Source organism: Biomphalaria glabrata, chromosome 3 (genome assembly GCF_947242115.1).
Source record: "Biomphalaria glabrata chromosome 3, xgBioGlab47.1, whole genome shotgun sequence".
Classification (NCBI taxonomy): domain Eukaryota; kingdom Metazoa; phylum Mollusca; class Gastropoda; family Planorbidae; genus Biomphalaria; species Biomphalaria glabrata.
In genome coordinates, this window is record NC_074713.1 from 51,866,999 (window position 1) to 52,358,712 (window position 491,714).

Consider the following 491,714-nt stretch of genomic DNA (forward strand, 5'->3'; position numbering starts at 1 on the left):
GCTTGAAGTTCGACACCAGATACGAGCAGAGTTGTGTTTACTGAGCACCTAAAGGCAGCACAGAAGCCTTCTCCCAGATACCCCATCCACCCACTGGTCCACAAAAGAGATTAGACCATAGCGCTCTGAGCAAGCTATAAGCATGAAAGTAGCGCTATTTAAAAGCTTTTTTTTTTTGGCCAACGGTTAACGAGCAGGGTGTTATGTGGCCAGCATTACAACCAACCACATTTACTTTTCCCCAACTAATGTCTGGTACCCATCAGAGTTGGGAGAACGCAGGGGCGCCCTAAAAATCCCGAAATTTAAAATCCCAGTCTTCACCAGGATTCAAGCCCAGGACCCCAGGTTTGGAAGCTAATTGCTTAACCACTCAGCCACTGGGGCCCCTAATTAGACTTACATACTTAAAAACAAAACATGACAAGCAATTACCAGTTTGAACACAAAACTTTTAATAAACAAATTTAAGAGACCAATTCAATGTACTCAACACAACATTCAATTGAAGCTCATGAAGTAACAAAACTGGACATTATAATTACAATTGTTGTAGCATTCTAGTTAGATCTTCAAACTGATTTGTCATTCTTAAGCTATTTACACATTTATTTTTTAAATATTCAGTCATTCTCACTGAATTATAGACATCAAACCATGGAGCACAAACATCCATTTTGAAGAGTTATACTGTACACATGGATTACCAACACTTTTAAAATAACATTTCTTTGTCAAGGTCATCACTAGCCTAGATACATGTATAACTTCACAGCTTGCATAGTAATGCAAATTATAGGAGTCTAAGTATCAATAATAAAACTACACAATGGAATATTAACATTCATTCCAATGACAAGTATGAATATTAACACAACTAAAAACTTTTTTTTTAAAGTAGCAATTAAGGAAACAAAAATTATAAGTACAAACCCTGGCATCTTTTTTGAATTTTTTTTTAAACATAAAAACTCCTAAATTAGGGGCCAACAACTTTGTGAAGATAGCCCACAAGTGTGTAACAATGGCCCACAACTCTGTGTTGAAGGATAAAATGAGATGAGAGATGCAGAATTATCTTTCCTTGAATTAGAAATATGTCTAAAGAGTGGTCTCTGAGATCAACATTGATTTAAGTACAGTATCAGGTTATAGTCAAGTAAAAACATTTTTTTTAAGTACATGTGATTTCTAACAAACAGGTAGCAATTAAATTGAAACAAATTGTCTACATAATACATTCAGTTAAAAAAAAACATGTAGTCTATTAGTGTCACTTTATTACAATTGTATCTAATGATACCAACATTCATATTTCAAAGAGTGTTCTAGTCAAGAACATTATAGGCATACTCCCTACCATCTTCTAGAGCTTGCATGCACATTGTTCAAACCAAATTAATAATGTATCTTTCTGTATTGAATTTTAGGAAAAAACAAGGGAGAATACTAAGGATCACGATTATATACAGGTAGTTTTTACAAAAATATGTAGTCATTTAGAGGTACTGTGACCATTTTTAAACTAGCACTACTCCACCATGACATTTATTAAAGATGGTGTGAAGTGGATAAATATAGAATTGAAGATAAAAAAAAAAACAGGAACTAAAAAAATATATCAAGAAAGGTGAATATTTAGCCCCCATGTATATTATTGGAAACAAAATTGTGAGAAAAACATTTTTTTTATAAAACACTATGTGGTCTTTTCTAAACTTCCATCACCCACACATACATACATGTACATATATATGTACCAGCAATAAGACCTTCATGCCTTACTAAATGTACAGTAATGTGATAAATAGAACAAAATAAAAGACAACTCTCGTGCCCATGTCTTTGTTTGAGATTGTATAATTTAGTTTACAGACATTCCTGCAAAACAAATAAATTTCATCTATATCTCTTCTATTAGACTAAAAAATGTAATTGTGATTATTCCTTCATTCACTTTAAAGCTGTACATAGATCATGCAGAGGTTATATGTGTTATGTTCACTATTTGTACAATTGTTTGTCATGTAAATGTTATCATCCATGGATGTTTTCATTTAGGTGTAGTCATATATGAATATTTTCATTTATTTTTATATTGTATATACTAAATAGAATTTTATCATATATAATAAAACTTTTATCTCGCTTCTTAATAAATAGAATTGACTTTCTTATACAGATACACATCTATTATATACTAAAGACACTCTGGACTAAATGTTCACTTATACATCAAGGCAAACAAAAAAGTGCTTGCTTCATCAAGACCATATATACACACACACACACAGACGTAATACATTGACTTCACATTACTAAGTAAATAATTGTATCATCTGTATAGTTCTTCAATAAAAAAAAAAGATGTGTTTAGTTCTTTCACCAAATCCTTTACATCTCCATTCCAATCCCAGCTGCAAGCAAGAAAGTGTCACACATGATCTCAGCAACAATTCAATACCAAATATATGTCAAGAAAGTAAAAAGTAGAAGCATTGGAGTCATTCATGTATGCAGGAGGCTAAGGGCAAAGCATTCAGCAATTTATTGTTTCCAACAGCAATGAATAAAAATCTAAATGAAACATCTAAACTCAGTCATCCTTCTCAATTTCTAAGATACTATCATGCTACTGAATCACTACAAGACAAAATCATGAGAATAAATCCAAATTCCTTTAATACATCAGGTGGGTCTATTTCTCTAATTGCAGTAGAAGTTACTAAGATCTCAAATGTATTAATGTGACTTAATTGGGGGGGGGGGGGGGGGGGGGAGAGAAAGTTAAGCAGAAGCAGAACGTTCCTATAAAGAAAAAATGCACTTAATGACTTTTGTGAGCCCTACAAGCAGATTCAATAGTTTTTCATTTTCAATATCAACTTGTGTTTCACCTTTGTACAACAGTTTTGGATTTCGTTTCATTACAGTTTAAAATCAAGCTAACAACTGGACTTCTAGACCACATAACATAATTAACATGTAGAGTGTATATATCAATCTATTATCTATAAATATATACCGGTATACGATTTGAGCTGACTTAGAAAAGTTCTTGAAATGTCCTGGCTTTACAACAGAAGCAAGCTAAATATAACATAGCAGACATCACACACCAAGTGAATGAAATAAGGTGTTCAATATAAAAGCATCCTATGACAAACTGAGCACATTCTGTAACAAGATGCTAGAAGAGTGGGACAACCTCGGAGGAACAGATGCAGATGTCCGAACCAGCAAGCAAACAATCCATTCTGGTCCATTAACCAGTTTTAAAGACTTCATTTATTATACGGGAAGCATGGTCGAGAGGCTAAGTGCGCTTGAACTTGGCTACCTAGAAGGGGGCTCGAGGTTCGACACCCGACTCAGGCAGAGTTGTGTTTACTGAGCGCCTAAAGGCAGCACAGAAAACCAACTCCTAGATACCCCCTCCCCCCCACTGGTCCACAAATGAGATTGGACCAAAAGCGCTCTGAGCATGCTATAAGCATGAAAGTAGCGCTATATATAAGCTATAATAATAATAATACTAGCAAAAACCGCAATACTGTGAAGCATGGCAGAAGAGTTTAGCAACACCACAGCCCATAGTGACAATCAAAGATATTGAGGGCTTTGTTGTTGTTTTTTTTTAACTATTGCTAATTTAACCTAATGATTTACTTCATTGCTAATGAGGCAGACCCATGAAATTAAACTAATGTTGGTCTGACGTATTAAAGAGAATTTTCGCTATGAAACTTAACTACCGCTAGCCGATATGGAAACGAAAAATTAGTGGTGTGAAAACATACAAAAATACACAAAATATCCAAAGATACCATGTTTCTTTTCATCCATTTGAATTTTGTACAAGTGAATAAGAAAGACAACTTGGCGGCACACATTATAATACAGAGCTGCACTCTAACCTCTTTAAAAGATTAATAGCAAATCAAAACAACATTTCATCCAGTGTAGCAGTTGTAGTATAAATGAATACAAATGGAAATACACCACTCGTAGTTGATAGTTGTCATTGACTGGATAGTTAAATATTTGGCACAGCAAGGAATGGAGACTAATTGTTGATTAGACATCATCTGTCAGAGTTATTCACCGAAGCCATCTGGAACGCTTTGATGTGAGAAAGAATAAAGTCACTGAAAAAGAGAGAAAAGAAAATGTGCTAGCAATGAAAAGACTTTATGAATTGACCCAGAATGCACCTTATATCTAATTCTACTTCAGATGTTTTCAATGCCAACAAGCTACTTTTTCTTTTCACATACTTTTTTCAAGTTTTTAACATTTGCATTAAGCCTGAATTATTACACCATGTAATGGAGGGCCAACTTTACCTGCGATATATGTGGATGGGAGTGTCGCCAAAATACAGCTCCACAGTCACATCAAAAAAAGTGTTCAAGATGAACCATAGTTATTCTACAACTGAAGGAGGCCAACAATATTTGCAAATGTTTGTTTTTGTTTGTTTTACATGTTCCTTCAGATTTAAAGATTATTATATCCTAGCTCAAACCTCCCACAGGATAACAGGGGGTAGCCGCAGGAAGGGTATGAACCCAGGATTATCAGGACGACAGTCCAGGGTACATACCACATGACCAGGCAGCCATTGTATTGTTCTGACTGAATGAATCTAAAAAATAAAATGTGTATACCTGGTTCTCTTGGCCATTTCATTCCCACTCCAACGCGGACTGTAGGGGAAGTGAGTGTGTTTCTCAGTGTAAGGTTTCTTGTTCTGGTTGTGATAAATGGATTTGAAGAAAAATGTGGGTCGGTCGTCAGGAAAATGGAAGGGGAGTTCCACTGGACACAGAAAGTAAACATTTATTAACAGTATAATTAATTTACACAAAACACTATAAAACAAAAGTTGCTTAGTTTAGATGTAGTACTAGAGATTTATAAAGAAATGTTCCCAGATAAGCTCAAAAAGGGGTCTTTTTTACACATACAATAATATATATATATGTATATATATAATTTAAAAAAAAAAAAAAAAAAAAAAAAAAACTTTATGGGGCATTTGTATAAATTTCAGATCCAGTGTACAGAACTAATAAGGAATCTAGAATTAGCACATTTAAAGATCACAGTGAAACAAAGAGCAAATTACTATGTGATTTACTTTATGAGAATTCCCTATTTAGTGATTCTACAAACATTTTTAAAAGAACTCAATATACCTGTGAAGGTGAAGAAAAAGTCATTCCATTCAAACAAAAGTACAATTTTATTGAATGCTTCAACATCATATTCCAACACAGACCTGAAGAATATATTTAGAACAATGGAATTAGAATAGAACAGTAATATGGGAACAAACATTTTGACCTATAAAATAGATTTTTAAATATGCAAAAAAGAATTATAACATTGTCAACGCAGCTCATGTTAAGGGTAATAAAATAAAAGAATCCCATTCACTTCATAGGTTGGTCAATAATTCCCCTTCCATTTCATCCCTGGTCATTTAAATTCAATACAATTTTATAAGTCATTGTGTAAGGGCGCCAAATTAATTAAGGATTAAATGGGTGCTTAAAGTCAAAACCTTAGAAGCAGGGTGGCTGAGTGGTAAAGTGCTGGGCTTCCAAATTGAGGGGTCCCAGGTTCGAAAACTGATGAAGATTGGGATATTTAATTTTAGAATCTTAAGTCCACCAGCTCTAATGGGTATATGACATTAGTAATTAGTTGGTTAAAAGTAAATGGGGTTGGTTGTTATGCTAACCAAATGACACCCTGCTCGTAATCTGTTGGCCAAATAAAAAGATGACCTTGACATCATCTGCCCTATAGACAGCATGCTCTGAAAGGGGAACTTAATTAATTTTAGGGGGCATGGTGGCTAAGTGGTAAAGCACTTGGCTTCCAAAGCGAGGGGGTCTTGGATTCAAATCTGGTTAAAGACTGGGTCTACCCAACTCTACTGGGTACCTGACATTAGTTGGGGAAATTGGGTTAAAACCCATTGATCCACTGTCCGTATCTGTGTATATAATTCTAAATATGTCTGTAAAGTATGTATTTTAATTATTGCTTAACACTTAAGCTGTCAACACAATGATATAATTCCTATAACACACCTACACACAACTACTTGGTCATTTTTTTATTACAAATTTCAAGAATAAAAGGAACAGAGGAACAGGGGATGAAGTGACCAAAGTATTAAATTTAATTGAGGATGCAATGGTAGTGAATTAAATGACCAGGGGATGAAGTGACAGGAATAAAGTGACTGAACACCTAAAATAAAATATGCTGTAACATTTTTGTAAAGTCAATAACGTTATTACAATTGTAACTTACTTTCCAAAATGATTCACAAATGCCAGAATGAAATCTTTTCTCTTTTCATAATATTTGGTCACTAATAATATCTGTGAAATAAAGAAAACTCTCTGTTAAGACATTAAATGCAAAAAAAAAAATTCTCTAGATAGGATTTGAGATCATTTGGACAATGAACATCTTACCTGGTTCATTAAAAGCTGTTTGATTAATACAAGGTACTCCCCCAACAGAACTCCCTGTTGAAAGGCTGGAATGTGTAAACTGGTTGGACCACCAAATGCACTAAAAGAAAAACAAACAATGAGTGGGAACTTTATTGGAACCACTAGATGAGGGAAACTATACAATCAGAAAGTATCTACTTCAATGAAGTCAACTAATAAACAATGCAGGCTATTTTATCCATCAAAATATACCGAGATAGGTTATTGAGATAGAGGTTACTGCACGCATAATTTGTTCTGTTTTTGACCGGTATTTTTTATTTTAAAATCCATTTCCACACAAAGTCTTGTAGTTGATTTTATTATTGAACAGTATCTAGATCAACTAAGAAATATTTTATTTTTGTAGTAGGATCTTCATGAAAATGAGAACAAAAAGTTTCACATAAAATCTATTGATAAATCTGTTTTTCTCACCTATAAAGCTATAATCAATATTAAGTCTATTAGTCTATATAACTTAACTTTAAAATTTTGGATGTTCCTTTAGAAAATAAAATGGGTGGGGTGACCGAATGGTAAAGTGCTTGGCTTTTGAACCACATGACAACCTCATTAACCATCAGCCATAGAAACAGAGAACTTAAACATCATCTGCCCTATATGAAAGAGTCTAAATTTCCTGCGGGATGGCAGGAAATAACAGTGAAATGCAAACCACACAACCAGGCTGTTTCTTTCATTTTAGTGTATTTGTATCTGTTGGTCATCAAACTCCATTTGAGTGAGAGCTTGAGAGGCTCAAATCCTCTCTTGCTAAGCCCTGGATAGAAACCCAACTGTCATCTATAATGCCTGTATGGCATCATACAAGTCAAAATCTTGTGGCTTCCTAGGATTGCCGAGATGGAGATCACCAAAAAAAAAAAAAAAAAAAAGACACTGTTTCCTCTTTGCACAGTGAGTCCAAGTTTGTGCAAAAATATGATTCAATTTGACAGTGGCCCATCCTGCACTTAAGGTGCAGTATAATAGCTATAATAGCTTGTTCAGGCCTGGGCAGACTCCACAATGTGCCTCTTGTGCTTCCAGAGGGCTTTGTGGAATTGTCACAGCCCTCATTTGTTGATGTAACCTTTCATGGGAAACCAAATAATATGAAACTCTTTCGCATAAAATTTTGTCATCAATAAAAATAATATACAATGCTAAGACAAGAGGAGATCTATTATTGTTTACAAATAAATGATATTTGTATAACTTAAATAAAAAGTGTGATTGCTTGGTTAAAATGTTTTATATTTCATTCATATTTTTTCACATGAGTTATTACAAAGTTTTTACTTCATTTAATAAATAAATAATTTAATACATTTTTTTTGAGCCAGTTTGATCCATATTGAACTTGTTTACATAAAAAAAATGACACTTGATATAACAGAAGAATGCACAACTAAATAATTCACTTCCAATGTATTCTATTGTGAAATTTTGTTTGCCATAAACACCAAATATGTCTTCACTTACTATGAGACTCTGAAATATTTACATAATTTTACAAATTATATAAGCAACAACAAAAACAAAACCTACTTTTCAACAGCTGGTGACAAAAAGAGTTGAGTTTTAATATAAGATGCATCAGGATTAGACAGGTATGCATGTAATACTGCAGAGTGGGGTCCTGGCTTGCCCTAGTGAAAACAAACATAAACCAACAATAGTACTTGACTTTTAACATTAAACATACCCTAAAAAATATATTAGTATTAACATCCTTGTTATTTCTAATAAGATTTCTATTACAGCTTGATCAGGGAGAGCCACAGACATAACAGGGGAAGCAATAGACACGGCAAGGGAGAGCAAGAGACAGGGGAGAGTTTGAGTTCTCTGATATGTTTTCAACCACATATTACAGCTTAAGCCTTTCTGATGTGTATTATATCAAACATACTACTGCGAATGGGTTTTTAAAAAAATACTCCACCTAGGCTCACCTGCTGTAAATATGGAGGCAAAGACTCAAAGGTGACTTCCAGCTTAACAAGTACATTCACAGTACTTAGACCTTTCTATGGAGACATGATCAATGAAAAGAGATTAGAAATTAAATAAGGATTTTTTTTTTAAACTCTAATTAGTCAGGAAAAGCAGATATTTTACAATAACATCTGGCAACAGTAACATTTCTCTTTATAGACTCTAACTGTTAAACTTGGAAGAAAGCTTTTACATGGTATGTTCTCCTAATAGATAACACTGTACTGATTTTAAACAAAATTTACTTATTTAGTGCTAAGCAATGCAACATGTATTTTTTTTACTTGTCTTGAAAATATGGGCCTCTGATCTGAGCTTTTAGATTTATTAAAAAGTTTACTCTTTTAGTATTCCAAATATTAATTAAGTTTCTCTTCAACAATTATCAAAACACAGATCTTCTAATTACTAGTTAAGTTTCAATTTTTTAAAAATTAGCAATGAATTGGTTCGTATGAACACGCAAATAGATGATGTTCAAATTTTAATCCAGAATGTTCCAAAACTGACCTCATTTTTGTTGACAATGACCTGCAAGTCTCTAGGACTTTCGGCCAATAGTGACCGAAAATGTCTTTGAAGATTTATATTTGTACCCGCTCTCTCCAGGTGGTGTTCTTTATAAAGCTCCAGTAGTTCGGCTACAACAGCTGCTAAACTCTCTTGGTTCTTCCAATCCCACAATATAAAACTCTGAAATATTGAAACAAAACATTTATTTTAATTCAATAGATTTAAGGTCAAAGAATCTTCTAAGAAAATTAATCATATCAGAAAATGATAATGTAGATTTCTATATATTTATATTTGACTAATTGAATTAGTATAATATGTTTCTCTTTAGGGAAAAAAATATTTACTGCATATTCAAATGCTGCATGGCAAGTCTCCTATAATATTGTCTTGAGATAACACTAGCAATGGTCATAATAATATGTATAAGAATTAAAGAAGCAGTGATTTAGGTTCTGGATTGTAAGCTCCTTAGATTTTAGTTGAGGCAAGTTACTTGCATGAGTTTGTTAACACTATATTACAACAAAAGTAAAGATAGCTAGGACTAATACATGAAAATGTGTAGTCATCATCATCAATCTCTATTGAAGTAAAGGCTTCAGACCATAAACACCTAATCTGTGTGCTGCCATTCAGGTCAAATGAAAGTGGCTTCCGTGATATGCCATACTGGGATTTAGTGAAACAGGGACAACCAAAAAATTAAAATGTATGAGATATGGCTTCCTCCTGCCCACACCAGCGTCAGTGATGCCAGTAATTCCTTGCCCAACACCTAACAGATAAGCATGTTCTTCTCAAGAGCATCTCAGGTGGGTTATTCATGGAAAAAGAGATGTACTTTCTCCCCTCACCCCAAGTAATAAAGCATCTCCCTGGCCCTAACAGTTGGACCACCCTTTGAGTAAATAGTTTGAATAACTGAACTGTGGAAAGTGATTGCAAAGGGTTAGTCTTATATTCTTTTGCTATTGCCTTGACTTTTTATGGTTAGTCGTTCCTTTTTTTTTTTTTTCTAGTGGAGGAATCCCTTTCATAATATATTGCTTTGATTCTTAATTAATTCTGCAGGGAATTGGCGTCATGGGAAATGAAAGGACAAATAAGCTTTCAAAGGCAGGATCATCTATGGAACAACCAGATAGATTTGTTAACTACCTCACCCTAAGGTCAATGTTAATCAACAACCACAAAGAGGAGTCGCTCAACCAATGGGCAACAGGAAACACAGGCAGAGCCATGTACAAAGAAATTAACAAGCCTAACAAACTGGACAGTATTAACTTCCTCCCCCACAAAGAGCAATCTACAATCTTCCAACTAAGGACAGGACACACATCTCTGATAAATTACCAACTCAATAAAATAAATCCCACACAACTCCCCCTCTGTAGACTCTTCGCCCACCCTTATGAACACGTAAACCATATCCTTTTTGAATGCCACTTCCTAATCCACATAAGGCAGACCCAACTACCACTCCAGCCCAACATAACCAACACCCTGTACACCAGTGCTGAACAACTGAAGAAAACAGCACACTATTTTTCCTTGGCACAGTCTGCAAAAGAGCTTACAGCTCAGCAGCAAAAAGCTTGCTAGAAGAAGAAGAAAAAGAAGAAGCAGGGAATAACTTACATTTATTTTGTCTAAAGGGGGATAAAAATCATCTGCATCATCAAAGATAAAATCTGGAGGCTCTTTCCAATTGTTAACATCAAATATTACTTCCCCTGAAAAAAAAAAGCACAAAATTGTTATGTCAATAAAAGAAATTTACATTATAATTATATCTTTAAAATAATGACAATTCAAATGATAATTACATATTTTCTTTAAGTATTTTAAATAAAGAAGCTAAGTAAATGCAATTATTTTGAAATACTTTTATACTTACATGTAAGAACTTGTTGAGCATACGGTATTCTTAGTTTCAATCGGTCAGCACTTTCAGTCATGGTTAGACTCTGTGACCTACATCAAATTCAAAACATAACAATGTGTTTGAGAAACAACTATTGTGCAATTAATGTAAAACGGAATGAAATTTATATTATATGTATCTGTAACATTTGAAAACATACCCAGAGCATGCATCTACAATTTTAAGCGGATCATTCATAAAAGAAAGATCACTGCTCTTGTCGAGTAAATATTGAATAAAATGTCGAAAGCAAGGGTTGAATGATAAAATCAACTTGGACTCCAAATCCATGCTTGTAGCTGAAAGATAAAAGAAGACAATATTAAATTAAACAAAATAAAGTCGTCTCTAATTATGCTGCCTTAAAATAGCATCCCTTTAATGACATTTGAAATGAATGGGTGCTACTCTCCAAGAATGAAAAAAAAAAGAGAAAGTCTGTATAATGTTAGATCTATGTAGAGGTGTCATTTTTTTATGCTAACAAAAATATTTCAATACTTTTGAAAGAATTTTTGAAAAGATAAGAGAAAAGAGATCACTAGGTTTCTATCAACTTCATGCAGTACTTAGAGTACTTGCTAGTACAAGTAGGATACTCTATGAGCAAAAGTAAAAAGTAGTTATGTTTAATACAGATAGAGAACCAGTGAAATCTGCCCACGTGGAGTGTCACTGACCATATCCTTCAAAACTGCATTCTTTACCAAGAGTCAAGACCCCAGAACACCCCCAATAGAAAACTATATGGAGAGCTCCCTGATTTTGAAACCACAGCACAGTTCATCTTATGTATTGGTCTAGTCATCTGAACACTCCAACATAATGAGAGCGAGGAAAAAGAAGCTGCAATACAAATTGGATAGGATCTAGGACATATTCCCAACTACAAGAATAAGCATTACTATCTTTTACAAGAAGAAATTGTTTTGTAAAGTATCGTTATCGTTACAGACCAGGTCAGCTCTCCAACTGCTAGACTGACCGCTAGAAACCTAATTGTCCCCCCTTGAAAATCCTATGATAAAACAATTCACACATCAACCAATAAAATAAACAAACACACACACAATCTCACATCTTACACACCCCTGCTCTTGACACTGCCCAAATAAAAAATAAAATCTAGTGAAAAAAAATTAAATAAATCTAATTTTGCTTACAAAGCAAAGACTTTTCAAAGAAACACTTTATCATTGTAGGCTTTGTACTTTAACAGCTCAAGTCAAATCACATAAATGTGTCAACGAATAATAAATGGTTAGCTCAAACAGTGCACTAAGTAGATTAATGAAGAGTGGATGTTCTGTTAATGATAATTTTACTCACCAGTCACTCACTATCACTCATCCTCAGTCCGTCACTGAAAGATCAGATGATACCATGCCTGTGAAAGTCAAATCATATAAAAACAGGAGGTTCAAAATTCATTAAATTTTACATCACCTTGGTTTTTGTAATATGTAATACTAGCTTTCTCATATTCATAATTTTAAGACTAATTAGACTCACTGACTCAAAAAAAATAATATATATATATATACTAGTGACACTGTCAGTACTAGTACTGGAGTAATTAGTGCCAGGTTAGCAAATTTATATAAATTTATTTTAAAATATTCACCATAGAGTATTAGCTATTATACTAGTCTAAAATGTGGGTCTGATTTGCGATGGGGCAGAGAAATTGTGAATATATAATATTTACAACAGATTTTTATTGAATAAACAAATTCTTACTATTTTTACTAAACTGTAAATGGACCTTGTTTTTAGTGACTTGGCTGTGTGGGATTTAGCTCTTTAGATATGAAGGGAGAATGACTCTTGAGGGATTATGGACGCCACATGGCCTAAATTGTGCAGATGTACCAAAAACCCCCAAAATATCAAAATATACTGGTCTACATTATGATTATAAATGCAGTAAAATAGTATTTATAATGAATATGATGTAGGTCTCAGTCAGACTTTATCAACACCACCCTTTGATCAAGATACATGAAAAGGACCAAGATACTTGTGTGTAGTCTCTGAATGAATTCTTTATGTTGTGTCTGTTCTATTTATGTGATTGTTTCTGTTGTGTTGTTTTTATATGAGAAAAGAGTCCTTGTAATCACAACAAATTTCTGTAAGGATCAATAAAGCAGTCTTAGTCTTAGTCATCTACCTAGATCTCAACAGTTGACCTAAATTCTAATTTTATTAACTAAAGACCTTCCTTTAAAGGAAATGATAATTACATCCTATGCATATCCATTTACTAATCTAGTCGTGCATGTTAATTAGAAATGTAAACTCTGCTAAATGATTGGTTTTCTTGACTGATCCAGAGAAACCTTTCCATGCTCTAATTGCACTAGGGAAGAAACATACTCACTCGTAGCTCAAGATTTCTTCATAGAACAGAATAATACTAGATTTAACTAGACCTAGATCTTTAGATAGATGTAATGATACATTTTTTAAAATGCAATCTGAATCATTATTTAACTGACATAGAAGAGAGCACCTTGTTGCAGGTGGCTGCAGAACGAGACAGCTGGAGGTCACTTACAAAGGCTGCATGATACACATTTCAGAGCAAAAGAAAATCCGCTGCCAAGGACAGACGTAGATGGGGAAAAGATATGACAAAATATGTAGGTCACCGCTGGGCTGCGTAGCCATGGGAAATATTGCATTCCTCATTAATATTCAGACTCGAAGACAAACCTTATTATTAAAATCATAATGAATTATATTCATAACATAAAAAAGTTAGAATCTATAGTAAAGTGTGAAGCTCGATCAGCCCCAATTTGTATAGAGGTTCAATCGATTCACTTTTATTGCTAAAACTTTTTTATTTGAATGTTTACCAAATTACTACTATATATTGCTACTGCGCATGCACCTTTTTTTCTTCACTTCCGACACATACTATTTCCTTTTCCTTGTAAAGACTAAGTTCATGGTGAGGTCAAATTCAAGAGGTGTGGAATTATTATTTTTTAATACCCAGTAGTGAAGGAAATGGGTCATGGGCTTATGGCTATTTTTAAGTCTGATGGCTCATTAGCTCAAAGACACTATTTGAAGTTGTGAAAGGTGGCAATAGATGGATAGAGATACCATCAGTTTTTTCATAGGTCAGACCGTTACGCCTTTACAGCGCTATAAAAATCCAAACATGAAAATTGATGCTAGCGGGCTTTATTTGATCAAACTTCGCACTTTACTCTAGTCTAGGTATAGAAATAGTAAATAATCCCCCCAAAAAACAAGACTGAATAGAATTTATATAGAATCTACTTCTAGACTAAGTTTATTTTTCGAAGGCTGCTTAAACTTGAGAGTCGACTGCTTAGGCCAGTTTTTAAGTCAGGGTCGTGAGTGGCGGTGAGTCTAACTACAATGGATCTCATTCATCAACGTAAACAAATAACATTTACATGATTTACTTTAGCCACGTGATAATATAAAAAATATTGATAAAACAATGAAAATTATGTATCACACGTGACAGCCTTTATTGGCTTTATGGATTTGCGTAATTTGCATAGAAGATATAGAGAACCACGTTGCAAAATGACATAAAATGTTGTTTGTTTATGATTAGTCATAAAATTAGTGAATGAGGTCCATCAAACTACTTAGAACTAGTCTACGTTAAGTCTAAGTCAGTAACTGAGTTAGTTTAACTAAGCCGGTCTAAGCTAAGCCCTCAACCTAAGCCGCCTAAGTGGCTAAGCCTATAAGTTTAAAGTTAGTCGTTAGTATAAGGCAGGCTAAGGCCTAAGCCTAAGGCAGGCTAAGCCTAAGGCTAGGCCTAGGCTTATTAAAGTTAAAGTTATTTAGATCTAGTCAAAAATTATTTAGTCTACTCTAACTCTACTCTTAAGTTTAAAGTTAAGGTCTAGATTAGTAAGATAGAATATAAATCTAGAACTAAGATATACATAGAGTCATAGAGTTAATAGAGTCTACCATTTTGTATATATTCTAGATCTAGATCTTATTTCTAGAGTCTAGATCTAATATATTATGGAATCTATATAAATATAGATATGTAGGACTAGACCTAAATCTAGTCTAGATCTAGACTCTAGATTCTAGATGTAGAAACTAGAGAAGAATTTTTTTATAACTTTACCACTTTTTTTTCCTTCAATGCGGAAGTGGCTTTCCGTTAGAAATGTATAAATAGATCTCATAACATGACCTACATAATTTAATAAAAAAAACAAACATTGGTTGTATCCAGTGACTTGTTGAAACATGGCCGCCTCTAATGTTCAGTTCTATGAAAATCAGAAAAGATTGCAAGATATCATTACAAATTGGTAATTTAGTTGAAGCTGTTGTAATTAAATAATTCTATTGTCTACTTATTACTCAAATTACTGTTAACTACGTACGATAGTCTTGTGTTGAAGCATTGATAAAAAATATTAAAATTTAGAAATTAGTTTTAAAATAATTATTATTTTATTATTTATAAGACTTATTTACTTATTATAATATTAGTCTCCCATAAAAATTGCTTTTACTTTGACACCACCCCTGATCTAGTTACTATATATAGCTGCACTGTACTTGAAATTGGTCTTCACTGACTTAGAAAATTTTTTTTCTTGATTCTTAACTTAGACGACTTAGTCAAAAGACTAAGACTATGACTGCTTTATTTTATTGATCCTTATGGAAATTTGTTGTGATTACAAGGACTCTTTTCTCATATAAAGACAACACAACAGAAACATCTTAATAACATCTCTTTAACTTCATTAGTCTCTAATAATTAAAATACATGACTAAGTAAAACATGGATATGCTTAGAATGAAGATATTCTTTTTTTTTTAAGAAATGTCTGTATTGACCCAAAAATTCTTGTACCTTACCCAAAAAAGTCAGTGCCATGAGTGTATATTTTGATCTCTAATTCAATTTCGCATCTGTTTGTGGAATCACTAATTTCACTTTAAGATGAATTACAACTAGTCATTCTTCTAGACCCATCAGCAGGAGAAGAAAAGCTTTATATCCATTTTATCCAAATCTGCTCACCACTTTATCATCACTTCACTGTCTACTGTCTGCTCCTATAATGTAACCAAAAAAAATCTACAACTTTCAGTTATAGATGTTTAGTAAAAAAAAAAGTAAAGTTCCCCTTTCAGACCTTGCTATCCATAGGGTAGATGATGTTAAAATCAAGTTTCTTTGGCCAGTGATTAACAAGCAGGGTGTCATGTGGCCATCACAATGACCAAGGGCCTTTACTTTCCCTAAGTCAGGTACCCATTAGAGTTAGGTGGACCAAGGAATGCCCTTTAAATCCTGAAATTGAAAATTCCAGTCCTCATCAAGATTCAAACCCAGGAGCCTAGGTTCGGAAGCCAAGTGCTTTAACACTCATAGCCACCAGGCCTCATATAGATGTATCTTCTTTTTTTTTCTTATTCATCATCAGTCATTTTGAGATTTGTTTTCTTTTTTCATTTTTCTTCTAGTGAACAACAAAGAGTAAACTTAGACTTGCAATTAAAAAAAGTTTTTCAAACAGACCAAAACTCGTAAGTAGAAGAAATATTTAAAATATTTAAAACTAGTTGACTGGCGGTGTAGCATATGCCGCTGTTTTGCTTGGCCGGTCTTAGGCCACTGCAACCTATGCGACCACAGTGGGCCCCCACTTTCATAGGACCCGCTCTAATTCAAGGTGTATAAATTATTAATTAAACCATTTTATAACTTAAAACAGATTTCCCGCGCCCTCCTGTCGATTTACAAGTAACTCCTGGAATTCTCCCGAAATCGCAAAATATACGAAAGTCATTAAAAAATATGGAAATATATACAAAAAAAATGTCATTTTGGGGTGTCATTCAATATGGAAAACAATTCTCAAAGATAGATTGAAACATTTGGTAATTCTTGCTATTGAGCGGGATCTATGTAGGAAACAGAATTATTATGATATACTGTATGACTTTGCTACACGCAAGGCTCGTAAAGTAATTCTGTACATGAATAAAATGCATAGACGAATTTATTTTCTAATACAAACTCTTAAATTTCACTTATTATCCGCTTCCCTACCCAAACTTAGCCCCGCGAAATCCGTTTTGCATAGGGTCCCACAATGGTTAAGTCCGGCCCTGCTATTTACATGTAGTAGATTATTTAGATTAGTTCCTAGTCCAAACCTCCCGGAGGACAAAGGGGGATGGGAGCAGGCAGGGTTTGATACATTTAAACGACATTCAAGCGCGCAGCCAGTCATCCGTAGTGTGAATACTACTCTTGTTTTCTCGTGGACAGAAATACTTCTTACTACTCGACAAACTCTTGAGGGAAGAAGAGAATTATATATAAAGATAATATATTGTGTAGACAGAAATGAATAATTATGATTTCTGAAAACAAAATTAACATGTTTTTGTTATTTTTATGGGATGGAGTGAACAAGACTTGCCGTTTAAACTAAATTAAAATCTAATTCTTTTGTAAAATTTCAATTTTAGGTCCTGTTTTTTTTATTGTTCTATATAGTATGCCATTTTCTGCAATAGTCTAACTTTTGTTCCAGGATTTTGCTTTTTGGTAGGTCCTTAAGTAACTTAAAAAACATTGGCCCTTAGTTTGTTTCTTAGGTACATCTGAGTTTATAGTTATTTGTGTTAATTTGAAGCTATAAAGCTATGATCACAGTATGCTCTTTACATATCAAATCCTTTGCCCATTTGTATGATAGACCAAAAGTACCAAGATTTTTTTAATTGATGCAAGCTGTTGTGTTGAGCTTTGTCAAATGTAATAAGATGGCATCTGTTTGCTTATTATTATAATCTAAAATATTGTAACGGATGTACATATGTATATAAGTTATACTTGATGTATTTCTACAGTACCTTGATAATCCGAGATGTTAGGGTATCTTGTATAGTGTATTACTGATGTGAGTTATGTTGCTGAGACATACATCACGTCACAAAATAATGAACCGGATTAATGCACAGTAACTATGTGCACTCCTTATGAAATAGAATAACAAACTTTAATACAGAATGGGCCACAGTTGAGTCATTAACTAAAACAATGTTATCCCTTCAAGAGCCTAGCAATAACTGTCCTAAAATTATACAGTAATAATCTCTAACCCAATGCCTATATCGTAACTTGAAAATGTTGCGTTCAAAGTCAGTCTACTACAGTGCGTTCCTGAACTAAATAACATTGTTAAAAAATCATTAATTAAACCTATTAGTTTGTGATTCACATGACCTTTATTTCAACAGCCATGTCGACTTTATCAAAGGCTGTATTGTGACTGAGAAATTATTTATTATTTGAGCCACTCACAATACACTTCTATTCTTCAAAATAAATTACTGATTTTAACAATGTTTCATTACTTGGTTTGTATGTATACTATTTACAGTGTGAAGTTGAAAGCTGCAAAACTTCATACTTACTGGAAAAAAGTCTGTGAAGATGAGCGAAAAGCCAAACAAAGGAATGAGATGATACTTCGGGAGTTTCAGAGAATAGACAGCCACATGGCAGAACTTGAGGCGAGGACTCGGAGAATGGCACAAGTGAAGGTGTTTTTTTCTTTTTGTTTTTCCACATTTATCTAACAAATGTGGTTCTCAAATTACTGGTATCAACATCATTTGGGGACACAAAAAGACTATAATATACTTTTAAACAAAATATTTGCAAAATAGATTTTGTCAAAAAAAACATTAGAAAATTATACAATATGATGTTTTTGTGGTGGGTCATTTAGTTATTTTCTTGTTTTACTTTGTATTTTGATATAAAAAGGTTCATTGTTACCACTGTTGTGTACAAAGCATTTTTTATTCTACTTTATAGTCAGCAATAAATCTTCAGTGAAAAATTATCAAATTGTAGTCGTAATCTTAGTTTACACCTTATGAATAATATCAATATACAACCATTGCATCACCACTCTAAAAATCCCAACAATCTTAATTATCATATGAATTAAACTGCATCAAAAAGTCTAGAAATTAAGGTTTGGGGGCAAATTTAACATGTTTTTTCCAATGTCCTGAAATTTATGTTTTAAAAAATACTTTTAGTACTGGTATTTTATTTTCAAAATTTACATTACACTACATTTTAGCGTCATTTTTATGGTTTATAGAAGCAATATGAAGATGACATATCAAGAAAATATCCCAAATGGAATGATTTGGTGAATGGAACATGTAGCAATGAAAATGGTAATACTGAAGGAAAAGCTTATGGCAAGATGTCCAATGAACAGCATCAGCATTTAAAGGTATTAGAACTCTACCAACACATGAATCATACTGAATAGAATGATATTAAGTGAAAATATTAAATGATAAAAACTTGAATTTAAAAATTAACTTCTAGTATAGTTGTCTTACTGTCTACCAATCATCTTAGGAAAACAAACAGAGCCCAGCAAATGTCCACAAATCCACCATGCACACATCTGTAAACGAGACTACTGTCAATGATAGCAATAGTCACAATTCAGACTACATGAGATCCACACATATTTCAGAAGAAATCATTTCTAAAGAAAAGTCCTTGCCTGCAACCCCAAGCTCTAAAAAGGATACTGCTTTTCATAATTTAGTTGCTAATACAAGTCCTAAGAGAGCCGCATATATTTCTGTAGATGTCGAGTCAGATAAGTGGGTCAAAACCCCGACTCCAAGTTCTAAGAAAGAGTCTTTAAGTGATGATCATAGCAGTAATTACATGAGTCTAAAGAAGGAGAGTAATAATACTATCAGTAGTCATACAAGTATAAAGAAAGTTACTCAGGCCGCAGAAGAGCTCATATCTTATGAATCTATCAAACCAATCAAACAACCTCAAGAGCAGATTGAAGAACCAATGAAATTTGAACACAAGGAAAGAAAAGAGCCTTTCAGTAAGTTAAATAGTTTCATAGGAGAATTTGGTTCTTTTTCTGTGTTTTTTTTTTATATTTCTTTTGGTGTGGTTGCTTTCTATTAAAGCACATAGCTACAAAACCAATAGTTTTAAGTTTGTATGCAGCAAAAGACTGGGATTTTTAGCTTAGGATTTTATATCAAGCTCTAATTTGATTCAAATATTTGCTGTCAATTGCGTAAAATTTGATATAGTTTTTAAGTTGGGCTTGTGACACTACCTCAAAGGTTAGCTACTGAAACATGTCAACTAAACATAATAGACCCTCTGAACTTTTATGTTCGGTATGAAACTTTACTACACACTTACATGCAGAAATAAAACATTGCATAGTTTTATAAATTTATTGCAAGAAGGCAAATTAAAATTATTGGGGAAAATAGCAGAAATATATTTAAAAAAAAGGAAATTCAAAACAAAACAAATATTTTTTACTTACATATATAGTGAATATTTTTCAAATATTTGTTAATTAGAAAAATATATTTTAGAAAGATTTAAAAAGATTGTTTTTTTTGGGGGGGCTACATAACACAACTCTAACATCTAAGTGCCAGATTTGACAAAGATTAAATTGTTTGCTTGAGATTATTTTAAGTTTCCTTGAATAATTTATAGAAGGATAGGATAGGAGAATGGGTAAATTTATCTCAAAAAATGTGTAAATATTTGATCTCTTCAATTTAGAGTTTACTGAACATCAAGACGACAGTGATGTTGTGTCTGACTTTATGTCTGGAAGTGACCTTCCCATGGCACTATCTCTCGGAAACACACAAATAAGTGCCCAAGTCACTTCACCTGCAGTTGGCAATAGTTCTAAAAAAGACAGGTAACCAAACAATAAACAACTATCTAGAGTAGTGGTGATCAAACCTACTTTTTTAAATTGTAACCAATAAAAAAAAGTTAAGTTCCCCTTGCAGACCATGCAGTCTATAGGGCAGGTGATGTTAAGGTCATCTATTTCTTTGGCCAACAGTTAACAAGGAGGGTGTCATGTGGCAGGCACAACAACCAACTAAATTATGGTACCATTAGAGTTGGGTGGACTCCGGGGTGCCCTAAAAATCCAGAAAGCTCATAATCCCAGGAGGTTCAAATCCATGACCCCAAGCTCGGAAGCCAATCACTTAACCACTCAGCCACTGCATCCCCCACCCAATTAAAGATAATATCTTAATTCAATAGAATTATCATATTTTATGATAAAACACAATTATAAAAATGCATCATTTTTAACTGACAGAGAAAAAAATGTTTAAAATTTCTTAATATTACTGACTAATGCTTATCTTCTGTTATAGTGGATTAAAAATCTCAAATGTATATAAATCTATTTATGGAACTTCCTTCTGAAAAAAATGTTGGTGTAAACATTAGGCCTATACTGGTATTTAATTGTTGTTGTTTTTTTCTAACAGTTTTATTAAATCAGAGTTGACAGTTTCTGGATTGGTGTATCTGATAAATTTCATCGAGTCAGACATGAAGGACGCTTTCAGTTTGGAAGGTTACTACAGGTCATCTAGGCCAGACACAGGTCATAAAAATGATATCATAAGGTTTGACTTTGCTTTGTTCTTTACCTGGGAATAAATATACTTTGTAAGGCTGTTTAATTGTTTTTAAGTTTTGTTTCTGTGTATTTTTGTGTGTGCACATCTATGGACATTAATAAATAAGACATGAGTATATGTTTGTTTGTAAAATGTTTTAAATGTTTTAGACTGTTTTGAGTTTTGGAATTTTTAGGGTGCCCCTGAGTCCACCCAACTCTAATGGGTACCTGACTTTAGTTGAGGAAAGTAAAGGTATTTGGTCATTGTGCTGGTCACATGACACCCTTCTAATTAATCATTGGCTAAAGAAACAGCTAATCTTGACATCATCTGCCTGATAGATCGCAAGATCTGAAAGAGGGAACTTTTTTTCAGAGTTGAAGATAATCTACTTCCTACTTCAGACCTCCTGCAGGATATTGGGGAATGGCAACAGGCACCTGCGACCATCAAGACAATCAAGCAACAGTCCAGTGCACATACTGCATGACCAGGCAGCCATCACATAATTAGGTAACAGATTTTCCAGAAAGATGAAAATTTGAACCAGTGGCATATGCACTAGGGAGTGGCACCAGAGAATGCTAAACACAAACATCATACCGGCATACTGTGTCAACAAGACACTGGCCTGCTCAAAGTAACTCTTTAAAAAATATTATATCTGGAAATCATTATCAAACTCCATTTGAGTGAGGGCTTGAGAGGCTTAAATCCTATCTTGCAAAAGCCCTGGACAGAAACCCTGCTGTCTTGCGTAGTGCATACATGTCACCATGCAGGTTGAGAATTTTGTGTTTCCCAGACCTTTCAAGACGGAGATCAGCAAGTAAAGGAATATGAGGAAGTCACAGTGTAGTTGATCTCAGATAAAAAAAAACTAGTTATCTAGCTCGTCCAACAGTATAAGAGATGTCAATAAAGAAAAAGAAAAAAATATTCAAAAAGCACCTGAAAATGTATGATTCATTTTGGTAGCTTTTTTTTTTAGATATGTCTATGTACATTAGTATCATATGACTAGCACTACTACTGTAAACTCCTGATATGTTTAACAAATTGAAACTTGACTTTCAGAAAAGCTAATGCTGAAGAGGATTTAATCCGAGTAGATGCCAACTTAGTCAGCATGGTAGTCCTGGAACAAATCAGTCTGATTGTTAGAAATCTAAATCAGAAATGTTTGCTACCTAAACATCTTTTGCAAGGTGATGTCTCCAATCTCACATTAAATGCACTCAGGTAAATTTCTTATTGTTTGTTCAACTGTGTCCTGTGTCTAGAATTGCCATAAAGGCTGCAGTCTTTTTCTAGGCTTCCTATAATATTGATGGATGGGTATCTGTAAGGGTATAATCTGGGTTGTAATTATATTTATAGTGAACGAAATTTATTTTTGGGTCTGGGTAATTAGCATAAGCATCAGACTGTTAACTAAAGTATGTTTCTATGAAGTAATGAATTTAAACAAAAAAAAGCATTAAAGCTTACACTTTAGTTTAAATCCTTTTTTATTATTAAATGTATTCAACAAACACAGTGTTTAATGTATTCTCATCTGTCCCTTGACTTTCATTGTAGAGGTGAAGGGACAGTTTGACTAACCAAATCCCTCCACATTTCCCAGTCAGCAGCTGCTCTAAGCAGGATATCAAGAGAGAGGCTGGTCCATTCTTTTATGTTATCCAGCCATCTTTCCTTTGGGTGACCCTTTCTTCATGCTTCCTCTACTGTACCTTGAAGAATGACTTTTGATAGTGAGCCAGGTCTTACAATTTGGCCGAGCCAGTCCAGCTTTCATCTCTTCACAGTATTGAGGAGTTCTTCTTTCTTGCCAGCCAGAGTGTTGACTTGTAAAAGTACAAACTCATTTGTCTTCTCTTCTTGGTATCTGATAGACAGCATTTTTCTGTAGCATTTACTCTCAAAGGCTTGGATTCTTCTTTCAGCCTCAGCGTATTGTGAGCAGTTAAAAATTGAAAAGTATATTTTGGCTTTTATAGGTTTTTGCTTAAGCAAGAAGCATGTTTAACTTTCTCAACAGCCATAAAATTACTTTCTTTGAGAACTAATACTATAAGAAACATTGAAACATATCAGAAATTGTTGTGTGATGAGACATATCAGAAACAGTTGTGTGATGAGACATAGCAGAAACAGTTGTGTGATGAGACATATCAGAAACAGTTGTGTGATGAGACATCAGAAACAGTTGTGTGATGAAACATATCAGAAACAGTTGTGTGATGAGACATATCAGAAACAGTTGTGTGATGAGACATATCAGAAACAGTTGTGTGATGAGACATATCAGAAACAGTTGTGTGATGAGACATATCAGAAACAGTTGTGTGATGAGATATCAGAAACAGTTGTGTGATGAGATATCAGAAACAGTTGTGTGATGAGACATATCAGAAACAGTTGTGTGATGAGATAGCAGAAACAGTTGTGTGATGAGACATAGCAGAAACAGTTGTGTGATGAGACATATCAGAAACAGTTGTGTGATGAGACATATCAGAAACAGTTGTGTGATGAAACATATCAGAAACAGTTGTGTGATGAGACATATCAGAAACAGTTGTGTGATGAGACATAGCAGAAACAGTTGTGTGATGAGACATATCAGAAACAGTTGTGTGATGAGACATATCAGAAACAGTTGTGTGATGAGACATATCAGAAACAGTTGTGTGATGAGACATAGCAGAAACAGTTGTGTGATGAGACATATCAGAAACAGTTGTGTGATGAGACATATCAGAAACAGTTGTGTGATGAGACATAGCAGAAACAGTTGTGTGATGAGATATCAGAAACAGTTGTGTGATGAGACATATCAGAAACAGTTGTGTGATGAGACATATCAGAAACAGTTGTGTGATGAGACATAGCAGAAACAGTTGTGTGATGAGACACATCAGAAACAGTTGTGTGATGAGATATCAGAAACAGTTGTGTGATGAGACATATCAGAAAATTGTGTGTGATGAGAAATATCAGAAACAGTTGTGTGATGAGACATATCAGAAACAGTTGTGTGATGAGACATATCAGAAACAGTTGTGTGATGAGACATAGCAGAAACAGTTGTGTGATGAGACATAGCAGAAACAGTTGTGTGATGAGACATAGCAGAAACAGTTGTGTGATGAGACATAGCAGAAACAGTTGTGTGATGAGACATATCAGAAACAGTTGTGTGATGAGATATATCAGAAACAGTTGTGTGATGAGACATATCAGAAACAGTTGTGTGATGAGACATATCAGAAACAGTTGTGTGATGAGACATATCAGAAACAGTTGTGTGATGAGACATAGCAGAAACAGTTGTGTGATGAGACAGTTTACTATGAATCTTCTGAGTTTTTCTCTTAAATTTAGAAACCTTTATTACCACAGTATTCACTCTAACTACCGGTATTCAGAAGTCTTGGATCTATCTATTTATGTAACTGAATAGAAATGTCTAAAAGTTTATGTGCTATTTTCAGTATTTTTTAACATAATAGATAGTAAAATCATTTACATTTGAAAATTATGCTTTTGGAATCTGTTGTAACATTTTTTGCTTTTCATTCAGAGAAAATCTTACAACTGAGACTAGGAAACTCTGGGAAGTATTGTTTTCACATTTTAGTAATCTAGTCAAGATGGTGGCTATAGAACCCAATGAACTGTCAGCCATATTCACTCCATGTCTAGTCCCTGATGAGAGTCTGCAGGAAAAGGTAGAGTTAATTAAAATAGAAACACATAGAAAAATATGATTTAGCTTACGAATTTCATCTGTATGTCAGTTAAATCAATTATTAAAAAGTTGGCCCAGTCAGAATTACTAATAAATTAAATGAATATAATTACTATAAAAAGATTATATTTAATGGTGTATATTGATTCTAGCTGTCAAAAGATGTTTGGCAAGGCTATTAACAAAAAAGCTGCTGATTTAACTCTTTCTCTCCGTAATTATTTACCACATTCTGGTGGAATCAACGTTGGTATCGTTAGTTAGGAGAGAAAGAGTTAAAAGTCTGAATCTTTTTTATTTTTCTGCATACTAGAATTTGAACTGAAATCCTTGATGTCATTTTTTATGGTTTACTGACATCAACTTTACCAAACTAGAAAATATAAGTCCTTATAAACCTAGATTCTATAAATTTTGTTCTGTGATATCGGTATGATCATTTTAACATTTTAGGATGCATTTTGTTTTCCCATTATTTGTTGTCATTGTGTATTGACCATGCTGCTGCAAAAGGTTTTTCATTATCTGAACATGTAGGCTCACCAGTTTATGTGCCAGTTACTAGGTGATGTCAAATCTAGCACCAACCAGTTAGCTGCATCCAATCAGTTCAACTCTTCTCTAAGCCCAATGCCAACTTTAGAAGGTTCTAATAGTTTCATGGAAGATGGCAGAGGTAAAGTTGGCAATTTTTTCAACATTTGTATTAATTTTTTTTCATTGTTTACTTTGAACTTATTTATAAAAAGATATTTTTTTTTATTTCACTGTCTGATTAGTTTACACATACATTATACTTTTCTTTTTTCTAACAAATTTTACTCTTTTTTTTTTTAAAGAATACCCAGTATATTGAATCAATAGCTATGTACAAAATAAATGTTACTGTACTACAAAGTAAATGTTTTAATACATATTTTTAATATGAAATTCTGTTTATTCTTTCTTCTCAGTGCCACCATTAAAATTTGGCAGCTTGTTAGATCGACCGTTTAGTGATGATGAATCTACTTATATTAATTCAAGTTTACCTCGAGATAATATTCCACTTAATGGTGAGATTTTTTGCACAATATTTTTCTCTTTCAACTATTACTAACTTATTAGTGCTTTAAAACACTTTTAAAAATCCATTTTCATACATATATTTCTAAGTGGAGGTGCAGGGTTGAATGGTAAACCCCTTGGCTTCTGAACTGAAGGGTCCTGGGTTCAAATCCTGGTGAAGACTGTTTTTTTTTATTTTGGGATCTTTAGGGCGCCTCTTTGAGTCCACCCAGCTCTAATGGGTACCCGACATTAGTTGGGGGAAAGTATAGACGGTTGGTCATTGTGCTGTGCTGGCTACATGACACCCTCTTTAACCGTGGGCTACAGAAACAGATGGTCTTTACATCAACTGCACTATAGACTGAATGGTTTGAAAGTGGAACTTTAGTTCTTTAATTTTATATTTCTAAGTATGATAGATAAAGAGATATTTATTTATAATTTTCATTGTCTAAGGATGCAATTGTATATTATCATGGTAAAGAGTTTCTATTTTTTTATCTTTAGAAACTGAGGCTTACAAGAGCTTAATCTCTACAAATCAAAGTATGCTTGCCCGTCAACAGTCTTCAACACAGGACGATACAACTGATGATGATGTTGAAAAGCAAATAGCTTCAGCCATGAAGAAACCTGTGTAAGTTTATTAAGACCCTGACATTCCTTTTTTATGGTGTTAATACCTAAGTGTTATGGTTGACTCTATATACCATTGGGGGCACGGTGCTTGGGCTTGGCTTCCAAACTTGAGGTCCTGGGTTCGAATCCCGGTGAAGACTGGGATTTTGAATTTCTGGATTTTTAGGGCGCCCCTGAGTCAACCCGGGTACCTGACTTTAGTTGGGGAAAGTAAAGGCGGTTGGTCGTTATTCTGGCCACATAACACCCTGCTCATTAACCCTTGGCCAAAGAAACAGATGACCTTAACATCACCTGCCCCATAGATCGCAAGGTCTGAAAAGGGAAACTTTACTTTTTTTACTATATACCATTTGCTGACTTCTTTCACTAAATAGAACAGACACAAAAATCTGATCTTAGAACTACATACTAGGTTTATTTCAATGTTGAAAACTACAAAGGATGCTACTTTATTGGGCATCCTGCTTTCTGCATTTCAAAATACCCTCTCCTAGATATCTATAAGATAAATCATCTTCTTAGGCTGTTAACTGAGCTGTGTGCCTTAGCCACATGAGCAGGCCAGGTACATGACTTTATGGTCATCTTAGATGCATGCCATTTAGACAGTAGTGTTACTCAAGTTACATTTTAGCCCTATCAGAGTTGCATTACAACACTGAAAAAAAAGAAAACATTTATTTTATTAAGTGTACCATAAAATTTGTTGTAGGTCCAAGCCATCACCGCAGCCTAAATTGGCAGAACAAGATGACCAGTCAGAAACAAGTTCGCAGACTTTACAGACAACTTCGCAGTTATTCTCCCCTCGGGCAATAACTCCAAGGTAAAAATGTTTCCATTGTACTAGTGTCAAGCTTGTGGGATACGTGGTCGACAGGCTAAGTACGCTTGAACTTGGCTTGGCTTTCTTTGAAGGGGCTCGAGGCTCAACACCCGACTCGAGCAGAGTTGTGTTTACTGAGCGCCTGAAGGCAGCATGGAAAAACCTTCTCCCAGATACCTCCTCCACACTGGTCCACAAGTGATATTGGACCGTAGTGCTATGAGCATGCAAGTTATAAGCTATAATTTAATTTTAAAACAGTGACAAAAAGTAATGGCTAAATTATTTATTGGCATAGACAAGGCATGAATCAATTTTTTTTTTAAGTTACCGATTAGTCAATTAATTCCTGGCAGTTAATTTATTTTGTTGGATACCAACAAGGAAAACTAGGATTTTTAAAGATTTTGCTTGCTTTTTTTTTTGGAAACCATAATTTCTATCATAGAAATTATTTTTTAAAAATAATACAATTGTATTGTAAGTCTTTTGGTATCAAATTAGTTTCTGAAATGTTCTCAACTTAGTCATATTAATTTCTCTTTTCCACTGAAGCACTACATATATAAATGGAATTATCTATTATTAGTTTTTAGTTTATCCTTTTGAAAAAGAAAATACAGACACCATCACTAATTTTTGTATTATCAAAACACTGAATTTACTTTTCTACATCTGAATTTTATAACCCTGTTTCAATCAACAGACAGAACAAGCCATTGTATGGATCTATGCCTGGCAGATTAGGTAAAGTATTTTAGACAAAAAAAATAATCTCATTGTTTGCTTGCAGTGTTATATTTGTACATATGATTTTAAATTTTTATCTTTCCCACTTCAGGTGTAAAAATCAGCTCTGACCTTGACACCGATACAGAAGTGGATGCTTTGATATTGGGAAGCAGTAAAAAAGTGGAAGATGATTTTGATTTTTACGATTAGGATTTAGTTTAATGGCCGAAACAAAACACAATTGCTCCTTAAGACACACAATGAACCATATTTTAGACCTAAATATCGAATGAAAAATACCACAATATAACTTGATCAATACAAGTCTAACAGCAGTGTTAAAACAACCATAATTTGTCTTATTTGCAACGGCATTGATTTATATATTTGGATTCTAGAATCTTTGATTTATATTGTTTTGAATACGGTATAAGATCTTCTATTAATATTGTTTTGACTATAAGATCTTTGATTTATATTGTTTTGAATATAAGATCTTTGATTTATATTGTTTTGAATATAAGATCTGATTTATATTGTTTTGAATTTAAGATCTTTGATTTATATTGTTTTGAATATAAGATCTGATTTATATTGTTTTGAATTTAAGATCTTTGATTTATATTGTTTAGAAATATTTCTGTAGAAATTTAGTTTTAGTGCATATGCCAACGCCTTATAAATTTGTACCACAATGATAGTGGACCTGTAAACTCCTGATAGTCTTTTAGTCTTTGTCCACAGCTATGCATTTGGCTATTCACATTTTTATAGATACTGATATACTGTAGTATATGTGTGAGCTGTGTGACACCAACTGCTTGGCTACCTAGTTAGGAGCTCCATTTTGAATCCCAATGTAGAACAGGAATTTTTTTCTTATTGAAATTTTCGAGCTGAATTTTTATTTTCTAAGCATCCTAAAGGCGGAGGTGCAGTGGCTGAGTGGTAAAGCACTTGGCTTCCGAACCGGGGGTCCAGGGTTTGAATCCTGGGCTTTTTAATTTTCTGGATCTTTGGGCGCCTCTGAGTCCACCCAGCTCAAAATGGGTACCTGACATTAGTTTGGGAAAAATAAAGGTGATTGGTCATTGTGCTGGTCACATGACACCCTAATTAACCGTAGGCCAAAGAAACAGATGACCTTTACCTCATCTGCCCTATAGACTACAAGGTTTGAAAGGGAAACTTTCCTTTCTTTTTTATTCTAAAGGCAGCACAAGAAACTTCTCCCTGCCTTTCCCTCCACAAAAGATTGAACTAGAGCATTCTGAGTATGCTATAGAAGTATGAGAGACACAGAGTTGTAGAAGACCTATCATCAGTCAACTGTTTTGGAAGACTATTCAGAATCTTGTGCCATCCATGTGCCAAGTAGAACTTTATTATTTAAAATGTAGAGTTTTTTTCCAACATTTTTTGAGAGTTAACAATAGTGTCTTAATTTTCAAAAAAGTTATCCCTTTCAGACCTTCCGATGTTTCTATGATCAACAGTTAATCAGGGTGTCATGTGGCTAGCACAACAACCAACCACCTTTACTTCTGCAACTTGTCAGGTACCTATTATAGTTGGGTGACTCAATCATGTCTACAAAAAAAAATCCTAACGTTCCGAATCACAGGCTTCACCGGGATTCAAATTCTAGACCCCTTAGTTCTGAAATGACGCACTTTACCACTCATTCATTCTTATAGGGCAAAAAAATGTACATTTAAATTGAATTTCAATTACATTTTTCTTTTTATGCTGTAATAAGTACTGATATCCATTCCATCTTTTGTTTCCTAATTAAATATGTACGTTTTTCAAGGTCTTGAAATTATGTATATAAATATAATATAATATTGTATATTTCAATGCACAATGAAATACAATTAAACCTCATTATATTGAACTTAATATATCCAGTTTTGTATGTATATCTTCACCTTCACCTATCCCTTAGTCTGCTGGACAGTTGGGGGCTCGACACAATGTCTGTTTACTGTCCTTCTTCATTCCTCTTCTTTTGCCTTGGACAGAATCTACATCAATGACAGGCCCATCCATTCCTACATGTTGTCTTCCCATCGCTTTCTCTGTCTGCCTCTTCTTCTTTTTCTTGGCCTTAAAGGAAGGTCTTTGCGAGCCCTGAGGACCTTGTAATGTGGTCATAGAATTTTAGTTTGCATTTTTAAAGTAGTTAGCCAGTCAACATGGGATCCAATTGCTACAGTAATCCTGTTACTTCTGTTGAAAATGTTGTATCCCACAGCCTTTGTAAGAGATCTCCATCTGTCTTTTTCGGTAGCCATTGCAGCCAGGTGTTAATTAACATTATATAAATATAAAGTAAAGTTCCCCTTTCAGATTTTGTGGTCTAGGGCAGATGATGTAAAGGTCATCTGTTTCTGTGGCCTACGTTAACAAGGGTGTCATGTGGCCAGTACAATGACCAACCGCTTTTACTTTTCCCCAACTAATGTCAGTTACCCATTAGAGCTGGGTAGACACTGAGGCACCCAAAGATCCCGAAATTAAAAATCCCCGGATTCGAACCCCGATTCGGAAGCCAAGCACTTTACCTCTCAGCCACCTCCTATTTATATAACAAGGATAATATTGGGTTGTTCACACGATAAAGCTAAAAAAAAAAACTAAGTAAAATCAAATTAAGTAGAAAATAAATATATCTTTTAATACCAGTAATCATCACATGTATTCCAGCTAGTACAAATAGGCGATAGCTCTATATATAGACTACCAAATGAATTGTTTAAGCATTGACCTGGATTTGAGTACATTAAGTCGCATATCTGTAATTGAATTGCAATACATTCTTTAACGTACCAACACTATATGTGTATTTACACACTCTTATTTCAAGCTGTATTTTAAATGAATATAGGTGCCTGTAAATGAAAATGCAGCAGCAGGGGCTCGAAGTATGTTGCTAATTATAACTTTTTCTGTAATTGATTTAATAAAGTTTCAATACTTTTATGTATGTACACATACATTGGGATATGTTGTTGTGTTTTTGTTTTCAAAACTATTCAGTTTCTACACAATTTGCAGCGATGGTGATCTACTTTTATCGGGAAATGGAAAAAGCCATCGGTTCTGACTACTGGTTCAGGCATAGGTCTCAAGGCATATTTCTTTTGTTGATGGGCCTGTAGTCAGCCTAATTGTATCTTCTAAAGATGTTCTTCCATGTTTCTTTTGTGTTTGTGCATGTTAATGAAAAGAGATGCCAGTTATCACTTGGTTGCTTAAAATTTGTTAGCATATGATATGATGTCAATGTCTTGAAATTGTTCACACTTCTTGGTCATAGAGCGGGTAAACTTAAAACATTACCTGTCTGTAATTTTTTCTAGAACTCCTAATCTAGTTAATCTAGTCAAACTTAAAACATTACCTATCTATAAATACAAAGCTTTGAGAAAATAACTTAATTCTACAATTCTACCTCTTACTTAAAGACCAACTGAAGAGGTTTTGGGGTCAAACGCGGAAACCGGTGTCATACTTTTTTTTTAGTTTCATAATGGTTAAAAAAAACATACATACGAAATATTATACACCATGTAATTATTTAGATATTAACAATTTAATGTGCATTTTAGGGATTATTAAATTTCACAATCTCGAAGCCATTGAGATCAGTATCTCTCAGACAACCAAGGTTGATGACGTAGTCTTTGGGAAACTAGGTCATATTATTCAGTTTATGGCTTAGCCAAATGTTAAAAATTAAATATCTTGGAGACAATATCTGCACTTGAAAGTAGCAGCATTATAAATGTTGTTAAACATTTTTTGCCAAAAGCTTCTATGCAATATAATATTATGAATAGAGTTGTTCAATTTTTTAAAGTCATGTGGTGGTGTTTATATATAATTTCTGTTCGTTTATGGTTGGGATCTCATAAGCGTGTTAGTTCAATATTTAGTGATTTTATTTAATCAATTTATTTGATGTAAACGATTGGCCTTCTTCTTAATTTATTAACTGCAGGAACATCAAGTACACTCTTTTTATAGCTTAAACTTTAGATGAAGCATATAATAGATAATAGTTTTATTGGACCTATTATTGAGATCTAGGTCTAAATCTAAAATTAAATGTAGATAAGAGCATTAGGATAACCAATTCAAGAATTCAATAAAATTAATCCACACCGCACACCCTCAGGGCTCCCTGCCCAAAAAAGTAAATATATATAGGCTATATAGGCTGTGTCCTACTGGCCAACATATGTAAAGCTTAGTGTACTGTAGTGTAGACATATCTAATAATTTAGACGTTTTTTTTTTTTAATTTTATTGTCCGTTTATGAAGAAACATCTTCCTTAACTGACTTTATTATTTATTTTAGAGAAAGATTTCAACAATGTCGGATGATTAGCTAAGGGCCAAGTGATAAGTCATACAACTCCCCCCCCCCTTTTTTTTTTTTTCCAAAAAAAAAAGTTATGAAAAATTGTTAGAGCTTAATTAATTTCAAATAAATCTAGTTTAGTTTAACCATCTTTTGAAATTGGTGATAAACTTTTAGTAAGACTACTTTATTTTAGTTGAAACTTAGGTCTGTACGTGTTCCCATCAATATTCAATTGCAGAATTGTTTTCATCCTTTTTTTTTAAACCATTGTTTAAAATTTCTACTTTAACACATTTCAGTAAACATCCGGAAGAACATAAAACGAAATCTTTATTAAGTTTATAGATCTAGAATCTATGACAGAATCTAATTCTTATCTACTTTTATCTAGCCATAGTCTAGACTACATCTAGATCTCATTTAGATCTATTCTAGAATTTTTTCTTCCCACATCTAGTCTATATAAATTAGATTATATTTATTTCAGATAATCAGGTATCTTTAATCTTATTATTATTATATCTAGATCTAGATTCTATTAACTATTATGGCGGAAAACAGATTGAGCTCTCAACATTCTACTTTAAGGACCATTTTTTTGACCAATTTCAAAATTACTTTTATTGACATATTATATATCAAATTTATTGCCCAAGAATTGAGGAATTCAAAAAAAATAAAATCAGAAGCAACAGACAATTATTTAACTTGAAAAAATGAGGTCAAACACACTTACCCCTAATAATGAAAAATTCATCACTCACAGAAGATATGTTTCATAATCCATGAATTTCACAAATTCACAATATTGTTAATAGAAAAATATATCCCAAAGTAAAGTATATTTATAGAACATTTGAAAAAAATATAAAAACAAGTTTTTTAAGTCATTTATGCAAATTAATTGAGCCACCCCAGACCCCACCCCCTCCGTAAAAAAAATTAGGTTGCAAATTATACTTTATCATTATCCTAAATAACAAAAACATTATCAGTTTAGACATATTATGTATCAATTTTAATGCCAAAGAAGAGAGGAATCCAAAAAAAAGTAAATTCATTATCATCAGACAAGTATTTAACATAAAAAAATGAGGTCAAACACACTTACCCCTAATAATGAAAAATACATAATTCACAGAAGATATGTCCAATAATCCATGAATTTCACAAATTCACAATATTATTTGCTTAAAACTGTGTCACAAAGTAAAGTATATTTATATAACATTTGAAAAAAAAAAAAACCACCTTAAAAAGTATTTATAATTAATAAATAAGCCCCCTCTTCGGCCCACCCTGACCCTACCAATAAAAAGTCTTTTTTTTTCTCTTATCTTCATGTTTTAACATGATACTATTTATATAAATTTTAGATAAAGGTTATACATATGTATAATTTTAGACTAGAAAAGATCTATTATTAAATGAAATATTATCAAGATTTAGATCTATTCTAGTTCTTGATCACTTTTTAGATCTAGGTCTAGAGAGTACTCTACTTAGACCTAATAAAGCTTAACTTGCATGGTGCATGATCTATATCTATTGACTATTCTGTTTACTATCTCAAATAATCTCAATCTTTGTATCTGTAGTAACTGTTGCTGAGAAAAAGAAATAAAAACAACTTTTATAATTTGGTTAATATGTGTTTGTTGTTATTTTTAACTATGTCACTATGTCTATTGAATCTCTTCTACTCTTGTTTATAATTGACTAGATCTAGATTTTTTCCACTTTAACTTTAAGTAATTTAAGATGTAGATCTAGAGATCAGATCTAATTTAACCCTACTGAGTTTATAAGATCCTATGAATTAGATTTAGATATATAAAATCTTAGATCTAATCTACATTTAGATTCCTAGATCCACACGTGTACATCGCTAACTGACTATCTACTAGTAGTACTAGTTACTGGATCTAGAAATGACTAGATAGTAGATTTAGATCTCAGATGATTTTTTTCCATGTTAAAATCTAGTCCTAAGTCTTACTATGAATTATATTTAGACGTAGATATAAGGCTATTATAAATTATATAGATCTAAGACCTAGAGTCTACATTTAGACTTAGACTAGATCACTAGGGTCTTGATTCTTGATCCACGTGTGTACATCGCTACTTGACTATCTACTAGAAATGACTATATATAAATATAGATCTAAATCATCTAGTTCTAGATCTAATCTATCCTGATAAGAGAATTTAGATCTAGATCAGTAAATATTTAAATAATTTCACGCTTATTAACTCTAATGACTAGATCTAGACTAATCTAATCTCAGAGTCTAAGTCCAGTGACCTAGTCTAGATCTAGTCCTAGACCTAGAGATCGATCTATGTCTAACTAATCTAAATCATTAATAATAAATTGATTAAAATGTTGTTGTTTTTTAAAATAATACAGTATGTGGTAGATCTGCAAGATAATTGAAGAAATTTATAGAAATATACAGTATGGAGTGTACGAGGTTTTACTTTAGCAATCTGACGAAGTGTAGATCTAGATCTAGTCTACACAATTATTTCTAGAATTAATTAAATGTTTATTAATTTTTACGTTTTAAGCTAGATATATCTAGATCGGGAATGTTTATTTAGATTAGATCTAGATAGATCTAAGTGCAGATCGTTGTCTAGTAGTATTAAATCTCTAATCTCTACATATCTGTTTCGCTAGTCTAGTTTTATTTAATGATCAATCTATTTTAGACGTAAATCTATATCTAGTTATTGTTATCTAGGTCTAGAAGACCCCCATTATCTAAGCAACTTAGTAAATAGTCTAAATCCTAAAGAAAAAAACAATAATAACGTGAGTGCGCTCTCTGTATAGAGCTAGTATAAGTATTAGATGTCTAGATCTAATCTATAGACCTACTAGTACTGCTAGTTTAATTTAATAATCAATTAATTTTTTTTTATGTTAAGACGTAAAACATGGTAAAGTCTTACTAGATCTAGACCTAGACGCTAGAAAATATTAGAATATATCAGTATATAATATGGATCTAGCCTAGTTCTAGTGAGACTAGTGCCAAAAACCCGTGTTTTTTTTTTTTATATAGCGCGCGAGGCATCCAATGAAATAAAACAGTAGAAAGCCGACGGCCTACTATAAATTCAAAATAAATGCCTAAGAAGTCAATATTTTAAACTAAACGATCTGTGTATGATAAAGTCTCTAATTACCTTTCGTAGATGTTATCACTACGAGTTATTCCCGAGAGAATGACTAGTAAAACACCACGTTGAAAAATTGGTCATGAATTTAAGTTCCGCCGACCGACGTTCTGATTGGTTAAAAAAATATTTTTTTTATTAAAGTTTTTTTTTTCTTTTTTCAAAAAGAACTAAAAAGAATTCGTTATTACTACCGAAATAAAAAAAAAATGTGTTTAAATAGTAAAATCTGTGTTATTTAAATGATATTTTAAAAAATAATTGTACATGATGTTTACGGACGGAAAAAAACTCGGAAATGACATCGAGGCTATTTTTTTAAAAAATAAGACAAATGAACCAATATATTCACTTTTTTTTTTCTTTATCATGTAGAACATCCATTTCTAAATGGTAAGCATGTATTTTATACATGAATTTTATATAAAAAAAATGTTTCTTACCTTTTGAAACGGGAGCACTTAAATCCAAAAGTAAATGTTGTCCGTCCTTTAGTGCATACTTGCTGGTATTCACAAACGCACAAATTGATTATAAAAACGTATTTCAAAAAACTTTTGCTAATGAAGCTTACACAAACATAGATCTATCCATCAGTAAATCAAATTTTACATGGATGATCTATTTTATGTAGAAAATGAATCTTGAACTACAAAAATGCATTTTCAATAGGAAATCTGTTTTCCGCCTTATTCTATTTCATTATTATTCTAAGAGTCTATATACTTATTTACTTATTATTACTTACTTAACTTTTTTAACTTTCTAGATCTATGACTATAGTATACGGCGTAATACGGTATATTCTATGTAACTATCTACTTAGACTAGACTCAGTATCTAGACTAGATAACTATAATAATTAGATCTATATGTATATAGACAATAATACAATATAGTATAATATAGATAGATTCCACCTACTTAGTGAACTTAGTGTAACCTAGGCCTAGGTATTACTTCAAAATACTTGTATTAGATTCTAGTCAATTCTAGTCAGACATCTACTAGATCTAGATCTAGTTAATAAGTTAGACTAGTAGTTACTTTACAACTTTACTAAACTTTACTTAAACTTAAAGTTAGACTTGTCTTTTTTTTGAGTGACTTGAGTCAACTATTAGTATTACTAATCTTACTTAACTTACTACTAACTACTAGACATCTAGTACTAGATTGGTTACTCTATTTATAATCTATCTACTAAAGAATTAAAAGATCTATAATATAATAATAAATTCTATTATAATCTGTCTAAAAAAATCATATTTTATTACTGGAATAAAAGATCTAGATCTAGGTAGGTCTAAGTCTAGTTTTAGATTTGTAGAACTAGTACTATTATTATATCTAGTTTTAATACGAGCTTGAACGAAGATAGTTAACTTATGTAATTTTATTGTCATTGCGTGCTTTATTCGAGTGATTTCTAGTTCCAGAATTAAAACTTTGTATTTTTTGTTGAAGGTTCTTTAGTGTTTGAATTAATAGTTATATTTGAATCTCAGGCATGAAGATATTATTTCAGTGTTCAGTAATTGTTTGAAATAGAAATCTACATTAAATTGTTACTTCAAAGATGGATTCTCTGATCAACACAATCTTATAGTAATGTCAAGACATTTTTGCATCGAAACAAAAGTTCTTCATATCTAGCACTCAAATATACAAGGTCTTTACACTCAGAAAACACTTTTGAAAAAAGAAACTGGCTATTAGATTTATGAAAAAAAGATGTCAAGCCCTCCAACAGCTTAAAAATAAAAAGACTATTAGTAAACTTTAGTAATTATTATTACGGATCTCACTATCCAGGCTCTCTGCAAACTGCACCATACACCACCAACTTAAAGAACTTGACAACTCAGGGCTCCAAAGTAACGTAACACTTTAATAGTTGACTAAATAACAGCCAGTACTGCACAATTGGCAACACGTACACTGTACAAATATCTCTCTGATAACACCGTACCGCCGTATCAACTCTTGCACTGGCCTCTCTGTCTCGTTCCGGGCTTGCACTGGGTTCAACAGTTCAGGACTGACTTCACACACTAGGCTCATTGTGTCAGACTCGATCACAGACCAAGATCAAGACGCTGTTCGTCTCAACTGTACTGAACGCACTGAACCGTCGTAGTGCTCCGTACAGAACCACACCGCATAACTGTGCTGTAGTCGACCGTGTTCTGAACTCCTGTCGTGAACCTCCTTTCTGAACCTTGCTGTATTGAGCCCCTTTTCTCGACTGTATATAGGGTCCCTGCTGGCCTTCTAGAACCGGACAGAACATCGCTCGACATTTCTGGCTTCGTCACATGACTACATCCCTCGCTTAAGCTCCTGAGCTCTGTTCACAATGGCGATCCTTCCCGAACCGTCATGTTGACACTCGTCTCGGCTGACCGTCGTAGCTCGTTACGGTTGACTGCTCGCCTAGCGCTGGCCTGGGGCGATTTGCATCGGCTGACTACACACACACCACTACCCCCATCTGTGCCACCACCAGGTTTATAACATTATATTTTATGTTTGAATTATTAATATTGTTTTCAGAGTCACACACGTTCATCAAGGACAAGCTTCTGATCAAATATTAACCAGATGGATGAAGAATTAGATACAATGGTTAGTATTATGTGACATCATAATATGAAACAATGTCTGACCTGTAAGGCTTATCACTACATTTACTTTTCCTTTGTGTATTAAGTCAAGATTATCTAAATCCAATTTCTGAAACATAAAATCTGACAAGTTGTGCCCAGAGACACGACTTAACTTGGGTTAAATCCTGAATTGAAATTTCATAGTAAAGTTCCCCTTTCAGACCTTGCGTTATACAGGACAGATGAAGTCAAGGTCATCTGTTTCTCTGGTCCACAGGATGTCATGTATATAATATATTTTAGCTTTTATATAGCGCTACTTTCATGCTTATATAGCATGCTCAGAAAGCTTTTGGTCCAATCTCATTTGTGGACCAGTGGGGGTGAGGGGGTCTCTAGGAGTTGGTTTTCTGTGCTGCCTTTAGGCGCTCAGTAAACACAACTCTGCTCGAGTCGGGTGTCGAACCTCGAGCCCCCTTCTAGGTAGCCAGGCCAAGTTCAAGCGCACTTGGCCTCTCGACCACGCTTCCCACCAAGACATGTAGCCAGCATAATGACAAACCGCCTTTACTTTTCCCCAACTAATGTCATGTACCCATTAGAGCTGGGCGCCCAAAGACCCCAAAATTAAAAATCCCAGTCTTCACCAGGATTCAAACACTCAGCTGCCATCCATATTTTAACTTAAGACCCTCAAGCAGACAAGTTCCACTCAGCCACCATTCTGCTGCCTATAAATAGCTTTTACACATCTTCACTTGTCCCTTAGTTTGTTGGAGCCATGTGGCACCACTTATGATCTGATGATTGTCTCTCTTTATTTCTCTCTGTCTCTTGTCATTAGAGTCTCTTCCACTGGCTGGCCCATCTATTACTTGATGCTGAACTTTACTTCTTTAAAATAGGTATATCACTCAAACACAACTAAAAACTCTTAAAGAACTTTGCCATGAAAGTGCCTTTCCAAAACACACATGATCCTTAAAGACTATTAAATTAATTAATTAAACCACTTTCACATCAGATCTGGACGAAGTGGTCATCTCCTTTCCAGAAAGATTTAAAAACTCCTTTATCTTCGGTTAGAGTGTTGCAAGGTCAGCTATTGTCACCGAGAAGTGCATAGAAGTCTATTTCATAAAGTTCTGGTTATGTGATTGTGTATGCAGTTCTGGTTATGTGATTGTGTATGCGTTTTGTGTGTGAATGTTGTTTGTATTTGCATCTATATGTGGTCAGTTGTAGTCAAGCTGAATTTCCATTAGTTTGGACCAAATAAAAATGATCTTTTCTTATCCACTTGCCAATATTAAAACAAAAAATGTTGAGAATGTATAATAATTGTTTGATGTTGCAGTCTAGTAAGAGAAGGGTAATTGAAATGATAGCAATGTGGATCTCATAGAGTTACAATTTCATTCTCACCTCCAGATTTCCTATGCACACTTCTCTTCCCTAATTTCTAATTCATAATTTGTAAGTGTCCAGGTTTTAATTAGGGATTCAGGAGGGAGATCTTGAAGAGATAGATCACTTAGGCAATAACAGCCATACACATATGTTAAATTTTAAAATCTTTTTTTTTCTCTTTACAGGAGGACCTCCAAGAAGGTAAGAACATAATGCTTTTATTACTTTATTGTTCATTTGTCTTATAGTTTTTTTTCTTGTAAGTACAGTCGCATCTAGTTAATCTAAAGTACTGAAACAAAATCAATTATATATATATTGACTCCTTCAGTAGCCAAGTGACTATGGATCATCTCATAGATATTAGATGAATGCCTGTGCATAACCTATGGTCAGAACGATGTCACCCGCACAACAGTTCCCCCCATTCCACGCAGCTGATGTATCTAAGTGCTAATACAGTTTGGGATCAGCAGCGTCGCAGGCTCTGCCAGGGAGTAGTACTGTGTGCTGCAAACTGCCCAAGAGTGGCCGGTTCCTGATTTTTCCTGTGATGGCTCCCGAAGCCTTTCCCATAATTGGGTAAAGCTGCAAGGCAGCAGTGGTTTGAGTTTTACTTTACGTTACTTGGTGATTCGATTATGCTGTAGTAAATCTAAGGCAAGCACTCAGTGAAATGAATGAGGAATTACACAAGTTTAATTGTTAACTGAAAGAGTAAGGCAAATTGAGACCACTATCACACAGAACACATCTTTTTCATTTCTGCCTTCAGCACATATTTCACAGATTTCAACTGTCTCTCCTTGTTTATCAAAACATTCTGTCCATATCCCATGTTGAACAATGCACTGTTGTGCACCATAAGCCACAGCTTATAAGCAGAGTTATTGCAATACAATCAAATCTGGTTAAACTGACCAACGGGTTATTAGGATCAAAAGGATTGTGGTCTGATTAACTGGATTCCACTATGTGTATATTTTTACAATATCATTGGTTGTATGTAACTTACAGTGTAACTTTAGTTTCATTGGACTAATAGCTGTGTGATTCTTTGAACAGAGTTATCTCACATACCTTTAAGTGAATTAAAGGAAATGCAAGAAAAGCTTGGACTCAAAAAGTAAGTGTAGAAACTTAATTCACAGTCGACTCATGCGAGACCAATTGTTGTTGTAGGCGTGGGCACTGACCTATGATATGACAATCTGTGGACAGCGGAGACCAATAGTTCATTTCCACATCACAGGTCAGTGTCTACTATGATGGTTGGTGTCGTGTCATGTCACTGCTGAAAAGTGGAGCTAAATATTTGTAGCAAAAGGATGGGCCAAGTCCAGAAAACCAAATGTAAGGTCGGGGGGGGGGGGGGAACAAGAAAATCATTTTAAAGTTAATTTTTAAAAAAAAAGCAAACAATTTTATAAAATCAAATTCTTGTAATGTGACACTTAAAGAATAAGATATCTATAGCAATAAGTTGTTTTTTAAGTTGTTTGTATTTTTTAGTTAGAGAACATACATAGTGTTACATTTAATATAAAACATAATTTATTAAATGTCTGAATAAGGGTTTTCCTTTATTAGTTTCATTGCAATGAAGCAGTTTGTGACATGTTTGTTGATATTAGGATCTAGTGTATTGTAATATTATGTTATATAATGCAGCATTTTGTCTTTACATCAGGTTTAATACAATGAAGCATGGTTTGCCCATAAAGAAAACAGAGATAAAAACATTTAAAAGAGAAAACAAAAACAGGTAGACTCAATTAAAAGTGTTCTTTATAATAGGATCAGTATCAATATTTTTAAAGTCTCTTCTTTCTTTTACCTGTCATTTGAAAGTGCTGTAGCTCTAATCTGTGTCATGAAGAACATAAGGTGACAATCACTTTTTGAAGACAGTAACACATAGTATATAGACCTTGTTATTTTCTGACTTATAATATTTGAACGTAGATTATTTTTACACATACAGTGTAGCCTTTATATTCAGCTGAATATTTTGTTGTTAGTGAAGTATATTAAAAAGATTTATGAATTAAATTATTGATAGTGTCTTTGATATTTTGTCAGATTCAGCACATCATAGTTCTAAAAAAAATCTTAGTGGCTAAACTAAAGGTCTTGGGTTTAAGTCCTGGGGGAGAATAGTTTTTTTTTTGTTTTATTTAGGACATACCTAAGTACACTTGTATTGGCTGAATAACTCATTTGTTTCTTACTCTGTGAGACTGTATCATTGTCACCCCTTGACTATAAAATGCGAAAAAGATCAAGACCTCAAAAGACATTTCCAATAAGGATCTGGAGTTTTAGTCTTAGTCAGTGTTAGTCATATGGTTCTCAGTAACTGTTGAACTGGATCTTATAAAAGTATTGGCCCCATAGAACTTTAACTTTTCTCTCAAAGATTTTATTCATTTAAATATATAGACCAATTTCTATATATTTTCAGACCAACTGAGCTCTCAGCTAGAAGACCAGTCCCCAAACAGCAATTTGCTCCTAAACCAAAGGTAGATAGCATGACTGTGTATTCTGACTTTGTTGTGTTTAAGACTTGGTGAATTCCAAGAACATATTTTTAAACAACTAGAAGTAGAACAGTTGTTAAGTGATATAAAATAGTGGACTACCAAGAGCTTTATTTGCAGTTTGACTTTTTGACTCCCAGTGGAGCATAGGGTAACAATAGCACTTCAGCATCTGACTCTGTTCTGGACTATTCCCTTCAGCTGGGTCCATGTCCATCCTGACATCTTTGCCTCTTGGTCTATCAATCTTCTCCATGTTTGCTTTGGTTTTCCAGCCTTTCTCTTCCCCTGTGGATTCCTAAGGCCTGTTTTACAATGTTTTCTGTTGTTTTCCCAATGTATGCTCAATCCAAACCCGCCAGTGTTAATTTAAATTTCGAGCTTTATCCTTGTTAGCTGGGTTTTTTTTTATTTCTTGCTTTATCCTTGTTAGCTGGGTTTTTTTGTCCCACAGACTGTTGTTAAAAATTGTATTTGGCCATCTAACATCAGTTAAAACATTTGTCAATGAACGCTTGGAGCTTGTCCGAGTTGCTATTTTTTACTCTCCAATTCTCTGCACCATAATAAAGAACTGCTTTCACATATGTGTTAAAGATGCAGATTTTATTTTGTAGACACAGTGCTTTTGACCGCCAGATCGGAAGCAAGTATTGCATGTCTTCTAGCCTTTTTTGATTTGATTTCCTTAGAGCTGTTGTCACAGCATTGTTTAAGAATCACTGTGACATGCAGTGTTCACCAAGAACACTTAGTGGTCAATTTTCATGTGGAAGTCAAGTCTCTGTCTGAATCTGCTCATGTGGTCAGACGCGCAGTTATTACCTGGTCCTCAGAGAGGAAGGACATATGATTTTGTTCTTTAAGAATAGGAGATTTATACTGTCTTTGTAAAATGATTCTTATTCTAGACTTATGCTTTGTGAGATATGAGTTGTTCTGGAATGTATATTCCATTGTTCATTGAGCCTTCATGGCTGGATCAATTATGTATTATTTTATTTTATATTAATAAATATGCATTGTCTGCTAACTAATGAGTTAATTTGTGATTTCTGATATCTGTTGTACATAAGCTGTAAAGTAAAGAAACACCAAGAGATGAACTACAGACTAAATCCCAGACGTGTTACAGCTGTAGTGGTGTTTCTTGGGTTTTATTAATTCTCATCATTTCAGTTTTCTTGTTATTGTTTTTCAAGCCAGTCTTCTCCCCTTGTTTTGTAAGCTTGTTTAATTTTGTTGGAGTGTTGTGTATGTGACAGGAGGCAGATGTAATCTTTGAAATCCAGATCCTCCATCTGTTTTGTTTAAGTGGGTTGTAGTTTATGTGACAGGAGGCAGATGTAATCTTTGAAATCCAGATCCTCCATCTGTTTTGTTTAAGTGGGTTGTAGTTTATGTGACAGGAGGCAGATGTAACCTTTGAAATCCAGATCCTCCATCTGTTTTGTTTAAGTGGGTTGTAGTTTATGTGACAGGAGGCAGATGTAACCTTTGAAATCCAGATCCTCCATCTGTTTTGTTTAAGTGGGTTGTAGTTTATGTGACAGGAGGCAGATGTAATCTTTGAAATCCAGATCCTCCAGCTGTTTTGTTTAAGTGGGTTGTAGTTTATGTGACAGGAGGCAGATGTAATCTTTGAAATCCAGATCCTCCAGCTGTTTTGTTTAAGTGGGTTGTATATGACAGCAGGCAGATGTAATCTTTGAAATCCAGATCCTCCAGCTGTTTTGTTTAAGTGGGTTGTATATGACAGCAGGCAGATGTAATCTTTGAAATCCAGATCCTCCAGCTGTTTTGTTTGAGTGGGTTGTAGTTTATGTGACAGGAGGCAGATGTAATCTTTGAAATCCAGATCCTCCAGCTGTTTTGTTTGAGTGGGTTGTAGTTTATGTGACAGGAGGCAGATGTAATCTTTGAAATCCAGATCCTCCAGCTGTTTTGTTTGAGTGGGTTGTAGTTTATGTGACAGGAGGCAGATGTAATCTTTGAAATCCAGATCCTCCAGCTGTTTTGTTTAAGTGGGTTGTAGTTTATGTGACAGGAGGCAGATGTAACCTTTGAAATCCAGATCCTCCAGCTGTTTTGTTTAAGTGGGTTGTAGTTTATGTGACAGGAGACAGATGTAACCTTTGAAATCCAGATCCTCCATCTGTTTTGTTTAAGTGGGTTGTAGTTTATGTGACAGGAGGCAGATGTAACCTTTGAAATCCAGATCCTCCATCTGTTTTGTTTAAGTGGGTTGTAGTTTATGTGACAGGAGGCAGATGTAATCTTTGAAATCCAGATCCTCCATCTGTTTTGTTTAAGTGGGTTGTAGTTTATGTGACAGGAGGCAGATGTAATCTTTGAAATCCAGATCCTCCATCTGTTTTGTTTAAGTGGGTTGTAGTTTATGTGACAGGAGGCAGATGTAATCTTTGAAATCCAGATCCTCCAGCTGTTTTGTCAGATTTCATTGAATGCCTGTGTTGCCATCAGTTGACCTTCTCATAATCCAGTCTGTTACTGTCTACACTTTCAAATACTTTTTCACAGTCCTCAAAGGTTGATAATGGGAGGACTGTCATTCTATGTATTGTTCAGTTCTAATTCGGAGTGAGACTATGTGGTCTTTGCATGAACTGTCTTGTCTAAATCCTGCTTGTTTTCTGCATAGTTTTTTTTTTGTCAAGTGCTTCTTTTAACCTATCCAAGATGACGAGAGTCAGTACTTTTGTGGTAATTGAGAGAAACATGATTCCATACCAGATGTTGCATTGGGAAGGATCTCCTTTTTTTTTCGCATTTTCGCTAGATAGCCCACTTTCCAAATTTTGAAATAGAGGATATAAAGTGTCTGTTGCGGTTTCGTAGTTGGCTTTGGAAGGATTCCATCTGGTCCAGCAGCTTTTTACATTTTTTGAGAGCCTTCATTATTTCTCCTTAAGTTGGAGGGCCATTGTTGACATTGAGGAATTGAACTGCTGGAGGAATATCTGGAGTAGTCTGTGGTAGTGGTTGATTCAGCACCATTAAGTGTTCCATCCAGCATTCTTTCTTTTTTTTTTTCTTTTAGTCTGTGTTTTACCTTCTTTGCTTTTTACAGGTCTGTATCTATTCTTTATTTCGCAGTTAAGTATTTCTTCTTTTTTTTTTTTCCTTTCTTTTTTTTGGAAATTGTGTTGAACTTGATGTGGGCTATGCTTGCTGTGTCTGATTTGTAGAAGCTGTGACACAATATGTATGTCACATCAGGGCTTCAGTAATAGCTTTCTGAAAGATAATACATTTTTCTGGAATTTTATAACAATATCTTGTAATGATTATTCATTTATTCTTGTTGAAAGTAATTTCTCATATTTCATTATATATATATATATTTTCCTCCATTATTTTATCCTTTACACTATGTGGCATATTTACAGTTGTCAAGAGACCCAAGATTTGATGATTTGTCTGGGGAATTCCAAGAACATATTTTTAAACAAACCTATGGGTTTCTCACAGAAGTGAAAGCAAAAGAAAAAATGGTATGTTGGTATTTTTGTCAGAAAATATACCAATAGGATTTCCTTTATAGCGCTTGAAGTTGTTAAGGTTCATGCTAAAAAAAAAGTAAAGTTCTCCTTTCGGACCTTGTGGTCTATAGGGCAGATGTAAAGGTCATCTGTTTCAGTGGCCTACAGTTAACAAGTTAACATGTGGCCAGCACATCGACCAACTGCCTTTACTTTTCCCTAACTAAAGTCAGGTGCCCATTAGAGCTGGGTGGACTCAGACGCGCCCGAAGATCCCGAAATTAAAAATCCCAGTCTTCACCAGGATTCGAACCCTAGTCCCCAGTTCAGAAGCCAAACGCTTTACCGCTCAGCCACTGCGCCTCCAAGGTTCATGCTACTAGTCAACTATTAGATAGATATTTTTGTCTGAACACATAGGATAAAAATCAGCCCTAATATCAAAATGTAAGTTAACTTTTATGTCATTGTTGATTAAACTCCAGAATGTGTACCACACCTAGGGTGTGATGAGGTTGGGAAATAACATTACCTCTTGCCACAAAATGAAAAGAAACTTAAATAGCTTCTGGTGATGCTGCACACAAATATTTTGTTGAACTTTTTTTTTCTTTACAATTTCCTACTTTGATATCAAAATTACATCTAAAAGTAATGATTTACCAGGCTTTTCAAAGTCTTAAAATCAACGTTTCCTAACATCATCACTTTTTCAAGACTTAAGAATCCACATGAATGCTGATTTTAAGCCAGTGAAATAAACTAAAGGAATATAAATGACATGGGAAAAGTAAAGAGGGTTGGTCATTGTGCTGGCCATATGACACCCTCATTATACTGTGGATTATAAAAACAGATGACCTTTACATCATTTGCTTTATAAAGAAATGGGACCTAATATAAATGATGTAAAGAAACCTTAAGGTCCAGAGCAAATGAAGAATAGATTTAAAACTTGTTTGTTTTAAGATATTGTATTGCCAGCACCATTAGAAACACCTGTTAATCTGATAAATTATTTTGTAGTTAATAATAAATTTATTTGTTTTCTTTTACAGAAACTGAAGAAGCTTATCAAACAGACCAAAGATGTACAAAAAAAATCAGAACTCAAACAACTTTACACTAGATTGGTAATTAAAGTTTACTTTCTTCTAATTTGAACTAAGTTGACTCATAGACTAATGTGTTATAAGAACCCATTGTTGTAGTTGTTGTGTCTCAACATTTTGAGCTTTAAAATGTAATCCGAAGGTCTGTCTGTTTGAAATTGAGTACCCACTAGAAAAAATAAAGGTCATTCTCCAGAAGTCCCCTAACAGAACATAGCTTCACAAATGTGTGACTAACCACTTCCTTAATGTTTCCAACCAATTTATTTACCTGGGAAGCACTGCATCCAATGATGTGTCACTGTTTAGAGAAATAGATAACTGTCTTAGCTACATTGCTTTTGGTTGCCTCCAATTGAGAGTATGGTGAAGCAGGGCTCTTTGCCTACCAACAAATAACTATGTCTATAAAGACATGGTTTTGACCACACTTTTGTATGACTCTTAAGACCTGGGTGCTTAATAGAATATATCTAAGGCACCTCAAACACTTCCATCAGAGGTACCATCACTCCATAATAAGCATACGCTGGCATGGCTACTATAAAATAATCATGTTATGCTGGAGGCTAGTGTGGACTTAATAGAATCTCTACTTAACCTTTTGACAGCTAGGTTGGACACTTATCATGCAGGGGGACACAACTGCATGTCAAATGTGATCTTTTTTGGTGAGCTTAAAGGAGGACAGCTTAACAGAGGTACCCCTGGGAGCTCTATAATGATTAATTCAGGTACCATTTTTCCCTCACTGGCACAGAGGAAAATAGCCAGCAGCAGATGGCCTCTGAAAGACGGCGAGCTCTCACAAAGACCCCAGGACACACACATTTGATGCTCAAAGATATGCCTTTCTAGAAAACAGGCGCAGAAGACAAAAAGAAAACTTACATAAAACCCCAGTGGTCAATGGCTTTGTCTGCATTAGATTCTGCAAAATATGCAGCTCAAAACTGGGTTTTCATAGTCATGTGCAACACTGCACTCATCCTTAATTGAAGACATTACCCACTAGAATGCTATTTTTGGAAAACTGAAAACAAATGTATAAACGACACAAAAAAGACAATGGACTTCAAAGTCAAAATTAATACAATTAACTATAGACAATTATTCAAGACATGATAGACTAGACATCTGGGTAAAACACCATCTCACCCTTCAATATTTTTTTTAACTTTTAAGCTAACAACTTTGGGCATCTTTCATCATTCTGGATAACAATAGTTATTTCCCCTTGTATTGACAGGTTCACGTGCAAATCTAATTCAATGTTCTTTCATTTTTTCAGCAACAGAAAGAAATAGCGGAGCAAAAGAAAGCCAAAAAGGAACAGCTGGAAAAGGAATGGAGAAAGAAGGAACTAGAAAAAGTGAAAGAAGGCAAAAAGGCATACTTTTTAAAGAAGTGTAAGTTGACCAAATTAAGTTTTTAAAAAAACTTAGGGCCAACCTTAAAGGTTGTCTTACTAGGGGGTTTGTTTTGTACCATCATTAACCCTGTGTCTGGGGATGGGTGCTGTTTTCAAGAGGGGCCTTATTATCCCAGTGATGTAAGTCTAAATCTGCTAAGTGTCTCTTTCCATTCTGTGGCATTTTACGTCTCGAGAGACGATCTTTTCCCTTTGCAACTTCTTGTGTGACTAAAGAGGCCAATCCTTGATACACAGCTGCAATTGCAGCCTCATCACATATTCATTAGTGCAAGGTGGAATAAATAGTATTTATACTGGGCTTAATTGGATATAAGGATAGTTTATCTTAACATTTGTTCCCACTTAACACCCCCCACTAAGCTATTAGCAATTCTAATGGGCAAACTCCAACTGCCCTAGAATAAGTATACAGAGAGAGAACTTTGTTTTTTAACTTTTGTTTATTTGTTGTTGTTTTTTTTACAGCTGAGAAAAAAGCTTTATTGGAAACAGAAATGAAAAAAGAATTGGAACAATCCGGGAATATGCAGAAATATTTGCAGAGAAAAAATAAAAAGTTGGCTGCCAAAGAGAAAAGAAAAAGTGAATGGACCACTAAGGACTTCTGACCCAATTGTTACTTTTGTTCAAATAAATGTTTGTATATACACACACACAAATATGGGCTTTATTGTTTACTGGTACTTAAAGCTATTTTTAAAAAGAATTGGTGTACAGTAAGACTGGCTGCCTGGTTGTGTGGTAATCGCTCTGGACTGTCATCTCAATGGTCCTTAGTTGAAACCCTGCCCACTGCCATCCTACTAGATGTTAGGGATAGGATGTAACAATCTTCAATTTTGAAGGAACATCCCAAACATTAAAACAAAAGATTGTTATGACAACTGGTTTACTTTGAACTAGAGATCAAATAGCAGTATTACCAATAACTTTAAGGTACCAGTTATTAAATGTATTAGTCATATAAATTATTGACATTTTTACTTAATAGAACAAATAAGCCTAAATAATTTTTTTTTAACTTCTACTAGATATAATAATCATTATTTTTCTTACAAAGCTTTTACCAACTCACTCTGTCTGGTAAAAAGTTTGTTCACTTTATTTCTCCCACACCCAATCTTGGATAAAACTGAAAATTTTCACAATTATTTCTTTTACACAACTCAAGAATCAATAAAAAAAAATTAACCAATTAGTTATTTAACTATTGGTAATTATTATTTGTTTGGTATCTCAAACAATGGAAAGAAATTGTACTTGACTGAAGTGATATAAGCTGAATTAATCCCCTTTATAGGTTGTCCTCTTAGTGAACACAAACATTAAATAGGAAATATCTTCCATGTTCATAAGTTTGCTAGCAGAGGGGTTACTGTGTTGGTTTGAGAAGGCTTTAGCCCACTAGTCTGAATTCATGTTGTTTTTTTTATAAATTTAAAAAGTGATATCCCTTTCTTTCTCCCCCCACCCCTTTCCAAATGGTCCAGGTAGAATCATAGTGTACTGAGAAAGCTTAAAGCATGAAATTGCGCTAAACAAAATTGGTAAAAATATTTCTAATCACCCAGATTTAAAGTATTTTTATTGTTATTGAACTTTTTCAGTGGTGGAATAACTATGGTTCATCTCATATTTATTAAGATTAGATAAAAAAATGGTCTCCCCAAGTTAGTCTAGTAACTTATCTCAAGCATCTAGGTGGCATAGGCTTTCAAGACTATCACTATCAACCAAATTAAGCCAGGGGCATATTTGTTTTATCATTGTGACTGGTGACTAACTAAAGCAAGTAGTTCTGGTCTCTACACTAAAACTGTACTGTTTATCTCTCAGCTATTTAAACATCTCATTTTGAGTAAATGTTGCAGCCTTCAATATTTTTGGTCATTTAATTTTTGGGGAGGCATAAATTTGTGCATACAATATGCTGTTGACATATTGTCTTCTGCTCCTGCCTTTTTAAGATCTAAGTCTACTGCACAATGCAAGTTTAATTATTCTTTTTCATCAATCTAATAAAAAGACTGAATAGCTTAGTCATTACAATTTGTATAATTTGTTTTTTCTCAAACAATCATGTTTGGAAAAAAAATTAATTTAAAATTTGTATTAAAGGCATCTCAAAATGCTTTCACATATTTGTATGTGCTATCAAAAGCTAACACATAACTGGAGAAAATGATGTGTATGTTTAATCAACTATTTAGAAAGAAATACCTTCTTGTCTTTTTCAAATCAATCCTCCTTTACTTTAAAAAAAAAAACAACTGATTCCATATCTCTTAACTGTGCCAACACAGAAAATAGTAAAAAAAAAAAAAAAAAAAAAGTTCCCCTTTCAGACCTTGTGATATACAGGGCAGATGATGTAAAGGTCATGTTTCTGTGGCCCACAGTTAATGAGGGTGTCATGTGGCAAGCACAATGACCAACCTTTCTCCAACTAATGTCATTAGAGCTGGGTGGACTCAGGCGCCCAAAGATCTCGAAGTTAAAAATCCCAGTGTTCAACTGGATTTGAACCTGGGACCCCAGTTTGAAAGGCAAGTGCTAACGCTCAGCCACAGCGCCTCCAACAAACAACATAGTCAAGGACAAATAGTGACTTGACACATTGGCTTCTCTCCCTCTCCACTGACAAAAGTGGTCACATAAATAAGGAATAAACTCTACAAATTCTATGCTATATACCTAGCTTATTTTTTATTTTTCTGTATATTATTATGTAAGGAAGATATAATTTTTTACTTTGGGCAGATAAAAAAAAAGTGTACTACAGTATAATTAAATAAGATTATGGTACCGATGTATGGAAGAAACAAAACAAAAAACCAAAGATTGAGAAAACTTTTTTATTTATTTTTTTTGTGTGTACTGCATATTCTCGCTTCTTGATGTCAGTCCTCCTTATATCACCAACCTTATAGTGGGTTGCAGACCTTTCTTTACAGCATTAAATAATTAGTATAATAATAATAATACGGGAATAAAGCATCTCTGCCAGTCAAAGAACATGAACAAGGTGGTGGCCATAATACAATGTACCTGACACGAGCTGATCAGTCTTCAGCCACATTAATGTCTACCATGGAGCATGCACAACTAAGTGAAGCTATGTGGATATAAATAAAGACAACAATTACAAAATAAATACTTGACAACACTAGCAAAGGTGATTTATCCCCATCGTATCATTGGATAGAAGTAGAGCTACAGACGTAATTCCCATGTTACACAAAGCAATCAAATGTGCTTTATCAGAGACTGAAGAAATAAAAGAGGAAATAGCTAGGCACATTAGCATTTCATTACGGGAATAAAATTGGATAAATATACATGTATATACATTCCTTTCAAACGAATGTTTAGTAAAATTCTGCACTTTAAAAAAACAAAACTATTGCTTAGAAAGAAAATGTCTTAGCGTGCAAGTGTTCTAAACTGAGTCCTGCATGAACTCATGCAGTCATTGTCTAATAACCCAAATCATTTGGAACAAAAAAAAATTCTCCAGTTTCAGGGATACATTTCATAATCTTGCTATCAATTATGCTGAGGGGATAGGATCAGCTGTAAATTTAAATAAGCTAACATTGCCAGAATCTCAATCTAGCCCACCACAGAAACGCCTCACCAACAAGTCTGCTAAGCTGGCAATTACAGAGGCACACGCTAACATTTGGGGGTGACTGGATTATCTGCCCCTGGCCAGCCAGATGCATCAAAAAAATGGATACAGTTACATTAATATACAAATAAGCTCTCCACACACACCAGTTTTTCTTGAAATGTTTATTCTAAGTCAATAAGAAGCCTGACATTTTGTTTTGAAATAAATGCTTCATTATTAATGTACATGTCAACAATTCAGAATTTTGATCTGCAAATTGGCATACAAGGATGGAACCTGATGGGTAATTGCGACACATCTGAATGCATATAAAATGATTAATTAATGACATCAAGTTTATTGGACAGATGTAGAATACAAAATGAAGCAAACATCTATTACTTATCACATCTGAAAGAACTGTCTTTGAAGACTAATTTTTTAACAAAAAGGCTCTTAATACTCAATTCTTTCAAGACAACCCAGCCCTCTAAAACCTTAGCATCACAAGCGAAATGTATCACATTAGTAGAGTCTCCTGTTTGTGTATGACATTCATGACAGATGACACTTTTGTTTGTTTCAAGGCAACAGTGAAGATGCTCGTGTAGATGTGAGTGTGGACTGATGGCCAATGGCAAATATCCCCGTACACCATGACATAGGAAAGACTTCGGGCTGTGACAAAATCCAGATCTCGTGGCTTAATTTAATAATGGGTTGGCTAGTTACAACAATGTCTGATGTTGATTTATGAGGAGTCAAAAACAAATAGAGAATAAAACTTGGTGATGGTACTAGCTATACAAAGCTCAAGGTTCTAAGTCTTGTTCATGTTTTAGGAAGGGAAGTGCAACAAAAACAAAAAGTGAAAATACCCCCCCAAAATATAATTGAACACAAATTTCATACTCTTAATAATTAAAAAATTACACAAAAAAAAATTGAAATTTTTCTTTCCCTAGGAAATAGGAGTTAATTTGTGATTGGTAATATAATGGAAAAAAAAAAAAAAAAGAAAGAAGAAAAAAAAAACTGTCAATGAAAGAAAGGTGTATTTGTTTGAATATAATCCTAACAATACCCGTCCTTTCTGTTAAGAGAAATGTGTAATCAGGTTCATTCATCTCCCTGGTTCAACAGAAACAAAAGAAAAAAAAAAAACAATGAAAGTGAACAAGACCACCACTAGAATATAACAACGGTAAAATAACAAACCCCTGCACACCAAACTACTCACAGATGGCTGTACAATTCTATACACCTTCAGGTTAAGATAAGCATTGAGTTCTGAGCCCTTTCTGGCTAATAATAATGTGCCACCACTGACTACAATAAAAACATAATGACACAGGGTAACAAGTAGATAAATAATAGAGACTAAACAGCATCTGTACAGACAGGTATATCATGACACATTCTCCTCTGTAGCACAACATACATCCTCTTGAAAAGAAAGACATCTTTGTTTAAATATTGATATATGTTTTTGTTTTAGTAATGTGAATGTAGGTTAATGACTGTATATGGAGAAAGGAAAGCAATGTGACAAAACTGTACAATGCTAAGACATTATTGAGCTAAAAATGGTGTGTAGACCATACATGAAGTGATTTTGTTTGGTTGTAGTATTTCATAAGAGTTGCACTGACTATATATGCAACCGTTAATTAAATAATATAATTTAAAAACAAAACAAAAAAAAAAGAATGGGTGTATTCAGCCCCTACACAGGCTTAGGTATGAAATTAATATGGTCATAAATAATGTTTTATCACATTCCTTTTTTCCTGTATATCAAACTAATGGCTGTCTTCCCAAAGTTGACAAGCCGTCTCTCTATATATAAATATATAGATATATAGATAGATATAAATATATATCTGATATTGCCACCTTGTGAGTTTTCAGTGTAATAGACATCACAGGAAAAAAATGCTATCCACTGATGAGTTGATGGTGAGATGATTGTGAATGACAGTTAATGATGGGATATGATAACATCATCACATAGAGTATGGCTTAGCTAATAACACATTTCTAATGCATAGTACGAACAAAAATAAATAAATAAATATAGACAGAGCCAAAATTTTGTCACAATGCTTTCCATCATTACAATAATGTAGAATGTAGTATCACAAAACGTTACTTTAGAAGTTTGAAACAGTGGAAGGTTTGATTACACCCTTATCTTCTATTCGTTAGACATGCAAACAAATGTATAGTGTTAGGACTTTTTCAAGCCCTTTTTTTTTTTTACATAATCAAGTTCTAATTTGGAGAAAAGGGTGATTATGATCTACATTTTTGATAGCAGCGAAGGCAGTTACTACTGGCCAGCCACAGAATACTAAGCACTTGATCACAGCACATAACAAAAAAAAAAAAAATATCTCAGTGGATCTCCAATTTAGTACTAGTACACTGTGGCACTGTTTGACTTAAGTTTTTTTAAAAAATATATATAATACAATAAAATTATTCACAGCCCTTATATTTTTTTCAGTGGACCAGTACCATATAAAAACCAACGCTCTAACTGATGTGATTTCAATAAAGCCGAAAAAAAAAAATGTATGTGGATGAGTAAGAATGAGAATGATAAGAAAAACAAAACATTTAGGATGCGTCTTAGTTTAAAAATCCATACAACTAATCAATACAAGGAAACCAACAAAGAGAGTCTATGTTAAAAGGACTCAGAATATTGAATTCTAACAGCAAGAATTAGAAGACGATTAAAAGAACTCTGCACTAAGGGATAATGAAGGACCAAAATAAAAATGACCAACCAGAAAATAAATAAATGAAAAAAAAAAATGTGTCTCAAATGAAACGAGGATAAAATAATTTAACATGTAAATAAAGAAAAAAAAATTTAGATTATCACTTTTCTGAAAAATTTTTCATGTTAAAATGAATACATTTGTAGTAATCATTTCTTGACTCTCAGATGTGATGTAGAGCCTTATCGAGCAGTTGCTTGTCTAGCTCTCTTGTACTCCTCCTGCTGGATACGCTGTTGGATCATGTACTGTGCCCTTGTTATATTGCTGACTGTACCAGAGATACACACAATACGATTGTGTGTCCCTGGAGCATACACGCCCTTCTTAGAGATCTGTATATTAGTACCAGTGTACTGCTGTATCTCCACAATACCTTTTCCACCAGGACCAAGGATGGCTCCAACTATATTTTCAGGTACTTCCATTTCTTGTTTAGTTGAGGTCTTGTCATCTGTAGGGCTATACATGCCAGTGCCCAGACCAAAAGAGTTCTGGTTCACATTGACTGTGACAGTACCTGTTGACCTATCCTGAGGAGGGTAGGCAACGGCACTTGCTGAAGCAGCATATCCAGGTGTCTGGGTAAAGGTATCGAGCATGGGGCTGGAGCCATATCTATCTGGGGCTCCTGCCATACTCGGTGAGGAGCTGCCAAAAAGACTAGTGGATTGCTGCTGACCTGTAGTGGTACTGCCCACAGGTCCAAACATGCTTGAGGCTTGTGATGTAGTTGCACCAAAGGAAGTGTTGCCTCCGGACGTGCCAGCCATCTGCATTCCTTGCATGTTGGCTAAGCTAGAGGCTGTCATGTTAGCCCCCATTTGATTCACGCCTCCTATTCCCATTCCTAGTATTCCATAGTTAGCTAATGTGTTCATAGCTGTACTGATCTCATCTGTTGCTTGTTCTGTATAGCCAGAACTTCTCAATGTCATTTTTAAATTTTCTAGAGCTTGAGCAGCCATGGGCCCACCTAGACCCATAGCAGCAGCACTTAAGGTCATATTAAGTCCTGCAAGTCCCATTCCATTGTATGAATTATTACCATTGGAACCGAAATTGAAGCCTTGTGTAGGATATGCTGCAGTAGTATTATTCATCATTTCTGTGGTGCGTGTTTGATATGGGGTGTTAGCAAAGGGTGATCCTGTGGGATTGGCTGATGCTACTGGCCCTGTGTAATCAGCATAACTTATATTTGGACAACTACTGCTTTGAGGATCTTCAACAATTTTTTGCAGAATCAAATCCATGGCTTTCATATTGGCATCAAGTTCACCTGGGAACAAAAAAAAAATAAGTATTAGTACTCAACTTGTGCTGCTCTTAAGAATGGATATAAAAACACAAATTAATTACTTTTTACAAAAAGTGCCATAAAGAGCTAACATTGCAGGCAAAAAAAATGAAATTTAACCCTAATCTAGTGTTAATTTTTAGCAATCGTATACTCCACATGCTCATTGTATTCTATTTAATAATACTGAGACTCATTAAGAAAAACATCTATACAGTTAAGATGAATCATTAAACAATTTAAGGCGGGAAAAATAATTAGTTATTAGTGTTACATTTATTATTTCTTGGAAGTAAAAAAAATCATAAGACAATTGTGCAGATCTAATATGAACAGGGGTGCCACTTTTTTTTTGTTTCAAGAAAAGTTTCTTTTAATGAACCTGAAATGTTACAAGCACTGCCATTTAGCCTGTGCTGGATAAAATGTTCTAAATTCAAAATTGGACAAGAAATGAGGGAAGAGTAATAATTCCAATGTTTAGCTGGCATATACACAGATTGAATATATACACTGTTGTAACAATTTTTTGTTTGATATGTATGTTTAATAAGGGAACACTTTTACTCTTGTACTGACCAGTGCAAGATCAATGCAAGACTGGACTTCACTGCCATCTGTGAGTTCATAGTAAATAAAGTTGTTTTCATTTTCAACCACAAAGGAGAAACTTATCAATCAAATAAATGTTTTAAAAAAAAATATTTACCTCTTAAAAAGTGATTTTTAAAAAAAGTTAATTTGAATCACTACCAATTTAGACAATCTATACAGTATATTTGAGTCTTTATACCCGATAAAGCTTAAGTTGTAGGTGCGACTAATATAAATAAAATTATTGAGGGTTTTTGTAATCCATTGAGGTGCAGATGTCAAGCTTTATGAATTATAAAACTAGCTTGAAGTTATGCCTGATGAGACTTAGAACAACTGCAAGAGTTCCTAAGTCAAAGCAGGTGATTAGCTATTAGAACAACTGCAAGAGTTCCTAAGTCAAAGCAGGTGATTAGCTATTAGAACAACTGCAAGAGTTCCTAAGTCAAAGCAGGTGATTAGCTATTAGAACAACTGCAAGAGTTCCTAAGTCAAAGCAGGTGATTAGCTGTTTCTCTTTGACCCATAAAAAAGATATTTTTATTTATGTGGCATTTAATAATGGCAATGCTTTCAATATTCCTGTGAAGCATCCTACTTTAAAATCATTCTTTAATTTTTTTTCCATTATATTAATAGTGCTATTCGCCAATTGACCAAGAAATATTGAATGAAGGCTATTGATTTGATAATAACTCAAAAATAATTCTATAGAGTAGATGCTTTGGGTTCTAGAACTTGACCAGATTTTTAAAAGTTTGCAATTGTATAATCAATTTCCAAGAAATGTGTGCACTTTGACTGAAAGACAATGAATCTACAATGTTTGCAACAAAGATCTGCCAGATATAGCGTTACAATTCAGAAAGTATATTTTTGAAAACATAATTTTGAAGTACACCAGTGTTATGAAAATTATATTCTGTATCGGTTGTCGTTCTTATGTTTACATGTGCTTGTAACTCGTTCGTAAGAATGTGTTTACGAAATGTGTGTTGTGTAGTCATTCAGTGTATTAAAGCCATACTAAGGGGACATGGTTTTCGACTCTGTTATCTTTATGTACATAACAATTTAATATAAGTATTAAATACATATATTTAATACAAGTTTAATTTTGTATATTTGTTAAGAATTGTTTAAAAAATCTAAGCCCTTAAATCACAAATTTCAGAAGTGGCACCCCAGTTAATAAATGAAATATTAACAGGATGTACAATAACAGGATGTAATGTCATTTAATTCAGACTTAATGCATGTATTCCATTTATTTATGCAAGATTTTGTGAGCTAGTAATTTTACATTTTATGTTTCCAGCAGAATATTGTGCGTTTTTCTCAATCTGAATGCAAGCAAAGCTTTGCATATTTAACATAACTGATAAGTTTTCCCATTTACAATGTTGTTTAAAGGGTCAAGCTATTATTATTTGAAATTGATGATACTTTCTTAAAGAAATCAAAATGTATTGATGCAACACTCTTGCAACTAGCAAATTGCAAAACACAAAGGTCAACTGGTAGTGGAACTGCCTCAAGTTTACTTTAATGTCAGCACTGTTTGAATACTTTAAAGAGGGCTTTTGGAACTGAAAGTATCCTGGAGGAGCCAAGAGTTCAACAAAGAATGCTCAGGTGACAGTTCACCCTTGAGAAAGCCCCTATGCTATACGAAAGCACTGTTACTTAGAACAAGACTGAGCTTATTTCATTTTGCAGGTAACCCAACTAACCAAACTACTGATATCCACTGTTGGAGCATAAGATTAAAACAAATGCCTTAAAAGCTTAACAAGACCATAAAGGTTTGCAGCAAAAAGCTGGTTAGAAGAAAATTTTAAATTGAAAAATATCTCTCATAACATACCTGCTACAGTTACACATCTTTCTGGAAGATTGGTCTCCTTAGACTTCTGCGAAATTTGTACATAGGCCCCACTTTCTTCTTTTATCTGTTTTATATAGTTTCCACCTTTGCCAATGATCATTCCAGCTGTACTGTTGGGAATCAGTATCTTCACCTAGAAGGGCATCAAGAACATGAAATCATCACTCAGGCTTACAGTGAAGATAAATTTATTTATTTATCTCTCTTTTTTGTTGCATTATTATCTTATTTTAACAGCATTTGTTTAATAAATCAGATAATAAGCCATGAAGATGAAAATGGTCATGAGCATGACTGATGATGAATTTCTGCCCTCCATGTCTGTTGTTTTATTCTTCCAATATTCCCTTTACCAAAAGTATTGTACTCCCAACTAAGGCTTGTTTTAAAAATAGGCCCAATAATAAATCCATTCAAATCAGATATAAACATTTCAATTTAAAAAAAGGAAAAAAAAAAAAAAAAAAAAAAGGAGCCAAAAGCTTGTACGTTTTCATTTATGATAAGTAGTTAACAGGAAGGGGGCTAGTTAGTACTATCATACACCACCACATGGTAGTCATCAAAACAAGCCAATGTAACAATCATCTGTAGTGGCAATTTAGTACAGATGAATCAATGTTAATTAGTTGGGGGGGAAAAAGGAGGAGTGAAATTAAAAAATAAAACATTACCTTAATAATAAGCTGAGGCTTAAGCCTATGTTCATAAGTGTTATACGTACAAACCGAAGGCAGACTCCTTTCAGAAAATGAGATGAGGATGAAAATGGAACCTGAAATACCTCAATTACCTGCCGATGCCTCTCAAAATTATTTTTGGCATCATCAGGTTTTGTTGGCGTAGTTGGGTTGGACTCAGGCTTCTCTCTTATCTTTTCCATAATAAAATTGTTCACTTGCCTCACAGCATCTGGAGCACCCATTATCAAGCAAATACGCTCTGTTGTTCCTGGAAAGAGAAACAGTACAATGTAGAAAACTAACATCTTGTAACTAAATATTTTTTTCAGGACACTCTTTCACATTTCATCTTTGGATAGAAGAAAATATAAGAAACCAATAGAGGCCTCAAAAAGTCGAGGTGTCAGACCTGATGGAGTGGCCAAGACCAAGAAAAAAAAATCAAGATATGATCACCAAGAGAAAAGCTTGTCAAGATAAGTGAGAACAACCTTTATTTTGATATGTTAATGGGGATGGATTCTCGGATTCTCACCAGGGGAGTAGAACATTGGTTGCCCACACTGTTACAGCACATCATGTAACAAGTGTCAAATGAGGATGTCATAATGTTGTAAGTTTCTAACACTGGTTCAACTTTTCATAAAGATTTCAAATAAAGCTTCCTAACCTGTGACCAAGTATGTTCATTATGGAGAAAATGAAAAATGAATGGTTTTGATTTACAAGGACATTTTTTTTTTTAACTTTTGAAAAAGATGATGTACATTTTTAACAAATTAAATTATTAAATTATTTAAATCCTGTATACATTTAAAATGATTGTTAATTCAATGATGTACTAACATGAAGAGTTACCCTAGATTTCTTTTTTAACAAAGCAATTTATCAAAATCATGGACACATTTAAAAAGGTAGTTAATTCTATGATGCACTAACTTAAAAAGAGTTCCCCCCAAGAATAGAAAGAATCTGACATTCACATAATACAACGTTTTCTAAACACTGTTCGATGTGTACATGTATTTTTCATATCTTCAATACTAATAGCATAAACTCCAATGGCCCCTTGATACTTACTGCCTACCCATAACAGGTTGAAGAACTAAGCTTTGGGCAGCCTAACTTATATGAAAAAACTTCAAGTGCCAAGAGAGACAAACAGACTTCCTGGTGAATGGACAAAGCTGTAAGGACAGCTCTAGTTGACATCAAAATAACACCCAAAGCAGTTAAGGTTGGATGTTAAACTGTTAACTACATGAGGCAGAAAAGTTCACCCAGCAGTTCAAACTAAATGCTTGCAGAAACTGGGCCCTAAAGTAAGGGTGAGGAAGGCCAAAGAAAACATGGAGAAGACATGGGGAATGAAAAGACGTTTTGTTAATAGGTTGTGCTAGTGGGGATGATAGTTAATATCATGAAATGGGCAAGTGATATTACAACTACTCACCTGGGTAGAAATCATTCGCTTTTGACATTTTCACCCGTGCTCCTGCCTCCTTCTGAATCTGGGCAATAGTTTCACCTCCTTTCCCAATAATGGCTCCAGCTGCCACACTAGGCACTAGAATCTTGAGATGTATATTGTCTCCTGTTGGACAGAAAGAAAGAAATATGAAATGTTGAATTCTTTCACTTTATCTGTATAGTTATTTTCATACATTCCATTGTACTGCAGTTGTTACATAGTTAAAGCAACCCATATGGAATGCTTCCATGATTGAGAATGTATTCAAGAACTGATTTTGATCTTAAGAAAAGAATTACATGGATCAGTTTTAAGTTATAGACATTTATCTAAGAAATTTTTTATATAATCTAGTAGTACAGTATTCATGTTGTTGTCAACAAACAAATACAATAGAAAATCATAGGAATATTGACTTTTGTTTACAATTTAAATATAGAAATACATGTTCATATTGGTGTAATATACAAGAAAACTAGTCCAATATGCAACAAAGTTGTATTTTAATACTTTTAAGATGAAACAGACAAAATATACAATTGACGAAAAAGGAATGATGATACTAGCTGGATAGTACAATGTTGACAGTTCTTTTGAGTCATAATGATTGGAGGCATTACAAAACATTAAATGTTGTCCTAGATGTCAGTCATGATACTAAGTGAACTACAATGATGAAAAGCGTATATCTCAGGAAGTAAGTCAGGCAACAAGAGACGTGTTCAACTTGATTGTGTTAACTATTAAGATACAGCATGGTAAACAATTATAACACTTTAGCAGTTTCCTTTATGGACTACAAGAACTAACAAACATTCACAAACTAAATATCATTTACATACACTTAATTTAAGCTAATATATTGTCTGTGTGGATAAGGAAAGTTTGTCTTTTTTTCCCCCTACAACATGGCTCAAATGTAGATATTTCAATGATGTTAGTACATTAAAAATAGGCATACTCTTAAGCCTACCACTAGTTCAAATCCTATTTAGCTGTCTTAACTTAGTTTGTGTTATTTCATTTGTCTACACATAATTCTTGAAGCCATCTAAACACATTTCAATATCAAAATGTTCAAAATCATTGATCTGATACTTTTGTCCTTCCAGCCCATTCAATCATGCTATGCAATGTAAGATTTCCAACAAGTTTTTAGACTACTTAGTAACTTGGAATTGCCTTACAGGAGTCCATTTCAAAAATGAGTAATGGTCTGTGCTAGTGACTTACTATGCTGTTAATATGGACACTAAGATTTTCTGTTGGCTAATACTTAAATATAAATATATATGTAATAGACATTTTTTTTTTTGGTGTAGAAAAGAGTGAGTCTAAGTTTAATTTGCAAATCTTAATTTGTAATTTTTTTTCTTTGAAATTATTATAAATTAAAATTTACAATGTATAAATTAAATTGGAATAGGATCAGGTAGTTGGCATGAAAAGATTGAGGTTCCCAGTGCAAACAGGTTTATTTTAACCCCAAATCTCAACATTTGTTTTTAAGTCTTTCACCGTATTTATATTTTTAAAAACAATATTAATGGTTCTTTGAGATACGGTAGCTATTCAGTCATAATACATTGCTCAAATCCAGCTATAAAACTTTGTTTTGTTTTTTTCAAAGTTTAAATATGCAGTAGGTTTTATCCCTTTATCTTTGTACTAAAAGGTGTTGAGTTTATAGGCTGTAACAGTGCATGCGTGTACCGGTAGTACAGTCAAGTGAAGCTACACAGCTTAAAGTTAAGTGTGCCTCCTGGAGCACTACACACCATTGCTCTTCTGATGAAAGTGGTTAGAAATAGACAGAGCCAGTGATGTAAGCCGTAGCTGTATCATCTGCTGGCTAGAGATGGGGCTGAGAAGTGAGGGGCGAGAACTCAGGTAAAGTAGGTCAATTCACAAACAGCTGATGCTACGAGGTAGGGACGTATTTAAAAAAAAAAAAAAAAAAAAGAAAAGAACACTTGTTACTGTGGTATGCGCGTGTACTTTTAAACAGCGAGGAGAGCGATAGAACCCATTCAATGACAAGTCCATTTATTTCCGAGAGACAGCAGACACAAGAAGTGTTTAGTCATCAATTCTAAACTTAACTATTCAATGCCCCAATACAGTACACAGTATTCAGTGAGAATCGATCCGCCCACTTCGTAGTGCCACGGCACGACACAAGAGGGGAAGGCCAACGACCGGCAATCGATAATGGCTATCGCCTTATGCGTCTAGAAATGTCGGGCCGCTTAGCACTTACCTGTCCATAAAATACACACCAAGATAAGAGCTAAAAGTGTGTCCATTTCATATGGCTATTTAAGCCACACGAGTCAAGCACCAATATAATTTTTTTTAAAGTTTAAGACTCGAAATGTACGTGCTAATCCTATCATTGGCATATTACCTGCCCATGGCAAATTCCGCAGAGACTCGACTGCTCCATGCATTATGATGTGCAAAGTAGAGACCAATGCCACTTCAGCATTCTAGCATTAGCCAAGACAGCCGTCTTAGTGCGAGGACACGCGATCCACAAAGTAGCAGGCCTTTATCATGGTTCGTTTACTTAAAACCTCTCAAGAGTTTCTTTATGGTACCTTTATGTCGGTTTACCTCCCCCACAATGCCCCAGCAACAACTTGGAAGCACCATGGAATCCACGTGATTTAAACAAACACAAAATGGCCACGAGAACAAAACAAAAAAGGAAAGAAAAGGTGGAGGGGGGGCGGGGCGGTTAGAAACCAACATGAGTGTGTATATGCCTATGTAATTGTAAGGTCACGACTAGATCTAGATCATCTCACATGAATGGTGCTTACAATAAGCAATGGGACATTGTGATCGTCCCAATATACAGACTACTAGAATGACGAGTTGAAATGTGGAAATAAAAACAATTGTATTGCTTTGAACATTAAACTCGGCATACCGTACTCAATAGAATGTAAAATAGTATGCAACGAATGTGTGTGAACCAGTACAAAATACACGACAGTGGCCAAAGTTGGACGTTTACAAGGGCTAGGCGTATAAAAGAGACATCAGTCTAGTTTGCGCCTTGTGGAAAAAGAAGTCTATTTTTTGTTTGTTACGACTGCCTAAAAAAAAAATCTAGTCCGGCGAACACATGACGTTTCCTATGTAGGGCTTGTAGTGAGGACACGTCTAATCCCACATCCCCTTCTCCGTGTACAAGTTCTAACAGCATGATCAATAACTACGGTATCAGTTGCAGCCGGGTTTTGGTTTTTTTTTTTTTTTTTTTTTGGTTCTTTAAACAACACTTGACAGTGGTTGCCTTATGGTATCGAGTTTGATTCCCGGTAAAAAAAAAAAAAAAAACGCCCCAACTCTTTATAATTACCTTGACATTTTTTTTCTTTATTATTACGTCGGCCACTTGGGTGGAATGCAACTTTACTACTCGTGCCACATGTTTAACATACAATTCAAGCTACTTTTGAACATTCTTCTTAAACATCAAATGCATGGAATTCAAACATAACATTCGTATCCAGTTCGCGTGAAAGCCAAGAGCAGATAAACGCAACTAGCTATATGATATCAATTTGTAACGGCACATCCGTATAGACATGCATGGGCTGGGGGCAGACGCCATATGTATTTTAGTACTTTCAACGTTAGACTTCAAAAAAAAACAAAAAAAAACATTCATTGCTTTAAGTAACTGAAATATATTAAAACTTAAGAACACAGCCCTATATAGTACCGGTAGATCTAGACAAGAAACAGATTAGCGTCAGATCGCTAAGGGAAATCGATCTTCTGCCTCAGAAAAGTAATGATCTTCAGTTTTCTAAGCTTATAAACATACAATCCCGTTTCGCGGAATGTAACTAGATGAGACTATACATCACAGAACTGCACATCCACGCTAATTCCCTTCGAGTCTCCACGGAGATAACAATCCAAGATCTGAACATCTCAAGCCTGTTAGGATGTTAGGCTGTACACTAAGTGTCCTTTAAAAGCCCTTGCCTATCCATCTGCCTAATTGTATGGCATTATAAGTCTTAACATGCATACACTTGCTTTAGAAGTTAGGTTTGAAAATTAAAAAAAAAAAAAAAGCCTACACCTCCTCTTATAGCTACTTTACAAAACATACATTGTTTCGGGAAATTTTTGTGCACTATATAAAGATAGGCGCGTCCAAAGGTCTGCGTCTTGGGTTTGTCATTTATTTCAGTATAAAAGGCCAAGTATAACATTTCAAATAGTGAAATAATAAGAAATGTTTACAATGCAAATTGTAAACTAAAGTGATCTCAATGCCATACTAATTTAAATGGGGACATTAAGTGATCGTTTGTTTTTTCCAGGATAACCCCGAGCATTCAAGCAACGGTACGGCTAAACTAGAGACAGCAAAAAGTTTCTAGTCCCCAACAAAAGAGATGCACATGAAGCTTGTCTTCACACTCCTACACTTGCATCTAAAGCTACTACTGGTTATCTTTAAATAAAACAAATTCTTAGACTTAATCAAAAAAAAATTCAGAAAAAAAATTATTATTACGTACGGGTATCACCAACTTTATCTTGAGTTTACAAATTCAACACAAGATGTTCGGAAAGTGAAAATCGTACAATGTAGGTACAATATTTCATACTAACACCCATGACTCGAGTTGTGGGTTTCGTTTAAGTCTTTTCTACACATTTAGTTTTCGGTACTATTCAATAGACTTAGATTCTAGGACAATTACATAAAGACGTTGACAACTTTGAAACTACGACTTTAAGTTACGCTGCTTGCTTTAACAGTAAGCAGTAGAGGTCGTGGATAATTACAGTCAAAATAGTAGAGTGGAGTCAGAGAAAACAGTAACACTTTGACAGATCTTTATGCTTTCAATTGGTAGACCCCTAAACACACAACAGTGAAAACTATGGACTGTTTCGGGTTTTTATTGAAATCCCATCATTGTTAATCTACCCAGTCCAATAACAAGACATATATTTGTAAACTTCTCTAGCAATGTAAGCATTAAGTTAGACCTAGGTAAAAGAATAATACCCATCGGTCATAGCAGTCATGATTCTGAAATAGAAGCCGAATGTTCTAGATCTATCTAGTCAGTCATTGCAGTCATGATTCTGAAATAGAAGCCAAATGTTCTAGATCTATCTAGTCAGTCATTGCAGTCATGATTCTGAAATAGAAGCCAAATGTTCTAGATCTATCTAGTCAGTCATTGCAGTCATGATTCTGAAATAGAAGCCAAATGTTCTAGATCTATCTAGTCAGTCATTGCAGTCATGATTCTGAAATAGAAGCCGAATGTTCTAGATATATCTAGTCAGTCATTGCAGTCATGATTCTGAAATAGAAGCCGAATGTTCTAGATCTATTGCAGTCATGATTCTGAAATAGAAGCCGAATGTTCTAGATCTATCTAGTCAGTCATTGCAGTCATGATTCTGAAATAGAAGCCGAATGTTCTAGATTTATCTAGTCACTGCAGTCATGATTCTGAAATAGAAGCCGAATGTTCTAGATTTATCTAGTCAGTCATTGCAGTCATGATTCTGAAATAGAAGCTGAATGTTCTAGATCTATCTAGTCAGTCATTGCAGTTGAAGATAGAATGTATGTCAGAAATTTAGTATGAAAAAATTTCTGATCCAGAACTAGATCTATCAGTGATGCACAGCTAAACAATGCAAGTTTGGTCACATCAGAGGAGCTTAGGTCACATCAGAGGAGCTATCTTAACTTTGAAAAGTATTTTTCTTTTAAATTAAAAAAGTCTTCCATTTAAATTTCTTTTTAAAAATGCAATCTTTAAATTTTACATCAGCAAGCATTCAAATGAGCTATCTTTTGAGGTCAAACATTTCATCAGCAACCTTGTATTTTGTGTTCTGTGTGTTTGTGTTAAATATAACATTGGTCAAAGTGAAATGCCTTAGTTTTGAGACCTGCATAGTTTAAGCTAAAATTGCAGTAAAACCTGCTCTCTAATATCTCAACTTTTATGCAGTACTTCCCTACCGTTAATGCTATCGGATATAAAGAATCAATCAAAATATCAGTGTTGAATGAAAAAAAATTATACAAAACTAATTGTACCTTAAGCTTGAAAACTGTCCAGGAAGAAATTTAACCAAAATTTAAAATGTTTTCCTCTTTTTAAAAAAAAAACCCACATTTAATTATAATTAAAAACTACCAAAAAATGTACTGTTATACTAGAGGTAACATGGTTCCAGTTCAACAATATAGAAATACCTCAATGTTTTGAAACACATTATCAATCATTTCTTCTTATTTAAAAAAACGTTTTTACATTTTTAATACACAATGGCTGTCTTGGGAAATGTGTGCTATGAAGTATGTAATAATCTTCACGTCTGAAGGAACATCCAAAATATATATGAAACAATTCAACAAGCTACTGTCACTAGATAACATCTATAGCTCTTTTGGTGTTCATTGCTTTCTTGCTAATTTTGGTTTCCAGGTGACAGAAAATAATTACCATCAATGACACTGACTAAAAATGTCACAAAGAACACACACAAAAATGTGGAATGGAGGATCTACAAAGACGGCTGGAAATAGTCAGTTATAGAGCTGTGTACATGCATCAGTGAAAGCCATTCAAAAGTTGGATTATCAAGAGGGAAAAGGAAATAATATGGACATAAACACATGTATATATATATATATATATCAGTGATGGGAACTGACTTTACAAAAATTTTAGGAATTCAAACCATTCTAGTCTAGACCAAGATCTAGACTTTTAAGACAATACTATACGGTAACACTAGATTTAAAAAAAAATAGAACTTTAACTGTGTCAAAGACAGGATGTGCGCATGTTCAAAAAAAATCAAAAATCTTATTTCGCATTCTTCCGAAAATGGAAAAATAATAAAATCGATTTTTTTTTCATTAAAAAAAAATGAAAAAAAAAAAAAATCGGATTTTTTTTAAATGTCGGGAAAATTTCAGATTTTTTTGCTAGAAAATCGGATCAGAAGAAATTTTCGGAATTCCGACAATTGTCGGAAAATTCCCATCACTGATATATATAAGCATGTGAGTGATCAAATTAAAAAAGAGAAACTAAAGTGTAGTTTGTTAAAGCCAATGAGAAATAAATAACAGCTTTCCATCCACACACAAACACACACAAAAGAAGAAATTGTTGAAGTTTTTTTTTTCTTTAAATGCTCAAGAGCCCAAAATGAAAATAAGATCATTCATTATCTAAACTCTGAATAGATGTAGACTAATATTAGCTAAATTGTACATGACCAATAATAATGATAATAATTGCTCCCAAATAGCACTGAAACCTTTAGTTGTTAAGATTACAAGAATTTGTGACTTATCATATATATAGATAAAAGTGGACTTTAAAAAAAAATAACTTTCAATATTAGCAATTTTTTTTTCCCCTAATAAAATGTGGATAATAGTGAACAAATAGATGCTATCATACTAGATTTTTCTAAGGCTTTTGACAAAGTTCACCACCATAGTTTGCTTAAAAAATTAAAATATTTCGGCATTAATGGTCCACTGCATCAGTGGATTAAAGATTTTCTGATAGGGAGAGAACAAACTGTAATAATAAATGGCTCTAAATCAACACAGATAACAGTAAACTCAGGTGTACCTCAAGGAACAGTCTTGGGTCCACTACTATTTTTATTTACATAAATGATTTACCAAATTGCATTACTTCAGGAACAAAAGTCAGATTATTTGCAGACGATTGCATAATATATAGAACAATAAAAACAACACAAGACACAGATATTTTACAAAGAGAATTAGATGAATTACAGAAATGGGAATCAAACTGGAGCATGTCTTTCCACCCAGAAAAATGTCAGTTGTTAAGAGTAACAAAAAAACTAAAACAAATTAATTCCACTTATCTTATTCATGGCAAACCAGTAACACAGACTAAAAACTGGAGCATGTCTTTCCACCCAGAAAAATGTCAGTTGTTAAGAGTAACAAAAAAACTAAAACAAATTAATTCCACTTATCTTATTCATGGCAAACCAGTAACACAGACTAAAAACGCAAAATACCTAGGTGTTATAATAAATGAAAAACATTCCGTTTGGGACCCCTCAACTCAAGAAAACATTAAACTGGAACAGACACAAAATTGAGCAGTGAGATTCATAACAAACGAATATTCACATTTGACTAGAGTAACACCTTTAGTAAAATCACTAAATTTAGAAAGCCTTCAGGACAGAAGGCTCAAAAGTAAAGTAGCAATCATACATAAAACACTGAACCATAATCTTCAAATACAAAAAAAAAATTTAATAAAATACTCTGAAAGACACAAAGATAAAGGCACATTCCTCGTCCCATATGCTAGGACAAATTTGTACAAATACTCCTTCTTCCCTAGTGCTATTAGAGCATGGAATGGGTTGCCTGAGCTAGCCAGGAAAACCAGTGACTTGGCAGAATTTAAGTCATTGGTTAATATGCATGACTAAATGCATGACGCGTAGGACGTAATCATCTTCTTTTTTGAAGTAACGTCTGTATTATATAAGATAAGTTGCTTGTCCTTTTCATCATTATAAAACTTTTTTTTTTGAAGTGACAGATCTACAAATAGGAACATGCATATTGAGAATAAGGAATTATGGCCATGAACATGCACACACCTAATAAAATGTGAGCCCCTTACACTCAACAAGAATATTAAAAAAAAGTAACAATGGCTGATTCTTGTTATCTACAACTAATTAGAGAAGAAAAAATCTAACAGCTAGATGGAGAATTTATTTTTTGTTTACACTATTTTCCACTATGTATTTAGAGGAAAGTGCCAGTAAAGTAATGAATTTAAACTTCTATGTATAATCCTCTCAAAATTATTAACTCCTTTTTTTAAAGAGGAATGATAACCATATGCCTACTCTAACCAACTCTTTACATTATCTTCCTTGAAACGATAAAGGAAAATGTTCTTGACGGCTATAAAGTTACTGCAAGCATTGGAGAAAGAAGAATTACTAACAGGGCTTTAAAAGGGGGCATCAGCATTGGTGGTGAAAAGCTGACAAGTGTCAGTATTTTAAATACCTCAGAGGTATCGTCTCAGATGAGGAAACCAAACCTGAACTACTAGTTTGAATTGCACAGTCCACTGCAGCACTTGAAAAAACTCAAAAACAATATGGAAAGACAAAGACATAGCACTTGACACCAAAGTCAGACTGATGCACTACCTGGTCATGGTCACATTCTTATATGCTTACGAGTCTTGGGCGCTGACTGCAGAGCTAGAGAGGAGGATCCTAGCAATAGAATTGAGATGATCACATATCACAAACGAAGAGATTAGAGACAGGGTTACTACAACAATTGGACCCCACGATGACCTGCTAGTTACTGTAAAAAAATGCTTACTAAAACTCTATGGCCAAATTACAATTACAGTACCAGGAGAAAGAAGAAGAGGCAGATAAGAGAATGTGATGAGAAGTCAACATATAAGAATGGATGGGACTGCCTTTGAAAGAGGTTCTAACCAAGGCAAAAGACAGAGGAATGGAGAAAGACTGTCAACAAATCTTGAGTGGTGCCCTACCAGTCCAATAGACTAAGGGAAAGTAGAAGATGCATTGTCAACCATAGATTACTTTGAGCAATGTTTTCAAAAAGGAAGTGAGATTGTTATAACTCGAAAACTTTTCAGAGCACAGACCAACATGAGAAGAAACTGAAAACACTCAATAAAATTTTTCTCTTCATTTTTTAAAGCGATGAAAATGTCGAAGAAAACAAAATTATTTTAATTATATTTGGAATTTGAAAAACAAAGTAGCACCAGTACATAATAGCAGAACAAATAATTTTCCAAACATAGCCAGCTGCCTTTGATAAAAAATGTTAAGACTTCAGACCATCTGTAACTGATACTTAAAGATACACACGTAAAAAAACATTTCAACAGTTCAATTGACAAGTTAGCTAAAGCTTTTGAGAAAAGTGTATTCAATATAGTGAAGCTTGGCAATGACGTCAAGAATCTTAAATAACCAGTAGTTCAAGATTTGCCTTCCTTTATGTGTATGTGGGCAAGGTTCACAAAGAACACCGGAAATAAAGATCTCTAATTCTCTTCTGTCTTTTAATTTATTTAAAACATTAAAATTTGAAAAAATAATTTATAGACACCAATAAAATAAAAAAAAAAATGTGTATGTCAATTCAAGTATTAAACTATTCAATTTGCAATGTATTGAAGTTTAATAAAAATGTTAACCTTCATGTATTTCAGCTTTGTTTGAGATATAGAGATAAAAAGATCAATTTTCAAGTTTTAGCTTTTTCATTTATATACACTTAATTCTTGTGGTATTTCGCCTATGTAAACACCACATTTCAATATGAAAAACTTTAAATATAAAATTCAAAATAAAAATTCAAACTTTTTCCAAAGCATTCAATCATACTCTAATAAAAAAATTGAACCAAAAAATATGTAATTTAAGATTTCCATGAGCGCATGTTTTTAGACCACATTGGTCAACTGAAATTGTCTCAAAGCAGTTAATTTGACAAATTAACTTACTATATGCGCCCAAAGATTTCCAGTTGGCTGATACTTATATGTAATGCACTTTTTAGCTAAAAATCTGTATGCTTCGCTTTATATGAGCCTTTGTGTGTGTGTAAAGTTCAAATAGGTCAGCACAATCAATTTTGATATCTTTCAATGCTTTGCTCATTTAAAGAATTAATAAGTCTCTGATAACACTATTTTTTTTAGTCTCACACAACATAACACTATCTTAACTTAAATATAATACAAATACAAACTGAGAAAAGTAATGGGCAAAAAGCAAATGGAATGCATACACAGACATTAACGACTTAATACCCAAGGTTATAATGTCATTCAACTTGCAAAACTTTTTAAAAAATAAAAGTAAATTTTTTTTTACTTCTTAATGCAATTTTTTTTTTTAATTCCATACTTCTATTTAAATTTAGCATTAATAATTAATATTTAATTACCATTGTACAGTTTAATTTTTAGATAAGGTTTTATTAAGAATTTATTAAGAATTTAACAAATATTTGTAACACAATACTGGTACATAAATCCACAGAATTTACAACACTTAAGAAACATGCTAAAAATAATTCTATATTTCATATACAAAAAAAGAAAACTTACTGCCCGTATCAGATACTGAGGCATCTCCTTCACTTGTAACTTGCATTACTTCTGAATTGGTTTGCCATGTACTACTAGATGTGTTGCCATAGTGAAGGACTGAAAAAAATGGAAACAAAAAATATGATTGAAAATTTCAAGAATTTAGAAATGGTTTGAGTACTGTTTTAATTCCTATTCATGAAAAATAAATTTCTTTTCACTAAATGTTATTAATAAATAATATTTTAGCCTATATAGATAATACTAAGAAGAGTAGCTAAGCTGCTTATTCAAATGTCACGCAAACATGTCGATTATATATAATAAAGTGAGAACATTTTGACTAGAGATTTACGGAACATAATTATTGCTTCATGATGAGAAAATAAAAAGCTCTCAAGTTTGAAATTTAAATATTTTTTAAATACATATTTTGGGTTTAAAATATATATTTTAACAGCAGGATCCTTAATGCAGTGCAGGGGGCCTTGACGGTGTTTTTAAACCCTAAATATTAGAAAGTGAGATACTAGTATAAAATTGATTTTAAAAAAAACTTATCCATTAAAATATAGGTTTCCTCTCCTCCCAACCCACCCAATCATAAAACAGTTTTAAAAAGTACAATACAAAAAGAACTGTATTTTAAAATACAAATTAAGCTTGGTAAAAATAATGGAGTAAATGTGACACATAATACGCACATATTTTGACTTTTGAAATATTACAATGGCAGTAAAAACGAACTCAAAAAACTAATGATGATAGTTGTAAGTTATGACCTTAGAATGGTATGTGGTGACAAAGTGTCAACAATGAAAAATGACTGTGAGCCAAAATTTTGTCAGATGATGGACTGATAGCACTTCATTTGTCCTACACTGCAGTGTACACATTTAACTCAAGCAGCATGACAACTTAGAAGGAACCAAGTATCAATCACATACTAACTAAGTCTTAAAGTACTAAGTACATAAATACAATGTATTCACAAAACCATTTCATTGGTACAGCCTGTCTAAATAAAAATACAAAAATCAAACTTCTTGAGTGAAGAGCCTTTTTTTTCAAGCTATTCAGTTTCAGATAATGACTTTTATATCTATATATATTAACTGAAAAAAGGGCTTGGGAAAGTCAACAGCTGTCAGAAGAATTGCAACTAAGTAGAGTAGTGTTCCTTTTGTTGCTATTTCCTGATGTGCTGGCATGAACAAATTCAGTGATCTACCAATGGCAATGTTATTCCTCTTGTGACAGATGAATTATATATATTGTCACTTAAAATAATGATGATCTACATAAAGAAAAATTAGGCCTACATATAAATTTAAAAAAAAAAAAAAAACTACTCCAAACCACTGAAGAATGCAGATGATTTTGAGTCAATGATCAATGTTGATGCGATGAATGATGGTGGCGAAAACGTTGTCAGAGAACATGAGGGGAAAATATGTTAAAATTGCATCATCACCTTGAAAGACCCTGGCCTCAAGTTCACTCATTCTGCAGTATGGTGTCCTGTAAATCCCAGGTATCCTGTCTGGAGAAACTATTTTTGGCAGCCCCAATCTGCCTTGATGACCCAGTGCAAATGTTATGAAGAAAACTGTAATATGATGCTCTAGTTACCAAGAGCAAAAGCTAAAACATCAGGATGAGTTGCTTTTGACACGTGGGCAGAAGATCGCCGATCACACCAACAGCCACTGAGGCTTGCAAGTGGGTGTGTTGCACAGAAACGAGTCCAAACGAAGAGGATGTCACTCGTATCATTCACTGACCTAAAAATATGTTGATCCTTAATAATTATGCATGAATAATAACTTATCCAAAATGCTAATCAAGTTGTAAAAATAATAGTTTGACACATTCTACGGTGAAATTAGTTGGAATTTAGGTCGGTCAACGTCATAATTTTCCGCTTAGTATGCATGCCCTTCGTGGCTCAGCCGAGGTGACCGCAGGCAGTTCTCTAAATCTAGATAACTTCCGTCTGACAAATCGACATTTTTATCTCGAGAAATCTGAACATCCTCACAATGCTTTCTACTATTCAATAAAGTTTAAATGACGCTAAAATTACATTATAAACTAATTTAGATCCTTATTAGACTAGCCCTATTTTTAATGAAAGTTGGTATGAGGTGACCTAGATCTAATTCTATTCCGACTTCGAGATATCGAATACGCGAAAATTAAATGTTTACGTAGGCATGCCCTTACACGAACTTTTAAGTCAATATGATATTGGAAAATATTTTAATTGATACTATTTGTCTAAGAACCACAATATAATCACCGCAAAATACTGAATTATTGAAATATTAGCACAGAAATTATTATAAGCATCTTTGATCTTAGAGAGCTCGCTACGTACTGATTATCGAAATACGCGATTACCGGCTGCGCTAAGTAAAGCCGCCATGTTGTCTTTCTTTGATAAGTCAAGTTGCACTATTTTCGTTCCTACAAAACAACAATCGAAAAATGATCCTAACCTCCACCCTGGTTAGATCTCTTGGTGACCCCATTATCTGTTTCTCCGTCTAAAGGTCTTTTTCTTGAATCAGAAGTGTCCATTTCAGTACCATTAGTTCCGTCGTAGCTCATAGCCGTATCCGTTTGTCAGGGGCCCAGTTCTCGTGGGGTATCGAACAGCCGGTACAATCACGAGACTAGCCTATAGAACTACGTATGCCACCCATGTGCGATTACTAAAAAAAGAAGTGGGTCAAAAATAGCACATACTCAGTCACTGCTTTTTAAAGAATACTCATTTAATTTATGTCAAAAATTTTAACTGCCCTTGCATTCTAACCTAGGACCGTTCAACATTATAAAAATTCCGTCCACTATCCTAACCAGTTTCGTTCCCGTGACAATGCTAGGCTACCAAAGTTGCTAGTGAATAAACTATGGCCACGCCCCCCAGAGAGCTGAAAACAGGTCTTATTAAACAACATATATATCTATACTTCACTAAAAAATTTAGTGTGTGTTTGACCATATTAAGTAAATAAAAAAGGATGTCAGCACCGTGTTGTTTTTTTTTTCGTTTTATAAAATGGTGTTGGTTTAGTCTTGACCTACTTCATCTAGAATCTAGATTCAGTAATTAGTAAAACGATTACTGAATTTTGATTCGACATACTAACAACTAATTAGGCCAACAAACTTATTTAACCTATCAGACTTTATTTTCATTATAGTGTAGAGCTTTACAAGTTGTAATACTACATAAACTTATCAACGTATATCTATATATTAAAGTTGAATTTAACTCAGAGCTAAGCTTAAAGTTTCGGATAGTCAATTAGGGCCCTAGTTGACCTCATCTTATAAAGGTCAAAGGTTAGTGAGGGCACGGGGTGCAAAACAACTGGTAGATTTAGAAAAAAAAAAATTCTCTTCACTGATTAATTTAAGTACATTTATTTTTCTCATCTTGTAAATGTTTAACAACAGTTACATCAGAACTAAACGAAGTAGTCGGATCTTCTCCATTAAGGCTAGGGCAGTAAGATTTTAATATAAAACACCTTTATTCCACTCTTAGGGTGTTTCAAGATCATTCGGCTTGACTGGCTATTTGAGCATTCGGGCAAATGTCCGGTAGCAAAATGTGCAGGTAGGGCCATCGAAAGGGTCACCATGACACGTAAGAATTTTTTTTTTAAAGTTTTATAACATTCTCTCATAAAAGTGATTCTTTTAGCGTCGTATTTAAAAAAATTATTTTACAGACTCGACAGTGTAGTACAAATTTAATCTTAACATATTTTCGGTAATAGCCTACATCCGTAGACAGTCCTACTTGGGGTCTTCATTCTTTTAGGGTCTCCACACTTAGAGATTAAAAAGCAACATATTATAAGGTCTATATATTTCTTATATAGATAAAGAGTCCACTAGCTGTATGCATCTGTACAGTTATCTACACATGATCAAATTTAACATATGGTTTTTGTGGACAGGTAGAGCTAGAATTGGATGCCAATCATACTTAGACTTACTTACTTAGACATATGTCCTCCCGCGCCGTTCGGCGCATTGGACGACAAGCTGTACTCCATAAAGATCTGTCATTGGCAATGTCTGAAGCCTCCTCCCACCTGGTGTCCACTGTTCTGAGGTCCTCCATGAAGGTGTGTCGCCAAGTAATACGAGGACGTCCCTGTTTGCGCTTTCCTCGTATTGGCTTCCATGTTATCGCAACTCTTGGTGTGCGTAATTCCTTTTGACGTAGAACATGTATAGCAAATGTCAATCATATGATATACAATTTGCGGGCCGGATGGTATAAAAATGCTCTGGCCGATTTTGACACCCAGTCCACCTCAGGTCATCACCGCGACTTAGACTTAGACTTAGGTCCTCCCACCTGGTGTCCACTGTTCTGAGGTCCTCCATGAAGGTGTGTCGCCAGGTAATACGAGGACGTCCCTGTTTGCGCTTTCCTCGTTTTGGCTTCCATGTTATCACAACTCTTGGTGTGCGTAATTCATTTTGACGTAGAACATGTCCCGCAAACCTCATGCGACGCTCAGTCACAACCTCACTAAGTGTTCGACTTCCAGTTCGGCATAGGATTTCCTTGTTTGAGATCCGGTCTGTGTAACTGACTCCCAAAATCCGTCTCAGCCATCTCTGTTGAGCCACATTTAGTCTTTTCTCAATTTTGACAGATGACTTCCACGTCTCACATGCATATGTAGCAGTTGGAATGACGATTGTGTTGAGAAGATGTATTTTTGTCTCGAGTCCAATGGCTTGGCTAGTCCAAATAGGCTGCAGCCTTTGGAAAATGCTCCCTGCCTTTCCTATTCGGCACGCTACATCATGGTAAGCATCTCCATCACCGCGAGAAGTATAAAATCCCAATTTATCAAGCGGTGGTTCTGTGGGTGGATGTTTCAAAATGGCGCTGCACTGTGGCGACATGCAATTTGTGCTTTCATTATTCATTATTATTGTTTCTGTAGCTGGAGAGACTATTGAAATTGTGCAAACCTTTAAATACCTTGGTACTATCCTAGACAATAAACTAAATTTTACTGCAAATACTGATTATATCAGCAAAAAAGGGCAGCAAAGATTACGACTACTAAGAAAACTGTCCTCGTTTAATGTTAGCGAAAAGGCCTTGGCTATGTTTTATCACGCTCACATCTGCAATATTTTAAGTTTCAATACCACTGCCTGGTATGGCAATCTGAGCATTAAAAATAAAAATAAACTTAATAGAATCCTAAATGCTGCTGGCAAAATCATTGGCAAAAAACAAACCCCATTTGGGCAGTTGTTTGAGACAAACATCTATAAAAAAGCTAACAAGATCCTCGAAATAAAGAATCACCCTTTGTGTCAGGATTTTGTGATTTTACCATCACAAAAGAGATACAAGACACCGATAGCAAAGACAAACAGACACAAACACTCTTTTGTTCCCCTGGCAATCAAATCATTAAATAAGAACAATCTGGTATAAACTTTGACACATGTAAATTATGAGTGAGTCTGGTGTGAATGTACACTTTGGTTTCTTATAGCTATAATGTTTTTTGTTTGGTGTAATGCACAAATTGTAAGACAAATTTCCTTACGGATAATAAAGATTATTATTATTATTATTATTATTATTATTGTTACAATTAATGTTGAGGTCGACAATAGTTGTCAAACTGAATTTCCATTTGTTTGGACCAATAAAAGTAAGCAAGTCTTAGAATATGCCTCCTCAAGAAAACAAAAAGAAACTAGAACAGAGGCAAAATAGATTTATAGCAAACAAATATTCACATTTGATTGGCGTAACAGCTTTAGTAAAATCACTACGTTTAGAGAACCATAATTTACAAATACAAAACCTAATTTTAAAAGAATACTCAGAAAGACACAAAGGTTAAAGCGCGTTTCTTATTCCATATGCTAGGACAAACTTATAGAAGTTCTCCTTCTTTCCTAGTGCTATGAGAGCATGGAATGAGTTCCTGAATTGGCCAGGAAAACCAACGACTAGGCAAATTTTAAGTCACTGATTAACATATATAAATTCGATTAATGTTGGTTTTACTTAATGTAGATGTATGCTTTTTAATGCACCCACTCTTTCAGTTCTTACTCTTAGATCAGAGGTTCTCAAACTCTCAAAAAAAGCACTGTACGGTACACACCAGTACGGCGTACCTGCACCTTTTTCAATGTTGGGAAAAATAATTACTTTTCTGGTATTTTAACGTTTTTTATTAATTATTTAGTAGTTAAAAGTTAGACAATCCATCGCTGATTACCGGCACCTATTCTTTTTTTACAAAAAAAAAAAAAGCAACAATGTATGTAATTATGTATATATATTAAAAATTCATATTTGCCTACGAACCAAGTAAAAACTATATTGTGTTTAAAAAATAAATTATTAACTTCAGTGAGGACTCCTAAGTAGGACCTCTCAGACTGTTTTCGTTAGAAGCGTCTGCAACAAGACTAAGACTAAGACTGCTTTATTGATCCTTACGGAAATTTGTTGTGATTACAAGGACTCTTTTCTCATATAAAGACAACACAACAGAAAAATACACATAAATACAACAGACACAACATAAAGAGTTCATTCAGCGACCACACACAGGCATCTTGGTGCTTTTCATGTTCCCTGATCAACGAGTGGCGGTGATAGGCTATAGTCTGACCGAGTGAGGTACGAGATCGATTCATAAAGCTCTTTTAACTCTTTCTCTCATAATCAACGATGCCCCATTAAATTCAATTAATTTTTGATTTTATACACTTTAATTTTGTCTTTTATAAAAAGAGCACGCATTCTCATATAATTCTATACCAAGACGTTTTCTGATTACAAACAAAGATGTCATTGAATTTTTTATCATAACAGTTAACAGGGTAGAATGTACAAATGTGAAAAAAAGAACAATTCTGTCAGAACGTGGGAATTGATTACGCAGATAAAGAGTTAAAGAAGACTAAGATTCTAGCGTCTTTTTGCTTACGTCCGTTAGAACGGTCAAATTTCTTCTGACTCATTATCGTTCAGTTGACGATTTTACGCTAACCATAACAGGCACGCTACAATACGTCTTTCTGAGTACGAGTAGTCGAGTACGATCTTTTGTTGGAGACGAACATGCTCAACTGCGGGCTGCCTTAAATGTATCGCACAATTCAGTATCGATCCCACGCTTTATTAATTTAACTTTTTTTTTTTTGACTTGCGCCTTTCTAAATAAAAGAAATATTGTGGCATAGACCAAATGATAATTAATTTTGGAAGATTGCAATGTAGGAAAACGCTTGACTCCGAAGCTTACTTCGCCCCACAGACCCACTAGCTGGATTGGGGGGGGGGGGGGAGGAGAACGTATTCTTTTTACAAAGCTTTTATCAACTCACTCTACCCACTTCAGTCAAGTACAATTTCTTTCCATTGTTCGGGATACCAAAAAAACAAATTAATTACCAATAGTTAATGAACGAATTAATTAATTTTATAATTGATTCTTGTGTTGTCAGGTTAAAGAAATAATTGTGCAAAATTTCAGCTTAATCCTAGATTTGGTTGGTAGAAATAATGTGTACAAACTTTTTACCAGACAGAGTGAGTTGATATAAGCTTTGTAAAAATGTTACTATGATTGGATCTTACTTGGCTACAATAGCGCCTACTTAATTTAGACAGAAATTTTACGCTTATTACAAACAATCCTTTATTTATTGTTTCCCATAATTCTTTGCTAAACGTCAGACAAGTAGGCACATCAGGCAGTATTATCAAAGTGGTGTGATCTACAGTTTATTCATGAAATAGAATCGGATTTTTAAAAAGCAATATCAGCAGTTTATTAATAATATGATCGGAATTCCCCCCTTCCCATTTGAAAATTTTTCTTCACCATGCATCTCAATAAATCCCCCAAACTACACTTTGAAAACATTTCTGTTGGTAAAAGCAATATCTACATGAGACCTACATAAAGACTTTCAACATCTGTTCTCTATGAGAGACGACAAAATACGAAACAAATAATACGAAACAAATAAAAGTATCTAATATTTATTTGTTCGATGCTTATACTTGTTAGTTGATTTTCAACTGTGGATTCCCATTTATTTTGAAGCTCTAGTGATAGATATGAATAGTTCTTGGCGTTCCATGACATTAAATACCGTTTCATAGCAATAAAAACTGAACTACAAGTTTTTTTTACCTTTACCTATCCCTTAGTCTGTTGGACCGTTGGGGCACCAGGCAAGATTTGTCGACCGACTTTCTCCATTCCTCCCCTTTTTTTTTTACCTTGTTTAGAACCTCTCTCAATGGCAGGCCTGTCCATTCTTTAATGTTGTCCTCCCATCGCTTTTTCTGTCTGCCTCTTCTTCTTTCCCTGGCACTGTTCCCTGAAGGAAGGTCTTTGCGAGCCCCGTAGATCTTGTAATGTGGCCAAAGATTTTAAGCTTTCGTCTTTTCACAATAGTTAGCAGGTCGTCATGGGCTCCGATCGCTACAGTAACCCTGTCTCTGATTTCTTGGTTTGTGATGCGGTCTTTGAATGTGATGCCTAGGATCCTTCTGTAGCATCTCAATTCCATTGCTAGGATCCTCCTCTCAAGCTCTGCATTCAACGTCCACGACTCGCAAGCATATAAAAATGTGGTCATGACCAGAGAGCGCATCAGTCTTATTTTGGTGCCGAGGGCTAAGCCCTTATCTTTCCATATTATTTTAAGTTTTGAAAGGGCTGCTGTGGACTGTGCTATTCGGGCCAATAATTCGGGTTTTGTTCCCTCATCTGAGACAATAGCTCCGAGGTATTTGAAGCTGCAAATACCTCGGAGCTTCAAATACTACAAGTTTAAGTAAAGATAATAGGTTTCAAACATGTGTAGGCCTACCATTTTTATACATTTTTAGCGTCCATATAGGGGACAACTTTGTATAATCATACACTTAATGCAAAATGTTGTACTGCCAGATCGATACAAGATTGGAGAAAGATAACTACACGCGGAAAGGGGTGCAGGAACAAGACAACATGAGTGATAAAGAGTTTGACTGGGTATCGAAGTTGATAGAGCGTAACGTGAAGGCTGTGGGTTTGATCCCTGTACCTGCCATTTTTTATGACAAATAAAATGTGAATGTTCAGATTGCAATATTATTTGAACATATTGAAAAAAAATGATTTTTAAATATTTATATTCTTGTTTATGTACATCAGTAGGCTCTAAGTAAAGGCTTCTTTAGTTTGCAGTTAATGTAAGCCTAGGCCTATATATAATCTGCTGTCAGTGTATGTAGCGTGCTATCATGTAGGCTATGTTTTAGTTAGCTGTAAATGTAGGCCTATGTTGCCAATACAGTTAGCGTGCTATCCACGTAGGCCCTACATAGCGCGCTAAGCGCCGTGCTATCAATATATCTAGTATGATATTCTTGTAGGATGTATAGTTCTGTTAATGTATCTATAGTGTGCTGTTAATGTATGTAGTGTACTGTTAATGTATCTGGTGTGCTCTCAATGTATGTGGTGTTTTGTCCACGCATAAAGTGTTCTACTCTTGGTTGTTATGTGCCTATCTTATTATTATCTTATTGCTTTGTTGTGTGCTTATCTTATTATTATCATATTGCTTTTTTACGTGCCTATCTTATTATTATCTTATTGCTTTGTTATGTGCCTATCTTATTATTATCTTATTGCTTTGTTATGTGCCTATCTTATTATTATCTTATTGCTTTGTTATGTGCCTATCTTATTATTATCTTATTGCTTTGTTATGTGCCTATCTTATTATTATCTTATTGCTTTGTTACGTGCCTATCTTATTTTTATCTTATTGCTTTGTTACGTGCCTATCTTATTATTATCTTATTGCTTTGTTATGTGCCTATCTTATTATTATCTTATTGCTTTGTTATGTGCCTTTCTTATTATTATCTTATTGCTTTGTTACGTGCCTATCTTATTATTATCTTATTGCTTTGTTATGTGCCTATCTTATTATTATCTTATTGCTTTGTTATGTGCCTATCTTATTATTATCTTATTGCTTTGTTATGTGCTTTTCTTATTATTATCTTATTGCTTTGTTACGTGCCTATCTTATTTTTATCTTATTGCTTTGTTATGTGCCTTTCTTATTATTATCTTATTACTTTGTTATGTGCCTATCTTATTATTATCTTATTGCTTTGTTACGTGCCTATCTTATTTTTATATTATTGCTTTGTTACGTGCCTATCTTATTATTATCTTATTGCTATCCTTACATTTTTAAAAGTCACAAAAAAAAAAAAAAACAGACACAATTACTCCTTTGTTCCACTGGCAATCAACACATTCTGATATAACATTTCACATGTAATATTGGAGGGTTTTTTTTTTTCAAGATAAAATCACAATTTTGACTTGCATCGCAAATCAGGCGACGTTGTGACATTTTTTTTTTAAGTGCCACTTCCGAATATGTGTAGCTTATATCTGAGTGTGTGTGTATGTGTGTTAATGTGTGTGTATGTTAATGTGTGTGCCACATGGAACTAAATGTTATCGTGTCGTCCATATCTTATCAAAAACTAACAATAGGCTATTGAAGATTACAGGGACTATACTTTACTGTAGGTAGTGGCATAGCCTTTTTTTTTTACCATGGAAAAAGTAAGAATGTTTTTTTTTTTATAAGAAACAATTATCTTATCTTATATAATATAGACGTTACTTCGAAAAAGAAGATGATTACGTCGTACGCGTCATGCATATGGTCATGACCTAAATTCTGCTAAGTCACTGGTTTTCCTGGCTAGCTCAGGCAACTTATTCCATGCTCTAATAGCACTAGGGAAGAAGGAGCCTAGCATTTGTACAAATTTGTCCTAGCATATGGAACGAGGAATGTGCCTTTATCTTTGTGTGTCTTTCTGAGTATTTTATTACATGATAAATATACATGTATATATAAAGTAAAGTTCAACTTTCAGACCTTGCAATCTATAGGGAAAATGATGTTAAGGTCAAAAGGTGGAAGGTGGGCACAAGGTGGAAGGTGGTCAAAAGGTGGAAGGTGGGCACAAGGTGGAAGGTGGTCAAAAGGTGGAAGGTGGGCACAAGATGGAAGGTGGTCAAAAGGTGGAAGGTGGGCACAAGATGGAAGGTGGTCAAAAGGTGGAAGGTGGGCACAAGATGGAAGGTGGTCACAAGGTGGAAGGTGGTCAAAAGGTGGAAGGTGGTCAAAAGGTGGAAGGTGGTCACAAGGTGGAATGTGGTCACAAGGTGGAAGGTGGTCACAAGATGGAAGGTGGTCACAAGGTGGAAGGTGGTCAAAAGGTGGAAGGTGGTCACAAAATGGAAGGTGGTCACAAGATGGAAAGTGGTCACAAGGTGGAAGGTGGTCACAAGATGGAAGGTGGTCAAAAGGTGGAAGGTGGTCACAAGGTGGAAGGTGGTCAAAAGGTGGAAGGTGGTCAAAAGGTGGAATGTGGTCACAAGGTGGAAGGTGGTCACAAGATGGAAGGTGGTCACAATGTGGAAGGTGGTCAAAAGGTGGAAGGTGGTCACAAAATGGAAGGTGGTCACAAGGTGGAAGGTTGTCACAAGGTGGAAGGTGGTCACAAGGTGGAAGGTGGTCACAAGGTGGAAGGTGGTCAAAAGCATAAAATAACAAATTAAATCCCATATTTCAAGCTTAACTTTCGCAATTTGTATAACTGGTTAGCTGAGTTGATAGAGCTTCACGTTAATAGCGCGTTTCGATAGCTTGATGTCGACACTAGCCGTTCCCCCCTCTTTTCTTTATTTTTAATACAAATAAAATATGAATTTTTAGTTTACTCTTTGATTTGAACATAAAGTGGGAATTAATTAAATCTTTAGCTCAGTTGAAACTATTTGTTACACCGGTATTACATGTTAAAAACATGTTTCGGTCTCGGTGTAAATTCCTAAACTAGACAACACATGAAACTGGTAGTTTAAAAGCAGTTTATGTTCTTACTTAATCAGTTAATGCATGTAGGCAGAAAATAAACATTAATCAGTAAGACAGAGAAATGTTAATTTGTTTAGATAAATAATTGAAATACTGCCAGGCTGTAAAAAAAATAAATGCTTACATTCTTATTAAGGCCTACAATGATACAATCCTACATAGTTATAGGCCTAATAGGCCTGTTAAAAATACTTTGTATAATCCTTATTTTGTGTGTGCATTATATCATTTAAATTTTTAGATCTTTACCTAAACTGTGACGCAGACCTTGAGTCGATATTAATTTAAAAAATGAAAATGATTATAAGCATTGAAAACATATTACATTTTTTAAAACGGGGTGGTGGATTGGAGAGGGGACTTGAACAGTTGAATAAATGAATCGTAAGGAAATAAAACTTAGATGAGTTAGAATTACACAGTACAAAGTAGCCCACCCGAATGTCGCGGAATGGAATGGTGAGATGTTAACTTTAAAACAACGTATATACGACAAACAAAAAGGCAAGTAGGTCAAAGAAAGGTGAACAAAAATGACGTAAACATCTGATCGTCTGGTGGAGAGTGGTGAAAAAAATGGGTATATAGATTATAGATGAAATTAATGGTTTGGTAAACTAAATTAAGACAAACTGACATTAAAATATATATTTGCACTTAATAAAGGTACCCGGTTAAGGTGTATGAAAAAAATAAGACACCTGTTCTTATTGTATATTATAGCATATAATACAGACGTTACTTCAAAAAAAAAAAAAAAGAAGATGATTACATCCTAAGCGTCATGCATCTAGTCATGCATGTTAACCAATGATTTAAATTCTAATCGGTAATAGTATTTTGGATTCGCATTAAAAAAAAAAGTAAAACAGTATTCACAAGTTTCGGTCATTAACTTATGAAATACGTAAAGACGTAAAGCATACGCTTTGAGATCCCTTGATAGTGTCACGTGTGTTTTGCAGATGGGTTTGAGTTTTGAGTTTAGGCACATCGGCACAATTTAGGCCATGTCGAGCCCGTAACCCTTTAAGGATCACTCTCCCTTTACATAACAAGGGCTAAATTCTATATAGTTCAATCATTAAAAACAAGGTCTTTTCACAGTTAAAATTAGTAAAGGTAGTAAAAATTTAATAATTTGGTAAAAATCTTATGTAAATATTATATGCTCACAATTCAAAAATCAGATCTTCGTAGACCTTGTAGATGGGTAATTATATGTATACCTCTCCCGTGCTGTAAGTTCGATTTTGACCTTGTAATGCGAACAAACAAGAATAAATTGACTTGAACAAGATGTTAATAGAATAATAATATAAACAAATATGCTGACTGTATGGTTTAAATTATTATTGTACTGTATTAAAAAAACTTATAAAATAGATTTACCTATCAGAATATTTGCTCCTTGACCTATTATAATTTAATGATTTTTTTGTGTATGATGAAAACGATTTTTCTTGATCAATCGATGGCGAAAGATAAATCTATTATAGTGTCACCTCTTTTTTTGTTTGTTTCCTCAGTAACTATTAGAGAATCCTGTTACAGATGGCATGCCATGGTTTTTAAGGACAGGATGCATCTCTGGGAGGGTTGTTTTAGTTGCGCTGTTTAATGGCTTTTTTTCTGGGGAGTTATGCTAGTTGCTGACACAACAGATACCATATTTTTTTCTCTCTCAAAGAATGTGTAACCACCACTTCAAGTTGTGAAAAAAAAAAAGATCGATTCCTTTGGCATGGTGTTGTGATCTATAGTGCAATAGTAACATATTGTTACTTCTCTCCTACTATCCAGGCTCTCTTCAAACTGCACCGCACGACACAACGAACTTAAAGAACCTCACAACTTAGGACTCCTAAGTATCAGTAACAGTTTAATTTCAAATAACCGGTACATTACAAACACTGTACACTGGCAACAGCATTACACTGACTGTCCAAACACCTAGCCTTTCTCCGCCTGATTTCACAAACCGTGCTGTTTCTAACTTCGCCTCGTACTGGTTATATTGCGAGGTAACGTGAAGTGTTTTGACTCTAACACACTCGCTCTTATATAGGGTCCATACAGGCCATCCAGAACCGGATGGAACGTCGCTTGACCACTCAGGTTGATTACATTCGCCGTAATATTTACGACACAGGTCATTGCCGAACTGGCGTGTACTGTCACTGGTCACGGTTGATCGCTGGACTGGGGCGATTGGCGTAGTCTAAAACACACACAGCACTACCCCCCATCTGTGTCACCACCAGGTTTATAACAATATGATACCGTTCCATAAGGTTGTTATTGTCGGAAGTGTTAATGGAAATAAGCATTCCACAACCTATAAAAATGCTTCCATTGGCATGCTTCTTAAATAGCCTCTGACAACTAGTCCAACTCCTGACCTTTACGTATGAATCGGAAGTTGGGTCCGGCTGAACTATTATCACAGACAGGAGAAGGGACAAAAAGAGTAACTGGCACTTAAATCAGTATTTGCCATGGGCTAGTACGTTAGCATATCAAAAGGAAAACTCAGAATCCAAACCTCTGCTGCTTTGTGGTTACACTTAAACAGGAAACGCGTCGGGAGTCAACCCTGAGGAAAATCATGAGCCGGTGATCCTTAGACAGCTTACTGCTACACCCTAGCAGAACCGTTAGATCGTCTAAGAGCTGAGCCGAAAGCTCTTCGAGCTCTAAGTTTGAAAAAAAAAACCTGTTTGAGCGTCAAACAGTAAAAAAAAAAAAAAACCGGTGTGATTACACAGTTCTGTCTGGAAGAGACCCAAGTCAATGCCTATGTAAAGCATTGCTATTTCCGATGCATCTGGCCCCCGGGCGCCTGGGCTAGACATGGCCGAAGGCCGAGTACACCGGGAACCTCCGCCATTTTCCTATGTTGTACCAAGCGAACCGTGGAGGGCACGCCATTAGTGTAACGGCCCCTTGAGGAACGGCGCATGGATTATCGTGAGGGCTCTCTTTCAACTCCGCTCCGTGCAATGGGTAAACTCTCGCCTACCCGTGGTACCACGGGAGTCTTGTTTCGCTATTCGTTTAGCCTAACCGCTTCCCCTAATGGTCGTTTCCACCCGGGTGCCACGATGAGGCAGAACAGCGTACCCGGGCCCTAGCAGAACCTGCGACGCCACTGATCCTGAATTGCTTTGGCACCTGTCGTTCCTTTAGACACGTCCGCTGCGTGTGTTTGTGTGTGGGGGGAATGCTGTGTGGGCGTCAGTGTTTCGACCATAGCTATAGTTTAGACTTTCATCCCATTTCTTTGAGATGATACATATAGTCGCTTCGCTACATGTAATATATAATATATATTATAAATATATATATATATATATATATATATATATATATATATAGAGAGAGAGAGAGAGAGAGAGAGAGAATAAACATTTATTTAATTTAAAAAGAGAAACATAAAGGTATAATACGTTAATCTCTATAGTGAATGTAAATATATCTAATAACATCCAGGGTAGGTACGATCCTCGAATAATAATCATGTCCAAAGGCATCCGCTGACGTGACGAGTTTTGTTCTTATCCCCATTCCCGCTACCAACAACTGTTTTCATTACACCACATCTGAGTAAAACACCATTTCATTACGAAGAGAAGTACTGAGAATACTAGTCATTGGATGAGGATTTTAATTATCTTAACACGGGAGGGGGGAGGAAGGGGTTAAAACGAATACAAATAAAAAAAATACTTTTCGAGTGCCGGCTTTAATGATGTTTTGGGAAGTAGACATTCCGAGGAGATAAGAATCCACATGGATCTATACTTAGTAGCCAATCGCGAAGCTCGGTTTTTTGGTGAAACAAATTTCAAATTATATCGCGGCCGGAAGTAAAAAAAAAATTGTCAATAAATATTCAAGTCTATAAAATGTATGTCAAAGATTTGGAAACTCTAAAATATTCAGAACTTCGAAAATTAGCGAAAAGCGTTGGGATTAAAGCTAATCAGAAGGTATCTAAGCAATCTAGAGCTTAGGCCTAGATAGATATATCTACTCTAGATTAATTATAATAATCATAAGTTTAGTAGCAGTAGTCGAGTAGTAGAGGTACTAGACTAGAGGCTAGAGTTGAGTCTTGAGTAGAGTCTCTAGACTAGTTACGACTAGTACTAGACTCTAGATCTAGTAGTAGAGTTCAGTCAGAGAGTGAGACTGAGTTCTCAGTTTCTTTTCTTGCTCACTCATAATCTAAATCAGTTTATCATGTATGATGTGTAAGATGTGTATCTGTATAACACTGTATAGTTTAAAAAGTATAGAGATTCTATCTAGAACTAGATCTACTGTATCGACTATGATCATAGTATGATGTCACTTGGACTTGTGACTATCGTTTGTGTAACTGTACTCTCTGTGATGTGATTAGAACTATAGTAGATTCTTATATTAGGCACACCGTATTCGGGAACTAGGTCAAATTTTTATTTTATTTTTTATTTTTTTATTTGATGACGGTTTAACTTACAAAAAAACTGAAAGCAGATTCTTATTCTGCAACTAAAGGCAGTAAAGGACTATAAAAATAGCTGTGTTTCTTTGAATTACCACTCATAGTCAAGATTTTATTTTAAAATAAATCAGGTCACTTCATGCTCCTATAATAAACGCAGTTTGTGTGCTTTCTCCTTTAGCGCACATCGAACACCACTATGTTATTGCTAATAAATTATATCTGTGTTAATTAAAAATTATTTAGATTGTATTAAAAGAAGTAGATTCACTTCTGCAATTTATGTATTTATAGTATATTGCCTCTCTCTCTCTCTACCTACCTATATAATCTATGTGTAGAAACAGAAATAAATCTATATAATTATAGATCTATAAATTAATTATTATAATTTAATAAACATGATATTTTTCAACTAGGCTACATGTATTCTCTGTCTCTTTCTTTTAATTCCCATCCAAGGACCCTCTTCTTTTCATAATTTGGATGTTCGTTTTGTTACACCTTAACATCCCCTCCCTCCCATAGATGCTTATAATTCTTTTCATGACTCTCTCCCCCTTCCCTCCACTGCCTGTATGATAGGTTGTGACACTACACGCTTAGTGTATACCTCTCCTCACCACCAGCGCTCGCCTGGCGTGATCACCTGCAGTGGGCATGGTCTCTGGCTTCAAATTAGCAGCCCGCACTTTTTCTTTCATTCATAAATTATATATTCTAGATATCTCGATCTAGGTCACATTTATTTATTGAAAAAAAATCATAGATTTATTAATCCCAATAATATTTCTTACTACGATTTTGCCTTGTGCACTATAGGAGAATGTGTTTAATTCATTATTATTCATTGAAACACCTCCTTTTTTAATTTTATTTAACAGCTAACAGTATGAATGTGATTGGAATGTCTTTCTAAAGATGTTTGAAAGCTTATTTTGATAGATCCACCAGCCTACGACCAAACAAGTTCATAATATAGCCTTCATCCCTTATATGGGTATGAATTGCTGGGGGAGGTTTAAACAATAGCTTTACATACTTGGTTACCGAGAATCTAAGAAACTGCCCTCTGCTTTTGAAAAGCGGAACAAAAATACAGGAACTTATCTAAAATTGGACATGCACTGTCCCGAAACATCGTTTTTAGCTCCAAACATAAAAACAAATTAATTATAAACAAAAAAAGCAACGTGTTTCTTAAAGGAGATTTCGATGAGCTGTGCCTAATATAAGAAGCTACTATAGATTCTAGAAGAAAGTAGATCTAGAATTAGTCTCGATCTATCATAATTCATAATCTATGTAGATCTAGAAATGTCTTAGAGTTAGAGTCCAAGAATTAGGTTTAGATAAGTTTAGAATTATTAGATCTACTGTATCGTTTGTGTAACTGTACTCTCTCAGAGCCAGGCAGGGGAACAAAGTTTTTTTTATGTCTGTTTTTGTAAAGTAAAGTAGGTAATAGTAATACTAGTAATAGGTATCATCATCTCCTTTGACTTTGTGATGGTAAAAATTAAAATCTCAAAATCCTGGCCCAGAGTGGCCAGAGCCAGAAGTAGTAGTGTTTTAAATTTTTTTTTTATTTTATTATTTTTAGCACGTTTCTCTTGATGAATAATTGTCTGAATAAAGTTTGCTTGCTACCAGTACTCATGACTTTGCTAGTAGCTAAGATTTTCTGCATTTTACTTTTATTTTTAATGTTCAAATTGCCATACCAGGCAGTGATATTGAAGCTTAAAATACTGCAGATGTGAGCATGGTAAAACATTGACAAAGGCCTTTTCGCTAACAGTAAAAAGAACATTATTCTTGGTAATCATAATCGACTATCTGATTGAAAATCATTTGTGTATCTAATGGGGCACCCCTGTGTTGACTGTGATTGGGCAATTGACTGAAATTGACATTCGACAACATAACATTTGACTCTATTTTATTTGAGTGTGATTGACAATGTTCATCATTATCACCATTAGATCTATGACTATAGGGAGCTATGATTTTCATGTGAAAATGGGGAGAGTATCCATACCCAACTGCATATCTATGATCCCAGGTTCGGAAGCCAAATGCATAACTACTCAGACTCAGCTACTGCACCGCATGTCGTTGAGTACAGCTGAAAATAAAAAAACAAAAAACTTTTTATTTATCAGGATGGTCATCAGTCTAAAATAGGCTTGCTGTAAACTGCTACTGAAAGAAGAACAAGGGATATTGTGACATTACATGCTACATATTTTTCACATTATAATGCTTTTTCTTTAGATAATTTACTAATCAACATTACTATCAAATAACTTTTTTTAAATTTCTTATATTAGGTTGAGAAATTAATACAGGCATTGAAGAATTACTACATTGAAAATGACATTGAAGATGTGACAGATAAGGTAAGTGTCAATTTATCCATGGAAAGCATATTTTAAAGACATTTTTTTCATTATTCAGCTAGACTTGTAACTATTTAAAGTTATCTGTATTATTATTATTATTTTCTTTAAACTCTAATATCAGCTTTGCTTTTTGTCAACCCATCATCTCCTACATACATAGAATAAAGTATTTACTGTAAGCTCCATCTACTTAAGTAGAATGAAGTATTTACAGTAAGCTCCTACTTAACTCTTTCAGTTTGAATTATTTTGATTGGAAAAAATTTGCAAAGAGTTAGTGTTACTAGAGCTAACCTTTTTTATTATTACCTAACATATTTTATTTTATTTTAAAGAAAAATGAATGGGCTACTAAAGTGTCGTAAGTAAAACTTATTATTTAAGAAAATGTTTCTTTTAATAAGTTTAAACTGAGTGTGGAAAAACAAAACATCTAAAAATAATTCATTAAAAAATCAATATATTGAAAGATTTAACCTTATAATTCTACATTTAATCCATAAATGTTGAAAAATCACAAACATAAAACACTATCACTTCAAATTTTATGAAAAAATGAAAAAAATCACTAAAAATAAATTGTACTATTTAAATATTTTGGGTCCCATGATGTAAACTAAAAAAAGCGGAACCACTAACACAATGTTGTCATTAAAAAAAATGTCTTAGTCCCGCATCCAATTTACATGCAAAACAAAGAACACTCTCACATGCAGAAAGTAAAAATTAAATAGAGAAATAAAAAGTTTAACAGTATAAAGGTAGTGAAACAAATATTGTTTTCTAAGTTACTTGCTCAGAATAATGCTGCACTTGAAAGAGTTAAGCAGAATGAAGCATTTACAGTAAACTCCTACTTTGGTAAAATGAATTAGTTGCTATAAAAAGCTCTTAATGCAGTAAGAAATGCACCATTTTGTACTATCTATGAAAAGTACTCTTCCAGGAAAAAATAAAGTGAAACGTTTATTCAAGGAAAATTGTATGATATTGGCTTTTTTTTTTCTTCAAAATTTTCTTTTTTTTACTTAGTGGCCCATAGCTAGTGTAATAACCTATCCATAAAAACAGACTGCAGACTTTTAAAAAAAAAAACTCTCTGAATAAACAGGATACCCACTTTTGAAAGAAAGTAAGTAAATACTTCATTCTACTTAAGTAGGAGCTTACAGTAAGAAAGTGTATTTATTGTTTTTGTTACACTTGTGAATTGATGTCATTGAAAAACCAAGATAATTATAGTTTCATTTTAATGTTATGTAGGATGCCTTGAGCAGTGCCCAGACATCTGCTTCACCTCAGAAATTGACCAGTCCTAAGGAAGTGAAGTCAAATTGTGAACTACAAACAGGTTAGTTATAAGTTTTGTAAATATCATCTGTTATTTTAACATAAAGTTAGTTTTACTGTAATTCCTCCATTCCAACACAGAAGCATCTTTTAGTTATAACAATGTTCTCCCCAGCATTTCAGTATGCATGAGAGTTGTAAAGTTTGACTTTATATAACCAGTTGATTGTGAACCTATGTTTTCTATCCTTCAATAGTTTGTAACTGTTCCCCTTGAGTTCCTATAAATGTTCTTGCAGGACTGATTTTAATTTTTTGAGTTGAGGTGGTGCATATTACTTTTTTCCGCTGGGCTTTCCAAAATCCTGTTGTGTGTCAAACAGATATTCTCTCTTGATGCAGTCATAGGTAACCAAGAGTTAATGGTGGAAACATAGTATTCAAAACATTTTTCTAGTTGACATCTTAGGGGTAAAATTATGTCATTTTTAGAACAACATCTAGTCACACAAAATTTGTTCAGAGTATTTTCCAAGTCTTACTGTTCCTGAACAAAACTAATAAATGAAAGGCATACAAATATCATATGGCGGAAAACAGATTTTCTATTGAAAATGCATTTTTGAAGTTCATTATTCATTTTCTCCATATATACAACACCTGTGGTATATTTCCTTTTACTGATGGGTAGACCTATGTTTGTGGAAGCTTCATTAGCAATATTTTTTTGAAATTCGTTTTTATAAGAAATTTGTGCATTTGTGAATGTCATGAAGTATGCAAAAAAAGACACACAGGATTTACTTTTGGATTTATGTGCTCCCCTTTGAAAAGGTAAGAAACATATAAACCTATATCATTACTATGAAATAATGCATGCTTACTGTTTAGAAATGATTGTTCTAAATGATAGAGAAAAAAGAAAAGAAATTAAGTTGTTAGTTAATCTTAAAAATAAAAAAAAAATAGCCTCGATGCCATTTCATAATTTGTGCGTCGTGAAACTATGCATACAATTTTATAAAAATATCATTTAAATGGTACCAATTTTAATTTCAAAACACGTTTATTTTTATTTCAGCAATCATAGTGTTTTATTTTTTATTTTTTTGGTGTATAAAAAAAATAAAGTTTAAAAAAAAAACATGTTTTTTTAAAAGCCCATCGGAAGTGTGTCGGGACAGTTTGACCTCATCAATTTTTTTCATCGTGCTTAATTTTTTATTCATTCTCGCGGAATAAGTGGAACCGACAACATCTATTAAGCCTTATCATAGACTGAAACTATAACAGACCATTTTTTTAAATAATATCAACTGCTTAGGTAAATATTTTACATTTCACTACGAGTGTCGTTTGTTTTCATTTCAAATAACATCATGACTCGGGAAATGCGTCCTTTTTTTTGCGCTGCCAGCGTGCGCGGATCTAGACTAGATCTAGACTAAGATAAAGATTTTAGATCTGGATCTTTGTTTAAATATAATTCATAGTAATTTGTTATAGACTTAGATCTACATCTTAACGTGAAAAGGTCTAGAGATCTAAATATAGTCACTTCTAGTTCTAGTAGTAGTACTAGTCGTAGCTAAGACTAAGTAGTAGATAGTGAAGTAGCGATGTACACACGCGTGGATCAGACTAGATCTAGATCCAGTCTAGTCTCTAGACTAAATTCACTAAATGTAGATCTAAAATTGTATATATCTGTGTCTAAATATTCTAATATAATTCATAATAACTTATAGATTTAGGAAATCTGAGATGATTTAGAGCTAAATCTAGTCATTTCTAGTAGATAGTCAAGTAGCGATGCACACACGCGTGGATCAGACTAGATCTAGATCTAGTCTAGTCTCTAGATTAAATGTAGATCTAAAATTGTATATATCTGTGTCTAAATATAATAATATAATTCATAATAACTTATAGATTTAGGAAATCTGAGATGATTTAGAGCTAAATCTAGTCATTTCTAGTAGATAGTCAAGTAGCGATGCACACACGCGTGGATCAGACTAGATCTAGTCTAGTCTCTAGATTAAATGTAGATCTAAAATTGTATATCTGTGTCTAAATATAATAATATAATTCATAATAACTTATAGACTTAGGAAATCTGAGATGATTTAGAGCTAAATCTAGTCATTTCTAGTAGATAGTCAAGTGGCGAAGTGGCGATGTACACGCATGGATCTAGAATCTAGACTTGCTAGATCTAAGTCTAAGTCTAAATGTAGATTAGATCTAAGATTTTATAATAGATTCTATGTCTAAATATAATTCATAGTAACTTATATATAATTAGGACTAGAGTCTATATCAGTAGATTTTAACGTGGAAAAATTCTTTTAGATGATTTAGATCTAAATCAAGTCATTTCTAGTAGATTTAAGTAGATAGTCAAGTAGCGATGTACACGGGCCACACGCTTGGATCAAGACCCTAGCCTAAGTCTAAATATATCTCTACATCTAAATATTATTCATAGACTTAAAACTAGATTTTAACATTGAAAAAATATGAGATCTAATTTATTCTAAATCTAGTCATTTCTAGATCCAGCAACTGCGATGTACACGTGTAGATCTAGAATCTTGTCTAAGTCTAAATGTAGATTAAATCTAAGATTTTATATCTAAATATAATTCATAGGAGCTTATAAATTTAGGGCTTAATTAGATCTCTAAATCTAGAATTCTAGATCTACATCTTAAACTACTTAAAGTGGAAAAAATCTAGATCTAGTCGATTATACTATAGAGAAGAGATTCAAGTAGGTAGGATACTTGGTAGTTCTAGATTAATAGATCTAGATGATAGAGCTAGAATGTAGATATATCGGCAAAAACACTTTTTTTTTTTCCTTTTAAAGATCTAAATCTAGGCATAAATCTAATACATTACTAGATCTAGAAAGATTAAATAATTTTTTAAAAACTATTAGCTGTGTAGGATAGAGACTAAATATAGATCTACTTATGGTTTATGGACATAGTTAAAAATAACAACAAACACATAGAATCTATAAACCAAATAAAAGTTGTTTTTATTTCTTTTCTCAGCAACAATTACAACAAATACAAAAATTGAGATCATATGAGATAGTAAACAGAATACATCATGTACTATGCAAAACCTATTATTAGGACTAAACTAATATCTATAAGCCTAGACTAGAGTCAGAGTATAGTAGTCTAGACCTAGATCTAAAAATTGATCAAGAACTAGAAGAGATCTAAATCTTGATAATATTTCATTTAATATAAGATCTTTTCTAGTCTAAAATTATACATCTATAAACTTTATCTAAAATTGATATTAGTTTGTTAAAACATGAAGATATAAGAAAAAAAAAAAAAGACTTTTTATGGTAGGGTGGGGCGAGGGGGGAGGGCTAATTTATTAGTTATAAATATTTTTAAAAATTGTTTGTTTGTTTTTTCAAATGGTCTATAAATATACTTTACTTTGTGACATAGTTTTCTGCAAATAATATTGTGAATTTGTAAAATTCATGGAATATTGGACATACCCTCTGTGAATGATGGATTTTTCATTATTAGGGGTTAGTGTGTTTGATCTCATTTTTTATGGTCTAATACTTGTCTGATGATAATGAATGAACCATATTTGGATTCCTCTGTTCTTGGGCATTAAAACTGATATATAATATGTCAAAACTGATACTGGTTTTGTTTTTCAGGATGATTATAAAGTATCATTTGCAACCATTTTTTTTTACGGAGGGGGTGGGGTCTGGGGAGGCTAATTAATAGGCATAAATGTTTTAAGAAACTAGTTTTTATTGTTTTTTTCAAATGTTCTATAAAAATATTTTACTTTGTGACACATTTTTCTGTTAATAATACTGTGAATTTGTGAAATTCATGGATTTTTAGACATATCTTCTGTGAGTGATGAATTTTTCATTATTAGGGGTAAGTGTGTTTGACCTCATTTTTTCAAGTTAAATAATTGTCTGTTGCTTCTGATTTTATTTTTTTTGAATTCCTCTATTCTTGGGCAATAAAATTGATATATAATATGTCAATAATAGCTAATTTGAAATTAGTCAAAAAAATGGTCCTAAAAGTAGAATGTTGAAAGCTCAATCTGTTTTCCGCCATATGTATTAAGCGAGGCATACAAATATCATATGTATTAAGCGAGGCATACAAATATATATGTATTAAGCGAGGCATACAAATATCATATGTATTAAGCGAGGCATACAAATATCATATGTATTAAGCGAGGCATACAAATATCATATGTATTAAGCGTATTATGATTTGGAGATTTTAGTGTGTCAATAATAATGAAGAACATTTTATTGTTTTATAAAACTTTTTTTTTTCTGCTTAGCTGTTAATAGTGCACAGACATCAAATGCAGTTACTAGTAAAGAGAATAAAGTGCCAAGGAAGCGCAGGACTGTTGAATCAGAAAACCAGCTAACTGATTTAGGCACTTCAAAATCAGGAAAATTAGAGGATGCTCAGGTTGTCAGTGCAGCTGCTACTCCGGAAAGTAAAGTGCCAAGGAAGCGCAGGAGAACATTTGAATTGGACACCCCAACATTGGGTTTCAACAACACCCCAAGTTCTGATGGGCCTAAAAGGCCTGTTCAGGATAATAGCAGGAATGGAGATTCACATGGAGGACCTCAGAAAAAAAGAATTAGAAGAAACACATTTAATAAAGACAGTCCTAAAAACAATGAAGATGGTAACACTTTTACTATGCATGTATTTGTTGTATACAATATGGTCTTGTCTTTGTTTATTTTTAGATCAGTTATGTTACTTTTATTTTTATTTTTTTTAATCACATTACTGATCCATTAACACATTGGATAATTTTCTTTTTTCTTTTTTAAATAGAGGCTACAAGAACTTCAAGTAGTCCTGGAACAAAAGCAATCATTGACTCACTTTCCGCAGATTTGTCAAGCCCTGAAAGAAAAGAAATTATATTAAATGCCATTGACAAAAAAATACAGCAAGAAAAAGGTCTTAAACAAAGCATTCCATGTACATTTTAACACATTTACAATTGTTAATTTTTAGTTCAACACTAAATACATTTTTATAAAGCTTGTATCAACTCACTCTGTCTTTCTGGTAAAAAGATAGGCTTTGGTTTTAAAAAGTATTCTTTTTTCTATTACTTGTTAATACCAATGTATTTACAATATATAGTTCAATAAAATATGATATAATATTGTTTAGACCTACACAAACTAAAAGCTTTATTCAATAATTTCTCTACCCTCGTTGAAAAAGAAAAATAGGTTTCGTCTTGCAAAAAGAATCCTGTCAGTTTTAAAAATTTACATGTACTTTACAATTACCTCATTAGCTTATTAATTTTTTTTTCTACAGAAAGTCAGCCCAGTCAGATCCCTAGATACATAACTTATCTGGCAAACAAGAAACTGGAAAACCAACAACAAACTGGAAAGCCAACAACGCCAGGTAGTTTTTGTTTTGTTGTTTTCATTCACACTTTGTACACATCTCTGTTATAGTAAGATATTAGAACATTGTTGATTTTCTTAACTTTTGAAATGAAATCTAGTTTGTTGTTTTTAAATTTTATTTTCCACTTCATGAAAGTTACAACTTTTTTTTGTTGTTTTAGAAAATATTTTTGGTTTGTTTCATGGCATAACCAAAGTGTTTACTTTGTCTTGCTTAGGCAATAAAAATTGGACTAAGATTCACAGTAAAGAGTTTTCCAAATTTGATTCCCTTGACGTTTATCTTGAGAAAAAACATCAACGCATGGAAAGTTTGACTGGAAGTGCCAAAGCAGCATCGGCTACACAGATGTCTCGGCGACTAGAGGTATAAATCCACCTGAAACTGATCTCTAAGGTCATTTTTAGAAAAGTTAGAAAACAACATCTCTAACTAGTTTACACAGCTTTAATGTCTGATGAAGTACTTATGTCCTGAAATTTTTTTATAATTTGTTATTATGGTAATGAAATCTTGAAATAAAAGTTACATAAGTCAATCTAGTTATTAATCTACGTAATTATTTGTCCACATCCTGACAGAATGGTTCATTTTTCACATTTGTACATTTTACCCTGTTATGATTAAACTTCAATAACATTTTTATTTGTAATCAGAAAACATTACTTTTGGTATAGAATTATAGGAGAATTCATGCTCTTTTTTATATAACACAAATACAAGTTTATAAAACTAAAATTTAATTTAATGGGGTCAAATCAATGATAGCATTGTTAATTACGAGAGAAGGATTTAAGCTTAGCTGCTTGTGGTCCTGCCTGGTCTCTAGTAGAATTTCATAATAGTGGCACTAAGTAGATTTCTTGTTAAAAGTTAAATATTAATTGTATAGCAGTACATTGGTCACAATTTTATAACTGACTAGAGGTAGCAACTTACCTGTCACCACTGGAGTAAGATGCAGGCTTGTAAATCTAGTGAAATAATGTACTGGAACACAGGGAGTGAAATAATAACTTAAACTTAATTAGTTGATACACTAACTAATGTGAACAAGCACTTTCTCCTTATACAGGAATCTGTTATTGAATTAAAAAGATATCTTTAAACCCAATTCATGAACTGACTTCCCCATTTGTTATTATCTCTATCTTGTATACCTATATTTATCCTCCCATTCTTTCTTGATTCAGCACAGTTCTTGGCTAGTTGATTTTAATGCTCTGAAATTTCATGTTATTTTAGTTTACCACTAAATTCCAGTAAGATCTAGCAAGTTTATTGGGGTCATAGTAGTCTTCATTGAAACTTTTGCTGTAAACAATGCGCTTGTCATCTTAGCTAATGATAGCATTTCTTTTCATTACTAGCAAACATTTAAATTTGACTATTGTGACTTTAAAGAATTTTTGTTACCAGGACGAGGAAAAGGGGTAGCCCTAGAATACATGCCGTATATTATGTATATTTTAAATGTTTTAATAAAAGTTATATTTTGTGCTTCAGCGTAAGATCATAAAACCAGTTGTCCGCCCAACACGACAGAATGTACAGCCAATCAAGAGTCAAAGTTTTCATGTCAACAAAACTCCCAACACAGAGATGACCAAAGTTCAAAAGAAGCCGAGCAAGAACCAAAGCTTGCTCTTGAACAAAACTCCCAGCACAAATCAAAAGGAGACCAAGGTCCAAGCTAAACCATTTGTACCGACAGTGACTTCAGTCAAGAACTTGAGCTTCAATTTCTTGAAGTCACCTTTGCCAAAAGGAGCAAACAGTGAAAATAAAGATGTTTCTTTAAGCAAGCCATCTCATGGTCAAACCAGTAAGAGTTTTCCTGCTTGTTTTACTAGATATTCACTTTATTATGTTAGCACTTTATATAGTATATATATAATCATTGTAATGTAATGGTTATATAGACCACAGTTCAACCTTCAAATAAGAACTTGAGATTTTAACTTCATGTAGATATCTACTTGTCTTTGGAGGAGAGAAGAATTTCGGTTGTGGGCGCTATTTATTACACAGCACCCCACCCACACCCAACTCAAGAATTAAATGATGATGAATGTATCTGCTTGTGTGTCCACCTGAATGCATTATGTCTAGTGCATTTAACATTTTAAAAAGTTATAAAGCTTTCTTCTTTCATTGTTTACCAGATTGTTGGTTGGGGAAGAATTTGATAGTATGTAAACTAAAATAAAAAAAAAATTATTATAATCCAACCCAGAACTATGGTGTTACAACAGTAACACAATACAGAGAATAGGTTTCAGCCTTTGGCTTTGGGTCACAATTCTAACCAAATAACTTAAGGTGTAAATACTTAAAACTTGCTAATTCCTTGACAGCAAAAATTGTTCTCTCTCGTTTGACGGCTAGGAAGCTTGGCACATTTTTTTTATTGTCTTATTGTTTAATTGTCATGTAATAGTTAGCTGACTGTAGCTTCATTGAGGAAGAAACTTGTTTTATTTGTTCAATGCTTGCCCAAGTGATCATGCTCCAGGTTTGCCTTCTCTGTAGCATATTTATTTAATGTCAGCAAATTACTGCATCTTAACGTTTTGATTATTTTCTCAAACTTGATTATACAGAGTTGAGTGACCCTGGAGATGAATGACCCTCAGATATCTGTTGGTTCCTGTCTAATAGGCTTGGACTACATGGTCACATGTATCTATTGTATTAATTGTCTGCTGTAGTGTCAGTTTCCTTTGTTAGGACCTATGTTTTCTAAGGGTGTACTATTAGTTACCTCTTTTTCAAAAATATGTAAATTTTAAAACATGCATTTAACATCCATTATTCATTCATAATATGCACAAAAGTAAAAAAACAAACAAACTGGTAATTACCTGTACTTGTAGTTATATTACGCTAAGACTAAGATATATGAAAGACAGTTGTGGATATTCTACAAAATATTTTCAGTAACTTAACAAATTGATGGGTTAGCTCATGTGATCTCTTGTACTTCTTAGAAGACTGCGTTATCAAAAGTAGGTTGAAGTTTACACTCTTGCTTCTTGTAGCCCCACACAGTCATTTAGGTGCTGTCCTACTGTCTGGCATAAAATTTTTAAGACATTCCCAAAATGAGCTACTGGTATTATATTTAGCTTTGCTCTGGTCTTACACTCAACATGACTTTGAAGTTATATAATATATATATATACCATGTTCATTCAAGTTTATAGGAAGAAAGTGTACCTTTTTTTGTGATTTAATAAATGGTATTGTGTATACTTTGATCAAATGGGATAAGTAAGATTTGTATTTCTCTTTCAGCAACACCCTTTAAATTTACTGGCAACACCACTTGTCTCAATGGTACAGAATCTTCTAAGAAAAGTTTTGATCTTAAAGCAAGTTTAGCCAAACCTTTAACTTGGAAACCACATACTGGAAAACTTCAGCCTTTTGATAACAAAACTTCAATTGCAGTTATTCCTAAAAGGCCTAGCAGGCAAGCTCTGGCTACCAAAACAAGACCAGTTCAAGCCAAGTAGGACATTTTTTTTTTTAATTTTATGGGTCATTTTATCAAATTGTCTCTAGCATCTAAATTCATTATCTAGTTAACAATAATTGAAGTATAAATTTAATTATTCAATTTTTGGCATAAATAATTTGTTATTCCAAGGCAGTTTAGAGTCTTTTTATTTGTAGTAGTTTTATTGTTATAGGTTTTAAAAGTTCACATTTCGAAGCTGTATGGTTACTATAGAATTGTACTGGGTATTTCAAAGGATCAAAAGAGATACATGTTTCTAGTTTCTCTTACAGCCAATGCTTTATGACAATCTTGCACAAAGTTTTTTTACTTTTTTTGTAAGCAGAATGATGACAATCAGGGTTCGTAGCTCTTAACCCAATATGAATTTTGTAATTTTATTTATGAAGTTAACTATATTTTAAATTTTAATTCAATAGAGACATACTGGGTAACCTTAAATTGTCATAACGTTATTTTTTTAAACTTCATAACATTAACATAACTGTGTTTTTAAAATCTAATATTCAAGTTGTATTAACAAATGTTTTAAATTTAAATTTTATAAAAAGCTCAAATGATAAATGAAAAATTTTGCATATATCTTTTTTTTTTTATTTTTAAGATAAAAAAAAAAGCATTTCAAATTGTGTGTGTGTTTGAACAAAGTCTTATAATAATGGAAATAACGGAAACAGTCAAATATAAAGAGAAAAAAAATCTTTAGCAGTCAAAATAAAATAAAGAGGTCTTACAGTGATCTATGACCCTAGATTTAAATTAACCCCATAACTGAATTATTAATTATTAATTTAAGCTACGAATTATATAAAAACTATATTATATAATAACTAGTCAACCGGCGACGTAGCATACGCTGCTATTTCGCAGGGCCGACCTTTGTGACCACAGTGGGCCCCGCACTTTCATAAGACCCGCTCTAATTCTAGGGGTATAAATTATTAAATTAAACCATTTTATAACTTATGACAGATTTCCTGCGGCCTCCTGACGATTTACCAGGAACTCCTGGAAATCTCAAGAAATTATTAAAAATCTTTTGAAAACTCATACAAATATTCTGAAATATATAGACAAAAATTATTTTGGGGTGTCATTCAAGATAAATGCCAATCCTACGTTCGATAAAAAAAAAAGGGCATTATGCAATACCCGTTATTGTGGAATCTAGTGAAAGAAGCTTCTCGCGCCTCAAACTAATGAACAGTCCTCGTAGATAGTTTGAAACATTTGGTAATTCTTGCTATTGAGCATGATCTATGTAGGAAATACAATTTTTATGATATACTGTAGGACTTCACTACAAGCAAGGCTCATAAAGTAATTCTGTATGTAGTAAAGAATGGATAAAATGCAAAGATGAATTTAATTTGTAATGCAAACTCTTAATTTTCACTTATTATCCATATCCCTACCCAAACTTGGCCCCGCTAAATATGTTTCGCATTGGGCTCCACAATGGTTAAGTCCGGCCCTGCTGTTTAGTGATAGGTGAATACAGAGTAGATTACTTGTTCTTTTTCCATGACTTCTTGGTCACAGTGGTTAAGGTCCTGCCCTGCTATTTAGTGACAGGTGAATACTACTTGTTCTCCCCCACCCCCTCTTTTGTTTTTTGCTTCTTAAATTACGCAGTATAACTCTAGTCCGTCTGACTTGCAAAAATATACGAGTGATTTTTCCATTACGTGGTGTACAATTTCTTGAGCCATGAAGAGAATAATATATAAAAATAATAATGTTTATTATCCATAAAGAAATTTGTCTTACAGTTAGTGCATTACACCAAGCAAAACATTATAGAACAGTATAGAAAACCAAAATATACATTCACACCAGACTCACTCATAATTTACATGTGAATTGTTTATATCAGATAGTTGAATTTTATTTAATGATTTGATTGCCAGGGATCACTGTCTGTTTGTCTTTGCTATCAGTGTCTTGTATCTCTTTTGTGATGGTAAAATCACAAAATCCTGACCCAAAGGGTGATTTTTTTATTTCTAGAATCTTTTTAGCTTTCTTATGAATGTTTTTCACAAACAGCTATCCTAATGTTTTTTGTTTTTTTTTGCCAATTACTTTATCAGCAGCATTTAGGATTCTATAAATTTTATTTTTATCCAGACTTAATATACAACCAGTGCACTTATCTTACTTGCAAAAGATCTAATTATCATATTCATTTATGTGATTTAAAAAAAATTTGATTTGTAACTGATGTAACCAATCAAAGAGTTTTAAAATATTGTTTTCCAGAGAGATACAGAGAGTCCAACAGCTCGACAGACGCAATAACCAAAAGTACATAGACATGATGAGAAGAAGAGGACTGATGAACTAAAAAAAAAATAATTTTTAATCTTGACTTTTTGTGTGTGTGTGTTTATTAAAGACTCCCTCCTATTATCAATTTCTGTTGCAGAAATGAACTATCAATGCAAGACAGTATGATACATAACAAATGTGCATAAGCAAAATGTTTGTTTTAAATAGAATAGTTTCTTCATCTTGTACTTTCAACTACATAACATTAAAATGCATGAGATTTGATTTTCTAACAAAATAAACTGGATTTAACTAGAAGTAAATGACAAATATATGCTCTAATAATAACACAAAAATGTGCACATTACCTTAAAAATTAATAATACTATTACTATTAAAAACACCTAATAATTGAAACTGAACTTTATTTCAACTAACCATATTTTAGAATACCCGGTATGTCAAATTACGGCAGCATTTACATTTTTGTTTTTCTAAGTGTGTTGGCCCTATCCCGCTGAATGCTTTTTCTATACTTAAGCATAGAAAAGAAGAAAGGTGGTGGGTACCTATGCGTAAATATTCTTTTGACATTTTGTAAACTTCATTTATTTAATATAATTTTATTTTTCGACTCTAAAAAATTTTTAATGTTTATCCAGAGTCTTTTTGTATTGTTTTTAAATCTGAAATTGTTAAGTCCTCTCACCCTTTATGCTAGAGAGATTTCAACAAAAAACAAATTTCATGATAAACATCAAACAACTATTATTGTAAATAGTATGATTTGCATGTGAAAAAAAAAGCTATTCAGAAAACTGCTCACCAAAATTTTGTACAAGCTATCGTGAGGCTATAGCTTGAGAATTTGTTTTACCGTTGACAGGTGTAGCAATCAGATTGTGTAAAAGAATAGTTTCTCTTATAAGATGACTTTTCTATAGATTTGATCTGCCATTTTTTTTTATCCCTATTGATATGTTTCAAGCAAATAAGGCTCTAACCATGGAATGAATAATTCTTTTGTACATTGATATGTGTATAAAATTGTAAATATCCACAGTACACTTGGTATTAGTCAATAGAACAGTCCAGATTTAGCACAGTTGTAGCCTCTCTTAATATGCTGTAAAGTTTATGTTTTGTTTATAAACAAATCATCCATTTCACTTTTTTAGATTCAGCATAGTGGCAGCAAGATATTTTTATATTTATTTATCTGTGTATAAATATCTATTTTCTAGTGTCTAAACTTTATTAGACCAGAGGAGCGACTTTTGTAATTGTAATTACCAATTGTTTGTACTGCATATAAATCATCACATTTTGTTTTAAATCTATTTTTAATTGGTTTCTACATCTCATTTGTTTTTAAAAAGGAAAATGGGCTCCTACATTGATCCTCCTCTTGTTTTAATTTTTTTTTTTTTTTGGACATAAGAATAACCTCAATGTTGGTTTGAAAATTAAAAGTCTTTTAAATTTGTAAAATGTCTTTGTCTTATCTATTTATTATTTTTGAAAGCTATGTTTTAAGAATTAAGAAATTAATTTGTAACAAGCTTGCAAGAAATGTTTCAATGTGTCCAGTTTTTATCCTGAACATTTATCCTGCCTTCTCTTACTATGATAAGTTGCAGAGAAGTATTCTTTTGTCTTCAGCTTACCTACTAATTATCTTTGTCAAAAAAAAAATAGCACAGCACAGGACGATATTTTAATGTGAGGGACCTATGGTGCACCTATGTTTATAATGGTTCCCGGTCACTTCATCCCCGGTCACTTCATCCCCGGTCACTTCATCCCCGGTCATTTCATCCCCTGGTCATTTCATCCCCTGGTCACTTCATCCCCCGGTCACTTCATCCCCCGGTCATTTCATCCCCAATTAAATATTTTATATATAAATATGATTATGTAGAATGCTTTCTTTTTTACATTTTATGACATATTACTAATACGTTTATAGTGTTTCCTCTTCCACTTTGTATTCTTAATGAGAAATCTAATATTATATGATAATCTGGATGTGTACTTATCTAAAGCGTAATGATTAAAGGCCAAGGTGTAGTGCAAGTAGTGGGGATCTTTTGATAGATAGAAGTGCGATTACAATAATTATGACCGTGCCGCTGATAACTTATCATCAAAGGCCAAGGTGTTGTGAAAGTAGTGGAAATCTTTTGAGAGATAGAAGTGCGATTACAATAATTATGACCGTGCCGCTGATAACTTATCATCAAAGGCCAAGCTGTGGTGAAAGTACGACCATGTTTCACTTTATTTGATTTTTCAATCGCTCTTTCTTGAAAATGGGCGAGTCATTTTTAGCCTTGTAGTAAGGTTTTATTTTTTTCTAATAAAGGCGGTCTTCCTTATAAACATTAAAGTTACAAATTGTGTTATAAGACTTTATTTTTATCGATATTTCATTTCTACATGTATATGTAAGTATGTATTTTGTTTATTGATATTCACTTTAGATAGCGAAACTGGTGGGGGGCCTCTAGTTATGTGAACATACCCGTCATGATGAGTTTCCTATAGCCTTAAAATTAATTGTTTGAGTGCTTATTGGAAATAATCTTGCATGTATATTTAGGGTGTGATTCTCTCTCTCTCTCTATCTCTTTCTCTCTCTCTGTCATTTAAATAAAAAATGAATACATTAAATATTGCTCATTTAATGCTTTTTAAAATTACAATTTGTTAGATAAAATTATCAGATGATGAAAATATCAGGGGATGAAGTGACCGGGGGATGAAGTGACCAGGGGATGAAATGACCGGGGGATGAAGTGACCGGGGGATGAAGTGACCAGGGGATGAAATGACCGGGGATGAAGTAACCGGGGATGAAGTGACCGGTCACCGTTTATAATAGACATGATGTTTGTAGTAAATGTGATTGATCTTTGTGGAAGTAAGATGTTTTGGAGTGGGTCTGTATTTGCCACTGAAAAGTAAAGTCAAGAGAGAAATTTGGCAGAAAAAAAATGCTAGCATCGCATTATTGAAGAAATTGAATAGTCTTTTTAAAAAAAGATGGAATGATATCTCTTAATCTAATACTTTAATTTTTTAAACACAATGCAAATCTAATAGACTTTTTTTTTTTACTTATAATGCACCACAGTTTTAGAAATTCTGCTAAAAGAGTCTAATTTAATTTAATGGACTGTTTCACCTGCAAAAAATGTCTCAGTATTGCAGAAAAACTTAAGCCTGCTGCTTGACTTTTTTTTCAAGCAGGACTGAAAATATCATCTCTGCTTCTTTCCATGATAGTCATCCCTGAGACTGTATGGCCTTTAAAAAAATGACTTTAGTTTGCTTCATCAGTTCTTTCCATTCCATCTGTTTTTTATTTCTTTTCAAAATAATATAAGTACTCTTGTCTTTACTTTCAAACATATGGCCAAATAAGTTTTTCTTCTTTTTAATCTTCATGAATCCTGTACCTCCCACTTAATAACCTTAGGCAAAAACTAGCATTTCTACTTTCATTTCAACCTTGATTTGTGTTTCTGAGTAGGCAGAATGGTTTATAGCACCTAGCTGGAGGTTGCCTGGTCATGTGGTATGTGCTTCAGACTTGTCACAACGGTCCCCAAGTTAGAAACATGCTAGGCATTATCCTTTGTCGTCCTGCTGTAAATTTGAGCTAGAATCCCTAAAACATAATATCATTAATGAATAAACATTCATAATTTAAAAACCAAGGCTATGCGATGGATTCCTTTCCCTCCATAACTAGGTCTAGTAGATTGACTTATTGTTCTTGAGCATTTGTAACTTCTAGTTGAGCAATCCTTACAATATAATTGTAAATGAGATTTTGAATCTAAGTAACGACCAGAACTTTTTGAAAGATCTAGCGTTGTATTTAGGGACATCTGTCTAGATACATCATGATGATATTCATGTGAGATGCTCTCTTTATTTGATGACTTTAACTACTTTAAGTCTGAAAGATGGTCGACGTAACAGAGGTGCGCCAACTTGCTTCAACTGACATAGAAGAGAGCAACTTCAGAAAAAGACTGCTGGAGGCCACTTACAAATGCTGCGGGATACACATTTGAGACCAAAGGAAAATCAGCTGCCAATGACAGACGTTGACAGTGAAAAGATAATCTAAATCGACCACCAGTGGACAAATGTTATGCCTGCGTCAAATGTGGCAAAATATGTAGGCCACAACTGGGGCTGCAATCTTCGGACTCTAAGACAAGCCTTGCCCCAAATTATTATTAGATCTGTCATGCTGTTAAATCATAATGTTATATAGACTAGAGTACTCTATATTAATATTAAATATAACTCTCGACGAGGAAATTGACATTTATTGTACCGATATTATACTATAGCCTATAGGCCTACGCTAGAACAAATTCGTACAAAAACTAGTACAAGTGCTCAATCTTCCCTAAGAAAATGGAATGGGTTGCATGAATCAGCCAGGAAAATCAAAAAAGACTTAGCAGTTTGTCATTGATTAACATGATTAACAGACGTACGTTACTTCAAAAAAGATGATTACGACGTTACGTCCTACGCGTCATGCATGTATAATAAATGATAATAATAGACTAAAATTTACGATTCTACGTACTGCTTTACTGCCTTTAGTTTTGGAAATTTAAAATTCCAAATTTACGACGGAGTTTATTTTAAATACAGGTCGCATGTTTGATAAACAAATTAAAAATTTGATCTATCGTTAATTTAATAATTACGCTGGTTAGTTTTTATTTTCTATTATTTTAGTCTTTGTGATCGGCCGTGTCGTGTGTAGATAAACACGACAGACGTGACAGTGAGTGTTCCAGACAGTAAATATAGAGGTCTAGATCTAATATTGGCTTATATTGCTATGGTAATAGCTGCGGCATATGACATAAACGACCCAATCGTCTTCAAGTTTTTCGCTTCTAATATGGCGGACATCGTAGTTGAAAACTTCTGTGGTAAAGAAGCGTTATTATGGTGTAGGACTAGATGCTAATAGATCTAATTTTTTTTAAAGGGTTAAAGCCATGAGTGCTTTAAGTGGAGACACAAAAAATACTGCGTCAGTGATTATAGACAATTCCAAAACTAGTGAAAGTAATGCTGAACAAGAATCTCCAAGACCACAATTGTCGTTTAGAAGCAATGATGAAGAAATTCTGAGAGAAGTGGTAGGTTATGCACGGTATAGACCGAGTCTAGTTCTGGGTTAATTTTGCAAATGTTTTACCTTATATACTACTTAGAGTTAACAAGACTAGATCTATAACTATATCCAGAGACTAGACAGCCTAAATCTAAGCCTTAAGGCAAGGCACTAGGCCTACTTAAGGCTATATTGCCGCAATATCACTTGATTGACTAGATCTAATATGCATGACACGTAGGACGTATTCATCTTCTTTTTTTGAAGTAACGTCTGTATTATATAAGATAAGAAGATCTATATTTAGATCTATTTTATTTTAAACTATTTAACTTTTAAGTATTTACATTTCTTTCAGACTGATTCTAAAGTTCTAATTATTCTATTACTTTTAATAGTACCAATTAGCCTAATACAGTTGAGTTGTAGGAACATTATATTGGTATAATTGACTAACATTTTCTGTATTTCCAATGGAATATAATGGTGGGCTTTTAGGAGCACTGATGTATCTAGGTAACTTCAGCATCAGTGCATAACATAATGACAATGGTGTGTATGGCTTTTCTAATTCGCAGACCTTAAACAATTTGGTCCTATTAAAAGAATATGTTAGTAGTAAGGCTGAAAAAACTTGTTCAATAAAAATGTATTCCTTGCTCATTCCTACAATTAATTATTGAAGAAAATATTTTTTCATATGATTGGATGTTCTGCCAATTTGCAGGTCTTAAGTTATGTAACTAGATAATAATGCTTTCTCCATATATTACTTTAAATATGGTTTCTAGATCCATCAAATTTTAATTTCCCCATCTTCTGGGTATCAACTATCAACCCATATCAAAAGTGCACAAATAGGCTCTGGAGGTCTGGAGGCACGGCCCGGTCTGGCCCAATCAATCGATATGGCCGTCTACCGCTGGGTGCCCTCAGACAGGCCTGGTGGTTGGATAAAAGCCTTTCTAACTACCAACGGGATGAACGGCGCCTGTCGGCGCCGATTCCCTACTGGACTTCATCAAAGGTGACAGTTATACAACTCATTGAGAAAAAAGACTAAGAAGGAATTGATTTGAGATCAACTGAACTAATTTCTAGAATTTTTACGACAGTTAATCAAAATTGTTTAACTTTGCATAATTTATTATATATTTTTCAGTGTCTTAACAATGGCATTAACTTTAAAAAGCTCTATGCTGAAGGGCCACAGACAACAGTTTTGGAGATGTTTTTTTCGGGCTACCCCCGACTTATTGGGATGCATCATTTTCCCAACCTAACTACACTGACGGTCATCGGTCAAAGTGTGTCACGGTTAGAGGGACTAAATGACTTATGTGTTCTTGAAGAGCTTTGGGTGGCCGAGTGTAAACTTACAGTTAGTATCTTATACTTATTTTTATGAAAATAAACAAGTTAAAAATTAAAAAAAACAACACTATTGATAAGTAAAAAGTAGATCTATAAATATAAATTTTATATATTTTCTTCAAATATTTCTGTTAACCAAAAATATTAATGAAATGTTTCATTTCTTTTTAGAGAATTGAAGGTTTGGACAAGTGCAAATGCTTAACAAAACTGTATCTTTATGGTAATAAAATTACTGAAATCCAGAATATTCAACATCTGGTCAAATTGAAGGTTCTCTGGCTAAACAATAATTTAATAAAAGAAATTGAGGTTAGTTATTTTGTTGTGTGTTTTTATTTTATTTGAATGTAATTGCTTAGAATTAAACTTGTATTTTGTGTTATTCTTAATAGTATTATTTCCAGTTGAAGTAAGAATTGAGCAAACAAGCTTTTCTGGGTTTATTTTTGCTTCCTTTTTACAGTTCCTCTTATTCACTTGCAAACATTTTTCTGGGTTCAAAATGTGGATGGATAGTATTTTGAAAATGGCTTTAATGACTTTCAACAGTTTATCTATATTTTTTGCAAAAAAATAATTACCTAATTGGAACAATTAGGTCCAACTTTCTTGGAAAAAAAATGAAAACTCTGGTTTGACCATTATAATTTTTCTAACTATCATCTTAAAATAAAATTTGGCTTATGTCTTTTATTTTGAACACGCCTTCAGCAAGAATTAGTGAACTTGAATTAAATGTTTCTTTGTACTCAATAAAGAGTTGAATAATTAGATATATATATACCGGTACTTGAACATTTTGTACACCTTCATATTGTTACAAATGACCAGTGACAGGAAGAGGTTAACGTGTGACCCCGGTGAGATAACTCAGCATTCTCAGGAATGTACATGTATAAACAAAGACAGGATGTGACGTGTCCTTACGTGTTGTTCCAGAAGGTACAAACAATGTCCAGTGACAGATAGAGGTCACTACGTGTGACCCCGGAAAGATGACACTGCAGCGGATGTTCTCTGGAATCTACATGTATAAACAAAGACAGGATGTGACATTTCCTCACATGTTGTTCCAGAAGACACTAGCAGTGTTTGTGCAACTTTGGAGAAGCGATTAGGGACTCTATATAAGCCAGAGAGTTAATGTGAAAGTCAGTCGTATGGAGTCATAGGAAGTCGTCGGTAAAGTCTTTGGTACAGTCGTCGTTACTGTTGTCTACTGTGTGAGACTGTAGAAGAGAGATGTGTACGACTCGATGTAAGTTAACTAGGGTAGAGTTAACTGGAGTGGACTACTGTCGTTAAAGTCTATGCAGCAAACTACAGTGGACTTGAGCCGTTACAGTCGATACAGCCGATGTAAGACATGTACGGCTCTGATTTGGTAGACTTGAGTATGACTTGGTTCAGCTTTGGGAAACCTGGAGCAACACTGGTGTGTCGGTGGTCTGTTATGTGGAATACAGCTTGATGCAAGAAGAGAAGAGATGAATAGCAACAAAGTATAGCTAACTGTAAACTGGCATATTGTACAGTCTTCTACGCTACTTGTTACAGTGACGAATTGTTATAGTTAATAGTCAATCAAGTTACATGAAGCTGAAAGTTGAGTCGTCAAGTTCATTGCAGTGTTTTTATTTGTGTGTCTACTAGTACATTCAGTCAGAAGATCAGAAATACGTAACAATATGTAGAAATGAGCTGAACTGTTACTAGAAGAGCTTGATTTTGCAGAGTTCACTGGATAAACTCCTTGCAATAAGGAAGCATTACGAAAAACAAAAAATAAGGAGCGTTTATAGGCCACCACCAGCTTTTTAAAGGTGGATTGGATTTTTAAAAAGAAACTTTTAATGTATGTTACTTGTTTTTGTTTTAAGACTGAAAGAATCTGTGTGAAATGTATTGAAAATGTTTGTTTCAGAATATTGACAAGTTATTGAAACTAAAAGAATTAAATTTAGCTGAGAATTTAATAGAGAAAATAGGTAAGGTTTCATTTTGTTTATGATGATTGTTTTTTAGTTATTTATAGTAATGTGTACTGTGTGCAAAACATTTTTGGGTCCAAATAGTTGTCATGAGCCAGCGTCAATTTTTTTTGGTCATAAAACAAGGTTAATACCATGGACATTATCTTGCAATCAATTGTAGTAACAGAAAAGTTTCTCTTTCAAATTAGTTCAGCCCATAACCTACATCACTGATGATCATCAGTAATGTGTAACAATGCTACATTGAACTGTGACAATATCATCAAACTGTTTTCCTAATTCTAGCCTTAGGTTTGTGTTGTAAATCTTTCACTACTTGTTTTATTGTAAACTCCAGTGATCTTGTAATAGTCCTAATGGTCATCAGATTTTGTTACTCTTTAAATATATAAAGTTAGAGCATTTAGGTTGTTAGAAAATTAGTCTAGAGTTCTTTTCACGTTATCACATTTTTTTAGCTTTAGTGGACATTTAAATTGACTATGAGGTGGACATAGCTCTAGACCACACTATTTGTGATAGATAGTGTTTGAAGAAAGCTATGGACAGTGAAAAGCAGAGACCTTTGCTCTGGAAGAAAAGTGATCCAAATGAAAAATGGCTGGGTCCTCTACTAATAAGGCAGAGCGTAGGTTGAGTGGTAAAGCACTTGGCTTCAGACCTGAGAGGTCTTGGGTTTGAATCCAAGACTGGGATTTTTAATTTCAGTATCTTTAGGTTGCATCTGAGTCCTCCCAGCTTAACTCTTTCTCTCCATAATTATTTACCACATTCTAGTGGAATCAAAGTTGGTATCGTCAGTTAGGAGAGAAAGAGTTAAACAGTTACCTGACATTAGTTAAGGAAAGGTAAAGGCAGTTGGTCATTGTGCTGGCCACATGACACACTTGTTAACTGTGGGCCACAGAAACAGATGACTTTTAGATCATCTGTCCTATAGGTCTAAAGGTCTAAAAGGTCTGCATTGTATGTGGACAGTAATTTCTCTTCAGGATATAAGGGCTCTACAGTCACATGAAAAAGTTCTCTATGAGATAATCCATGGTTCTATGACTGAAGGAGGCCAATAATTGACTTGGAGAACAAAACTATTTCCTAATGGAGCAAAAGATCTATGACAAAAGTAGAAAAAATATCTGGCCACAATGGTAAAAAATTATGTTGTGGTGGGCTGGGTAGGAAAACTATCAATTGGAAAAGAGTGGATGAATGTGTTTAGAGCCTACATGTTAAAATATTATGGACTAAAAAAAGTATATATCTTGATTTCTTGGTGAAAATTTACTTTTTTGTAGGGAATTCTTTATCTCAGAATACTCACTTAGAGGACCTCAACCTGTCAGGCAATCCACTATTATCTTTAAGGGTAAGCAATTCAGTTTGCTTTGCTAAGTAGGTGCAATACTAGTTATTTCAAGTTCTCTTAATAAATAGTCTACATTAGCCTCTATCTGGGCATTAAAAAAATTTAAATTATTAAAAAAAAAGCAGCAGCTATAACTATAGTTGCTGGCATGCTAGTTACTGTTTAAGTTAACCTCATTAATTGTTCTTAAGGATTTGACTTGTTTGGTTAAACTGCAAAAATTGACACGGCTAAGTCTGAAAGATCCATTGTACCAGCCTTCTCCTGCCAGTCAGCTCTGCAATTACTCAACACATGTTCTCTTTCATCTGCCCAAACTGGTTTCTCTTGACACAATAGATATGACCACTAAACATTTATCTGAGCTAGCTGAGGTGAGTTAACTTTTTTTTTTAGATTTGATCATTTAATATTTTAGCTGAACTAGTTGAGGTGATTTAACTTTTTTTTTTTTAAATGACCACTAAACATTTAGTTGAACTAGCTGGGGTGAGTTAACTTTAAAAATGACCACTAAAAATTAAGTTGAACAAGCTGGGATGTCTCTTTAGATATGATCACTAAACATTAAGATGAACTAGCTGAGATGTCTCTTTAGATATGATCACTAAACATTAAGATGAACTAGCTGGGGTGTCTCTTAGATATGATCACTAAACATTAAGATGAACTAGCTGGGGTGTCTCTTAGATATGATCACTAAACATTAAGATGAACTAGCTGGGGTGTCTCTTAGATATGATCACTAAACATTAAGTTGAACTAGCTGGGGTGTCTCTTAGATATGATCACTAAACATTAAGATGAACTAGCTGGGGTGTCTCTTAGATATGATCACTAAACATTAAGTTGAACTAGCTGGGGTGTCTCTTTAGATATCATCACTAAACATTAAGATGAACTAGCTGGGGTGTCTCTTTAGATGATCACTAAACATTAAGATGAACTAGCAGGGGTGTCTCTTTAGATATGGTCACTTAACATTATGATGAACTAGCTGGGGTGTCTCTTTAGATATCATCACTAAACATTAAGATGAACTAGCTGATGTGTCTCTTTAGATATGATCACTAAACATTAAGATGAACTAGCTGGGGTGTCTCTTAGATATGATCACTAAACATTAAGATGAACTAGCCGGGGTGTCTCTTTAGATATGATCACTGAACATTAAGATGGACTAGCTGGGGTGTCTCTTAGATATGATCACTAAACATTAAGATGAACTAGCTGGGGTGTCTCTTTAGATATGATCACTGAACATTAAGATGGACTAGCTGGGGTGTCTCTTTAGATATGATCACTAAACATTAAGATGAACTAGCTGGGGTGTCTCTTTAGATGATCACTAAACATTAAGATTAACTAGCAGGGGTGTCTCTTTAGATATGGTCACTAAACATTATGATGAACTAGCTGGGGTGTCTCTTTAGATATGATCACTAAACATTAATATGAACTAGCTGGGGTGTCTCTTTAGATATGATCACTAAACATTAAGATGAACTAGCTGGGGTGTCTCTTTAGATGATCACTAAACATTAAGATGAACTAGCAGGGGTGTCTCTTAAGATATGATCACTAAACATTAAGATGAACTAGCTGGGGTGTCTCTTAGATATGATCACTAAACATTAAGATGAACTAGCTGGGGTGTCTCTTTAGATATGATCACTAAACATTAAGATGAACTAGCTGGGGTGTCTCTTTAGATATGATCACTAAACATTAAGATGAACTAGCTGGGGTGTCTCTTTAGATATGATCACTAAACATTAAGATGAACTAGCTGGGGTGTCTCTTTAGATATCATCACTAAACATTAAGATGAACTAGCTGGGGTGTCTCTTTAGATATGATCACTAAACATTAATTGAACTAGCTGGGGTGTCTCTTTAGATATGATCACTAAATATTAAGATGAACTAGCTGGGGTGTCTCTTTAGATATGATCACTAAACATTAAGATGAACTATTTTCCCCCTCCTTTGCATCAATTTCAATTTTGCATTCCATTAAATTATCTTTGTAACCCATCAATAATCTTTTTGACCCATCTTTTTGACCCATCAATCTTTCTTTTTAACCCATCAATCATCTTTTAGACCCATCAATCTTTTTGACCCATCAATCATCTTTTTGACCCATCAATCTTTTTGACCCATCAATCATCCTTTTCAGGCTACTGTCAACAAAAAGAAAATGTTTTACAACATGAGGGCCAAAACCATTAAGCGTAATATGACTGATCTTCTGATGCGACTGGAATTGGCCAGTAAGGAGTTACTTGAGAAGCCCGAAAGCAAATTGAGAATTTTAAATTTTGTCATAAAAGAGGTATAATAATTTTTTTATGCTTTAGAAATCAATATTAGTTATTAAAAAGTAACATTTAAAAAAATCAATTCCTTCTTTATGAAGATGCTAATGGTGAATTAGTTCTCATTCTAATTATTTCCTCTAAAGCTTCACAAGGAGTCTTCATTGAGCTAAGCATAAACTTTTGTTAACAGTCCATCTAAGGATTTCTACTTAAAACTGTGTGCAAAATGTTCATGTACCATCTATTTATTTAGTCGACTCTCTACTGAATACTGTATTTGATAAGATAAGATAAGGAATATTTGAGTCAAGCTCAAAATAAAAAATCTTAAGTGAAATTTGAAGGAAGACTTTTGACAATGAAACATGTTTTACAATATGACCCAACCATCTCAGTTTTCATCTCTTTATCTCTGAAGAGCTCCTCATATTTGCAAGCCAGAGTATTGACTTGTAACTGTACAAACTCATTTGTCTTCTTTTCCTAGTATCTGATAGTTTGTATTTTTCTGTAGCAATTACTCTGAAAGGCTTGAATTATTTCAGCCTCAGGGTTTAGTGCCCAACTCTCACAACCATATAGGAGTACAGAGATCACAAACAAAGAACACAGTTTTAGTTTTTCGTAAAAGCTGGTGTTACTCTTCCAGATGTTTCACAGTTTGCTCTTGGCAGCTGCTGCTAACCATAAACTGGTTTTAATCTCTTTTATAGATGCTCCATCTTTTTGTTATGTTTTACCTTAGATAATTAAATGAGTCAGCTTCTTCTGACATTTGGCAACCCAACCTTGGTTAGGCCAATATTAGAATATGCATTCTCTATTTGGGACCCTTAACCCAGCAACACATAAAATAAACTATAACAGATGTAAAATCAAGGTATAAGATTTGTAACAAATGAATATTCACATTAATTGACACCATTAATTATTCACATTAATTGACACCATTAATAAAATCATTAAATTTAGATACACTTCAGGACAGAAGACTCAAAAGTAAAGTGCAACAACGCACAAAACACTGAACAATAATTTACAAATACAAAAAAAAAAGACACCTAATAAAATACTCAGAAACACACACAGATAAAAGCACATTTCTTATTCCATATGCTTGGAGAAACTTATAGAAGTGTTCCTTCTTTCCTAGTGCTACGAGAGCATGGAATGGGTTGCCTGATTCAGCCAGGAAAACCAACAACTTGGCAGAGTTTAACTCTTTCTCTCCTAACTGATGATACCAACGTTGAATACACCAGAATGTGGTAAATAATTACGGAGAGAAAGAGTTAAGTCACTGATTAACATACATGACTAGATTGACACAGGGACGCACATAGGACATAATCATCATATCTTTCCCACCAGAATAACTACATGGCACGCACCAGACAACAAAACACACAGCCAGAGCAACTATATCCTGTTTCCTTTAAGGTTTCAATCACCAACAAAGCTAAAATCAGACCTTTCCCTAGAGCTGACAAAGGCAGTGACCATGACATGATCTTGATGACTGTGAAATAAAAAAAAAAATCACAAGCCTAGGAATTAAATACAACATTTAATTGTTGAATTGCACATGACTGTCAGACCAGCATTACATAAGTTAGTCTCAGAGGTCTCAGAGAAAAAGTGAAGGGAAATTAAGTCGTGTGTCACAAATGACATCATTGATTTACGTGATGCAAGAAGGGAAACTAAAAAGGAAAAAGAAGGTCAACTCCCTTGCCGGCAGAAGAATACTGTTTAACCAACAAAGAAATATGGATGAAAATGAAATCAGCAAAAGAAAAATAGATTAGTAACCATTCCACTATAATCGATAGTAGCTTGCTTGAAATTTGGTAATAGCGAAAAGCATACAAAACTATAATAGCTTTAACCAACACATGGCAAGCAAGTACCATAATGATTGAAAACAATGCTTCCAAGAATAATGATTAAGAAACTGGATTACATTGGATTCTGTAACTAGTTAATTTGAAGAATAAAGAAAAAAGACAGTGTGAGATCAGTTTGATTAGATTAGAAAAGAATTTTTTCATTTGTCTTATTGAAATAGACTTTTGTTGATCATGTGATTTTCACATCAGATTGTTGACAGGAAGTATTGGTTTTGATCTCCAGAGCCATTTTTTCTTAATACCCATTTAAAGGTTTTATATAAAAACTTAATTTTTATCAGAGTTTCCCTTCTGTACCGCTATGTCATATGTGTTTGTGATTCATTTTAATAATTGAAATTCAGAAACAAAACATCTAGTCTGTAAGACATTTGATGTTAATAAAAAGTATTAATTAGAAATTTTGAAAGCAATGAAATCAAAATAAGTTTTAAAAATTTCATTGCTGTATTCTTATTTTTGTCTTCTTTTTGTGTTTGTTCTCCAGATGAAAAGAGAATTAGAAGTAACCCAAGCCCCTAGTGACAATGAAACAGTAAGTAAGACACCCACCAGACTCAGTTTTTAAATCCCTTCCTGCATTGTACGTTGAATAAATATTTTAACTGGTACAGAAATTGTACATTTTGCATCTCTTCCTTATGTTGCATATATTGAGCAGATAATTTGTTTTTTTTTTTTATAATTTAATTTAATATAAGATATACTTAAATTTGTTTTTTTACAGGAGAAAGTGAAATCTTCTTTTCATGCAAAACTTCAAAAACTGGAAGAAAGAAAAAACATCTGGGAGCAGAAAGCCAATGAGTATGTTAGAATGACACATCACTAATTTAATAGTAAAAAAAAATATTTTAAAAGTTTAACTTTTATGAAGTCTGCCATTTTGGTATTTAATGAAAAAGAAGTACACTGTTTTCAAATCAATTCTCTTTGCTATTACTAGGATCAAGAGTTTTTTAAAATTGTCAGAAGTCAGGGTGCACAAGATGGCAGACATGATGGTGAAAAGACTTTTAGTGGAATTGGAGACAGGCGGCAATGTTCGGTTTGAGGATGGTCAGCCTTCAGATACATGGTCAGTAACATTTGTAGATACATGGTCAGTGACATTTGTAGATACATAGTCAGTAACATTTGTAGATACATGGTCAGTGACATTTGTAGATACATGGTCAGTGACATTTGTAGATACATGGTTAGTGACATTTGTAGATACATGGTTAGTGACATTTGTAGATACATGGTTAGTGACATTTGTAGAAACATGGTCAGTGACATTTGTATATACATGGTCAGTGACATTTGTATGTGTGTTTGAAGTTGAGTATATAAATATTTTTTTATGTTCAAGAGAAATTCAGTTAAAATAGAATAATATATCTAGATGTTCTCACGTATGCCTGCTAACAGTATAGATACAATGGACATATCAGATTTGTTAGTTGTTTTTTGATATTTGTTCTGTAAATGTTCTTGAAATAGTCATTGATTAATTTTCAAGTGAAAGATAAAGGTTTCAATGACTTGTTTTATAAATAACACATTGCCTTCAAAACAGACAATTATTACATATTCGATCTTTTTTATTGTTAATTTAATCATTAATGCTAAAGACAGATTTAAACTCATTGGTTCTTCTAGTTCATACTGGCTGATACAGGCAACCTATATCATGTTGTAACAGCACTAAGATAAAAAAATAAATTGTATTTGCATAAGGAATAAAAAATGTTCTTTTCTATTTATTTAAATATTTAATTAGATTATAGTAATTATATTTCATTATATAGTGTTATTAGATTATGTTTTTGCATTGTAAGTTATGGTTTAATAACTTAATTGAATTAATGTTGAGATAGAGATAAAGGCACATTCCTCGTTCCATATGCTAGGACAAATTTGTACAAAAGCTCCTTCTTCCCTAGCGCTATTAGAGCATGGAATGGGTTGCCTGAGCTAGCCAGGAAAACCAGTAACTTGGCGGAGTTTAGGTCATTGGTTAATATGCATGACTAGATGCATGACACTTAGGATGTAATCATCTTCTTTTTTGAAGTAACGTCTGTATCATATAAGATAAGATAAGATAAAAATAGTTATTATTTATCCAAAATTTATCCAAAATAAATATTTATAATGAAGTGAAATGTTTTCAAAAAGATATATATATATTTATTTATTTATTTATTTTCGACAGGTTTTCTTGCTGTCATGATCTTGTTTTGTCTCGATTCTGTGCCTACGACTATAGAAATGTTGGAGTGGTTGGAATAAAAATACACAGAATTATTAGAATCCACAACCGAATGCTCCGGACACGCTTTGACAAATCTATTTCAGCTCTGTCAGACACAACAAAAGGAGAGTACTATCCAGGAGCAAAGTAAGATTATTTAGAGGTGGTCTACTGTTTGAATATCACTACATTTTATACAAAGGATCCTATTGCTTCAAAATCTTTACAATTTGTAGCATTTTATTCTGTTAGCAAGATACCTTATTCACTTCAATACTATAAACTTTTTGAAAAGCAGGCCATGGACACTAGGCTAACTTTTTTAAATCCCATACATGATGCAGTTCTAATTTTTATTTTTGTCAAGAGGGAGTACCAGTGAAAACTCCTTGTTTACCAAACATCTCATGAGACTTAAGCTTAGTCACAAGTTGGCCTCCTTCAGTCGTAATGACTATGTTTCATCTCGTAGAACACTTTTTCATTTTGACTGTGGAGCTCTATTTTGGAGAGACACTCCCGTCCACATATATTGCAAGTCCCAAGTAGTAGAACAAAAAAGAAAGGCTCTTATTGACTGTTTTGGAACTTGTTTGAAACATTTGCTAATGTCATAGTGTGTCATGCCAATAAGTGTCTGTAACGTATAACTATGCTGTGTGGTGTTTGTCACAGGCTGTTGTTAGAATGTGAGATGAAACTTTGATAGAAATGTTGAAACTTTGAAGTAATGGAACTCATATATTAAAAAGATTGTCTAGGAGCTCTTCTTACAAAAAGTCCTTATTTGTTTATAGAAGTGTTGAAACTTTGAAGTAATAGAACTCATATAAAAAAGATTGTCTAGGAGCTCTTCTTACAAAAAGTCCTTATTTGTTTATAGAAGTGTTGAAACTTTGAAGTAATAGAACTCATATATTAAAAAGATTGTCTAGGAGCTCTTCTTACAAAAAGTCCTTATTTGTTTATAGAAATGTTGAAACTTTGAAGTAATAGAACTCATATATTAAAAAGATTGTCTAGGAACTCTTCTTACAAAAAGTCCTTATTTGTTTGTCTAGGAACACTTCATACAAAAAGTCTTTAGAGTATCTCTTCTGGAATTCAGACCCTGTCATGGAAGGAGGAGCACTTGGGAGCTATCGCATTCCAGAGGAAGGTTTTTTGGATGCTGAAACTTATAAGGTAAATTACTTGAGTAACAGGGACATGTTGGCCAAGTGGTTAGGCAATTGCAAGCATCTAGATCTAAGTTCAGTTTTCTTATTATGCTAGTTCTTTTTTTTTTTAATGGAAGATTTTAATAAATCAAACCTGGACTAACTGACTTATGAAATATTTTATATTTTATTTGAATATATTTTTGAAAAATAAAAAGCTCAACATAATATTTTGTTTCCATTCATCCCCCCCAGCTTGTAAAAATATAGAGAAATTTATCAGTGTTTTGTATTAGGTGGTAAAAATGTAGGTATTCAGCAATATGCTAGCTACATAATCATTTGCAACAGTCAAATGTGAACTTTTCATCATCTGGCCCATTTGAAAGTTTTATTTTTTTTTTTACATTACAGTTGCATATAGGATAACTTTATTTATTTCAGCCATGAATCAAGATTGACAATCATAATTATAAATGATATAATAAATAATAATTATAATAATTATTTAGTTAAAGTTTCATAAAAGCTAAACCATTTTTAGGATACTCCTAAAAATGTAAAGAGTAATCTTTATTAGGGTTAATCTATTATACATAGACAGAATTTTGAACTGAATGCTGTATAACCAGCATAATGTTTTATGTAAGCGTTACTTTCTTTTGATAAATAGTATTATCAACTAGTGCATTGTATGGAGTAAAAAAAAATCATATTTCAAACATTTAAAGGAGTTTGACTTTATGTCTTAAAAAAAAAGACCTTGTAAATGATTTTAAGAGTTGTATTCAATAAACAGAAAACTTGAAATACCAATCTATGTTGTTCATATTTATAAGCCAAGTACACAACCTTATGACTAATGAAATGACGCGTAGGACATAATCATCTTCTTTTTTTGAAGTAACGTCTGTATTATATAACATAAGATAATTCCCTGTTACATTTACACTGACAGGAATTAAACAAAGAGGCTGCTGTCCCATTAAGCAACAGTATCAGTTTAGCAGACAGGAAGAGAATAGCCTACTGTAGTGAAAGAAAAAATACAGAAGATCTTGTGGATGATTGCCCCTACAGATACGGTATGTAGGAAAATAGCATTACTTATAATTTTAATAATTTGCAGTTAGGGAAGTACCAGACATAAGTCGTAGCCATAGTTGCACCAGTGAATGTGATTTTACACTAATGTTGTATGATGTCTTTCTCAATATGTGTATTATGCTTTAATAAAATACAATTTTGTATCATTCCCAAGGTCAACTTATTGTAGCCAAAGCACATCTTGGTAAAAGTGATGTGGCTATGGACAATGTGCAGTAAGTTCTTGTTTAAAAACCATTGAAGATTAGCTTGTATAAAGTGTTACTAAACTTTGGACAGTAGAGTGCCTCAGTTTCCTTGCAGGAATAAAACAAAAAATTGAAAGCCAACAGTGTACACACAAAAATATCAGTGAAAAACTAATCTAAGTGATATTTGTTCTTGTACCATTTTTTTTTTAGAAGGCGCATCAGAAAGGCTCATTAAAAAAAGTAAAAAAGTTGTTATTGTAGTTCTTAAATGTAAAGTGTTTTACATGTTTCGGATGTTCTTTCAAAGCTGAAGATAATCAGCTTCATAGTCCAAACTTCCAGCAGGACGATGGGGAATATGAACCTGGGACCATCAAGACAACTGAACAACAAGCCACCAGTGTGCATGCCACATGACCAGGCAGCCATCCAATTTAATGGTGTGGATAAAGTCTAAAATTTAGTATGAGCCCATTAAATCAAACAAAATTGAAATCTATTTCTAGATCAAGAGGGACTCTTAAGTCTTTACATTTTCATGACTTTATATTTTGATCATCATCTTGTCCTTACTGAATGTAATTGTTCAATATTTACATTGTCATGACTCCTATTGTATAATTCTCTTGTACTTTCTGTGCTTATTGAGTGCAACTTTATTTACTCAATTAGAATTTCAAAGCAGAACTATCCCAGAATGGACTCAGTATTTAAACCGAGGAAAAAATGTCTTCCTAAAGAAAGTAAGAATAAAAAACTTGTTTTTTGCATGAACGAAAATTTATTTTGAAAAACTAAAACTAAAACTGAGTTAAATATTTCATTTCAAGTTTTGTTAATTAATGTCCCTAGAGAAATCTGAATCAGATGGTTGTGAGTGCAGTGCTCGGCAGTGTGAATGGTATATATTTGATAACAGCCTTGTTCTTCCAGAATACATCATAGACTTTGAGTATATCACAAAGGTCAGAGTTCAAACTGATGTTGATTTTAATATGTTTTTAATATTTTTTGTATTCAATTACAGTACTTTAAAATTTTTTCTCAGTTTCATGATACAAAAAGATTTCAAAAAGTGCCCATGTTTCAATAAGACCCGATAGTTTTTTTCTATTAGATACATGTCATCTAGAAATTTTCTTTGGAAAATGTAATCTAAAGCATTTCTTAGGAACATGACATCTACAGCTTTTCTTTGGAACATGTGATCTAAGTCATTTTATAGGAACATGATGTTCCAGCTTTTTTTTTAGGACCATGTCATCTAAAGTATTTCATTGGAACATCTGCAGCCTTTTTTGGAACATATCATCTTTAACTTTTTTAGAAACTTGTCATTTTGAGCTTTTCATTGGGACATATCATCCTGACATCTATTTATACTTGGTTGTTTGTTTTTTTGTTTGTTTTGTTTTTATTGCACATTTATTTCTATAATAAAAATAATTTTATGAATCTTTAAACATCTACTTATTTCATAACATTAAAAAAATTAATTATACTTATCATTTTTTGTATTTGAAATATAACTTATTCATCAAAGTTTTGCTGTACTGCTATATGTTTATAATCTTTTAATTTCAACTACGAAATTTTTTTATTTTATTTTTTGTTACTGGAAACAAATTTTCTTAACAAAAGAAACCTTGGTTGAATAATTTATGAATTTAAGAAAAAAAAAGATCAATGATCTTCTTAGTTCTTTCTAGCCTTAAATTTTATGTTCAGGTCAAGAATCCTTGTCCATTTCAACATTTTCATGATGACCTCATGAGTGAGCAGCCTCAAAGACGTACTGTCACTGTTGTGAAAACATCTGAGCAGGAAGACAGTGACTCTGAAAGTGATATCATCAAAATGGAACCAGAAATCCGATCCAGAGCACGGTAGTTATCTCCATTCCTATTTAGAAACCATAAAAAAAGCTTCATTAAAAACTAGGAACTTTTATTTGGGGTGGGGGGGGGGTGAGATAAGCAGACTTTATTTATGTCATTATGAAATGACTACATTTTTTATCAGTCCAATTGTTTTGTCTATGCAGACTATGAGATGACTGTATTTTTTTTAGAGAACAGAAACAATGTTTCCTCATGTAATGTAGTTGTACAAAGACTATTTAAAACTTGAAAATCTTGTTTATTATTTTATTGGAGCATAGCAAAAAGCAAAACTCTTGTCATATGACATGATTTCTACATTAGCAAACAAGGTTGTCAAAAGAAAGCTTTCAAAGTTTCCTTTACAGCCATTAAACAAGAGGAAAGCAACCTCAAGATGGACAGAGAAAATGGTTAAACAACACCCTCCAGGGGCTTAAAACATAAACTGCCTGTTGATAGAACAGTATAGTGCCACACTGTAAGAAGTGGTATGAAAATAACTGAAAGATGAAAAGCATCATAATAATAACTGAAAGTCACAGCAATCCCCAGCTGCAATAGCTTGACCTCTATGCATTCAAACATTTTTGGCTCTTATAGGCTTCACCATCTATATGCCGATCCAATCTCTCAGACCCATGTTGACGGAAGAGGTCTTCATCGAAATCGATTAATGGATTATATATGATAGAAAAGAGTACAAAATTTGGTAGACCACTCTTGCATATCATAATCAGTTTTGCAGTCATCCAAGATATCTCTAGATATTTTATACATTTATCCTAAGTAGCACACATAGTCTTACTTCTGAGGTGCAAAAGGTTTTCATATTCTTACTATCTGTGGTAACTTAGACAGCATTTCAAAAACTAATTTGGGTTTAGTAAATATTCTACCTGCAAGTACATATAGCTGGCTCAGGACAAACCAATGTATAGAGATATAGTTGCTGCAGTCTTTGTTGTCAATATTAATTTTGTTTTCTGCTTAGTACTAAGACACACCTTAAGTAGGTTGTTTTAAAATGTATCTCTTCTATACTATTAATCCTGGTTAGATTTTATTTTTTAATTGTGATTTTCAAACCAATGTCAGTTGCCTTTTTTTTTGTCTGCACATTTCCCAGTATTACTTGCTTGCAAGAAAACTTTCTCCTTGCTATTTCACATTGTGGGACACTGAATGATATTACAGACTTGAATCTCCATGGCAACGGACTGGAAAGTTTGGCTGAATTGCAAGAGCTGGTGCATTTAAAAAGATTGGTTGTCAGTTTTAATGAGTTGACACGGCTTGATGACTTGAGTGGCATGGCAAGTTTGTTATTTTTTTATTTGGAGTAATTTCCTAAGTTTTACTGATTTTTTTTTTGTGATAAGCAAAAGTTTTTTCGTTATAAAGATCTTTGAACTATGTAGGAATATATAAATCCATTTTTTCTACAATCATGAGTTAATTGTATTGAGACTATTACACTTGTTGTATTAATCCTCAGCCTTTGATTCAATTAGATGCAAGTTATAACAAGATCTACACCCTGGATGGTCTCAAGGTGAATAAACTATAGGCTTATCATTGGCTACATTTTCCTAGTTCTTAAGTCTGATATTTTGGGTTCAGCAATATTCCACTGACCAGTTTGCTCCACTCCCAGACAATCTATTTCAGGAGGCTGCATTTTCTTTGCTTGGTCTGCATCACTTCATACTTTGTTCTGTTCTGTTCTTATGTCAATATATACATTGACAGAAAGTCTTTACACGCAACCCCTGGATCATCTAGTAACCAGATTGTACAACTAAAATGTGCCTCATTTTTTGAAACATTGGTTAGGTGGCCATTTTCATTGAAACACTTTTTGATTCTGTCAAGCAACTCAGCCTTAAAATATTTGGTCTTTACCGATCGCGCATTGCTTCTTCTGTGGTTTGAATTTCTTTTCTGACCAGGTCTTTTATGTTCATTATTTAGAATAAAAATGTGGCTGTGATCACATGGTTCATTAATTCTATTATGTTTCATCTTTTCAGGGTTTGTATCAATTAATCGAACTTGATGTTTCCTGGAATAGACTAGTCAACACCCGAGAAGAACTTTCCATTTTGAGAAAACATTTGAGCACACTTCAAACTCTAGATCTTCGGAATAACCCATGGCTAAAGGTTGTCAGTTTTTTTTTTGTGTAAGCAGCATTATTATTTCTGTTAATGCGTAAATAGATATAAAAACTCAGATATTACTAAATATAAAAACTCAGATATGGTTAGCCTGTGCTAAAATAAATTTAAATGCTTTTGGTTAGTCCTTTAGCATTTTTGGTTGTCACTGCTTTTTTTTTAATAACCTACCATGAAAATTGAAATTCACAGGCCAAAGAATTGAGGTTAAGAACTATTGGTCGACTCAAGTATTTGCAAACGCTGGATGGGAAACAGGTGGAAGAAGAGGAATCAGCACTGGCTCTTAGATGTGCTGCAGGCTCACGCATTTCACAGTTGTCAATTATGACCTTTGCTAGGACTGACCAGACAGTGCCCAGGTCACTCTCTCTAGGTGATTCAGCACACATCATTACCAGCTCAAGCCGAAACAGACCTCAGAAAATGGCTGACTCTGATGCAAGGTGGTATTCCCAGGTTATACATTTTTTTCAGTTTTCCCCCCTGATTGTACTTTGATTATAGATAAATAATACTATGTCACATAATTCTATATTTTCAATCCGACTTAATGTTTTGTGCAGACCAAACCATGGTTTGCCAGACCTCTAGCAATGAAAGACTGCAGGACAAATTAATAAATAACTTCTACCAATGATGTATAAACAACTTTCTCAGTTTGAATGTCCAGAAAAATAAATTATTGTTGATTTGCATAAAAATAACAGAACATAAAGGAACTTAAAATAATCAAACTATTGAAAAAGTCCAGTTACTAACATACTATCATGGTCTGATTACTGCTTAAGTGGCTACATAAAGGTATACAAGACTTTTTTTACATCATAGTTGTTAGATTACTAAATTATATACAGACGACCATTAAATTTTTTTTTATATACTAATTGACATTAATAATTTGTTTAACAGCTATGATTTAGTCATTATATTTTTTTTTTTAAGAGAGATTTTGCTTTTTTTTTTTAATAGACCTAAAGTGAAAAAATAAAGATTACCATTAGTAGCCTCTAGTGGAGCAAACTCATTAGTCTGTCTACACACCTCTTTTTCCTGACCAATTTCTACACACTTGACTGTCTCAATCTAAACCATTCATTGCAGATCCATTTCTCTAGTTCAGACAGCATAGATAAATGATTTCAAATATTAATCCACAATCTTCCTCCCATTCATTAAAACAAACAATTTTACAAATAAAAATATTTATAAAACCTTTTAGGAATTATTATAAAATATTAAAAGATTGAATCTTTTTTTTTTTTGAGAGAATACACTTATACATTTTGTTCACAACTTATGTTTGGTTTCTTTAAATTGGATTTTATATTTGTTTTAAAAAGATATTGTTCATAAACCAACAGAAATAATTTTCTTGTATACATTTTTTTTTCTTCATGTAGATAACTACTATAAACTTGGACAACCAACACATCACAAAGTTGTCTAACTTGGATAGATTAGAAAGTCTGATGTGGGCTTCTTTCAATAACAATGACTTGACTCGAATTGAGGTAATTGTTTAAAATTAATACATTTTTATAGCTCTGTTTATTGTTTAAATCTTTTATTTTTAACAGCCTTAACTTCACCTTCACCAAATTGATTGTCTGTTGAACCATTGGGGCACCACATGTGATCTGTCCACTGTCTTTCTCCATTCCACACTGTATTTTACCTTTACTAGAATCTTTCATTCTTTAATGTCTTCCTGTTGCTTTCTCTTCTTTTTCCCTAGTACTGTTCTGTGTAGGAAGGTTTTTGCCAGCCCTGAGGACATTGTGATTTGACTATACAGTTTAACTTTGCATTTTCTGTTTGTTTTACATGTTTCGGATGTTCACCCATAAGTACCAAAAGCACCCCTTTCAGACTTTGTAATCTATACTTCTATAGAGCAGATGATGTAAAAGTCATCTGTTTCTGTGGGCCACAGTTAACACAGGTTTCATGTGGCCAGCACAACCACCAACTGCCTTTACTTTTCCTCAACTGTGTCAGTTACCCATTAGAGCTGGCTGGACTGAGAGGCAACCAAAGATCCTAAAGTTATATATTCCAGTCTTCACCAAGATTCAAACCTGGGACTCCCGACTCAGAGCCAGGCGCTTTAGCCCTCAGTCACTGTGCCTCATGTTCACCCATATTTGAAGATTATTATATACTAGCCCAAGGATGGCATGGAATGGCAGTGGGCAGGATTCAAACCCAGGACCATGGAGATGACAGTCCAGAGCACATACCTTACAACCAGCCAGCCATCCATCAACTTGAGACTTAATTTTTAGTTCATGCTTTGACTAGTTACATTAATTTCATCTTTCTATTCCCATAGAGCATTTAAAATGTGCTCAAGTAATCAAATTTGTGAAGCTGAGTTAAACCTTTTTAATACTATTTTTGTTTTCCTTCAAGGGTTTAGACAACTGCACTAATTTATTAGAGCTTTCTTTGGCTAACAACTGTATTGCTCACCTGGATGGGCTGAGCAAGCTGACCTTCTTGGAGAGACTTGACCTTTCCCATAACTGCCTGACGTCAATAGACAGTGGCATGTTAGGAGCAATGCCAGCACTAACATCTCTGTGCTTGGAATCAAATCAGCTGAACAGTTTAGCAGGCTTGCAGCGATGCACTGCTCTAACAGAACTCTACATTGGCAATAACAATATATCAAATATCCGAGAAGTTTTTCTGCTGAAGGTGAATCAAATTTTACATTCTTATAACATCATGGAAATTCAAGAACCAGTTTGTGTAAAGTTAGTAAAGTATTTCTTTCAGACCTTGTGATCTATAGTGCAGATGATGTAAAGGTCATCTGATTTTGTATCTAGTGGTAATTGAGGGTGTCATGTGGCCAGCACAATGACCAGCCACCTTTACTGTCTTCAACTAATGTCAGGAACCCATTAGAGTTGAGTGGAGACTCAAAGGCATCCTAAAAATCCCAAAGTTCAAAATCCAGTCTTCACTGAGATTTGACCCAAGACCTCTTGGTTTGGAAGCCAAGTGCTTTACCACTCAGCCACCATGCCTCCTAATATTCATTAGTTCAAACAAAACAATTAACTTATCATTATTTACATTTAAAAATTTTTTTTCCATTTCCATTACTCACAACATATAATTAAATTGTGTGGCTATCGCTACATCCAGTCCCGCCACTTACCCATAAAACTTGTACACCATTTTGAATTCTGGGTAAAATACACAGGCATTAAATGTCTGGTTTGGCATCCATGTGCTTCAATATTTTTGTTCTTACAATTTCCCTTATTCACTCCTCCTCTTACCTCCTTATTTATGAAATTATTGACAAGAATTTGTTAACACCATATTTGTCTTTGACTTCTACCTGCAGCCATTGACTAATTTGGTGATTCTTGATATGTATGGCAATCCCATGGTGACCTCAGATGAGGAAGCATTGGTTCTCTGTAACAATTCTGACTTCCCATGTTCTTTGTGATTTGTTCTGTTATTATTGAATTCACTTTTTTAATGTTGGTTACCTCCTTATTTATGAAATTATTGACAAGAATTTGTTTACACCATATTTGTCTTTGACTTCTACCTGCAGCCATTGACTAATTTGGTGATTCTTGATATGTATGGCAATCCCATGGTGACCTCGGTGGAGAACTATCGCCTTTTTGTCATTTATCATCTGAGATCACTTAAAGCTCTGGATGGTTCAGCAATTGTAAGTATGAGTTAGACTGCCAATATATAATACACTTTTAATGTGAAATTTTAAGTTAGCCAACTGTAAGGTCGATTAAAAAAAACACACAAATAAAACATGTAGAATCATGCATTTTAATCGTCAATGTACAAATCTCACCCTTCTTAACCCAAAGGCACAACGAAATGTGCGCAAGGAAATCGCTCTGTATCAGAAAACACAAGCTGTATTAGACCTTCTCTTACTAGATATGAATAATTCTTCCGAACAGGTGACAAAAACTTTATTAACATGCCCAGGGTTTTCAGTCTGCCAAAGAAAAACAAAATTACTTTTAAAAAAAAATATTTGATCTCCATAGTTTTCATTGAGTTAATGTTTTTAAATAAGCAGCAAGACTTAAAACATTTTTATTTCTCCCACACTAAATTGGTTAGATTGGTTGGTTTTCAATTTCAGGAAAATGTGCTGCCACATTTGATCGGTCTTTGGAAAAGTTTAATGTACTGAAATAGTTAGTCATATTTTTGCCTCTAATTCAAATGAAGGCTTGAATTCCTTGTCAGACAAAGAAAAAAACCCTGAGCATTAAACTGTTCCAAAAATAGCTCAGATGAGGAAGCATTGGTTTCTCTGTTACAATTCTGACTTTCCATGTTCTTTGTGATTTGTTCTGTTATTATTGAATTCACTTTTTTAATGTTGGTTAAAATCAAAACATACTGGCTAATCCTAATAACTGCAATGTTGTTGTTTTTACTTTCTTAAAGTGTTCAGTTAGTTGTAATTTAATTTAATTAAATTGAGTGTACACACACACATAATTAATCTTTATTACATTCTTACCCTTCATTCTTTCGGAAGATGTTTATTGTACCCTAGAATAGGTTCTTCCTGGAGTAAGTGGAAAATTGTAGACTCCCAGCCCTTGCCAGCAAGGGGGTCTGGGGAGCGCTGTGAGTTCCCCCAGCGTGGGGCAGAGCCCCACCGCCAAGCACTATTTCCAGTATTGAAAGCCAACAAAATGCAAATTCTGAGGTATCCACACTGCATTATCCTGCTATTATAAAGTTTTATTTCAAAAACCTTATCTGCTATTCTTACTGACTTAGATTCTCCCCCGTCGTTCGGCACATTGGGCGCCAAGCTGCTTCCACAAAAATCTGTCATTGGCAATGACTGAAGCCTCTTCCTATCTGCTCTAAGGACCTCCATGAAAGTGTGATGCCAAGTTGTACTAGGATGTCCCTGTTTGCGCTTTCCATGTCATCACAACTCTTATTAAGTGTAATTCATTTTGTCGGAGAACATGTCCCACAAACCTCATGCGACGCTCTCAAAATCCATTTGGCTAATGTCATAGATTTTTGAGTGTATAATTTGATTTTTTTTAATATTGAAGAGGTATTTTTAGCTTCAAACCCCGCTGTAGGGGGGGTTTAAACTCAAAACCCCCTTAGGCTACGCTCATAGCATTTTGAGTGCATAATTTGCTGTTTTTATATATTGAAGAGGTATTTTTAGCTTTAAACCCCGCTTAAGGGGGTTTGAACTCAAAACCCCTTTGGCTACAATCATAGAATTTTGTTTCTGGTGATTATTGAGGGTTTCATGTGGCCAGCTTTTTTTTATATTGAAGAAGTGTTTTTTAGCTGCAAACCCCACGGGAGGGTGTGCAAAATTTTCCTGAACATTAATTTATTAAACTCTTGAATCAATAAAGTCTTACATTCAGAAATTCCTGAACATGATAGTCCTTTCAAAACTGATGTTGAATCTAAACCTTGATCTTGTTATCTAGCTGTTATGTCAACTAATGTCAGGTACCCATTAGAGTTGGGTGGACTCAGAGCCCCCCAAAGAGCCTGAAATTCACCAGGATTCAAACCCATGACCCCCTTTACTAGTAAGGTCATCATAATCCAACCAAATTTTCATCCATATTAGAAAATGCTTAAAAGCCTATAATTATTTTTGTAACTCTATCTTACTGACAGGAAGTTCAGGAAGGCACTCTGGCTAAAGACACATTTGGTGGTCGTTTAACAGTGGACTATGTAGCTGAGAAATTAGGCCATGCATCTTTTTCAGAAATAAGAGAGTTGGACCTACCTAACAATGCTATAAGAGTTGTTGATCTTGGTACAGGAGAGTTATTTATAAACCTACGTAGGTCAGTAATTTTGTGTGTCAAAAGTTTAGCTTCATGCATTTTCTGTAGAGCATTTTCTTATTGTTTTTTTTTTTTTTCTATTTACCAGTGTGAATCTGGAACACAATAATTTGCAGTCATTTGCAGGTCTCGTCTATTTAGTCAACTTACGGGTAGGTAATTTAATTTATTTATTAATTTAAAAAGTTTTAACTATATTATGACATCAATTTAAAGACTATAATAAAAGGGTTTATTTCGGTCAAGTGATAAAGTGATTTGCTTTTAAACCCTATAGATTGAATTTTATTTGGAGTTTTTAGAATACACATCTGCTACAATGAATATCTGACATTCAAAAGGTAAAGTAAAGGTTTTTGGTTCATGTTCTGACCAAATGACATTCTTATTAACTAATGACCACATAAACAGGTGAACTTTACATCATTTGGTCAATGGGTCACTGGTTTTTAAAGTTTTAAACGTCCTTGCTTTTAAAAAATAAGGGTATTGTGGCTGAGTGATAAAGCACTCGATTTCTGAACAGGAACTTAGTTTCAAATCATGGTGAAGACTGGGATTTTGAATTTTAAAGTAACCCCCAATAGTTACCTGAAGTTAGTTGGGGAAAATAATATTGTTTAGTTGTAACAAGGCATCCTCATTAACCGTGGGCCACAGAAACATGACTTCTGCCCCATGAATTGGAAGGTCAGCAAGGACTCCTCTTTTTAAACTGTTAATTTTTTAATGTGTTTTAATATATTATCTGCACACACACACAAATATTTTTCAGATTTTGGTTACAGATTATAATAAAGATAATGGATAGTTGTTAAAAGCTAGTTAGTAGATAAAAGAAAATCCCCAATATTTATACCGATGAGACAGTGTGTTCAATATTTTCTGTGCTTCAACTAAATGTTTGTTCATATATTTGTTCATTAGGTGCTGTGCTTGAATCACAACCACATTGAATGTATTCTTCCTCGAGCTAAACCACAGACTCTGGTAAATAAGAAAAACATGAGTGTACAAGGTAAACATATAGACAACTCTGTTCAGAATAGCTCTCCTGTGTTGGAAAATCTTGAAGTACTTCACCTGGGGTAAGTAAGAAAATTTTGAATAGCAAAAATAATTTTATTTATTTATATTTCCCAACATATATTTGTCACTAAACACTTTTCTTTAGTAATAGTTTATCACTGTAAGATATGGGGGCACAGTGGCTGAGTGGTTAAGCACTTGGCTTCTGAACCTGGGGTCCAAATCCTGGTGAAGACTGGTATTTTGAATTTTGGCATTTTTAGGGTCCTCCCAACTCTAATGGGTACAGGACTTGTTGGGTAAAGTAAAGGTGAATGGTCGTTGTGCTGGCCACATCACACCCTGCTTGTTAACCATTGGCCAAAAAAAACAGATGACGTTAACATCATCTGTCCTATAGATGGCTAGGTCTGAAAGGGGAACTTTACTTTACTATAAGATAGAAAATTAAAAAAAAAAAAGTAGACATTTTTGACAGAAATTTTATTTTGCATCTATTATTTTTTATGAAACTGTTATTTTGACACACTAATGCTTAATTCACATAATAATATGATTCATAAACTGAATATGGAAGATTTAGTAATTATGGATTATTTTTTTTTATAAATTATTATTATGTTCATGCAAGTAAATGATTTAAATATTTATGCATAAAAACAAAACATTCATCTCCATTTACTTTTTTTTTTTCTCTCCTTGAAGTTACAACAATATCAAAGATTTAGCATCTCTACAGCTTCATCTTTTACCATCTCTCAAAGCACTTTTTTTACAAGGTAAATAACTGTACTTCCATCACCAGTAACAGAAATACATTTCTCCATTGTAGACATGCTAAGTAAAGAAATTGTTCCCCATGTTCTATGGTCTACAGTTTACAGTTAAAGGAAATAGTTATGGAGTAATAGAATTTACTTTAAAAGCTGGAAGACATTTGTTTCTTTGTATATTTGTTGTGTGTTTCACTCAATGTAGGCTCTATTTAACTTGTTGAATAGATCTAGAATTCGATTTATATTATTTAAAAAACAAACAACATTTGACCCTTTAAGAGTCTGACATTTTTGCCACTTTGGTTAAATCTCCATGCACTGCCAGACTGATATAAACATCAGACAAAACTTACATTAATTCAATAACAATAGTTAGTTTTTTAATATTTAAGCCCAATTAACAATAATTAATATTTTGGTATTTAAATTCAATTAACAATAATTAATATTTTGGTATTTAAATTCAATTAACAATAATTAGTATTTTGGTATTTACTCTTCTTTAGGAAATGAAATAGTGAAAGTTGAAGGCTTGGATGGATTACATGATTTAAGAGAGCTAGTTCTCGACAAGAATAAGATCAAACAAATCTCGGAAACATCTTTTTCCAATCAATGGAATCTTCAGGTATAGAAAGCTATAATATATATATAATGCTATTTGTAATTGAAGCATTTGTGTAACATTTCTGGGTGTGATTCAATTATATAGTTTCTGATAGTTTCACTTTTAATACCTTGAAGTGGGCAATCCATTTTATGTTTTGTTAGTTACATTTAATTTGGAATATGTGACATAATACATTTGGTTGTCTAACTGTGTGAGCTTTAGCACAAAATCCAGAATTTTTTATTCAAAATTTGACTTGATATGTGTTTGATGCACCAAATGCACCCACATGTTGACGAAGAGATTAGAACAAAGTGCACTCACAATGCTATAGGAGCATGTGTCACAGTCTCAGTTGACATTGCCTGATTTAATGTTCACGTCATGTTAAGAGGTTAAAAGACATGTGGAATTCCTGATGTAGAAAACAGGAAGTAGAATGAATAAAGCTGACTTTGAGTTCAGTCAAGTCAGTCAAGTGATATCCACTGTACGAGGCAGTTATGTATTATGGTAGTAGTAATGACTTTGTTAGTTGAGTTGTAACTTTGAAGTAAGAAGTAACTTTTGGGCAGTTGATGCCAGTGGTCTTTTGGGACATGTATTTCTAGTAGTTATTCTGTATTATTCTGTACAGTGTTACCCGCTGAGATGCAGATGGGATTTGTAATATACTCCGGAGAGTTTAACGTATTGGATATATTTTTGATACCGCTGTTATGCGGATAGGATTTTCTTGACTTGTAGCACTAACAAGGAGTGCAGTATTATTATTATTGTTGTCAAATAAACTTTATGTTTGTCTGCTGAAACGGACTTAAGTCAATTTGTGGTATATATGTTTGTCACATGTCAAGAGTACTCCAGGAAGCACAAACCCAGCATTCCACGACATTCCCATTCTTCAACATTACACCATTTAACCTTTTACAGCATAGACAATGAGTTATATAAAAACAATAATAACAATAATAATAAATAGAAGTAAAAAAAAGGATTATTAGAAATCCCCACAAAGATTGATAGAAATTTTAGTTGACAGGCTTTTAAACAAATATGATAAAAAGATCAACAAAAGGTGGGCTACTAGAGAAACATGTTAAGATAAATCCAACTGAATAGGATTCAGTTTTTTAGTCATACTTTTGAGCATATAGTGTCACTGACATAAATAATTGTATACTTTCCAGGAGCTCCATATTGAAGAAAATCGTCTTAAAGAAATCTCAGGGTTGTCTTCCTTAGAAAACATGATGCGACTGTACATGGGATCCAACAGAATAGCAGATCAGATGGAGCTGGAGAAGTTAGACTCTCTGCATAATCTTTGTGAAATCTCACTGGCCAATAATCCAGTATGTCACCTCAGTTCATCTGTCTCTCTTGTATATTTTTGTTTTGACAATTTTCCATTAAATAAAATTTTAAAAGGTTGTCATATTATTATTTTTTTTGATAGATTGCTAGACGCATGATACATAGAATCATTCTAGTTCACCGACTTCCGCGACTGCTTGTTATTGATGGGATTCCAGTTTCAGAAGAAGAAAGAAATAAAGCAGAACTTTACTTCATAGACCAGACAGTTAGTAACACACCTGTAAGTATGTTTCAGTGTGGCTAAGTGATAAAACACAAAACCCTTAACCTTGGGTCAAAGTTCAAATCCTATTCAAGACTATGTATAGTTCATCCATTGTGGTTCATCTATGGCCACTTTAGTCATCTGGGGGGCTGAGGGCTTTGCACTGGGGTTCTGTGCCTCCTCATGTGGCTGGTGAGACCTATGTGAGCCCGGAATGTTCGGCTGCACACTGGGCAGGTAATTTCAGCTGGAGCTGGTGTCATTGGACTTGCTCTTTTTCTCTGACACTTTTCTTCTGCCAGTCAAGACTATAGAGTTTCTAATGTCATTTTGCGACACTTGTTTGTGAATCTTAATTAAGGCCACTGAGTTGGCTACATGACACTCTTGTTCATCCGTAGGCTAAAAAAAAAAAAAGGGATTGTCACATCATATTTCCTTTTGGACCAGAACAAAAGTCTATTCTTTTGCTTTAAAAGCTTTGGACATTCAAAAATGAGACTATTATGTTCTAGTTAAACCTCCTGTAGGATGGCAGGAGATGGCAGCAGGCAGGATTTGAACTCAGGGCCTTCATGACAACAGTCCAAAGTGCATACTACACTACCAGGCAGCTATCCATTCTTTTTTTGTGTTTAAATGATATTTGTGTGTGTAAGTTTCATCTAAGTTACATTTCTATTGCTCAAAGCCACAGAATCCAATGTCAGGAATGGAGACAGGCTTGCCAGGTATTCTCCACTATAAGCCAAGTGTTCAGGTCAAGGTCACAAACATGCAACTCAATTCAGGAACAACATGGGGCAGTAACTCAGCATATGGAGACGATGATATAGTGCTGAGAGGTAACTATCTCTAGGTAGTCTACTAGCTGGCTATGAGAAGCATTGGATCTATACTATCTGTGTCATCTTTCAGAGAGTGAATAGGGATTCTTTTATTTCTATTCTTATATAGACTTATAATAGAATTTTTTTTCATAAGAAAAGCTACCTATTCTTACATCGCTTCATAATGGCGCAAAGTACTTTTAGATTGGAGCCTGAAACAAAGTAATTGAGGTGTTTGTAATGTGGTTGTGACGATGAGTTGGTATAGGTTTCCTTCACCACTTCCATCACTATTCTTAAGCTTATATTAAATAATGAATACAGTGAATGCATCATGGTTGTACTACTTAGAAATTAAAATATAAATTTATATTCTATATCTATAATTAGGAACTTTAATTTTTTTGTTATTCACAGGTTTGTTTTTTTCATGCTTTTCTAAAAAAAAACAATTATTTTCAAACTAGTAGACCTTAAAAGAAGCAATTGTACATTTTAGTAAATTAATAAATAATTTTTTATTTTAATCTTTTTGATTCTATTGAGTTCTGAATTTCATAAAGTTTATCCAATAAAAAAACACAAATAATTGTATCATTGACTATGTCAGGTGGTCCTCGTGTGAAACGGCAGACTCAAGCTCGGGACATAAGACAAAACTTTGGTCTCACTGGAAGTAATTTAATCAGCCAGGCCAACAACAGCAACAGCCGTTCACAATATACTTATCTCAATCAGACTAATTATAATGGAACTCAGGCTTCAGAACTGATGGAAAACATGTCGAGGTTAGTACATCTCTTTCTCTAAACATATCAAGGTTAGTACATCTCTTTCTGTAAACGTGTCAAGGTTAGTACATCTATTTGTAAACATGTCAAGGCTAGTACAACTCTTTGGTAAACTTTTGAGGATTAAAAAAAAAACACTTCTGGTTAACATGTCAAGATATTATAACTCTTGCTATAAAACACTTCAAAGCTAGTGCAACACTTTTTGGTAATCAGGTATTTTTTTTAAAACTTTATATCATTTTAATTGTTTGAGAATATGTTTATAATCTTCTATTTTATGCATAACATGTTAAGAAACCTCTCTTTATTCTAAACACACTCTTTCTCTTGCCTAGTACCTCCATAAATCGGTTGTCAAGGTGTCTCTTAATCCCTTGACCACTGAGAAGAATTTCTCTCAGCTGACAGTCGTGGACCAAGAGCTCTTCATCCATAGTCCTGTCTGAAGCTTCCTCAACATAAAACCATGACTGGGTTGGGTCACTGTTTTATGCATTACTGACCTCCAGCTAGGCTCTGTGTCAAGAGCAGGGGTGTGTAAGATGTGAGATTGTGTGTGTGTTTGTTTATTTTATTAGTTGGTTTGTGAATTGTTTTTATCACGGGATTTTCAAGGTTATATCGTTATTCTTGCTATGTGTGTGAACGGACTACTTGGGGGTAATATTATGTTTGGCATTGATAGCCTTTGTTAAATGAATCTAGTCTAAGCACCCTGTAGTATTAATTCGGGCACATTTAGTATTTCAGTTATTGATGATTATGCATTCAATATTATATGTGTAACTTGCAGTTGGCTGTAAATAAATACTAATTTTATACTCCTTCGTTGAGTGGTACTTTACAATATTTATACATGTAAAAGTCTGCATGTGAGAATCATACCCCTACGCGAACTATACCTGTATTGGACTAACCCAAGTCCTTTACACTCTGCCTGCTATTTATCACAGCCAGAGGCTGGGTACCATGTGGAGATTCTTTACATTCTTATTATATGACTGCCTCATTGCCTAGTACCAGAATGTTTTCACCAACACATTTTATATGCATTATATGTCTGATAGATATAAAATGTAATTTTTTTTTTTTCTGCAACTGTCACGTATTGATTTGTGTCATTTTTATTTCAGGATTAACCAACAAAGAAACAACAAAAGATGAAAAGTTTTATACTGAATGTCCAATTAATAATTCTGTGATAAAGAACTAGTGTTCATTCTTAAGGTCAACCTAGAACATTATGTGTATAAAGTACATCTTTATCTGGTACCATATTAATCATCTATAAGTGTAGATTAGTGCAGTTTTTATTGTAAATAGAACTATTCACCGCATATCTTTTATTTTTAACACAGGAAAATTACTTTTTATTAATATAATTTTTGAAAATATATGACTGACCATGTAATCCATTACAACTGTTTTATAAATGTGCAGTCAGAGTTTGTTTTGTTGGTTGTGACATTGTGTTCACCAGAAGAGATTTTAACACATTTCTGGAGATGAAACTATTTATAGTGTGGAATAAAAATATTGCCACATTGATATATAATATATAATAATTATATAATAATTATTAAGTATATTAATATAAAAAAAAAAGTTTGACTTAGAAAACTTGTTCAGAAAAAAATATATAAAAAGGTTTAGCTAATATTTAAAAAAGGAAGCTTATTCACTTTACCCAAATCATATTTTGCTAGGAGGGCTACAGGTATTAAGAATTTTCACCATTTGGTGAAAGCAAAAGTCGTCAATATATTTTTATTGTACTCTAAAAACTTGTTAAATCTCTGAATTTTCATACCATTAATATGAAATTATTATCCACTAACACTAGCTTAATCATACTATTATTAGTTATACAGACCAAGTTTGCACATTTTCGTTGTTTAATTTTAAGTTATACTTGTTCTGAATAATCTGGATAAAAATAATATATATATTTAAATTTTATATTGATTTTATTTATGCATATGCTTCATCAGATGAAATATGTCACAACATGTTTTGGAGAGCTGTTTATTGTCTCCCTCATTACATGCATGACATGAATCTTTGCCTTTCCTTTAAAAGCCTTGAAGATATTTTCTTGAGTTTAATACTGTGTTCAATAAATCAAAATAATCCAGCGATGAACAAACATAAATATAAATCACTTTTACAATAGAATAAGAACTTAATGACAGATATTATTGTTGAATAAATATACACAGTGGAGATACTGATGATGAATAAATATCCTTTGGAGAATACTCAACAATAATCTGGAACAATGACCACTTTTAATAGTGTTTGTTTTGATTTGCTAATAGTGTATTGTGTGTGTATCAGTGTAAGGACAAAGTAGTTGACCATTATTGTTACTATTGTATATGGATGAGTGTATTGCTAAACAATGTTATGTGCAACTGTGTAGATATGGGTCAGTGATCAATGAAGTTGTAAAATTGTTAAAAAATAATAATTGAAAGACATTAAATATAGGCTGTAAAAAAAATGTGCAACATTAAACAAAGCAAATGACAAGAAACTGTGGAGTCCAGATCATAACTTAGTTTAATATCTTGGATTAGCACACTTCCACTGCATTTAACTATTTAAAAAACACTAAATGTATAATCAATGAACAAATATATGTTCCAATCATATTTACAATGCCATAAAGACTTAAACAGTGTTAGATACAAAAAAAAACATTAGAGATATATTTAAAAACACACTTTCATTGGGTGTACTAAAAAAAGGGAAAATATATTGTATGAAGTAAATTTAAGTGTGAAGCACTGAACTCAGAATTGACCATTCAGAATAAGAATTAACTGCTTTTTTTTAATGCTCTTGCAAGTGTTTTTTATGTCTGTATTTTTAATTGTTTGATAATAGTTGAATTTAAAAGTGTTGTTAGAGCATTATAATAATAATGCTTCACTAAGTCTAAAGATTAATGTGAAGTGCAGTATGATGTCCTAGCCACATTCAGCGCTAAGCTTTTAAAACTATTCTGAATGTTTAATTCACATGGAACATCAATGAAACATCTTTCATCTATAGAGTAAGCCATTTTTTTTTTACAAAGCTTATATCAACTCACTTCAAATGTCTGTTACAAATGTTTAACTCATTATTTCTCCCACTTCCCATCCTCCGATCAAGTTGAAACTTGACACTATTGTTTCTAAATAAACATGAATCAATCCCCAAAAATATCCAATTAATTAATTAATTTTGTTGGATATTGAAAAAGGGAAATAAAGTGTATAGTATTGATTAAGCTTTGGGTTGTTGTTTTTTTAGAAAAAGTATTTTTGTATATTTCGCTAGTTTTTTTGGGGGGGGACTTTTCAGATGTGGAAGGGTAAATTAATATATATTCTTTAAATCTTCATTGGTCTATGGAACAATCAATGCCGTTTTCTTCAAGATTGGTCAGACGGTGTTGATATATTGACCACATTTTATAATTCCTGCCAAATGCAATACCCTAAATAGAGCAATACTGTAGCTCAGTTTGGTTTTCAACACTGTTTTGATACAAAAATGAAGTTTTGTTTTTTTAGAAGCTATCATAATATCTGTTAGTAAATTTTAAACAATGTTGTGTATTTTTTTCTGTAGTTAAGAGATTACATTTGTAACCAAAGCTGATTTGCTATTAAGTTTATTAAGATTGGTGCATGGTGCACTGTTAAGATTGCTGCATGGTGCACTGTTAAGATTGCTGCATGGTGCAATGTCAAGATTGGTGCATGGTGCACTCTTAAGATTGCTGCATGGTGCACTGTTAAGATTGCTGCATGGGGCACTGTTAAGATTGCTGCATGGTGCACTCTTAAGATTGCTGCATGGTGCACTGTGGATTACATCTAGATATACTGAACTTTAAACAAAAGTAGAATTTTTCTTCACTGATTATTTTTAGTGACCATCTTTAAAAAAAAAATACAGTTCTTGTATGATGTCCACATTTCTTTCAAGCTCAAGCTGCAGGACTGTAAGGGAGAGCAGCTGTCGAAGTTCAAACTCTGGACCATGGTGACAATAGTCCAGAACATATCACACAACCAGCATCAATTTTTGCTTTATGTTTAATTAAACTAAATAATCATATTATATTTCCCATAATACCGTAACACATCTAATTAATATAGGCCTAGATATGGGATAAATATCATAATACAGAAGTGGCAAATCAGAAAGGGATTCTTTTTTATTTGACGTTTATGTCTATTATCTCTTTGTTATATCATAATGCCTTTTTTTTTAAGAAAAAAAAGATCTAAAAAATTTCTCCCTAAAGCCCAGTAGGTTTCACATGACCTATGATTTAAAAGTGTAATTAATACTAAATAGATAAAAGAATGTAGCATAGTGTCAGAAAAGACAGCAGAACACTGCAAAGAAGCACTGGCAAAAGAAGCAGCCCTTCTAAAGACCTGTACTCTAGAATTGGCTAAGGTATAGAGACCATTGAGAGCAGTATGAGAATGAAGAAGTGATAGCAGACTAACAAGGACACAAGATTGAACATTTCCAGGAGCTACTGAATAGATCTTCTCCTGCAAACCCATCAGAGATACCGCTATCTGCAAGATACCTGCCTATCAAGTCCAGTGCACCAAATAAGAAATCCACAGCGCAATCAAGCAGTTGAAAAACGGCAACCCGCAGGACCGTGTGATAGTATAAGAGCTGAGCCGAAGGCTCTTCGAGCTCTAGGGGGTAAAAAACCCTGTTTAAGCAACAGAAAAAAAAAACAACCTGTTTGAACAACCGTTCTGTCTGGAAGAGACCCAAGTCAATGCTTATGTAAAACGTTGCTATTTCCGATGTATCTGGCACTTCGGACACATGGGCTAGAAAGCATGGCCGAAGGCCAAGTTCACCGGGAGCCTCCGCCATTTTCCTATGTTATACCAAGCTAACCGTGCAGGAGATGCCATTAGTGTAACGGTCCCTTGAGGAACGGCGCATGGATTAGTAACAGGACCGTAGGAGCTCTCTTTCATCTCCGCTCATGCAATGGGAACACTCTCGTGCACCCCTGGACACTCTCACGGGAGTTTTGTTTCGCTATTCGTTTAGCCTAACCACCTCCTCTAATGGTCGTTTCCACCCGAGTGCCACGATGAGGCAGAATAGCGTGGGACCTGACAGAATCCCGGTTGAATGACTATAGACAGACATTGATACAACCACGAAGCTACTCTACCCTCTCTTCTGCAAAATATGGAAGAAGTGCCACCATAGTGGAAGGAGATCTATCTCACCAAACTCCTTAAGAAAGGCGACCTTAGTTCCTGCTCTAAATGATGTCCGTTCCATGAACGGTGTTTAACTGCGATCTGCTGAATCGAACGAACGATGCTGTAGTTTGTACATCCACATTTCCGCGACCAACAAGCCGTTTTAAGGGAGATCAGATAGCGATGCTACGCATCATTTTGAAACAGTCACTGGAAAGAGATCCTCCTCTCTACGTTACTTTTATCATGGTTTCATCATTAGTAGGCCTATAGTTCCATGGTTTCATCATTAGTATAGTTCCATGGTTTCATCATTAGTATAGTTCCATGGTTTCATCATTAGTATAGTTCCATTATAGTTCCATGGTTTCAAAGACTATGAGAGGGGGGGGGGTTCAATAGAGTGTGCAGACAGACCCTCTGGAGAATACTTAGACTCTATGGGGTGACTGAAAAAAAATTACAAACATCACCAGGAATGCATCTGAGGAGGTGACTTGCAGAATACTGCATGGCAGAAAACTTACAGACGCATTCAAAGTCCAAACAGGGGCTAGACAAGGCTGCATTACTCCCTCCCTTCATGTTCCTGCTACCCATTGGGTCATGAAGGTAGCAACAGACAGGGAAGCGGAACAGTATAGATTGGACACTGCGGGAACAGCTAGATGACATCGACTTCCTGGATAATCTAGCCCTTCTCTCTCACTCACAACAGCAGAGAGAGAGAGAGAGTAAAAGTTACTAAAAGATAAGCAGCGTTGCAATCAATTCAGCTAGATTGAGTCTTACCTAAACAGAGGAAAGAGTAAGCTATGTGTTCAAGAGTCCAACAAAAGGCAACAACACACCAAATACAGTCCAAAGCGAAGCGATGGTAGAAGTGGATATTAAGCTTTCCCTATACTCTTGGCAGAATCATGAACAACCATGGAGTAACAAAAAAAAAAAAAGGAGGAACTTCTCAATACAGAGAAACAGAGACGAAAGCTGAGCTGGTTTGGTCACATTGTAAGTAATGTTTTAACTGTCAAAAGTCTTCCTTCAAGGTACAGTGGAGGCAGTACGAAGAAAGGGTCGTCCGAAAAAAAAAAACTGCCTGGACAACGAAAAATAATGGACCGGCCTCTTTCTTGACACCCTGCTAAGAACAGCTGCAGACCGGAAACGTGAAAGGATTTTGTGTGCGAACTGTCACAACATCCCTACGACAAAAGTCAAGGCATGAATAAATGAAAAACTGTCATGGAATCCCCATATTGATGAAACTATTTTTAAAAAAATCAAACAAAGCATTAGGGTTTATTAAAAGAAAATTCTATAAATCAAATAAGAACATAAAACTAAAATGTTATTTAACCTTGGTTAGGCCAATAATAGAATATGCATCCTCTGTTTGGGACCCCTCCACTCAAGAAAACATTAAGAAACTGGAACAGACACAAAATAGAGCAATGAGATCCATAACAAACGAATATTCACATTTGACTAGAGTAACCTTTAGTAAAATCGTTAAATTTTAAAAGCCTTTAGGATAGAAGACTTAAAAGTAAAGTAGCAATTATACATAAAACACTGAACCATCAATCTTCAAATACAAAGACAAAATTTAATAAAATACTCAGAAAGACACAAAGATAAAGGCACATTTCTCGCTCCATATGCTAGGACAAATTTGTACAAGTGCTCCTTCTTCCCTAGTGCTATTAGAGCATGGAATGGGTTGCCTGAGCTAGCCAGGCATTCAAGTCATTGGTTAATATGCATGACTAAATGCATGATGCGTAGGACGTAATCATCTTCTTTTTTGAAGTAACGTCTGTATTATATAAGATAAGAAGATAAGGAAAACCAGTGACTGGGCAGAATTTAAGTCATTGGTTAATATGCATGACTAAATGCATGACGCATATGACGTAATCATCTTCTTTTATGAAGTATATAAGATAAGATAAGGCATGGACAGATATTGATGATGACACTAGCCTATAAAGAAAAAGGTATCTAAAAATATATAGATATAGTTTAGTGCAAAATGTACATGTTTTGTAATCTCTTGTAACACAAGAGTTCTAATCATTTTTAATTATATTTCCTCCATTACCAAGTTTTTAAGCTTCAGAATTTGTCTTGTAAACAACAAGCTTCTTTCAACATCCACTTGAAACTAACAACGTATATTACCCCATTGACGTGTAAGCTTTTTATCATCTCCAACTCATTCATACTTTTACCTGCGATCTAGGTCAGGCTAAGGCTTAGTAGGGCAAGTTAGGGCTTAGAGTTAGACTTAGAGTAGACTGTCACTTAGGACTTAGACTTAGACTTAGACTATTAATGTTAATAATTAGTATTAATTATTATTAGTCGACTTGGACTTGAGTTTGAGACTTAGACACTTAGTCGACTTGGACTTGACTTACTTAGTTGGGGTCTTAGTCTTAGAAAATAGACTAGTCGACAAGTACTAAATAATAATCTAGACTATGAATGATCATAAGTGACATGACTATCACTATTCACTATGCTATGTTACACTAGATTAGGATTAGGTACTCTCACAGGTGGCTATTTTGGGTCTAAAAACACATTTGACATCAAATATTATAGAGTCCTATATTATATGATATATTCTATATTATAATCTTAAAATTAAAAAAAAAAATTAAAGTCTTGAAAGACTGAGACTCTGTGACTCTCTAACTTATAATAAACTAGACTCTAGATTCTAAACTTACTCTGGCTGGGTACATCTATTAAAATCTATTCTTAGTTATAAATTCTATAACAGACTCTGACTATTGTAATGACTAAGTTGTCACTAAATTAAGAATAACAAAGACCAAAGATTAAGACTAGATCTAGAGAGTAGTGTACACCTAAGAAAATAATCTAGGACTTGATCATCCAAGATCATCAGCAAGGCAGCAGGTGTTTATTTTCTGAGGTTTCTCTCCTAGATGAACTGCTATCCCTAGCTAACGAGCTTCATCTACCCAGGTTTAGAGTTTGGAGCTCCCTATACTCGCTTTTTGCAATCATTTCCCTGGATTTCTGAGATTTTTTAGAAAATATTCTAACCACTAACGGCTTAGGACAGCACTTATAAAGCTCAACAACAGCAAAAAAAAACTGTTATTCAATGGATACCAGCTTATATAGAACTATAAGGAAATGAGAATGCTGACACACTCGCCAAGAGTGGGAGAACAAATTCACAATTAAACATTGCACTCTATCCAGAAGAAATGAAGAAACTAATAGTATATAAAATAAATTAGTAATGGACAAGCACTCATCCGAATCACAAGAAACATGATGCCTATTAAAAGCTATCCCGACAAGATCAATGTCTAATTTTTCAACTCAGAACTGGACACAACAGAATGAGACAACATATTTACCGGAAGCTCAAAATTGGAACCAGTGAAATCTGCCTATGTGCAGTGTCACCAGAGAATGCTGACCATGTCCTCCAAAACTGCTCTCTTAACCAAGAGGACGTACAAGACACTGGCCCAAAAACACCCCAATAGAAAGAAAACTATATGGAGAGCTCCCTGATTTGAAATCACTGCGCAGTTCATCTCATGTATTGGTCTAGTCATCTGAACGCTCCAACATAAAAATGAGAATGAAGAAGAAGAAGAAATATAAATGTACTTTTCTAAAATCAAAAATTTTTAGGAACTGATTTTAATTCTATCTACTATCGAAATCAATAGCTAACTCAATTTTGAAAAAAAAAATATAAATATATATATAAATTCTTCATTGAGTCTTTAAATGTGAGTTAAATCCTTTTATATATAGATATGTACATTATAATATTTGTATATGTATATATAAATGAAATCCCACTTTTTTTTTTAAATGCTAATAATAATAACTATCTTTGAAAAAAAACAACACTAAAAAGCAAAATAATTCTTAGACCCTAGGTTTCAATCTGTAACCACCATATCACTTGGCCATCATGCTACCTGTTTCGCTAATGAGATTGCAAAATATTAGCTACTTATTTACAAAAGCCATTACAATGGCCTGCAGTCAGAAGCATTAAGGTAACATAGAGGTTCAGAGAAAGAGGCTGTAGAAAGTTGGGTTAGGGACTTAAACATACTGTTGATGTTTTGTCACAAAATGCTTGATAGTGTTTCTTATGGATTAGTTTTAATTTTTAAAAATGTACTTCATTTTAATCTCAAATAATTCCTTTCACTACTGTTTATCCCCAGAAGCTGTCTCAATATGGCCAATTGTGGTTGGTTGTGGAGCATCATCTGGTTCATTCTTCTTATAGTATTTGGATGGCCAATAGGATTCATTTGTGCTGTATTCTACATTATCTTCAGTCCATGTGCAGCTTGTTGCTCGGGTTGTAATGAACTTATCAACCTTCTGGAAAGAGGCGTGAAATTGCCTCTCACTTGTTCTCAAAATATGGTGTCGGGGAAATCCATGTGTTAAGAGCAGCTTTTTACTTGGAGGCTTTTTTTTTTAATGGCCTTGAAAAGGATGCGATGAAGGTGGTTCTATTTTTATTCCATTTATTAGAAGCCTTATTTAAACATGTTCACTTCAGGTCTGATTTGTATTTACATTGAGATGGACAAAATATTAGCCTAATTAATGCTTTAATCATTTTTTTTATTACCTTCCCAAATAATTTTACATTAACTATATATTTATATACTCTACATAAGTGTATTTACTGTTTGTTATGCTAACATTAAATATTTAAACTTTTTCTAGTCCATGTTAATGAAATCACTTGTGAAATTCCCCTTGTTATACAATTGATATTCCTTTAACATTACAGCAGCAAAAGATCTGCCTAAAACTTTTTTCTTTTTTTTTTAATTTTCCTTGATTACATTTTTTTTTATCAGTTAAAGGATGATATTTAAAAAAAAAAATAATCAGGCTAGAAAAGGGTCAAATATATATATATATATATATTTTTGCTTTTTTTTTTTTTTTTTTTTTAAAGTACCGGTACCGTAGTGAGTAGTTAGATTTATATACAGGTAGAAAAGAAAGAGTTAAATAGTAGTTGTAGACATTCACTAGTCCATAGAGACAATGGAATCATTCCATCTACAAAAAAGTTTACTGTATAAAGACTATGCTTAGTTCTTTTTTTTTTCCTGACAATGTAAGATTTGAAGATCATTTCATTCATTATAAAATAATGCTGTCCATTAAGATTGTAGATCTGAAAACTCAGACCTATATATTTCTTTTTTTTTACCCACACAATTAAATGAATTTGTAAAAACTATTGTTCTAATAATAATCAACATTCTACATCTTTATTTCTGTTTTAATGCTTTGTAATATCTTCAGCCTTAGCTCACATCTCTCATTCAAAGAACAGGTCCATACATCACATTTCTGACCAGTTTTCATGTCTCTCTAAAGTTAGTCCTGGTTTAAATTACTATTCACTATAGCGTTTACTATTGACTATAAGGCTAGTCTTTGAGTCCGAAGATTAGTGAGGAATGTAGTATTTCCTGTGGCTGCGCAGTCCCAGCTGTGACCTACCTATTTTGCCACTACTAGGGCATGCAAAACCATTGTCTGCAGGTGGTCGATTTAGATTTTCTTTTCGCCGTCTGCGTTTGTCCTTGGCAAATTTTCTTTTGGTCTCAAATGTGTATCCTGTGGCCTCCAGCTGTCTCGTTCTGAGGCTGCATGCAACCAGGTGCTCTCTTCTATGTCAGCCAAGGAAAGTTGACGCCTAAGCTGGTCTTTGAAGGGTTTCTAACCTGTTTTCAAAGCTAGTCCCTCTATAAATTACTATTCACTTTGGATATAAATAGTTTTGGATTTTTTAAATTTACAAATTAATTTTACTTTTTGTCAATTATTTTCAAAGTAAAAATTTAGCTTCTTTTGTAATTTTAATTTCTAACAAATAACACATATTATTTTTGACCACATGGGGAGTTTAGGCTCAAAAATGTCTAAACATCTTGATCACTCTATATTTAGTTGAAGGTGGTGTAAAAGCTCAAGATATTGTATTTGATATTTTAAGTTTGTAAAAATGTTCATTTTGGTTAATATCAAAAACATTAGCTGTAAACCAGTTTTTTAAATTTTGATATTCTTACATTGCTTGTAATTTTATGTTTTGAACTTTTTCCCTGCTGAGGCTGTACTTTAGTGTAAATGCATTTTTTTTTATATATATTTTATACTAGTCTTTTACAAGATTACTTTTCATATAAATGTATATATATTTATAGAGATTTTTCTTCCGCTTTGGCCTTATTCAATCATATTTTTTAATGTTTATTTTTTCCTCTAATGTTTGTTTTTTTATTTTAAGAAGATTAAAAACTCACTCACTTTGTTATATCAAACTTCACTGGATTGACACTCAATTTCATCAATATTTGATCTTCAATTAAAAAAAGCACATTTTGTCAATGGATTACAGTGGCTTTTTGCAAGTAGGACTGAATGAGAACACTGGAAAACAGAAACTGCTACATCTCCTGGGTTTAAAACATTCCAATTTACATTCTAGAACCAGTATGTCAAAGTTACATATATATAATTTTGTAGCAGGCATTTAGTAGGTTTGTTCACTTGAATATTTCATTGATCACATGGAATATCTAGTATTCATAGAAAAAAAAAGTGTGTGTGGATTTAATTGTGTTTTGCTAATTTTTTTTTTTTATTTAAGAATCAGAGGCATATTGTATAACTTTTGTTTTAATAATAATAATAATCTTTATTGTCCGTATGGAAATTTGTCTTACAATTTGTGCATTACACCAAACAAAAAACATTATAACTATAAGAAACCAAAGTTTTGAGAAGCAGGCTTCTGGCTTTGTATTCTCTTTCAGAACAGCAGTTCATTGCTACGTGTCTTTCTTTCAAAAATTACTTTAATCAACTGATAGGTTCCATCTTGAACAGAAAGGTCTCTTTCTTTTTTTATTCCTAATAATTCATCTAAAATCAGCTCAGCAGGCCTATTTAATTAGAATAACCCATCCATTTTTAATGTAGTCTGTTTTGTTTGGAATAGTTGAAGCTCCATCTATTTTTTTTTTATTATTATATGTCTATTCAGTTTGAAATTACATGTCTATTGTTAACAACAAGGGATGTAATATTTTATTGATTTATGATTCAAAAAAAAAAAAGGAGGAAATGTGTTCACAACTGTGTTCCTAGTTATCATCTCAATCTATTTGTTTTTCTTTTCAAATAGCCAGACTTCTGGATATTTTTTTTTACAATACATTGCTGTTCTTTTTTTTTTTTTTTTTTTTGCCAGTTTCATGAACCTCACATTGCTTTAAATAGACAGCATTAATTCATATTTTTAATCGTGTACGCCTGCACAATACCAGCCTAATTGTATTGATCATGAGAATGTTGATTGCTTTACAACAGGCTAAGATTATGGCCTGAATAGAACCCATTACATTATTTCATTTCAATCCACAAGTATATATATATATTCCATAAGTGAGGCCAAGCTAGCAATATTTATACATTTTCGTTCCATATTTTTGTTTATTTTTACTTAACAATTGAATATTCAGAGCTTGATAAGTTCAATTAGAACATTGTGTTTGTTGAGATTTTAGGATTAGACCAGTTAATCACGTCAGTTTTTTTTTTTTTTTTTTTGGCAGATTCTTTATTTCATGACCATTTACGCCTCACGGGTACAACTTGGTAACGTTAGAGGTGATGTTTAGTAATAGAAAGTGGCTTAGGTTTACTTTTTTTTGACATTTGGATTATTTGTTGCAGTTTTTTTTTTTTTTTTTTGCTTGTTCACCTTAAATAAATAACTTTTTACTTTTTTTTATGTGTAGTACTATTACCACTCATTGAAAAATGATTTTTGTTCCAATGTACAAATATTTTTTTTACTACATCATAGATTTCTAATTGGCTTTTAACCATTTTATAATCGCCATAATAATTTTAAGATGGGGTTTTTCGTTTTTATATTGTATATGTATAATAATTTGGTATTTCATGTGCTAGTACTTGTTTATAATATAGTATAAATATATTTCTTTAGTTGTAAATTAGGTACAATAATTAAAACGACTGTTAAAAAAACATTTTCATAACAGATTTAGTTAGCTCAGAAAATAAAGCCAACTCAACATTGTATTCAATTTTAATCACCACAAACAAGATTGTGTTTTCATATTGATTCTTGACATGTGTCAATGGTAGATATCTATTTTTAGAATTATGTCAACATATACCACTTTTCATTAGAGAACAAACCTTGTCATGTTTTGACATACATTATATTTCTCAATAAGCTGTAATATTTTCAATACCTTCAGCTTTATTTGTGATTTATAATGTCTCAAGAAGTATTTTATGTAAATACTTCATCCATCATCTGGATCTATAAAAATAATCTAGCACATTTTTATCTAACTTCTCTGCATAATTTTTTTTAAATTTTCTAATCATTTCTTGGATTGCAGCTTGTTCATTATTGGACACTTTTGAAAAGAACTTTGTTGACAGTTAAATTTGGTAATTCCTGTATAGCATTTTTGTGTGCATTTTATATCTGACTGATTATCTTGAGAGTTGAGGTTTTACTGCCTGGTTCTCAGTGCACTCCAGATCTACATGTTTGTTTTTTCATTACAGTGGTAAGAGAAATTATTCCACCATCAATTATGTACATTATTTCAACATCTTGAGTAAGTGTTTGTTTTGTTCAGCTAAAAGCTATTTTATATTGAGACGTAAATTTGTATAGTATGTGTTATGCCCCATGCCAGTATATAAAATACATTAACATTTTAAACCACCATTTTACAATATGTTCAATGACAGCAAGTCATAAGATGCCAAAAATTATAAAACAAATTCTTGATATATGTTTCTGGACATTGAAAGCAGAATTGCTACTGGACATTTTAATCTTAATGTAGTTCAATCCAAAAAGTTTTTTTTTAAAATGAATGACTGTAAGAGCATGTATTATTTATCCATTATTCTTCAAGTTTGCATCTTTTATGTACTCTACCTATACATTTAAATATTTTACGATTGTAGTTTTACTTATGGTTCTCAGTTCTCAACAGCTGATGCTAAGTCTATATTGACATCAATAGACCATCAGCTTTATTATCTTCCTTCATATTTGTACTTGAAATCTATTTGATTTTTGATGCATGATTCATTAAAGCAATACTTCCATTCAACTTATTTTTCCCTCAACTTGTTATTCATAGCATAGTTTTAGATTGTTCCACTGGTATGTCTTACTTTAATGTTTCACTTCTTATCTTCTTTTTTTTTGACATTTTTTTCCCCAACCATTTAAAAAAAAAACATATTCCCTCAACTTTCTAAATACCCTGGTAAACTTAGCAAGAAAAGCATTTCTTTGGTATCAATCATGGTCTTTTATTTATTATGTTTCCCGGGCCTTATTGCACCATATCACTTCTTAAAGGTACCCCATTGACAGAATTCCAGGCTGCCTTGTATGGCAAAGCCATCCCATCTTTCAGCATGTCTATAAAACACTTCATGTCAGGAAAGATTGCATACATCGGAGTGATGAAAACATACAGGTTGGCACAGACGTAACCCACTGGCCAAGCTAGGAAGATAAGAAACAACAGCCAAATAATTGTATTCTGGTTGAACGCCATGCTGTTATTCCCCTCTAGATGAAAGGCTGTTGTTCTATTTCACTGGCGTGCTATTGTCCACTGATGTAGAATAAGAGGGGCTGGGTTCTATTTCACTGACATACTATTGTCCACTACTGATGTAGAATAAGACGGCTGTGTTCTATATCACTGGCGTGCAATTGTCCACTCAAATGTACCATTGATTTTCTAAATACAAAATAAATAAATATTAATAGTATTTTTTAAATTGAACACTCTAATAAATAAATAAATATAAACAAGAAAAACATAAAAAAATACTTTTTAAAAAAAAAAAGCTTCTATGGTGTGTATTTTATCAATTATTTTGGATCTGAATAGTCATGTAATTAAATTTGTAATAGATCTAGACTAACAACAATAAATCTGTGGGATTACAAATATTTTTATCAATTTGTTTAGCGCTATTTCATGCTTTTAGCTTTCTTAATGCGCTGTGATCCTATTTATCTGGACCACTTGGGAAAATGGGGGAGGGGTGAGAAAGAAGGGGAGATCTAGGTGAAGTTTTACTGTATTGGCTCTTTAAAGGCATTTTTTTTTAAAAGGGTGGGAGGAACAACCTGAATTTGAACTCGTGGCTCGGATCGACATACTGACCACTCAGCTAGTGATATGCCTTTTAATATAGAAGATTTTATAGTTATCTATTGTTCATTCCAAACGTACTCTTCACAGCAACGAAGTATAAAGGGGACTAATTCAGCTTATACCACCACTTCAGTCAAGTAAAATTTCTTTCCCTTGTCCAAAATACCAAACAAAATAGTCAGTTACCAATACTTAACTTAATTGATTAATTTTTTAAATTGATTCTTGTGTTGTCAGGTAAAAGGAATAATTGTGCAAAATTTCAGCTTGATCCGAGATTGGGGTGTCGGAGAAATAACGTTTGTTAACTTTTTATCAGACAGACAGAGAGTGAGTTGATGTAAGCTAAAAATATACATCTATGACTTGGTTGAAAGAGATTTAGTAACAACTAGTATAATGTGTATTAATTTCAATACATAGAGATGCACCTAGTTCTAAGTGTATAATTAGCGGCAGCAATAGTTTCAAACGATCCTCTGTAGGCCTATTGTCATGCAACACCTGAGCTCTAGTTTTTATAGATTAGTTATAGCAACAGTAAATATAAAGAAAATTAAAGTTACCCTTTCGAACCTTGCGACCTATAGGGCAGGTGATGTAAAGGATATCTGTTTCTGTGGCCCACGGTTAACGAGGGTGTCATGTGGTCAGCACAACGACAAACCGCCTTTACGTTTTCCCCCAGCTAATGAGGTACCCATTAGAGCTGGGTGGACTCAGTGGCGCCCAAATATCCCGAAATTAAAAATCCCAGTCTTCTCCAGGAATCTTCTTCTTCCTCGTTCTCATTTTTATGTTGGAGCGTTCAAATGACTAGACCAATAAATGCCTGCCTGGTCGTGCGGTTTGCGCGCTGGACTATCGTTTGGATTTATCGACGGTCGAGGGTTCAAACATTGCCCGCTCCCATCCCCCGTCGTCCTGCGGGAGGTTTGGACTAGGAAGTAAACTATCTTCAACTTTGAAGGAACATCCGAAACATGTAAAACATTTTACAAATGAGATGAACTGAGCAGTGGTTTCCAAATCAGGGAGCTCTCCATGTAATTTTCTTTCTATTGGGACCAGGAATCAAACCCAGGACATCTCTTATCTTATATAATACAGACGTTACTTCAAAAAAGAAGATGATTACGTCCTACGCGTCATGCATTTAGTCATCTGGTTCGGAAGCCAAGCGCTTTACCGATCAGCCACCGCGCCTCCTAACTAGTTGTGGGGATTTTTCTTTTTATTAGTATAAATAGACAGTGAGGTTAACGCAGCGCATGTTTTATGGTGATTATATCAAGGAACAACAACCATTTTTTAGTCATAATTGAGAAAACATAACCATATTAGATACATTTCATAGTTTCGGACAAAGGGGTGTGGTAATATCAGAGCTGGATTTACCTATCTGCAACAAAAGCTTTAGCTTATCCCCTAATAATATGCTTTGAAGATAAATCAAAGGTATGTTATGTTGGTTACAAGTGGTCACATATCTCAAATAGCTTAGAGCCATAAGTCTAAATCCAGTATTGGGTAACATCGTCCGTAAATAAAAAATAAAATTAGGCCTATAATAATTTATGCAAATAAATATCGTATTTTAAACTTTCTCAGGAGAATCTCAAGTGACATGCTTGTACATTATGTATACATTATATAAGAAAAAAGGTTATAGGGTTGTTATTACATTATTGTCAACTAAAAACCAAAGATGTGTTCAAAATGATTACCGGTGCACAAAGTATCAAATTCAACATTTTGATATTATAAGTATCAACGGTCTAGTAGAGTAATTAGACTAGATCTAGGCTATATACTTTTTTAAGTAAATCTCACTGTTTAAGTATATGATATCTCACTGATAATGTCATAATGTGATAGCCTATAGATAATGTATACCATATGCTTTTATCCTTGCGTCTCAACGCTTTGAAGAGTCACTTCGTAGTAATCTCCATTTAATCTATCGCCTGTTTAGATGTCTATAGGCTTCTTGCTTGCAAAGAAAAGAAGCCACCGACGTGTACGCTCACCTTTCTATAGCTCTGACAGCCACCTACGTGTACGCTCACCTTTCTATAGCTCTGACAGCCACCTACGTGTACGCTCACCTTTCTATAGCTCTGGCAGCCACCGACGTGTACGCTCACCTTTCTATAGCTCTGACAGCCGCCGACGTGTACGCCCACCTTTCTATGGTTTTGACAGCCACCGACGTGTACGCTCACCTTTCTAAAGCTCTGACAGCCGCCTACGTGTACGCTCACCTTTCTATAGCTTTGACAGCCGCCGACGTGTATGCTCAACTTTCTATGGCTCTGACAGCCGCCTACGTGTACGCTCACCTTTCTATAGCTTTGACAGCCGCCGACGTGTACGCTCACCTTTCTATAGCTTTGACAGCCGCCGACGTGTACGCTCACCTTTCTATGGCTCTGACATCCACCTATGTGTACGCTCACCTTTCTATAGCTCCGACAGCCGTCTACGTGCACGCTAACCTTTCTATAGCTCCGACAGCCGTCTACGTGCACGCTCACCTTTCCATAGCTCCGACAGCCGTCTACGTGCACGCTCACCTTTCTATAGCTCCGACAGCCGTCTACGTGCACGCTCACCTTTCTATAGCTCCGACAGCCGTCTACGTGCACGCTCACCTTTCTATAGCTCCGACAGCCGTCTACGTGCACGCTCACCTTTCTATAGCTCCGACAGCCGTCTACGTGCACGCTCACCTTTCTATAGCTCCGACAGCCGTCTACGTGCACGCTCACCTTTCTATAGCTCCGACAGCCGCCGACGTGTACGCTCACCTTTCTATAGCTCTGACAATCGCCACGACTTCCAAAGAAGCCATTGTTGTACGAATTTAGCTTTTCAAAAACATGGCGCTGCGCTTCCTATATTTGTGCTTTTTGGTGCATTGAATCTGCCTCACTTTGAAAGCTACCAAAGCCTGTATAAGGCCTAAAGCTTTTTTTTTTTTTTTTACAATACCTATATATATATTCAAGTCACACTTTCAAAGTGGGTGGGTGGGTGGACGCGATTCTCGAAAATGTCTCTAACGATTTTCAAAGAAATTTGACGATTGGTGAAAAGAAGTACTAGATCGTTGGCCACACTGGAAAAACTTTGACCGTTATAATTTTATAAAGTATAAAAAGAAATATATTTACATTTGGCTAGAGAACTAGAAAATTATTATCTTGAACAGACTCTACGTTTTCGGGTGTTTCCACTTGTAGGCTCTATTCATTAAGGAGTTTAATCAATTAAATGCTGCTGGCAAAAAAACAAACCCCATTAGGAAAGCTGTTTGAGAAAAACATTAAGGCCTGAATACATGTCAGCTATTGGTTTACACTCAGTATTTACAGTGGTCTCATTTTAAACATGGAACCAGGTTCCGTAAATTAGTTATAATTGGAAGTGGTAATGGATATAAGCACTTCACCGCATGTTAAAAAAAAAGTCTCTGACAGACAACTCATAGCCTTTACGCGTGGATCAGATATTGAGTACGGCGAAACTGTTATCACTGATAGGAAAAAGGCCCAGAAGGGGATTAGACAGTAAGCTTCGGGAAGGAGGGGCTCATTAACTTTGGCTGGCCAACCACCTAGGAGACATTGGAAAACGTTTCGCGGGTCAACCCTGAGGAAAAATCAGTAGCAGGTGACCATTAAGCTGCTTGCACAACACAGTGCTACACCCTGGCAGAAGCCACTGAAACCATACTGTATCGGCACTTGCCGTTCCTTAAGACACATCAGCTACGTGGAGAGAGAGGGGTGCTAAGGGGGGCATCGTTCCGACTTCGGACCATAGGTAATTCCCAGGCTTTTATCACATTTCTATGAGATATTCCATTATTTTCTAACAGATCTCCCATCTTTTTTATGTATAACAGTCTTATATAATACAGACGTTACTTCAAAAAAAGAAAATGATTACGTCCTACGCGTCATGCATTCAGTCATGCATATTAACCAATGACTTAAATTCTGCCAAGTCACTGGTTTTCCTGGCTAGCTCAGGCAACCCATTCCATGCTCTAATAGCAGTAGGGAAGAAGGAGTATTTGTACAAATTTGTCCTAGCATATGGGACGAGGAATGTGCCTTTATCTTTGTGTCTTTTTGAGTATTTTTTTTTTAAAGATTTTGTTTTTGTATTTGAAGAGTATGGTTATCTTATCTTATAGTCCTGGCTAGCTTAGGCAACCCATTCCATGCTCTAATAGCACTAGGGAAGAAGGAGTGTTTGTACAAATTTGTCCTAGCATATGGGACGAGGAATGTGCCTTTATCTTTGTGTCTTTCAGAGTATTTTATTAAATTATGTTTTTGTATTTGAAGATTATGGTTCAGTGTTTTATGTATGATTGCTACTTTACTTTTGAGCCTTCTGTCCTGAAGGCTTTCTAAATTTAGTGATTTTACTAAAGGTGTTACTCTAGTCAAATGTTTGTTTATGAATCTCACTGCTCTATTTTGTGTCTGTTCCAGTTTCTTAATGTTTTCTTGAGTTGAGGGGTCCCAAACGGAGGATGCATATTCTATTATTGGCCTAACCAAGGTTAAATAACATTTTAGTTTTATTTTCTTATTTAATTTATATAAATTTCTTTTTATAAACCCTAATGCTTTGTTTGATTTTTTTATAGTTTCATTAATGTGTGTATTCAATGACAGTTTTTCATTTATTATAACACCTAGGTATTTTGCGTTTTTAGTCTGTGTTACTGGTTTGCCATGAATAAGATAAGTGGAATTAATTTGTTTTAGTTTTTTTGTTACTCTTAACAACTGACATTTTTCTTGGTGGAAAGACATGCTCCAATTTGATTCCCATTTCTGTAATTCATCTATAGTTCTATACAATAACCATTAAGGAACGATCTAGACGTAACTACTAAAAAGATATTCACCTTAAATCGTACGGAGTGTTCAAACCGGTGTCCCGATGTGTATTGTGCGTCTGCCATCTATGGCTTTCAAAAAATCACCAGAAGCCAACAAATTGATGACGCACAATTCTGGCATGAACTGACACAGCTCCAGAAAGTCGGCAAGCTCAAAGATGTCGCTTTCCGGGAAAAGCACGGTAAGTGGCCGGACGACAACCACGAGCAGTGAGCTTACAATGCCAAAAGGCAGGGCCACGAGGAACAGCATCAGGATCCACAGCACCGTGTTGACGCTTGTGTAAATGTAAGGATGATCTTCGATGTCACGTGCGGTTGTGGTCGATGTAAGTCTACCATAGTACGCGCGACTACTCATTGTTATAACGAAAGATTGTTTGAAGTGGATGTTTCAGATTCTTCTATGAATCGAAGTTATCCATGTGTATTTATGTTCACTTCCTTTTTTTTTTTGTTTTTTTTTGTTGTTCAAAAAACAATATTTATGAATGTTCACAGATTCACAAACTATGTCTCTTGCGCATGGCGAAAAAAACTATAAATAGCTAGTTTTTTTGTGTACCCATAGACATATATATATATTTGTTATGACGTTGCCATGCGCACCGCCATCCAAGATAGTGCAGAAAGAAGGTGCGCACTATCAGTGACCAGACAAGTCGGATGTTGACATGAGAGACTAACGATTTCCGCCCAAGTCTAGAGCCAATATGGAGATGCTGTGCTCAAGGCAGATGTCCTTTGTGTTTGTCATGTCTCAGTGTAAATAAACGTCAATGTCCTCGTTGAGTTGCCTCACTTAAGTTATTACAATATATATATATATATAGAGAGAGAGAGAGAGAAAGAGAGAGAGACTGGACAACAACAAATAAACAACAAATTATTATGGGAAACATTTGGGAAAACCTATGTATATTTGCCTATGTCTATGATTATGAAACAAAGACAAAATATTGGGAATATGGCAGTTTTGTTCTTTTTAAAACTGATGATCAAAGGTATATATTGGCTGAAATGTTAGTCCTAGAATTTATAGCTAATTGCCTCCATTTTTTTTTCACATAGATATAGTACATAAAACATATTGACTCTCCCCAAATAAAAATAAATTCCTACTGCCAGTCTATATTTATTTATGTCTAGTTATCCAAGACTGCACATTCATACAAAATTTTTAAACTTCTCCTTTTAACTAATCTTTCTAGAATTGAAACAATAAATCATGGAAATAACAGAGGGATCGAGACATAGATCCTTAGTAAATAAGGAACCAGACAGTCTTTATTGGTATGGCTTGAACTTGATCGAAGTACCACCAGTGTTAAACATAGCCTACCGCAGTTTGAAAAGCTTTGTCGGTGTATATCGCAGATCTATAATTATTTTTATTAATTATTCTTTTAAGGCAAACCTGTAGCGAGATGCCTGCAAGCGAGGCATGAAAACCACAGGCATCAACGAAAGTATGTGGGAGAAAAGTTCAAGATCAGAGTGCATGGAGATGACAGACTGTGCGTGCTGGTAGCCTACGATACTCGCTGAGAGCAAAAGAAATTAAGTGACCTTAGTCAAGAGCAAGAAAAAGAAAGCTGTCCTATCAGCTAACCCTAAAACAGATGCCTACACATGCACGAATTGTGGCAAAATCTGCCGCTCCAGAATTGGCTTGATTAGCCACACCAGATTCTGCCCGTCTCATTGTCTTCCGAGACAGAAGGAGCCATATGTAGCTAATGTAGGCCTATATAATTTTGTATGGTTCTTTTAGATATATTGCCTTTCGAGCTTTGGTGGATTTTTTTTTCTGCCTTTTAGATCTAACATCCTTCTGTGCAAAGCTTGGCAAGCTACATCTAGATTTTAGTTCTATAGAGATCTTAGATATTCTACTAGTTCGATCTATAGTCTACGACCACAGACCTTCCTATAGTGTATATAGGTCTGTGCCTAGGACTTTAGATTACATGCACACCCGTCTTTACCGGAAGTGAAAGAAATACACATAAACAGAGAGCAAGGGAAAGAGGAAAAAAATAAGAACTTAGCGCGGGTTGATCCAGTTGGAATAACGTGTGAATAATTTAGGAAATGGGGGTGATTAATTTTATACTCATAGGTTTAAAACTAATGAGTTTTATAATTGAAGACATAGATCTATTCAAATAGAAGAGCAACAGTATAATGCTCGGCCTTTTACTAACTTTTAGACAGTTTAGAAATTAGTGTAGTTTTAGGATCAGATTCACTCACTCAGAGTCATGAGAGTCATTCACTTGATAAAATTTAATCAGAATCAGGGTCCAGTAAAAAGTTCAGTTGACAGTTGTAGATCTACTTGTTACCCCTTGTAGATCTAGAGACTAGATTAACTAGAATCTAGATCTAGTTTGTAGGGCCTACTCTCTCATAGTCATACTCATGCATGTACTAAATCTATCATGATGATCTCGATGTACTACAAAGACAAAGATGTAGATCTAGATCTACTGTTTTGATTTTTTTTCATTCAGTGATTCACATTCAGTGACTGAGTGAGTTGACTGAGTCAGTGATTCACAATTTAAGTTTAGAATCTATCCGTCTATCATGATTAATGATAGACTGAGGCTCTGACTCTGATGTACACTAGATTTAGATCTAAGACAGTTATAGATAGATCTATATGTCTGGACTATCGTTTGGATTTATCGATGGTCCCGGGTTCAAACCCTGCCCGCTCCCATCCCCTATGTTCAACTCTGAAGGGACATCTGAAACAATGTAAAACAAGTATTTATTTATGAATCTAGACTCTAGAGAAGTCTAGATCTGTATACTTAATATTTAGATAAGATTCTAGATTAACTAGATTAGATCTAGATCTAAAATCTGAAGTCAGTGAATTCAAGTAGAATCTTGAAATATAAATTATAGAAATCTAGAGTTAGGACTAATGACTAATCATAATTTTTTTTTAAGTAACAGAGTATATTATAAGATAATAGTGCACTTGAAGTCCAACGAAGTTGTAGTAAAATCTGATCTATAGATCATAGATCATACTAGCAATCTAAATAATAATAGATATAGACCCTAGATATCTAGAGAATAGTAGTAGAAGACTTATTAATTTAGCTCACACTTATTGTGACTTATTCTTATTAATCTCTAGGAATAATCTAGATCTAGACTATTCAGATCATGTCATTCATGAACAAGGATGAAAAGCCTAGACAACTAGAATCTGTATTATAGATTGTTAGAAAAAACTTTTTTTTTTTAATCCGAGTAATACTGTAGACTCTTGTCTGTAGACTCTTGTCAGTAGTGAGCAGAGCAAAGGACTAGATCTGTATTTTTTATAAACTATGTTAATTAGTATACATATAGATATATCCAGTTTTAGTGTTTATAATAAATAGATTTAGGATTTAAAGTCTTAACACTGTAAATTAAGTCTAAAAAATTCTAAGTCAAGCCAGTTATAATGAGGTAGATTTAGATTTATGATTTAGACATTTTTGTTTTAGATAAGCCATGATGGGATTTCAATTTTGTTTTAATAACTTATTATGTTTAAGGAATTTATGGGTATAATTGGTTTACGTTGGTGGGATGTGTGTTCCATAGGCTAGTATGCTTGAACTTGGCTTGGCTACCTATCAAGAGGGTTTGAAGTTTGACACCCGGCTCGAGCAGAGTTGTGTTTATTGAGTGCCTAAAGGCAGCACAAAAAACCTCCCAATTACCCTCCCCCCGATCCACAAAGGAGATTGGACCATTAGCGCTATATAAAAGCTATATACATATATAATTTAATGTAATTTTAAAAATTAAAGACAGAAGAGCTCTGAGCATGCTATAAGCATAAAATTGCACTATATTTTTTAAAAATCTATTTTAAAAAAAGAAGTAAGGAGATGCACTAATTTAATGGAAAGCCTTTTTTCTTTTAAAGTTTGGAATTAAAATTGTGTGTATCAATTATATATAAGAGGTTCGTGTGTAACATCAACAATATTTAATACATTTTTCCGGTCAATTTTTTATAATTGTTGTTTTTCAATTGATACCATCAATACTTTTATAATTCTGCATCATTACTTCTATGGTCTCTCATCTTTTTGATGACCAAAAAGTAGATATTCGTGGTTAATATAGGTGGTCTTTGAAGGTCCAAATTACAAAAATTCCTATTTTTGTGTAATCATTTAATATCTGAAATCTGACTAAAGCTTGGCAATATTCAGAAACATTGATTTCTTATTGTTTGTATGTTTTCGCAGAATTAGTCGAATAAGTAAGCTTGTGCACTTGACAGATAAGGAGTCTCTTGTATCATTAATTAAAGCAACAGACATTTTCAACACAAAAAATTCACATATAAACTTTCAGAAATTGTTTTTTCTTCTGCGAGTTTGGCTCCTAGTTAAAAATGTTATACTATATTTGACAATGGCATTGACTTTCCAAATGATCTCATGTTTTTATTTATTTGGGATTAGTTTTTTATATTAAAGTAAAGTTCCCCTTTCAGACCTTGTGATCTATGGGGCAGATGATGTAAAGGTCATCTGGTTCTGTGGCCCACGGATTTAAAACAACACACTATTTTTCCTTGGCACAGTCTGCAAAAGAGATGACAGCTTAGCAGCAAAAAGCTGGCTAGAAGAAGAAGAAGTGCCCCACTGATAGCTATAGCTTTAAATGCTCTTGTTAAAAATTTAGCTACTACCTTTGACCTCATTGAGTATCATCACATTGTTTTGTCACTTGTGTGTTATGGAAAATGTAATTAATTTAATACTGAATTGGAAAAAAAAAAGATTATATTCATTAGCTGTAAGATTCATTTAAATTCTAATAGATGGCACTAAAAATGGCAAAACTAGTAACATAGATCTATTACAATAAGATATATCCACTGTGTTTCCTATAGAAAATACAATAAACATGCATATATGTAACCCTTCTGGACCAAGTAAAACAAAGAACGTTTGGGCCACAAGGTCTTCATCAGCTACAAAAAAAAACAAAAAGAAGACAACAACACAAAATAGGCTTAAATTAACTTATCTTTTTCGATGTTGTTCTACCCCTGCAGCAGTAAATCTTTGTTTTCGAGTCCCCATTTCCTAGTTGTTACATTTTGAGCCTTAGTGTTTGGATGTTATTTGTTTTAAATCTCATTATTCTCTCGAAATGAAGACTTTTTTTTTGTCTAACAAACTAATATTTATTGTTATCAACAGAGAAAATCATCATCCAAAGCAAAGGAAAAGAAACTTAAGAAAAGAGAAGTAAGTCATTGTATCATTTTTCTAGTTTTGACTCAAAATGTTTTATCATCATTTTTCTAGTTTTGACTCAAAATGTTTTTTAACTAAAAAAAATTTCTAAGATATTTATTATGTTATAATCTCATTTAAAAAAAAAATAACTTAGCAAAATTAGAATCGGATTAATAGAATTTAACAAATCAGATTAGACAAAATATTAACATGGAATTTAATTTATTGAAGGAAATTGCCAAGTTGTCTGCATTATATGCTAAAGTTGAAGCAGCAAATAAGGTAATTTCTGTGTTAGTGACTTCATTTCTTGTATCATTTGTCATTAATCACCATTGTAAACAATTCTAGTGTGTACTTCTAAATATTCTAACATATCAATCATACTTCATGATACTAGAGTGATGATTTTTTTAAAAGTCTTAATGGTACGAAATGTGCTAAAAATGTGAGTGTTGTAAATTATTTTAACATCAGAATTCTCAAGCTATTTTTTTATACTGGCCATAACAATAATCAAGTTAAAGTAAGAAAAATCTGTCTTAACAGTTTGCAATTGTAGTATATTTCTTGTATCTGTAAAAGTAAAGTAAAGTTCCCCTTTCAGACCTTGTGGTCTATAGGGCGGATAATGTAAAGGTCATTTATTTTTGTGGCCTATGGTTAACGAGGGTGTCATGCGGCCAGCACAACGACCAATCGCCTTTACTTTTCCCCTACTAAGGTCAGGTACCCATTAGAGCTGGGTGTACTCAGAGGCACCTGAAGATCCTGAAATTAACAATCCCAATCTTCACCAGGATTCGAGCCCTGGTCCCCGGTTCAGAAGCCAAACGCTTTACTGCTCAGCCACTGCGCCTCCCTTGTATCTGTAAATCCCTCTATACTTTCTTTTCTAACTTGCAATGGTTGATCATTTGTGTGTGCAATCTTTGTAGCATTTTCTGCATTTATATCATTTATAATAGCAGTGCTTTTTTAAACTCTCTTTTTGAGAGTGTAATACTAACTGAAGCATTTGGTTAAACTAAATGCACATTTACATATATCACTGCTGGCTTCCATCAAATAATTTTTTCTATACACTGATATGCACTATTAAATAAAGTATAGGCCTGCTTTTCATTTGTTTTCTTGTATTTATTTTTTAAAATTTTATTTATATTTGAACATTTTATTTTTAGCTTGACGATCCCCTGGCTGCGTTTCCTGTTTTCAAGAAATATGAACGAAATGGGTATTAAAAGCTATTAAAATATTTATTATAATTATGCTTTTAGACTTTTGAACATAATAGAAACTTACAGCTAGTTTTTGATTCATTAATATTTGTCATTTCCTTTGTTTGCAGACTGAATATCACATTTGAAACAAAACGTGTGAAAGATCTTGATGGAAAGCTGGTCAACTGGGCCTTTGAGCTCACTAAATCAAATATGAAAACGTTGTAAGTGAACCACTCAGCAGAATTAGTTCTAAACTTATTTACAAATGGTCAGCTGTATTTTTGTTTTTCCTGTGGGTCTTTTCTTGAAAACCTTTTTCTCCCCTATGCTCCTGGCCCAGTAGCAGCAGTTGAGCTTCAAATTGTATAATTTATGCCAATTAGTGTGGATAAGCTTTTGCTCTTGTAGAACATATACCGGTACATATATGTGAATTGTATAAGCAAATGAAATATTTTTCTTGCATTGATTCAGACCCTCAAACCAGTCTCATAAATGAATATGCAATGTCTGTGTTGATTCAGACTGTTAGCCCAATCACATAATATGAAGCTTTCCATTCTTTGTAGATTCTGTTTCCCTCCCCCCGATCAGATTCTTGAGCTTCTTCATAGTGCAAGCACTTTCAAAGGATGCGCTCAACATTTTGGAGTTTCAAGAGTCTGGCTTTGTCCAGTCAAAGATACTGATGTTGTATAAAAAACTTTTGTCTCAAAAAAAAAAAGTGTACTGTTCATATTATGACATCTAGACAACTATGGCTGGATATTCATTTTCTGTTGAGCTGTGATTGTTCTCCCCTAATTAAGCTCACATTGTTGGTGATAGCTTTAGCCTCACTTTAAAAAAAAAAAATGGGAAAGCAGACAGGGGCTCAACTCTGTCAGCTTTGGCTAGTTAGTCTTCCTCTCCATTTCCTTAGTGGGTGCCATTGAACTTCTAGAACATTCTGTTGGTGAGATAATAGTAGGCTATCTTCCTTTTTAGCTGCACTTTTGGAGACATAAGTACTATGTTAGATCTGTGAGGTTAACTGCATGGTTGTCTTTGCTTCTGAAAGATCTGTGACAGGATAGCCTTCAGTGAATTAGAATTTTCATTTGGATATAGCAATATATATATTTCTCTATGCCTGTTTGTAAGAGACATTGAGTAGAAGATATTAAGACATTAGCGTAGATGTAAAATTGACCTGCTCCGACATATCTGTCATACGATTTTTCTGTATGAATTCTTAAAGATTTTTTTGTAGGTTTTTCCAGGAATTTTTTCATTAACTCAGCAAAGCTAGTTAGCTGTAAAGAAAAACTTTTTTTTTTTTTTTTTTTCAATTTTATAAGCTATTAAAAGGAAATTAAAATTCTATCTAATTGTCTTTCTTTTGTTTAGATATGAAATGAGCGAGTGGGGATGGAAAGACAGAGAGAAGATGGAAGAAATGACAGAAGACAAAGCTTGGTATTTAATGGCCTATGATCAAGATGGTCGACCAGTTGCTTTCAGCCATTTTCGATTTGATGTTGAGGTTGACACAGAAGTTTTATACTGGTGATATAACATTCTACATTTATGTCTGGGAGATTGAACATTTTACTTTGCCTGTGTGTTTAAGTTTTAAAAAAAAGGGGGGGGGGGATTTAGAACATCTTAAATTGCCTGTGTATATGTCTGCTGAGAGATTGAACATTTTACATTACTTGCTTGTTTTTCTGGGGACAAAACATTTTCCAGTGCCTGCTAGTTGGTAGTTAGTGCAATATACCTAGTCTGCTACTAGTCTTTTGACTGGGTCATATAACATTGTACTTAGTACCAGTAATACAAATTTGACATTGATAATTTACATTGGGTGGGTGATGTAACATTTTAGATTTTCTTTTGTTTTCTTCTCTGTGTTATGGAATGTTGAACATAGAATTATTTTGATCATCAGAACTTGATATCCTGCACACACAAAAATTTTCAAAGAAAAACTGTTTAAAATTAAGGCAACAGTTTGCTTTAAAAAACAAAAAAGAAGATTTTTGTTTGGTTATAATTACAAATTTGTTATTATTTTAATATATATATATATTATTTTTATTAATTGTTCTCTTTCCTCCAACCAGTTATGAGATCCAATTAAGTCCTGAAGTTCGTAAAAAAGGTCTCGGCAAGTTCATGATGCAAATCCTAGAACTCATGGCAAACAAGTAATTATGTTTAGTCATAATGTTCATCCTAGTTAGTGCTTAGTCTTGCTGCTACAGCCTTTAATTATATTTAGTTTTTTACATGGAGTGCTATATTAACCCACTTTATCTCCTAACTCGTTAGTATGCTTAGTCGATGGCCTAGTCCTAATGTCTTAGGCTGCATATGGATGCTAGCAGCAGTTTTTTAAACTTATAAAAGAAGAGCTTATCATGTCTTGCAAAATAATCAAGCATTTAGGGAATATATATCCCCATTCTTGTGCACTGCTGTATTTAAAAGATTTAAAAAATTTCCTCTTGCTGTTGTTTTTTGTATTTGAATAAACATCTGTTTAAAGAACTTGTCTGTAGAATATTTCTGTTTGAAGAACTTGTCTGTAGAATATTTCTGTTTGATGAGCTTATTTGTTTTCTCTCATTTTAGGTATGAAATGAAGAGTGTGATGTTGACAGTTTTCAAACACAATGATTCAGCACATGATTTTTTTATCAATAAATTAAAGTAAGTCTCTTTTTTTCATTAAAATTTTAAATTTCTACTCTGAATATAATACCCAGGTAGTAAGTACAGAACTAGTCAGAGTTGTTTAATTGTCATTTGCTAGAAGTATGGTTTGCAATTCATTGGTGCTAAAGAAAGTCTTGATCAAAACACTAAATTCCATGTAGAAACCAAGGCCAAGCTTAAATTGAGAAAGGTACTTTGTACATTTTGGCATCTAACCAGTGTCATTGATCTCAGCTGTGTCAACAACGCCTACTTTAGTGTACAACTTTGTGCAAACATATTCTAGAGGTGGAAGGGAAAGGGGAGTGAAGTAATCCACAATGCTATAAATAATCAAGGAGTGGCCATGATGCCACATAGCATGAATGCCAATGAATGCTGATTTACACAGAGTAGATTTAAGGCCAGATAATTGGTCACTTATGAACTTGAGGCATGGAAGGCATCATATTTGTGCATGAGGCAGGGCAGATAGTAAACTACACACATATGAGGCAATGTTGTGTTCAGAGGCAAATCTAAATAATTGTACCTGTGATTGTGTAGTTAAACAAAATACTAATTTACAAGTGGTGAGCGTGGTCGAGAGACTAAGTGCGCTTGAACTTGGCTTGTCTTGGCTACCTAGAAGGGGGCTCGAGGTTCGACACCTGACTCGGGCAGAGTTGTGTTTACTGAGCGCCTAAAGGCAGCACGGAAAACCAACTCCTAGATACCCCCTCCCCTCCAACTGGTCCACAAATGAGATTGGACCAAAGCGCTCTGAGCATGCTATAAGCATGAAAGTAGCGCTATATAAAAGCTATAATAATAATAAAAATAATGGACAGATTGGCAAGACCTCTTCTGTGAAAGAAACATGAAATACAAGAAGCTGCATGATTGTTTACTCTTCGTTCAATTGGAAGGTAAACATGAAGATCTTGGTAACAAGTCAAACATTGTGAAGGTGAAACATAAAATAGTGTAGGAATCAATTCTTGCCAAAGTGCTGAAGTTCAACATGCAGACTTTGAAACATTTAAATTGGGAAATTCATGTGGCATTTTCCTCATCCCAACAGATGACATCTTACAGCACAATGTTTTAGAACAACATCTTAGAAGTGAGCTGACCATCTTAGCAAGTGTATTGAGTGAGAGGGCATGGAAAAGTGTAGGCAGTCAAAGAATGATTAGTGCCCTCTTAAGTAGATACAAACTGAAGAACAAAAAGATGAGCTATACATTGTGCCGGTATTGTCTTAGCAATGTGTAGGAAAAGCTCCCATTGTCAGTGAAATACTCCTAAATGGCTTGGGTCTCGGAAAGTCTTTTACAAACCACGTCCATCTTGGACTACTTGTGCGGCTTTGATATTAATCCCAGCTGCTTCTACTCATTACCTTGTGCTTTAAGAGCATGTTAGGTATTTGTAATTTGATCAATATAAAATCTTTATTTTATTATTAATATTCTGGCTCCTGTCTTGCAGATATGCTGTCGATGAATTGTCTCCAGAACAAGGTATATATGATGAGGAGGACTATTCTTACCAAATTTTAAGCAAACTCACGAAAGCTGGCCGTGAAGCTGTGGTTGTACATGGTGCTTGTGCTAAATCTTGCTGCTCTGCCAATCACTGACATTTTATGAATGCTATGACTTTATGAAAGTTTTCGAGTATTGGATAATGCCATAATTTTCTTTGTTTGTTTGACTTTTACACTTACACCCACTGTTAGATGTGTTAAACTCCTTGTGCTGGGAGCTTGTGTCTGAGTGATTATAGATATTTTTTTTTTGTATGTGCATAATTTGATATGAGAATGATTGATATTGAAATGAGATTTGAGAGCTTGAGTTTGATGTAGGTGTGTGAAAATGGCAACTGGATTACAGTTCATTTGAAAAAGTTTCTGGTGCTGGCATGATGTTTGTTATTACATGACAACTCAAATTTAATCAACAGTTGATCTGAAGCTTGTCTCAGTTTGCAAGCTATTTTTTTCTGAAGACTTGGTTAACATTTGTATTTGTTTTGTAGCTGTTTTGGTTGATTTTTTTTTTTTATTTTTAAGTTTCATGAATGACATGGTTACCAGTTTTTTGTAAAATTATCAAGACTTTATTTCATGGACCCTTGATGCTGTGATGATGCACACTGAAAGGGTTTTCCACTTAAGAAATCACCTGTACTAGCATATTGTAGACAGGCTGGTCCACCCCCCTTCACAATGTTCTCTCAGTTTTATAAACATGTTCATAATCAAAATGTAAAAAAAATAAAAAATATTTTGTTTCCATTTTGCTAGGCACTCTTTAAAGTTGACTTTCTATGAAAACGTTAATTTACAATGAAAGAAAGTGCATTATGATTTTGTTGATGTGTATAGCTATTATGTATATCAGTTTCAATCCATATCAGGTCTTTTTTTTTGTGTGTGTCTGTATTCCTTTATTTATTGTAATATGCCGATTACTTAGATCTTGTTTGGTTACATTTATTTTGGATGTGCCACAGTAGCTGATGTTTTGACTGGTTATTGTTTCATTCTAAGATTTTATTTAGGTTTTGGAGGTTTGCATGTTAGCTGTTCATGTTGTTGATTGTCCTTGACTAATAAATGAGAAATTAGGAAGTAAAACCTGTTCTCAACATTGCCTACCTGATTTTTAGCTAAGTCAAAATGTATGCACCTGAGCTGATCACAATTATAAACTAAAAGATTGCTTGCACTAAGTATTGTAAAACTGGTGAGTTTATTTACAAAAGACGTGGATATTACAGAAGGTAAATTTTCTATGCTTCCTAGCAATCAACTTTTAAAGAGATAATCTACAATAGATCTTGAAGTAAAATATTAAAAAAATACTTAGCTTATATTGGGTGAATTAATTATTCTGAATCATGTAATTGATTTTTAATATATATATATATAGTTCGTCCATCGTGGTTCGATGATGACCACTTTGTCATCCAGGGGGCTGAGGGCTTTGCACTGGGGTTGATTTTTAATAGATCTAGACTAAATAAATTTTAATTGCAAATATTTGTAATAATTATTCTTAACGGACGCAACTTTCATGCTTATAGAATGCTGACTGCACTATGGTCTGATAACTTTTGTGGGGGAAGGGGGTATATGGGAGGTTTCCAAGCTGTTTTGAAAAAAGGAAAATCTCTTGAAAAGTTGCTCGAATGTATTTGAACTCAAGGTCTTGAGCCTCCATGATGGAAAGCTGACACGTTTGCCACTGAGCATTATTTATACTTATAAAAATAGGTTTTAGTCTTGAAAAAAAGTCTTTTGAGTTTAAATTTTTAACAAATGTCTTAATTCTCTCTAGTAGATTTCTGTACTACACAAAATTAATTAATTGCAATGTGTCAAAACTTATTTTAACTAATTGGCTAACTTTTTGATAGATTCATGTGTTGTTATCAACAATGTTTAATTGTGCCAAGTTTCAACTTGATCAAAGAGTGGGATGTGGAAGAAGTGATGTGTATAGGGTTCCACCTAAACAGTGTGAATTGATATATAAGTTTCATAAAAAAAAATGTTTCAAAATTTGTCTTGTACGAACCCAGCCATCCCCACAAAGAACCAATCATCAAATGTTCAACATGTCGTAAGCAAAAAATAACTGTTGAAACCTAACAAAATAATTTGTAGAATAGAAGGATAAAGGAAAGTTGTTGCACCGGGACTAATTCCTCTTTCTCTCCTAATCGACGATACCATCGTTGATTTGACCTAATTAAATTAATATTAATTTTTTTTTTAAACTTGAATTTGAATTATATAAAAAGAGCATGCATTTCCCTTCAATTCTACACCAGATACAACATTTTCTGATTACAAACAACAAAGCTATTGTAGCCCAATCAAAACAGGGTAGTAAAATAGTAATGCGCAAAATAAAGAATTCCTTTTTAATGTGGAAAAACAATTACGGAGAGAAAGAGTTAAAAGTAAGTACTATATGGCCATTCAGAAATAATTATTGGCAGTTGTTTTTTTAAAGCCTTTTAGATTCACTGAAAATCATGAATTCAACCTATTAATTAAGACACTTAATAATTGAAAAGCATCAAAAAACCTTATTGCATGCCTGTTCTGCTGTTTCTCTCGGGAAATAACTAGTCAGTATTCACACTCTTATTTATAACGTAGCTCTGGTGTCAAGAAGATGACCAAATTTCTACTCGTTGGATTAGTCCTTGAGATCAGTTACACTAACAGCATGGCGTTGTCAACAAAGGTTTATGTTTCTATACTTTGTTTCTGATTTGTTTTTCAAACCCATCTCTATATATAATTCTCTTCACGGCTCAAGAGTTTGGACACGCAAGAAGTAGGCCTAAAGGAAAGATCACCCTTTTATTTGCTTGTGAATGCACCTGTTTTGGCAGCTTTCTCATTCTTGTACCTTGTTGATGTCCAAGGGCTGAGCCGAAGGCTCTTCGAGCCCTAAGTTTGAAAAAAAAAACCTGTTTGGACGCCAAACAGTAAAAAAAAAAAAAAACAACCTGTGAGAACACAGTTCTGTTTGAGAGAGACCCGAGTCAATGCCTATGTAAAGCATTGCTGTTTCCAATGCCTTTGGCCCCCGACGCATGCTTGGCTGCACATGGCCAAAGGCCGAGGACACCGGGAGCCTCCGCCATTTTCCTTCAATATACCAAGGTAACTGTGCGGGACCCGCCATTTATGTAACGGTCCCTTTGAGGAACAGCGCATGGATGTGTGACAGGTTTGTGGGGACTTTTTTTTACAACCCCTCTCGTGCAAGAGGTGGACTCTCGTCTACCCGTGGGCATCCCTACGGGAGTCTTGTGTTGCTACCCATTTAGCCTAACCACTTCCTCTAATGGTCGTTTCCACACGTGCGCCACTCTTGTACCTGACACACGTTGGGGACAGTAATAGCGGTTGATGGTTGTGCTGGTCACAACACCATCATTAACCGCAAGCCATAGAAGCAAATGAGCTATACATCATCTGTCTAAAAAGGGTACTTTACTTTTTTTTTTTTTTTTTTTTTTACCATTTTTAGCGGCCCCAGAAAGGGCAAATGATGCTATTAGTTTTGTTTGAAATGTCTGTCCGTCCGTCCCGTTTAGATCTCATAAACTAGAAAAGATAGTGAAAATCCGACATCGTAATAGTCTACTGCATTGTTTCTTTTCGGGACGAAAAGTGCTAAGAAGGGGGCAATGTTATAACCCCGCCATGCACACTGCCATCCAAGATAGTGCAGAAGAAGAGCAGACTAGACTAGGAATGATGTTGACATAAGAGAAAGAGAGAAGAACGATTTCCGCCCAAGCCTAGAACCGATATGAAGATGCTGTGCTGAAGGCAGATGTCTTATGTCTCCATGTAAATTAACATTTATGTCTCGTTGAGTTGCCTCCCTTCAGTTATTACAATCTATATATATAATTCTCCTCTTCCCTCAAGAGTTTGGACGAGAAGAAGAAGTAAAGAAAGATCACTCTCTTATTTCTGCGGATACTCACCCCACGAAAAAACAAGAGGGGGGGGGAGAGAGAAAACAAGTGGGCATTCACACGTCGATACGGATCGACTTTCAAACCCTGCCCGCTCCCACCCCCCTTCGCCCTGCGGGAGGTTTGGATTTGGAGGTTTGGACTTGGAAGTAAACTATCGTCAACTCTGAAACATGTAAAACATTTTACAAACACTAAATAGCAGCGCCGGACTTAACCATTGTAACCAAGAAGCCATGGAAAAAGAACAATTAATCTACTATGTATATTCACCCATCACTAAATAGCTGGGCCGGACTTCCATTGTGGGGCACTATGCGAAACGGATTTCGCGGGGCCAAGTTTGGATTGGGATATGGATAATAAGTGAAATTTAAGAGTTTGTATTAGTAAATAAATTTGTCTATGCATTTTATTCATTCTTTACTACGTACAGAAATTACTTTACGAGCCTTGCGTGTAGCAAAGTCATACAGTATATCATAATAATTCTGTTACCTACAAAGATCTTGCTCAATAGCAAGAATTACCAAATGTTTCAATCTATCTTTGAAAATTGTTTTCCATCTTGAATGACACCCCGAAATGACAATTTTGTGTACCTATTTCCGTATATTTTAAGGACATTTTCGTATATTTTGCATTTCGGGAGAATTCCAGGAGCTCCTGGTAAATCAACAGGAGGGCGCGGGAAATCTGTTTAAAGTTATAAAATGGTTTAATTTAATAATTTATACACCTTAAATTAGAGCGGATCCTATGAAAGTGTGGATCCTTTGAAAGTGGGGGCCCACTGCGGTCGCATAGGTTGCAGTGGCCTAAGACCGGCCATGCAAAATAGCGGCGTATGCTACGCTGCCGGTTGACTAGTATAAATATATTTTATAATTAATCACCAGGGTATCAATATTCCATTGCTAGACCCCCCCCCCCTCACCAGTACATTTTTCTGTATTTAATACAAACAATTATAAAACACTCAATTGGGAGGTTGTCAGAAGTCAGGATTAAAAAAAAAAGGGTAAAGAACAGAAAACAGTCAACAGAAAGAAAGAAACCAGAATACAGAAACAAAATGCAGGGAACTTTTATTAGAAGCCATTAGAAAATCAAGACAGAGAAAATGACTATACAATGGACTCGACATCCCTATAGAAGTTTTGGACCAAAGAATAGAAACTGCCAGAGTTTGATCTATAAGAAATGTTGACTGGCATCATACATCCTTCCCCCCCAAAATAAAAAATTATAGGCATTTTAAGATTTAGTACTTTTTAGACTGTTAGAAAACTGTAGCAGAAATGCATCTAACAAATTATATAGGTGATGATGTTAATGAGGAAAATAAATACAGGGGGGAGCTGGAGGGACATGCAACATGAGAATGAATCATATCTAGCTACTGATAGAAAGGAGGCGCAGCATCTGAGTGGTAAAGCGCTTAGCTTCTGAAAAGGGGGTCCTAGGTTCGAATCCTGGTGAAGATGGCTGCCTGGGCATTCAAACCCTGCCTGCTCCCATCCCCCGTCATCCTGCGGGAGGTTTGGACTAGGAAGTGATAATATTCAAAGTCCATCGAAAGTTCTGATGTAACGGTTATTTTTTTCTTTTCTGAAAGCGAATTTTAAAACTCAACTACACAAGCAGTTTTTTCCATAAAAATACACCATTTTTTCAACTATTCATTATTAATAGTAACAAACATGGGAGGCTATATAGTAGAGGAGATAACTAATTACCTGGCTACCATACTTTTAACACATTTATGCAAAAGGTTTTAGATTTTTTTTTTACATTTTGTATTGCTAAGTTAAGTAATTTAAGTTCTGCTCACTTAACTACTACATTTACCCACAAAAATGTTAACTTTTTTTTTTTTAAGAGAAAAAATCTACTTAGTATGCATAATTTAAAACGACACCAAAGAAGTAGTTCTTCATATGAATTGCAGCGCTGCTCTCCTACAATAAAACACTGAACCAAAGGATATTTTTTTCTTGAGAAATAAGAGATTGTCCAGAACAATTAGTGCAATTATATATTCATTTTAGTCAGGTCAGGTTTACATCTAACTTCACATTCATTTTCACCTATCCTTTGGTCTGTGGACCGCTGGAACACCACACAATATCCATCAACCTTCTTTCTCCATTACTCTGTCATTTGTCTTTGATAGAATTTCATTCATGTTCTTTCTGAAAATATTAAAAACCTGCCTGGGTGGACACACAAACTGTCTTTGTAACCTTGATTTAAAATTTACTAAAAAAAAGTTGAAAGGGACCTTTCAATTTAATTTGTATGGCATTGATTAGTTTGTCTAGTCATTCAAAAATATCTCAGCCAGTTTTTCTTGGTTAGCTTTTTTTTTTTTTTTTTTTTTTTTTTTTAAAAAAAGATAATGCCCCTACATGTGTACATCTTACTGTCTCTTTTTCTATGTTACTGTATTTTTTGCTTCAAGAACTTAAAAAACAAGTCAAAAGCGCATCAGGCAGCTTTTGTTCCGAAGAGACTAGGTTCCAATAGGTGAATATTATGTTAAACTATACACATATATATGCATGTGAGTGTGTAAAAACTGAATACAAGTCATTCAAGCAATGCCATGCATTTGCATTCAAGTCCAGATGTGTATAAACCAGTGATGCCCAAAATACCGCCCGTGAAAAGAACAGTACAAGGTGTTGAAAATCCCCCCCTTTTTTTTAAGTTTCAAAAAATGTAACTATACCTTCACTAGGGCTCTAAATTTTTCTGATGTATTGGTACCATGACATTTAAAAGGGTGCAGGTTTATGTAATGGGAGAGACAATGAAACTGAAAGTGGAGTCTGAATTTAAATTCTTCCAGGAAGAGTCAATAGATCTTTACTTTTATTTGTGGAACATGATAATAAATCAACATGTTTGTTTTGTAAAGTGTGGCTGTAATAAAGCACAACATATAAATGTATCATAAAACATTCTTGGTTTGACTGCAAATTAAAGATTATTAAACTACGCCTGAACGATCGATAGGAGTATATACCAACAAAAGATGAGAGAAATGAAGCAAGTTTCCGACATGTAAACAGTGATAAACTTTCAATTTCCCATTAATTAATGTAAGTACTAGATAAAAAAACTTCTAATAAACTTGCTTTATGTCAAATTCATTTCGTTTTGAACATTTTTGGTCATGCAGCCCGTGAAACGAGTGTCGGAAATTAAAATGGCCTGCACGTCGAATTAGGTTGGGCATCACAGGTATAAACATTCAAAACGTCTTAGTTCAAAGAAATGATGAAAATAACAAAAGCAAGTCAAACAAATTTTATTCACTCAGAAAAATATTTTTTCAAAAAAAAAAAATGTAAAAAATATTGCTAACATTTAAAAATAATGCCAAAAAAAAAAATGTTGGATATTTATGTATTTGGCTTACAATAAACAAAGAAAAATATTTAAAAATCCTATAAAAAAAAAAAAAAAAAGCTTATCTTATGGGGAAGAACTCCGCCTTTAAAACTTTATCAATAATGTACAAGCTATTTCCCTTATTTGATATCAAACAAAAAATTATTTACCAATAATTAAATCACTGTTTTTTTTTTTTGGGTACAATAAATACAGGTAGTTGTTTAAAGTTTTCAACTAGATCTGAGAATGTGTGGGGGAGAAATAACATGTTCAATTATTTAAGGGGACTAAACCAAACAAATTTAGCCATATCTGAATACTGAATAATGAATTTCCCTTGTTGGTATCAAACAAAATAATAAATTACCAGAAAATAATTTAACTAATTGGTTACTTTTTAAAATTGATCCATGTCTTGTCTATGCCAATGAATATTTGTGCAAAGTTTCAACTTGATCGGAGAATAGGTGTGGGAGAAATAACGTTTACACACTTTTTACCAGACAGAGTGAGTTGATTTAAGCTTTGTAATTAGAAAACCTCTCTTTGACCTTAGTTTAGTTGCACAACTCTAAAATAAATAAAAATCTAGTATTGTAAAAAAAAAAAAAAGTTGATTTGAAACACACAAATTTGAAATTTAGGTTAAAATAATATTGTTAGCAATTGACAAACCAAAATAAAGCATAAACCATCAGTTAACATGTCAAGTGCAGCATGTATTCAAGTGCATAAAACAGTAATTAGTATACAGGTAAAAATCCAAAAATGCCAAAAGAAGAATCCAATACTAAATTACAATAAACACCCTTCCACAGCAGAGACAAATTTGTTCTCAATGAATACACAAAATACACTGTAACTAGGTCATAGGTAATTTTTTGTATTTCTGGTCAAGAAGAGTGATTGTAAAAATTTTTTTCTGATTCCAGCATGCACTTAGCCAATAGTGCAACACAAAAAAGAAAGATAAAAATTAAAGTATCCACTTAAAAAATTAGCCCAGTTGTAAACTTGTCTACAAATAACTATCTATTATATTTGTTTACCCAGCACAAAATATTTTGATCATAAAAAATGCACAAATCAAAAATGATTTTAATGCCCCATTTAAGTGAGTAATTTTATTAAATAATGCCAAAACACTGATTCAACTTTCTAAAGTTTTCTATTTTTTGTTCAACGCTCTGTTTGAATGTCAAATAGTGTTGAAGTCAAGACTCCATTTGTGATTGAATTTTTATCTTCTAATATGGGACATTCATTTGACATTTCTAAATCAGTATTTCCAACTTTAATTAGAGTGCTTTTGAAATGTTGCAAGTCTATTAGGTGTTAATATTACTAGAAAATATGAAAAATAGTTAATAGAATTTAATGAGAAAACAAGTATACACTCAAGTCCTAATATTTAGAAAAAAAGAAATGTAGATCCATATGTCTGCAAGGGGTGTGGGTGTTCCTCATCATATTCTTTTTATCATTTATGCCTGTCTTCAACATTAAGTTTGTTTTGGGGAGAAAACAACACATACGTAATACTATTTAACTCTTTCTCTCCTAACTGACGATACCAGCGTTGATTCCACCAGAATGTGGTCAATAATTGCGGAGAGAAAGAGTTAAAAAAAAAAATTTCTAAAAGACTGAAATCATTTACACCTAACAGACTTAAGTCTGATCACTAACTTATTAAAATTATTATAGATATAAATCCAATTCACTGCAAAAAAAAAATCATAAATTTAAACACTTTTTTTTAGACAAGTCTGCATGGGATACAACATGAAGAAATAAAAAAACCTAAATGAATCTATTAATATAAAATCTTTATTTTGTGTCTCATGTAGGTTTTCAAGGACTTACTGACTTTATTAGGCCATTGAAAAGGTCTAACCTCTTGGTTTGTTTGACAACACGACCACACTCAAACAGGATTCACACTGCAAACTATGTACAGAACAATTGTATATTTTTATTTTTGGTTGTCATTATTTGAGTTGCTTTTAAATTGTGGTGTATGCCAGACACCCCAAAATGATATATAATGCAAAGGAGATACAGGGGATATGAGGAGAATGGTTGAAGGGGACTTCACAGCACCAGTGATATGGCACACAAGTTGTATATGTTTAGGAGGGTTACCATTATTGAAAAACAATATAACACAAGTATATAGGTTTGAACTCTATGGATACAAGAAACACCCTCAAACTATGCCTTCAAATTCACAGCACCTTCTTTCCCCCTGTTTTTCCCTTGCTAACAAGAGTCTAGGCTCTAAAACTTTTTTTTTTCAAGAACATTCCTATGAACAAAATTAACATTGTACAAATTATAAGAAACAACATCAGCAGTACAAATACATTCAATCCTGTCAGAATCATGGAATGGCAATAATTGAAGAGCGATCTCGACCTACTCCAACCCATTTCACTGGAATGAGAAAATGAAATATATTTATTTTCAAGACAAGGACATCAAACCATAGCAAATACATTAAAAGCAAGACATTACAAACAAACAGCAAAGAATATAAAGCTGTCACCAAACTATCACATTATATCGAAAACTCATTGAAATATCCTGCATTGCTTGATAATTTTCAAGCAAAAAGAAAATTATGTAAAACTATATTTTACTACGTGTAGACATTTCTGGGTTTGAATATGTGTAGCAAAACCCTAAATTATTAGACCTACCATTGAAATACAACAGAGTCTTTGGGTTACTTAGCTGTAATCTCTACAGTAAATACCAGCAGCATAAACTGGGAGGCCAAGGCTTATTCTGGTGTCTAACATATTGTCATCACAGTCCAGAAAATAAAGCCAAGGATTAACCATCACAAAATCAAAATATAGCTACAGTTCAGGGCGAAATGCATTGTGATGGCATACTCTACTCTTATGTGTGAGGCAAATATTTATTAAAAGAGCATCTGGTTTAAGTGAAACTGAATTGAAGGTAATGCTACATAAGATAATTTTAGTACAGTAATTCTCATTAATCCCAGGAGATGTGTTTTAGATAAGCGAAATCCGTGAAATTGAAATGGTATATTTATTGAAGTATTTAAATTACCATCAGATTAAGGCTTTATAAAATCTTCCCATTGCTTTTACGATACATGAACCTACATACTGTAATGTACAAACATACAGTACACAAAATACAGTATTAATAAAAACAAGTAACATATCTCTCTTGCCACTAAGCTGTTCAGGCGCTAGGATACAATGCAAGCAAGCAATTACAATTGTGAGTAGGCATAGCCTCTCATGTTAGAATTAATAGTAGGAATAAATTTATATTTTTTAAAAACTTTGAGATTTTTTTTATGTACACATTAAAAAGAAATTATTCTGACCAAATTTCACAGAAAATCAGCAAAAACGTAAACATTTGCTAATTATTTTCACCATTAATTGCACATAACGCAAAATAGTGAAGTGGCAAAGGTGAAGCATGAAATGGAGGGGAGGGGGATCACTGCATTTTCTACGATTTATTTAGCAGCATGTCAGATATCACTTACTTAAAAACAAATGCTCTAAGTGAGCTTTCCTAGCTGCCCTTGTAGCAAATTAAAAAAAAATATTTTGATCAATAAGAACAGACTGAGTTTGAACATATTTTTTTTTAGAAACAGTACCTGGAACGCCTAAGAAATCTTTAATCGTATTGATGTAGTTTTGAGCATTAGTGGGCAGATCAGAAAATTTCCTGGCATCTTCTGTGGATACTTTCCACCCTGGCAATGTCTTGTACTCAACTTCTACTTGCTGCAGATCATCGTCAGAGGCTGGACACACAAACATACAACAAACTTACACTCTCAAAGACATGGTCAACAAGAGAATCAGTGCTGATAGGATGGATTGAAAGCGAGAGTGCTACACAAGACGTAAACGTTTAGGAAACCATCTTTGAGTCAAGCAAATGGATAACAATTAGCTTGATGATCAGCATGTATAAACGTATTCTTAATCTTATCCCTTTAATCCAGGGGTTCTCAACCTGTGGGTCGCGACGCCCTTGAGGGTCGATTGACGATTTGCGAGGGGGTCGCCTCGAAAATATGGATTGTTATTGTCTATTCTTCTATTGCTGTATGTGTGTGTGTGTGTGTGGGGGGGGGGGGGGGGGGCGGCGGCGCGGCAGAGTGGGGGATTGTAAAAAGGGGTCGCCGAGCATAAAAGGTTGAGAACTGCTGCTTTAGTCCTTATATGGTAAATAAAAATAGAACAATATCTTCCTTTGATTCTACTAAAACTAAATCTGGTGAAACAATACAAAAAGGTATCATCATGTTCTTATTGTTGCCTATATGTACAACTGAACTTGATGTTTGCATGACAGTCACAGTTGTAGCTCACTCTTTAGTCTTCTTCTTATTATCTTATATGATACAGACGTTACTTCAAAAAAGAAGATGATTACGTCATACGCTTCATGCATCTAGTCATGCATGTTAACCAGTGATTTAAATTTTGCCAAGTCACTGGTTTTCCTGGCTGGCTCAGGCAACCCATTCCATGCTCTAATAGCACTAGGGAAGAAGGAGCATTTGTACAAATTTGTCCTAGCATATGGAATGTGCCTTTATTTTTGTGTCTTTCTGAGTATTTTATTAGATTTTGTTTTTTGTATTTGAAGATTATGGTTCAGTGTTTTATGTATTATTGCTACTTTACTTTAGAGTCTTCTCTAATAGCTATCTAAATTTAGTGACTTTACTAAAGATGTTACCTGGGAAAGTATCAATGACTTGTCCATTTAGCTTGTAGGCTACACCAATTTTGATCTCATCAAAGACATCCAGTATGTCTAGCTTGGTGACAGCTAATCTGATATAGAAAAAAATTACAACAGATGAGTAATTGATGTAACAAATAAAAGAATCTTTCTCCAAATGACAAGAAATGTGGTACAAGAAAATGTGTATGTCTAACCCATTTGTTTACCCTGTAAATCCATTGATCATATTGGAGTACTTTAACATTGCCAGATCTAACCAGCCACATCGTCTTGGCCTACCAGTGGTCACTCCAAACTCAGCACCACGTTTTTGTAACAGTTGCCCTTTTTCCTGTAACATGCATCAAGATAATTCGGTAAGACACACAAGAAAACACTTTATCATTTAACAATTAATTGAAGAATGACTGGACTCGTGAAGTCTCTGAAAACAATAGGAATCTCTAAAGCACTACCAGGACTTTACTGGAATCCTCTTTTAGGAATCTTTCTTTTGCACATAACCCCTTAAAATATTGCCAGTTATGAATAATGTTCAATTTTAACAATTCCTATGCAATTTAAAACTGAATTATGAAGCATGTCTGATTTTCAAATTTAGAATTCTTTGATTTTAGCTTTCCTTCAAATAATCACCTTTATCTCTCATTGTTGATTAGTTACATATAAATATAATAAATATCTTACTATATTACACTATATTAGTGATACGCAAATTAAGACCAGTGAGATGCAGGTAATATCTGGCTAGTCTTTCTATATGGTAAGAGTGTTTAGAATATTATTTGAAGCATTACAAATATAATAGTTAAGTGGAGAGACTTACATCTTTTAACTCTGTAGGGAACCCTCCACTTCCGACACGTGTGAGATAGGCTTTGATAACTCCGTAAACCTCTCCTATAACATGTGGAGGTATACCCAGGCCAGTGATAACCCCACCAACAGAACAGTTGGAAGATGTCACATATGGATATAAACCTTATAAAAAAATGACAAAAAAAATGTGTTGAAAATATTGTAAGGGCAGAAGAAAACCAAAAGAGCACAAAATGTTTGTTAATACTTACAATAATTTAAAACAACTATTTTATTAGATGTATTGTTATTGTCTTTTAAATTTAAATTAAATATTTTATAAACTTAGCAGAATTTCTGTTTACAACCAATTGAACTCATTATATGTTCAAGGGGAAAATAAAGGCAATTCTTTTTATTTTTATAAAAGAAAGGCTTAGCATAAAAATTGTTATCCTTAACCATGGAAGTTCAGCATTTAGTGTTCTGCCTAGGAGCTAGATAAGAGGCACGGTGGCTGAGTGGTAAAGCGCATGGCTTCTAAGCTGGGGGGTCCCGGTTTTAAATCCCTGTGAAGACTGGGATTTTTACTTTCAGGATCATTAGGGCACCTTATACATACCCAGCTCTAATGGGTACCTGACATTAGTCGGGGAAAAGTAAAGGCAGTTGGTCATTGTGCTGGCCACATGACAACCTCGTTAACCGTGGATCACAGAAAAAGATGACCTTTACATCATCTGCCCCATAGATCAGAAGGTCTGAAAGGGGAACTTTACTTTACTAGGAGCTAGATACTAATTATAGTTGTTTTGCAATTTAACTCCTAATGAATTATAAATTATCGAGACACATCAAGTGCAATTCATCCTAGAAGTTAACAGTGCATGCTAGCAATTTATTGAAGACTTTAAAGTGTTCACTCACCAAAATCTATATCCAATATAGTGGACTGAGCACATTCAACCAAAATTCGCTTATTGTCTTGAATACTCTTGTAGAGATAACTGACTGTGTCTCTCACCATAGGGCGCACTTTATCTGCCAGTTTCTTAAGAAACATTACAAAATATAAGTATCTCAACCAAAAAAAGAGAACTTGGGATCCAGCAAAACATGTTGTGACAAGTTGTTTACCTGATCGTGCATATTTTGAATAAACTGATATTATCTAGAATATTTCATGCAATCTTAGAATTATAATAGTTCAACAATAACAAAATGTGTAATCTAGACTTTGAAAGGCTGAGCCTAAAAAAATGATAGATAATTTATGTCATACAAGTATATATAAGAATTTAAATATACTGACACATTCATTCCCCCTTTCTTTCCTAAAAAAAAAATTAAAAAAAATTGAACATTTCAAAACTACCTTATAAAGTTCTAACTCTTTCTTAATATCAACCTCCAGGTCAGGGTACATGCTCTTGTAATGTTCCACTAAGTGTTGAAACCTGAAAATAAAAACGTTCCCTTTCAGATATGACCAAGAGGCACAAATGAAACATAAGAAGCTAGGCAATCTAACCTTCAGGAAAAAACTGTAGTGACATTTGTGCTCATGGGCAAGCATTTCTCAACCTAAGTAAGGGTACCCACAAGCTATTAGTGAGTACTCCTAGAAATGTGCCAGGAGACGGATGACCAATCTATAAAGGATAAAATTTAAACTTCCAGTCTACTCACGGAGTAGGCTACTCGAGGGAACAAGGTTGAAAAAAGCTTTAGCACAATGCATTCAAAAGTTAAGCTAAGGGCACATTCATGATAATTAACACCCAGCTTTAATGAATATGCTCTACACTAATAATGAAAAAAGAGGTAATAAGTTAAGGGCTCATTATCATAACATGTTCAGCAAAGAACATACAGTAATGAAAAAAAAAGAAAAGAAAAAGTAATCTTCATGGAAATAAAAAAAAACAAAAAAAAAAACATGGCAAGTCAAAAAAAGGTAAATCAAATCAATTTTAAGGAAAGCATGTTAAATGTGTTTATACTATCTATTTTTTTAGTATGCTATCAACTGGTTAGTTTATTATAGCATTTAATTAAATTTTTTTAAACCCCTGACACTTAAATTCAATCCATCATCACTAGTGCATAAAAATCACCATCTTACTTTTCTTTGAACTTGTGGAAATCTCCAATAAGATCAGAAATCCGCAGACCATTCCGAGTAGCCTGGGCAAGAGGTCTTTGTTAGAAAAACATTGTCATCATACACAAACAAAACAAAACACAAAATGTCCACACCACAACAGTTCAAGCAGTGCTTATGTATTTAACAGTAAAACTTTCATAATGCTTGCTCTAACAAAATGCCTAGATAACATATATATTTAGATTGTCTCTACCAAGACTTTTTAAAAATTATATATCCTTTTTTTTATTTTATATTTGTTCAAATTTAATTTAAAAAGAACAACTAACCTTTGATGAATATGCAGGGCCAATTCCTTTTTTAGTTGTTCCTATGCTTTAAAAAATAGAAAAAAAAAAAAAAAGATTTATAATAATATTATTTTTAAATGAAGAAACAGCTAACGGTTTCAGTAAAAATAAAACAAAAATGGGGAAAAAAAAAAAAAAAAAAAGTATAAAGTGCTCACGATTTCTGACCCCTGCCAGATTCCATAAGACCATCCACTTGCTGGTGAAAGTCAAAGACTAAGAACAGAAAGAAAAAAAATCTGAACTATTACAACAATGAACAGTAAATATGTTGAACTTCAACAATCTAGCCAAAGCTGTTAGCAACACACCCAAATATAGTGCCTGAAACAGTGATGCTAAAGATATTTCAAAAAAAAAAAAAAAAAAAAAAAAAAAAAAAAAAAAAGGAAACAATAGAAAATTACGTCAAAAAACATGGAGCTTCAAATATGGGTGAAGTATTATGGCCAAAGATTGATGTCGTAGCTAAATTTAGAAAGAAAATGTCAATTCTGTACAAAACTATTTCAGTATTTCACAAGCAATAGATCCTGTGAACAAAACTCTTGATCAGCAAATGCAATCTTTGATGAAAGAATGGAACAGACAATGCAACTAGACACACAATTCATTACTAAATACCTAAGAACACTAGAAAGAATGTATTATAAAATTTGGGTTCAACTTCTCTTAGAGAGTCTGTATAACTACTTCTAGTAATGTTTACAACAGTAACACCATAAGTAAAATCTTTAAGCTTAGAGAAATTTCAGTACAGAAGACTAGAAAGTAAAGTAGCTATATTACATATAAATTAAAAAAAAACTAAAACATAACTTACAAACAAAACAAAACACAGTGTAATAAATAACTCAGAAAGATACAATACAAGATACAAAACACCAACAAAACAAAACACAGAAATTACTCAGAAACATACAACGATAAATGGTCATTTCTTTCTTTCCTTTGGGTAAGTCACAATCATTTTCTTTTTTAAAGGAATCCCAATATTTGCATTCATAAATGAATATAATTTTGTATTCTTACTTAAAGACAGAACATATCCATTAATAAGTTTAAAGTGATATGCTAATCAAGAATAAAATAATTCATCAACAATCTTAAAGTTAACAAATGTTTCCACAATGACAATGTTTTGCACAATAAAAAGCCATTGCTCTTACCTAAATGTGCTCTGTCAGAAATGATAAGGCGCTCCTCAAGACCATCAATATTATTGTGTTCTATTTCATCAAAGAGTGCTGGGAGATGAATAACAACTCCATTTCCTACACAGCAAAATACATGAAATACCAAATATTTAATTCAACTAGAATTATTCAAATGGTCTGGTGATTAAAAATTTCTAGCAGTCAGCTATACATAAAACTTAATACTCTTTAAAGGTCTTATTTTTTCTCTCTACTGAATGATATATATATTAAACAGTTAATATGACATGTTTAGAGACGCTAGGATGTGCAGACTCGCATGTGATTTTGGATTTGTGATCGACTTTGGGTTTGGCCAATATGGATTTTAGAAGGTAGATCTATAGAATAATTATAGATTATAGAAGAATTACAGGGGAAATTGTTAGGATACATATTATATATAATATTAATTTTTGTAGTAAACTCGGAACCAAAAGAATAGATAAAATTAGGAAATACAGTGTTTTGAGTTTCTAGTATGAGAGATAATAGAGAGATGCTTATAAGAAAAGACTTCACGACCATTCCCCTAAGTTCAGTGAAGATCACCTGAAAAGCCGAGCAGCTGTCCTTGAATGTGATATACAAGTATTACTCCAGCATATGTATAAGTATGTATGTCTAAAATATATTACATATATATATAAGTGTGTTATGGTCAATGAACTATTTGTAAAAAATATTTAGTTGTCTAAATTTAAAATTAAAACTCTCTGATGTTGAAAGTATTTAGTACAACAAAACTAATTAACTTATTTACCTATTACCCCTTTGCATGAAGGGTAAATAACTCCACTGGGAATCAGGTGAAATGCATAATGTTTATCTTGAACATGAACTGAATGGCCAGCATTGTTTCCACCCTATACAGGTAAAGAGAGAAACAAAACAAAAATGATGTTTAAGTCCCTTTTCAAAAAAAAAAAAAAAAAAAAAAAAAAAAAAAAAAAAAATATAATTATATTAATTTATATTCAAGCAAAATCAGATTATCATGAAAAACAAAAGTCAAGCTATACCAGAAAATCAAAATATCTGATTTTGCAATAATATATATATATCTAAATTGATACCAGAAAATGAAAGTACATCTGATTTCGCAATAATAAAGACAATTAGTTTTTTTTTTTTTTTAAAGCTTACAAGTTCTTTTTTTTCTACTTTCAAGTCAAAGAAAGTGAATGGGTTCTTCATTAGATCTAAATTTATTCTTAATAACGGAATAAAGGTACTAAAGTAAATGGGGAGCAGAAGAAATGGGTTCCAAGCACTGATTACTCTATATGTCCCCCGGAGAGCCCTGCGCTCAATGGACTCAACGCTATTAGTGATGCCACGTTTCTCCCTCAAAAGCTACGGTCTGCGGGCTTTTTCAGTTCACGGACCAAAGGTTTGGAACTCATTCCCCATTGATCTCAGACAGACAACATGCTATACCACTTTTAAGTAGAACATTAAGACCTACTTGTTTAAAACTATTTAAGATTAGTTTTTGATTTCTGTTGACACTGTTGTCGTGTTTGTAATGTTATTACAGCGCCTTGAGCCTACATTTTGTTTGTTAACAGCGCTTTATAAATAAAATTATTATTATTTTTAAAAATATAACTATTAGAACTACTAGATCTTGATTAGATCAAAATGAAGTATAGTGTAAAGCACCCCCGCAAAAAAAAAAAAAAGAGAAAAAAAAAAAAACCCCAAAGCCAAAGGTGGTGTGTCACACACTGTCATCACTGTGTGTCATCCCTGACCTGATGATGTGTAACTAATGACTAATGCAAGTAGTGTATTGTGTAAATGATTAAATGAATAATGATAAATGTGTTGAATATTAAATTTCCAGCCAAATGGACAGATTATCTAGAAAAATCAAGTAGATATGTGTAAAACTTCCACTTACTTAGATCTTTAGACTTTATCATACTTTATGCTTATTAAATATTTATAAATTTATAGACTTAAGTCTTAAATACTAGTATAATCTATAGATTAAGGATGTAGTATCTATAGACAGTATTAAAGTATAGACTAGACTAGTTACAATCTACTATTTATTACCATTTAGAATTTAGTCAATTTAGATCTAGATCTATCTATTTTATTTATCTAGGGGATTCTAGTCTAGGCTCTTTAGAACTCTAGCTAGATTCTGCTAAATCTGCTAGATGATAGTAGATCTATTCTAGTCCTAGTATACTCATACTGTATAGTGTGTATATATGTATAGTGACTTATAGTCATCATAGATATACAATATACTATTTCTAACTAGATCTAATAATTATTAAAATACTCAGAAATCTAGACAAGAGTACTAGATTTAGATTAAATTTTAAAATATTTTTTCGCCCTCCATTAGGCATCACAATCAGAATCACAGATATTCTACATTTTTTGTACAACGTCAATGAATTATTTAGATCTAGATCTATCAGTTTTCAATTAACACTGAATGAGTCTAATCATGATTATCATGAGTCTGTCTGATGAGACTTTTTGGTTTGTCTAACTTATATTTTCTTTTGACTTTGAGTTGAGTGAATGACTGATTCTGATCTTTTTAAAATACAATTACCTGACAACGACAACATAACTCAGCATCAACAGCCAGCATGTCAACCACTTTACCTTTGCCTTCATCTCCCCACTGTGTTCCTAGAACGACAGTTACCCTACGTTCTTTTTCACTTTTCCTTATTTTAGCAGGTAGTTCACCATTCTCGTTCGCCATGCTTGCAAGGTCGATCAATCCTGACCCATTGAATCACCGACCTCTATATAAAATGCAGCATTGGCGGCAAAAATTACGTGTCAACACATAGATATAGATACTATAGTATATATAGATACTATAGATACTATACTAGATCTAGCTTACAAAGTGGTGTTAGGAAAATATGATAAGCATGGGCTTTACATCTACTATAGTACTATATATATATATATATATATATATATATATATATATATATATATATATATATATATATATATATATATATAGTTCTATATATGAAGTTTACTCTACATCTAGAAATCAATATCTAAATTCGTCTAAAATTAGTAGATTCTATATCCCCACTGACTAAGCTGATATACACATAGTCTAGGCCTTCTAGGCTTTATATTTATATATGTTCTACAATGAGAGATTAACCTAACGTAAAGCTATTACAGATTTTATATATAATCATGTCTATGCCTCGCATGTGCAATGTGCAACTGGACTATAACTTTGTAAACGAACATATATATTATTTCGATGACAGTCCGAAGTGCATTGGCCATTAGATCTAAGTAGTCTAGCTACGATTTAGAACTTCAACCATTTTTCAAGTTTGTGCATGGCCGGCATGGGGGTGGTGGGCGAAGGTGTCGGTATCGGCCTATGACGAAACAACACATTTTCTTTTTTCCAAACATCTTAGTTTACACAAAAAATATATATATCACCCATATTTATCACACATGACGCACAGAAGAAAATAAAACACACACAAAACAAAAAGCCTAGGAAAATAAAATTTAAGATTCGGGTTATGCTGATGCTATATATATATATATATATATATATATATATATATATATATATATATATATATATATATATATATATATATATATATATATGTGACTGCAAATGTCGGCCTATAATTATAAATGCACATTTCTATTTCATTTGTGGGGTCATACCCTAGCTGCCTTCTGCCATTCTCGGTCGTCTGGACATGCAGGAGCTGAAAGGTGATCGACGTAACAGAGGAGCCCCATTGAAACGCTTGAAACACCAGCCTAGGCGCAAAAGAAAATCCCCTGCCGAGGACAGACGTACGTAGACGCGACAAGAAAATCTAAATCGACCACCGGCTGACAATGGTCAGATGTGGCAAAATATGTAGGTCACAGCTGGGATTGCGTAGCCACGAGAAATATTGCATTCCTCAAGAATCTTCGGACAGGCCTTATTATTATTATTATTAGATTCTACCCATAGACATAGGGTCATAGAAAAGTCTAGATCTATATCTAGAGCAGTGCAGAATATAGTAGGCTATAAAATCAACTTAGCAAGCACATTCTTTTGTTAGCAGAGCGCTAAAATGCGAACATATTAGAACAAGTTTCTACGGCAACCGAAATTCTGCAGGCTGTGTTCAAAATGGCGGATAAAACAGCACCCGAGTGTCGGCTTCGCTTGGAGTGGGTTTATGGCTATCGTGGTCATCATTGTCGAAACAATCTTTATTATACAGCTAATAAAGATATAGTATATTTCGTTGCCGGTGTTGGAATAGTATACAGTATTCGTGATCACAAGCAGCGTTTTTTTCTCGGGCACAATGATGACATAGTCAGGTCAGTGAATAGTTATAGTTTCTAGTTAGAACTAAAAACTTTAAAAAGTAAAATCCAAGATTCTAGATTGACTAGACCTAGATCTATCTTTACTAAACCTAGATGATATATCTAAACTACGATCAATCTCAACTACTCAGCTACGATGATTGAATTTTGTATCACAGACAGAGAGACAAAAAGTGAAGCAATAACTAGTTAAACTATTGACTTTACTTTAGACTAGTAATTTAGATCATTTAGAATCTAGATTCTAGATATCACATTTATTGTTATTTATTTATTTATTTTCTAAGTACCTGCTTAACCTGAATATAGATCTAGATTCTGTTTCAAAATTATTGTAAATCTAATGCTTTTTAAAACACCCAGTTACACACATCATGTCTATAGACAGTATTAGTATAGATCTTGAATCTATATGTTTCTGGCTAATAACATTTTATTATTTGTTTGATGAAGTCTAGTTATTGATTTTTAATTTTGATTGCATTTGTAACCCCAGCCCCAATTTGCTATTTTGTAATAGGCCTACATTTTTATTTAGGGCATTAAGTATGATTAAGTGAATAGATCTAGTAAAACTTAACAAACATACAATAATATATAGTGCTAATCCTATCTATAATTCTACATTTATCAAAACAATATTAGGTTTTGACTTGAACCAACTGTAATGGTTTAGTATGCTTGTTTAACTGATTTAAGTATTGCTTCAATTAATGATGTATGCTTATGAAAGAATGGATGTTTGTTGGCCGACTGGAGTGAGTACAGAAAGTAACTTAGAAGAGATGTGTGTATTTAGTTTACTATCACAGTGTTATATAAAGAACATCATGTATGTCATGCCTTGGGAATGGCAGTTTTTACATTAAATGTTTGTCAAGCTTTCAAATTCAACTCCCTGTGGAGGATACGATGTTTAATTTAGGTATTTAGGACATAACTAACTTCGCTACATTTTAATATCTACATATGTTGAGGGAAATGGATGCAGTTGGTAAATGTGTTGATTTTTGAGATAGTGGAATAAAATATCACCACTTTTTTTTTTCAATTCTTGACATTACAAAATTTACAAAATTTGTTACTACCTTTCAATAAAACAAAAATCGTTTGATCAAGACTTTGTCTCCATCTTTCTTTAATATAATCTAAGCTAGGATCTAAAAATGCGAGCTTTGAATGCTAAATATTATAATCCTAATTAAGATGTGTGAAAGTGAACTTGTTAAAGCTGAAGCTTTATGGAACTTTGCCATCTAGAAATTGATCTCCAGTAAACATATTTATACATTTTATTTCTTAGCTTGGCGTTACACCCAGACAGAACTCTAGTTGCAACAGGTCAGATAGGTGAAGCCCCATATATTTGTGTATGGGACTCAGTAACAACTGACACAGTGTCAATTCTGAAGAATGGGCACAAGGATGGTATAGCTTCACTTGGATTTAACAAAGAAGGCAATGTAAAATATGTCTTTCTCTTAGTAACTTGTTATTGCTGTTTTTGTTTGTTTGTTAGTTGGTATAGTGTTGTTATTTATCTGAATTGATTTTGTGGGCCAGTTTGTTTTTGTGAATTTCCTAGTTGAATCTATTAGGCTGCTATTGACTGACATACAATGCTATGATGAAATGAAAATCAAAGTTCCTATTTTGATGCTCCCTTCTATCCTGTAACTTTTCGATACGAATATCCAGGAGAAGGATTATGTGCTGCCTTCAGTCATTATGCAAACATAACTCAGGCTGATTTAGATCTGAAATTAAAAATATTTAGTCTCTGAGCAACCAAATGCCCAATAAATCTACAGTTACAACACAATTATACCAATAATTCAACTTCACCACATTATAAAAACTATTTTTCCAGCTCTTGGTTTCTGTTGGCTTGGACCCAGGATCAACAATTATTGTTTGGAGCTGGCAGAAAGGAAACATTATCTCTACAGTCAAAGCAGATGTTGAAAAGGTGATATTTCCTATGCAACGTCAATAGTTATAAGTTTAACAATATGTGTGTGCATTGATTAATATAAAGAAATATAAATATAATCTAATTATCTTAATAGAATAATGCAATGATAATTTAACATTTGTCTGTACTTTATTTAAGTTTTGATTTCATTTAAATAAAAAGATAATGAATGTTATAAGTTAATTTCTTTGCTTGCAGGTTTTTGACATTCAGTTTAACCCTTTCAAACCCAATACAATAGTTTCAGTTGGAGTCAAGCATATAGTTTTCTGGTCACTTTGTGGCAATGCTCTTACTCCTGCTAAAGGAGTTTTTGGAAAGGCAGGGGAGATACAGACTATGCTCTGTCTAGCATTTGGGAAAGAGAGTGTAACATTCTCAGGGACACTTAGCGGAGATGTGTACATATGGAAAGACACCAATCTTGATAGGGTTGTATCAGCAGCGCACAATGTGAGTGATGTTTATAGGTCTGTACATACTAGATTAACCTTTTAATATTGGAGCCAAACAAAAATCAAAATTAATTTTATTAAATCTGAAATGTATGTGTATGATTAGGGACCTATTTACACATTTGACATGACCGGAGAAGGTTTTGCCACTGGAGGTAAAGATGGAACAGTCAAACTGTGGGATATAGATTTCAAACCTATATCAACCGTGAACATTGCAAGCTCCAGTGTTGGCTATTCTGGTAAGTTATATATTTATTTATTTACATGCTGTGTCAGTTTTTTCCTTTTATCCACAGAAAAAAAAAAAGAAAAAAAAAGCAACAAAGACCTTAAAAACTAATAAGATTTCTTTGTTATGTTTTATTTAGATAAACAAAATCATAATACTGTCTAAGCATCTCTATTTTTTTATTTTTTTTCCCCTTTGAGTTGAAAATATTTAAGGTTCTAAGTTTTAAGTAAATCTCTGTTAATTTACTAATTTTAACCTTTTAAAATGGGAGTAAATGGTTGACTTGACAGTAGAAGTATATTTCAAACTAGATTTCATGTCTTATTTTCAGGGACACCAAACACTGGTAACATTTCTTTTATTTAATGAAGTTGTGTTAGTTTACATCATCAGTAGACACCTGCATGTTTTAATTCTAGTTTTTTTTTGTTTTTTTTTTTAGATTCTTTGTTTTATATTTGCTTAAAATTAAGGAGAATTTTAAGAGCATGATGCAATGATGGTTTATGTTTTTAACTATTGATTTTTAGGTCTAGATGGAAGCTTTTTTTTACAAAGCTAATATCAACTCACTCTGTCTGTCTGTATGGTAAATAGTTTGAACATGTTTTTTATGCCATTTCCCATTCTCGGATCAAGTTAAAACTTTGCACAATTAAAACATCGGTGTTTTTTAACCTGACATGACATAATCAATCAAAACAATTAAACATTAGTCAAATTAATAGTTGGTGATGAATTATTTTGTTTGATTTCAAAATAAGGGGAATAAATGCTGCTTAATGAGAGATGGATGAGAGTGTCTCTCCAACGTAGGGCTCCACGGACATATGAAAAAGTGTTTGAGATGAACCATAGTCGTTCTATAATAAAATGAAAGATGTGGATATAAAAACCATAGTCGTTCTACAATAAAATGAAAGATGTGGATATAAAAATGGATTTAGTCCCCTTATTACATTTTGACACATTTTTTCTCCCACTTCCATTTCGAACAAGTTGAAATTTTGATTAATTATTCTTACTTAATAACAATACATGAATCAATCCAAAAATTAACAAGTCATTTAGTTCTAATTAATTAATTTTGTTTTATATAACAAAAAGGGAGCTAAACCCTGTAATTTTCAGATAAATGGCAGTTATTTCCCCTTAGATAAGCTTTGGTTTTAAAAAGTATTCTTTTTTCTATATTATTATTCCAGACTTTGTTCATCACAAGATCATGTCATGCTGCTACTTTTATTTCTGCATGCATTTTGTTTTGTTTTGTTTCATCATTAGTCAACGTGTTTGTTTTTAGAACTATCATTCATTTAAAATTTTTAAAAATAATCATTGTCAGATTATTTTGTTTACATAGTATATCTTTATTTAGGCCTGTATTCTGTAAATTAAAAAATAGTCCATGAAGCTTTTAATAATAAAAATGCTACTCATCAATTCTAACATTCATATCCTTTAGTATCATTTTAACATTTTTTTTTCTAATGTTTGTATGCATTTATTTCAAAAAAATAATAAATAATGTATAAACCACCAATTTATATCCTATACAAAGTCTGAGAACAAAGCATGAATGTTGGACTGATATGTTTAATATGATAATGCAGACCATTAACAACATTTTGATTTATGGTACATTGTCAAGTGATTAAAGGATAAAATATTTGTCCAGATTGTGCAATATTAATTGCATTGGCCAAAATAATTTTTGTCTAGATCCAATAATTAGAAACAAATGTTTATGTATTTATGAACTTGAATCTTTACGTAGGATTGGTAATCAGGTCTGTTTGTTGGAGAGGAGATCAGCTTCTGATTGGCACACAAGACGGAGAAATATTTGAAGTGCTGGTCAAAAATAAAGATAAGCCAAAGTGTCTAGTTCAAGGTCATGCTGAAGGGGAATTATGGGCCCTTGCTGTTCACCCCAAAAAGCCGATTTTTGTTACTGGCAGTGATGACCAAACTATCAGGTGTGTTGGATTGTGACATTGCAAAAATGTTAAAAATATATATTATATATTTCACTTTCAACGTTGGTAGAAGTGGATCAATAATAGCGATGTTCTTGCGAATGCCGGTATGGAGACTAGAGTGACTGCTTATTGCTTGAAAGCTATACTGGGCAGGGCTCATATCCTGTATGGGGTATGACCATATGCCAAAGTTAATCAGCATGCTAGATGTGTCCCCCAAATGCTTTAAAAAACCAGCTTAGATTCCAGCTATGCAACTGACAAAGAAGAGAGTACCTGGCAACAGGGGGCTGCTTGAAATTTCTTACATAGACTGTAGGGTACACATTTGAGACTAAAAGGAAATCTACTGCTAAGGACAAACACAGGCAGTGAAAAGAGAAGTAAAACCGACCATCATGGTTATGTCTGCACTGGATGTGACAAAAAATGTGCATTTCTAGGACTGTGTAACACATGAGATACAAATGTGTATTTCTAGGACTGTGTAACACATGATATACTGTACTGCTCCCTAATCTTTGAACTGAAAAAAACAAGTCTTATTCTATTTAAAATCAGTTACATTTTGTTTTCTGTGTGCTAAAAAAGTCTTAATTTTGTAATATTAACTTAGAAATGATCAGATCAACCAGTTTCAGAAACTATTATATACATTCAGGTTATGGAACATGACTAATTTTGAACTTCTGTCAAAGACTGCACTAGAACAAAAGATAAGAGCCTGCGCTTTTGATCCAGAGGGTCAAAATATTGCACTTGGCTTAAGTGATGGTTCATTTACTGTCTTGCGTGCGAGGTAATTATTGTTTTGTTCATTTAAGCTTTAGTTCTTGAGATTCAATTAGTGAAAGCATCATAACCCAAACCACCCCCCCCCAAAAAAAAAATTATGCCCAGTTCAAAAGCTATTCTCTTTGCCTGATGAAAAGCTGTAGTTATGGAATAATCCTAATTTTAATCTTAAATCACAATGTTTTATTTTCTTAGAGATTTGTCCGAACTTATCCACATCAAGGACAGAAAGGAAGTATGCCATGAGATTAAGTTTTCACCCTGCGGCAAGTTTCTAGCTGTTGGTTCCAATGATAACTTTGTTGATGTTTACTCTGTGGAGCAGCGGTACAAAAGACTTGGTACATGTGCTGGCAGCACTGGTTTCATAACACACGTTGATTGGTCACAAGACAGTAAATACATGCATGTCAATAACGGCAAAGGGGAAAGACTAGTTTTTAAAATACCAAGTAAGTTAGAAGTATCACATTTTATCTGTATAGTTTTATTGCATTTTTGTTTCAGTGTGACATAAGAAAATTTGTAATATCTAATTTTATATCTAAATGATCCTTATTTTAAGGACAAACATTTGGCAAAAAAAATAAAAATTGAGAAAAATGTTAAGAAGATGTTTAATATGAAACACTTTAAAATGTAAAAAAAAAAAGTACAACACAACAAAACTTGAATCAGGGTTTTAGTTTTTTTTTTTTTTTCCCAAAACTACATTCATTGTTGTTATAGTGCCCTTAATTTTTAATTTTTAAAAACAATTTTTCACTACTTTATCTAGCTTTCAAACAAGTCACTAGTGAAGAGGAATTAACCACCATTCACTGGGCCACATTCACTGGAGTTATTGGTCCTGAGGTGTCAGGAATATGGGGAAAGTATGCTGACACCAATGATGTCAATGCAGCTGATGCATTTTTTGAAGGTGGTGTAGTTGTCACAGGAGATGATTTTGGTTTGGTCAAAATGTTCAAGTTTCCATCACTAAAGAAAGGTCAGAATTCAGTCTTTAATTAAAACAGTAACACCATAGTTCATTCTATGATTTTAATGTAAAAATTCAATCTTAAATTGTAGGAATTTTAATTCAATCTTTAATTGTAACAGTAACACCAGAGTTTATTCTATAGTTTTAATGTTCATTCAATCTATGTTCTAATATGGGATGTGTGGCTGACAGGCCAAAAACTGCTTGTCTACCTAACAAGGGGGCTCGAGTTCAAATCCTGACTTTGTATTTGCTGAGTGCCTCAAGGCAGCCATCTCCCAAATACCATCCCCCCCCCCCCACTTGCCCCCAAAAAATGGAGACAGAGTTCAATCTTGGGATTATCAGATGTCAGTCCAAATCACATACCACTCAACCAGATAGTCTATACTTATATTGTGCCAATGTACCAAAATAAAAAAAAAATTAACTATAGAGCCATTTTCTAAGTTCTTTTTCCATTTTCTTTTTGGAGTTTAATTTGTTCAAGCTGCATTCAGTAATGAAATAATTTTCAGAAAAATAATGTTTGTGAGACTAGCTGATACTAAGGAAATAACAATAATTAATTAAGATGATTAGTTTTTAGTTTTTTTTTAGCTCATTTAGAATATGAATAAAAGCTCTCTTAATGCTAATGCAATGCACAACCTGTTTTTGTTTTCCCAGGTGCTAAGTTCCGCAAGTATGTGGGTCACAGTGCCCATGTCACAAATGTCAGATTTTCCAATGACCACCAGAGAGTTATCTCAACAGGAGGAGCTGACCATTCCATCTTTCAGTGGAGGTTTTTGTCTCAGGGAGATGGGGATGATGACCTGCCTGACCATGGCAATGGTATGCATGATCTGATTAGTATTATAATATTATTTAATATGTAAGTAAAAATGTGAAGTTGAATGAATGGTCTGCACTGCCTAGCAGAAACACAAGGAGGAGCTCAACAGATCAAGTAACCATCTAGTAAAGTTCCACTTTCAGATCTTGAAATCTATAAGGCAGATGATGTTAAGTTCACTGTTTTTTTTTTTTTTGCTTTTGGTTATTGAGCAGGGTGTCATGTGGCCAGCACAACGACCAATCACCTTTACTTGCCCCAACTAAAGTCAGATACCCATTAGAGTTGTGTGGACTCAGGGGTACCCTAAAGTCCTGAAATTGAAAATCCCTGTCCTCACCAAGATTCAAGCCAGGACCCCAGGTTTGAAAGCCAAGTGCTTAACCACTCAGCCACCACACCCCCAAGTAGCCATCTAGATTCCTAATAAAGAATCTTTTTAGTCAGAGTGTTAGCTGTTAGTTGGAGGTCTGTGTTTTGTTCCCTGATTGCTTTTATTTTCACTATATTCAACTCACCATTTTTCTTTCATTAAAGCATTGTCATTTAAAGCTTTCTTTATTTATGAATCATATTCATATCATTCTACATTAATATCTATTCTGTTAGTGAACACTGTCTTTTGTTTGATAGTATTCCTTTATATATATGGCTCCTTGTGTCTCAGAAGACAATGGCTGCGCCCAGGTAAACCAATGGCCTTGGTTTTGTCTTGAGACGGGGCAGAATCTGGTGTTCTGCAGCGGCAGACTTTTCCACACTTCGTGCATGTATATGCATCTGACTTAGGGCTAGTTGATAAGGCAGCTTTCTTCTACTTTCTCTTGATTGATGCAGCTTCGTTTCTTTTGCACTCTGTGAAGTTCGTACCAGCACATACAGTCTGTCTCCATGCTGTCCAGTCTTGGTCTCCTCCTTTAACAATATTCCTTTACTACATGTTATTCTCATGTGATTTTTACCAAAACTAGAACCATCATCACAAAGTCTCCTTGGCCATACACTATTAAAAAGCTGTTTTCTTATGTTGCATGCCTTATAATATAATTAAATATATACTTTATTAATGGCTGTTTTGTCATTGTGTTTGTGCCACTAGCCTATGTAGACTCCAACAGTGAGGATAGTGACTCTGATCTGTCTGATGTTGCCTCTGTTGACTCTGATGTTGAAAAAGAGAAACAGGTGGGCTATGATAGGCCAGTGTACAAAGAAGACTTGAAAAACATAAAAAAACTAGTGCATGCCAACTTGCCACCAGGAGCCAAGCGTAAAAATGGACCTACTGAAAGTCTCAAGCTAGAATATGTTCATGGGTTGGTACCTTTATATCACTATTTAGCTGCTCATAGATAACTAGGTCTTTACTTAGTTACTTATATTAATATTTATAATAATTTCACTCCTTTTATTTTGTTGTCTTAATAAAACAAGTAATTGTTTCAAATAATTTAAAAAGAGCTTACTAAGGAATACTTGTTATCATAACAAATGGAAAGGAAATATAAATGAGAACCAAAGTGCTGTATCTTTCTTCCTTTCTAATAAAAAAATGTAAGGAGAAAGATCAAATAATAAGTGTCACATGTCAATACAGCAAGCGCTGGGGGTATTATAACAATGGAAGTTTTCTAATAGTGCTGCTTGCTGCTAAGACTGTGGCATCTTAGGACTTTCCAATCTCCATCCAGGAACTTTCTGGCTTTTACTAGAAAAGATAAAAATAGCTCAGGACAATTCTGAGTATCAAATAAACAGATTTTAGAAATAAGGTTTACTTTCCTGACCCCTTTTTTTTCACTTTCAAGTATCTTCAGGAAGATAAAACTAGATCTATATATAAAAATGGGAGAGAAGAGAGTTTGGGGCGGTGAGAAAGGGACTTAGGATTACTATCATAAGTACCAAGGCTGATATTAGTGGAGAAAAGTGCAGGGTTTCTAGCTATTATAATGAACATCATCTACCCTGAAAAGATGTAGAATTTGAAGGAGTAATGTCATTTGTAAAGTGTGCTCACATTACTATCATTTAAAAAAATTATATATATTTACAAAATGGTGCTAATGCATTTTTTCTAATATATACTTGAATAATCTGATAACTGTTTTATTGTTATATGTATAACAAATCCTTTTTTTTAATTATAGCTACAGGGGTTATGACTGCCGTAAGAATCTGTTTTACACACAGACTGGAGAGATTCTGTATCATGTTGCTGCCACTGGCATTGTTCTAAACAGAGAAACCAACAAGCAGAGATTTTATACTGAGCACACGGATGATATTTTGTGCCTTTGTATTCATCCCTTGAAGGACATAGTAGCCACAGGCCAGGTAGGGGGCCTACTTATTAATTGTAGACATTAAAGGACAGCGTCTAACAGTAGACATTTTGTTTGACTTTATTGTTATGAGGATGTCCCAAAAAATAACTTCATAGTCTATGCAGGCTAGTTATTTTGTCATTAATAGATGTAGCAGTAGAAAAACCAGTGTAAAAAGAATATTGTAAATTAAATATTTTACTCTCCATATGAAAGTTAATTCTAATTGAACTTGAAGCACTACTGATAATGTAATATTTAAAAAGTTGTTAATATTTCAAAGAAAAAAAAGTGTTAACTGATGGTTACTAAGATGAATGAAAGACATTACATTGCTACATCTAAACAAATCAATAGTGATGTTTATTTCAACAGGTTGGCCGAGATCCTGTTATACACATTTGGGATACAGAAACTCTCAAGACTGGATCCATCCTCAAGGGACAGCATCAGAGAGGCATTTGTGCCCTTGACTTTTCTGGTATACACCAATGATTTCTTACTAATTGAAGAGGTTTCTTCTTCAGCAAGATCAAAAATATTTTTCTGATGTTATTAATGTTATAATATAATTGCCTTTGTTTTAAATAGATTTAGAAATAAATATAGTTATGCCAAATGAATAATAAAATATTCAGTTTAATAGATACTAGTCTATGAAGATGTGTAGATAGAGCGACTTAGAATACATTTTCATACTCTCTATTTTAGTTGATGGCAAGAAGCTGGCTTCAGTAGGTCTTGATGACAACCACACCATTGTAGTCTGGGACTGGAAGAAAGGAGAGAAGTTAGCCACCGCAAGGTTAGTTGGACATTCACAAAGTGTAATATTTAAACTAGATCAATCATATCACACAGATGTTGTTTTAAGAGAGACTAGCCAGTACATGTTCCTCCTGCCAATTATCACATAATTCCATTTTTCTTTAAGTCCATCCAAAGATGAATCAGTATATTATTAGAACTTGGATGGTCTCCCTTGTGTCTTCTGTCTTCTTAGAATAAGTTAAACTTTAGATACCCAGGCTTATTATGAAATGGGTTCTTAGATTATTTAGTTGTAGAGTACTAGTCTTAAAAAGTCTGTTTGTAAAATGTTTTACATGTTTCGGATGTCCCTTCAGAGTTGAAGATAATTACTTTCTAGTCCAAACCTCGCACAGGACGATGGGAGCAGGCAGGGTTTGAACCCTGGACCATCGCTAAATCTGAACAACAGTCCAGCGTGCAAACCCCACGACCAGGCAGTCATCCAAAGAGTCTGCAAAGAATCATCTTTCATTCCTGGTCAGCAAGAGATATCCTTCCTGTTAGATAGAAAGCGCTAAAACCTTATACCATTATTGGACATTTTCAATGGTACTGGAGACATTTGATATTAACTTTCACTGACATATGTGTAATTATATTTTGATTGCAGAGGTCATAAAGATAAAATATTTGTCATCAAATGGAATCCATTCAACCATGACAAACTGGTGACTGTTGGAGTGAAACACATCAAATTTTGGGTTCAGACAGGTAAACTCATATTTCTAAGATTAGGCTATGTCAGTATTGTTATTTCAGCTTTACACATGGAACTGCTAAGTAAGAGTATACAACTGCAATCTAAACTGATAATGTGAGTTTGCTAAAGTGAATTATACAAATGTATGTACTTAATATGTGTTACAATCTCAGCATCACCAAGAAAATAATTTCTCAATCATTTTCTTTTCCTAGCTTTTTAAGTAAGTTCAAAATTGAAATATTCTGTACAATATTGACATCTATATGTAATTAATTTTATATTTCAAATTGTTGTTACACATTTTTAATTTTGTTCAGTGATTAACTTGTGTGGTATCTATTCCTTTGAGGCTGTATGTACAGCACAACTGACTCTTAAAAAAATACCTCTACTGCAAATTATCAGCATCTGTTGCGAAATCAGTGTCAGCAAAATTGACCAGTCTAACAGCTAGTGTATTGACTCAATAGTAAGATGCATAGAAATTGGGTTTTTAATTGGGTTTTTCTTTATTGATGCGACAGTACATTTAAAAGTTAGAACAGAAGTAGGCTAGACGAATAACGGATGAGAGACGTAGAGACTGCTTGTAGTGCGTCTTGACGACATTGACTGTGCCTTTATTTCTGGAATAAATTGTTTATTTAAAAAGGCTTGATTATCTTATTCTCTATTATTTGTTCTGTTGGAGATTGATATTTATGAACTCGCTGCTAATATCTCAAGTAAACAGATAAATCAACATTCTCTACATTAGATGTACACTCAACTAGACTATCAACCACCCTACACTAGGATCATAATCCAACATATTGTATACATATTTTACAATCTAATAGATAACAACTAAATGTTCATTGTCAGCAGTCAATCTTTGGTACTGAATCTTTAAGAAAAGTAATATTTTATTTCAACACCAGGTGGAGGCTTCACATCCAACAGGGGCACACTGGGCCAGGTAGCCAAACTGTGTGACATGATGTGTGTTTCCTATGGCAAAGCTGAGGACATTTGCTTCTCGGGTGGCAGCGATGGTCAAATTTTTATCTGGCAAGGTGTCACTTTGCAGAAAGCAGTGAAAGCTCATGAAGGACCGGTGTTTGCAATGCATTCTTTAGATAAAGTAGGCAGTTGTTAAGTGTATAATAATATTATATACAGTTAGAAAATTAAATTGTGCTTTAAGGGTATTGTTTTTTAGCAATTTTAACAATGAAAACAAATCTTAACACTAATAATTATGTATAGAGTTTTAGGATTTTACAAATTTACTGTCATGTAGTTTCAAAGTGATAATAAGTTGAAACATGTAATTCTTGTTATAAGTTGGAGTAGAGATGAAAAAAAAATGTTTAAATGACTATAGACATTATTTTCAAAGTAACCCATTGTCATAAAACTAGACTACTACATAATTTTCTGATGGTTTATCAAAATTATTAGAAGAATACACTTATATTTATTTTATAAATTTTTTTTTGCTTCCTGGCTTATTACCATTATATTTATTTCATTATGTTTTGATGGTCACAGGGCTTTGTGACAGGAGGTAAAGATGGTGTTGTCGGGCTCTGGGATGACCAGTTTGAGCGCAGCCTTAAAACATATGCCATCAAGCGAGCATCATTTACACAAGGCTCTGTAGGTGTGCTTGTCCAGGAGTCTCCTACCATTAGGGCCATTGTATTGGGTCATGGCAAGATTTTGGTCGGGACTAAGAATGGTGAAATACTGGAAATTGACAAAGCTGGTCCCATGACAATGTTGGTTCAGGTAGGGGAGATTATCTGATATAATTTATAATAGCTGATTAATAGTGAATAGTTAATGATAAAAAAAAAAATAAAAAAAAAATAGAACATTGAGATTTATAACAAACCAATATTCAAATTTGATTAGTAACACCATTAGTAAAATCTCTAAACTTAGAGACTCTTCGAACAGAAGAATAAAAAGTGAAGTAGCTATAATACATAAAACACTGAAATATAATTTACAAATAGAAAATTAAAACCTAATAAAATACTCAGAAAGACACAAAGATAGAGGCACATTTCTTATCCCATACGCTAAACATTCCTAAAAGTGCTCCTTCTTCCATAGTGCCTTTAGAGAATGGAATGGGTTGCCTGAATTAGCCAGGGAAAACCAGTGACTTGGCAGAGTTTCAGTCATTGATTAACATTCATGACTAGATTGACACATGAGAATGCGTAAGACATAAAAATCTTTTTTTTTATGTAATGTCTGTAATATATAAGAAAAATTAACATAATGTTACCTGTGTTTCAGCTAATTTTCCATTAACACAGACTTTTTCAGTCTGATAATTGTCCAGATACTTTCAAATAGTAATTTTTTAAACCGGGAAAGCTAAACGTTAAATAAAAGTATTCTTCAGTAACACAGGACAGCTCTGCACATTAGAACATATAACTAATATAAATGCTAGTTAGATGAAAAACGTTTTTTTTTACTTTTCTCAGTCAATGGACCTGTGTTTCATGTGTGGTTCTTTTTTTTTTCTAAAATTAAAGCTTAGTAGTAAACAGTAGGAAGTAAAAAATATCAAATATCAAGATATCATCATAGTGTTTCTCTGGGTTACAATAGTGCTTGCTTAAATGCTCTTAGGAAAAAAAATAACACTGCTATTTCATTCTCTCAGGGTCACATGGAAGGTGAAGTCTGGGGGTTAGCTGTTCACCCGAGTAAAACCGCGTTTGCCACTGTAAGCGATGATAAAACACTTCGGATTTGGGAGTATGGCTCGGCCAACAAAATGGTCAACTTCAAGGAACTCAAACAAGCAGCTCGTTGTGTGGCCTTCTCTCCAGATGGAAAGGTTTTGGCAGTCGGACAGAAAGATGGTAAGAACTTTTGCATGTTTACCTCCAAAAATATATTTGCTGAACCAAAAATCATGAGAATCATTTTGTTTTATGTTTCATTTTTAATTTTCATAAATATTGGCTGATATAGGCCTAACACTTTTTTGTTTCAATTATAAAATATGTTTTACAAAGAGACCTGTATATATGTTACTAAAGAAAGTGCAAGTTTCAGAAGGAAATTGTAAAAACTAATAAACATTAATGACACTAATGTGTGTACATTTGTTATTATATCTGTATAGGTAGCTTTGTTGTCATTAATGCTGAAACCATGGAAGAAATGATTTCACAGCATCACCGGAAAGAGGAAATTTGTGACATTCGTTTTTCTCCAGGTTAGTCAGATTTAGTACATCTACTTGCAGACTTGGCCAGAAAAATGTTTTCAAGAAAATTAGCATGGTAACTTAATGATTTTAAAGCTGGTACATCTGATTCTCTTATATATTATTAGTCTTAAAGCTAGAAATTAATTTTATCTTGTTTTCTGCAGCTTTTTGGGTCATTATCTCATTACAGAGTTAAGTTTCATAATGTGATTCTTATACAAATTATAGATGACAGCTCTTCTAATGCCGGGAATCAAATTATTTTAATTCATAAGTTGAATCGCCATCAAAGTGATATAAATATTTTTGTCTGAATCCAAGAGTATGTTACTGTAAAGCTTTTCTTCTTTGTAAATCACGTCTAATAATTCTTTTTTTTTGGTCTTACCTTCACCCTTAACAGGCTAATAATTAATTGTAATTCTATTTAGATCCAGGAAAATATTTAGCAGTTGCCTCCCATGACAATTTTGTGGACATTTACAGTGTTCTAAAAACAACAAGAGTAGGGACATGCAAAGGAGCTTCAAGTTACATAACTCACATTGACTGGGATCTTAGAGGTAAAGGGTGATGAAATTGTTGATTAAGATAACGGAAGATAAAAACTTGTTAAAAAGACTAGCTACGCTAATTATTACATTTGCACATTTTTTTTAACTATTTAAAAAAAATGTTATCCATTAAGTAGTGGTTTCTTGACAAAAGCTACAATTTGTAGTGAAATTTTATTCTTAGTCGCAGGAGACTTGTCATTGGCATGACACAAATTCAGATGATCTTAGTGACCTTCTTGACAAAACATTAGCACCTACAAACTTTATCATCCACTAACATCATCTTAAAATTATGACCCGACTTAGTGCAGAGTGTGTAACTCATTTCATTTAAGAAATTCATTGTTTGATTGTTATGAAAACACTCCTTGTCTTTAAACAATTTTTTTATAAATTTATGAGCAAAAAAAAACCTAAGCTAGTGATAAAACCCAATGTTGTAAAAATAAAACCAATGCTTTTCATTATAATAGAATTATCAATGATGTTCCAGGAAAAGTTCTAATGGTGAACACTGGAGCCAAAGAGCAACTGTTCTTTGAGGCACCACGGGGAAAGCGTATCACCCTGCGTAACACAGAGATTGAGAAATTTGGCTGGGCCAGTTGGACATGTGTTCTGGGCTCTACCTGTGAAGGGATCTGGCCACCCAAGTGTGATGTCACTGATGTTAATGCAGCCTCACTGGCCAATGGTCATCTCTTGGCCACTGCAGATGACTTTGGTTTTGTCAAGTTATTTGAATATCCAGTGACCGTAAGTATACTATTTTAAGTTGTGTGTCACAGCACAATTGGCATAAAAATCTTTTATTTAAATATTGCCCATCAAGATTTAAATTCATCTATATCAAAAAGCAATGAGAAATATAAGAAATTGAAAAGCAAGTCATAGAAAATGTGCATTTCTACTCAATTGTAAATATATTTTAATTGATAAAATTGATTCTCTGAGCAATCTTTATTGCAAAAAAATTGATCATGTCCAGGCTGTAAGGAAAAAAAAGGAAAGTTTTGCTTATATTTAACAAGTTTTATGGCAGTTACATATATTAATGTGTTTATCCAATAATTGTTACTTCTCTTAATTATCTCCAGGGTAAATTTGCCAAGTTTAAGAAATATTTAGGACACAGTGCACATGTCACTAATGTCAGATGGACTCATGACAACCAGAAACTTGTGTCAGTAGGTGGTGCTGATACTGCTGTCATGATCTGGAGACGAGAAGGTGGTCAAAATGACAGGGGCTTAAGCGATGACTCCGACACAGATGACGAAGAAGAAGGTAAATCCTGAAAGAAGAAACCTTTTGTCACTTGTGCTGTTTCTGTCATACCTTCTGGCTCAGTTTCATGTTAGCATATATTTGCATATAGGAATAAACTATGATAATGTAATGATAGATAATCAAACAGAATAGGAACAGTGAAGACAGAGATAGGAATTCCGATACTTCCTTAAAAAAAAATTTTTTTTTACTTTTTGCCAATCCTTTTTTTTTTAACTTTTGAATAGAAAGGGAGCATCCATCACATTATTTCAAAAATGGAGCATCCTATTAGATTTATCTCTAGAACTACAAGAAAAGGAAGCAAATACTTAGAAGCTTTTTTAATTCAGTAATTAAATTTTTTTTTTTCATTTTGGTAATTTGTGCAAGATATATGTGTGGTTGCTGAGTGGTAAAGCACTTGGCTTTTGAACCCAGGCGTTTTGGGTTTGAATATCTATGTGAAGATATTTTGAATTTCAGGATAGTTAGGTTCCCCTGAGCCCACCCAACTCAAATGGGTACCTGACATTCGTTGGGGAAAATTTAAGGCCATTGTGATGGCCACATGACACCCTCATTAACCATTGGCCACAGAAAACAGATGTTTTTGTATTATTATCTGCCCCATAGATCGCAAGATCTGAAAGGAGTACTTTTTTTTTTACTTTTCTACTTATACTTTTTAGAGACCTGAACTCAACTCTCAAAAAATGTATTTTGCATTATGAAGTTCAGGAGGAGATGATAATTTGTTAGTGGTATTCTGGGTAATTAACTAGTGGTCTTCTGGGTAATTACCTAGTTGTCTTTTGCATCTAAGAGTTATTTGTGGACATCACACAGACAACACTCTGTTCTGTTACATTTTGTTAAATACTCTGTACAGCTATGTGAAGGGGCTATAACCTAATCTCTGACCTACCTAATCAGATCTAAACCTTGTAGGCCTACATTTCTTTAGGCAGCCATAGGACATACCTTTTAATCACATCTTTAAGTCTTAAAACATTTTATAATAATCAATAAACTTAAACAGTTATCATAACTTGGCTATTGACTGATCATTACTTGGCTATTGACTGATCATTATTTGGCTATTGACTGATCATTATTTAGCTATTGACCGATCATAACTTGGCTATTGACCGATCATAACTTGGCTATTGACTGATCATTACTTGGCTATTGACTGATCATTACTTGGCTATTGACTGATCATTACTTGGCTATTGACTGATCATTACTTGGCTATTGACGGATCATTACTTGGCTATTGACTGATCATTACTTGGCTATTGACTGATCATTATTTAGCTATTGATTGATCATTACTTGGCTATTGACTGGTTATTACTTGGCTATTGACCGATCATTACTTGGCTATTGACTGATCATTACTTGGCTATTGACTGATCATTACTTGGTTATTGACGGATCATTACTTGGCTATTGACTGATCATTATTTAGCTATTGATTGATCATTACTTGGCTATTGACTGGTTATTACTTGGCTATTGACCGATCATTACTTGGCTATTGACTGATCATTACTTGGCTATTGACTGATCATTACTTGACTATTGACTGGTTATTACTTGGCTATTGACCGATCATTCATTGGCTATTGACCGATCATTACTTGGCTATTGACTGATCATTATTTAGCTATTGAATGATCATTACTTGGCTATTGACTGGTTATTACTTGGCTATTGACCGATCATTACTTGGCTTTTGACTGATCATTACTTGGCTATTGACTGATCATTACTTGGCTATTGAAGTATTGACTGATCATGACATGATAGTTGACTGATCACTATTTGGCTATTGACTGATCATTATTTGGCTATTGATTGATCATTATGTGGCTGTTGACTGATCATTCCTTGGTTATTTCAGGCTATGACAGTGATGTGGAAAGAGAAAAGAAAATAGATTACACAACAAAGATCTATGCTAACCCTGTGCGAGAGAAAGAAGGAGTGAAACCACACTTACAACAAGAGAAGGAAGAAATGAAGTAAGGCATTTCTCAATTTCATTTCTGATTCATCCAATAACTAGCTCACTTTCTTAACTATTAACACATTTTATCAATCAATTTATATTATTTAAATTGATCATCTTCTGTATCCAGCTTCTAAAGTTTGTCTTTAAAAAATTTTAAAGATAAGAATCAAATCCAGGCCATTAGTGTTTTAGTAGTTGAGTTATACAATAATATTAACATTATTATATTATTGCTGTGCCTGTTTTATCTTAGACCAGTGGTCAGCAGAAATGCTCCAGAACCACCAAAAGTACAAGTGGGTGAGCCTCCATCTGCAGCTGGTGGCAAGAAGAGAAAAATCACTCAAGTCACTGTAAGCATTTCATTGATGTTTTACTTAGTACTAATACTTAGATGTGTAGGATGTAATTATCTTTTCTTTTGAAAGAGCATCTATAATTTATAAGATAAGAAGATTTAATTTTAACATATTTGTCAAAGAAGATGTATAACCTTTCTGCACAAAAACATTTTCAGGCTAAATTGGGATTTCCTTTTTTTTTTTTCTCACATTTTTTTTTTATTATTTTAAATTCTTCATGCAAAAAGAAACAACTTTTTTTATGGTAATTGTTTTTTTTTTTTTAATATAGTTCTTTTTCAGAATAATATTCTTTAAAGAAAGACTAAATAAAAAAAAAGAATATGTCAAAAACTTTGTTTAATCCTAAATATTTATTTTTGTTCCCAAACTTGACTTCTTTTAATTTAGGATCTGCAGTTAGAGTATATTCATGGCTACAGAGGTTTTGATGCCCGGAGTAACTTGTTTTATGTGAATGATGGAGCAGACATTGTTTTCCATGCGGCTGGTACTGGCATAGTACAGAATTTAGCAACAAGTAAATAACGAAACATTTCCTTGATCACTCTTATTTCTTTCTTACACAAACTAATTCTAAGAGTTAGACTTACATTTTTTTAAAATCAAAGTTCCTTTGCTTACTGGGAAGTGTGGTCGAGAGGCCAAGTGCACTTGAACTTGGCTTGGCTTGGCTACCTAGAAGGGGGCTCGAGGTTCGACACCCGACTCGGGCAGAGTTGTGTTTACTGAGCGCCTAAAGGCAGCACGGAAAACCAACTCCTAGATATCCCCTCCCCCTCCCCCCCCCCACACTGGTCCACAGATGAGATTGGACCAAAAGCGCTGTGAACATGCTATAAGCATGAAAGTAGCGCTATATATAAGCTATAATAATAATACTGTACTCCAACATTTCCATCTTCCTCTCATTCTGTCACTTTGGTCTGTGACTTATATGTATAAACCAATATTCTTCAATGTCTTTATTATACCTACCCCTTTACAACCCTATATAAAGAAAAAGACATGGCTATCCACACAGGCTCCAGCTGGAATAGTTTGCCTAGTGTGCAGCCAAACATTCCAAGCTAATATATGCCTCACCAGTCACATGAGGAGGCACAATTGCAGTGCAAAGCACTCAGTTCTCTGGATGACTGAAGTGGTCATCATTGAGTTAGGCTGTTCATAAGATTGCATATTCAGTAATTGATAACTATTACGAGGTTCGGTGGCTGAGCGGTAAGCAATGTTAAAAAATTTTGAAACACAAGTTAACTTTAGTTGTTTTTTTTTTCTTTTTTTTTTTTTAGGTACCCAAAGCTTTTACTTAAAACACACTGATGACATCATCTGCTTGGATGTCAACCAGCATCCAAAGTTGAAGAATGTAATAGCCACTGGTCAGATTGGTACCAAGCCCACTATACACATTTGGGACTCAGTCACCAAAGAAACACTTTCAATTATCCAAGGTGGCCACTCAAAAGGCGTCTGCTCTCTAGATTTCTCCTGTACTGGTAAAAATCTGGTTAGTGTTGGGCTGGAAGATGAACACAATATAATTGTCTGGAGGTGGCAAGATGGTAAGTAACTCTGTTAGCTCCATTTCACAAGCTATGAATCCTTGTAGTTTTTTGTTTTTTTACAGTAAATGATTAAGAAGACTAAAATCTTATGTTCATGAATCTCTTGAGAGCAAGAATCTTATCAATCATCATGTATCTCAAAATTTTCTCAATATTTCTAATTGTGACATCTAGATCTCCAACTACATCTTAGATAGAAGGGTCTAATAAGCATGAATGTAAACAAAGACTTAACTACAAAACTTTATATCTTAATACTTAAGAAGTGATGATTTCTACCACTAGAACTCTTAATCAGAAATATATCCCCTAGGTTTTGGTCTGTTATAGCTGTTCATAAAATACAACTCCCTGAACTAAAGAAAGCATTATGTACATAGATACAATAATGAAAAAAGTATCAGTAGTTGAGAAGATTTGAATAAATTATAAAGGATCAGAGGACTAGAATTCCTTTATCAAGACTTTCTTTGCACTTTCGTGCTTAACTCGCCCATCAAATGTACATTTCCCATTGTTAATAGATTCAGGAATGTCCCAAAATTCTTACTAGGATTAAAATTTTTTATTAACTTTTTGGGAGTCTTTTATCTCAATATGTCCCCCTGTTCAATGATACTGTGTAGAACTTTCTGAAAAAAATTTTTTTTGAGGAATATCACAATTATCAATTATTTTTCATTTATAAAATGACAAATTAAATTTAAAAAATATCTTCTATTCTAGGAGCTAAAGTTGCTTCAGCTCCAGGTCACACGCAGAGGATTTTCCGAGCTGAGTTTCGACCAGATTCTGACACTCAGCTAGTTAGTGTTGGAGTGAAGCACGTCAAGTTTTGGTCCGTGGTAGGAGGGGAACTCTTAGGCAAGCGTGGTGTACTTGCTAAAACAGATACAGTCAGCAATCCCAAGATGCAGACTATGCTCTCTCTGGCATTTGGAACTGTGAGCTATTAAATGTTTTTAGTGTAACTTGCTAAAAGCCACTGAAACCTCCTATGGATAATTTAGAAAACTGTTTGCAATAGAAACCCTAATCTAAACACTAACTGCCTACAGAACAACATGACCTACACTGGTGCTCTGAGTGGTGATGTGTATGTGTGGCAAGAGTCAACCTTGATACGCATTGTGCAGAAAGCTCATTCTGGACCTGTCTTCACCATGTTTACCACACTCAGAGATGGACTTATTGTCACTGGAGGGAAAGATATGCCGTCAGTATCTAAACATTACTTTTTGATAAACAGTTGTTTCTATTTGAATTCTTCTATATAGATATATATCTGTATATAGATATATATCTGTGGTTATATATGGAATATGGGCTTTAAGAAGCAGATTGTATTTAAAATAAATATGAATGTAACTGAACTGTAAACCAGTTTTTAATTTAATTTGACTAATACAAAATTATTTTATCTTAAATAAATACAACGGTGTATCATTTTATTTCTAAATTCTGCTCATTTAATCTAGGGATAGTGAAACATTCAAACAAAACTTTAATGATAAATTTTTATAAATTTTATTTCTAAATCACTCAGTTGGAACAACCTAATGTCTTATTAATAAGACCAATTCCAAATGTTCTTTCATATTCATTTGTAATTGACTTGACAGAGCTAAAGATAATGGGCCTGTAAAACTCTGGGACCAAGAAATGAAGAGATGCAAAGCTTTTCCTTTAAAAGAAACTGGATCCAAAGCTGATGTCGTGAAATCAGTCTGTCGAGCTAAAGTAGGTCACCCTCATTGTATTTGTTAACAAGCCAATTGTGTTATTTAAGTCTCTTTCATTTTATTAGAAAATTCTTGAGGATTTGAAAAGCCTTTTATAGCTCTCTTTAAAGTAAATAATAATAACGAAATGAGTTTATTTTTTTATTAAACCAAATTATGTTTTGTGTTATGTAGAGATTAGGGGTGCACCGGATAGTACTTTTTGATATCCGGCCGGGACCGGATATGACCGGATAGTAAAATTTGATATTCGGCCGGAGCCGGATACCTAAGTGTCTTGTTAATAGCTTGTGTTGCTGAACGTTTTACGAAACTGTGAAATAACATATCTATATTGGTTGGTTTTATTTTTTTTCCTTTTATATACGTTATTGTTTTATGCGATTTTAAAATTTACTGTAAGGTTTTCCGTTATTTATGTGTAAAAGTCGTCCTAGCCTGATACACAGTGGCTAAGTACGCATCTTAAGTTAAAAAAATAGTAATAACAAGGTGTTAATTGACTGTCACTAATTATTAAGAATATTATTATCAAATCGAGACACATATTTGCAGGAATAATATTCAAGTTAACACGTTAGAAAAATTATTTAACCGTAATATTTATTGACAGTGTAATATCCTTTGCTAGCACGTTGTGTTTTTTCATTCTGGCTTAAAAAATGGTCAATGTCTATCAATAAATTGGGTGTCAAGGACCAAAGAAATAAAATAAAGAGTAGGGGGTGTTTAGTTCTCCATTGAAAGATAGCCCTGGTCGTGTCTTCTACTAAATACTTAGTTACTGGCTTACTGGGCTATATAATCTCGCAGTTTGTGTTCTGTGTAGCTAAAGGTCACTCGTTTAGGTGTGTGTGATCTTTAGTCCAGCTTACTAATTTAGATTTATGTACAAGTTACTCGGCACACTTGAAAAGGTGTGGCCTCTAGCCCAACCACGTGATTAAGATTTTTCTCCAAATAAGCAAACTCTTTGTCCGGATACCCGTATAGATGTTTGGCTTGAAGTCCAGTCCACCCCCCCCACCCCCCAATTAAGATTAACTACTAAGTAAACAAACATAGTTCCCTCGTGTGACCTCTAGAGAGTGCTTACGTCCATCGTATCTGACTTGTGGTCACCTGTCAATCAATGAACTCAATGGGATGGACTAAACAAATAAAAGGGGGAGGGAGTTGTTCATCTGGAATTATACCTGGTTACCTTAGAGGTGTGGCTATGGTAGTCCAGCCTCCATAATAAAGATTAACTACTAAATAAACAAACTCAGTTCCCTCGAAAGGTGTGACCTCTAGAGAGTGTCAATACGCTGACATGAAACCTACGTCCATCGCATTTAACTTGTGGTCACCTGCCTATAAAAAAAACTCAATGTGATGGACTAAACAAATAAAAGGGGTGGGAGTTGTTCATCTCTATCTCTGGAAATACCGCACAGCTAGACAGACGTCTGGTCAGCATGACGTAGTCAAGGAATGTAGCATTTTAACATGTTAACTAAACTACTCAAAGGTCAAGACAAATTGAAAAAAGTGCCAGCCATTGCTGCTCTGTATGTAAAGCGCATTTATGATGTAAAGTTTCATTTCTATTTCTATTAAGTTTTTAACACGCCTTGTCTTTATAATAAACGATGTTTGGTGCATATTCATAATGGCTCTATTTTTAAGCACATTATTTTGTTTTAATATAAACATTAATACATTCAACAACAGACATTAATGGAACGAGGTCCACTTTATGCATATTAAATAGGTGTATTTTTTACTATCCGGTTTACTATCCGGTAGTGATATCCGACCAGAGCCGAATAGTACCGGATAGTAAAAAATGCCGGATATTCGGCAGAAGCCGGAGCCGGAGTGACTATCCGGTGCACCCCTAGTAGAGATAGATATTGCTGCTTTTTTTTTTTTCTTTTTGTATATCTTGAATTCTATTGTCATTTATGAAAAATAAGAATTATAAAATCAAGCATCAGAACTGTTCCTTGTTTGAAGTGGGAAATTATATTCATGAACAATTTATGTTTAACTCATTCTCTTCGTAATTATTTTCCTCGTTTCGATAGCATTATAATCGTTTTGCTCACTTGTATTTCACTATCCTGTTAGGATTAAAATTCAATAACTTTTTTGTTTGTTATCAGCAAATGTTATATTTGGTATTAAATTGTAGGAGAAAGCAGGCTCTTTTTACACAACATAAGTTTATAAATCCAAAAATCAATTTAGTTTAATAAGGGTCAAATCGTCCATTAGGAGAGAAAGAGTTAATGCACTATGAGCTTTTAAAATATGAAAAAGAAAAAAAAAAGAAAGAACAAAAGTGGCCTGGTTTTATAGTATTCTTTATTATATATTTGGATATAATTGAGTATATGCATACCAAATTTTACTTCTCTAAACTGCTTTGGAGTTGAACATTTAAGAGTAATAAAAAAAATTCATCGTCATCATTAAACTCCATTCAAGTGAAAGCTCGAGAGGCTCAAATCCTCTCTTTCAAAAGCCCTGGACAGAAAAACAAAAGATCTAAAAGTATGTGGACTCCCAGATACAACTAAATAAAACCAGTCACATAGAAATAGTCCTTTTATCGAACTATAGGTCATACCAATGATATTCATCTACTCTTATGTACATAAATTATAATGCTACGTTAAGGCAATAATACATTTTTCTTACATAAATGTAAATGCTTGAGAAAATCTATGCATTGTTTAATCTGTACATTTCAATCACAGGGTAAAATATTGGTTGGTACCAAAGACAACTGTGTGCTAGAAATTTCTGAAAAAACTGGCACAGTGCAGATGCTAGTGGCTGGCCATGGAGAAGGAGAGGTGTGGGGACTGGACAGGCATCCAACAATGTCAAAGTTTATCACAGCTAGTTATGATGGTACAGTTAGGCTGTGGGATATTACAACGAAGGTAAATTACTTGTTTTGTTGTTTTTTTTCAATACGTAAAACACCTTTAGTAAATCTAAATTAGCTGCAACCCCATTCTGGGTATATGTATGCCTTTTACAACGCATTAATGTTACAATCTGGACAGTGAAGAGGAACTACTTATTTTTTTGTGCTGGATAGGGGGCTTTACCCTTATGACCATATATCTGAGGCAATCTATTTTTGATGAGCTGTAAGAGGGCAGCATTACAGAGATATCTCCCACAGTGCTTCAAAGACCAGCTCATGCATAAGGTTACCCTCATTGGCATAGAGGAGAACACCTGGAAGTAAATACTTTCCAAAAAAGACAGTTGGAAAATTTTTACAATGACTGCAGGACATACATTTGAGACCAAAAGGAATCTGTTGCCCTCCTTCCTAATCAAAGATTATCAATTAAGTTACATAATGTAATAAAAAGGTCAATAGCTAAAATAAAATATTTAGAATCACTCAACTAGAATATAATTGTGCAGTGTTCAGTGTAACCAAAATATTTTGGGCATATTCATACAGTTGGACACATATATATGGTTTCCTTCAGACACTATGGATCATTTCATGGAAATGAGATGAATGCCTGGGCATCAGCTGTGGTCGGAACAATGTCAAGACACATACATAATATTACAGAAATTTTAAGGCTTAATGCTGTATCACCATAAGAAATGCAAACCCAAGACAAAGAAGTTGGAAGGAGTGCTCATCAAGGAACTCATTGTCAGCAAGGAACTCAACATCAGCAAGGAACTCAACATCAGCAAGGAACTCAACATCAGCAAGGAACTCAACCTCAGCAAGGAACTCAACATCAGCAAGGAACTCAACATCAGCAAGGAACTCAACATCAACAAGGAACTCAACCTCAGCAAGGAACTCAACATCAGCAAGGAACTCAACATCAGCAAGGAACTCAACCTCAGCAAGGAACTCAACATCAGCAAGGAACTCAACATCAGCAAGGAACTCAACACCAGCAAGGAACTCAACATCAGCAAGGAACTCAACATCGGCAAGGAACTCAACATCAGCAAGGAACTCAACATCAGCAAGGAACTCAACACCAGCAAGGAACTCAACCTCAGCAAGGAACTCAACGTGCAATAGTTTTTTGAATGCATTGTTTCTTCTTTTTTTTTTATTGTTTATTACTTGTATTAATTTTGTTCTGGTCCAGTCTCTGTCAGCCAAACTTGATGTGACCGCAGCAAGGTCTGTAGCTTTCAGTCCTGATGGTGAGCTTATTGCTGTGGGTCTCAAGACAGGAGAGTTTCTTATTTTGTCAACAACAGGCTTGAGGTTATGGGGAAGAAAGAGAGATAGAGCAGGAGCTATAAATGATATTAGGTCAGTGTTTGAATCCACATTGGTCACTTCCTTGATTACTTGCATGTTTAAGTGTTGGGTCAACTTCATCTATCTATATTTATCAAAATCATCTTAAACTTTATTGTAAATCGCTATTGAAATGTAACTTGCTTTCTTTTCTTTTTTTTTTGTGTGAAAAGATTTAGCCCTAATTCCAAATACCTAGCTGTTGGCTCTGACGACAGTTGTGTTGATTTCTATGACCTGACTCAAGGTCAGACATTAAATCGTGCAGGTTTCTGCAGCAAGATAACCAGCTTTATTGTTAATATGGATTTTTCTGCTGACAGCAATTATATTAGGGTCAGTAATAGATTTAATCACTACTTTGTTTCTAAACTAGAGGAAATAGTAGCAGAGTTGTTAATTTTTTTTTACATTTGACACATTGTTATGAAATTAGATGTTAATGCTTAATCTCAGTAAAAACAATATTTTAAAATTGTCTGTTGAATTGATTGTACACTTGCAGGTATGCACAGGGGCCTATGTGAATCATGTTTACAGTGTACCAAGTGGAAGTTTAATAGAAGATGAAAAAGTCACTGATAAAATTACATGGTCAACATGGACAAGGTATCCAACTATTTTACTTTATAAGCATCATCATTTATTTTTCTTGTACTGTTGTTTTGGACACCCACAAATGTTTAGCATTAAATACTACAAAAAATTATTTTTTTTCAGCATTGTTGGTCGAGATGTTCTAGGCATTTGGCCTTTAAACTCACAAAAAGCTGACATCAACTGTGCCCACCTGTCACACCTGGGAAATGCTCTGGTGACAGGAGATGATTTTGGTTTAGTAAAACTGTTTCAGTTCCCTTGTCCTAACAAATTTGTGAGTACCTTTAAGTTGTTATAAAATCTGTAAAGTCAAAATGATCTCTTCTGTCTTGTTTTCCTACTTGTTCTTTTGTTACAATAATGACAATGCCTTCCATTCTGAAGATTAAAGATGAGTGCAGTGTTTTACTTAGCTATGCAAACCCATTGGCGAAATTACTAACTGCTTGGCTTTTTCCCCTTGAATTTATCTAGGCTGTTAATTTTCATTTAGTTTTTTGAAATCAAAGATTTAATGGTTAAAATTTCATCATACTGTAACTTTTTGATCCATATAGGCAGAGTTCAAGAAATACGCTGGGCATTCAGCTCACGTAACTAATGTTCGTTTCCTGTTTGATGATCGTTATCTCATTAGTACAGGGGGAGATGATTGCTGGTTAGTAAGATACTCAGCTGATTTATAATTTTTGCTTTTACAATCCTAGACATAATGATCCAACTAATGTAAACATTTTAAAAATTGTGCTTATAAATGTATTTATTCCCTTTTCTTTTCAGTGTGTTTGTATGGAAATGTTTGTAGACAAACCGTAACTCAATCACGTGTTTATAAGATTCTCAATCTGCATCAGGAATTGATCGACTGTCTTTCAGGACAGAAGAAGCCATGTATAGTTTACAACAGCATGTATACATTGTTTTATTGTAAAATATTTTTATGACAATAATTTTTAATGTATTCATTTTAGTGATTTGTGAAAAAAAAATTATTATGATAAAAAACAGTTTTCAAATGAAACTTTACTTTTACAAATGATTCACTGCCAGATTCTCATTATATTGTGAACAATTTTGTTGTATTCCAAAACATTCCCAATCAAAACTGTATTTATTATATCATTTTTACACAAAGTTATTGACAACATTCCATAAACATTAGTTCTATTATTCTTAAAAATAATTTTTCTGTATGTTAATTGTTCTGTGGTACAGACATATGTATGTCATAAACATTTATATAATACATTTTGTATTTGATACTTTCATTATCATTTTATAGTGCAATTGACTACACAGTTTTGTGAATGATACTTTTAGATGTAAATTGTTTGTTCAATAGACATATTATTTTTTATAATTATTTATTATAATTGTAAATGATGTAATAGATATTTGTGTCTTGAGCTATTTTATATTTTCATGATGATGAACATTAACATTTTTACATAAAGATATACAAAAAGGCAGCAATGTTTTTGTAGTCTGCATCTCTCACTGACATAGACATTTTTAATCTTCACAATTCTGTGATCATTTTGTAAAATCAAAACAGGTTTTATGTGAATTACATCTTTTTTGTTTTAATTTATGAAACAAAAAAAAATTGTATTTTTTTAATACTGAACTCAGTTTATGTAAATTCGGCTGAGAATAGATCTGATTTTTTGATGGATAGTAGCTGACCTTTTCAGTTATCAGTATAATACAATTGCATTACTATACATTCCCACCAAATATAAAGTTTGTTTTGTATTTTTTATATTGCATGAAAGTTTTTTAACTTTTTTAAACTGCCAAATATAATAATATATATGTCATTGATTTTATTTCTCCATGTTCTTGATTGTCTTTAGAACAAAAATACTTTTAATATTTCTTGACAAAGACTGTAGGTTGACCAAACTATTAGTTTCAATTTTTTTTTCTTGTTACTGAAAGTAATCACAATAAAAATTATTTATTACTTTCATTTAAACTTATCTTATTACTTTTATACCTCTTTGTTGAAATGATTCAATCAATTAATGAATGTAGCTAATTATATTTCAAGTTCTATGAATTTTTATTGCTGGAAGCATACTTCTACCTATAACATGCTTAACTCATGACAGTTACATGTGTCTCACATAGCCTCTGACAACCATTTCAACTCATGGCCATTACATGTGGATTATATATTGGGCCCAATGGATTTTTTTAACACAGATGAAAGCTACTCACCCAGGAGAAGGAATCCGAACCTATGCTGCCTTACTGCACAACTCAAACAGGTGAAGGCTACAGGGAGTCACCCCTGAAGAATAATCAGCAGCTGGTGATTGGCAGAGTAGCATTGTTATCGCCTGGCATTGTTATTGTCTGCTAACCCAGCAGTGACAATGTTCACATCCATAGTCAATACCCACTTTTGTCAAAATTATCCACAACCTTATATGTGATGAATGCTGCAAAGAATGGGCTATAAATGTTCTATAGGGTGAGTCATAGTTGTTCCATGACTGATGGAAGCCAACAAATGTAACAAAACATAATCATCAAACAACAATCTTGGTGTCAGTGCTTACTTTATAATTTATTTTGGATATTTAAAAAGAACCACTACATTTAAGAACAACAAAAATTCAGTATAAATCTAATAACGCTTAGAAATCAAAATTATGCAGAAGCTAAGAAAAAGTATTTAGAAAGATATCTGAATTTATTTTATTTAATTTCTTGGTTTTAATTTGGTTTCCATTCAATTTCCATACAAAAATATGGCATTTTAATACAATGTAAAATCTAATTGATCAATCTTATGTTATAACAATAATGTAATAAACTATTAACGATTACATTTAAAAAAGTTGCATACAATAAAGTTTCCCAATCACTTATAATTAAGGCATTTCAAATACATTAAAAACACAAAAAATATTGCAGCAGTCAGTGACCAGGTAAAATACAAAGTAAAATAACTATATTTGCATGGTGATAAATGTTATAGCAAAGATATCTACATTGCCAATTAAGATTTGGGCTGTTGGTTGTCCTGTTCTTGTTTTAATCTTTGTACTTCTTGTATCAGGTATTCTAATGGGTCTGTAGGCCTGTGGTATATTACTTCTGTGGTTAGAGTCTGTAGGAATAAATTTGATTTTATATATTTGTTTTTATTTTTACATTAGAAAGTTGGTTAAGGGCACTAAATCAAAATAAGTAACTGTTTCTTTTAGTCAAGAAGATCAAGGCTTAGCTTGTTTGTAAATGTTGTTGTAAAATGTTTTACATTTTTCGGATGTTCCTTCAGAGTTGAAGATAGTTTACTTCCTAGTCCAAACCTCCCGCAGGATGACGGGGGATGGGAGCAGCCAGGGTTTGAACCTGTGACCATCAATAAATCCAAATGACAGTCCAGCGCACAAACCCCCACAACCAGACAGCCATCCAACTGCAGCTTTACTTTTACTAATTCTAATTTGCATGAAAGCAAACTTAATAGGCTTTTAATTTGTGTTATTGGGTGTTGAATTATTAAAACAACAAGTTAAATATTGATCATTTTTTTCCCCTTTCTTGTTCATATTTCTCAAAAGCATTCACTTAGACTTTTGTTTAAATAATTTTAGTATGGTTATAGCATAAACATTCACATGACTGAGAAAGTTTCAATCTTGTATTAAATCATTGAATTTCAGACAATTAAAATGCACTTCTGAGTGTATTGAACAAGTTCAGGAACAAAAGTTAGACTATTTGCAGACGATTGATGTTTAGCAGATAAGAATGCATAATATATAGAACAATAAAAAAACAACAACGCAAGATAATAAAATTTTACAAAGAGAATTAGATGAATTACAGGAAAGGAAATCTAATTTGACACATCTTTCAGCCCAGAAAATGACATATATTAAGAGTAACAAAAAAAAAAAAAAAACTAAAACAAATAAAAAACAACCTATTCATGGCAAACCAATTAGACTAGAAACTCAAAATACCTTGGTGTTATAAAAAAAGAAAAAGTTATGATGGAATCCCCATTATTGATGAAATAATAACAAAAAATTAAAACATTTGGTTTTTTAAAAATATTTTTTGTACTAATCAAACAGAAATATAAAACTAAAATGCTATTTAACCAATATTAGAATTTTTATAGTGTACTCATTTGGACCCCCTCATCTCAAAAAAAACCATAAAGGAACTATAATAGAACAGATGCAAAATAGAGCCAAGAGATTTATTTAAAAAAAAATTATATTCACATCATTAATCACTAATCTTAAAGACACTTCAGAAAAGAAGACTAAAATTTAATGAAGGAAAATAATTTATAAAATGCTGAACCATGTATAACTTATAACTCTTACAATTACAAAATCACAAACTAATAAAATACTCAGAAAGACACCACACAGTTAAAGGTACATTTTTTTTTCAATATGCTAGAACAAATTCTTACACCTAGCCTACTCCTTCTTCCCTAATAATGTTATTATAGCTGAAATTTATTGAGCAGAATGTATTCCTAAGAGGTTAAACCTGACAAATAAACTATTTAGTTTTTGAAAAATCGATTTTTAAAAAGAAAAATTTTAATTTTTCCCTTATGGTGACTACCAGTCATCCCTTAAAGCATAAGGAACGGCTTCTTTGAATGAGCAAGGAAAACCATTAACACTTACATATAGGCATAAAGGATAAAACGTAATTTATTCTCTTAGTTTTAGTAGAAGTCTTAGAACTTTAGAAGTCGGACCTATCGGATCCTGTTATTTTTGAAGGAACTTTTGTAATAATAAATCAATGTGAAAAATTTTATTTCAGCTGGCGCATACCTGGAAAAGTTGTAAAATGTTGTGCTTTTCTAAATAACTGATTGCTTTATTATAAGGATCGTCCGTTGGTTTAATGTAATCTTTTAATAACATAGATGAATGTGTACCATCTTGTGATAGTGTTTGGTCGCCACTTTCCGCCATGATGCTTTATGTTACCAACAGCAACAATGTAGATGTATAGATCTATAACCTATATAATTATGCCATGGTTGAGATCTCCCATCCGTATTCAACAATAAGCATTGTCAGCTCCACTGAAGTCTATAGCTAGATTTAATTTTAATGTATCGGTCGTCTGCTAGTCTATATCTAGAATTCTAGATAATCTATAGATCTATCTATATTCGCTAAGCTGCTTCTGTAGTGGAATAATAAAATATGCATATAAAATGATTCAAGTATTTTTTTGAAAGCTAGAATAGATTTAATTATATCATTAATAAGGGAAGGGATATGTATCAGCTCCTCTGTAGTCTACAGGTAGATTTAATGTATCGGTCGTCTGCTGGTCTATATTTAGAATTCTAGATAATCTACAGATCTATCTATCTCCGTTAAGCTGCTTATGTAGTGGAATAATAAAATATGCATATAATTTAAATAAAATGTTTCGGAGTATTGTTTTTGAAAGCTATATATGACTCCTTTTGTCTCGAAAGGCAATGGATGCGCCCAAATGAGTCACTTGTTTTGGCTTAATCTTGAGACGGGGCAGAATATGGTGTGGCTAATCAAGCCAATTCTAGAACGGCAGACTTTGCCACAATTCGTACATGTGTATGCCTCTGATTTAGGGCTAGCAGACAGGGCAGCTTTCTTTTTATCCCTCTTGATTAAAGCCGCTTCAATTCTTTTGTTCTCAGCAAGGGTTGTCCCAGTACTCACAGCTGTCTGTCTCCAAGCACTCCGGTCTTTGGCTATGTTTTCCCACATACTTTCGCTGATGCCTGTATGGCTCTCATGTCTCGCTTGCAGACATCTCTATATGTTAGTCTTGGGCGGCCCTTGGGTCTGACTCCTTCCACAAGCTCAGCATATAAGATATCTTTCGGGATTCTACCATCTGGCATGCGGGTGACATGTCCGAGCCAGCGTAATCTTCTTTGTGTCAGGAGACCGCATCACAAACCAAGAAATCAGAGACAGGGTTACTGTAGCGATCGGAGCCCATGATGACCTACTAACTATTGCGAAAAGACGAAAGCTTAAAACCTTTGGCCACATTACAAGATCTACGGGGCTCGCAAAGACCTTCCTTCAGGGAACAGTGCCAGGAAAAAGAAGAAGAGGCAGACAGAAAAAGCGATGGGAGGACAACATTAAAGAATGGACAGGCCTGCCATTGAGAGAGGTTCTAAACAAGGCAAAAAAAAAAAAAAAAAAAAAAAAAAAAAGGGAGGAATGGAGAAAGACGGTCGACAAATCTTGCCTGGTGCCCCAACGGTCCAACAGACTAAGGGATAGGTAAAGGTAAAGGTAAAAGGTCAGGAGAGCATATACATGCTGTTCATATTGGCCAATCTCAAAACTTCCTGATTGGAGACATAATATATATGGTACGTCCCTCCAAGAGATGCCCATTATGCGTCTCAGGCAGCGCAAGTGGAAACTATTCAATCTGTGCTCTTGGTACATGTAGGCCTATGTTGACCAGCTTTCACTGCCATAAAGGAGAGTGCTCACAACACAGGCGTTGTAGACTAGGATTTTGGTCGCTGTGGTTAATTTACCATTTTCCCAGACGCGCTTGGAGTGTTTTGCCAATGCTCTGGTAGCTTTTCCTATCCTTTTTGTCAGCTCGATGTGTAAGTCTAGGTTACTGACAATTGTTGAACCCAAGTAGGCAAATTCCTGCACCACTGAAAGGGTGTGGTTCCCAATTTGTATTATAGACAACAGCATACCGTGATAACACACATCTTCTTTTTTTGAAGCATATATAAGCGTCTGCATCATATAAGATAAGATAAAATCGGGCAGCAATAATTGTGAATAATATAGATCTAGATTATTCTAGATCTATAGAGAAAATACATAAATGACACAAAGATCTAGGTCTAATAAAATTATGATTCCACGCCGCTTTCGTGTAGGCCTACTGATGTCACGAGTCTGTATTATAAGATAATAGAACGGATAAATAATCACTAGTCCAAGATGATGCTCGGGGCAGGCATTATAGCTCATAAACACTTTTCTATTTGCGAAGTTAAAGAAAATGGTCATGTGAAAATAAAACAATAATGAACTCTTAGGTCTTAGAATAAGTCTACTTTTTTTTTTAAAAGTTGTCTTTAACTTTAGAGTCTAGCTCTATCTAGATCTAGATATCTAATTGTGTTTCTACACATTTCAACAATGGATAATAGACATTAACTAATTGTACCAATTTGTGCGTCGCTGTATTTATCTACTCTAGTCATTATCGATTGTACACAACATCGTCAACATCGATCATCATCATACATCAAACCGAATTTTATTAAAAATATTTTGCTAAAATAAAAAATGCCACACAATGCTTATGAAGCTATTCCTATTTTAGAAAAACTTCCTCTAACTATTGAATCTATAGCTTGCTATGGTACGTAAAACCATTATTAATTTAGAATCTATGATATGTGTACAGTTTAGTAAGTTAAGTATTTTTAGTGAGTCAGTATGAATGAATCTAGTTAATCTAGATCTATCTATAGTCTACTATAATTGGCAGTAGTGCTTCTTTTTTCCTAGTCACTAGTTTCATTAGAGAATGGAATGGGTTGCCTGAATCAGCCAGGAAAACCAACGACTTAGAGTCTAAGTAATATATGATACGAAGGACTACTACTAGATCTATAATCTATAGTATATATTATAACTACTAGAGATTTATCTACATCTAAATTTATTCTAAATCTAAGTCAAGAGTTAATTAGACCAAAAATATTGTCTTTATAGAGCAGTAATAATTACTAATAAGATCTAGATCTATATATATATATTGTTATAACTCTGCCATGAGCATTGCCATCCAGGCTAGTGCAGAAGGTGCACACTTCTAGAAACCAGACTAGGAAGGATGTTTACATTAGGAAGAAGAAAGATTTCAGAATATGGGCCCCAACCGTGGCCGAGACAGAAACAACAAATTTGACTTTGCCAGCGGCATAAGAGAGGACTCGATGCTTGGCAACTGCATCCAGGCAATTGACATGAACTGCATATGCGGCGCCCTGCGGGGACAGTGCCCATGCCAAGAAACCCAGCTACAAGATCTGAACTTAACAGAAATTTGTACTTCTGCCCACATCAGTGAGAGTGACTTGAACGGTGGTGAATTAATTTCAGTAAAACCTGATGCAGTGGTGGTTGAACATTACAAGGATGCTTCATGGGCATACCTTACAGATATGTATATATAGAAACAGCAAAACACCTGTCCTGTTACACCCTAGACAACTGCCTCCAACCACTTGCAACACTGCCCTTGGGCCCTTGTTATAAATTCATAAAAAAACTCAAAAAATTCATTCCGCATCTTGTTCCCATTCATACCCTGGGATTATTAAAAAAAAAGGAATGTAACTCTTTCATACCTTAACAAGGTAAAAGAAACAATTTATTCAGTCTCGACATACATGCTACTGACAACATCTAGATCTAAATATATGATTTCATTTCACTTTTCCTCTTTTTGTTCTTGTAAAAGTCTTTTTAAAAAAGTAGGCATAGATCTGGTAGTTCTGTTCTTATGCTTGAGTGTTGCTGCAATCATTAGTCAACTGTGTCTCTCTTCCAGCATAATAAAGTCTAGTTATTTATAAAAATAATTTTATTTTTTTTATTTTGGTCTTTTAGAGTCAACGCTACTTGTGGGTACCAAGCAAGGAGTATTACTATTATACAAAGTGATCAAACAGAAATCTAGAGGTAGAGGTTAAACAATATTTCTATTCATAAATATAATACCAAGAAATGTCTCAGTTTTACAGTCAGTAAATTAAAATAGTCATAAAGATATAATTATATTTACAAGTGTAATTTTTAAAGAATGTACAAATAATTATTTTCTTGTAGGTACCAATGGAGAAGTTAAATTTGATGTTACTCTGGACAGGTCAAATAAATCTTTTGCTAAAAAGCCCATTACCCAGGTAATTATACATATAGTTGTATATTATACCATTTTCTTTTTGACTCATGTTTTGTTTTATTTCTCTTTTTACATCCAGTGTGTCATTATCATCATCATCATCAAACTGATATTGGTGAGGCTCAAATCCTCTATTCACTAGATTAAAGCCCTGCAGTGTATGCACAATGCACTATTGACTCCTTACAATTCAAGACTATTCCAGACCTGTTGAACTTGAATTTGGCAAGTCTGTGGTAGTCAAAAAGAGTATGAGACATGTAACACTGTTTCTTGAAGCTTGGCTTTAACCTTGCAAAGTAAGAAGCAATGAGACAATGACCCTTCCTGCACTGGGGTATAATAACTTGTTCAGGTCTGGGTAGCTTCTGGATTTATCCCAAAACTGAAACCATTATTTAATAAAAGTCTATATATATATTCAGCTTAAGGCCAATAACCAATTAGGGCATTAAGTTGCACTCAATAGGGCACATAACTATTACCTATTCAACAACTACCACATGTTTAACAACTGGACCACCCAATCCTTTAATAAATTCTTTTATCCAGTAAAATAAAAAAAAACAACTCCTAACTCATGTTCGTTAAATTTGAATAATTCCCTTTCTTCTTTTCAGCTAGCAGCTGTCCCTGAATTGTTCCTTTTAATTAGCTTATCAGGTAACTTTAAACATAGTACATTAATTGATCTTTTTATTAAATAATTTGTACAAAATAAACTTACATAAGTTGTACAAATTAAACTTAAATAAAACCCCTAAATAATAATAAACAAATAGTTTTGGACAATAAAGTAAAATGATTGTTATTCGTAACATTATATTCTGGGTTTCAGACAATGTGATTAGTGTCCATGACCTGACCAACTTTCAACAGATATGCTGTGTCCAGAAGACTAAAGGTGCTACTCTATTTGCTGTTGATGTCCAGGTGATTTTTTTTTAAAGAAAAAAATATAGCAATTGAATATCACAAATTATTCATTTGACTCTTTTTTTTTTGTTATTATCTAATACAATACACAAGAAAATAAAACTGCTTATTTAGTCATTCTTTTCTACTTGTGAGTGTAATTATTTTCTATATTTGAACACATACTAACATGCTTAATTTTGACATGTAAAAATGTTATAATTTTGTCTTATTTCATGTCAGTTATATAATTTTTTTGTTACCATACAGAAAAGAGAGACTCATACTGGCATTGATTATTATCTAAGAATGGGAGTAGCTTCAAAGAGGAAAATTCAGGTAAAAAAAATTATGTTTAAAACTATTCTAGTCGACTAAAAAAGCTTTTTATTTTGACATGAAAATTGATTTGAGCAAACTAATGAAAGAGATGTCAACATATTATTTCAGTTATTCTACTGGGAAAACAGAGAGTTTCAGGAATTAAGGGTGCGTTTTTTTTTATTTCATTACCTATACTTTTTACAAAACATTTTGTAGGCAAATACTTGTTTGAAATTGAGTTTTTTATAGGCATTTTCTTTTCAAAGTTAATCAAATTTGTATTGGATCTCTACAAGTCTATTTAATAATAATAATAATAATAATAATCTTGATTATCCTTAAGGAAATTTGTCTTACAATTTGTGCATTACACCAAACAAAAAACATTATAACTATAAGAAACCAAAGTGTACATTCACACCAGACTCACTCATAATTTACATGTGACAAAGTTTAGTAGCTTTAGAATAACAGGATGCCCAAGCTTTGAATAAAAATTGTTTTGTTGATTGCGGATACATTTTTCTCTTTATATTTTAGTTTAGAAAGTGATACTCCCAGTATATTTTTTAAAAAATTTCTAAAGGAAATTATTTTTGATTTTCTCAGCAAGATCTCAGTCTGTATGACTTCCCCCATGCCCTGTCTTGGTGCCAAAATTCACTGTGTGTTGGATTCAAGAGAGATTATTTCATGATCAATGTAAGCAATGTTTTATTTTGACAGACTTCCTGGCATGCGGCAGTTGGTATACTTTTTGTTTGATGTCCATCTGCAAAGGAACATGTTTTTCCCATAGGCTAAGCACAATTACTAACTACATTTAATTTACTAATAAGGGGGCTTTTATTCATTTCTGAATTTTTAGGGAGTTTAGTCATGAGTACCATCTCTGAAAGAGCTGCATTGTCCCTGGGATGAGTTGGTAGTCGGCCTTAATATTAATGGCCTTTTATGAGAGTTAAAATGAGGTTGCTGTTTTTTTTTCCTACACTTAGTTGCAAGACTTTAATCCTCTCAGAGCAGTCAGTGGAGGTTTGGAAGGAGACAATTCTCTTCAAGATGACTTGTCAAACATTAGCAAATCTTATTCTTCTTCTATGACACCCTCATTAACCATGGGCCACAAAAAGAGATGACTATTACATCATCTGCCCTATAGATTGCAAGGTCTGAAAAGGGAACTAAATTTCGGGGTTGAACTAGACCTATATAGATATAATTATCCTACTGTATGCCTACAGTTCAATCTTATTCTTTTAACATTGTAGAAATATTTATCCATGATAAAATCAGTATTAAGGAATATGTTTCTTACATAAACATTAATGCACAATAAAATAAAATGTCTAAATAAATATGTGTGCTTGTATTTTTGCCTTGAATTAAAACCTTTAGAAAAGAATGGTACTCTTTTTTTAAAATTATATTAACTTATTATATAATGGAAAATCTTACTTATAAAAAGTTTAAAATCTCATTAAATAACATAGATTTAGAATTTCAAATTTAGATCTAATAACCAAAGAAATAGAAACGAAATCAGAGTTTTAAGAAACATTTGACCTGTATAACTATTTTATAGTGTAAAATACATGCTTGACTAACCATGCTGATGTGCTATTTTCTTGTCTGACCACTAAAAATACAACTAACACTACTGCATAACCGTTAAACGCAAGGGGAAAAAAAACAGGGTGGTCTTGTCATTATGGACTTCACACTCAGTACACTATATAGGCCTACGTCTATCTGACCAGGTTGTTAAAATTAGTTGGACACACCGTCTATTTACTTTCTGGGCAGGGAGGGGGGTGTAACTATTTTAGCGTAAAGATATATCTACGAACTTGTCTCGTCTGACCACTCCACATTAAGCAAACACTATTGCATAACGTGTAATGAAAAAAATGCAGGGTAGTTTTGTAGTATCATCGACTACACACGTACAGTACACTAGGCCTACATGTGTATGACTAGCTGACCAAGTCGTTAAAATCAGTTGGACACAGTCTATTTACTTTATGGTCAAAGAGGATGTGGATTAAGTTTTTTTTTTCTAGAGTTGGTTATCCTAATGCTTTTAGATCTATATAGGCCTAGCTGTCAATTTAGACTTTGATCTTAATAATAAGTCTTAACTATAAAAAGGATGTACTTGATGTTCCTGCTGTTATTGTTTGCCGCAAATGAATTGATTAAAACCCTTAAATATTGACCTAACTCACTAATCAGATTCCCACTATAAACAGAGCCATGTGGCTCACAAAAAAATTCGGAACAACCCCATTCATAATATTGCATAGAAGCTTTTAGCAAAAAATGTTTAACATTTTATAGTAATGCTACTATCAGTTGCAAATATTTACTCCCATAATTTCTACCAACATCTTACTTTACCCTCTTCAAATGCAGACTGACTAAATAGTTGTTAACTGCATCATTTTTTTGATAATCTTAACAGTTTGTAGCCAAAGTCTATCTATATTATAACTAGTTTTTTTTCTGTACAAGTTTTAGTGGTTGTTTCCATGTAAGTTTTTCTCTCCAGACCAAGTCAGGAAACCTTAAAGAGTTGTTCCCTGTTGGTGCAAGTCAACCAGACCCTTTGGTGACCCCCCTCAGTGATAATCGGCTTGCGCTTGGGAGAGACGCCATGTCCATTCTTATTAATGCTGATGGAGATCCCACACAAAAAGAACCAATCACTTGGTCAGACATTCCAATTGCAATGGGTAATATATTGCCATTTTTAGTGTTGAATCCAAGTTTTTATCTTAAATGTTACTATTTGGCAGCAACAGAATGCTCAGTGCTGTACTCCAATCATTACTGTGGCGGTTCATAAACAAAAAATTATTTACACTATACAAAGCAATCCTGCTCAAGTTAAATCCTAAATTATTATTATTATTATTATTATTATTATTATTAACACACCCAGTTACCCAGACTTGCTCAGTATCTAGTTGCATACACACTAATTAGCTTTGTGTCTAGTGCCCTTATTAAATGGTATCTAATTATCTTGTAATGTTATCAAAGTGACCAAGTCGACAACATTTTTTTTGTCAGTAAAGTTATTTTGAGAAAAAGATGCCAACAATAAGTTCCTATGTAGCCTTTTGAAGGGTTTATTGAAATCTATATAAAATAATGAAGTTCTCCATCAATCTACTTTTTCTCTCAATTTTTTCAGAACACTGCCCACCTTACCTTATAGCTATTCTAAATAAATTTGTGGAAGTTCGTACGATCGACCCAAAGATGATGATTCAGAATATTTCACTTCCCAAAGCTCGCTTCATTTGTCAGGGGAGGTAAGAAACATCCTATTTTCATCTAGACATACCACACAAAAGTTTCTGTATTTTGTTTATTTTTCTTAGCCTCTGACACCAGAATGTGTGTCATAGCTCCCTAAGGGCCATGCCCCAAACTCACCCCCTTTCCTTCAATCTTTCAAGCTCTAGATCTAATAATAATCAAGATTTTTCTTATCAATCTAGTACTGTCTCTTTCAATGGAAGTAAGAACATTTTTTATTAATTATATTCTGACTCCTAAAAGTTTAAATCAACTAAAACGTTGATATCTTTAGGCTTATTACAAGCCTAAACCTACCTTTTAAATGCCTGGTTCATATTTATTGCAAATTTTCATGTAAAACCACACCAATTTAATGTAAATACTTGGGGGCAGACATATGCAATGACAGGGGCATAGGGCTTATTTGGAAATTACAGAAAAGGTGCGACAGTGGTCTGATAGGGTTAAACCAAATCAATATCTGTGTTGGTTGGTATAATGAAAGCAAAACATTGAAATGATTTCAGTGGCTCCATCTATGCTGCTTCCCCTAACAATGTCTGGTGTCTTGCACCCGTTCCAAACTCTGAACAAATTCGTCAACTGCTGACCGGAAAAGAATTTGAACTGGCACTCAAGTTGGCCGTAAGTCATTTTTTGTCTTCTTCTTCTTTCTTTCTATTCTGCTGAATTGATTGTTATTTATTTTATCAGTAAAAAAAAAATGTTTGATTAATCCAATTCAAATCAAGTCAAAAGTGGGAAAAATTAGGATGTGCAAGTTTAAAAAAACAAACAAATAGGGGGGGGGGGGGTGTTTCCAGAAAGTGAAAAAGAGAGAGCGGACCTTGTAACAGATACACTAATTCACGGGCTAAAAAGTATGTTAAGTTGATCATTAAAATGTACCCGTTTATTAAAAGAAAAAAAAAAGAAACGAAGGTGGCCATAGTAAACAATGTAAGGCCTGGCACAAAATTGACATACGTCACCAGTTTGTATTGCTAGTAATTATTTATCTCTATCTATATATCAAAGTCATAAACAAAAATGTTGATTATTTTATTAACAGGAGCTTGCTGATGAGGAACCAACAGAGAAACAAACACGTATGCAGAACATAAAAAACCTTTATGCATTTCACTTGTTTTGTCAGATGAGATTTGATGAATCCTTAACTTTGTTTGCTAAGCTAGGAACTGGTATGTGTAACTCAACTGATCTATATTTTCATTATGATAGTCTGTTCATGCTAGCTTAGAGATCCAGATCACTTAGATCAGTTGTATCTTTTGATGTTTACCAGAAGAAAAAAAATAAAGATAAAAACTCTGCTGTCAGGTTCAGATCAGCCCAATGGAAATAAACAGGAAGATGCATTTACATCTAAATACAGTACAACTTATTCAAATGAAATCATAGTGCTGTTAGGTAATTAAATTAAAGTATGAAATTACTGATGCAAAAATGTTAATCCAAAAATTTAAATTTTAGAATACATCTAGGTGTGTATATAAATGGCACAGTAAATCAGTAAATACTTAGACAGAAGCTCTAAAAAAAACACAGAACTGTCAAGAAGTTTAGTTGGTTAGTGGTTACTGTGTTCAATGTATATCAGAGTATAAAGTCAAACTGCATTCTAAAAGATACTCCTCTTGATAAAGTTCTTTATTTTATAGCTGCACAGTTATCACTCCCTTTAAAAAAACATCCGTTTTTTAATGTCATGAACTATGGACATTTGTTAATGAGCATTCAAATCAATCATCCTCAATGTGAAAATGACTTAGATATGTAGATATTTTATTTAATGAATCAATGCTGCAAAGAACCACAGGGCATTTTTGCAAGCGAAAATTACAATAATAATTTATACGTCTTGTAATCATGCTTCCTTTTAACAAGGGATCAGAATATACAAATAATATTAATGGCAATGTCTTTGATTCTGAAGATTAAGGATGAGTACAACATCTCACATGGAAAATATCCAACATGACTTAATTGTTCCTTCCTAAGACAAGTTCATGAAAAACTGAAGAAGACATCCAGTGGAAAAAAAGGATCAATAAAAAAAAAAAAAACCTTTCAGAAAAGCATTAAGTTAACATTCTAGGCTACCTAATGTTCTTCTATCCCCTTTTTTTCCCCTCTAACCATGTGAGAATAAAATATTGGCGGGGGTCAAACCATGCGAAGTACTCAGCACTTAGTACTGACTATACATATACATTTCTTTTAAAAGAACATGTTAATTCATATATAATGATATTTCTAAAAAGAAGGGAAAAAATTTCTGATCAGAATTATCACGAGTGTTTGATTCAGATAAATATTTAACTGACAAATATTTAGAAATTTATCCTAGAAAGCTACGTCAAGAGTTATATGGGTTGTATAAACATCTTGACAAAATAAACATTCAGACTAGCTGTTCTCCATAATCATTAAACATTCAACTTGAGAATTCATTTACAAATGTTACAAAATCCTTGAATTGGTTACATAAACATGTGCACAAGTTGTAGAGCAACTCTCTAGAGACTTTAATTATTTTTTTTTCAATATTTGTTACAGATCCATCTCATGTTATCGGTTTATATCCTAACCTCTTACCAGAAGAGTTCAGAAAGAAACTAGAGTATCCAGATAAAGTGCCGGATATTAGTGGTTCAAATTATGAAAAGGGAATAATGGCCCTTATAGAATACCTTACTCAAGTAAGTGTTGTCTGCAGATATGGTCCAGAATTTTCTGGTACACTTTATTTTTCAGTTAGATCTAATGGTAATGAATGGGCTTTTCATTTGGCTATATTGACTATTTTGGATATATTTACTGGCTCACAAACTGAAATTTTAGTTCTATTAAAGCTCCAGATGTGCATGTCCTGAATCATTGAAGGTGTTCATTTGTTTGAAACAGATACTGCTAATGAACACATACATATGTCTGGTCTCTCTATATCAGCGGTTCTCAACCTTTTAAGCTCGGCGAACCCTTTTTACAATTCCTCACTTTGCCGTGACCCCCCCCCCCCCTACACACACAGCAATAGAAGAGTAGACAATAACAATCCATATTTTCGATAGTCTTAGGCCACCCCTGGCAAATCGTCAATCAACCACCAAAGGGGTTGTGACCCACAGTTTGAGAACCCCTGCTCTATATGAATTTCAATGTTTGTGCAGGACTATCACTATTATGCTCTTTATTATGCTCTTTATGACGTGATAGGCCTTGCCCTTGTAGTTGTTGATGGCTGTCTGACTTGGACAGATTACTCTGGAGATGTCTGGGATTCTTGTACAGGTGTAGTCGATGTACTTAACTAACAAGTAACAAGACCTACACATGTAGCAAGTGTAAAGACTAAGTCCAAACCATTATATAAACTTGATGACGTTTAATACTGAAAAGTCTCGACTGTGTCGAGTCTCTGTCCGTAATATCAAGTTATCCCTCTGAAGTCCTAACACCAACTGACTATATTCACATAAATAATCTTTAACTCAACAAAGTCGTGACGTCACTAAATGTCACTAAAAGTCTGTCAACTATGGTGTGTCTCTATACAAACTAATAATACTAAGTGTCTCACAGATTCTTCCCCTCCTTGAAAAAAAAAATTCAATATTTTTCTATTACTGTCCTAAGCTACTATCAAGTCTTTACAAGGGCATTTCATTCATTGGGGAAAGACAACACAAACACAAAACAGCCACTTCTTTCTTAAAATCTTGATGTGAAATTGTCTATTCATGAAGTGCAGTATTGTTTACAGTTATCTTTACAAAATTATTTCTTAGTTTTATCAGTTAACTTTCTCGTCAGCTTACATTTTTGAGTAAGAATAGTCTTGTAATAGTTGGCAACACTTACTTGATGGAACATGCTTTAAATACTTTTTTTTTTAAATTCCTCGTTTTAAAAGTTATAATTAAATGCAGTCTACCTGATTACATTGTGATACTATTTTCTATCTTTTCAATGTATTTTAGTCTAACAATAAATAAAATGATATCAAAGCATAGATACACACTTAGCTTTGGTTTCACAATGTAGCCTCGTCTGTCAGTTTATGTCGTATGATACAGTAATACTCATCTAGTTAACATTTGACATTTATTTGACAGAAACGGAATGAGTTGAATAAAGAAGGCTACAAGGAAACATCCACAACGGCAATAGTTGAAGGGAATAAAACCATTACCTCCAGGAAACAGTTGAGTCAAATAATAGACACAACGTTACTGAAATGTTACTTACAGGTAGGAAGACATCTAGGTTTTTTATGTTTATTTGCTAAGTATTTATGATTTTAATCAACTGGCTGTCTTACGTGACTGTTTATTAATTTGTATTGCCTTTTGCTTTATATAGATTTAAATATACGGTCTTGTTGTCCTAGTTATAGATCAAGCATAATTTTGTATTGAAGTTTCCTATGTAATTTTCCATACCTCAGTGGCACTCTGGCAAAATCTAGCCAAAAAAGCAAATTTGCAGACTAAAATTGAGATAGACACAATCTTTGTGGAACTTTTTGAGATAATCGTTGTTCCTCCCATAGAATTAAAAATAAGTTCAACCCCAAGAGTTAAGTTTTCTTGTATTCCTTCAAGAGAACTGCTGCCACTGCATTTTATCCATGGTATTGGACTACATATTTGACCATTGCCAGGTTTCTAGAGGATAGAAATTGGACAATTAATTTAAAAAAAAACAAAAAAAAACTTATTGATCATTAAATTTGTCAAGATTTCCCTAGTATTCTTTCATTCTGTTTTTTTTATTTTCTTTAGGCAGGTGTTACTTTGTTAACTTTGTAACCTCAAAACAAATGTTTGATACTTGTGACACTCTTAAGTCACATGCTATGTGATTTGATGTTTCAGACCAATGATGCACTAGTTGCTCCTCTACTCAGGCTGAAAGATAATAATTGTCACATTGAGGAGAGTGAACGGGTCCTGAAGAAGAAAGAAAAGTTTTCCGAGCTTATAATTCTCTATGAGAAGAAAGGACTTCATCAAAAAGGTATAGAAACAAAGTCAAAACAATAATTGATTGTTAGCTGTGTGTATAGCAAGGAGAATGAGACAACTTGGCTGAGTGGTAAAATACTAGGCTTCCAAGGTTCAAATCCTGTTGAAGACTGGGAATTTTTTAAATGGATTTTTAGGGCGCCTATGAGTCCAACAAACTCTATTGATTAGTTTGGAAAAGTAAAGATTGTTGGTAGTTGTGCTGGCCACATGACATCCTCCTTAACTGTAAGTCACAGAAACAGATGACCTATAAATCATTTGGCACATAGATCGCAACGTCTGAAATGGGAAATTTACTTTACTTAACTTACTTGTGTGTATAGCAAATAACTTTTAACTCTTTCTCTCCTAACTGACGATACCTACGTTGAGTAGACCCCATTAAATTAAATTAATTTTTAGTTTTATTAAGTTTAATTTGTGTTATATAAAAAGAGCATGCATTTTTTTATAATTATATACCTAATATAACATTTCCTGATTGCATACAAAATAAGTTATTGAATTTTAATCATAACAAGTAGGGAAACAAATGAGCAAAATCAATAATTCCATCAGAACATGGAAATAATTACGGAGAGAAAGAGTGAAGACATAGTACTGCATATTGTCTGATGTAAAAAAAAAAGTTTTATATTGGTCTGCTGTTTATCCTTGTGCTCATTGAGAGTCATTGAGACTACAAATGAGTTGATGTTAGTGGTGTAGCAAGAAGATATATTTAGAGAACAAAACTCCCTCTATTGTACGGCTCTTTAGTTTCACCAAATTAATATGTGTAGTAACTTAGTACTCGAGACATAACACAAGGAAAAAGAGTAAGTTACAAGAGTGAGCACTAATGCAATCATTGCTTTTAGTTTTCCCCTAAAAGAAGTCTTACAGTTTATTTTTTTTTTTTATGCTCTCATTATTATTTTAATTGGCGCTTGGTCTTTGTGCTGTCCTCATGACACCCTCGTTAACCATGGGCTATAGAAACAGATGACCTTTAGATGGCTAGGTCTGAAAGGAGTACTTTACCTATACTTTTTTGTGTCCACATGAATTGAATCCATTTGTTGTTTTCTGACCTACTTCAGCACTGAGTACTTTGATGAAACAAGCTGCTAGACCAGAGTCACCATTGAAAGGACACGAGAGAACAGTTCAGTACTTACAGCATCTAGGTCAGTGACTATTCATTCTATGAAAATGCTGACTGCCATTAATTGTCATCATTATCTTTGACTTAAACTTTGAATGGAATATTTCTTTACTGATCACCTACAGTGTAATATAGAGAAATAAGATGGAAAGATATGATTTTTTTAATTGGTCTAAACTGATTGATCACATTATCGTTTTATTCCTTTTATCAGGTAAAGATCACATTGATTTAATATTTGAATATGCCGTCTGGGTTTTAAAACAGTATCCTGAAGATGGTTTGAAGGTAAAACATTGTAGTATTCATTTAATTATGGAAACTTACTTGATTGTAACACAAATTATTTTGTCTTTTTGTGATTCATTTATTCACCAGATATTCACTGAGGACCTACCAGAAATAGAAAATTTACCTCGAGATCAAGTCTTAGATTTTCTGGAAAAAGTCAGTCCAGATTTAGCCATACCCTACCTGGTAAATATAAATTCATTTAGTTAAGTAATTTTGAATGCATAATCTTAATGCAGGGTAAAATATGGCATGGATTCTAAATGAAATCAGTTCTTTCATTAGGTCATCCCTAACCCTTAACCCCTGGGATGTGTGGTCAAGAGGCTAAGTGCGCTTGAACTTGGCTTGGATACATATTGAGGGGGCTCGAGGTTCGACACCTGACTCGAGCAGAGTTGTGTTTACTGAGCGAAAATCCTTCTCCCATATACCCCCTCCCCCCACTGGTCCACAAATGAGATTAGGCTATAGCACTCTTAGCATGCTATTGGCATGAAAGTTGCGCTATATAAAAGCAATAAATTAATTAAATTCTTTCTGAACGAAACAAAACATGTCGGTGTAACAAAATCTAGTTTAAAGTAAAGAAGAGTTGTAAGAAACTTTGTGTTTAGGACCAGGTGCTATTAGATGTAAGTCTTGTTTCTCTAGACCAATGTAAAGCTGTTTGGCTGGAGAGTATTTACATCTAATTGCAATGAAAACTTTTTTTTTTTTAATTGCTCTTTTGGAATCCATTCATTCATATTCCACAGATTCACACTAGAGACCAGAGATCTTTGTTTGAGAACTGTGAATTTAGTTTGACATGAAAACATGTTCATCTTTGTCTATTGTATTATGTTCATTATACTGCAGGAGTCCATAATATAGTCTTACTTCTAGTAGAAGTACATTGTTCTATTGTTCTTACTTGTAGGAGTACTCTATTCTAGTTTGACTGTTTGTTGGGTACTTTTTTTTCAAATCTTTCTACTTGTAGGAGTACTCTATTCTAGTTTGACTGTTTGTTGGGTACTTTTTTTTCAAATCTTTCTACTTGTAGGAGTACTCTATTCTAGTTTGACTGTTTGTTGGGTACTTTTTCTCAAACCTTTCTACTCGGAGGAGTACTCTATTTTAGTTTGACTGTTTGTGTTGGGTACTTTTTAAAAAAATCTTTCTACTTGTAGGAGTACTCTATTCTAGTTTGACTGTTTGTTGAATACTTTTTTTCAAATCTTTCTATTTGTAGGAGTTCTATATTCTAGTTTGACTGTTGAGTACTTTTTTTCAAATCTTTCTACTTGTAGGAGTACTCTATTCTAGTTTGTTGAGTACTTTGTTCAAATTTTTCTATTTGTAGGAGTACTCTATTCTACTTTGACTGTTTGTTGAGTCCTTTGTTCAATTTTTTCTATTTGTAGGAGTACATTGTCTTTGAGCGTAAAGATCAGAAAGAAGAATTTCACAATAGACTGGTGGATGCTTACAGAGAAAGAGTGCAGAAGTTGGATGAAGAAATTAATTCTTTCCCTGAAAGTATGTTTCTAGAGTGAATTACTTTTTTGGCTAAATATCAACATCATGTCACATTACTTATGCTGTATCTTATTAACTCAATTTTATAGTACAACTTTTTACTGATGTGACTCGCTTTCATTAGGTCAAAAAGCAGGAGCTAAAGAAATGCAACAAAGGTCACTGAGAGATGAATGTAAAAAGAAACTGATCTCATTCTTACTCCAGTCAAAGCATTACCTGCCAGAAAGACATTTGACCAAGTTTCCAACCAATGGTAGGAATTTTATGACAGTATTAAATTTCCTCCCCCGCAAAGAACAATCTACAATTTTCCAACTAAGAACAGGACACACACCTTATTAACTTACCATCTGAACAAAATAAACTCCACACAACTCCCCCTTTGCTGACACTGCGCCCACCCTTATGAAACCGTAAACCATATCCTCTTTGAATGCCCCTTCCTAATCCACCTTAGGCAGACCCTACTTCCACTACAGCCCAACATAACCAACACCCTGTACGGCAGTGCTGAACAACTGAAGAAAACAGCACACTATTTTTCTTTGGCACAGTCTGCAAAAGAGCTGGCAGCTCAGCAACAATAAAGCTGGCTAGAAGAAGAAGAAGGAATTTTATATCATTCTGTGAAAAAGACAGTTATACATAGAGATTAGAAAGAAATACTTACTTACTTATACTTACAGGGGAGCTTGGTGTTGTCATCATTTATATTTTACTTTAAGTAATCAGAATATCTACAGTATCAGTTCACACCCTCATTAGTAAAATTTCTGTTTTATAGTAATCAATAAATCTTTTTAGTTGCACATTGTTTTTTTTAAATTTCATTCTTATTTACTCGGTTCTCTCAATTTTGTTTCACCTCTTTATGGGCATTAACATTTTTTCAACGATGGGTGAAAATAAAATGTGTATTATTCTGCAGGGTTCCACGAAGAGCGGGCTATTTTGTTAGGTCGACTAGGGCGGCATGAGCAGGCACTGGGCATTTATGTCTACACTCTCAAAGATTTTCAGAGAGCAGAAGAGTAAGTAGATCATCTGGGCACCCTTGCTATTAATAATAATATATAATAATATAATATAATATAAACTCTTCACATGTAAATATGAGTGAGTGATGTGAATGTATATTTTGCTTTTCTATAGTTATAATGTTTTGCTTGGTGTAATGCAATAATTGTAAGACAAATTTCCTCATGGATAATAAAGATTAATATTATTATTGCATTTGTACATTATATTGTAGATTAAACATCTGCTTGTATTGTTTCAACAGTTATTGTGCTAAGAATTATGACAGCAACAAGGAAGGAAACAAAGATGTAAGTTATCTTCCCTTGTATTTATTTTTCTTAATCTGACTTCCATGTTCTTTTCTAATAAACTATTTCCTTCAGTTATAATTGCCCAAACTGTAAGGAATTTGTAAATAGGATTATATAGGTCAAAGTAAATGAATATGATTCAACCACATCTTGCAACAAGATGAACTCTCTTGCTACATGGCTACTTAGTTGACTTTCTCCTAGACCGCCTTACCGTTACATGACTGTGCTTGATTAACCTACCTCTTACTTTGTTTTATTCATAACCATACACATCTCTCACATGGAACAGACACAAAATAGAGCAGTGAGATTCATAACAAACGAATATTCACACTTAATTAACCAGAGTAACACCTTAAGTAAAATCACTAAATTTAGAAAGCCTTCAGGACAAAACACTCAAAAGTAAAGTAGCAACTATACATAAAACTCTGAACCATAATCTTCAAATACAAAATTTAACAAAATAATCAGAAAGACACAAAGATAAAGGCACATTCCTCATCCCATATGCTAGGACAAATTTGTACAAATACTCCTTCTTCCCTAGTGCTATTAGAGCATGGAATGGGTTGCCTGAGCTAGCCAGGAAAATCAGTGACTTGGCAGAATTTAAGTCATTGGTTGATATGCATGACGCGCAGGACGTAATCATCTTCTTTTTTTGAAGTAACATCTGTATTATATAAGATAAGATGGTCAGACTTTCAGATTGAAAGATGAAAAGGATGCTAATAGTGTGTTATCTCTTAATCGTCAGGTCGTCTTTCAATAAAAGTTTTCTTTACAGGCCTGCCACCAAATGACCATTTTTGTTATTGCTGACTTTGCTGTGCAACATAGAATAAATAAAATTTTATTTTTTAAAGTAGTTTTTTTAGAAGACTATTTTATTTATTTAGACTTGGACATGCACTAGATCAGGGATTCTCAACCTGTGGGTCACGACCCCATCAGGGGTCGATTGACGATTTGCCAGGGGTCGACTAAGACCATCGAAAATATGGATGGTTTTTGTCTATTCTTCTATTACTGTGTGGATGGGGGTCGCCGCAGAGTGGGGATTGTAAAAAGGGGTCGCCGAGCTTAAAAGGTTGAGAACTGGTGCACTAGATTGTAATAAGATTAGAGACATTAAATAATAATAATTTTTGTTTCATTAAATGAGGATAACCCATTTACTATATCAGCATCAGCTAATGCGGCTTGTAGTTACTACTTTCTGGTAGGCTTTTCATGTTGTGCTCAATAAACAATCGTTGTTTCTCATCACCAAGGTGTACTATCTTCTGCTCAAGTTAATATTGAAAGCCACAGATGGACCACAGATGAATGGGCCCAGTGGAAAACAATTGGAGAGTGCTTTAAAACTTTTGGAGGACCATGCCATGAAAATTGACACTGCCAAGGTCAGAGACAATTAGAGAAATAGATTTTTTCTTTTTTTTTTTTATTTAATTTTTTTATTTTATTGAGCTTAAAATTGAAAAGGAATTTAGTCTATGAGACAAAATCTTATTTTCAAACAAATTTTTGAACACTTTCTTGTATGTCTCTAACTTGGACTTTAAAAAAAAAAAAAATTTTGTCATGTTTATTATTTTAAAAGGTAAAGTAAAGTTCCCCTTTCAGAGCTTGTGGTCTATAGGGCAGATGATGTAAAGGTCAACTGTTTCTGTTACCTATAGTTAATGAGGGAGTCATGTGGCCAGGTCAACAACCAACCCCCTTTACTTTTCACCAACTAATGTCAGGTATCCATTGGAGCTGAGTGGACTCAGAGGCGCCCAAAGATTCCTAAATTAAAAATTCCAGTTTTTACCACCATTAGAACCCGGGACATCCGGTTTGGAGGCCAAGAGCTTTATCGCTCAGCCACCATGCCTCCATTCTTTTAAAAGAATAAACCTAATTTGTATTCACAATGTAATTTATAATTTAAATATGACTCTCCTAGGCACTGGAGCTTCTTCCCTCCACAACAAAACTCACTGATATTTTAGCATTCCTTGAGAATGTTTTGGAGCATCAGACGGCCCACAGGAGGAGCAATCAAATCCTGAAGAGCATTTTGTATGCTGAGAATCTTCAGGTAAGTACAGATGTGCTGTCAGTGTGACATGTACTGTCAGTGAGACATGTACTGTCAGTGAGACGTGTACTGTCAGTGTAACATGTACTGTCAGTGAGACATGCTGTTAAGTCTCTGTGTATATTTTTAGTGTTTTAGTGTATTTGTACTTTTTTTTTTTATAGTTCTTTGTCTATCTTTATGCATCTCTTTATACACTGTTTATTTTCTTACTTAATGTTCTTACGTACCTATCTTGTTCTTTCTGTATGATTTTGTATTGTCTTATACAAGTATATATATGTATATGACAAGCCTTATAATATCTTTTGCTAGATTGTCATATATCTATTCTTTTAATTATGTTGGTTTATCAATATCATAATGCTCTTGTCAAAGAATATCACTTTTCTCATTAATTAGCTTCTTACTTTCTGCTGGCACATTTTTAAAAATGAATAATGAAATTTTCATTATGTTTCATTATAGTGTATGTTAGATCTACATAACATTGAATGTATTTCATAGAGTCACTTGTTTTTTTTTTTTTGTTTTTTAAATGTGTTTAATTAAATAAGGGAATGGGAGTTACATCCCCTGAACTTTTGAGACTGGTCTTCAAGTGCCAATGAAATTAGAGTTAACCCATTCCGTAAACAACAGGATATTGTGTGGCACACAAGTCTTCCTTTCCATCCTCAACTGAGGAGATTATGTGATGGATAGACTCAAGTGACATATTCAAATCTTGAGTGAACTTCCTGTTTGGCTTGAGAGGAATTGAACCATGCAAATTAGTTACGCCACTTTATCTCTTGTAATCACACTAGACTTCTCCCCACATGCCAAACACCTACTAATACCTTTACAAAATGCATTTAAAAAAGCATGAAAGGGCCTCCATTCCGCCCCCCCCCCCCCCCCCCCCCCCCATAGGTTGGCCTAACCCCTGTTGGATTCAACCATACAGACTTCTTAAGAATCATCCAAATAATTGATGTTTTGCACACATACATAAGAAAACCACTCTTGTCATTGCTTTGATTGTGTACATTATTTTTTTTTGGTGATTAACTCTTTGAAGGCGAGACCACCAAAACTTGTAGTATTGTATTGTCTTGGATTTGTAAGATTCAAAATTCTCTTTCCATCAAGATACAAACCTAAGCTTTCTTCACCTTTTATATAGACTTCTGAGATTGGAACATATTTTAAAATAGCTGTTCCGTCTTGTTTTTTTACCCTGTTCACTGGTTAGATGACTTGGTTCTGCCATCACAATCTTTGTTGGAACAGAGACTCACTGTATGGGTTCTCCAACATTAGTTTTGTTTACAAGGAGCATAGTGTTTCTGAGAAAAGTTAAGCGGGGGGGGGGGGGGGGGGGGGGGCTGTATGTGAGTGCATCTAGTAGATAGATGTTTATTTAGTGTTTAGAATAGTCCACTACTCATTCTCTACAGCAAGCATTATAAACATCACTTTTGAACAAATGTAAAACACATTCATATATTAACAGGGTGGTTGCCAAACAGCTATTTATTTTTACATTGAATATTTTACAAAGTTTTTTGTGCTTGTGTAGTGTTTTGAAGTCAGAATATCATTCCAAGCTCTTCCCAAGCTCGTTTTGAAATCATCGAGTTTATGTCATGTGGACAATTCTGAAGCTGTGTCAATAACAAGCTCCAATCACAGTAATCCATGACATATAAATTAGGATTTTCAGAGCTTATTTTTCATGATCTCATCTGACCCTCAAATTTTCCGCTTTTCTAGTGACCACACTGTATAATTATAGTGCAGCTTCTTAAAGCATATATGATGTTATTTTTTAAATTAAAGCCTTGTAGATTTTTTTCTTTTCATTAAGAAAAAAAAAAATAATAAAAAAGAACTAGGAAATAGGGTTGATGAAAAAAAAAAAAGAATCTGGGTTAATAAAAAAAAAATTAGGTTCATTAAAAAATAAAAAAAGAAATTGGGTTAATAAAAAAAAACAGAACTAGGGTTATCTCCTTTACACAAGAAGAGACTTTTTTAAAGTAAAAAAAAAAAATAACAAGCTCAGAAAATTGTAGATGAAGTCCATCTGTATCTGATTGCTCACAAGTAGCTGTATTTATGTCCATGTTTCCACTATCTTCACGTCTGCCAGGACTAGTTTATCACTGACACCTGTGTTTACATCAACATAACAACAGGGATCATTCATTCATAAGGTTCAAATTACTGGCTATCTCAGAAATGCTTGCCTTTGGTTAGTGCAAAATGCAGATGTGGGTTTTCATTATTGGCATATTTGGGTTTCTTTCATTGATGAGCATATGTACATTTAAATGATTTTATTGATACCCATATTAGTGTCTACCTTCTTCTTATTAGATACAGATGTTCCTTTAAAAAAAAGATAAACTATGTCTTCATTCATCTTTAACCTGTTTGTGCATGATAATTAGAGACTTAGGCTGTACTAAATCATTGGTTTTCCTGGCTAATTCAAGCATCCTTGCTCTAATTTTCAAGAGCTCTTATATGAATTTGTCCTAGTATGTGGAATAAGAAATTTTCCTTTTGTTTTTATCATTCTGAGTATTTTATTAGGTTGTGTTTTTTTTTTTAATTCAGCGTTGTTGTTGTTTTTTATATTATTGCTACTTTACTAGTCAATGAGTAGATTATGTACACACATGCACACAAGAACAATGATTTGGTAATGGTTTGGCTTAGGGCTTGTGTCTTTTTATTATTTTCCTTAATTTCATTGCCAAAAAAATACACCACAATGTCATTATAAGTACATCCCTAAATTTTTGCATGTCAGAAATGATCTTTGTCATTTTGTGCCATAAATTGTGTGACCTTTGACTCTAGAGCACAGGAAGTATGAGCTCATTAAATGTCAGACGCTCCAATTGCCATTTCATTTCTGCAGAATATCCACTCATGGGTTATAGCTCTTTGTACAGAAGTTTGCTTTGACATTATTGAGAAAAGCTGTCCTGGCAACAATTCTTAGTAGTAGTTTATGTAGCAGGTTATTTAGATCTGAGAATATTACTCTACAGTTAAATTGTGTGCTACACACTTATTTTTTATTTAAATAATAATTTTAATTTGGAGTCAGAATTTTTATTTTTAAATCGTGAGGAAAGTTTGACCTGTATCTGAGTTCTTTATTTTGCAAGGGAGTTATGTGGTCAGACAAACACCTACCCTAAATGAAATTACAGTACAAATATTCTAGCCTCCATTACACTTGAAACTCGAGTCCCTTTGTTGGGTAATCAAATGTTTTACCAGCATACCACAAAACATTTTTTTTTGATGCATGGTACAATGATATTTTATTTGAATAAAACTGGGTCGAACATTTTCTCTTCATATTTGCAGCCATTTTCAGTACTCTTGTAATAATACCTTTAGAGTTCTCCTGTCCACTTAGCCTGGTCTTTTTTTTTACATATGTAGTTATACAATACAATCTTCTTGTTTGTAGTTACCTAACCTTCTTGTTTGTAGTTACCCAACCTTCTTGTTTGTAGTTGCCAAATCTTCTTGTTTGTAGTTACCAATCTTCTTGTTTGTAGTTTCCCAATCTTCTTGTTTGTAGTTACCCAATCTTCTTGTTTGTAGTTACCCAATCTTGTTGTTTGTAGTTGCCAAATCTTCTTGTTTGTAGTTTACCCAATCTCCTTGTTTGTAGTTACCCAATCTTGTTGTTTGTAGTTACACTATCTTGTTGTTTGTAGTTACCCAATCTTCTTGTTTGTAGTTACCCAACTTTCATGTTTGTAGTTACCCAATCTTCTTGTTTGTAGTTACCCAATCTTCTTGTTTGTAGTTACCCAATCTTGTTGTTTGTAGTTACACAATCTTCTTGTTTGTAGTTACCAATCTTCTTGTTTGTAGTTACCCAACTTTCATGTTTGTAGTTACCCAATCTTCTTGTTTGTAGTTACCCAATCTTCTTGTTTGTAGTTGCCAAATCTTCTTGTTTGTAGTTACCAATCTTCTTGTTTGTAGTTACCCAACTTTCATGTTTGTAGTTACCCAATCTTCTTGTTTGTAGTTACCCAATCTTCTTGTTTGTAGTTACCCAATCTTGTTGTTTGTAGTTACACAATCTTGTTGTTTGTAGTTACCCAATCTTCTTGTTTGTAGTTACCAATCTTCTTGTTTGTAGTTACCCAACTTTCATGTTTGTAGTTACCCAATCTTCTTGTTTGTAGTTACCCAATCTTCTTGTTTGTAGTTACCCAATCTTGTTGTTTGTAGTTGCCAAATCTTCTTGTTTGTAGTTACCAATCTTCTTGTTTGTAGTTACCCAACTTTCATGTTTGTAGTTACCCAATCTTCTTGTTTGTAGTTACCCAACTTTCATGTTTGTAGTTACCCAATCTTCTTGTTTGTAGTTACCCAATCCAATCTTGTTGTTTGTAGTTGCCAAATCTTCTTGTTTGTAGTTACCAATCTTCTTGTTTGTAGTTACCCAACTTTCATGTTTGTAGTTACCCAATCTTCTTGTTTGTAGTTACCCAATCTTCTTGTTTGTAGTTGCTAAATCTTCTTGTTTGTAGTTTACCCAACCTTCTTGTTTCTAGTTACCCATTCTTCTTGTTTCTAGTTACCCAATCGTCTGCTTGTGTAGTTATTCAATCATCTTCTTAAGTGAAATTATTCATTCTTCTTCTGATGTGTAGCTTTGTGTGTAGTTTTATTCTGTACAGCGGACCAAATTTCTTTATTTTGTAGTTTTACAGTGTGCTTCTAATGTGCAGTTCCTCAGTTTATATATGTTATACACACAACACAATGTAGAGTATAAATATTCACTTACTAATAAACTGAGAAATATTTGAAAATTTGTCATTCATGACACCGTTTTTTTATCTGAAGGGTAACCTTTACATACTGCTTACATTACTTCCCCTGATAAACTATGTCACTGCTCTATATAAAAAGATAGCTACATGTATATCAAGTAGTTCCGTCCATTTCCTTGAATGAATTCTTCACCCCAGGTTGTGACACAGGAAACATCTATCTATACTAGATCTAGATTAGAGTCACGTGACCTTTACTGGCTGGAGGTATTGCTGAGTAGGATTAGTGCTGGCCTGGACTGCTGCATAAAATATTACAAAGCAGCGGTTCTCAACTTGTTTCAAGACGCTTTAGCTTATTAATTTAACTTATTTAAATGTCACAAAGTTTAACGTATAAGCATAAACAGTGTAGAACAATAGTAAATAGTATGAGACTCGCTGCCCGAAATTTGAACAATGAATGTTAGTGCTAGAGAAATGCTGATTGGCTAGATTCTACAAGCTAACAACATTTTTTTTTCCCGGGCTGAACTCCTAATTTGATTGGATCATAGATCGACGTGTTGTCAGAGGACATTGATATTTTGTACATAAAGGTACAAAGCCTACATACAACAAAAAGGCGGGGGTGGGGGTACTGAGAGTCAGCTGTCAAAACGAGGCTTGCCATATAAATGTATTGATGATAAATAGTGCTTCCTGTTCTCTCTATCTCACTTTCTGTAGCCTTTCTCTCCCGCTCTTGTCTCTATCTCTCTTTCTGTCCCGCTCTTGTATCTATCTCTCTTTCTCTCCCGCTCTTGTATCTCTGCCTCTCTTTTTTTTCTTCTTTTGTCCCTCTCTCTCTCTCTCTCTATGCCTCACTTTTGTCTCTCTTTCACTCCCTCTCTTGTCTCTATCTCTCTTTCTTTCCCACTCTTGTCTCTGTCTTGTCTCTTTCTCTCCCTCTCTGGTTTCTGTGTCTCTCTTTCACTCCATGTCTCTCTTTCATTCCATGTCTCTTTTTCACTCCATGTCTCTCTTTCTCTTCCTCTCTTGTCTCTTTCTCTCCGTCTCTGATTTCTTTGTCTTCTCTCTCTTTCTCTCCCTCTCTTCTCTCTGTGTCTCTCTTTCACTCACTCTCTTTTCTGTATTTCTCTCCCTCTCTTTTTCCATGTGTGTTTATTTTCTAACGCTCTCCCCCCCCCCCCTTCTTCTTTCTACTGTGTCTATCTGATCCAAGTTTTAATATCGAACTCCCACAATGCCCCCTCCCCCCATCCCAACCATTTGACTGATTACGTAATGGGGAAATAAAAGGAGACCAAAAAGATGATCTGCTTTCTTTAGTTTCGTATCTGTCTCATGTCTGTTGCGTTATCAAAGCGACTTGAGCCTACATTGCGTTGGTCAACGACGCTATAGAAATAACATTATTATTGTTTATATTTTAGTGAATGTTAAGTAGCCACTGTACCCAGCTTGTGTAGTTACTGTCTGGCATACCGTGTAGTGTGTTGTGTAGTGTACCGTGTTGTGTACTTACTGACTAGTGTGTTACGTAGAGTACTTACTGTCTAGTGTGTTACGTAGAGTACTTACTGTCTAGTGTGTTACGTAGAGTACTTACTGTCTAGTGTGTTACGTAGAGTACTTACTGACTAGTGTGTTACGTAGAGTTCTTACTGTCTAGTGTGTTACGTAGAGTTCTTACTGTCTAGTGTGTTACGTAGAGTACTTACTGTCTAGTGTGTTACGTAGAGTACTTACTGTCTAGTGTGTTACGTAGAGTACTTACTGTCTAGTGTGTTACGTAGAGTACTTACTGTCTAGTGTGTTACGTAGAGTATTTACTGTCTAGTGTTTTACGTAGAGTACTTACTGTCTAGTGTGTTACGTAGAGTACATACTGTCTAGTGTGTTACGTAGAGTACTTACTGTCTAGTGTTTTACGTAGAGTACTTACTGTCTAGTGTGTTACGTAGAGTACATACTGACTAGTGTGTTACGTAGAGTACTTACTGTCTAGTGTGTTATGTAGAGTACTTACTGTCTAGTATGTTACGTAGAGTACTTACTGTCTAGTGTGTTACGTAGAGTACTTACTGTCTAGTGTGTTACGTAGAGTACATACTGACTAGTGTGTTACGTAGAGTACTTACTGTCTAGTGTGTTATGTAGAGTACTTACTGTCTAGTGTGTTACGTAGAGTACTTACAGACTAGTGTGTTATGTAGAGTTCTTACTGTCTAGTGTGTTATGTAGAGTACTTACTGTCTAGTGTTTTACGTAGAGTACTTACTGTCTAGTGTGTTATATAGAAGAATTACTGACTAGTGTGTTATGTAGAGTTATGTGTAGTGTCTTTTGTGTTTGTAGTGTATTGTCTAGTGTTTTGTGTAGTGTACTTACTGTCTGGTGTGTTGCGTAGTGTACTGTGTACTGTATTTTATACTGTGTAGATTGTTGTGTGTCAATTAAGTATGGTAATGAAAAACTTGGACTGCTCTGTGCTCTCTGTTCAGTCTACGCTTGAATTAGTTCAACTCTTTACGTTGGTGTCAGAAGTGGAGCTCAAGTCGTATTCTCAAGCACATCTCTTACCTCCCTTCTCCTTTTATCTTCTCTGTAATTACCTTTGACCTTAAACTCCCCTCCAGAAACTTTGCATGCTAAGGGTGGGTGGGGGGAACATTGATTGTACTGACCTTAGTATTGACCTAAGCACCCTCTGGCCATGGCTTTAAAGTGTTTCTGCTGGAGATCTACTTCCCTCTTAACCCATCGCTTGGCTCGGGTTCACTTCAGAGTAAAGGAAAAAAATATCAGCATTTCATTGAGTACAAAAAAAAAAGTCCAATTTGACCATTTCATCCAGTTGTTGTGGTTGTTTTAGTAATAAAGTAGATCTAGGTCTATAATGAAGTCTTCCTTACTAACTCATGGAGTTCGATTTGAAACCAGACAACATATATATTAAATTGTATGGATGACTTGATAAAAACTGTATAACTTGATAAATAGTATTTAATCCATAAAACGAAGGGGCACAGTCCATATGTCAACAGTTACTAAATTGATGTCTTGCTTACGCCATTAAAGAGTGAGTCGTTTTTTTTCTTTTAACTGTAAAATTATCCCATCATTCCTTATCCGGTTAATATCCCATAATTCCCTAGTTCCGTCCAAAATAGTCTATCTATAGTCTCGTCAAATTCCCGATTAAACTAAACCTATAACACAGTCCAACAGGCTAGACCCTTTCCGAGAGTCGAAATACAAGCATGAAAGTCGCGCTATATAAAAAAGAGGGACATTGTTTAGGGAGGTGAATTGGACGAGCACGGATTGACCATTTGGTTGAATCGAACTGGACAGACATTACTCATGCCAATGGTCTCAGCGCGAGATATTCGACCCTTTCCGTCAGTGGCAAATAGAATCGACATCACCGACCATCCCCTTTTTTTTATATCGTAATCCCAAGCGAACGTAACTCTGGGATTGTGGGGGACAAAATAATTGTCGCTCTTGGAATTTAAAATAATATGGAAGGGAAATGAATTATTAACTATTTAATGGCATTAATCAGTGGATAAGGGGGCGCGGTGGCTGAGTGGTTAAGCGCTTGGCTTCCGAACTTGAGGTCCTGGGTGCAGATCTCGGTGAAGACTGGGATTTTGAATTTCGGGGTTTTTAGGGCTCCCCTGAGTCCACCCAAAAAAAAAAAGGGTACCTGACACCCTGCTTTTTTAACCGTTGGCCAAAGAAACAGATGACCTTAACATCATCTGCCCCCAACAGATCGCAAGGTCTGGAGATACATTGTTTGCTAATCAACCAGCGAACCGAAGTATTGTAAATAGCTGGCACATTAACTAATTTATAGTTTTCGGCACATCGACACTATTCAGGTTGTCAACTGATATTATTTATTCCTATACATATATAATAAAATTTCGCCCTGAGTTTTACCGTAAAAATTGAGCCCTAGTTTACCATTGTAGAGATTCTCGTTGACAGTATAGTGATCAGCAGTCAGTGGATAGTATCGCAGCACGGCCTGAGCTCATTTGAATGTCGCATGTGTGCGGGTGTGTTGACCTGGCTCCACTATCACTCATAACCTCTAGCGTCTAACAGTATCCAGAGTCCAATCAGCGTTATCACTTTGTTCCTTTAGGCAGAGTACACAGCGTTATCACTTTGTTCCTTTAGGCAGAGGACACAGCGTTATCACTTTGTTCCTTTAGGCAGAGGACACAGCGTTATCACTTTGTTCCTTTAGGCAGAGTACACAGCGTTATCACTTTGTTCCTTTAGGCAGAGTACACAGCGTTATCACTTTGATCCTTTAGGCAGAGGACACAGCGTTATCACTTTGATCCTTTAGGCAGAGTACAATCGGCTTTATCACTTTTTTCCTTTAGGCAGAGTACACAGCGTTATCACTTTGTTCCTTTAGGCAGAGTACACAGCGTTATCGCTTTGATCCTTTAGGCAGAGTACAATCTGCGTTATCACGTTGATCCTTTAGGCAGAGGACACAGCGTTATCACTTTGATCCTTTAGGCAGAGGACACAGCGTTATCACTTTGATCCTTTAGGCAGAGGACACTGCGTTATCACTTTGATCCTTTAGGCAGAGGACACTGCGTTATCACTTTGATCCTTTAGGCAGAGGACACATTTGTTCGTCCCAACGATCAGTGTGCTAGCTTTCTAGGCGGTGATGTGTTCGGAGCTTTTTTTTTTAAAGCCGATCAGTGGTGACCGCCCCAGGGTTAGTTGGGGCCGCATCTGACAGGGCCCTCGCACAGTGTATGCAATCACGTATCGTATGCTATGCACGCTTGCACAACTTTTTTGTTTTCGTGTGTGTATTTGTTTACTCAAAGTCCTGCATCGGCACATCCATCTGAGCCCGTATAACAGCGGTTCTCAACCTTCTTAGCTCGGCGACCCCATAATACGATTCTCCACTAGGCGGCGACCCCCAAACCGTAAAATTTATTTTGTTCATAGGCCTATGTAGACCCTATTTGTGACTTGCTAATGTTATAAAATCATAATCATATTTCAAATGTATATATCTGACATCCATGATGTATTTGCATAGGAAAGCTTTATGTGATTGTATTTAAAGTAAAATAAATTTGTGCTTAAAGTTTTTAAAAAAGTTTATCTTTAATGTATACCATCTATGATACAAATGTGCTTGTTACAACACTTAAGAAATCGTATGACCAAAAGAAAAAATTAAATATAAATAGACCCAAAAAAAAAAGAAAAAAAATTCTGATTGTCTTAGGCGACCCCTGGCAAATGGTCATTCGACCCCCAAAAGGGTCGCGATGCACAGGTTGAGAGCCCCTGCCGTAAAATGTTGTAAAATGTTTCACGTGTTTCGGATGTAAAATGGTTGACATATTTTGGATGTAAAATGGTTCTAAATATTTTGATAGAAGATGGTTACACCCGACAAGACGACGAGTCCACCGATCGACAGTCCCAAGCGCAAGCCACACGGACCAGGGCAGCCATCCTTACTGCAAACATTACATGAAGGAACTTTTCTAACTGGCCAGTGGCTATTATCTTCACCGAGAAAATAACCGTGTATCGCCGCAACTGTGACTTGTCTGTAGCTCCACTGACCAGGTCACAAGACTGACACTTGAACGTCGGTCAAGCAGTGTGTGTGTGTGTGTGTGTGTTTGTCAGCGGCGCTGGGAGGAGCATGATCAATGAATGAGTGGGTCAGTAAGACCTCAACTGACTACCGTGGTAACCCACTGTCCCTTTCATAAATAATACGGTACAATAGATACGGTAATAAGAATATAAAGATAGAATTGTCTTGAGCAAACATATTTTAACGAAATTTAAATAATTCTTTAAAAAATTTGCAAGATTTAATTCCGTTTATTGTGGAGTCCTTTAATCTAATCGAATTCAATACTTATTATATATAATCGAAAATTTTAAACGAATACAATACATAGTAAATAAATAATAATTGAATGTCGCAAGAGTGTTCTGCCCTTGCCAAAGATTTGACTCGAGAATCAGTTACACCAGAGACCAGGAGAAGCTAAGCCAGGCACACTGTGATGAACAGGAAGATAGATTTGGGCATGAAGTCACGTCCCTTTGACACACACACACTCACACTGGCTTTACTTATTACTTGGGAGAAATCAATACATCGGGGGTAGAGGGGTGAACCGTGAGATCAGAATCAGAACAAGCGATAAGAATCAGCGGGGAGAGAGAGGCGCTCGTACGTGTAGAGTTTTAAGTCAGGGGTGAGATGGATTATAGACTTTTAATTTAGATACAATGGATGAACATCCTTAGAATAATACATGCTTGCATGTTTAAACTTGGTATAGATCTAGATGGGGCATTCGTGCATTAAGTCTCATCGCATAGATCCACCTATTGCTTTTGGAATGCCGTCTGGTTGTTTAGAGGAACTGGAACTGAAATGATCTGTTCGCTTAGTTCAAACGAATCGTCCACTAAACAAACAACAGTGTTGAATATAAAAGTACCGAAGGTACCAATAAATTGTCTGTCTACTATGTATAATCTTCATCTTCACCTATCCCTTAGTCTACTCCACTGTTGGGGCACCACACAAGATTTGATAACCGTCCATCTCCATTCCTCTCTGTCGTATGCCTTGGATAGAACCTCTTTCAATGGCAGGCCCGTCCATTCTTTTTTATGTTGTCTTCCCATCGCTTGCTCTGCCTGCCTCTTCTTTTTTTTTCCTGGTGCTGTTCCCGGAAGGAAAGTCTTTGCAAGGAAGACCTTGTAATATGGCCATAGAGATTTGGTTTCCGTTTTTTACACTAGTCATCAGGTCATCGTGGGGGTCCAGTCTCTCTAGTAACCCTGTCTCTAATCACTTGGTTTGTGATGCGGTCTCTAAATGTGGTACCTAGGGTCGTTCTGTAGCACCTCATCAATGTTTTAATTGGTCGAATCTCATTTCCTCTAGCACCACGTGACTTTATGTCTCATTATTTCTGTGAGCTTGAAAGTTGTGGGGTTTGTGTGTGTGTGTGTGTGTTTTGTGTGTGTGTTATCACGCTTAGTCATTGGTTGAATGATAATATAACTCATATGTGTATACTTATAGGCTCAAGTGAGAAGAGACGAAGTAACTAGGCACCGCACAAACTAAATAGTGCCTGTAGGCTCAGATGTTTATATGCTTGTGTGTGTGTGTGTGTGTACATACTACGCCCCTGGGCGCTACTTCAAGTCTAGACAACACTTTGATCTCCATATTCATCTCCTTTCATGACATCGATGTCTCTCATCCCCCCCTCCCTGTTTTCTTTTTTTGACGGTCTGCGCACCCTTTCGCCTCCCTTTAATGGTCCCCACTTGATGATGTCTGGAGCGTATCGATGTCATGCCTAGTCTGTTGGCCAGCTGGTGAGTACTTGAGGAGCAGTGGCGGTGCTGGTGAGTACTTGTGTGTGGAGCATTGCTAGTGCTTATGAGTACTTGTGTGGGGAGCAGTGGTGGTGCTTGTGAGTACTTGTGTTAGGAGCAGTGGTGGTGCTTGTGAGTACTGGTGTGGGGAGCAGTGGTGGTGCTTGTGAGTACTGGTGTGGGAAGCAGTGGTGGTGCTTGTGAGCACTTGTTTGGGAAGCAGTGGTGGTGCTTGTGAGTACTTGTGTGGGGAGAAGTGGTGGTGCTTGTGAGTGCTTGTGTGGGGAGCAGTGGTGGTGCTTGTGAGCACTTGTGTGGGGAGCAGTGGTGGTGCTTGTGAGCACTTGTGTGGGGGCAGTGGTGGTGCTTGTGAGTACTTGTGTGGGGAGCAGTGGTGGTGCTTGTGAGTACTTGTGTGGGAAGCAGTGGTGGTGCTTGTGAGCACTTGTTTGGGAAGCAGTGGTGGTGCTTGTGAGTACTTGTGTGGGGAGCAGTGGTGGTGCTTGTGAGTACTTGTGTGGGGGGCAGTGGTGGTGCTTGTGAGTACTTGTGTGGGGGCAGTGGTGGTGCTTGTGAGTACTTGTGTGGGAAGCAGTGGTGGTGCTTGTGAGTACTTGTGTGGCGAGCAGTGGTGGTGCTTGTGAGCACTTGTGTGGGGGGCAGTGGTGGTGCTTGTGAGTACTTGTGTGGGAAGCAGTGGTGGTGCTTGTGAGTACTTGTGTGGGGGGCAGTGGTGGTGCTTGTGAGTACTTGTGTGGGAAGCAGTGGTGGTGCTTGTGAGTACTTGTGTGGGGAGCAGTGGTGGTGCTTGTGAGTACTTGTGTGGGAAGCAGTGGTGGTGCTTGTGAGTACTTGTGTGGGAAGCAGTGGTGGTGCTTGTGATTACTTGTGTGGGGAGCAGTGGTGGTGCTTGTGAGTACTTGTGTGGGAAGCAGTGGCGGTGCTTGTGAGTACTTGTGTGGGGAGCAGTGGTACTACTGGTGAATACTTGAGAAGGACGTAGTGGTAATGTCGATGAATATCCCTGTAGTGCTAATCAGTAGTGCTGCTAATAAGTCCATAACTTGAGCTGTTGGTCGGAAGTGATTCTTGTTATGTTAAACGGAAATCACTTAACTAACGGAGTGGCCAAAAGTTTTAATTATTTAAAAATAGGGGGGGCGGTATACCGGGCCCAGCCCTGACTTCAGGGCTTTTATTTATGCAAATTTTTTTTTCGATCATTTCATCTTGTCCTTTTTTTTTTGGGGGGGTGGGGGGCGGAGATAGCATTGAAGGGAGAAAACGGAATAACCTTTCAATGTCTAAATTTTTCCTCCTTAATCTAACCCCCCCCACACACACACACACAGACACACATTCACACACACTGAGTTTCATTTGTAGTGAGATAAAACAACAGGTGCTTGTCGTTTCACACAGTTTTGGCTTTCTGAATGTCTCTAGACGGTAATGTGGCGAGTCGATTATTCAATCAAACATCCAGTTCAAAGTTCATGCGAAATGCTGCGCCGACGGGTTTATTTTTAGGCTCTGCTTTCTCCTGCTCGGTATGACGTCGTCATCTGAACGAACAAGTGAGAGCCGGGATGGGAGGGGGGGGGGAGGCTACTGCGTTATTTACCTGACAACTTTAAAACTAAAGATTCATACTAAAACTTTCTCTTAGCAAGCATAGAAACTTTTTCCTATACGGTCATTCTCAGATGGGTCATTCGTATTCTCATATGGGTCATTCTTATTCTCATATGGGTCATTTTTATAACGGTTAGACAAAAAGTTATAGTTTCAATGATAAAGTCTGTATATTGATTGTGACTACAAGTACATTGAACTCTACACCTAGCTGGGTTTTTTTTTTCAAATCAATATTTGTAAAGTAGCTAATGAAATTATTCTTCAGCGAGTGTGATATACAATATACAGTCAATAGATATATTTATAGTCAAAAGTGACTCAAAAGATATATATATAGTCAAAAGATATATAGTCAAAAGATAGACAGTCAATAGATATGCATTCAATAGATATGAAGCCAATAGATATACTACGTTTTGATTTTTCTTTTTATTACAGAAATTGTTTATTGTGTTCAATCCAGATTATTTATTTTTTGTTGCATTGCTATAAAAGTGTGAATAACCTTTAACCCAAACTTTTAGTCACCCTGTTTCCTAACCCAATGCTACAGCCCTAATGCTAAGCACTTCCTTAATGGACTTCATTCACCAATCGTAAGCAAACACCATTTAGCCATGTGATTCTCTATCTCTTCTATACAAATTACGTAATAGCCTACACTAAGGCTGTCACGTGATACTTTTTTCCCCGTTGTTTTATCAATATTATCACGTGGCTAAATGTTGTTTGTTTACGATTGGTGAATGAGGTCCATTCTAAAACTCAATCCTTTAGGACACGATTTCTCATCGCAGTATTGTATCCCAAAGTCTTGATGACAGTACAGATCTTTAGAATAACTTAAGTCTAACTAAAATCTATTTTACTTTTACATTTGAAAAAAAAAAAGGCTATGTGATCTCACAAAACCAAAATGTTGGCTTAGTTCTATGTACAGTTCCAGTAGAAGAGTTTATCTTTATTTATTGTGTTCCTTTAGTCATTGTATAGCTCAGTGATTTATACTTTTTTTTGAACTTCTTATAAAGGAGAGCTCGGTGAAGGTTAGGGTGTTCTCGTGTCTGCAAAGTTGATCATCTATTATAGAGACTTGTGTTCATGCCATGGTGCTTAAACAAAGAGTACTTGTATTCGTTTTCCAATGTCATTAACTGCTATCTTTTGATTGCTTATATATATCTTTATGTAACTATTTCACATTTTTCAAAAATCCTTAGGAACAAATAAATTGCTTCAGCTTGCAAATTTATATTTAATTTATATATAACATTCAGACATTGAGAATTTTGCCCTCTCAAAATTGATGGGGGGAAAATGTTATAAATTGACAACTTTGCTGATCTTGTCTCGTCTGCTGCAAGTGCATCGAGGTATCGACGCATCGATTAGCTAGCTGCGCTACACTCGCGAGCTGGCTAGTATCTCTGTTTTCAAAGGTTTACAAATTAGTCCACACGCGCTGGAATGTTTGCAAGGCGAATATAAGCAGCGTCTACTGAGGCTTTTTTTTTTTTTGATTGTCTGGTTTAAAGAATTATTGTCGTCTGCCAATTGGCGGATCTAATTATAGCTTTCAACTGCAAGTTAACATCCAATGAGATTTCATTTTAAAACAAACTCATGTTTGGTTTTTGTTTGCTAATGATAAAAAGCGGGGGTGGAGAGATAGGCAGCGGCATTTGCAAAACTCAAAACAATATGGAAAGACAAAGACACCCGATACTAAAATCAGACTGATGTGCCCTTTGGTCAAGGCCGCATTCATATATGCTTACGAATCTTGGACACTAGAGAGGAGGATCCTAGCAATGGAATTTAGATGCTATAGAGATATCCTAGGACCCTAGTTATAACATACAAAGACCGCATCACTAACGAACAGATTAGAGACAGGATTAGCTCTGCGATTGGACCCACGATGACCTGCTTACTACTGAAAAAAAAAAAAGGAAACTAAAACTTAATGGCCGTATCACAAGGTCCTCGGGGCTCGCAAAAAACTTCCTTGAGGGAACAGTACCATGAAAAAGAAGAAAAGGAAGACAGAGAACGCGATAGGACGACAACATAGACGAATGGACAAGGATCTCATTGAAAGAGATTCTATCAAAGTCAAAAGACAGGAATGGAGAAAGATGGTCAACAGATCTTGTGTTTTGCCCCAACGGCTCGACAGACTAAAGGAGGGTTCAGTTTGACTTCTGTTGGGCTTGTGATCAGAGGACCGTTGGTTTAGTGCCAGATGTTAACTCTATATCCTCGTTGAAATGTGCTTATTTTTTGGGAGGTGGAAATGAAGCTCATTCAACTTTTAATGCTGTCGCTGGTGAAATAAACGTTCACTAATCACATTTTGTTTTTTAATACTGCCATTTTTGTCGGCACTTGGGCAGACGTCCTAAGTAGTCTGTGTAAAAATGCGCGCGAGTACTCTTCAGACTCTCATGTTAATGAACCAGCCTCCTTTTTTTTTTATATCGACCTTAACCTTGGCTGATAAATGAAAATGTAAAGTATATTTTGGATATTTTATGAAATAAATGCTTTGGTCTCCCGGGATAGATTTCCATGACAGTGAGAACATGTATTCTATTATCTGTGAATTGAACTCCTATGTACTCAATGTTCATGTTGTCTAGCAGAAGTCGAAAGAAGCAATGACACGTGTGCAGCAATGTAACGTGTGCAGCAATGTCATTTAACTGGGTCACAATTTTTTTCTTCTGTTCTTTCAATGAGACTGATTGTAATGACAATTTATATTTTCCCTTTAAAAATGCCTCTGTTGTTATTATAATTGTATTTGAAATGTTCATCTTTTTTTTTATTTGATGTGTTCATATATATAAATATATATAAATATTTATATATATATAAATAACACAGATGCGGCTCTAGTGTCTGGATCTATCAGTAGGTTACATTCTTTACATTTTACCATTTGTAAATAATAATCTATACTATAATGTAGAATTAGGTAGAATTAAATCTTCCGAATAGATATCAAAATCGTTTGACTAATCTTGATGAAACTTGTCACAAATGTTCCTTGGGTGCTAACTGGAACCGTGACTTATGTATAGTAGCCCTAAAACAAACTAAAGACCCTAAAAAAAAATTGACCAACTCTATGAAAGTATTAGTATTTGATGAATCAAGGCCATGTTTACCATGTTTAAATCGAAAGGATCTAGATCTAATTTTTAAAACTACACTCTGCACATATAGTTTTTTACTTTGACACATGAAAATACAAAATATAGTCCATAAATTTCATTATTTAATAAAATTAACCTTCAAATTTGTGTTTCAAAAGCATTTTTACATACATTCGTTCCTTATATCTGCGAATTTTGTAGTCCTGACGTATATTCTTTCATTAGACAAGACCGAAATGTTACACATCTCTCTATTCTTAGGTCTAAAACTCTAATTCAAACTTTAAGATGATAGAACTTGTCTTCGCAAAGATAGTTTTATACTTTCACACATAAACATACTAATTATAGTCCATTCGTTTCATATTTTAATCAAATTAACATTCAATTTTTTTTACTAAAGCATTTTTCATACATTCGTTCGCTATAGCTGCTAATTCGTATTGACATAAATTTTAATAGTTCCATTCATGATTCCGTACATCTAACAAAAAGGTCACGCATGCGCAACTTAGGCGAGAAAAAAAAAGGACAATCCAACGTTAAATCTATTTGAAATGTTCTCTTACTTGGCATACATTGCATCCATGCAGAAACAAGGTAGAGATTAGAAATCTGTGGATTTCACACTCACAGTTGGCAACACTATCTTGTGTCATGCACGTGCTAGAGGTCGCAACCTTTAGTCACGTGTTTGAATACAGCAGACGTGCTCTTCACGAGTCTGACTGTTTCGCTCCAGGTTCATTGTGAGATGGACAACAAAATGTTTGAGACCCATGCTGTTTATACAGTCAGGGGCGTTGTTGGTGAGGCACAACATTGCGATATCTGGAACTTGACCTGTCAGTTCATCATCTCAACCCCTGGCCCAGACGTCCTCTGTTCCGTATTTTCTGAGCACGACAAGGCCAAAACATTGATGATGTATCATAACTTGTAGATGTATATAAAAAGAATCATCTGGCTATTTTGTTTTTCTTACATCCAGTCTACAAAATATGTAGGTCGCAGCTGGGGCTGCGTAGCCACGGGAAATACTGTTTTTATTATTAATATTCGGACTCGAAGACAAGCCCTATTGTTACATTCATTCTATCAAAGAAGATCTTTATCTCGCAGAGGCGTACCACAGAAACACTGGAGTGAATAGTTTTAGAGCCGATTCGAAGAAAAAAAAAGGCATGCCGTGTGTAAAATTGAAATAGCATCCCTAGTTTGAGCTTGTAAAAGTAAAAAAGCAAATAGAATAGAAGAAATCCTAAAATGTAAGCTGTTGGGTTTTTGTACGTGGAAAGAATCTTTGTTCCTGTGTTGTTGTTTTTTCCAAGCACGGCACGTGCCTATGTGTTTTACTTGATGCAGTCTAGTTCTAAGTTCTAACCTTCTATCGCACATTACCTGGAATAACTTTAGGTCCGACTTGACATTCAAAATAAGCAAAATACAAAAATACTTAAAAAAAAAAAAAAACAATGCTTATTTAAGGGAAAGAAAGGCACAGTTACTACCATAGCTCTAAGTACTGCATGTTTTATCTCCATTTTCTAAATAAAACAAAATTAATTAATAACAGGGACGCCCTCGTATAACTTGGCGCCACACTTTCATGGAGGACTTCAGAGCAGTGGACACAAGGTGGGAAGAGGCTTCAGGCATTGCCAATGACAGATCTTTATGGAGACAGCTTGCCGCCCAATGCGCCGAACGGCACTTGAGGACCTAAGTCTAAGTAAGTCTAAACATAGTCATTAATTGGACACTTGGCCTGCGTCGTATCTGCGCTGTGAAGACGTAGTCAACCAGAGGTCTCTGCACTCCACCCGACCAGAAGCTGTGCGCACTTGTGCACCTCGGTGACGTACGTGCACTAACTAGCTTTCATGTCCAGCCACAGATTGTCTTCTGGCCACACTGTCCAGCCACTGATTGTCTTCTGGCCACACTGTCCAGCCACTGATTGTCTTCTGGCCACACTGTCCAGCCACTGATTGTCTTCTGGCCCCACTGTACAGCCACAGCCCATACGTCAATGTTCAAAGGATGACTCCAGTTTTATACTGTTCACAACCAATGGCCTGATTAATATTCCGTTTCATACATTTGACTATAATAATGTAAGCGTGATTGTAAGCGCCAATACAAATAGTCAAAAGTGAGTTCAGTCAAATGTAAACAATGGCCCTCATATCTTTTTAGAACTCGTTCCAATCTGTGTTGATGTGTGTGCTCTATACATCAGGTTTGTTTTGCTTAGCCTATATTCCTCCTGTATAAAAAAAAACAACAACACACTTATCTGATCAAGGTAACCGAAATACTTGCGTTGACTCGCGATGAGGGGTGGGGGGAACTCGTCGGCTTGATACCCGCCAGGATAAACCTAGCTCTCCGTCCCATACCTTTCCCATGGATTTGTAAATTTGTTTCGTTGTGAAGCCATGCGTGTTCTTCTCCCACTTTTACAGCCGCTTCTACAGAATTTCATTTTTGTCTAACCTGACGTAACCGTTCGTAGCTTAGCTCCCATCACTTCTACTCACACGGATGACGGTAGACAGACTACGCTATTGTCTTAGCTCTCTGCTCCCACACTGGCATGCTTTGACTAGGTTGAGGTGGGAAGGGGGGGGGGAACTAATAACGTGAGAGGTGCAGGTTTTTTGGGGAAGGTGACGGAGCCAGGCCCAGCTAACAACAGGGCCATTGTATGCAAAGATGATGAGGTCTCCTGGGAGCGATTTTATTGTTGTGCCTCAAAGTGTGGCGTGAGTGCAGGGTGGGGGGTGTCTAGGACTTGGGAAACCCCGGCTGATCTGGAACACGTATGTAAATGTCAAGTGATGCCTGGAACCCAACCCTCGTATCTATACACACTCCTCACGTCCTCGTGCTACAAGATCTAGACACAGACAACACGCAGATGATTTGGGGGGAACAAATATTACACTTAGTGTTGTACATTTGAATGGACCTCATTCACCAATCGTAAACAAGCAACATTTAGCCACGTGATAATATTGATAAAACAATGAAAAAAAGTATCACTTGACAGCCTTTATGGATTGCGTATTTTGTATAGAAGAGATATAGAACCACTTGGCTAAATGTTGTTTGTTTACGATTGGTGAATGAGGTCCATTGATACTCCACTATTTGCACCTGAAGCAGCTCACACGTTTTGATAGTGTGTCTTGGAAATCCCCTCCCCCCTTTTTTAATCACGTGACCACGTAAATATAAGTGTTAGTACAAGATTTGAACTCATTTCTTAAATTCATATGATTTGACTAGTTACTTTGATCATGAAATGTTTGTAACTTGGCTTATTCTTGTAAAGTTGATCATTGCATTTGATTCACTTTATTATGCTGGTGACCTTTTTATATTTAATAAACATGTTTTCAAGTCATTGCATTTTAAGACGTCTGAATTTTGGGATACTTTAGTATTATCTCTTGTGATGTTTTGGGAGACTTCAGTATTATCTCTTGTGATGTTTTTGGAGACTTCAATATTATCTCTTGTGATGTTTTTGGAGACTTCAATATTATCTCTTGTGATGTTTTTGGAGACTTCAATATTATCTCTTGTGATGTTTTTGGAGACTTCAATATTATCTCTTGTGATGTTTTTGGAGACTTCAATATTATCTCTTGTGATGTTTTTGGAGACTTCAATATTATCTCTTGTGATGTTTTGGGAGACTTCAGTATTATATCTTGTGATGTTTTTGGAGACTTCAGTATTATCTCTTGTGATGTTTTGGGAGACTTCAGTATTATCTCTTGTGATGTTTTTGGAGACTTCAATATTATCTCTTGTGATGTTTTTGGAGACTTCAATATTATCTCTTGTGATGTTTTTGGAGACTTCAATATTATCTCTTGTGATGTTTTTGGAGACTTCAATATTATCTCTTGTGATGTTTTTGGAGACTTCAATATTATCTCTTGTGATGTTTTTGGAGACTTCAATATTATCTCTTGTGATGTTTTTGGAGACTTCAATATTATCTCTTGTGATGTTTTTGGAGACTTCAATATTATCTCTTGTGATGTTTTTGGAGACTTCAATATTATCTCTTGTGATGTTTTTGGAGACTTCAGTATTATCTCTTGTGATGTTTTGGGAGACTTCAGTATTATCTCTTGTGATGTTTTGGGAGACTTCAGTATTATCTCTTGTGATGTTTTGGGAGACTTCAATATTATCTCTTGTGATGTTTTGGGAGACTTCAATATTATCTCTTGTGATGTTTTGGGAGACTTCAATATTATCTCTTGTGATGTTTTGGGAGACTTCAATATTATCTCTTGTGATGTTTTGGGAGACTTCAATATTATCTCTTGTGATGTTTTGGGAGACTTCAATATTATCTCTTGTGATGTTTTGGGAGACTTCAGTATTATCTCTTGTGATGTTTTGGGAGACTTCAATATTATCTCTTGTGATGTTTTGGAAGACTTCAATATTATCTCTTTTGATGTTTTGGGCTAAGTTAAACTGACGAACACGCTTCTAAAGAAACCGAAGGAATGCGCAAAGCATAGATTGAATATTAATAGCGAAATTTTGATCAGCATTGAAACTATTTTGTGGGTGAAATTGAACTAAGAAGAAATACAGTTCTAATTCATTAAGCCTCCACTTTGGCAGGATTTTATTTTTTTCTATTTGGTCAGTAGTGTGGAGTACTCCAATGTTTTGCTTGTTATAGAGAAGAGCAGTCTGGTGAACCACAGTCCTGTGGTGTTGGTTAATTCTTACAGGCTGATAATGTAAACATTTGGAGCAGGCGGCATGGGGGAAGCCATAACAAATTCTGGCACTACGATGGCGCCCTTGCACTCTCGTTAAAAACTTGGCGTATGCCCGGGCCCCCCCCCCAAACATTGTGTTTAGAAATACAGTTTAAGACTTAGACCTAGATAGATAGATAAAACATATAGTGATCTATGGTTAGACCTGTTTCTCTAGCTTGTTGAAGGGAATTCCACTTATCACACTGGGCTGTGGGGTGGGACGGGTTTCACTGTGGACCAGAGTGGGCGCCATTAGCGTAGTACAATGCACGCGCGGTCACTGGTGCTCCCTTTCTTCCACTGTTAATGCCCACTGATAGTGGTGCAGAGGAAGGGGAGGCGTGGGCGCTTAGATTGCGTGAGTCAGCAATTGGGCGTTTACCAGTCCTACCACCGTGATGCTTGATACCAAAAGCTTGGCTTGTCTAGCCTCACAATACACGCGAATTGTTTCTTTACAGGAGGCGGGGCTGTTGATGGTCTTTTTTTTTTTTTGTCTACTATATTTGAGTTTGTTTTAGAAAGCACACATTATCCTTGCTTACAAGCTCAGTTAAAAACAAACAGGTTTTACACAAACGTCTGCACCAGGTGTTTGAATTCTTTTGATCAATTCTTCTTCTAAATTCCAAGATGTCCTATTTCCCGTGAGATTCGAACCTAAGCATCTGCTCTTTGCTATCAATTCATTTCTTTTAAATCTCAAGACTCACATTTCCCGTCTCATATATGTCAAATATTTGAAGCTGAATGAAAGGATGTCCCTAGAAATGGGTTTCTGACACACCTTGTATTTATTTCCATCCTGGTTTAGTTCTCAGTATCATAAACGTCAAACCTCCCTCCTCTTTGTAATTAGGACCCACCCACCCCGTCGCCTCATTCCCCTTCCATCTCTATTGGCGTCAGTATTATGACCTGGACTATTGTTTTCCCATTCTGTTGGGCGCTGGAGTCATTCTCCTGATATAATATGCGAGGTGGTAAATGCGAAGATTTGCATGCGATTACTAGATATAGCCTCGAACAACATCAGAAAGCAAAGCTCCCAACTATTGTGAGAATATCCAGAACAGGACTACCGAAGTCTGATTGCTTCAGACTATAAAAAAAAAATATATCATGTGCCTTGACTTCTAACATCAGCCGCGTAGCTCGCAGTGACCACCCCCCCCCCTTTTTCCCTTCGCTAACCCGTCCCTGAAAACATTTTGAACCGACGCCGCCAGTAGCCGTTACTGCCCACAGATCAATAGCAGCAGAGAAAGTTGTCCCTCTCCCCCCAGGGGGGGGTCAGCTCTGGACTCTAGTGCGCTAACGCTCATGCGCAACCAACACTCACACATATTACTCGTATGTAAACACACACACACACACACTCCTAAAAGCACACACAGAGTTCTGTTATCTTCCTATGTAAACAATGAATAATAAGCCCAAAGCGATGGCGGGAGAGGGGACCGCATGGCAGACGCAGATGGACGCAGGCCAAGGAGCTTTCATCTCCTAAAACGGTTCCTTAGTTTCCCAAAAGTTTGTAATATCCCACAGAGAGCTGGCTAATCCACTTGTCGTGAGAATGAAACTTTCATTTCACTCGCCCCTCACTTTGAAATGCTGCTTGGTGCTTTTAGTTGGACCCTTTGTTGTATTTTTTTAAAGCCCAGGTAATGTAACAATCTCTAGCAGCACACGAGTCCTGCTCTGTGTAGAGATACTTGAGTTCGATTCAACCTGCTCTTTTAGAAACTGATATAGTTGAATTCATTTTAGTAAATTCTCTCCCCCCCCCCCCCCCCACGATTCCGCCCTTACCTGACATTTGTCGTTGTGCTGTCCACTTGATCCCCTCGTTATATACAATCTTTACCAATGAGTAACAACTTCATCTTTACAAGGAGCAGTCAGACCACATACCTCCAGATTAGTCAGACCAGATGTATTGAAACTTCAATTCAAGAGCGGTAAAGCGCTTGGCTTCCGAACCGGGGACAGGGGTTCGAATCCTGGTGAAGACTGGGATTTTTAATTTCGGGATCTTCGGGCGCATCTGAGTCCACCCAGCTCTAATGGGTACCTGACATTAGTTAGGGAAAAGTAAAAGCGGTTGGTCGTTGTGCTGGCCACATTACACCCTAGTTAACCGTAGGCCACAGAAACAGATGACCTTTACATCATCTGCCCTATAGACCAAAAGGTCTGAAAGGGGAACTTTACTTTTTTGTTCAAGACACTAAAGAACCCTATGTGTATTTAAACTGATGAATGCACCACGTTACCTGGCAACCAATATTCAAAACGTATTTCAATTGTAACGCTGTCTGCCAATAGTGTTTCATGACATCATTTTGTTTGGCTACGCTGCTTTCGGGGGTGGAACCCTCTCCCTTCACCTTGTTCCTCCCGCGCTACGTTTCTGATCGTTACTGATCTTTTGGTTGTGATGTGAGCACCACTGAAGTAGTTGAATACGAGGTAATGACCTTGACATTGTTCCGGCTTATTCCTGGTCATCACGCGAACAATCAATACAAAGTTCAGTTAGCTTAGAGGAGTCATAGCATGCAGTCATTCAGCATGATAGTGTAGTGGAGTCATGGCATGCAATCCGTCAGCACAGTAATTTAGTGGAGTCATAACATGCAGTCAGTCAGCATGGTAATTTAAGGGAGTCATAGCATGCAGTCAGTCAGCATGGTAATTTAATGGAGTCATAGCATGCAGTCAGTCAGCATGGTAGTTTAGTGGAGTCATTGCATGCAGTCCGACAGCATGTAAGTCATGTGGAGTCATAGTATTCGGCTCGATAGCAGGATAGTTTAGAGGAGTCACAGCATGCATTTTATCTGAGACTAACAACATGTAGCTTAGAGGATACTGACAACTCATCTGTGAAGTTTAGAGGAGTCAGGACGAGCAGTTACACTGTCTATAGTTACTCGTTAACGGAAGAGCAGTTTAGTGGCGTCATAACATGCAGTTCCTCTAGTCTAGAACAACAATATGGTTGGTTTATGGAATCATAACATGAAGTTCTATTATGATTCCTGTATGACTATGACAACTCCTAGATCTTGACTACAGCTGAATAAAAGCCTATCTTGCCTACATCTGAATACAAGCCTATATTGACTACAGCTAAATACAAGCCTATCTTGCCTTCAGCTGAATACAAGCCTATGTTGACTACAGCTGAATACAAGCCTATCTTGCCTACAGCTGAATACAAGCCGATCTTGACTACAGCTAAAGACAAGCCTATCTTGACTACAGCTAAAGACAAGCCGATCTTGACTACAGCTAAATACAAGCCGATCTTGACTACAGCTAAAGACAAGCCTATCTTGACTTTAGCTAAAGACAAGCTTATCTTGATTACAGCTAAATACAAGCCTATCTTGACTTTAGCTAAAGACAAGCCTATATTGACTACAGCTAAAGACAAGCCTATCTTGACTACAGCTAAAGACAAGCCTATCTTGATTACAGCTAAATGCAAGCCTATCTTGACTATAGCTAAAGACAAGCCTATATTGACTAGAGCTAAAGACAAGCCTATCTTGATTACAGCTAAATACATGCCTGTCTTGACTATAGCTAAAGACAAGCCTATATTGACTACAGCTGAACACAAGCCTAACTTGACTACAGCTGAACACAAGGCTTGTGTTTCATTAATCCAGCTAGATTGAAAGCAATGACCATAAAACTCGCACGGTTCTGATGAAGTTGCCGAATCTCCTCTGTGTCGTGTTTAGTAGAGGGCACAATTCAACAGTGGTGGCTATCAGTAATCTAGATATTTTATGACCTATCATTCATAGTGTCTGTCTGTCCGTGTCTATCAATATCTTATCCTATCAAATCTAATAAACTCGTATCTATCTATCTATCTATCTATCTATCTATCTGTCTGTCTATCTATCTATCTTCTATTTCTCACATTTTTTCTCGCTTTTCTACTTGATTTTTCCATATCTCTTACTCTCTTTTTGTCTGCCCATGTCTCTCTCGCTCTGTCTCTCTCTCTCTGTCTCTCTCGCTCTGTCTCTCTATCTCTCTCAATCGATGTCCTTTTTAAAATAATTTAAAAACAACACTAATTAATTTGAATGACAAAATGAGAAAAAAAAGTGACAGTAATAAATAAAATCAAATATTTTTTCCGCCTTAGAGGTTAACGTTAAGTCTATTACAAATACACACACACACACACACACTGACCTACATGAGGGGGACGAGCTATATTTAGAACAGTTGATTCAGCAAATCAGTTGTTGTTATGATACCTTCGGCTACTTTGCGTTACCTTTCCCTAAACACACACACACACACACAGTCATTCGTGGTCGTGCATGGGATGATGACACCAAGACCAAACATTGCGACCGCATGTCTTGCTAACGTTGGAACGCAACAGTAGAAAGCTACATAAAAAAAAACCCTGGGCCGTGTTTAGTCCTGTCTGGATTTTTCTTGTTATTTATACGATTAGAATCTAAGTTTATTTTGTTTTGTTTTTCAATGGAGGAAGACAGTAAAAGACATTTGGAAGGAATGAGTTTCTGAATTGTGAATGCCACCTGGCAACAAGATGGCGGTCACAAAGTTGATGGGGTAGCGCTCATGTAGACATATATATGTGTGAAAACTATGTTGATTGTGTGATGCTACTTATTGAGCAAAAACTAATGAGGTATATATAATATATATAAATCTATACCCTCACACGGGAATGGTGACTAAAGACTGAGTTTTGAGAACGGCTGCATTTTGACACACGTGGTGACTAATGAAGCTGTTTTGAGATCTTCTAGACATTGACACACGTGGTGACTAATGAAGTTGTTTTGAGAACTTCTAGACATTGACACACGTGGTGACTAATGAAAGTGTTTTGAGAACTGATGTACATTGACACACGTGGTGACTAATGAAGGTGTTTTGAGAATCGTTGTACATTGACTCACGTGGTGACTAATGAAGGTGTTTTGAGAATGTCTAGACATTGACACACGTGGTGACTAATGAATGTGTTTTGAGAACTGCTGTACATTGACACACGTGGTAACTAATGAAGGTGTTTTGAGAACTGCTGTTCATGATTCACGTGGTGACTAATGAAGGTGTTTTGAAAATGTCTAGACATTGACACACTATGTATCTAAAAACGGCGCCGTGAGAACTGCTGCACTTTGACACATGTGGTGACTAATGAAGGTGTTGTGAGAACTGCTGCACATTGACAAACGTGTTAACCACAGACTGAGCTGTGGATGTGACCTTATCACGGAACAATGTCGACTTAATCCTGGCCACATGTAACCAGACGATTTAGCCTCGCTTTGAAAGTGAAGAGTTGAAAACTCTAGACATTGAAATTTATTTCATTGATTCGTTTCCAAAAAAAAAATAAAAAAAAAATCTTTCAGCAGTGAAAATACAAATATGTTATTACCCAGCATGCCTCTCTAGGTCGAGCTTTATCAAATTTCCAATGTTGCGTCATCCTTCTAATTTGGTTATTGTTTTGGCTGGTGACATTTCTACCAGACCCTCAGCCATGAAGTTACAGTTCTGTGGAACTGTGGCCCGTAATTTTGTTAGGGCCTCCAGTAGTTGAAACGAGTATGTGTGAATTGAACGTTAACAGTGTAACGGAAATTGGATTACCTACACACAAATATACACACATTGTCTACACACATTTCTAGCCGATATTCAAACGCGTTCAGTGTGAATAGAATGTGTGGGACTTACTAGAGAACACTAGTGAAACAAATACAAGCTCAGTATCTAAAACACTGCACACAAAAGTAGTTGTCATGACTTTGTCCATAAAGTCTGTATATTTATGGTATATCTACATAGGCTGTCCTTAGCCCATTACGTAGAAAGATCTAATCTCTGTGTTTATATCACACTTGTGTGACTGGAACAATATAATAGACAAGGTATTAGTTTTGATTTTAATCAAACGTGAAGAGTTATATTCAGACCTGACCATGTATAGAACAGTTGAATGTAAAGCTTATTTGTTCCAATGACCAACGGTTGACCAGGGTGTCATCACAGTCTCGTGTTCTGTTCTTCATTACCCAAATAATTCCCCCCCCCCCCCCAGGTAGATCTTTTTTTTTGAATTTGGTGCAACTTAAGTCTGGGATTTAGACAACCTGCTTTGTTAAATCTTTATTTGTTTATTTATATTTTTTACAATTACTCTATCCAGCTTGCTAATTCGTGGACGTGGTTCTCCAAAATGGCTCTAACGATTTTCCTGGAAATTTGGCACTTGATGAATATCTTTGGGAAATTTGGTCACACTGGAAATAATACGACCGTCTGGTCTGCGCTCTGAACTGAAGTCTCGATTATCCCGGGTTCGAACCCCTCCCGACGTCATATGGGAGGTATGAGCTAGCATGTAATAATGTTCAATTCGGATGGAACATCCTAAACATGTAACAAATCAGTTGTCTACCGTCAGCTGCTAGTTGTGAGACAAATGCTCCAAGAGCTGAGCCGACTTGTCTGTGTATGTCTTGGCCACATCGTGGTGTAGTCAAGGGAGATCACTTTGATGTCACTCGACACAAGACAAGACAGTAAGCGCACTCAAAAAATACATACGTCTACTTCTAATCAGCTGATGGGTCACGAATCTCTGATTGGCTGGAATCGATGTCTGCGGGGACTGTGATTGAGGCATCCCATTGGCCAATCTCACTTGGGCTAGATTGAATTATCCGATTGGCTCATTCAGTTTTGAGTTCTCATTTCGTAACACAAATTTAACAAATTAGGAGACTAAATGTCTAGGTTTTTATGTTGGGTTGCTAAGTTTTCACGTAGATCGTTTTGCCCTAGATTGTAGGCCCATTAAAAAGTGGATATATTTTTAGATCTAGTTCACAGTTGAGCTATTTGTTTTGAGTGGTGGGAGTGGAATAAATGTAAAAACACAGAAGTACACTTTTAACAACTTGATAATTCCTTTTTTTTTTCTGATGGGAATTTACAGTATGGAGCATTTAATCAGGGGCGTAGCTAGGAATTTTCCATCGTTTGGGAGTCCGGGGGGCTTGACCTCTTTGGGAGACTGCATTTTGCTTATTACTTTATTTTATATGTAAAAAAACAACAACACTCATTTTGGGGCCCCCTGAAGTGGCGGCCTGGGGTAATTTTCTAATTCTCACCCCACCCTAGCTACGCCACTGCATTTAATGTTGCGTATATCTGAAAGTTTTTTGGACATATCTCTTGATATCCATACTCCATTGATCGCCGAGAACTCTCATCCCGAGGGGAATTGAACCAACTTATTGAATTAAATGGTTAGCTTGAGGCTCAACTTAGGATCTGATCACATCGCCATAGTCACTGGTCTTAGAAGTACTTAACACCTTGTCATAGACTGCCCATGTGATTAGTATATGATATGTAGTCGTACCTAACACCTTTTCATAGACTTCCCATGTGATTAGTCTATGATATGTAGTCGTACCTAACACCTTGTCATAGACTGCCCATGTGATTAGTCTATGATATGTAGTCGTACCTAACACCTTGTCCTAGACTGCCCATGTGATTAGTCTATGATATGTAGTCGTACCTAACACCTTGTCCTAGACTGCCCATGTGATTAGTCTATGATATGTAGTCGTACCTAAGACCTTGTCCTAGACTGCCCATGTGATTAGTCTATGATATGTAGTCGTACCTAACACCTTGTCATAGACTGCCCATGTGATTAGTCTATGATATGTAGTCGTACCTAACACCTTGTCATAGACTGCCCATGTGATTAGTCTATGATATGTAGTCGTACCTAACACCTTGTCCTAGACTGCCCATGTGATTAGTATATGATATGTAGTCGTACCTAACACCTTGTCATAGACTGCCCATGTGATTAGTCTATGATATGTAGTCGTACCTAAGACCTTGTCCTAGACTGCCCATGTGATTAGTCTATGATATGTAGTCGTACCTAACACCTTGTCATAGACTGCCCATGTCATTAGTCTATGATATGTAGTCGTACCTAACACCTTGTCCTAGACTGCCCATGTGATTAGTATATGATATGTAGTCGTACCTAACACCTTGTCATAGACTGCCCATGTGATTAGTCTATGATATGTAGTCGTACCTAAGACCTTGTCCTAGACTGCCCATGTGATTAGTCTATGATATGTAGTCGTACCTAACACCTTGTCCTAGACTGCCCATGTGATTAGTCTATGATATGTAGTCGTACCTAACACCTTGTCATAGACTGCCCATGTGATTAGTCTATGATATGTAGTCGTACCTAAGACCTTGTCCTAGACTGCCCATGTGATTAGTCTATGATATGTAGTCGTACCTAACACCTTGTCATAGACTGCCCATGTGATTAGTCTATGATATGTAGTCGTACCTAACACCTTGTCCTAGACTGCCCATGTGATTAGTCTATGATATGTAGTCGTACCTAACACCTTGTCATAGACTGCCCATGTGATTAGTCTATGATATGTAGTCGTACCTAACACCTTGTCCTAGACTGCCCATGTGATTAGTATATGATATGTAGTCGTACCTAACACCTTGTCATAGACTGCCCATGTGATTAGTCTATGATATGTAGTCGTACCTAACACCTTGTCCTAGACTGCCCATGTGATTAGTCTATGATATGTAGTCGTACCTAACACCTTGTCCTAGACTGCCCATGTGATTAGTCTATGATATGTAGTCGTACCTAACACCTTGTCATAGACTGCCCATGTGATTAGTCTATGATATGTAGTCGTACCTAAGACCTTGTCCTAGACTGCCCATGTGATTAGTCTATGATATGTAGTCGTACCTAACACCTTGTCATAGACTGCCCATGTGATTAGTCTATGATATGTAGTCGTACCTAACACCTTGTCCTAGACTGCCCATGTGATTAGTCTATGATATGTAGTCGTACCTAACACCTTGTCATAGACTGCCCATGTGATTAGTCTATGATATGTAGTCGTACCTAACACCTTGTCCTAGACTGCCCATGTGATTAGTATATGATATGTAGTCGTACCTAACACCTTGTCCTAGACTGCCCATGTGATTAGTCTATGATATGTAGTCGTACCTAACACCTTGTCATAGACTGCCCATGTCATTAGTCTATGATATGTAGTCGTACCTAACACCTTGTCCTAGACTGCCCATGTGATTAGTCTATGATATGTAGTCGTACCTAACACCTTGTCCTAGACTGCCCATGTGATTAGTCTATGATATGTAGTCGTACCTAACACCTTGTCCTAGACTGCCCATGTGATTAGTCTATGATATGTAGTCGTACCTAACACCTTGTCATAGACTGCCCATGTGATTAGTATATGATATGTAGTCGTACCTAACACCTTGTCATAGACTGCCCATGTGATTAGTCTATGATATGTAGTCGTACCTAACACCTTGTCCTAGACTGCCCATGTGATTAGTCTATGATATGTAGTCGTACCTAACACCTTGTCCTAGACTGCCCATGTGATTAGTCTATGATATGTAGTCGTACCTAACACCTTGTCCTAGACTGCCCATGTGATTAGTCTATGATATGTAGTCGTACCTAACACCTTGTCCTAGACTGCCCATGTGATTAGTCTATGATATGTAGTCGTACCTAACACCTTGTCATAGACTGCCCATGTGATTAGTATATGATATGTAGTCGTACCTAACACCTTGTCCTAGACTGCCCATGTGATTAGTATATGATATGTAGTCGTACCTAACACCTTGTCCTAGACTGCCCATGTGATTAGTATATGATATGTAGTCGTACCTAACACCTTGTCCTAGACTGCCCATGTGATTAGTCTATGATATGTAGTCGTAACTAACACCTTGTCCTAGACTGCCCATGTCATTAGTCTATGATATGTAGTCGTACCTAACACCTTGTCCTAGACTGCCCATGTGATTAGTCTATGATATGTAGTCGTACCTAACACCTTGTCCTAGACTGCCCATGTGATTAGTCTATGATATGTAGTCGTACCTAACACCTTGTCATAGACTGCCCATGTGATTAGTCTATGATATGTAGTCGTACCTAACACCTTGTCCTAGACTGCCCATGTGATTAGTCTATGATATGTAGTCGTACCTAACACCTTGTCATAGACTGCCCATGTGATTAGTCTATGATATGTAGTCGTACCTAACACCTTGTCATAGACTGCCCATGTGATTAGTCTATGATATGTAGTCGTACCTAACACCTTGTCCTAGACTGCCCATGTGATTAGTATATGATATGTAGTCGTACCTAACACCTTGTCCTAGACTGCCCATGTGATTAGTCTATGATATGTAGTCGTACCTAACACCTTGTCCTAGACTGCCCATGTGATTAGTATATGATATGTAGTCGTACCTAACACCTTGTCCTAGACTGCCCATGTGATTAGTCTATGATATGTAGTCGTACCTAACACCTTGTCCTAGACTGCCCATGTGATTAGTCTATGATATGTAGTCGTACCTAACACCTTGTCATAGACTGCCCATGTGATTAGTCTATGATATGTAGTCGTACCTAACACCTTGTCATAGACTGCCCATGTGATTAGTCTATGATATGTAGTCGTACCTAACACCTTGTCATAGACTGCCCATGTGATTAGTCTATGATATGTAGTCGTACCTAACACCTTGTCCTAGACTGCCCATGTGATTAGTCTATGATATGTAGTCGTAACTAACACCTTGTCCTAGACTGCCCATGTGATTAGTCTATGATATGTAGTCGTACCTAACACCTTGTCCTAGACTGCCCATGTGATTAGTCTATGATATGTAGTCGTACCTAACACCTTGTCATAGACTGCCCATGTGATTAGTATATGATATGTAGTCGTACCTAACACCTTGTCCTAGACTGCCCATGTGATTAGTATATGATATGTAGTCGTACCTAACACCTTGTCCTAGACTGCCCACGTGATTAGTATATGATATGTAGTCGTCAGCATCCTTGGGTTCTCTCTCCAGTGACTGTATCGATCAAAGAATGTCCGTTTTAGATTGTGTCGGCTAACTGGTTCTTCAAGGAAACCAGAAGAGATGAAGATGTCCTGCCTGCCAAACAATTTGTTTTAAAAGAAAAAAAAGTAATGCGATGTGTGACAAAAGTAAACACACAGACACACCAGTAGTCAGATACACGAAAACACACAGCCTACTCATCAAATTAAACACAAAAACACACAAAAACACACACATATACTTGCAAAAAACAGACTAAGGTAGAGGAATAGGCATCATAATCAATGCCAAGGTCATAAAACAATGATCGCTGATATTTTGTTGCAGTTTTTCACCAAACAACATGTTCACAGAAGAAAACGGAAAGTCTGCCGTCGTCTGCTGGAATCAATGGGCGTAATTAGCACGTGGCGAGCAAATAGTTTCCTTGGAAAACATCCCAAAAATTCTACACGCGCTGGGAAACGGGAAGAGAAGCCATGTTTGTAGTAGCAGACGTGCTCTGTGTTTGCCGAAGACTTGCTGTCTATTTGCACGTATTTAACTTGAGCTTATGCTCCCAATACGATCTCTCTGCGGCGTGACTCCCGTCAGGTTTACTTTTAGGGTTTAAAAAAAAAAAAGAAAAGTTTTTTTCCAATTGTATCTTCGTTTGAGTTTGTTAGATCAGTAGAACTATTTCACGTTGACAACAAACTCGAGATGCTTGTCAACAAAAACAAAAGTCCTTGCTTCTGGTCGAACCCTCGAGCTTTAGAGAGAAGGGAAAATGAGCGTTACGGATATCCAGGGAACGTTATTACAAAGCCTTCTATCACTCTGTCTGGTACAAATTTTGTACACGTTATTTCTCCCACCTCCCATTATAGGATCAAGTTGAAACTTTGCACTTCTTCCCTAGTGCTATTAGGGCATGGAATGGTTTGCCTGAGCTAGCCAGGAAAACCAGTGACTTGGCAGAATTTAAGTCATTGGTTAATATGCATGACTAGATGCATGACGCGTAGGACGTAATCATCTTCTTTTTTTTGAAGTAACGTCTGTATTATATAAGATAAGATAAGATTCATTGTCCCCAACAAAACATCTGTTGATTAATTAATTATTGATAATTAAACAATTTTACTTGATATAGAAAAAGGGGGAAATAAATCTTACAGTTTCGAGGCATTTGGTTGTAAATGTACAGTTCTTTGCCTTATATAGGCTTTTTAAAAGTATTTTTTGTTTATTTTGCTTGTTTTTTTAAGTTGCAAATCTCCGTGCTACCCTAAGACCTAGATGCAGATATTTAAACATGAAAAATATAGTTATTATTGCTTAAACAAAAATACCCCATCTCCTTTTTTATTCTTTCCGCCATAAGACCTTGGCTACATCAGGTTACCAGGCATCCAGCAAACGGAAGACATGTCTGCCTTGTAAGGGACGTTATTCTTCGTCCGGCAGGCATTGGCCGAAAGTGTGAAAATGTCCTGCTGTCACGCTGTTGTTTGCTGCTATGGCCTAGAGCCTAGAGTCCTGTATTAGAAGTAAAACCCTGGTATCTTCTGGTTTAAAAAAAAAAAAAAAAAAAACGCATTAATTTCTTAATTACAGATTATTTTTTATAACCTCCTTAACGAATAAGTTCCTAAAGATCTTTGAGTTTTTTTTTTGTTTGTTTGTTTTTTTTTTTGCAATTCCGGGCATAATGCTGACTTTAAAAGAGTCTATCCACTCGAGAACAGTCGTTATAGAATGCCTGAACACTGACCTGCAACGTCACAACCTGTAGGCAGTGGAGACCAATATCTCAGGTTGCGACGTCGGAGGTCAGTGTTGAGGCCTGCTATAGCGAATAGTCTCGGATGAACGCTCAGTTGACAGAAAGAGAGGGAGAGACTGTCCAGGTAGTTTTCCCACTCTTAATACAATCATAAGAAAAAGGGCACGGAATTACTTGGCGCTAATAATAAACGTATGAATAGTTTGACTTAGAAATAGAATGTACTTAATACTGTAGGTGTACAGCCCTTGATTTACTGACATATTCCAGAAAATAAATTGAAAGCCTAGTTTTTAAGGACTGCTTTTGTTGTCCTTTTTTTTATAAGCTTTGTCCTCTCCTTTTTGTCCTTCTGTGTGTGTGCGCATTTGTCTGGTAACCCCCGCGGCTCCATCCTCCCAGTCATTGATTAGTTTTGAGTCTATTTCAAAGCTGCATCTTGATTCTGTTTCAATGCTGCATCTATCTTCCGACGATCAATAGTGCCAGATCAGCAATCATTGATTTATTATCTGCACACATGTGACTGGCACAATGGCGGCACACCACACACACATCTGTCACTGTGTTGTCTGAACTTTTGTCACAACACACACCCAGGTGGCCAGTGTCTGAGGGATGTTTTTAAATGTTGAAGGGACTCAACCTCGGGCCCCAAACACATCTTATTATTATTGTACTTATATTTCCTCCCTTAGACTTGCTATGAGTCTCTTGTTGATATGTAATTCTTGTGCTATTCAAATGACTCCATCTAAAATGTAACTTGGTTGTGGGTGACAAAATTAACTATACACTACGGTCTCCGCTATGATGTAAGGAACATTTATGGCACGTTTTAGCAAGATTGGTCAAACGGTTTTTGATTTCTTTGCGGGGCATACATGCATACATACATACGCCTTACTTTCTGCTTTATAGAAGAGTTGACAAACTGGTGCACTGACAACTTTCTAGAACTGAATGTCACAAAAACTAAAGAACTTTTACTAGGTTTGAGAAAAAAAAAATGATACACGAACTGCAGATAAACACTATATTGATAAAACAAGTACATACATATACATATCTAGGCGTCATCATTGATAACAAGCTTTCATGGGAAGACCACCTTGGAATTCTGACAAAGAAAACTGCCCAGCGAGTTGTTTTTTCTATACCTACTCAATAGCTTTAAATGAGAAGATCCTCGATAATGTTTAGGGCGCGACTATGCAAAATCTTCTAACATACGGAATAGCTTGTTGGCAAGGCAACGCTTCATCTAAATATCATAGAAAGGGCATCAAATATCACACGCACAACATTACCATATTTAAACATTTAAAGGCACTTTTTTTAACAAAAATGTCTCGGAGAAATCTTGGAAGACAACGACCATCCTCTCCATCATGACTACGTGAAGTCGTCGGGAAGTGGGCGACTACTGTGAATGAAGACAAGAACAGAGCGGTACAAAAACTCGTTCGTTCCTTACTCGGTCAGACTCTATCAACGCCACTCGTTGATCAGGAAACATGCCTGTGTGTAGTCGCTGAATGAACTCTTTATGTTGTGTCTGTTCTATTTATGTGTATTTTTCTGTTGTGTTCTATTTATATGAGAAAAGAGTCCTTGTAATCACAACACATTTTCATAAGGATCAATAGAGCAGTCTTAGTCTTAATCATATACATTAGATATATAAAACATCAATACTGCAGGAACAAGCCCCCCCCCCTCCTTTTACATATAAAACATAAGTAATTACCACTAAATGATTAACCAATTGGTTATTTTTTAACATTGATTCCCACCAAGAATAATTATGTGAAATTTCAACTCGTTCTGACAATGGGAAGTGGGAGAAAAAACGTGTTCAAAATGTAATAAGGGGCATAGCTCCACATATACAGCTAAATCTTAGAGAAAAAAAAGAAAAATAGTACGAAAATTGTACCAGACAGCCAAAGCGACAGAGTAAGTTGATAAAAGCTTTATAAAAAGTGTTGGTATGTAGCTGTTGGCCTCCTTCAGTCGTAGAACGACTATGGTTCATCTCGCACACTTTTTCACGTGGCTGTGGAGCCCTATTTTGGAGAGACATTCCCGTCCACAAATAGCGCAGATTAAGGTAGCTTCCTCTTCAGTGGTAGAGGAGCTGGCCATTTTTCGCATTGTACGTTTTTCTTCCAGACCTGAGGCTCATGTTTTTTCGCTGTCCATAGCTTTCTTGGTCGCTGTCTCTCTCCATCTGGTGCGGTCTAGAGCTATGTCTTCCCAATGGTCAGTATTGATGTTCACTGATTTGAGGTCCCGTTTTAGTACATCTATGTAACGGAGGTGGGGGCGACCATTTTTTCTTGTGCCAGTCGCGAGTTGACCGTCGATGATGACTTTCGGGATGCGATTGTCCTCCATCCGGCGAACATGTCCAAGCCAGCGCTAGCGGCGTTGTCTGAGGACTGTAAAGATGCTGGGAAAACCTGTTCGCGCAAGGATCTCAGTATTGCACACTTCGCTTTTTCTTTCCATTTGATTTTCAAGATCCTACGCAAATGGAATGAGTTTAGTTTTCTCTCTTGCTTTGCGTAGGTGGTCCATGATTCACTGTAATACAGTATGTGTACTCATAACGCATGCCTTGTAGACTTCTATTTTGGTCACTGTAGTGAGCTTCTGGTTTTCCCAAACTCTTGACCTGAGTCTAGCGAAGGTCGAGGCAGCCTTCCCTATGCGTTTTTTTTAATCTCCTCTTCTAGAGACATTACCTATAAAATGCTTCCAATGGCATGCGTCTCAAATAGCCTCTGACAACCAATTGAACTACTGGCCTTCACGTGTGGTTCAGATACTGAGCCTGGCGGAACCGTTACCACAGACAGGAGAAGGGGCAAAGGCGACCAACTGGCGCCTAAACCAGTAAGCCATGGTTAGCTACCCATCTAGGAGAAGGAAAACTCTGAATCCAAACCTCCGTTGGTATATAATGTCAATTCAATACTTGTATCTTTTTTCCTTTATCCATTGTTCCCTTTTGGGATCTCTTGTGTTCTCTTGATTTCTTTCGTTCCCTCTTGTTCCTCCTGTTCCCTCTAGATTTCTTTTGTTCTTTTATGTTTTCTTTTGTTCCCTCTCGTGCACTAGCCTTCCTCCTTGTTCCCTTTTATTCTCTCCTGCTTTTTCCCCTATCGTCGTAATTTCGTATTGTTTAACAGCTATTGAGTTTACCGGTGTTGGGGGTTGGGGGGGGGGGGTAATACTGACCACTGGGCTCCACGTCTCGGCTCTTTTGGCCAGCTCCACTACTTTTGTGTACACTGACCTAACTCTTCTTGTCACGCTTCAGTCCACACAGATCAGTTTTCTTCTCCATTTTGTCTCCACTTTGACTTTATTCACAATATCCTCCCTTTTTTTTCTTTCTTTCTATCTCCATATCTTAAAGGGTGGAGCTTGTGACTGTCCATCAAAATGTTATGATAGATTATATTATACCGCACAAGTCGGTGGTGTGGCCGTCGTTAAAGGCGTATCAAAGCACCTGGGTATCAAGTTACACCTCCGCTCATATAGTTAGCACATAAAAGACTGCAATAATATTTCCTTGCCCCCCCCCCCCCCACCTTCAACCACGCCTCTGGGTGTGATAAGCGCATAACACGGAAATGTTGTATCTAAAGTGTTTCCATTTACTGGGCACTGCACAGTTCAACGCTAGCTTCACCTGATACCTTACTAGCGTTTCTCAAACTGTGTGCGGCGCCCCCTCTTCGTAGGGGATCATAAATTTAAAAAAAACACGTGCTAACCCTATAATCTAGCCCTAAACTAACCACTAACATTTTGAAATCACTGACCTATAATCTAGCTCCAAACTAACCACTTCAAATCGCTGAACTCTTTCTCTATGTAACACTTGTCCTTTAATTATAATTATCAGGTTGTCCTGGATTAATTTTAGCCATAGAAGTGCCACGTTCCCTCTGAGTCTTACACGAATATTAGGGATGAAGTGTGAGCTACCGAATGGAAATAACATTCTCATAAACATCGAATTGGTGTTTAAGTTGCGCTGAGTGACGCGCTATGTGTTTAGTTCTAAGTCACGTGACTGTTTCCTTTTTTTTTTTTCTCTCCTTCAGGTGACAGAACACTTGATCCACAAACAATCTGTCAAAATCATCGTGACAGAGGAGGACATGTGCCGGTCCTGTAAGAGGCGCATAGGACAAAGGTGAGACACTGCTTTGTATATTTGCCAAAAGTCCTCTGCAATAATTGGACCTGCCTTATGTAGTCTCTCTTCGTCTCCATCTTATATCTTGTGTCTCAATACCTTATCTTTATACTGTATCTACGTAATGGGCATCTTATAGTTCTATCTCTATACTTTATCCTCACACTCGGTCTGTTTTTTCCTCTTTGTTCCTTATCTCTAGATTTCACCTAGTAAGAAATGCTAAAGCTGGATTTAAAAAGAGACCTCGGCTCGTTTTTTAAATATGCCTTGTAAAAAAAGAAAAGAAGAAGAACAAGGAAGTTTTAGTTACAAACTCGTAGCGGACCTTGCGGGTCAGTTGTGCTTATATACAAACTCACCTAAATCACTTTCACCAAAGTGGTTACCAATCGACCAGTAACAGACTTTGTCGGAGCAAAATCTGTCATCTGTTTTTATGATCCTTTTTCGGTTGCATTTTCCCTTGACATACAGGTGTAAATGTATGTAATTTGTATAAATTATGTATTCATATCTCTAAATATTAAAGCGCATGTAACAGAAACTTAACAAACCTGTTTGGGTGTTGCTCGTTTGATATAATCTCGAGCCCATAGTGTTGTAAAGTAAATAAAGATTCCTTTCTTCAACATGTTTTGAAAATAGTTTTTATGTATTGGCATAAATACTTAAATAAAAGTCACTCTTTAGGTACTTTCTTAGTATTAGTAACCGTTACAACAAATTTGAGCACCTTATATATATATATAGATATATAGATATATAGATAGATAGATAGATAGACAGATAGACAGACAGACAGACAGATAGATAGATAGATATCACGATTGCTTAAAAGTGTTGCTATTACATTTGGTTCAAGTAAATAAATAAATATGTGTATTACTCTACACTACACATACTCTATTATTGATGACAAGCTAGAAAGTTAATACAAGCGTTCAATAGAGTTTCTGTTGTTCTCCCCAGCGTCTTTTGCCGTTACTCCAATGGTCACTTGGTCCACTACTCCTGCTACACTAAGGACTTGACCAGTAAGAACTGACCTCTCAGAGAGTCCCTCATTGGCCATAGCGTGTTTGCAGATCAAGAAAGTGTTGACCAGTATGCAGCATCGTGTCCAGCATCTGTCCACTCTGTCCTCTCTAGTCTTTCATCTGATGGCAGTGTAGAAAGCCACAAAGTATTTGTACAGAAGTCACATTCAAATGAATTGTTCAATGTCCACTAAATGGGAAGTTCTGCGAGATTTGGCGCCTAGTCTTCAAAACTATGGAGCTGGTCACAATGTACTTATTTCTTCATTGATTATAATTATTATTGTTTAAAAAAAAACAACATATTTTAATTTGTAGGATTTTTTTTCTTTTTTTAAATCTTTTTTTTGTTCTCTTACAAATGTATTACTAATAGCTAAGACATATGTTTTGTGGTAGTATTAGCTGCAGGACTGTGCTGTCATCCTTACCGTCTAGAGTACTCTAGAGTCTAGGTGTACATGCACAGGTATTTATAATAGCTTGTATACACAAATAAATAGTTCTTTCAAGTCTAGAATTAGTAGAATGATATTTTCTGCTTTGGAGCCACTAAACTTGCTTGACTAGAACCAGTGATGCGTAACATTTTCTTGTCCTGAGACGAAATCAATTTACAGCACTGGCCGTATCACATAAACAACAGGGGGAAAAAAATAATCTATTAGAACCAAACGTCTATGGCAGAAGTTAAGAGGGTCCGATATCACCGCTTCGCGGGCTTAAAAGGCCCGTGGGCGTAGTTTGAAACGTAGGGCATCACTAGACCATATTCATTCCTGAAAAAAAGAACAAGTCCAATGGAAGCAAACGTCTATCGCGGGCGGAAATGGCCCGTGGATGGTAGTTAGAGTATCACTAGATCATATTTAGTCCTGACTTACAGCAAAGCTATAACTTAAGTCCTCTTACAATGCTTGTGAGTAGCTCTGGCTGTGGACATGACAGTGTAGGTGTAGATTGGTGTATCAATGATCTTGCCTTGTCTGCAGCTGAAGTCATATGTGTTTGGAGACATTGTACATTCCTGCACATTGAGCAACCAGAAACAAAAAAGCTTCTGAAAGTGTGTGTGTGTGTGTGTTTATTTTGTTTTCGTCGTTTTTTTTTTTTTAGTAGTACTTCATGTATTTAGATTTAGTTTGCCTAGATTGCTGCTATTCTGGGGGTGTGCTTGTTTTAATAACAGTTAGTGTCGCTGTTTTGTATGTTTATGCTGAATGTAATACATTTCTGTTGGTATTTAGGGATGAGATAGTTATGTCCCTTTATTTCTACTCTCAGGGCACGAAAGGTAAACATTCTGCACGAGATTTTAACTATGTACACAATTTATTTTAATTTAGATGACTTTTTAAGAGTGCTTTCATTGTTTCATATTTCATTTGGCCTTTTCGTTGTTTCTATTTGAACATTTTTTTCTTTGATGCTCTTCAGTTACCAACTCTTCCCATCTTTTGATACTGATATATTGATTTCGCTTGCTCACACACGTGTTTCAAATGAATGGACATTTGTGCAGATAATTCTTGCAATTGTTCAAGCTTTCCCTACCTCTCGTCTGACGCCATATCCACCTTCCTTCTGTATTTCTAGATCTATATCAAGTCTGCGTGCTTGGCCTTCCCGTGCTTGGCCTTCGTATGCATCTGAATAGGAGGTTTTGTAGCTTTCTTTACAACATAGAAACTCGCGTCTGCTAACATGTTTTGTTTTTTTTTTCTCTGTCATGTGATATCTTTATTTAGATATATTTATTTTCTTAACAAATCTTAATATAATCATTATTGTCATCATAATTGTTATGCTCAATATATTTTGTCTAACTTTAAACAAATGTTTTTGTTGTGTACAAAATGAGAATGTGCTAGAAAAAAAGAAGCCATTGTCTACTATACAACTAGTTTGTTTTCTTTGATAGTTTTACATTTGGTTCAAAATTGTTTATGGGTACATTGAGGAGAGCATGTTTCCATTCTGACATCTGTATTACAGTTACATCATCGTGTAACAGTTACATCATCGTGTAGCAGTTACATCATCGTGTAACAGTTACATCATCGTGTAACAGTTACATCATCGTGTAGCAGTTACATCATCGTGTAACAGTTACATCATCGTGTAGCAGTTACATCATCGTGTAACAGTTACATCATCGTGTAACAGTTACATCATCGTGTAGCAGTTACATCATCGTGTAACAGTTACATCATCGTGTAACAATTATGTAATTATGTAACAATTACATCATCGTGTGACAGTTATGTAATCATGTAACAATTACATCATCATGTAACTGTTGCATCATCATGTAACAGTTACATCATCGTGTAACAGTTATGTAATCGTGTTACAGTTACATCATCATGTATCAGTTACATTATCGTGTATCAGTTAAATCATCATGTAACAGTTAAATCTTTGTGTAACAGTGACATCATCTTGTACCATTCTGTTCAGTATAAGATGAGGAGCTGACTATTGGCTTGGTGTGTATCTAATGACTAGATGTAAGGTTCATCTAATGTATAGTTCATTCATAAATCTGACTTTGAAGATGGCCATATGTAACCTTGCTTGAATTAAGTTTTTGTCTAAGGGGAATGTAAGGAAGTAACGATAATATTTTAGCAATAAGACATTTGTCTCTGTTTAAAAAGACAACACTTCTTGCATCAGTTGCTTATTATTAAACAAATTTTAAGTGTTCATTTCTGGTTCTGGAAAAAAAAAAAGGTTTCTGCTCAGCCCTTTCTCTTTCCCTTGAAGTAATCAGCAACATCCCCAAAGTAAGATGACCCACTCATTTCTGGTGGACAGAAAATCTCACTTGAAATGTATTTTTTTGTTTCTTTATAGAAATATAGAAATCTTAAGATCACATTTTTTAAACTGTAATATGTTTTAACTCTCTGAATGTCTCACCACGTAAAGGCAATGCACTTCTGAGACTAGCGGCTTACTGTAACTATAAAGCTTTTTTTTTTACTTGTTATGTAATAATACAAGCAAAGCCTTAGGATAAACACATTTTAAAAAATTGGCAACAGGCATATAAATCTACAGCCCTAAGCTGTTGAATGCAAAGCTTTAGGTAGTAACAAGAAAAATAACTTGATTGCTTATTGTTACTGTTGGCGAAAGCAATATAACACTATATATCACTCACCATGTTGTCGTGATTGGCACGAAGGTTTAGTGTAGAACAGTGATGCCCAACCTAATTCGACCCACGGGCCATTTAATTTTCCAACACTCGTTTCGCGGGCCACATGAGCGAAAAGTTACAAAAGCGAAATGAAATTATTCTGAAACTATTTTGGTAGAAACATGTGGATTTAATACCTAATGAATAGGTTATTTGACAATTATATTTTTTTACGCGCCAGAAAATAGCTTCATTTCTCTACTTAAAATGTCTGCAACAGTGTAGGTAGCTTTACCAACAACTCATTTTCCTGTCTCTTTTTGGTAAATCTTCCCATGGATCCTCCATCCTCTAGACGTAGTTTAACAATCTTTTATTCGCAACTCAAACCAAGAATGCCGCCATATTTATTTTATAATGTGTTTTTATGTTGTTTTATTAGAGAGCCAACTTTTTTTGTAAAATAAATATGTTGGCTTATCACCATGTTCAACAAAAAAGATATTTTCACTTTTCCTGGTAGATTCTCCATTCAGAGTCCCATTTCATAACACACAAATATTAAAGATCACGGTACTAATCCATCATAGAAAAAGTGAGGGCCCAAACGTAGGTCAAGATACATTTTTTCGACCTTTTGTATTTGTTTGGAAGGGGAATTTCTACACTTTGTGGCGACGTTACGGCGGGCCGGATGGAACCACTTCGCGGGCCGAACCTGGCCCGCGGGCTGTATTTTGGGCATCACTGGTGTATAATATGTGTTCTTTCGTGCTGGACACATCGCAGTATGTCGCCCTATTAACACGAAGGTTTGATATAGACTATCGTTTTGAGTCTTTAGTTGGTGACAACTAAATAACAATCATTGTATTTATGTAGCGCCGGTTAACAAACATCTATGTAGGCTCGAGGTGGTGTGAGAACAGACAAAAAATAAGTTAAAATGGCCAACAAATTGAAATAGTTTTTGAACAGGTAGGTCTACTTCTTCTTGAACATCCTGAATCTAGTGGGTTGTTTTTTTTTTTTAAAGTTGAATCTGGGACGATTTCCAAACCTCTGGTCCATGTACACACAATTTAACAGTAAAATAAAAATCTTAGTCGCCTTTGATAAATACAAAAGCAACGGAACAATTCTATTTCTCCATTGTTGAAGAATATTTTTTTTCAAGTGTTTGTGACGTAAGCATTTGTACTACACCAATGCAACTCCACGCATGGTGTTGGCTAGATCTAGAGTGAATTCAACAAGTGAGTTGAAGCGTGAACACATGCACGCAGGGAGGCTACAAGTTTGTTTGGCGCTGTTCTAGAACTTAAATATTGTGGGTCTAAGAATAAATGATCTGAAATGTTGAACGTTAATACTCCAAGAGACTACACTGGATGTGAACTCGGTAGCAGAACAAAACTTCTGGGGAAAATAAAAGTGTAGTGATATGTTTTATCATGTTACCAGTTACATCAGAGGCGGCCCTAGCAGAGAGCGGGGCCCTGGGCGAGTGTCATATGATGGCCACGAATATTTGTACGATGGACGGACAGTGACGAAAGATTCTCTTTATTTCGGGGCCCCATAATGCGCGGGCCCTTGGGCGGTTACCCCACTCGCCTCATCCTAAGGCCGCTTCTGAGTTACATGAAATTTGTAAAAGAAAAAGGCGGGGAAAAAAAGGGGGTGGGGATTGCACTTATGTTTTTCTAGGTAGGTTGTAATTAGTTGTAAAACGCATGTGGGATTATTTGGAAAAGGTCCTTTTTTTTAATGAGTATGTTTACATCTTTTATCATCTACTGGCCAGTGCCCGCGTGAAAAAACATATAGCGCAAGAATACAGGCCTACCTCAATCAAAACAACACAAACCCAGAAGTGTTTGGTATCATCACATTGTAATTTACTTTTTTATTCTTTTCATTAAAAGAAAACACTAATGAGCTGAATTATTTATTTTTCTCGTAATTTTTGTTTTGTTTTGCTATCTTTTCGCCCCGCAACGCCCCCCCCTTTTTTTCCCCCTATTTCAATCATTAATTTTTTCTCCTCTTCGGGACGAGTGAGTCTAGGTTCGCGCATCACCTCCCCTACATCATTAGTTTCAAATAATTTCAGAATTCTGGTTGTTTTTTTTAAACTCAAATACATTGTGAATGGTTTTATTGCGTATGCATCTATTCGCTTCCGTTAATCTACATTGCCTTTCATGAAAGTCTGTTTGATATAAATGTTTACACCACAACATGTCTGATTTGACGTTGTGATTAGACCACTTGACAATTATGTGTTGGGAATGAGACATGGCGCGCGTTGATATGTTTTTATTTTACTGACAAGAAGAGTTCCAAGGCAACATCCCCCACCATGCGTCAGTGACGCCGTCAAATTGAATGAAAGTTGTTTTGTAGATTGATGTGCAATATGTCCAAAAGAAAAAAAAAGTATTGTTTGCAATCATTGTATGTATTGTGCTTTAATATGTTATACGTTACGTGCATTTAGTGTATACAATTATGTCAATAATCATTTTAAGCATAAATTATCATGTCAATTTACATAACGTAATGTCAATGCGCTTTTAAATACATTTTTACACATGAAACAGGAACATTCATATCAATGGATTACATCGTAGTAGAAGTGACAAGATTTCTATAGGTCAGTGTCTCATTATGACTACATCAGAACAATTTTTTAACCATGAAATATTGTAGAAGTCAGATTTAGGTGAGTGGTCGTGTGGTAGGCACTTCAGACTGTCTTCAGATGGTCCCTTCCTTCCCCTGTCGTACTGCAGGAGGTTTAGACCAGGACGCAATAATCTTCATTCCCTTCAAAGTTATGTCCGACACTTAAAAATAAAACATTTGCCTAGTCGTGATGTGTCCGATTCTGCATAAATATCACTTTTATGTAAGTTTGAACTATATATGTATCACATAAAACTCATGTTTTGTTTACGCTAAATATTTTCTTGTTATATTGATGAACAAGTGATCCAGAAATCAGAATAAATTGTTTTGTAATACCGCACTGTGTGTTTCATTATGTTGTCATTGACTTGGTGTTTGCTTTCTACCACTAACAAAAAAAAAGTCTGTAATGTATACTATACAAAGCATGTATTCCTCTTAATGTTTCCATTTATAATTATAGAATTTTATAGAAAGATGACGCTTACTATAAGCTATCCCGACAAGACCAACGTCTAATCTTTCGACTCAGGACCGGGCACAACAGAATGCGACAACACATGTACCGGAAGCTCAAAATTGGAGCCAGTGAAATCTGCTCATGTGGAGTATCACCAGAGAATGCCGACCACGTCCTCCAAAACTGCTCTCTTTACCAAGAGGCCCGTATAGGACATTGGCCCCAAATCACCCAAATAGAAAGAAAACTATATGGAGAGCTCCCTGATTTGGAAACCACTGCGCAGTTCATCTCATGTATTGGTCTAGTCATCTGAACACTCCAACATAACAATGAGAACGAAGAAGAAGAAGAATTTTATCTTTTTTTTTTTTTTTGTTAGTGGTAGAAAGCTTTGTATTTGAGATTTTAAACAGAGGCTTTGTAAAGTCTAATCAGACAAGATTTATTTGATTGCACACTCCTAGGGTATATCTAACTAAATTACTGTTTACTAACAGCAACAGAAAACCTCTATATCATCTGACCCATAGATCTTAAGGTCTGAGAGGGGGGGGGGGGTACCTTACTTTACAGTGCCCGCCTGTCTCTAATATGCACCTGACATTAGTTGGGTATGTCTTTGTATTAGCCACATAACACCCTCGTTCATCGTATAACCACGGACGTGAAATGGACAACACCAACTCCGTGACCTGTACGTCTCAAAGAGAAGAAAAAGTCTTGTAAGTGTAGTGAGTGTCTCATTGACGACATTTGAACTGCCACTTCCCCTGCTGAAGTTACTTCAAAACACATAGCATTGTTACATTTTGACACATGTGTACTTTTGTTGACGTACTCTTCGTCAGATGTCACAAAATATGTAGGTCACACTGGGGTCTGCGAAGTCGCATGATGTAATGCACTAGATCTTTTAATTTTCGGACTCAAGAATTCGCTGCAGTTGGACTGAAGAAGCCAACGTATTTTAAACCAACATTGGTATGGAATGGTCGTCAAGCTTAACCTTAGGCATACTATTCTCTAGATTTGTATTTTTTTTTTACGCTAGTCGATCGCAATTACATTATGACCAAAAACATCATGATGTATCGAGACTAAGTTTTCGTTTTGGATACAATATGATAGAAATAATATTCGTACTTACATTTTGAAGGGAGAGGTTGATCTGGATTTTAAACAGTAATAATAATATGCTCATTTTCACCACTTTCCATGTTCCAGGGAAGTAAAAAAAAATATTTTAAAGTTCGCTTTCAGACCTTGCGCTCTGTAGGGCAGATGAAGTAAAGGTCATCTGTTTTGTGGCCCACGGTTAACGAGGGTGTCATGTGGTCAGCACAACGACCAACCGCCTTTACTTTTCCCCAACTCATGCCAGGTACTCATGAGAGCTGGATGAACTCAGAGGCGCGAAATTAAAAATCCCAGTCAAGTCAAGCGCTTTACTGCTCAGCCACCTTCAAGGGAAGTATTATCAGAAAACACGTTGTGCCTTGATTTCTTCTGACCTCTGTCAACTAACGAAAACTTGATGGCCATATCACAAGGTCCTCAGGACCCCAAACAACTTTGTATTGAAAAGTACCAGGGAAATGAAGAAGAGGCAGGGAAATGAAGGAGAGGCAGGAAAATGAAGAAGAGGCAGGGAAATGAAGAAGAGGCAGGGAAATGAAGAAGAGGCAGGAAAATGAAGAAGAGGCAGGAAAATGAAGAAGAGGCAGGGAAATGAAGAAGAGGCAGGAAAATGAAGAAGAGGCAGGAAAATGAAGAAGAGGCAGGGAAATGAAGAAGAGGCAGGAAAATGAAGAAGAGGCAGGGAAATGAAGAAGAGGCAGGAAAATGAAGAAGAGGCAGGAAAATGAAGAAGAGGCAGGAAAATGAAGAAGAGGCAGGAAAATGAAGAAGAGGCAGGAAAATGAAGAAGAGGCAGGAAAATGAAGAAGAGGCAGGGAAATGAAGAAGAGGCAGGAAAATGAAGAAGAGGCAGGGAAATGAAGAAGAGGCAGGGAAATGAAGAAGAGGCAGAAAGAGAAAACTATGGGAGATACGATCAAAGAATGGACGGGCCTCTCCTTGGAAGAGATTTTTTATTCAAGTCTCAAAAGACACAGAGGAATGAAGAAAGGCGGTCGACAGATCATGTGTTGTGTCCCAACGGTTCAACGGACTAAAGGCTAGTTTGAATTGGTGAATTCTAGTCTAGTCATTGCGTTTTCTTTTTCTCGATAGCCAAAATCAACACTAAGCACGTGAGTTCATGGGCGTAGCCAGTATTTTTTTCGGGGGGGGGGGGTATATATATATATATATATATATATATATATATATATATATATATATATATATTGGGAAGGGGGGGTGAACCCCAATGGAACCCCCCCCCCCGCCCGGCAAGGCCCATGCATGAGTTAACTATTTTGTTTTAATTGTTTTTCTTTTTTTGTAACTGATGAAGGCCTCATGTCCCAAACGTCAAATGTTTCTACATATGTGACCATTGTATTTTTCTTCGAGCAAACGAACTCAGCAGTATAAATGATCCAAGTACATTGAATGTAATCGTGGTGCATTCAACACCTCTCCAGGTACAACTTTAAGCAGCGTATCTAAGTGTAACTCAACACAGAAAAACAAGCAATACATTATTTAAGTATCAATGTCTACTTTATGTTCAAATAATGTAGTAAACTAGACATGCATATTTTGTTTGTCATTGTAAAATAAAGAAGTAATCGCCAGAATTAGGATCGAACTCACGTCATACGCATTATTGTTCTAACCAGTGCTTTTTTTTTTTTTTTTTTTGTGAATAATTAGGTGCCTGTACTTGATAGTTGATTGTCTAACTTTTAGCTACTAAAAATTAATAATATACGTTAAAATACGCCGAACCGGTGCGTACCGTTACAAAAAAAAAAAAAGCCCTGGCTCTAACCAACTTATCTAACCGAATATACAGCAAAAGGGCCTATATAAATAGGGGGGAGGAGGAGGGAGAATTAGACCCCCCCCCGGGTCCCCACTTGACGGGGCCCCCAAATGAGGGTTTTTATATTAAAAATTAAATATTACGAAAAATGCAGGGCCCTCCAAACAACGGAAATTCCTAGCTACGCCCCTAATCTAAATGAATCGTTAAGAACGATACATTCTTTCTATATAGTGTAAAAAAATAATTCAATAACCAATGAAGTAATATTCTGTTTCTATTCAAAGTTCCACCTCGACAGGATAATAAAATGTCAAACTAAATCATTAAAATTTTGACTTTTGACTAAGATGAAAGTGTGAACTAATAGTAGAAATATAACAAAAAAAATATGCATTTTATATTACACCGCTTGTAATTCTTAATGCTTTATCGTTTTTAAAAACGGTATCATGTCAACTGCACGATTAGTTATAGCAAACTTATTCCATTTCACGTTATGTGCCAGGAGCCTTTTACGCTTTTACTCCCATAGGTTTAGATCTAAATTTAAGCTTGTGTCTCTAAATTTTAATGTATAATATTAAGATTTTAAATATCAGGCGTTCATATTGTATTAGACTTATTAAAAGATATCACCGGCCCGGGAGTCGGGACATCAAAACACCTGAGCACGCCACTGCTGCAGCCTACAGTACAGTACAGGTAGGTTTGGTATGTATATTGAAACTTGTTTTGGTCATAGTAATACTTTTGAAAATTGCCAATTGTAGATCTATATAAGTAGGAATTGTGCATTTATTTATTTCTAGATCTACAAGACTATGCATAAGCACACATGTTAGTCGCTAATTCATAAGCATGTATTATTCATCAAGGTGCGAAGAGTCTGGTTTGGGGGGAGGGGGGACTTGTTGATAATGTAGGACAAATGTATTCATGCGCATTGCATTAAGTGTTTGTTGTATGAGCATAAATTTTAAATAAAAAGAAATGATTGTCTATTGGAATACAAGAAAATATTTTGATTAGTGTGACCACAAGAAGAAACAAATATTTTATTACGTTTTAAGGAGTCAAAATAATACACAACAGGAACTATTTTCTATTATATTATTATCGTTTAGTCGTACTTCACACTCGCGTCGGTGCCTTCTATCTTCTGCAACTTGGATATTTACTCTGGAGAAACAACGGTTCACAAATTTGGCTGGCATTAGAAAAACGGTGGATATTTGTGAATATCGCTAGCGATCCTTTTCTCCAGGTAAGGATCAATTAAAGTTTCTAAATTAATCTGTTGCATTTGCTTGATTTGCAACCTGATGCAGTGGAGATATGAGAAATCGCCCTTCAACATGGCGGACCGTACTCGATTCATAACTCCGATATTCTCCCTTTCATGTGATGCTAAGCTGTCTCAGATGCCCTGTTAATGTGTTTCCCAATAGTATTTGTACATTGTGTGTGATTCTTTTTAATTGGATATAATCTACTGGAAAGTTTTGCATTGGATTATTCTACGATCTGAAATCAGCAAGCCGGCATTTGTTTACTTAAAGTGAGCGTCCATAGACTGGCATAGATCTTTAGAAAGCCGCTTCCGTATTCGACAGTGACAGTGTTGAATGTCACAATATGATTTCATTATGATTAATCATTATGTCATATCACACTCATACTCATGATAGACCTAGATCTAGAGTCTAGTAATGGTAGTCACATAAGTTATGATAGATCTAGATGTATAATCTAGATCTAGTCTAGATTAGGTGATTAGGGATCTAGAGATCATAGGTAGATCTAATCTAGATCTAGAATCTAGATCTAGTGATCTAGAATATAAAATAATAAAAATAATAAACGTTAGATCTAGATCTAGCAGACTTTAGCTAGAAAATAGATCTAGACTATAGATACTAGATACTAGATAGTGATAGACTCTAGACTCTACTGACTCAAGATCTATATTATTAGAATCTAGATTAATCTAGATCTATTCTACTAATTCTAGATTAGTTAGTAGTCTAAATCTATTTAGTCTAAATGTCGTAATATCATATGTTTAATCTAGATTATTCAAGATCTATCTAATTGTAATCTATTTTAACTAGAATCTAGGCTAGACTGTGACTTGTCACTCTATATTCTAATCTAGATATCTATAGATCTAAGTATAATCATTTTTTTTTTATAAATCTACTCATTTTCTACTGGAGTCTAGTAACAGTCTAGTCTCTAGATCTAGAGATCTAGGCAGTCTAAACTTAACTTTACTAGACTTTAGTCTTTATTTAATGATCTATATAAAGATTATTTCATTATACTTAATTATAGGGATCTAGAATATAGATTTAATATCTTATTCTAATAATCTAACTTAACTTAGTAACTAGATTGTTACTAGATCCAGAGTATTTAATAAATAAATCTATCTAGAATTTTCTAGTATTTAATCATTCATAAAACATATTTTATATATATAGATCTATGTGACTTGTGGCATTTAACTAGATCTACTAGTGATTTAATGTCTCTAATGTATCATGTCTATGTCTAGTATGTCTATATCTTATAAGAGTTTTAGATCAGGTCTAAAAATCTAGAAAAGATCTAATTTAAAAATTTAGAACTTATAAAGAAATTTGAAAATATAGTCAGTCAAGTCCACCTAAACCTAGACGAGATCAAAGGTTGAGATATAGTAGGATCTAGACTAGAAGATTATTCTGGAGTCAATAAATCAAGATATAGAATCTGGATTACAATTTATCAGTCAATTAGAAAGTAAGACATAAGAGCTAATATGTAGAATCTAATCTGAGTAATGTAGATCTAGATCTATTCATAATCATTCTAGATCTTATAATTCTAGACTTTAGAGTACACTCTAAATTAACTCACTAAATATAATTTAGGACAATACCCATAGGTATATTAAGAGTGACTCATAAAGTATAACTTAGGAAGATACCTCTAACTCATAAAATTTTTTTTTTTTTAGTCTAAATGATATTTAGATCTAGATCCTAAAATTCCCCTTTCATGTATCTTACATTTATCAGTAACATAGGCCATTAATTATCAAATAGCATGAACTTTCTGGTGTCAAAAAAACACTTAGTGATAATTAGATTTTTTAGATGTTATAATGTGTAATGTCACTATCATTAATGCTTCATTTGAAAGGATTATGATTTATTAACAGCCATTATTGTAAACTGTCCATTGACACTTAATTATTTGTTAGATTTACCAATTTTAGATATAGAAAGCAGCCTAATTATTGCTTTCGGAAAGTTACCAAACTGAGTTTCAGTTGATAGATTTATTACAACTTAAGAAAATGTTCACATTTATTGGGACAATTTAAAATTAAATCTAACATAAGCCAGTCATAAGCAAGTTGTGCTCATTTACTATGGTATTAAGAAACAGAAATAATGAGAGTTTTATGCTGGTCAAACTCTTTCAAATATTACCAAATGTTCAACATTTATATATATAATATATCATTGTCGGCTTCCTATGCAAGGTTATTTCTAACATGGAACATACTGAACAATATTATGTGGGCCACCTGAAGTTAGTTTTCGAAGTTTGTTATAATATATATATTTTTTTTTAAATGTTCCATTTTGGGTTTGTCTAAAACATGTCATGGATTAAAATGTGTAATTTCGAGTAATAGAAGCCTATTGGTAATTAGATTCATTAAAAAAAATATTTTTACACTTAAATTTATGAACTTATAGCCTAACCATCAACTTATCTATGCAAACTCTATCTCTGTTCTGTACCATGCACAAATGTAAGCCCTGCTTATTTTACAAAAAAAAATGTATCATCTGCCCTATAGACCACAAGGTCTTAAAAGGGAACTTTTTTTACTTTTTATTTTCTAAAATTATTCAATTTTATATATAGATATATATATACATAAATCTGAGAAAGATGTAAATTCATTTCTTAATTATTTCCTGAAGATCTGCAGCTCATCAGTAATAAGCTGACTAGAAGAAATATTGCATTTTAAAATAATAAAATTGATATTAAGGGTTGCAAAATCTCTTTGATAGTTGAATTCAGTGTCTTAATTTGACAACTAAACTGATTAAATTTAATTAGCTTCCAGAGTGGCTAGGCTATTATTTGTCTCTTGTAAAAAAAAAACAAGTGAAAATGCATTTAGAAAAGGTAGCAAGACAGAAATATGTGTGGTATATTTTCAATTTTACATGTAGCAGTATATAATAACAAGCTTTTGTTTGAGCGCTAAGAACTCAGTGCTATCTGTACCATTTTGAAAACTTAACTACCATTAAAATCCTTGATAGTTCATGAGTGTGTCCATGCATTACTGTTTTGATTAATTCTTATGAAGTACCCATTAGACCTTGACAACGCTTGCTTTGATACATATACAAGACTTGGAGCTCAGTCATCCTTTAAGAAATAGAAAAATAGATTCTCTTAAAAATAAAGAAAAATGTAAAAGTGTTTGTGTGTGCTTGTGTACATAGATTATTTTATCTTGTTTTCTCTATAACAAAACAAAAATTTAAACAATTACAGCAATACTTACTTATTACTGAAAAAAAGTTAAGGGGGAGAGGCGGATGTATTAAGTATGTGTTGCAATTAAATATATTCTTTATTTGACATTATGTGAAGGCATTTCTATTATTGCTTAAAGTAAAATATTTAATTTTACTTACTTTTTATTCCAACATTACAGCCATAATAATTACAATTTCTAATAAATTTGTGTTTAATATGTGTACTTATTCATTTATTCGTTTTTACTTTTGCTTAAATTCTTGAAGGATCGTGGAGGTGTGAGGGTGTGTGGTATACTTAATCATTCACAATGACAGAGATTGAATCATCACATTTGAACAATATTCGCTGGGACCCTGGAGTAGTAGAGGATGATTTTGACGCTGGCAATAATTCCTCCAAACTATTCGAGAGGTCCAGGATTAAAGCTCTTGCTGGTAAGTAAATGATATATTTTTCACTATGGTCGAAATTTAGTATGCTTAAGCTATGCACCCCAGCTTGTGACATACCATGCTTATTCAAATAAGTCATAACCATTAAGTCCAACATTAAAGCAATCAGAAGCTCAACTTGTCACAAATATTTGATGTTTAATAGTCTATTGATATTAATTGGCAGTGTGTTAGAATCATATTGAAAGTATATGGTTGTATTCTACTATCCTAACTCGGCTTAGCTTATTCCATCCTGTAATTTTACCTGTACTCAGCTAGAGTTATATTCCCCTAGTTTTAGTCAGCCTTGGCATCTGCTCCAGAATTCCATGGAATGTTATCAGCTGGAGGAGTCGTTTCCTACATTTTTTTTTTCTGTCTTCCTTCCTTTTGAGTGCTAGTTCACCTCAGTGAACACAGAATGTATTGTTTGAGAACCTTTTTAGATGTATTACATTAACAAGATAGGAAACTCATATAGTATAAACAGTATAGTTTTCCTTTCAGATCATGTGATCTATAGATGTTAAGGTCATCTGTTTCATTGGCCAACAGCTAATGAGCAGGATGTCATGTGGCCAGCACAGTGAACCATCCTCCTTTACTTTCCCAAATTAAAGTCAGGTACCCATTATAGTTGGTTGGATTCAGGGGCACCCTAAAAATCCACAAATTCAAAATCCAAGTCTTCAGAGATTTGAACCCAGATCCCAGGTTGGGAAGCCAAGTGCCCACCACAATCATATAGGTTTATCATTTTATGTCTGTGGTCCTTATGGATGAGAGCAAATTGGATCAGCCTTAACAATTAGTTTCAATATTTTGTATAATATGTAAGATTTTTATTTCACTTTCACAGATAAGATTGTAATTTCTTTCTTATTATAGTTCAGTAAAATATATATCTACCTCTCTCTCTCTCTGTGTCTCTCTCTCTCTCTCACACACACACACACTGTCGATAAGAACACCAAACGATTCTTTAAAAAAAAACAATACCTAGGACCTTACACTGTGTCTTGGGAAGCTTGCAAAACAAATGTTAGTTGTACTAATTAGCTTCACAAAAGAAAGTCCCACTCCCTGGGCTGATAAGTCTACCAGAAATGTTATCTACTGTCTACTAGGTATCGCATTGCTTAGGTAGAACCTGTGGTCTATTTTTTTTCCCCCAGTGGAAGCCTGTACTAGATGGAGCTTACCATCGTACCAGTAACATTGCAATGTGTTAACAAAGTATCTGGCCCTTGTTTAAACACATGCTTTATGTGTTGGATTATTGACTCCGTTGAATTACAAATACAAAACGAAAAAAAAAACCAGCTAAAGATGATATTTTAATAATACTAATAATATGTCTGAAGTTGGAAACTATTATATTTGTAGTGTTGATAGCAGCAGTTGGCACAGTGTCATTTTCAATTCTCTTGACTTATGACGATATTGATTTTAAAAATCCAAGTATTGGGGAGGGGGTGCTCTTGTGAATGAGAGTTTTGTTGTTCTGAGAGATGTTTGAAAGAAAAAGGCCAAGATTGAGCTCCCTGACTGAGAACATGACCACTCACTAGGTAGTTGGCTATTTATAGTCTTCTGGTTTCCTACAGCGTGTCTACTACTCAGAGCTGGTCGATTGATGCCGGGGAAACTACGTGTTGGAGTGAGTCATTCCAAAATGGCTTTGGATCGATTGGCCTCTCTCTCTCTCTGCTCTCTAGTAGAGCATCACGGTGGGGTGGTTGGAGAAGGGGGTTGCTGCGGCCTGGCTTCAGACTTTTGTAGTGTCCCTGGAGCTAAAGGTGGTTAGCATATATTGTTTTTATTTGGATCTGGAAAAAAAGATATGGGGGGGGGGACACTGTTTCTTTACATTTTACTAGAGGGACATTCATTATTTTATACAATTAAAAAAACAACAACTTAGCTTAGAAAGAAAAAAGGAGGAAAATTGTAACGACTAAAAATGCGATAGCCAACATTTTGCGATAGTAGTATGTGTGTTGTTAAGAATGTCAATGTAAAATGTTTCATCTGAATTTACACCGTGACTCAAAACTGTACACAAGATTGAATCACACATAGTGTGCTGCGTATTATATGTCTAAGCGTCGGGGATTTGATGGCTTTAGTCATAGCTTGACGAATAGAATCAGTTATGTATACATTCTGGGGGAAGTTCGTTTATTGCTTAACTGTATTGACTATTTTAAAAGTAATCCATACAAGTGAACGCAATTCTTTAGTACACGAGTATTTAAATACATTGCTAGTTAACCTTGCGAAAAATTCAGTTTCTAGTAATATTTCTCCATGGCGTCCTTGAAAAAAAAATGTTTCTCAGTAATGCCTAGACTAAAAGCTATTCTATTCATATCCTAGTTATCTTGGTGGTTGTGCCTAAGCCTAGCGTCCCAAATCGGCACATCATATTCGTTGGCTTCACTCCATCTAGGGTCAGCCATCTCTCCATTGATAAGCGTCGGTGGATTTATTGATCCCGTTTTACACAGCAGTGGCCAGTATCTGTACTTGAAACTTGTTGATTGTTACTGGGCTGTCCTTACAAATAAAGGAAGTAGATTTAGATCTACTTAGAGATGTGGAGAGAAGCTAAAAAGATGACTCTCAGATAACACCTACTACATTTCCTACTATCTTGGTGATTATGTTTTTCTATTGTTACTTTGTCTAACATGGCCAGTTAATACATTTACTTAGAGATGTAAAGAGAAGCTAAAAAGATGACTCTCAGATAACACCTACTACATTTCCTACTATCTTGATGATTAGGTTTTTCTATTGTTACTTTGTCTAACATGGCCAGTAAATACATTTGTCAGAAATTTGATTTTAGTCTGAATCTTAGCCCGGTAAATGTTATTTTTCTATTTGACGATGAGGTGTATGGCCGAGGGGGGCTTAAGCCGCTTCGCTTGGGCATGGCGACATATCAAGGGGGCTCTAGTTCTAAACCCGACTCCATTCTGTAATATTCATACGGGATATGTGCCCTGCTCAGCGTAGCTGTCGGACTATAAGAAGCACCTCTATACCGGTATTTGAAAGAACATCGCTGTTTGTAGTACGGTCTTGCCTCGTATGTCCATTCTCTCTTGGCTCAAGAAGTCTTAGGAAATGTAGACGTGATACAAATCTATTGATCAAGAAGAGACTTAGTGCTGAAACAAATTTCTTGTCAGAAGTTATGCAAGAAATCTGCCTGGAAAGAAATAATGCAGTTAAAGCTGTCAGCGTTTCTTGTAGGAAAACACCGAATTACAAGGGGACATGTTCATTTAGTAACACAACCTTCTTCCTAGGGACATGGCAACATTCAGCAGGCGGTGCGGATCAGCAGCTAAATATTTATTTCCCCAAGGCAACAATGATTCAATGGACGATTTGTTATTTGTCAATTGAAGAACTATTTTCTTCAGACGTCCACTTACGGTCAATGTGTCAAGTGCCACGATAAAACTGGAAGTAATTCTCTTTCAATTACTAGACATCCCATTTGGAGCGATTGCTGTCTAGTGTGTTGCTGCCTGCCGACACTAAATCTGAGCGTTAAGGTTGATTGCAATCGTGTCACATATGAACTGCCCGATTCAGCATACCGACCAGGAATATTTGCGAGGAAGCCGTATTTCTGTAGAAATACTGTTGGATACAAAGTCAGTTCTAATCAAATAGTCGTCTGTTCTCTGTCATTGTTAGCTTAGCGGGGATAGGGCAGGAGGGTAGAATTTAGTTGAGGTTGGCCATCACAGCATGTTTGAATAATGATTGTGCCTGTTAATAATCATTACGCCTGTTAGTAGTGGCCTTTTTTTTTTCCCTCTGATCACCTCCTTCCCTTCCCAATTCTGTCTTGATATGCCGCTTGGTGTTAAACGTGGTGGGGGGAAAGGGTGGGGGGGGGGGGGCGTTGTTGACGTGCACACTGAAAGAGATCAACAGTTTGCAGCTTTTTTTTTTTTTTTAACTTCGCTTGACATCTAAGTAGATGTGGAACAAAGTCTATCAGTAGCGTCAGGCGGTACTTTGTGGGTTTTCCCCTTTACATGTCCCTCTCCCTCCCTCTCTCTCTCTCTCAACCCAGACATTTGGATCCTTTAATAAAACATATTCTATAACGTTGACAAACTTTGGCTAACGCTTAGAGATCTAGCTGCAGGTGTATACAAGGAAAACGGATGGATTTATAGCCTGATCAAACCATGGGATATGGCCTTGTACGTCGGTAATGGCAACCGGAAAGCAGCACCGGGGAGTGGATTTAGATAAACTACACAGGTCTCATCATCTTTTAGATTTGATTTGTCAACAAAATGTGTACACGCCATTCCAGTGAAATTTGTCTGCCGGCAAGTGTGGTGATAAATGGGATGTAGTTAAGCCAGTCTAGACTCTGTCATCTTGCCTTTAGAGATTACGTACGTGCTTGACTTTCCCCCCCGACAAGCTAACATGACCGTTAATCTATCGCGCCCCACAATAGCTGTGTTTAACATTGCCCCCCACAAGGTCAGATCAGTCAAATTGTTCACTTCCCCTTTCTATTCGTGGCCTGACTTTTCTCCTTGCACACACACACACACATGTCACAGGAAGAAGGCGTAGATCTCTGTGCATGTAATGCATTGTCGGAAGTCGCCAATAGATCTCAACTAAGTGCTGGTTGTAACTTGAAGTACTTGACACACTGGCTTGTTTTCACGGTTTCATTGTCTTCTACTACATCTACATAAGATGAAACACACTCGATTTAGTCTGGGTTGGTTTTCCCTATAAAGGACACCACAAAGAATCGTCCAACCAATTACAAATGAAACCTTTTCCTCCATTAGGATGTTCCCTGCCATCCCAAGCATCTACTGTTTGGTTTATTCATTCCCCCCCCCCCCCCCCCACCTATCCCCCCTCCCTGGGCCTGGGTACATTTCCTTACAGGAAGATTGCAAGTGCAAACAAATTTGTGAGGCCATACAATCTGTAAAGTGTTTTATTGGTTGTTTTTTATTTATTTACAATCACATTTTTTTTTATCCATCCCCATAACGTTTACCTAAAAACTTTTGTTATAGCATCTCATCACCATGCCTTAAACTGTTCTATCTTACACATGCAAACATCAGACTGTTGTTTATGTTCTAGTCTACATGATGTACATCTAGTTGTTTGGGTATCTAAGTCCTCTATGTGACCTAGTGTCTTCAATCAGTTGCTCAATGTAAATGTGATATGAAGTGTTTAGACCCATATATATATATTTGTGTATTCCCCTCATGTGTGTGAAGTTTATTTTTCATGATCTTGTTGTACAACAAAGTAGTCAATAGCACATTTCCTTTACTTTTTGTTCATCATGAACAACATTTCTAATTTAAAAAAAAAGACTGTCTTAAAGTTGAATGTGCTTAGCTCTTTAATTCTGAAGAGCTTGGGGCTGATTTATATAACTTAGAAATTCTACTGATCATGTTATCACCAAGGAAAGAAGTTAGTAGTACTACATCAGTGAGTTAACTTTTCATTTGAACTTTCTTCTCAAAATTTGAAGTCCTAACTTTACACTAATTGAAAAGTCCCATGTTGTACATGGTTCCTTCATTTTAGAACAACACTTGAAGTAATGATATTATGTGTTCCCTTTAGATCATTCATTTGTGTGGGTTTTTTTCAAGCAAAATAAACATTGTTTTTTTTTAAAAAGGTTAAGAGAACAGTCAACTTACTTCTTTTTGTTCTGGACAATAAACCATTCTTTGAAAGTAACAATATCTTTCACACAGATCCTAAACTTCAGTAGTATTGAATCTCTTTTCACTGACTACACTCTGTTGTTACTGGGAGTTAACTGATAGACTGATGTGTTACCAGAGTGTTAGTCAAGTTGTACTAGTAGAGAGTCAACCACTTGAATTGAAGTGCTTTGTCATAGACACTTCTTCACTTTGTCTGACAAAACCAGTAATACTGTCTCTTGAGGTCTGGGTGTAAAACTACTTGACACATCCCCTATCTGAACCTGTGTAATACTGGTTGGTGTTGCAATAGCACTTTTCATTCATGTATGGCATATATTCAATTCTACATTTGTATAAAACCAGCCCAGCGTGACCATAGTCAGTTCAGTTCCATTCACTGATACAAGGAATATGTATTGGTTAAATGGGGCTCTGTGAACATGTGCCTCACTCTTAGGAGCCATCTTAGCTTTTGATATCAATTTATTGCCTATATTGGGATATTTCAAATTGTTTCTGACTGCAAGGAATCATTATATGTTATATCAAGAACTAACTGACTGTTATATCAAGATCTGACTTACTGCCAGGAGTCATTATGTGCTATATTAAAATTCTGACTGCAGGGAACCATTTATGTCCATCTTTAGTAAAATTATGTTGACCAACTATGTGGATTTAATGTGCATGTGGTTACACTAAAGGGTAGTGCTTTTAGCTTATGCAAGTATTTAGCTATGGATGTAGAAAATGGGAATATAGTCAATGACTCTAGCTTTCAAGATCGTTTCATAAGAACAAAGATCAAACAATTGGCAGGTAGGAAACTAGATTTCATTATGTTCTTCATGACACACATTTCATCACAGCTGTTTACACTTTACTGGAAGCATTTATTTTGTTGACATTGAAATTAAAAGTAAAAGTAAACTTTGCTTCAATGAAGATATCTGTTAAGATCACATAAGTATTTGCTCTGAAAAAGCATTTTACTATTCTTTACATGCATTGAAAAAAACAAATCTGATTAGTTATAAAACTTAAGTCAGAAAATAGAAAATAATATGCCTTGCACTATATATTTCATAGTTATATTATTTAGTTAGTAAAGTCAGTAAAGCATTCTTATAAACAAAAATACATCAGTTAAGTTGAATTTAGAGATGGTCAATAGAATCGATACATCTATTTATATTTTGTGTGGCTAATTTAATGACCATCGTTATGTGTCAGATAGGCTCTACTTTTAATATTGGCTGATTCTTCGGTAGGTGACAACATCTGCTGGGGAAAAAAAGTGATCTTGACTAATATTTTGATTTCATTTCAATCAATGTTTAATTTATAAAACAGATTTATAAACATTTTGGAAATTAAATGCCAGTTTAATTGTGAAATCTGTTTCCACTAAACATGTGACCCTATTAAACAGGCCTATTTGTCAAGTGTTTTAGTACAAGTTTTCATTTGTTCAGACTGACCTTGTCAGTAGTTTCCTGCCATGCACTAGAGCCAGGTAGGTTATATGCTGGCTCTGTGTGCATGATCATTTAGTGCTGTAGCACATTGAATTTTGGAAATGGTGGGTGCGCCTACATAAGCTGTGTACATTTGATCTTTATCAATGTGTTGACAATAATGCTTTGCTAGTGCCTCTCATACTCTGTTTAATACAGTACATATTACATGCCCCACCTTTTCTCTCCCTGTTTATGTTTATGGAGGTCTTAGGGAATACATTATTTTGACTTGGTAATTAATAATGCCACAGAGCTTATTCTTTCCTTTCAATCCAACTCACTTCTCAAACTTAGCTCTACCACCCCATTTATTTCTGTCTTTGTAAACCTTCCATCTCTATTTCCAAATGTGTCAGTGAAAAGAGATAGTATGTTCTGTTAACCACTGCCTCCATTTTATCATAAATATTCCATTTGTTATATATATTTGAATGCATGGTTTTGAAAGATTTTATGAAATGGGGATTCCATTGTCCAACTATTTGCAAACAAACTGATAACTTCTGCATTCTGACTCACAGAACTGATAGATTCTATCATGTAATTATTTGCTAGCATATCAGTTACATTTCATTTGTTGATATGTTGACTTGTCAAATAATAAAATGAGTACTTTCTGATGGCTCTGAACAGTACTAGAGTGAAAGCTGTCACTGACTCAGCCCTACAAAATCTATTTGACTCAACCCTACAAAATCTATGTATTGACTGAGCCAATACATTTTTCATTTGCTTTCAGCTAGCATAAATACCAAATGTTAGACTGAACTATTGATCACAGATTTCTCTTGCTGTACAACAATGGTTGTGAACATATAGATCTTGGCATTGAAATGATATTTTAAATTGGTGTATGTTTGTATCTATTTTTTTTTTAAACACCAGTTCAATTAATGTTCACTATACTGTCTTATAAATTTTGATAGCATTTTCATCTTTTACTTTGTTCAGCTTATCACACTAGTTTCTATTATTACCCAGTTGGTGGCATTTAATTCTTCAGTATTATATAAGTAATTGGCTCTCCATTTCTATGAAAGTTTTCAGATTTTAAGATGCGATTTTATCTTGGTTTAGGGTCTTCAAATTAGGATGTCCAACGTAAGCCTTAGGTTGGTCAGTAGAGACCATACCTCACTTTCTGTAGAAAGTACATGCAGCATTTTTAGTAATTTGCTCATAATAATTGTAATCATGTCACCTATCCCATAGTTGGTATTGTTGGGGCACCATGCAAGATTTGTTGACCATTTTTCTCCATTCCTCCCTTGGATAGAACCTCTTTCAATGGAAGGCCCGTCCATTCTTTTATATAATGTTGTTTTCCCATTGCTTTCTCTGTCTGCCTCTTTTTTTTTTTCCTGGTATTGTTACCTATAGCAAGGTCTTTGCAAGCCCTGAACACCTTGTAATATGGCCATAGAGTTTTAGTTTGCGTTTATTTACAGTAGTTGGCATGTCATCATGGGGTCCAATTGTGCTCCCTAGTCATGGCCATTCTTAAATGCTTGCGAGTCTTGGACGCTGACTGCAGAGCTATAGAGGAGGATCCTAGCAATGGAATTGAGATGCTACAGAAGGATCCTGGGGATCACATTTGAAGACTGCATCTCAAACAAAGAAGTTAGAGACCGGGTTACTACAGCGATTGGACCCCATGATGACCTGCTAACATTAAAATACACTAGCTAACAAAAGTTGATTTGGAAAATCTCTTACAATTTCATTAAAATGTGTTTAATTTTGTATTTCTATTTGTATCCAGATATATTTGAAATGCTCTTGTTTCCCTAATGTTGTTAGTGATAGATCTGCACTGTTACAACATCTGTCTCTGTAAAGATATCAGACATTGTTTTGACTCTTGAAATGAACTGTGTAGGTTTTCAGTTGGGAAGTTCAATTTTTTCTTTTCATGTTTTTTTTTTTATGTTAACTTTTTATTAATGTTCAAAGTATTTTTGATTTACATGGCTAAAACTTTATGTTTCTTCTTTTTTTTTTTTTTTTTTTTTTTTTTCATTTAGCATTTTAATACACAAAAGGAAAAAGAATGTACTCATGTCCAGTATGTCACTGTTGTGTTATGCTATGCATGATTTTGTATCTTCAGTTGGGATGATAGGTTTTATTAGACTTTTAGTCTACTTCTTGTCTTAACAACACACTCCATAGTGAAAAAAGCACACAAGACATATCCACAAGTTGTGTCATGAATAAGTTACACAAATTCAACATGAATACTTGTATGTTTCAATTTCAATATTGCATAAACATATAGATTTGTTCAGCCAGTAATCAAATAAACAGAATAAATTGAATAAACCCTGTCATCATCATCAAACTCCATTTGAGTGAGGTCTTGATAGGCTCAAATCCTCTCTTGCAAAAGCCCTGGACAGAAACCCTGCTGTCTTGCGTAGCAGCGTAGTGCATAAATGTCGCCATACAGGTAGAGAATTTTGGGTTTCCCAGACCTGTCGAGACAGGGATCAGCAAGTCTGGGGCAGTCAAACAGAATATGAGGCACGGTTTCCTCTTCTTCCCCGCATTGGGGAACCGTGAATCAAAATTTGGCCATAGCCGCGAAAAATATGAGCCAACAGGACAATGGCCTGTCCTGCACTGTGCTATAATAGCTTGCTCAGGCCTGGACAGCCTCCACCACGGGGAAGTGCGGTCAGGGCGCCTCATGCGCCTAGCCTGTTGACAGTTACATTCAAATGTTCATTGTTTGTGTTAATATTTTTTTTTAAATCCCCTTTTTACAAATGCCTCATTCTTTTTGTTTATGTGTTTGCAGATGAGAGAGAGCTTGTACAAAAGAAAACCTTTCAGAAATGGGTCAACTCTCACCTTATTCGTGTCAATCACAAGATAGCAGATTTGTATGTGGATCTGAGAGATGGCAAGATGCTTATCAAACTTTTGGAAGTGTTGTCTGGAGAAAGACTGGTATGAACTACACTACACTTAAAGACTAAAAACTTTGTTCAATTTTAAGCAAATCCACTATGATTTTTTCATGATTAGTTAAACTTAACTAAATGATAAACTTTTTGTTTTTATCAAAGAAGGGAAACAACTCATTCTTCTATAATGACAGTACTGTGAATTGGTTTTCTCCTCCTTTTTGTTTTAAAGCTATTTATTAATTATTATTTAAATGATGGCAATTGTAACACAATACTATTTATTTGTTCAAAAATATTACAAAGCAAAATCATTTATGATAGATGTACAAAAAACTCCAATAATAAAACAGTTATTTAAACATTATTTTTATTTTTTGTTGCAAAACAACTTTTATCAATTTGTTATGAAGGCTTTGGCCAATATTTATATACACAAGACTATTTTGAAAGCATTAAACAAAACAAGATATGGAAAAAAAATGCTGTCTTTGGTTTGACTCACAAAGGCACCATTTGTACATCTAAAACATTGAACATAATGGATAATTTTTTGTTATAAATGTGGACTATATGGCATTAAGGAAATATTTTATGCTAAATTATTTTTTTTTCATTCCTCAACTCTATAGCCTCGACCAACAAAAGGCAAGATGAGAATCCATTGTTTAGAAAATGTGGACAAAGCCTTGACCTTCCTTCATGAACAACGTGTGCACTTAGAAAACATGGGTGCCCATGACATCGTAGATGGCAGCTCTCGTTTAACTCTGGGTCTGATCTGGACCATCATCCTAAGATTCCAAGTAAGTCGAGTCATTACACGAGTGACTACTTATAGTCTGTTTAGAACACTTAGTATGAGACAGAGAGATGATGTGGACTTGTTCTCTTCAGATCCAAGACATTACCATTGAAGAAATAGACAACAATGAGACCAAGTCTGCTAAAGATGCTCTGTTGTTGTGGTGCCAGATGAAGACTGCAGGGTATCCCAATGTCAATGTTCGAAACTTCACCACCAGCTGGCGTGATGGTCTAGCTTTCAACGCTCTCATTCACAAACACAGGTCATTCTTACAGAGACTATACTTTGTAACATTAACTGATAAGTTTATTTGTGTGGACTCAAAATTTCTACAATAAAAGCTATTTGAGAATTAGATTTAATAGTCTAAACAAGTTTAATAAGTAGCTGACTTAAAGTAAATTAGGTATTGCAAATGGGACACATACATCCCTCATAAATAGAGCATGTTCAATGATGTGTTCCAATTAGTTTCAATCATTGTTCCACAGTTAATTTATTTTGCTTTGTAATGTCATACATTTTGTAGGTGTATCTTTATATGGTGCTTAGTACACATCTTGCTATAATAGCTGAGTCAATAGTCCTAAATAAGTTAAAATACTTATGGATTAATTGCTAGTTTTATAATCAATCCATAGTTAAGAATTTCTTGATTTATATTTGTACCTGTGCAGACCTGACTTGATTCACTATGACAAGCTTCAGAAATCTAATGCCATGCACAACCTAAACAATGCCTTTACAGTGGCAGAGGAGAAACTGGGGCTTACAAGTCTGCTTGATCCAGAAGGTAATTATCTGTCCTCTCCTACATTTGTAAAAATGTCAGCAACATGCAAAAAAAAATTTTTTTTAGAAACGTATTTGCTGACATTGATCAAACTAAAATAAGAGTAAATATATATTTATAGCCTTTATATAGCGCTACTTTCATGCTTATAGCATGCTCAGAGCGCTTTGGTCCAATCTCATTTGTGGACCAGTGGGGGGGAAGGGGCATCTAGGAGTTGGTTTTCCTTTAGGCACTCGGTAAACACAACTCTGCCCGAGTCGGGTGTCGAACCTCGAGCTCCCTTCTAGGTAGCCAAGCCAGGCCAAGTTCAAGCGCACTTAGCCTCTATATAACTATGTGCAAAAGGTTCAAACAGATACTTATAAAAATAATAGCTAGCCCGGTAATGGCATAGTACTTACAGTTTGTATGCTATATATAGATGTGAAAATAATGCTAAAATGTATAACTCTCAACTGAAATGCAAAGGCTATGCAACATTATACTTTTAAAAATATTTTTAGTACATTTTTTTTGTATTAGCAACTCAGCCTAGCAGAACTGTATAGTCAAGATAAACAGTTAATTTTAAGTTATGATCCAATGTTCATAATTTGATAGGGTTTTGTTGTTGAGCTTGTGTTACTAGTAGACAAAGTCCATGAAGCTAAACTAATGAAAAGCATTGTGATTCCAGATGTGAATGTGGAGTTCCCTGATGAGAAGTCTATCATCACATATGTGGTCACATACTACCATTACTTCTCCAAGATGAAGGCAGACTCAGTACAAGGGAAACGTATTGGAAAAGTAACTAACTAATCCTTCTTTTTTTTTTTAGACATTTCACTATCACGTGCATTATTGGTTGGAGTTAATAGTGAACTCTGTTAATTTGATAAATTGAAGTCATCCTGAACCTTTGAATGATACTTCTGTCTTTTAATCTGTCTTCACTTTGGTTTATAGCGCATGTTGTTTACCTTTTCTAGTATAAAATTTATGTAAACAATTGTGTGTTTCTGTTATTTTCTTGAGCAAAAGGATTGCAAGTCTGTAGAGCTAGTTTTTATATTTTGACTTGGTTTACTGGTAAATAGGATGAACTGTCTAATGTGTGCTCTGTGTTTGTCACCAGGTCATTGATAATGCCATCAACACAGAGAGCATGATTGAACAGTATGAAAACATGACCTCTGACCTCTTAGAATGGATTGAGCAGACCATTGTCATCCTGAATGACCGTCAATTTGCCAACTCACTGACAGGAGTCCAGCAACAGCTAACAGCATTTAGTACATACCGTATTGTGGAGAAGCCACCCAAGTAAGTCCAGTTATTGAGTGGGGGTGATTTATTGGCTACATGTATTACCAAGTAGCTTTTGATTTTTTAAAATCCTCAAATATTTTTAGCTGTTATTCATAGTTTTAAAAAAATTGTATTTAGTGCTAGTTATATTGAATGTAAAAAAAAAAATTAGGTTTTTATTTATAGCTTAGCTTTAATTTCTAAATTTTAGCCTTTTACTATCTACAATTGGCTTCCGAGCAGTAAAGCATTTGGCTTCCGAAATGGGGGGTCCGTAATTCGAATCCTGGTGAAGACTGGGATTTTTAATTTTAATCTTTGGGCGCCTCTGAGTCCACCCAGCTCTAATGGGTACCTGACATTAGTTGGGGAAAAGTAAAGGCAGTTGGTCGTTGTGCTGACCACATGACACCCTGATTAACCGTAGGCCACAGAAAACAGATAACTTTTATATCATCTGCCCTATAGACCAAAAGGTGTGAAAGGGGAACTTTACTTTTTTTTTTTTTTTTTTTCTTTTACTATCTACAATACAATTATGATTTAACATAACTAATTTACTTTTATTTAGGAAGTATTGCAAATTATTATAAATCTATATTGCACATTTTGTAAAAATATCTCAAATCTCTTTTGATAGTAATTAGTCTTGACAGATTTGAGAGCTAAATATTTGAATGTAAAACGTATCATTTTTCTGCTGTTTAGTTTCAAGCATTGGCAAACTGTGTTCACTTTCAGATTTGATGAGAAAGGTAACCTTGAGATACTGCTGTTCACCATCCAGAGCAAGATGAGGGCCAACAACCAGAGGCCCTACCTCCCACGAGAGGGAAAACTCCTCTCAGACATCAACAAGGCGTGGGAGAGGCTAGACAAGGCAGAGCATGAGAGAGAACTCTCACTGAGAGAAGAGCTTATCAGGTGATACAGAGTTTGGATATCAATGATAAGAGGGTAGATGTAGTGATGTGTTGTTTGGATATCAATGATAAGAGGGTAGATGTAGTGATGTGTTGTTTTTCCTAAGGATTTCGGTTAATATAATGCACTCATTAAGATTTCATTAAAATAAGTTAAAATAATGCTAACCTCTTCATCCAAGAAGAAGAGCTTTGAAAGTATAACTGCACAATTAACCATTCAACTTTTTTTTTGTAGACAAGAAAAACTAGAACAACTTGCAGCACGCTTCGGGCGTAAGGCAGGCATGCGTGAAGAATGGCTGAGTGAGAACCAGCGACTTGTGGCCCAGGACAATTTTGGCAATGACTTGGCCGCAGTGGAAGCAGCCACCAAGAAACACGAGGCTATTGAGACTGACATCAATGCCTACGAGGAAAGGGTTTCTGCTGTTGTGGCTGTGGCTAATGAGCTGGAACAAGAAAACTATCATGACATTGATCGCATCAATGCTAGGTATGGGTTTTTAACAGCCTTCTTGTCACTATTTATTTATTTCTTCATAATTTCCTCCTAAACTCTAGGTTCACACATCATGAAAAAAATTCTATGAAGTGGTTGGTAAAAACAATTTTTGGTAAATTTATTTACTATTTCAGAAAGGACAATGTCTTGCGCCTGTGGAACTATCTGCTAGAGTTACTTCAAGCTAGACGTATGCGTCTAGAACTGACTTTGAGCATGCACAAAGTTTTCAAGGAGATGTTATACATCCTGGACTGGATGGAAGAAATCAAGGTAATGGGATTCACCTAAGACCATGGTCTTTAGTTTCTCATAAGTTTGTGTTATGCTAAACTGCTGTTAGTTGAAACATGTTTATTCTATGTCCATTTTGAAGACTTTGTGTCTAATCTGTTGTTCCTTCCTTGCTAGGCACGTCTGATGTCTGAAGACTATGGCAAACACCTGATGGGAGTGGAAGATTTGCTCCAGAAACACAGTCTGTTGGAAGCTGACATTGGAGTTGTTGGTGACAGGGTTTCTACTGTCAACTCACAAGCACAGAAGTTTATTGATGATGACTTCTCAGAAATAGGTGGTAAGTATTTGTCTACATGATTTGTACAGTTAACTAATAGGGATTAAGTGAATACAGTGTTTATCATTGGAGGGATTGTCAGTAATATTTTCTTCTCCTTTATGGATATGTTCTGTTAATTATGATAAAACTCATTCAATGTGTACATCCTTCTAAAGGTTACAGGCCATGTAATCCAGAGATGATACAAGAAAGAATGACTATGCTGGAAAGGGCATACAACGAGCTTCGTCAGCTAGCCGCTGATAGACGCAGACGCCTTGAAGAGTCCCGCAAACTTTGGCAGTTCTATTGGGATATGGCAGATGAAGAAGGCTGGATCAGAGAAAAAGAACAAATTATGTCATCTCCAGACCTGGGTCATGATTTGACCAGTGTGAACCTGTTGTTGAACAAACACAAGGTGGGCTATAATTCTAGAATGAATCATTGCTTCATTCAACAAGTCTTATTTTAGTTAACAAGCTTACAGTTAGTGACTTTATAAAGTTACCTAAACAAAGGAAGATAATTTATGTATTTCTCTGCCTCCTCAACAAAAAAAAAAATAATAGGAGACTATTGATTTACCTTATAGAAACAACTTAATTAGTATGTTCACTCTTTGCTTGACATAACCACAGGCTATGGAAGATGAGATGACCCATCGCCACACTCACCTCCAAGAAGTCCAGGCTGCCAGCAATGAACTAATTGAAGCTGGTAACTTTGGTGCCGACCAGATTGAGCAGAGAAACAATGAAATATCTTCACAGTGGGAGAGCCTTATTGATCTGGCTACTTACCGCAAGAAGAGACTGAATGAGGCTGTAGATTTTTACCAAGTGAGATGTTTGTCAAACTTGTTCTTATGTTATAAATTACGGACAGTCCTTGAAAAAAAGAATATTGATATTTACTTGTATTTGTATCTATAAAGACAAGTGAGTTTTTTACAAAGTCCTACTTGAAAACCTTTGAACTAGTTTAAACTTAATACTGAGAGGTTTTGTTTACTGTATAATTTAATAGTTTTTCGCTGATGCTGATGATGTGGACACTTGGTTGATGGATACACTTCGTATTGTATCAAGCGAGGATGTTGGCAAAGATGAAGCCAGTGTACAATCATTGCTTAAAAAACACAAGGTTAGTAGATATTAAAATACCCAAAACTACTTCTCATGTTATTAAAAACAATGCATGATAGTAATAAACCTACAGCACTTAAAGAACTGTTGATGAGACCAAACTGAAACTAAGAGTGATTTCCCTTGCTTCTAGGAAGTTACAGAAGAACTCAAAAGTTACCAAAGTGTCATTGAAGGTCTCCATGAACAAGCTGCCAGTCTTGGAGAACAGGTAAGAGACATTCTTCTTAGTCATTTGTACAACAAATCTTTTTTATGTGAGACAGCTTCACTTGCAGTTTCATTATTTTATTACAATTTTATTTTTAATGTTGATGGTTTTGTTGATCTGGTAGTAAATTGTTGATGACCTTGTTATAGGATCGTGAGTCGGCAGATGTGCAAGCTCGACTTACTTCCATTGATAGACGCTACCAAGAACTTCTTGAATTCTCCAAATTGCGTAAGCAGAGACTCATTGATGCCCTTTCGCTTTACAAACTTTTCAATGAGTCAGACGGAGTGGAGACATGGATTGATGAAAAGGTTGGATATTTGTGCCGTTGTATTTACTGCAGATTATTAAATATATAGCAATAAATTTGTGTTTTATGTTAGTTAAGATATCACCAATGGAGTATTAAAAGGAAATTTCATTATTTTGCAGGAAAAATTCCTAACCACAATCATTGTAACAGATGATGTTGAGGAGTTGGCTATCATGAAACATCGTTTCGACAGTTTTGAACATGAGATGAATGCCACAGCTTCCAAGGTGGCTGTTGTCAACCAGTTAGCTCGTCAACTTATGCAGGCTGAACATCCCAATGCTGAAGAGGTTGTTCAACGCCAGAACCAACTGAATTCAACGTAAGTCAGAATTTTCTTTCAAATAAACTCATCTCAAAAAAATATTTTAATAGAGGAACTTATTTTATCAGTGCTGCCATAGCAATTTATGGAAATCAATTGTGGGAATCCCTGTCAATGGGCAACATAAAAAAAATGGAAATCAGCAGTAGCTGAAGAATCAGTAGATATTAATTATATTATTAAATGGTCAGATTAATAGCTTAAAATTCTTTATAAATCATTAATTTTAGCTGGAACAATCTGCGTGAAATGGTTGATCAGAAGAGAGATGACATCAATGTGGCTCATGACTTCCAGAACTTCAACATTGAATGCAATGAAACTATTGTAAGTACTTGTACTATTTTAACTCGCCAATATAATGTGATAGTTTGGTGGTGTTACGATGCTTGCTTATTCTGTCATTTTGTAGACTGTGATGATTCACTGTACAAGTAATTGAGAGTGTAATATAAACTACAAACTACCACAAAGAAATAACTTAGATACAATTGACTAATGCAATTGAAGTAACTGACAAGAAAGTTTATTCTCCACTTTGTGATGAAGTCAAAAGGCTTATGTCATTAGCTAGGATGTTATCTTGGTGAAGTGTATTTGTCATCTTACTACATTCTATAATGCTGTTATCATTTTCTGTCTTCATTGGTGTCGCATAGTTCTAATTGTAGTTCTATGACAAAAACCTTTTATGTTCCTAACAGACATTACTGTTACAAGGTTTCATTATTTGTATTCAATGGTAAACCCTTGTTTGTCATTTTCTTTCCTTGACATCTGTAGAGCTGGATTCATGAAAAGGCCAAACTGATAGAGTCCACTGATGAGCTAAGCAATGACCTAAGTGGTGTCATGACTCTACAGAGAAGACTGAGCACCATGGAGAGAGATCTGGCTGCCATACAAGCTAAGGTACACACTAGCCACTTAGCCATCTGTGGTTGCATCTTACTGCTATTCAATTAAGTCAAACTTGATCATACAATATAAATTATTGTTTTTTTATAGTTGGAGTCATTGCAAAATGAGGCAGAGAAACTAGAGGAACAGAAACCAGAAGAGGCTCAGGCTATTAGAGAAAAGATTGCAGAGATTACCAATGTCTGGACAGACTTGAAGGAAATGGTAAATGATTTCTTCTCAAAGAATTAGTGCAAATTCCAAATATCAGAATCTTAAAAAAAAAAAAAATTTGGTAATTTGTGATTGATACTCACAAAGTCATTTATTTAATAAAGCAATTATCACCCCCATGGGCTTATCAAGAAAACTTGAATGAAGTTTTGGAATGCTAATATTTGAAACTGTTTGAAATGATATGGTAGAGAAAGCTTTTAATTTCGGCTCTGTTTCTGTTTAGCTGAAAGAGCGTGATGAGAAACTTGGAGAAGCTGGTGAACTGCAACGTTTCTTGGGAAGCCTTGACCATTTCCAGTCTTGGCTGGCCAGAACTCAGACCACTGTGGCATCGGAGGACATCCCCATCTCTCTAGCTGACGCTGAGAAGCTTTTGAACCAGCACCAGCAGTTGAGAGATGAGATAGACACTTATGCCCCAGAGTACGCCAAAATCAAAGAATTTGGAGACAAGGTCACAGAGGGTGAAGAGGATCCTCAATACATGTTCCTTCGTCAGGTGAACCATACTGTAGTTGTCTGTTATTAAATATGAGTGGTTTCCCTTATTAGACTGTTTGTATTTATTTTGCTGATATTGTTTTGCAAATGTTCAGAGGCTTCAAGCCCTAGATGATGGTTGGCATGAACTTCTACAAATGTGGGAGAACAGGCAGCACTTGTTGTCACAGTCTCTTAACTTACAGGTAGAGTGAAATACTTGTAGTCACTTGGTTCTAATGTAACATTACCCTTACACCTGGTTTCTGAACAATAAATAGGTGACTTAACACTTTAAGTTTGTTCCCTCCCCACTAGATGTTCTTACGTGATGCCAAACAAGCTGAAGTATTACTGAATCAACAAGATAACTTCTTATCTAAGGAGGACGTGCCTGTAAGTATTCATATCACACTTGTATTGGTTGCTTTAACTCCAGGCAAGCAGAGGTTGAAATTAGTAAAAATCCTTTTAGGAGCTTAATTATGTAAGATATGATGACATCTGAGATAGAGATTAATTTGAAAGTCTAAGTAGTATTGATAGCATTAAAATTTTAAAAAATTAATTAACTTAAACATTTATATTTCATAAAGATTTTTGTCAAATTTTGGACATAATGTCCTTTCTATAGTAACTATAATTAAATAGGTTTGATGAAGGTTTTGTTTTAAATGGTTAGTATGAAACAGGTTGAGAGATAGTATATGTGCTAAGTACTTTAAATGGACTAGTTTCTATGTTGTGACTTGCCTGTGTATGTCTCACACCTAGTCTGACATTAACACTTGCATCCACCAAGTCAGGAGATGTAGTGTAGCGCACTCGTGGGCATGATCTTTGTATGAGATATTGTAACTCTATGCTGCATGGGAACTAGGATGGCTAAGCTCCTCTGTCGTCCGAGAAACAGATTGCCTTAACTTACTTACTAACTTCCTTCTTTGAAAGCAAATGTGATTAATTGTATGAGCAGGCTGTCTTAGGATATCAATGCTTGTTAACTCATCAGAAGTCTAGCTGCTGGACTTTTTATCTGTTGATGAAAAGCTCCCAGAAAAACTCTTGTCTTTATGTTCCAGGGAGTTAATCGCATGTTACTGGCACATTTGCAAGCACTAAGCCCATTATCTGGTCCTGTCAGTGACACTATGTGGACCAAAGTAAACCTCTTTTTTGAACATTTGACTTGGTATAAGACAGTAGTAGCAATAGCAATATGTACACATAGCCATGTATGTAGCCTGCCACTTGTATAGCTCACTCTGGTACAGTCACTACAATATATGCTCTAGAATGAACTACACGGCATCTTACCTAAAATAGCAATCTCATTTGTACACACATTGTTTCAGTTCTTGTCTTGCCACCAATGTGCATTGGAATTTTTACCATTTTGTATGTCAGGGTGAACAATATAGTTCATCTCTATATCTAAATAGTAAAGTCTTATATACTTGAACCGCTAATAAAAGTGAGATAAAAGCCAGTATAAAGCAGAGGGTCAACAGATAAATGTGTCTAGAATATAGATGTACACAATACATGTGTTTGGGTTCTGTAAGTTACAATTCTCTGCTTCTGTCCTTCTCTGAACAGATTGCACCACTAGATAAGCAGGTAAACTCATGACTGATGATGTTAACAAACCATTCTTATAAATAGTTGTTGCTTTGTTTTTTGTGTGTCTGTAGTCTTTGGTTTGAGACTAATGCCAACACACCAGAATCACTTCTTTGAAAGACTCCTAGCCTTGGCATTGCATTGTTTGCTTTGCAGTTTTTGACATTTTATTTGTTCAATGTCTAAATGTTTCAATTATCAAACTATGAGTCTGTATATAAATAGTGAAATTCTACTCTATGCTAACATGGTTGTTCCTTTTTTGTTATGATTGCTCAACCATCTACCTTTTCTGTTCACTTTGTATGTGATATGAACTAATGCCTTGCAGAGGTTAACATAAAGTCTTTCAAGTTATGCCTGATACATTGTTAGTTTTGGCCTTGTCTCTTGTGTGCAGTTGTTTCACTTATCATGGTTGTGCCCTGTAGTGTGGATTACTTCACCTAAACTTTTTCTCTTGACTAGCAAGTGTTTTTTACATGACAATTTTTGATGAAAATGTTGGTCCTTGGATATTTTAAACTGAGGTCAGAGAGACTTTAAGTATGGAATGAGGGCACTATAGTATAATTTTTTTACTTTTAAATTTGTTTTGGTGACTTTATCCATATTTGCTACAATGAAATTTTAGGAGATCAAATTTTGTTTTTCTATATGGCACACTTTATCATCATTCAAATATTTGTAGAAAAAAATGTGAAATGAAGTAAAAGTGAACATTAATTTCAGAGAAAAATTGTCATGATTACTGTTGTACATTTATAATAACTTATACAAATGAAACATTCTGATTCACTCATTTGACCCATTCCCTTCTGCTAAAAATATTTTATCCACTTCTTTTTTCCCTTCTAAAATGTGTGGTTCTGGGATAGTTTAAGAAATCTTTATTTTATTGGCAACCACTGTAATCATTCACACATATCTATTGTTATATACATATATATATACTCCATTTTGTTATGTATAACATATATAGTGTTATAGTGAGTCTATATGTGTGCTTGGACCTTTTTTTTTTTTTTTTACAATAAATGTATTTTGACTTTGTTGACACATAGGATATCATTATAACCATCTTTATAATACTATTTATATGCCATATAGAAAAACAATGCCTGAGACTCAATATTCTAGCGCTCTTGTATGTTTTGTTTTTACTTACTGTTGCATATGTTTTCTATGTTTCAGCATGATCTTGTTAGTTTTGTTTATACAAACTATGAAAACATATTACATACTAAAGGAATAACCACATGTTACATATATACAATGCCTTTATCTATACTGTAATCACATATCTTTACTCTCACCAACGAAAGTAATCACAATTTCAAAGCATTTCAAAGTGTCTAGAATAGTAGATCATTATTTAGGATATGGAGTAGTTGGTGTGACCTTGTTAGTGCTTTTAGTGTATTGCCTTTTTTTTCATTTGCATTATTTAGTCTATTTTGAGATCGAAGAATAGTATAAATGTTGAAGTGAATGCTGTTGAATAGGTAGTATTCTCCCACATAAAAATATATCTGGATATATATTTTTTTAATTTCATTTATAAATTTAAATTTTTTATTTATGATACCCACTAATTATTCTGTTTCTTTGTCCAAGTTTTGTTTTCTGACATAAATATTTAAATTTGTTTGCTGTTTGAATGCCAATCTTTTATTAAAAACAAATGCCAAGACTAGTATTAACTGCAGAGTCAGCTCACTAATGTACTAAACATTGTGCGAGTGTAGTCAGTAATGAATGTCTCCTGTGTTGTAGACATCAGTCCAAGCTGCTGAGAACTTAATTAAACGTCATGAAGCTTTCATCACCACCATGGATGCTAATGATGAGAAGATCAATGCTGTGCTTCAGTTTGCCAACAGGCTGATTGATGAGAACCACTATGACCGGGAGAAGATTCACAAGAAAGCTGAAGCCATCAATGAGAGGTGAGATGGCACTACATGATTGTCAGTCCATTAGCCGCCAGATTTGTTACTGAATATAGTAGTTAGGAAGCAGACGTCAGTGTAAAACTATAACTTTTTTTTTTTTTTCACTTTCAATGTTTGTATCTTTACTCAACCAATTAGGAGAGACCAGAATAGACTTAGGGCTGATGAGCAATTAGAAAGACTGAGGGACCAACTGAATCTTCAACAGTTCTTACAGGAGTGTGATGAAGTATGTTTTCTATAGTAAATTTGTTCTACTTTATAGCTCATAAATGTATATATTTCTTAATTATTGGTTTACAATTGTAATCTGTTTTTCAAAGCTTCGAGACTGGCTTCAAGATAAGATGGCCGCTGCCCAGGATGAAACATACAGAGATGCAAAGAATTTGCACAGCAAATATGTGCGTCATCAAGCATTTGAGTCTGAGATTGCTGCCAACAAAGATAGACTTAACAGAGTCATGGAGGTAAAGTGAATTCCAGTCTATGCTTAGAAAAACAATGCTCATACGTTTCATAGGTTTATATCACACCTGTTTTTATTTTGATAGGAAGGAGAGGCTATCATGCAAAATAAACCAGAGACTCGAGAACAAATTGAACCAATGATTACAGACTTGAACCACCAATGGGAGGAGCTTGAAACTACTACTAAAGAAAAAGGTGAACGCCTCTTTGATGCCAACCGCTCCACACTGTATCAACAAAGCTGTGATGATGTGGATGGATGGGTTACAGCTCTTGAATCTCAAATTGTTACATCAGAAGATTTTGGCAAGGATCTGACCACGGTCAATCTCCATGTACAGAAACAACAAGTAAGTCATATTTCAGTCAATTCCTTTCCTTTTGTTACTCAGCGCTTTTTTTATAATGTTAATGTAGACATTTTTTGAATTGAAAGTAGAAACATTGGTCATTATAAAATTGTGTAGAAATGTTTTTGTAGCCAGTCCTGTGTTGTATCTTTGCAGCAACTAGAACAACAGATGAGGATGAAAGAACAACAAATTCAGGAACTTGAGCACCAAGGTGAACACTTGCGGAGGTTAGAGCCTGATAAAGAAGAAGAAATTGAAGCTCGACGAGCTCTTGTGGCAGAAAGGTAGGGTAAACAAACAGTCTGATGTCATTGTAGGTTAATACTTCCTAACCCTTCTATTGTGGCCAACTGTATTTAATATTTTATAGCTATAGCACCAACATTTGTCATACAGTGTCACTCATGTCAACATATTTTGCTTTGGCCATAAAGGTTTGCCAAGATTCAAGGCCCATTGATGTTACGCCGTTCCAATTTGGAGAAGGTGAAACGTATCCACCAGTTTATGAGGGACGTTGAGGATGAAAAATTGTGGATTGCAGAAATGATGCCTCGAGCCACCAACCAGGAATATGGCAACAGCCTCCTGTCTGTACAACTGCTTATCAAGAAAAATCATGTAGGAATTAACAGTTATATTCAGAAATGAAATAGATGTACATAGATGTATTTTATTGATATTTTATTGTTGTATTTATTCTGATGTTTCAGTCACTCCAAGTGGAAATTGACAACCATGAAGCTCGCATCATCTCAGTGGTTGATGTTGGTAATGAATTAATTGAATCAGGACACTCTCAGTCCGAGGAGTTCAGGTCTTTAATAGAAGACTTACTCAGACATTGGCAGGAATTAAAGGATGCTGTTGATGCACGTAACCAGAGGCTTAAACTGTCAGAAATTGCTCAACAGGTGAGTGAAATGTGCTCTAGGCAAGCATAGATTAGTTTTGTCCCTAGTATTAATACTGTAGAGTTTAAGCAATTATTTTGTACAAAGATGACTTAGTTTTAAGTATTGTCTAGTCCAGACTGTAGTATAATTGTGTAAAGAAATGACAGTTTACCTAATTTTATATTTTACTATTGAAATTACTATTTATTTCAGAAGTAGGCAAATTACAATATGTATAATTTTATATTGCAGCCTTCTGACACATGCAGTTGGCAATTTCATATAATTTTATTTTTAAACCACAGTTTCCACAGTATAGCATAAAAGTATTTTATTCTTGATGACATATGCACTGTGATTTTATGTGCACTTTGACAATTATGAACAAATTTTATGAACTGAAAGACAAACTTCAGGGCAATTTCATGTTTGCCTTGCAATACATACATTTAGAGTTGCTTAAAATGCATGCATATTATGACTTATTGATAAGTTCTAGTGGGTTTTATTGTTGGCAAAGTTTAGTCATTATTTTTTGTGCACTTACATCTTAAAATATTTTTCTTGTATTTAAAATGATTGAAATATTGCCCTGAGTCTACCCACCTGTAATCTGTACTAATGAAGATATAGTTTAATGTCTTATCCACACAATTTTGTTTTGGCCATGGTGCATAGAAATGTGATATTATTTATTATTGTCTTCTCCCCCCCAGTACTATTTTGATGCCTCTGAAGCTGAAGCCTGGATGAGTGAGCAAGAGCTGTACATGATGGGAGAAGAGAGAGCCAAGGATGAGATAGGTGCCCAGAACATGATGAAGAAGCACCAGACTCTAGAGAACAACGTGGAGGACTATGCAGAGATAGTCAGGCAGCTGGGAGAGAGAAGTCGAGAATTGATGGAGGAAGAACATCCTGAAAGGTTTGTAACCATCTTAATAGTTTTTTTTTCTAATGGAAATGATCAAGTCTTTAACATTTCATCTACATTAACTTAAGTCTGTCATTAGAAATTAAATTCACAAAGTTTCCCTTTAATAGTGTTTTGTTAAGTCAAATTTGATTAAAAAAGAAGATTTCTTTCATTTCCCATATTTTAAAAAATGAGTGACCTATTGATGTCTATAGTGACCAGATAGCAGTGCGTCAGTCCCAGGTGGATAAACTGTATGCTGGCCTCAAAGACTTGGCTGGGGAGAGGAGAGGCAAATTGGAAGAAGTCTTTAAGTTGTACACTCTACATAGAGAGATTGATGACCTGCTGGAATGGATTGCAGACAAATCTGTTGTGGCTGGATCCAATGAACCAGGTCAAGACTATGAACATGTTTCGGTAAGAACTTTATCCATTGATCTGTTTGTCAATTCAAGAAACTAGGAAACATTTTCAAACCCTTACTTCTAAATCTCATTTGAAATCTGGTATGACTTTTTGTTTTGTTGTAGCTACTTAAAGAACGTTTCAAAGAGTTTGCCCGTGATACTGAAAACATTGGCCAAGAGCGTGTGGCTTCAGCCAATGAAATCTGTGATGCCCTTATTGCTTCAGAACATTCAGATGCTGCCACCATAGCAGAATGGAAAGACAATGTGAATGATGCTTGGGCTGATCTCTTGGAGTTGATAGACACACGTACAGATCTCCTGCAGACATGTTGGGAGCTGCACAAGTTCTTCTATGACTGTAGAGATACCTTAGAGAGAATAGTTGTAAGTACAACTACAGAATCATTCCAAATTATGAGTTGATCTAAAGCTTGTGTTGTATTGACTGTCAGTCATTCATCTTTGCTTTTTGTTTTAGGAAAAACAAAACTATATTCCTGAAGAACTTGGTCGAGATGCCCAAAGTGTTGCAGCTTTGCAGAGGAAACATGCCAACTTTGAAAATGATTTATCCACATTGGGAACACAAGTTAGTTTTGCTTGATTAACCTTTTTGAAATTTGTTATTGAACTCAGAGATGGGAATAGTAATGATTAATGTGATATTTAACAAGAGTACAATTTTAATGCTTTTGATTATCTGTAGGTTGAAGCAATTCAAACAGAATCTGTTAGGTTGCAAGCCCTCTATGCAGGTGACAATGCCCAAACAATCATTGATAGGGAAAGGGAAGTAATTGATGCCTGGAGGAACTTGCACTTACTGGTGGAAAGGAGGAGGCTGACATTAGCTGATGCCTCTGACTACTACAGATTTATGCTTATGGCCAAAGACTTATTATTGTGGATTGATGACATCAGCAGACAGATGAACACACAAGAGAAACCAAGGTCAGTCGAAAGTTTCATGTTACATGTTTTAGTATAGTGTTAGAGTTTTGTTTTTTGGTATTATTCTATTTACAACTGTCTTTCTACTAACTCTCTGGCCACTCGATTTATTACAGAGATGTTTCTGGTGTAGAACTTTTGATGAACAATCACCAAAGTTTGAAAGCAGAGATTGATGCCAGAGAAGAAAACTTTGCAATATGTATTAACTTGGGTAGAGATCTACTGAACAGACAACACTACAAACAAGAACAGGTACGGCATTGCGTTGCACATATTCAGCATGTCCTGTGGCTAGTGTTGTAGGCAAGACTTAGGTGTCCACAAAGATATCCCCCAGTTCAAACTTGTTTGATTCTGTTTCAGGTTCGTGAGAAGTTGATCCAACTCACATTGCAAAGGTTAGATATGACAGACTTGTGGAAAGAAAGATGGGAACATTTACAACTCAGTAAGTACTTTCTATTCCATACAAGTGGTATGGAATAGCTTCAAATAGAGGTTGTTCAACTTGATACTTCTCAACTCCACCAGCCTTTAGTCCCCCACACCCTAGTCCTGACTTCTAGCTCTAGATGAAATTCAATTCAATTGAGCTTTCACTGTCTCTTTCAATGGAAGGAAAAACATCAATATAAATGAAATCTAGACTTTACTTAGAATCTAAATCAATTAAAATATCAGTCAACTTTAGGCTTTTTAAAAACATTAAACCTACTGTATACATGTCTGGTTCATGTTTACTTTAAATTTTCAGAAATTTTTCACATAAATCTACACCAAAAATAAACAACGAGGCAGCTATTATCAATAATAGGTTTCACCACATATTTTAAGCTATTTTTAGATTCAGGAGCAATATTTCTTAATAGGGTAAAAAAATAATTTTTGTATGAGTTTCACGGCTATAGGCATTTTAAGATGTTCTGGTGGAGTTAATGAATATATTCTAGGATTATGGGTAGTAACTTGACTTACTTTTTTGTTTCTAATCTCTTTAGTTTTGGAAGTGTATCAATTTGCCAGAGATGCTGCTGTTGCTGAAGCATGGCTTATTGCTCAAGAACCATATTTGTATAACCAGGACTTGGGTGTAAGTAGATCATAACACTGTACTGTTGCTCAGTTGAATACTACCTTATCATTAGAGTCATAGTAGTCTCACGTTGCAACTTGTATTTCCAGGATACACTTGATGCTGTAGAAAACTTATTGAAGAAACATGAAGCTTTTGAAAAATCAGCAGCCACACAGGAAGAAAGATTTGCAGCCCTAGAGAAACCAACCACAGTATGTATACTCATATCCTAGACATACAGATACTAGTTGGCTTATGGATTCTTATTATAGACATATACCTGTGTTGGTTTGCATTTGAGGCATAATTTAACTCATTACTTTCTTTCCCAGTATTTATTTGTATAGTTTGCACTAAAGCTTAGTTTACTTTCATCTCAGTTCCCAAACCCTGTTTCTTTTGCAACATAATCAATGAAAGGAGTCAAAAAATAAAATTATGTTGATATTTTAATCATCCGTTTGGTTTGATTTTTCTATTTCTGAATGGCAATCAAATTTTTTCAACCATTCCATGGATTTTCTGTACAAACCTGTGTTATCTAGTTATAATCATTTTCAATCTTTAAATGTTTCTTATTCTGATTGATGAAATTGTAATGTATTTGATTTCAGTTTGAAATAAAAGACAGAGAAAAGAAGGAAGCGGAAGAATATGGCAGAAGTCATCCAGATGAGATAGCAAGGAGGAAAGAAGATAGGAGGAGGCATTACATTCAAGAGTTCTTACCGCCCCCTCCACCACCCAAGTATGTAGTAGTTCATTTGTTGCACAATGAATAATCATAGTGCATGAATATGTAATAATTACATATATGTCTATATTTAGCTATTATAAAGTAACAAACTTAGAAGTTGATACTTTTGTGTGTATGCAACATAGGTTCCTTGTACATGTTTCTTGCTGGGGCTTAAAAATTCTTTATTTTCAATTTAGTGTTCCTCATTATGGGTTTTGGAGTTGGTTGGTATGTCTACGTAGCTCATCAGGTGGGCTGGCTATAATGGGCATTCAGGTAAATGCCCAACAATCCAGCACTCAACTTTCAACAACACTAAGGTCCATTGGAAAGTTTTAAAATATTCTATAGTAAAAGTGGTCCCTGGAGCATGTTGATGTGCCCCTTGCCTTACCTATTGTACATATAAGACTACATATAGCCTACAACTCTTATCATGTACAAATAGAATATGTTGCATAAACGTTTCATGGGTTCAAGTTTTCATTGCATTATCAAACTTTGCTCAAATGAATTTCTGAATGTGTGTCCATGAAGCTTGTCTTACGGTAGTTCCTATTTGTGTGCCTATATAGACCAGAGCCAGTGATAGAACCCGAAGTACCTGTCCAGACAGTAGCAGTAAGTCATACAGCACCTGAGACTTTTGAGGAAACAGCACCAAGTACAGCTGACGAGAGAGTGGAGCCTGAACAAGGTAAAACTTAATATCTCCTTGACTGCATGCTTCTTGATGTTACAATGTGGATGACATAGAGAGAAACTAGACTCTCTGGTCAGTCCTTTAGCTAACCTCCATTTGTTTTGTTTTTCTCACATTCTTCGCATGTCACATCATAGATCATTGTTGTCTTGATTTAGAGTTGAGCCCAATCTTCTTTTACTGATTTCTCTGAATGAGCATGTGAATCATGATTTATCCTTGTGCAACTCATTTAAAAACACAGGTTGTACTTCTGTTTTGATCAGTTTTTAGCATGAAAGCATTGACATTTGTGTTCTTGTTAGTTTGCTAATTGTATGCTAGATGATGAGTTGTTAGCACTGAGCTCTTATTGTTAGACTTTGATGTGTCCACTAGATGTGTGTGTACTGCTTTGTCTAGATGTTGGCCAGATGTACATTTAGTCTATTTAGTTGAAACTTGCATGCTTCTTGTAGTTAAGTAACTTTGTGCATGCTTCAGGGCGTAGGGCTCGCCCAGATCAATCTGTGACTAATGACGCTGGTGCTAGTGGTGACACTGCTCACCTCCGTTCCCATGCTCGTCAGGAGTCTCCCAGAGAAACGGAGCCAAGACAGCAAAAGGAATCCTCAAAGAAAGTCTCAAGAGGAAGTAGGTTTTCACTCTATATAGTCCATTACCCCAGAACAGAAAGAAATATTGAGCTTCTGGAAATACACATTTTTAACCAGTGATAAATAAAATTAGATATTTTAGAACACTGTGGAGCCTTAATATTTGTCCCTCTCATTTGTTAACGATTTTTTGTTTAGATTTTGGTATGTCGCACCTGATCATGTCACTCTCAGTAGTAAAATGACTTGATGCTTTCCATGATAGAAAAGAAAGGCAACAGCACTTTTAAAATAAGCAATAGCCCTAAAGCTATTTATAAACTTGTTTCTTAAAGGTTTTCATTCAATGTTTGTAAATGTAAACCTTGTTAATCAATAGAACATGATTGTAAAGCTAAGCCATGACAATTTAGCAGTACCGGTAACCTAATTTACAAGATCCTTTTTAACTGATAGGCATGACATGGCCTAAATTGTGCCGATGTGCCTAAACTCAAAACTCTTTTAACTGATGTTGACAGAAAATTAAGGGCTGGTTAGGGATTCATTTTTTCTCTTTCATTATTCTAACGAAAATGTTTTCCCAATTTATCCAAATCTATGAATCGGTCATATCTGAACTGATGAATATTTAGGCTCTACTATGAAATAAGTTCAAATAAGAGTTTAAAAGTGTAGACATTGATTAAATACATTCTTAGTTTATTATATTTTGTGGTATTTTCTAATTTAATCTTTGATATGATATCTTAACTTATTATTACTGCTGATTGTGCACAGCATGTTGCTAACCTAACAAGTGTATCTGCAACCACCTTGCTGTTGTGCTGTGTGTTTGCTTAGCCCTGCATTATTTTTTTATTTATTTTTTTACACTTTATTTTCAACTTGCCACTTTTTTTTCTTGCACAAAAATTTGAAACCCTTCATAACATTTGGATATTAAAGCTTTTAATTTTTAACTGGCATATATTTTTAATTTGTACATATTTTCAATCAATTCTATTCTTATCTAGTGTTCATTCGGTTTTAGCAGTTTTTTCTTTTATATTGATAGATCTAACATCTGAATAAAAACTTTAATATAAATATCTCAACAGTTTTATAGATCTGTATTTTTTAAATTTTATTTTGATGTAGCCCTGGTTATTTTTTATTTTATTCTACCACTATTGCAGTAATGTTTGGTGAATAGCCATGGTTGTCACTGAATGTCATGCTTTTTATTGCAACTTATATTATTGTACAAAAAAATAACACTGGCTTGCAAACCTTTTATTTATATATATATATATATATATATATATTTACTAAATATTGTTTGCTTTGCTTTATATTCAACCGCTTCTTTGACTTATAGAACAGCAACATTGTGCATGTTAGACACTGGTAGTGGCCTTATTTTATTAGTGTAACCCCCACACATAGCAGACTATTTAGTTCTGCCCTTGTTTACATTCACTTGTACTGGGTCAGATAGCAGCCCTTTTTTAACAGCTTCATGTACTCCTAACACTGGTGGGTGATGGATGGTGGTACATTGTCTAACTAAAACTATTGACAAACTTGATTTTGATTAGGCAGCAAGAAGGAGAAGGGAAGTCTGAGCCCTGACATTGTTGAAGGGGATGGAAAGAAGCGACAACGCTCTCGATCCCCTTTCGGCAAACTGTTTAGGAAATCGGATAAAGGCAACAAAGCAAGCAGTCCTCCGCAAAGCCCAGAAGAGATCCTTAGCAGAGGAAGTGCTTTCCCAGAAAGCTCACGAGAGTTACCTAGTCCAGAAGCCAGATCCAAAACACTTGGTTGGTTTTGTAACATATGTATAACCATGGTTACCATCCTGGATATAGTTTTTGTCCACACAGGGGGGTTCCGTGGGTCCCAAACTTACAAATTGGTGATCATAACTGTTGACATTGCATGTATCTGAGTGGTGGCTCCAAACTAGATTCACACACTAAACCTTGACCACAATTGTCTTGCACAAACATAATACTCTAGACTTCTTTACAAATAATTCAATGAACAATATCCTCTTCAATATTTCTCTTCTCTTTATGATCTGTGTTTTATTTAGCTCTTAGTTTATTATTATTATAATTTATTATATATTTATTATTTAGAATAGTCCTTTTTCTGTTCTTTTTCTGGTTCCAATGATGACTATATTCAACAACTATTTCCCTATTGTATTGACAGAACCTGCAGCGCCATCAGAAGAAGTCCATGAAGAAGGCCATTTGACCAGGAAACATGAATTAGATACTGGAGAAAAGAAAGCCAGTAATAGGTGGGTCATTGCAATGAGACATTCTGTTCTGCTCTACTTTCAAATAGTGTAGGACTGTTACTTTAGGGTTAGGATGTCTTATCATTATTGTGTTATTGATTTCAGATCTTGGGATAAATTATTTGTGGTGCTTCATGGAAGATCTTTGTCTTGTTATAAGGACCAGAAACATGCAAAGACAGTAAGTTAGATTACTACATTTATATAGAGAAATCTGTTAAGAAGATGAATAATGTAAGATATGTATTTGATCTAGCAATGGCTCAATGTATTGATAGTCAAATATCTTTTCTTCCCCACTAGGATCCCAATAATAGAGTCCATCATGAACAAGCATTAGACTTGACTGGTGCTGTGTGTCAAGTAGCCTCAGATTATGTCAAACGACCACATGTTTTGAGACTTAAGCTGGCAGATGGTGCAGAATATCTCTTCCAGGCAAAAGATGAAGTAAGTTGTTGACAATGACTTGAGTGTATTAGGACACTAGATAAGAAAAAATAGAGCATACTGTTTGTACCCAAAAAGCCATGCACATAATTAAGTAATGAAGATTTTCACTCAAGTTTCCAACGTTTGCCTACCTGTGGATGGTCATTATGCTGACCACACAGTGCCATTGTGTGTGTCATGTGTTTTCCAATACCTCTTGTTTAACGATTTGCACATTTTGAGAATGTAGAACACTTGCTATGTTTTATGTTGGATTATTTCCTAGTTCTTTAATTTAAAAAAAATAATAATTAAACTGTTCTATGAATTTAGTGTTTATCTATATTTTAAAATATAAATGTATAATAAAATATGGACATAAAAAACTAAGGATTAATGACACTGGTGGTATTGTTTCCTTGAAATGCATATTATTCTTTATATCATGAACTATATTGGTAAGATTAATTCTAAAATCTTGTGAAGCCTGTTTCTATACTTTGACTTTTATTTGAAGGCAATTGAGCTTTGCACCAATGGGCTGTTGCAAACTCAAGTAAAATAACCATAGATTGTTTAGAAATACTTTGGTCATTTTCAGACATGCACGACCATAAATCATGTAATGGTTCAAATTAGAGTCAGAATGTAGATCAGTTCAAAGTTTTACTTACACTATAGAACAAAGCACAACATTCTAAAAGACTCTTATCAAATTTCTTAGAATTACATTCTTTTTCTTCTCTTGGTTCTTTGGCCTTCACTTTTGATAACTACTGATGAATGTGCTTTAGAAAATCTTAATTAAAAGTTTTAACTTACTTAAAATTGCATTAAATTTAATCTATTTTGTAACAATGCTCTTTTGCACTATTACTATTGACTAAGAGATTTTTGTTCCCCCCTACAGTCTGAAAGGGAGCTATGGATTAATCGACTGAGTGCAGCCAGTGGTAGAGATGCAGGTGCTGTTAGCTTACCCACAAGGTCACAGACATTGCCAGCCACACGTTCAGAGAAAGAAGAGCCCAAGAAGCGTGGCTTCTTTACCCTTAAGAAGAAATAGAAGCTAGAGCTGAACATTTAGAACTAATTCAAGCTGAGAAAACATAGATTTAGTGGGAATGATAATTGTCATATTTTTCTCTCAACGCTTATTTTATATTTGCATTTCTTGAAATTAAGACTGTGGTATGAATCTGTTCATCAGTCATCTCCCATTGAGACTGTTCAATTTATTACTCTGGTACCTTTTTTTTTTTTTGTTTGCTTGTATTTGTTAAGATGTTTGCTTGTAAGAGGACGGTTGTGTTTGTCATGGTGACTGCTTGTGAGATGAATGATATATGATTGTGTGTGTGTCTATTGGTGTACAAACCTTCTTTAGGTGTGCCTGAGACCTACATCCATTCAAGTTAGACTGAGCTTATTTATTATATACTGTACCCCCCATGCAGCATGGTTGTGTTCTAGTGTGTCAAGGAAACCTTTTGGGTTTGACACTGGGAGATAACTAGTGACAGCTTGGCTGTGATGATGGACAGGTTTTTATAATTCATTGCCTGTGCTGCTCTCCTTGAGTTCAAGTAGTTTCTTTATTCATCACTAGCATATATTGTTATTATTTGAGACATAGAAGTAAAGACTTTTTTTTTTTTAAACATATACAGTTTTTATAATGTCTTAGTAAGAATGATATTCCAGATTGATGCTAGGTGTAGAAGCTGGACAAGTTTACGCTTGTTAGTTGACTAGGCTGTGGATTTTTGTTGACCATTTCCATGAGAACTTGTGTCTGATTTCTTACTCATGATTATCTTGCCTCGATCGGACATCTCAATTTTTAAAACTTCACGGAATTGATTTGTGGCTATGGTAAGAGCAGAAATGATTTGAACATTCCCATGTGATCACCTCTGTTCTGAGAACTAAAATGAACCAGCTAGCAATAACTGTAAATGATAAAGATATCTAGTTGCCATCTAGCCACTTCCAAATAAATCCAAGTCTAGACAGAAGTACATCTACCACTGTGATGTGAGGCGAGGACCAAATAGTTTGTTCTATAATGTGTGTCACATCAATGGATAATTAGTATTGTAGTGCACTGACCATCATGTATGTCTGAATGCTAGCACTATGCAAGACCTGTTTCAGACATGTAGCCATGCACTTTGATGTGCTCATCATTCTGTCAGGTTTTGTTGTTTCATGGTCTGACTTTCTGTGAATGGTGGAGTTTATTTCTTTGTAATGAATTTGTTTTTTTGTATTTAAGTTCCGGGTTGTCTTTCCAGACTGAACAATGGAAGTGAATGTACACTTCCCTAATAATGGCCTGTAAAGACGGCAATGTGTTACCCGTACCCCATGAACTAAGTATTCTTTGTGCTAGATGTTTCTGTATATCTGTATCTCTAGTTCTTGGTGTTCCATGTACATTGGTATGACATTGAGTTAGCTAGGATAGTTTTATTTCATTTCGTTTGATTAGTTCATTTCGTTTGATTTCAAGAACTGATTACAGAGCCTCGTTTGGTTCTATCCCAACAGTCCGTCATTGACCTAGTGCACATTACTTAACTAAAAGACTTTTTTATCATCAAGCAACTTGTATCACTTTTTAATCTTTGTTTTAGTCTCATAGGTTTATGTATATGGTACATTATGTCTATTCCTTCTGACTGTAGTGATATCTATGATGATGTTTGTATAGCTGGCAACAAGGACATTTTTAAACTGAAGGATTTTTATAACTCTTTATATAAATTGATAAACAGATGTGTTGTCCCTGGAGTGGAAGTCTTTGTAAATACAATTCTATTTTTAGCTTTGTTGTATGTCTGTGGCTTTCATTTGATAAGTTAACAAAATACTTGGATCCATCATGTACTTGTCACTTTCAGTGTTTTACTTTTGTGACTTTTCTTTGATACAAAGTTTGTATTTATATTTAATTTCAGCTGTTTGCCTCCATATTCATTAGTTGTTGTTTTTTTAACCTCACCACTTGAGTGATGTACTGAAGATCAGCTGTAGTTATGTGAAGATCTGCTCCAACACATTGTTTTTGCTGAGTTAGGTTGTGTTTTACTTCATTCACTCAACATTTTGTAATACAGTTTTTTGTTTTTTAATTGCCATTGTATTTTAAAGCAAATTTTTAAAAAAAAAGGAATTTGTTTTTTCCTCTGGCAGTGATAATGTAGCCAAAAAGAACTTCACATCAAAGGGACACATCTTTGTCAAAACTTTGTAGAATTGAAGCAAGTCTACACATGAAAATAGTATTAATCCAGAACTATTATTTTTTGTTTTGTTAGGTTTCAGCTTTTTTATTTTTAAAATACTGGTACTTTATATTTTCTTATTATCATTGGACATTATGTCATGTCTGTGATGAATAGGTGTAGCCTTTGTATTGTTAGATTAGAAGAAAATGAACAGACAACTTATACTTTTATCTTTTGGATTATAGTCTTCAATTTGTAATCTCTCCTAATGGTTAGTGACTAGTCCTGTTCCTATCTGGCTCTAGTATACAGTTGATTCCAATCTTCTCCCCGTGTATTTCTCTTGGGCGCACACAGGTTTTGTATTTGCTTCAATAAAATACATTCATAAATCCTTTGGGCTTGTTTGCTTTTCCAAAGCTAGTCCAGTGTTAGTTTTCTTATTTGCCTCAACATTTGCAGTACATTTCTTTGTGCTCTTAGTTTTAAAGGCTAAAGGTAAACCAATGATTTGTTGGTCTTACTAGTCAAATTAAGGGGCTGGTGGTCAGGTGGGAAAGCAAAGCTTCTCAACTGAAGGTTCTCAAGTTCAAATCTCAGTGAAGGCTAGGATCTTGAGGACACTCCTGAATCCACCCAGATCTAATGGGTACATTGACATTTGTTGGGAGGGAAGTAAAAATTGGTGGTGGTTGTCCTGTCAACCATAGAAACTTAACTGACTTTTAAAGCCTTTACATACCCCCATAAATCACAGGTCTGAAAGATTAATTTTTTTTACTACAATAAAGATGACAACAATAACTACACTGGTAAGAAAATATCTTAAATAAAAAAAAAACTTGTAAAATCATTATGTACTACACATTCAAGACTAGTGTTATCAACTTAGGGACTAGAGATGAGATCATATTGCCTTTAATGTGAATCAGGTATATACATTTATTTCAAAGTTTTTCTCGTACTTTGAACAAAATTCTTCCACTGGAATAATAGCTGACTTTTTAACTGAACATGAGATGTATGACTACAATTTAAAACACAGAAAGTCTCTTCAGTAAATATTATTAGTCATGTGACTGGCATGTTTTTATAGCTGCGTAGAAAGAAACGTCGATTAAACAAAATAGATATAACAAGGTTACAAAGACAGTTTGTGTGGAAACACAAACTCAAAATCTGCCCCCAAAGTGGTTTTAATATTTTCAGAAAGATTATCAGAAACGATCAACAACTACAACCCTATTTTCATCATTACAAAAAGAATAAGATGTGCTGAAAGTTTTGATGATACTGCTGTATTGTAAGTTCCACTAACCACTTGATACCACAGAGATTTATTAATGTTGATATATTCATATGTCTTATGTATTCAGCCAACTGATAGTTATGAAGGTATTGTTCAATGTGAACCTGGCCTAACTGATGTTATTGAATGATTAGCTAATTGATTTAATTGTTTTGTAAATTGCCGCTGTTGCATTCAAATCTTCAATGAAGAAACTTTTACCTTCCGTTTGATGTTATGTAGGACTTGTTGCACTTCGCGTGTATAATATGAAACACTTAATAATTAATAGTTTTAAATTGTATTAGACATCCATGCATACTAAATATTTTATCTCTTTTTTTAAAAAAGTAACATTTTGTTTAAAATGAAAGTAGCAAGTGTGACAGAAAGTACTTAATTTAGTAATAGAAATTTTTTGTCAAAAAATAAAATAAAACCGTTTGCATAAATGTCTTGAAAATATGTTAAATAATTGTCTCCCCTGCTAATTAGTCTCCCATATTTTTCGCTTTTAATAAATAATGAATACCGATAGTTGTAGAAATGGTGTATTTTGTGAAAAAAAAATTGCTGGCATAGTTGATTTTAAAAATAAAAAAAAAAAAAGAACATTGAAAGATCTAAAATCCGATATCTGATATTTTTAAAACAATTCTTAACCTACACCCTGTATGGCAGTGCTGAACAACTGAAGAAAACAGCACACTTTTTTTTTCCTTGGCACAGTCTGCAAAAGAGCTCACAACTCAGCAGCAATAAAGCTGGCTAGAAGAAGAAGAAGAAAACAATACATTATTAATAGTACAATTCTCGGGAGATTATTTTGCAGGGGAGGGGATCGTTTATCATATTTGTAACACATTTATGCTGACGGTTCTGTATTTATTGTCAAGAAAATGTTTTTAAAAATTGTATTGCTAAATTAGCTATTTTCTGCCATGCTAGATACTTTTATTTTAAATAAAATATTTACTTTTGTTTAAAAAGATTTTTAAAATCTATTTATGATGCATATAAGTCGAACGTATTTTAGAACATTTATTAAAAGTGCTACATACTTGAAGTGCAATGCCCATGTGTTGCTTATAGAACATAGTAATAGAACATTTACATGTGAAATTCTTCTTTCTTGAGGCTTTGAATGAGAGATTGGTCCTTTACAAAACAATTAGATAATCATTCAACATCAGTTTTGCCAGGTTCACATTGAACTGTATCATCATAACTGTCAGTTGATTTTTTTTTATATTTATGAATTATAATAATAATATGAATTGATTTTCATATCTTGTGGTTTCAAGCTCGTTAGTAGGATTAAATAAACAGCAGCGTCGGTGAAACTTTCCACATGCTTATGTCTCTTCTTTTTTATATCGACAGAGACAGGGTCGTAGTCCAAGCTTGTAGTTTGTAGTTCATAGTTTCTTATATTCTTTTCTAAAATCTGCTCAAAACTTGGGAAAGGAAAAGCATCAGAAAAAAATGTATGAGGAAACCGAATGGAGAACTCGCACCAGCCAAGAAATGTACCAGCTCTATGAAGACCCCTCCATAGTGATGGAAATAAAAAGGAACAGATTGCACATGGCAGGTCACATCCACAGAATGCCAGAGTAACCGGGGGGGGGGGGGGTCGACTTTATTAACCAAACCCTAACTTTAACAAACGCGCGTACAGCATATACATATATATAAGAATTAAAAGAAATAAGTTTTTCTCAACCTTCGGCGAATAAAAAAAACAACACATACCGGTACAAAACAGCCATGTTGAGGCCTTTCTCTTGACAGCTGGGGGGAGTGTTGTAAGCGGCCAAAAAGCGTTTTCTTGCATTCTTCACTACAGAAACGCATTCTCCTGACATCTACAAATAATTATTCATCCTGTTAAAAAGGACCTTTTGAATAATGTTTTACTTGAAAAATATAATATAATTTTTCAGGCCCTTACTACATTGCAAATACAACGGATTTGTTCCTTGATCTCATATAATTAAAAAAAAAAAAAACTACTATTGAAATGGGAACCGCATCAAAGTATTTGGATTGCCACTTGATCTATAATAATCTAGATGAATAATTTATGGTCTACCTATAGTCTAATTTCTATTCAATCTTTTTTTTTTTTTTTTGGATTATTATTTGTTATTTATTATCTGTTTTCTTCAGATTGAAGGTCTACCTTAAAAAATTCTTTTTACAATACCTCTACTCAAGTCACTCGGATCCTTCATGGAACCTTGGTGGACGCAATTCTCAAATACTGCTCTAACGACTTTCCTATAAATTTAATAGTTGATGTATGTCGTTGAGAAAAGAATTAGTCTCGTTGGCCACAAGGGGAAAACTCTAGTTTGAAAGTTATAATTTTTGAAATAAAAAAAAATAAATGTAAATTTGGCTAGAGACCAAGGCAAATCTAGGTCTAGATCCAAAATCACCCAACATCGATTTTGAAAGGACTATCGCGTTCTGGAATTTCTAGCTTTGGAATTGTTCGATATTTTTAAGTAAATCTAATATAGATTACATCAAGATTCTAGATCTAGAAGTAGATATCTATATATTTTAAGAGTTCTAAATCAGAACTTTAGGTGCAGTGTTAGATCTCGATGTCCATATATATATATATAATAATGAACATACCAGGATGGCTGCCTGGTCGTGCGGTTTGCTCGCTGGACTGTCGTTCGGATTTACCGATGGTCGAGGGTTCAAATCCTGCCCGCTCCCATCGTCCTGCGGGAGGTTTGGACTAGGAAGTAAACTATCTTCAACTCTGCAGGAACATCCGAAACATGTCAAACATTTTACAACAAACAAACAAACAAATAAATAATCGCACAATTAAAGCATATACAGGTAGGCCTACTGTACCTTAAATGCCCGTTCCCCGAATCAAAACAATCGTACGTTTAAGCAGCCGACAGTGTCACGGTGCGATACCGTTGTTTTTTAAATTATTATTTTATTTTATTTTAAGTTTAAAAGGCTACTGGATGCCGTATTGTCTTTTTTAAAAATATTTTTTTAAAACGTTTTTCTTGTTAATCTTTCTTCCGCCGTAACACGTAGCCTACGTATAAATATAGGCCTTTAAATAGGGTTGTGAAACGTTGTTTTTAGGCCTAGTTGTCCAGATTTTGATCAACATTTTTAAATGCTGTGCCTACCAATAGGCCTACCTCATATTTTTATTACATCGTTAGTACAAATGCACGAGTACAGGCTACACGATAACACAAAGTCGGGCCCTCTGTTAATTGATAAGCAATATGGAGTTCATATCATTAGGAATTAAACCTATCATAATATATTGTGAATATGTTTTTCTTGTGATTAACAAAAAGTAGCAGTAAATGCAGGGGCATTTTTAGGCATAAACAAGCTACAACCATGGATCTAAGGATCAGGGGAGGATCTTAGTGGAGGCCCCCCCCCCATGCAGTTTCTCGTTGCTTTTGTTATTAATAGGCTAATATAATACTTATATCTAAAAGCATGGTGATATATTTTAGAAGAAAGAAATAGAGTATTTATACATTTAAACTTATTTTTTCATAAATTTAATTTCCATAAATTTTATCTCATTTTTCCTTAGTCGCTTCGCGATTGGAGGCCTTATAGAGTTATAGGCTTGTCATTTGCTCAATGTGGAGAGTGGTCGAGTAAGTGGATATATTCATCGGAGTCGGGCTCATAATTATTTAACATGTAAAGCCTAAAATGTTTTACACGTTTAAGATGTTCCTTCGAGTTGAAGCTAATTAGATCAATCTACTTCCTAGTCCAAACCTCCCGCAATACGACGGGGATGGCAACGAGCAGGGTATGAATCCGGGACAATCGAGATGACTAAACGATATAGTCCAGCGCGCTTACCGTACAACCCGGCGACTATAATTATTAAGCCTATAATTGCTGTTTGATGACAATTAAAAGCAAAAAGACCACTGAATGTATTAGATCTATCCTGTATTCTCTATGGAAAAGTCGGAAGCTATAAAATAATCCTGTTCATTTAAAATTAGGTTGTAGCGGCCTAATACATATAATATATTGATATATATTGCTTCGACCAGTTTAAACTATAGGCATATAGCTCTAGAACTAGATTTGGTCAAATTCTAAGATTAATAATTGCATGCTAGAAGCACAATAAATATTCTTCATTTATTTGTCTTTGATTTACGAGTTATGGGTTTTGCAGCCGATGTTGCTGGGGAGATATATATCTTACTGAATTTGGGATTGGTCTAGCTATAACAGGCTTTACAGTAGATCCATAAACAGGCCTAGATTATGCCTAGATTCATTAGTAAATTACAGTAAACTTAATGTAAATTTAAACGTTTCTGTTGTTTTATCTTATCTTATAGTTGACCATTATTTTAGTAAAAAGTTTACAATTTAAAATGTCTCCTTGATTTTACAGTGAAGTAAAAATATTTTTGTCATAAATATAATCATTTTTTAAATGGTGCTTTTACGGTAAAATTAAATTATCTAGTAATAGAAAAAAAAAATGCAGCCATTTTTAGTACGGTAACATGTTTAGGTCATCTTTGACAATTTATTAGGTTTCTGACCTTTTATTTTACTACATCATTAACATTCTTATAGACATATTTGCAGTAATATTTGTCTTCCTAAAATTTGAAAAGTATATAAAGATAAGTGTAAAAAGGAGTAAAATTTATAAAATTTATAAAATACACTTAGCACTACGATACCTCGTTTGGGACACAAATAGCATAAGATCATTAAATTTCAAAATATCAAAATTGGCTATTTAAAATATCCTTTATTGTAGATCTTTATAATGTTAATATACTAGTTAGCTTAAAAATAAGCATACATAAACGTGATTTTGTTTATAGGAACAGAATTCATAGTTCAATGTGCCTGTCGATTTTACGTAACTCGTTTGCAAAAATAGTTCGTGTAAAAAGCGGGTATGAACATTTAAAAAATTATTGATAAATGAAAACTGGATTTTAATTTGTATTTTGTATGAAAACTCTATCAAATATATTCAAACTATATGGTATTTTTGTTACGATAGTTATTATTAATTAAGTATTAATGCAGCATGTTTATTTTATTATATTTAGTGTTTATATTGTATTGCGCATGTAACGGTGTGACATTGTGCTTCGGTTTTAATGCCGCTGGGGGGACACTACATAGGGTTTTCTCTCTTGGAAAATAGATGTAAGCAAAGGCTATTTCATTCAAAGTGAAGAAAAAAAAGTGTTGCTGCATTTGGTTTCATTATGTCTGATAAAAATGGAGATAACTTTCGAAATGGACGTCGTTCTAGAGACGCTAGTTCTCAATCTGATGATAGTAGCGATGATTCCGATCAGGGTGAGCATGAAACTATGAAACGGCTTTTACTGTGTGATTTTAATAATAATAATAAAAATAGATTTAGGCAAGTGAAGAAAACGTGAAAAAGGCATTCTATATCTAGATCTAGACCTAGACTCTAAATCTAATTAGTGATATTAGATCTAAATCTAGATTATGGAACACAAGAATGTTGAGAATTATTTCTATTCAGTTGAAAAGCATTTACATTTTGTTTTTGTTGGACCAATTTATTGCTTAGCCTAAGATTTGTTGTATTCTTTTAGATAACGGAATGCGCATTGGGGAAGAGTATCAAGCAGTTATCCCAGAGTATACACCAGGTAGAGTTATCTCCTCTAGATCTATGATTAATTTTCAGAATTTTTTTTGTGTGTGTTGTTTCTGTAATTTTATAACCATGAAAATTATTGACTTAGACTCTACCCCCCCCCCCCCCCCCCCCCCATATTCATATTTGGAGATTGATATTTTCATACTCCTTTTTTTTTTTAAATGATAGCTCTCAATTAGGCCTACTTCAGCTTTAGCTAGATCTTGGTCTAGTTTTTGAGTCTAGAATCTAAAACTAAAATCTAAATTAACACAAAATATTTTATTATCAAACAAGGCCTTCTTTTTTATTAGTTAAGCCTATTTGAGGCTAAACTAAATTTTACTAAATTGTTCAATTTGTTCTAGAATTCAATTAATTAATGTCTTAATCTTATTATCTTATTTATTATATGATTAATGTGACCATCTAAGCTGAGTAGTTTTAATTAAAACTACTTCTACACTCAAAGGAAAAATTGATCTTAAAGAGTTAGAAGTCTGAAGGACAGTTTGTTATTTTTTTTTTTTTTTGTGGCGTTATATATGGCTAGCAGCAAGTACAATAACTCAAGTGCCTTTACTTTTCCCAACCATAAAGTTGGATACCCATAGCCCATAAAGTTGAATTTCTCAGATACATCAACAAATTTTTAATTAAAATTCATAAACTACTCACAAACTTTAACAGAGCAATAGTTTGATATGTATAACACAAGACCAGCCAGCCATCTTATAAATGACTTATTGTATTGAAAATAAAGAATTCACTGAGATGGAACTCTCCAAAAATAAATAATTAATAAAACAAACTAATGAAAAAAAGGACTTAAAAACGTACATTCACAAGAAATTTAAGGCATGTCGTTTGTTGCAAGTTACCATCACTTAATTTTCATTAAGTAAATAGATGAACTGTTATTAAACTTGGATACATTTAGCTCTTCTGGTTTTTCTTTACTAAACTGAGCTTGGCTTTGTAATTAATTATTAAACTATTTTCAACCTATTCATTCTTGTGATGACATCTTTGAACTAAATGATCAACATTTTTGTTAAGACCAAATATTTTAGGTTTGACATTGTTTTCATGTGACATTTTTTTTAAAGATGCAAAATATGATGGAAAACCTGAAGCTATGTTAGTGTGGGCACCATCAAACAATTTATCAGATGCTAAAGGTAATGTTATTTTTTTTTAAAAAATTCTATTGCTAAAAGAACAGTGTTTTTTTTCCTAGAGAATTTTAACCAATTCTCTTTAACACAATGTTGTTTTAAGAGAATCTCAAGCTATTTTACAGATGTTAAATTTCTGATACAGATAATTTTGTATTGGAATGGAACATTTTCTTGAATTAGTTGTGTAATATATTTTTCTCTTTTTTTTGTAGTGGATGAATATATTCGAATAGCTAAAGATCTGCATGATTACAATATGGAGCAAGTAAGTTCTGAAATAATTCACATCTAGAGACTTCTCTCTTTGAAACGTGGTTAAAGATGCTTTAGTAATTTATTTTTTTTCATGACAGGCTTTAGGAATGTTGTTCTGGCATAAGCACAATATTGATAGAGCTTTGTCAGATCTGCCTAATTTTACACCATTCCCTGATGAGTGGTCTGTTGAAGATAAAGTACTTTTTGAACAAGCATTTGGGTTCCATGGTAAAAGTTTCCATAGGATTAAACAAATGGTAAGAAATGAATATGTACGTTCTTGTTTTTATTATCTCCCAGTTGGCAGTCATGAACATGATTTGTTTCTTTTTTGTCAGTTGCCAGATAAACCAATATCAGCACTTGTCAAATATTTTTATTCTTGGAAACGCACTCGTTCCAGATCAAGTGTCATGGATCGCCAAGCGAAAAGGCTGGGAAATGGTGGAGAAAGGTTTTGTTTTTTTTTCAACTTTGCTTTTGTTTTAAGTTATAATGTTTATTTTTAAATGTTGTTTTTAGTTGAAGATTAATTAGTCATTGTCTTGTTTCAGTGAGGAAGGTTCAGGAAATTCTTCTAATTCTGACGAGGAAGAGAAAAGTAAAGAAAATGTAAGTGGAGTAAAAAAAAAAAAGTAATTCTTTACTTCATTGTTGATGTCAAAACATTTGTTTATACAAAGTATCATTTTGTTCAGAAAGATAAAAATGGCTGCATCAATTGTGGAGTGATCACCTCACAGTTACATGTGACACCTAAAGGATCTCTCTGTCATAGTTGCTATCAATATTGGAGGTAAGAAATACATCACATACATTTGAAATGTACATTCAAAATCAAGGGTGGTCAATGGATGGCTAAATTAGCAACTTCAAGTGGCTTAAACTTTAACCTTGTTTACTAAGTTTTAAATGGCAATTACAACCATTAATTTAATGCATCATTATCCTAGTGTTATCATGAATTGTGTAGATTTTAACATTGCGATGATAGAAAAGCAGATTCTTTGTCCTCACTTAAACACAAATCTCTTATGAAAACAAGACTAAACCTCAATTAGAAATAAATGAGACACAAATTATATTATTTAACAATATTGAATTTGCGTGTAAGTTTTATTTAGCCCATATAGTAATATGATTTAAAACAAACCTTGAATCTAATTTTGATTATCTTTTTATATTTTTATTCTTAGTCTATGCTTTTCTTGGGGTTTCTGTAGTAGCTTGCAATTTAATGAGCCACTTTTTCAGACATTCAAGATCAAGGTGCTAACTTTTAGAAGATGATGACATGATTTGACTATCTGCTGCTTATAATTTAAATATTTTTTAGCCAGATGTATTACTTGAAGCTAAAAATGAGCCTGAGGGACATTCACTAATTATAATGTTTGAAAGGTGCAATGAGCATGAATTATCTCTTGTTTCGCTTTTGCCTCTAACAGCGCGCAATATAACATTGAGATTTTTATGTATTATTCAAAGAATCAAGGCTTAAGGAAGTTCTAAAGTTATATAACATTTAATTACAGGAGAACTGGTGTAATGCGATCAGCTGGTCCAAAGCGACATGACTCACAGACCACAGGAAGACATAATGCCATAAAACATAAACGCAAGCCACCGAAAGGCATGTATTTAGATCAAAATGATCTATTAGCCATGGTGTCTGGTCCACCAAATCAGCCTGAAGCTATACTGAAATCATTAGACAGTGAACTTATTTCTTTAAAAAGAATGGTCCAGAACAACAAACAGATGCTCAGCCAACAGAAGCATAAGCTCAGCTCAGGGTTAGATGATTTCAAACCTCCTGAGGTATAATATTTTGATCTATCTCATTTGTGATAATAATGTTGTACAAGCACTTCTTGTGAAATGTTATTATTTTTTAGGAAGAATATTTTTTCATACCAACTTCTCCAAATAGGTTTTAAATATGTTTCTGTTTTGTTCAGTCTGGCTTCAGAATCAATGCACGTTGGACCAATGAGGAATTACTTCTTGCAGTCCAAGGTAGAGATTATTTGAATATTATTTGAATGGTGCACTATTGATATCTGGATTTAACCAGCTAATAAGTGTAATGATAGTTAATTTATAAAGATAGATTTCTGGTGTGGATGTCTTTGATATTTAACTTTTTGATTTTTATCTAAAAAAAAATAAATAATTTTTGTTATACCTGAACAGGTTTTGGTACCGGTACCTTAAAATGTAACATCACATCCAACTTACTGAAGTAGTTCTAAAATACTTCCAAATGTGATATTTTAAGTTTTAGAAAAATTAGTTCTTTGTGAAAAAATTCACCTTTATTCTAATCCTTTATTTTTATTTTACTTAGTTTTCTAAAATTCCTACCATCAAATTCTTATTGTAATCACAGGTGTCAGAAAATATGGAAAAGACTTCAAAGCTATAGCGGAGGTGATTGGCAACAAGACTGAAGCTCATGTTAGAAGTTTCTTTGTTAACTTTCGTCGCCGATATAATTTGGATGAAGTCTTGGGCGAGTATGAGGCTGAGCATGGTAAATCAGACTGGTCAAAAAACGAAAAGGGAAAAGATGAAGAAGATGATGTTAAAGAAGCAGAAATGAAGGTAATTAATAACTTTAACAAAGGTATACTCAATAAACAAGTATGTAATTGTTGAATCATTTATATTTTCTTTGTAGTTACCCTTACATTTTTGTTCATTTATAACCTAAATTCTCTAACTTCAGTTTATAATACTCAGATTTATCGTAGTTCCTTTTAGTTAGTTTTTTCATAGACTGTGTTTTATCACTGATCTTTTTAAGATTCTTTTTATATACTTCACAAATAGTTGTTTGTGCATATTTATGGCTGGCTCAGGGGATTTTATCAAAGTTAAATCCAATAATAAATTAAATTTCTCAACCAAATTAATAATTATCAATTTTGAAACTAGCTATCTAGACCATCTCTTTTAAAATGATACAAATAACATAATCTCTATGTTAGTTGGGATGGGGATAGTTTATTTAATGTATAAACTCTTCACTTCTAATTAGTTCATACAAAAGAGCACAACTTTCATTTCCTTGGTGCTAAGTTATTTTGAATGGTTATGTTAGCACATGAGTTTTTTTTTTTTTATCTCAAGTAAATAGTTGTAAATTGTACCTGAAAAGGTTCAGTTGTGTGAGAAAACTTGTATATACCATGACAAATAACATTACTACATGCAGTTATTAAAACCCTTGAAGTTTGATATAACACAAAGCTAGAATGTCGCTCAAAGTAGTCATATTCTTTAACATTTTGAAAATACTATTCAATTTTTGTATTTCTCTAGATGGATGTAGATGCCTCTGAATCATTGGCCATGGGGAAAGCAAGCACACCCCCAGACAAAACAATTGTTGACAATCATAATGTTTTGAAATCTTCCAATGCAGGGATGAAAGATTCAGGAGATGGACCAGTTCCGGCCAGTGTATCTAAGTAAGAACGAGGGGCATAGTTGTTACAATCTGGATTGATGACAGTTTATCTTTTGTTATATTAAGTCTTAATATAATAGGGAAGTATTCCACCTATCTATTAGTCTTTGTCTCTTTCCATTCCTCTATGACTTTTGCCAGGTTGAGAGTTTTATTGACAGGCCTGTCCATTCTTTGCCTGGTACTGTTACTTGTTGAAATGTCTTAGCAAGCTCTGATTAATGTTTTTAAGATCGTAACCAACGAATAACCGCATAAAATTGATGGATTATATTTGATAACAAAAAGAACAAAAAATATTTAAAAAAAAAAATTAGCTTATATTAAGTGAAACAATTGTATCAGTTTGGATCCATTGTAATTAAATTTGTAATAGATCTAGACTAATGATAATAAATTTTTGCGATAAGAAATATTTTTACCAATTGTTTTTGTTTAGCTTTTAGCTTTATCATGCGCTATGATCCTATCACTTGTCTGAACCAGTTGCAAAAGAGAAGGGAATGGAAAGAAGGGGGTATCACAGAAAAATTAATTACCAATAGTTAATTAATTAATTGGTTAGTTTTTTTTGTTTTTTTTTAATTCATTCTTGTTTGTCATGTACAAGATATAATTTTGCAAAATTTATACTAGATCCGAGATTGTGTGTGGGAGAAATGACATGTACAAACTATTTACCAGACAGCCAGACAAAGTGAGTTGATATAAGCTTTGTTAAAATATGTGTTTGTGTAATTCATTCTATGTATTTATATGCATTATTAGGAACACAGTAGATCAACCAGAAGCAGTAGATGCCACATTGGTTACCATGGTGACTGAAAGTGAAAGCTCTTTAGCAACAGCTGCTCAATCAGTGACAGTTACAAGTGGAGCAATACATTAACACTTGTTGACTTGCTTCCAGTGATGGCATTTTGGGTGGGGGGAAAGAAGACCAGACCATTAAAAAAAAAGGTTGTTTTACAATTATGATTTGTAGGTTCATTGACATTATCAGACTGTGACTGATGTGATTTTAGAATAAATGTCCACTATATGTGTAAATATTTATTCAAAATTATTCTTTACTCGTGTGAAGACTTCTGGCTACAATGTCTTGTTACAAAGTCTAATTATATAAAACTTGTTATTTTAAACAAAATAGTCAGCTTGGTAGTGACTATGTACGTGGTGTTATGTACCTGTAACAATGTCATACCTTTTTTTTTTTAAAGAATGAATTTTTATACAAGTAATGGATTTTAAGTGAATTAAAAAATTTGTTTGAAATATTGTTAAGTATCATTAATATTTCTAAGGCCCTTTGAACTACTATGTTGCTATAATTCTTCTTGACCTTGCATGGAATAATTCTAGAAGGAAGCACAAAAATAACTATTTTTTCCTTTGTCTTTGGAATAATCAGGCATGATACATTGAAATTCAGAGGAATTAGGAATAATGTAATGTTTAATCTGGTCTATGGCAACACCAACCAAGATGTGAACCCAAACTTTTTTTTTTCAATTATTTGCTCTACTGAATTCTTGGTACAAAAGTTTCAATTTATATAATTTTCTATGGCTATCCACTAATTAGTCTTAAGTTAAAGCTGAAAAATACTTTGACAACTTTTATATAACATAGATCTACTGCTCGGAAACTTGTGTTCAGTTTATTTCACGGGCATACATAATGGAATTTAGGGTACACAGGTTGGGGATCAAAGGATTATTCATATCAAGTTTTATTAGAAGAATCAATACACAAAAAATATGCTTAGAACATTCGTAACTATGTCTTTAGTTGTATGGTCAAGCATTAGACTGCACATCTTATGGTCTCTGAGAGTTGTGATCCTAGTGATGGTTACATAACAACTTCACTCATTAACTTGCAACAGAAATGGGTGAACCTTGTTTCTCCAGCTTTAAACTTTATTCTTTTTATTGATTTGTGGCATAAACCTTTGGCTGGTGAATTGAAGTAAATATCGACAGGAACATTTTAAATTCAAGATGGGCTGCATTTATCTAGCACTGGAACTGGACTAGCGTGCACTGAGCCTGCTGTAGCATTGTGTTTTGCGATAGAAAGAATATAATACGGTTGTCAGGAGAGATGCAGCTGTAAACAATGAACCCATAGGTGTGATCTTTTTAATTATAGCTTCAGCATTGAGAATTATAGGAATTTTTCTCTTGACTTCAAAGTTTAATTATTTCTGACAGTTTAATTATGAAAATCTAAATTTCTGATGGAAAGGGATTTCCCCTTGCACAAAATTTGTAATAATCAGAACAGCATTCGGTGTGCAGACATTTGTTTTAATTGATGGTTGATGTTAAGCTTTGTTCATTCACTTTTGTTAACATAAATCTTAATACTGGTATTACATGAAGTCCTTTTTTTTTTTTTAAAGAAATGTCCACCTTGTTAAGTATTTATGTTTTAGCAGATAATTCACCTAGGTTAACACGACTAAGATTCCCATGCTCAAGAGTTTGTTCCTTGATAAATTAGTCTGTATACAAAATGGTGCATATTTTGAAAGTTAGAAGTTAGGATCACTATTGATTAGTGATCTTGTGTGTTGTGGATGGTTCACTAGTAATGGTTAAAATTTTGTTGGTTTGGCTCACTATTTAAATAGTGACCTTATGCATTACTGATTCTGTAGGTAAAAGTGATCCATTTTGTGAAAGGTTAACAAATGTGATTCTTGTATGAAAGTGATTGCCCTGAACTGTGTTGCTAAATGTAAACAAATTCTGTTATTTTTAAATATCAGATGACTATTTATTGAAAACTGATAACTGTGACGTTGGTGTACTTTTATTTATCAAGTATGCTTTGAATAAATCTCTAATAATTGTTTGCTTTTTTTTTTATTCACATTTTAATGTATTGGTGCATTATGGACAGAGATTTTCAAAACACTAAATACAAGTTTGATCTGTCTCTCTCTCTGATATCTCAGCTGATAATTTCATTTTAAATAGTGTGAAAATAAAAGGCTTTTAATTCAAATTTAAAAGTGACTTATTGACAATATAGTCAATTAAGTGGCTTCCAACTTTTTGAAACATTGCTTAGGTAGTTGATTAGCATAGTTAACTAGAATACAAGGTCATGGTGTCTCCTTATGTGGAATAAAGGTAGAATGCTAAGCTAGTGTTTTTTTGTTAAAATAATTATAGTTGCCATTGGTATAAGTGTTAAAATATTCTAAGTAAATTATTAAGTTTACTCTGTAAAATTATATGCTTTGGTTTGCATGAAAACTGTTATTTATAGATGGATATATTTCAGGTGTATGCAGTGTTTATCTATTTAAAAAAAAAAAGTAATCTAGTAACATAAATGTCTGCTGTAAATTAATCATGCTTTATTCTTTTGTATATATATGTCAGTGTCTTGACATGCTAGGTTTTTAATGATAGTTTCACTGATAAAATCTGAACAACCTTTTTCATGTGAGAAAAACTGTTTACATTTTGTTGACATCAATTGCTGACTTTGATGATGAGCTTAGACAATAAACTAAATGTGATGTAATAACTTTTCTTTGTTTGGTTTGCATTTCTGGAAAGAGGTCTGCCCCCCCATTTTCCCTTTTAATTTTAAAATTTTGCTTTGAAGAGTGATTATTTTTATTTAAAATTTTTTTTTTAATCATCGCTATGAAGTTATAAGTAAATTTTGTTTTATAGATCATTATCAAACAATAAAAACAAATTAATGTTTGCAAGGTGAGATAATTTCAAACTAACACACAATTTTAAAGCCAATTTAAAACCATATTCTTTAAAAAAAAAAAAAAAAAGTATTTTAATCATACTACTAGCAGGCTTCACTTGTAGAAATATTTTTAGTTGTTACAAGCTTGGCATCTAAGTAGCATAATAAAAAAAATAAAAAAAAACTATTTTCTCAAGAGATTTGTGAGCTATAGGTGAGATTACATATGGGACAGAATTTGTAATGTAAGAAAGTAAAAATAACTTTTGAAATGATAAATACTAATGGACATGGTGATAGTGGTATTTGCCTAGAGACTTGATCTCTGTTGCGAAAAAAATGGGATCAACTTGGGAACTTATTTGATATCAAGCAAAATAATTGACTGAGTATTTTTGTTTATTGATTCATTTTTTGTTAGGTACAATGAATAAAGTATCAACTTGATCAGAGAATGTGTGAGGGAGAAATAGCTTAACAATTATTTAAGGAGACTAAACCCAACAAATTTAGCTATCTGTGAATACTGACGTATTATTTTCCCTTGTTGCTATTAAACAAAATAATTAATTACCAATAATTAATGGTATAATTGGTTATTTTTTATTTGAATTGATTCATGTCTTGTCGTTGTCAATGAATAATTGTGCCAAGTTTCAACTTGATACAAGAATGGGTGTGTGAGAAATATCGTGTACACAATTTTTACCAGAAAGATAGAGTAGAGTGATTTGAAATAAGCTTTGTAAAAAAAAATAATGTTTTTTTTTTGTTTTTTTTAACCAAATTGTATCTTATAAATTGAGGATGTTCCTTTAAAAAAAATTTATTATGTTGACGTATCCTTGTTATGCATGTCAGATACTTAGTCTTTGCTAAGTCATTAGTCGTCTGCCTAGATCATTTACAGAATATGCATTAACAAGACATATTAATTGAACCTTTTTTTTTTATTGTGCAAAGAGAATAAAGTAAAATATTAAACCGCAGAAAGAAACTGTAAATGTTCTTTATGCTAAAAAGTCACAGAAATGACAAATGTTATAAACATTAACTAAACAGAGGTATAGAAAACTTAGCACCAGAAATAAGCTAACAATAAATAACAATAACAAAAAAAAACAAAATAAAATCCAACTAAAATACAGTAACAAGTAGACTAAGTCAGATTCATTTTATAGGTACATTTCACTTTTTATATCCAAAGTTAAAAACTGAAGTGCCTATATGGCAAATAGACTTTTGGCTTATAAACCTTCAAAGTGAATACTGGGAGTGTAGACAAAATCATTTCAAACTAAAGAGTTTGATTTCAAATGATTGTATAACAAAGGTAATGAGTAAATGCAAACATGATTGTAATTACAAAAATATGTTCAGTTTTAATTTAAAATTGACATTTCATTTACATTTTTTAAAACATGCTTTTAAAAATATACAGAGTGTATCATACAGTCTTTGAGTAATAAACATTAAAAACAAAAATTTAGGGATAGGGAAGAAAAAAATAAATAAATACAGCTTAAATAAGTTTTACAATTATTATTATTTTTTTTTTACAAAATATCTACAATGAATAAACTTTCAACAATACACATTTTTATAATTAAATAGACTTGTATTGACCAAGTACACTATGTACAATTAAAATGTACATATTTTTTTAAAGTAATTTTGTACTTTGTACATATTTAGAGGAAAATAAATAGTAACAAGGCTTTATACACTAACTTTTTTCTAAGAACTCTGAACAGTGTATATATAGTACATAAACTTCAACTTTACAATATTATTTGCCCACTACCCAATTCAAAAGAATTCCCTAATTTTGTAAAACATTTACAATTAGTGCTTGGCATGTTTAGAATTTCTGAACTTTTTAAGTAATGACAATCAAGAAGTGCCTTACATGGTTATCCAGATGGGAAATTCTGGAAATCACTTAGCTCTAGCTGTGGAACAATGTGGTCTTCACACAAGGTCACTGAATTCCAGTACAAGTCATCTTGGTCTGGCACCACATGGTCACTTGGACTACTGGGTACAGGGGGTGTGAATGAGTCCCAGTCAACATCAGATCCAGATGAATCTGAATCAATGTTAGCCATACTTTCATCTTTCACTAATAAAATGTCTGGGCTTTTGGGTGACATGATATTGTCAACATCTATTTCAATGTCATCATTATTTCCATCTGCTTGAGACTCCTGATTGAATGGTGTATCATTCAACTCATCCATCAGCCCAATAGTATATTTATCTGTGTTGGTGTCGGACTCACCAACTAGGTTCCCATGATAATCAGGGGGCCATGAATCCAAGTGGTCACCATTGTTGACAGTGTGTTTCTCTGATAAAAGAAGGGGCAGGTTCACATTATCAAGCTCTAATCCAGCTGGTACTCTTTGCAGGTTTGGTGCATTCCAGACATCATCCAGATCTTCCAGTGTTTCCTTACAAAATAAATTCAGCAGGCATCTTCGCGTTTTGGGTACTTTAAAAATAGCTTCGTCTTGCATCTGTAAGAAAAAAAAAGTAATGTATATTAATCATAGAATAGAAATTACAGTACAAATTAGTACATAGTCTAGATCTAGACTATAGTCTGTAGTTCTAAATTATAATTATGGTTTGAATTGTTCCATCTTATGACCAAAATTCTAAGTGATTAAAAAAAAAGAAGAAAATCGTATAGATCTAGAGGAAAGGAAACATGAGATACTGGTACAGATTTAGAATCTATAGATCTAGATCTATCTAAATAGAAAATTCAAATTTAATTTAAATCAACCAGACAGAACCATCATTATCATTAGTCATTAGATCTAGATCTCATTGACATTGTCTGGTTTTGATAGCCATACAATAATATTATTATTATAACTATAAGGTTATACTATAGACTAGAAATACAGTCTATAGATTCTAGTTCTAGACCTAGCTCATTAAATTTTGATAAGATCTCATCTCAAAGTAGGCTAGTAGATCTAATCTAGATCATAGTAGAGTCTAGATGTAGGCTACAACTAGAGTGACTCTACTCTAGATCTAATGATATTGATAATGAAAATGTAATTTAGATCTTATCTTATTATATGATATACTTATTACTACAGACGTTACTTCGAAAAAGAAGATGATTACGGATTACGCCCTACCCCTACGCGTCATGCATTTACTATCAATACTGACAATACTATCATTTAGGTCTATCGGGTTATGACATTTCTATACTAGATCTAGATTCTAAAATTAAATCTAAAACTTTATCCTGTTACTGTTAGTCGTCTTAATTAGCATGAATTAATAGTTACAACTTAAACTTAAATCTATGTCACTATGATGATGACTATGTTACGTATGTATGACTCTATTATTAGTATTATATTTAATATTATTAGTGACAATATTATGAATATTACTATCGTATGACTCTAGTCTATCTAGATGAGATCTAGTCTAGGTCTGCTTACATTCTTATAATGTGTATAGGCAATGGTTTCGATTAAAATTAAACTGTTTTATCTGGGTCCAATAAGCGCTAGCTAGATCTAGATAACTGTGACAAGCAGACGACATGTAAAGAAACAATTACAAAAATTAGCGCCATGAAAACTTATTAAACAGATAGATAATAACAATAGAAGCAAATGGGCAACAACGATTGGGTAACATTATGTTGCCAACTAGCAAATAGACCTCTGTATCTGCGGCTCTGATAAGTATTTATTATTAGTATCTTGTCCTCGAATCCAAGCTTTAGACTAGATCTATTCTAGACACAGTTCTAGATCTATTCATTTTTCATTTAGCCTAGGCCTATATTCTTCTTCCATGCCTTAAGCATAGGCAAACTATAAAAGGCAGCCGCCTAGGGCTTCCGATTGGTGAGGACCTCGCCACCTCTTAAGGATGGATCAAATCCATGCATAGCTCATTAGCTGAACTCAATGAGTTCTTAGAGTTCAGCTATGTTTGAGATTTGATCCAAGTTTGATTCTCTATCCTACTATTAGGCTATTCAAGTTTTAATTTATTTTATTTGTTGATAAATACAGGAAGGATTTAATTCATTGCGTAATGTTATTTTTCGGTCCTTTTTTTTTTTCTATTTCATATGGGGCCACCTAATTCATTTTGCCTCTCTAGGGCCTCCAATTAGGCCTAGGCTACTCAAGGCCGCACTGTTTAGATCTATAGGCCTACGTCGTAGGTTACGAAACTTAAATGGGTCGTTCTTTCCTGTCATCCTATAGATTAGCTTGTCCTATAGATTAGTATAGTGTCAAATGACTCCTCACTTTCAAGGGAAGTTGATAACCGTCTGGCCAGGGCCAGATCGCTCCGCCTGCCTACAAAAATCAGTGTCTACCAGGCGGTGGTTCTCTCAACCCTTCTGTATGGTTCTGAGACATGGACACTATACAGGAAACATCTAAGACTTCTTGAGCGCTTCCACCAAAGATGCTTGCGCTTCATCATGGACATACGGTGGCAATACCGCACTACAAACAGCGATGTCCTTGCGAACGCCGGTATGGACAGTATAAAGGGACTTCTTTTGGTCCGACATTTACGCTGGGTAGGGCACTTATCCCGTATGAGAGACGAACGTATGCCAAAGGCAGTCTTTTTTGGTGAGCTAAAAGGGGGTCGACGTAACAGAGGCGCCCCACGGAAACGCTTCAAAGACCAGCGTCAACTTTCCTTGGCTGACAGAAGAGAGCACCTGGTTGCATACGGCCTCAGAACGAGACAGCTGGAGGTCACTCACGAAGGCCGCGGAATACTTCTTATCTTATCTTATATAATACAGACGTTACTTCAAAAAGAAGATGATTACGTCCTACGCGTTATGCATTTAGTCATGCATATTAACCAATGACTTAAATTCTGCCAAGTCACTGGTTTTCCTGGCTAGCTCAGGCAATCCATTCCATGCTCTAATAGCACTAGGGAAGAAGGAGTATTTGTACAAATTTGTACTAGCATATGGGACGAGGAATGTGAGACCAAAAGAAAATCTGCTGCCGAGGACAAACGCAGACGGCGAAAAGAAAATCTAAATCGACCACCTGCGGAAAATGGTTATGCTTGCCCTGGATGTGGCAAAATATGTAGGTCTCAGCTGGGACTGTGCAGCCACGGGAAATACTGCATTCCTCACTAATCTTCGGGCTCGAGGACTAGCCTTATATATAGATTAGCTTGTAGATATAGTCTAAATTCGATGCAAGGAGCTTTTAAATAGACGCATTTCCATAACCCAATAAAAGTTGCCAGTACTTGTCCACAGTAGATTCGCTATTAGCCTTTTTAACCTTGCCCTACTTAAAGCCAAAATGAAAACTGTTGTTCGCTGAAGATGCAGCACTCAGCTTCCATTCGCAAGAATGATTACAAAGGAAGGTAAATGCTTTGGCAGCTGCATATTAAGAGCTCAATCTTAAAATAAGATTCACCAGACTGAAACTCTGGCACAAGACGTCACGGAAATCACACCCTTACGGTGGTGCAGGAATTTACTTGCGTGAAATTTAGAGTGAAAAAAAAATGAAAATGCTTCTGCAGCAATGGTCGTCAAATGTAAGATTTATAAAGTATTGTTCATAAAAAATGCGGGAAAAAAATTACATATATATAAAAAAAAGTAACAATTAAAATTTAACCATCTAGACTTCGAGACCTTTAAAATCTTTTTAGTGAAAGCCCCTTTTTGTGGAGTCCCCAGGGGCTGTATTCCCAACTACCCCGCCTTAAATCCGGCCCTGCATACCAGCCTAGGACCGCATCTCAAACGAAGATATTTAGATCTAGAGACAGGATTAGTCTAGCGACTGGTGCTCACGACGACCTGCTAATTACTGTAAAAAAAAACAACAACAAAAAAACAACAACACAAACTTAATCTCTACGGCATAGCCTACCACAATGTCCACAGGGCTCGCAAAGACTTTCCTTCAGGAAACAGTACCAGGAAAAAGAAGAAGAGGCAGACAGAGAAAGCGATGGGAACACAATATTAAAGAATGGATGGGCCCGTCATTGAAAGAGATTCTATCTAAGTCAATACGAGGGATGGAGAATGATGGTCAACAGATCTTCTGTGGTGCCCCAACGGTCCAACAGACTAAGAGATAGGTGAAGGTTATAGCATAACAAAACTTATTGAAATTGGTATATTGTTTTTACAGGATCCTGTCCAATTAGGAAAAAAAATGTAGCATAAGATAACAAACACGTAAAACATTTATTTTGTTCATTTTAAAATTAACTTAACTGTACTTAATTAATATAAATTCTTGTATAGGACTATAGGGCCTATATTTTGAAAGAACATGAAGATAAGATATAATAATAGCCTATGTTTACAAATGCATTCAGTTGACATGTTTAAAAAAAATGAGCCAATTCAACTGCATATTGTCTTAAATAGATTTAGTATTCTAGATCTATATATAGAATAATATAGATCTATATCTTCTTTTTTTAAATAACGTCAATATTATATAAGATAGTCAATCTAGGCTAGATCTCGGTCTCTCTCTTTTAATTTCAGTGCTCTTTATTCTAGATCTAGACTAGAGATTTAGAGTAGTCCTGGCATATAGATATAGATTTAGATCTAGAAGATCGACCTGTAGAAACCAAAAATGGCTGATGCTGAAAACCATAAACTCTCAGTTAGATGTAGATTTACATTTAGTTGTCTAAGTCTAGGTCTATTCTTTTTATCTTGATTGATAAGGATCTAAATGCATGGTGAACGCCAAAAACTAAAGTAATTCTTTATATTAATGTTAGAGGTAAGTAGACACATAATCATATAGTCTTTATTATTTATAGTCATGTCATATAATGATCTATTAAAATTTAAATCTATTATTAATTATTAACTATTTAATTTATAGATCTATCTAGACTTAGACTGACTAGACTCGACTCTTTTACTAAATTTTAGTCTTACTTAGACAGTAACTTACTAGGTCTAGATCTATATATATATATATCTAACTTACTAGAGTCTAAGTAATAAAGTTAGTAAGTAGATCTAGATCTAGATAGATCTAGATCTAGATTTAGATCTATCATCTAGATCTAAATTTATACTTAAAAAATTAACTAAACTTGGAACTTAGTGAGGAACTTAGACGACTTAGTGCTTAGTCTTAGACCGTCTTAGTACTTTACTCTAGGTAGTCTAGTGGTCTCTAGATCTAGTTACTACTCATTTACTCAAGTATTACTAGTACTAGAGTCTTAGTACTCTAGGCAGTCTAGGAGTCTAGTAAAACTTAGAACTCTAGACTAGTCAACTAATCTAGTCTAGAACTCTAGATAGATCTACTGATCTAGATCTAGACTTAATTTATCTAGATTCTAGATCAGATACTTTAAGACTTCTTAGTCTTAGACTTAGAACTCTAGACTAGACTAGTCTAGTGGAGTCTAGTCAAGTCTAGTCTTAGTCTAGAGTCCTAGAACTCTAGATCAGATACTAAGACTAAGAGTCTAAGTCTAACTCTAGTCTCTAGATCTAGTAAATTATAATTATTAATTAAGTAATTATATGCTTTATTTTAGTGCCTTTAGACTTTAGTCTTAGTTGAGTAATTTAGGCCTATTATAATATAATGTAGTTATAATGTTTTTTGTTTGGTGTAATGCACAAATTGTAAGACAAATTTCCTTACGGATAATAAAGATTATTATTATTATTATTATTACATTAAAAATTAATAATAATGTAGTATTAAGTAATAATTAAGCCTTCTGCAAACTGCTAAACACAACAGCACATCTAACACAAGAACTTGACAACAAGAGCTTCATTAAACAAGGTGGCGGTTTATTTACAATTACATGAAAAGCCAATACAATACAATGTCACAATTGGCCACATCAAATTCAAATGCTTTCTTGTACAATAGAACTGCCTACTAAACACTACAAGTCTTTCTCTGTCTACTTCTAGACTCGTACAGCTACAATTTCAAGGACTCACTTTGTAGCACACAGTCCTTACTGCTTGCTGTCATGGACTCTACTGTCTATTGTTACACAGTCCGTGAAGGCTCTCGATCACATGACCACAACATGGGTCATATTTGCGTGAACTAGCAGTAATGTCCCTTGTTCAACAGCCCTTGACCTGTGTGATTGGCCTGAATCATGTGTGTCAGTAGGCCGCACACACATTAACCCTTTCAGTCCGCCACTAGGGTTATAACAGTATTAATAAAAAATTATATATACTAATATATATAAATATATAAATGTCTGGTATAAGTTGAATATAACATAAGCCTTTTAAGCTTTTAAAAAGTTATTATAATACTATTATCTAGGCTTAGCCTTATTTATTATGCTTATATGTTAAATAAGTGCAAAATGTCACTGACTGGATTGATTGAACTTTACCACTATAGGCTATATCTAGATCTATGTCTCTAGTATTTATCAAGAGATCCCAGTAACAGGGATTCACATGAAAGTTTGTACAGAGGCTCCTTTTACCTCTTAGGAAGTTTAAGTGATTGCTAAGAAACCTGATTATTTTGTTTCCTATAGGTGGCCTTTTCTTTTTTAATAGAATAATGTTTTCATTTTTAAAATTTTTGTCAGCGTCTATGAAATATAGGTCCTAATATATATTGTAGAAAACACAAAATAATTTAACTAATCTCAGTGAAAATGAATTTTCCCCGATGAAATTTAAAGTTAGTATTGAATTTCAATATTGCAGGCATAAGTTTTTCCTGAGGTTGTTATCTAAACTATTCTAAAAATGTGGCATGAAGCAAGGAGACAAGAGAAGAAAATTCGTGGCATAATGGTGGATTACAAGAGAAGAGCTGACAGACGCAGGGAGTTCTATGAAAAGATTGTAAGTCTTCCTCAAATAACATAAATTATCAGATACAGTTTCAGATGTAAACTTTCAAGAGCAGTTAATTTGATGAGATTTACATTTTGTATCACAGAAACAAGATCCTGCTCAATTTTTGCGAATGTATGGGCGACCTGCCAAAATTCACCTTGATCCAGCAGTTTCATTAGCAGCAGAAGGACCACAAAGCATGTAAGTTTTTCCAATTGTTGAACTCATTAAGGAGATAAAAAAAAGTTATAAGTTGTAAATGTGTTGAGCTACCTATTCCTACTGTGTGTGTGTTGAACTACCTATTCCTACTCTGTGTGTGTTGAGCTACCTATTCCTACTGTGTGTGTGTTGAGCTACCTATTCCTACTCTGTGTATTGAACTACATATTCCTACTGTGTGTATTGAATTACTTATTTCTACTGTGTGTGTTGAACTACCTATTCCTACTCTGTGTGTATTAAACTACATATTCCTACTCTGTGTATTGAACTATTTATTCCTACTGTGTGTATTGAACTACTTATTTCTACTGTGTATATTGAACTACATTATATTCCTACTCTGTCTATATATATATGTCTATATAAGAAATGTACTTATTATGTTGTTAGTCAGTCGCTTAGGGATTGAAGCATACATGAAGCACTGTAGACTAGTAGATTATTTTTAAATAAGGTCTTATCTATAGTCTTATAATAATCTTTAAAAAAGGGTAATGCTATTATGATGCTTAGTGGGCCATTTTGTTACAGGACATTGGCCCCTTTGACCAGTCTGCCCTTGATTAAAATATTTACAAAGTACTATTTATAGTAACATGTTTTATTGAATCTATTTTTATTTAATCTTTTACTGTAGGATGCCATGGCAAGGTGACACAGAGAACATGATAGATCGTTTTGATGTGCGAGCCAACTTAGATCTTATTCCTGAATATAATGTCTTAAAGAATCACAGGTTTGTTTAGGTCATACTTTTAAAAAACTATTTCAGTAAAGAAGGGAAATAAAATGTGTTTCCTTAGGAAGCCATTGTGATTACTAAGTGTCTCATTTCAATTGGATCACATTATTTCAATGAGCCCTTGTGCAGACATATGCGGAACCGTCCTGCAAAATCATCAAAAAAAGCTCACTCATTTGCATTTGCGTTTTTTTGTTCCGCCTAGCCTGAATTCCTACAAAAAAAAAATATTTATTAATAGTGCGAAATGAAAATAATGAATGCAAAATAAAATATGTATTTAGGTCTGTGTTTATTGTTTACTTTTCTTCTTCTCCCGAACCCAGTGTGTCCTAAATATAAATTAACGAAGATATGATTGAGCTAGGTCAGATCTAGAGTCTGGATCTAGATCTATACTCTGGTAGCTCTAGTAGTCTAGATACTAGATCTATTCTTAGAATCTAGTAAGCGCTAATAAGCCAAATACTCCATTCAAATCCCTTTCTTTTCCTGACAATGGATCCAAATCTATATTATCATTATCTGACTGGTTTCTTAGATCTAGAGTGTAGACCTAAATGTTATTAATTAACTTAGGCACAGTAAGGCTATAGATTAGATTCATTAGATCTGCTTAGATCTATTACTTAGGCTAAGTCTAAATTACTTTCTAGATCTAGAATCCAGAAGTATGATTAGATCTTATATACTCTAGAATAGAAATAGACTTAGATTTTAGATCTAATACTAGTAGTAGTAGAATTAGAAGATGATAGATCTAGATTTCTAGATAGTAGATTTAAGTAGATGTAATAAATTTAGTTCTCAATAAGTCCGTAGATCTAGAGATAAATATTTAGATTTTAGATCTAGATCTATAATATAATTACTATAATCTGTCCTTAGACTTAGAGGACTTATTAGAATTATTAGATCTAGAACTATTAGACTGAGCAGTAGACTCTAAATTATTCTAGATCTAGAACTAGAGACATCTAAAGTGACTAGAGTAGAGCCCCAGAAAAGGCTAGATAATGAAGTCATTCAAGTGTAGTATATGTAGATTGTAGAATAATCTAGTCTAGTTTCTAGATCTAGTAGTTAGTAGTAACAAATAAAAAATAGATAGTCATAGTAACATTAGAGTTTAGGTCATCAGAAAACATTTTGAATTATTTCATCATGTAGAGTTAGATATAACTGTTGATTTCAAACAAAGGACAAATTAAGATTATGACCTACAGGTTTTCTTAGTTTTAATTCTACTATTTACATCTGATGTGCAAGAAGCAAACTAGCATTGTTATTTAGTAATAATGGAAGTTTTTATTTATTGCATGCACTATGGCTGCCAAACGTTTATGTTCCACATTGAGGTCCAAAATTCTTTATGTGAGATTATGATTAATTTAGTTAATTATTGAAATAATTAGAATAATGTGTTTGTTCTGTAGGCCAGAGGTTGAGGATGATGATGAAGAGAGACAAGCAAACTATGAACGCTATCGAACATTAGTGGAAAATGAAGCAGCAGGCTGTAGGTTTAGTTCTTCTTGTTATTTTACCAATTGTAAAGTCAATACCAAACTGTAGATGTTTCTGTTCTGTCTCCTCAGTGAAGTCTGTAGATGTTTCTGTTCTGTCTCCTCAGTGAAGTCTGTAATGTTTCTGTTCTGTCTCCTGAGTGAAGCCTGTAATGTTTCTGTTCTGTCTCCTGAGTGAAGTCTGTAATGTTTCTGTTCTGTCTCCTCAGTGAAGTCTGTAATGTTTCTGTTCTGTATCCTGAGGGAAGTCTGTAATGTTTCTGTTCTGTCTCCTGAGTGAAGTCTGTAATGTTTCTGTTCTGTCTCCTCAGTGAAGTCTGTAATGTTTCTGTTCTGTCTCCTGAGGGAAGTCTGTAATGTTTCTGTTCTGTCTCCTGAGTGAAGTCTGTAATGTTTCTGTTCTGTCTCCTGAGGGAAGTCTGTAATGTTTCTGTTCTGTCTCCTGAGTGAAGTCTGTAATGTTTCTGTTCTGTCTCCTCAGTGAGTGAAGAGCAATGTCTGCACCAGATTTATCTTGATGAACATTTTGGCACTCTAAGCAAAGGCTCTGAGGAAGAGAAAAAAAAGTAATGGATAAGTTACATTAGTTGTAAACATTTTTACCATTCAGTTTATAAAAATTAGTTGTTTTGAAAGAGATCTTGTTTCTTGCAGTAGTGTAGCAGCTTGTTTATTGTGTGTTGACTAAGTTCATCAATTCTAGTCTAGAAAATCACCATAGGAGATCTTATCTTATATAATACAGACGTTACTTCAAAAAAGAAGATGATTACATCCTATGTGGAGATAAATTCTACTGTTTTATTAAAGCTGGGTGGCCCAATGCAAAACAAAAGTCAGGTACTCATTAGAACTTGATGGGGACTGAATTAGGCCTCAATAGCCTAAGTACAAAGTATTAGGTCTCAATAGCCTAAGTACAAAGTATTAGGTCTCAATAGCCTAAGTACAAAGTGTTAGGTCTCAATAGCCTAAGTACAAAGTGAATCCTCATCAGAGTTTGGGCTTGAAACCCTATGCTCAGCAGTTTTATCTCTGTACCGCCATGCTCCCTCCCAAAACTGTAGTCTAGGACCATCTAATAATAATAATTCTGTACTATCTAAATCATGTTGTTTATAAAATTATAAGAACTTGGTGGTTTTGTTTCAAGCAGTGTGGTAGTCATCTGTTGTTAAGTCTAGTTTTTTAGAAGCACTATCTTTTTTTCTTTGACATTGTAAAAAGCATGTGTTGTATTTAGTTGTTTAGTAGCCATACTAAGGATTTCTAATGATTATTCCCTCCTGTTATACCTGTTCTACAGAAATGCTGATAAGAAAGCCGCCATTGGTTTTGTCTATGAAGACAGTACACCTGCTGACAAGGGAGATGGGAACATTGAAAGTGAGAATGAAGAAAGTGAAGAGGATTTAGAAACTGCAGACTTGGGTAAGTGTTTGATTCTTTTGTGTATTGTAAGAATACTATAATTTCTCTTGATATTCTCTTGTGTTATTATTTTGTGCATCCATTTTATGTTTGAAGCATTGCATATTTGTATACTTTCCTTAGTTTATACTTTCGATTACTAATAATAAGGTTTGTCTTTGAGTCAGAAGATTAATAAGGAATGCAGTATTTCCCATGGCTACGCCGCCCCAGCTGTGTTTAGTAGCCATACTAAGGATTTCTGTGACCAGCTGTGACCTACATGCTTTTTTTTTTTTCCAGCTTAATGTTTTTAGCTGTCACTAATTGTGATGAATAACAGTTGGGCAGCATTTATGAACAGATAGTACAGACAAATCTGAAGTGCTAGAACTACTGCTGTCTTCTTCTTCTTCATCGTTCTCATTGTTATGTTGGAGTGTTCATATGACTAGACCAATACACGAGATGAACTGCGCAGTGGTTTCCAAATCAGGGAGCTCTCCATATAGTTTTCTTTCTATTGGGGTGATTTGGGGCCAATGTCTTATATGGGCCTCTTGGTAAAGAGAGCAGTTTTGGAGGATGTGGTCGGCATTTTCTGGTGATACTCCACATGGGCAGATTTCACTGGTTCCAATTTTGAGCTTCCGGTACATGTGTTGTCGCATTCTGTTGTGTCCGGTCCTGAGTCGAAAGATTAGACGTTGGTCTTGTGGGGATAGCTTATAGTAAGCGTCATCTTTCTTGTAATTTGGATGGGAGCTCGTCCATTTCTCATTTATTTTATCTACAATTAATTTCTTCATTTCTTCTGGTTTATTTGTGAGTTAGTTGTATATTAGCTGGTATCCATTGAATTTTGCTGTTGTTGTTGAGCTTTGTAAGTGCTGTTCTGAGATTTTTAATATAAGAGGAATCAGAGTTTTGCCAGCTTTGGAGGGTTGTTTTCGCATCGGTTAGAAAGACAATCTGACTGTGAGGGGAACTTGGATGATTTGCTAGCATGGTAGCAGCTAGTGCCAGTGCTTCCCTTTCTGCTCTGTGACTGTCAGAGAGCTCTCCGACTGCTGTCTGAATTGAAAGTATAAACTAAATATATTCCAATTCAAATTCAAAATACAATTGCCCATTTGTCAAGTCACAATCACATCCAATAAAACTGAAAGCTGCAAATACGCTGAAAATAAATGTATAGGATGAGATTTCTCATGGCTTAGTGTCAAGTTTAACAGGAGCCGAAACAAAGCTCCAGTGCAACCCCAAAAATTACTTTGCTAAGATAATGGAAGGAATTTTATGATATATTTATTTAAAACTAATTTGATAATATGAATGAAGTAAAATTATGTTATTTTATATTTCCTATAAATAGTATGTTAATGTAAACTGGTAATTAAATAAACGAGATTAGATTTTTTTTCATAGCTGTACACTAATCTCCTAAAGTTGTGGTTTTAAGTCAAAGCTTGGAGGATACCATAGATCCTGTTACATTTTGATATCTTTGCTGTATTCCTATGTTCAGATGTGACTATAGACGTTGATTCCCTGACACCAGATCAAAGAAAGGAAGTCAACTTATGTGCTACACAGTATGGTATGAAAGATGATGACTTTAGCAGGTGAGAAGGATAACATTCTGTTTTTCACTATTCTTCAGTATCAAACCCACCTGCCAATCATGTGCTAGCATTATGTAGCTGTATGACTGAAAGCAGTTACACAATTTGTTGAAATCAAAGACATGCAACTCGCGCCATGTTATTTGACACTTAAAAAATTTTTTTTTTTAAAAGTTCTAAATAAATTTAGAGCGCATAGCTTTAGTTAAAAAATTTAGTAGTGCTTACCCCTTCTCCTTAAAGTGTTTTTTTGGTCTACAACACAGACAATAGTGTAACACACAAAATGTCATTGGTGTTACTGGATTAGTGTGCTGTATATACCTCTTCTGGTATTGTTGTAATGTTCTTCTTCTTATTAATTAAATACTCATATCTTCATGACTTTGTTGTGTATTCTTATTAAGCTTGCTGCGTACTTCAACCACAAGACATATAAATTAGTACTAACTCCAATGTTGCAGACTCACATTTATGGAATAAAATAATAGTTTACAAGTAGGCAATCTCAGCCATCAATAACATGAATAAGTTCTCCAATATGTTTCACAAACATTTACAATTCCAACATGAATACACAAATTCTAAACCACAGGCCTAACACATCTGTATCTTCTCAGAACATGGCGCAGACTCTTACTTAGCATGCCGTTCCTTCTCGTCATGTGACCAACAAAAATGGTACCCCGTGATTGACAATGTGAAGTCCCCTACTTCTTATGATTCTCACCAAAAAATAGTGTTACAAATAGTAATAAAATAAATTGATTATATATATAAAGAAAAATGACTGTGTTTTGTTTGTGTAGTTTAGTGTTAACCCTAGCCCCGATGTTGTTGTTTTGTTCCAGACTTCTGAGAAAAGATAAAGAAGAACTAGAAGCCTTGCGGGAAGCCAAACAGTTGGAAGAAGCCAAAGCTCAATTTTCAGTAATTAAAAAAAAAAATTTTAACTTTATTTTTACAGTTTTTTTTTTTTTTGCTTTAGATATATATATATAAGCAATTTAAAACAAAACTAACTGTTTTTATAAAGGGAAGAAAATCAAGACGAGAGCGTAGAGCTATAAATGAGAGGCGTCAAAATCCTCAGAGATTTAGTCGGCCAAGGTTAGTAAATAACTTAAGTGAACTTAACACACACACAAAAATGTATGTAATATCATTTTAGTTTCATTTCATTAATTCCTATTTCTATTTATAAACAATTTTTAAAGTTTTTCATTCTTTTTTCGTAAACATGTAAGTAAAATAACGAAAGTAGTTTTTCAAAGTGCCTTGATTCTACAGTATGTTTCAACACAATTATTGCTATCAAAAGTCCATTGAGTCTACAATATGTTTCTTTTAAACACATAATTATTGTATATCAAAAGTTGCTTTGAGTCTACAGTATGTTTCTTCTAAACACATAATTATTACTATAAAAAATGCCTTGAGGCTACAGTATGTTATTTTAAACACATATTATTGCTATTTCTACATTGTGTATATACAACTACTGTTTGAATTTTTCAGTTATGCAGCAAGGGAAAGCCCCAAGTATGAACCTTATAAGAGGTAAGTTGCTATCTCATTTCTCTGTTGTTTTGTAGTTAAGTAGACATGAACATAGCTTTGTTGATCTACATTAGAACTGAAAACATTGTTTACTATTAGGAATGTAAATGAAATTGAAACATTACATTATCTCCACCAGGCCAGGCTCCTCGTCAAGGTCTAGATCAAGGTCAAGGTCATCCGAACCAGCTCCAGTTACATTCATTACCAGTTTTGGAGCAGACAGTGATGATGAGGCTGTCGTTCAAGGGCCGTCACTGCCAGCATCTAACAAATCATCATCTCAGAAAGGAAAACCATCCCCTCAATCTTCTAAGTGTGAGACTCCATGGTCGGTGTATGATTTAGTTCATTGGCTTACAAGGGTTGATCATAAACTTTGCTAGAGGGAGTCTTTAGTGTGTGGAAAAAAAAAAGTGTTTAAAGATGTAGGAATATTTGTGACATTTGATATCTTGAAATTTGGCTAGTTTGCCTGGAGGATTGAATTCATCTGAACTAATCAAGGTTTTTTGAGCTCCTAGTGATATTTAAGCCTGAGTATCAGACCTTATTTCATCACTGTATAGAGATGTTATTAACATAGATACATGTCTGGAGACATAGTTAAACTAAAAGTACTTATTAGGCTGAATTTATTATTTTTTAAAAAATATCTTACCTTTTATTCTTATGGTCTTGCAGATTACTCCATTTCTAGCAAGATTCATTTGTTTTTTTTTTTTGTTTTTTTCTTTAATCTTCATAATCAAGACATTTCTTGGTGTATCCAAATATAAACAAATATTTTCTTTTAAGAGCCTCAGAAAGTACAGTGACAATGACACATAAAAAAATATAAAGAAGCAAACCTTATTAATGAAAAAAATTAAAGTAAATTCTAACTAAATCTGAAATATATGAAACAAATATTTGTTGTAAAAACTTGTTCTTTAACATAGGTTGCTAGTAATCAATTCATAGGAAGGAGATCGTGAATGGCATAATCTACAAGGTTATAAAAACAAATATCTGTGTTTGGCAGGTTACGTCGGCGCAGCTCAAGTCGTAACAAAAGTAGAAGCAGATCTGCGAGATCCTCTTCACGATCAAGTTCGAGGTCTCGGTCAGGCCGCAGGCGTAGAAGAAGCAGCAGTAAATCCAGTGTGTCTTCCAGTAAGTCAAGGACGAGGTCACGGTCAAGGTCCTGCTCCCCTGTTAAATCTGGAAGCAGTAAAACTTCTTTGGCCAGAAGGAGTAACGGTAGAAATAATTCAAATTTGTCTCGAAGGGTCCACAGGTCTCATAGTCACAGTATGTCAAGGTCAAGAAGTAGGTCACGGTCAAGAACTTCTCATTCAAAATCAAGCAGAAGGTATTAGTGATTTTTTTTTCTCCATCAAGTTTTAAAAAAAAATAGAATAATTCTTGAACTTTAGCTCAGATCATATGTACAGCTGCAAAGAAACTATTGGAAAGAAAGCTCTTGAAATCTGAACATGTTGTGCAAAATATTTGAACACATACATTAATTGTTTGATTAATATATCTTTTTCCTGATCATTATCTGTTTGAAAGCTAATTTAAAGCAACTCCATAAAAATATTTCAAGAAGTGTTTTTGACTGTAAGTAGCTTACCTCCCTTACATTGCTTGCCCAAGTGAAAAGTGTTTTGGTGATTTGCATCATAAATGTTTATCACAATAATCTACACTTTTCACATTTCACAAAGGGATATGGGACAATATAAGGGAACTTAGAGAAAAATATTAGAATATAAAAAATATCAACAATGTCAAGGATGCTATATTGAAAGATCACTGTTGCCAACTAAATCTAGAATATCATACCTTCCTCTCATGTCTGCTTTATTACTGCTACTTAGTCTTTAGTTGTATGTCTGTCGTATGAAACTAATACTCCCTCGATATTGATGTTCTTCTGTGCTGCTACAAATTGAAAGCTTAGAAAATTTGATTTGTCTGTGTTAAAAGTGCACATAATGGATCTTATATCTTTGAAAACAAATATCTTATTTCCTCTTCCTTTAGTCTGTACACCAGATACACCAAATAGACTGTTATTTCTAGTTTTCCCCATGGATAGGAATCTTCTGTATTCAGCATTTACCTGTGATTGTATTATTTGGATAAGCTTTGTTTTTATGGTTTATACAGTAACACCTAATACTTTTTTTGTTTGTTGCCTCAGGGATCACTTGTTAGAAACTGCAATCACTATTTTAATCCATGCTTTAATTTCTTATTATTTGTTCTTCTCTAAATGAAACGATTTTCTGAACTTGTAATTGAAAGAAGAAAAAAACAACAACTAAAGGATTATTGATGATGATATTTTAACCTATACCCACGTTTTACTAGATCTAGCAGTCCAACCAAAAAGGTAGCCATTAAACGCTATAGACGAGACAGTCTGTCATCATCTTCTGAGCTGAGTGGCTTAGAGTCAGATGAAGACTCCAAAATGACGTCCTCGTCCTCATCTGTGACAGCAGCGAAGTTGAAAGCACCACTTAGTAGAGATGTTGATATAAAGTAAGTCTATGTGGTGTGCTTGTGACTTTTGTATATATTCTTTTGGAGGAATCAAATGTTTTTGTTAGAAAAGGGACTCGTTTTCACTACATAATTTTTTTTTTTATATGATGGGTATCAATTGTTTAAAAAATTATGGATAAGAAACTCCTTGACTTTTTTTCATCAGTAACACATAACTTAAGATCTTATGTATCTAGCTGGATCATGTAAACAAATAGACTGCCACTGTGTGTATTTTGTGATCAAATTTTATTTAATGTGCTTGGCTTCCCACACTTGGATCTGAGATATCAAGTGTGAATACCACTTGTAGTTAGTAGTTTGAATTTTAAATGGGTATTTGATATTTGTTTGGAATGGTAAAAATGTGATCAATGTGCGAACCATATGAAAGCTGTCAATTTATCCTTGGTCACAAAACAGGTAAGGGTCTGTGGCATATGATGTAAAGTACATGTGATATTAAGTTTCTTCTTTTCATTGATTACATTTAATGAAAGTTTATTATATTTAGTTGTCTTGTATTTGAAATGCTCATGCTGGTCTTTCTCATAAGTAATACTATAATTTGTTTTTCATTTGCTTGGATGCTTGTCTCAACATTTAGTCCACCTGGTGTAATCAGTTTGTTCACATCATTAAATCACTTCAACTGACAAATTCTAACATCACCAAACTAATATTTGGGGAGGACAGTTGGTTTCATAGTAATTTCTGCATTAGTTTTGCTTTGATTTCTAAATACAGTTTTCAGATTTCATTTCATTCTGTACCTTTTGATCATATTTTATACAATTTCTTTCAGAATCCCCACAGCAGTACTGTTTTTTTAAAATCATGAAATTATTCTACTGATTTGTGCTTACAAAAACATTATATTTTTAATGCTAATAAAAAAAAGCAATATCACCATACCAAATTTAATTTACAGTAACAAAATAGATGGGTTAACAATACATGAAGTTCAAATGTAACCTAATTATTCAGGGAACTCAACAACTCTCTTCATTTTTAAGGTGTGGCTAGGAAATAAAGTTTGAATATGTATACACATGGACTGTTTGTTTCTCTTCATGTAGTAACTGCTGTGTTTTTCTGTTTGTTTTCAGAGCTGATTTAAAGAGTGGTAAAATAAGCAGCAAACCTCTTCATATTCAAGTCAGTAAGAGCCTTTTCTTTGGAACAATGCACTCTTGTTTGTTTTAGACTATTTTTCTCATGCCATCTGATAGGGTGACCAAGCTCCTGATAACTCATTGTGCACTAACCTCATGCATATATTGAGTGCCAACACTAACTCAAAAGTTGAGAGCAATATCAGAGACTCTGTAAAAAAGATCAGAGTGTAATTATTCCTTAACGTGTATTCTTTAACAAGATCCAAATGAGCTAAGTGTCCTGCCTCAACTCTAATCCAATGTGTTTGAAATAGTTTCACACTCTGGAACAATACAGACAGACAATAAGTGTACACATTGTTTTGAAGGAAACATTAATCTTACTAGCATTTGTACTGAAATCTAATTGAAAGTTTTTATTTGACTGACATCATTAGGTGAACATTAGGACTTGTTTTAAGAAGAAATAATTTGTTGAACTCTTAAAATTTGTTCGCCCCCCCCTTTTTTTTTTCCACCTGCTCCCCCCTTCCCAATCTAACCTTATTTTTTGATGTTTTATCTCCAGTTTGTTTCATTTGTTATTTGATCTAATTTCTTTTTTTTTCCCCTTAACTTTTTTAGTCCTCTACCAATGTTCGAGAGACTCCTCAAGAAAGGCTTAAAAGGAGAATGCAGGCTCAGATATCCAGACAATGTAAGTGTCTGGCCAATGTTCTAGGCTAGAGTTTGTTACTGAGATTCTGTTAAGTTGTCTGTGTGGGATTAAGCATGTGTTAACCGTAGAGTAACATTCAATATCCCTCTGTCTCATTGTTTGATTCGTTTTAAGAGTTGGGCACTATAATTTAGATGTTTACATTTGTTAGGAATATAATTTAGATGAGTAAATTTGTGAGGAAATATAATTTAGATGTATACTTTTGATAGGAACTATAATTTAGATGTATACATTTGATAGGAACTATAATTGAGATATGTACATTTGTTAGGAACTATAATTTAGATGTATACATTTGTTGGGAACTATAATTTAGATGTATACATTTGTTAGGAACTGTAATTGAGATGTGTACATTTGTTAGGAAATATAATTTAGATGTTTACATTTGTTAGGAACTATAATTTAGATGTATACATTTGTTAGGAACTATAATTGAGATGTATACATTAGTTAGGAACTATAATTGAGATGTATACATTAGTTAGGAACTATAATTGAGATGTATACATTAGTTAGGAACTATAATTGAGATGTATACATTAGTTAGGAACTATAATTTAGATGTATACATTAGTTAGGAAATATAATTTAGATGTATACATTAGTTAGGAAATATAATTTAGATGTATACATTTGTTAGGAACTGTAATTTAGATGTATACATTAGTTAGGAACTATAATTTAGATGTATACATTTGTTAGCAACTGTAATTTAGATGTATACATTTGTTGGGAACCATAATTTAGATGTATACATTTGTTGGGAACCATAATTTAGATGTATACATTTGTTAAGAACTATAATTTAGATGTATACATTTGTTAAGAACTATAATTTAGATGTATACATTTGTTAGGAACTATAATTGAGATGTATACATTTGTTAGGAACTATAATTGAGATGTATACATTTGTTAGGAACTATAATTGAGATGTATACATTTGTTAGGAACTATAATTGAGATGTATACATTTGTTAGGAACTATAATTGAGATGTATACATTTGTTAGGAACTGTAATTGAGATGTATACATTTGTTAGGAACTAAAATTTAGATGTAGACATTTGTTAGGAACTATAATTTAGATGTGTACACTTGTTAGGAACTATAATTGAGATGTGTACATTTGTCAGAAGATATTGACTTGGAAGTGTTGTGTAAGTCTCACTTTATTTCCTCCTTCAGTTAAAGCTGATAAAAAGGCAGAGATCACCAAAATCACCAAACAAGAACAAGAAAGACTGGTGAGTGTCATTTAGCAGCATCTGGAGTTTGTGTCTTTGGTCCTGGTAATGAGGCTTCACTTTCAGTTGCTGTCTGACTGGACCAAGTGTTTTTAAGCGTAGTTCTGGTGGGGATGTACCAAGCATTGAATATATGCAACTAGTCACTGCAATCTGACTCCTACTAGAACATCAGCTTGTGGGTGGGACCTTTGATCTTCAAGTTTCTCCTGAGGGTACCACTTTCAGACCTTGAGATCTCGTACATTGGGGGCAGATGATGAAAAGTTCATCCGTTTTTTTTTATGTTACAAACGGTTAACAAGGGTGTCATGTTATCAGCACAAAGGTACTCTTTAGAGTTGGGAGGACCGGGGGGGGACATCTTAAAAATACCAAAGTTCTAAATCTCAGTCTTCAGATAGGTTTCTACTTGAGACCTTTCAGTTCAGTAGCCTCCCTGTATTTTACTTTGTTCTATCCATCTCTGTGAAGTCTTGGTCAACGCTGCTGCACTTTTTTCTGTTACATGACCAAGCCCTATTCATTTTTAGTGCTAAATTAGTTATAATTTAAAAAACTCATGTTTTTTCTTGTGACTTTTAAATTCTTGAATATATGTAATTTTAATACAATCTTTGGTGAGGCTTTGTTGATTAAAAAAATAATGCTTGATTTTTTAAAAATGTTTTAGCAGTTTTTAGCATTTTTTTCAATCTTGAATAGAAATTTTATAGTTGGCATCTTATTGATTTGTAGGACAGAGAAGAAGAAATCAGAAATTTGGCTTTTGAGATGAGACGCAGGGAGAGGGAGAAACGACACAGAGAAAAGGAAGAAGAAGAGCGTGAGAGGCGAGCCAGAAGACACAGCAGACACCAGAGTAGCCGCAGCAGTAGTGGCAGCAGCAGCAGGAAAAATAGCAAGTCCAGCAGTCGTAGCCCTATCAAGAGCCGAAGCCCAGTCAAAAGTAAGAGCCCCGAGAGAAAAAGAGATGACAAAGATGACAGGAGGAGGATGGGAAAATATGAAGAGCGGAGGAGATCAGGGGTGTCGTCTCCGGTTTCCTCGTCCTCAGAAGATCGGAAAAGGCCGGAAGATAGAAAGTGGGATGGCAGGCGGGAGCACAGCAGGTGGGATGGTGATGGTGACCGGTCTGGAAGGTCAAGAGGTAGCAGCATCCGAAGTACTGGTCGCTGGAATGGAGATTCTGGCTCTTGTGATAACTGGGGCTCAGACGGTCATGGATGGGAAAGAAAAGTGCAAAGCTGGGGGGATAACTCATTTCAATCAAGGTTAGTCTTGTTTTTGGTGACTTCCCCTAGAAAAAAATTAATGTATTCTATTAGTATTCTTTTTTTTTTTTTTTTTTTAATGTCCAGTATATTCCATTGTGAAATGATCAAACTATTAGTCCAGATTTGTTATAGGTATTCTATGTTAGTATTTTTGTATATTGCAGGCCTCCAATGAGCTCAAGGGCTCGCCCTCCTCTTCTCAAGAGACCAACATCCCCCTTGATGTCAAGGCCCCGTCCTCCGAATGACCCTCGACTCATGGAGGAACCGATGGATTTTTCATAAACTGGAATAAACTGCTTTATAAATCTGTGCTTAGCATAGGTGCATGGAAACGTATTGATGACATTGCTCTAGTTCTGTTGAAGCACTTGGCATGAACAATTGACGTCTGCTGGTTGTTGCTGCTCTGAAACCTTGTCTGCTAAAGTGTGTGTTCCAGTGACTCAACTGAGGCTGGATGAATGACTTTAAACCAAGCTTTTTTTTTTTTTATTGTTGTTATTTCCACTAAAACTTGCTTGCATTGTGAAAATGAAGTGGTCATGAAGTTGACAGTTTGATTCATTTCTGTAGTGTTCAGGGGTTGAGTTGTGCACTTGATAAGCTTTTTGTATACATTTTTTTGGGGGCTAACCTGTCAAGATCTCAGAGATAAAATTATGTATCTTGACATGTCTGCTGTAATCCTTTTCTTAAAGTTTCTCTTAATTTTGATTAAGATTTTACTCAGCAACCCACTGTTGGATGAAAATGTCAATCTTAGGTGAATTAATTTTAAGCTGAATTGAAAAAATGTTTTTTTTTTATAGACTTACAGAAAATCTAATGGTTTCAAGGTTCAACAGAAGACTTTTGTTTGTACTGGACAAATGAACTGCTGTTTAGATTTTAGTGATCATTTTTTTAAAATAAACTATTTAGTTTAAAATATATTTTATTTACAAAGCTTATATTAATTCACTCTAGCTCTATCTGATAAAATGTTAGTGCTTTATTCCCCCCCCCCCCCCCATCTCAGATCAATCTGAAATTTTGCACTATTATTTCTTTTACCTGACAAAACAAAAATAAGTTTTAAAAATTAACCAATTAGTTAATTAACTATTGGTAATTAGCTACTTTGTTTGGTATCTCGAACAAGGGAAAGAAATTGTAATTTACTGAAGTGATGGTATAAGCTGAATTAGCCTCCTTTATACTTTGTAGAGATAAAGCTTTGAAGTTTGAAACCAACATAAAATCTTCTAGTTTCATAAGCACTTCCCTGGCACAGTGGTTAGTATGTTGGCTTGAAGAGGCTGGAGGTCATTCCAACCCTTTTTTTTTACCCAGATATTCCCTTCTTTCTCCCCCCACTCCCTTTTCCCACTGGTGCAGACCAGTCATAGGATCATAGCATAGTGAGAAAGCTAAAAGCATGAAATAGCGCTAAACAAAAACAATTACTGAAAAGTATTTCTAATCTCACAGATTTATTATTGTTAGTCTAGATCAGTGATGCCCAAAATACTTCCCGAGGGTCAGATCCGGCCTGCGACATGGTTATATCCGGCCTGCCGAAATGTTGACACAAAGTGGAGAAAATCCCCTCCAAAAAAAAAAAGGTTGAAAATTGTGTCTTTACCTACTTAGGACTCTTATATTTTCTCTGATATATTGATACCATGACCTTCAACGTTTGTGAACAGAAACTGTAGAATCTACCAGGAAAAGTGGGCGGATCTTTACTAGTTTGCGGAACATGATAATAAGCCTACATCTTTGTTTTATAAAGAAAGTGTGACTGTTTAAAAAAACATATATATCGGCATTATAAAATAATTATGGTGGCATTATGGGTTTCAACCACGAATAAAAGATTGTTGAACTACAACTAGAGATTTGAGGATCGATGTGACTAGTAACCAAAAAGAGACCTACACTGATGCTCACGTTTTAAGTAGACAAATGAAGTTATTTTCTGACGCGTAAAAAATATTACCGTCAAATATCACATGAAATGATGAATGTAGCACTACGTCAGAACGGTTTTGGTAAAATAGTTTCAGAACAATATCATTTAGTTTTTGTAACTTTTCGGTCACGTGGCCTTGAAACGAGTGTTGGACATTAAAATGGCCCGCAGGTCGAATTAGGTTGGGCATCACTGGTCTAGATCTATTACAAATGTAATTACATGACTGATCCAAACTATGCTTAGTATAAGCTTTGTTTTTTTGTTTTTTTTCAAAAGTATTTTTTATGTTTTTCTTGCTTAATGAAATCTGTTTTTATTTCTGCTCTCAATGTTAGAATATTATTTTAAAGCCTTACAATTTGTTGTCCCTAAGGCTGAGAATGCATTAAACATTGTTAATGCCCTTTCTGTTATCTAAATAGAAAGATTTTGTTTCTTGACTGAGTTTAGTACTCAAGTATTGAATGTACTAGTTCCACTAGCTACTGAACCTACATGGCCAGTGTACTGAGTGGAAACACAGACTGTGTTGGTAAAAGATGCTCTAGCAGTCTGCATAGTAAATCTACCGTATCTATTGATTCTGTCTGTTATCTGTTGTTTGTATATAACATATTAAACTAATTTCACTTGTACAAACCTTTGTGTTGATACATTTTTTAAAAGTTGTTTCCCTTGTATTACTGTTACAAAATACATTGAACAAAATTCAGAAAAACAGATTCGAAGTAGAAGAATAATTGTTGAACAGAAGCTGAGGCGCAGAAAGTCTTTATAGAATGATACTATGTTCTCAGCTCTGATAGATACGTACTGTAACAGAAAAAGTAATTCTAGAAACATGTGACTATTTTCTCTGGTCAGTTCTATTTAGATATGTACAACACTATCAGCTCTTTCCTTGGTCATTAGTTCTCTAGTACCTGCACAGTATTTCAATTCTAGAATAGTGTTTCATTCTCCTAAGTTTTCATTTATTTAAAAACATTATTTAGTGTATATCTGCTGTTATAGCACTCTGTGCATATAGGCCTATACATATATACCTTTGTAGAGTAAAGTATTCCTTTTAGACCAGGGGTTCTCAACCTGTGGGTCGCGACCCCCTTGGGGGTCGATTGATGATTTGCCAGGGGTCGCCTAAGACCATCGAAAATATGGATTGTTATTGTCTACTCTTCTATTTCTGTCTGTGTGTGTGGGAGGGGGGGGGGTCGCGGCAGAGTGGTGGATTGTAAAAAGGGGTCGCCGAGCTTAAAAGGTTGAGAACCGCCGCTTTAGACGTTGTGATCTACAGGGGCAGATAATGTAAAGCTTATTTGTTTCTATGGCCAATGGTTAACAAGGGTGTTATTTGGCCATCACAACCACCAACTCCCTTTACTTCCCAAACGTATATCAGGTACTCATTAGGATTGTATGGACTCAGGGGCGTTTCATCTAAAAGTCCCAAAGTTCAAAATCCCAGGAAGCCGAGTGCTTTACCACTCGGCCACAACATCTTTCAATTAACGAAAAAAACACATTAAATGCCAAATAGAAACTTTCCAAACTATGTATATAGACATTGGAAGCCAAATTTCTCTGTAAATCCTGCATGTACATACAGTAAATACTCAACATTTAAACTCTTTACTCTTTAAACTCTAAATTCTTTAAGGACAAGCTCTCTTAAGCTAATCTGCTGTATGGACACCCACACGAAATGTCTACTCATAAAATCTGGCCAGCAAATTATGTCACACTAACACGTCAATGTTAAGCTAGTGGAACATATACATGAGTTGTCTCCCTTGTTTTTCGGATTGAGCTTTCTCTGGAAAGTTAGACTATGTAAGGGATTGACCTCTCGTTTAGTTGTGTGTTGTCTACTCTCTCAAATGGCACACTCCTATTTAACTAACCTTCCCCATTCCCTCCACTCTAGGAGCTCCAGCCCCCCCACCACAACGCCGGATGTTTACCAATAAACTCCTTGAAAAACTAAACGCTGAGAGCTGCCTTCATCTCGTGGATCAAACCTTCAACCAAAAACAATCAAGACAGACGGAAAAAATAAAATAATAAAAAAAAAACCAACTTAGGAGGGGGGGGGAAACCTAGTCGAAATGAAAAGCTGGTTCAGAGCCACACATGGCTAGAAGCTTTCACTGGTCAACAGGAAATTACGTGCCACGACAACTCCCCCCCCCCATGCCGGCCATCGATCGCCGGCCAGTCCGCTTCGTGGACCTTGCAGGACAGGGAGTGACGTCAGCTAATCAAAGGTGGGCTCAGGTGTGAAATGTAGGTCACTAGGTACCGCTTGCGTCGTCCCTCGGCAGACGATCGAGGATGCAGACGTCGCTTAGTTATAATTAATGAGTGTTTAATTAGATGAATCAGCGTTGGATCGGAATTCACCACGAAACGAAATAAAAAAAAGCACTTGAACGGTATTTGGGTTGTGTCCACTCGTACGCATGTAATTAATGATGGGCACCAGAGTACTCATGGCCTAATAATAGACTATTGATTATTCTACAGTCTCATAGTGCTTGTATTTATGATGGGTATTCAACATGCTAACTTCGACAAGACTTCTGTTTAATGTAGCCATTGTCTTCTACATATAAACAGGTCTCTTAAAGGAATGGGTATACAAATCTGGCCGTAGACAATATTTTTCTAAATAGTTTCTATCTATTCGTTATATCATATGAAGTTGTCAGAGTCTATGGGGCAAATACTGTGAAACTCAGTTTCTTTACGTAGCCCATCTGTGAGTGAGAACTAAAGAAAGAAAAGCTACTGTATATTACATACATAGACTGCATATTGTTACTTTTTTGGTAGATCTAGATTCTATATCAGGAATACAGAATAAGTATTGGTAAGCTATGTATTTTTAAAAAAAGCTGATTGGAGACTTTCACGAGAAACGAAACAATATAAAGGACGCTAATTTGAACTCACTGTTGCCAACTTTAAAATAAAAAAGGAGCTATAAATTTAACAATCAATGCGTGACAGGTCATCTTCGTATCAAATACTCTTATTTTACCACTAGCTAGTTGCCCTTTTATTTTTAAATTTCAAGTCCTAGAGTGAAAGTCCAATGCTTCCTTCATATTGAAATTATTTTGTACTGATTAGAACATTTGATTCTACGGTACTAAAAAGTAAAAAAAAAAATTATTTTTTTTCATATATATATAGATTATGTTTTGAAAAACCTAGCTTTTGAAGACTCCATTTATTTTGTCACCGAATACACCAAAAAAAAAGCGCGCCTTTTTTTTCTGCCATATGTTAAAATCTCCAATTTGCCATAATAGTAAACTAAACCTTCTAAGGTCTTGTCTTTGTAATACAAGGTAATTTGTAGGATTTAGTAGGCAAGAAAGATCTTTCCGTAACATTTTTTAAAAATTTACTTATATCTAAATCTCTCCCAATCTTCTAAACAAAAGAAGATAACTTTCATTAAATTAATCATAAACATCCCCACTAGGCTTAATTGCAAAGCTTCACAATTTATTTTGACGCCATTGCAAGATTTCACAATTTGATTCGACGTCATTGCAAGACTTCACATTTTAATTTGACGGCATTGGAAGACTTGGGAATTTATTTTGACGTCATTGCAAGATTTCACAATTTAATTTGACGCCATTGCAAGACTTCACAATTTAATTTGACGTCATTGCAAGATTTCACAATTTGATTGGACGTCATTGCAGGACTTTACTATTGGATTTCATGCCATTGTTAGACTTCCTAATAGGATTATAATACTAAACAATTTAATTAGTCGTCATCGCAAAACTTCACAATTAGACTTGACATCATTGTAAGACTTCACACTTTAATATGACGCCATTGTTTAATATAACGTCATTTTACCCAATGAATAAATGCCATATTTGAACTGTGTCTGTTACCTTTGATTTATTTGATAATTTATTTATTTGATAATTTATTTATTTGATTATTTATTTATTCGATTATTTATTTATTTGATTATTTATTTATTCGATTATTTATTTATTTGATTATTTATTTATTTGATTATTTATTTATTTGATTATTTATTTATTTGATTATTTATTTATTTGATTATTTATTTATTCGATTATTTATTTATTTGATTATTTATTTATTCGATTATTTATTTATTTGATTATTTATTTATTTGATTATTTATTTATTCGATTATTTATTTATTTGATTATTTATTTATTTGATTATTTATTTATTCGATTATTTATTTATTTGATTATTTATTTATTTGATTATTTATTTATTCGATTATTTATTGATTTGATTATTTATTGATTTGATTATTTATTGATTCGATTATTTATTTATTTGATTATTTATTGATTTGATTATTTATTGATTTGATTATTTATTGATTTGATTATTTATTGATTTGATTATTTATTGATTTGATTATTTATTGATTTGATTATTTATTGATTTGATTATTTATTGATTTGATTATTTATTGATTTGATTATTTTGTAACTCTTTGGAAACATATTCTTAGTGTGTAAACCTCCCCCCCCCCCCCCCCCCCGCATTTCGGACATCAGCGCCGACACTGCCAAATCAACTTGAATCAATACCAAGTGGCCCCCCTCACATGTAATCCGACAATGCCAGAACATACTATTGACAAGATGGCAATGCAGCACGGTGCATAGGTGACGTGTAGGTGTGGGGGGGGAGGGGAGGGGACACTATCATGGCGTCCAGAAAGTGATCGCATTAAAAAGATCGATTGACTTGTGACGTAGGAGCTTTCTGCCCTAGCACGTTGACCATCGCCCTTCCCTCCCCGCCTCAACCCACGTGATACCCGCTCTTTGACGAAAACCTCATTATCCGCGATCTGTCAGTGCAGAAACTCCGTCATGCCGGCCGCTAGACATGCCAGGCCCTATCACGCTATTCTGTTAAGTTGGCGAAGGGGGGTCAACAATGTCCGTACAACAGTAAACTCTGGAAGAAAACATTTCATTGATTGTCACGTCATTCTAATTTGAAAAGAAACACTGTTGTTAAAGAACAAGGTTCAATGTTGTCCATCTTTAAAGTAAATCTTTTATGTTGTAAGTCTTAAATGGTCAAAGTAAATGGATTTACGTTGTTAATTGTTGACTTTAATGGATATGGCTGAGTGGTAAAGCGTTTGGCTTCCTAACCGGGGATCCCGGGTTCGAATCCCGTTAAAGACTGGGATTTTTAATATCGGGATCTAATTGGTACATTAGTCGGGGAAAAGTAAAGTCGGTTGGTCGTTGTGCTGGCCACGTGTCACCCTCGTTAACCGTGGGCCACAGAAACAGATGACCTTTACACCATCTGCCTCATAGATCTCAAGGTTTGAATTGGGAACTTTACTTTAAATGGTTACACGTTGTGAATGGTTAGAGCAAAAGGTTTTATGTTGTAAATTGTCAAAGTAAATGTTTTTTTTTTTAAATGTTGTAAATGGTCAAAGGGAATGGTTTTATGTTGTAAATTGTCAAAGTAAATGTTTTTTTTTTTTAAATGTTGTAAATGGTCAAAGGGAATGGTTTTATGCTGTAAATAGTTGACGCAAATGGTTAAATGTGGTAAGTGGTCAATGCAAATAATTTTATATTGTAAATAGACGATGTAGGAAGTAAAAGCCACGACGAGATATCAAACGACAGCCCATTGAAGTCAAATCAGGCTAGTAGGAACAGCGCTTACCGGAAACATGTTTTACAAATTTCGGATGTTTCTTCAGATTTTTGAAGTTGATTACATCCTAGCCCAAACCATCGAAGCAAAGTCCATTCTAAATACTGGAAATGAAAAAAATTACCAAAATGATAATTGATATCTTAAAAGATCACATCTTGTCTACTAGATTATTGGTAGGGTCAGCAGAGAAATAGTCACGGACATTTGTTTCTTTGTTTTACATGTTTCGGATGTTCCTTCAGAGTTGAAGATAGCTTACTTCCTAGTCCAAACCTCCTGCAGGACGACGGGGGATGGGAGCGGGCAGGATTTGAACCCTCGACCATCGACAGTCCAGCGCGCAAACCGCACGACCAGGCAGCCATCCATCACAGCAAGGTAGCTAACGACCCACAATTCCATTGTTTGTTGTCCCTTGTTTCGCTTTCCCGTGCCAGGGGGCAGTTGCTACTTACAATACAGTGAATTTGATTGGCTGTTACAAAATAGGAAACGACAACAGATCACTGACCTAGACAAAAAAAGTATATCTGCAACATCAGTAGCTCCGGGCAGAACACGGTGGTTGATGGTATTCTACACGGCCTCGCTTGGCTTCACACAGAGAGACCAATGAGAAAGTGACGTTAATGGCTTACTGCTGTGTACCCAAACATATAAGCTGTGATCGTGGAACGCCCCTGGCCCCCAAGCAGTAAAATAGTATTGGGGAGGGTGCTGGATCCTGCGATACGCTTTGTTATTCATGTGGTAGGCCTATTATTAATTTGTCTGTACGTATTTACAATTTACGAAACGAAATAAGTTTCACTTTTACTTCCCCCAACAAACCAAGACAAACAAAAACTTAATAAAACCCAAAATACTCCTGAAGATGGAACAACAAAGTGAAGACTAAGATTTAGTTCTCATCAAATGCACGACTTAGCACGACATATATATTTTAGGGTGGGAACTATACACATTATGCTATAGAAAATAATACGAGGCGTCCGCAAATAAAATAGTTTTTCCCCGGTTCCAATCCTAGTGCCAAATATAAATTATTTGTTTAAAACACGAGTTGTAAATTCCAGTTTAATGATTTCCTTCACCTTATCTATAGCTTCTAAACTTAGTTTTTCCCCTTGAATTGTATGCATTGTATATAATTAATAAAAGTATGGAGCTTTGACTGACTATTTGGAGTGACTGTTTTGGGATAGTATATAAGTCCCACTTTTTAGTGCACTCGAATTAAAAAAGTGATTGGAAAAGTTTTATTTTTTAAATATATTATACTTTTATTCTTTCGTATGGCTTCCTAACCGAGGGATCCCGGGTTCAAATCCTGTTTTTTTTTTATTTCGGGATCTTTAGGGCGCCTCTGAGTCTACCCAGCCCTAATGGGTAGCTGATATTAGTTGGGGAAAGTAAAAGCGATGAGTCGTTGAGCTGGTCACGTGACACGCTAGTTAACAGTTGGCCAAAGAAACGTAGATTGCAAGGTCTGAATGGGGAACTTAACTTTAAAAAGAATTTAAAAAAAACAATGCCAGAAAAAAAAGCTGAATTAAAAACATGGAATTGAAATTGATTTAGAATTAAAACATGTGAAACACTGCACTCATCCTTTAACTCTTTCTCTCCTAACTGACGACACCAGCGTTGATTCCACCAGAACGTGGTAAATAATTACGGAGAGAAAGAGTTAATATACTAATACCGACTGTATTGTATAAGATAAGATAAGATAAGTGTAAATTAGAATGTTCTAAGAACAAGTTAGCGATTGGTTGGCGTCAGGACTGGCTAATTTCACAGTGACCGGGCTTGGAGACGCCTGACCTGTGCATTCGAATCTTGACCCCAACTGACCCGTGAGATGTGACATGCTAATAAGACAAGCAAAAAACTTAGATTGTTGAGTCCAAACACAAAAGAAACGAAATAATTTTTTTTTTAAAGGAGGAGTAGGGGTAGAGAAGAAAAAAAATGGTCAAAAACTGAGAGTAGGGGGTAAGGGGGATAAGATTAACATTCCATTGGACAGACTATCTTTGTATTTAGAGACAATGGACATTCCATCCTTTGTCTGGGGCTCTCCACCATTACACTGTGAAAAACATGTTAGTTTAAAGTCTGTACCTACGCTCACCGAAAAGGGGTGGACTGACCTACCTTAAAAAAAAATATCGTCACCGCCCCCCCCCCCCCGGTTCACGCCTTGAAACCTCCCTCTCCCATGTGTGCCGTACCATCGTAAGACCAGATAATATTGAATTCCTGCCCCCCCTCCCCCCCTTCTCTCTCAGCGTCGACCCCCATCTGTCGATGCCTTGGTGCGGACACTTTTTTTTTTCTCCTCCTCCTCCTCCTCCTCCTCTTCTTCTTCTTCGTTCCGCTTCTCTGCTCCTGCAGAACAAGCGGTAATTATTTTTAATAACCAACGCGTCCCTCCGAGCCTCGATTTTGATGGCAGCGTACATGCTAATGGTAGGGAGATGGTAATAGTGTACCTAGCAATTAGCTGGGGGGAAGAAAGGACATGGGGGATGGTATTGTATCTGTGTTTATCTGTATACAAGTCCTTTCAAACCATTTTTTTTACATTTCTTAACTGGCCATCACATTCACTGATATGACAATAGCTATAATTGACGTCTTTTCACCTCAATGATAAAAAAAAAAAAATTAACTTGTTACTTGTTTCAAAGGGATTTACATTAAGACTTGTAGATATTTCCCTCTTCTTCAGATGTCAATACTGTGAGAAATCAATCGTGGATGGTGACTGAGTATTAAGACATAGTAAAATCTCTTTATTGTTGTGGTCTATTATTTTTTTTTTACAAGCTGAGCGGGAAAAGGGGGAGAGGCTTAAAGTTCATATAGCTCAGAGAGAAACATATTAACAGTCGCAGAGACAGACTGACAGATAGTTAGATAGATATATAGATATATAGATATATAGACAGATAGATAGATAGATAGATAGATAGATAGATAGATAGATAGATAGATAGATAGATAGATAGACAGATAGAAAGATAGATAGATAGATAGATAGATAGATAGATAGATAGATAGATAGATAGACAGACAGACAGACAGACAGATAGATAGATAGATAGATAGATAGATAGATAGATAGATAGATAGATAGATAGATAGATAGATAGATAAATAGATAGACAGATAGATAGATAGACAGATAGATAGATGGATATGACGAATATGAAAAAAAAAACACTTTAAAATTGACTTTAGTGATGTCACACCAATGAAGAAAAATGACGTCATTGGTCAAGCGAGTTATACGAGGTTTTGTCCAATTAAAAGTTGCTCAGAACATAATACGAAGACAAAAGCACGTGACATGCACGCGAGATGCTGACGCATGCGCAGCAATCTCCACGCGATTGATTGACGAGCTACACCAAACTGTCTATTCACAAACTTTATTTCATTTTCTTTGATTTGTCTTTTTAGAATGATCCATAATAACTAAAACATAGACATACGTAAATATAGACTGGCCGAAGGAAGTAACCTCATGTAACTTGAAAACATGTATATCTATTGTATTTGGATTTCCGAATTATGAAAAATTGCATGATCTTCATTCCTAGAGATTGAAAAAAAAAAAACACTTGTGAAAATCATGTAATACTTATATAGGTGTGTGGCTGAAATAGATATGAATACTTAACTTTTATACTGCTCATAAATGCTGTATAATAAAGTACTCAAAATTGCAAGTCACAAATTTTTGGTTTCATAAAACTCTTTAATCGGCCAGTCTATATTTATTTATGTCTATGAACTAAAAGCAAAGGGAAGATATTCTTTATCTTCTGCAATAGCCACTGCCAATGGGCTTTGAGGCTCTAAGGTGAACAGACGTACGGCAAAAGGAGGACATGTCCTCTATTATGCAGGTATTGGTTTTAAATGTGTAGGCCTAAATGTCCGGCTTTTACTTGTTCGCTGGAATGGCATATTATCCGATTACACCATCGTCAGTATCGAGTTTAACATAGATACGTGTTATGACGCGTGTGTGTGTCTGTGTTTCTATGGTGACGGTGAGAAGAGGTTAGCGATTGGCTGTGTATGATGCAACATAGATGGCATTGTCGTCACTTGGTCTTAGCTATGACAGGCGACTCCAGGACGTGAGACTGAAAGATTGTGTTGATGCAAAGAGATTAGATTTTGTTAAAGATTTTGTTACTTAAGCCAACTACATTTATTTCATTTATCACAAGTTGATTTTGTCGATATTATAAATAAATAACTATTTAGTTTGTTCACAAAAGGAAGTTATTCAAGTTTTTTTGAAGTTTTATTAGTAAAGATACATTACGCCCACAACGGTTTAATTGTCTACCAGCAGCTTGGTGCTACAAGTCAACGACCGGTAACAACAATAAGAAGACTAATTTTGGTTCCATAAAACACAACCCTTTTTTTAAAAAATAAGATGAAACATACAAAACTATTAATACATAAACATGCACTTATTTTAAAACGAGATAACAATGTGTTATATAGTATACAATATGACAGAATGGCGAGGTGGAAGTACACAAGCTGAATTGCTTTCTGTAAGAAACATATGCGTTGATATTGTCAAATGTAATTAGGAATATAAAGGTTTTTGTTTTGAGTACGAGTGACACGCAGGGGCCGCCTACGAGTTTGTGTGTCTCTTTCTTGACTTCTTTTTTTTTTTGGATCTAAATGAAAAATCAATGCTGTGTCAAAGTATGTGATTGGTTCACGTGACAATGCGATTGGTTCACGTGACTAATGTGATTGGTTCACGTGAGTAATGTGATTGGTTCACATGACTAATGTTTAACAAAAAAAAATTCACCCGAACTTTTAGTAATAAGAATAATAATAAAAAAGTGGAGGGGGTGGGGCTTCTGATTTATTCCCTGCACCAAGCGTCAAACATGCTAACTACGCCTCTGTTTTATATTATTAGCTAGGTTATGAAAAAAAAATGAAAATAAATTTAAAACATTCGTCACTTTATGAATAGGCCAAGATGACGAAGAGAACTAACTTTACAAATAAAATCAATGAACAGGGTAGCAGTACACTGTCTCATTTCACCTCACCATGGCGACGTTGTTTTTCTTGTTCTCGCGAGACTAGAACGAAACCCGAGATATTGGGCGATCAAAAGTTGTTACCAGAACCCCTCCACTCGTAGTTGGCACGTTGGTCAACGCCCTCTGTGTTTGCCTATCTCAACCGTTCAACTTATCTTTTGTCCTTTAAGGGTCACTCCCACTGACCGATTCACTTGACCGACACGATATTCGTCAACGAGAAGAAGTCCGTCTTCTAGATTCAAGCTGGCCCGACGAGGAACAGATTGCTGTGTTCGTATCATTAGGCTGAACTGTTGGGCCAAGAGTTATCTCTGGCAAACAATGCCCGGGCACACACATTTATTTAACTAAGTACAAGGGGGGGGGGCCCTTTCAGCGCCCTCTGGCTTCCTGACTCGGTGCCCCACGCTAGGAATATAACATGGGTTTAGGATTTCGGAGACCTGGAGAATGGTAAGACTGTAGGTGCGTGCGTGTTTGGGTGAACGCGTTATTAAAGAAGGGGGTTGGTAGGTGTTCGCATAATTTGTCACGAGAGACAGTGAGAAAGTTAATGAGATAGATAGAGAGAGAGAGAGAGAGTTATGGAGAAAAAAAAAGAGGGAGAGAGAATTCAGGAGAAAGAAAAACGAGAGTGAGGGAGAAAATGGAAAGTAAGAGAGAGAGAGAGAGAGAGAGTAAGATAGAGAGAGGGTAGAATGAAGGAGAGAGAAGAAGAGAACTCGAGAGAGGGAAAGACATTTAGATTGTGGGGTAAGGGGCAAGAGAGAGAGATCTAGAAAGTGAGAGGCTGGAGGGGGGGGGGTGACAACAGTATGAGGGAGAAAAAAATGGTGAAATGAAACAGTATTAGAGAGAGAGAGGGAGAGAGAAAAGAGAAAGCGTGAGAGATTGACAGAAAGAGAGATACACAATACGTAATAATGAGACTAAAGAAAAATGAGAAGAAATATCAACAATAAATAGAGAAAAAAAAACAGAAAAATGGCGGAGAGATATGGAAAGAAATTTAAAAGAAAGAGAGAGAGAGAGAGAGAGAGAGAGAGAGAGAGGGAACATGAAAAGTTTATTTAAGTTGTATTTTCATCATAGACAGAAAGAGCACCTGCATGAGGTATTATAAATAGTCCACATTTGACCTACATATAGTACATTACATTCACTAAGTAGGTCATCTAGGTCCACTGTGTTGTGTACGTAGCCTACTTCTCCTTCACCTACCTGATAAGTGAGAGACGCGGGGGGGGGGGGGGTGTTGATAGAGCATCAAGGAAATACGAAACTTTCTACTTCACAACACATCGAACTCTTCGAGCGGCCAATCAGAAATATTTGAGTTACATCACATGGGGGTCTCCACGGTTATAGTATTAGCTAAAATCCCGGCATTGTTAGCTAGTTCTGGATGACATTTAAATAAAACCGATATAAATGTAGTGTATTTATATGAAAGTGTAACATTTTGGTAACCTATAATTAGTTATTAACTGATGTCGTAATTATGAAAAATTATTAACAAAAAAATGAACATATTTGCTATATGTTTTCAACACAACAGTATTTTTCCATTATCTACTGAACAAGACAGATTCTGTTTTACTTTTCCAGGAATTGAGCATATATTCTATTTTCTGTAGGGAAAAAAAAATTATATTCAGAGATGATGTTTACATTCATTGACATTAATTTACATTAACTGTAAATATTTCTGAACGCTATTGGCAATTTTAAGAGAAATAATGTTTCCTGAATATTTTCACATTTCCTGGATTATCTCCCATACACTCTTATTGGGCACTGGCGATTTTTTAAAATAAAACAGGTAGTAATAAAAAAGAAAAAAAATGAGATTAAGAAACTCACAGTTAGGACTTGGGGATCGTGTGGTTAAGACAGTGCCTTGATACAATGATAAAGCTGAATGGTATCAGCAAGGGAAACAAGTAATCATTTCTTGAACTAATATATATATATATATATATATATATATATATATATATATATATATATACACAATGCTTGTATTGCCCACCGGTTGCACCCGTTGATTTATTCCTTGTTTCCAAAATAATAATAGAATTCTAGTAACTTGTTAGAGGCAATGGAATGACCCATTTTATGACGTACTGTGTATAAGCTTATGGCCCATAAATTAAAGTAACACTAAATTCCTACCGTCATGCAGCCTTCGCCTTAAATATAATCCTACGTACTATTTTGTAGCCCGCGCTATCTTATATAATACAGGCGTTACTTCAAAAAAGAAGATGATTACGTCCTACGCGTCATGCATTTAGTCATGCATATTAACCAATGACTTAAATTCAGCCAAGTCAATGGTTTTCTATTGCAGCGTCTATGTCACAATAAAAGATGTTTCCGTTCTTTATCGAAATATTTAGGAAACTCTATGATGGTTTGTGGCATTTCTTTTTCTTATAATATCCTGTGCATTGTAACGCTCACATAATATTTTGACTGCACCCCTCCCTTCATACGGATTTCGAAAACGGCTCAATAGATTTTCCTAGAAATTTGAAAGCTTATGTATAGCCTTGGGAAAAAGAGTTCCGCACTTTCAGATCTAGCGATTTTTGGGGCTAATAATGTAGGCCTAAAGGTCCATGATTCCGTGACCCACAGTTTAGGGGCGGTGTCAACTGGCCAGCACAACCTGCAACAGCCTTTACTTTTCGTCAGGTACCCATTATAGCTGGGTGGACTCAGAGGCGCCCTAAAGATTCTGAAATGAATAATTCCAGTCTTTACTAGAATTCGAACCCGGCTATTTATTTGTTTATTTGTTTTTTTTAAGTTTCAAGTCCTAGACTGAAAGTCTAATGCCTCCCCCCTCCCCCCACACATATTGCGCTACAACGAAAAGAGCTTAGAATATTCTGCAGTATTCAAGAGTGCACAGAAAATTTCATACACCGGTACCTTTAAGAAAAACAACTAGATTAGCAGCACTTCCTTCATTTTAGACACCGGATACACTACGCTATTTATAGTTTTCCAGCCATATATGAAAATCACCACTATATAGACTTCAGCAATCTTTGTTGCCAATGGCGTTCAATAGAAAGATTGCGACTTTATTTTCTTTTGCGAATTTCCGTGCTCAGATTATTATTATTTTATTTAATTATTAAAATGTTCCTTAATGATCACCTATGAGGTAAAAGGAGTTTGTTCATTGAAATCTTGAAATGTTCATACAATTTGATGCAAAGCCGTTTGGAATTCATAATGTTACAGGCGCCTGTGGCGAAAACTGTACATATTGTTGTAACCCTGCCTTGCACCAGTGCTTGAGGTGCGCACTAGCGCACTAGTGAACATAAACAGGAAGACACTAGAATGAAGAGAAGAACAGCGCATCAGGGATTGTGAAGAGTCTGAATGTTTGGGAAACTAAGAGGTCAACTTTTGTGCTGCCTGAAGGTTGTAGTAGGGACCTGGAGCGAAGCGGGGAAGGCTGTCGTTGGTCCACATTCGGGTTAAGTAGCAAAGGACTAGTATACTTAGTAGTAAGACTCTGAGGAAGCTGGAGGATGTTATGAGTTTACCCTAGTGAATAAACACAACTATTTATTTCCTGTTAAACTGTGTTGAGTTGCCTGCCTTTTCGTTGAGTGCCTAACCTAGAGAGTTACAACAATATTTTACAAGTTTCCTTTTTTAGAAGATATTTTAACTCTTTCTCCCCTAACTAACGATACCAACGTTGATTCCACCAGAATGTGGTAAATAAATACGGAGAGAAAGAGTTAATTTTTCGAACACTGGTCATAATTTCATTTTACTTTTTGACCTTAATATCATCCGCTTATAGATCGCTAGGTCTGAAAAAGGCAACTAATTTGATTAATAGTTGAACAAGGATTGACAACTTAAATGAATTTAATTATTTTTTTTGAAACCTTGAAAAAGAAACGGACTGGCTCTGCCCCTCCCCCCTTTTGTTAGGAAGTCGCGTTCCCCTTGAGAGGACCTGGGCGCTCCACACTTTGAGAAACCCTGCTCAGAGCGTCTTTGAAACGACTGGGAGACGGAAGCACACGTTAGAACACGCTGGCGCCGCGAAGTGAAAACTGACGCACAAATTGCAGAGGACAAGAAAGTGGCGCTGGATGAAGACAAGCGCCAGAGAAAAAGTTCAAGGCAACTGACACGTGCGGAGGAACAAAACCGCGGCGCGAAGTTTGATCCCATGCTATTGTGTCTACAGTTTGTGATGTAACCACCAGACCCGCCAGACAGACCTTCGGAATGATCGACAAACAGAACGACAGATCAACAAAAAAGGAACTACAGACTGACAGACAGAACGACAGATCAACAAAAAGAACTACAGACTGACAGACCGACAGACAGACTGACAGACAGATCGACAGACAGACTGATAGATATATCGACAGACAGCTCCACAGATAAATCGACAGACAGATCCACAGATAGATCGACAGTTAGACCTACAGACAGACAGACAGACAGATCGAAAAACAGACAAACATTGGCGTGTTACATAAGGGTTTAAAAAAACAACAACAATTACTCAGTCCTGGCAACTGAGATCCTACATTTTAAATTGGGATGCAGACATTTTAACTCCTGAACCATTTCCTTTGACGGCTGGTCATTCCATTGGTCACGGCTATTTCACGGACATGGTTATTACATATAATGCCGTTTCGGTCTTGTAAAATAAGTTCATTATGCAAATTGTATGCAAGGCATCTCGGGAACAGCATTACCTGACTTTACTTGACCTGACTTGACCTGACATTGTCAGGCCTGGGATACGTTCAGTTGGTCTCGGTAGAAGCCTGTGCAGTCGTGGACATTGTGGTCCGATACTCGTTCGTTTGCATTAGACCAGATACTCGTTCGTAGAATTCGACCAGATATTTGTTTGTTTGAATTCGACCAGATACTTGTTTGTTTGAATTCGACCAGATATTTGTTTGAATTCGACCAGATATTTGTTTGTTTGTAGGGCGGGGATGTGGAAAGAATAGAAAGAAATTCAATAAACAATTTGGGGGAGTGGAAAGTTATCTAATTTTTTAAACAAAACAAAATCATTTTCTACTTTATGATCATAAAATATAGTAAACATCATATTTAATTTGTCATTGAAAATAAAAAAAACAAAAACATAAGAAATCATAAAAAAAAACAAAGCTTATCAATTACAACCATATCTCTTAATAAATTATATATATCTTATATAGCGCCACTTTCATGCTTATAGCGCCTTGGTCCAATCCCAGTTGTGGACCAGTTGGGGGGGGGGGGATATCTAGGAGAAGGCTTTTCCGTGCTGCCCTTACTCATTAGACATTATTACCCTAATTCTTTATCTAACAAAGCAATTAATAACCAATAATTAATTGACTTACTGGTTTTTTTTTGTGTGAGTCCTGTATGGTAGATGACTTTGCCAATAAATAGTTCACCTTGTTCAAAGTTTCAACTTGATCCGCGAGTGGGGGTGTGGGAGAAATAACGTGTACAAAACTTTACAAGCCAAACAGACAAAGTGACTTCGCAGAATTTAAGTCATTGGTTTACATGCATGACTAGATGACTTCTTTTTTGAAGTAACGTCTGTATTATCTAACATAAGAAGATTAGATCAAACCCATAAATTAGCTATCACTAGTGTTCAAATGTAAAGTGTCACTTTTAGACCTTTTGATGTAGAGGGCAGATGACGTAAAGTGTGTCTGTGGTCCAAAGGTTACCACGGGTGTCTAGAGCCAGCACAATGACCAACTGCATTTACCTTCCTCAGGTTGCCATTACAGTTGGATGGACTCAGGAGCGTTCTAATTATCTCGAGATTCAAAATTCCAGTCTTCACCGAGATTCAAATCAGAGTTCATTCGGTTCGGAAAACAATCACTTAAACTGTTCCCCACCCAGGGGCCAAACTATTATGTGCGAAACTTTGGCTTGACATGAAATGACTCAATTTGTTCCAATGTTACCTTTCCTCTAAAGTTCTACCCATGGGGAAAGTCTGAGCCAATTGTAGGACTGGAAATCAAGAGGGAGAAAGAGATTCACGATTTAGAACTCATGATGTCTCCAATTTTGTATTAATATTCAATAATATTCAATATTAATATTCAAGTCAATTCAAGGAAGACACAATAGTGTTCAAGAAACAGATGCCAACTAAGAATGAAATTTAAACATGAAAATTGCCTAGCGTTCCAGAAACTCATGCCAACTAAAAAAACAACAACGTGAATATTGCCTGGTGTTCAAGAAACCTTATGCCAACTAAGAATAGAATAAAATGGGAATATTGCCTCGTGTTCAAGAAATTGATGCCAACTAAGAATATAATAAAATGTGAAAATTGCCTATCTTCACCTAATTAATAGCGGAAGAGGATTTTGTGGGTTTGAAAGGTGTTAATCCAAGTTGGCAGTGGGGATGATCTGAAGCCACCTTATTCTCCGCCCCTGGCTACCTGCTATTATGGACCTCACAACCGGACACTTGTCCAAACCGTTTGACATTTTAGTTGGCCCCGGCTGGAAGCTATTGTCTGATATTGTTTCAGCCCCTTATGTGGACAAGGGTCGGTGGCCATTGTCCATTTACCTCATCAGAAGTTGACCCATTTCCCAGAAATCGCCAAGCTGTCAGACTCTTTTTTTTTTTTTTTAATAAATAGGTTTTATTTGGTCAGGCGAGGTCACTATTGTTAACGTTATGCCGGCCAGTTCTCTCCCCCTTGTTGGCAGACGACACCAACCTGCCCGGGAGCGCGCTTTTTTTTTTTACTTCTCTATCTTTTCCTGGGCGCCCAATTCCATACGCGCCCCTATCTGTGGTCGTCCCTGGACCTAAGTGGACCGGTGACCTCCACCTGTCATCATGTACGGACTCTGAGACCATAGAGCAATGTTGTCGCCAATCTGGTCAACGTAAACAATGCCAACTTCACAGTCTAGGAAGTGGACGCGCCCTTGTCGCACTGACCTAAATTAGAGAAAATGATATCCAGCGGGGGCTCGGGGGGGGGGGTGAAATAAAAAAATAAGGAAGGGGGTACGACAACGACAGTTTCCATTCCAAACCTCGGAGAAACAAAGCCAAAAGTATGTCCTGGCCAAAAGCGGAAGTCGTGTTTCATTGGTCATACTAATTAATGCATAAAGTGACCTTGAAGTGGCTTGAAGTGAAAAAACAAGGTCAAACAAAGAAATTATAATGTTACTGATAAATGTCAGTTGAATGTGAATTAATTACCGTGTTTCTTTTTAAGGATTGTATCAATCACGTAGATTTAAAAAATCACTTTGAAATATACATAAAATTTAACCACTTTCTCGATCTATGTACACCTTCGTCTGCGGGCTATTTTAATTTTCGGCAATCGCGTCGCGGGCCATATCAACAAAAAGAAAAAAAATTAAATATACAATAAGCTATTTTAATAGTTTCATTTGTTGACCTACTTACATAAATTAATGTGATGCATGAAGTTTATCCAAAACCATCTTCTGAATATCTGGCTGCATAGATAAAACACCAAGTCGGAGCACTGAATCTAGATGTTCATCAGCGAGGTGATTACGTAACATGGTTTTCGCCCGTTTCATCATTGAAATAGTTTGTTCACACAAATAAGTGCTTGAAAACATTGTGATCATCCTTAGCGCTTGTTTTCGACGATTTGGAAACGTTTCTCGAGGTAACATGGAGTAGAAGTCAATAGTCTGCATCAGTGATGCCCAACCTAATTCGACCAACGGGCCGTTTTAATTTCCGACACTCGTCTCGCGGGCCACATAAGTTTCAAAAACGAAATGAAATTGTTCTGAAACTATTTTGGTAGAAATTGTGAATTTAATCCTTAATTAATAGGTTATTTGGCATATTTTTTAAGCGTCAGAAAACAGCTTCATTTCTCTACTTACAATGTGAGCAACAGTGAAGATAGCTTTATAAGCGACTAAATTTTTTGGTCTCTTTTTGGTAAATATTCACATGGATCCTCCAATTTCTAGGCGTAATTAAACAATCTTTTATTTGCGACTCAAACCAATAATGCCGCCATATTTATTTTATAGTGCCGTTTTTATGTTGTCTTTTTATTAAACAGCCAGACACTTTCTTTTTAAAATAAATATGCTGGCTTTTTATAATGTTCAACAAAAAAAAAAGTAAAGATAGGTTCACTTTTCCTGGTAGATTCTACATTCAGAGTTCCAATGCATAAACACACAAATGTTAAAGATCATAATACCAATATATCGGAGAAAAAATGAGGGCCCAAACATAGGTAAAGATAAATTTTGTCAACCTTTTTTTGGAAGGGAGATTTCTACTTTTTGTGCCGCCTGATGGAACCACGTCGCGGGCCGGATCTGGCCCGCGGGCCGTATTTTGGGCATCACTGGTCTGCATCATTTGAAATTTGTTAAACAAGAATGTCTGGCTTTGTAAGTCAATCAGTTCCAGTAGCAGATCTGTCGGAGCACTTGACACAAGCAGGGATGTCTGGCTTTGTAAGTCAATCAGTTCCAGTTGCAGATCTGTCGGAGCACTTGACACGAGCAGGGATGTCTGGCTTTGTAAGTCAATCAGTTCCAGTAGCAGATCTGTCGGAGCACTTGACACAATCAGGGATGTCTGGCTTTGTAAGTCAATCAGTTCCAGTTGCAGATCTGTCGGAGCACTTGACACGAGCAGGGATGTCTGGCTTTGTAAGTCAATCAGTTCCAGTAGCAGATCTGTCGGAGCACTTGACACAAGCAGGGATGTCTGGCTTTGTAAGTCAATCAGTTCCAGTTGCAGATCTGTCGGAGCACTTGACACAAGCAAGGATGTCTGGCTTTGTAAGTCAATCAATTCCAGTAGCAGATCTGTCGGGGCACTTGACACATCGGCAGCAAAACGATTTTCAAAAAGACGGATTTCATTTTTTAACTTCTGATAATTCACAAATCTTTCACTGAAATTATTTACCAAGAACCTCAGAAGCTGGATCATTCTTTCTTTTGGGAGAGACATATTTAGCATATTTATTATTTCGTAGAGTTGTACAGGTTGGAAAGTGGACAAGATGCACCATTTCCGCCTGTTGAATGAAGAGTTGCAATTTTGTTTGGAAAGCGCGTATGTCTGCATACACCAGCGATACATTTGTTTGGTTTTTTAATGCTTTTTAATGTTATGTTCTTTAAAAACAGCCACACTTTCTTTACAAATCAAACATGTTGGCTTACTATCCTATTCCACAAAAAAGTAAAGATCTGTCCAACATTTGCTGAAAGTTTCTACAATCAGAGTCCACTTTTCGTTTCTTAGGCTCTCCCATTTCATTTAATCACAAACGTTAAACAATACGGTAACAATCGCTTTGATATCAAAAAGAAAACGACCTTCATTTAATGATGCTCAGTGTTGCACACACGAGGTGTCAAGGACACGACTAGCTCAAGACAGTAGCGAATTTTCCAAGAATTAAAACTAGCTGTTAAGTTTTATCACCATTGAAAACAACAACAACAACAACAACAACAACAACAAAAAAAGCCACTTGTGTTCTTACAATAAAAAAAAATATTTAATATGACTATTAGAATACCAAACCTAAAGATGGAATTTGTTCACAGAATGAGTGAGAATCCTAACTTAAAGAGAATATTTTTTTAAACATTCTAATTTTTTACATTTTTTTTACATTTTGTTCCAATGTTTTGGCGGGCCGGATAGAAGCACATCGCGGGCCGGATGTATCACGCGGGCCGTAGTTTGGGCATCGTTGATGTACATAATTACCTAGTGCTATTTACTTATAATACATATCACAATCCTCAACGATTTACAGTTGTTTTAGAATTAATTTGTTACATTCCATTTGTCACATTTTAGCCTCTCAGAAAAGCTAAATTGGCAACGAGGACAAGAACAGACACAAGAACTCTTTGGTTTCTTTGGGTATTACATTGTTAAAATCGGAGTCCACTTTTTGATGCCAACTCCGCATGTTAAGTTTGTCTGAAATTCTGGTATGGACGTAGACTATATTTTCTGTGTTTATAATGTTTTAACAATGCTTATATCAGCTCACTCTGTTTGTCTGTCTGTCTATCTGTCCGTCTGTCTGGTAAAAAAGTTTGAACGTTTTTTTTTCTCTCCTATTTCCCATTCTCGGATTTGCCGCAATTCTTCAGTGAACCTGACAAACATGAATCGATTTAAAAAAACAACAACAGAGTAATTAATTAAGTGTTGGCGATTAATTATTTTGTTTGATATCAAAATAAGGGAAATAAATGCTACTTAATGAGAGATCATAGATAGTTTAGTATCCAACAAGGGAAAGAAATTTTAATTGACAGGTTAAAAAAAATACATTAAAACAAAACATCTCGGTAAAATTCAATAAAGAGTAGTTAATTAGTGTTGGCGATTAATTATTTTGTTTGATATCGAAATAAGGGAAATAAATGCTACTTAATGAGAGATCATAGATAGTTTAGTATGCATCAAGGGAAAGAAATTTTAATTGACAGATTAAAAAAAAATACATTCAACCAGATACCCGTTTCTTTCTCCCCCCCCCTTACCAAACTGGTCCGGACATGTGTGATAGGATCAAAGCGCATTGAAAGCTAAAAGCATCAAATTGCCCAAACAAAAACAATCGGTAAAAATATACTTCTAATCGCACTGATTTATTGCTGTTTTGTTTATCTAGTAGCTCTATGACAGATTTAATGACATGACTGATCCAAACTAATTGACACAATTACAATTCCTATAGGCTAAGCTTGGTTCGTAAAAAAAGAGGATTTTAAAAATATTTTTCTTTTTTAAATCTAACATTTATTAGTTATTAAGAGAAAAATAACTACACTATAAGTTGGGCAAAGGAGGTAGCGAGCTACTGACCTACGATTTTTTGCGATGTATTTCTTGTTAAAAAGAAAAGATCTTTCATCGATTCATTGCTGTTTGTTTTCTTTGGGGGGGGGGGGTCTTTTTTTTTCATTGTGGTAGTTTTGGTCTATTTATCGAAGAAAAAAAAACTCCTCAAACATTTTGATAGAAGTTATTGACTTTGAATATGGCGTCACCTGTACGTCTGCCGGTCCACGATCTTGTTTTCCTTTTTCGAGAGAGTCAACAGTTCATTTCTCTGCCTCGCTGACCACTGGTCAAAAGGACGTGGACGGTCCGTTCTCACGCTATGACCACTCTTCAAAAGGCGGAGGAGGAGACGGTTTGATCTTTTTCATACTAGTTTGATCCTCCACCCGTCTTCCCAGGCAATAAAACTGTTTTGGAATAACACCTCCAGGAGCAAATAACTCCGTTTAGCGGGATAAACTCCCCTTTCAATAGAAAGAAATGGAGGCATTAAGGTTTCCGAAAATGGGGGGGGGGGGGGGGCGATATTTTACACAAGGTCGAGAAAGCATGTCGACTAGTATGGACTATTGTAAGGGGGGGTTGGGGGGGGGGAGTATGAGGGTCTCAGTTACGCCCATAACAACGGAGGAATTTAGAGAAGAAAAAAAAAAAGAGAGATGGTAGGGGAGGCCATTGTTCAAAGCCAGTAACAATAGCTTCCCCTTGCTGAACTTCCGTGACGAGTTATCCCCGATCATAAAGATGTTATTATTTAAGGTAGGATGTTTTATGATATTTAAATGTGAGATTTTCTTGAACTAATAAATCCATCCTCCCCCCCCCCCCCCCCAAATAATCTACACGACCACCAAATAATCAACTCGACCACCAAATAATCTACTCACCCCATAAATATGATACTAACCCACCACATAATCTACTGACCAATCAAATAATCTACATGAAGTCAAAAGTAAAGTTGCCCTTTCAGGCCTTGCGATTTATAGGGCAGACCCTGTTAAGATCATCCATTTCTTTGGCCAACGGTAAACGAGCAGGGTGTCATGTGGCCTGCACAACGACCAACCGCATTTACCTTCCCCATGCAGCTATTATAGTTGGACTCAGGGGCGCCTTAAAAATCCTGAAATTCAAAATCCCAGTCTTCACCGATTTTCAAACCCAGGACCCCAGGTTCGGAAGGCAAGCGCATAACCACTCCGCCACCGCGCCCCTTAAATAATTAAATAAAGTACCAACCCAGACATAAAATGAATATTATACAATATATATATCAATCAACTAAATACAATAAAATCAATCACTCAACCATAAAGCAACTATGTAAAAAAAAAATCAATACACAAAAAATTGATGGCATCATTGAACAGCTCATGTTTTTATATTCATAGAATTATAAATGTATCCAACGAATCGATAAAACTAGCAATTTTATTAATATCAAACTATAAATCACACAATCCTATCTATATCAACCTAAAAAAAAAATAAAAACAACATTCAATTCTATCAACACCATTCCTATAAATTAATCTTATCTAATAAACAAACAAGTATGTTAGCACCAAAGTATTTCAATGTCACGGAGGAAACAACAACATATCAATATCAACCTTATTGTTGACTTGTTGGCATCCTTCGTAGATTGACTATGATTCATCTTGTATAAAACCTTTTGCATGTGACTGTTTTAGAGTCCTATTCTAGAGAAATATTTCCCCTCGACATATCAACTTTATCAAGTAGGTAAATGTGGCATTCACTTTGGTGATAAAGAAACCAGCAATTTAGAGAAACCAGCAATTTAGAGAAACCAGCAAATTAGCGATTGGCACGCTTTTATTAACCTATGAATTAAACGGGGACACGACAATTCGTTCACCGACATTTTGTTCACCCGACAATTCGTTCACGAGACTATTCGTTCACCCGACATATCGCTCACCGACAACTTACTCACAGACAACTTGTTCACCGACAGTCGGTTCACGACAAATTGTTCACAGACAAATCGTTCACTGGATAGTAACATATTGTTATTATATATTCTCGTTGCGTGTTTAATTTGTTTAAAAGATTTGTCAGTGAACTAAATGTCAGTGAACGAAATGTCGTGGAACTATTAATTGACTTTTGACAAGATTTTTTATTTATTTATAGGATTAAAATTATGTGGTTCTTTAATTCAGTTCCACGAGTTAAACAACCACATCATTTTAATCCTATAAATTAAAAAAATCTTGTCAACTGTCAATTAATCAAACAAGCAATCCTATAAACACACTCCTATAAATCAAACAAAATGACTTAAAAATATTTCAAGTAATTGAATTACGTATATTCATTCAATCAATCAATCAATCAATCATTCATTCATTCATGAAATTTTCACCGAGAAAAAAAATTGAATAACAATACTAGTAACACCACCAATATCGTCGTCAAAAACAAACAATACAATTTTCTGAAGGTTAGTGACCTGAGTATTTAATTAACGCTTTTGGACATTCAAAGAAAATAGTTTTAAAAACATAACCAATCATAACCGGGCGAGGCTCAGTTCATCCGCTGGCCGGCATTGGCCACTTGAGTCCAGGGCCATCAAATGGGAGGGAGGGGGTATTGTTTCATGACCTCCGCGTCACCACAAATCATCAAATATCAAATTTATCATGATCAAGAAATTAGAGCACTCCCCACTGCCCTACGTCCGTCCGCCCGTCCGTCTGGGGGGCGGGGGGAACAGGTTCACCTGCCGGACGATGCCGGAAACGACATGTGTGTGAAAATGATGAAAGCCTCGTTTTGAACATGTTCTCCATGTTTTTTTTTGAAAAATTAAAAATCTGGGACGGGAACAAAAGGGAGACAATCGATGACCCTTTGAAGGTCATCGTCTGGAGACTGATATTGACCATATCACTTTAAAAAAAAACAGAAGAACGATACGAGTTGGATCTAGAGTTCGACATAGGCGTTCTTCTTTCTTGAAGTTTTTATTCATACTACTTATCTTATCTTATATAATACAGACGTTACTTCAAAAAAGAAGATAATTACGTCCTACGCGTCATGCATTTAGTCATGCATATTAACCAATGGCTTAAATTCTGCCAAGTCACTGGTTTTCCTGGCTAGCTCAGGCAACCCATTCCATGCTCTAATAGCACTAGGGAAGAAGGAGCATTTGTACAAATTAGTCCTAGCATATGGGACGAGGAATGTGCCTTATCTTTGTGTCTTTCAGAGTATTTTATTAAATTTTGTTTTTGTATTTGAAGATTACGGTTCAGTGTTTTACTTGACCTGAGTTGATACGATTGGACTATATATCTAGTTTTATTTTGAAATTGTCAAGTCGTTTGAAAAAAAAAATCCTTTAAGCCTCGTTGCTACTAGCGACAATTAAGAAATGTAGTTTCATAGTAAACTGAGGCCTAGCGTGTTGGAGGAGGGGCCGGCGTCAGGTGCTAAAACAAAAATAAATGTCGCCCTAAGAATAATAAATGTAATTTTTTTTTTAATTACTGAAAACGTACATTTCATACTGAGACAGACTAAGCTATTTAGATTTTATTTGTGACATTTAAAGACAATTTTCAATTAGCTCACTTTTTAAAAAATCTGGCGTTAGACACAATTTTCCAGAAACTGTTGACCATACAGTTGTCGCCCCGACTACATTGAGTTAAGATCTAGCACTCTGACTCATTTAATGACTGAACTCCTTATCTAAATACAAAATATGTTCTTCATGGAGTTTGGTTTTATTCTCAAGTTTATTTCATTTCTTTAGAAACAGGAACCTTATAACGGATTATATTAACTGTCTGTACATAAAGAAAACAAAGAAACAAGACGAGGGGATAGTGACGATTGAGCTTAGAGAACTATTCGAGCCACTCAACATATCTAGAGGAAGATTCTCGTTACTTGTCACAGGACCTGACTACTGTAGACTTGTCACATCATCAACACGTTTCTTCTGCGGCTATTGGCAAGAGAATTGAAAAGAACATTTGTTTCACACTTACGATATCGTGACCTTTGTAATGCAAGAAAATATTGGTATATTTTATAATAATAATAATGGCGGCGCTGTGGCTGAGTGGTAAAGCGCTCGGCTTCTGAACCTGAGGTGCTGGGTTCGAATCTCGTCGAAGGCTGGGATTTTGAATTTCGGGATATTTAGAGCGCCCCCTGAGTACCTGACTTTAGTTGGGGAAAGTAAAGGCGGTTGGTCGTTGTGCTGGCCACATGACATCCTTATTACAAATACTCACCACAAGAGGTTTCAGAGTCAAACGATCACTTATTATTCTGGAATATGTTGACTGACAAGACTGTGGATTTTAATCTCCCAGATCTACTGTTTATTGACAACAAAGAAAAAAACCGCCACCATCATTGATTTCGCCGTACCACTATCCCATAAAATAGGAAAAACTGAAATGGAAAAACAAAAGAAAATATGGGAACCTAAGATTGGAGATGAAGCGTTTATGGAAGTTGTCTAAAATAACAATATATCTTGTTGTTATAGCAATCGAGGGGATAATGACAACTGACCTCACAGACACCTTCAAGGCCCTTAACATCTCTAAGAAGATTCTCGTTGCCTTTCGGAGGGTGGTACTGCTGCGGACCTGCCACATCACCAGAACATTTCTCAGTGGACTACGATGAATTTGGTTTCCCTTGAACGAAACTCGACCCTGGCTGCGCCAGAGAATGAATACTCGTTCGTTTCTACCATAATACTTATAAGTTACGTAGGATGTTTAGCAAACACAATGTAGGTCCAATTCGCTATGAGAACATAACAGACATAAAAAAAGACACATTAATAAAAGACACATTAATAAAAGACACATTAATAAAAGACACATTAATAAAAGACACATTAATAAAAGACACATTAATAAAAGACACATTAATAAAAGACACATTAATAAAAGACACATTAATAAAAGACACATTAATAAAAGACACATTAATAAAAGACACATTAATAAAAGACACATTAATAAAAGACACATTAATAAAAGACACATTAGTAAAAGACACATTAGTAAAAGACACATTAATAAAAGACACATTAATAAAAGACACATTAATAAAAGACACATTAATAAAAGACACATTAATAAAAGACACATTAATAAAAGACACATTAATAAAAGACACATTAATAAAAGACACATTCCTCTTGTCTGTTTATTTGTTAAAACATGATTTTCTAAAATCTCATCATTAACTTAGCGTTTGAAAATATATTATAATATAATATAAGTATCTCTCCTTTCAAAAACATTTGTAATAATATATTCAGTTAGTGCATTTATTTCCATACGTTTTAGCATATACAAGAAGCAAAAAAAAGTAGGTCCTACACATTTCAGACTTTGCGATCTTAAGGTCAGATGATATAAAGATCTCATCAGTTTCTATGGAGGGTGTCATGTAGCCAGCACAACGACCAACCCTTTTACTTTCTCCAAACTAATGTAATAGTTGAATGGAAATTAGCGTGCAACAGTCCATAGATGCATTTGTAGTGAGTTAGAGTTTGTTGAAATATAATTTCCATTGTGTACATACATCTGGAGGCGCAGTGGCTGAGCGGTAAAGCGCTTGGCTTCCGAACCGGGGGATCCGGGTTCGAATCCCGGTGAAGACCCAGCTCTTTCCAACCCAGTACCTGACATTAGTTGGGGAAAAGTAATTGCGGTTGGTCGTTGTGCGGGCCACATGACACCCTGGTTAACCGTAGACAGATGACCTTTACTTCATCTGCCCTGTAGACCACAAGGTCTGAAAGGGGAACTTTACTTTTATTTTATCTACTTTAAAGTTGGGTCTGTGAATATTGTTAATAACAATTTCATTTTGTTTTGTTTAAAAAATAAACTTAGTTCAAGTTTTTTAAAAAGATCTACATTGAAAATATAATACACCTACTAGCTGTTTGGTGCTACTAACCAACTACTGAACAAAAAAAAAAGTACATACAACACATTCCTCCATTCAGATCTCTCTTTCGTCTTCATGCCCTAACCCCAAGCTGTTGTAGATCTGCCTCCACATCAATCCATCGTACTCGTGGTCTGCCACTGGGTCGCCTGCCTTTTGTTTTTTGCCTGTATACAATTTTCGCTCCTCTGTTCTCTGACAATGTTTCAAGGTGACCTGCCCAAAGTAGTCTGTTCTTTTTTATTTCTGTCACTGTCGGTGGGTCTTCATACAATCGGTATTCTGCCCCCCCCTGGCCCCCCCCCCCTTCTCCCAATCCAATTTCGAAACGAAGACTACGTGTTGAAAAGAAAAGTAGTAAAATAATATAGGCACTAATAATAATATAGGCACTAATAATAATTTAGGCACTAATAATAATATAGGCACTAATAATAATATAGGCACTAATAATAATTTAGGCACTAATAATAATATAGGCACTAATAATAATATAGGCACTAATAGTAATATAGGCACCAATTATAATATAGGCACTAATAATAATATAGGCACTAATAGTAATATAGGCACCAATTATAATATAGGCACTAATAATAATATAGGCACTAATAATAATATAGGCACTAATAATAATATAGGCACCAATTATAATATAGGCACTAATAATAATATAGGCACTAATAATAATTATAGGCACCAATTATAATATAGGCTCTCATAATAATATAGGCCCTCATAATAATATAGGCCCTTATAATAATATAGGCCCTCATAATAATATAGGCCCTCATAATAATATAGGCCCTCATAATAATATAGGCCCTCATAATAATATAGGCACTAATAATAATAAAGGCACTAATAATAATATAGGCTCTAATCATTCAACTGGGGAGTTTCGTTCTTAAACTTAAATATCAATTCAATAACACATGTAAACAAATATTCTTTTCAATTTTACCTATTGACAAGCTATCCCCGCCCCGCTCCAATACTCTTGAATGTTATATAGGGTCCAACCCTAAGCCTAACCCTAGGTCTTGTCCTAACAAACAAACTTTCAATGGTCCAAAACTCGACTGAATAGACCATTCTCTTTGAAATACCATATCTTTTAGAAAACACGGTGGTCATAAAAGTTTGTCCAACTGACCCTTCTAAATATTCTTTTATCATTCAAAACGTTTTTTTTTTGGGGCCCCTTCTTAATTCTAAGCAGGTTTTCGCATATTTTTCACAGCATGCTACCGTCAAATACATGTCCAGTCAAGCCGATCAAGTCAACTGGCTTTTATAAGCAATTTTAGTATTATTTCTGTTACCTCCCTTGTCTTCCTATCTTTCAAGAGCCACTGCCCACTGTCAACAGTTACACGAGTAGACTTGGGAGGGAAAAAAATTGGGGGGGGGGGGAGCGAGGTAGAAAGAGACTTATCCACACATCTCTAGTCTATTGTCTGTCTGGACTAAGGAACAACCCCCGCCAACCCTGACAAAACCCTGTCAACAAATATTATATTGCCACTTCAAATCGCCCCACGCCTTTCTCTAATCTCCGCATGCTTGTCCAGCCTGGACGACGCAGGCCACTGGCCGCTAATAACTCCGGCCCGACCATATCCACCGTGGACTTGAATTGACCTAATGGTTTAAAAAAAAACACTGCTTATAAAAAAAAAGTTGAATATATTTGCGGCAAATAAAACGTGGTCTAAACGGAGTGACCCCATGTGACCAAAACGACCAATCAATTGAAAGACTCTACGGGTTGTCGTCGACGAATGGGTTAACAAGCGGATGAATAAAAAAGATATTTTTATTACACACGGCTAAACTAGTATTTGGTCAGGTGAAACTACTGGACAATTGACCTTCAAAGTTGATCGGCTCTATTAGTGCACTGTATAAAAAAGATAATTTTGCAGTGACCTATGACCTGCATGTATCGCAAAGGTTACCAGAGGTCATATTTGTGTCGTCTCGTTTTCAAAACGAGGCCGTTAAGTAAAAAGCCAATCAAAATTGAACTAATGACGTCTGCTTAACGTGAACGATTTAAATATTTATAGTTGTTGAGATCAAGATCTAGATTTTGTGAGTTTGAGTTTTGAGTTTAGGCACAGCGGCACAATTTAGGCCATGTCGTGCCCGTCTAGATTTTGTGAGTTTGTTGTTATACATTTCAGATGTTAATTAAGGATTGAAGATTGTTTCTTCCTAGCCTGAACCTCCTGGATTGCAGCAGGCTTTGAACTCTGGACTAACGTGACGACAGTTCAAAGCGCATAGCACTCAACCAGGCAGCTGCGACACACTTGTTAAGAACAAAAGCATTACTGAAACTTGTTCCGTCTGAATTCTAGTAGCTTTCCCTTTTCCAGCATTCCCATCTATCCCAGCATTCCAATCTATCCCAGCATTCCAATCTATCCCAGCATTCCAATCTATCCCAGCGTTCCAATCTATCCCAGCATTCCAATCTATCCTAGTATTCCAATCTATCCCAGCATTCCAATCTATCCCAGCATTTCAATCTATCCCAGCATTCCAATCTATCCCAGCGTTCCAATCTATCCCAGCATTCCAATCTAAACCAGCATTCCCATCTATCCCAGCATTCCCATCTATCCTAGCATTCCCATCTATCCCAGCATTCCCATCTAAACCAGCACTCCCATCTATCCAAGCATTCCAATGTATCCCAGCATTCCAATCTATCCTAGCATTCTCATCTATCCCAGCATTCCAATCTATCCCAGCATTCCAATCTATCCCAGCATTCCAATCTATCCCAGCATTCCAATCTATCCCAGCATTCCAATCTATCCCAGCATTCCAATCTATCCAAGCTTTTCCATCTCAGAGATCTCAGCGAGCTGTTGAGGATTAACTTCATAAAAAAGCTTCATCAAAATACAGAAAAACGTATCGAATTGAGACCGAATTGTTCAAACAACAACAACAGCAACATTAATAACAAGAACAAAATCATCTCTAACTACTATTCACCATCAAGCACATAAATTAATAAAAGAATGTGGGATAATTAGGATATTATCATAAACTAATATTTATTCCATCAGTTACTGGTATTTTATTGGTATTAACCTCACGTCATCCCCCGGCACTTGATTAAACTTCTAAAATGTGTTGTTCTTTTTACATTGTTATATTTTATATAGATTTCACGTGTCCTAAAAAAATTAGTTCCCATTTCAGACATTGGTCTACGGGTCATCTGTTTCTGTGGCCTACGGTTAACGAGGGTGTCATGTGGCCAGCACATTGAAGACCGCCTTTACTTTTCCCCAACTAATGCCAGGTACCCATTAGAGCTGGGTGGACTCAGAGGCGCCCAAAGATCCCGAAATTAAAAATCCCAGTCTTCACCAGGATTTGAACACCGGACCCCAGTTCGGAAGCGAAGTGGTTTACCGCTCAGCCACAGCGCCTCGTAAGTGCTAGATAATTTCGTTTCTTTTGAAGGGTTTGGTTTTAAGTTAAATTTTATCGATATTTAATAAGCCATAATGTACACTGGCTGGCAGAGTTGTTTCCCTTTAGGCGAAGGACTTCAAGGACCAAATAGCCTCAGTCAACACTACAAGTCACCAAAAGACATTTGACTACATTATATATTTGTGCGTACTCCCACGTGGGAGAGGGGCGTCCGTAAAACCTGGGTATTAACCCTAGAAAGTTTGCCCAGACTTTTGTGAATATATGCATACAATTATCATCTCATAATCAGCAAGTCTAGGGAAAACCGATGGTAAAATGAAAATTGATATAGGAAATGAAGAGATGAAACGAAATGGGATATGGAGGAGCGAGGTACATGTTTTTGTCTCAACACACAATTGTACACATTAAACACACACTCGATAAACACAATACACAAACACACACACACAAATATGTCTGTCTTAAAGTGCAAACTCACGAAAATATTCCATTAGTTGTTTTTTTTCTCTCCCTTGAAGTTCAGAGTTACATCCCCTGAACTCCATTAGTCATTACCTAGGAAGGACTGAGTCAAAATATGGGATTAGATGCCCGGATTTGAATTTGAATTTTAAACAAGGGTAGGGAGAAAAAAAAAGGAGGGGGGGGCGAGGGGGGTGGTGGTGGTCAGGCGTTGTGGGCTGTCGATGTGTTCAGGTCACGTGTTTGTATATTAGTATTCTTGTCAGTCTTGCGTGGACCTAGCAGGTGGTCAAGTAGTCCACTTACTTTTTTGTCCTCTTTGAACCTCGGCTACCAACGTCTAGATTGGAAAACAGGGTGTTAGAGAGAGAGAGAGAGAGACGAGGGGAGGGAACCAGAGTTAGCTGAAGCGTATCAAGTGGCTCACAAACTGTAAAGAAAATTATTAGACCTGCTATTAGTTACTGTAAACAAAAAAAATAAATTTAATTTAATAAGTTACTCTTGACCTTTGGTTCACTGACGCGGGAAAATACAATCATCACAATCATTTATCGGGCAGTAGTGGGGAAAAAAACAACAATCAGGAATTAAAACCAGCGAAACAATTCCTAATTATGTATTGGAACCATTATTTTTTATGTCAGTCTAACCATCATAGACATATTATATAAATATAGACTGGAAATTGGAAATAACTTCATGTAACTTGAAAACATGTACATCTATTGTTGTCGGATTTCCGAATCCTGAAATGTTGCATGATCTTCAGTCTTAGAGATTAAACAAAACTACACTGCTGTTTAATAAAGTACACAAAATTGCAAGTCACAAATTTTCGTTTCATAAAACTCTTTTATCGGCCAGTCTATAGTTATTTATGTCTATGCTAACCATTTACAGGGGGTTAATTCATTATTGTAACACAAACAGTAAATCACAGTAATCTTCTCTCCACTTTTACTTTTAATCTTTAAGCGCTATGCAGTAATAAAAAAAAAAAAAAAGAAAAGAAATTAAAGCAATATGTAGAAATGAGGTGACGATATAATGGGGCCACATAAAAAAGTGAGAAAATGAGAAGAGTAAAATTGGAAGACATTTAGAAATAAAGAGACGAAACAAATATTGTCAAGGAAGCCATTTTGAAAGATCGTTGTTGCCAACTCGTTGATATGCAAATTACTTTGTGCTATAAGTTAGTTTAGAAAGTTGATTCTACGGTACACAGGATACAAAAAAAAAACAACAACAACAACAAAGAACAACAAACTTGCTATTTAAGGATTTGCCTGTATGTATAAAAATCTCCCATTGGTTGGATGTTATTTGTTGGTGGAAAAGATTATAAAGATTTTTGTATTCTTTAATCTGTTTGATCATGTTATATGATGTATACCTGGGCTGGTTTTTTGTTATGCTCAGATTGTTAACATGATGTTTCGGGGCTCAAGTCCCGCTTGCCGTTTTCCTTGGTTACCAGCAGTAGTGTATTCAAAATGAACACAGGCCTTTTCGAACATTCCGAGCCAACTTAAGGCTCAGAAGCCACACTCGGAGGCTCAAAACTGCAGCACAGAGCCCGTTTTCAGGTGTACATCTATGCCAAACATTCCGGGGAATACTTTGTTCTCAACAGCTACACGAGAAGGTTCAACAACTAAAAAGGGAACAGTTTCAGCTTAAACCTCCACTTCAGTCAAGTACAATTTCTTTCCCTTTTCCCGATGTCTCTGTGTTGTCATGTTAAAGAAATAATTGTAAAAAATTACAGCTTGAGCTGAGATTGTATGTGGGAGAAATAACGTGTACACACTTTTTACCAGACAGACAGAGTTGATAGAAGCTTTGTAAAAATTGAACAAAGAAAGAATAACAAAATACTGACAAAAAAAGAAAAGAACAAAGAAGGTATAAAACAAAGAACACATACAGCGAACAAATCAAAGAACAAACCTAAGGAAAAATCGAATAACAAACAAAAACAAAAAATGTTAAGAATGCTTGTAAAACATTTTTTTTTCATTTCAGAAAAAAAGAATGAAAGTCTTCACAATATGTGGATGTAGCGATGATGGTATCAATCTATTTATAGATCCGTACCCATAAATCATATGCCCACATTTCCAAGTGGATTTAAATGAACCAAAAGTTCGCAGGTGGCGCTTCGGACTAACAATGGTGACTGTTCAAATCCCACGTGACAAAAAGATCCTAATTAATTGGTTGATTGGACGACATGACATCGAGAAGTCACTTCCTCTAAGTTCAACCAATCATTAATCAAATCTCACAGAGGACTATTACATGGAACTCTGGGATATCTATCATCTCTTTTTTTTTATTACTCATTTTTTGTTGTTGTGTTGCGTGGTCACTTCATTAATAACTCATGAAACTGTTCAAGTTGTTTAGAATTTTAGAATTACACTCAAGAGTCTTAATTAAAAGCAGATGTTAATTACGTTAATAATAATAATAATAATAATAATAATAATAATAAACCTAATACCAGAAATGCCTGATGAGGATTTCACAGCTGAGGAAGTCTCCGCAGCTATTTCAAAAACCCACAACTGGACTGCTCCTGGACCGGACAATATACACAACTTTTGGCTGAAAAAACTTACAGCCGTACATGCACCACTAACATCAAGTTTTAACGAGCTAATATCAGAACCGTCTTCAATGCTGTTAGAACTCACTGAAGGGAGAACATCTCTCCTCCCCAAAAAAGGGGATCCGAACCAACCATCAAACTATCGCCCTATCACTTGTCTGTCAGTGGTGTATAAACTATTAACTTCACTTTTAAAAAGTAAAATGTATAAATTTTGTTCTGCCCATAAGCTACTAGCAGATGAACAACAAGGTTGCATTGAAGAGTCGATGGGCTGTAAAGTACAGCTAACTATAGATGGTATTATATTGCATCAAGCTAATAGAAGAAAGAGAAATTTACACATGTGTTACATCGACTACAAAAAAGCTTTCGATTCAGTTCCGCATGATTGGCTTTTAAAAACCCTGGACATCCATAGAATCAACCCAAGAATAAAACAACTATTAAAAGTCTGTATGAATAATTGGAAGATAAACCTGCACCTAAATCGTGATAAACTAGGTTCTGTGCACATAAGAAGAGGTATATACCAGGGTGACTCACTATCTCCACTCTGGTTCTGCCTAGCGATTAATCCTCTATCTACATTACTCCAAGACTCTACAAACGGTTTTAGGGTTGACACTAAATGTACAAAATGTGTGTCCCACTTATTATACATGGATGATCTAAAGCTATATGCAGAAACCGAGCAAAAATTACACACCTTAATCAAAACGGTAAAATGCTTTAGTGACGATATCTGTATGTCTTTTGGTCTGGATAAGTGTGGCATCATAAGCATTAAAAAGGGCAAGGCAACGAACACCAACATTGCATTTGAAGGCATCGAGGAATTGAACTCCGCCTCTATTTATAAATATCTTGGAATAAACCAGAATGCCAAGATAAACCATAAGAAATTAAAAGAGGACTTTCTTGGCAAATATAGGCAAAGAGTTAATAAAATCCTCAACACCAAACTGTCTGGCAGTAATCTCATCACTGCAATTAACAGCTGGGCCGTCCCTGTGCTCCTTTACACGTTCGGTGTGATCAAATGGACTGACACCGACCTACATGACATTGACAGACTCACTAGAAAATTACTAACCAAGTTTCGATGCCTACACCCCAAGTCCTCCACCATAAGGTTATACCTGCCCAGGAAGGATGGGGGCCGTGGATTGCAGAACATCTTTAAATTGTGTAAGATGCAAGTTTTAAAAATACGATCAAAACTGCTCGCCTCCAGCAACAAATTAGTTTCCTTCCTACGGAAATACGACTCCGATGCAACCCCTCTGAACCTACACAATTCTGATGTCAATATCGGTTTGGACGACGTAGGGCATGAGATTCGCCAATGGGAAGAAAAAACACTCCACGGAAAATTTCCGGCTTCATTACATGGGGACAACATCGACAAGGCTGCTTCCTTAACATGGCTCAAAGCAGGTCATCTCTACCCTGAAACAGAAGGCTTTGTTACAGCAATACAGGACAGAGTAATCAGGACAAAAAATTACGAGAAGCATATCCTGAAACTCAATGTTGTCGACAAATGTCGAAAATGTGGAAATGTGGGCGAGTCGATTGAACACATTATGGCAGGATGTCCAGCCCTATCAGAATCAGCCTACCTAGGTCGCCATAACCAAGTTGCAAAGTTAATACACCAACACCTGGCTTTGACGTACAAATTGATCGATAAGGAAACTCCCCCTTATTATAAATACTCTCCGCAAGAGGTTCTCGAGTCTACTGAACATCTGCTGTACTGGGATAGGCCTATTCTGACCGACAAAACGGTAGATTTCAATCGCCCGGATCTGCTGTTCATCGATAAAAAAGAAAAAAACCGCTACCATTATCGATATCGCCGTACCACTGTCTCATAATTTAAGAAAAACTGAGATAGAAAAACAAAGAAAATATGGGAACCTAGGCTTGGAGATTAAGCGTCTATGGAAATTGTCCAAAATAACAATATACCCCATTGTTATATCAACCGAGGGGATAATAACAACTGACCTCACAGACACCTTCAAGGCCCTTAACATTCCTAGGAACATCTTCGTTGCCTGTCAGAGGGCGGTACTGCTGCAGACCTGCCACATCACCAGAAAATTCCTCAGTGGAAACTGTTAAAGGGACTACGATGAATTTTGTTTCTCTTTAGCGAAACTCGACCCTGGCAGCGCCAGAGAATGACTACTCGTTCATTTCTAACATAATAATAATAATAATAATAATAATAATACGATGAATTTTGTTTCTCTTTAGCGAAACTCGACCCTGGCAGCGCCAGAGAATGACTACTCGCTCATTTCTAACATAATAATAATAATAATATTAAGCGTTTATAAATATATTAAAAAAAAATATATCCCATTGTTATTTAAATCGAAGGGATAATAACAATTGACCTCACAGATACCTTCAAGGCCCTTGGCATTCCTAGGAACATTCTCGTTGCCTGTCAGAGGGCGGTACTGCTGCAGACCTGCCACATCACCAGAAAATTCCTCAGTGGAAACTGTTAAAGGGACTACAATGAATTTTGTTTCTCTTTACCGAAACTCGACCCTGGCAGCGCCAGAGAATGACTACTCGTTCATTTCTAACATAATAATATTAAGGGTTGGATTAGTTCACGTTAATTATAAATAAAATAATAATACAATAATAATAGAACTAATAGCAGAACAATCTAAGGGCAGAACTGCTTCTCACACAAAATCTGAAAGTTTTTGCGTGGATACTGTCAAGTGGATTGAAAGATTTTTTTCCCTTTAATAAAGCTTGGCTTCCGAATCAAGGGTCCCAGGTTCGAATCCTGGTGAAGACAAGGATTTTTAACTTCTGGTTCTTTGCGCCTCTGAGTTTACCCAAGCGGTAGGTCGTTGTGCTGGCCACATGACACCCTCGTTAACGGTGGGCCACAGACTTTCAGGTGTACACATTCCGGGCAAACTTAGGTCTCAACGTGATAACTGTAATCCTACTTTTGGGCCGCCCCTGTATATTTAAAAAGAGCATTGACAAAGGTTTAACTATACATTTACAAATGTTTAGTTTAACTAAAAATAAATCATTAAGGTCAATGTTTCATTGAAAACAATGTTCGATAAGAAGTTCAATATCGGTAGAATACATTTGTAGGCCTACAGTTCCAATTGTTAGCTTGCAAACCCTACACGGGTGGGTGGACACTGGGTGGACAGTGGATGGACACTGGATGGACACTGGATGGTCACTGGGTGGACGGACACTGGATGGACACTGGGTGGACACTGTGTGGACACGGATTTCGAAACTGGCTCTTACGATTTTCATAGAAATTTGACAGTGTATGCATATCCTAGTTGAGAAAATTACTTGCTAATTGGTGACACAGTGAAAACTATTTTTTTTTATCGTTATAATGTAACAACATTTAATCTTAATATTAAATTCGACTACAATTAAATTCGACTACAATAAAATTCGACTATTTAGAACACATTGTATATGTAAGGATAACTACAAGTCACTTTATTCATGACGCATTCAACCTTCCAGTTTCTTTGTTTCTAGTTTCTTCCCCGGGGAATGGCTACAGGAGCACCAGAAAAAGTTTTGGACCCCGAACCCACGAGCACATAGCTACGCCACTGTTAAGACAGGTTAATTGATGTGCTTAATATTCAGCAGATATATAAGATATCAGTCAAATAGAAATGTAGTGAAAAGTTGAAATTTCACCTTACAACATAAAGTTTAAAAAATAACTATCATCTTCAGATTTATTTTAAATTGAACGGTATTTTTTACTTTTCTGCTCTCTCTCTCTCTCTGTCTCTCTCTCTATCTTCCTCATTTTCTTTAAACCTCCATAAGTTAATAAAAAGGCCTATATGGCAGTAAAACACTTTTGGTTGGCCAGGAAAATAAAAAAAGATTCACATTTTCAAGCCATTAAAAAATTTCCTGTTACTCAAATCAAATCATTTTTACTTTCAATAACAAACACATAAAGACAGATCGCTTCCCACTGATTTGTTAGCATTGGTCATTATCAACGCCAAAGTGATCAGACTAAGGAAAGAACACAACCAAAACTAAATTCCAGTTGACCAGGATACTGCCCCACAGAGGTGACTTTAAGACGTAACGAAGCTAATGATTTAGAAAGTCAATAGACTCGGGTTCGTCGCCTTGATTCAGACTTTTGTCTATACATCAAGAGATTCTGAGATTCGTTTATAAAGAGAGAGAACAATAGAAAGAGAGAGAGAGAGAGAGAGAGAGGGTGAGGGAGGGAGAGAGAATGAGAGAGAAAGAGGGGGGAAGTGAAAGAAAGAATGACATTATGACATAGAGAGAGAGAGAGAGACAAAGCGAATCAGACAGACAAAAAGACATACAGAAAATGTATCTAGCATACACAAGAAAAAAAATACAAAAAAAAAAAGCTAGAGAGAGAGAGAGAGAGAAAAGGAAAGATGGAGAGATAGATAGAGAAATAGAGAGAGAGAGAGAGAAAGAGAAATATGGAGAGAGATAAATAGGGAGAGAGAGAAAGAGGGAGAGAGAGGGAGAGAGATTCAACGCTAAGAGAGTATAACGGCTAACAATTCTAATTAAACGAAAACAAAAAATAAGATAGATAGATAGAGAAGTCCAAGATGGAGTGAGGAGTTACTAGAATGTCAAAGTGGGAAGATGAATAAAGTGAAGTCCAGCCATGAAGTGTTGAGGGAGATGCTATCTGACTTACACTCTGGGCAGGGAATACACCAGAGCTTGGTTATGTCGCAGTCGATAGAACGATTACTAATGATGGAGTTGAAGTAGTAGGAGCAAGTGATGGGAGAACAGCATCGACATCAACATCAACAACAACATTAACAACAGCATCAACATCAACAACAGAATCAATAACTACATCAACAACAGAATCAACAACAGAATCAACATCAACAACAGAACCAACAACAACATCAACAACAGCATCAACATCAACAACAGAACCAACAACAACATCAACAACAGCATCATCATACAACATCATCAACATCAACAACAGCAACAACATCAAAGACAAGAACAACATTTGAAAACATATATTAGCAGCAAGATAAAAATAATATCGACGACGATAAAATGAACAGCATTATCACGAAGAACATTTACAAATATCAACACATTAAAAAAACAATATAAAAAACAACAACACCAACTACAACATTACAAACATTACAAACATCAGCCACAACATTAGCTGCTTTACAGTACGTCTTTCCATCTACCAGGTTTAGATCACAAAAATTTGAAAGATATTGAAAATCCGTCAATACGATGTTCACAATATGCACATAATACGAAGCAAAAACTACTTTTTTGTTTTCTGAAAGGGAACCGTTTCATTTTTAAAATAAACTATGCAAGAATTTTTACCATAAAATACACAATTATTACAATTATTTACTATAAATAGTAACAAAAACAACAACAAGGGAGACTATATTAATAAGGAAGATTATTTTTCAGTATATTTTTAAAACATTTATACCAACTTTAAAAAAAAATAATTCTAAAAAAAATGTTCCAAAATATGTTTATTACTAAATAAAATAATTGATTCTGTTTTAAAGTAGAAAGAATACGTTTACTATGTGTATAAATCTAATATAATTTAAAATAAGCAGTATGTCATATACATGTAGAATACAATGCACGCACATTATCAGCTCATTTAGAACAATCAATTTTATAATTACAGATATAAATAGATAGACTTTGTCAGGTGGCAATACGAAACAAACGAGTGTTAGACTTTTCGTGAGCAAGCAAATACAGTTGAGACCTACATATTTTGACTTATTTGATGTAGACAAAGCCGTTGTCTGCCTTGCCGAAAACAGGCGCATAAGACCAATGCATTGGATCAATGTCCAAATGTCACGAGGTAATGCTCACGAGAGTGGTGGTGCAGCTTAAAAGTCAGTGCATGAACGAAGATGTTGGCGTGGGGCTGTCTTGTCATCCAGTCACCACGACACTCTTGCAAACCGATTTGGACTTCTGATTGGCACAAATCTATCTGGTCACAATCTCAGACTGTATCAGGTCTTCAGGTCAGCAGTGTCCATTCACTCAACACGGGCACTCTGAAGAAAGTTCCACACCACCCCATTTCCCCACCACATTCTCTCAGTTTCCAGAGATGAAAGTGGTCGGCTACCATCAAACACCATAGACAATCGATGAAGCCGTCACGATGGTCCTTCCAGGTCTCCACCCGGGACCGCCCCCCCCCCCCCTACCCATCAGCCCTATGCCTTCCTCAACATCAAAATACTAATTCTGCATTCCTATCTCAGAGTGCCAAAGGCTCTTAGTAAACCATCCCTGTGCCCCCCCACCCCCCGTACCCACCATCTTCTGCTCTTTTGCTCCTGAACCCTCTTTTTAATTCCCTCCTCTCGCACTTCCCTCCCCCTCCTCCCTTCCTTCCTTCACTCCCTCATCAAATTCTCCTCACAGTAAAAAGTACAGTGGTGACCCCCATCTCGTGAACAGTTTTTTTTTTCTTTACTGCTTGGACTGCGTCACGTCGTTGTTGGTTACCTCAGGATTGCGCGGCTGATTAACTGCAGTTTTAGACTCTCTTCTGTCCGTGCGGCCAAGTGAATTTAAAAAAAAAAAAAAAAAAAGAATAAAGCGAAGGAAGCTAAGCAACTGTGTCAATACTTTCAGAAAAACGCATAAGTATTACATCTTACTGTCACGAGGCAAATAGTGACACAAGAAGTAACATTTAAAATTGTGAAAATTTAGGGTAACGTTTTTACATTTGGAAAGGAAAGATTTTAGTCTAATAAAGTCTATAATCGTGAAACTGTATTAAGCTTTTGGTCTCTTTAGTCTCATACAAAGCTGCAAAAGGAACGTTGCTATATCCAGACGTAAAATGCAACCAATAAATTCTAACCCATGTGTAGACGAATAGGAACTCGTCTAGCTCATAGCGCGAAAAAACAACAACAAAAAACAACAAAAAAAACAAACAACAACAAAAAAACAAAAAAACAAAACAACAACAACAAAAAACAACAACAAAACAACAACAAAACAATAAAAAAACAACAACAAAACAAAAACAAACAAAAAACAAAACAACAACAACAAAACAACAAAAAAACAACAACAACAACCAAAAAAAAACAAACAAAAAAAACATATAAAAACAACAACAAAAAAAAAAACAATAACAACGAATATACAACAAAATTTAGTGCTTAGAATAAAAAAGAAAAGTTTGAGCACTAAATAAAGAACTAGAGAGTCCAGTATTTGATTGATGAAAAAAACAGTGATGAATAGACCCATAGACAACATAGGTTAAATTGAGGACCCCTTACAAATAGTTCCATAGATATTTTCAATCATTTTGAAGAAAGAGCAAAGGCAACTATGCATTATATTAATTACAAGGAGACCAAAATCTCATATAGCTTAGGGCCTATCAGCTCTCTAAATCCGGTCCTGGATGACAATGCAAGCTACTTGCTGATAGTTCAAAGTTGGTCTCAAACCTTAAAAAAATTTAGAAGTAAATACACTTAGGCCTACACTGAGGCCTACACCATTTCTGAATGACCTACGAAGATAAAGAGCCATACGGGGTGTAAAGTACTTAACTATGGGGCCAACTGCTATTTGCTGAATTCAGTTAATACCAAGTCCCCCAAAAATCACGAGAAGTTCTGATACACCAAGGATATATATATATAGTTATTTATAAAGTAGAAAGTAAGGTGTATGTATGTATGTTGGGAATAGAAATAAAAACCGCTTGACCAATCTTGATAAAACTTGGCAGAAATGTTCCTTGGGTACCAACTTAGACCGTAGTGTAATGTATTGTAGCCCTATAACAAACTAAAGACCCTCAAAAAAAAAAAGTTGACCGACTCTATTAAAGCTATAGTATTTTATGGATCTAGGCTTTGTTTACAATGTTGACATGAGAAAAGATCGAAAGGATTTAAATCTAGATCTAGATCTAATTTTAAGAACTACACTTTGCACATTAAGTTTTTTACTTTGACACATGAAAATACAAAATATAGTCTATTGATTTCATTAATAAAAATTAACCTTCAAATTTGTGTTTCAAAAGCATTTTTACATAAAATACTAATACTTTCATAGAGTTGGGCAACTTTTTTTTTTTGAGGGTCTTAACTTATTTTAGGGCTTCTATACATACGTCACGGTTCCAGTTAGTACCCAAGGAACATTTCTGCCAAGTTTTATCAAGATTGGTCAAACGGTTATGATTTCTATGCGGGACATACATACATACATAACATACGTACATACATACATACATACATATATACCCCTTACTTTCAACTTTATAGTGTACACACACACATATATATATACACACACACACACATATACATAACTTTTGTTTCCCGCCACCGGAAGCTGGAAGTAAGAGCAGACGATCATGTCAAACGTATTGGAAAATATTTTACATATTTCGTACGCTCCTTCAGATTTTGAAGATAATTAAAACCCGCTGGACGACTGGGGGTGGTAGCGGGTAGGATTCGAACCCGGGACCATCGAGACCACCTACCCATATTTCACACCCCACGACCAGACAACCATAAGTAATAGTCTATTTGAAAACATAACTTTATATTAGATCTAGATGTTAAGATCAGTTTTCTATTTAAGAGCTAAACTAAAATCTAGATCTAGAAGAGAGGTTGAGACACCAGCCACATTTTTCTTTTAAGGATTAACCCGGAAATCATAATAGTAGAATGTATAGTAGAACATGGTGCCAGGTCATCCTCTCTGTTATCAGCAGCAGACGCCTTGGCTGGTTTGGCCACGTTCGTAGAATACCAGTAGGTCGACTTGCACAAGACATTCTGTATGGCGATCTAACAGCAGGCAGGAGAAACGCTAGTCGCCTACTTTTACAGTATATAGATGTATGCAAACGCGACATGAAGCTCTTCAAAATCGACGCTAGCAGTTGGGAAAAAGTGGTACTGGATAGATCCACATGGAGAGAGAGCATAAAGGAAGGGTCACGGATTGCAGATGCCATACACAACAGAAGTAGAATGATGAAAATGCAGCGGCGCCTGGTGATTACATATGCCCAACAATGTGACCGCAGCTGTGCATCAAGGATTGGCCTCTTTAGTCACACAAGAAGTTGCAAAGGGAAAAGATCGTCTCTCGGGACGTAAAATGCCACAGAATGATCAACAATGGTCATATGGGATTATAGCGCTTTCTTTTTGATGTGCGGATACAAATTCTCGGGAATATTGGAATTGTGTTGTATTTAGATTTTTAAAACATTGAATCACACGTTTTCTTATGCGTAAAGCGTGAACTCACAGATTGATCATCGATCAGAATTTTTTTTTTCCCTTATCGAATAAGATCGCATAAAATGACTGAGTAATTAAAAAAAAAAGTCTCCTTGGCAGTCTAGGTCTATGAAATGACTACATTAGTTGACTCTTGTTTCAGGAAGTTGGCTTTCGTCGTCAGCACCAATGCCCGAATGTCCACACTGCTTGCTAGCCACCTTGGTCAGTGGTAGTGAGTTGTCCAAGAGCTTTCTCCCTTTTAACCGGAAATTTAGAAAAAAAAAATCAGGGTGAAGCAAAAAAAAAACAAAAAAAAAAAACTAGAAGGGGAAAAAAAACTAATTTCACTGCAGTAAAGATGGCCCCAACCGCCCTCACCCCACGGCGCTAGTCAATAACTCAATATTGGTCTCCAAGTCTTCACTAAAGGTCAAGGTCATTTGCCAGTATCTTCCAGTGACCGCGAGCTATCTTCTGGTAACTAAAGAAGCGGAAAAAAAAAATATTTCGCCATTGCCGAGCAGGATGCATAGTTACGACATGGCGTCTTGGAGATTGGTGAAGGCGGGGCGGGGGAGAAGGGGGCGCCCTTTGTTAGGGCAGCAGAACTGATTGAAGGATGGGTGTAAGGGGGGGGGGCGAGTAAAGAGAAACGATCGCCCCTATGGTCTAGAGAGAAATATAATAGAAGTGAGAGAAGGGGGTAGAAGAATGTAAAAAAAAAAATACCCATAAAAACCCAGCTTTCATTAAGAACGATGTGTGATAGAAACTGTGATTGGAAGTCAGAATCAGGTTGAAGACTAAAAAAAAAACACAGAAGACATGTAAGAAAAAAACTTAAAGAGAGTTGGTCATGGGGGGGGGGAGGAGGGGGGTGGGCTGTTCCGTTAGAAGTCAATCCCAGCTAAAAGTCCAGTTAGATGTTGCGGCGTGATGAGGCATATCCCCGTAGAGCCGGCCCTGTTTATTTTATGGTCAGGACTATGTTTGGTCACTCTGAGTCCCATACGTTTATTGCTTTGGTTCAGAAATAGTAATAGAAAACAAAAAGGGCTGGTGGCGGTGGTACCACTGACCTGTGGATATAACAAAAAAAAAACAACAACAAAAAAACAACCTTCGTTGTTACTTGCCACGTGACGAGCAGCTATTTTATGAACATACTAGAGAGGTCAGAGGTCACACAAATCAACCCATTATTATCACTAATTGTCAGGTACGCCATTGCAAAAGATCACTGTTGCCAACTTTAAAATATAAAAGTTTTGTGCTGCAGGAGAGTGAACTTAGACATTAGCTCCAAAAGGGGCCGAACAAGTGCACACAAGTTATCATAACATTTTTTTTTTAAATACATAATTTATCAACATTTTCCATTTTCTGTACACCAGATACACATAGCCCAATTTTGTCATTCCCTGCTATTAGCTAACACTTTTATCATAGCCCAATTTTGTCATTCCCTGCTATTAGCTAACACTTTTATCATAGCCCAGTTTTGTCATTCCCTGCTATTAGCTAACACTTTTATCATAGCCCAATTTTGTCATTCCCTGCTATTAGCTAACACTTTTATCATAGCCCAATTTTGTCATTCCCTGCTATTAGCTAACACTTTTATCATAGCCCAATTTTGTCATTCCCAGCTATTAGCTAACACTTTTATCATAGCCCAGTTTTGTCATTCCCTGCTATTAGCTAACATTTTTATCATAGCCCAATTTTGGCATTCCCTGCTATTAGCTAACACTTTTATCATAACCCAGTTTTGTCATTCCCAGCTATTAGCTAACACTTTTATCATAGCCCATTTTTGTCATTCCCAGCTATTAGCTAACACTTTTATCATAACCTAGTTTTGTCATTCCCAGCTATTAGCTAACACTTTGATCATAGCCCAATTTTGTCATTCCCAGCTATTAGCTAACACTTTTATCATAACCCAGTTTTGTCATTCCCAGCTATTAGCTAACACTTTTATCATAGCCCAAATTTTGTCATTCCCAGCTAATAGCTAACACTTTTATCATAGCCCAATTTTGTCATTCCCAGCTATTAGCTAACACTTTTATCATTGCCCAATACGTGGAAAGGTGTTCAAAAGACACAATTTTAAACAAGCCAAAAAAATTGAAACATTTATTTTAAACTAAAATTTAGCACATTTTGGCTGGCTATGTAAGTTGATATAGCATCGCACTTATAACGTATTTTTTTTCCCTTAATTTTTGACAAACAAAAAATATAAATTAGTTTTCAAACCGAAAGTAGGAGTTGATTTTTTTTTCTCTTATAAGTTTGTAAGACTTACCCGTTAAATATAATAAAATCAAAGAAACATCACTCTACTTAGATTATTTTTATACCAGCAGACGACAATATAAAAACGAAAAGATTGTGAAGGAATTCAATAGCATACGACAATCAACGTACACATACACACACAAACACACGCACACACACATATACACATATCTGTCGAAGATAGGATTACAACTTTTAAATCTTATATAGAACTGTGACTTAAAAGAAAAAAAAAAGAAGTCTGTGAGAAAGAAAAAAAAAATTGAACAAATATTTTTTTTTATCATAGGTGTGAGAATAAAAGTGGTAATAATATTGAATATTGATTTTATTTGTTAGTGATGCTCAATCTAAGAACCGCGGGCTCTTATCCTGCCAATGATACGATGCTATCCGGTCCCTTGATACTTCTGCCCATAGAGAAGAAACCTTCTTGCCAATGCCACCTGCAAGACGCCAAGGGACGGCAGCAGGCAGGCTTCGAACTCGGGGGCCACCGTGAAGCGGATTGCACATGACCAGGCAACCGGCGGGAAATAAAGGTCACTATCGCCCCCTCCAAAAAAATAGACTATTCCTTCCATATACATCTTATAAAACAATTAATTATAATTGATATTTAATGACTGATAGATAAAAACAACAACAAGACTGGAATGAAAAAGGGCTTTTATGCAGAAAAACCCAAAGACCTGGCTAATATAAATATTCTCAAGTACTCTAGCCAAATTAAATTATTATTTTTATTCTTCGAGAATTTATAACGGTAAAATTAGAGTTTTCCCAATGTGGCCACCGAGATTAAAATTCTTTTCCCAACGATATACTTCAACTGTCAAATTTCTAGGAAAATCGATAGAGTTGTTTTCAAGATCCGTGTCCTGGATTTTTACTTCGCCCAGGTTCCACGAAGGTACGAGTTCAATACTTCAATAGAGGTAATGATGAATGAACCCAGAAATGACAAAAACAAATAAGAAAACTATCTTGCACAACTGTAAACATATACATGGAACTGTAAACATATACACGGAACTGTAAACATATACACAGAACTGTAAACATATACATGGAACTGTAAACATATACATGGAACTGCAAACATATACATGGAACTGTAAACATATACATGGAACTGCAAACATATACATGGAACTGTAAACATATACATGGAACTGCAAACATATACATGGAACTGCAAACATATACATGGAGCTGTAAACATATACATGGAACTGTAAACATATACATGGAACTGTAAACATATACATGGAACTGTAAACATATACATGGAGCTGTAAACATATACATGGAACTGCAAACATATACATGGAACTGTAAACATATACATGGAACTGTAAACATATACATGGAGCTGTAAACATATACATGGAACTGCAAACATATACATGGAACTGTAAACATATACATGGAACTGTAAACATATACATAGAACTGCAAACATATACATAGAACTGTAGACATATACATGGAACTGTAAACATATACATGGAACTGTAGACATATACATGGAACTGCAAACATATACATGGAACTGTAGACATATACATGGAACTGCAAACATATACATGGAACTGTAGACATATACATGGAACTGTAGACATATACATGGAACTGTAGACATATACATGGAACTGTAGACATATACATGGAACTGTAGAAATATACATGGAACTGTGAACGAATTGGAATTCGGGACCCCTCGGTTCGGAAAGTAGTGTACCCCTCATCCACCTCGCCACAGCCCACATGGATGTATGTTTACCTTGAATACAGAAACAGAACTTTGTTCTATACATATGAACATATTAAGTCACATATACAGGTGAAATGTAAAACAATTATAACTTTTGGAGTACAAATATTCTTATCTAAAACAATTACTATTATTATTGGAAGTTTTGAGGTTATTGAAATTTGTTTGTTAAGAACCCCCCCCCCCCCCCAAAAAAAAAAAAAAAAAAACCAAGCCAGTTCCATAACTGCAGTAAGCGTGCAAACAAAATTCGTGTAAAATTATTGCGCTGGCCCATATATCACCCAGTTTCCTGCGCCGTCTTATTAAGTCCCTCATTCTACGTCCACAGACAGAGTAGAGCCCAGATGTTGTAATGGCGACATCATGGAGACGGACATACACAAGCCACCTTCGTGAAACTTTAGGGGCGGCCATTTTCGGAGACGGGCCTTAATCATGGACAGGAGTTCCGTTGACTTGGGAGTGATGGGAAGAGAAAGAAAGTACGAGAAGGGATGAGAAGAATAGAGAGAGGGAGGGGGAAAAAAACTAAATTTGAAGGCGGGGAAACTATCTGTAACAACTGCAACAAGACCCCCCGGTCGACGTCTGCATTAACTCAGCGCTCCAACATCCGGGCTGAAATGAACCCTGGGAAGACACGACTTCCGGATTAGAAATTTTCAGATGGGGGAAATTCTGGAATTGTACAAGGGCAGAATTTTCTTTTGTAAGATGTACCTTGTTTTTTTTTTCTTCTTTAGGTTGACAGTAAAATAGTTTGGGCTTATATAGCAGACAGATAGGCAGACATATAGGCAAACATATCAAACAGTAGCGAGACTTTCTTGAGCGTATTTTGTCAGGCTGATAGCTTAAAGGCCTTGTTACAAAGATGAACTTATTCCAAGCCTCGTTTTCAGATTCAGGCAGAAAGATGTAATTCAAACCACACATATTTAGATAGGGGTACAAGTCTTACACTATTTAAGAACAAAATATTATAGAGGAGAAACTAGTTTCATTGTAACATATGGATTTTATTATATTACAAGCATCATTTGCCCAGTACAACGAAAGAAATGAATTGGGCAGATGATGATGCAGTACAAAGTAAAGAATGGGATTAGCATATGGTAAAGTACAAAGTAAAGAATGTGATATGCAGTTGGTAAAATACAAAGTAAAGAATGTGATATGCAGTTGGTAAAGTACAAAGTAAAGAATGTGATATGCAGTTGGTAAAGTACAAAGTAAAGAATGTGATAAGTAGATGGTAAAGTACAAAGTAAAGAATGTGATATGCAGTTGGTAAAGTACAAAGTAAAGAATGTGATATGTAGATGGTAAAGTACAAAGTAAAGAATGTTATATGCAGTTGGTAAAGTACTAAGTAATGAATGTGATATGTAGATGGTAAAGAACAAAGTAAAGAATGTGATATGCAGATATTATAGTACAAGTAAAGAATGTGATATGCAGATGGTAAAGTACAAAGTAAAGAATGGGATATGCAGATGGTAAAGTACAAAGTAAAGAATGTGATATGCAGATGGTAAAGTACAAAGTAAAGAATGTGATATGCAGATGGTATAGTACAAAGTAAAGAATGTGATATGCAGATATTATAGTACAAGTAAAGAATGTGATATGCAGATAGTATAGTACAAAGTAAAGAATGTAATATGCAGATAGTATAGTACAAAGTAAAGAATGGGATATGCAGATAGTATAGTACAAAGTAAAGAATGTGATATGCAGATAGTATAGTACAAAGTAAAGAATGTGATATGCAGATAGTATAGTACAAAGTAAAGAATGTGATATGCAGATAGTATAGTACAAAGTAAAGATGGGTAGTTGACACAGTACAAACTGATGAAAGATACAGTGCACCTCAACGAACAATCTGATGATTATACATTAAAGATACATTAAAGATACATTAAAGCTGTAAGTGTGCGTGGCCAATGTCTGACTCGGAAGTATATAACAAAATGTATTCAATTTCTGACCCGGAAGTATATAGATGACTAAATGTATTACAAAAAACGAAAACAAAACTCATTCATAAATTAAAAACAGAGCCATATCTACGTCATGAGAACTATAAATAGATTGAAGTAACGTAGTGGCTAACACATTTCATGATGTTTTAAATATTCTTTTGTTAACTATTAATACTTATAATTATACACATTTTTTTTAAAGAGGAAACAAACTCTAATAACGTTGTTTGAGTTTAGTCCCTTTGTTAAGATTTTTTTTGGTTTACTAGTAATAGTAGAAAATGTGTTGGGACTATCAAAACCATTGGTGATAGAATATTGATGACGATGAAGTTGTTGATAACTGTTTAAAAAATAACGCAAACTAAAACTGTATGAACATATCAGGGGCCGCAGAGTCCTTCCTTCAGGGAACAGTACCAGGGAAAAGAAGAAGAGGCGGACAGAAAAACGATGGGAAGATAACATAGACGAATGGACGGGTCTATCATTTGAAATAGATTCGAGCCAAGGCGAAAGACAAAGAGGAACAGGGAGAGACAGCCACGACAGATCATGAGTGGTGCCCCAACGGTTCAACAGATAAAGTGATAGGGGAAGGTGAAGGTGATGGGCATATTTGTCAGAACATCTTGTGGTGGGCAGACACAGTTCCATTCATTATATCTTGTGGTGGGCAGACACAGTTCCATTCATTATATCTTGTGGTGGGCAGACACAGTTCCATTCATTATATCTTGTGGTGGGCAGACAAAGTTCCATTCATTATATCTTGTGGTGGGCAGACACAGTTCCATTCATTATATCTTGTGGTGGGCAGACACAGTTCCATTCATTATATCTTGTGGTGGGCAGACAAAGTTCCATTCATTATATCTTGTGGTGGGCAGACACAGTTCCATTCATTATATCTTGTGGTGGGCAGACACAGTTCCATTCATTATGTCTTGTGGTGGGCAGACACAGTTCCATTAATTGTATTTTGTGGTGGGCAGACACAGTTCCATTCATTGTGTCTTGTGGTGGGCAGACACAGTTCCATTCATTGTGTCTTGTGGTGGACATACACATTTCCATTCATTGTATCTTGTGGTGGGCAGACACAGTTCCATTCATTGTATCTTGTGGTGGGCAGACACAGTTCCATTCATTGTGTCTTGTGGTGGGCAGACACAGTTCCATTCATTGTGTCTTGTGGTGGACATACACATTTCCATTCATTGTATCTTGTGGTGGGCAGACACAGTTCCATTCATTGTGTCTTGTGGTGGGCAGACACAGTTCCATTCATTTTATCTTGTGGTGGACAGACACAGTTCCATTCATTGTGTCTTGTGGTGGGCAGACGCAGTTCCATTCATTGTGTCTTATGACGGGCAGACAAAGTTCCATTTATTGTATCTTGTGGTGGGCAGACACAGATCCATTCATTGTGTCTTGTGGTGGCCATACACAGTTCCATTCATTGTATCTTGTGGTGGCCATACACATTTCCATTCATTGTATCTTGTGGTGGTCATACTTATTTCCATTCATTGTATCTTCTGGTGGGCAGACACATTTCCATTCATTGTATCTTGTGGTGGGCAGACACATTTCCATTCATTGTATCTTCTGGTGGGCAGACACATTTCCATTCATTGTATCTTGTGGTGGCCAGACACATTTCCATTCATTGTATCTTGTGGTGGGCAGACACATTTCCATTCATTGTATCTTGTGGTGGGCAGACACATTTCCATTCATTGTATCTTGTGGTGGGCAGACACATTTCCATTCATTGTATCTTGTGGTGGGCAGACACAGTTCCATTCATTGTGTCTTGTGGTGGGCAGACACAGTTCCATTCATTGTGTCTTGTGGTGGACATACACATTTCTATTCATTGTATCTTGTGGTGGGCAGACACAGTTCCATTCATTGTGGTCTTGTGGTGGGCAGACACAGTTCCATTCATTGTGTCTTGTGGAGGACATACACATTTCCATTCATTGTATCTTGTGGTGGGCAGACACAGTTCCATTCATTGTGTCTTGTGGTGGGCAGACACAGTTCCATTCATTGTGTCTTGTGGTGGACATACACATTTCCATTCATTGTATCTTGTGGTGGGCAGACACAGTTCCATTCATTGTGTCTTGTGGTGGGCAGACACAGTTCCATTCATTGTGTCTTGTGGTGGCCATACACATTTCCATTCATTGTATCTTGTGGTGGGCAGACACAGTTCCATTCATTGCATCTTGTGGTGGGCAGACACATTTCCATTCATTGTATCTTGTGGTGGCCATACACAGTTCCATTCATTGTGTCTTGTGGTGGGCAGACACAGTTCCATTCATTGTATCTTCTGGTGGGCAGACACAGTTCCATTCAACGCATCTTGTGTTAAGGATATGTATAGTAATCCTTCATTACATCTTATGTTAAGGATATAAAGCAGTCCTTCTTTACAGCTAATGCATTTTTGTTATTACATCTAAAGTTAAGCATAAATATTTCCATCATTGCATCTTATATTAGACATATTTATTTTCAATGTTCCGTCCAGTGCATGACGTCACCTCCACAGCAAGCTACTGGGTCATCATTACCATTTATTTATTCAGCCAGTAACAAACTTACAGCTGCCCTCTGGGACAGAATCTCCTATTGACCAATCAGATTTTACATCACAAACGGCTGGACACGGGTTTTTTTCTTTCTTTCTACATTTCAGACTAAAAATTTTTTTGTGCTCCTCACTATTTCCACCAGCCCACCTCCCTGACCCCTTCCCATTCCCCCCTCCGCCCCCTAAAAAACTTTTTTTTTTCTTTTAGGATTGTAAAGTCCATTACCATCCTTAGAGCCAGCTGAAATGGTCATCGATTGGTTGGCCAGTCGATGGTTTGGACTGATGCAATGTGCAATTTTGGGTTCTCCTGGTAGTACCTTAGTACTCTGGCCGGGGCCACACAAGGGAAGGAGGAAGTAAAGATGCCGTGTGTCTGTGTGTGTGGAGGAGAAGAAAGTAGCCGATAAATTGTTGAATGACGTCATAGGCTTTCATGGAAACTGGGTTGACACGCGTGTGTTTGTTTGTTTGTTTGTTCACAAGACAACAACACGTTGACTTAGCAGTACATACAAACTTACCTTGAAGTGCGCATTTGATTAATAATTTTTAGTTTAGTCACGTCATGACATAAACATATACACACGTATCATATTTCTTATTTTAACAAAGCTTATGTCAAGCCACTCTGTCTGTTTGTCTGTCTGTCTGGTGCAAAATTTGAACACGTTATTTCTCCCTCCTCCCATTCTCCGCGATCAAGTTGTAACCTTGCCCATTTACTCATTGTTCATAACAAATCATGAACCAATAAAAAATAATTAACCAAATTAGTTCATTTAATCAGTGGTTATTAATTCATTTAGTTTGATATCGAAAAAAGGAAATAAATATTACATCACTTAGAGAGATGGCTGCAAATATGGAGTTCCTCTCATTAGATAAACTTTGTAGTTTTTTTTTTAAGTATTTAAAAAAAATTGTTAGCTTGTCATCTACTTTACATTCTCTCACTTACCTCCCCCTGCACAAACGTAGCGCATAAGACAAGTTGATTGGACAGCGAATATTCAAAGTCAAAGTTCAAATATAACAGAGTTCAAAAGTCACAGAGTTCAAGTATTACAGGGTTGTTGACAATATATTGGCCTATATTGCAGGACAAGATGACACACTGTCACCAATATCATTTTATTTATTTTTTAATGCCAGTATAAACGTGTATTAGACTTTTAATATAAGGTAAGATAAGATAATCAATATTTTTTCTCCCAAAAGTACGTATCAGTACTAGCGCCATGACAATAAATTAGTCCAAGTCAATTTGTACTTTCAATATTTTGTTGTGATCATTTATGAACAATTTGAAGAAGAAAGAAAAAAGAATACAACAGAAAATTTTATTTTTATAAAATGGTAAAAAAAATTTTTTTTTATTCTATTTTTTTTTTTTCGTTTAAATTTTTGTTTCCTGTAGAAAAAGATTAATGATAAAACATTGATAAAATATTGATAAAACATTGATAAAACATTGATAAAATATTGATAAAACATTGATAAAACATTGATAAAATATTGATAAAACATTGATAAAATATTGATAAAACATTGATAAAACATTGATAAAATATTGATAAAACATTGATAAAACATTGATAAAATATTGATAAAACATTGATAAAACATTGATAAAATATTGATAAAACATTGATAAAATATTGATAAAACATTGATAAAATATTGATAAAACATTGATAAAATCTTGATAAAATCTTAATCATGATAAAACATTTATAAATCTTGATAAAATCTTGATAAAATCTTGATGAGACTTTGATAAAACATAGACAAGGTATTGATAAAATATTAATAAAACATTCATAAAACATTGTAAAATCTTGATGAAATTTTGATAAAACTTTGATGAAACATTGATGGTGATTTGATAGAAGTAAAACGGGTCTGAGTTTTCCTAATGTTAATGACACTTATTTTAATTAACCAAAGAAGTATGTAGATTAAAGCCATATTGATTAAAGTCATATTGATTTAAGTCATATAGAAGGAAGACATATTTATTAAAGTCATATCGTCACATTAGCTGGTCATATTGAATGAAGATATATTGGCTGAAGTCATATCAATGGAAATTATATTGATTGAAGTCATATCAATTGAAGTCCTTTCAATTTAAGCTATATTGATTTAAGTTATTCTTGAATAAAGTCATATTAATTAAAGACATATGAATAGAAGTCATATTTATTGAAGTCATACTGATTGAAGCTATATTGATTGAAGTCATATTCATTGAAGCTATATTGATTGAAGTCATATTGATCGAAGTCATTGATCGAAATATTGACCGAAGTCATATTGACTGAAGTCATATTGATTGAAGTCATATTGACTGAATGATTGCATTGGATGATTTAGTTTGTTTTGTTTATGTTTCAATCATTGATTTCAATGTTGAAAAAAAAAATGGACACAGACAGGGTTGTTTACTTTGGTCACTCTGGAGGGGGGAAGGGGGACGGTGCTGAACCAAGATGGCACCAAGATCCCCACGTCACAGGGCGACACGGGGGAAATGTAAAGGGGACAGTCAAGTTCCGGAATAGAACGTGAGTGGTCGGTGTCGTTGGTTGGTAGGGGAAGGGGCTGATGGGGGGCTTGGGGGTGGGGGGGGGGAATGGTGGGATAGGGGTGAAACTGGAAAGTCCAAACCTGAAGATCGACCGAGGGGGAGGGGGGGAAGGCGGGTGTACAGAGGGGAAAGATGTGGAAGGACAGTAAAATAGGAAACTTAATCCTAGCTTGGGTGATCTAATTCCATTCTGTGATTTGAACGGGACCACAGGGTCAGAGAAAAGAGAGATAGGATTTAGACGCTAGATTGGACAGACCACTGTGGACAGACGTGAGCAAACGGGAGGAGGTGGGTAGTTTTGGGGGGGGGGGGGTGGAGGGGGGGAATGGTCTGCGAGGGCGCAAGTACTGACTACGATAGAATGGACTCGATGTGGATATTTCTTTCGATGTTGTAGCTGATTGAACATACTGAAAGACTAGCAACTTTGTACGGTAGAGTATCCAACAGAGGCGGAGCTGCCAGGGTAGGTCAGTTGGGCCTGGCAATGTTAGCCATTGGACACACCAATCAACATGTAACTATCTGTGCACAGCAGCGTATCCAAGAGAGACAGAACTGACAGGGTAGGTCAGTTGGGCCTGGCAATGTTAGGGCTTTGGACACACCACACAACATGTGCACAGCAAAGTATCAAACAGAGGCGGGACTGCCAGGGTAGGTCAGTTGGGCCTGGCAATGTTAGGGCTTTGGACACACCACACAACATGTGCACAGCAAAGTATCAAACAGAGACAGAACTGCCAGGGTAGGTCAGTTGGGCCTGGCAATGTTAGGGCTTTGGACACACCACACAACATGTGCACAGCAAAGTATCAAACAGAGGCGGAACTGCCAGGGTAGGTCAGTTGGGTCTCGCAATGTTAGGGCTTTGGACACACCAAACAACCTGCTGCTGTCTCTATACAGCTATAATAGTGGAAAACGAGAGGGGGGGGGCGGATCCTAATCAAATTGATTAAAACTTATCTGCAGACATTCAGTCGCAATTCATGGTTCGATTGTTATTGCTGTTATAGAAGAACATATAAAATATGAGGAGGGATGGGTTTATTTTTTTTTTAAAGTATAAATATTTTTTGGGGGGAGGGGATCACTGCGTCAACAGTGACGTTAGTTGCAATGGGGTTAACTGAGAGCGGGCCCAAGACCATTAGGGGCCCCCACATGAGCACGTGAAGGAAAACGATAATGGTGCGTTGACCATAAGAACTTTAATTCGTACATAACTTATCAAGCGAGTAATTTTTTTTTTTTATTGTAATACAATTGTATTTCAGGCATAAATAGTTTTTAAAAACCGAACAACTAAATAGCGAATCAACTAAACGAAGTGTAGACCTCATTTTACTAGTCTTGTATCGAGAACTCAAATAAAGAGGGTAGGTTTCAGTTCAAGTGTACTTGTTAATTGTTGTTTTAAATTATATTTCACTTATTTGCATACGAAATAATTTTTTTCTCTTAAAAAAAACAACAATTTTTTTATGTAGGCCTAAATGTAGGTTGTAATATTAAAAAAAAAACCGTTTGCATAAATGTGTTAAAATTATGGTAAATAGTTATCTCCATTGCTGTATTGTACTCCATGATGTCTATTGTCTACTATTAATAGTAAATAGTTGTACAAATGGTGTATTTGTATGAAAAAAAAAATTATTGCATAGTTGATTTTAAAAATTTGATTTTTCGCTTTTAGAAAATAAAAAAGTAGACGTTGTATCAGAATGTTGAAAGGTCTAAAATATCATGACGGGTAAACCCATTTTCACACTCTACTTTTAGTTTCGATGCAAAATTTTAAAAAAAAATGTGAAGGGAACATTCTCTAAATCTGAAGCCATATTGATTGACTAATAATCTGTGTATAGTATTTAATTCAATCCAGTACATATGTAATACTGAAACGAAGCAACGCAGGCCACGGGGTCGTATCCGGCTAGTAGGTTATATGACAGCGCCTTGAGCCTACATTTTGTTTGTTAACAGCGCTTTATAAATAAAATTATTATTATTATGACAGATCGATACCTATTCCATATTTAAATTATTATTTTTTTTGGGAGGGGGTAAAGTTTAAGAAACGAAGGTGTGGGTTTCTCCCCCCCCCCACCCCCAACACATTGTACAATTTTAATATCTTCTCGCATATAAGAGTTCCATTAAAAATGGAGTGACTTCCTGGCAACACAGAGTCACGTCCCCCGAGTACTAGATTGAACAAAAGACTCTAGTCTAATAACTTTTTTCAAGCCCTGGCCTCTAGGATCCTGATTTGGGGAAAGGGGGGAAGAGCTATAGGCACCACACTGCATATATATCTAATGCCGCAACTCCATGATCTGTCAGAACACCCCCCAACCCCGCCCCCGCCCAGCCCCCCCCCAGCCCCCCCCCCCCCCCCAGCCATTCTACTTCCTCAGATTTGATTGAATTTTTTATGAGAGCCTGCGCGGTGGAACTCGGCCATGCCGGACGTTAAAAGTCATCCCCTTTCTCTCGGAAATAAGATTTCTAACTTTTTTTTTTTCTTTTCGATTTTTCAAACCTTTATTTTAAATCAAAATTATCTATCAGCTTACTTCCCCTTAATTTGTAGGAAGTTCTCCCCCTTTGCCTTCCCCGTCGAGTTGCATTCTGGTCTAAGAATAGAAACAACAATGGCGTCTACGATGAACGACGAGCCGATACGTCAAAGTTGTCTTTAAACAGACTCCACGGGGGCGTCGGCTGACGTTCATTTCGGCGAACGATGATACGTATCCTAATTAAAATGATCAGGGCCGGATCCAGTGATCTTGGGGGTGGGGGGTGGCATTTAAAATTTAAGTTGAAATTGGAATTTAAAATAAAAAATTTCCTAGCATGAAAGAAAAATACCAATATGCTGAAACCAGTGGCGTCAAGAAAAGGGGTGGGAGGTGAGGTCCGCACCGGGTGACACCGGCCCTAGTGACGCCTCTGGCTGAAACCTCGTGTTTGATGTAGGTTCAAGGTTCTTTGTGAAATAGGTTGCAGAAAACCTGCACGAGAATAGCTGTAACAACATTGTATATTGTGTAGCATAGGTTGGGATGGGGGTGGGGGGGGTTGAAATGGTCAGATTTCAACATAGCCTCATTGATAATCTGATGCTAAAGAGGCACATTTCTTATTCCATACGCTAGAGCAAATTCATACAAGTGCTCCTTCTTCCCTAGTGCCATTAGAGAATGGAATGGGTTGCCTGAATCAGCCAGGAAAACCAACGACTTAGCGGAGTTTAAGTCATTGATTAACATGCATGACTAGATTGACACATGAAATGACGTACGACGTAATTAACTTCTTTTTTGAAGTAACGTCTGTGATATATAAGATAAGATAAATGTATACAGGGCCTGAAGTATGTGAAGTACCCCATGGTCAGATCTTTGGGAGGCCCTCTACACTTTGTCGAAAGATTTAATAAAAATCCACATAATAATGTTAATAATTATATTAAAAAAAAACATGCTATATTTTAGAAGGCAGAAATAGAGTACTTATAAATTAAATCTCATTTTCCTTATTTTTTTTAAAGTAATAAAGTAATAAAAAAAATTTGTATGGAGTCTGTGGAGGGTATGGGTGTATATCAGGAGCTACACTCTACAAGCGAACACTTCACAAGTGTGTCGTGCACAGAGAGAATCTGAAGTAATACAGGTCTGTAGAAATTCAGATACTTTTTACAAGTCTTTGTTCTGAAGTTCCTTTACATGGGCCCTGTAAATGTATATATATATATATGGTTGCTCTGGTAACAGACCCTCATAATCGAAATAACTTCATTTTTGGCATTATTTTTACTTTCGAAAATTATTCAATTAAATTTCCGAATTGTCTCCCTTTAAAAAAACTCACCAACAAATCAATAAATAACTCTTTATTGTTTATATGCGTTTCTCTAACAAAAAGTAATCTTATGGTTAGCAAGCATACAATTTTCTTTTTTATTGTTAAAACATGTTTCATTGGTTTATTTTAATCACATGGTATACATAAATGACCTCGTATTTATTGCCCATAATGCCCAGCAACGTAATGTAACGGTGTAATGGTTATTACATTTGGGAACAAAATAATGTCAAGTCTTAGCAACGATTTTCTGCGGACCGAACACTTTGGGTAACCTATATAACAGTGTTAGTTTGTAAAATTTAAAATATTCTAAACATTTTTGTTTACTATTTAAAGAATATTGAGAAACCTGGTCAGTATGAAAGACATAAAGACATAGCTAATTACATACATACAAGTATGAGCACATTGAAACGTAATTACAGACATATATGTTGAATAAATCTATATGTTATGTATATATGTCAAAACTGTACCCTGATTCAGATTGAGAAAGAAGGGGAGGCAATCTTCAAATATAATTATGCCATACTTCAATTCCCCATTTATATTACTAGCCAACTACCTACTAAGAGGCCCGGTGGCAGAGTGGTAAAGCATTTGGCTTCCGAACCAATGTGTCCAGGATTGGGATCCTGGTGAAGACTGGGATTTTTAATTTCGCGATCTTAGGACGCCCATGAATCCATCCAGCTCTAATGGAGGCCTGACATTAGCTGGGGGAAAGTCAATGAGCTTGGTCGTTGTGCTGGCCACATGACACCCTCGCTAACCGTGGGCCACAGAAACAGATGACCATCTGCAACATAGCTCGCACGGTTTGAAATGGGAACTTTACTTTTTTCTTTACTAACAACGAATTTAATGGATGTGTGTTTGACAGATAAGTGATAAATCTGGAGAGTTCAGTCTGGTGTGATAAGTCTGGTGTGATAAGCCTGGAGAGTTAAGTCTGGTGTGATAAGTCTGTGTGATAAGTCTGGTATGATTAGTCTGATGTGATAAGTCTGGTGTGATAAGTCTGGTGTGATAAGCCTGGGGAGTTAAGCCTGGAGAGTTAAGTCTGGTGTGATTAGCCTGGAGAGTTAAGCCTGGAGAGTTAAGTCTGGTGTGATAAGCCTGGAGAGTTAAGTCTGGTGTGATAAGCCTGGAGAGTTAAGTCTGGTGTGATAGGTCTGTGTGATAAGTCTGGTATGATTAGTCTGATGTGATAAGTCTGGTATGATAAGTCTGGTGTGATAAGTCTGGTGTGATAAGTCTGGAGAGTTAAGCCTGGAGAGTTAAGTCTGGTGTGATAAGCCTGGAGAGTTAAGCCTGGAGAGTTTAGTCTGGTGTGATAAGTCTGATGTAATAAGCCTGGTGTAATAAGTCTGGAGTGATAAGTCTGGTTTGATTTATTACTGAACTTCGTTTATAAGATAAGTTTAGCAAGTAACATTAATAACTAAAAGAACGTAACAATGTTTACATTTTAAATAAATAATGCTTAGAATTGATCACGTGACTTTCAACCCGAACTTTCGCGCGTGTGTGTGTGTGCTCGAGGGATGAGCTGAGCCCTTGTACTATTGTACTCACCATGTCCAGGACTCACAGCTTCATTCAACTCACACACTGGACCAATAAGGAAGTCAATTTATTGACTCAACCCAAAGACCTACGTGAGAATTATATTGTTGCAGTAGTATTTTGTATTTCCTTAATTTTATTGTGTGTGTGTGGGGGGGAATATTTGGGGGTTGGCAGGGGGTTGGGGGGCTGTTTTTTTTTCTCTTATGCTACTTGTCAACATTTGTACAGGAATGAGTGGATGACCTCAATAGGAAACCGATAGTTTTAGAAGTGTGAGTAACCCTTTGGACAGAATCTACACAACTCATTGATTCTTCAATTGATGTTGACCGATGCTGAAAAACAGAATGGGAATGAAAAAAAAAAAAAATTCAAAGGAAGGAAAAAAAAAAAGAGCTGATTGGCTAAGTGTTACACAAAGACGCACACGCGCGCACACACACAGAGAGCCAGGGACCGGTCTTACATCTCCATCTCGCTAGTTTAGTCTCCTGATGGCACCCTACTGTCCACTCACACAGCATGGTCCAAAGCCGGACGTGCCCGGTCGATGAAAAGGCTAATTCTTGGACGGAAATAAGGGGGAAAAAAACGAAAAAAAAAAAAAACTAACAAAAAAAAAAGGGGGGAGGGGGAGGTATGTTTGGGTAAAGTCAGTGTCTTTTTTTTTTTTCAACGTCCAGCTTGCGGCCCGTGGTATCGTTAAACTTACTTGATAGCATTGGTCAGACTTGACCTCATGATCAATAAGTCCACCTACTGTTATCTACAGAATAAGGATAAAAAAAATCTAAAGTCTGGTCTGGCTTCCAGGGTGAGGCAGGATGGGTGTGTGTGTGCGCGTGTGGGTGTGTGTGTGGGGGGGGGGGAGAGAGTTACGAGACCGAGGAAACTCATTTAAGGGTCATCTCATTTTTTTCCCCCCTTTCTCCCTTCCCTTTCCATCTCTCTCTCCTTCTCCTCTCCTGTAATAGCCTAGTGTCCACCACCAAATAAGAACTGCTGCTAAGATCGATAGAAGACTGGCGGACTGGGCAGAGCTGAACGGCTGGACGCTATGGGTCATTATTGATAGCTTAATGACTTTTAGATTAAATATATCTCTTTTCAGCCCTCTCTAGACACACTGGAGGGCCCTCACACTTTTTGGAGGTATCTTTTTTTCTGTTGTCTCTCTTTCCTATTTTTTTTTTTGTAATTAGGTTATAATATTTTTAAAAAAAAATTATTATCAATAAAAAACAAAATACTTATTAATATCTAATATAGTCGCAGATATTAAGTATATATTAGGCCTATATATATTTTACTAAATATGCCAACAGTACGGCCGCGTTTATTTATGCTTAAAAGTTAAAAAGCTAGCTAGGGCAATGCCCACTTTGCACACGCGTACAAACGGCACTATAATTAGAGTGCATTTCACAGTAACGAGATACCTGTTTTGATTTGGCAGAAATGGCAACTCGCTTCGTGCTCGTAGTGACCACTCGGTCCACTCGCACATTGGCCTGTGATTGTATTGGTCAATGGGAAGCGATGGGCGAAGAACCAACAAAATCAATGGACTGACCAAAGATGTACTAAAAGGGGGGGGGGGGAAAGGGAGTGTGGGCCGACACTAGACCTTTTGTGTCCAGCCGTTGACCGATCGGACACGAGCAGGGGAGTACGGAGTGAATGGACCAAGTACTATGGCTGACCAATAGTTAGTGGATTGAAAGTGACCAGTCAAATCAGGCTCCTGATTCTTCTCGTCTCCAGGCGACCAATCACGACGAAGACATGGTCACTCAGTACTAACTACGACTTACTTAGTTAGCCGGCCATAGGGCATCCAAGTCTACCATCGCTTCAATTACTTCAACACTACAAGAGTGTTATTCTATAAATAGATTATTGACAAAGAAGGATAACTCATTTCTTTTTTTCTTCTTGATTATGGAGTGCATATCCCTACTATTGAATAATAATTTCTTTCATAATTAAAGACTTTTTAGAGTTGCCAAATTAAAATATATGAAAAGACCAAACGCCAGACAAATACATTATTAATAGCCTACATTCAAATGTAACATCATTACAAATGTACATTTAATGCAAGTTTTCAATATGTGTAACTACAAATTATATGTGGATCACCAGTTAAAGTCCTCGCGATACTAGCGTACGTAGATTATGAAACTACATGTTGTGTAAGAAAGGGGAGGGGAGTGGTGCTGTTTACTGAGATATCCCCATCTAACTCTGTTCTATCGTGTGATTTTAGAATGTTTTTTTTTTTTTGGTATACATGTTACGGAATACAGATGCTACTTCAAAGGAAGGGGATTGCGTCCTAGGCATGTCACGGGGTAAATCTAGTCATACATGTTAATCAATGTCTTAAACTCTACCAAGTCCTTGGCTTTTCTGGCTGATTCAGGCAACCCATTCCATGCTCCAATAGCACTAGGGAAGAAGGAGCATTTGTATAAATTTTGTCCTAGCATATGGAACAAGAAATGTGCCTAGAGAGTAAGAGTTCCCCTTTCAGACCTTGTGGTCTATAGGGCAGATGATGTAAAGGTCATCTGTTTCTGTGGCCTACGGTTAACAAGGGTGTCATGTGGCCAGCACAACGACCAACCGCCTTTGCTTTTCCATAACTAATGTCAGGTACCCATTAGAGGCGCCCGAGGATCCCGAAATTAAAAATCCCAGTCTTCACCAGGATTCGAACCCCTGTCCCCGTTTCAGAGGCCAAGCGCTTTACCGCTCAGCCACCGCGCCTCCTGCCTAGAGAGTAAATATATGTTAATTTACAGTCTTAAGTTCTGTGTGCATGGCGCGGTCCTAAGATACTAGAAATCTAAACTCTTATTTTCTGACCCGATTTATATGTTCAGCTCTGATTAAAGCACAGTTTGAAGGTACCAAAGCCTCTTCTTTTAAAAAATCTATGGATATGGGTTTTTGGTTGCTTATTAAGGATTTTCACATTAAAAACTAATCAGAGAGTAATCTGATTAACATTCAAAAAGAAATACATAAAAAAAGAAGACAAAACGATGGGAAGAAATATGGTGGCGAAAATCGTAGGAAAATGAGATTTTGAAACAAATAGCCAAAATAAATAATGTAAATGACACCATGGCGTCAAATAAATAATACTAATTACTTTATGCTATAAGTGAAAGAGATACAATTTGGATTTAAAAGTGCTGAAAAGTGCGAAAAAAATAATTTTAGGAATGATTAAGATGCTTCAATAATTAATCTTTTCGTAATCTGTGCACCGGATAGGATACCAGAAAGTTTGCTATATTTATGTATATGTGTTTTCTTTTGCAAAAATCAATTGTCCAAATCATGTAAAGTACATTTTAATTTATGTGAGCCAAATATGTTTTAAAATAGATTTCCTTAACTTCTGAGAGTCTTAGGATTCATGTCGCTGGGTTTAAACTTATTCAACCGAAGTTGGGTTTTCCTGGGGGGGAAAATTCAACGTCCTAATTATTTTTAACAAGTTTTTTTTTTCCTTTAAACAAAGCGTTATGACCAGAGGGCAGTGTATTGTCCTGCTAATGACGTCATCGCCGTGGTCCATTATGCGAGCCACCAACCCAGACTCATTTATTTATTTCTGATGTGTCGAAGGAGAAGGAATCGATCAAAGCCCTCTCTCTTACACACACACACACTCACACATACTCTGGCACTATAGGAAAGACTAACATGTTACCACACAGTCCGAGCCCCCGGGGCCCAAGGGCCCCCCTCTATTAGTGTCCAGGATGATGGAAGGCTAATAAACAGGTCAGGTTCCGCGAAGTGCATTCTTTTCCCGCCAGGCTATTTTTAGAAAAAGTCCAATAACTGTTTGGGACAGAGAGTATGAGACAACTCTTCCTTTGCGCAACTAAAGCAGAACTGGGAAGTATCAATTGTGGCGCACGAGCAAATTCCATCTTTTGAATAATCATTTTAAAAAGTAGGAATTCTTAAGCATTTCTGACCCATGACCAAATTAGGTCAAACGAAACGCAGAAGATCTAACTAATAACTGAGTTTAAGCTCACACTTCATGACAGTATTGTTTTTTTTTTTGTTTAGAGAGCATACTAGATAATATATAAGATAAGATAAGATAAGTTACGTTAACTTTACAATTTGAAACGAATGGAAATTCAGTTTGGCTACAATTGGCCACCTCAGCGTTACTACTATAGCAATAGCAATAAAGATGCAAAGGCAAACAATATTCACACACACACACAATTACACACACACACACTCACACACAACCACTCACACTCACAATCACACACACACACACACACACACAGTGCTTTACAAGTCAACCCACTGGGTAGATTCCGTTTGTGGAAAGTTGTTGAAAAAATTGTCTTAAAAATGTGTACATAGTTTGAGATGTACATAGAGGAAAATTTGGCTTGACAGTGGAAACAAAGAAGAAATGAGAGAGAGAGAGAGAGAGAGAGAGAAGGGAGAGAGAGAATATGGAGAAAGAACGAGAGACAAAAGAGAGAAAGAGAGAGAGAGAGGGGGACAATATAGAAAAAGAGAGGGTTAAGAGAGAGAGAAAAAAAAAGAGATAGTAAATAGAGAGAAAGAGAAGATAAATATAGGGAAAGAGAAAAAATAGACACTTGAGAGAGACAAGAGAGAGAGAGAGAGAGAGAGAGAAGGGAGAGAGAGAATATGGAGAAAGAACGAGAGACAAAAGAGAGAAAGAGAGAGAGAGAGGGGGACAATATAGAAAAAGAGAGGGTTAAGGGAGAGAGGAAAAAAAAAGAGATAGTAAATAGAGAGAAAGAGAAGATAAAGATAGGGAAAGAAAAAAAATAGACACTTGAGAGAGACAAGAGAGAGAGAGAGAGAGAAAGGAGAGAGAGAATATGGAGAAAGAAAGAGAGACAAAAGAGAGAAAGAGAGAGAGAGAGGGGGACAATATAGAAAAAGAGAAGGTTAAGAGAAAAAAAAGAGATAGTAAATAGAGAGAAAGAGAAGATAAAGAAAGGGAAAGAGAAAAAAATAGACACTTGAGAGAGACAAGAGAGAGAGAGAGAGAGAAAGAGAGAAGATAAGTATGAAAGGACAAGGGGCTGTACTGGGACAATATTATGGCCATAAAAGATGCGAGACCTGATCCCCCCCATCAACAAGTTTGCTAGCCTCGAACTGAGGAATAGCTTCAGGCTAAGGTCAGGAACTAAATTTGTTTTCAATAGCGAGTGAAAGAAGGACGAAAATAAAAAAAAAATCAAAGTCGTAGATTTTAATATCACCTTGTTGTCGTCTGCTAAAACATGACTTCCGGTTTTTAGGGCTTATAATACCCACCAAAAAGAAAAAAAAAATTGGGGTCACCTTCTGAAATAGTGACAACAAGAGACATTTTGGAATAATTTTGAAATATTTGGACTCATTTTTTTTTTTTTTTTGCTTTGGTTTTGTTTCTCTTTAAACTGACCCACTTGTCCACACATTTCCTCTTCAACCTCCCCCCCCCCCAATCTCTCCACACACACACTAAGATATCTACATTTTAAAGAAAAAAATGCTGAGGCCAGTCCAGGCTGAAACTATGGTGATGGCCTGATGGCTAGCTAGGGGAAAGGGGATTTAATTTTTTTAAAAATGCCAGCTACAGGATTACGGCCCCTGATATCCCGAGAGAAAGAAGCTTTGCAAAAGTCGGATTTAGTCTTGAGGGCGGTACCTGAAGCTTTACGTTCGCGTCCCTGAAAATTCCCATTAGCTGGTATGGAACCGGAGCCTCTTACGTAACACAATATCTCACACCAGACTAGTGCACTTTATTGGGCAAAAAAAAGAGGAAAAAGGGGTGGATTGTGGAAAGTGGGGTGGAAAAAAAAAAGGGCGGGGGGGGGGGGGGATCGTTGACTCTGGAAAAATGGAAAGAAGAAAACAAAATTAATGAACGTTGGAGCCGGTGGGCAAAAAATGGCCAGCATAATCTCGTGGTCTTAGAGAGTAGCCCTAGAGTAGGTACTAAAGAGAAGTATTGACGTCATCAAATTGTGCTTTGATGAAGAGGAACGAGAGCGACAAAAAGCGATGACGCAAAAATGTTAAGACCATCTCAAAATGTAAATTAGAAAAGCGAAGTGTGTATTTTGGAAAGGATTATCTCAGTAAATAATGAAACAGGCTGTGAGTTATAAAAAATTTTGACTCCAGCTTGTTCTGTCTTTTAAAAGATCTCTCTTACAAGATGTTGAGTATTTCGGCATTATCATAGAAGACACCAGATCTACTAAACTTTTTTTGCTTTAATTGATATAGGTGTACATGGTCGTGCGGTTTGCGCGCTGGACTGTCGTTCGGATTTATCGACAGTCGAGGGTTCAAACCCTGCCCGCTCCCATCCCCCGTCGTCCTGCGGGAGGTTTGGACTAGGAAGTAAACTATCTTCAACTCTGAAGGAACATCCGAAACATGTAAAAAAAAAAATATAGGAGGATTTTTTTGCAATTCGCAATGTCAAAATTGTAATTTAGATAACTATATTTCATAGCTTGTAAGAAGTCGTGGGTTTAAACCTTCCTCAAGACACCAGAGATTCATTATATATCTTGCTTACATTTCTGGTACATTTCCTGGCTACCCGAGTTTTAAGAGAAACACGGATAAGGGAAGTAATAATGATTAACAAAAGAGTGGTATTGACGTCATCAAATTGTGCTTTGGTGAAGAAAAGCGAGAGCGACAAAAAGCGATGACGTAAAAATGTATAAGTATTTCGGCAATATCATAGCAGGCACTAGATCTACTAATATTCGTTTGCTTTAATTAATGTGGGTGTACCATAAGCAAAATGTAGGAAGCTTTCCTCGCTACTCGAGTTTTAGAGACACACGGATAATTGCGGTTGTCTGTTCCTTTTTAAAAAAGACAGAACCTTCTTTATAGAAATACTAGAGCGATTATTTTTCGCTTCATAACTAATGTATATTAGATTTAAAAAACAATGGAATAATTATGTGAATGGTACCGCATCGCGTGTTCCTTTAATTGAGGTGATCGCTAGGGTTGTGACCGCCTGCGTCCGAATTTAAATGTTATTTTCTATACTTATCAATTTTCTAAAAAAAAAATTCATATCTTATATTTAGGAGTTTTTATTATTTGTAGATAGACGCAGTGTGTGAAGGTGCTTATGTAAACAGTTGAAAGCTTATAGATAATTATTTGATTAGTGTAAATATATGTTTTCACAGTAAATATTGTGTTTATTAAAAAAACAGTGACGCGCATATTTTCTTGTCAAATAAAAAATGTAAGCACCGGTATTATTTAATCATTTAAGTTGAAAACCAAGAATTTACAAAGGTTACTTAGGATAATTTTTGTGGAAACACAAACTCAGAATCGGACCCATGAAGTGGTTCATCCAGGCAGGTAAAAATGCAGGTTTCAATATTTTCAGCAAGAATATCAGAAACAATGAACTACGAACTATCAAGAACCACAACCCTCTCTCTGCCAATATAAAAAGAAGCGCTGTTCACATCTTGTTGCCGATATTATTGTATTGTTAGTTCGACTAACAAGATACCACAGGTTACTGACATTTATTACTGTTATTATTATTACAGCATTAATACTCATATGCATTCAATAAACCGACTATTCTCTAGCTATAGCCCAACGTGAACCTGGCCTAACTGATGTTTTTAAATGATTGAGGGTTTTGTAAAGGCCAATCAAATTCAAGGCCTCAAGGAAGACATTTTTCCATTTGGTTAAATCTCTATCTAAAGTCATTAATATTATATCATTTAAATTCACATTCAGATAAAAGCAGTAGCTAATATAAAACCCAAAATAAAAATCTTACTCTGGAACAAATGCAACCTAACACAACTACATCAAGCTGCATTAAACTTTCAACAAACATTCTTATCAGAAAAAAGACATTAACCAACCAGTCGATGACCTCTGGAATTTCATTAATAACAATCTTAAAACATTACAGAAAATCATATACCAAGTACATACACACGAAACAAAATAAATAAATGCTGGTTTAATAATAGATTAAAGAAGCTTTGTAAACAGAAGGAGAACCTATAAAGAAAATTTAAAGAAACTAATGCAGAAAGAGTTTATAAAAAAAGCAGACAGCTGCAGAGTGAATACATAAACAATGTAATATCTAAAGATAACAACAAAAACTTATGGTCATACATTAAGTCTAAGAAAATATTAGAAGTAGAAGATAACTAAACACACAATGATAATGAAACTAAAGCTAAAATCCTAAATAAAAACTTTGCATCAGCATTCTGAGCCCCAGGAGACAAAGACATATTACTTAATTTGAACCAAGTAGACAACATAGAAGATATAGAAGTACAAGAAAAGGGGATACAAAAACTATTAGCGAACATTAAACCGAATAAAGCTTCTGGACCTGATGGTATTCCAGCTAGATTACTCAAAGAACTAAGCAATGAGCTAGCACCAGTGTTCAAAATACTTTTTCAGGCATCTCTTAACCAGGGGAGAGTACTAAGAAATCTACAGACCAGTAGGCCTATCACTAACCAGCATCACATGTAAAATCCTAGAACACATAACATAATATGTAGCGACATCATAAACCACTTAGACAAACATACCTTACTCCTTACCAACATAGCTTTAGGAAATATAGATCCTGCGAAACACAACTAATAATAATAATAATAATCTTTATTGTCCGGAAGGAAATTTGTCTTACAATGCATTACACCAAACAAAACATTATAACTATAAAAAAATGTACATTCACACCAGACTCATTCATAACTCATTCATAATTTACATTCGAAAAGTTTATATCAGATTGTTTCTATTTAATGATTTAATTGCCAGGGGAACAAAAGAGTTTTTGTGTCTGTTTGTCTTTGCTATCGGTGTCTTGTATTTCTTTTGTGATGGTAAAATCAGAAAATCTGACCCAATAGGACTAATTGATGATTTTTCAAAAGGTTTAGATAACAGTGAGCAAATAGATGCTATATTACTAGATATTTCCAAAGCTTTTGACAAAGTTCACCACCATAGTTTGCTTAAAAAATTAAAATGTTTTGGTATTGATGGTCCATTGCATCAGTGGATTAAAGATTTTCTGATAGGGAGAGAACAAACTGTAATAATAAATGGCTCTAAATCAACACCAATAACAATAAACTCAGGCGTACCTCAAGGAACAGTCTTAGGTCTACTACTATTTTTAATCTATACTGTTACGATCTCTCCTACTATCCAGGCTCTCTTCTCACTGCACCCCACGACACAACGAACTTAAAGAACCTCACAACTCAGGGCTCCAAAAGTATCAGTCAGTTTAATTTCAAATACATCGCAATTGTCAACAACATTAACACTGTCTTTACAAAAACCTAGTCTCTGCTCCGCACTGACTTCACACACCGTGCTGGTTCTCGCCTCGTACTGGTCACATTGCGAGGTAACGTGAAGTGATTCTGACACACTCGCTCTTATATAGTGTCTCTACTGGCCTCGAACCTTCTTGACCACTCCAGTTGATCACTTTCGCCGTGACTTGCGTGCGTAATATTTACGACACTGGTCCTTGCCGAACTGGCGTGTACTGTCACTGGTCTCGGTTGACCGCTCGTCCTGCGCTGGACTGTGGCGATTTGGGTAGGCTAAAAACACACAGCACTACCCCCATCCGTGTCACCACCAGGTTTACAACAATATTAATGAGTTACCAAATTGCATTAGTTCAGGAACAAAAGTCAGATTATTCGCAGACGATTGCATAATATATAGAACAATAAAAACAACACAAGATACAGATATTTTACAAAGAGAATTAGATAAATTACAGAAATGGTAATCAAATTGGAGCATGTCTTTCCACCCAGAAAAATGTCAGTTGTTAAGAGTAACAAAAAAAGTAAAACAAATTAATTCCACTTATCTTATTCATGGCAAACCAGTAACACAGACTAAAAACGCAAAATACCTAGGTGTTATAATAAATGAAAAACTGTCATGGACTCCCCATATTGATGAAAATATTAAAAAATCAAACAAAGCATTAGGGTTTATTAAAAAAAATTTCTATAAATCAAATAAGAACATAAAACTAAAATGTTATTTAACCTTAGTTAGGCCAATAATAGAATATGCATTAAGACCCCTCAACTCAAGAAAATATTAAGAAACTGGAACAGACACAAAATTGAGCAGTGAGATTCATAACTAACGAATACTCACATTTGACTAGAGTAACACCTTTAGTAAAATCGCTAAATTTAGAAAGCCTTCAGGATAGAAGACTTAAAAGTAAAGTAGCAATTATACATAAAACACTGAACCATAATCTTCAAATACAAAAACAAAATTTAATAAAATACTCAGAAAGACACAAAGATAAAGGCACATTCCTCGTCCCATATGCTAGGACAAATATGTACAAATACTCCTTCTTCCCTAGCGCTATTAGAGCATGGAATGGGTTACCTAAGCTAGCCAGGAAAACCAGTGACTTGGCAGAATTTAGGTCTTTGTTAAATATGCATGAATAAATGCATGACGCGTCTGTATTATATAAGATAATATAAAATAAAGTCATAACAATGTTCGCTTACTGCACACCACTTGTATAATATGAAACACAGCTTATTGAATGTTGTTTTAAATTATATTCGACTTATATACATACTAAATACATTGTTTCTCTTTATAAACAAAAGTTGAAAAATGATTTATCATGTAATTAGCTTGTATAATAAAAACATATATTTTAGTAATACCAATATTTTTATAACATTGTTTTAGAAAAAAAAATATTTTTCATAAATTTTTAAAAAATGTACAGGATCATTATCTCCTATACTGATATAATCTTTACTGTTGTTTTTTTTAAATACTATTTTAATTTTGAATGGTTGTAAAAAATGGTAGGTCCTATATTTTTATAGAAAAAAAAGTGCTTGCATATTTAATATTACAAATTAAACGTCTCGTCAAAAGAAAAAGGTAACTGATGCACCAGAACTTTGAAAAATCTAAAATATCATGAAATGGCATGTTCAGTAACTTTTCTAGTTTTTGCGATCTAAACGGGACGGACGGACAGACATACCACACAAAAATCTAATTGCGTCTACTCCACTGCTTTGTGTTTTCTTGTTAGCAAGAAAGAGTTTGAGTTGTGAGTTTTTGGCACATTGGCACACTTTAGGCCATGTCGTGCCCGTAATCCTTCAAGGGTTACTCCCCCTTCATACCACAAGAGCTAAATTTTATACAGTTAGGTCACTGTTAAGACAGTAAAAAAAGAAAGCAAGGATTTTTGTTTTTCCTTTTGTTCTAAACACTAAAAGTTAAAAAACAAAACAAAAGGTTTGTGGTCAGTCATTACTTATGTCATGGTCTTCTAAGTGCCAGTAGAAATGTGTGCTCTATACACGATGGCATATCTCAAAGTCAAGCACTGCACCAGGCATCACAATTTCAAGCAATACAAAACGTAGAGAGAGAGACCAAGGGAGACAAAAAATCAAAAGTCGGTGCTGGGCGAGTTATACTCTCTGGCCCTTGTCAAATAATCTCAGGCATCTCTGTACCGCCATATTGGATTTCCGAGATTCAGGAAAACTTAAAGTGACGAATTTAAACGTACTCTTGTCTGTCCCTCTTCTCTCAATCTACTCCCTCTCTCACTCTTTAGGAATTCATCTTCTAAAGAGTGAGATTTCTTTTTTTTTCCTCTTTTCATTACAGTTTTCTTTAAAGCCATCTCATCCATTACTATTCTGTAACGTCCTCCAAGAAAAGGCTGTACCAGGTCTCTCTGCCTCTCTCCTTTCTCTCTCTCTCTCTCTCTCTCTCTCTTTCCTTCCACGATAAGATTCCACCGCTTCCGGAATAAGGGCGGACATTTAATTTACTCTCAGCATCAAGGTTTAAGGGGTCCTCAGAGATTTGACCGAAGAGGTCCTCCGAAGGGGGAGCTGCGCGCGCACACCGGAATGATGTAAACAGTGAGCATCATTCATTGTTGATTGGTCGAACGAAAATGAAATTACTTGGAGGTGCGACTTCCTGTAGATCAAACTTCTTTTCCCGCCTTAATTTCATTTCGCCATTTTTTTTTCATTTTGAATTTTACAAATCAAGAAACAATAGTGCAATCAAATCCTTTTTCTTTGCCTTAAAAAAAAAAGTAAAATCTAAAATTAGATGAAATGAACAAAAGGAAAGAAAGAAAATACGCTAAAAGAATGCTGTCGTCTGCAATCTTTTATCGTAAGTTTATCGTAGTGACTGGCCCTTAGCAACGGCGGAGCTTGAATCGATGGAAAAATTAAAACATTAAATTTATATTTTTTAAACAAAAAATTTTTTTTTATAAAAATGACAACTTTAGACAAGGACAAGAACTGCACATTTACAATCATAATATCTCAATACTGTAAAAATCGTAGGCAACTCAACGCCAAGGGAACAATGAGAATACACGTTTAATCAGTAGATTACAGATTAAGTCGAATGTCAACAACCACCCATAATCATACAACTCTCTTCCGCCTTTCATCATCCAGGAGTGTTCCTTCTAGTGCGCTGGTGCGAAGAGATAGATCCACTGCAGGAGGGGGAGGGGGGTTATAACGATACGGTAAGATTTTTTTTCGCTTTCTCTGTATCAAACAGAATTAATTACCACATATTAATTAATTTTTTTTATTGATTCATGTTTTGACAATGAATAATTGTGCAAAGTTTCAACTTGATCCGAGAATGGGAAGTGGGAGAAATAACATGTAGAAAATTGTACCAGACAGACAGACCGAGTTAATATAAGCTTTGTAAAATCTTTCACAGTACATTCATAACTTCACTTGATATTAATTTCCTCAATTGCTCCCTTTGTTGTTGGATCCTTAATTTACTAGAATCCCGGCTGCAGCCCAGCTACACTCTCGATCCTTAATTTACTAGAATCCCGGCTGCAGCCCAGCTACACTCTCGGACGTTTTCGTAAGAAAAAAAAAAGATCTCAATGTGTTTAAAAAAATTGTGTTGTTTCTAAAATGTTTTACACATGTTTCGGATGTTCCTTCAGAGTTGAAGATAGTTTACTTCCTAGTCCAAACCTCCCGCAGGACGATGTGGGATGGCAGCGGGCAGGGTATGAACCCTGGACCATCGAGACAGCTATCCGGTGTGAGAGAAAACAGCGCTTTGTTTTTTTGTGTTTGTTGATATTTTCGCTTTAACTCGTAAAAGGTGTTAAATAATAAAGAGAAGGGCATACTATATATACAAATACAAATACAAATACAAATACAAATACAAATACAAATACAAATACAAATACAAATACAAATACAAATACATATACATATACAAATACAAATACAAATACAAATACAAATACAAATACAAATACAAATACAAATACATATACATATACAAATACACATATTAAATACAAATACACATACAAATACAAATACATTTACAAATACATTTACAAATACAAATACAAATACAAATACAAATACAAATACAAATACAAATACAAATACAAATACAAATACAAATACAAATACAAATACAAATACAAATACAAATACAAATACAAATAAATTTACAAATACATATACAAATACATTTACAAATACAAATACAAATACAAATACACATACAAATACAAATACAAATACAAATACAAATACAAATACAAATACAAATACAAATACACATACACATACAAATACAAATACAAATACACATACAAATACAAATACAAATACACATACAAATACAAATACACATACAAATACAAATACAAATACACATACACATACAAATACAAATACAAATACAAATACAAATACAAATACAAATACAAATACAAATACAAATACAAATACAAATACAAATACAAATACATATACAAATACATATACAAATACATATACAAATACATATACAAATACATATAAAAATACATATACAAATACGTATACAAATACATATACAAATACATATACAAATACATATATTTTCAAGTGATGGGAAACAAAAAGAAAAAGTAAAGTTCCCCTTTCAGACCTAGCGATCTATAGGGCAGACGATGTAAAGGTCATCTGTTTCTGTGGCCCGCGGTTAACGAGGGTGTCATGTGGCCAGCACAACGACCAACCGCCATTATTTTTCCCCAACGAATGTCAGGTACCCATTAGAGCTGGGTGGGACTCAGAGGCGCCCAAAGATCCCGAAATTTAACCTCCCAGTCTACACTAGGACCCCGATTCGGAAGCGAAGCGCTGTACCACTCAGCCACAGCGCCTCCATAATTAACAATAGCTATACAGCGAATGGTGACTTACACTAATAGCCTACATGCTTTCAGTGACTTAAGTAATGGAACAATATTCTTTCCTTTAAGTCGACAGTGTTTAGGACTGAAGCGGAAGTTGATATCTCATAGTAAGGCCTCCTTCAGAAATGTGATAAATGGGCAATAGCTATGCGTCACGTGTTTATTATGTTTGTTTGACTTGAAGATCTTGATGATATAAACTTGTGACATACGCAGGTGCGGAGGTGCCTTGATTATAGTTCAAACACTTTAATAATTAATGAAGTAACAAAATGATGATAGGCTTTTCTGGAGTTTTAATTATTTTAAACTCAAACCTGAAATAATAAATGTATGTACAAAGATATATAAATCAGATACAGGATTCAGTGAAACTGATCAATAAAATGAGTAACTATTTACTTTAAAACAAGCGACTTCTAAGCCTAACTTTCTAGCTCTCTCTCTCTCTCTCTCTCGTCTCAAGCTAACACTCCGCCTTTTATATCTTTCTTTAGAATAAAGAACCGTGACATCTCAATACCCATCCTTGACTCCTTGACCCGTTTACATTTGATTTTCCTTTTAATTATTTTTGTAATTTAACCTACGTTAATTATGTTTCCCTGCTGTAGCCTTGAACTAAGTTTTAATCGGCGTATTTCTGGCATCTTAGCGTGGTAACGCGTGACGTGATTTGAGATAGGTACACTGTCCTCATTTGGTGAACAATGATGTGTCACTTTTCACGTGACACTATGGTCGGAACGATGTCGCCCACACTATAGATGATTTATCCAAAGTTACGTCAGTGCCAATACAATTAGGGATCAGTTCAAAGAAACATTTGATTCATTATGAAATCAGAAAACAGCATCAACAAAACATCCACTTTGAATTGATTGCAGTGTAATTATATCACAAATAAATGTCTCAATGAATAAATATATATGTATCTTTTAAAGCACTCTAACATCTCAAATAATATTATAAAAAATATGAATACCTTTTGATTTCATTAATTATAAAAAAATTAATCGTTTGAATATTTACATTTAAAACCAAACTGTAGTGTCAGGGAGAAAGAGGGTAAGGGGGAGGTAATACACAATTTGTTGAAATGCTGTTCAGAATTTACTGTTTAGAACTAATCAGAAGTGTCTCTTTTCTAAAGGAATTGGTCAAACAGTTGCTTAGTCCACTGTTCTTCCTCGATATCCATTTGTGTGTGTGTGTGTGAGTGTGTGTGTTTGCGCTACTATTTAGCTTTATATTCCTGCCTATCGTCAAGACAACATGGACACCGTAATCAATAGGACCTTTATTCAAGGCAACATGGCCTCTCTAGTCAATAGGACCTATACACCAGAAAACATGGCCTCTGTAGTCAATAGGACCTATCCAAAAGACTAGGTGGCCTCTGTAGTCAATAGGACCTATCCAACAGACTAGGTGGCCTCTGTAGTCAATAGGACCTATCCAACAGACTAGGTGGCCTCTGTAGTCAATAGGACCTATCCAACAGACTAGGTGGCCTCTGTAATCAATAGGACCTATCCAAAAGACAGGTGGCCTCTGTAATCAATAGGACCTATCCAAAAGACTAGGTGGCCTCTGTAATCAATAGGACCTATCCAAAAGACTAGGTGGCCTCTGTAATCAATAGGACCTATCCAAAAGACTAGGTGGCCTCTGTAGTCCATAGGACCTATCCAAAAGACTAGGTGGCCTCTGTAATCATAAGACCTAAAATAAATTATTCTTTGTAAGAAGACAGCCAAAACAAAATGGCCTCCAACTGATCACTATCACATTCAACCTGATTTCTTCAGGGGCGAAGACAGCGCTTTCCACTCCCCCCCCCTCCCAAGTCTTCATCCATCCGCCATCACTCTAGCTACCGTCGCGTACCAAATGACTGTGTGTGTCTGGGGACATACCCCGCAGGCCACTATTCGCCCAGGCTGATGCTTGCAGACTCGCTGATGCAGGATTTAATTGAATGACCTCCAACTCCTGTTGGTAGTGGCCGCACTGATGGTCCAAGTCCAACCTTCTTAAGTTTTCAACTTGCGTCAGAGACACGAACTGCTGTGGGGAAAAAAATCTATGGAAAGAAAAAAACTTAGAAAAAGTAAAAAAGTAAAACCTAGAAAAAAAAAACTTAGAAAAAGTAAAAAAGTAAAACCTAGAAAGAAAAAAAAAAAGCAACACGGACTAAAGCAGATCGTTAATTGCATTTTTGCCGAAGGGGAGATAATTTAAAGGGAGAAAATTTTAATATTAAGAGAAAGAATGAAATGGAAGACAATCTAAAAGGTGAAAAATTATTATTATATTTAAAGGGGAGATAAGTTCAAGGGAGAAAATTTGGATATTAAAAGAAAGTAACGGAAGACAATTTAATGAAGGACAAATAATAGTTAAGGAAATGGATGAAAGGGGAGACAATAAACTTATAGCAAGGGAGAGAATGATTGGAGGAGAAACTCCCTAGGATGTTGAATTAAATTATTAGGAGACTAACAGAGACCATTATACAAACAAACACTTGATAGTAATACAACCGTGGCAACAATAGCTAAGTAGTATGTAAACTAGAAAGGAACGAGTAGTCATTCTCTGTTGCTGCCATGGTCGAGTTTCGTTAAAGAGAAACAAAGTTCATTGTAGTCTCTTTAACAATTTCCACTGAGGAGTTATTATTACTATTATTAACGACATACTCAATGCTTACTTATATAGAGTGATGCTACTGCAAATAGTGCTTCAGATCTACCACATCATCAGAAAGATCCCATGTGGACATTGTTAAAAGAACGATAAGGCAGTTTGTATCCTTTAACCAATCTCAGCTCCAGCCGTGCCAGAGAAGAACCATTAGCTCAGGTACGTTTCCAAACTTATGAGCTAGGCTCTGGATGCCAAACTGTTTGAAACAAAATGTCGAACTGATAAATTAATAGTTTTATTATGGCATTTTTTTTTAACGATTCTAACTATTATCTTACAAAGGTCATGTTGTCTTGAGGATAGGTCCTATTGACTACAGAGGCCACCTAGTCTTTTGGATAGGTCCTATTGACTAGAGAGGCCATGTTATACAAAACTTAAACTAATATGGAAAGACAAAGGCTTACCTAGGCACCAAAATCAGACAGATACTCTCCCTGGTCATGGCCACATTTTTATATGCTTGTGAGTCTTGTTCAGAGCTAGAGAGGAGGATCCTAGCAACGGAATTGAGATGCTACAGGAGGATCCTAGCAACGGAATTGAGATGCTACAGGAGGATCCTAGCAACGGAATTGAGGTGCTACAGAAGGATCCTAGCAACGGAATTGAGATGCTACAGGAGGATCCTAGCAACGGAATTGAGGTGCTACAGGAGGATCCTAGCAACAGAATTGAGATGCTACAGAAGGATCCTAACAACAGAATTGAGATGCTACTGGAGGATCCTAGCAACGGAATTGAGATGCTACAGAAGGATCCTAGCAATGGAATTGAGATGCTACAGAAGGATCCTAGCAACGGAATTGAGATGCTACAGGAGGATCCTAGCAACGGAATTGAGGTGCTACAGAAGGATCCTAGCAACGGAATTGAGATGCTACAGGAGGATCCTAGCAACGGAATTGAGGTGCTACAGAAGGATCCTAGCAACGGAATTGAGGTGCTACAGGAGGATCCTAGGTAGTAGGTATCACATTCAAAGACCGCATCACAAACCAGGAGATTAGAGACAGGGTAACTGCAGCGATCGGACCCCATGATGACCTGCTAACTATTGTAAAGAAACGCAAGCTTAAAAATATATGGCCATATTACAAGATCCACGGGGCTCGCAAAGACCTTCCTCCAGGGAACAGTACCATGAAAAAGAAGAAGAGGCAGACAGAGACAGCGATGGGAGGACAACATAAAAGAATGAACCGGCCTACCATGGAGAGAGGTTTTAAACACGGCAAAAGACAGTGAAGACTTCCCCCCCCGAAATGAAATCCCCCCCCCCTTGGAGGGGGGGGGGAGTCGGAATTTAGTGACTGATTTTTTGCTTTGATTTTGTTTATTTTAGGTGAGATTTTAATACTAAACTATCACTTGCCCCAGCACAACCAAAGGGGTTTTGAGTTTAAAACCCCCTACCAGGGGGGTTCGAGTTAAAAAAAACCTACCATGGGGGTTCGAGTTTAAAACCCCTACCAGAGCGGTTCGAGTTTAAAACCCCCTACCAGGGGTTTTGAGTTTTAAACCCCCTACCTGGGGTTTTTGCAGTTAACTCCCCCTCTTCTATAAAACAAAACAAAAAAAATGCAAACGAAAATCCCCTAATTCCAAGAGCACAGTTAAGGAAGATTTTGATTTTAAAACCCCGTCTAAAATTTACGATAAAAGCCCTCTTTAATAAAAAAAAAAAGCTAATTACGCACTCAAAATGTTATGAGCGTAGCTAAATGGGTTTTGAATCAGTTTTGAGTTTAAGTTGAAGGTAAAAAATACCTCTTTAATAATAAAAAAAAAGCAAATTATACACTAAAAATGTTATGAGTGTAGTCTATGGGGTTTTGAGTTTAAACTCCCCTCCAGTGGAGTTTGAAGCTAAAAAGTACTCACTCTAAAATCTATGAGCGTAGTCAAAGGGGTTTTGAGTTTAAACCCCCATTCAGAGGGGTTTGGTGCTAAAAATACATCTTCAATATAAAAAAAAAGCAAATTACACACTAAAATTATTTGAGCGTAGCCAAGCCAATCGGGGGTTTTGAGTTTCTTCTACAGATGGCTTTTTTTTTAAAGTTTAAAACCCCTCCAGATGGTTTTGAGTCTAAGATCCCCCTACAGAGCATTTTGAGGTGGAAAACCCCCAACAGAAGATTTTGATGATAAAACTTCTCTTTTCGATATAAAATCTAAAGCAAACTACAGTCACTTAATTCCAAGAGCGTATTCAAGAGAGGTTACACATTTTTACCAGTGGCAGGGCTCCATTAATAAACTGCAGTGAATAGTCATCTACCGAAATCGAAAAACACTAAATGTAGCTCAACAAAGATGGCTAAGACAGATTTTAAAGGAGTCAGTTATAGAGATCGGGTCTAAATCAAGGAAATCCTATGCCGAACTGGGAGTCGACCCCTTAGTAAGATTGTGAGAGAACGACGCATGAGGTTTGCGGGACATGTTCTCCGACAAAATGAATTACGCATAAGAAGAGTTGCAATGATATCCTAGTACAACTTGACGCCACTCATTCATGGAGGTCCTCGTGGTAGGTGGGAAGAGGCTTCAGACATTACCAGTGACAGATTTTTATGGAAACTGCTTGACGTCAAATGCTCCGAACGGCGTGGGAGGGTCTAAGTCAGTAAGAATAGCACATTAGGTTTTTTGAAATAAAACTTTTTAATAGCAGGAAAATGGACTGTAGATACCTCAGAATATGTTGTTGGCTTTCAATACCAGAAATAGTGCTTGGCGGCGGGGCTTAGCCCCGCGCTGGGGAGCTCCTGGTGCTCCCCCAGACTCCCTTGCTAGTAATGGCGGGGAGTCCACAATTTTATGAAAACAGCTTGATGGCAAATGCGCCGAACGACGAGGGAGGGTCTACGTCAGTAAGAATAGCACATTAGGTTTTTGAAATAGAACTTTTTAATAGCAGGAAAATGCACTGTAGATACCTCAGAATATGCATTTTGTTGGTTTTCAATATCAGAAATAGTGCTTGGCGCCCCGCGCTGGGGGAGCTCCTAGCGCTCCCCCAGACCCCTTTGCTAGTAATATAGGGAAATCTACAATTTTTTCACTAACTCATGGAAGAACCTATTCTAGGGCACAATAAAAGTTTTCCGAAAGAATGAAGGGTCAGAATGTAATAAAGATTATGTACACACACACACACACACACACACAAATACATATAATTTTTTTTTCGCGGGGGGGGGGGGTGGGGGGGGTGGGAGAAAAAATTCACCCCCCCCACCCCGAAAAAAAATCCTGGCTACTCCCATGAAAGAACTAACTGTGATATGAAAAGAACTAACTGTGATAGACTTAAGTAATAATAAAAATGGGATTATGAACAAAATCTAACTCACTACGAAAACACGTCTTTTCACTCTGGCAATCTGAAGTCGTCTGGCCTACCCAAGACAGCTGACGACAATGCCGCTTACCTTGCATCATTCACACTGCATGGCCACAAATCAATCGCTAGATTCTTCTCACGTCATCATAGAAACACACTCACACACACACTCCATAACACCCGTAAGATCGAGTTGAAGACTACGACGCTGGAGCCCCCGCCAGTAGTTTGAATATAACAAAAATCAAATTAAGAGATTTCTATATTGCCAAAAAAAAAAAAAGTCATTTCAATGGAGTTACTACCCCTTGTGTGTATTACTCCCCTTACATTTAGTCCAATATTCTGTTTTCTTTCTTTTTCTTTTCTTTTCAATAGTTATGGGCATGGGTGCAATGAACCCTTTCGCGCCATGGCGTCTACGCCCCTGTAAATCTTTTTGGAATTTCTCAGTGGCAACTGTTTAGAGACTACAATTAATTTAATTTTGTTTCCTTTCCAGGCAATGGGAATACATTATTAGTTCGTGTTTTCAACATTGATAACAACCAAAATATAATTGAAAAGAAGAACCCCACATTTACAGACAAATGGTAAGATTTATTTCCCCTTTTCCATAACAAACAAAATTAATGAATTAACACAATTTAATTAAATAATTGGTTATTTTTTTTAGTTATCGATTCAGGTTTTTTGGGGGGAACAATGAATAATTGTGCAAAGTTTCAACTTAGTTCTAGAATGGGAATTGGGAGAAATAACGTACACACTTTGTAGGCCAGACAGACAGACAGACAGACAGTGAGTTGGTATAAGGTTTGTAAAAATAGTAAGCACCAAAGTCAAAGTGTTAAGTCACGAGTGTGTCACGTGACATTAAAAAAAAATGAAACTAGATGAAATGAATTTGATTGAAAGACTATTTTGAACGAATTGCTGTAGCAGGTCCAAACAAATGAAAAGAGAATCTGTAAATCTTGTGTAAAGATGAAAGTTGATACTTGAAGATGAGACACGAACTCTAGCAGGTAAATTGTTGGCACTATAGGACGCCATTGTGGGGGGTAAGGGGGGAGGAGGAATGAATCAGGTCTTTGGATTTTGGGTGGAGGTCAGCAGATAGCCTTAAGTCATAGCCAGGGACTGATGAGCTTATGATGGAGTGAAAGAGAGAGAGAGAGAGAGAGAGAGAAGGGGGGAGGAAGGAGATGAGTTAGGAGGGGCTGAGCTCAATGATTAAAAAGTAAAGAGTATTTAAATTAAAATTTGAAGTGCTGAGAAGCAGGGGGGAGGTCAGAGAGGGGTCTACTTTCGTTTGGACCTGTACTATGTAATAAACACTAGAGTGTTGTCTGGAGCGATGGCTAGGAATGGTGTAGGAATTTAACATATCTGTAAAGAGAACGTGTAGCTACGCTTCATTAAATAGTTCTTAAATGAATTACAAAATGAGCACATAACACTTGTCTTAACAACCAAAAAAACAAATAGCTGTTACCCACTGGCTACGCCCGGTACTTAAACTCATTTACATATCTTGGTAATGAAAATAAAAAATTAAATAAACTGAAGGACACCTTATTATTACCTCCCTTGTAGTCTTTGCGTTATTTATAGTACCACTTTTTTTTTTATTTTATTATTCAGTGTTATTAATTGGTATTCTTATTCAATACTTATATACATCAGTGATGCCCAAAGTGCAGCCACATCGGCCTGCCGAAACAACGGCAGAAGTTTTAGAACATCACGTCCTCACAACACAACAACAAAAACAAAAAGTTTAACAAATCTTTCACTACCTTAGGGCTCTCACAATTTCTTCGATGGATCGTAATGCTGATAAAAGACAGCATAACCCTGCCTATTCCGTTTTCAACTTACGTAACAATCAACATCATAACACAAACAAGTCTGTTGTAGGACTGGTGTGCAGAGCTACTCATATTATCAGTAGAGAAACAAAGTCATCTTCAGACTACGAATGCGTAAAAAAAATAGTGCTTGCAAGCTGTAAGTCGCGCAAAGAAAGAATGCAGTTAAAGTTGTCTCATGACAAGTTGCTACTGGATGATATGAAGGAAAAATCTACATTCAAAAGTAAGAGACTTACAGGTAAGATAATCTGTAGCCTGCCCCACCCCCCTTTTATTTATTAATTTTTTTTTTTTGCTTAGGGCCCCCTAAAATGGCTCATGGATATTTTCAATCATTTTGAAGAGAGAGTAAAAAATAAGGGCCTCGTGTTGATGACCAAGAGCCCCATATCTCAAATAACCCAGAGCCTTATGTTGATGACTAGGGGCCCCATATCTCAAATAACTCAGAGCCTTATGTTGATGACTAGGGGCCCCATATCTCAAATAACCCAGAGCCTTATGTTGATGACTAGGGGCCCAATATCTCAAATAACTCAGAGCCTTATGTTGATGACTAGGGGTCCCATATCTCGAATAACTCAGAGCCTTATGTTGATGACTAGGGCCCCCATATCTCAAATAACCCAGAGCTTTATGTTGATGACTAGGGGCCCAATATCTCAAATAACTCAGAGCCTTATGTTGATGACTAGGGGCCCCATATCTCAAATAACTCAGAGCCTTATGTTGATGACTAGGGGCCCCATATCTCAAATAACCCAGAGCCTTATGTTGATGACTAGGGGCCCCATATCTCAAATAACTCAGAGCCTTATGTTGATGACTAGGGGCCCCATATCTCAAATAACTCAAAAAAAAGAGCCTTATGTTGATGACTAGGGGCCCCATATCTCAAATATCTCAGAGCCTTATGCTGGTGACTAGGGACCCCCTATCTCAAATAACTCAGAGCCTTATCAAGACTAAATCCAGCCTTGAAATATTCCCTAGTCATCGCTATGCAATATTTTCCTTTATGCTATATTCACTGATGCCCTTCTGACTGGTATGCCCTACTCACAAGTATGCCCTTCTCCTGATATGCTCTTCTCCCTGGTATGCCCTTCTCCCTAGTATGCCTTTCTCCTTGTATGACTTCTCCTGGTATGCCCTTCTCATGGTAAGCCCTTCTACTTGTATGACTTCTCCTGGAATGCCCTTCTCCCTGGTATGCCCGTCTCCCTGGTATGCCCTTCTCCTTGTATGACTTCTCCCTGGTATGCCCTTCTCCTTGTATGACTTCTCCCTGGTATGCCCTTCTCATGGTAAGCCCTTCTACTTGTATGACTTTTCCTGGAATGCCCTTCTCCCTGGTATGCCCGTCTCCCTGGTATGCCCTTCTCCTTGTATGACTTCTCCCTGGTATGCCCTTCTCCTTGTATGACTTCTCCTGGAATGCCCTTCTCCCTGGTATGCCCGTCTCCCTGGTATGCCCTTCTCCTTGTATGACTTCTCCCTGGTATGCCCTTCTCCTTGTATGACTTCTCCCTGGTATGCCCTTCTCATGGTAAGCCCTTCTACTTGTATGACTTCTCCTGGAATGCCCTTCTCCCTGCTATGCCCATCTCCCTGGTATGCCCTTCTCCTTGTATGACTTCTCCCTGGTATGCCCTTCTCCTTGTATGACTTCTCCCTGGTATGCCATTCTCCTTGTATGATTTCTCCCTGGTATGCCCTTCTCCTTGTATGACTTCTCCCTGGTATGCCCTTCTCCTTGTATGACTTCTCCCTGGTATGCCATTCTCCGTGTATGACTTCTCCCTGGTATGCCCTTCTCCTTGTATGACTTCTCCCTGGTATGCCATTCTCCTTGTATGATTTCTCCTGGTATGCCATTCTCCTTGTATGATTTCTCCTGGTATGCCCTTCTCCTTGTATGACTTCTCCTGGTATGCCCTTCTCCCTGGTATGCCCTTCTCCTTGTATGACTTCTCCCTGGTATGCCCTTCTCCTTGTATGACTTCTCCCTGGTATGCCATTCTCCTTGTATGACTTCTCCCTGGTATGCCCTTCTCCTTGTATGACTTCTCCCTGGTATGCCATTCTCCTTGTATGACTTCTCCCTGGTATGCCCTTCTCCTTGTATGTCTTCTCCCTGGTATGCCATTCTCCTTGTATGATTTCTCCTGGTATGCCCTTCTCCTTGTATGACTTCTCCTGGTATGCCCTTCTCCTTGTATGACTTCTCCTGGTATGCCCTTCTCCTTGTATGACTTCTCCTGGTATGCCCTTCTCCCTGGTATGCCCTTCTCCTTGTATGACTTCTCCTGGTATGCCCTTCTCCTTGTATGACTTCTCCTGGTATGCCCTTCTCCTTGTATGACTTCTCCTGGTATGCCCTTCTCCTTGTATGACTTCTCCTGGTATGCCCTTCTCCCTGGTATAATATACTCAAAACAAATTTTAAAAAAATAACAACCCTATGAGTTTCTAGAATTTATTTCATCGCTCCAATGCTAGTTCGAAAACTTGTTGTTAATACCGGACCGCAATTTTTATCCTGTTATTGAAATCACGCGTTTCTAGAATATATCTATCTCCTAGTCCTGGAATCCCGGTCCGGGAGTATATTTGGCCAAACTCTGGGGGGCAACTCTAATGGTGTCTAGGGCACTCTAGGGGTCGAGCTGATTCCCAAGAAGTTGAAAACGAGAAACTCACGTAGTCTCGGGAAATTAGATAACCGGGTGCAACGGGCGTAGAAATTTGCCGGCCAGGGCGCAACAAGAGGTGGGTGGGGTGGGGAGGGGGGGGGGGCTGGAGTAGCTGTGGGTGCGGGGGAGTCGAGGGGAGGAGGAGCGTCTCATGTCCGACTGTATAGAGTACAGAGCCGTAGCAAATCTGGTTTGGGGATGCAAGTGAAATAAATTTGAGTTGAAGCCCAGGACACGCGGGCCGCAAGAGGATGTCCCCCTAATTCAATTCTCCGTGGTCGCTATTTACATGTCCACGTGTTTGATTGCGTCCCTTCTTGTTGCTTCTACTCACTAATCGTCTCCCCTTGTAGAATTTTTTTTTCTTTCCTTAGACAATTTTTTTTTCGAGTATAAAAATATCTTTGTTAGTGTTTTTATAGGTCCGTGCCAATGTGATGAAAGTATTGGGTCACGTGACTAGCGTCTATTGTGGTACTTCCAAATGTAAACATGCCAGCTGGGTCAGCATTTTCTTTCCTTGAGGCTCGTCCTGGACTTTCTCTAAACACCAAGTGGAGACTTTGATGCAATTTACTGTTTCCTGCGCCGTTGTGGAAGACATCGCAAGAACAACACATCGAGATGATTGGGTTGAAAATTACTTTTGGTATCGGTTGTACAGGGTTGGGTTCTATACAAGATTGAAGGCTCTAAGTTATTACCAATGTCGGAGCTAGATGTGGGTCGGGGCTAGATCTGGGTCGGAGTCACGTCTGGAGCGGATATATATGTGGAACAGATATCTGAAGCGGAATTAGATCTGGAGCGGAATTAGATCTGAAGCGGAACTAGATCTGGAGCGGAATTAGATCTGGAGCAGCGCTAGATCGGACTTGGCGATCTCCAGACGTGATGACTCCACTACATTAGACGAAGCGTAAGAATACAGTCAAAATGTTTTAGCGCACTCAGTATGTTGAAGCTCTATTTAATTCATCTGTAAGTCCCGTGGTTTCCAACTTCTTTCGCCTTGAGGTCATTTAAATTCCCTTTATACATGTCACAGGCATCATCACTAAAAAAAAAAACAAGCCCAATAGAACATAGCCTTTAAGGCCTCCTTAAGCTTTGTGATCAAAGTTTCAAGCACGGACAGGATAAGGCTGAACTTTGGGCATCGCAGGCGTAGCCTTAAATTCACCGATGACCAAATTCTTCGACGTAACCTGCTACCTGCTATCTGGAAGACGTTGAGTGGTAAAATGCTTGGCTTCCGAACCGGTGGTCCTGCGTTCGAATCTCGGTGAAGACTGGCATTTTGAATATTAGGATCTTTAGGTCGCCTCTGAGTCCACGCAGCTGTAATGGATACCTGACATCAGTTGGGGAATAGTAAAGGCGGTTGGTCGTTGTGCTGGATACATGAAACCGTCGTTAACCATGGGCGACAGAAACAGATGACCTTTACATCATTTGCAGTACCTTTCACCTATCCCTTAGTTTGTTGATGCAAGATTTGCTGACCGTCATTCTTCATTCGTCCCCGTCTTTCGCATTAGTTAGAACCTCTTTCAATGTTAGGCCCGTCCATTTTTTTATGTTGTCTATTATGTTGTTATCTGCAGTATAGATCGCAAAGTCCGGTAGGGGAATATTACCTTGTATTTTTTTGTGCTTTCATTTGGACGATTGGGATTTCAAACCATTGTTTGTCGCTGTTGGTCGCTGTTGGTCGCTGCTCTTCGTGGTCCGCGCAGCACCAACAACGTCACATGATGTCCTGGGCTACAGTTCCAGGTTTACGCTCTAAAAAAAATGACCATTCGCAATTTCTGTTTGAGAGAGGGCTTGGGATGAAGCTGAATTGTCCAGGAGATCTTGATCCTAGTGTTGAATAGGTGTTTCTCATAATTGTGTGTGTGTGTGTGTGTGTGTGTGTGCGTGTGTGTGTGTGAGAGAGAGAGAGAGATTATGTGTCGAAAGAAGCAGCAATAAATTCAACATCTATCTATCTATCTATCTATCTATCTATCTATCTATCTATCTATCTATCTATCTATCTATCTATCTATCTATCTATCTATCTATCTATTTATTTATCTATCTATCTATCTATCTATCTATCTATCTATCTATCTATCTATCTATCTATCTATCTATCTATCTATCTCACTGGCGGATCCAGGGGGGGGGGGCGGTAGGGGCGATCGCCCCCCCCCACTCGGCCGACCCCCCCCCCAAGGGGGGGGGGCGGACGAACTTTAGTATAGGATTCACACAACTTGTATACGAATTTATTACTTATGTTAAAAATATATACTAATTATTTATATTTCAACCTATTTTTAGATTATTTCGCCCCCCCCCTCTAGTATGTTGGCCGATTTGGTGGGGTGGGGAGGGGGCGATCTTATCAATCCCGCCCCCCCCCCTACACTTTCGAGTGGGGGGGGCGGTCCAATTTATTGGTAGAAATCACAGCCTGCTAACAAATCAATTAAATATCTATACCCTTGTAACTTGTTATTGATATTTTAACCGATCTTTATATTATGTCGTTCCCTGTTTGCCGATTGGTGGGGGGGGGGGGGGGGACGAATACCTCTTCTGCCCTTCCCACCTAAACCCTTTGAGTGGGGGGGGGCGGTCCGTTTTTATTGAGAAATCATAGTTTGTGAACAAAATTAGTTGAATTAATATATAAATTTTATATTATGTTTCTCCCTTTCTGGTATTTTGGCCGATTCGGTGGGGTGAGGGGGGGGGCGATTGCATGTACTGCCCTCCCCACTCTAGTCCTCTGAGTGCTGGGGAGGGGCGGTCCTATTTTTGTGGAGAATCATAGTTTGTGAATAAAATTAGTTGAATATCTATATAATATAAACTACGTATTGATATGTGACCCATTGTAAATATGTCGTACCACACTCTAATCTCAAATTGTATCATTAGTAAATTTAAATGAAAAAAGGGTTGTACCAGGTGGGAGGGGCGATACATGCAATCGCATTTCCCGATTCGGACAAATCAATACTTTTTCTTTTTGTATTATAGTTAAGAAATTACAAAATTAAAAAAATCTGTCACTAATATAATTTATATATACTATAAATTAAATTCTTATATCTAGTCGCCCCATACCTATTCTTTAATGCCAAATGCAATCTTTAGCAGAAATTAGTAAAGGAGCGAGGATTAATCGTTTTCACTCTACCGCCATTCCCATTTCCAGACAGAGTTTTTGTAATTTCACATGAAGTTATCATAAGTATTTTAAGAAAGACTTTGAATTGGAAAAGTTAGAATTCAAACGAAATTTTTCAGTATAAGAGTCATGATTGAGATGAGTTCTAAACTCAAATAACGTTTTCATAGTCACCTTTTCCCAACCTTTTCAATCTGATATTTTTCTAGCTAAATAAATTTGGGACTATAACTCACAATTTATACTAGAGTTTTCTTGAATACTATTTATCGAATAAGTTTTTTTTCGGCGGCGATCCTCAAAGCAAAAATCTAAATACGTGGGGTATCCTATCTTTTAAAGGAACAAATCGGTTTTATTTGCAATGTATTATGGGCCTATAAATTCAAATTAGAATATTTTTCAAGTACAACATTATTCGAAAGGTCGTTTTTTAATAGTATGAATAATGAGCTTCAGGTCAGGAGAATGCGTTTCTGCAGTGAAGAATGCAAGAAAACGCTTTTGGCGTCGGGGCTTCGTCCCGAACTTCATTTATGGGTAATGAGTTGTAGATGTCAGGAGAATGCGTTTCTGCAGAGAAGAATGCAAGAAAACGCTTTTGGCGTCGGGGCTTCGCCCCGAACTTCATTTATGGGTAATGAGTTGTAGATGTCAGGAGAATGCGTTTCTGCAGAGAAGAATGCAAGAAAACGCTTTTGGCGTCGGGGCTTCGCCCCGAACTTCATTTATGGGTAATGAGTTGTAGATGTCAGGAAAATGCGTTTCTGCAGAGAAGAATGCAAGAAAACGCTTTTGGCGTCGGGGCTTCGTCCCGAACTTCATTTATGGGTAATGAGTTGTAGATGTCAGGAGAATGCGTTTCTGCAGAGAAGAATGCAAGAAAACGCTTTTGGCGTCGGGGCTTCGCCCCGAACTTCATTTATGGGTAATGAGTTGTAGATGTCAGGAAAATGCGTTTCTGCAGAGAAGAATGCAAGAAAACGCTTTTGGCGTCGGGGCTTCGCCCCGAACATTATATATATGGGTAATGAGCTGTACTTGTCAGGAGAATGCGTTTCTGCAGTGAAAAAAGCAAGAAAACGCTTTTGGCGTCGGGGCTTCGCCCCGAACTACATTGTGAAGAATGAGCTGTACTTGTCAGGAGAATGCGTATCTGCAGTCAAAAAAGCAAGAAAACGCTTATGGGGTCGGGACTTCGCCCTAAACTCCATTGATGAATAATGAGCTGTACTTGTCAGGAGAATGCGTTTCTGCAGTGAAAAAAGCAAGAAAACGCTTATGGCGTCAGGGCTTCGCCCCGAACTTAACCAGAGAACCTTATAGCGCTGCCCCAGTTGTTTTGTTTTTGGCCGAAGGTTGAGAAATGCTGCTTTTTTAATTCTAATATATATATATATATCTATCTAATATATATATATATATCTGTGTGTGTGTGTGTGTGCGTGTGTGCGCGCGTGTGTGTTTGTGTGTGTGTGCGCGCGCGTGTGTGTGTGTGCACGTTAATGCGTAGGGTTAGGGTTTACTGGGCGTTAGGGTTAGGGTTTTGAAAAAAATCGCCCCCCCCACTCCAAAGTTCTGGATCCGCTAGTGATCTATCTATCTATTCACTAGATTATCTAAACTTTCCTACACTAATGTAGTTCAAGTATCCACTAGATTATTTAAACTATTCTACACTTATCTAGTCCACATTTTCTTCACTTAGTAGTTTACAAGACTCCACATATTCACTAGTTTATCTAAACTTTTCTACAAGTATGTAGTCTATATATTTACTAGATTATCTCTTTATAGCATTTTCAACACTATTGGTGAATCTTTCATTTCTCACCCCCCCCCCCCTAATTTTATTGTATTGGGAAAAGGAAGAAGATCATCTATTGTCAACTGTCTCTTAAGTGTATTGTGTTCTGCAGTACTTTAGACCCATTGCGCTTCCTAATCTATTAGACTCTCGCCCTTACAAATCATCAATGTTTCAAATCATCAAATCACTCACTGTATCTTTACACTAAGTCATACAATGGACACTATTCAAAGCAACTCAAGTAAGAAACTAAGACGGATTGAAAGCTACGTGACCAACAGACTAACAGGTCAAACTGGGAGGGGAAGCCATGCGATGGGCTTGCGACAGCGGCTACTTACAGCCCCGGAGACTTCAAGTTTCTGCTAGACCTGTCCAGTAAATCAAAGGACTGACCCGGTGACGGGCAACGAAGTCGGTACTCCTGGGAATTGAAGGGGGTGGAACCCTGGTGAGAGTGTGTTTATATGTATGTGTTTGTGTGTGTGTAGCGAATCCGTTAGTAGCTTGTTCACGGTTGACCAGTGAAGTGAATTTACTAGAGTGGTCAAAGATTGTCTGCCGAGATAGCACTTGAAATGGGTAAGTTAGCGTGTACACTACTGTACACCGACCTGTACACCCCTCAAGTAAAGTGTATTCTCCCGTCACATGATGTGCTGTTACGATCACGTGTAAATATGTAACCAAACCATCAGATGTAATGGATTATTCGGCGTCAAAGTATGATACAAAGATTAAAAACGAATAGATAAATAACCCGGAATAAAATTAAATACACATCTATACTTACACATTTACACATGCATAATTAAACGCATATTGCTTTACATCTACCTTGAAACAAATGTCAACATATTCTCAACAATTATTTTTTTTGAATTTGTTTTTTTTTTTACTTTCACATTCTTTTTTTTTTTATTCGCATTTTTTTATTTCTTTCCATGAGATGGTCATTTCCCAGGGTTCGTTGATGTAGTCATTTCCTAGCCATGTTTTTCTTGCTCCCTAAGAGATAACCTTGCTACAGAAGACTTGAAAAGAATCCTGCTCTGATCAGTTTCCAAACACACATGTTCCAATCAAAGCATTATACAATAGAAGCTTCAATCTGTTAGTACTGTCTTTCATCTTTTGGGGTCTCGGCATCAGTAATGGACCTCATTCACCAATCGTAAACAAACAACATTTAGCCACGTGGTGCTCTATCTCTTCTATATAATTTACGATCTCATGTTTAATTCATGATGGTTGTCACGTGACCGTTTGTTTCCTCAATAAATGTTGTTTGTTTACGATTGGTGAATGAGGTCCATTGAGAATTACTCTAGTTTTGCTATAAAAAATTATTTGTTAAGGCGAGTATAACTAACAACACTTGTAAAACATAAAACAGCTTTCCAATTTATAAATATAAATGTATGCATTGTTCCCTTCTTTCTAAATCATACAGTACATGAAGGAAGATCACCAAACATTGCGTAGACTTCAGCGCAGCTTATGCTTTTATTCTCTTGCTTGTCTCTCGTGATAGAATGAAAGACATCAATTTCCGTTGATGTTTTGTCTGTATCTGTTTTGACCGCTGAGGATTCCAAAAACTGTCTGCTGGGTCAAAATGTTCGGCGACTTCCTCGTCACATTTAGCTTTCCCATCATCGTCTTGGTCATTCTTCTCCTTTTCCTCAGTTGTTGTCTATGGTATCACCAGCACTGACCACTTCCTTGACCACGCAGCTCCTGAGTTGCCTCCAAGTCTCCGATATTGTGTTGCTAGGAGGGTGGGTCACGGTTGAAGTCAACATCAATGAAGTGGTTGTAGTAATCAGCTTTGAAAGACTCAACAAAAGCCTGAAAACCTCCAAGGCCCTGAACTCTTTGATATTACGAACTTATTTACCTAGACTGAGGTCTTCCGGCGTTGTTCGGAGCATTGGGTGTCAAGCAGTCTCCCCAGAAATCAGTCTACAGCAATGTCTGGGACAGCTGGTTTCCACTGGACTGACGTCCTCCTTGGTGGTGTATTGAAGGGCTTGCCATGTATCGGTCGTTGGACTTCCTGTCGGGTTAAGTCTAGCGTCGTCATCGAGGAGTGACCCGAGAACGCCTGAATATTGACCTGCAACGTTGCAAAATGTGGGCAGCTTAGTTAAACCAATAGCTCGTCGCCACGTTGCAGGTCTTCACGACGTGACAGGTCCGTACGACGTGGCAAGGAACTACTGGTCTCCGCTGCCCACAGGCTACAACGTCGCAGGTCAGTGTTGAGGCATTCTATTACGAATGGGGTCGAATGACCACCCTCCCGCATCTTAGTTTATCTCGATGTTCTCAGCCGTTTCTGTAGCAATGAAAGTTTTACAGGGTGGGGTCACTAGCACCACGCCCTACCCTCCTTCTTTCTCATACGGCCATGGGAGGGGTAGACATTGAGAATATAGTGGGCAGTATTGAATGTAAACAATACTTTCAAGGTCGTCTATGAATGTAGCTTTCAAGGTCGTCTTTGATTGTAGCTTTAAAGGTCTTATAAAAATGTAGCTTTCAAGGTCGTATATGAATGTATCTTTCAAGGTCGTCTATGAATGTATCTTTCAAGGTCGTTTATGAATGTAGCTTTCAAGGTCGTCTATGAATGTAGCTTTCAAGGTCGTCTATGAATGTAGCTTTCAAGGTAGTCTATAAGTGTATCTTTCAAGGTCGTATATGAAGCTTTCAAGGTCGTCTATGAAGCTTTCAAGGTCGTCTATAAATGTAGCTTTCAAGGTCGTCTATGATGTAGCTTTCAAGGTCGTCTATGAACGTAGATTTCAAGGTCGTTTATGAATGTAGATTTCAAGGTCGTCTATGAGCATTTAGTTCGCATCTCCTTTGAAGTTAAAACAACGCCTTACCAGTGATCAGGAACCGCTTTTCCGCCTCTGATTGAGAATAGAAATAGCCACTGAGGGAAGTGCTGACGCTACCTGTATAAACTCGGATGAATTATAATTATGCCAAGACGAAAAGTTTAATTTTTTTAATCAGTTGGGGGGTTTAGTGTATGCGATACACATCCTACAGCAGCAGTAAGGGCATTAATCAATGATATTACATTTGTCACAGATGTCACTTAAAAGCCAATAAGAATCCACATTCCACCAACTCACGCGTTTGACTAGGGTAATATAAATATCATCATTTTTAAGACCTAGAACAACTTTCAGAAATGTAAATATAAATGTAAGCATTGCATCCCAAAGTTTAGGATCAGACTGAGAAAAAGAATGGGTTGAAATCTAAAAATAAACAAATATATTAATATTTCCTTAAACAGTCAATTAGTGCGAAACTCACTATTATTGACACCTTAGTGTAACATAAAAACAGTTATTTTTTTCCCATTTGTTTTTCTAAAAAAATAATAATAAATAAATACATAACAATAAACACAGCAGAGCCTACCAAATACTTCAACTTAAAGGGATACTAGAATTGAAGGGCCAAAAGTTTGTGTCTTACAGTGTTAAAATGTAGGCAGTCCGTGCAAATTAGGTCAAGGGAACTAATTTTTATTTTCTGTATGACTTTTGATATTTCAAGATTTGATATTTCCAAGATTCATTTTGACAGGATTTAAATGATTGTTGGCATGATTTAAATGAATTTCAACATGATTGATATGTATTTTGGCATGATCCATTGAATGATTTGAGGTGAAATATAATATGGCTGTGGAAGCATTGGTCGGCGTGTGGGTACATAATGTTCTTGTAAAAGGAGTCGTGGATAATGACCTCCTTAAAAATGCTTCTTGACCTTTGGTGACCTTTGAAAGTCAATTTACATGCATCTGTAGGAGCGCGCGCCGGCATGGAGCTTACATGTTCCAGGGCATTGTCCACGTTCGCATTGTTGCTATTGTTGGTAAGAGAAAGGGTCGCGGGGAGGGAGAGAGAGGGGGGGGGGGGGGGAGCTGAATTTAGCATCAAGTGAAAGATTTCGGTTTTTTAATTATTGTTTTTTTTTTAAAGCTTATAAAAGAATTCGCACTAAAGAAACATGGGGGGACAACTGTGAAAGAGGAGTCGAACATGTTACTATTACGTTCAGTCGGTGGTTCTCCCCTCTTGTTTGGGGGGGGGGGGGCACTTCTCAATGTGGCGAGGTGTTTTTGAACAATTTTTAAAAAAAATAGTGAGTGAACCCCCCCGCCCCCTTTTTTTTTATTTCATTGACCCCTTCCCTGTCCGATTATATATATATATTTTTACAACCATCACGCATCCTTTTTTTTTTTATCAATAGGATTCTCCCGCCAGTTCTGCATTATCAAGACATGGGTACTTACCTCCCTTTCCTGACCTACATATCTCATCCTCTTTCACCCTCTAAGTTCTGAACACTAATGATACTGTACGCATATCGGAGAGGCAACAACCACGTGACCTGCTTTCTTATGTGGGCGGAGTCAGTTGTAACCAAAAAAAAATGTTGGGGGGTGGGGTGGCGGTGACTTCTTGTTCGCATAATATGACAAGCCTTCAATTTAATGACCTGTATAAAAGAAGCGTTTGGCTCCAGCTGCCGTGAGTGACCTTCCCAGTAGATGCGATCGCCATATATTCTGTCAAAAATAGACAAAACGATAATAAAATAATGGGGGAACAGCTTTTGTGCTTAGATCATTGGCGTAAAAAGAAATATTATAAAAAAAAAGGTATTTGTCACTTTGACCACTATCTCATTAGCATAATTTATTTCAACTATAAGACATGCGCGCGCACACGCTTAAAAAAACAACAACAAAAAAAAAAGACATCTCACTTATATCCTTCAAATATAATTTATACAGAATCATACATTCTATACATTGCTGAAGCCCCCCCCCCCCCCAAAAAAAAAAAAAAAACTCCGTGAGCATATAACAGTACAGAGGCTATTGTGGCGAGAGTTGAAACAGAAAGTCGCTTCACAATAGACGAACACCAAAAAAATCTGAATTGTGTGTCCGTGGGTCAGAAAGCTTTATGAAAGAAGGGCGGGAACCCGCGCACGTTTGAGTCATCTGAAAATATTTGTGTGAGACTGAAATTTAATTGTATCATATTATAAGAGCAGTGTTTCCCAAACTGTGTGAAAAGGTGTACCACGAACTACTGGAAGAATTAACTAGTAGGCCACCACGTGGATTAATCTCTCTCGAAAATAAGTGTTCCGCTAAATACTCAGAATCTGCGAAGTGTTCCGCTAAATACTCAGAATGTGCGAAGTGTTCCGCTAAATACTCAGAATCTGCGAAGTGTTCCGCTAAATACTCAGAATCTGCGAAGTGTTCCGTTAAGGAAAAAGCTTGGGAAACACTGTTATAGCGGCTTGTACTTGTTCCTTTTATCAAACTGCATCCTGGGAAATTATTATAAACTATGTTTTCAAACAGGCAATGACGCTAATTAAAATTGCGAAATTATTTTTTTAATGGTTATAGTTCTGAACTTTTAAAAAGAACAACTGCAACAATTGAGGACGATAGAACACAAAAGAAAATGTAACAACCAAACTACATGTCAATGTCACTGGTAAACGTGTAGGCTGTTATATCGAGTGTTTTCAGTTCTATAAGAGAGTCATCGTTTTACTAGAGGTTTGAAAAACGTTTGTTCATCCATCCATCCGCCCATCCATCCATCCATGTATCCTTATACCCATCCATCCTTCCATCCATCCATGTATCCTTATACCCATCCATTCATCCATCCATGTATCCTTATACCCATCCATTCATCCATCCATGTATCCTTATACCCATCCATTCATCAATCCATGTATCCTTATACCCATCCATTCATCCATCCATGTATCCTTATACCCATCCATTCATCCATCCATGTATCCTTATGCCCATCCATTCATCCATCCATGTATCCTTATACCCATCCATCCATGTATCAATAAACATAGAAAAGCTATTGAAAATCTGATTTCACCATATTTTATGATTTGCAAAGTTTAGTTGCAACTGTTACTTTTTTTTTTCTCACTCTTCTGATTATAGATTATTATTGCTGTTCTTTATATTTTTAAAAGGAAAAAAAAACGCAAAATATTTTTTTAGAATCACTCTTCCAATTTAAATAATATTTAACCTTATGCAAAAACGTCGAAAAGAAAACAAAAAAAAAAACAAAAAAAAAACAAAAAAAAAAAACAAAAAAAAAAACAAAAAAAAAAACAAAAAAAAAAAACCAACTCATTATCGATAATTGGTTATCAGAATTTTTTAATAGAAATATTTTTCGATAAAATGACTTTTTCAAATAGCTCTTCTGACTTATATTACATTTAATTTTCTAGCAAAACCGTCTAAAAAATTTTATTACCGATAATATCTCATTATCTTATTATCGTTCCGGAATTAGTTAAGAACAAAAATGACTCCAATGGATTGTATGAAATCTCTCTTCTGAATAATTGTACATTTAATTTTCATGCTAAAACGTCGACTAAATGCTATTCATGGTTTGTATATATTTATATTAACATAATTATAATTATAATCAAATATTCAAATATTTGATATATATATATATATATATATATATATATATATATATATATATATAGCCTATATATATATATATATATATATATATATATATATATATATATATATACATTTTTAAATACCGCCCAGAAGATTTATTATCGATTTTCGTTCACCAAAGTTAGGAATGCAAATTGTATGAGCACTTCAAACAGATTTTTTTGAATCTAATTCTAGTTTACGTTAATAAAGATTTAGGACTATGTCTTTATTCGTTTCGTTGGGATATTACTTTTTTTTTTCAAGCAAATTTGCTTGAATATTTGTTAGTATGGGAAGATCCATCGTCGGCTGCCTCTGAGTTTGTATGATAACACAAACTTTCTTTGTAATTTTTAAAATTTATCTTGTTTTATTGTGATCGTATCGATAGCAAGACGTGAGTGCACAATGGAAAATCGCTAATACATCTTTAAGTTAGATATATAAGAAACTTGACATCACTTGATTCTTTGTATGTCCAAGATTTACTAGATTTCATATGATTTAATCAGAAATACACCGTGAGAATAGAATCGATTAATAAAAGTAATATGCTAAAAAAAAAATTAATAATTTCAACTACTTTTAATAAAAAAAAACCCAACAAACTATTGACATATATTGTGGGGTGGGCTATCGAAGGTGTATCTCAAAGTGTCCATTGAATGACCCCTCGTCAGGCGGTGACCTCTGGGTCAATAACTACGTAGATCAGAAGGCCACAAATTTGCGGTTTTTACGTGGACAAGTTCTGACACCTTCATGGTCCAGTGAACCTAGCCCCGAAACTAACTGCGGTCATCTAAGGACCTGTTAGTCTTTTGCTGTATCTACCTTTTGGAAGTGGCCATGCGTAACACGTCAAGAGGTGCTAGAGTAGGGAGGGGAAAAGGAGGGCTACTCGCTTACCCTCCCCCGTCCCTTAAACCACTCCGCGCCCTTCTCTTGCTTGTCACTAATTGACCAGCCAGGTCGATGACCTGCTCTCTCTTCACGAGTCTGGCCTTGTGTGACCTGACCACCTACCTAACCCACCTTGCCCACCACCTACACCCCCTCTCCTCCGCGTAGTATTCTACTTCAATAGGTAGGCATCTTGACTACCCCTCCCCCCCCCCCAACTCAGTACTCCCCCTGCATTCTTAAGTGCCACAGTTCACTATATACCAAGTCCTGTTAGTGGTTTGAACATGTTCAACCTTCAGCCCCACCTCCTTCAAGACACACACACATACTATTGTAGTTTAAATTTGAATACACAATAGTGAAACTTATAAAGATATTGGTGGGAGATCCAAAATTGAAAGATTATACTTCTTAAAGTCTAGACGGTATGGGCAGATGAAGCTATATGGCATTGCTAGAGTTGCAGTATTCGAAGGACAGAAAGGGCTGAACTCTTTAAAAAAACAAACAAACCAAAAAACAAAACAAACCAAAAAAAAAAAAACGAAAATAAAACAAAAAAAAAAAAAAAAAACTACAACAAAAAAACAACAAATAAAAACAACCAAAAAAAAAACAACCAAAAAAAAAACAACCAAAAAAAAAAAACAACCAAAAAAAAAAAAACTAAACAATAAAAAATAACGAAAAAACAGACAAGAGTATGGTCACTGTGGGGCGCATGTGAAATATTTTGATTGTCTTTCAGAATCATCATGAGAAAGTACTAGCACATAGTAGATCTTGTTTCGCTCGCTGCGGGAGTCACCATCAGGGGCGCTGCCTTGGGTGGTGTCTTCGAGCATAAAGCTTAGATGGCTTGATGGTGTATTTGGTGTCATTGTTTGCCAGGATTGAACACTTATATATATATGTATATATATATATATATATTAATCTACGAATATCATTTTTCACTTTGCCAGTGTTTATTTTGTTAAAGTAACAGCGAGTGTAGAAGAAAGTTTGGAAAGAAAAAAAAACAACTAATTATTTTCGACATTTAATATTCTTCCCAAACATTATAAAACTATTCTGTTCTTTTATGTTAAAAATATTTACAACGCACGTAATAACAAGTAATATAAGAAACAAAGCAATTCCTATTTTATGTTCAAAAAGTATAGTCAAAAAATCAAAACAACTATTACCTCTTTTAAATCACAGACTTAACTGTACAAGAGAAGGTAATTACGTTCTACGCATTGCGGCAGTACATCGGCCATACATGTATAGTGATTTACACTATGCTGGCTGATTCAAGCAGTCTAATGATCTAATGCCAGTAGGAAAGAAGGAGCACTTGTTCGACTTTGTCCCCGCATATTGTACATTTAGCATGTCTTTATCTATGTGTCATTCTGAGGATATTATTTAACTAATTTAGATACAAAATAATGGGGGTGGCCTAATGCAAAAAGGATTTTACTGATACTCAGTAAGAATAAAAAAATATTATAGTTTGTTTTTTTTGTTAGTTCCTGTGAGACCAATTGATAAAACAAAAATAAATTCAGTATTGAATGACGTCATCTTTCTAAAAGTTTTGTCGGTCAGCTAATGTGCGAAATTTCAACGGACACCCTCATTTACCAAAACGGCGGGAATTGAAGTTGACTGTTTGTGAAGGTTTTAAGTGTTCATCTTGTCTACCACGTGACTTCAGTGTTTGTTGCTGACAGTTCAACAAACGTTTTAAAAAAAAAAGTTTCCTTAAAAAGTGACACGTGGTCAAAATGTTAACGAAACAAAGTATAAAAAAGGGACAAAGATTCTAAAGTGTATTTTCCCCACTTGTCATTTGTTGTTTTTGTCCATTAGTCGTCTACAGAATGGCAGACGTCCAGTTGATAATCTCAGTGTCCAGGGTTATGAATAGGGAAAACAAAGTAGCTTGGATTAGATTGACCACAGTGGACGTTAGCTGACCTAATCCCTAGTCTTTGAAGGTCACGTAGTATCTGTCATATTTAAGATAACAGGTCAGTGTGGTTCTGTCCTCCACCCCCCCCCCCCACACACACACACACCCCAGCCAACCAAGCTCATTCACGAGGCTTAAACACTGGACATTTGGTGTAGATGACCCTCCGACACGATCAGGCCCGCTTAATGGCAAAACTGGATATAAAGATTTACTTGACAATGACACGATTTTAAACTTGGCACCTGCTTTGTGTATATATATATATTTTGTAGTGTAGTGGTTTTTTGTTTTTTTTACAACAACGGAAACGAAATTCACCTTGAACTGAAATAGAATTAATTTAATATGGCCAAGGAACGAAAATAGTAGTTAAAAAAAAAAAAAAGAAGACAAGAACAATAAGATACGAGGAATGGAAATTAAAATTTAAATTAAAAAACCAGGGCTTATTTTTCATGTTTAACTTATTTTCAGTTAGTTTACCGTTTTGAACCATTTTGTTTACTTCTAATTTTTTAAAACTCTTATTTTCTTTACAATTTAGTTCTTAAGTTTCCTTTTTTTTTGTTTTTGAAATCCCGACATGAACATTGAAATGTAGTGTCCAGTATGGCCAACTAATTTTACTTCTCGATGTTGTGTCCAGTATGGTCAACTAATTATAGTTATCGATGTTGTGTCCAGTATGGTCAACTAGTTATACTTCTCGATGCCGTGTCCAGTGTGGTCATCTTATTGTATATCTCAATGTTGCGTCCAGTATGGTCAACTAACTATTTTTCTCGATGCCGTGTCCATTGTGGTCATCTAATACTATAGCTCAATGTTGTGTCCAGTAGGGTCAACTAATTATTTTTCTCGATGCCGTGTCCAGTGTGGTCATCTAATCCTATATCTCAATGTTGTGTCCAGTAGGGTCAACTAATTACTTTTCTCAATGCCGTGTCCAGTGTGGTCATCTAATCATATATCTCAATGTTGTGTCCAGTATGGTCAACTAATTATTTTTTTCGATGCCGTGTCCAGTGTGGTCATCTAATCATGCTTCTCAATGTTGTGTCCAGTATGGTCAACTAATTACTTTTCTCAATGCCGTGTCCAGTGTGGTCATCTAATCCTATATCTCAAGGTTGTGTCCAGTAAGGTCAACTAATTATTTTTCTCGATGCCGTGTCCAGTGTGGTCATCTAATCCTGCTTTTCAATGTCTTCTGAATCAAAGACATCTTATAACAGAACGACTGTTTAAATGTTCGGGACACTACATGGACTGGGTGGGGGGGGGGAGAAGTTAAACCTGTGACCACTGTCCAGATTATCCAAGGGATGACCGCGGCTAAATGGAGGCTAATCACGCGACACGGATACCATTCAGACCTGAAAAGGCAGGGGCGGGTAGGCAGAAGCCGGGAGTTGGGTAAAAAAAAAAAAGACTCCACAATAGGGGTCCACCAGACAAGGCGTCCCTAGAAGCCCGGGTTGATTTGTGGACTGAAAGAAAAAAAAAGCCAGTCACTTCCCCTGATCTCTGGCTACTAGCAGAAGACAAAATATCATTTATCTTGTCATTTCGTTTCGGCTTACTCTCCAGGTCATTTTTTTAATGTCCGTGTTTGCTTTATTATTCATCTTTTCAAAATTGTGAACTATCAGAGTTAATACAATACTTTTTTTTTTTAAAGTACCTAACTGGATTTAAAAAAAATTCTAATAGTTACTCATTATCTCAGGGGCGGTAACTGGATTAAGGCATCTATCTTGATGCAAGGGGACCTTTTGATGACAAAACGACGCGGGCGGAAGTTTGTTCAGTGTGTGTGTGGTAAATAAGAGCAACTAACGCCCTGACGCTACAAGAGATGGGGTGGCATCTCACTCGGCCGTACCCTAACATTAGAAGTGCCCTTGTAAGAAACAACGCGCAATTTGTTTGAAACTTAGCCTCGGCAGAAGTGAACAAGAAAACCAGGCCGCTGCTGGCCAGGTGACTGCTTGCAACAAAATACGGAGAAAAATATCCGTGAGAAAATATAAAGACACGAATTTTTTTGTCGCATACAGAATTACACCTAGCTTGACCTTTGCACTCTAGACTTGGAAAAACGTCTTTTCTGTATTGTAAGACTCAGTGGTGGAAGTGGATGAGCCATCACATGGCTAGCCTTAACTCAGGCAGTACACTGAGGTTCTGTCAAACCTAGCATTTGAAGTCTGGACTTGGCGGCCTGTGCGTATCGTCACAAAACTAGACTAATCGGACAGAAAGGCAAGTAACAGCACAGTGCTGTGGAGCACTTAAGAGCAGGACAAGACACACAGAAAGTCTCTGGTCATCCACTGCACCCAAACTTGTCCCCGGACGTCCTGACCAAATCTTGCTTCCGGGAAAGGACGGGCTATAGGGCGAGAGAGTGAGGTCGACGTGTTGCGCGAATCCTCCTCACTTTAATCCAAATTCCAGCGCAAGTCACAGCCTTAACTCTTTCTCTCCGTAATTATTTACCACATTCTGGTGGAATCAACGTTGGTATCGTCAGTTAGGAGAGAAAGAGTTAAAATAGAGTTGCTTGTCGTTTCCACACAAGAATTCTGGACGTCACGCAAAGAGTTTCTGAAAAGGAGAACAAATAGTCGTATCACTAACATATATATTGATACGCGTATCATGGGGAAAAGTAGAGTAAAGTAAATCAGACCTTGCGATCTATAGGGCAGAGGGTGATATGGGGCCATTACAACGACCAAATGCCTTTACTTTTTACCAACTAATGTCAGTTACACATTACAGTTTGCTTGAATCAGGGGCGCCCTTAAAAATTCCGAAATTAAAAATCTCAGTCTTCACCTAGATTCGAACCGGGGACTCCTCGGTTCGTAAGCCAAGCGCTTTACCACTAAACTATTTATCGAATCTTCAATCTTATTTAAAAAACAAAATGGGCAACTAAGTAGCGGAAATAAAGGAGATTTGATCCCGAGATCAACATTGACATAGTGAGATTTGTTACACTTAAGATCTGTTCTTTTTTAATTAGCAACATAAGAAGTTCAATTCAGCATCATTGTCATTGTATAGTTTTTATGTAAGAGTCTTCAATTAATATCAAAATGTCAAACGGAGTTTAAATATCAATTGCTGTTTCTTAATAAGGGGGGTGGAGGTGGGGTGGAGAGATATGTGGAAGTGAAACAGCAGACGGCCACGCTCTGGTCTTGGAAGGTCATTCTGACACGTTAATTAAAATACGCATCTTGGACAATGACAGGGGCAAATAACTCTCAGCCCGCTGTTTCTTTTTTTTCCCTTCGCATTCTCTTCCCTTATCGGCACTGACCTACAGATAACTAAGCGGTCGTTATGTGAAACAGTGTCTGTCTGACGTTACTGGCAATTTGTCTCTCTGAGTCTGGTCTGTGTTTCTTGGTGGAGTGCTTAGTCTGCTGAGGTGTTCGCTTTGTGTGTGAGTGTGAGAGAGAGAGACCGAAGAGAAAGACAGACTAAGAGAGAGAGAGAGAAAGAGAGAGAGAGAAAGAGTAGGAGAAAGAAAGAGAGAAAAAAGAGAGAAAAAGATAGATATATAGAGAGAAAGCCGTGGGGGGGGGGAGATGAGAAAGCGAGAGACAAAGAGAGTGACGAGAGGAAGAAAGAGATACAGAGAGAGAAGGAGAGTAAGACAAAATAGAGAGAAAGACTGAGATACAAAGCTTAGGGTTATGGAGAGTGAGAATGAGAGATGGAGAGAGAGAGAGAGAGAAAGAGAGAGAGAGTGGGAGATAGAGAGAAAGAGAGAGAGAATGAGAGAGAGAGAATGAGAGATGGAGAGAAAGAGAGAGAGAGAGAGAAAGAGAGAAAGAGAGAGAATGAGAGATGGAGAGAAAGAGAGAGAGAGAAAGAGAGAGAGAATGAGAGATGGAGAGAGAGAGAGAAAGAGAGAGAGAGAGAGGGGGGTAAAGAAAGAAAGAAAGAAAGAACGTAACGGCCTGTTTTCTAAAGATGACCATTGACCACAAGTGCTTTCCTGACTAAAATGAAAGCTTTGTCAGAGTTGCGGAGCAAAGAACAGATAACCCACTCCTTACAAGTCCTATTTAGCACACGACACAGACGTAGAGAAAAACACCTACACATACCTGCATACACACACATACATTATCATGAACACACACACAAACATGTGCTTGTAACAAATGTGATCTTCACTTCTGCACTCATCACTAGGTGGTGGAGGTGTTAGTAACGTTAGCTTAGAACCAGTCCACGGAATGGGGTGTCAGGGTATTCCTTATAGACACTATCTCTCCAGTCGTTACTCCTGTCCTTCAATAGTCAGGTCGAATAAGTCAAATAGTCAAATAAGAGAATGTTTTGAACAAAAATAATGTAAATGTTTTCTATTTACTTTAAGCCTACCTCGTGATTTCTTGATAGGCGTTTCCAACAAGGCACCGTCAGTTAGGCGATACCATACATCCATCCCAGTGGCCCTACAGCTCATGGAGGGCCCTGGCCTGCTTTAGCACATCTCTCCATTCTGATCTATCCTGTACTTTATGTCTCCATGTAGGTCCCTGTCCTGCTCTAGCACATCTCTCCATTCTGATCTATCCTGTACTTTATGTCTCCATGTAGGTCCCTGTCCTGCTCTAGCACATCTCTCCATTCTGATCTATCCTGTACTTTATGTCTCCATGGAGGTCCCTAGCCTGCTTTAGCACATCTCTCTATTCTGATCTATCCTGTACTTTATGTCTCCATGGAGGTCCCTAGCCTGCATTAGCACATCTCTCCATTCTGATCTATCCTGTACTTTATGTCTCCATGGAGGTCCCTGTCCTGCTCTAGCACATCTCTCCATTCTGATCTATCCTGTACTTTATGTCTCCATGGAGGGCCCTGGCCTGCTCTAGCACATCTCTCTCTGATCTATCCTGTACTTTATGTATCCATGGAGGGCCCTGGCCTGCTCTAGCACATCTCTCTCTGATCTATCCTGTACTTTATGTCTCCATGGAGGTCCCTGTCCTGCTCTAGCACATCTCTCCATTCTGATCTATCCTGTACTTTATGTCTCCGTGTAGGTCCCTGTCCTGCTCTAGCACATCTCTCCATTCTGATCTATCCTGTACTTTATGTCTCCATGGAGGTCCCTGTCCTGCTCTAGCACATCTCTCCATTCTGATCTGTCCTGTACTTTATGTCTCCATGGAGGTCCCTGTCCTGCTCTAGCACATCTCTCCATTCTGATCTATCCTGTACTATATGTCTCCATGGAGGTCCCTGTCCTGCGTTAGCACATCTCTCCATTCTGATCTATCCTGGGCTCAACGTCTCCATGCCTGGACTCTTAGCTGTTGTAGACCTAAGGCGATACATGCGATAAAAAGATATCTACTTGAAATAAAAACAAGGCTGCTAGATAGTTTTTTTTCGGGGTCCGATTAAAAAACAAAACTCGAAGAGTCAACATCTCTACAGCATACGAGAGTGTGGATATGCCAAGACATCAACCAGCTACTATAAAAAAAGCTGCAAGAGATGGTATCAAGGCTGACAATGAAAACTTTTTCCCTAGTAGTCGAACTCAACCATTCAGTTTACAAGAAACTCGCTCTAGAACCTCGGCTACTTCACAATGAGAAAATAGTTGCATTGTGAACATATGAAATGAGATTTTAGCAGGGCCGGATTTAAGAGAGAGCAGGCGGAGCTCCTGCCCCGGGGCCTCCACAATAGAAAAAACAGAAATCCGAATTTCGGCGTGTCAGAAATGCTAATTTTTTTTTTATTTTAAAATATTTTGTTTTCGTATTTTTACCGACAAAACATTAAATCTTATAGTTGGCAACACTTTCGTGATTAAGAAATATCTACATGTAGCGTGCTCGTAGTGTGTTAAAGTAAAGTAAAGTAAAGTTCCCCTTTCAGACCTTTGCGATCTATCAGGCAGATGATGTAAAGGTCATCTGTTTCTGTGGACTACGGTTAACGAGGGTGTCATGTAGCCAGCACAACGACCAACGGCCTTTATTCTCCAACTAATGTCAGGTACCCAGTAGAGCTGGGTGGACTTAAAGATGCGGGAGTTAAGAACCCCAATTTTCACCAGGATTCGTACCCAGGACCCCCGGTGCGGAAGCCAAGCGCTTTACCATGCAGCCACCGCGTAATGTATAAGCCGCTTCGGATTTACAGAAATGGGCTCAACGCTGGACCATACTCTAAAAAACAACAACCCAAAAATATACATAAAAAAAAAACTAAATATGCATATTAAATATTTAAAAAAAAAGAAGAACAATTAGATTAAATTTACAGATACCTTAATTCATTCTTGTAAAACATGGCACGTCTATAGATTTAAGTATTCTTATTAACAGTCAGATTTTTATTAAAGCTTTAGAAAAATTGTAGAGACCTCTACAAGAATCCTGCCCCGGGGCCTCCACTAACTTAAAACTGGCCCTGGAATTTGTGCGTTACAGAGCGCTACATCACTACAGATCGTAGACATATTATATTATCTAATTCCAAGGGCTATGTGGCTAAGTAGTAAAGCGCCTGGCTTCCGTACCGGGGGTGGGGGGGGGGGTCTCGGGTTCAATTCTCGGTGAAGACTGGGATTTTTAATTTCAGAATTGTTTGTGGACGCCCCTGAGTCCACTTATCTCTAATGGGTACCTGACATTAGTTGTGTGAAAGTCAAGGCGGGTTGGTCGCATTGCTGGCCGCGTGACACCTTTGTTAACCACAGGCCATAGAAACAGGTGACCTTTACATTATCTGCCCTAGAGATGGCGAGGTCTGAATCTCTACTTTTACTTTCATCATCTAATTCTAAATTAATGAATCGATACCCCCCTCCCTCCCTCCCCCAGTACAGTACAATACTACAGTTCAAATTATTTTTCTTCTTAATAAGAATCTCACCTGGAGTAAAAATAACATCTTTATCGATAACGGCTCACACCGGAAGCGGACATTTGATGGCAACCAGACGGCGTCATGTGTGCTCGTCATTTCAAGGGAAGCAACTCGACCACATCGTCTGCTTGTCGTCAAGGTTCTTGTACCACGCGAGGGTAATTCATCAACTACCTGACCTACTATCCAACTTATATCTCCAGCCCACGCCTTTAGTCTGGCTGAAAGTAGGTCTCCCTTGTTATCATTAAACTGTTACATTTCAAGGGTTACATTTCAAATGCCTATTTACCAAAATAATAACATTTCAAATGTTTACTTTTCAAAGGGCAACATTTCAAAAGTTTACTTTTCAAAGGGCAACATTTAGAAGTTTACTTTTCAAAGGGCAACATTTCAAAGTTTACTTTTCAAAGGGCAACATTTCAAAGTTTACTTTTCAAAGGGCAACATTTCAAAGTTTACTTTTCAAAGGGCAACATTTCAAAGTTTACTTTTCAAAGGGCAACATTTCAAATGTTTACTTTTCAAAGGGTAACATTTCAATCCGCTACTTTTCAGGCCACATAACACCCGTCAATTAATCGTCATCCATAGAAAGAAAGGAGCTTTATGTCATCTACCATCATTTACCATCATCTACCAACATCTACCATCATTTACCATCATCTACCAACATCTACCATCATCTACCAACATCTACCATAATCTACCAACATCTACCATCATCTACCAACATCTACCATCATTTACCAACATCTACCATCATTTACCATCATCTACCAACATCTACCACCATTTACCAACATCTACCATCATTTACCATCATCTACCAACATCTACCATCATTTACCAACATCTACCATCATTTACCATCATCTACCAACATCTACCATCATCTACCAACATCTACCATCATCTACCAACATCTACCATCATTTACCAACATCTACCATCATTTACCAACATCTACCAACATCTACCATCATCTACCATCATCTACCAACATCTACCATCATCTATCAACATCTACCATCATCTACCAACATCTACCATCATCTACCAACATCTACCATCATTTACCATCATCTACCAACATATACCATCATCTACCATCATCTACCAACATCTACCATCATTTACCATCATCTCCCGTACGTATTGCGAGGAGAAAAAAACAACCTTTTATACTTTGGATTCGAACCTGCGACACACACATTGAGCTGTGCCGATCCCATGAGTTTCACATACATACAATATTTAGCGCAGTTCCAAGTCAATCTGAAAGTCCGCTGAACTCACATTTTGGATAGCTTAAAAGCGCCTAGGAGCCAGTATGGGGCGCTTGTATATATGGCTCACTTCTTAGGAGCCAACCATCATTGGCTTGTTTATTTATTTTTTTTCATTCCTACTAAGTTGGAAGTTTGTAGCAAGTGTCGAAAACGGCTCTGAGAATTTCTCTAGACATTTCACAGTTTATGTATATATTTAGAAGGCGCGGTGGCTGAGTGATAAAGCGCTTGGCTTCCGAACCGGTATCAGGGTAAAAAAAATGTTCCATTTGTTTAAATCTAGCATTCTTTAGTTATTAAGAGAAAAAGAATCGAAATTTGTACTGTGCAGGTATTGTCCATTTTTTAAAAATATGATTTGTATGTTTTTCTTGTTATAAATGTAAATATTTTTTTTTGGACACATTATTTCGCATGGATTCATCGGGAATTCCCGGACTCGACTCTAATGTTTCTCCGTATTCAATAAGGAGTTGCATAAATAAATAAAAGTACTTGGCCAAATTGCGCACCGTCTGATGAAGACTTGATGAACAGCAAAGGTAAGAATGTATTGAAATGTAAGGTACAAGGCGAGATCTAGATCATAGAAAAAGAAAATATTTGTGATTATTCAGAGTTACAAAAGATCCCTAAAACCGTGAAGCATTGCAAGAAAGAAATAGAATGAGACATTAAGGATCTTATCATTCACCTGCAGTAAATAAGCACCACCAACAAGATTAGGCTCTTTAACACCATTGTTAAGCCGATATTGTTTTATGGAGCAGAGACCTGGAGAACCACTATCACCAACATGGGAAAAATCCAGGTATTCATCAATACCTGCCTGAGGAAGATTCTTATGATCCGCTGGTCAGACAAAATCTCGAGGAACTGTGGCAAAGAACAAAGCAGCAGCCCATTGAAGAAGATATCCTTCAGAGACGCTGGAGATGGATAGGTCACACCCTTCGCAAGCCTGCCTCCAAGGCAAGCCCTAACCGATAACCCACAAGGAAAGAGGAAGAGGGGACGGCCAAGGAATACATGGCGCCGCGATTTGGTAGCAGATGCCAAGCAGAAGGTCAAGACGTGGTCAAGACGTGGGAACAGTTGGAGAGACTCGCCAAGGACAGAGAAGCCTGGAGGAAGTTGGTTGATGGCCTATGCCCTAGAAGGGACCACAGGTCGAGCTTATGAGATGTAGGGGTTACTTATTTTTTAAAATTACCTATTCTTGGTGCGCATAAAATATTTTGTGCTTAAAGTTGAAGTTAAAGTATGAATGATCCTTCAATAAAAATAAAACTGACACTATGGGCGCCATTTTGATCATGACGCCTCTCCGCTTGGCTCTCTTGGCAGACGTCACTCACCAGTTTTGATAGGCCTATCCCGTAGAGCTGGGTGGACTTAAAGATCAGGAAGTTAAGAACCCCAATATATATATATATTTTGTATGCAACTGATTCTGCTCAAGACAAGCTACGTTGCAAAACAAAGTTTAACGCGCTATCAACACAGCCACCTCTACTTGTTTCATTCCGCGGAAAGATGGAAGAAAGACTTATAACCAGAAATAAATTGAGTACAAAAAAAAAAAGACCGGACACCTATGTATCAACGTTTGGTAAATGAGCTGCTGTGGGATGGTGTGGTGTGGGGAGTTGTGGGGTGATGTGAGGAAAGACGTAGCAGAACTGTAAGACCACGCTGTTCCAGTTCCGTGCAAAGGTAATCACTTACCTATATCTCCTCTCAGTAGATGAACCAGTTGGCCTGCCATATATCTTTTCGTTTATTGCCGTCTGCCAGGTTTTTTGACAATGTTACGTTGCTAGCATTTTTATTTTTGGTCTCTCTCTAGGTCAGATCTGAAAGTTGAACAAAAGAATATAAGAGTTACCTCTCTTGACGTATTCAGCAAAGACTAAACGCTGATCATCAATTTGTACCCAGTCTATTTAGCTAATTAAAAAAATTAATTAACAAAAATTATTGCAATCTTTCCAAATAAATTGGATAGTTGGAATTAGTACCAGCATATTAGCTTTCATTGTGTATTAAAGTTGACCTTTGCCCTCTTGTTTTATTCTCACATAAATGGAATTTGAAATTAGAACACGACATTGACCGTTAAAATTTTTCAAAGTAAAAAAAAAAAAAGAAAGAAATTTGATTTGACTAGAGAACGAGAAAATGGTTATCTTAAACGGACCAGAAGTCTTCGGGAATTTCGGCGTTCCTTAAAGAGTTTGATAAACTAATGTGTGAAAAATCCTTGAGCAGTCTTCTGAGTCTAGATTTAAAGCCCTATTGTTGGATTTTTATAAAGTCTAATATATAATCACTAAACCAGGTTTATTTCTCGAATGGTGGGGTGCCATTGTAAAAAATGTTTAATTTGAAAAAAAAAAAAAAAAAGAAAAATTAATTAGTTACCATAAAAGGAAAAAAAATGTCTGTATATTGTAACTTGTATGTCTTTCTTGTTCCGCTGTCTCTCTATTTTTTTTGTCACTCTATCTATTTCTCTTTTGTTTCGCTCTTTCTCTCTCTTCCCTCTATCTCGCCCAGTCTCTCTTGTCTCTTTCATTTTCTTTCACTTCTCTTTCACTCACTATTCTCTTGTCTCTCTGTCTCTCTCTTGTAATCTATTTTGTCTTTAACCATTCTCTGTCGTGTCTCTCCGTCTGGTCTCATTCTCTGTCTTCTCAATCTCTCTCTCTTTCTCTCTCTCTCTCTCTCTCTGTAAGAGGAGACGGGGTACGTCTGAGTCTATAAACAGGTTAACTACACGATGCGAATGTAAATCTGTATTCCGAATGTCTGTCGTAAATCATTCTATTTCTTATCTAAGTCAAAAGATGTGTGGGGGTTGGGGGTGGGAAGCTATCCCACACTGCGCACTACTAGTTACCACCATCCCTTTGTACATCTTGTCCACATTTAGCAAACATTTAAGTTTAAAAAAAAAAGCCATATTATTATTATTATTACTGCTTTTGCGAAACGCATCCTCAATGATGACTGGAGAAAGACGGTCATCAGATCTCGTGTGGTGCCCCAACGGTCCAGCAGACTAAGGGATAGGTAAAGGTGAATCCTCCATGATCGTAGAGCGCTCTGGTCCAATTTCTTTGAAGAGCATCTGTGGGGGCGGTAGATGCCTGAGAGAAGGTTTCCGTGCTGCCATTACGAGCTCAGCTAAAACAACTCGGCCCGAGTTCTATCTAAAAATTCCTAGTGTACATCGGGGATTCGAACTAGAGAGCCCTCAGTTAAATAGCTAAGCGTTTTCTTACCACTCAGACAACCGAAAAAGGTATACTTAACACGTACAACAAGATTAAATCGTAGGACGTCATTATCTGCTGTTTTGTAAGAACGTCTGTAATTTATAAGATAAGACACGATACAACTGTAGATCGAATTGTAGATCTAACTATTAATTTGGTTGTTGATCTAATAGTGATTCAAGTTGTAGATCTAATAGTGATTCAAGTTGTAGATCTAATACTGCTCTCTGTTGTAGATCTAATAATGATTTATGTTGTAGATCTAATACTGATTTATGTTGTAAATATAATTGTGATTATTTGAATAAAATAAGTATATGTACATTAAATTTACAAAATTTCATTGCGAAATTCTAAACTATTTGATAATGTCAATAGAGCACTCTCGTTATTAAAGGCCGTAGCACCTCTAATATAAGCACACCGTATTCCTACACTTGAAGAGAGATGCAATGAAAAACAGTCCAAGTTAAGGAAATGATTTTGTAGATCAAACGGTCGCCTTAAAATACAATCTTTACAAGCCAATCAAGGGAAATTAACCAATTCTGAAGGTTTTTAACGTCTTGTGAACATGCTCTATTGAATTACAAAAATCTACACAGGCCTACATGTTCTTCTTGTTTCAGATTCTGCATATTTCTGAGAAAAGAGACAAGACAGACATTACGCCACCTCAGAGTTAAGAGTTTCGATAGCTGGGACCATTGTAGCACGCGGGACGGGACGTCTGGAAGTAACCAAACAGAACAGAGGAGAAGTGGCAGTTGGACTGAATGGATGAAACACTTTTAAAACATTTTCTCACAGGTCCGGCTGAATCTAAGAGCGGAAAAACTTCGTTCCGACAATGTTGTATGGACGCTGAACTACATCCTCAACGATAGCTGGGTGTTCAGATGTCAATAGTACAAGTCATCAGAAAGATAGAACTAGTGCAAGCTGATGTTATGCAAACAGTTAAACCCTGAAGAAAAATGGCTTAATACTTGGACTGGACAATAAGAGCGTGATCTCAGCATGGAGCCTTAGTGCACGGAGGCTTACAAATGGTAGATTCATTTGGTCTTGTAGAGGTGAAGGGAAAAGGTTCCAACCTTACATGAGATCATGCATTGGCAACCATTCGCCACAAAAACGTATTATTATTGGTTACTCTGTTGAACTATAGTGTGCGGTATACGTCATTTTGTAAACATTTAATAATAACCATATAGTAGCGATGTGGCTGGCTGTAGACTAATTTGTCAAAGATGTCAGGCTGACCATTTAGTGAAATGTCTCAGGACTGAGTCCATTTTGTACGATGTCCTAGGAGAGGCGACCTAGTGTTACAATCTCATACTTTGCTTCATTTTCTTTTGGGTGATGGGATTATAGACAACTCCACTCGGCCAGATATTTTAATCCGCTTACCTCCCCCCCTGATTCAAATTCTTTTTTCAGTAGCAGGGTGGTCGAAGTGTACCTCCGTCTCCCTCCCCCATCTTGCAACTCCCCTCCCTCGCCATATCAAAAAAAAAAAACAACAACAACATAGAGTGCCGGCTTTTATTGTCAGCCTCGTTTCCGTCAGTTCCAAAGAGCTAGTGATGTGTTTGTGACTTTTAAAAATGACCCAACTTTTGATGGCGCCAAGATGAAGTCACAGTCTGTGAGGATGTGTAGAGTCCACGTCTGCCGCTGCACTGGTGTATAAAATGTTTATTTCTGAAATGTTTCACCCCATGAAGTACTACAGAGTTTTGTGCAGCCTGGAAGAACGTCTTATAAAACAGAGAAAGTTCTTGCTCTAGTTTCATTTTCAACTACAAAAAAATAAATAAAAATAAATTCGTCTTGCAGAGATACATTGCAAGAATGTGCGCGCGCGCGAGTGTGTGTGTGTGGGATTTGAAGATAGTAGTGGCCCTCGGATGGGAAAAAGCAGCTATTAGTTTTATGTAGTCTGTCCGTCCGTCCTTCTGTCACGTTCAGTTCTTAAAATCTGAAAAAGATACTGAAAAATTCAATGTCCTATTCTGAAGGTTCCAAAGTTCTGGTGTAACAGTGGCACTTCATCTTCTGGTTTTTTATATGAAATATGTAACGGCTTTTTTTTTTCTCCATAAAATTACAACAGTTGACAACTATTTACGTTTAATAATGAAAAACGGAGTAATCAGGGAGGGGGATTGTCAATATCTGTTTATAACATTTAAGCCAACAGTTTTGTTAGTTCCAAAAAAAAAGTTATACAAAATATTATATTAATAAATAAATGGTGTTTTCCGTTGTGTAAACACTTTGTATATATATATAGTTGAAATATATTTTGAAACAATATTTAATATGCAGGATCTATTTGTATTATTACAAGTGTTTCCATATCTTATACGATATAAATAGGATACACACTTCACGGGAGACAAATTCTCTTTGTAAACTCGTTTTATTTATTAAATTAAGTTTTGACCTCGTTGAATATTATTATTTATATTTAATTCATGTTGCGATACTTTTTACTTTCAACTGTACACTGAATCCATCTCGGTGTTGTTTCTGATGTACATTTCTTTGAAGGTCTTGGCAGACGTGTTGCTTCCAGGTCTATTTCTTGGCAGACGTGCTGCTTCCAGGTCTATTTCTTGGGAGACGTTTCCGTGGCTTGTTATTATTAATCCATTTTTTAGTTGTTCGGGTGTTAATTAGGTCATTTATTGTTTTTTAATCGTAGAGCAGCAGAATACGTTCTACTAATATTTTTTTTATCAAACTTAACATTTGAACACCATTTCCTCTAAGTCTGCATTATTAAATATAGTTTTCAAATTGTCTGTCGTAATAAATGTATGCCACTGCAAATGTTTGTGTTCATGCAAGAAACTCGAGGCGAGTACTTCGTGTAAGAACTCAGTTCTAGTTCACGCCAACACACGCAGACAGACACAAAACAAAGAATTAAAAAAAAAAACAAAGAAACGAAACGAAAGTTTATATTCATTGATGTTTTTATCTCAAAGCAAAAAATGTTTTTTCAGCTGGACAAAATAAAACAAAAAAAAAAAAAAAAAGTGCTAAATATAGATTTATTTATTTCCTTACACAGCATTAGTGAACAAACACACAAGAAGATTGGTGGGCTCATACAATGACAGAGACAGAGAGAGAGAGAGAGAGAGAGAGAAGAAGAAGACAGAATGGTGAAATGAGAGAGAAAGTCATGAAAAAAAAAAAAAAGATTAAAAATCACAGGCAGAGATTTATACAACTTGGCGGGGGGGGGGGCATCTTTTTTTTTTTTTTGGGCGCTCTGTAGGCGGAGTGTGGAGGGGCGAAAGGGGCTGGGGAGTATGAAAGAACAAACACGACACTTGTAGTTTGACCACAGGTGACCAGGGCAGACAACGGCCAGTCAACTGATGCAATTGCATAGTCTGCAAATCGACTCCTAAACAAGCGCTAGACCTACGTCCAGATGTCCAGTTCAAACATCCGACATTGACTTCTGAGTGCAAAGCAAAAAAAAAAAAAAAAAAAAAGTTTTCAGAGAAGGAACTAACAAGAAAGATATTGAAAGACTTTTTTGCACAATTCATTTGTTCATTTAAAAATAGACATTATTTCTGAGTAACTCACAAACAGGAAAAGATAACCCAGGCTTTGAAACAAGAGTTATTCCAAGGGTTATTCCTTACAACTTAAAATAAAACTTTATATTTAAAGCTGAATTTCAAACTGTGTACAGAAAAGACTTTCTGACTTTAAATCGATTGTATAAGTCACGTTTTAACAAAAAAAAAAATATCTTCAATAGGTCTGCGAATGAGGAATCAGTAAATACTTTCCAGAGATCAGAGGTTGCACAAATACAGAGTCCAAAAATAGATGATTATTTTGGAGGGTGGGGGGAAGAGATAGAACAACTCTTGAAAAAAAAAAATGACAGCACAAGTCATGAATCATTGAGAGAAAAAAAAACAAAAAACAAATGTTCTGTGTGTATATTACAGAGTCACAACCGTAGTAGTCAAGTCTATATATAGAAACACCTGACAAATTCACTTCAAGAAGAAATCCAACAGAAAGATTAAACAAAAAACCAAAACGAAATGATAATATTATGAAGGCGACCAAATCAAAAACAAACAATTTCAAAAAACACAACTGTAATTTGGGGGGGGGGGGGGCAAGACTTCAACAGTTCTGGAGCAGACGTGAGAAATTTAACGTGGGGGGGGGGGGGGTGCCATGACGAGCAGGCGTCAAACTCTAATTTTAGTTGTCAAGAAATACAAAGTAGCTCAAGGGCCAGAGTAAGAGAGGGAGAGAGAGCGAGAGAGAGGGAGAGAGAGGCGAATATCTATAAAGATTAGTCCTATTACAAGTTTTTAACTAATTCCATTCAGTACGAATGGCAGGTCAAAGGTCATACTGTTATGAACTAGAAGGCCCAAGCGGCAATTTAAAAAAAAATGTTTACACCAAAGTTAAAAGCGAAGTTAGTCAAAAGACCAACAACCAAAATTGAGAACAACTAAAAAACTTTGTTATGGCACTATCCAGAAATAAGAATAATTGGCCCCCCTGAATAGGTGTAGATGCGAGTGTCAAGGTCGCAAGGTCAAAAGAAGAAAGTAGGTCATTGAAAAGGTTCTCTTAGAGAAGCCAACCAATGGCACTTTTAAAGGAACAGAGATAATGACATAGGAGGAACAAAAGGGCTTTAGGTGGGTGGGGGGGGGGGGCGTTTGGGTCCGGGGGGGGGTGTACAAACCAAAATGTATGAAAAAAAAACAAACAAAAAACAAAGCGAAAAAAAAGATTTTTCAAACAGAAAGTTATAAAACAATCGAATATGCCTATTATTTGTCTTGGGCATGAATGAAATAATTACAAACAGCTATATATATATATATTTATAGGCTTATGGTTATAGTAAATATATATATATATATGTGTGTGTATTGTATGCATATATTATATCCACGCTCTGGTTTTAGTTGGGGGGGGGGGGAAACATATACATGCAACCTAATCAACACGTCATTCTAAAAACGGATCAAATAGAGATCGCAGTTGGCAAACAGTCTTCAGTAGAAAGAGAGAGGCATTTAAATATCTATATATATATATATGTCAGTTTCGTTTTCATTAAGAATTAAAGTCATAGGTTTTAGTTAAAAATAAAATTTACATAAAATTAAAACTAAAAAAAAAATAGCCTAACTAAAATTAAACCCAGACTGGCACACACACACACAATAAAGTTGTTTTATAGATTGTTAGATAAATGTCCACGTTTAGATTTAAAAATCTTTTTTTTTTAATATTTTATCTATTGTGTCTTTTGTGAACAAAAAAAAAACTGCGTCCGGTTTAAAACAAAAATAATTATTACATTCCTATTTCAGTTTTCTTTTTTAAAAAAGGGTATGGTACAATATATCGTATATAAGTTGTTAAAATATAAGCCTTTTTGTTTACATAATATATTTCTATACATTTCTAATATAAGTGGACTATTTAAAATTCATAACAGGTGATAAAAATAGAAAAAAATGCACAGCTTAAAAAAAAATCAAAAACAAAGATTTTTAAAAAGTAGTGGAACAAATCAAGGAAACAAACTAGACAGAAGAACATCATGTCTGGGATGTTGGTCTGACCACATTAGCATCACAACATTCAAACAAACAAACAAAAAAATTTCCAATCCAATATGGCACCCTTAATTAGTAACATTTCAAACCAAAATGAAGAAAAAAACAACAACACAATGTTCCAATTCTCATAGTACAGTAACAGCTCCTTGACACACAATGAAAGATAAATATTCAAAAAGTAATTTACCAAAAAATGATCAAAGCACGAAACAAAATAAACACCAAATAAAAAAATATATTTTTTTTAAAAAGTGGAAAGTGAATAGCAACAAAACTAAAAATGGATTCAATGTCAAAATGAGAATTAGGCGCAAAAAAAAAAGATTTGTCAACATTATGAGTTTGAAGCTATACAAAATATTATGGCAAAATGAACAACACAAGAGAAGAAGAAATAAAAAAAAAAACTAGATATTTTACAAGAGTGTGTCTCCTAATGTGTCCACGTCTATCTAGCTCAAACCTTAGTACGCAGGTCAGTCCTGAAGGTGAAAGGTCTCAAAGAACTCTCAAACCCAAACAAGTCTTGGCTCCATTGAAAAGACCGAGACACAGACACAGTGACATCAAAACTACGAAACAAACTCACAACAAAAACCCCTGAGGAAACAGACTACGATATTTCGTTTCGTATTTGTCTCTTGGCTTCCAAGCTGCTGTTACTACTACGCTATTATGCCGAATTTTTGAACTTAAAGCGCGCGCTACTAGGCCAAAATCACGTGACCTCACGTCTGCTCACGTCTTCTAGAAATTCTCATAACCAGAACTTAGTTGAATCATATAATAAATAGTATGAACACACGCCATCTTGCATCCCGGGGAGGGGGAGGTTGAGTGGGAAAGAGGCCATGTTGGTTTGTTTCTAGACGAGAGATGATTTAGCTGCCCTGACGATATGATTGTGTGGTCTATCCCGGTTCTCTCACGCCATGAATGCATACATCAGACTCGAGAATGTACAACAAATGTGTGAATACGATATCAAGGAGGGAAAAAAAAAACACAGAAAAAAAAAACCTAAATAGTTCAAAGAATGTTGAAAACAACCTGATGTGACTGGAGAAAGACTCTTGGAGAAAAGAGAAACAAAACCTATGGGAATTAAAACTTGGAGATCGCGTTACGCCAGATGGTCAAGCTTCCACACGTCGCGCTCCGTGCCTTGTCCGAAACGACCAGGTGGACACGTCCACGGAGAAGTGGTTTCAATGCAAAGTGGTCAATTCGTGCGATGCCCTCCAGAGTGCCGACAGAGGGAGCTGGTCGTTATGAACTAGATCTCCAGCTCTTCCCACAGAGATCCGTCTGTCACGTGATCTTGCTGGGGGGGGGGGGAGGGGAAGAGACACTGCAACAACGTGTGACAAGACGAAGGCGTCTCCCTGAGGTCCTCACAACTGCTGACTGGCGTTCTAACAGTCCTGGATCACACGCAGACGATGGACAGAAGAACAACAAAACAACAACAACTTTCGTCTTAGCTTTTTGCTGACAGAACCAATCTCTCTTGCCGTTTTTCCAGCTTGACGTAAGCGGGAAGAGAGGGGGGCAACGTATGGCTTTCCCATAATTCCAGACTCAAAGTTATCAACCAAAAAGAATCAACAGCAATACTAGAAAAAGATCTAACAGGAAACACAAAGAAATAAAGCAAAGGTAACTCCAAACTTTTTCAAAAGTCAAACTATGGCACCAACTATTTCTATAAAAAAAAAAAAAAGCGGGGGGGAAAAAAAGGCATAAGAGAATAAATTATGCACATTTTCTCGCACATATTTAACAACCAAAATAATAATAATAATCATAAAAACTATGAAAATCTTTGACCGACAGGAGCAGAAGTGGGGAGCATGCTACAGGGAACATGGCACATACAGAATACACAGTCCACCCTACTGGTAAGACCAGTCACGTGGCTCAATGGTTATACAAAATTTATTTATACAATATTATTTTCAAATATATATGTATATAAAGATGTATAGATTAATGCATATTTCTCTATCACCAACTAACCAGATGAAACCAAACATTGCTTTGTTCAAAACATTTTTTTTTCTATTAAAAAAAAAAAAAAAAGAAACAATTATTCAAATGATTTAAAAATTAGTAGTGAACCAAAGAAATATTTTTTTTTCTGATAAAAATGTGTGTTGCAACATACATTATATTATTTAATAGTTAAAAAAAAAAAGGCTGCGATAGCATACAAACAGGAAATAGAATGAAATTAGGAAATTCCCCAAAAGATAAAAATAGAAGCAAACATTATGAAGCTGACATATTATGTAAGTTGCCATTGGACAATCGTATTGATCACAGTTCATTAATTAGCCCCTCACCCCCTCCCCCCCCCCAGCCCCGCACACAACATCGTGGATGCATATAAGGTAACATTCTTATAGTAAACATCTCTCTATAACAAACTTTCATTGTCCTGATCAACTGGTGTGGGGGGGGGGGGGGGTAGAACATTAGAACGAGGTGTAGGGGTGGGGGGAGTTAAAAAAAAAACAAAAAAAAAAACAAAAAAAAAAAACAACAAAAAACTATGAGATTCTCAAAAATTTCGATCTTTTCGTGTAAAAATGGACGAAACAAATAAAGCTACGAATCATGCAGAGCGATGGAAGGCCAGAGGGTTGTCGACCAGAAGAAATACTTTGACTTAGCCATCAGAAATTCGAGTTTCCTGTACAAGAACATGAAGAAGCCGAACCTTCATCTTAGAACCAAAGGTTGAGACTCTCGGCCCAGCTCGGAACTTCTCGGGAAGTTTCCATTTCACACACTCATTTCTATGCGACTATTTTATTGAATGAATCTCAACCCTCAGTGGCCGCAGTCTGATATGTAGCACATCAACTTGAAGGCAAAAGGAGGAAAAAGCTCAATTTAGCACCCTCATGCTAAATCTTGGCGCCCTTCCATTGA

At 35.3% G+C, this 491,714-nt stretch overlaps 17 protein-coding genes and 3 long non-coding RNA genes across 33 annotated transcripts; 13 read left to right on the forward strand and 7 right to left on the reverse strand.

Moving 5' to 3' along the window:
* Positions 1–431: 431 nt before the first annotated feature.
* LOC106057227 (BRISC and BRCA1-A complex member 2-like) lies at positions 432–15,073 on the reverse strand. 2 transcript variants are annotated; one of them, XM_056022575.1, is made up of 13 exons: positions 14,935–15,073; positions 12,292–12,349; positions 11,123–11,261; positions 10,936–11,012; positions 10,677–10,771; positions 9,033–9,215; positions 8,480–8,554; positions 8,073–8,173; positions 6,498–6,597; positions 6,331–6,401; positions 5,202–5,284; positions 4,671–4,821; positions 432–4,148 (listed from the first exon to the last, which is right to left on the reverse strand). In XM_056022575.1, exons 3-13 carry the CDS (start codon positions 11,251–11,253, stop codon positions 4,085–4,087), a joined length of 1,131 nt encoding a protein of 376 aa, XP_055878550.1. In that variant the 5' UTR covers positions 11,254–11,261; positions 12,292–12,349; positions 14,935–15,073; the 3' UTR covers positions 432–4,084. The 2 variants fall into 2 exon arrangements, with proteins under 2 accessions (XP_055878550.1, XP_055878551.1); XM_056022576.1 differs by having other exon boundaries at positions 14,907–15,073.
* A 108-nt stretch (positions 15,074–15,181) lies between these two features.
* On the forward strand, positions 15,182–31,488 carry LOC106057228 (centrosomal protein kizuna-like). Its single transcript, XM_056022574.1, has 15 exons — positions 15,182–15,290; positions 16,462–16,524; positions 18,393–18,555; positions 19,128–19,265; positions 19,397–19,892; positions 20,603–20,747; positions 21,340–21,480; positions 22,555–22,719; positions 25,067–25,214; positions 25,772–25,910; positions 26,188–26,289; positions 26,792–26,921; positions 27,639–27,752; positions 28,459–28,499; positions 28,594–31,488. Exons 1-15 carry the CDS (start codon positions 15,226–15,228, stop codon positions 28,692–28,694), a joined length of 2,151 nt encoding a protein of 716 aa, XP_055878549.1. The 5' UTR covers positions 15,182–15,225; the 3' UTR covers positions 28,695–31,488.
* Positions 31,489–33,172: 1,684 nt separating this feature from the next.
* Positions 33,173–49,317, forward strand: LOC106057229 (ribosomal RNA processing protein 36 homolog). The gene is made up of 10 exons (XM_056022577.1): positions 33,173–33,352; positions 38,603–38,674; positions 40,251–40,266; positions 41,131–41,191; positions 41,756–41,830; positions 42,530–42,590; positions 46,019–46,123; positions 47,170–47,244; positions 48,515–48,632; positions 49,124–49,317. Exons 2-10 carry the CDS (start codon positions 38,651–38,653, stop codon positions 49,264–49,266), a joined length of 678 nt encoding a protein of 225 aa, XP_055878552.1. The 5' UTR covers positions 33,173–33,352; positions 38,603–38,650; the 3' UTR covers positions 49,267–49,317.
* Positions 49,318–51,499: 2,182 nt separating this feature from the next.
* On the reverse strand, positions 51,500–74,853 carry LOC106057230 (RNA-binding protein Pasilla-like). 3 transcript variants are annotated; one of them, XM_013214348.2, is made up of 7 exons: positions 74,690–74,847; positions 73,663–73,972; positions 72,207–72,305; positions 60,979–61,119; positions 59,627–59,793; positions 58,822–58,975; positions 51,500–56,342 (listed from the first exon to the last, which is right to left on the reverse strand). In XM_013214348.2, exons 2-7 carry the CDS (start codon positions 73,691–73,693, stop codon positions 55,243–55,245), a joined length of 1,692 nt encoding a protein of 563 aa, XP_013069802.2. In that variant the 5' UTR covers positions 73,694–73,972; positions 74,690–74,847; the 3' UTR covers positions 51,500–55,242. The 3 variants fall into 3 exon arrangements, with proteins under 3 accessions (XP_013069802.2, XP_013069801.2, XP_013069800.2); XM_013214347.2 differs by lacking the exon at positions 73,663–73,972 and having other exon boundaries at positions 59,636–59,793; positions 74,690–74,853; XM_013214346.2 differs by lacking the exon at positions 73,663–73,972 and having other exon boundaries at positions 74,690–74,853.
* Positions 74,854–81,163: 6,310 nt separating this feature from the next.
* Positions 81,164–83,872, forward strand: LOC129925125 (translation initiation factor IF-2-like). The gene is made up of 3 exons (XM_056023500.1): positions 81,164–81,299; positions 83,217–83,620; positions 83,693–83,872. Exons 1-3 carry the CDS (start codon positions 81,164–81,166, stop codon positions 83,870–83,872), a joined length of 720 nt encoding a protein of 239 aa, XP_055879475.1.
* Positions 83,873–88,027: 4,155 nt separating this feature from the next.
* LOC106057213 (nucleolar and spindle-associated protein 1-like) lies at positions 88,028–105,149 on the forward strand. Of its 2 annotated transcripts, none has more exons than XM_056022578.1 (10): positions 88,028–88,183; positions 91,017–91,085; positions 92,352–92,439; positions 96,747–97,109; positions 97,262–97,393; positions 97,766–97,858; positions 98,082–98,230; positions 99,371–99,689; positions 101,162–101,378; positions 103,650–105,149. In XM_056022578.1, exons 1-10 carry the CDS (start codon positions 88,100–88,102, stop codon positions 103,732–103,734), a joined length of 1,599 nt encoding a protein of 532 aa, XP_055878553.1. In that variant the 5' UTR covers positions 88,028–88,099; the 3' UTR covers positions 103,735–105,149. The 2 variants fall into 2 exon arrangements, with proteins under 2 accessions (XP_055878553.1, XP_055878554.1); XM_056022579.1 differs by having other exon boundaries at positions 97,265–97,393.
* Positions 105,150–108,576: 3,427 nt separating this feature from the next.
* LOC106057232 (leucine-rich repeat-containing protein 9-like) lies at positions 108,577–141,324 on the forward strand. 2 transcript variants are annotated; one of them, XM_056022580.1, is made up of 35 exons: positions 108,577–108,841; positions 109,979–110,197; positions 110,362–110,502; positions 112,118–112,181; positions 113,483–113,553; positions 113,745–113,927; positions 115,735–115,890; positions 118,274–118,321; positions 118,514–118,593; positions 118,733–118,864; positions 119,987–120,172; positions 121,087–121,210; positions 122,144–122,270; positions 122,447–122,507; positions 123,156–123,226; positions 123,336–123,448; positions 124,212–124,369; positions 125,493–125,679; positions 125,862–125,918; positions 126,397–126,528; positions 126,736–127,002; positions 127,947–128,057; positions 128,959–129,246; positions 130,127–130,249; positions 130,407–130,502; positions 132,229–132,404; positions 132,493–132,556; positions 133,332–133,492; positions 134,139–134,212; positions 134,716–134,837; positions 136,010–136,174; positions 136,279–136,419; positions 137,096–137,249; positions 137,845–138,022; positions 139,162–141,324. In XM_056022580.1, exons 1-35 carry the CDS (start codon positions 108,698–108,700, stop codon positions 139,190–139,192), a joined length of 4,605 nt encoding a protein of 1,534 aa, XP_055878555.1. In that variant the 5' UTR covers positions 108,577–108,697; the 3' UTR covers positions 139,193–141,324. The 2 variants fall into 2 exon arrangements, with proteins under 2 accessions (XP_055878555.1, XP_055878556.1); XM_056022581.1 differs by lacking the exon at positions 130,407–130,502.
* Positions 141,325–145,342: 4,018 nt separating this feature from the next.
* LOC129924959 (uncharacterized) lies at positions 145,343–152,143 on the forward strand. The gene is made up of 2 exons (XR_008776815.1): positions 145,343–145,472; positions 147,516–152,143. It is a non-coding gene; the product is annotated as an uncharacterized LOC129924959 (long non-coding RNA).
* Positions 151,056–159,000, reverse strand: LOC106057234 (uncharacterized). Of its 2 annotated transcripts, none has more exons than XR_008776814.1 (2): positions 158,500–159,000; positions 151,056–153,146 (listed from the first exon to the last, which is right to left on the reverse strand). It is a non-coding gene; the product is annotated as an uncharacterized LOC106057234 (long non-coding RNA). The 2 variants fall into 2 exon arrangements; XR_001215810.2 differs by lacking the exon at positions 158,500–159,000 and adding an exon at positions 156,380–156,489.
* A 1,470-nt stretch (positions 159,001–160,470) lies between these two features.
* On the forward strand, positions 160,471–170,340 carry LOC106057215 (N-alpha-acetyltransferase 40-like). Its single transcript, XM_056022582.1, has 9 exons — positions 160,471–160,593; positions 163,731–163,778; positions 164,001–164,051; positions 164,954–165,006; positions 165,121–165,216; positions 166,385–166,543; positions 167,104–167,187; positions 167,615–167,692; positions 169,172–170,340. Exons 1-9 carry the CDS (start codon positions 160,588–160,590, stop codon positions 169,320–169,322), a joined length of 726 nt encoding a protein of 241 aa, XP_055878557.1. The 5' UTR covers positions 160,471–160,587; the 3' UTR covers positions 169,323–170,340.
* A 6,157-nt stretch (positions 170,341–176,497) lies between these two features.
* LOC106057235 (adenylosuccinate synthetase-like) lies at positions 176,498–188,586 on the reverse strand. Its single transcript, XM_013214351.2, has 13 exons — positions 188,393–188,586; positions 186,575–186,677; positions 185,785–185,889; positions 184,774–184,831; positions 184,595–184,640; positions 184,284–184,345; positions 183,534–183,615; positions 183,086–183,209; positions 182,187–182,341; positions 181,567–181,691; positions 181,352–181,449; positions 180,255–180,404; positions 176,498–179,035 (listed from the first exon to the last, which is right to left on the reverse strand). Exons 1-13 carry the CDS (start codon positions 188,546–188,548, stop codon positions 178,983–178,985), a joined length of 1,317 nt encoding a protein of 438 aa, XP_013069805.2. The 5' UTR covers positions 188,549–188,586; the 3' UTR covers positions 176,498–178,982.
* A 1,321-nt stretch (positions 188,587–189,907) lies between these two features.
* LOC106057236 (echinoderm microtubule-associated protein-like 6) lies at positions 189,908–218,906 on the forward strand. Of its 2 annotated transcripts, XM_056022583.1 has the most exons (37): positions 189,908–190,173; positions 191,486–191,645; positions 192,053–192,151; positions 192,356–192,610; positions 192,719–192,854; positions 193,179–193,193; positions 194,625–194,826; positions 195,491–195,628; positions 195,820–196,076; positions 196,403–196,615; positions 197,279–197,446; positions 198,547–198,763; positions 199,598–199,784; positions 200,150–200,255; positions 200,486–200,579; positions 201,198–201,298; positions 202,211–202,413; positions 202,824–203,063; positions 203,959–204,160; positions 204,427–204,519; positions 204,945–205,076; positions 205,564–205,826; positions 206,168–206,357; positions 208,249–208,369; positions 208,613–208,712; positions 209,112–209,241; positions 210,017–210,289; positions 211,019–211,236; positions 211,351–211,508; positions 211,915–212,032; positions 214,782–214,970; positions 216,171–216,340; positions 216,502–216,664; positions 216,834–216,937; positions 217,049–217,202; positions 217,486–217,586; positions 217,709–218,906. In XM_056022583.1, the coding sequence occupies exons 1-37, from the start codon at positions 189,977–189,979 to the stop codon at positions 217,731–217,733; spliced, it is 5,892 nt and encodes a 1,963-aa protein (XP_055878558.1). In that variant the 5' UTR covers positions 189,908–189,976; the 3' UTR covers positions 217,734–218,906. The 2 variants fall into 2 exon arrangements, with proteins under 2 accessions (XP_055878558.1, XP_055878559.1); XM_056022584.1 differs by lacking the exon at positions 193,179–193,193 and having other exon boundaries at positions 189,909–190,173.
* Positions 218,907–223,969: 5,063 nt separating this feature from the next.
* On the forward strand, positions 223,970–282,581 carry LOC106057217 (vam6/Vps39-like protein). Its single transcript, XM_056022585.1, has 26 exons — positions 223,970–224,338; positions 225,595–225,666; positions 225,814–225,890; positions 226,510–226,552; positions 226,728–226,822; positions 227,075–227,143; positions 227,255–227,293; positions 227,738–227,830; positions 229,680–229,863; positions 230,328–230,448; positions 230,965–231,082; positions 231,510–231,639; positions 233,018–233,160; positions 234,577–234,711; positions 235,339–235,480; positions 236,574–236,660; positions 236,853–236,926; positions 237,017–237,115; positions 238,339–238,453; positions 238,578–238,709; positions 239,385–239,487; positions 239,739–239,784; positions 241,068–241,199; positions 241,748–241,882; positions 280,655–280,746; positions 281,722–282,581. Exons 1-26 carry the CDS (start codon positions 224,263–224,265, stop codon positions 281,795–281,797), a joined length of 2,628 nt encoding a protein of 875 aa, XP_055878560.1. The 5' UTR covers positions 223,970–224,262; the 3' UTR covers positions 281,798–282,581.
* A 9,526-nt stretch (positions 282,582–292,107) lies between these two features.
* Positions 292,108–331,749, forward strand: LOC106057237 (spectrin beta chain-like). 6 transcript variants are annotated; one of them, XM_056022587.1, is made up of 49 exons: positions 292,108–292,293; positions 295,853–296,023; positions 306,097–306,248; positions 306,838–307,011; positions 307,103–307,275; positions 307,691–307,806; positions 308,486–308,598; positions 308,927–309,114; positions 309,841–310,023; positions 310,261–310,518; positions 310,662–310,800; positions 310,939–311,104; positions 311,263–311,507; positions 311,728–311,928; positions 312,116–312,232; positions 312,368–312,445; positions 312,595–312,759; positions 312,881–313,083; positions 313,317–313,413; positions 313,870–313,998; positions 314,095–314,211; positions 314,447–314,722; positions 314,820–314,909; positions 315,022–315,099; positions 316,303–316,323; positions 318,103–318,275; positions 318,420–318,510; positions 318,605–318,751; positions 318,836–319,102; positions 319,259–319,389; positions 319,540–319,726; positions 319,819–320,019; positions 320,718–320,926; positions 321,133–321,337; positions 321,451–321,714; positions 321,809–321,919; positions 322,037–322,281; positions 322,398–322,536; positions 322,648–322,732; positions 323,283–323,374; positions 323,467–323,571; positions 323,974–324,107; positions 324,674–324,795; positions 325,285–325,434; positions 326,978–327,202; positions 327,600–327,690; positions 327,796–327,871; positions 327,994–328,140; positions 329,033–331,749. In XM_056022587.1, the coding sequence occupies exons 2-49, from the start codon at positions 295,897–295,899 to the stop codon at positions 329,186–329,188; spliced, it is 7,359 nt and encodes a 2,452-aa protein (XP_055878562.1). In that variant the 5' UTR covers positions 292,108–292,293; positions 295,853–295,896; the 3' UTR covers positions 329,189–331,749. The 6 variants fall into 6 exon arrangements, with proteins under 6 accessions (XP_055878562.1, XP_055878566.1, XP_055878564.1 ...); XM_056022588.1 differs by lacking the exon at positions 292,108–292,293 and adding an exon at positions 292,338–292,587; XM_056022591.1 differs by lacking the exon at positions 326,978–327,202 and having other exon boundaries at positions 292,123–292,293.
* LOC106057238 (uncharacterized) lies at positions 295,225–302,077 on the reverse strand. Its single transcript, XR_001215811.2, has 2 exons — positions 301,762–302,077; positions 295,225–295,472 (listed from the first exon to the last, which is right to left on the reverse strand). It is a non-coding gene; the product is annotated as an uncharacterized LOC106057238 (long non-coding RNA).
* Positions 331,750–337,802: 6,053 nt separating the features above from the next.
* On the forward strand, positions 337,803–346,793 carry LOC106057239 (REST corepressor 3-like). The gene is made up of 13 exons (XM_013214354.2): positions 337,803–338,016; positions 338,286–338,342; positions 339,442–339,513; positions 339,726–339,778; positions 339,867–340,028; positions 340,110–340,225; positions 340,326–340,383; positions 340,470–340,567; positions 341,307–341,592; positions 341,733–341,790; positions 342,164–342,378; positions 343,099–343,247; positions 344,015–346,793. Exons 1-13 carry the CDS (start codon positions 337,923–337,925, stop codon positions 344,133–344,135), a joined length of 1,539 nt encoding a protein of 512 aa, XP_013069808.2. The 5' UTR covers positions 337,803–337,922; the 3' UTR covers positions 344,136–346,793.
* A 974-nt stretch (positions 346,794–347,767) lies between these two features.
* On the reverse strand, positions 347,768–350,625 carry LOC106057243 (uncharacterized). The gene is made up of 2 exons (XM_013214358.2): positions 350,446–350,625; positions 347,768–349,491 (listed from the first exon to the last, which is right to left on the reverse strand). The coding sequence occupies exon 2, from the start codon at positions 349,489–349,491 to the stop codon at positions 348,886–348,888; it is 606 nt and encodes a 201-aa protein (XP_013069812.2). The 5' UTR covers positions 350,446–350,625; the 3' UTR covers positions 347,768–348,885.
* Positions 350,626–353,581: 2,956 nt separating this feature from the next.
* LOC106057240 (CLK4-associating serine/arginine rich protein-like) lies at positions 353,582–372,444 on the forward strand. 2 transcript variants are annotated; one of them, XM_056022594.1, is made up of 19 exons: positions 353,582–353,778; positions 355,719–355,859; positions 355,957–356,054; positions 356,716–356,814; positions 358,257–358,339; positions 358,828–358,912; positions 359,653–359,777; positions 361,285–361,381; positions 362,233–362,311; positions 362,418–362,491; positions 362,900–362,941; positions 363,081–363,272; positions 363,966–364,295; positions 365,303–365,476; positions 366,589–366,637; positions 367,222–367,294; positions 368,510–368,568; positions 369,307–369,842; positions 370,010–372,444. In XM_056022594.1, exons 2-19 carry the CDS (start codon positions 355,761–355,763, stop codon positions 370,128–370,130), a joined length of 2,415 nt encoding a protein of 804 aa, XP_055878569.1. In that variant the 5' UTR covers positions 353,582–353,778; positions 355,719–355,760; the 3' UTR covers positions 370,131–372,444. The 2 variants fall into 2 exon arrangements, with proteins under 2 accessions (XP_055878569.1, XP_055878570.1); XM_056022595.1 differs by having other exon boundaries at positions 353,582–353,753.
* Positions 372,445–431,705: 59,261 nt separating this feature from the next.
* On the reverse strand, positions 431,706–455,811 carry LOC129925126 (uncharacterized). The gene is made up of 3 exons (XM_056023501.1): positions 455,569–455,811; positions 432,891–432,944; positions 431,706–431,990 (listed from the first exon to the last, which is right to left on the reverse strand). The coding sequence occupies exons 1-3, from the start codon at positions 455,809–455,811 to the stop codon at positions 431,706–431,708; spliced, it is 582 nt and encodes a 193-aa protein (XP_055879476.1).
* A 22,826-nt stretch (positions 455,812–478,637) lies between these two features.
* Positions 478,638–479,778, forward strand: LOC106080291 (uncharacterized). The gene is made up of 2 exons (XM_056023502.1): positions 478,638–478,714; positions 479,154–479,778. Exons 1-2 carry the CDS (start codon positions 478,638–478,640, stop codon positions 479,776–479,778), a joined length of 702 nt encoding a protein of 233 aa, XP_055879477.1.
* The last annotated feature ends 11,936 nt before the right edge of the window (positions 479,779–491,714 follow it).

Excerpts from the sequence above, each read along its gene's own strand:
- LOC106057227 (XM_056022575.1), bottom strand. The coding sequence starts at position 11,253 with ATGGATTTGGAGTCCAAGTTGATTTTATCATTCAACCCTTGCTTTCGA. Across the intron at positions 6,402-6,497 it reads AACAGCTTTTAATGAACCAG|ATATTATTAGTGACCAAATA; the intron begins GTAAGATGTTCA and ends TTTATTTCACAG. Across the intron at positions 4,822-5,201 it reads CTTTTTCTTCACCTTCACAG|TGGAACTCCCCTTCCATTTT; the intron begins GTATATTGAGTT and ends TTCTGTGTCCAG.
- LOC106057228 (XM_056022574.1), top strand. The coding sequence starts at position 15,226 with ATGGCCGCCTCTAATGTTCAGTTCTATGAAAATCAGAAAAGATTGCAA. Across the intron at positions 22,720-25,066 it reads CTCACATTAAATGCACTCAG|AGAAAATCTTACAACTGAGA; the intron begins GTAAATTTCTTA and ends CTTTTCATTCAG. Across the intron at positions 26,922-27,638 it reads TCAGCCATGAAGAAACCTGT|GTCCAAGCCATCACCGCAGC; the intron begins GTAAGTTTATTA and ends AATTTGTTGTAG.
- LOC106057229 (XM_056022577.1), top strand. The coding sequence starts at position 38,651 with ATGGATGAAGAATTAGATACAATG. Across the intron at positions 41,831-42,529 it reads AAAAGAGAAAACAAAAACAG|ACCAACTGAGCTCTCAGCTA; the intron begins GTAGACTCAATT and ends ATATATTTTCAG. Across the intron at positions 47,245-48,514 it reads AACAACTTTACACTAGATTG|CAACAGAAAGAAATAGCGGA; the intron begins GTAATTAAAGTT and ends TCATTTTTTCAG.
- LOC106057230 (XM_013214346.2), bottom strand. The coding sequence starts at position 74,801 with ATGAGCTACGACGGAACTAATGGTACTGAAATGGACACTTCTGATTCA. Across the intron at positions 72,306-74,689 it reads GAGATCTAACCAGGGTGGAG|TCCTTCACTATGGCAACACA; the intron begins GTTAGGATCATT and ends CATTTTTTTCAG. Across the intron at positions 59,794-60,978 it reads AGCGAATGATTTCTACCCAG|GAACAACAGAGCGTATTTGC; the intron begins GTGAGTAGTTGT and ends TTCTCTTTCCAG.
- LOC129925125 (XM_056023500.1), top strand. The coding sequence starts at position 81,164 with ATGTTGTACTGCCAGATCGATACAAGATTGGAGAAAGATAACTACACG. Across the intron at positions 81,300-83,216 it reads GCGTAACGTGAAGGCTGTGG|GTCAAAAGGTGGAAGGTGGG; the intron begins GTTTGATCCCTG and ends AATGATGTTAAG. Across the intron at positions 83,621-83,692 it reads AGATGGAAGGTGGTCAAAAG|GTGGAAGGTGGTCACAAGAT; the intron begins GTGGAAGGTGGT and ends TGTGGTCACAAG.
- LOC106057213 (XM_056022578.1), top strand. The coding sequence starts at position 88,100 with ATGTATGTCAAAGATTTGGAAACTCTAAAATATTCAGAACTTCGAAAA. Across the intron at positions 88,184-91,016 it reads GGATTAAAGCTAATCAGAAG|GTTGAGAAATTAATACAGGC; the intron begins GTATCTAAGCAA and ends TTCTTATATTAG. Across the intron at positions 97,394-97,765 it reads AAAAATACAGCAAGAAAAAG|AAAGTCAGCCCAGTCAGATC; the intron begins GTCTTAAACAAA and ends TTTTTTCTACAG.
- LOC106057232 (XM_056022580.1), top strand. The coding sequence starts at position 108,698 with ATGAGTGCTTTAAGTGGAGACACAAAAAATACTGCGTCAGTGATTATA. Across the intron at positions 123,449-124,211 it reads ACTTTGAGTATATCACAAAG|GTCAAGAATCCTTGTCCATT; the intron begins GTCAGAGTTCAA and ends TTTTATGTTCAG. Across the intron at positions 137,250-137,844 it reads CGATGATATAGTGCTGAGAG|GTGGTCCTCGTGTGAAACGG; the intron begins GTAACTATCTCT and ends TGACTATGTCAG.
- LOC106057215 (XM_056022582.1), top strand. Across the intron at positions 165,007-165,120 it reads AAGAAATATGAACGAAATGG|ACTGAATATCACATTTGAAA; the intron begins GTATTAAAAGCT and ends CTTTGTTTGCAG. Across the intron at positions 167,693-169,171 it reads TTTTTTATCAATAAATTAAA|ATATGCTGTCGATGAATTGT; the intron begins GTAAGTCTCTTT and ends CCTGTCTTGCAG.
- LOC106057235 (XM_013214351.2), bottom strand. The coding sequence starts at position 188,548 with ATGGCGAACGAGAATGGTGAACTACCTGCTAAAATAAGGAAAAGTGAA. Across the intron at positions 184,641-184,773 it reads TCTGGCAGGGGTCAGAAATC|CATAGGAACAACTAAAAAAG; the intron begins GTGAGCACTTTA and ends TATTTTTTAAAG. Across the intron at positions 183,210-183,533 it reads AAGAGTTAGAACTTTATAAG|AAACTGGCAGATAAAGTGCG; the intron begins GTAGTTTTGAAA and ends ATGTTTCTTAAG.
- LOC106057236 (XM_056022583.1), top strand. The coding sequence starts at position 189,977 with ATGGCGGATAAAACAGCACCCGAGTGTCGGCTTCGCTTGGAGTGGGTT. Across the intron at positions 202,414-202,823 it reads CAATGCATTCTTTAGATAAA|GGCTTTGTGACAGGAGGTAA; the intron begins GTAGGCAGTTGT and ends TGATGGTCACAG. Across the intron at positions 211,509-211,914 it reads ACTGGAGGGAAAGATATGCC|AGCTAAAGATAATGGGCCTG; the intron begins GTCAGTATCTAA and ends TTGACTTGACAG.
- LOC106057217 (XM_056022585.1), top strand. The coding sequence starts at position 224,263 with ATGCCACACAATGCTTATGAAGCTATTCCTATTTTAGAAAAACTTCCT. Across the intron at positions 224,339-225,594 it reads TGAATCTATAGCTTGCTATG|AGTCAACGCTACTTGTGGGT; the intron begins GTACGTAAAACC and ends TTGGTCTTTTAG. Across the intron at positions 233,161-234,576 it reads TTATAGAATACCTTACTCAA|AAACGGAATGAGTTGAATAA; the intron begins GTAAGTGTTGTC and ends TTTATTTGACAG.
- LOC106057237 (XM_056022587.1), top strand. The coding sequence starts at position 295,897 with ATGACAGAGATTGAATCATCACATTTGAACAATATTCGCTGGGACCCT. Across the intron at positions 310,024-310,260 it reads CTGAGAGAAGAGCTTATCAG|ACAAGAAAAACTAGAACAAC; the intron begins GTGATACAGAGT and ends TTTTTTTTGTAG. Across the intron at positions 327,872-327,993 it reads ACCAGAAACATGCAAAGACA|GATCCCAATAATAGAGTCCA; the intron begins GTAAGTTAGATT and ends CTTCCCCACTAG.
- LOC106057239 (XM_013214354.2), top strand. The coding sequence starts at position 337,923 with ATGTCTGATAAAAATGGAGATAACTTTCGAAATGGACGTCGTTCTAGA. Across the intron at positions 338,017-338,285 it reads TAGCGATGATTCCGATCAGG|ATAACGGAATGCGCATTGGG; the intron begins GTGAGCATGAAA and ends GTATTCTTTTAG. Across the intron at positions 340,568-341,306 it reads AGTTGCTATCAATATTGGAG|GAGAACTGGTGTAATGCGAT; the intron begins GTAAGAAATACA and ends ATTTAATTACAG.
- LOC106057243 (XM_013214358.2), bottom strand. The coding sequence starts at position 349,491 with ATGCAAGACGAAGCTATTTTTAAAGTACCCAAAACGCGAAGATGCCTG.
- LOC106057240 (XM_056022594.1), top strand. The coding sequence starts at position 355,761 with ATGTGGCATGAAGCAAGGAGACAAGAGAAGAAAATTCGTGGCATAATG. Across the intron at positions 358,340-358,827 it reads GGAAAATGAAGCAGCAGGCT|TGAGTGAAGAGCAATGTCTG; the intron begins GTAGGTTTAGTT and ends CTGTCTCCTCAG. Across the intron at positions 361,382-362,232 it reads AAAGATGATGACTTTAGCAG|ACTTCTGAGAAAAGATAAAG; the intron begins GTGAGAAGGATA and ends GTTTTGTTCCAG.
- LOC129925126 (XM_056023501.1), bottom strand. The coding sequence starts at position 455,811 with ATGAGAAGGGCATACCAGGGAGAAGTCATACAAGGAGAAGGGCATACC. Across the intron at positions 432,945-455,568 it reads ATCAGGAGAAGGGCATACTT|ATAACAGTAGGTGGACTTAT; the intron begins GTGAGTAGGGCA and ends CTTATTCTGTAG. Across the intron at positions 431,991-432,890 it reads AGTCTGACCAATGCTATCAA|ACTTATCACTCCAGACTTAT; the intron begins GTAAGTTTAACG and ends AAATCAAACCAG.
- LOC106080291 (XM_056023502.1), top strand. The coding sequence starts at position 478,638 with ATGTGTGCTCGTCATTTCAAGGGAAGCAACTCGACCACATCGTCTGCT. Across the intron at positions 478,715-479,153 it reads GGTTCTTGTACCACGCGAGG|AAAGAAAGGAGCTTTATGTC; the intron begins GTAATTCATCAA and ends CGTCATCCATAG.